At 50.0% G+C, this 560,000-nt stretch overlaps 6 protein-coding genes, 2 long non-coding RNA genes and 1 other non-coding gene across 13 annotated transcripts in view; 7 read left to right on the top strand and 2 right to left on the bottom strand.

Moving 5' to 3' along the window:
- The window catches only part of Galnt12 (polypeptide N-acetylgalactosaminyltransferase 12), a 29,112-nt gene extending 23,966 nt beyond the window's left edge, over positions 1-5,146 (bottom strand). Inside the window, exon 1 of the mRNA XM_052176460.1 lies at positions 4,749-5,146. Within this exon, the coding sequence (XP_052032420.1) occupies positions 4,749-5,104 (356 nt within the window). The 5' untranslated portion in view covers positions 5,105-5,146. The remainder of the gene's footprint in view (positions 1-4,748) is intronic.
- A 9,806-nt stretch (positions 5,147-14,952) lies between these two features.
- Positions 14,953-28,987, top strand: LOC127679893 (uncharacterized). Its single transcript, XR_007976922.1, has 3 exons — positions 14,953-15,007; positions 26,845-27,035; positions 28,796-28,987. It is a non-coding gene; the product is annotated as an uncharacterized LOC127679893 (long non-coding RNA).
- Positions 28,988-35,117: 6,130 nt separating this feature from the next.
- Anks6 (ankyrin repeat and sterile alpha motif domain containing 6) lies at positions 35,118-76,494 on the top strand. Of its 2 annotated transcripts, none has more exons than XM_052176459.1 (16): positions 35,118-35,485; positions 43,176-43,678; positions 46,511-46,555; positions 48,007-48,211; positions 49,437-49,543; positions 52,048-52,196; positions 53,262-53,460; positions 53,930-53,979; positions 56,842-57,045; positions 59,505-59,658; positions 62,299-62,474; positions 65,911-66,094; positions 67,506-67,573; positions 69,358-69,474; positions 74,578-74,674; positions 75,445-76,494. In XM_052176459.1, the coding sequence occupies exons 1-16, from the start codon at positions 35,151-35,153 to the stop codon at positions 75,492-75,494; spliced, it is 2,643 nt and encodes an 880-aa protein (XP_052032419.1). In that variant the 5' UTR covers positions 35,118-35,150; the 3' UTR covers positions 75,495-76,494. The 2 variants fall into 2 exon arrangements, with proteins under 2 accessions (XP_052032419.1, XP_052032418.1); XM_052176458.1 differs by having other exon boundaries at positions 48,007-48,229.
- A 3,327-nt stretch (positions 76,495-79,821) lies between these two features.
- On the bottom strand, positions 79,822-81,398 carry LOC127680778 (uncharacterized). Its single transcript, XR_007977014.1, has 2 exons — positions 81,227-81,398; positions 79,822-81,026 (listed from the first exon to the last, which is right to left on the bottom strand). It is a non-coding gene; the product is annotated as an uncharacterized LOC127680778 (long non-coding RNA).
- Positions 81,399-99,080: 17,682 nt separating this feature from the next.
- Gabbr2 (gamma-aminobutyric acid type B receptor subunit 2) lies at positions 99,081-439,064 on the top strand. The gene is made up of 19 exons (XM_052176457.1): positions 99,081-99,641; positions 214,877-215,014; positions 244,330-244,500; positions 273,143-273,244; positions 286,054-286,119; positions 290,154-290,354; positions 302,403-302,639; positions 353,792-353,852; positions 363,717-363,797; positions 367,432-367,582; positions 369,766-369,898; positions 378,628-378,735; positions 385,909-386,031; positions 422,790-422,900; positions 425,524-425,748; positions 429,292-429,474; positions 432,347-432,476; positions 435,376-435,493; positions 438,010-439,064. The coding sequence occupies exons 1-19, from the start codon at positions 99,324-99,326 to the stop codon at positions 438,173-438,175; spliced, it is 2,823 nt and encodes a 940-aa protein (XP_052032417.1). The 5' UTR covers positions 99,081-99,323; the 3' UTR covers positions 438,176-439,064.
- Positions 347,984-348,090, top strand: LOC127682019 (U6 spliceosomal RNA). The gene has a single exon (XR_007977322.1). It is a non-coding gene; the product is annotated as a U6 spliceosomal RNA (small nuclear RNA).
- Positions 439,065-458,670: 19,606 nt separating the features above from the next.
- On the top strand, positions 458,671-502,323 carry Tbc1d2 (TBC1 domain family member 2). 4 transcript variants are annotated; one of them, XM_052176455.1, is made up of 13 exons: positions 458,671-459,237; positions 462,879-463,020; positions 470,748-470,895; positions 476,837-476,952; positions 478,272-478,468; positions 485,208-485,594; positions 490,012-490,122; positions 491,126-491,307; positions 491,921-492,400; positions 497,758-497,878; positions 499,546-499,731; positions 500,200-500,321; positions 500,756-502,323. In XM_052176455.1, the coding sequence occupies exons 1-13, from the start codon at positions 458,872-458,874 to the stop codon at positions 500,961-500,963; spliced, it is 2,766 nt and encodes a 921-aa protein (XP_052032415.1). In that variant the 5' UTR covers positions 458,671-458,871; the 3' UTR covers positions 500,964-502,323. The 4 variants fall into 4 exon arrangements, with proteins under 4 accessions (XP_052032415.1, XP_052032412.1, XP_052032416.1 ...); XM_052176452.1 differs by having other exon boundaries at positions 478,269-478,468; XM_052176456.1 differs by having other exon boundaries at positions 458,672-459,237; positions 491,924-492,400.
- Positions 502,324-504,583: 2,260 nt separating this feature from the next.
- Positions 504,584-558,253, top strand: Coro2a (coronin 2A). Its single transcript, XM_052176451.1, has 12 exons — positions 504,584-504,975; positions 531,453-531,653; positions 543,594-543,710; positions 546,069-546,218; positions 548,517-548,696; positions 549,640-549,756; positions 551,121-551,225; positions 551,866-551,962; positions 552,981-553,093; positions 553,334-553,424; positions 554,408-554,679; positions 555,993-558,253. Exons 2-12 carry the CDS (start codon positions 531,453-531,455, stop codon positions 556,122-556,124), a joined length of 1,575 nt encoding a protein of 524 aa, XP_052032411.1. The 5' UTR covers positions 504,584-504,975; the 3' UTR covers positions 556,125-558,253.
- A 647-nt stretch (positions 558,254-558,900) lies between these two features.
- Trim14 (tripartite motif containing 14) overlaps positions 558,901-560,000 on the top strand; it is a 25,251-nt gene continuing 24,151 nt past the window's right edge. The window contains exon 1 of the mRNA XM_052176450.1: positions 558,901-559,280. Coding sequence (XP_052032410.1) covers positions 559,077-559,280 — 204 coding nt within the window. The 5' untranslated portion in view covers positions 558,901-559,076. The remainder of the gene's footprint in view (positions 559,281-560,000) is intronic.

Below are 560,000 nucleotides of genomic sequence, written 5' to 3'. Positions count from 1 at the left end.
CCTAAGGTGCATGGATGACTCCAGCCACACCACCAGAAAGTCTCACCCCACCCAGCATAAAGATCGACTTCCCCAGAGCTGTACAGGCGGAGTCTCCCTTCAGCCAACCTTCCCTGTACTACACACTCTGGCACCTCTGGAGACCAAGAGGCCACATGCTACTAGGGCAGATGTGTATACGTGTGGAGGCAGACTCTCCGATGAGGGTCCAATGATCCTGCTTACCTCCTCCTCTCCTTTGAGGGAATGTCATCAATTAATGGCCCTAAGCTTAAGAGTCTCTTACAAGTTTTGGTGAAGAAGATGGCTGTTAGACTCAGTAAATACAGCCCTCTACACCACAGGCGTGCACCATATGGTGGTTTGAATGCTTAGTCCTGAGTAGATGGAACTGTTTGGGGAAGGATTAGAGGGTGTGGCCTTGATGGAGAAGGTGTGTCATTGGAGATGGTCTTTGAGATTTCGAAAGTCCACCAGGTAATCTGTCTCTGTCTGCCTGTCTCTGTCTCCCTTTGCCTCCAGTTTTCATATATAAGGTCTTGGCTACTGCTCCAGCACCATGTCTGCCTGCTGTCGCCACACTCCCCACCATGATGATCATGGACTCACCCTCTGAAACTGTAGGCAAGTCCCAACTAAATGCTTTCTTTTATAAGTTGCCTTGGCCATACTGTATCTTCACAGCAACAGGACAGTAACTATGACACGTGAGAATGCCTAACATTTATGTGGATATTCAAACTCAGATCCTTATCTTGTGTGCCACGCACTTTGTTAACTGAGCCATCTTCCCGGCCCCATTGTTTTAATGACATAAAATGCTATTTAGTGATAGACCTAAAACTTACAGGTCTAGAATGAGCGGGGAAAATGGATCCAGAGCCGAGGAAGCCCTGTGGAGCTGAAGTGCTGACAAAAGGCCTCACAAGCTGGGCCTGACAAAGCTAAGAAAATATTCTCTGCTTTACAATCGCTTTTGGAAAGCAAAAGAAACACCAGCTCAATGTCCTCTTGATTAGGATGCTTTGCAAGAGCAGAGAAGCGCTCTCTCTACAAAGAGAAATCCCACCAGCCTCCTCCTGCCAGCTCAGCAGGGCACTTTCTGTCCTGCAGATAACTACTATGTGGACTGCTCTGAGACTCTAAGACTCTGACATCTCTGACACCCCAAGTCCTGATTCCTAGACACACACCTAGCTACAGCAGTCAAGGTCAAAAAACACAAACAAGGTCAAAAAAGTCCACTCCTCTAGCCCGAGGCAGACAGCACAGGGCATCCCCAGATATAGGTCAGGAGAACCACTATACAGTCACTCCACTGTCTCTCCTGCTACCTAGGTCAGAACGTGAGCGACAATCACGTTTCAGCAATCATCTCGTTACTGTGCTCAATGGACACTTTTTTTTTTAAGTGCAATGTTAGCAACTCTCGGCCTGTGGCATCCATCCTCGCTAGTTTCAATACACTTATTATTAATTACTTCCCCTAATTTCCGTCATACCCTGACTCCTCTGAGCCAGCCATCCACAGCAACTAGGTCAGCAGCTTCCAGCCAGGTCCCGCATCAGAGGCACAGAAATTCCGATTTCATTGTTCTGGAGTAGGCCCCTGTCACTGAGAGTTTTTAAGAACTCCAGAGCCCAGCTATACGTCTCCCCACTTGGGCCTGCTATCTAGGAATAGAATCTTCCCTCCTCACTAGCATCAAATGAGAGGCACTGGTGAAGGGACTGTGAACCTGAGTTCACTGTGCTGCTATCCAGAACCTCTGTGTACTGTACCGCTGTCCAAGGGCTCCTGGTCTCCCTCGTGTCAGCCCTGAACTAACAGGGCAAAGCTGTACCCACAACTGTCAGATCTCCCGCCACATCTCAAGAAAGCAAAGCCAACTTCCCCAAAGTCTCTTTACTGATCTGACCTTGTCCAAAGGCAGAGACCTGGTGCCAGACCTTGCACTTGCCAGCAAGAGCGGAAACAGATGTCCCTGGGTTGACCCGGGCTTTGTCTCCTGTGGCATGTGTACAAAAGGCTATGCGAAGACAGCAAAAACTTGGGAGTTTGCGTGTATGCTCATGTTCCCTCTCACCCACATATCTATGTGTATATTTTCCAAAGTCTGCTTCTATACTTGGAAAAAGTCTAGACAGATACACAGCAAAATGTTAATAACAGTTTTCCTGGGATTGCAAGCTGATTTCTTTTTCTTTTTGAGTCTTGCTTTGTAGCTCTGCCTGGTCTGGTACCAGACATGCCCCACCATGCCTGGCTTAAAGCTCTCTTGCTGGCAGTTTTTTTTTGTTGTTGTTGTTTTTGTTTGTTTGTTTGTTTGTTTGTTTGGAGTTTTTGCTTTTCCTACGGTAAAATTTCTGAAGCCCAAGTATCTTGCTTTTATAATAAAAACAAAGAGGTAAAAAACTGTCCCCACCTAAAAAGGAAAATAGAACATCTCTATGCAGACCTGGGTCTGGGCGCCCTGGTGCTTGGTTTTTCTTTGGTTTGCCTGGAAGTTTCCTTTACAGGCTCTCCCTCCTTGACAGTTAAGGACCTTGAGTACCTCTCTGTTGATTAACTGGACTCCTGAGGACCCTGCACTGTGAGCACAGAATTCTATCTGAATTCCCAAGACCCTGGTTAACTCATGACTGCTGTAGAAACTCCATCTTCTCTGTGGGTCCGACGCATTCTGTAGCTTTGGTTATCCGACCAATCTTATTCCAAAAATCTTAAATGGAAAACTGCAGAAACAAACTGCAAAGGTAAGACTGTATACCTCCTCAAATACTGTAGTAAAGGCTTGCTCTTTCTACGAAGTGAATCATCCATCCGCTTGTGCGGTGTATCCACACTGCACACAACCAACCCTGTAGTCAGTCAGCAGCCATCTTGTTACCAGACTGTCATGGCATCGCAGTGCTTAGTATACATAAGGTTTGGTACCATGTGAGAATTCAGACATCTATTAGGTTCTGGAAGCTGCTCCCGGAGAATGGGGGCGGGGAGGGGCAGACTATCATGTGGTAGAAGTGAGACTCCCTTGCAAGGCCCTGGCACTACTGACCATATGGAGGCTGCGTCTCAAGACTGTCCTGGCCCAGACAGACACCAACTCCAGCTCACCTTTCTCTCAGGCCAGTCAAAAATAATGGGGTAGACTCTGCAGCCAGAGTCAGAGGCAAGGCCCATCCTGCTGGGTTGGATTAATTCCCAGGGTCAATGGCACAGCAGGATCTATTCTCAAATCCCCATAGGACACAAGGCAGCTGCATCACCATGGAGACAGGAACCCATGAGCCCCACAGGTCATCTAAAGTGCTTCAAAGAGATATTCACAACTTTTAACAATAAAGGAAATTGGATCCCGAGAAGAAAAACTTTAGGACCAAATGCAGAGGACCTGGAGAGCAGCCTCAGAGAATCCTCAGGGCCCCGGGGTAAGGGGAAATGAGCACAGCGTGCTCCCAGGTGTGCGCTGATTATTAAGTCTGAGAATGCATTCCTTCTGCCCGCTTACAGAGTGTGCAAACTAACCCTCATCAGTTCCCTCGCTTGCAAACGAGGAAACGGAGGCTACATCAACCAAAGACTGAACCCACCCACTTTCCGAGATCGCAGAACTAGTAAGCGAAAGACCTGGGCTTTTAGAACAACTTTGGGCTTTCAAAGAGCTAAATCTGCCTTGCGGCATTTGGTGGAAGTGGAGAATCGCAGCCAATTCCAGCAATTTTTACTCAGAAAGATAAGTGAGAAGGGCCTGGGGCAAAGTCATAGCGGTCGGCGTGAGCAAATCCAGGTACCGCGCGAATGAAGTCAAGTCTGTTAAACGCTCCCTGAGATGGGGGAGGGGCACAGCAGACCGCCAATTTCACCTTCTCGCAACATAGTGTTGCCTATGCCCTCTGAATCCACTTCCAAACTGAAAACCAAACCACTGTCATGACCTGGGGAGTAAAAGGCGGCAGCTGCCGGATGGTCACAGCAGGCTGGCCCTGTGGCTCGAACCAGGACCCCTTTGTGAGTTCTGTTTTCCAGGAAATCGGTATGCAGAGCTCAGGTGAGGACTAAAAATTCTCTAACAAATTTAAAGGGTGGAGGTGTCTGGGAGGTCCAGGGTCAAAGGTGGCAGCAGCAGCTGCAGAAGCTGTCTGTTTCCTTGTCCCTCACCTGTTGAAAAGCCAGCAGGAACAGGAACTAGGCGCTGACAACACGGGATCTGCCTGCCCAGCATCACCTACAAGAGTGAGCTGGGCTGGACTGAAAAGTCACAGGCGCCCTTCCCACCAACTCTCCTTCCCACCGCCCTCCATCCGAAGCTAGGAATTCAACAGCCAGAGAGAAAGGAAGGCGGCTCCGAGCCTCGGACACGGCCATTGGGCATCTCGACGGCTCTGTTCTATCCCTGGGCAACAGCACACCCACACCGATGAATGGAGCCAGCCCTGTGCTTGTCGCCGCCGTCAGCTCCCCGGGAGTCAGAGCCACACCCACACAGTCCTAACTGCCCCACAGGCACGGACTAGGGGTCTCTTCATCTGCTTAACTCGAATCTTACCCTGTCCAGACAGAATGACAACTTTGTGGTGTCGGATTCAAGGGACCACTCAGTTACCAGCTTGACCTTCTTAGGTTCGTTCTGATTTTTTTTTTAACTTTCCCGCCTCTTCGCCCTCTAGATAACCCCCTCCCTCTGCACCGCCTCCTCCCGAGAAGGATGCAGCGTCCCACGCGCCGGGGCTCCGCGACCACTCACAGAGGGTTCCAGCGCTCGGGCAGGCGGCGGTGCAGCGAGATACGGTCGCTCAGATAGATGTTGATCTGGTGCCGCTGCACGCTCTCCTCTTGCAGCCGCAGCTCCTCGCCCTGCAGCTGCAGCCGCACAGCCTCCCCCTGCGCTCCCAGCGCATCAGCGGGCAGCGGCGGCCTGGGCAGCACCGGCTCGTGACGCCCGGGGACAGGAGTCTGCGGGGGTCCCGGGTCCACCGTCCCCGACTTGCTTCGAGCCCGCAGCACCGCGCCCAGCCCAGCCAGGGCCAGCAGTGCCAGCAACGCCTCCCGGCCGCGCCGCAGCCCCCGCGGGCAGCGTCTCCTCACCGCACGCCCCCACATGCACCCGCTAGCTGCGCCTGGCGGCCTCCGGCCGAGGCTGGACCCGGATCCCGGAACCGCGTTCGCCCCGCCCCCGGCCCGCCCCACCTGTGCCCCGCCCCCTTCCTGGCTGTCGCCTCCCGCGCCCACCTGCCCGTGTCCACGTGAACGAGCCGTGAGCGTGGCGACCCACGCGGCGCGAGTGTGGGCTGAGCACACCGCTCAGGGCGCTATGGGGCCACTTTCTTGAACTTACGTGACTCTAGCACGGTCGCAGATGGAAGGTCCCTAAACCTTAGCCACTACGTGTTCAGGATGTGCTGGCCGAGACGCATGATCGCTGCAGGCGGCCCTGTGCGGTACACAGTGGCGCCTAGAATAACTTTCATCTGGAGTCCATGGTTTTCCAAGCTGTGTGTTTCAGTTTTTACTTTAGGGACACCTACACCCCACTGCCCCATTACACAGACAGGTGCGCGCGCGTGTACACACACACACACACACACACACACACTCACACACCATTCTTTCCTGTGATGTATCTCAGGTTTTGGCTCAGGGCTTTATTATCAGAGAGAAAGAGAGCCACAGGGCCCTTGCTTCGAAGTTTGAATGACAGAGTTATGTCCAGCCCCACACCGTGACAGGAGGGAGGACTCCCTCAAGTTGTCCTCCATCCTCCCTTTGTGATATGGACACTTGTGTATACGTACATGCATATAGGTAAAAGTTTTAAGATTAACGTTTGAATCTATAATTTGTTGATGTTAGAGTCAAGAGTTTCAAGTAACCCATGCTGGTCTCCAACTCCTGATCCTCCTGCCTCCATTCCTGAGTCCTAGAACTATAGGACTACATATTCCAAGCCTAGCTAAATAGTGTCTCCTTCTCCACCTCAGACTCCAGCCCCTGATGTTTACTGAAATATTGTCTCACCCTATAGTCCCGGATTGAGTCTAAACTTTCTACATAGCCCAGGCTGGCTTCTAACTTTTAGGAATAAAAGTCTTCAGTAATTTACACAAACAGCAGCTTTTACCTTTAACTGTAAGGAAGGAAGGAAGGAAGGAAGGAGCCAGGCTAGGCTACTGCCTGGGGCCTGTTCCTGTGCTCCACTCGCCCTGCTCCACAGTACCAACTCTTTATGAAGCCTTCAGCAACTGCAGCGTTTTCAGGGGGGATTATTATTATTATTATTATTATTACTAATTTTGCCACTAATGACATCTTTTCACTGCAGAAGTTTTTGTATAACTCTGGGTGTATAGGTATATAAAACCAGTATACAAATCAAACATTTACTCATGGTAAGTCACAAAGAAATTCATTTTAAAACAATCTTTTAAAATACATATAATTTTACTATTAATTAGAGAAGAAAGCAGTTTACATGTTGAGATGGATGGACTTATTTATTTTTATATAAAAAACTTAAATTAGGGCTAAATATTTGATATTACAGGACACAAAACATCGTCATAATTTTCAGAGTTGATGTGAAATGCTGTCCCAGTCCCAAGAAAATTTATTTTTAAGGATTTATGTTGGTGCTACAGAGATAGTTCAGCCATTAAGAGAACTGGCTGCTCTTCCAGAGGACCCAGGTTCAATTCCCAGCATCTATTTGGCAGCTCATAACCATCTGTAATTGCAGTCACTGGGGATCTGACACCGTCTTCTGGGTGTTCCAGGCACTATATACACATGGTGCATTTATATATGTAATGTATATATATGAATATGTATCCATATGGCATATAATATATGTGTGTATGTCTTATATATCAGACACTCATACATATAAAATAGAAAAATAAAATCTCCAATTTTAAATTTATGTGTGTATGAGTGTGTGTGTGTGTGTTTGTGTGTGTGTGTATGAGTGTGTGTTTGTGTGTGTGTGTATGTGTGAATGTGTACCACATATGCAGGAGTATCAGTGGAGACCAGAAAAAAGCACTGGATCCCCTGGAGCTGGAGTTGCAGGTAGTTGTGAACTGTTCCACGCAGGAGTCGGGAACCCAGTGTTCATCCTCTGCAAAAGCAGCAGCTACTGTGGACTACTGAGCCATCTCTCCAGGCTCCCAAGCCAAAATCTACTTAATGATCTTTTTTTCTGAGTCAAAGCTATTTTTAAAATCAAATGCCTTAACACAATGCAATCCACTTACTACTATATGTTCAGGAAAATAAAACAAACAAACAAAAATAACAGAAAAATGCCGCAGTTCACAACATACAATAGTCTCAAGTCTGAGTTGAGGTGGTTCAGGCAACTCCACCAGCATTGCAGATTATGATGGCTCACGGCACAAAGCACGCACAATGCGTGTTCAGAAAGAGGCTGCAGTAGTCACCTGATATAACACGGGCTGCCACAAACACTTGAGATTCCTGACATTTTATTCTGAATAGATGTTTGGTCATTGTATTTTACTATTCCTATTTTTTTTCTTGGTTCCCCTCATTTAGTTATAGCACCCCATGTGGGGTGCAGAACCATACTTTCAAAGGCTGAGTTTTAGGCAGTTGTATTTTATAACAGCATGAAACAGAAGCAGGAAGAGAGAGACTAAGTCATTCACTATAAGGAAGGACAGACTGTGGTAGATGCTGATTGGTCAATCTGAAATCCACAAGGTGGGCTGTCAGGATGGACTAAACTCCTGGCAAGCTCCGACTGGCTCAAGTTCACACAGATGACCTCCATATATCTTTCCACAGAAGTAGGAACTTACATATGTCTAGTATGTAAACTAGAGCTTACATATGTCATCTTGCTATGGTACCTGACACACAAAACTATGTCTTATTCACATCTGCCCTTACAACAGAAAAAACCGACGTGGGACCACATCCGTTCTAGAACTCCAGATTGACTCTGGAGCATACTTGAGTGCTCATCCCAGCACTCTTGGGGGCTGAAGCAGGAAGATCCCAAGTCCCAGGAGAGCATGGGAGTGTGAGTACATCATGAGACCCTGGGTCAAAGCAAGGTAGACAACAAAAGCTAGAACTTGGGGTGGAGACAAACGGTGCTTGGTTCCTGGCTGGCTCTGAAGGGTACACTCAGCTTATGTAATGACATTAATTCAGTGAGAGGCCTCTGAAGCAGGGTGAAGTCTTGACAAGTGCAGGGAGACTCTGCTTCCAAAATGGCAAGCAGCCAGGTGCGGTAAAGCATGCCTAGAAGCCCAGCAGTTGGGAAACTGAGTCAAGAGGATCCATTCAAGATCATTCTTGGCTGCGTGGTGAGTTTTAGAGGCCAGCCTGGGCTATGTATAAGGCCTTGTCTCATGGGAAGATAGATAGATAGGTAGATAGATAGATAGATAGATAGATAGATAGATAGATAGATAGCCAGGCAGGCAGACAGACAGAGATGGATGGATAGATAGATAGATAGATAGATACCCAAGAAGACCAAGCAGGGAGTTAACAAACTGGCAGGCTCCTGAAACTGAGTCATTGATCTTTACTATGTGATACTTAGAGCTTCCTGGTTAAACATCAATGCCCTCCTTGGGAACTAGTCACCAGGCACAATGTGTGGTACAACTGGAGGGAGAGTAGAATAAGGTGGGCCCATGGGACAAGAACCTCTGATGGCTGTAGAGGGCTTTTAATCCAGCAATATAGCTGGCGCTGACGCTGGTGATCAGGTCCCCCTACTGCACATGATGGTGGCTCCAAATACAGAGTCAGTAATGCTGCAGTTCAGAGAGAGCAAAGATACAACTTATAGTGCTTCTTATATTCCAGTTCTCAACTAAATCCTCAAAAGAAAAAAAAAAGATAAGGTTGCTATGAAATACAAAGGAATAAAATATTTTGAAAGACAGAGACCATGCTTATTTAATAAACACGTGCTCATAAAATTGTTCTACTTTTTATTATTTACTTTTATTATTGTTAGTCTTAAGTTCAACCTTATCATAAATAATAGATGTGAAAAATATAGCACATATACTATTCACTACTGTGATGATTACTCTTTGTGGCCTATGGATTTAGAATCCCATAGGAGACACGCATCTGGATGTGTCTGTGAGAATATTTCCTGAGAAGGCTGAGTGAGGAGGAAGACCCACTGTGAATGTGGGAGACAGCATCCCACAGGGTGTGGTCCCAGACTGAGTGACAAGGCATGAGGGAGAAAGCTGGCTGAGGGTTTGGCAGTGTCCCCTCTCTGCCGCCCGCACCCACCAAGTCACATTGTACTGCCATGCTTCCTGCATGGTGCACTGTGAACGCTGAGCTAAAAGAACCCCTTGCTCCCTTGCTTTGCTTTCTCACAGCTATGAGAACAGTACCTAAAATTATTATTAGCGAACATTTCAGGAAGCTACTGGAGATCACTGACCACATACCGCTAATAATGGGGTAACAGCAGTGCCATTTCTTAAAAACGTTAAATGCTACAGTTTATTTCATTTTCATGATTATAGACAATATAGGGCAACATCAATAAGCAAAGTCAGTAAGTGCCTTTCCTTCATTTAACCAGATGCAGCCCTCTCTATGTAGATAGATTTAATTAGTTGATGTGAGTTGGAAGTTGACCACAGGGAATCTTTTAGTCTTCCCAATGTGATTCTTCCATGAAAATCTTCACTATGTGCCAGGAACCCCAAAATGGTGTCAGTCAATCCCTTGAAGTTTGTTACTCCAACAACTCTCTTTTAAGGCTGTCTTCCTTTTTTGCAGACCCAGCCACCAGCCGTCGAAAGTGTTAGATAAAGATAGAACCAGCTCCCAAACATTGATTGGAACCCTTCTGCCCGAATCCCTTTTCAAAGCATTGACTCTTTGAGAGGAACAAAGGCAGCAGAGAAAGGAAGGGACGCTTAGAAGGACATAAAAAGGAAAGGGAACCCTGTGGTAGTTAAATGAGAATTGTCCCCACAGATTCATCTATTTGAATGCTTGGTCTCTAGGTGGAACTGTTTTGGGAAGGATTAGGTGGTGTGGCCTCTTTGGAGAAAGCGTGTCACTTGGGATGGGCTTTGAGGTTTTAGAAGTCCACACCAAGCCTAGTCTCACACACACTCTCTGCCTCTAACTTTCAAGTAAGACACAAGCTCTCAACCACTGCTCCAGTGTTATGCCTGCCCACCTGCCCACTTCCATGCCCCCTGCCATGGTCTACCCCTTTGGAATTGTCAGCAAGCCCTTAATTAAATACTTTCCTAAGTTGCCTTGGTTTTTTTGGTGTCTCTTCATAGCAATAGAACAATAACTAAGACAGAAGTTGGTACCAGGAGCTGGGATATAGCTATGACAGGCCTGACCATGCTGTTTGTTGGAGAAATATGGAACATATTGGGACTTTGAACTAGAAAATTGGTTGAATATTGCAAGCATGTTTACCCAGCCATCCAAGTAGGAGCTTGGGAAACAGTAGTGCTAAGAGTCATGTGGACTGCAGAGGCCCGGTTCAAAGGGTTTCAGAGGGAACAATATCAGCAGCTAGGCTAGAAACCATTCTTGTAATGTTTTGGCAAATAATGAGATTGTTCTCTGCTCTTGTCCTAAAGCTCTTCCCTAGGCTAAATTGAAGAATTTGAGACTAATTATCATTCATTGGCAGAGGAGATTTCAAGGCAGCCTAGACTTGACTGTGTCTTGCGGTTATCTGTGATCACTCGTATGCAGATCTACAATGATAAAGAGCGAGCAGAGAAAAATGAAATACAAAATTTTCAGTTTGAGGAGAACAGAAGCACCAAGGAAAGTAATGTCAAACTCAAGGCTTGGGCTCAAAGAGATATGAAGTTTAAAGAAAGACCTGATAAGAAATGATAAAAGGGGGCGGTAGCCTCATGGCAGGACCACACTTACCCAGCAAGGCTTCCAACTTAGGAAAAGAAATTGTCCAAGGATGTTCCTCCTAAAGTAAATGGAGGCTTATTCAACAAAGGAGAGCATCAAGCTCGATTATGAAAATGGAACTCAAGGAGGGGTCTGGGTTCCAGACCAAGCTGGCAGAACTCAGCTTCTTTAGCTGTGGTTCTGGCTTTTTTTTGGGGGGGGGGGTTGTTTTTGTTTTTGTTTTTGTTTTTGTTTTTTTCTTTTTGGGTTTTTTGTTTTTTTGTTTTTTTGTTTTTTTGGTTCTGGCTTAAGAGTCTAAAAAGATACAGGACTAAGACATGGTCAAATCTTCCTCTGTGGCTAAGAAAAGCTGCTGGTGTGGAGCATGTGGCAGAGGAGTCCATGCACAGAGGCTCGGAGAGACCTTTCCATGAAGTTGTGAAGGTGGAGCCTGCATTGTATTGGATAACCCAAAATGTCAAAGCCCTGGGCTGTTTGCTAGGGCGAGGTGCTTACAGGAAGGAGAACCATCCGGAGAGAAAGAAGTGTGTTTCAGTCAACAGAGCTAGAAGGAGTGAAAGATCTAAAGAGCCATTTAAACCCTTTGATGTCAGCCATAAAATTCCAGGATTTGGAGTTTGTCCTACCAGGTTTGGTCTTTCTTTGGTCCAGTATTTTCTCACTGGGCTACTAACCGCCTTTTTGAAGTGACCATGTATATATTTTGTGCCGAGTATGTGGTTTTCTTGTTCATTTTGATTTTTCAGAAGGTGACGGTTAACAGATTGCCTAGAGTTCTACTCTACGCTTGCTAGCCTTATTTCTTTTTCTTTTCTTTCTTTTTTTGTTTTTTGATTTTTGATTTCTTGTTTGTTTGGTTGGTTGCTGTTTTCTGTGTTTAGACTTTAAGCGGTCTTGAGGCTGTAAAAGAATATAGGGACTTATGAAATTGGACTAAATTAACTCTGTGCTATGATATAGTTACAAACCTATGGGGGTCAGGGAGTAGAATGTGGTGGTTGGAATGAGAACGCCTCCCACAGGCTCATATGTTTGAGTTACCGCTCCCTAGTTGGTGGAAATGTTTTGGGAAGGATTAAGAGGTGTGGCTTGTTGACGGAGGAATATTACTGGGGATAGATGAGCTGTGAGGTTTCCAAAGCCCATCCTAGACCCAATCTTCAGTTTCTGTCTCCAACTTCAGATAAAACGTAAGCACACAGGTACTGCTCCAGTGCCACACCAGCCTGCCAGCCAGCAAACCCTGCTTTACCATGCTGGCCATGGGCTCACCCCCTGAAACTGTAAGCAAGCCTACAACTAAATACCTGCTTGCTTGAGTAATTTCTTTCTTTCTTTCTTTCTTTCTTTCTTTCTTTCTTTCTTTCTTTCTTTCCTTCTATTCTTTTTCTTTTCTTTCTTTTTTTTTTTGGTTTTTGGATTTTTGATTTTTTGTTTGTTCGTTTGTTGTCTGTTTAGCTCTCCCTGGCTGTCTTAGAACTAACTCACTCTGTAGGCCAAGTTGGTCTTGAACTTAGAGATTGGCTTGCTTTTGCTTCCCAAGTGCTGGTATTAAAGGCATGCGCCACAGCCACCTGGCTAAATGCTTTATTTTACAGGTTTCCTTGGTCATTGTATCTTGTAACAGCTATAGAAAAGTAACTAAAACAAAACTCTTGAATCCAGTTGACCGCTGCTTCCAGCAAAGAAGCCTGAATCCTGGCACAGTTACAGCTGCTCATGGCCTTTCTCCCTCCCCAGCTGCGAACCTGCAGTTTTCTAGGACTTTCACCAAAAACCTCATGACAGAGAGAGAGAGAGGACATGTCTTAAACCCTTCAGGCAACCCTATGAGTTTTACTTTATGAGCGTTAGATTTGAACTGAGGGCTAACAGATCACATTTGCCTGCAATCTTAGAGACACTAGCAGGATCCTACATGGAGGAAGTCTGTGAGAGGCTCCCAGCCACCACACCCGCTTATGGAAGGAAACGCTAAAATCTAGAGGTGAGGCAGCTGTCTGTCAGCCAGCCCACTCTGGGTTCCCTGATGCTGCAAGGGAAAGGAGACAGCCTGTCTGAATTTGTAGGGCAAACTCCCTATACCGTACCAGGACTGGAGGAGAAGGCAGGCACATTGGGATTCACAGTCCTCACCTATCAAAGGGCAGAGACAAGTCCCGCCCACCCCAGGAAGGCACCGAGATGTCAATCCTTCACTTTTCTCACTCTCTCCATACTCCTTCCCCACTTCCCCACAGATCAAGGATCCCTCCCCCACACTCCCTCACCCTCTCCTAACCTCTTAAAGTGTGCTTTCCAGTGAGAAAGTTCCCTCTTCGTTCATACCCTGCCGTGTTCTGTTACTAAAACTAACCTGTGGGTGGAGGTGGAGAGGAGCCAGCCTTGTCTGTGTCCTCCCACAGAGTTTGATTCTGCCCAAGGTGATTCTGGAGCCATCCTCTTATCTCTCCATTAGAAAATTAAGGACGGGGATGGTTTGGGGCGGGGGCGGCGTATCAGAATGGCCTGTGTGGCTAAGGCTAAGACTTTTGTGACTCTCCTTTGGTGAGCCTATACCCATGACTGAAAATATGTCTGATTCTTTCCCTGGGAGCTATCTTGCTCATAAATCCTGTGCTTCAGACACATGCCAAAAATATCCTTTGATAAATTATTAACCCATCCTCATGCTGCCAAGAATACTTTTACTTTTTTCCTTGAAAGTCTTTCTTTCCATTTTTAATAAAATCACAGCTTTGGCCTGCATAGTAGTGTATGCCTTCATTACCAGAATTTGGGAGACAGAGAGAAGTGGCTTTCTGTGAGTTTCGGGACAGCTTGGTCTACACAGCAAATTCCAGGCTAGCCAGGGCTACATAGTGAGACACTGTCTCAAAGAAACAAAACAAAACAAAACAAAAAAACTCTGCTTCATCTGGATTCATCGTCTGGAAACTTTTTCGGCATTGAAGACAATGATTTGGGTTTGACATGAGTCCAGGTCCCTAAGAGATTAAGGGACCTCCCGTCTGCAGAGGGTGACAAGTGTGTTTCTGTCTTCTTGTCTCTCACAGTCCTACCTGACAGTTCCTGTGACCTGTGGTCCCTATACACAGAGGCCTGTCAGAAAATGTCTGTCACAAAAACTGGGAGGCCAGGTTACCCCTACCATTCTGACTAATATATTTATATAACATGTGATTACAAATAGTGGAACAAATACCATTATTTATGGGCAAGGTATAGTCAATGCTGATTCTAGACCAAGGGTCACAAACACAACCCCAGTAAACTGTCCCGGTTTTGCACACTGAGTTTCTGTAGGATACAGAGCAAGAGAGAAAGCCTTTCCAAGCAGCCCTGGTGGCTCCTCTCCATTACATAAAACCAACAGCAGAAACAGGGTCCTCCCCACCCAAGCTCATCTAGCCCCGGGGCTCTCTGTCCTCACAGGCTCAGCTGATGTGCTTTTCTGAGGTAAGGTGACTTAAGCTTTTCTGTGTGAAGGCCCATGCCGAAGATCTGCCTTTCATCGGGGGTCTCCTTATTGCTTTCTGGACACACCACTGGTAGCATTTGAAGAGGTTGGTGAGGGGATCCACACAGCCACACACTTTGAGGGACGTGGTAAGACAGGCTAGTCATACTTGTATTTCCTCAAGACTGCTCATAGAGACAGCCTGCGATGTTCTTAAAGGAAGCCTTTGGCGTCTTTCTTCCTGCCGGAAAAGGCTGGGGAACTAGAGCTCAAGCAACTGCCGAAAATCCTGAGGTAAATCATCCATGAGGACGGTGACCCGGTTCCAGCTGTCTTCCCCAGGCCTCCATTAAGTGGTAGAGAAGTGAGTGTCCAGTTCCTTTAAGTGGCTGTGAATCTCTATTGTCTGTCCCGGGCAGATACATCAGGTTGTTGCTGAAACAACTGTAATGGAATCCTCCCCCTTCCCCCAAATCTGGCTCTGACAGTGCCGTGGCTTAGAAAGAAAGCTTCAGATTCTTGACCACTTCCTCTTTTGAGCCAGCAGACTCCTCGCTGCCTCAGTCAACAGCACGTGGTGGACACTAAGCTCTGCTTATTCCAACACTGGTCATAAAAGGCAAGGAAGCCAGGTAAGCCATCCAACTGCACAGCTACTGGTGTTCTGGAGAGGCTGAGCCAGGCCTCCATGCCCCAGAAGGAGACCCCAGGCGTTCAGGCTCCAGGCAGGCATGGGAAGAAGCTGATATGGGCATGGTTCCTCCCTTCTCTTAGCTCAGAAGTCACACCAGACTCCAAATCATCTCAGCTCTAGCCAGGAGTCACCAGAGTCCTGGGCCAGAGGTCCATCTCAAGGAGTTCCAACCGACCAATCAAGTCCTGGCTCGCAGGCCAGCAGGTCCCAAGCAGGGGAGGACTGGTGGAGAAACAAGAAACTGAACTGATTTCAGTGAAGCCAATGCTAAAGCCCTCTTTGTGGGCGTGTGTGTGTGTGTGTGTGTGTGTGTGTGTGTGTGTGTCTAACACTGTGCTTCTTTCTCAGTCATTCTCCACCTTAGTTTTTGAGACAGGATCTCTCATTGAATCTAAAGATTACCTAATTAGCTAGCCTGAGTTTGGCCTATAAGCCCCACAACCCCCAGGGCTGGGGTTTAGACTTGTACCACTATTGTCTGGTATTAATTTTTTTTATCACTTTTGTTATGGGGAGCCCATCAGAGATAGCCACCCAAACATATTCCACACTGGTTTTATGGACAGCAATCAAAACATTGGCTTATCCTATTCTGGGGGCATAATTGGTCCTAAGGACAAGTAGTTTAGTTGGCCATGTAGCTGAGGATACAGATACCCACTGTTAGCCCAATCAGATTAAGAACCAATGGTGATCAGCCATGGAGGCCAGGCTAACTGAGACTGATACAGAGAGTGAGACCTGATCAGTATCCTTTCTTTCCTTTCTTTTAGCTTTTCTATGACCATGGCAATGTTTTCCCTACTTAGCACTGATTGGTTGGCATAGAAACAGCAAGTTTCTCTGAATGCCATGAAAAGTCTTCCCTGCTTCTCAAAGAGGGGTCTAGCCTCCTTCAGTTCTGTGGGACTACCTCTGCAAGGATGTCAGTTTGGATCTCCAGCCTAGAAATGGAATGTCCCAAATAGCTCAGGCCTATGTCTATCTGAGAACTGAGTTATTTAAAGTTTTGGTTCCCAACCATCAAGGCTGAAGTGCCTATGACAGTTGCGCTAGCTACTAGGATTGGGAACAGAATAAGGCCCCCGTTTGACCTTCACTGAGTCAAGGACAACTCTCTTCTCCATTATGGGTATGTATGTATGTATCTATCTATCTCTATCTCTATCTCTATCTCTATCTCTATCTCTATCTCTATCTCTATCTCTATCTCTATCTCTATCTCTATCTCTATCCCCTATCTCTATCTCTATCTCTATCTCTATCTATATCTCTATCTATATCTCTATCTATATATGCACACACACACACACACACACACACACACACACACTCATACACCTGGGAGATAATATAGACCAGTATACATAGAGTGGGGTATGAGCTTCTAGTGAGTTGGAGGGTGCACATTAATTCAAGCAAGCCAGGTAATTTGAAGTTACAAGATCAGGTACCTTTACCTTGGCAGAACGACCCACCATTGGCAGGGAATTCATAAAATTGTGATCCCTCTAAGCCTTTTTCTAGACAGTCTTCTCCACAACCTGATTTACTGACCCTCATCTCTCCCACATTATTCTATCCTTGGGGGGGACACAGAGCAGAGAGCAGAGGTCTATCAAAAGATAGAGTTTCCTGCCCCCTGGTTTTACTAAATTCCCATGACCAGGGTTGAGGCTGCTGAGGTTTATGTGTCTTGGGTTAGTAAACTCTGGACATTCTTATCTCAAAGGGGTCTGAAGTCCAAGTGACAGTCTATCTGTTCTCAGCTGCCTTTTTCCTCCCAAGGGATATCACCAGCTACTTTGACAGCAGTTGTGGTGGTGAGGAGAACTGGGTACAGTCCCTTCCAGACAGGTTCCAGAGTCCAGCAGGGATCCTTTTTATCTAAATCAAGTCTCCTGACTGGAACTGGTGGGCGGGTCCAGAGATGGAAGAAGGCAGGATTTACTTCTCAGGTTGGCCAATGGTCTGGAGAGCTTCCGTCAAAGCCTGCAAGGACCTGAGAAGACAGTGATTAGACCAGTGATTCTGAACCTGGGGGTCCTGACCGCTTTGGATGTTGAACAACATTTCATAGGAGATCCCTAAGACTATCAGAAAACACAGATATTTACATTGCAGTTCATAACACTAGCAAAATTACAGTTATGAAGTAGCAACAAAATAATTTTATGGTTGGGATCACCACAACATGAGGAACTGTATTAAAGGGGCATAGCATTGGGAAGGTTGACAACTGCTAGATTAAACAATTCTGCCTGGAGAATATCTTAGAGTTTGGGAAGGGAGGTAGCCTCCCAAACACAACTTTAAAATGAGTAAGCCCTTGCAGAAAGGAATACACTGGCCCCTGAGCAGGGCTGTGGGGAGGGGTAAGGTACCTAATTTTTTTTTCCCACTAGTTCCCAGAACCTATTTGGTCACAGTCTCCTTAAGAGTTCTTCTATTCATCTAACCAGGTGCTCTGTGGTCTACATACACAATGCCATTTTCAATGAACATTTAACACCTTTGTCAGATTTTGGGATACTTTATTCAGGAAGGCCAGGCCATTGTTGGACTCCAAAGCTAGGTGTGGTCCATACCTAGGAATTATTTCCTGAAGAAGTTTCTTAGTAACCTTTGGAGCGGTCTCTGTTTGGGTGGGTTAGGCCTCCACCTACCCTGAAAAGTCTACAATATCTTTGCTGGTCTACAAACACCAGCGAACACTTAAAACAAAAAACAGTAGCCGTGATTTCATAAAACCCAGTCACATGTTCCCCAGGCCTACTTCCTTGCGCTCAGACTCACGGAAGTGGGATCTTGCTTTTCCTTTGGCGTTTACCTGAGCCCAGAAGGCACATCATCTGAATGTGGTCTCTTTAATCAAACTTTCCAGAGTCAGAACATAACACCTGGGTCTAAGGAGCTCAGCAGTGTTGTGGCCCCTAGGGAAGTGGCTTGCTGGAGATCTGAAACCAGTCGCCTCTCGGACTCACAAGAAGGATGGATCTGCCATCTGGCAATATCTACCATCCTTGTTCATTCATGTGTTGCACAGTCAGTCTCACCCCAGGGTTTGTTCCAGGTGGTCTTGTAAGCTGGACTTTGACTGGTTGACCAAGATTTGAAAAGGTCCCGTTGGTTCCAGAGCCACTTTCTGGGCAGTCAAGTCAGCCATTCTGTTGCTCCCTGCTTCTGGGTAATCTCCTTTGCAATGGACAATGGCCGCTCTCTTGGGTAACCAGATAGCCTCCAATAGGGCTAAGATTTCTTCTCTCTTTTTGATTTATTTTCCTGATGAAGTTAGCAGTCCTCGTTCACTGTACAGAGCTCCACGGACATGGTACAAGCATATCAGCTATCAGAGTTTATGGTGGTTATCTTCTCTTCCCCCAGCAGAAGGCTGAGTCAAAGCTGAAAGCTCAGCTCATTGAGTTGAGGTTCCCCCACGCAAAGACTGTTCCCAGATCTTATCTGGAGTCACTACCACTGCCCCAATACCCACTCCCATCTTGGATAAAACTGTTCCCATCTGTGAACAACACCTCGGGCTGATGCTGCCAATGGAATGTCAGTCAGATCAGGCCTGACAGACTGGATCGGGTCAGTCACATCAAGACAGTCATGCGGGGGACACACAGGGTTGTCTGGCAGGGTTGACATCTTGTGAACTGACATCTAGTTGTAACAGAAACAGTGTATTGGGTCATCTGGACATTAGACACCCCTCTCTTGGGTATCCCTCTCAAGAGAGCCTCAACAGAGTGTCTGGCTGTCAGAAACAGTTCCTCATCTAAAGCTAACTTGACATCATCTTCTACTACCAGGGCAGTGGCAGCTATGACCCTTACACATGCCAGCCATCTGGATGCTACCAGGTCAAGTCTCTTAGACAGATAAGCCATCTGTCTTTCCCGGGGTCCTGGAGCTTGCAGTGAGGAACCCCCCCCCCCCCCCAGGCAATGCCTCTGGTTTTATCCACTTACAAGGGGAATGGTTTAATAATGTATGGGAAGCTCAGAACTGGGGCAGATACCAGGGCCTTTTCCAAGGCTTTGAAGGCCCTCTGCTGAGTCTCAGTCCATTCCAAAGGCTGTATACCCCCAGTGCTGGCAGAGAGGGGCTTGGCTCTCTCAGCAAATCACATTAGCCATAGCCAGCAATATCCAACCACCCTCAGGAATTCCCACACTTGTTTTTTTCCGATGTGAAAACAGGGATTTGCAGGATGGCTGAAATGTGGTCTTGAGAAAGACCTTTCTCTAAGTTGTCACCTAGGCATGTGACCCGAGGGACACAAAGCGGGGCCTTTGCGGATGATACTCTGTACTCCAGGGCTTGGAGGGCCTCTGGAAGGCCTTCTGTTACCTGTTCATTGGTCAGAGCTATGAGCAGGGCACTTAGTGGTTAATTTTGTCTAAACTCCAACAACTCTGTTCTCAGGACCCCATCAGATGGTGCTGGCGAGTCCCTGAACCCCTTCTCCTGGTCTATTTCCCCCATTCCCTCTCTTGTCTGTTTCACCAAGGGCAGCAATGTCTGAACAAGAGAATTTCTTTCCCCGTCTGTCTGCAGTTCAATCTTTTTCTGTTGTAAACTTTCTGAGCAATTTCCAGAAGCTGAGACCCTACTCATGCCTTCAGATCTGTCTGATTTCTGGAGCTTTCTTGTCATGGCTGACTGTTTGACAAAGGTAATATTAGTGGCTCACTGTTTGGGGTCGTGGGACATCTGGGTTTACGGGAGTAAACATCTGATAAGTCTTACCAAGCCTTTTCAGAATGCTGGTGGGGAATCCATTAGGTCCTTAAGTAATCTGACCTACCTCGGATGAACTGGTAGGTTTTCTGTCACTTTTAATCCTCCCAATAGTTGATGGAAAGGTGCCCAGTAACCTCTTACCTTAAAGTAGTTTACAACAGGCTGATAAGGGGCTATGGCTTCTCTAAAGAAAAGAAAGGATTTTTGAGTCTTCCTATTTTACAAGTTAGTGGTAGAGAAGGGGACATGAACTAAAAACCATGAACAAGGAAGGAATTAATTTCACACACACACACACACACACACACACACCAGCTCTATGATATCAAAGGAACTACTTCCTCCTTCCCTGGGACCAACCTCAAGTAGGCAAGGAGAAGAAAGAATACAGGTATTTCCTCCTCCCTGCTGCAGCATTGGAAGAACAGGTAGAAGTTTCAAGTTTATGTGAGCGTCCTAGTCAGGTCAAAAGGATTTGGGTCCTCAAAAAAGAGACCACAGGTCTTAAGCCTGGGTGGGAATTGGGTGGATCCATCGTGTCAATAGTCTGACAGCCAAAGGGAGGGACTAGAATTATCTAATTGCCTTCCTACAACCACTTTCCTGAGTGAGTCATCGCCCCAGCTCCAGAAAGCCCTCTTAGAGGTAGAGAGTGCAGCCCCACGCTCTGATAGCAAGAGGAACTGGGCTGGGCAGGCAGTTTGGTCAGAGTGGGGAGGTGGTAGGGGGTGAGGAGTGGGAGTGGGAGAGTGTCCTGTTGACCATTAGGTTCTAAAGCTCTTGCTGATGCCTGAGAAATATTTCCATTTGGGGGCAGTTCTGCTTCTCATCCAAGACAGTCGCCTGCAGGAATCTCTGCCCCAGGAACCTGAGAGAAGCCAGAGAGAAGAAATAGAAACAGTGGGGAAAGATGCCTCTTTCATATTCCCAGACCCAGAACCTAAAAGCCTGAGGAGACAGTGGGTGTGAGTTTGCTATACAATAGCGAATCGGAACAAATGAGATTTTTCTTTTTTGGTTTTTTTTCAAGACAGGGTTTCTCTGTGTAGCCCTGGCTGTCCTGGAACTCACTCTGGCCTCAAACTCAGAAATCCACCTGCCTCTGCCTCCCAAGTGCTGGGATTATAGCACCACCACCCCTTGAACTTCTAATCCTCCAGCCTCAGCTTCCTGAGTGCTTGGACTGCAGCTGTAAGCCACCACACCCATCTTAATGATAATGCTTTGAATAAGTGGCTTTTTTTAAACATATATTTTTATTTTCTATATTCTTTGTTTACATTTCAAAAGCTTTCCCCTTTCCCAGTTCCTCCCTCCCCATATGTCCCATAAGTCCTCTTCTCTCCATCCATTCTCCTATCTTTCCCCCTCCCTTTTCTCTGTCCTGGTACTCCCCTACAATGCTGGATCAAGCCTTTCCAGGATTAGGGCCCTCTTCTTCCTTCTTCATGGGACTCATTTGATATACTAATTGTATCTTCAGGATTCAGAACTTCAGGGCTAATTAATATCCACTTATCAATGATTGCATTCCATGTGTATTCTTTTGTGATTGTGTTACCTCGCTTAGGATGATATTTTCCAGTTCCAACCATTTGCCTAAAAAATTTATGAATTCATTGTTTTTAATTGCTGAATACTCCATTGTGTAAATATACCACATTTTCTGTATCCATTCCTCCATTGAGGGCTATCTGGGTTCTTTCCAGCTTCTGGCTATTATAAATAAGGCTGCTATGAACATAGTGGAGCATGTGTCCTTATTGCATGCTGGGAAATCCTCTGGGTGTATGCCTAGGAGAGGTATAGCAGGGTCCTCTGGAAGTGTCATGTCCAGTTTTCTTAAGAACCGCCAGACTGATTTCCATAGTGGTTGTACCATCTTACAATCCTACTAGCAGTGAAGGAGTGTTCCTCTTTCTCCACATCCTCGCCAACACCTGCTGTCTCCTGAGTTTTTAACCTTAGCCATTCTGACTGGTGTGAGGTGAAATCTCAGGGTTGTTTTGATTTGCATTTCCCTAATGACTAATGATGTTGAGCATTTCTTAAGGTGCTTCTCGGCCATCCAAATTTCTTCAGGTGAAAATTCTTTGTTTAGATCTGTACTGCATTTTTTAATAGGGTTATTTGGTTCCCTGGGGTCTAACTTCTTGAGTTCTTTGTATATATTAGATATTAGTCCTCTATCGGATGTAGGGTTGGTGAAGATCTTTTCCCAATTTGTTGGTTGTTTTGTCCTTTTGACAGTGTCCTTTGCCTTACAGAAACTTTGTAATTTTATGAGGTCCCATTTGTCAATTCTTGATCTTAGAGCATAAGCTATTGGTGTTCTGTTCAGGAACTTTTCCCCTGTGCCCATGTCCTCAAGGGTTTTCCCCAGTTTCTTTTCTATTAGTTTCAGTGTGTCTGGTTTTATGTGGAGGTCCTTTATCCACTTGGAGTTGAGCTTAGTACAAGGAGATAAGAATGGATCAATTCACATTCTTCTGCATGCTGACCTCCAGTTGAACCAGCACCATTTGTTGAAAAGGCTATCTTTTTTACACTGGATGTTTTCTGCTCCTTTGCCAAAGATCAAGTGACCATAGGTGTGGGGGTTCATTTCTGGGTCTTCAATTCTATTCCATTGGTGCACTTACCTGTCCCTGTGCCAATACCATGCAGTTTTTAACACTATTGCTCTGTAGTATTGTTTGAGGTCTGGGATACTAATTCCCCCAGAAGTTCTTTTACTGTTGAGAATAGTTTTAGCTATCCTGGGTTTTTTGTTATTCCAGATGAATTTGAGAATTGCTTTTTTTAACTCTGTGAAGAACTGAGTTGGGATTTTGATGGGGATTGCATGGCTCTTAAGTGGGAGGCAAATACACATCTCTCAAAGGGACAGAGGAAGGATTCGGGAAGCCTTTTGCGGTAGAGAGTCTTGCTGAGAACTGGGTCCATGCGGCTTCTGTACTGAACTCTAGGCAGATACTTACTGAGGTGCTCCTGGGTTTATCCCAGGGGTTGCCGGTTGGACACTCTGCTAATGTTGCCTTGAGTTGTTTAACTTTGGAGGAAACAGGGAGACAAAGCGCTGAGTGTTCCCAGAACACAGTGATGCTCAGCCAGGAAGAAGACGCTGGGGGGTGGGAGGGGCGAGGCCTGGGGAAGACGGAGGGAACTGGGTGGGGGAGGGTCGTGACTATAACTACTTGTAGCCCCAGTACTTCGAAGACTGGGTGAAGTGGGACGGACGGACATGAGTTTGGGGCGAGCTTGGGCGGTGCCAATCCAACTCCTCCCCTCTATCCTGGGGAGGGGACTTTAAAAAAACACTCGGGAAAGCCTGTGAAGAACCAGTCTGAAATAGAATTGGGGGAGGGGGGATTTCTATAACCCCCTTTGCTCTCAAATACCTGCTGGGCATTTCTATGCTCATCCTGCCTGTTTTAGCTTCTGAATGAGTAACAGAGACTGTATTTTCAATAAACTGTGTGCACTAAGGTGGGCAGGTTTTGAGCCAGTCTAACCCTCTAATGCTGCCTGTCTCCCGGCCACGGCCACGTGGTCCTCCTGCACCTGCATCTGAATCTTGCCCTGGCCTGTCCCCATTGCTGCTCTTCCTGGTCCTGCCTCACCTGGGACCCTTTCACTGTGATTGGCTGTCCCGCCTTCCCTCTTTCCTCTGCCCATTTATGACTGATTCTGCTCTTTATTAACCAACCAGAGGTGATGGAAAACAATTTTTATGTAACATTGGTTTTTTTGTTTGGTTTTGGGTTTTGTTTGTTTTTCTGAGACAGGGTTTCTCTGTGTAGCCCTGGCTGTCCTGGAACTCACTCTGTAGACCAGGCTGGCCTCGAACTCAGAAATCTGCCTGCCTCTGCCTCCCATGTGCTGGGATTACAGGCATGCGCCACCACCGCCTGGCTCTATGTAACATTGAGACTAGAGATGTTTGACCATGCCAACGTAAATCCAGAATGCAACCAGATGTCTGGGCATAGAAATCAGCACCTAATACACCGTGCACAAAACCATCCCTCAGTACCAGGCTGCCTCCATCTTAGACTTGAAAGCCAGATTAAAGGAAAGACAAACTAGGCTCATTCCTGTTTCGATTAAACCCCTGCTTCTCAAGGATTGGGTATGCCCCACCTGTAGCCTTAACTACGGATGGTTCCATACTGCATGTTCAAGAAAATAGTAACCACAGTGGTGGCACATGTCTTTAATCCCAGCACTTGGTTGGCAGAGGTAGGTGGATTTCTGAGTTCGAGGCCAGCCTGGTCTATAGAGTGAGTTCCAGGACAGCCAGGGTTATGCAGAGAAATTCTGTCTTGAAAAGCAAAAAGCAAGCAAACAAACAACAACAACAAAGGCAACCATATCATTGTTTCAAAAAGACATTATAACCACCTTGCAACCCTACTTTTGACTACCATGACTACCCTGTCAGGCCCACCTTGCCACCGTGTCTTTGTTTCAGGAGGGACTAATTTGTTATGCTTATGTTCTGTTCCTAAAGCCCAGACTACATTGCCCAACACATCCCCCATGTGGAGACGCCCTACCCCTGATCTATAAGAGCCTTGTCTTTCCTGGTGTCCAATGCAGACCCTCAAAACCCAGCTTACTGGGAGGCAGCCCGTGCACACAAATAAAAGCTTGTTTTGATTACTTGCTTGGTTTAATTCATTTGGCCATGATGGTTTGGGTCTTGGGTCTCCCCCCCCCATCTTTGGAGTTAACACCCGTCTAAAGCTATGTCAGAGGGAGAAGCTGACAGAGCCTAGGGTCATGATAGGGTTCCCACTCTCGCCAATTAAAGAAGTAAAAGGCAGGACAACTCTGGGTCACAAACGGTGGCATCAGAGAACTTTCCAACACTGAAAACAGCAGCACACAAAATCAGGTGGGGAAAGGCTTTCATGGCGCTGGAGTGGGGGTGGGGGTGAGGGTGGGTGGGAGCACACACGTAAGCTGCAGGCACCAGGACAAGTGCCTAGCATAAAATGGAGCTGCTTAAGTCATAGTATGTTCTACACTGCTGATGGAAGAGGTTCAGTGATTATAGAGAGTTGGGATGTTGCAGGTCCAGAGTCAAATTATTGTGAGCTATCTTAGCCTCCTAAATTTATTGCCCATTTCTGCATGTGACCGAAAACCTTTGTGAATATTAGACAAATTCTTTTGTACTATATAAAAAGATCCCCTGTTTTCACCAACCCAAGAGCTAAGAATGTCACACAGTATCGGAGGCTTACAGCTGAGGTCTTCCCGCTTCACTGTAAACTGCCTGCCTGATGTATGCACCAATGTATTGGAAAGTGTCTGGATTTAGAACTTTCTTTGTTCTATTACTATAAAAACTTTATGAAGAGCTATTGAGGAGACAGCCAACAGGTAAAGATGCTAGCCACCAAGCCCGATGACCTGAGTTTGATTCCTGGAATCTATATGCTGGAAGGAGAGATCTGACTCTAAGTTGTTCTCTGTCCTCCATATAGATGCCAACACACACACCTGTGCTATAAGTGTACATGTATGAGCACACACAAATATATGTACTCATAATAAATAAATATGATTAGAAAATTTAAAAAGGAAAACAACTTGACATTTTCACTTCATTGCAACATAGACTTGGGGAATCACTTAAATGTGTGGCCGCTCAGATTTGACTAGAATCCAGAATACTGTGTAGTGGTTTGAATGAGAATGCCCCTCATTGGCCCATAACTGCTTGGTTACCAGGGAGAGGCACCATTTGAAAGGATTAGAAGAGTTAGAAGGTAGACCTTGGTGGAGGAAGTGTGTACTTAGGGTTTGGCTCTGAGGTTTTCAAAAGACCAATCAGCCTGGTGTCCCTCTGCTGCCTGTGGACCCAGAAGTAGAGCTCACAGATGCTTCTCCAGCCCTGTGTCTGGCCTGCAAGCCGCCATGTTTCCTGCCATGAGGACAATGGACTGCCATGCTTCCGCCATGATGATGATGGACTGAGTCTCTGATCCTGTAACCCAGCCCCAATTAAATGCCTTCCCTTGTAAGAGTTGCCTTGGCCATGGTGTCTCTTCTCAGCAACAGAACATTAAGACAAACTGCTTCCTACTCCATTTGAGGTGACAGCTGTGCTTCTAGCATTGATAGGGCATTATATCTTGGCTCTCGTTTTTCATTTCTTTGTTTAAAACTTTTGTTTTTATTTTATGTGTTTGTGTGTGTCCCTAAGACTATGCCTACTCACCACAAGTGTTCAAGAGTCTGTGGGAGTCAGAAGCAGTGTTGGTTCTCCTAAGAATGGAGTTACAGACAGTTATGGGCCACCATGTGGGTGCTGGGAATTAAACCTGGGTCCTTTGGAAGAGCAGCCAGTGCTCGTAACTGATGAGCCATCTCTCTACTGCCTGCTTTACATTTCTTGAGACAGGGTCTCGAGTAGGCCAAGCTAGCCTAAAACTTGCTGTGCAGCAGAGGATGACCTTGAACTTTTGATCCTCCTGCCTCTGCATCTACTTCCAGAGAGCTAGCATCCTACTTAATGTTGCTTGTAATACATATTTAGGGCTGACAACCGGAATTAGAAAATCTATCCGGAAGCTTATTTCTAGAGAAAACGGACTCTTCCTCTCACAGAAGTTATTGATTGCCTATCAGTTCTTCACAGGGGTGGGTGGGTTTCTTATTTGCTTGTTTGGTTTTGTTTCTTTGAAAGTTTTTCAGGAGATTAAACCCAAAGCCTTGCGTGTGGTGGGCAAGCAGTCTGCCCACTGAGCCATATCCCCAGTCCAAGGCATGATTAACTTTATGGAAAGGTAATCCAGTGGATATTGGAAAGCTCTTTGGGTTTTCTGGGTTGGGTGGCCTCTATGAGAAAGCATAGGTCACAGGCAGACATGTGGGGGACAGCCATCAGTCATGGGAACCTGGAAGCCCAGGCTAACACTGGTGGGGCACAGGGAAGGCCCCACTCAGTGTGCCCCCTCACAAAGACAGGATGGGGGTCTTCCTCATCAAGGAATTAATGCACTATTTTCACAGGGAGCACAAGATGAAGAGTCCAGAAAGTACCAGTTGGGTCCAGTTTCACAAAGACATTCATTTCTGAGGCGTGGGCTGAGAAGATGGTCTCCAACAACTTGCAGGCTCTGGGCAGAAGCCTGAGGAGAATGTTCCCCAGGACTGAGGAGGGCACAAGGCTCAGAGTGAGCCCTGCAAAGGGCAGCTGACAGGTAAGCCCACCCCATGCCCAGGCCAGGGACCCAGGCTCTAGGTTGCAGGAAGTCAGCCGGGTGCTATAGGCAAGCCGAGGGCCCCACCTTTGGGCCAGCCTCCAGGTAGTTAAGATCTGTGGTTAGATTGGAAAACAGACAAGGATTATGATTCAGAAGAGCTGCCAAATTGGAATGCTTCCCCACAGAGGCTTAGGGTGGAAAAAAAAAAGAGGCTGGAGCCCAGGTAACAGACAGGAAGGCGGGCGGTTATTGGCTTTCAGTGTGGGCTGTAAACCGCTGGACTTGAGTTTTCTCACATTGATGCACTTTATCCTAATGGTGACTTTGCAAAGGCAAGGAAGCAGTTTCCTAGGGGTAAAGTGAGGGGAAAATGAAAGGAAGCGGGAGGGGAAGTATTGGGAAAAGAGAAAGACTAAGAGGGAAAGAGAAATTAAGTCGAAGAGGAGGCCGGTAAAAAGACTCAGCAGGTAATGCATTTTCTATCAATCCTGTGAATCCAAGGTCTGTCCCCAAGACCCGCACAGGTGGGAAAGAGAATCTAGTCCCATGAGCTGTCCTCTGACTTCTATAACATGCCTGGCACATAAGTACCCACCTACCCTTCCACAGAAAATAAGCAGATCAATACACTTCTTAAAGAAAAGAGCAGAAGGTCAGGTGTGGTGGTATACACCTTTAAATCCAGCACTTAGGAGACAGGGGCAGGCTGGTTTCTATGAAGTGGAGACCAGCCTGATCTACAGCCAGTTCTATGCCAGCCAGTGCTACACAGTGAGACTCTGTCTCCAATTAATTAATTAATTAATTAAATGGAATGTGTCAGGGGGAAGGGAAAAAGGAGAGAAATTTAACAATAAAATTACTGGGTGAAAGAATCCAGAAACGATTACAGAAATTATCTATAAATTTATTAGAATCTGTATATTTATAAGGCTTCCAAGACAATACAAAGTTGGCTGACAAATCAAGAAAAGGTGCTTGAGGTAACATTTACCCAGTATGTGAATCAACAGGGAACTACAACGAACAAACAGAAATAAAAATGGTCAGAGGATTCGAATAGCCAATTGCTCCCCCAAAGGATAGAAATAGTTAAAGAAAGACAGAAGATTAAACTCAATCTCAGTGTCCAACATGCACATAAATTAAACTTCCCAGGAACTAATTTTTTACCTATCAAATTGGCAGCGCTTTTAAAAGGTTGTTATAGTAACTCCATTGTTGGCGAGATTGTAAGTAGGCACGCCCTTGTGTGCCCAGGGAGGAGGGCAGACTGGTATAAGCCTTGGAAAGCGATTAGGCAACATTTATTTCAGTGTTAGCATTACTATCCCTTTGATTCTGTGAGTCTACAACTAGGAATTTAGCCATCAAAAGAAAGCTAAAAATCTCTCAAAAGAGGCATACCAGAAACTCAAGGCAGCGTTGTCCATAACAGCAAACGGGGACTGGAGAGACGGCTCAGGGTTTAAGAGCTTGCTGATCGTCCAGAGGACTTGAGTTTGGTTCCCAGCACCCACAACTACCAGTAACTCCAGCCTGTTGGGGAGCAGAGATTGAAAGCCTCCCAGAGAATTCCCCAGCATGCAATAAGGACACATGCTCCACTATGTTCATAGCAGCCTTATTTATAATAGCCAGAAGCTGGAAAGAACCCAGATGTCCCTCAATGGAGGAATGGATACAGAAAATGTGGTATATGTACACAATGGAGTACTATTTAGCAATTAAAAACAATGAATTCATGAATCTTTTAGGCAAATGGATGGAACTGGAAAATATCATCCTAAGCGAGGTAACACAATCACAAAAGAATACACATGGAATGCAATCATTGATAAGTGGATATTAATTAGCCCTGAAGCTCTGAATCCTGAAGATACAATTCGCATATCAAATGATTCCCATGAAGAAGGAAGAAGAGGGCCCTAATCCTGGAAAGACTTGATCCAGCATTGTAGGGAAGTACCAGGACAGAGAAAAGGGAGGGGGAAAGACAAGAGAATGGATGGAGAGAAGAGGGCTTATGGGACATATGGGGGGGGGGGGGGAACTGGGAAAGGGGAAAGCTTTTGGATTGTAAACAAAGAATATAGAAAATAAAAATATATATTAAAAAAAAAAAAGAAAGCCTCTGGTGGCTGCACCTGCCTTGCCTTGATGGTGTCCTCTAGTTTCCCAACTCCACCAGTGGAGTGGGAATGCTGACTAGGACTCCTGGTAGATCTGGCCGAGTCTCCCCAGTTCTAGGCTCTGTGCTGAAGCATCTCGCCTCTCCTCCTCTCAGCACCACACCGGCTGCTCTGGCCTTTCTCCTTCAGTCATTCCTTATTCTTTGAAGACATTTTCCCCAGAAGTTAAACAAATGAACAAAATTTCAAACATTGGAGTTTTTTAGAGGACTCAAATCAAAATGGTGAGAACAGTGGGGGAAAAAAGTGCTGAAAGACAGATCATAAAAAAATAAATAAATAGTAAGACAATAGCTACCCTGACTTAAGAGATGCTGGCCTTTGCCCTATGCATTTGAATATGTGTTTAATTACCTGTGTTGACATGCAGAACCTGGCCTCATAGAGCTGGTCTGGGCCCAAGAAGTTGTACTGCCTGCAGGCTCCCGGCTGGTCTGGTCTCTGCTCTGCTTGGTGGACCACGTGCTGAGCAGCAAGGCTTCCTGCTGTTGGGATGCTGAGTAGGGTGTGACCGAGCAACACCTGTGGGTTCCTAGACCCTGGACTCCTGCTAGGTTTTGACCAGCAGGGGACAAGCAGACAGAGGTGAGACCAGAGGTGTTTGTTCCGGGTGGGAGGAGTCTCCTGCTAAACTGTCTCGGGCTGCGGACCTTCTCCCTTCTCAGCGCCACAGCTGTATCTAGTGGCTCACTGCCGCTGTTGCTCTTTTTACAGAGTTCTGTGGCCTCCTTACTCCTTCTCCAGCAGGCATGGGGTGGCAGATACTCTGAGGGTTACTAGCTCTGGCATCCTGTACCACTTTTAAATGTGATCAAATGTTTTAAAAACATTTACTTAGTGTGTGTGTGTGTGTGTGTGTGTGTGCCCATTGAGGTGCTAAAAACCCTGGAACTGGAGTTGTAGGTGTTCATGAATGCATATCACGTGTGCATTTGGTCCTGAGAACCAAACCAGCATCCTTTGCAAGAGCAGTAAGTGCCCTGAACTGCTGAGCCACCTCCCTAGCCCCTTGTCCAGTCTTTAGTAAATGTTCCTCAGTATGTCAGTCAACTGTGCCATCTGTCCTCTATAAGGACACTGAGAGCAGCCATGAACATTGCTTACTGCAAGATTTTTGTGATGGTGATTTTGAAAAAGGGTCTCACTTCATATCCCAAGCTGGCCCTAGAAATCATGATTCCCCCGTCTCTACATCCTCCTCCTGAATGTTAGGATTACAGGTGTCCTCCACAACACCTGGACAATACAACACACACATATGTGTGTGTGTGTATGTGTATATATGCATATATAATGTATTATAATATAAAATTATATATCCAAAATACAATTGAATTATATATAATTATATTTTAATGTATTATATTATATGATATATAATTAATTATATCATGCATTTATATACAATATATACCTCTATAAAACTACATGCATAATTATATAGTATATATAATATAGAAATACATATTTAATATATATTAGCAGAATACTAGAAACAAGCCAGCTGTGCCTCATTAAAAAAGTGTCCAGGCACAGTGACCATTAAATGGCAGAGGCAGGCAGAGCTCTGAGTTCGAGGCCAACATGGTCTACAAAGCAAGTTCCAGGACAGTTGGAGCTACACAGAAAAACACTGTCTAGAAAAACAAGACAAGACAAACCAACAACAAATATTAAACGATGTTACATTTCCTACCTGGTAGTGTCATATGCACCATTGGAAATGTTGTCCCCAAACTAAATTCACCTGCATGGAAAGGTGCCTAAGACATTTGCCAAATGGAAAGATAAAACAAAAAAGCAGGCAAAATGCAGAACAGCCTTCATCACACAAAGCCACTCATTAACAAAAATAAATGTGGGTTGGTGCAGCTCCGTGAGAGACGGCTTGCTTAGCAAGCACAGAGCCCTAGAGCCAACGACCACAAAAGAAAAAGTAAATCCAAACCTCTGCATTTAAGACAGTAAATGCTACCCTTGCTGGGACTGGATTGACTATGATGACCGCCTTGCTCAGAAGAAACATCAGCAGAAAGGCAGCGCAGGGCTTTCTGCAGATGGCTCTGCTGCCCTGTGTGGAAGCCTTGCTTGCAAGCAGTCTGGCTTCAGGTACTGGCAGGATGACTCCAGTGTGACAACTAAAAACCTTGTGAGGGAGTGCCTCTTATGCTTCAGTAAGCACTCCAGCCTAAGCCACTTAGTGTGGCTGGACCATGTACCAACCACTGACCCTCCAGGAACTGAATCAGCCAGGAAGACTCCCGGAGAAAAAGCTAAGAAGGCAGAGGTGGCAGGGATTTGTTAGCCAAGTGGGTCAAGGCCTCTGAGACATTTCACCACGCTGGGAAGGCCCTTTCCTTGTAGACCAGAGACTGCCTCCTACCATAGATGCTGAAAACCTACCACTTGCCTTCCTAGCCCCCTTTGTCAAATAGAGCAGGGGCATAGGATGGGCCAATCAGGCACTACTGTGTCAGGCTGTCAACTTGAAATCAGTGACACCAAAAGGAACCTGAGTGGACACCATCCCTGTAGGGACCCAGCCATTGCTTGATTGGGACATCCTGGTTGGAAATCTCCAAAACTTGGGCCCTCCAAGTTTTGTGAACTAGAAAAGAATCATGAACTATATCCTTCTTCTGCTGCTGTGACCCCAAGGTTGCTTTCTGCTGCACGCAAACAAGTTTCTTGCTCAATATCTACGTGTGTCAATATTCCTGGTTTTAATTGGAGATGTCCGCCACAGCCTTATAGAAATCTTAGCTGGAAGAAGTAGGTCTAGTGGCTTCTTTTGTTTGTTTGTTTGTTTTATACTGGCCACAGACTTTCTATATAGCTAATGATGGCTTTGAACTTCTGATTCTTCTTCTGTCACTCCCGGGCTGAAATTACAGGCTTGCACAACCACGTCCAGCTAGGGGCTGTTGTTTTTCTTTTGCTTGTGTGTGTGTGCTGTGTATGTACTATGTGCTATAATTATAGGTATGTACTATATGTAAGTATGTGATAGCCAGAGGTCAATGTTGAATATCTTCCTACACAGCTTTCCACTTTGTTTATTTTAAATTATATTTATTATTGTTGTTGCTGCTATTTTGTTTTGTTTTTGAGAAAAGGACTCACTACGTAGCCTTGGCTGGCTGAGAGCTCACTATGCAGACCAGGCTGGTCTCAAATTCATAGAGATCTGTCTGCCTCTGCTTTCCCAGTGCTGGGATTAAAGGCATGCACCACCATACCTGACATATTTATTTATTTATTTATTTATTTATTTATTTATTTATTGTGTGTGCGCATGTGCGTGCCCTAGTACAAATGTGGAAGCCAGAAGACACTTTTAGTAGTTGGGCCTGTCCTTCCACAATGTGGGTCTCAGGGATTGAACTCAGGTCTTTAGGCTTGGCAACAGGTATAGTTGGTTGGTTACTGAGTCATCTCAGGAGCCTCTCCACTTTATCTTTCTGAGACAGGGTCTCTCAATGAAGCAGGAGCTCATCATTGGCCAACAAGTCTCCACTAACTAGCAATGGGATAACAATTGTACGCTGCCACACCCAGCTTTTTGTGGGTACTGGAGATCCAAATTCAGGTCCTCCTGTTTGAGCACAAAGCACTTTCAGCAGCTGAGCCATCTTCCCAGCCCACAGGGGCAGGCTTCTGAAGGTGACCATACAGCCCTGAATCTGCAAATCTCTGTTTCTTAGCCAAGCATGAGGTGCACAGCCACCACCGCACACTCCTGCTAAGACAGATGGAGCCCTGTGGTGAACAGCCCTGGAAACTCAAAAAGGAGGGCAGGGGCATCTTATTTTTTGCCTTTCACTTTTACGTACTGTTGTAGTTGATTATTGTTCAATTATTACTCTTATTTGTTTATTTTTAAAATGTTGTGGCTGTGGAGACCAGAGGGTACATTTAGTTGCCTTCCTGGATCTTACTTATTGAGATTCTGTCGCTCAGTCAACCTGGAGCTCGCTGGTTAGACTACAGTGGCTGGCTGATGAGCTTTAGAGATCTGCCTGTCTCTGCCATTCTTGTTCCCAAATGCTGTGTTTACGCACATGTACCACGCTCCCAGCTTTAACACGGTGCTGAGGATCTGAACTCAAATCCGTCAGAGCGCTTTCCCAGCTTTATTTGCTTTTGGAGACAAGATCTCAGTAACTCAGGCTGACCTTGAACTCACGATCTTCCTTCCTCTGTCTCCCGAGTTCTGGGATTATAGGAACGTATCAATGAGCTTGTCCTTGGCTTTTACTTTTATATCATTGTCACGATGAAACACTAGTTAGTGAAAATGTAAGAGACAAGGAAGAAAATAAGAAAGAGGTACAGTTATTCAGATCTTCCAGGAAATAAATGGCTTCCTTAGAAATTCTAAAGGTGGCTGTCTCCCACGCCAGCCCTACTGCAGGAGCTTAGGCTGGATGTGGAAGGCGTCAGGAGTGGTTAGCTCTAGCCCTTGACTGGCTTGCCCAAACACTTTCCCAGGCTCCCCACGCACAGAATAAACTCCACAGTCTGTAGCAGGGCATTGAAGTTTTTCGCAACCCAAGCCCTGAAAACCTTCAAGCTATTTTCACATCTTCATATATGTTTTTTTTTTCATCTTCTAGCCCTGATTTCTCACCCCCATCCTCTCTGTCCTGCACCGGTGACTCATGCCTGGCCAGACCTGACAGTTAAGCTGTTATCATGATACACTGTTGGGACTTGGTGTGCAACAGTCTTGTCTAACTGTATGCCTGGCTTCTGGCTGGGTTTGGGCGCCACTACCAACCATCTAGGGAAACCAGTTGTCTCTTCATATGGAAGTGTCCATGCTGTAAGGACACTGATGTGAACTGTATGTGCCCAGGCCTGCTCCTTGGGACCTTTTTCTGGCTTTCTGCTTAACTAGCTTCTTTCCCTAAATGTCCCCATGACGTTTTCTCTTCCTTAAATTTTTTGCAAATGTTCCATTTTCAGCAATTCCCTTGTTGCTTCAATTATAAAACAATACCCCACCACCTTCTCCCCGATTTTGCTTGGATTCATGTTCAGCTTACTGTGTCAACAGCACTCACTACCATTCGGCAGCCAAGTTTATTTCCACAGCATTATCTTTACAGCCTGTATGGGTGGGTCAATTCCTAGAAGCCAGAGATGCTATCTTGCAAACATACTCGGCATGTGGACCTGTACCTGGCACTAACAGGCATACTTGTTGAGCCTGGAAAGAGAGATGAACTTGATGTCAGAAGGTCTGAGTCCTAGTCACAGCAACGCCTGCAGATCTGTGCAGACCATAGCAAAATACAATCTTCCCGGTCACTCTTCTTCTGTTGATTGGAATAATTATCTGAAACTTCAGGGTAGCTACCAGGACTGCTCTGGGGACCAGTCAGTGGGTCCTACCTTTTGTGTATATACCGGAGGGCTTGGGACCAGAACAGTTGCTGTCCCCACCTGAATTTCCTACAGTGGGTCTGGGGTGTGGCTAGAAAAATCTCCATCTGTAAGTTACTGCGGTAGTAGTGACCCACGTCAAAGAAAAGAGACAGAGGGGTTGGTAGCCTGGCACAGATGAAGAATCCAGCACTGCAGGGCTGCTCCGGCAAACGACAGGGCTGACCCATTCAGCCTGCGACTGTTTAGGAAGCGCTGGCGAAGTACCGGGGCGGTCTGGGGTTGGTGGAGACGCAGGGTGAGTTCTAAACTGGGCCCAGAGGTCGGATTGGCTCAGAGCTGGAAAGCTGAAGAGTGACAGCCACAGGCCCACCCTCCAAGCCGGGAGGCCGGCCCTGCGCGCGCGTACCCAGCAGGCGCGGCCCCGGAGGCGGGCGCGCACCCAGGGGGCGGGCCTGCGGACGGCGGGCGCGCGCGCGGGCCCCGGGTAGGAGCGGGCGGTGGCGCGGAGCGAGCGAGCGGGCGGCCGGCGATGGGCGAGGGCGCGCTGGCCCCGGGCCTGCAGCTGCTGCTCCGCGCCTGCGAGCAGGGTGACACCGACACGGCGCGGCGCCTGCTGGAGCCAGGCGCGGAACCGGTCGCGGGGCCCGAGGTGGGAGCGGAGCCGGCAGGGCCCGAGGCGGTCCGGGCAGCGGAGGAGGCCGGGGCGCCGGTGCCGGTGGACTGCTCGGATGAGGCGGGCAACTCGGCGCTGCAGCTGGCCGCGGCCGGTGGCCACGAGCCACTCGTGAGGTTCCTGCTGCGCCGCGGAGCGTCGGTCAACAGCCGCAACCACTACGGCTGGAGCGCGCTCATGCAGGCGGCCAGGTGAGCGGGCACCGGGAAGGAGAGAGTCCGGGACTCGTGAGAGTGCGAATGGCAGACTTGGAGCCTTGCTTTGTAGTCATCTGTGTGATGGAAATAAAAGGGCGGTTTCAGAAACCCAAGATTAGGGATGTTAGAAACTTTGGCTTTTGAACAGAGTGGAGGCTGCAGAGTGCATCTTCCAGACGTTCATTCATTCCGTTTTGCATCAAGGGTCTCCCAAGAACCCTGGCTTTGGGGCTTGGGGCAGGGGATAGATAAGCGGGATCCAGTTAAGTTCCCACTCTGGGGATAGGAGTGGGGTGCATAGATAAAGTAGCACTCTTGATCTGGAAGGTCTGACGGTAGTAGTTCACCCAGTTGGAGGAATAGAGGCGATTTTTAGGAGAAATGAGGTGTGAAGACCCGAGGATTTGTAAAAGTTATCCAGGAGAGGAAAATGTGAAAGCGGACTTGGGCGGGGGTAGGGGTTGGGGGTTGGGGGCGGGGAGAGCAAGCACACCGCAGACACATAGTGATGATAAGTGGTCCGGCAACTGGGAGGATGCTGGGACCCAGAAGGGGCTGAAAGTAATAGGAGACAAAATCACCATTGGGGAGAAGAAAGTAGGTACCAGATTGGGGCTGAAAAGGAGGCCACAATCTAAGGATGACCAGAAGTGTGGAAGGCACAGGGCACAGTGACCGGAACAGACAGAATGGGCAGAGAGATGGACCAGAGTCAGGAAGGCTGGCTAGGGAGACAGCAGCCCAAGGAAGAGACAGTTAGTGGCCTGGATCAATCTGAAGTTGATCCTGGTGGCTGTGTGACCCTGCGAAGGGGTTCAGAGAGGCAGCAAATCCATCTCCAGATTTCTGACTGGGGCTTATAAAAATGTCCTGAGCTGTAAAATATGAGAAAAGAGACTTCTTTTTATTATTTTTTTTATTTTTTTAGATTTGCTTTTATTTTATGTGGTGAGTGTTTGGTATCTGTGTGTGTTTGCACCACATGTGTGCCCGGTGCCTGAGGGAAGCCAGAAGAGGGCGTGGATATCCTGGACCTGGAGGTACAGACAGTTGTCATCTGCCACACAGGTGGTAGAAACCAAACCTGGCCCCTCTTTGAGACAGCAGGTACACTTAACTGCTGAGCCATCTCTGTGGCCCCAGAGCAACCGTCCTGAGAGTGAGCTCAGCTTTTGTCACATAACAAGTGGCAATGGTGGAGAATGCCAGGGCAGCAGAGGTGACCTTAAAACCTTTGTTCTAGGTCCCTTTCCCCTTAGGGGCAGTACCCACTCTTCCTCCAGGTGAGCCTTCCCCTCTTCCCCTGTCTAGTATCCCCCACCCCCGTTGGCTTGTGATAGACCCAGAATGAATGCCTGAATGCCTGCCCCCCCTCCATCCCCCCACCTTGTCCATAGACACCTCTGTAGCCATCTCCTACCATACTCCTCTCCTCCAGTTATGCCCTTGCCCCTGCCTCCTTGAAGAGCTTCCAAATCTTTCTAGAACGAGTGCTTGGCTGTGCCCATCAGCAGCGCTGCCCTAGTCTCAGGATGACACTTCTGTCTGTCCACACCCTGCAGTGCATCTCTTAAGCCCAGGCCTGGGTTTCATCTGGTCCTTCTCCACATCACTTTGTACTTTGTTTGTTTGTTTGTTTCTTTCTTTCTTTCTCTTCCTTCCTTCTAGATTTATTTATTATTATAAACAAGTACACTGTAGCTGTCTTCAGACACACCAAGAGAGGGTATCAGATCTCACTATGGATGGTTGTGAGCCACCATATGGTTGCTGGGATTTGAACTCAGGACCTTCAGAACAGCAATCAGTGCTCTTAGCTGCTGAGCCATCTCTCCAATCCCAGTAGTTTTCAAAAAAGCTGAATCTGAACCAAGATTATCTTGTCCTCCTTACAGGTGTGGCCCTGAGATTTAGATGCCAGTCAGAATGTGTGCTGACAGGGAGTCTCTCCGCAGACCCCTTAGCCTGAGCTTTCTTCTTCTTCACTCAGCAAAGCCCCTCCACTCTCACTCAGACTCAGCTTCTTCCAGGAGGCCCTCCATGGCGTGGCCCTGGCCTCCAGCCTCGCCATACCAGGAAAGCCCTCTCTGCTTGCAGCAGGCTGGCTCCCTGTTTACCCAACCCTGGCTTTACCTAAGACTCCCTGGGATGTCTTCCCAGACGGGGTTCCTGGAGTTCTCCTTCTGAAGGTTGTGACTGGGAGTCTGAGGAGAGGTGGAGCACAGGAGGGGGCATGAGAAAGAGGCTCAGAATGACTTTGTGCATTTGAGAGGCCCAGGTGCACACCTCCTCTCTGAGCTACACCCACCACAGAGGCCGTGGAAGCCCTGGGGACTTGCTGAAAGCTTTGCTTGTCATGGACTGCAATACTGGTTTGCCCCAGTGCCCAACCCCTGTCACTTATTTTTTGCTGTTAACAAAGTTCTGAAGAATTGTACATATCCTCTGATTCATTTCTTCATCTTCTTTGACTTCCTCCTCCTCTTCTTTCTCCTACCCCTTCTCCTTTATCATCATCATCATCATCATCATTTCTGATTATTATGTCTTAATGAGGATCAGGCTGGCCCTGAACTTGAGAACCTCCTCTGCTTCCCCAGTTCTGGGATTTGGGTGTGCATCATCTTACCTACCCATCTGCTCCTGTTTATCTCAATGGGCAGGATACTTAACCTAATCATGATAGTAATTAACAGTATAAAGGGCCAGGCAGTGGTGGCGCATGCCTTTAATCCCAATACTTGGGAAGCAGAGACGAGCAGATTTCTGAGTTCAAAGCCAGCCTGGTCTACAGAGTAAGTTCCAGGACATCCAGAGCTACACAGAGAAACCCTGACTCAAAAGTCGAAAAGAACAAAAAACAAACAACAACAAACCCCCAAAAGACAGTTTAACAGATTCAAAGGACTTTCTTGTATAAAAGTTGGTGAAAGGAACTTGAAGTCAACCTAGAGGATGGAGGGAGGAGGGAGGAAGGAGCTGCTTCTGAATCTGGCAAAGACGGCAGCAGGTGTCTCTGCAGGAATGGTTTTTCCTTAATTATTTATTTTATGTATGTGGGAACACTGTCTTCAGACACAGCAGATGAGGGTATTGGATCCCATTACAGATGGTTGTGAGCCACCACGTGGTTGCTGGGAATTGAACTCAGGACCTCTGGAAGAGCAGCCAGTGTTCTTAACCACTGGGCCATCTCCAGTCCCACAGGAGTGGTTTTTAAGCAGAAAGAAGGGAAATCTGTGCTAGGACCAGTTAGTTGGTAAGTCCTGATTGGGCAGGTTAGCCAGTATAGCCAAATAATGAGTTTTGATTGCTAGACCTTGGCATTTTAACAGTTGAAACTTGGTATCTTGGTCAGGCATAGGGAAGTAGCCAACTGAGAGAACAGACCTTGGCAGCTAGCTTTCGGAATGTGAGTGATCTAACAGCTTAGCCAGGGAGAGGAAAGGAAGGAGGGCAAACCCCGCTGGCAGCCTGCGTGCCTGCGTGCGGTGCCTGGGCCTGTGAGAGCCCTTCAGTCGGTATTGTAAAAAGAGTTGGGGTTTGTGGTCCAAGTACTCCAGCTTTGACACTTGTAACTGAGATGCTTTGGGCTGTCTTTTTGTGCCTCAGTTTACCATGAGTGCTGTGTTCTAATTACTGTTTTATCAGCCTGGATGTTTTACCTGCTCCAGTGTCTGTGTGCCATGCATGCCTGGTACCCTCAGAGGGCATCAGAGTCCTTGGAGGGGTGGGGGGAAACAGACAGTTACAACAGCAGCCAGATGGGTACTGGGAATTGAACCTGGATCCTCTGAAAGGGCAGCCAGTGCTCTTAACTACGGAACCATCTCTCTGGTCCTAACAGGGGCTGTTTTGAGAGCATTAGTATGATACACATCTTACTGTTCTACCAGACCAAGGTGGAAGGTACCTCTGTGAGGAGAGGATTAGAAGTCACACCTGCCTGTTCGCCAGGGCCTGGGCACATTTTAAGTCTTCGCACAGGAGACTTCACTGCACTGGAGCTGAGATACCCTGGGCTCTCTGCTGTCTGGTCCAGGTGGAGGCTCAGGGTCAGGGACCACAGTAGGGAGTTTGTTTGTCAGCTCCTCGGTCCCTCTGTCCCTCAGGTCAAGGTGGCCTGTGCATGGCCGCTCTCCATCCATTCCTCTTGGAATCCTTGGACAATGCTCCAGACACTTGTCGCGCCTGCCTCAGTGGGCTTGTGTTTACCATCTTGTGTGTGTCCCAGCATCCGTCGATGAGACAAGCCACAGAGGCCCTGGGCCAGGACTTAGAGGCTATGGCTTCCTATGGTTTTAGTAGAACCATAGTTCCTATTTGCAAAAATAATAGATTATTCTTTTCTTCCCCTTCCCAGGAGTGGGGAATGAACTCAGGGCCTGTACGTGGCAGGCGAGTGTGCTACCACAGAGTCACCACCTCGGCCCTCTCTTACAGCAAAGTCTCACTGAACGGCCCAGGCTGTCCTTGAACTCACAGGTAGCTCAGGCAGGGTCCAATTGCCCTGTATCCGCTCGGCCCCCATCACTGGGTCTGGCTAACAGTGACTTTCTTGAGCACCTATTTCGTGTCTAGCACTTTGCTCCTTCATTCCACCCCAAACCTTAGGAAGTATGCATCATTGTTGCTCCCCCCCCCTTTAGAGATACGGAATTGAGGTACAGAGAAGTTGCATAGCCTGTCCACAGCCACATGGCTAGTTGAGTGACGGAGTAAGAGTCACACTCAGGCCAATGGGTGAATCCCGCAACTGACAGCTCCCTTGGGCACGGGTAGTGATTCTGAGCAGGGGACAGCCTGGCATGGCTGTCTAGACACACCTTGGCCCGTTTACCTTCCCCCCACTTCTGTCTTTACCCCACTCATGCCAGGTGCTCTGGGTGGCAAGATTGTGTGCCAGCTCTCAAAGCACAGGTGTTAATTGCTGAAATTAATTGGCAGTCTCAGCACCTGCCCAGAAGCCCCCAGCAGCCCATTTCCAGTAATTACCTATTAGAAAATGAACACCCGCAAAATTATCTCGGGCTCCGTTGGATCATTTTATATTTTTCAGCCTAATTGAATGCTCTCTAGGGCTGCCTGAGAGTTCAGAAAACATTGCAAGATTCAGTATTTCTGCTCGAATCCAGCCCTACGCTCCCCCTGCAGGAACCGGGCAGGCTGGAGGGGCTGCGATCTGAAATTCTTGGGGCTGGTTGGGTCCTGTCACTTTCAAATTGAGATTAATTGCCCTCTGCTCCACTCTGCCGCCTCCTTATCTGTGAAGTGGGAGGCGCTGTGTACGTCGCCGGGATTTCAAATGAGATAAGAATCTGAAAGTGCCTTGTAATCTGCAGCTAGAGATTACACTAGAGTTTATTTTGTGTTCCCCAAACCGGAGCAGAGGGCAGAGCAGCCCCTGGCTGCCTTCTGTCTCTCAGAGCTTCCCTCCCCCGTCATCCATGCAATGCATCCATTTATTAGTGAGACAGAAGCTATTGAACCCTAACATGGGCCTTCTCCTGTGTTAGTGGCCTGGGAAGTCCCCTGACCCTGTCACAGTCAGGTAGGCAAGAAACAGTTTTTGAAAGAGGGCTCTTTCAAAAGAGATGATGGCGCACGTCTGTAATCCCAGCACTTGGGAGGCAGAGGCAGGTGGATTTCTGAGTTCAAGGCCAGCCTGGTCTACAGAGTGAGTTCCAGGACTATACAGAGCCAAGGCTACACAGAGAAACCCTCTCTCAAAAAAAAGAAGAAAAAAAAACTAAATCCAAAAAACAAACAAACAAAGAAAGAAAGAAAGAAGGGAAGGAAGAAAGGAAGGAAGGGCAGGCTCAGGTTTAGACAAGAGAGAAGCTGAAAACTTGAAAACTTGGGGGTCCTTGGAAGGGGAGCTCAGGGAACTGCTCAGAGTTGGTGAGGTGTGAGTGGGCCCTGGGTGGCACAGAGGGCCGGCTCTGCTTGGCAGGACCAGGACCAAATGGCAGAAGAGGCACATCCCGATTGATCAATCGATCGAGTGCATGGAAGGAAGGAGGGTAGGAAGGCGCGGGAGGGCACTGGGAACCGTGAGTAGTGTAGGCAATCCTCCTGACTTCGGCAAGTTGGAAGAGACCTTGAGGCGTAGGTGTGTGGGCTGCCTGGACAGTGAACAGCAGGGGAAGGCGGCCTTGGGCCTTGAGTTTGCAGTTTCTGCACAGGAGTGTTTCCTGACTCACCTCTCTGCCCTGGAGAAGAGGCTCCCCATCCTGCCCAGGGCTGGGGGGCCAGGTCCCCAGGTTCTCATTTGCACACTGCAGGAGGCAGTCTGCTGTGTCAAGGTTCACAGCCCAGAAGGTATTTTGTATCCAGCTGGAGCCTCAGACCAGAGTTCAGCCCTAGCCCTGCCTCCTTCAGGGGAGGAAGCCCCTAGCTTTAGCTGGAGCACAAACTCCACTTGCAGAAAGGAGGGCTGAGCAGCAGCTCCAGTGGCTCCAAGCCTGGCCACTGCACCGGGTCTGCTATCACCCCACACCCCTTCCCTGGCTTTGTCTTTGTTTCCTCTTAGCCAGGAGGAGCTTTCTCTAGCTTGGACACTCAACACTCTGAGACATCACAACACCTCAAAACATAAGTCTGCCCACTGAGAAGCAGTATCGCTCTTCCCCAGGGTCAGGGAGTTGGCAGGAGTCTGTCTTCTTTGGGCCCTGAATACAGCCATAGCTGGAGCTTCTTTGAGAAGGCTAGGACTACGCCAGGTTCAGAGTCACTTGCAGTGAACATTCCTGCCAGCAGGTGGCAGTAGGCCTCCGCGGAGGTGCCAGAGTCCTTTTGCCCAGGGCAGCTGCCCCACTGGATGTGCTGGCGATGGCAGGGACCGAGGAAGGTAGAAATGAATCACCACAAGGGCCTTGCCAGTGAGGGAATCAGAGCACTGGCAGAGACAGCTTAACAGTCCCTAATTCAGAGGACAGAGAACTCAGATGTGGGGGCCAGAGTGGTATAGGCAGATGGATTCAGACCTCAGTGTGTGTGTGTGTGTGTGTGTGTGTGTGTGTGTGTGTGTGTATCATACATCTACCTCAGGTATATTTCCTCAGAAAAAGTCGACCTCATTTTTAAATTTCAGATTTCTTTCTTTTGCTTTATGTGTATGCTGTTTTGCCTGCATGTCTGTACACATATATGCCTGGTCCCCCTGAGTTCGGAAGACAACTCTAAATACCCTAAAGCTAGAATTGTGGAAGGTTGTGAGCCACCACGAACGTACTGGGAACCACACCCAGGTCCTCCGCAAGAGCAACCAGTGTTCCTGACTGCTGAGCCGTCTCTCCACACCCCCACCTTGTTTTCTTGATAGTCTGTCATGGCCCTGGAGCATGGAGAGTAGGCGAGCAGGTTATATTGATCCGCTTGTTTTAACACCTCTGCTGCTGGGATTATATATGTGCACTACTATGTCCATTTATTTTCAGTGTGTGTGCACACATATGCATGTATGAACATGTATGAACATACGTGTAGTGACTTGAGTTCTGTGTGAGGAGTTCTCCTTGATTGCTCTCCACACCCGGCTGAGGTCGTTCCTTCTGAACAGCCCCTGAGCCTGCAGTGAGGTAGATGTATGATACACACACACACACACATTAGTGAGGGTCATAGAACTGTTCTCTTGTCAGCGTTTTCTGTTTGGTGTCACTAGTCCCCATCTTTCTGGCAGGTGTGGGCACGCGAGCGTGGCCCACCTCCTTTTGGATCACGGAGCTGACGTCAACGCTCAGAATCGGCTGGGTGCCAGCGTGCTCACTGTGGCTTCTCGAGGCGGCCACCTGGGTGTGGTGAAGCTGCTACTAGAGGCAGGGGCCATTGTGGACCACCACGACCCTTGTGACGAGTCACCGGCAACGGGAGGCAGCAGGGACGAACTGCTGGGCATCACAGCCCTGATGGCCGCCGTTCAGCATGGGCACGAGGCCGTGGTACGCCTGCTGATGGAGTGGGGTGCGGACCCCAACCACACAGCCCGGACTGTGGGCTGGAGCCCTCTGATGCTGGCCGCCCTCCTCGGGAAGCTCAGTGTGGTGCAGCAGCTGGTGGAGAAGGGGGCCAACCCTGACCACCTCGGCGTGCTGGAGAAGACGGCCTTCGAGGTTGCCCTTGAGCGGAAGTACAGGGACCTCGCTGACTACCTGGACCCACTGACCACTGTCAGGCCAAAAACAGGTCAGGCCAACCCACTCCCCCACCACTGCCCCCCCACACCCTCCCATCACCTACTACTCCCACCCCCACCACTTCCCCCAAACGCACCCCCACTGCCACCCTGGTCCCTTCTGTGGCCTCACAGGGGTTGTTTCGGTTGCACAAGCCAAGGTTTGCCAAACCAAAAACGTGTGCAGAAGGAGTCTTGACATGCAGGCCATGAGCTTTGAGCCATACAGTACCCATGGATGCGGGTTACACACCGGCTTTACACATTTCCCAGGATGCCCCGGTACTCTGGGGTAGAGCCTGTGAACGTGTACAGCAAGGCCTTTCCTCCCTCAGCTGACCCTGATGTAAGTGCTCCTAGGATCCCTCTAGAACCGAGGCCAGCAAAGCTCTCTCTGTAAAAGGCCAGGTAATGAATATTTAAACTTCTTAGGTAATGTAGGTACTGATGCAGTGATTATCGGCCCTTGTTAGAGTGGAAGCAGCCATATTTAGAATGTAAATTTGTGGGTGTGGCTGACTCTGAACTTGGGACAGGTTGGTCCCGAGCCTAGGTTTGTACCCCTGCTCTGAATGGCCATCAGTCCCCGAGGACCGGTTCATTTATAGTGTGCCGTGGCTCCTTCCACGTCTGGGTTTTTCTGGCTGCCTCGTGTCTGTTCGCTGCTCCTCTTAGGGTTGTTCTTAGTGAAGCAGTTACACAGCACGTTGCACTCTGGAACCTCTGCTCGACAGCCTGGGCACCCAGCGAAGGAGGGGACAGCTGCTGACTCCACCAGCCCCGACTTGAGCTTCACTTAGCCCTCTCAGGCCGTGTGACCGCTGGCATGGCGTCAGATGCCTGGGAACCCCAGTGTCCTGTTTGGCCGAGTATAGATGCATTTCTCTTGCCAGGCTCTGTGGCAGTGTCCTGTGAAGTGTCTGTCCCAGTGTCAGGAGTGTAGCTCCCAGCAATGGGAGCTCAGTTCTGCTGCTAGTGTTTGTGGGGTGGCCGCTCCCTGGGGGACAGTGGCCTTGGCAGGGGAAGGCAGGTTCTAAGTAGGAAATAAACGACCATGTGGAGAGGTCAGTGCTGTGAGTGAGGAGAGCCAGAGTGGCTGCGTCAGGCATTGTGAGACAGAGGGATGCTTGCCCAGCGAAGATAACCACAAGTGGACCTCAGAAGTCCAGCAAGTGCTCTAACCACCGGGAGGGCCAGCACAGCTGTGAAGGCTGCATGATTGATCATCATAACAAAGGTTCTTAAGTCATCAGCAGTACACACACACACAGACAGACAGACAGACACACACACACCGTTCTTCTCTGGGAATGCAGGAAATCCACCCACACAAGACCTTGCTCTCTCTGTGTTCTTTCTCATCCCAACCAAAGCTACCCGGTGACTGTGACATGAGACATTCTTCTGTCTCATGCTGTGCGGAAGTTGGGGTAAGTTTCCTCTCCTTGGGATGTGGTGGAGTCTCTGGATAACACCACTGAAGCCCAGAGTGAAGAAAGGCCCCCGCCCAGAAGTGCCAGGTCATCAGTGCCAGCCTGAATTGTCAGTGGCTCATTGTACCAGGGGGCTGCTTAGCATCCAGCAATAAGATTGTGACATTCCTGTCCTTCAAAAAGACTGGGGCCACAGCAAACTGAGCTCGTAAGCAACTAAAAGGCACTCACATTTTTATAAGTTGTATTTTATGCATATGCATGTGTTGCCTGCATGAATGTCTGTATACTGCCTGTGTGCCCGGTACCCCAGGAGGCCAGAAGAGGGCACCAGAGCCCCTGCAACGAGTCACCATGTGGGTACTGGTCATCAAACCTGGGTCCTCTGGGAGGGTAGCCAGTGCTCCTAACTGCTGAACCATCTTTCCATTCCCCCAGATGAGCTTTTTGGGGTGACAGCATTGTGGTGTCTTGTGTCGATATTTCACAGGCACAATTAGCCCTGTTGTTCTGTGGCCCTGGCTGTTCTTGATACTGAGAGTCACGGAGTCACTCCATTTTGCAGCTTGGCTGGGGTAACTGCCATAGGCCAGTTAGCACAGTGGTACCCTGATAGCCCCGTGTTTCTGAAGCACCTCGTTCCTACTGCTCCTTGGGACAACTCTGTGGCACAGATGCTGATGTTAATGGGACAGCCTGGCTGGCTAGGAATGCTCAGTCTGGCTTATATAGGGCTCCTCCCAGGCAGCCCAGAGCCATGGCTGCCCCTCACAGGGTTCAGGAAGGTGCAGGAGTCCTGCCTGCGCTGCTCCGCATGCTCAGTGGCTTCGGGAATGCCTGTTTCCTGTTTGTGGATGACTGCTGGGCCAGGTGTGGCAGGAACACATGGGGGGAGGGGCTTGTGGCTGGAGAGTCGCAGGTCAAGGGTCACAGCCCAGTGTGAACATGTCTGATGGACAGTTGGCTAGACAGTTGTCTACAGACTGGTGGGGTACCCCATTCAAGTCCTTAGTGCCCAAGAAGAGAGACAAGGTGCTGTTGGCTTTTCTCGTGGGCATAGTCAGGACTTCAGAGCTCAGTGGTCCAGGGTCACAGAGTTCTGACTTGGTACTTAGCTAATTGTAGTTAGATTTTAGAAGTTAAACAAGTCAGTTTCTTTTTCAAATTTCTATAGAATGAATTTTTTCCAAGACCATGCTTTTTGACTAAGCTAGGTGAATATACCCCACAATCTGCAGTGTTTTCAAAAGCCTGGGGTGACAGCTGCCTGTAATTCCCTGCTCTGAGCCTGTGCCCCATAACTTTTAAGGACTTGCCCTTTAGAAAGCTAGCCTGTGCTCTTACCCCCTGTGGCTTTGGAGTTCTGTTAAACTTCTCCTTTGTTAATTCTGGAAACCTCTGTTTACCCAGATGAGGAGAAGAGGCGGCCTGATATTTTCCACGCCCTGAAGATGGGTAAGTGCTTCAGAGTGCTTTTCTGGATGTTGAAGAGCCCAAGCCCCGCCCTCCAGCCCGATTCCCATACTTAATTCACAGGGACAAGGAATCTGATAAAGAATGTGGTTTTGTTGTTTGCTTTTATTTAAAAATAATTTTTAACGTTTGTGACGTTATAATTCCCACTCCAGGGAAGGGTGGGCCCTGGAGCCTGTAATTTATTAGAGTGTTCTACCCACAGGCTCTAGAACACTCTAGAACACCTTCCCAGGTCCCTACTGCCCCGCCAGCTAGATGTACCTGGCTCTTTCTGTGAGCCCCACTTTTGCTATGACAGAAGGGTTCTTTAGCCCAGAGTTTCCGTGTGTGTGTGTGTGTGTGTGTGTGTGTGTGTGTGTGTGCTTGTGTGTGTGTGTGAGTGAGTGAGTGAGTGAGAGAGAGAGAGAGAGAGAGAGAGAGAGAACGAGGCACTCCGTGTCGTGCCGTCATGCAGAGGTCAGAGGTCGACCTCACGGTTGCCCACCTTCCTTTCTTACTTCCACCCTGAGAGGGTTTTCCATATTGTTCTGCTTCATACGCCAGGCCAGCTGGCCTACCAGCTGCTGGTACTCTCTGTCTCCCAGAGCACTGAGATTACAGGCACTTATGCTACATGCCCTGTCTGTCTTTTCTGTGGGGTCCGGGGATTCAAACCCAAGTCCTCAATCTTGCATGAGCTGTTTTACCTACTGATCCATCTCTCAAGCTCCAGAGTTTCCTTTTGATGCAGACACCACTTTCGGGCAGCCCTCCTGGATTCCTGCTCACCATCTAGACCTGTATTTCCCCTCTTCGGACCAGTGGCCCTTCCTCACTCTCCCTACGCTCTGAGACACAGGTAGCACTTGTGTCTTAGTCAGGGTTTCTATTCCTGCACAAACATCATGACCAAGAAGCAAGTTGGGGAGGAAAGGGTTTATTCAGCTTACACTTCCATGCTGCTGTTCATCATCAAAGGAAGTCAGGACTGGAACTCAAGCAGGTCAGGAAGCAGGAGCTGATGCAGAGGCCATGGAGGGATGTTTCTTACTGGCTTGCTTCCCCTGGCTTGCTCAGCCTGCTCTCTTATAGAACCCAAGACTACCAGCCCAGGGATGGCACCACCCACAAGGGGCCCTGCCCACTTGATCACTAATTGAGAAAATGCTTCACAGGTGGATCTCATGGAGGCACTTCCCCAACTGAAACTCCTTTCTCTGTGATAACGCCAGCCTGTGTCATCTGACACACAAAAGCAGCCAGTACACCTTGCGTTTGTTCATATGCTGGTCTCCATCTGTCACAGACGGAGGAATCTGAGTAGGGACCCGCCTTAGTGGCCCCCATGACCATAGCAGAGGCAGAATGAGCAAATGTTCACAAGAGACCACTGAATAAATGACTTTGTGGTGCCAGGGGCTCTGGGTCACCTGGACTCCTGTCATTTGTAGGAAACTTCCAGCTGGTCAAGGAGATTGCTGATGAAGACCCCAACCACGTGAACCTGGTCAACGGGGACGGGGCGACCCCACTGATGCTGGCTGCTGTCACAGGGCAGTTGCCCCTGGTCCAACTGCTGGTGGAGAAGCACGCAGACATGGACAAGCAAGACAGCGTGCACGGCTGGACGGCCCTCATGCAGGCCACCTACCACGGGTCCGTGTCTCCCACCATGTGAGGCCAAGCGAGTGCTCTGGCTGGGGGATGGGGTGTTCTGACCCGAGATGCAACCTGTAGCCAGCCCAGGGCTGTGAGGACATCTGGGCCTGCAAAAAGATGGAAAGAATGCGGGCTCCATTCGCCAGCTCTGTCTTCATCCAGCGCACTCGCCACCCTGCCGCGGTGTTTCCCGTGGCTGTGTAAACCCTCAGAGCAGGCGCATCTCAGGTGCATCTCAGGCAGGAAGACCATTTCTCGCTTGTTTCCAGCTTAACCGTGATTGGCTCATCTGGCATTTTTACATGTTGGGTCAGAGACCTCCGTTAAGCCTCCCCTCCACATTTGAGCAGTGGCCACAAATACCTGGGATTTCTCACCTTAGACTCTGACAGGTGTCTTGACATTCCCCTTTAAAGTAACGTGATCATCCCAGCCAGGTGGGCTGTCACCCTCCTGCAGGCCCCTCTGGGGACATCTTACAGCCGCTAAATGTTCCGGCTGCCCTCAGGGGTTCTCCTCTTGCCTGGTTCAGCTGACCACACCACACTCCTACACTGGTTATCTTACCCAATGAGCCTCAAATCCTTGACCCTAACAGAATGTTCTGGAAGGAAGGTCCCGTCCGCAGAGAGGTGGGTATGGCGGCGGAGCCCTTTCAGGGCAGAGGCCCTGGTTTTTATTGTCATCCAGGAGGAACATCAGGACATTTGCCCCTGACCTGCTGAGTGACAGGGCATGATTGGCCATGTCCCGCTTAAACACTGGAAGACCATGTGACCTGGCTAATACTGGCAGCCTTGTTGTCCGGGAACATAGCCACACTTTCCCAGTCACTTGCTGGATTAGCCATTTTGTGTCACTCTTAACAAAACGCCCAAGGCAGTTAATTTATAAAGAAAAGGTTTATTTTGGCTCATGGCTCTACAGGTTCAAGATGGAGCTGGAGCAGCCCCAAGGTTTCCAATCTCTGGTGAAAGTGTCCAGGGCTTGGGCAGAGAGCAAGTGTCCCAGAAAGTGCTTAATCCAGGAGGCAAGGCCAGAAGTCCACCGCCCCCCCCCCCACACACACACATAGACAGTGACCAGTAGGCCTCTGTAAGGCCCCACCTCTAATGGTCCAGAGCACCTTCCTGTGACCCAGCCTTTGCATATGAGCTGTAGGGTGATCATCAATACCCGAATGAGAACAGGGAGTCTAACTGCCTGCCTCTTTGCTCCCCAGAAATAAAGAAATTGTCAAGTATCTGCTAAATCAAGGGGCTGATGTTGCTCTACGAGCTAAAAACGGGTACACGGCCTTTGACCTGGTGATGCTACTGAATGACCCTGGTGAGTGACCGTGGACTGCTCTGCCTCTACACCCTCCCTCACCCGGGCACCAGGCCGCTGGTCCCTTCATTGTATGAAGTCTGTACTGATTCCTAGAAAATCAGTCTCAGGGATGCTCTACACTGGCCTTCCTCCAGTGCCTGCAATCCCAGCGTTGTTAGAGAGAGAGGGCATGTGACTTTGCAGGCTCTTAGGACCTAGGGCCATTCTGTGGTCACAGCCAGAAACTAAGTGCCTTTGCAGGAAATATTAGCAGGCCTTTGACAGGGAAAGCCTGGTGGAGGAGTGCCACTCTGTCATGTGAGGGACTGCAGCCAGAGCTCCTCTAGTAGCAAGTCTGCCTGACTTCTCTGGTTGGCCCCACTGGTCCCCTCCATCCTCTCCTGCTCTGACCGGCACTAAAAGGGGCGGGGTCTCTCTGACCTGTCATTCTCTTGATTATCCTAGAGGTTCAGTCTAGAGATGGAGGAGATCAGAGGCCTCCTGAGCCGTAGGCTTGGAGCCTGGGCTGGGATCCCAGCAACATGGTGTGGGAACAGAGGCTTTGTTAAAAACTACACTTGCTTTGTACATGTCACGGTGCGCATGATGTCAGAGGATGACTTCTAGAAGTTACTTTTCTACTTCCACCAAGTGGGTTTGGGGGATTGTCCTCAGCTTGTCAGGCTTGGTAGGAGGCGCCGTTGCCCTCTGGACATGTCCACACCCTCCTCCTCCCCATCCTCCTCCTCATCCTCCCTATCCTCTTCCTCCTCCTCCTCCCCATCCTCCTCCTCATACTCCCCATCCTCTTCCTCCTCCTCCCCATCCTCTTCCTCCTTCTCCCCATCCTCCTCCTCCCCCATCCTCTTCCCCCTCCTCCCCATCCTCCTCCTGCCCATCCTTTTCTCCTCTCCTCCCCTTCCTCCTTTCCTTCTTCCTCCTTCCCATCCTTTCCTCCCTCTCCCCTCCTCCTCCCTCTTTTTCTTTTCCCAAGACGGGGTCTCACTGTGTTCTTCAGACTGACTTTACACTCAGCCTCCTGACTACTGGGATTATGGGTATCGACACATTCATTCTTAGTGCTTTAGAGATTTTTTTTTTATGATTAGGAAAAATGTTTATAGAGTGGTTTGCCTGTTTGTACAGCCGTATATCACACATGTGCAGGACCCGTGGAGGCCAGCTAGGACATTGGAGCCCCTGAACCTAGAGCTACAGCCTGATAGGAACTGCTGTGTGGGTGATGGGAACTGAGCCCCACAGTTATCACTCTTAAATTTACCTGCTATGGGATGCTTAGAGTTGGGGCTTTCTCTGCCTTTCTTGTTTGCTGCTTTATCCTAAGTGCATTGGAAATGCCGACAGACGAGGGGTTCCAGGTGTCCAGATGCTCCCCAGCACAGGGCCCCCTCTGGGGGTCTGACCCACGCGTCCCTCACTGCACACAGGTGCCTTCCCAAGCCCAGGAGCTCTGAGTGCTTTCCTAATCTTGTCCAACACGCATCCTGAAACAACCTAGTAGTTGAGTTCCCATTAACCAATAGCACATTTAAAACACTTTTTTTTTTTTTTTTTTTTTTTTTTTTTTTGCATTTAGTTCCTGGTGAATTTTCTCCAGTGCCAAAAGTGCAGTTTCCCCGGGGATGTGTTCTCTTCAGGGCAGCCTCCTCTCTAGAGACAGTGTGTTCTGTTTCCGTGAGGCCATCTCAGAGAGGCAGGCGCTCACCTGTGGCTCAACCTGACCCCGAGAGCTTCAAGTGCCCTTTGTGGGAACTTGGTTACCTGGAGATGTTCAGTGAATGGAGAATCTACATCTAAATCTTAAGCACTGTTTTGGGCCCCCCCCACTCCATACGGTGCCCAGCCTCATCAATTGGCCTTGGCATTCCTACCAGCTCCCCCATTATACCACTGAAATGGCACACACTGACTCTTACAAGACATCCTCGGGGTACCTGGTAGCTTTTCAGATATACACACTTCCGATGGCCCTGGCAGTTTCGCAGATGTCGTTAAAGTGAGCATGAAGACCTGAACCTCTTGATTTGCATGATTTCGGTGGGTTGTCTGGGTCAAGAGAATAGCAAACCATTTTCACAGGTTGCCCTAGGCGCTTGCAGGAAGAGCTAATGTGATTTAAAATACTCTTAAGCACACATCCTGAATGCCAGCACCGAGTTCCCTAGGAATGTCCTTGAAAGCCTCAAGGCACATTTATGTGCTGGGCTTAATGCCACCTCCTCGTGAACCATGCAGAGGGACTGTAATTCGTTACCCAGGGTGGGATGGACATGGAATAGGAACTGCTGTGGTCTGGGTGAAGTCCTGTGCCTTTTGACACCCTGCCTTCTGGGAGAGAGGGGGCCTCTAAGGACATCAAATGGAGAGAAGTGAGGAGGTTGAACTGGGGACTCCGGTTGCTGTTGCAGGACCGAGTCCTAGGCTGATGAGGGTTGACTTGGACCTCCCCCAGGACCAGGAAGATGTATTCACAGGTCAGGCGCTGCTTCTTGTGCCCACAGATACTGAACTTGTCCGACTGCTGGCGTCCGTGTGCATGAAGGTGAATAAGGACCGCGGTCGGCCCAGCCACCGGCCACCCCTGCCCCACTCGAAGGCCAGGCAACCGTGGAGCATCCCCGTGCTGCCCGACGACAAGGGAGGCCTGAAGGTTTGAAAGATGCTGGGGAGGCGGTTGCTTTCTGTTGCCAGAGCTGGGTTAGTTTTGGGGAGGCTATGTCAGCGTGACTAGCGATAAAGCTGAAGACACATAGGAAATGAGGGGACCGGAGGAGACTGGGGAGACCCCATTAGCTGCTGTGCAAGAATTTGGGGCCTGGAATTGCTCCCCTCGACTTTAGGACAAGTCAGGAATCAAGACAGTGGTGTAGAACCCCAATTTATAAGTGGAGAGGTTTTCTTTTTTTAATTCTGCAGGATGTATGCAGTCCTGAGTGGGCAGACTGCACACTGCACTGTCCTGGGTCTGCGGCTCTGTTTATCCTGTGGGATGCTGCTCCCTGGCCTAGCACGGCACCTCTTCTGGAACCTTCCATCTGACTATGCCAAGCAGGGTCCCCGCAGCCCTCTGCTGCTTCCTGCAAGTGCCAGAGTCTCTCTCGGTGTCTCACTTTCCTCACCCCACCCTGCTTGTTTGAAGCCAAACTTTATTCCTGAGAGATTGACACCTGCACTGCCTTGTGGACCCTCTGGGGTCATTCTGCTCTGCCCCGCCCTTCTCTGAGGCTTGCCCAAGCTGGTTTTACAATGCTGTCTTCTGTGGCAATGGAGACCACTTTGCGTGTTGACGGGAGCTGCCGACCCAGGATGCTGGCTGTAGGCCTGGTTCCACACTCAGCCCAGGAGGAGACCGCCTGTAGGCACAGATGGCTTAGGTTCTAGCTCTGTCCATCTCTAGGACATCTCTAGTGCAGGCGGAGGAGTCTGTGCAGGGAGCGGTGTCAGGCTTTTGGAGTCACCCCTGGTGGCTGGCTCATGGTAAAGCCCCGAGCAGCCAGCCCCTTGCCCGGTCCCTTGTTTCTCTGCATTACAGCATGGAGGAGATGAGGGGTGGCCCGGATAGGCTGGGGAAGGATTTGGTGGAGGGTGCAGTGGCTGCTCGGCAGCGATGGCCTGCACCTGGGAAGGGGGACGCGGGGTGGAGCTCGTCCCTGGCCTTGCGCCTGGGCCTGTCCTGCTGTTGCTACAGTGGATTGCTCTCTGCCCTCCCACACAGTCCTGGTGGAGCCGGATGTCCAACAGGTTCCGAAAGCTCAAACTTATGCAGACACTGCCACGTGGGCTGGCCGCCAACCAACCTTTGCCTTTTTCTGATGAGCCTGAGCTGGCGCTGGACTCCACCATGCGGGCGCCCCCCCAGGACAGGACTAGTCACCTTGGGCCACCTGAAGCAGCCCATGCCACCAAAGACAGTGGTGAGAAGAACTGCACCTGGGGTGGGTTCCAGCAGGGGCACCAAGCGTGAAGGGCTTGTGGTACTGAAAGGGTCTTGAAATACAGTGAGTTCTCACAGTGAGGTGGTGAGCCTCACACCACTGGGAGCATTGAGCTGACTGAAGGACCTGGCCAGGTTGCTGAAGGATTTCCAGACTAGAAGGAAAACAGATTTGATAAGATTCCTGCTTATGGACCCCTTTGGTACCACTGTTAGAGACAGACTATTGAGTGGACACGCCACTATCTGACCCAGCGTAGCAGAGGCTGGAAACGTACTCTGAGAGGACTTTAAATGCCTTCTATCTGTCAGCATATTGAACACTGATTGTTATTAAATATTTAAGTTCCCAGGAGAGCTGTATTTCCAGGATGTGGGGCCCCCAGAGCCACTCTGCAGGCTGTGGTCACAGGGAGGGCCATTTCAGGAAGCTTCTGTTTCTTTTGCAGGTCCTGGGAACCCAAGAAGAGAGAAGGAAGATGTGTTACTGACAACGATGGTGAGTGGATGCCTAAACACATGAAAGGCAAGAGAGGTTGCGCCTGGCCTGTGGACCCTTAGCAGAACAGGGGCTTCTGTGCTGGTTACTGCTGCACACCCGATTACGGTTAGCGTGACTGCCAGCCCCTGGCTGCTTGATTCTGAGGAGGAAGGGTGTGAGTTTTCCTCCATGGTAGCCTCAGGTGGATGGATGGTCAGAGTGGGACCCATCGAGTGAAGCCCTGGCTTCTAGGGGTCGGAGCAAATGCCAGCCCTGAAGTGTGAGTGAAGCCTTGTGAAGACTGGGGGTCTCATATAACCCAAGGTGGCCCCACACCTGCTAAGTAGCCAAGAGTGACTTAACGTCTAATCCCCCTGCTTCTGTCTCCTGAGTGTTGGGATGAGGGGATCCTTCCTGCCAAGTCACACCGTATCTGGGCCTGGTGTGTACAGTATTCTAGGGAAACACCATTCCAGTGGAACCACAGCCCCGGATCTAAATCCTGGCCAGGGTCCAGATGGGACAGATTTCTGGGCAGCCAGCATTAACAGGAAGACTCACCATTCTGGCTAAGTGGGGGAGCTGAGGAAGGGGTGTTCCTAGTCTAGAGGGGCCTCAGTTTCCTGAGCTGTAAGCTTAGAATTAGGGTAAGCTAAGAATATCGAAAGCCCCTGAGGTCATAGTGGCACAAATAAGACAGCAGCTCACTCCACAGAGTGGGGAACCTGGGTTCTTCTATTCCCCATCCCTGTTGATCATGCATTCCCCAGGTTTCCTCACAGTCCAAGAAGGCTTCCATAGCTCTGGCCATTACGTCCCGTGTTACACTTTCCACTGCTAAGACAGAACCTTTGGAGTACAACTTAAAAGGAAGGTTTTTTTATTTTGTTTTTTGTTTTTGTCTTGTTTTGGTTGTTTTTTAGCGGATGGTCCTAGAGGTTCCCGTCTGTGGTCTCTAGCTTCTGTGGTGACACTGAATGTCACGTGAAGGAAAAACCACTCCGTTTGTGTGGTGTGGAAGAGGGAGTGGGTCCCACATGTCACTTCTGCTCGTGGCAGAAGGCTTACAGGCTGGTCACATGGGCACAGCACACAGTGCAGAAGGCTGGCCCCTGGACTCTGTCCGGGTGATCAGGCCCCTGTTAAACACTAGGGATGAATGTTAAAAACCATTGCTGAAGCGATGTGGGAGGTAGAGCCTGCAGCACAGCTGCCTCTGACTGAGGATGAGTACTGTCCCAGCGGTAGTTTTGAAGGGAGATTGTCTCCCTGGAGGTCTTCAGCCTCCTGCTGTCTGACCTTGCTTGTGTGACCTCACCTCTCTGGGCTTGACCGTCTCAGGCACCAAGAGTCTCCTGGATAGAGCTTCTTGGCGCCGAGATCCTAATTCCGTCCAGCAGAGGGCAGCATTGTCAAGCCTAGGCCGGGTAGGTAGGCACAGGGCTGAGCGGAGTGGGCTCTGCCTTGGTCCACACATTGCCTGGTCATCAGGTGTAATTAGGGGGCCCCAAGATGATCAAGAGCACACATCCAGAGTGATTGATGGTGGCAGTTTTGGATTTCATCCTTGGTGGGGTTTTCCTGAGCATTTTTAGTGTCTAGGATTGGGGAATCGTGTTATACTAAGAACAGCAAATGCCTCAGCACAGCTCTGTACACATCCCACCCCACCTCCCCAGAGCTGTGCAAGGCCAGTGGTGTTACAATTTCCCCATGGTGTCTTGGACCTGATTTATTAACAATTTCCCATGATCTTTTCCATGTCATTAAAACCTTGTTTAGCCACATCATGTTTAATAGCCGTGTGACAAGACATTCCATCACGGGATGACTTCCCCAAGACAGACCCGTGGGCACTGGGGAGGGGCGTCTATAGCTCTTTGTAATTTTAACAGCTCTGCTGAACATCCTTACACTGCTGTCTCCTCGGCTTCCTGATTATTCCTCAGGCGAAGAATGTGAAACTCGTTGGCTTTCAGAAGGGTCCTGAAATGCCCACCTGTGGGGGGCTGGCTGCCCTGAGTGTCTAGCCCAGCTCCTGTCAGATAGAGGAAGCTTGCCCATTCCAGAGAGGATGACGCCCATTTATGGACTGGCAGAGACAGCGTAGCCTGTGACAGAAGCCTGAAAGCCCTGGCACTCTCCTGTCCCACTGTTTGTGTGCAGCAGAGGGCACCAGCGGGCTCACTTGGTGGCCCGTAGTGGATACCTGCGGGCCATTGCGTCAGTGGCCCCAGGGTGGATGTTTGCAGCTACTGGTGCAAAGCTGCCCGCCCCCACGCCCACCCCCAGGCAGTGGAATGTCTGTCCCCACGGAGGACCATCTGGCATCCTGTTTAGCCTTTCCTTAATTAAAATAAGCATGGACATTGGAATGCCGCTGCAGACATCCGACAGTCAGTGCGGTGTAGATTTCATGCGGACCCCAGTATAGATTCACAGCAGAAAACCAAGTCACAGTTGAAGAAATGCCTGTGTCGGAGGCATGGCTAGGGTGTGGCGGGTGAGGGGAGTGTGGTTGGGCTTGGAGCACTCAGCCTCTGACTCTTGCTCTTCTCCCAGCTCTGAGTCTCTGCACCTGCCCCTGTACCCCTGCCCCAGGCATGCCTACAACCTGCCCATCCTACATCTGGAATGTTCTTCGCCCCATCCCTTTTGTATGCTACTTGAGCATCTCTCAGGCTCTGGTCACCGTCCCCTGTCCATACCCTCCTCTTCCCACAGTTCCCTGGGTTACTGGAAGGAGAGCCCTAATGCCATGTGGGTCCCGTTGCCAGTGGAGAAATGTGTGGAGGCGCGTCACCTCCGGTGCTGGGTGCCTGGAGCCCTCCCCAGGGTGGGAGCTTCCCGGCCCATCTAATCCTGGCTTGTGTTTTTCAGCTGCGAAACGGAGCGCCCTTCCCCCGGCTGCCCAGTGACAAGCTGAAGGCCGTCATCCCACCGTTCCTGCCCCCGTCCAGCTTTGAGCTGTGGAGCTCTGATAGGTCCCGCACATGCCACAATGGAAAGGCCGACCCCGCGAAGACCGTGCTGCCCCCAAGAGCCGGCAGGGCCCACCCTGTGGGCTGCGTGGGCACAGACAGTGTAAGTCATCCAGTTGCTGGACTGTGACACCACTCCCAGAGATCTGGGCGTGTGGCTCGCGGAGGGACCTCAGACACTAGGACCCAGGGCCACAGTAGCTGCTTTGTTCTTTACAGTGAGAAATGTCCCTCAGCTAAGTAAATCCTATCAAAGAGCTGAGCACGCGGAAGGTTTAAATGTTGCAGGGGCCAACAGGGTGTGAGGGCAGGGACCTCCGTCCTCCCTAGAGCCCTGGCTGCTCTGGGGAACACCGTGTGAGGATCCTCTCCAGCTCTGCCATCTCTCCTTCAGTTGGTGAGGGAAGTAGGGGCCCAGCCAGGGAAGTGACCTGGGAAATGACTTTTTATCTCTGGCCTGGTGGGGTGGGTCAGAAATGGGGTTCTTGAACTCTGATCAACTATATAATGTTGCTCGGGGTTGTGACCGAGAACACACGCTAGGGGGCCACTGTGTGCACTCCTGGTGCTTTCGTGGGAGGAGGCACCGGTCCCTTGACAGGCCTCAGGCTGACTGGTTTCTGAGCTGCCCAGCTTGGTTCCTGTCAGCGGGTCAGGTGTCTTTGGGTGCGTAGACTGTCTACAGTGTGGTTGCAGTAAGTGGATGAGTTGTAGGAGAGGATTTAGGACAGGTCTTGCTGCTTTGGTGGCTGAGTGACCTGGACTTGCACTATGTCTGTGTGACAGGACTGTCCCTAGGGCTGGGAACTCTTGGGTCCAGAGACAGAGATCCTGGTGCTGGGTATGTGAAGTGAGGTAGGGCTGTCAGATAGGCAGAGTGTCCCTCAATCTCTTCCTGTGGCTACCTTTTCTGGAAAATGTCACTAACTCCAAGGGCCTGGATGTTAACACTCATGATGTATTCCCTCAGCGAGTGTTCTCTGACCCCTTCCTGTGGAGCATAGAGCAGTGCACATAGAGCCTACAAGAGGCCTCTGAGCACCACAAGACAAATGTGTGCTCTGGGAGCTGGGAGGGCCACCAAGAAGGCCTCCAGGGTCTCCCACTGGAGGGAGAGCATAGGGTGAGGCGTCATGCTCTCTTCCCCTCAGGCTGCATGTTTCCTTACAGTGCTCTGCAGGCCGAAGCGTGTGTGGATAGGGCTGTGTCCCCGCTGAGGCTCATGGGAGAGGCAGGGGAATCTCTCCCCAGGATATAACACTTGTGTGGACTCCTCTTGGCATACCCTGGCTTGTGGCTGCATCTCTCTAGTCTCTGCCTCTGTGGTCACTCAGTCTCTCTTATCAGAATCGCCTGTATCCCAGGAGGCCTGAGATTATACTCAGGGAGCACCTAGGTGACCCGGACAAGTTCTCGTTCTGTTCTTCTCCTCCTTCCTTCTTCCTTCTCTTCCTTCCTTTTTTAAAAAAGAAGATTTTATTTTTAGTATATACTTTTGAGAGTTTTGCCTGCACATGTGTGCAGTGTTTGCAGTGTGCAGCTCCTCTGGAGCCAGAACTGCAGACCGTTGTGAGTCGACCATGTGGGTGTTAGGAATCGAACCCGGGTTCCCTGAAGGAGCAGCAAATGCTTCTAACCTCCGAGCCGTCTTTCCAGCCCCATGTTTCCGTCCCCTTAAGTTCTTGGCACAGGAACACCATGGATAAAAGCATCTCTGAGATGGCGGCACTTGGCAGCATTCGTAGGTTCTAGAGATGAGGACACTAAGCTGTCCTCTGAGTCCACCATCCAGCTCACTGCAGCCTTCGTTCCTTCCGAGTGCTTCCGGGATGCTCAGGCCAGGACTGAGGACAGTGCACAGAGAGGAGAGCTGGTTTCTGAGTAGCCAGCAGGCCACTGAAGATCAGCAGTTGGTGGTTAGAGTGAACTTGCGTGCAGTCTGTGGTCAGGCTCCGTGGATGCCCAGGTTTCTAGGACAGGGGCAGTGGCCTGACAGGGAGCCAAGCCTAGGCTACCTTGACAAAGCTGCATGCCTTTGAGACCAGAGGACAAGGTGTCTCGATGAAGAGTGTGGAAGATGGCTGGGGAAGGGCCCGGTAGCACAGAGTAACTGCCCAGGAGCCAAGGGAGTCTTGGCACAGTGTGGAGCAGGCCCTCCTGGGGGTGGGGGGGAATGGCCGTAACACTGGCACCTGGCGGAACTGAGCTGGACAGGCATCACAGGACATGCTTCAGGCTGAGCAGCAAAGATAGCATGCATGACAGGGAGGCTAGACCCCACGTAGACCTTGTCTTGGACACACTGTGGCTTCCCCAGGTTTCAGTGAGGGGCTTCCTTAGCACTTCCTGGAGGGCACTCCGACTTACGAGACTGAAGTCAAGCAGCCAGTGTTGGGACAGTCCTCTACGGCCCGGCCCGAGTTAGTGCCTTGTTAGCAGATAGCATTAAGGCCTTTGTGGTGGGACCCTGCGGGTCGGTGAGATGGGCATGCCTGTGCCCCTGTGCTGGGTGGTCAGGAAGGAAGGCCTATCCCAACTGTCTGCCTCACCTTGTCCTCACAGGCGGCTGGCAGGCCAGTCAAATTCCCCAGCATCTCCAGAAGCCCCGCGTCCCCTGCCAGCTCTGGGAGCTTTAACCACTCGCCTCATTCCTCAGGGGGTGCCAGCGGCGTTGGCAGCATGAGCAGGCTGGGTGGAGATCTGCATAACCGCTCAGGTAAGCAGTCACGGCCGCAGGAGTGGGTGGGGCAGTCCCTCGCCTGCCACCTCCCGTCCCCTGCTCCGTCCACGTGCAGCTCCAGAAACGGCCGTACGCCATCCGCATTCGGTGCCGCTGGGGATTTTTATTTCAATATTGTCTTCATTTACATTGCCAGTGGTAAAACCTTTCCCGAAATCCCCCCTCCCTTAAGACCCCCAAACCCTCCCTTCCTCCTTCCCCCTGCCTCCACATATATGCCTCTCCACCCAACACACTCCCTTCCCCTTGGTTTCCCTTTGTTGGGGCCTCTGTTGAGTCTTTACCTGACCAAGGACCATTCCTCCCACTGATGCCCAACCAGGCCTTCCTCTGCCACATTTTTGGCTGGAACCATGTGTGCCCCTTGGTTGATGGTTCAGTCCCTGGGAGTCCTGGGCCTCTGGGTGGCCGAAGTCATTGTTCTTCCCATGGGGCTGTAAACCCCTTCCCGCTGGGAACTTTTTAATGAGCTGCCAATTCAGGGTTGTCTTCACTCATTTCCCGAGATGAAGCTGGGCGGAGAAGGAAGAGGTCAAGGTCGCGATGCTTTTCTTATTGCTAATAAAATGTTATAAGAAATGGAGAAGATGCAAAGGGTTCTCGTGATGCATGCACAAACTTGCTGAAGGCTGAGCCTCGGGAAGTTTCTATTCTGTCATCCATTGAACAGACCAGGATTGAGAAGTTCTAACTGGGCAAGAAGCATGCCCAGACTGACCCAGCACGCTGGAGGCGAGGAGAGGTCAAGGCGGGGCGGAGGGGCGGGGCGCCCACGGTTCTAGGCTGTGGCCTACTTACAAGTTCTCTCAAAGATCTGGAGGACTAGCTAAAGATAGCTCTTTGAGAGGGACACACACACACACACACACACACACACACACACACAAGGCATGCCACTATACAAGACTTACATGCATCAGGGAGAAAACCTTGAAGACCTGATGAGCCAAAAGACAACGGGAGATGGAGGACATAGCTCACCCATGAGGGCTCACTTGTCACCACTGTTTTGCTCTAACTTTGCAGTGTTTTATTTTGTGCATATTGTGAACATTTATGCACTCAGAATGACTTGTTGGACAGTGCCAGGCCCTGTGCTGGGTCATTTAAATGGTCCCTGAACCATTCCTTTAATGCTAGTCCGCGTGCCCCGGGCAAGGGAGCTGGCCTCATATGAACCAAACCCAGCCCTGCTGCAGAGCCCAGATGAGCAGGGTGTGGTGGGGTGGGGTGGGGATGGAGAGAGGCGGGAGGGCCTGCTCTGTCGCTGTCATTTCAGGTCCCTATGCTGGTCTGCTGATGCTCCAAGTCCTCTCACAGCTCGCTTGCAGTGGCCGCTTCTGAGTGAATGCTCTCTGAGTGAACTCTGTCTCAGGCTCTCCTATTTTCTGGCGCATGCAAATAATGGCTCCTGAAATTAAAAACAAGCAAACATCTTTTAAAACTTATTTCACATATAGGTTTGTGTACGTGTGAGGATGCACGTGCAGCTCGCCATGAGTGTGGAGGTCAGAGGACAATTGTAGGAGTCATTTCTCCGAGAACCTTACTGCTGTGAGTCCCAGGGATTCCCCTCAGGCTGTTGGTTGCCAGTGAGTCCTGCTGCCTCCCAGGTTATACTTCCAGGCTTGCTCAGTGATCTCTGTGGCCGGAGCCCCATGGCTGAGTCAGCTACTTGCCTTTTAAAAACCATGAATGTAGCCACTGGTGGTGGTGCACGCCTTTAATCCCAACACTCCGAGGGCAGAGGCAGAGGCAGAGGCAGGCTGATGATCTCTGAGTTCGAGGCCAGCCTGACCTACAGAGCAAGTTCTAGGACAGCCGGGGCTACACAGAGAAACACTGTCTTGAAAAACAAAACAAAACAAAAACAAACAAAAATAAAAAGAGCCCCACCTCCAACAACAGGTGCTGTAGTTGTTTGCAACTCGTGAGCTCGTGAGCTCACCTGCTGAGTCATATCCCTCATTCACTTTTCACTGTTTATTGTGAGACTGGCAATTGCTAAGTTGCTCAGGCAGGCCTTGAACTTGCAATTCTCCTGCCTCAGTCCTCTCCAGTACTTAGTGTGCACCGCCAGACCCAGCTAGTCAGTACCTTCCATCTTCCAGTTCCAAGGGAAGTGCTGGCAGGCACAGCTGCAGACGCTAATCAGCTGCAGTGCTCTATGAATACCGACTGCCACTGGCTTCCTGGGAACAGCCCCAGGAAGTAAGTGATTCGTGCTCGTGTGTTTGTGTGTGTGTGTGTCCATGTGAGTCTGCTCACCCATGTATATATGTGTCCATGTGCCCATCCTAACCCCTCTCCAGGTTACAGTATACTCAGAGAAGCTGAGAGGAAAGTGGCACTTGAGGTGCAGTTAGAAGCCCAGCGCTCAGTGCTCCGTGCTCATAGAGTTCTGTGACATTAGGGATGCACAACGCTGGCCCTGAAGGAGTGAAGACAAGCCAGCTCTTGCCCACCCTGCTTCTCACTGTGGCACTCAGCCCTCCCTCAGCCCCTTGGGGCCCTTGTGTAGAACTCTTACAAGCCTGAACCTTGAGACAGCTCACAGCCCACCACGAGGCAGGACCCACTTGCCACAATGCTCACTCCTGTCTCTTGTCTCCCCAGGTGGCAGTGTAGACAGTGTCCTGTCCCAGATGGCTGCTCAGAGGAAAAAGGCAGCTGGCTTGTGTGAGCAGAAGCCCCGCCAGCAGTCCAGTCCCGTGGGGCCAGCGACCGGCTCCAGCCCGCCTGAGCTCCCTGCCTCCCTCCTGGGCAGTGGCCGTGACTCCTCCAGCAGCAAGGTGCTTGTTCTCTGGATGCCTGTGACACCTGTAGGATGTTTTCCAGTGACCCATGTGCAGAGTTGGGGTGTCAGGGGTTGGGGGGAGCCTCGCTGGCATTGCAGTCATGGCTACTCCTAAACTTCCTGCAGAGGTCTGACTTTCCCATGCAGGCCTATGTTCGCCTACCTCTTTTCCGTGTCAGGGGTGGGAGGTGGGGTGGGGTGCTGGAGGGGCTCAGGTGCACACTTGTCTGTGTTGTACTACTCTCTGTTGTGAGCAGGGCTGGGGGTGGGGGCAGGGGCATCCTGCTGGATTAAGTCACAGCTCACTGAGCTACCCCTCCCCCCCAGCTCTAGGTTTGTGTCATAGCAGATGTGTGAGAAATAGTCCATTTCTGCCCAGCTACTGCTGGCTCCACAACTTTCTTATCCCAACTCTCTTGCACAGCAGAACCTCATAATTTAAGTTCCTTTTATAATTTAGTTCCAGAAGTTTCTCCCCAACGCATGAGTTTATTTCTGTTATGTTCTGAATTATTTATGTGAAGGACCTGTATAATTAAGTTTATTTTGGAGTTCAGCTATAGACTCCTCCGATATCTTGATGCATTTTCTTTATAAGATATAAAAAAGTTATATAATTAGTGTATTTCTCTTTTCACGTTTTCTACTTGGCCACTCACAGCTACTCTTTAAAATAAGTCTACTAGCTGAGGGCTTTTGAAATAGTTTTCTCCTTTGTTGTCTACAATGTTCTATTCTATTCTGATGGTTTAATTTACTGTGCTAAATATCATTTAACGTTCTGCCACTGGTGTTGGAACCAGGCATGAAAGCTGTGAACCGTTACCACACTGGGCTGCATGTGTCAGCTGGAACAAAATACAAGTGTATCCTGATGAAAAGACGTTAGCTGCCAAAAGACATGTCCCAGAGACAGTCGGTGCAGAGCGATCCCATCCAAGGTCCCCCCTATGCTTGCTGGCTTGGTGTCGGTGTCGTGGTAACTCTCCACGCCTTCATGCTGCCCCTGACTCTCAAGGGTCTGGGGAATCAGTTCCTGTCCCCAGAGAGTTGGGTTCAGCCGTGGCTCTAAAAAACCACTGCCCCAATCAGAGGACACTGAAATGGGCTGTCTGTGCGGGCTCCAGTAGTAAGAGGACAACGAAGTGTTTTTCAACAGCTCCCTTAGGAAGAATAGAAATTAGTCTTCACAACTGGAGCGTCTGGGGCCTGGCTTTTGTCCTTTGTTTTAAAGCAGGAAGCTCACCGCTCTGGTGAGGGATGCATGGGGCTGGCTTCGGGCTTGGTCACCAATCACGGAACCATTGGGAAGGCAACAAGGGTGAATGGGAGTGAGGAGGCTACCTCCGTATCATCGCTGTAGGAGGAGTCAACTTTTCTGTCCACTCCAAAGCGAGGGCTCACGTGTGCTCAGTCGAACACCTTCCATCAGCAGCTGAATCTGAACTTCTTTCCTGACCCATGGTTACTTATTTTTATTTGAATTTTTTCAGTCATTTGAGGTTTTTCCAGGAACCTTCCTATTACCAAGGTGCAGCTCAGCTCTGCTGTGGTAGATCTGTTTCTCTCCTGCAAGTGTGTCAAGGTCTGTTTTATACCCTTGAGTGTGAGCATCCCATAGCCACTCAGGAAAAGCATGTGTTCTCTTGCTGCCTCTGGGAGGGGGCTCTGTGAATGTCACTCTGGTATGGTTGGCTGGTGGTGTGGTCCATGTGTTCTATATCCTGATTTTCTGGCTTTACCAGTCACTTAGAGGCGTGGTAGCATCTGTAACTGTAACAGAGGGCCAGATAATTTCTCTTTCCAGGTCTGTCACTTTCTCCCCCACTTAAAGTTCTACACACATTTGGGACTGTTACAGTTTTTTGTTTTGTTTTGAGACAATAGTTCACTATGTAGATCAGGCTGGCCTCAAACTCACAGAGATCCTTCCGCCTCTGCCTCCCCAGTGCTGAATTAAAGATGCTTGGTGACTTTTGTATCTTAACGACCCTGTATTATGCTATAGGGTTTCTCTACCCCCAAAAATTGGGAGCAAGGTGGATTTTTATGATATTGCAAGAAAGAATGTCGCACCAATAGTCCTCATAAATGCTAGAATCTTCTACACAGTCAAATGCAGTAATGGATGAAAAGGAAATCTCTTCCAACCGATGGGTTCATTATGCAAGTTAGACTCAGCATTAGAAAATCAGTGACTATGGCATACCGTATAACAGATAAAAGAAAAAAAAATGCAGAATCCAGGAACTGGAGAGATGGCTCAGAGCTTGAAACACTGGCTGTCCTCCCAGAGGACCCAGGTTTGATTCTCAGCACCCACAGGGTGACGCACAACCATGGTGACTCTATAACTCCAGCCCCAGGGGATCTGACGCCCTCCTCTGGCGTTCTAGGACACTGGCATGTTTGTGGTGTGCAGAGCTAAAGCACAAAGCCGCTATGGAAGCATTTCGAGAATTAGGCGTACAATAAGTATAGCGGGACAGCAGGTGCTGACGAAGACCAAGCGCTCCCTGAGGGGAGCAGGATGCCACTAGACAGAGGGTGCGTGCAGCTTACCGCCTGTGCCAGAGACCACAGCCAGTGGCTCACAGGGAGACCTCGCTCCGCCCTTGGACAGCCTGCCTGTCCATACAGAAAGCCATAAGGACTCTCAGGGGTGTTCATGGCCAGTAAACTAGTTTAGCAAGGTCAGGATTGGAGGCCACGGGCTGGGCTGTCTCGCTCGGAGAATAAGAGGTCAGTATAAGAGGTCAGTTGCATTTCTTTATGCCAGTAGTAAAGAAGTAGAACTTTTTAAAGTTAGCTTTATTTTGTGCATATGAGCATTTTGTGTGCATCTGTGTGTGTGTGTGTGTGTGTGTGTGTACCACGTGTGTTTACAAGTGCCCAGAAATCAGAAGAGGATATTGGGACACTGGGGTTAGCGGTGGTTCTGAGCTGCCGTGTGGGTGCTGGGAACTGAACCTGGGTCCTCTGCAAGAGCAACAAGTGCTCTGAACCACTGAGCCGCCTCTCCAGCCCCAACAATTAGAATTTTTAATTTGACATTTTATAAATACCATTTACGTAAGATTATATGAAAATGAAATGTGTTTTAAATTTAGTAAAACGTGTAGAATCTGTAGGTTGAAAACTGGAACACGGGTAAATCTAAGAAGCTCATGTCTGTGGAGAGATGGGAGGCTCGGTATTGTTTAAGTGTGAGCCCTGCCCCTCGAGGCAGCAACGGAGTAGCACCCAGACTGTCCATCCGTCTGTCCGTCCATCCATCCTGGCTGCTCTGCATCGGAGGCTCTGATTCAGCATCGCAGTCCCGGCTAGATGCGCTGTTGATGAGGAACCCCCATGTCCCAGGAGGCAGCACCCATCCTAATCCCCTCCCCCACCGGCTGATGGCTTCAATTTCTGTTTTACACCCTGTGCAGAAACTGGACCCCAGCAAGCGACCTCCCTCTGGAACTTCTGCTACCTCTAAAAGCACCTCCCCCACCCTCACGCCCTCCCCCTCTCCCAAAGGCCACACCGCGGAGTCCTCGGTGTCTTCCTCCTCATCCCACCGGCAGTCTAAGAGCAGTGGGGGCTCCAGCAGCGGCACCATCACCGATGAGGGTGAGTCTCCACGGCTCCCAGATCCACGCCTGTTCCACCACGGTGACGTGGCAGCATAGAGCCTCGTGGCTGAGAGCACACATATCTTCCCTTCCCTGGAAGTTAGCACCCTCAAGTGGGATTTGAGTGTGGGCTGTTCTGCTGATAGGCAGACACCTGTGGAAGGCCTTTCCAAACCTAGTTGCTCCCTCTCCCTGTGCAGTGCGCAGGTCAGCATCCTTCCAGCCCTGGTGAAGGGGGAGGGGGTATTCAAACCAGCTTAAGAAAAGACCTTAATTGGCTCATAAGATGGATGTTAGGAGCAAGCTTCAGGTGAGTGTGGATCCAGGGCCTTCAGAAATGTTTTCTGCAGATCTTGATAGGGCTGCAGTACCAGCCAGCAGCTTTGGGCTTCTTTCACCTTTGTGCTGACTTTGCCACCCCGTAGGAGGACGCTAACCATGCTCCTTCTCAGTGGGTCTAAGTAAAAGCTCCAGGGGTCCAGGTCACAGGGACCTGACTACTCATGAATTCTCAGCATGCAGTAGCCTCACTGGTACTCACTGCTGAGGGAGTGGAAGGAGAAACCCAGCCTCCACGATCGCCTTAGAACTTACTCGCCACCTCAGGACCTTTGCACCTGCTCCTCACACTCCCCGCATGCTGCCTCAGGCCCGGCCCTCAGATATCTGTATAGGTTGTTCCTTCATTTATTGTCAGATGTCTCAGGGGATGTCCTGGTCACCTCTACTGGTCAGCATCTCATTCCACATTGCTCTCTCCTTCCTTTCTGCTTTGCCTGTCAGCCTGTGTGTCCTCTGTTTGGTGTCTAGTCTGGTACATCCCTGTTGGACATGACCTTACATTTCTTCTAGTCCCAGTCACTGCTTCATGTCCTCCTTGTCCTACCTGTTCGGATGCCCACCTCTGTACCCTGATCTGGGTCCTTCTGGCTCTGCTCCCCCTGCACTGGGCAGGCCATGGACTCTATGCATTTGAGCCTTGTCTGCAGCGCCTGCCTGCTCTGGCGCCATCCTCAGACCAACTGAGGTCTTCTGGCCTTAGCCATGGCACTGAGTGCACACTCCCGCACAGGCAGGGTTTATTCCCAGCAGCTGGAACGGCTAGAATCCACTGCCTGCTGCCCCAGGACCATCAGCCTGCTCTGGGCTCTCTGGAGAGCTGAGGGCCTGCCCTAGGGGAAGGGTTCGGCTGAGCACACCTAGCCTCAGCCGCCGGTGGGGTGGGGTGGTCAGCAGTGTATCTTTCTGGCCTGGGGTTCCTTGGGGGAACCTTACTAGATAAGCACATCTTAGAGAAGTGTAGGACCCACCCACCCACTCTTTCTGTGTTTTAACCAAAGCCAAAATGCATTTGTTTGTTTGTTTGTTTGTTTGTTTGTTTTTTAAATCCCCATCTCTTTCTCTTGAAGATGAGCTGACTGGAATCCTTAAGAAGTTATCGCTTGAGAAATACCAGCCCATCTTCGAGGAGCAAGAGGTAAGAACGTCGTTCCAGGTGCCAGCTAAGACTTACCATTAAAGCAAGGGCTTTCACAAGTGACAGCCCCGTGTCCACCTGTCCGCCTGTCCACCTGCACCCGAGTCCCTTCCAGTGGCACAGGACCTGAGAGTCCCCCCTTGTTATGGAGTCTGTAGCTGTGAGCACTTCTCTGTATTATAAACAGTTTTGCCTCATGGGCTGCAGACAAGCCACTTGAGAATCCGAGTTTTAAAGTGTCCAGAAACAGTGTCCTCGGTCACATGAGCTTTATACTACTCAAAAATCACGTCAGCTGGGCATGGTGGCTCGTGCCTGTCATCTCTGCATGCAGACCATTGGGGACTGGCTTTCCTTGTAGGGGATAAAAATGTCCTAAAACTGGACTGGGGTGAGGGCTTGGGAGTAGGAGGGAGTTCTGGTGACAGACAATCACCAAGCATGTCCCAAATCCTAGGTTCAATTCCCAACACTGGTCAAAACAGATATGGCTGTGCACACAACCCAGCACTCAGGAGCCTGAGGCCGGGAGGGAGTACAAGGTCAGCCTGAGACCCTTGAGACCTTGTCCCCAGAAGGAAAGTCCTGACACCAAGGTCAGCCTGGCACCCTTGAGACCTTGCCCCCAGAAGGAAAGTCCTGACACCAAGTGTACCAAGTTAATACATGCTTTAAACACAGCTGTATTTGGTGAATTGTAGAGCAGGTGGGTTATAAATCAATAACATTTAAACATTCACTGTAGTAACCAAATAAAATGCCCTGCAGGCCATCAGCCCTGGGCCGTGATCTCTGCTGTCGGATTCTCTAGTGACAGCTTTCACATAAAAGCTGCTGTCACTCATAATCCCCTCCAAGCTGGGGATGCAGGGAAGGCTGTAGAGACAGGTGTGCACAGCCTTCCTCCTCGATTTTCTTCCTGTCCTGTCCTGTCTGACTGTCTGTCTGTCTCCTTGGCCTTTGAAACTTCCACAGAGCTTTCCTCGTTTCCAAGAGCTGTTTCCTGTTTCCTGGCTGCTGCCCGCTTTGTTGAGGTACCCACAGAGCATGTCTCAGAGCGTGCCTCGCTTCTATTTCGTGAGCTGTGTGGCCCTTATCCCCAAAGTCTGGCGTGGCTCTGAAGCTTCAGCCAGCAGCGAGTGGATAGGGCTGGATTTGTTGGGTGTGGGATCCTGTTCCTGTCCTGCTGGGGTTCAGGCTGCTGCAGGGTGGTGGGGTGTCTTCACTTGGGCCGCTTGGACAATCTCCCAGCCCCAGCTTCCCACTACAGGAAGCCTGTTAGGCTCTGTCCTAGAGCAGGGCCATTTCTTCTTGACATGTAGGCAGGCCAGCAAGGCTGGCAGCACATCACCTGCAGGGACAAGGGGCACAGTTGCACACGTCTCTGCTGGTGTCTCTGCTGTGGCTCTCCATGGCCCTTCTCTCCTCTCCTTCCCCTGCTCATCTCCCAGGCTGTCTTCCCACAGTGCACCTCTCGTCCTGTATGGGGACATGCGGCGAGCCCTCCCATGCACTCTGTACTGCCACATGCAGTCACGTGGGGATTCCCTTCCTAGTGACAGAGCACTGAGTCCTTCAAATCCCTGTCCCGAGGCTCCCCCCATTCATTTTAAATCTTCCCACAGTGCCTCTGTTGGGAAGCAAAGGTCTAGGCTGTGAACCGTGAATCCTGAAGTGCCAGGCCAGACTTGGGAGTAGTGAGTCATAGTGGGTTCACGTAGAAGCCTCAGCTGTCCCTCTGCATGGCCCATGTGCAGTAGGGGACAGTGCCCCTCTCTCCCCAGGTGGACATGGAAGCCTTCCTCACACTCACTGACGGTGACCTGCAGGAGCTGGGGATTAAGACGGATGGTTCCCGGCAGCAGATCCTGGCAGCCATCTCGGAGCTGAATGCGGGCAAGGTACTGTGTTCCGGCCTCCTCTTGCCTTGTTCACATGCAGAACACTACCAGGAGCCTCACGACGGTCCCTCCACGTCTCCTCCGGCAGGCAGGTGGCAGAGTTGGCCTGCTTGCACGCTCGTCGTGACTGAGAGCCACTGCCTTTCCCACGCAGCCTGTTCCCTTTGCAGGTGCCTCTCTCCAAAGGCTGCACCTTCTCCAGTCTCGATACATACTTCTTCCTCGGGTGGTTCAGCCCTTAGGGGTGGGTATTGGCTCTGGCAACACAGTGGGACGAGAGCCCTGGGATCACACTGAGTGTGGGGGGAGTCTCAGGTCAGGGCATTCCGTCTCTGGGCCTCCCTGCCCTGTCCTTCCCTGTCCAGGCCACAGTACAGGGGCTAGCTAGGGCTGTTGACTGGGCCGTGACACACAGGCTGTCAAAGGCCATTATCCTTATTATGCCCTCCATCCATGCCTGGTGGTCTATTTCATCCCCCTTAAAAGTGAGTCTCCAAGGTGCACGCACACCACGCAAACACTCTGGCTGCTGGCGGGCTGCTTAGACCCTGCCCCTCCTGCCCCCTTCCTGTGGAGTACCTCAGCAGTACCTCAGCAGCCCATGGAGCATCTCAGCAGCCCGTGGGGCACCTCAGCAGCCGGGATGTTTCTTACCTATTGCTTTTCTCCATTCTTGCCTCCCACTTGTGGGACAGTAGCATGGTATCAGGGTAATAGAGACACTCTGCCTTTTTCTTGTTCCTTCTTCATGGTTTGGCTGTTCCCTGGTTGCGCTGCACTGTGGGAGGTGAGGCAGGAGCACGGCCAGGCTTCTGGATTCTTCTCTGCTCTGGGGATTGTGCCCTGCAATGGTAAAAAGATGAACAGTTCCCAAGCCATATGTGTGTGTGTGTGTGTGTGTGTGTGTGTGTGTGTGTGTGTGTGTGTGTGTGTATACATTCTGCCTTTTATCATCTGCAAGTCACTCAGCAAACAATAAGGCCAGACAGAGCATGTCATTCCTCCCCTCTCTCACGTGTGTACGTGGTTTAGTGATGCTCAGACCTATGGTCACACCAAGTGTCTGCACAGCTGCCCGGCAAGGGAGTGGAGACTTCTAGACTGGACCCTGTCTGGCTTCCATGTCAGGTAGCCAAGGCAGGAGCTGAACCCAGGGCTTCTGGCCTCTCACTCTCCTCCTCTCTGTTGTATAGCTAGGTTTGGGCCAATGGCTGCTGTCGCTTCTGTTAGGTGACCCTTCGTGAGTGAGGGAGCACCAGGCGGACACTGCATGGCTGGTGTTGTCCTGGTCTACCCTGTCAGTGTCTCTGAAAGTGTCGTACCTGGGCAGTGGGGAGGCAGAGGAGCCCAGCGCAGAGGCAGGCGGTAGTCCCTGACTTCCAGCCCAGCAAGGCTCCTGCTGGACTCTCAACTGTGGAGACTGGGGAGGCACAGACAGGCTGGAGAGCGGTCTCCACAGTTAGGAAAGGCGACAGCTACAGATCAGAACAGAGCAGAGCCCTGTGTTCTGTTCTGAGCATGGCTCCTTCACATGCAGAAGGGTGGGTCATCTAGGTGATCCTTCTTGGAGCGTCTGTGGGGAGAAGCCCCCAAGTACCTGAGATGCTGGGCCAAGGGCACCTTATGTCTGTCTCCCTGGAAGACCACACCTGCCAGGCCAGGTGGTCTACTGAGTCACTCCCGGGAGAAGGCCCTGTTACCCAGGCACAGTCCACTGGTAAGGGGCAGGGCCACATGTCTTAGAGGAAGTTGTGATGAACTTGGAGGAAGTTTAGTGTTATGAAAATTTTCATCTGCACTCCCTGCTCCTCCTCTTAGCGTGACAGAGTGGCTGGAGTGCAGCTCCCGGCCAGATGCAGCGCTCAGACCCCGGCCTGCAACCCTGGGCCTGGCCACTCAGGGCGGCTCTGCCTGGCCCTGTTTGGAGACTCCAGCTCCTCACTGAGGCAGAGCATGAACTTCTTCTGATTTTCAGGTGGTTCTTTTGACACTTAGCTCAGTAAAGGGGGCGCATGTCGAAGGCTGCATCTCTGAGATGCAGAGGAGAGGCCTATGCTTCTTGCTGCCTGGGTCCACAGAATGATGGAGGAGGTAGAGAGTCAACTGGGTAGTTCTAGAAGGGCACCTTATTATTTTTTAAATTAATTTTTATGCATATGGGTGTTTGGCCTGCATGTATGCTTGTATACCACATGCATGCAATACCCAAGGTGGCCAGAGGAGGGAATCAGAGTCCAGAAACTGGAGTTAAGATTTTAAGGACCCTGCTGGTGCTGGGAACCCAACCAGTATCCTCTGGAAAAGCAGCCGATACTCTAAACGCCCTCTCTCCAACCCCTGAAGAAAGAAGCACTTTTTAAAACTACCCTGGAATGGGACCATGAGTGGGCTTTCCCCGGAGGAATGTGGACTTTCTGTTGTGTGTCCTGATGGAAAATACACATCTTACTCAAAGAAATGCTCCCACATTGTCACCTAGATCCTTTTGTTTTCAAGCGAGAGCTTAAGGGTGTGGTTCAGTTGATAGAATGCTCACCTAGCATTCATGAAGTCCTGCATTTGATTCCCAGCACTGCATAAGACGGTGCCTGCGCCCAGCACCCAGGACGGGGAAGCAGGAGGGTCAAGAGGTCAAGGCTATCCTCACAGAGCTAGCACGTCCACGGCCAGCCTGAGGTACAGGAGAGTCTTGTCCAGGGAAAGCTAAAGTGGGAGTTGAAGGTCATCTACCTGTTTAAACAGTTTCAAGCCAGCCTTGAGCAAGGAATGCATGTTAAATGTGTGTCATCAGCCTAATATCACCATTTGGTAAAGCGCTGTGGATCCCCTGCCTGCCAGCCAGGTCTCCACAGTGAGCGTGAGCCTGGGTCTGCTGAGGGTCCGCGGATGCCCAGTGGGCTCTGTGTTCCAGCAGAAGCCGACCGTAGCCCACCGCATGGGTTCCAGGCCTTTGATTCTTTGTGGTCTTCCTTTTTGTGTGTGTTTTTTTTTTTTTAAAAAAAACTAAGTTTATATGTTATAAAAATGATTAAGAATTTTTGTGAGAAGTCATGCCCCCCTCACTTGGAGGCCAACACTGCTCACTTTGGGACAAATGACTCAGCAGTGTCTTGTGCCCAGTGGCTCTTGGAGAAAATAAAACATGGCTGAGATAAATTTGGATGTATAAATTTATATCTGATTTTGGTTGTTTAGCATGGAATCTGTGCGGTTCCCCGTGGCGCTGAGAATGCTCCAGGGGTTTTAGGGGGATTTTAGATGGAGCCTTGCTGCATTCAGGGTCCTCCTGCCTCAGCCCGCTGAGTGCTAGGATGACAGGCATGCGTTACTGTGCCCTGCAGAGTCGTTACTGAAGTAAATTTACACAGGAGTGCTAAAATTGTCTTTAAAATCCCTGCTTGTTGGTACCTGGCTAGCCACTTGTGGACGCGGCAGACAGCTCCATATCCCAGTATCCTCAGGATAGGTGTCTGCAAGTCAAAGAGCCAGGCCACAGCACATGCATGGTGTCATTCTGAATTTCTTTCCAGAAAGTACCATGGATGCCCTGCTAGCTGTGGGTGTGAGTTCCCATTCCCTGGAAGACTTGTCAGCAGTGTGCACTAGAGATTCCCTTTTTAAAAAAAATTGTATGTGTATATGCATGTATACATACATACATAGGTACTTGTGCATTTGTGTGTGTGTGTGTGTGTGAGAGAGAGAGAGAGGCCATTCATATTACAGAGTGCACATGGAGGTCAGAGGTCAGCTTGCAGGGCTCAATCCCAGCTTGCAACAAGTGGGTACTAGAGACTGAACTTGGACCCTGGGACATAGGGAAGGTGTGTTAACCCACTGAACCATCTTGATGGCCCCTTTGGTTTGATTTCTAGTCTTGAGCTACCAGGTGGACTGGGGCTATTTCCTGCATGTAACAGTCATTGGCTTGTTTTTCTGGGGATGTTCAGGCAGAGCAGAGGGCAGTTGCCATCGCCATCCTGGCGGTGCTGGGCTGGATCTGTGGACATGCCACCACTTGTCACTGCTGGAATAAGGCTGCTGCTTCCTGTGCCCACACCTGCGCTTGGTCCTTACTCCACAGCTTCCGGCCATGCGCCTGCCATGCGTCCACGCACTCCTGCAGGCATTAACGGTTGTTTAAGGGCATCTCCAAGGTTGGCAGAGAGGGGAGGGCTCTGTGCGGGTGTCAGGAGAGAGATTCCTCTCGCTGGTGCAAGTTTCTGAAATGACAGAAAAGGACCTTTGAACACTGGCCTTTCTCCATGTCACTTTCTTTCACAAAGAACAATCTTCCAAAGAAATTACTCGCCCCCTTTTTAGAAGGGCTTATTCATTAGCCCTGGCTATCCTAGAACTTGCCGTGTAGGTCAGACTGCCCTGAACTCAGAGATCTGCCTGCCTCTGCCTCCTGAGTGCCGGGATGAAAGGTGTGTGGCAACAGCCCCAGCTGATAATACACTTCTAACTTGCGTTAAGGTTTGACCACATCTAGTCATAATTTAGAACATACAGTCTGGCTGTCCCATGATGGGTCCTACCTGCTGAGCTACTACATACCTTGTCACACCTACAGATGAGGAAACCGAGGCCCAGAAAGGGAGTGAGGCAAAGGGACAGGTGGGGCTTGAACCCAGCTGTTGGGTTTTAATCCATGCTTAACCTGGGTGTGTCTATTGCTGCCTCTCCCCAGGCATTCCCTGGGGCTGTTCCAGGGGCTGAAGAAACAGCCACGTCTACCTTTTCACACATCCACATGGAGGGGGGGCAGAGGCTTGGGCTTTGTCGTGGGGATCCCATTGCATTCCTGAAATTGGGCAAGTGAGGAGCTTTCCCACCAGCCGGGGGGGGGGGGTGGGAGGGCCCAGCGGTACCTCATCCAGGGACAAGACCCTTGCACCCTGAGGTCTCCCTTCACCAGCAGCCGGCATTGTGGGTGCCAGGAGCTTCTGAGTTCTGAACTTGACTCTGGCGATGAGGTCGTTGTTTCCCTCAGAATGCTCACAGTTTTTTAAGAGCGCAGTGAGCCTCAACCACAGTCAGTTGAATGAATGGCGGCAGATCTAACAGGACTTTCTCTGTGTGTTTCTGGTCTGTCCACAGGGGCGTGAGAGGCAGATTCTACAGGAAACCATTCACAACTTCCACTCTTCCTTTGAGAGCAGTGCCAGCAACACCAGAGCACCCGGCAACAGTCCCTGTACGTGAGCCTCTATGCTGTGACCTCGGTGTGAGCGAGCGCTCTGAGCCTCAGTGCCCCTTCACAGGATGCCAGGCCCAACCTGCCACATTATATATTGGACCATTCACGGTCCCCTCCGCCAGAGCGGCCCTGGTGATGCTTGTGCTATGGAGGACTCTCGTCTAGGTTGAGTCCCACCGCTTGGCTCTGAGAGCACAGAGGCTCCCCAGGCCCTTGACAGTGGGTGCTGAGTCAGGACACATGCTAATGTGTGTGGTAGGTGGGCCGAGGACCGGTTATCAGTGACCCTCAACTCCCTCCTGGGTGGTCCCAGAGGACAGAAGCTAGTCCTTTGGGGCAGGTGTGGGCATGGCACAGTGGGAAGGTGGAGGAGGGGATGGGGGAAGTGGCAGCTTATGATATCCAGCCTGGTCCAGCCTGGGTTAAATCCATGGGGAAGAAGCCTCACTCACTGCCTGACCTCCCTCTGCCGGACATTGGAGGCAGCAGAAATACTGTATGTGGAGTGGGACTGGCTTTGGCTCCGCCCCTGTTCACTTTCACTGTTCACTGTTTACTGCTTCAGCTCCTGAGCCTTGGGTTTCCTCTGGGGAAAGCTATCCCCAGAGCAGCTATCCCAAGGTGCCAAAGTCAGTTGGAGACCAGAAATCTCCTTGTGCCCTGCAGCTGTGTAGATGGTCAGGATCTCGGAGGTGGTTGCATCTTTTAAGTCTGTCTCTTCCCCTTCTCTCTCTCTTCCTTCTGTCTGTCTACAACTACAACACAAGCCATGGCAGGATGGGTAAAGCCGGAAGAAACAGCGTCTAGCAGGAGGTAGCTGCAGCTTCCTTCCTTTGGTGGCTCTGCTGGCCTTGGAGCCCTGAGGCACTGAGGGCTGAGCAGTGAGTGCATCCCTGCCCTTCCATTGTGTCTGCTCCTGGGTAATTTCTTCACCGGAATTCACAACCGGCTGGCCAGAGCCTCAGAGCTGAGCAGCGGGCAGAGCCTGGGAAGCCCTCCTTGATGCTTCTGCCTGGCAGAGGCCTGAGAATATATTGGCCATGCTGGAGGCTACATGACTGCAGATAAAACCCTAACCTGGATGTGCAAGTACCTGCTGCCCTCAAGGCCTGGAACCCTTCTGGAAAAGATGCTCTGCAGAGATGAACCCCTGCAGAAGGTGTGGAAGCACCCCACTGTGGCTGCCCGTTGTTGTAAGCAATCACCAACTGCTCAACCTGTGAGGAAGCTGTCCGGGTTCTGCAGACTGCCAAGGAGAGACCCTCCCTTGGGAGTTCCCTGCTCACTCATGTGCAGTCCCCAGAGACCTGGCCAGGCTCCCCACTGCTCCTGAGGTGCTACAAACCTGGACTCTGCCACGGTTGTGGTACACACGGTTGTGGCTTCACACAAACGGACAGTGGAGTGAGGTGCAGAGGGGAGCTGTTGATGAAGAGCCACGTGGGAAGAGAGCAGCAAGCCACCTGCCGCACTGTCTTCAGCTCCTCCTGTCCCACTGGGCTTCCTCCTGGGGCCAAAACCATACTAGCTGCTGGCCAGAGTCCTGCCAACTCACCTCAGAGCAGGGCCCCAGTTCCTGTGTGAGCCTTCCCTCTAAGTCCAGCAGACAGGGCCCCAGTCATCTTCATCAGGATACCCAGAGGCTGGACACTGGAGTGGCTCCCTGATGGTCAGAGACCAGGGCACCATCTTGTTTCAGACCTGCCGTTGGTTTTCATTTTTCCTTACATCAGTCACAGCATTATTTCTACACAGGGGTGTGATTCTTGGAACGATTTTTGCTTGCCAGACTACATCTATTAAAAATGGGGAATGTGTCCCCTGCCTTTGTGCTTTTCAGGGCATAGCATGCTGCCCAGGGTTCCTCTTGCATAGCTAACAGGCTGCAGGGGGCTTCTGTGTGCTCCCTTCCCCCATCTCCACAGTAAGCCTTTGAGGAAGCTGGAACCTTTTATTCTGGTCAGTTTGGTGACTGTGACACAGGATAGTAGTCAGCTTTATGAAGGTCAGACACAGCTAGGAAGGGACACTGGTTTGAATGCAGGTCTCACCTCAGAGTCAGCAATGAGCAACCTAGCGACCAAACACAAATGACACTTTGTCATTTCCTCTTTGGAGTTTGTTTACAGTGGGGAGGGGTGCAAAATGCTATAAAGAGCTCAGAGGTTCTGGAAAGAATTCTACCTCAGCTCTGGTCCTGGCGCCTCAGCCACCTGGAGCTCAAGCAAGTGGAAGGTCATGGCGTTCAGGTGTGGGGGGAACCCGGAGCCTGTGGAGAGAACTGTGAGGAGGAATACCCAGGGACCAGGGAGGAAGCATCGCCCACATAGATAAGAGGCCGGGCAAGCCTGTGTGCAGGGTAGCTGGCAAGGAATCCAGACTCACCGGGGATGGGTTGCCAGGCAATCCCCAGTGTAGAAGGTAGAGGTGACCCTGGCCTAAAGGCTACAGTTCACCCATTGACCTTGGCCCTAACAGCTCTTTCTGCTTTGGGTAGAGGATGTGGTGATAGCTTCAGTGTCTTCTGAAATCCAAGTCTCAAAAAAAAAAAAAAAGAAAAGAAAAGAAAAGAAAAGAAAAACCCAAACCAGTCACAGCCCCAGGGCTCCTTTGAGGTCTCCTTTGCTCCATAACCGGGAAAAAGAAGGAAGCAGAAGCAATTCTCCACTAAGTCAAGCACAGGGTGTCCAGCCAGGCTGTGAGGATGGAGCTCAGCCACAGGGCGCGTGCCTCAAGGTCTGCAAGGACCTGCTATGGAGCCCATGCCGCAACTACAAACACGATATATGTCCACCCCAGCGTAGCAGTCCTCAGTGTATGTCTAGAAGGATTGGAAATTGAGTGCCAACAGACATACACAATAGGCGGAAGGTAGAGGTCCTGGTGTCTCGGTTTCTTCTGTTGCCATTAACAAAAGCATATTGAGGAAGAAACAGTTCATTTGGGTCACGGCTCGTGTTACAGTTCGTCGGAGCAGCAGAGGCTCAGAGGCAGGAGCTTGAGGGACTTGGTGACACCCATCGTCGAGCAGAGAGTCATAAGCGTGTGCTCGGATCTCCTTTGCCTTGTCCAAACCCATGAACTGGCGCCATTCACATTCAGAGTGGGTCTAACCACATCAGCTGACCCGGTTAAGAGAATGCTTTGTGTGCATACTCACAGGCCAACCCAATCGATGCAGCCCCTCACTGAGACCCTGCCAGGGTGACTGTAGACAATGTCGAGTTGACAGTAACCATCACACCAGGTGTCTGTCATGTATGGAACTGGCCTGTCTGTAGAAAGGAGGTTACTTGGCTATGGGGAGGAATGAAGTCCTGACCATGGCGAACCTGAGACCATAACTAAGGGAAAAACCAGATGGACAGCCACTCTGTCTCCACAGTGGCAGGTCCACAGGGATACAAAGCATTCTGGTGGTGTTGAGGCTGGAGAAGGAGAGAGACATGACGGCTGCTGGGGAGGGGCTCCCTAGAGGCTGTAACAGTGCCGCAGTGTGACTTTGCTCTGCACTTTAAACCCTGGTTGATGGTTACAGTGCTAGGTTTCGCTTTAGGGTTTGGTTACCAGATACAGGGGATAGGCCTGTATCATGGCCTGCCATCCAGTGGCCTTCCACCCTTCTCCAGCCAGTCTTGTTGGCCTTGGCTCTGTCCTCTGTAAGAGATCTGTACCTGCCCTGGGATACCTTTTATCATATACATGGATTGCGTTTCAGAGGGGCTTGAATATACTGAGGGTCTCAAGCCAGAGTCCCCAAAGCCCCATAGCAAATGCTTCAGAATGGGCTAGTGAGTCCCCTTCCTGAAGTGAGAATGTCCCCTGAGGTAGTGTTACCATACTCCACACCCTCTGGCTTCTGCAGTTCTCAGCTAACTTGTGGCACATTCAGTAGAGCAATTGTCTCTGCACATCAACCGATGAACATAGGACTTAGAACTCATCACAGGGGGCTGGAGAGATGGCTCAGGGGTTAAGAGCACTGACTGCTCTTCGAAAGGTCCTGAGTTTAAATCCCAGCAACCACATGGTGGCTTAGTAAAGAAATCTGACCCGCTCTTCTGGTGCATCTGAAGACAGCTACAGTGTACTTAGATATAATAATAAATAAATCTAAAATATAATAATAAATAAATCTAAAAAAAAGGAGCATTTAAAAAAAAAAGAACTCATCTCAGACATGATTACCCATCCCAAGGTCTGTTCAGCCACTGAGGCCCAGCCTGGGGACTCCATGCCTTTCTGTCCCCTCTGTACCTCTCTTGTCACCCGGTCCTGCTTCCCTTTCTACAAATGTCCTTTGGCAGATCATGTTCCAAACCAAAGGCTGGAGGCTAGATCATCATTGAAGGAATTCAGGACTGGAACTCAGACAGGGAAGGAGCTGACGCAGAGGCCGTGGAGGGGTTCTGCTTACTGGTTTGCTCATGGGTTACCTAGCCTGCTTTCTCATAAAAACCAGGGCCGCCAGCCCAGGAGTATCACCACCTACAGTGGGCGGGGCCCTTCAGCCGCAATCACTAGTTAATCACTAGAAAATGCTTTGTAGGCTTGTCCATTTACAGTCTGATCTGGAGATGTTTTCTCAATTGAGCTTCCTCTCAGATGGCAATAGCTATGTTAAGTTGACATAAAACTCGACAGCACAGCCTGTCTACACTAGAGCCTGCCTCCTGGAACACATAGAATAAGGGGGTTAGGGTCATTCAGTGTGGGGGACCAGTGATAAGAGCCCAGAGGTGTAAGGCTTTGTGAATAATGCTACCGGGCAAGCTGACTTTACTGTGTCCTTAGGGATCACGGGAACTGGGATGCAGGCTCATCTGCTGAGGCCTGAGCATCGTCAGAGGCACTGGGGAAGCCCCGGGAGCCAAGCCAAGTCCTTGCCTTGCTTGTCATCTAGAATAATGACAGTCCTGGCTCAAGGGGCAGGTGTGGCGCTTAACTGGCAGTCTGTAGGCTCCTCACAAGGAAACCACTCCGACACCCGAGCTCCTGGTCATTTTTTTTCTGCCTGTCAGGTGGGGGTCAGGCTCCATGAACTATTCATCAAACACTTGGCACCACCATATTGACCAACTCAGAGCTGGGGACAGGCAAAAGATCTGGGCTATGGGATGTACCAGGCAGATTGATTGCAAGAATGAATGGAAAATATTTGTTAATTGGATGGCAATTAACTTAATGCACATAATTCAGTTTGCAAACCACAGTCATACAGAATATGAAGAAAAAAACTGCCAGACAGAGCAACACCAGGTGCCTGCTGTCAGCCCTGCTCCCCCTTCTGCCAGGAGCATAAATGTGTCCTTTGGCATTCCTGAGAAAGGATGACTTTTTTAAAAGTAATTTCTGGCTGGGAAGATTTGGCCACATCATTACCAATGAGTATATTTTGTCATGCAGGCTACGGCCTGTTGACATCTTTCCATCCTCTTCTGAATGTCCCCAGGATGGGCACAGTTGCCACCAAAGCCCCATGAGGTTTCAGGATGTGGGGAATCTGGGCAGCAGCCTTGGAAGCCCTTCTGGCAATCTTATACCTGGAGGAATACTCCACGCTGGCTCCTGCCCACACTCCTAGACATCCCTGCAGCTTCCAGCACTTTCTACAGATTTGGCCATGCCTCTCCGCACAATGAGCCATTCAGAACACTCGCACAATGCTTCACATGCTACAGTATTACTACGTGAAGTAGGGTCTCTTCCCCAGGATGTTCATAAGAAGTGAAATCCCTATAAGGTCCCCAAGGATGTGCGTGTCCATTGCATCATGAGAAATCATGTACTGCTCTCACTGCAGCAAATAAGCACTATGTGCTGGCTGTTACCTCTGACAGACATTCCCAACCTGTGGCCTGCAGGTGCATCTATCACATATCCGTGAATGTGTCCCAGCACATCTGTAGACGACATCATGCTCAATGTCAAAAGGTAATTAGGGCAATGTTAGGTCTTCAAATCCAATAGTCACATATGGTGGCTATATACGCATCTATATGTAATTTTCCCACCCTTCCAGGGGCACAGTTACTGCCATTCTTCAGCAAAAGGATACTCAGAAAAGTTATCTTGGTGAAGATAGCACTTGACCCAGCCTATGTTTGAAATTTGCCCCTTAGGAACTGTAAGCGGGCAGAGGGAGTGCTAGGGTGTGCTGGTCCCACCCACGGTCCAGAGCCAGGACGCCTGGTTGGAGTCCTGTTGACACGGATGGAGGCAAGCAGAGCAGATCACCATCTCTGGAGCCCGGGTTTCCCTGCGTGAAGTGGAGAGACAGCAGATGCTCTGTGGCAAGGTTGAAGGGAGGAGTGAGGTCAGAAACGCTGGAGCTGGAGTGCAGAGTCAGCTGTGAAGTGCAACACACAAACTAGTTAATGGCTTTATTCTCCTGGGCCCCCAGCACTATGGCGGAAGGGGAAGAAGCTCAGAGAATGAGGAAGTTGCAGTAGGTGGAACTTCAGAGTTGCCATGGGAACCAAAGCTCCGAGGCTGATCAAGGCAGGAAATACCATCTGGCTTTAAAACACCAAAAAAGCCTCCACTCACCCCGGACTTCTTTCTGTAAACAGCAAAATTAACAGCATCCATGACTGCCATGTCAGCCCAGAGCGAGCAGGGGACGGCTTGTCACTCACTCGCTGTCCACGGTCAGATCTCATCTAGACAGAGCCCCTCAGGAGAGTCTGGTTCACCAGCTGTCACACACACAGACTAAGTCACTCAGTAACCCTGGAATGAAAGGGGAAGCAATCCTCTGTCTCAGCCTCAGCCCCTCCCCAGCCTCTGCAAACCCCAGAGAAGGATGAAAGTGGTACCCAGGGACAGCAGCAGGGGAAACCGGTCTCAGCCAGCCCCAACTCTGGAACATCAGCTCAATGACAAAACAAAGTCATATTTTCAGTAAATTCACTGTGACTTTCGCGACCACAACTGCCTTTGCTATCGCAGCTTGCTCCCTGGGAAACAGTAAGCCTGGGACTTCTCTGGCTCCCCTCAGGCTCCAAGCACAATGTTTCTTGAGTCCTACATCTCCCAGGGATCTGGCGCGGGGAAAGCCAGCACATCTGTGGTGTTTCTGTGAAATGCACACACGAAAATGAACAGGGATGCAGTTTTCAAACAACAGGACTGTGCCCTTCATGTTTTTTCAGAACCCTCTTTTATGACAGCCCCTCAGGCTGAGCACTCAAGGGGACAGGGACTTTAACCAGGGGGGCTGCCTGGAACCACATAGGTAGAGAGCACTATTGGGAGTCTGGACTCAGGGTGGCTGGCTGTGCTATGCTGTGCTGTGCTGGCTGTGCTGTGCTGTGCTGTGCAGCCTTGCTTGCCCTCTCTGAGCTTGCTTTCTACATCATAAGAGAGTTCTCTTGGAGCATCTCAGGCACTTTGCAGTCTGAGGTGCTGTGACCTGAGAACCTGTTGCTGCTGAAGTCACCGGATGCCTTGTTCATCCAGAGTTGAACTTCGGATCTGAGCTCTTCAGACCTTGCTGGAGTCCTCTTCAGTCTGGGCTCCAGAATTTTTCTGGGAGTGAGAGTTGAGGAGGAAAACGGTCTCTCTGCCCTTCAAGCTAAGGGGCCAGTTCAGACCATCATGTCCATACAACTCTAGATCCTTTACACTAACCTGTCCCAAAAGGGTGTCAATGGCCAACCACTTGGCTGTGTTTGCTCTGCGTCACCCCACTACATCCTCCGACACGCAGGCTGCGGCTGAGCACCTTACCCACAAGGTCACAGGCAGCTTCATTCCTAGGCTTACGAAGGCTCGTTCTGCAGTGACACCCTCCCTCCCTTGACATGGAAAGTCTCCCGGGGCCTTCCCTTTGCAGACCCGGAATGGCAGGTCTTTCCCGCTCTCTGCACCTGCTTGGAGCTGTAGGAACGACTTCCCAGGAGACAGCAAGCTTCCGCGGCCAGATGGGGGATCCCTGGGGCTGCCGGAGCTGAACACTACCTCAGCCATGGGGGAGAGGAGACCAGGAAAGTGCCCCGTGTGACTGCTGCTCACCTGGTTCCCAGGGCAGAATGGTGGAGAGGATGGGGAGCACACCGAGAGGACATGAGGAAGGCCATTGAAGAGCATCAGCCCTCAGATCCAATGACTCCATTGTTCACTCAACCAGGAGAAAGGATGGTTATCCTACCTGGTCACCTAGCGGCGTTACATCGTTGTGGAACCTTTAAGTCTCAACAGTTCCCTCCATAAAGTGGAAGAATAAGTCCCTCCTATTGTGATGATGGGTAGATTAAGTAAGAAAAAGTGTCGCTTGTACACACCACACTTGTAAGTAGGTGCTTAGCAATCTATACAGCTCTGATGTGGGGGAGCCCTGAATGCCTGTAACCCTCACCCTCAGGAGACAGAGGCAGGAAGGCTCACACTTTGGAGGCCAGTCTGGATTATATAGCTATATTCTGTCTCAGAACAAAAGCCTCCTTGGCTTGATGGAGCAGACCTACAATTCTAGCAATCTGAAAGCTGAGGCAGGGGGATACAAGTTCATAGCCAGCCTGGGCTACAAGAGGAAACCCTTTGACAAAATGAAACAATCTCTAAAGGCTGGGGAGCTCTTCAGTGTCTCTCCTATCCAAGTGCACTCAGGGAAGACGCACACACTCCAGGGCAGGGGGCAGGGGGGCTGTGTGCAGACCCCCTTGGCTTTGTGCCCCCAAGCTTGACTGCTCCTCTAGCCGTGAAATGGGTCACAGTCTGAACCTTTGAATAAACCTGAGGGCCTGGAAATGAGCCTGAGGTGTGCTCACGCACTCTGTACAGGACACTGGAGGGCTGGGAGCTGATGTGCCCATTTTCAGTTTCTCTTCACGTTTCTTACAGTTCCCTGGAAGGGAACCTGTGTTGGAAGCCAGCTGTGCTCCACACATAATGCATGTCTTTCCCTCTTATTCAGCACTGCTATTTCCAGCTATGGTGTCACTGGCAATGACGATCTCTCGTGTGTTCTCTGGGAAATTGATGCTGCAGGGAACAGAGTCTTTGGTGAAGAGTCCTCAACCTGCCGGGATGCGGGGTCCACACAGGGCGGAGCGGGAAGCCTGGAGGGACAAGTTCCACTCTGTTCCCTCCGCTCCTGCAGCTTAGAGAATGCAGGTCAGGACGCTGAGGGGATGTGACCTGCCAGGTGGGAAATGACTCTTAGTTTTGTTTTTGTTTGAGATAGAATTTCATACTATGTAGGCCAGGCTGATCAAACTTACCATCCTCCTGCCTCAGCCCCACAGCTCCTCAAATCTAGGACAACAGCTATATGCCACTACATCTCTCTCAGACTCCTTGACAAGATACAAAATAAACAAACAAACAATCACCAAGCAGGTCCTGGGAGAAATAATAATAGTGGTAGGCCGGGCTGTGTGAAAGTTGAAGGTGACTGGAGGGCGCTGTCCACCCTGACAGGAACTCAGAAGGGCGAGCAGTTGGATACAGAGCAGTCACACACCCAGGAAATATGGTTTTCCTAGTAGAGCCACAACGAGCCAGAGCCACAGCGGAAGCCCGGCCCCATCGTGACAGACACCAACAGTCTCTCCCTGTCAGTCTCATTCATCAGAAAGGTAGATGGACTCAGTGTGGTACAGATGTGGTTTGTAACAGCTGGGACGGCCAGTTCTGCAAAGCAGGCTGCCCTTTGTTTGTTGTTTTTTGTTTTGTTTTGTTTTGTTTGTCTTGTTTCAAAGCAGGGTCTCATGTGTTCCAGGTCTCAAACACAGCTGAACCTGACCGTGAACACACATACACACACACACACACACACACACACACATTCTCTCTCTCTCTCTCTCTCTCTCTCTCTCTGTGTGTGTGTGTGTGTGTGTCTATGTGCATATGTCTGTGTGTGTCTCTGTGTGTGACTCTGTGTGTGTCTCAGTGTGTGTGTCTGTGTATAGATGTTTGATGGCCACAGGTCAATCCTGGGTATGAACCCTAGGGACCCCGCTGTCCCTGCCGCCACAGCACGGGATTATAAGCGCACACACACACACACACACATCCCATAGCTGGAATTCTTACCCGGGTTCCTGGGATCATACTCAGGTCCCCTGACAGCACTTTACCAGCCGAGCTGTCTCTCCAGCCATGCTTTAAGCTGTCAGTTTTGCCTTCAACTCCTGAGTGCTGGGATTGCAGCTGCTGCCTCTGTGACTGACTTGTGCAGTGCTGGGAACTGATCACAGGGTTCTGTGTAGCTCAGCAAGTGCTCTACCAACTGAGCTACATGCTAGCCCCAGACTGGCATATTTTAGCTCAGGTTGGACCTGCCTGTGTGCTGGCCCCAGGCCTTGTGTTCTGAGGAGTTTCTTTATTCTTCCCCTCTATTCTCTGTCACGAAGGGCTGGTTCCCAATGGTCCCATTTCCCAGGCTCCCTGTCAGCTGATCTTTTGGCCAGAGTCCTCAGCAGGCCCTGCTGTGCTTTCCTCCAGAGGGAAGTCCCCAGCACCTCAGTGAGCTCTCTTGGGTGTCAGGGCTGTCTTAAGGGTGCCTGTGGGACTGCCCCCTGCAGAGGTAAAGCAGGAAGCTGAGGCACTGCAGAGGACAGGAGCAGCAGGCTCTCCTCCATGTGGGCCTCAGGATGTGCCTTCGGAAGCAGCCGTGTCACCTCCAAAGGTCACTCTGGGCAGCAAGTCGGCCATCAGTCCAGCTTTCTCAGGTGTCCTCTTGTCAGCCTGCTCCCCCAGCAGGGGACAGTAATCAGCTTCTGCTCTTGCTGGTGCTAGGGACACCTCAACCCTTTGTGCCTCCGGTCGGTCCCCAGTGTCCTGTGAACTGTCCTCTGTGGTAAACACTGTTTTCTGGTTAGGCTGATTAATACCTGGGGCCAGGCAGCCCCAGCCCTGGCACAGTACCTCAGGGGAGCTCCTGCGGGTTCCTAAGGATACATCATAAAGATGCTTGTGTCCATCGGGAGCTGGAGGCAGGCAGCACAGAGACTTCTGGAATTTTTATGTTTTAAGTGGTTTCTTTTATTTGTATTCTATGTGCATTGGTGTTTTGCCTGCATGAATGCCTGTGTGCAGGTGTCAGATCCCCTGGAACTGGGGTTACAGACAGTCCTGCACTGCCATGTGGGTGCTGGGAATTGAACCCGGGTCCTCTGGAAGGGCAGCCAGTGCTGTCAACTGCTGAGCCATCTCTCCAGACTCCTTTCACCCCTTTTTTAAACATTTAAAGCAGAGTTCTATGTACCCCAAGGTTGGCCTTGGATTTCCTGGGAATAACTCTGAGCTCCTGAGTTCCACCTCTCAAATCCTGGGATTACAGATGTGTTCCACCACAGCATTTTATGGGAAGGTTCTGGGTTCATGCCAGGCAGGCCCTCTATCAACTGAGTTACACCCCTAGCTCAGGGTTGGGGATGGAGTGGGGGTTAGGGAGTATAAGGAGCTGGAAAAGAAGCTCCTATGACATCGTTAGGGGTTGTGGGTTCTGTTTTGTGGAATTGCAGGAAGGTTGGTTGTCCTCCGATCTGCTCTGTTCAGCCTCACATGGTACACACAGGGAAACTGAGGCCCGGTTACCTGGTGGCAGAGCTGGTCCAGAGTCTGGGTTTCCTTGAGGTTGATTGGAGAGTGTTCTCTTCTTTCCGCACTCCCTGTGCTGTCCCTGGGGACACAGCCGACTCCCTAAGGAGCCCTGCACGTGGGAGGAGACACACCAACAGACCTGGAGCGTGGCGTGATATAAACTGTTCACCACTTGGGAGCTGGAGAGGTGGGTCAGTGGCTCAGAGAATGCACTGCGCTCCCAGAGAACCTGAGCTGGATTCCCGAGCACCCACATTGTGTGCCTCCCAGCCACACGCAACTACAGCTCGAAAGGAATCTGACCCCTTCTGACCTCTGAGGGTATCTGGACTCACGTGCACACACTCCCACAATGATACACGTAGAAACACATAAGAATAGCATTTAAGACACCTGCTCCGCAGTTTCTGGTGCTGTTTTGTGAGGATGTCGGTCCTTTAGGAGGTGGGGTCTAACTAGGAGGAACGGATCACTGGGAATGGATCTTAGAGGCTATAGACAGTGGCCAGTTCTCTCCTCTCCTTCTCTCTCTTCTTCCTTCACCTTCCTACCGCCCCCTTCCTCTGTCCCGCCCTTCCTTCTGTCTTTCTTGACTATGGATGTAATGTAACTAGCTACCACATTCCCACTGTTTAGAAGCCACCAGGTTTTCCCTGCTGTGATGGACTGCATGCACTCTAACCAGGAAGAGTTAAAACTATTTGTTGGGGAGGTGTGGACAGACAGGACCTTTGTGGTCTCTGCACACCAGCTCTGTGGTATCTTCCCCAACACGATAACCAGGGTTAACGGGGCAGCCAAGGCTACCAGAGAGCAAACATAGAAGCAAAACTAATAAACCTCCCCTAGGGTAAATTGATATTGTCAGCCAGGCGTGGTATCACTAACCTTTAATCTCAGCACCCAGGTGGCAGAGGCAGGCAGATCTCTGTGATTTCAAGGCTAGCCTGGTCTACAGAGTGGGTTTCTGGACAGCCAGGACTACACAGAGAAGCCCTGTCTCAAAAAACCAAAAATGAAGAATAAAAATAAGGAAAGAGGAGGAGGGAGAAGGGGGAGGAGCAGGAGAGGAAGTAGAGGAGGAGGAGAGGAAGAAAAAGAGACTCATTTTTGTCAAACATTTGGTCACAGGACAGGGAAAACTAACGTGTATAGTCTCTCCACATTCATCCCTTTTGAAACTCTCTGTGACTCTGGCTGGGTCTTTGTGGTGATTAATCTTCTTTGATGATTTACTGCATTTGGAATCACCTAGGAGACACACCTCTGGGCATATCTGAGGGTGTTTCCAGAGAGGCTCAAGTGAAAGGGAAGACCCCCTGGGAGTAGAGAGTGTCTTCCCATGGCCTAGGTTCAAGGTGTAACAAAGGGAAAAGCAGGAATCCAGCTAGGGACTGAGTTCACCTCTCTGCTTCCCAGCTGCAGGCTGTAATCAGCTGCCTCAGGTCCTGACTGTCACGCCTTCCCTGCCATGACATACTGGATCCTCTCAAACCATAAACCCAGATCAACCATTCATTCCTGATTTTGGCAGATGATTTTGTCATAGCAACAAGAAAAGTAACTAATACAATCTGTGATTCTTTTTCCAACAAAGTACATTTCAGCTGGCCCAGGCTTCTAGGCCTGCTCTCTGGTACCCTTGGCTGCCTTGTTAACCCTGGCTATCTTGCTGAGGAATAGACCTCAGAGCCAGTGTGCAGAGACCACAAAGGGCAGGTCAGTTAACCATTGAGCAGAAAAGTTTTGCTGCCTCAGCTCAAACTTCCAAGCCTCACACACAGAAGAGTCTTCAGAGGGAAAGGCAGGGTGGAAAGCAGGGACCTCCATCTTCCAGGCAGACCCTCAGATCTGCCCTTTGCTGGCTGCAGATACTGGTCAGTGCTCAGAACAGTTTTTGTCACAACTCCCACATTGTCCTTTACCTGTCTTAAACAGAAGGTGTTGAGGGACTGCTCAAGTGTCAGCATGTGGGAACCAGAATATATTTCCCATGTCTTCCTTCCTTCCTTGGCTCCCCTTCCCCATAGGGCATAGGTACTGGAGAGAGAGAGAGAGAGAGAGAGAGAGAGAGAGAGACTGAATGCCGCACCTCCTGACAACCTCTAGGCTTTCAGGCTTGTTCTTGTAATAGCCAACCAAGCTCCATTGAAGTGAGTGTGTACTCAGCAGGGACCATTGCACGGGGGATAGGCATGTAGTGTGTGTGTGTGTGTGACACATACCACACCACACACACACACACACACACATACACATACACACACACATACACACACACACACACACACACACACACACACACACACACACGACTGTGGAGAAGACAGTCAAAATAATTGGTAGTTTACTTAATCTTGAAGCTGAAATGGGCCAGAAAAGATTGGTTGAGTCTTCAAGTCCAGACTTAAAGTTCCAAGTTTGTCTTTTGTCTTACGTGTTCTTGACAAAAAGTGGTGGATCTGAGATCCCATTTCCTGTTCTGAGGAATGGGTGCCCAAATATCACTGATGGTAATTACCGTCCTTAAAGTTTTAAAAATGTTGATATCACATTTTTTCTTTTGTTTCTAGTATTGATTTTAAAAATGATCAATAAAATTGCAAGATGGTGGGTTGGTGTCCCTCCTCCCCACCTGCCAAGATACGGTTTCCCTCCTTAGCCCCCAGCTGTCCTGTAAACAGGACTTAGCCCCACTGTAAACTAGGCTGTCCTGGGACTCACTGTAGACTAGGCTGTCCTGGGACTCACTGTAGACTAGGCTGTCCTGGGACTCACTGTAGACTAGGCTGTTCTGGGACCTACATAGATTGGCCTGCCTTTGCTGTGATTAAAGACTCTACCACATTGTGTCTTTTAATCTTTTATTTCTTTTGATTTTGCTATTGTTTTTGAATGAACTAAGTCATCCTCTCATTGTCTGAATACAATGCCAAATGCTACAATTGCTTCTTTTTGGGTAAAACAGAAAAACAGCAATGTTCAAGCAATATGGAAAGCTATAAGGTAACAAAGCAAGCGTTGTTTGTTTGTTGTTTTGTATTTTTTATGAGAAAATGGAATTTGGAGAATTCCTAGAGGGATCTAATTTGCTAAAAGACAACAAACACCTCTGAAAGAATTCAGCACCGTCCTCAGTCCTGACAAAAAAGATGTCAGTAGAAGAAATTCCCCAAGGGGAGTCCAGGTAGGCATGCAAACCTTTACAAAGCTCTGTAGTCAGGCAATCCCTTGCTGTCTAAACACCCAGGAAAGCCTTGTGACAGAGAGAAGCACCAGGTCCCCTCAGCTCATTCCCCAGGGGACTCACCTGGTCCTGGAGGCAACCTCCCGCGTTAGCCTTCCGTGATTAATGCTCGACATTAGGGAATTATTTTGGCTCAGTGTTTCTGAGGTTTCAATACATAGTCTTTGCTTTTGTTTCTTCTGGGTCATGGTGGCGACAGCATGTGTGTGGCAGAGACTGCTCACATGGTAAACAGGAAACAGAGAGAAGGAAATGTAACCAGGGACCAGGTGTAAACTTCAAAGTCCTCATACAGTAGCCCAATTCCTCCAGATAGATGCTTTCTCTGAAAGACACCCCAGAGTAGTGCTGCCAGGTGGGGACCAAGCATTCAGTACATGGGGCTGTGAGAGGGAGTCTCTCCTTCATAACAAGACTTAAAACTCTGTAAAACTAATTCAGGACACCCAAAGAACTCAAGAACAAAGTTTCTCACAAAACTGCTGCCGATCACCTCAGACTTTGGGGTCTTGTGCAGGACAGGGCAGTAGTATCATTGAACTGGGTCTTTTTTGTTGTACGGGGACATGCGTGTGCATGGGTGTGCAGTGTGTGCACACATGGTGTTCAGTAAGAATGCAGAGGTGAGGCGCACCTGCTTGCCGAGGTCAGCAGTCCATGCCAGGTGTCTCTCCAGTAGCTCTTCGCCTTATCTCTTGAGACAGATCCCTCACTGAACCTGGAGCTCACCAAGTCAGGCTAGCTAGCCAGTCAGCATTTGCCCGTCTCACACCTCACCTCCAACACGGGGGGGGGGGGGGGGGGGATTACAGATGTGTGCAGCTGTGCCTGGCTTTTACCTGAGAGCCGAGGTCCTCATGCTTGTGCAACAGACGTTCTCTAGCCCTTTGGTTTTTATTTATCACATGAAATTTGCTGTCCCAAGTCCTTTGGCCATCTTTGCTGGAATTCTAAATCTTAGAAAGCATGTGAAAAGAAAATATGGCATTGGGGTGGTTCGAATGACTCAGTCTTTAGATTCACACTGAAACCGATCCGATTATGATAGCCTTAAGATGTGGAATCTTCAAACAGCAATAAAGTTTATAAGGAAGCCCGTTCAGAAGAGGCACCAGCTATGCAGACTGGCACTTCCGAGTCATCAGACATGCTGGTGCCTTGATCTTGGACTCACCCAACTCCAAAACTATGAGTTTTGTTTCCAAACTGCTCAGCCTGATGTATTTTGCTATGGTAGCCTAAACAGACCAAGATCAATTTAGGCTGGATTTCATTAAAATTCCCATGAAATTGGAATGACTGGTATCTTAAGAAATGGTCAAAAATAACTAAAACATTCTAATGTCAGATGCCATCCTGACTGTTCTTTTGGCCTGTGGTACAGCCCAGAGGTAGGGCAGGAACAGTCACTAGAAAAGCTGATGCCTTCCATCCCAACCCTTGGGTGGCAGAGGCAGGGGGATTGCTGTGTTCAAGGACAGCCTAGTGTACAGAGTTCCTGGACAGCCAAGGTTACACAGAAAAAAAAACCTCTGTCTTAGAAAATAAAAACCAAAAAATAAATAAATAAAAGACTCGCTGTTATTCAAAGATGGTGGCTTGGAACACGAACTGAGTCATAGAATGCAGCAGTGCGCATTACCAGCAAGATGGGACTGAGAATCAGACCCCAAAAAGCAAATCACATTTACCCCCTGAGAATGGCGCTTTGATTATAGTTGGCTTTGTTGGTTCAGCAAAAGATGAACCTAACAATAACAGCCCTCCCCACCCTACTAGTGCAGTCACCTGCCAGCAACAATCCCCCTCAGGTAAGAAAGCTCCAAGATGATGGCCCTGTGCAGAGACCTCCCCACCCCACCCCGCCCCGCCTCTGCCTCAGCAGCAGATGCAGAGAAGGCCTGCCTCAGACAGCCCACTTCTCCATTCAACAAATGTGTATTGATTACCTCGGGTTTGCCTGTGGCCTCTCAATCAGAGCGGGACCCAGAGCTGCAGACAGCTGACTCTTCAAGGCCATGTGATGCCAAGGAGCCATTCTAGAACATGCTGAGAGAAGAATAAACATTCCATTTTTTTTGAGTCTTAAGATGCTAGGGTGTTGTGTGCCATCAAGATGCCCACAACCTTCATGCGTCCAACTCTAATTTACCACGGGGGGGGGGGAGCACATCCTGGTCCCAGGGATGAGCTAGAACGTGTCTCGGGATGGCGCAACGTGGTAATTAACTTCTAAAGAAATGATAAGTGTTATCTCTGGGCACGGAGGGAGCCTGGGAACTGAGAAGGGGGAGCACTTATTCCTAGAAGGGACTGGAGGAGGCATTGCAGGGGAGGTGATGCCTGAGCTGGGTCTTGACAATCTTGCCAGTGGGAGAAAGAGCAGGGATAGCAGCCTAGGCTGAAGGAATACACGATCAGTGGTGGAGCCAGAAAGGAGCCGGCACGCCACGGACCACCTGGCGTAGTGCACGAAGTTAGAATCTGGAGGGCGTGGGGAGCGGAGCTGGTTGTATGGACTAACGCTGGAAGCCGTGAAGCCGCATTACAACAGCCTACAATACTGGGCTCAGAGTATGTGTCCCGTGGTAACTGGGAGCCCCAGGACTTTTTTTGAGCTGGGAGTAACACTAAGCTTTGGACAGATGTATGAAGACTAGGCTACAACAGAGCTAGAAGAGAGGCCAGTGTTATACGTCAGACCTTGGCAAGCAGGCAGGCCCTGGAATAGGTGGAGAGAAAAACCTCATGTGTAGATCAGCATGTTGAAGTAAAAAGCCAAGGCCACCAGTGAGAATAGATCTATCAAGTGCATGTGACCATGAGGATGAATCTTACAGGGTGTGGCTGACTCAAAGAGGACATATGACAGTGGTACCATTTAGCTCAAGTCCAAAATAGACCCTAAACAACCTCTGCTGTTGATGCTCAGGGCACTGGCTTCCTCTAGAGTATACGAGGCCATGTGAGGCTGCAGGTTGCTGGCGCTCTCTGGTTCTTTCTGCTGGTCCCATGAATAGGTCTGTTTTGCGCGAATCCACTGAACCACATGTTTTACATTTGTGTGGTTTTCGGGACACACACGGTTACATCTCAATATTTACCTGAAGGATGAGAACCATGAGACACCCTGGAAGGAAGAGTCTAGAATAGAGCTACAGCTGTCCTGCTGGTTGCCAGTCCTAGACGAAGCAGAGGCTTTGAGAGAAGGTCTCGGACACAAGGAGCTTGGGTGGGTCACAAGGAACAAGCAAGGTGGGTGGATGGAAGGACGTAGTTCTCTCCCTTTGCTGTGTCAGTCACTGTGACACTGAAGAGACTCCTGTAGAGATTGGCCAGTGAGTGGGATGTGAGCTTGTATAATCACAAGGGAAATGGAAGAGACTTTCCAAAGGCAGCTTCCATTGAGCGCACATGGAAGTTTCAGGCAGATGGTGCAAAGAGCTCGGGCATCCCTAGAAAGGGGAAGGTGGAAGGGACCAGGCAGTGGAGGTGTGGCTGGCTTCTGCTTTCTCTAAGAGCCTTCCCCAGGTGTTCTCAGCAATAGGGTATTCAGATGCCAACTCTGCAGAATTCCAGAACAGTTGGCTTAGGAATCAATGTGTTTATCAAGACCCACAGAGTCTGGATTCATGGGATTAGCAGTGTGGTGGGCCAGAGGAACACCTCCCCACCCCGAGACAGCATGCACCAGAGTTTCTGTCGAGCGCATCAAGAATGGTCAAGTTCTGCGGTGCGAGTGAGGTGGGAAATGCAGGCTGTAGGATGTGGGAGTACGCCCAGTGTGGGCAGACTCACAAATGTGGCTCTTGCTCTCTCCTAGTTAACATTCTGGTCAATGTTATAGGACAAGAAAGAAAATCGAGCTGCCCAATAACGGTGGCGCTAACTGGAAGACATATCAAGTATAAAACATAAGAGAAATGCCATGCGGGACACTGTCAGCAGGCTAGGACAGCAGGAAGGGGTCACTGGAGAAACAGTTCACTCCTGTTCTGGGACTTTAAAATAAAACTACTGACAAGTGAGATGGGAAAGACCCAGCTATTTGGAAGCAGCAACAGCAGCAGCTCATAGAAAACAGGCTAGGCTTTTACAAGGCAATGGGCTTCCCAGGAACCCAAGGACGATGTGGCCACTAGCAAAATATGAGTAACTAGACAGCAGTCCTGTGACGGCACTGGGGCCAGCCCTACTCGCTGCGTGCTTCTTGGCCTCTTCAGAGAGTTTGTGGTCAGTTCTGACTTTACCGTGGAAGGGAAACCTGGGTGGATGACTGATGGCCCAGGGAGGCGAAAGGATCCAGGGTCACTTCTCCTGAGGAAGGAAGCATGAGGAGACGCCTGCCGCTACTGTCCCTGAAGTGCCACCATGAACAAAGTTAAGAGTAACATAGGAGTCAGTGACAGACTCTGCGCCAGCAGAAAGAGAGCTATAGGACAGCTGACTCTGGTGGCGCCCAAGGGGGACACATGTATGAAGATCTTGTCAATCGCGTAGCAGAGTGGGAGCCTCAGCAGGCACAGGTCTTGGCACCCTCGGTGACACTGATATTCTTGATTTCTTGCCTACTAAGTGTTTAGGGCTGTGTTCAGTTCAGTAGATGCAACGTTGTACTTCCTAAGGGAATCCGGTAGAAACAGCAGCCAACAAGCTGGGCTCAGCAGTGACAACTGCTGTTAACTGTTTAATTCTCATAATGACCCCGTAGAGGAGGAGCCATGCTCATCTTTTCTTCAAAGAGTAGGAACCCAAGCTCACGAGGTTAAGTAGCTGACCTGGCCTCACAGCACCACAGCCGGAAAGAACGGGAACCCAGGAGGGTTTGACTTCAAAGTTCCTGTGGGCCCTAATGGTCAGGAGGGACTCCAGTATTGGCCAGGCGGTTGGACTAAAGGCTTTGTATGCACCTTCCCCTCCTGAGGCTCAGTAGCAAAAGCGTACCTTCTGTCTGTCCTGGCTTCCTTTCGAGAGAGGCTTGGAGCTCCGACCAGTCTGCCCTCTGGAAACCATCCGACTAAGAATTGCTTCTCACCTCCAGAATATGTTGGGAATGCAGTCCCCAATGTTGGACCCTATGAGAGCGCCAGCCACCAAGGGAACTACTCTCCTGAAGCATTGTGGCATTGTGGCGGGGTCACTGTCATTATAGGAGCTTTCTTGGGGAGGCCAGGAGACCCAGATCCAGCCTCATTCAGTAGAGTCCCTGGCCAGCTTCTCTTCCTGCTTGTGAGTGTTGACTTTCAGAAGTGTGCTGTGCACATGAATATGCGGTTGTGTATACATATATGACCACATGTATAGTTGATGTCCGTAAGTCATCAGGGGTTGGAGGCTGGGGGATGATGTCAGGTGTCTTCTGCAATTGCTCTCTACTGTTTCCTGAGACAAACTCTCTCACCCGTTGTGGAGCTCACCGATTTGGTTAAATCATCGGGCCAACAAGCTCCTAGGATTATCCCTCTAGAACTAAGATGTGTACCACCTTGGCTAGCTTTTATTTTATTTTCATATGTATAGGTGTTTTGGATACCATATGTGTACAGGAGTCCCTGGGAGCCAGAACAGGACATTGGATCCCCTGGAACCAGAGGTACAGATAAACCACCATAAAGGTGCTGGGGATCAAACCCTGGTCCTCAGGAATACCAGCCAGCGCTCTTAACTGCTGTCATCTCCCTAGACCCCATGCTTCTCTCTTAACGTAGGTTCTGGGATTCAAACTTTGGTCCTCACGCTTGTACAGAAGCATTTTATTAACTGAGTCTCTTCCCAGCCCCTTGGTGGTGTTCTAAACCTTTTTATAATGCTCCTGGTCAGACATAGATGTGTATCCTCACAGGCAGGTGAGTGGAAGAGGCAGGTGCAGGACCAGGGATGGAGGTGGCTTGTGCCTATTACTGTCTCTGCCCCCAAGACGTCACTGAGTAAAGAAAGCCCAAGTCCCTCCATTTGCAGATGAAGATGCCAACAGCCATTTCCCAGGCAGCCATGAAGTCTGAGATGCTGCATACCCAGGTGTCTGGCACAGAGCAGGTGGGTGGTTAATGTAAGTGGCAGCTATTATTATTGCTTGAAGATGTCACTAGACCACATTTGATGCCGGAAACCCAATTTTTCAGTTTAAAAAACATGCCTTGGGGAAAAAGGAACACGCTCCTTAGAGTCATTCAGGGAATCTCTTTCAGAGCCATCATTCACAACCTCTCCATAAAACAGAAGAAGAAGAAGAAATAATGTAAAACAATGTGCTTTATAAAAACAGCCAAACTGCTTGATCGAAGGAAATATCCCCGTGTAAACACGAATCCGTGGAAGCGGTTTGTTTACAAGGGTGGCATGTCAGTACTTCTTAAAGAGAAAGGAGTGGCTCAGTGGCTGGCGCCGTGACTTGCCACCAAGCCTGATGACCCCAGTTCAGTTTCTCAGCATCTGTAAAGTAGAAGAAGAAAACTGACTCCTGCAAGTTGTCCTCTGACCTCCACACGTGTGTTGTAGTACATGTTGTGCATGTGTGCATGCTCACACACGTACACTAAAGAACAAACAATTTAGAAAGTGTTTAGAAAGAGTGAAAGGGGGCCTCGCAGATGTTTGGGAGGTGGAGTAGAGGCAGGGGCATGGACAATGGGATGGAAGGGCAGCGTTGTACATCGGACAGGGAAGAGCTGGCCATCCCGAACTCCCCCAACCAAGGTGACAGAGGATGCCCAGCCTAATAGAGGCAAAGAGTAGACTGTGGGGCTGCGGGTGGGTGCCTTCCTGTGTCAGAATCTTGTTCAGAAGGAAGGATGCTGTGCTCCCTGATAGATTATACACCACAGAGTTCAAAAGTCCCCACAAAGCCAGCAAGGGGCTGTCTCGGTATGCCTAAGCTGGGATTTGGAGACACATTTCTATTTGTAGGAGAGCGTGTGTGTGTGTGTGTGTGTGTGTGTGTGTGTGAAAGGACGATTGAGAAAACTGGGGTATGGGAAGGCCATGAGACTTTAAGCACTGCAGCCCCAGCTAGCACTGACTCCCCTCTGGATGTGAAGGGCTACCCTGAGGCTTTGTTGGGTTTCTTATAAGGAGAGGACTACATCAAGCATCTCCACAGTCCTGCGACTTGGTCAGTGCTTTTTATTCCCATTAATAAGAAGAACAATGGCCGCCCCAGTCGTGGTCACCTCCCCTGCTTCTACCCTGATTCTTGCCATGCTGCTGAGCATGTGGCTGGTGTGCCTGCCTCTGCCCTTTCCTCAGCCCAATGGATCGCCACTCAGCTGCCAGAGTAGCCCGGCCCAACAGCTCAGATCAGGGCACGGTGCTGCGGCTCCATTCTGCCAGTGAAGCCAGCGACCTCACATCACCAAGGTTCGGGGTCACTCCTGGCTTTGGCCTTGGCTCATACCACTCTTCCCCTCATTCACTCTGTGCCAGTTGCCCTGGCCTCTGACTGCCCTCAAGCATGGCATTCTCCCTCCTACCCCTTGTCCTGGGCCCTTTTCTCTCCTGGGACACTGACTTTCTGTCTTAGCTCCCGTAGGTCTCTGCTAAGGAGTCGTTGTAGTGAGCCCTTCTCTGAACTCCCTGTTTTGGATCTTATCCTGACCTCACCTGTCCCAATTCTCTTTCCCGATGTATTATCCGCCAATGGGTTTTCCTCACACCCAGACCCTGAAATGTCCCCTTCTTCCTAGGTACTGTCTCTTTTTCTCAACCAGAACAGCAAGTCAACAGGAACAATGGCTGGAGTTGCTTTCTTCAGTTCCTTACCTTCCTGGCAAATGTGGAGGAGGGCCTCCTAAGCGGAATATAGTAAAAAGAAGGAATGGTTATTGGCTGAAAGCAGCCCAGCGCCTCCTCTCCAAGAACAGGGATTCCAGGCTAGTGATTAAGGCAGGGACTCAGAACTAGGGAGAACGCCAAGGACCCAGTCACCCACAGTGGAACTCAAGACCAGGACAGGAACTGAGAGTCCCAAGGATGCCCAGACAAGCAAAGTGGGCATGAGGTCACAGTCTGGCCTGGAGCCAGGCTGATGGGCAGGGTCTCCTCCTGTCAGTGAGACATCTGCTAGAATGTCTGGGGTTGCTGCTGCCTCCAGACTATCTTTTTGTCTGGAAGATGGGGGTGCTTGGATGAGCTTTGCTCTTGCACAAACCTCCAGCAGAGAGGGACAAATTACATCTGCTTAGAAAGTGGCTATGCGCCCCGGCTGAGCTGGCCCCAGGGTCTCTGGAGCTGTCCAAGGTACTGCCGTCCTCTGCTCAGCCTGGGTTCGCTCTATCTTCCTGACAGTCCCTGCTTCCTCGGGGTTGCCTGCCTAGTTTCAGATATGCAGACTCCATTTAGATGAACCATTACAAACTGTGTGGAGGAACGGAATCTAGAGCTACTGGGATCACCGTGCTTCCCGTGTCCTCCTTTCGGAGGGGCTTTCCAATATCAAGGGTGCGGAAGAGTCCTTGGTGGCTGTACCTTCTGCTTCCCCTGTATTAGGCATGTATATTTTCTACCTACTGATCAGTGTATTCTCCTGTAAAGCAGGGATGATAGACCCAATGTACTACGTTTATACGGCTGTTTTGAGGATACATCAGATATGGCAGGTAACAAGCAGTCAGTGAAGGTTAAATTCCCACCCTTGTTACAAGGTCGCGCTTATGGTCCACAGTGCTTGGATGGGCTGTTTCGTAATGTGATGTATCCTTGTATTAATCAGGCGTTGGGACTTTGTAGGTTAGTGCTCACAAGTACTATGTTTCACGGGAGACACAGAGGGGTCACTCAGGTCCATCCTGCCCAGGACTACTTTGCCTGCGGTTATCCAGTGTGCTTATGCCACCTGGGAGATAGAATGAACCAAGTCCAGGGTCGTGTTGTGCTTCTTGGGACTGAAGACAGAGTTCCCACCCAGGGGAGAATTTTAAGGCGAGGCCCTTTGGGACTGGGGACACTGGGAGGTCAAATGCCTGGCGGGGCGGTAGGTCTCGAATCCCAGCCCTGGCCTGGGGTTGGCAAAGGACTCCAGGCTGGATCAAGGGTCCCAGGTGCCGCGGTAGCTGGCACAGGAGAACGCAGGCTGCAGGTGCTCCTAGAACACCTTTGTGGAACGTTCGTTCCCTTGACTGGCCCGCCCAGACCTGGGAGAAGCAGTACCTAACCACCTTGCAGGTGCTTCAGGAAGCACAGGGCGAGGCGCCCACATCCCCCGCGCGTAGCAGCTCCGATTTCCCCGACCGTGGTGCTCTGGAGCTCAAGTCCCCGGCGGGGTCAGCCGGCCGCAGCAGCCGGCGCGGCGCAGCGCCCGGGGCGCGAGTGTGCGTGTGCCGGGAGCACGGCCCTCCCCGTGGCCGCCGCAGCGCCGGCGCCTCCCCCTCCCCCGGCGCGCACGGCCCGTCCCTGTCCCCGGAGGCGGCTCGAGCCGCCGCTCAGCAGCCTTGCCTTCGCCTCCCGAGCCTCCTGCCGCCCTCCCTCCCCTGGCCGGGCTCCAGGGTCCGCCGTCCCGCGGCTCCGAGCAGGAAAGAGCTGCGATCGCACACGGAGGCGGGAGGAGGCGGCCGGGTGCGGGGCGGCCGCGCTGGAGAGAGGCGCGCGGAGACTCGGCCCCCTCGGCGCTCGCTCGCTCGCTCGCTGGCTCCCCGCCTCCCGCACTCCGCTGGCTCCCACCCCTTCCCGGCGTGATTGATCCGTCACGGGAGCCGCCGCCACCGCGGCCGTTCTGAGCGAGCAGAAGCCGGAGCCGAGCCGGGGCCCGGGCCGGCGCCATTGCGCGGGAGCCGCGGGCAGAGCTCGGCGCCGGGCGGCGGGCCGGGCCAGGCCATGCGGGCCGAGTGAGCTGGCGCCCGCAGCCCGCGGCGCGGCATGGCTTCCCCGCCGAGCTCCGGGCAGCCCCGGCCGCCGCCGCCACCGCCGCCGCCCGCGCGCCTGCTGCTGCCCCTGCTGCTGTCGCTGCTGCTGTCGTTGGTGCCCGGGGCCTGGGGCTGGGCGCGGGGCGCCCCCCGGCCGCCGCCCAGCAGCCCGCCGCTCTCCATCATGGGCCTCATGCCGCTCACCAAGGAGGTGGCCAAGGGCAGCATCGGGCGCGGCGTGCTCCCCGCCGTGGAGCTAGCCATCGAGCAGATCCGCAACGAGTCACTCCTGCGCCCCTACTTCCTGGACCTGCGACTCTATGACACCGAGGTAAGTGTCCAGTCGCCCATGCCGCCGTCTGGGCTGGGGCGTCGAGGAGGGACAGAGCTGTGATTGTCCCCTCCTAGCTGGCTGACCGCATACTGTGTCCATCAGGGTCCCACTGGGCTTGGCTGGTGCAGATGGGACCCTGATCTGTGAACACCTTTCACCTCTGCGAGTATGTGTGGGTGGGTCTGGAATGGGGTCTCCTTTGACCAGAGGAGGAGTAGAGATGGGAGAGGTTGGATTCCCAGAGGCCTGCTATGGTTGTCCCTGTCCGGGCGCCGCTCCTAGGGTTGTGGGGTGCCAAGTGAGAGGAACAAGTACATTGACTACAAACTGGGCCAGCTACAGCTGGACAGGCTATGGGGCCTATTCCCAGACCCTAAAAAAAAATCCAAGACGCCCTTTTTAGGGCCAGAGGGCTCCAGGACCCTAGGGGGTCAAGCTCCGGGCAGGACCGGTCCTGTAGTGCGCTTCTGCAGCTCCGGGCAAGCGCGCCGTGGTCAGCCTCGGAGCCCTGAGGGCTCTGCAGCGCGGCTGCCTGGATCTGTCCAGCGCTAGCAGTAGCTGGAGCAGTTTTGGGAGCCTCCCCGCCTTCCCCCTCTCCCCACCTGCCTTCCCCCTTTCCCCGCCTTGGGCTAGTTGCTCATAGAGTGGCTTGACAGGTCTAGCCCGGGACATGTGCTGGTGTTGGGTCGCATTGCCACTTTTGTTGGGGAGCTGCTGGCACAGCTGAGCAGGTGCACACTTGAGGCGTCCGAGTCGTGGGAGCCTAGACTTGGAGTGTGGCAGAGGGTTCCCCTCCGGCCTTCTTTTTTGAGCAGAGCTGGAGAACCAAGACCTTTCCATCCCAGATTCCGGTCTCACGCCCTCTTGTCTAGGTTCCCAAGAAGCCTCAGCTCAGACCTTGACTGCCCACCTCTGAGGCTAGGACGAAGAGAGGGCCTGGAAGAGCGATCAAGAACAAGGTCGGGTTTGCGAGTTTTTCAGGACCCAGGGAGCCCCTACTCTTCGGTCCGCAGCCTAGGAGATGAGATTCGGCCTGAAGGGGGCAGTGATTTCCTTTACTGTGAGCTCTGTTGGCGCCTCTTGGATCTCCCAGCACAGCCAAGGCGCAGCTCTCCACCCTGGCTTCCAGGGCTCCCCTGGCGCGCCTTTGCTGGAGCCCGGGAAGACTCCTCAGGGAAGACGCATCCCGCTGGTGGTGTAACCTGGGCTTGGCTTCCTCCCTTGCCTGACCCCCTTTTTTATACCCCTCACCCCCCAGAAAAGAGCAGAATGTAGATTGTATCTCATTCCTGCCTCCCCCGCTTCACCGATGAAGCAGCCTGCTGTTCTGCTCTGTAAATAAAAGGTGAAGGCATCGGTGGCAGTTGGTGGCGGTGAGCGCAGGTTGCTGCAGGCGGAGAGACTCCTCTGCCTCGGGAAGAGACACACTGGGTGGCTGTGCAGGGCTAACCGTGTGTGAAATCACTTTCGATTGACGTTTCCTGACACCCTCTGTTTTTTCCCCCTGAGCGGTTCAAGTACTTTAGGGGTACTGGTCTGGCACATGCTCACATGCTAGGTGACAGTGCTGTGTATTTATGCAGAGGCATATCTCCTCGGCACTCTTTCATGTGACTTCTGCCCATGTTCTGGAAGGGGCAGGGAAAGGCTGGTTCTTTGAAGATAAAACCATTTGTAGACAGGGCAGCCCTGTTTGCATCATGACTATGTCTTGCAAAATGTTTCCAAATGCTTCCTGGGAACTTTCCTGTTAATCTGCTTGTGGCAGCAGAGGGATGGGTGCTAGGGTGCAGCGTGTGGGCCAAAGCTTTTACATTTTTTTTTCTCAAGTACCTCTTGGTGGCTTTCTGAATGAGAGGGCCCAAAGTCAAGAGGATGAGGCAGTCAGAGGTGCTTTGATTGGTGGAAATATTTCAGAAACAGCACTGGGAGGAGGGTAGGTGATGATTTCAGTATACTGTCAACTGTACCTGTTCTGGGGCTTTAGGTTTGAACACGGCAGAAATAGGATATCTAGGATATCCCTCTGACCCCTGACCCTGCTCACTCATGACCTTGAATTGGGCAGTTAATCTTTAATGCCTCTAAATGCAGGTGTCCATATCTCCAGAGCAGAGTGGTTAGCCATCCTCTGTCGGATGGCGTCCAGGGGCTTACAGAGAGATGCCAGCAGACTCCTCTGCCAGTGCGCTGTCTGGCACACTGTGAGCACTTGATAAATAACTGCCTCCCTTTCTGCACTTCCATTTGGTATGGATTCACCAGTAAGACGCCGTGGCTTTAGGTGGGATAAGTCAGTCACTGCTAAAATATTAAGAATGCTTCTTTCCCCTGCTTGGTCTTACAGTCTCTAAGAGAGTCATGGAGGTTACCACCAGAAAAGGGAATTCTGGCTGAGAGTCAATATATCATCTCTTGCATGAGGTATCATATTTGGGAGAGTGCCCAGCACCTATAATTACTCCCCTTCCCACAACTAACCTCATCTTTAAGGTTTTCTCTGAGTTGGACTGAAGGAAAAATCAGTCTGAGAACTTGGAGCAGATGCAGGGCAATCTGAAAGGCACTTGCCACTTCTGAGTGAGTGAGCGGCCCCTGGTAATGCAAGGCTGTACTTGTGCACTGAGAGAGCTGCCTCTTCACCGTCTGCTGCTCCTGTCAGAAGATTCCAATGTAGGATTCGCCAGTGAGATGGGCTAAATCTTGCCTGGCTTTGTTGACATTTGATATCAGTCATGGCCTCAATGGCCAATGACTGAAGGAAGCCCAGATGGACCTTGGTCCACACCACCTGTGAAAAGGATGAAAGATACAGCAAGGTATAGTTTATCTGCTCTCCCAGACCAGTCTACCTCCTCTACATATTTGTGTTGGTTGAGCCTCTTCTGTGATGAGACAGACAATAGAACTTCCTGTTTTCCTTTTTATAATACTGGGGACCAAACCCAGAAGCCAAAGGCTTTGTAAACTATAACCCCAGATCTTCTCCTACAGTTTGATTTTGAGATAGTCTCCATAAGCTGCCCAAGATGGTATTGAATTTGCTCTGTAGCTCAGGCAGGCCTTGAACTTGTACCAGCATCTCTAGTAACAGATATTCCAAGCTCAACCGAGAACATTCAAGGCCTCTATCGAGCATCTGTCTGCTGATGGGGCATCACAACAGATCACTGGGCGGTCGGACTTCTGCTTCTTTAGTGGAGCATTGCATCACTTGTTTATGGATTCCAGGAGGACTTGCATAATAAAAACACAAGAAAGGCACTGAAACTGTAGACACGAGGAAGTGCCAGAAGCTATGCAGAGGCTTTGAAGCTCCCACCTTAAGAAAAAGCTGGGAGTAGCATTTGGAGTGTCAGATTCTCTGCTCTATGTCTGAAAGCAATCCAGATACAAAAGTGGAATTGGTGGATTCTACTACCTATGAATCCTTTGATAGCCACATTAGTAAAAATAATTATAATAATCAAGGAATATACTAAAAATAATGGTGGTGGGTCTGATCTGATTAGTGCTCATTTTAGAAAAATTGATAGATATAGAAAAGCATAAAGAAAATAATTGCTCATGACCTACCTTTGCAAAAGTAATTGCATCAAATAATTAGGATTATTTCTTTCGGTTTAATATTTTCTTTTTTCCAGTTACTATCACATCATGTGCATTTCCCCATGTCTTTAAGTCTATCTTGTTAATAGGATTTTTAGTGGCTGTATACTACTCTTTCCCATGCACATATAAATATTTAATCGTTTCCCTGCTGTTGGATTGCAGCTTTCTGACTTGTTAGTATTTTTTTTTAAAAAAACACACACTCAAAATATTGTAATAGAAGAAAAGAAGGTTCAGGAAATCAAAGGCACACCACCTAAGCATGCAGCTCGCTTTCAGGAAGATCACTCTGACGAGGCAGGGATCCGGCTTAGAAATCCCAGCAGAAGCAAGTGATTGAAGACGCTGCCTTCTCCCGAGCAGCTTTGCCAGCTCCCTGCTCATTTACGTGCTGCACTTTGTTTTATGTGTGTAACTGTGCACATGTAGAAATCGAAGGCCGCTTAAGAGAATCGGTCATTTCACTCCTACCTTGTGTGCATGCTGGAGTTTGTGTTCCTGTCACTAGGCCTTGTGACAAGTGTCCTTTCCTTCAGCTATCTCACTACTCCCTGCACTGTGTTTTACAAAGGATTCCGAGAGCTGTGAGCTGTGTCTGTGCTCCTTAGGAGCTGAGCTCAGCTCTGCAGGTGTGTGCCAAGCACCTGCTAGAGCTGCTGTGCTGTGGAAAGGCTAGAACCGCAGGTCTGGCCTGAGAGAAATGACCAGCAAACAGAGGGCAGAGCAAGAGATCCGTCACTATCTTCAGCTCAGGATAGGATGTAAGAGTGGAGATGGCTATGCATTCTAGAATAGAACTTCCTAAACAGTGAGCATTATAGTATGTGAATTCTATCAATGCAGCTGTTAACAAAAATAGATCTGATGACACAGGCTATAACCCCAGCTATTCAGGACATTGAATTCATAAGTTCAAGGCATGCCTGGGCTACAGAGTGAATTTCACACCAGCCTGGACAAGTTAGTGAGATCTCAACTTAAAAATAAATGTTTACCCAGCATGTGTCAGGCTCTGGTTCTATTCCTCCTGCTGTGGGCAAAAAGAAGCAGGACTGATCTGATTTTAGTTAGGCTCATGTTGAGTGGCTGTACCCCACTGACCAAACTTTAGGAACGCTGCCAGACTTAGGACTCATGTAGAAACCCAAACTAATGGTTCATATTACTAAGCAAAACCTGGAGTGATCTATGTTCAGGTGTGTCTGTATCCAGGAGCAAGGTGACATCTTTAAAAATACCTTCCTCTCTGGGTCTTGGCTTTGATCCCTTGCTAGTTCACAGCAAGGCATGCTGTCCTGAGTGGTGGCAGATGGCCCCACACAACTGTGGCTCTGCACACTTGCAGGAAATCCAGCATGCATAATTCTGCCTTCCAAATGCTCCAGCAGAGGTGCTTGGCTTATAGTGATATGAACTGGGTCATGAGTTCACCCCCAGCCAATCATATGATACTGACATGCCAGGCCTGTGCCATGTACCAGCCTGTCATGATTTCAGAGACCAAGAGATTAGATAGATAGATAGATAGATAGATAGATAGATAGATAAATAGATAGATTAGATTAGATGGATGGGAGGGATGGAAGGAGAGAAAGAGAGAGAGAAGGGAGGTTTTCTGTACCCAATCTCAGGAATACAGAGTGGAGAAGAATTTGTACCTATTAGGAAATCAGAGACAGATAAAGGGACATGGATGTCATGAAGGTCTGATATTGGTATCCACAAAGGCAGGCTCATGGGAAATGCCAGACTGATGGTAGTAGTGATAGTTTCGAAGGCAGAAAGAAAATGATCACATCTGTGCTTCCTTTTAGAGGAGGGTTTGGGTGGGGTGACTATAATACAGACATAGAGAGCTGAAGCCTGGCAAAAGTGGAGGTCAGGCCCAGGGAAGAGTCTCAAGATTAAAGGATGGAGCATCCAGGTGTGAGATGTGGTACCCAAGGACAGCCTCGTGGGAAGAAAGGCAGCCTGGGACTGGGCGTGGCTGCTTTGAAGAAGATTGGGCATGAAGAGCTAGGCTTTAGTGATCTGGTAGGAAAGTAGAGGCTGTCTGTGGACAAGGTGAGATTGAAGACCTGGAACCTGCCATATCATAAACTCAAGAGAGAGAGAGGCTGGGGTCTCAAAAGGGATGGAGAGGCAGAGGGAGGAAAAGGGTGGCCCTGTGACCTGGTTGGCAGGAGCGGCACTAGAAAGGGGCCTAGAGAAGCGTATGTTCCTGACAGCTCTGTCCCTGATAGAAAACAGGCAGGGATGGGGCAGGTCGGTGACCTCCCTTCGCTCTCACCTGATACCTGTTGAATGAGGTTAGGCTCAGGGTCAGGAGACTGCAGTCTGGATGCTACTTAACCTGCTTGGAGACCTGGCAACAGTTGCATAAGGAAACAATGAGAAGACCGCAGCCAAACCCACCTCCAGGATGTAGCAAATGCTAGTACTTTGTTGTTACTGTGTTGCCACTATTATTTCCGTATAGTGTGAGGACCATTATGCTGACCATATAGAGCTGCTATGAGGGAGACCAAAGATACATATGGAAGCTTCAAACACTATGTAAACACAAAGTTCTGTTTGCTGAGGCCATTGCTGAGAAGGGTGCTGGGCACAGAGGATTCAGACTCTGAGGACTTCACTGGGCTCTGTTCTCCGTTGTGTGACAGTCATACAACTATCCCTCACTAGGCTGCAGCTGCCTGCAGGCAGAGCAAGCCTGATTCTTGGGGGTGGGTGAGGGTGGGGCCTGGCAGAGCTGGGCATATGGTGGGCCTGAGTGAATGGTTGATGAGTTGAATTGTAACTGGATGACTTGCTATCTTCTGGGAAGGCTCGCCTGGACTGCTTGTCTGGGGCTTGTATTTTCTCAGGTCAAGGTGTAAATGACTTTAGGAATCAAGATGACCTTTGCTGCCAAGCTGGTGCTGTCTTCTTCAGTTCCCACCAGCACCAATTCCTGAGCTCCCACACTGCAGCTGGGGCAACGCCGTCACCATATTCATCCCCCACCAGTTCCTCAGTCTGGACAGGCACCCGCAGACACACCTTGGTCCCCAGATTTCCCTTAGAAAGGAAATGAGAGGGATTGGCCATCCTGTTTAGCGCACATTCTAATGCTGAGCTAGAGTTTTAAGGGCTGATGTTGTCTTTTTAAAAAAGGGGCTTCTTCCTACATTTGGCCCTGCCTCTTAACAAGCACAGAGGAGACGTTGTCCTATACACAGAGACCTGAGATCCCAGGAGGGAACTTAGAAGATGGAAGCGCAAGATGACCAGTGTGAACAGTGGTGCTGAACCAATGTGTACTCTCTAAGGGTGTCTTCTGTTAGGATAGACATGGCAGTAACTAACTACGTCCTGGAATCTCTGTAGCATACTTAACTCAAAGTCTCGTGTGTGTCAGAGGCCCTTCTTGTTGACTTTCACCCAAGAAGCAACATAAGGGATACAGGCTGTTTGCAGGCTGTGTCAGGAAAAGCCCTCAGGAAGGCCCCACATACGCTGGAATCTCCTGTGTGCCTTTGCTTGTAAGTCACATGCATGAGTTCTAGTCCTTTATCTTTGACCAGAAAGAGTTACCGCCTCAGATTAAATGTAAAGGAATCTGGGAAGCACAGAGAAGCGCATGGCTGTCTTGGGCATTTGCCCCTTGGGGTCCTTCAGGAAGATGATACCGGGGGGAATCTGTAGGTGTTGGAGATCTCGGGTTATACCTGAGAGTGATGGAAGAACGGGCTGAAGACAAAATCGAGAAGGCACAGATGGTTGAACCTGGCCAACGTACTTGATGTGCTTGAATTGAGACGTCTTTAGAAACCTATCACTCCGTACGATAAATACATCTTAATTATTTTTAAAGGCTAGGTAGGAAAGTGCACAAACCATGGCAGTGTCCTCACACTTAGGAAAGGGGAGTCACGGAGAGACGGTTGAGGGGGAGGAGCTACAGAGTCAAGGGATGTTCTTGGAACGTCCCTTGTGAGCTTTAGAAGCAGTGGGGAACTTTGGAGTCAGGGCTGTCCTCTTCAGATGGGGGTTCTATACTGGGCCTGAAGAGTAGCTCTAGAATCTTCTTGGGAGGTGACGTGCTGAGCTTGGGTTTCTGGAAAGGGGTTAAGGGACTCAGATAACTGGCTTCCACAACAAGGCCAAGTCCTGCCCTGGAGCCTTGAGAGCACACCCACTTGCTGGGGAGCACCTCCCCCCAGGATCTGGGTGAGGATCTGCAACACAGTCCTCAGTGAGAAGCTCGCAGTGTAACAGGCCTAAGCCACAGTCACACAGGGTGTGACTCACCCACAGCAGCCAGGCAAGGAGGCTCCAGTGGAACACCTTTCCCGGCTTGGCCATTCCCAGCTCAACTGAGAGCGAAGCCTGACTTCTCACCTCATTGTGTTTTGGTTCTAGGAAGGTGAGAGCTCGAACAGGCAAAGCTGTCCAAGAAGCAGATGTCTTGCATCTGCTGCTCTGTTTTCTTCTGCTCTGGGGTTGTTATATAACAACAGGCCAGGCTGGGAGGCTGCTGAAATGCCTTCCTCTCGGTACCTGGCTGTCTAGGGATGCACAGATGTGCCAACTGGATGATACAGGAGGAGTCCTAGAGAGGGCCGGTGGGCTGAGGCCCACTGTACCATCCACAGCTCGCTTTGTTGGCAGGGCCTCTGCTAGCTGTTGCCTGGGACAGAGCCTCTTTGCCATCTTAGCACCATGTCAGGCCCAGGTCTATGGAACAGGAGCTCTAAAAATAATCGTGGAACAAACAAATGAGTCTACGAGCCTGATTCCAGCTCTGGACCTGTGAGTGCCATCGTAACAAGTTGGTGAGGAGCTTTGTGTGACAAGCATTGGGGGAAGCTTCCTGACTTCTCTTTACACACTCTCCAGAGGTCCTGGAAAGAGGACAGGGCATGCACTGGATGTTCCAACAGAGGATGAGATGCCATGCTGATGCTCCCTCCCCTTTTCTCTATAGAATATGTGTGTAGCATCTTGCAATGCACAGCCCAACCTAGGAGGGAAATCTGTCTGGGTTTGAGAGAACTTCTCTGGTCTCAGGTTTGTCTATTGGAGCAATATTTCAATGAAGCGTCAGGAGCTGGGTCCTGATGCCCTGTGCCCATTTTCAGACATCACACTGAGCCAATGGAGGTGGGACCGGGCTCTGGTCCCAGGAGACACTGTAGGAATGAAACCAAGTCATCAGTCTGGGTGAGTCAGGTGGTCTTGTGCCAGGCCTGGGAACCTCCTGAATAACAAGACTTCTTCCGGGCGCCGAGCTGCTGTGTGATCAGAAGTGACTCAGGAACCGAGGGAATGGGGTTAGAAAGTCATCGTCTCCCTGATGCTTGGGATGGGTCTGGACCCCATTAGATAAGCAAATCTGATAGGACCGCGTGCAGAGGTGATTGGCTGTGAGATGATTTTTTCAGTCAGAAGTTTCTTGCCCAAGTAAAAGGTGTGGCCATTGTGATGCCTTTGGACAGATTGGGGGTTTCTTTTTTGCCAATTTCCCCTTTCCTGGTCTTGTGGAATGTGCTGTGCTGTTGAAGGATGAAGTGTCACTGTCTTCCGGAAAATTAGTAGATCCAAGGTGGGAAATAAATGGAGTGATCCATCTTCATAGGTGCCGGGGGTGTCAGCTGCCGGCTAAAGCAGGCCCCTTCTCCTGCCAAGCATCTCACTGCTCAGGATTCTGATGAAATCTCGCCAGCGGAGGCCCCGGGGAGTCGTGCGGTACTGCTGTTCCTGTGCAGTGGGGTCAGGAGGGGCCTGGAGAAAATGATATTTTTACACTCTGCTCAAGATCCACTTGACTTGGTTTCGAGGGAGCTGATTCCGAAAGCAACAGCCACACTTGTAATAATCGCCAGTGTATCAGCTGAAGCAATTTGCCTTGTTTCGGGAGCTACCCGTTCACTGGAGCTTCTACACGAAGGCCCGGAATGGCTTCGGGACCTCACGCCTCACTACGGCAGGTGACCAGAGGCCCACGACGAGAACAGGTTTCCATCTCCCTAGTGAAAACTGGGGCCCAGAGGACCAATCTAGATCCTGAAGGACTCTGGGAATATTAGGGAAGTTACGGAGCCCTTATAGAGCTTCTAATGTCATTGTCATGACATCAGACAAAGACAAAGGACATAGACATGTAGAGATGCAGCTACAAGTGTGAGGATTAGGGAACAGGACAAGAAGGAGCCCACTTCCTCACCCTCCCTACCTGCTGTTTGTGCTGTGCGGGCGGTGTTGTTCCTGACAGTCATTGAACTCCCAGCCTCCTGAGAGAGGGATATTTGGCTCACTTTACAGATGAGACTGAGCAAGGTGAAGAGACTTCATGCCATTGGCCAAGAAGGAGCCGAAAGTCGAGCCTTCCACAGATGTCCACATTATCATGTGTCATTGTGCGGGTGTCTGCACCACACCCCCCAACCCAACCAGATCAGGTTTTCTTTTCAGATGACAGGAGGTTTTCTTTGGTGGAATTCACCCTCCCTGCTTGCTTTTCCTCTAATTCAGATCCATCCTCTTCCTTCTCCCCACCAGCCTGCTCAGCCACGCACCTCCATCTCTGCGCTCTCGGCTCGCTTCGAGTATGTCTGTCTACACAGCTGGCTCACACACATCCTCTCTCTTCCCTTGCACTCGGAGAACCTGGCTCTTGGGGGAACGTGTTACCTCCTGTGGTGTTAACTTCAGTGCCAGTGTTTGTGCCTCCTGCTAGACTCAGATCATCTCCAGGGTAACATTTGAACCTCCTGTGTATAACTAGGACAAGCTTCCTAAGCGCCAAGGCCTGGGTGGTGATGGAAATGCGTAGATGGACCAGAAACAGCTGGTCGCTAGAAGGCGTGCGTGGAAGACGTGGGCCAGGAATGGTTCCGTGTGCACGACAAGTACAAGAGCACAAACCTGTCCCTTCCTGCCCCCTACAGGCCAGCATCCAGGTCTCTGCTTACCCGGATTCCCTGTTTTACACCCTGTAGGGATGCACTGTTGTTCTGGGACTGGCAAAACAGGACTATTCCCATGGCCTTGGAGCAACTCTAACCTCAACCTATCCCAGAGCCAATGCAGAGAGCACCTTCCCATCTTCCCCGCCCAGCCCCATGGTCCTTTGTGAACATGCTCACTCTTGCACAGGGCATTTGCACAAGCCGCCACTGTTGGCCATACCTCAGCTATCTTTCTTCCTGCGTTGAGAACTAGCTTGAACATATTTCCTCTGCTCTGACTTAGACCCACACATCACAACTCCTGCTCCAGCTATGGCGTCCCTGTCCATGGCTTGTTGCAGGGACCATTTGGATTTGGTGGGTTAGTTAGTCCATCAATGTGACTCGATCTTCGTTCTTCCAGGGGGGCAAGAACTGGTCTGGTTTTAGCTCCCTCAAGAATACAGTATACTTTCTAGCACACAACATGTACTCAGTAAATACTTGTAGAATGAATGAGGGCCAGCTGAAGGATTACAGGCTAATTAAGATGTTTATAACGCCTTGCTAGTGTGTGGACTGCAGGGAGACAGCTGGCCCAGGGTGGGAAGTTATTCAGCCAGGCAACCTGTGAAGTAGACACTGCGCGGTCCCTGAGCCTCTGTGTTCTGTCTGTGGAATGGGGATGCAATGCTCGAGGTCATTGTGACGGTCAGTAGGGAGTATTCATTGAAACACTGAGCATAGGGACCTATATCCCCGAGTCAGACACTGACTTCCAGAACGACCAGATGGTTATGATGCATAGGAAAACATAAACTGCTGGGCTGGAGAGACGGCTCAGCGGTTAAGAGCACTGGCTGCTCTTCCAGAGGTCCTGAGTTCAATTCCCAGCAACCACATGGTGGCTCACAACCATCTGTAGTGGGATCCGACGCCCTCTTCTGGTGCATCTGAAGACAGCTACAGTGTACTCACATACATGAAATAAATCTCAAAAAAGAAAAAAGAAAAAAAGAAAAAAAAGAAAAAAATTGAAACGGCTGCTGTTGCAAATAAATTAGTTCTTGTTCAGTGGGGCTGTGCTTGAGGCTAGTGGGGAGGCTGTGACCTGGGTCCGGACATTATAGTGGAGGCGTCTCTTGTTGATGGAGGGACACTACAAGCTCAGTGCTTACTCCGTGGCTTGGAGTCTGTTATCTCCAGTAAGCTCCCTATAGCTCTGTTTTGTTGTGGTTTGTTGCTGGTCCCCTTGCTGACTGAGTCCTGGCCCCAGCCACAAGGGCATCCCTGGCTCCTGTTTGTCACCCGAGGGATCCCACCACCCAAGTCTATGCCTGTGGTCACTCAGGGACATCTGTGTGTGACAGAAGCCCCTGTCTGGGCACCTAGCATGGCCCTTGGCACAGTGTTGGAGCTGAGCAAGTGTGACTGGTGTGAAGTACATTGTTGAAGTAACACTTCGGGATAAAATCACAACTCAGCCTGCTAATGGAGAAGGTGTTAGGAGGTGCCAGTTGAGGAGCAGATTGCTGGGACTGAGTGCTGGGTCTGAGGCCGGAGAGACATGATCTGCTGTCCTGGGCAAGAAGGACACATTTCTTTAGCATCAGGGGCAAATCATTGAGGAGTCAGGGTAGTTCAGTAGATGGAGCTCTGGGTGTACCATGGGTCACCTGTCCCTCTGTTCCCTAGTGATGGTGTTGAACAAGCCACAGGCTTCTCAGTGCTTGGTTTCGGCATCTGTAAAAGGAAGCAGTTGTCTCTGGTTTTTCATGGAGCTGCTGTAGAGGAGGCGGGGCAGGGACAGAGGCAATTAAACCTTTCTAGCACTCACTGGGTTGAGGCAGGAGGATGTCAAGAGTTAGAAGTCAGCTTGGGCTACAGAGTGAGACTCTATTTCCAGTAAAGCAAAACAACACAATTGAAAACAAATGAACATAAAATCCTAGTAAGGAAGGCTCCAGAGGCCGGAGAGACGGCTCAGTGATTCAGAGCACTGCTGCTTTTGCGGAGGGCCTGGCTTGCTTTCTAGCTCTCACACGGCAGCCCACGACCATCTAAAAATCTAACTCCGGTTTCAAAGGATGTGATGCCCTCTTCTGGGCATCACACACACACGGTATACATATACACATGCAGACAAAACACTCGTCTGCATTAAATAACGTAATTTTATTTATTCATTTGGGGTTTTTTGAGCCAGGATTTCTCGGTGTAGCCACAGCTGCTCTGGAAGTCACTCTGTATGTAGACCAGGCTGACCTAAAACTCAGAGATCCACCTGCCTCTGCCTCCCAAATGTTGGGATTAAAGTCATGCACCAGTCAGCTCTACTGAATTTTTTATTTATTTTTTTAAAGAAAAGCTTCAAAGAGTTGTAGAAAGTCACAGCTCTAAGATGCCCCTGAAATACCTACAAAGACTGATTAGGCATTCTCTGAGTCTCTAGGTGTTTTTAAACATCTTTTTGATTTGTTCTGTTTGAGACAGGGCTTAGCCATATAACCCTGGATGACCTGTAACTTTCTATGTAGAGCAGGATAGTCTTAAACGTGCAGATTTCTTGTCTCTGCCTTCCAAGTACTTGAATCGCAGGCATGTCCCACCACACTCAGCTTCCAATAACTTATTTATGAAAGGCGCAGGGATGCCGTGACCATCCAAGCGTATGCCATTGGCTTCAACGCTTCCTTGGTACATGGTGCTTAGTACACAGGAGCATCTGCCACATACAGAGATGGGGATGAGGATTTTCTTTGAAGGGGCACATGGAAGGACTCAGCGCATAGAGGAGAGGTGACTCACAGCAGGTGACCTGTGAGCTGTGACCCTTGACCTTGAAAGATGACAGGCAGAGCCCAGTTTGAGGACTGGTGAGCCAAGGTTGGGAGCAAAGACTTCAGTAGACTAACATGAGGGCCATTCAGACGAGCTGCGGGAAAGACCTAGAAGGTCATTATTCTTGGGCCACAGCCCTCGAAAGCACACTTTTAATCAGTCACGGCTCACCTCAGGCTTCCTCAGAGTCCTGGTTTCTAGGCAGTGCTGGCAGCAAAGAGGCTTCATGGGGACAGACACCTTCAAGTCACCTGGAAGCCAAACAAGCAACCTTCAGGACCATGGCAAAGCCCAGGGTGCGGGGGAAGGATGGTTAGACAGACAGATGTGTGGTTTGGCCCAGGCACTCCACACAGTGAACAGGCCCTGGGACTTGTCCTTCCTGAGACTTCCTCAGCCTGCTTCTCTCACAGCAGGGAGGGAGTGATTGTTGAGAGGCTAGGAGAGCTGGAGCCAGACACAACCATCCATGCCTGGAAATACTGAATGGGTGCAGGACCCAGCCTTGTTTGATATCCAGAGAGTCTGTCAGGGGACTCCTGTAATTTGAACAATGGAAAAATGAGTCAGGGCCCCGAAAAGGGCCCAGGCGTGATGTTAACGCATGCTCCAAGATGGGTCTGTAGATGGGCCGAAAGGAGGCCATGAACTTCACACTGCTCCTGACGGCTTTTTTGATGAAGGAAGCAGGGAGCACGGGCCGGGCTGGAGTAGATGTGGACGAGAGCCACAGGGAGACAGGTTGCCAGGCCTGGCTGTGAGGCTGATGGCAGAAGCTGGCGCTCACTTCCGGGACAGCTCCTCCTGTCGGTCTGGTGGGCAGCCATGCTGGCATCAAAGGAGGCCTCAGTGACAGGGGGGAAGCCACACCCTGTGCCAGTCCCCAGCCCCTGTCTCCATTAGCACGGGTGTGGTGAGAGATGTGTGCAGGGTTTTCCTCCAGTCCTGTGACTCCTCCGTGGGAACAGAGCCTGCATTTAGAGGCAGCAGGGCCACTGCCTCCCCCCCCCCCCCTGTCATTTTGGATTCTTGTGATTAATCAGCCCGCCTGGGAAGGATGAAGCCCTGGCTTCCCAGCTGGGACGACGGATGGTTTTGCTTTTGAGCCCTGCCAGGTTCCAGCCTTGTTACAGCCTGCCTCAGATTACTTCTTCTCCGGGCAGAGAGTGATGGGCCATTTGGAAAATGCAGTTGGAAGGGAGAGATTCAGAGCTGAGCAATACAGGGTTCCCGCACAGCGCTGATAAAGAAGTTGATGGATAAAGACTAAATTGCATTTTTACCAAAAAAGACTCGGTGCTGGGCGTTTGGTGAGAGGGTTAGACTGGTCTAGAGGAGCTGCAGGGGAGGGAAACTGCAGGTTCCAGGGCTGGGAACCCTGGATCCCGGGCTCTGATTGTGATGTTCTTTACCTCAGCTTCCAGAATTGTAAAAAGGGAAAGGCACTTTCTAGATGATTATTTTTTCCCAGCCTAGGGGATGGACCCTAGAACCTCATTTGTGGCAGGCAAATATCTTAACACTAGGATATAGTCTCCTTTTAATACAAACAAACAAACAAACAAACTAAAAGCCCCAAATTTTTGAGAACAGGTCTCACTAAATTGCACAAATTGGCTGTGAATCTGTGCTCCTTCTGTCTTAGTGTCCCAAGTGGCTGGGATTACGGCCCAGCACCACCACGCCTGGCTCCCAGGGCATCTTCTGCTTCTTTCAGACCAAAGCCAGAACACAGCTAGCTGTGAGGGCCCCGCTGGGACAACATCCACTGCTGTGGGATGCGGGGACCCTGCAAGTCACAGGAGAAACAGTAAAGTGGAGATAATAGGACCTAAGTAGGTCTCATTTCAGTTTTAAGAAGAAATAGGGCAGGAGATGTCAAGAGTGAACCATCTATTCTTGTTTTTTAAGTCGGAATTTACTTTTTAGGGAAGAAAGCGGGCAGCTGGAGTCTTTCATCCTGTAAAAGGAGAAGTCAAGGTGTCAGCATAGTCGAGGCCCAACCGAACAAACAAACGCTACATCCCGGAAAGGATTTTGTGGATGGCTCAGAAGTATGAGAAGGCGATTTAGCAGGGGTGATGGAGCACACCTGTGATCCCGGCACTTAGGATGAAACAGGAGGCTGCTGAGCTCAGGACCGCTGAACTCAAGGCCAGCCTGGTCTATTTTGAGAAACCCTGTCTCAAAACAACAAGCAAATAAGAAAACAAGAAAATGAGGGAGTTTAGAGGCCTGAGGTCTTTGGTAACTGACTAACTGCACAGTGGTAGCCAAGTGGTACCCGAAAGCCTAGCATCTTAAGTCTTGGAGATGAGGTACCTGGGATCACAAGAGTGGAGAAGTGATCCTGGCCCTCTGTTGGTGCAGCAGTGGCTGGCTCTGGTGCACATGTCCTTGTCTGAAGCCAAGTACCTCTCCCAGAAACTTAGGATGTGGTTATCCTGGCAACTGTGACCAAGCATAGGAGGCAGACCCTTGCCTGTGTCAAGTGGCAGCATTCTTGCTGTTCTGTCACCAGTCCTTCCAGTCACCCATGTTTCTGAGTCTTAGCTCTGGGCTCCACACTCCTTACAGGTAGGAAATCAACCATCCCCACCACCGTCTCTGAGATTGGGGACACCAGCATCAGCCTGCACAGGGCTCCTTCCTACAATACTTTGCACACGCCCTCAACGCGAGTGCTTTTCTTGGTGTTTGGTCACTCTGGGTACCACATACCCAGACAACATGTATCTCTGGTTTGTCATTCCCTACTGTCTGTAGAGGGCTGGCCATGTGTCTGTAGGTTGTCAGGTGTAAGTCCAACAGGACTTCAGAGTGTTCAGAGTGGGGACTGGACCTTCAAGTGTGAGAGCAAGGATCCCTGGGGTTCTCTGAGTTCATGAAGAACAACGTGTGTAGAACTGACCTTGCTTATTGCGTTGAACAAGTGGCTAAATTGGGCAGATAAGGAGTGTGGGGACCTGGGGACTGTAGAGTCTGTGATGATTATTTGATAAAATCTCGGTGATGTTTCAACAAGATGGAGAAGATGGACCATTCAGGAATACCTGCCCATTCTTGAATCTCCCAGTTAAGATGTTAAACTGCAAGATTTCAGTAGTGGTTGTCCACAGTATTCTGAGTCTTGCCTGTGTGTTTGTGGTATATGTGTGTGCATGTGTGCTTGTGTGTGTGTGGTGTGCACATTTGTGGTATATGCATGTGTTTATGTGTGTGTACATGTGTGTTGTGTATGTGTGTGCACATGTGTGTTGTGTATGTGTGTATACATGCGTGTAGCATATGTATGTGCTTGTGTTGTGTGCATGTGTGTGTATGTTAATATGTGTGTGCTTGTGTAAGTGTGGTGTATGTGTGCATATGTTTTATATATATATACATATACATACATATTTGTGTGCACTTGTGTGTGTAATGTAGGTGTGTGATCTATAAAAGAGGATGCATACTTTTAAATCAGTGGTCTTGCTAAAGCTGCAGGTGTCAGATTTTGCTGTTAATGCTAAACAAGAAGAATTAGCAAACATTTCAGATGTCAGAGCCAGAAAAGACATTTCCTTGTGCTCCATTCACTCCATTTCTCAAGATTATTTTCTCATGGTGTGATGTATTGTGCCACACTTGGTCTCAGAAGCCCACCATGTGAGGACAGGAAGGCGCCAATGAACCTTGGAGGACTGAGAAGAGTCTGAGCCCCTGTGCCTCATGAGACAGTCTAAGAGAGCCGCCTCCTCTGATCTTGGACTCCCATAATGCCCTCCCCATTTCCTTCTGCAAATGCTGACTGGGAGACACCTATGCAGCAGAAGTATGGATGCTCTTAGCACCAAGTAAAAGTCCTTATCCTACGACAGTAAGGGCCAGTTCTTCCTGGAACATGCACGGACAGTGGGTGTACAGGATCTACAGAATGAAGTCCCAGGATGACTAGTTACTCTGAGATGGGCAACTGTGATGTCAGGAGCTGAAGGGCTGGGTATGAATCTTGAGTCCTGTGCTAAGCAGTGGCATAGTCCAGACAGTCTCGGCCTGTCCAACTGTCAGCTCCTCTGAGTGTTCTATACCTAGGCCTTGACCTTTGACCTTTACCCAAGAGTCTTGCTGACCTACTGTATGGAAGATTTCCACCCTTCATAGCTGGTCCAGTCCTTCCCCCCACCTCCTCAGTGTGTCCCTCACATCTGTAACCTCAGCACCTCAGAAGTAGAGGGAAGAGGATTAGAAGTTCAAGGTCACCCTTGGCTGAGTTTAGACCCTGTATCGGAGGGTGGGGGAACAAGGAGAGGGGAGGAAGGAGGAGAAAAGAAGGGGAAAGAAAGCAGGAGCTGGAGTTCGGCTGTAGCCTAACATAGTAGAAATAAGTCAGACTGTTGCCATCTGGGAAGAGAGGCCTCTGCAGAGCTGGCCTCGATTGGAATGGAACAAGGAGATGTAGGTGGCTCATAGGCACAGAGCAGGGTGGGAGTGGAGAGGCGGGAAATCACTGAGAGGAACTATCAGGAGTGCGGGATTCACTACAGCAACCTGGCAGAATTCTTGACCCTCTTGCCTAGACTTCCGGAGTGCTGGGATTCTAGGTGTGTGGCACCATGCCCAGTTTATATAAGGCTGGGAATCTAAGGCAGGACTTTATGCATGCCAGGCTAGCACTCTACCGACAGCTACGCCCTCAGCCCCAGTACTGACAGTTGGTAGTGGAACATCACGTAGGGCAGGAAAAGGGAAGGAAACCCTGTCAGCCATGGAGAAGGGAAAGAGTCTGATGTGTGTGGAAGGAACATTTCTCTTTGTTGGAAGCTGAGAACCACCCAAGGATGAAACCTGAGCTCACAGCTCACTGTACCTGAATGGGAGGCAGAGGATATGGGAGAAGGAGCATGGGAGAGCTTGGTAGACGCCCTCTCCCACTCACCCCCAATCTGATAGGCTGTAGAGGTGGCAGCAAGGAAAGAGCTGCAGCTTTGGGGAGGATGCTTCACCCACGAAGCTGGGAGCCTCAGAGGAGGGGCAGTGGCTGTTAAAGAAAATCAGAGGCATGAGCCTCTCCCGTGCACATATGTAACAGATGTGGAGCTTGGCTGTCATGTGGGTCCCCCAACAACTGGAGCAGAGGCTGTCCCTGAATCTGTTGCCTGCTTGTGGATCCTGCTCCCCTAACCCGGCCACTTTGTTTAATCCTGCAGTGACTTGACCTGCCAGGGTGGGGTGACAGCTGGGCTGGGGGGGGCTCCCCTTCTCAAAAGAGAAGGGGAGGAGGGAATGGGGGTGGAGCTGTGTGAGGGGGTACAGGGAAGGGAGGGCTGATATTAGGGTATAAAGTGAATAACAAATAAAATAATGGAAGAAAACTAAAGAGAATCAGAGCTCGTTAGCTAAAGTAAGGTTAAAAAAGAAGAAAAAAAAGTACTTCTGACTTATGGTCTATGGCTACAGGGGTGAAGAGACCTCAGTAAAAATCCTGGCTCTGCTTAGGACACAGTATGATCTAGTGGGGATTCATAGGCAAGGAACTGGCTGGAGAAAGACCCTGACTTTGGTCGTTGAGGCAGGAAGCTCAAGCAGAGACCACTGTGAAGACAAAACTGAGTTTACCAAGAGATGCTGTGCCCAGGGCAGGAGGGCTTTCCCAGAAGCCTGTGCTATTGGAGAACATTGCTCACACACCTGGACTTGGTCTTTGGAGGTAGACATGTGTGTTGTCTGGGAATCATGAGTCTCCTTTTCAGAATGAGGCGTACAGGCACATGAAAATGTGAGGTGTCACTGAGCGTCATGGCAGTGGCTTCTGGAGACATTTGCCAATACCACGCGGGGGGGGGGGGACGGGGAGGGGAGCAGTGGGGTGGGGGGTCCTTGTGTATGTACGTTGGACTTTTCTGGCCAGGGAAAGGCGACACACTTGTATGACATTTGCATAATTTGAAAAGCCATCCTGTGCGGTAACACGTCTGTGATCCCAGCGCTCACACAGGAGGCTGAGAGGTGGAGACCCAAGGACCAGCTAGCCTGGCGGATACAGTGGTAAACATAAAGCCATGTCTCAAAGAAAGCGGAAGGTGGGACCCGGTATCCACGGTTGCCATCTGACCTTCCTATGTGAGCTATGACACAATGTGCCCTCACTTCTACACGTGAACACACAGGAGCATGCCCACCCTCAGGCCAATCCAGACAAAGGGAAAATGGAGAAGAAACAAAATATCCTAATGCTGGTTAGCTTTTGCCAACTTGACACCAACTCATTAGCTGGGAAAAGCAAACATCAGTGAAGGGTTTGCCTCCATGGGATCGGTCTGTGGGACGCTTGGTTAATGGTTGATGTGAGAGGGCCCAGCCCACCGTGAGTGGTGCCACCCCGACAGGTGTTGTATAAGAAAGCAGGCAGAACAAGTCCTTAGCAGTGCTCCTTCCTGGTCTCTGCTTTGGTTCCCACTTCCTGGTTCCTTCCTGGAGCCGTTGCCCTGGCTTCCCTCCATAATCTTCAGTGATAAGAAAGCTTAAGTCAAATAAACCCTTTCCTCCCTACATCACTTTTCTCTCTTGGTGTTCTGGCATAGCAACAGAAAAGCAATCTAGGATGCTCAGAGTTTCATATTTGAGGGTTTGCATTTAAAAAGCTAATTTGTGATTTTACCTTATAGAATTAACCAGTGCTGGCTTTTTTTAAAAACAGAGATTTAGAAAAATGAACATAAAAAGAAGAAACCCCAAATCACCCATAACCTTCCTCCCTCACACGATTACTGTTGCTGTCATCCCGTTATCGCCCCACATGTAGAGACAAAGTCCTGGTCGTCTGCTGCTTGCTCCATCCGTATCTCCCCCAGGTTTTGTTTTTTAATATTACAAAACATGCTCTCACCCTAAGTCTTAATTCCTTATCAAGAGCCTTTGGGGCCTTTTAGGAATCCTCACTATGTGTGTACTAGGATTCCCACTATTCTATGAAGCTGTTGTTTATTTAAATAATCAATCACTGAATATATGAGTTGTTTTGTAGTTGTGGGAGTGTATTGTGTGCATGAGTGTTTGCATGTGCATGTACATGCGGGTATGTGTGTGTATGACTGTGTGCTTGTGTGTGTACATGTGGGTATGGGTGTGCATGAGTGTGGGTATGTGCATACACATGTGGGTATGTGTGTATATGACTGTGTGCTTGTGCATGCACGTGTGTGCACATGTGTGTACATGTGTGTGCACATGTGGGTGTGGGTGTGAATGAGTGTGAGTGTGTGCACGCACATGAGGTATGTGTGTGCATGTGTGTGCATGTGTGTGCATATGTGTGTATGTATGTACATGAGTGTTCACATGTGCATGCACGTGAGCTCTTAAATGACACTGCAGTCTACAGCCTTCAAAATATGTATGCTTCTCTGAGACTGGTTTCTCTCTTTTTCATTCTTAAAAAAGATCCTTTCTTTCTCTTTCTTTAATTTAATCTGTATGCCTGTCTGTACACCATGTGTGTGCAGGTGTCCACTGGCACCAGACCCATGAAGCCTGAGTTGTGAGCTACCTGCTGTGGGTGCTGAGAGCTGAAACTTGGTCCCTGCTCTGCTAGAGCAGCAAGTACTCTTAGCTGATGAGCCATTTTTTCAGTCTCTGTATTTGTTTCTTAGCCTTGGCCAAAGAGGATGGGAGATCGATGTCTTTCAATGCGTTCTTCTCTCTGGCATCATGGCTTGGGGTGCATCGCCCCCTTTAGTAATTACTGTTCCTCTCTTAGACTAAAACAGTTTGGGCTTGAACAGTGCCAATACTTAGCCTAAACCTCAGAACCTGGGACAGATGGGAGAAGCCCACAGAGCCACCTGTATGTCCCTGCTATATTTCCTGCCCTGGATTTCCTGTCTAGCTGGGTAGGCAATGAAAGGTGGAGGGACCCTCTGCTAGAGTCCCTGTCTGGGAATTAGCACTAAATCAAAATTAAATCAAATGCTTTGCCCCTTGGATAGTTAATAAATTTTCATTTGCATTTCTTTGTTGGTAAGGTTGGGCTAGGAATCTGGCTTAGCAGTAGAACATTTGCTGAGCAAGCACGAGGCCCTTGGGTTCCATTCCCAGCACTGAAAAATAAAAGTTAAATGTATTTAGATGTTTAATGAGCCCTTCTGTTTTTGTGAATGGACTTGTCATAGCTCTTGCCTATTTTTATGAATATACAGCTCTCTCTCCTGCTAATTTGTGAACCGAGTTAGATGCACGTGGCCCCTGTCCCATGCCAGTGGTAAATGTACCTCCTGTTCTTATTCCTGCTTTTTAGTTTTCTGTTCCTTTTCAACACAGGAGATTCTTCATTTTCATGATCAGATTTTCATCTTCATGTTTTCTGCCCCTAGCCATTTGCCTAGGAATCCCCTCAATACTCTATACCCTTATAATTAACCTTCTTACATCCTGTTTTTTTGGGAGGGTTCTTAATGGTTTCAATTTCATATTTAGCTTTAACACATAGAATTTTGTGTGCATGTGTTATGTGTGTTATATATGGGGGGGAGGACATATGCACACACACACACATGGAGGACAGAGCTGGATGTTAGAATCTTTCTTCTTCAGTCATTCTCTGCCTCATATTTTTTGGGTCAGAATCCCTCACTGAAGCTGGAGTTCACTGATGCAACCAGATTGGCCAGTGAGCTCTGTGAACCCTGTGTTTGCCATTAGGCTCATGCTTTATGTAGAGTCCAGGGGTCCCAACTCAGGTTCTCACACGTGAGCAGCAACCACTTTACCCACCAGCTCCCAGAACCATTAATGGAATGACGTTTTCTCAATTATCATTTTTAAGAACAGGTAATCCAAGGCCCCAATACCATGTATTAAATAACTTCCTTCTGCACCTACCTTATAGTTGGTCAGGCTGACACTTTTTGAACTCTTGTCTCGTTACTAATGTTGGCCTGACCTCATATTGCACTTTAGTGTCTGGTACAGGAATTCTGTGTCCATACAAAAAGCATCCAGAAAGTTCTTGTCTAAAAGCACCGACTCTTTACCAGAGCTAAAAGCAATCGGCATATATTTTCATCTTGCATCTGTGACTTTTCTATAAAGTTTGGGTCCAAGATGGGTGTGATGGTTTGATGCTTGGCCTTGTTGCAGTAGGTGTGGCTCTGTTGGAGAAGGTGTGCCACTGTGGTGGTGGCTTTTAAGTCCCTTGTCCTAGATGCCTGGAAGCCAGTCTTCTCCTAGCTGTCTTCGGAACAAGAGGTGGAACTTTCAGCTCCTCCAACCCCCCATCTACCTGGACACTGCCATGCTCCCACCTTGATGATAATGGACTGAACCTCTGAACCTGTAAGCCAGCCCCAATTAAATGTTATCCTATAAGAGCTACCTTGGTCATGGTGTCTGCTCACAGCAGTAGAACACTAAGACAATAGAGATGTATCTCAGTGGTGCAGCACTTGTGTGGCACAGGCAAAGCTCAGAGTTTGATCTGAATCTTCATCCGATATATACGTGTGTCTATGGGCAATTTGGGTCAGATTCAGTCTCAAATCTGCAGGTAGACATTTTAGACATTCAAAGTTTGCAGAGACATAAACTGTCACCTTTTACAGTGTCGATGTCCTAGGAAGTTTCCAACATATGCCCCAATCCCATGGTTACCTTGGATTTCAGATGGCAGCATAATCACACCAGGGGCATAGTGATCACAGTGGCAGCATCGTGATTATGACAGCCGCGTGGCAGTCACAAGAGTGTTCAATAGTGACAGTGGCATTGGCATCATGACAGTGGTGTCACAATCGTGACAGTGATTGTGATAGTAGCATCATAATCAGCACAGTGGCATTGCGAGGCTCCTGAGTGTATGCAACACCATAACTGTGACAAGGCAGATCATGTATTCAGAGCCAAGCTTAGTTAACCCTGTCTTGGGATAAAGAATAAGGAAAGGCCAGGATGTAGCTTGGAGGGCCAGTGAAACACACAGTAGCCAGGCGCCAATCCTCAGTACTGCAAAAAATAAGCAAAACGTTGTGGAGAGCAGTTCAAAGATCTGCACTGGGTGATTTTGAGACTCTGTGCCTGCACTTGAAAGAGCGCTGAATTTTTCTGGAATTGATTTTTTTATTTGATATTTGAAACTGTATTGTTCTCTGTAGTCCAGGCAGGCTTAGAACTCAGAATAATTCTTCCTTGGGGCCCCAAGTGCCAGGGCTACTGGTATGTACCACCATGTCCAGCTTAAAATCTATTTTTGAGGCTGAAGATTCTCTAAGGCTGAAGCCCATTAGCTAATATTCTGGTGCAGCTCTGGCCCTGAGAGTTCTTTCCATACACATCCTATTGAGAGTGAGTTTGCTGCATTAATTAGCCAGTAGTGTTTTCTCTTTGCTGCAGTGTGAATGAGCAGCTGCTGTAGGTGCCCTCATCCCTAGAGGTATCTTCTCACTAAGTGGTGCTATGTGTAGAAAACCTTGATCTGTGTATGTAATACTCTCAGAGTCAGAGGCTCAGTTGAACACTCTTACTAATTCTAGTAGTTTCCTGTGAGGGTCTTCAGGTTTCCATGCAGACAGTCATGCAGCTAATGATGCCTCTTCCTCTTATTGCCCTGTGTTGTCAACCCCCTTTGCCCACGGACTAAATGCTCTGATTCCCTTTGAAAATGGGACCAAGCAGAGGACTAAGAATGAAGCAGCATTTGTGACTGTCTCCTGAGTTTGAGCAAGACTGCTGTTTGATGACTATGTGGATGATAGCTAGTCTTTGTGACAGCTGTGGTTGTGCCCCAGAGGTGTCCCCTGGGTCACTTGCTAAGAGGGTTTTGTCCTGGATCAGAAATTAGTAGTGAAATTTGCTTAACCCCTTATCTGTATTCTGAAGAGTTGCAAACAGGCGGCCTTCATTTCCTTGGGTAGACCAGTAGACCAGACATACTTTAGAACCACCAACGTATGGGGTTGTGGATGTCTTGAAGATCATTCTCAACTGTCTAGGAGCGGTGAAGAGACATCCAAGATACCTACCGGAAGCTTTCCACTTATCTTCTCCAATTGGCCTCTAGTCTGTGGGAATCCAGCTGGCGTGTACTTACCACAGTCCTTGGCACCAGTGTCATGGACGGGGAAGAAAAAAGAAATCATGGTGGGAATTTGGAAGTGGAGTGACAGAGAAGCATCAGGTCCCACTTGCACTAGTTAGGAGGCCAGGAATGTGAGGAGGCGTTTCATCTCGTTTTCCAGATGAGGTTAGTAGCGTGCTCACCTCAAGGAGGAACTGAATTACAACACCACAGACATTTCAATTGCGGGCCATAAAGAGCTTGTCAGGCGCTAATTGCCGCCTTGCAGAGCTGCGCATTACAAACCTCATGATTATGCCAGCTGCTGCCTGCCTGGCGGAGCCATGCACTGTGCAGGAAAGGTGTGCCTGGATGGGGTGCACAGGTTCCATTTGTTTATTCGGAGATCAGACCTGGGCTCTAAGTAGGTGTGTGGAGTGAAAGGGAGTGTGAGAGAGCTGTGGTTGGAGGTGCCCCTGGGAGAGTAGCAGGTGTTCTGGCTGGAAACAGGTTGTCTATAGCAGTTTAGTTGAGAGCAGTGTGATCAAGGTAAGACCGAGATGCCGAAGGGAGAGCTGTCAAAAAAACGACAACAAAAAGGAGTGGTCTCTATCAGTAGGTCCTCATGCATTGCTAATGTCACTGCACTGTTGATTTAAGAGACCTTCGTCCATCTACCCCACTGTGTGCCAGCAACTGGGGGAAGCAGTTAAGAATCCGAGGTGGGCCTGTGGGAATAAGACAGAGAACTTTTCCACGGAGAGCATTCGTGGCAGTCAGGAGATAATCGGTGCACAAATTAACATCATCTTAACCTAGGTAGAGCTAGTCAGAAAGCACAGCACACTTGCCAGGGCACTGGGCATCAGAAAGGGGTGGATTCCAGATTTTCCTGGGTTTGGGTCTGTTTACTTACATGTAATGAGATACCTTGTGGGGGACCCAAGTCTAAACATGAAATCCATGTGTGCTTTCTATACCCCTGATACACATATGCTAAAGATAATTTTACACGGCATTTTAGGTAATTTCATTCATGGAATCAAGTTTTGAGTAGCAAAGCATTGGATAACAAGATTGCCTGTCTTGGTCACTGTGGGAGCCTCTATGGCTGTGTGGTGTTGCCCTAATTCCAGGTTCTGAATTCTCAGGTTTAGGAGCATTTGGGATTTGGAATGTTTGGATTAGGGAAGCTCAAACTGAACCAGAACCAACAGTAGAGGAGTGTCAGGAGTGTGTGATCACAGTGTGGGGTGGAGTACTCCAGAAGGCTGCAGCGGCCTCTGAGATGGAGCTGGAGGGAGGCTGGCTAGAGGAAATGAGAGCTTTGCTGGGGCTGAGGACCAAAGGAAGCCTGTGGGACTGAGAAGAAGAACCAAGTCAGAGAGTGAGTAGGGTCCTCAGGACTCTGTGGTAGCGGGCATTGGAGGGCTTGGAGCAGGGAGATGATGTGATGGACCTGTGTCGCAGGGCCACTTTCCAGTATGTTTTTAGATAGGTTTTTTGGTTTATTTTTCATATGTGTGTGTGTATGTATATGTGTATATATATATATATATATATATATATATATATATGAAAATTGATATATATATGATACCAAAAGAGAAAGTATAGCTAACCACTGCTAGACAAAAAACACCAACACAGAAAAAAATGTTGAAACATTAGCAACCTGTTCAAGTCCCTATAAGACCCAGGGAGCCAGTCTAAGGGGCCCTTGAGCTGTTAAAAGCACAAAGCCAATAAGCAAGATGATTTGTCTTCCACAGCTGTTGTCTGGGTCAAGTCTGCAGCTGCCGGGCCTGGCCAGCACACTCTTCTCTGGTAAAGAGCCTGGGTCTGGAAGCAGGCATGAAGCCAGCTGATCTGCAGCTACCACAGATGGGGGCTTGGGTGGTCTGCACACTGAGAACAGACAGAGCTCTAGTCCTCTGGGTCACTTGGGAAGGCCATTCCCTTGGTGATGGATGTCTGCTGGCTTATAGGCTCACGAGGCAGGGCATGGCAGTATGAGGACATATGCAGTGTGACTGGCTGTCTCTGAGACCACTCTGTCCATCTGGAATTCTTTCCCTATGTCAGAAGGGAAAGTGTTTTCCCAGAGTGCCCAGCTACCTTTGTACCCTGTATTTATCCTGCCAGAGTGTGAACGTTTGTGTCTGAACACAGTTCTCCAGGTAGCCAGAGACAAAGTTTGGCCTTGTGTCTCTGGTTGTGTATATGTTTGTGTGTGTGCGTGCATTTGTGTGCACATAAAAATGGAGGTCAGAGCTCATTGTTCTGCATCTTACTGCTTTGAGACATGGTTTCTTACTGAATCTGGAGAGCACAGATTTGGCTAGGTTGGCTGGTCATCAGAGGCTCTTCCTGTCCCCCCACTCGGCAACATGATCACAGGTGCAGAGCTCCAGGTTCATCTGGAGGCTAAAGTTAGGTCCTCATGGTTGTACAGTGAATGTATTATTGACTTAGAACTCTCCCCAACCCCTCTGTGGAACTTCCATCAATAGTGTGTTTACACTATAGTTAAGCTGTCATGGTGGCTGCTATGACTGTGGCTGAACTAAATGTATTAAAAATGTATTTCTTGGTCAAGACTGGTAGAGATCCCTGGGGTTCAGTAGACATCCAGTCTAGTCTGATCAGCTAGCCCTAAGTCCCAGTGAGTCCCTGTCTTAGAAAGGCAAGGTGGAGGACTCCTGTGGTAAAACACCCATGTTTGACCTCTGGCCTACAAATGTGAATGCACATGTGTGAATTCACATGATCCTGCCCCCCTACACACACACCACAAATATATTTATCTCTCAGATAATTACCTAGCTGGTCCTGGCTAATGAGCCATCTCTCCTCCACAGAGTCCTTGAAGGATCCAAGTTCCTCAGTTCTTGTGTCATAAAGCTTGGCTTCATAGACATGATCGCAATAGTGTCTTTGCCACATCTGTATTATTATCTACCAGAAATTGAAGAGGGTAAAATAAAGTGCAGAAGTTGAGAGCAAGCTGCTTGTATTAAAGCTGAAGCAGAATCAGAAATGGTTTATACTACTGCTATTCAATTGCATTGCTAGAGCCTAGTCACATAGCCAAATGTAGCTGCAAGGGAGGCTGGTTAAATTTGATCTCTTGATAAATGAGTCTCTTGATAAATGATCTCTTGAAAAATGAGTGGTATGAAATATTTGTTTACTACTGCTACTATAAAAAATACCCATGATCTTAGAGGCTTAAAACTCACGCAAATGTGTTATCTTACTTTCTAGAGGTCAGGAGTCCAAAATGGTCTAATTGAGCTCCATTCAATATGTCGAAGGTCTGATGGCTTCCAGAAGCTCTGCAGGGAAATCCCTCAGCCCTTTTAACTTACATAGGTCACTTGTATTCATACATATCTCCCTCTCTCCTCACTTGAAGGTTTTGATCCCACCCTTGCCTCTCCTATGATTAAGTTTGACTCCTGGCTCCATCCTACAAAGACCCTTCTGGTAACATTGGATGTACCCAGATCACCAGGATATCCTCCCCAATTCAGAGTTAGAGCTAGTTAGTTTCTGAAATCCTTTGTCATGCAAGTCAGTCTATTTACAAGTTTCTGGGATTAGAACAGAGTATCTTAAATGAGTGTGATTATGCATACACAGGTAGGATGTTTCATTAGTGGAAAAAAAAAAACAGGTCCCCATCTGCTTGATGACTGTCCCTAGAAGATGATCTAGTCACAATCAGAAAAGGAACACTTGGTGGGGTCTTGCATACCACTCCTCCCTTCTAATCTGGAGATCCAACTAGTGTCTTTGTGGAAGAGTGCAGAGGGACATCTTGTACTGGTCATTAGCTGTGGATAGTCCAAGTTTGGAGTAAGAGAAAAAGAGAGGGAGCCCATTACATAACTGCACTCACTACTGTTGAATCTTACCCCTTTTCTGGTGGCCAGCTTCCAACTACCTGCATGGATAGGCATTTGGACCCAACTTCCCCATCTTCGGGTATATGGCTCTATGCTGCTAAGTCTGAGCACATTACCCAATCCCATAACACATGGTTTGTACCCTAGTTTTCCAGAGCCTTTTCCTGGTTACACATGCTGAGAGCCTTGGCTTCACTTCTAGCCACTCTTCTGCCTTACCCATCCTCCACGGGTAGTACCCTCCCTGTCTTCAGTGCCCTGATGTTCATGCCTAGATTTTCTCCAACACTTCTCTGATCATGGAACTGCCTGGGCCAATATTAGGGTATGGCAATGTGACTAATTGAAATGTTATGCCATCTTTTAGCCTTTCATTTGTGTGTGTGTGTGTGTGTGTGTGTGTGTGTAGTGTATGAGAGTACATACATACGTATGTGTACATATGTGCTTGCATGCCTGAATGTGTGTGTTGTCGTGGAGGAAGATAACATTGGGTGTCTTTAATGGCTCTCCCATGTTGAGACAGGGTCTCACTGAATCTGGAACTGTCTGAATCAACTAAATTAGCTGCCAGTCAAGCCTCAGGGATTCTCTTGTCTGTGCTGCATGAGGACTGAGATTATGAATATGCATGACCACCACATCTAGCTTTATACATGGGTTATAGGGATCTGAACTCAGGCCCTTATGTCTGCATACCAAGTACTCATTGACAGAGCTATTGCCTTACTCTCTTCAGATCTCATTTGCATAGGTGACCCTTCTTTTCTACTTGTCCACTGTCGTACTTGTCCAGCTTTTCTACCTGTCCACTGACTGGTCACACAGAGTGTTCCTGGGTCATTTGTTATATTGGACATGGCTCAGAAACTTCCTGCTAACCCACTACTGATCCTTTCTCATTTCCACACATCCACCTACCAGGCACCAACCATCAGGGTCTCCCAACTAGGGTCTCCTAACAATAGAATGGAACTGGAAATGAATAAGGAGAAGGCCCCACATGCCCTTATGTGGTACACCTCATGGGCATGCTTGGGCATGCTTGGCTACTGAAGTCTTAGGCCCTAAGAGAAATGGCTTCTAGCCATGTGGATGGGTTTAAGCAATGTGGATTAGGCAACTTTGTAAGCTCAGCGGAGCAGATTGCTTTCTATACATCTACCAGTGGTGTGCCCTCTCTGTGTTCGAAGCTCACAGGCATCCTGAGAGTTAAGAATTGCAAAGGGAAATTAGCAAATTCCCCTTGTCTCTCCCTGAAGCATGGCAAGGGGCATGTGACACAACAGCACACGTGGCTGCAAGGCTGGAGGAGCAAGCGGCTCCCTTGTTACACAAAGTTTATAAACCTCTGCTCCCTCCCTGGAAGATTGATGTGGGCTACATGGATGGGGTGTGCGGTGACGGATGGGCCCTAGCCAAGGCTCCATCCTTAAAAAGACCATTACCATTTATCTCATCCTCAACAGGGTTTCTTGTGACCTTCAGAGACAATGCCCACAGCATCAGCACCCATGGACAGACAGGGAATGTCTGACCAGCACTTTATGGCAAAGTCAAAGCAGGGCTGGCTGTTCCTCCAGGGTTTTCACGCTCGCTTTGCCTCGATTAACCCAGGCTCTCCAGGGCAGGCCTTGTATTACAGCGTTTATTTTTGTAGAACTAAGGTTCTTGAATGCCAATGCTTAAAGTGTTTACTTTGAGAAGACTTGTATTTATTTATATAAGCTTTTCTTCTTGAGTTTTGTTTGTGTGTTTCTTGGTTTTGTTTTGGGTAGGTGTATGAGGGCCTGTGTCTGTGTGTGCTCTTCTATGTGAAGGCCAGAGACAAGCTCAGGTGTCATTCCTCGGGCCCAACCATTTTCCTGACTCCCTCCCTCTCTGCCTCTCTTCCTCTCTCTCTCTCTCTCTCTCTCTCTCTCTCTCTCTCTCTCCCTCTCTTATTCCCTCCTTTCTTTGTCTTTGGAGTCAGGGTCTCTCCAAAGACAAAGGGTCCTGAAGCTTGCCAAGACTGGTTGGTTATAGAGCCCTAGAGAGCTGCCTATCTCTGCCTCCCCTGAGAAGGGATTGTAAGTGTACACTATCACACCTGAAAGCAAGCACTTTACTGACAGAACAAGCTCTCCAGCTGCATTTCTATTTTTTAACATGTAAAATCTTCCCACATCTGCATTAGTTGTAGGGGAGATAAACAGGAAAGTGCTTACAAATAATAAGAACCCTCTCCCTTTGTCTGCTGTCTTGGGAAGTAGGAGAATTGACTTCCCACCTTCTAAGATATGGGACTTTTAGCTAATCACTCATTGATGCCTTGAATCTTCATCTCCAGGCTGGGGAGACGGCCCATTAGGTAAAGTAAACAAGGACACGAGTTCAGATCCCCAGCATTTACTAAAGCCAACCTCCAAAAAGCATGTGTCTGTAACTCTGCTGTTACCATGGAGATAGCGGGGGTCAGAGACATGAGAATTCCTCCCCCCCTCAAACTCATGAACCTGCCAGCCTGGCACATACAGTGGTGAACAAAAGACTCAGTGTCAAACGAGATGGAAGATGAGGGAAGGCTCCTGAGCTTGTCCTCTGGGCTCTGCGCACATTGTAGCACCATCACACCTGCGCTAGTGTATGCACGCACGCACACACACACACACACTTACACGTGCATGCATGCATGCATATACACACTCACAAAGAGAGAGGCGAGGGAGGGAGATGGTGAAAGGAAAAACAATCTTCAGCTCCAAGTTCATTAACTATCCTTTACAACCATGTGGGACTTTTGGCTCCTGCCCTGTGACCAGAGTATGGGGAGTGTTCATGTGGCTGCCATCTCTTTAGCTTGGCTTCTTGATTGTCCTGGTGCCTGCTGGCACCAGCCCTGGCTGTGCATACATTCCCTTTGTCCTCAGCAGACACAGCGCCTTCCCAAGGCTAAGACACTAGTCCCCTTCTTAACCTCTCAATACTTTAATACTTCTGAAACCAGGCTGCCTCTTGCTAGGGGTCAGGGAGAACTTTATAGTGAGGCTGGCCCTCTCTTGTGGAGGGGTGGAGTTTCATCTTTTGTCCACACTGGCTGCTGTTGGGCTTTATTTTATGGGAGATCTCACACTCACTTGAATTTTAACAAACACTCGGACACCTAAATTATTACTTATGATGTGTTCTGAAAGATTGCCCTGTAATGAAGTAATAAAATCATTGTGAGTGTTCGAGATTGCCTGTCATGAGCCTGGCAGGATGATTAAGAGTGGTAGAAATTGCCAGATCTCTCGGACTAGATCCTAGAATGCTCAGAAGTAAGGGCGGCGCACATGACCAACTTTCGTAGCGTGAAGGAATATCAAGCCTTATTAAAAGCCTCGGCGTGATTTTTAAGATGAACTGTTTAGTTTCGGACCATGTGCAATTCAAGAACAAATGAGCCTGCACATAGCCAAATAGGAAATTCAAATTCCAGTCCGTTTTCTCCCAAAACCATCTCCAGAGGGACACAGCACAGTGGTGTGATGCACGAGCAGGAATATGCATTTATCCCCACCATCCATTATCAGAGCTTAAACCAAAGAACAATTCCACCCTAGCTCCTGAAAGCACTATCTTCTTTATGGTTGTATAAAGAATAGGGAGCCCACATAAATGAAATCCTACAGTTCTTGTTTTTTTGGAGACAAGGTTAGTTAACCGAGCTGAATATCCTGAAGGTTTGCTTATGTTGGAGCAAGGTTTGCTTATGTTATGCCTTTGTTTTCAAGGCTGAGTGGTATTTCTTGTTGGCATGCACTGTGTTTGCTCTCCTTCGTTGGTGGATGATATGTCTCTCCCACCCTCTAGCTGCTGTGAGTCATCCTGCTGAAGCATGGACAGGCGAGTACTCCCTGAGACCTTGCTTCCGCGTCTTTAGGGGCTCATACGCAGAGATGGAATCGCTGGCTTAGATGGTAATTCGCTGCCTGTGGATCTACAGAGCCACAGCGCTGCTTCTGTAGCAGCTGCTCCCTTCTTATTCCCACCAGCAACGCACGAAGGGCTGCCCTCTGCTCATCCTCACCAGAGTCATCCTGACAGACGTGAGATGGTGTCTGGGTTGCCTTCTGAAGTGACCCTTTCTAAAATTGAAGATGGTAACACATAGACAAGTGAAATCCTGAATTGTGTGGTGTGCGGTGAGCCCTTGGTGGCTTCTATTGCTCTTAGGAGACAATTCTAAGATTCAGTCTGCCCTGGGGGCTTACCTGCTGGCTCATCCCAACTCTGCTCATGCCCTGCTGCCTCTTTGCCTTTTCCTTAAATGCAGCCTCACAACTGGGTCCCTCCCTTGATTCACCTTGTCCTCCTGCTCCAGAGATTGCCTCATGCAGGAGAGGGAGAGAGGGGGAGAAGGAGAGAGAGGGGAGGAAGACAAAGAGGAGGAGGAGGGGGGAAGGAGGAAGAGGAATGGGGCAGGACCCAGTGTCATCAGAGGCCTCTGTAGAGGCCATGGATATGCTGCGACCAGGAGACTCCCTTTAGATGTTGAGCGGTGTGTCACTGTTCATGAATGGTTCATTTAGGTTTTACCTCTGGTTCACTGGCTTCTGTCCACCATGCATGGACTCATCCCTGAGCTGGTCCCTCATCTGCGCCTCCAAACGTCTACTACAGGACCAGCAGGTCTCACTTGGCACAGTCACATGGCCTCTGGGTTGAGGTAGTGGCATATAGGATCCAAAATCGGTGGTCAAGCCTTCTGTAAGGATGGTTCTGGCTAAGGCCTTATGGCAAGATAGACAGAGTTGAACCTGCGACATGTTCCTATTATGGTCAAGATGGGCCACTTGCCTTCTGAGGTTGGGAGGTGGTCCATGGGACCAGCTCATCCCTGGGAGGCTTATCGGGCTCCACAAGGCTCAGCACTGTATGGGCCTGGGCTGTGGCCTTTCTGCTGGCAGGCTTGATGCGCAGTGATGGGAGACAGTCGCTGAGTCCCACCGAGTGGGAGGCTACACGCCGTCTCCGCCAGGGCTCAATAGCACATTAAGTGCTTCATTCGGATGGCGCTCCGTTCCCTGCTGCAGATGGTGTGGCCTTGCTCCAGAACTCCAGGGTCTGTGTTCTGATTTCCCTAGCCTGGCTTGACACACACTCCATACGGAGCTTCTCCCGCTCCAGCTCCTGCTGACACTTGGGAGGTCTGCTGCATCATATAGCTGGACCTTCTGCAGACTTCCCCTGCCCTGGGGCCCAGCAAGTGGCTCACAGTGGGACTCTCAAGTGTGGACCACAATGTTTTGGGAACCAGAAGCGTTCTCTCAGAGTTGGGAAGTGTGCATTACAGAATGAGTGGTGTGCACTGCAGGGACCATCCTGCCCTGTCTCCACCCCGCCCCCACTTCCATCTCTTTTGGAATTGGCTGGCCTTCTGAAGGACTGGTATCTTACTAGGATGTAGTTGCCTCTTCTTGCCTAACTAATCCTTGAGGTCAAAGACCCAAGGTGCTACCTGCTCTGTCAGTCCTTGCAGACTGTCACAGAGGGAGAACTCAACCACACAGACCACAGATGTATATTTGCCGTGTTCCAATTGTGTGCAGACAGCCTCTAGCCCCTCTCTTTTCCAGGATGAGTCACAAGTCCCAGAAGTCTTTAATGCAGTCTCAGGGACACTGCTCTGGTGTTAGGTACAACAGCTAACTGTCACTCATCAGGGTCTGTCTGGATACTGATGGAGAAAGACTGGGAAGTGACATGGGACTTGTGGGAGGTCACTCACCTTTTATTCTTGGGGTCTTTCTACCATTCTCTTTTAATCCCTCCTCATGCTGTCATAGTGTTCTCAACTTATTCTCTTCGTAAGCTTTCCCCGTGATCATGACCCTCACTCTCCAGACCAGGGAACCAATGTGTGGCTGGTTCATTGAGAGTTGTCAGTCAAGGGAATTCAAAGTTAGAGGTGGACAGGCATCCTTAAGGTGTTTCCTTACAGCCCATATGATACATGAACGAGAGGCCATAGAACCAAAGTCAGCAGCTGAGAAAGGAATCTCAGGGCCCAGGAGGGGTGCCCCATGAGTAGAGAGGAGGTGTGTGGATGCAGGCGGGCCCTAGAAAGTAGGAAGGTGTCACCTACTGATCTGATTGGTAAAAATAAACAATGGTCTTTGTCATTGGTGGGAGTTAAGAAGTATTTTCATGCTGCAGTGGGCCATTGGCTAAGTCTGTGCAACTGACTCTCTAAAGGGTGACCTGGGGATGTCACTGACTGACTTTAAGCTATGTATCTTCTGGTCTAGAAAATCCTTTTTTAGGTCTTTTCCTACAGCGGTGATTAGAGTATTATTTATAACCTTGAAAAATGGGGAATGCTATAAATGTCGATAAAGAAAGGATGGGTGTGACTCTGCAGTGTTTATTGGATACTTCTTTTAAGATTTATTTGTTTGTGTGCATGCATGCAAGGTCTCTCCCAGAGGCCAGAAGAAGGTATCATAACCCTGAAACTAGAGTCACAGGTAGTTGTGAGCTATCTAGCATCCTCTGGAAGAGAAGCAAGCGCTCCTTAAGGTTCAGACGCCTTTCCAGTCTCTATAATGTTTTATGTATTCCATTTTGGCATATAGTATTATTGGTAAATTATTAAATTAAAAAAATCCACAAAGTTGCTTGTATGATAGAATCTAGATTTTATCGAAATTAAGCATATCAAATGTCTTGAAGAATATATTCCATAATTTTCATAGCAGTTATTTCTGGTAAGTCTCAGTTTAATGTAAGTACACTCTTGATCACACAGCAGCAAATAATAGCACCTGTTAGTTTTTTTTATTTTAAGCCTGAAAGCTAAGAATGGTTTTTAAACAATTTTAAAAGATGGTTACAAAAGAGAGAGAGGCCATATGTTCTACAGAGGATAAGATATTACTATCTGGGCCTTTGCAGAAAAAGTTTGCTGACCCAAAATATTTTGTCAAATGACATAACATGTAACATGACACAAACAACCCAAAAATTATAAACATCACCACAGTGAATTACTTAAAATGAATAGATCAGCCAGAGAGGTTACTCTCCAAGAGGAGAGTCATGGAATGGAGAGGACTGAACTCTATACAGAGAAATGTATGAAGAAGGATAGAAGAATTGCTCAAAGGTGAATCAGAGACCTGACCCCCAGCATCCCAGTGGTTAAGGCAAGAATATGTCACTAAGGTCACCACACATTTCATGATCTTTAAAATCGAGGACACCCAAGTTCCAGGAGAGCAGAGTACTTTTTCTTAGTTGAAACCATGTTACTGCTGAGGTTGGCCAATCGAATGTTCACGTAATCATGGAAGTATTATAACCATGGGACTGGCTGTGAGTGTGTAGAACAGTTGTCACGAGCTGGGACTCAGGAGCTACCTGCTCCCCAGAGTCCTATGTCCTTGTTGCCTCTTCGTTCTGATCTGGTTTTCTGGGTCAGTGAGTTAGTTGGGTCCTAAGATTTGTAATGATGTGGCTTGTGATCAAAATAAATATCCACAGTGGTTCCATGTCCTTCATGAGGTCCCGTGGTCCTCCTCCACCCTTGGGTCCATGCTGTCCCTCTTCTCAACAACTAGAGCACAGCACTCTGCCTGCACAGCCCCTGAGAGAAGGCCTGCCTCTGAAGGAAACTGACTGGGCCCTTAAGGAGAGCGTCTTTGAGGATGCCATACTGATCAAGGACTGTTTTCTTTTTTTTTTCATGTGACAGATGATGGTTCACCATTGGAGGGTTGCCTGAGTGAGGGGCTGGACAGACATTTGTCTATGGGGGCAGGGACAGGTGACTCTCCACATGGGCTGTGAGTCTGCAATACCCCAGAAAACTTAAAAACAAAACAAAATAACCCAGAGATTTCAGGAGGTATGACCCAGAAGCATGTCTCTAATTTTCTTGATTGTTATATATACACACACACATACACATACATATACATCTTGTGGAAACCACCATGGGAGTGGTCTTGGTGTCTCGGCCTTTGAACCCCCAACTATCTCTTGGGTGAATGACTGAACTTCTCTGAGCTTCATATCTCACACATGTGAGCTGCATTTGTGTAAAGCACTTGGCTTGCTATGTAGCCGCAGTCTGCATGGTCAAGACTATTGGTGACTTTCACCATCAGAGCTATTAATGTTTCCAAAAATTAATGTGGGCATTTGTTGTGACCATGTCATATCCCTCACCCCTAAACTGTCGGACCTGGGGCTGAAGATCTGGAGAGCTTGCAGCCTCCAGGGCATCTGGGCATATGCAGAGAGAGCTGGCACAGACATTTTATGTGGGACACCAGTTGAAGAAGGCTTTAGTGCTGTATGGAATCCGCTCTTCCTATTTCTCTTAGAAACACAGCTCTTGATTTATGTGTTACCTTTCTGCTATGCAGACATGGGCAGAGGGAAATATTTCTTTGCCATAAGGAAAACAAACTCATTAGTTGCAGTGGCTCAGATTAGATGGTGCGGAGCTGATGGAACTGTAAAGGAAAGGGAGTATTGAGATGAGTGTGGGGTTCTTCCCACTTAAACTTAGGGCCATGGCTGTTCAGCCTAACCCAGGGAAAGGTGACCCACTTGACTAGAGCTACTAAAGCCAGGATTTTATATGTTTTTAATATTGGCTTAGTTGAAAAAAAATTCTCTGTGTGGCTCAAATGAAATATATTGTAAGGTTGAATATGCTAAGGGCCAACAATTATGGCCTCTGGTTCCCATTCAAGGACACACTTGGTCTTGCCTGGCCCCTCACACACCTGCTTGCTCACGGACTTTATGACGTCCATATTCTCTGAATTCATCTGAATTGCTCTGTAGACCATCTTGCTGCCACCACCATAGGGACATGTGACACTCCAACTTGGTCCTCTGTCCTGTTCCTCAACAGCTAGCAGGGTGGTCCTGCGCTGGGTCTAAAATTAGTGGGATGAGGGAAACATAACTGGTAACTGGCTCACTGCTTCCTGGCAATAAGAGAAGATTCTTTGCCAATAACTTCTCTCAACACTTTTTCAGGCAAAGCAACATACGGGATAATTATTTTTAGATCAGAAATAATTCGGGTGTTATAATGTCAGTGTACATAAACCTGGTAAAATTATAGGGAGGTTTTAAAATGAGTTTTGAAACTACTGACATATAAATTAAATGTTGAAGTACTTGCCCACTTATTACTCAAAATATCAACTCAACTGCCCCCCTTTATAAAAAGACAGCTTGCCGGCCTGTTGGGTGTGGTTGCTTGAGCTCAGTTCTTGGTCTTGCACTTGCTTTGGGACACCTCATCTCAGTCCATGTCTGTCGTCCATGTATTTTGGTAAGCCAGGACCCTAGAGGCCAGACTCCACTCCTATCCCTACTCCTCTCCGCCATCCCTTCCCTGTACCTCCTGGATCCGAGTCCTTCTTGCCTCCACCCCCAGCTTGGCTGGTCCACCATCATGGACCAATTTCCCAGCATCCCTATACACAGCTCCTCTGTACGCTCTTGGGCTGGAGAAGGGACTGACGTGTGCTCTTCCTACTGGTCAGGAGCCAGTGCCTTCAGAACTCAGATCCAAGTGCTCCCATAGCTTTCCAGCATGCATGGCTGCCACCGTTATGTCTTCCTGGTGTCCGTGTTCTCCAGGCTTCTTGTCTCTGCATCTTCCTCTTTTACAATGAATGTTCTGACGGCAGTTATATATTCACAGAAACACTAAGAGAGGGCATGTGCCCCCTCCTCATGTTTCATTACTTTTAACATCCAGGAACAGAGTGGTATATTAGTAACCATGAGAGACTACCATGGACGCTTCCTGTACACCCAACACCCATAGTTAGAGATCTGGGTTAGTCTCCCACTCTGCACTGTGGGTTTGGACAAAAGCTTCAGGACACCTGTGTGCTGTCACAGTATAACAGAGAAGTGCTTCTGTGACCTCTCTGTCCCTCCAGCTCTGGCAACCATGGATCCACCAGTGAGTCCAGAGTTTGGCCTCTTCTAGAAAGCACCATGGCTGGAATGCTGCATAGGCAGGTTTTGGGATGGCTTCCTTAATTTTGTAGGAGGTGTGTGAGGTCTTGTGTTTGCGACCTCATGGCTTACATGTCAATATTTTTATTAATGATGTTATTTGCAGTAGTGGGGATTCAACCCAGGACTTTGCACATTGGTAAATGCTTTACTATTGGTAGATTGGTATTGCTACACTGACAGAAATTTTACATTTTGAGACAGGGTCTAGCTAAGTTGTCCAGGTTAGTTTGTGCTTGCACTATAGCCAAGGCAGGCTTTGAACTCACGATCTTCCTTCTTTAGCTTCTTGTATAACTGACATTACAGGGATTCTCCCTCTTTTTCCCATAGTCTCCTTTCTACATCATAGTTTGCTTTTTAAAAGATCTAGATTCCACAAAGAGAGAAAATATGCACTCATTTTTCTTTACTGTTGAACCTATACACGTAGTTCTATTTTTAAAATGCTACAGGTATATGTTATATGCTGGTCATATTCCCCCCCTCCCTGCTACCTTCCCTTGTTTGTCCCTCCCCCTTCCAAGACTCCCTTTTGTTCACTACAAAGTTTCACTTGGACTTTCATGTCATTTATGACTTTATGTGACTGTACAAAATCACAAACAAGAGAAACATGCAGCATTTGTCTTTCTGAGACTGGCCGAACTCACTCAGTTTGACTAACTTCAGATATACTCCCTCCCTATAAATGACAGGCATCCACCCTTCCTCATGACTGAAGAAAAACCCCAGTGTTTACACACCGCATTCCTGTTCTCCATTCCTCTGTGGATGAACGCCTAGGCTCATCACATGACTTCAGAGCTGCAGAGAACGCGGGCGTTCAGGTGTGTGATGCTGACTTGGAGCCTCTGGGCGAGCACCTGGGAGTGCTGTGTTTGGGCCGTACGATAGATCTAGTTCTAGTTTCTAGAGAAATGTCCTTAGTGATTTCTCTAGAGGCTGGACTAACTCACCTTCCCACGAACGGAGCACCAGGCCTCCCTTGACCCACATCCTTACCAGAATTCATTCTATATTTTTTTCTTAATGACTGCCTTTCTCACTGAGAGGTAATAGACTCTCAAAGCAGTTTTAATTTGCATTTCTTGAATAACTAGTGATGTTGAGTTGAGCCTTTTTGGTTGATTGGTCATTATATTTTCTCTTTTTACTGCTTGTTCATTGCATTAACACTTCTATTGATTGGATTGTTCGATTCTTGTTTGTTTTTTAAGTTCTGTGTATACTCTACACATTAGTTGTCTGTCAGATATACAGCTGGCAAAGAGATTCTCTTATTTTGTGCGCTGTTTCTGCACTTTGTTAGCTGAATTCTGCTCTTTGCTGTACAGACACTTTGTAATTTCACAAGGTTCAATTTCTCGGTTGCTGGCTTCATTTCCTGAGCTACTGGGTTTCTGTCAGAAGGTCTTTGACCATGCCACCATCTTGAAGAATTCCTGTATTTTCCTCTAATAGTTTCAGAGTCCCAGGTCTTGTGTTGAGGTCTTTAATCCCTGTGGAATTGGGTTTCCTGCAGGATGGGAGATAAGGATAGAGGTTCCATCTTCTATGTGTGGATGCCCAACCTTCCAGGCACCTCTTGTAGAGGGGACTGTCCTTTCTACAATGTGTATTGTTGGCGTCCGTGTTAAACATCAGGTATCTGGAGGTGTGTGGGTCTTCTGTTTGGTTCTGTTGATGTACATGTCTGTTGGTTCCATTCATCTACATGTGTGTTTGGGTCCATTGTTCCACATGTCTGTTGGTCACATTGATCGGCATGTCTGCTTCTGTACCAGGATCATTCTTTGTTTCCAGGCTTTGAGCATAACTTGAAATCAGCTACAGGGACACCCCTGGCATTACCACCACCACCACCACCACCACCACCACCAACAACAACAACAACAATAACACCTATGTCAGGGATCACTTAGTCTATTATTCAAGTTTTTTTTTGAGCTTCTATATATGAATTTTAAGATTTTTTTCATTTTCTGTGAAAAAATGACCTAGAAATTTTGATGGGAATTGCCTTGAATCTGTAGATTGTTTTTGGTAAGATAGTCAGTTTCACAACAGTGATTCTTCTATCTATGGACATGGGAAGTCTTTCATCTTCTGCTATCTTCTTCAATGTTTTCCCCTCCTATGTATGATGTAGCCCTGTTGGCCTAGAGTTCAATATAATGTAGAAGGCTTGCCTCAAATTCACAGAGTTCCTTGTGCCTCCCAAGTGCTGGGATTAAAGATGTGTGCCACCATGCCCAGCCTTTCTTAGATATTTTAAAATTTTAATGGCTGAGGTCTTTTGCTTCCTTGGTTAGGTTTATTCCAAAGTATTCTATTTTATTATTGTTTTTGAAGCATTTATGGCTAGGATCATATCTCTTTCTCAGTATGTTTGTCAGTGTTGTGTCTGATGGATACTCATTTACATGTTGATTTCATTTTCTGTCACTTCACTGAAACTGCTCATTGCCAGTTCTCAGAGTTTCCTGGTGGAGTCTTATGGATAGAATCATCGTGTGCAGGTAAGGATGCTTTGGCTGCATCTTTTCTACCTGTATCCCTTTTATCTGCAGCTCTTGACTCAGTGCTTAGCTAACACTTCCTGCCAGCACTGTAGAGCGCAGAGAGTGGACACCTGTGTCTTGTTCATAACTTTAATGGAAACGCTTTCAGTTTCCCTCATGGACCCAATGTTCATTATTGTTGTACGTAGCTTTCATCACACTGAGATATGTCCCTCTGTTCCTAGATCTGTCAGGGCCTTTATCATGAAGGACATTGAACTTATTGAAAGCCTTTTCTGTAACTATGGAGAAGATCATATGATTTCTGTCCTTGAGTTCATTTATGGGATGTAGCACATTTATTGATTGGCATATGTTGAACCATTTCTGCATCTCTGGAACAAAACCAGTTGGCTCCTTGTGAATGATCTTTAATGTAGTCTTGAATTCAGTTCATAAATATATTATTGAGAATGTCTGTGTCCATTATCAGGGAGATTGGCCTATAACAGTGTTTGTTGCTGTGTCATTACCTGGATGTGGCATTAGGCTGACCCTGGCCTTGGAAAAAGAGTTTACAGCATCCTTTCCTTTCCTGTTTACAGAACAGGGGGTGGAGTGTTGATGAATCCTCTTTAGGAACTGGAAGAACCCCACAGGGAATTCATGTGGACCTGGGCTTTTCCATTTTTTTACATCTTTCAATTTGGTGGGATATAGGTCTTAAGGCATGTTCTAATGATTTTCTGAATTTCATTGGTGTCTATTGCAATGGTCACTTTTCCATCTCTAATTTTATAATTTAAGTCCTCTCCCCCCACCCCACCCTCTGTGTGTATCTGTTGGCTAGTTTAGCTGAGTGTTTCTCCTTCAGCATATCTTACCAGCATGTGCCACCACTACCAGCAAGCTGAGTATTTTTCTATCTTACCTTTTAAAAGAACCAATATTTGTTCTGTTGATTGTTTGTAATATTTTTAGTCTCCATGTTGTCAGTCTGCCTTTATCTTGATTATTTATTTTTGCCTGCTGATCTGAAGTTTGGCTCTTTCTTCTTTTTTCCCTTCCCCTCCCTCCCTCCCTCCCTCCCTCCCTCTCTCCTTCTTTCCTTGATATATAAATCAAGGTGTTATATCCTGTTTAAAAGGAATGAACTAGGGACTAGAGAGATAGCTCAGTGGTTAAGAACACTGCTACACTTCCAGAGGATTTGAGTAAAATTCCAACACTTACAAGGCGGATATATATATGCATATTTATATGTATGTGTGTGTGTAGTGTTTTATATATAATGTAATATAAATGGCTATAAACATAGTGTTTTATATATAATGTGATGCACACATACCATGTTTTAACCTTATTCATCTATTTGGGGACAATTAGGCTGATTCCATTGGAATCTTGGAGACTGTGGGTAATATGTAGGTATCTATCTCTGTGGTAATCTGTCTTAGATTCCTTCTGGTATATATACAGGAGTTGTAAGGGTGGCATCATGGTATGATCATTTTATGAGCAACTTCCATATTGATTTCTGTACAGTTCATTTCTTTTTTAAAAGATATATTTATTTTCATTTTATGTGTGTATTTTTTGCCTGCATGATAATCTGTGAAGCACATGTGTGAAATGCCCATGAAGGCGAGAGGAGGGCATCAGATCCCCTAAAACTGGTGTTGCAGACGCTTGTGAGCCACCTTGTGGGCGTTGGAATTGAACCCAGGTCCTCTGGAAGTAGAGCCAATGCTCTCAACCACTGAGCCATCTCTGCAGCCCTGAATTTATCCCTTTTTAAATAGAAAATAATATTCCATTTTCTGGGTGCACCATGGTTATTAATTTACTCACTTATCTACAAAGGGTGTCTTGAACGTGATTCTTACTCTCATCCCAGCTGATGGTCCTATCTCAGCAGTGGGTTAGAAGAACATCCATTATTTGACCTTTGAAAATACAGAGGGGGGTTCTGGGTCTAGGTTTACCTTGTTCTTCCCAGGAGCAGAGTTTTCTAAGCCTAAGTGCATCTGAAGCCCCCAGAGCAAGGCCCAAACATGCTGGCCAGGGTGGACTGGGGCAGCCCACTCCATGGCCTGCTGCTGAATTCTCAGCTTCATCTGCTCTTCACCTCTGGTGTTCATCTCTGAGGACTGCAGCCTCGGAGAGGCCAAACAGAGCTTCTCTTTTTAATACCTGACTGAGAGCAATGGATGCTGGCATCAATACAGCACAGCAACAGACCCCACAGTGCACACTGGTCGAAAAGACAAATTCAATAAAAGCAAGATATAAAGAAATGTAAGCTCTCAAGTTTCCAGACAAGACTGTCTATACAACAAGGTCCAGGCCAGCTAGGGCCACATTGTGAGATTCTGTCTTGAGGTGGGGGTAGCATGAGATAGAAATAGAACGGTCTCTAACTTCTCATTCATAACAGTAACACAGCCTCCCCCGAAGAGATTCCCTGAAGGCTTTCAGTATGGAGGCTGATGGATAGGCTCACATGTGTACCTGCACATAAGCACACACACACACACACACACACACATGCTTCAAGATTATATATCTGTTCCGTGGCTTAGGGGAAGGCATAGGACATGACAATCACCAGCATCATGAGAGGCTGATGCTATCTTTCTAGAAAAGGAGAAGGGAATCAGCACCCAGCACAGTCATTCAGTGTGCAGAGAAACTGAGTCCTAGTGCTATGTGCATGTGGCGCACTGGAGATGGTATGCACAATTCCTGTGCTTCATTTCCCCATCCTCCAATGGGGTAGGTCTATGATTATCCTAATTCCATCTGTAAGTGACCTTCTGCTCCTTGGGAGTAACTGGCTTGCTTGGGTCACAAAACACCCTGGGGACTCATTGGGGATTTATATTCTGGTTTACGGTGTCCTTCTGTCTAACCTTCACCTTTCTTGCACAGTCACACAGAATGGGTATGAATGGCTTTGAGGAATGCAGACCAACAGTGTGTGTGTGTGTGTGTGTGTGTGTGTGTGTGTGTGTGTGTGTGTAGCATTCATAAGCAACTGGTGCCTATTCTTACCAGGTACTGTGATGTAACCAAACAGCCAGGTACCACTTAAACCGGTCCTTGTCCTGGACCATTCTGCACCTGGTGCATGCTTCTGTCACATCCACTCCAGGTCTGCCCTGAGGGGAGGGAGAGAAGATATCTCAACACAGGTCCCCAGAGACATCTTGAGTCTGTCGCTGTTGCCTCATGTCACTGACCTTAGAGATTTGGGGTCTTCAGCTGACTAACAGGTGATTCTGCTGAGACATTCTCTGCCAGGCTGAGGTGGTTTGCTCCAAGGTCTGGGAAATCAGATGCAAGAGTGCAGAGGGAGATGAGAGGGAAGCCCGTGGCTTCCCTTGAGACAGCAGGGAGGGAGAATAGAGCAGACTAAATCGGAGAGTAGCCGTCACATTCAGTGTTCCTCACCACCTGTCCTGGGCCTCTGAGCACAGATATTATACACATCCTTTAGTAGCTTTGCCTGCAATGATGAAGACCTGGTTTTATTTTGCTAGAGAAACCCACAAGCAGTAGAATACTGGAAGGACCCTGCAGGTACCCATGAGCCGGTTGCAACGCCATCAGCTCCCAGCTGACTTGTGCCACCTGCTTCTGCCACCCTTTTGTTCTGAGATCAGTGTCACACTTGATACTTTTTTGCCCGTGGACATTTCCATTTGTATCCCCAAAAGATATGGTCTCTTATAAAACATTGTTGGAATTTGTAGAAAAAGGTCTTCCATTACCTTGACAGCAAGTCAAGGTTCGAGTTGCCAGCCGGCTCAGAGAGGTCATGCATTTTTAAGTTTGCTTTTGGGAATCAGATCCACACTTTGTGCATTAGTTGATGTATCTTTTAACCATTGTTTTAAAAATTAGGATAAAATGTGCAAACATAAAATGTACCATTTCAATCACTTTAATGAGTTCCCTGAATAACGGCCGTGAAGTGAAGTCCATTCCCGATGTGCCGCCATCATGGCCGGTCATCTCTCCAACTTCCATCATCTCTGTCTGAAACTCTGTCCTCTCTAAATACCAACTTCCCATTCTCCATGCCTCCCACACACAGCGCCAGGCAATCCCCATTCCGCTTCTGTCTCCACAAACTTGACTACCCCAAGTACTTTCTATAGGTTTCCTTAACATGTCCAGGTCTATCAGATTTATCTGTGGTGTGGTGTATATTAGAATTTCCTCCAATTGATCTAGGAAAATGGGTCAGTGGGTAAGGCACCTGCTACATACACGTTGTGTTCCCACATAAAAAGGTAGCTGTGGTGACCAAACAGGCCAATAACTTCAGTGCTGGCAGGGTGGGTCCCAGAGGCTTGCCGGCCAGTTGGTACAGCCGAAATTCAAGATTCAGGAGGCAGGGCGCTGGAGGGCTAAGTTGAGTAGACAGGGGGCTCAGAGACCCACCCACTCTCCTCTTGGCAGACGGCCCACCCCCTCCCATGGGAACCCTGCCTGAGGCCGCCCCCCTCCCCCCCCCCACACACACACACACAAAAAAAAAACCAGACACCATGTGTGCAAAACTAAGGCAGAGAGTAGCTGGGGAAGACCTAGTCATTGACCACAGCTTCCACCTGAGCAAGCACACGTGGGTGAACACACGCGTGGGTGAACACACGCTCAGCACACACAGCATGCACCATGCGCGCGTGCACACGCGCGCCCGAGCACACACTTTTTTCTTTTAAACACTAGATGGTGTTCTGTTGTGTTTCTGTGTCACACCCTGCTCAGCCTCTCCCCTCCTGACAGGCACTTGTGTTGTTTCTCCCTCCTGGCATTTGTGAATAATGTCTCTGTGACTACAGAGCACACAGTTCCCTTAAGCATCCTTTAGTCAAAAGGTTCCCTCTTCACCTCTCTCTTCCTTCTCTCCATTTTTTTCCCTCCTTGTAATTTATTTGTTGATGAAACTGGGTCATCTGTCCTGTAGTGTTCTTCTCTCTCTGGGATTTTTGCCGGTGACCTCATTAACTTCCGGGCTAACAGTGGTATTTTAAAATTTATCAATTATATTGTGCTCATAATTCTAAGTTCATATATATATATATATATATATATATATATATATATATATATATCCAGTTAACCCTATGAGGAGAGGACTGTCCTTTGAGTGTCCACTTTAAAAATGAGGCAGGTTAACAGAAGAGAAAAATGAAGTCTCAATAGCCCAGGCGAAGAATGGCAGAGCAGAACTCTCTCTACGCAGCCTGGGGCCATTGTCCTACATTGTCCCTCCAGCTGGGTGCTCTTCAGGAAAAATGCAGTGGTTGTGATTCACAGGGAGACAGAACTCATGTGTGGGAAAAACTGAAAGTGAGCAAATAAGTGGGGGGAAAGCCTGAAGCTGGGAATTGCCTCAGCCATCACTGGGTTTAGTGGTGCATCTCTGCCATCCAGTTGTTTAGAAGGCCGAGGCAAGAGAATTGCACGTTTGAGGCCAGTCTGAGCTATTTAGCAAGACCTTGTTTCAAAACAAAACAAAAATTGAATAAGAGGTAGGGATGGAACCGAATGGTAGCACACTTGCCTGGCATTCATAAGGTCCCAGGTTCAATGCCCAGAACCAGAAAGCAATGTGAAAGAATGAACCTTTACCTACAGAGGCGGCGCTCTAAGCCACACCTGTGGGCTTCCAGAGGAACAAGGTACCCCAAGAAGGATGAGGTGACAGCAGGTGAGGACCCGGAATGCTTGCTGAAGTCAGTAAAATTCCAGATGTGCATGACTTCTTGCTGTATTTCTGTCAACACAGCCAAGGCACTAGTTGCTGGAGAATGTCTAAAGTGGATATTTAGCAAAAACAGAGCAAGGTGAGCGCCTTCATCTGCCGTTTTGGTCAACCCTGCCTGCCCTTTGCTATCATACATTCTTTAGGGTGTAAAGTTTGTACATGCTTTCAAACATCAACCATAGCTTTTAGTAAAGAAGAGCCTAGAGGTTAGGAATACAGACTCCTGGCGCTTATGTGTGGTTCGGTTTTTTGTTCCACTTTGAGGCTGAGAAACTTACATCTAAGTAAAGGAGACCTCAGTCCCAGGCTGGGGAGCCTGAATCACCTGTCTCCTTCTTTATTTGCTGTCCATACCCCTCAGGTGGTCTTGGGCACGAGGACAATGAGGTGTTGTCCATAGTTCTTCGAGAGCTGTGGGATCCTGGGAAGAACTGGATGAAGCAGCTGGGTGGATTAAAAAAGACCCTCTCAGGATCTGGAGTAGGTCTCCCCTGCCTGCCAGCCTTCACAGGGTGACCTCAGAAGGTTACTTGCTGCCTCTGCAGGGCCTGATTGGGGTGCATTAGCTGGCCACTAAAGGCTTTTAGCTTTGAATCTTCAGGATGCTTGAATTCTAATAAAAATCACCTTTTTTTTTCTTCCTTTAACAAAAAGGAAAGCTACATTTGACTCTGAGCTATAAAGGAGGCTTTAAGGTTATATTTCTGGAAAAAGAACACATCTTTTGTTGGAGAAAAATTGGTCAAATTGAGTCCTCCTGCCTGATGAGTTAAATCACTGAGATTTAAATCAAACCCTCCCGGCCCTGCCCTTTCCTCACTGGGAGATGAGTCGGGAGAAATCTGCCTTTGAAACTGACCTGGATTCTGAGATGTCCATCACATTTTCCTGGACCTTTGGAGGTGGAGGCAGACTTTACTTTGCTCTCCCAACCTCTCTTGAGCTGATGTGTGTGAAAAGATAGCCATTGGGATCAATTTAAAAAGACCCACAGTGAAGAAAACAGAAAAGAACTAAGGTGCCTGGAGGTCAGAGAATGACGTAGATGTCTGTGAACTGAGGTTCATCAGTCAGAAGGTAGGACAGCAACTCTTGAGGGGTTTAGAGCTGGTCTAGACTAGCTGATCTGCGTCTGGATATCAGTCTGACGTGGATAAAGCTGTCTTACTAAATTCAAAATTCAAGGTCCTGTTCCCAGTGGTACCATGCTGTAGGTTGGTGTCTTAGTTGGGGTGTCTATTGCTATGACAAAACACCGTGACCCAAAAGCAAGTTGGGGAGGGAAGGGTTTATGTGGCTTACACCTCTACAACATAGTCAGTCCATCATTGGAGAAAGTCTGAACAGGAACTCGAGCAGGGCAGCAGCCCGGAGGCAGGAGCTGATGCAGAGGCCATGGAGGGGCGCTGCTTACTGGCTTGCTCCTCCTCATGGCTTGCTTTCTAAAAGAACTTTCTTACAAGGAGCACCACCTCAGGGGTGGCACCACCCATGATGGGCTGAGCCTTCCTCCACCATCAACAGCTAAGCAAGAAAATGTACTACAGCTAGATCTTATGGGGGCAAGCCCAGGAATCCCAGAATTAAAAAACATCCCACTCACAGCAATACTGGCTAATCCATCATTAACTCCTGATGACCTCCGTACTGATTACAGAAGAGGTGACTGAGACCTGACAAGGTCCAGAGGAGGGTCACCTGATGGCAGAACTGGATGAGGAGAAGTCACCATCACCACTCGGTGGAGAGCAACAGATACATCTTTAAAATTTAGCTAAGTGCTGGAATGGTGACCCGCAGGACAAAAATGGGTCATCTTAGAGAGAAGAGTCTTGGATTTGGGCGCCCAACTGTTGAGAGTGGTATTCTCTGCTGCTATGAATTTGATTTGGGGGAAAAAAAGATCCCCAACCTTCAATAAGTAGAGTGCCATTGATATGTAAATACGATTTTTATTCTCGCCTAAGAGGAGCGGTGCATAAGTAGCTGGGTCTTTTCAGTGACTAAGCACCTTGCATTCAAGGTAAGGAGGTCAAATATCTTCTCGTCACTTGGGCAATAGCTTTTACATTTATTTAACTTGTGAACAAAAGATACGACCTGAGACCTTATTACCCTCTTGTATTTCTTCCCAGTGTAATTAACCTTGTTCTCCCTCCTGTTGGTGGAAAGTAGGTGGCCTATTCATAAATGGTACAGTCAGCCCCCAGCATCCAGGGCACAGGGCACAACCTGCTGTTCCGGGCTGGAAACAGGTGCACATTCAGACGGTCCCCAGACCCCTGAAATGACACACGAGTGAGCCAAGAACAGAACTTGGTGGCTCATAGAACCCACCAGAAACCCAGAGCTAGTGTAGGGTAGAGCTGAGATCAAGCCATCTGTTCCCCCAACCCATTACATCCTCCTGGGATGTGCTCTCTCTGGAGGATGACCGAGCAGAGAGGAAGCCGGAAGAAGGAATAGAGCCTGCTGGAGAGGATGCTTGCCTGGCCTGGTCAGGTCCATATCAGATCCCGAAAGGCAGGGGTGCCCAGCAGGAAACCGCCCGCTATATGAGCATCCCCAGGGATGGGCAGTTCAGTCCCTTAAACGTGTTCCCGGGTGTACTGAGCACAGATTGGGGATTGTATCTGAATCTTCTGATATCACTAGCTTGTCCCAGGGTTGTCTCCTGTCACAGGTAGTTTTTACTTCCCCCTAGACTGAAGCATCAGGGATTCCTGGAAATAATATCAAAAGGCCTAGGCCAATCAATCTGAGTCTGTTTCCCTACGAGTAAAACAGCATTGCTGGTCCTGCTGGTGAAGCAAGGGCTGCTTCTGCTGCCTGTGACCGGAGAGCAGTGGAAGGGACTCCTGCAGACAGTCCTCCAGGAAGCTGGTGGGCCTTGGCTCCTGTCCCAGCCCAGTGCTAGGCAACCCTTTAAGGTATGTTGCAGTATCAGAGAAGTAATTTTATATAACGTGTAGGTAAAGATCTGAGAAAAATGTCATTTTGAGAGCAATTGGATGGGGTGGGCACACACCCTAGCTACCTTGGCACCAAAGCAGAATTACTGGTTCAAGACCTGCGGCGCTACAGAGCGAGATCAAGGCCGGCCATGGTAATTTTGTGAGCCCCTGCCTCAAAGTGAAGAGTGAAAAATGGACTGGAGATGCGGCCTGGTGGCCAGGAGCTTGCCTAGAACTAGTGAGGCCTAGTTTCCATTCCAAGCAAAACACACACACACACACACACACACACAGAGAGAGAGAGAGAGAGAGAGACAGAGACAGAGACAGAGACAGAGACAGAGACAGAGATAGAGACAGAGACAGACAGAGACAGACAGAGACACACATATACACATACAGAGAGAGACACACACACAGAAAGGGACACACAGAGAGACATACACACACAGTGAGAGACAGACAGAAAGACAGAAAGAGACATAGAAAGAGACACACATACCTAGACACACAGAGAGAAACACAGAGACAGAGAGAGACACAGACACAGAGAGAGAGAAACAGAAAGAGACACACAGAGAGACACACAGATACATATACACATATATACACAGAGAGAGAGATAAAGACACACAGAGAGAGACACACAGTCATACACACACACACACACACAGAAAGAGAGAGAGAGAGAGAGAGAGAGAGAGAGAGAGAGAGAGAGAGAGAGAGAGAGAACTAAAATGCAAGAGCAGCTGAACTGAGAACTGAGGCTTCTAGGACACTTTCAGATGGCTAGCTTTAGATGTTTGGGGACACGTCAGGGTCTCCAAGGCCATGACCAGGTTTCCTGTTCCTCCAAAAGAACTCAGAGCTCAGCATACGCCTGTGTTTACATCTGTAATACACAACAGGGGCAGGATGCTGAGCCTGGGGACAGTCTCTGGCAGATCCAGAGGAGTCCAGGTGCAAGGCCCCTCCCAGAGGAGTCACACAGGCACCTGCAGCTCTCCTAGTAACACACTGTGACAGTACATGTCCCATGCGTCCTCCCGGGAAAGCTCATTAGAGGCCTGGTGTCCTGGGCGCCTGTCGGGGCTGCTCACCAAGGCTCCCCTGGCCTAGCCTACTGGAAGATTCTACCTGGGCAGAAGGAAGAGGGTACAGGTTACGCCAAATTGTCTGTCTTTCAGGGAGCAAATGGGAGTTCTCCAATCCAGGTTCTAATCTTTCCCACAGGCCTTCAGGTGGGTTTAGACTCAGAGGTGCTAGGTTAACCCTTTCCTGCCCAGGGGAACTATCACAGACATCAGTGAGGACTTTCAGACCAGACTGAATCTTTACCCTGGCCTTCATTTGATGGGGGTATGGTTGTTGTTTGTTGTTTGTTGTTGTTGTTGTTGTTCTTTGTGATAGGCTCTTATGTATTTTAAGCTAGTCTTAAGCTTGCTAAGTAGTGACCTCCTAATCTTACTGTCTCCACCTCCAAGATGCAAGGGTTATAAGCAAACACACTACACACAACCTGAGTTCTTGACTCTTGTGTCCTCCATTTCTTCATCTATAAATTGAGAGTGATAATGATGCCCAAATCCCAAACCCGGTTTGTGGAAGGCTTGTGGCTTACTAACTAGCCTGTTTGCTGTCGTTGTTAGTGCCTTTAATGTTATTTAAGGATCTATGGTGCTAAAGTTACAGGCTTGGTTGTAGCCAAAAAAAAAATGGGAAGGAAGGAAGGAAAATAAAAAATGTTTTCCAAGAAACCTAATCATCATGTTCACCCAGGCTTGGTCTAAGACAAGACAGCAACATGCCTGATGTACCCAGGAGCACTGAGAACCTTTGGAACAGGTGAGGGTCTCTTGAGCACTAGAGAATTCACAGTGGAGAATATCCTAATTAGGATGGCCCTGTCCTGCTGCATCTGTGGTCACCACATCAAATACATAGAGAGAGTCCCGTGTGTGCCGGGAGGGTGCAGAGAACCCTCCAACTGCAGCTGCCCCACAGTAGCATGGTGAACACAATCATGAGCTTCATTTCTGCAGTGACACCGTCGCGGGGCCAACTTCTAGAGCCAGCGGCACTGGGGGGGGTGAGCTGAGTGACAGGTCAGCCCTAGCACTCCTTGGGGTTGGCAACAATGTTCCCAGTCCCCGGCTAGAATGTTGCAGCACTCTGTAGTTTGTTGCCGTTCAGTCCTTCGCTTCTGTCTTTTGCTACTCGCCCTAGTTAAGTAAGGGGAAGCTTGGGTTATAAGAAGAGAGTTTGCTACTTACAGATTAAGTAGCAGGGACAATGGAAGTCTGGGCCTTAGCTGAGTTTCCCGAGGCCTGTGCCAGGCTGAACGTATCCTCTGAGCATGTTCTTCCTGTTCTGAAGCTGAGGGGCCTTACTTCTCCTCAGTGGAACAACTTAGCATTCTAGTTTTAGGGCTCAGTAACAGAGTGTGGCTGTCCTGACCACTCCTGCCATCTCTGGATTCTGTGTTCTGGTACATTCTACAATTTTTTTTTTCTTGAGAACAGTGATCAAGGTATAGGGGAGAACTGGGTCAGCCAAGGCCACCTGGAGAACCACCCTGCATGAGGGGCCTCTCTGGAGCTGAAACTGGGTTAATATACTGGCAGGTTCTGAGGTTTCTGTGTTCAAGGCTGGGCTTCCTTCTAGGCTGACCTAGACAACCCAGGCCTGCTCCGTTTCTTGGCCTCCTTCCTCAGCCTCAGTCTGTTCTCTGACCGAGCGGTGTGGGTGTGACTGCCTACTGTCTCTGTTTTGGAGTCTGGAGGTCCCGGTCAAGGTGGCATTCATGACCTTGTGTCTATACCAGCCAGTGACCAGAACAGAAGTGTTCAGGGAAATGTGCTGGGCGGAATTCCACCACATATCTGGGCCCTGTTTACCCTGCTGTGTCAGGCAACACAGAAGGGTCACACTCCATGGATAGTGCAGAATGGGGTATTAAACAGGCAGCCGCCAGGGGACTCTGGGGTGTGAGCGACAGATATGTGAGTCAAGCTAACCTCAGAGAAACAGGAAACTGCCTGTCGCAGAACAAACTCTTTCTGCGGGTTCAGACAATCCGCAGCATCGGCGGGGCTCCATTCCCTCTCTACTCCCTTCTGGGTTGGCTGTTCTCCTCCATTTCCTTCTTCTCTTGGTGGCCAGCAGAGAGCCAGCAGCTCCCAGCAATGCCAGCAAGAAAACAAAACAAAACAAAACAAAAAACGCTGAAGTTGAGTTCCAGGGGACCCACTTTGCTGTAATCCTGGTCACAGGGACGCTGCTACCTCCCGCAGACAGAGGAAGTGGGGAAGGGCTGTTTCCCACGGGAAGAACGGGATCCATTTGCAGGAAGAAGAAGATACGGAGAGTGAGCTGATTTGGTCTTTCCCTTGAGGAGTTCCCTGCCTGTTGGTGGAGGTGGATGTAGAACTGGATATAGAGACTCAGGGAAAGGAGTTCTGACTCAAGTCAGTTGATGACTGTCAATAAAGCAGGGTGGAGTCTGTGCTCTTGAAATCAGCGAACTTTAGGGACGAAGATGGAGAGCGAGATGCTACCAAAGATTTCACATTATAAAAATTCTGATGTATATGTATCTGTGTCTCTGTGTGTGTGTGTGTCTGTCTTTGTGTTTCTCTCTGTCTCTGTGTGGGTCTGTGTGTGTGTGTCTGTGTGTGTGTGTGTCTCTGTGTGTGTGTCTGTGTGTGTCTCTGTGTGTGTGTCTGTGTGAATGTACTATGTCATGTTTTTAAAAGCATATGGAAGCATTCATAGGGATCCCAATCAGAAAGATTTGGTGAAGGTTTGGCCCCACCAAGTCCTCTGTCTCTCTGTTCCTCACTCACTGGTCCATACACTTTCCATCAGTATGATTTCAGCTCCTGTAAGCTGCCGCTGTCCATCCAAATTCACACATCTCCAAACTTAGCTGCTTCTCCCAGAAGCAGCCCCTGGGAGGAGGTTTACTTAGGAAGTGAGCCCATAAAGTCTGAGTGAGGGTACGGCACTGAGAAAGAGACCAGGGGCCAACCTATGTGTGGAGACAGGCAGGCTCTCAGGGGTTCAGGCCCTCTGGGATCCTTATCTACAGATTCCTACCAGTTGCTGGGTGAGTTCCTATAGAGGAACAGTCCAGGTCAGCATGGGAAGGCAGAGAGGGCCCTGGGAAAGGAGGCGAGCAGCCACAGGTATACAGTTCCCAAGTCATTTCCTTCATGAAACTACCCTTCCACTCCATCACCCTTGCCCATACACACACACACACACACACACACACACACACACACACACACACCAGAATTTACAAGTAGAATTTTTCTAAGTGTGCAGCACTGCCGTTTCATTAAGAACTCCTCTTCTAATTGCTATAGTTATTTTATGTGTCTTCAGCAGGGTGGGATCTGCATTTTGGAAACAACTGGGCCAACAGGAGGAGCATAGGTAGATGACTGATGAGAGAATCAGGAGAGCGTTGACCAGACAGACCTCAGGCGAGCTTGGTGGTGAGGCCGCTGTATTTGCACCTGGCCCTGGAGCCCTGGGAGCCATCTCAGATCTGAGAAAACTTACTACATGTTCCTAATTCAGCTTGAGGGAGACTCTTAGGTCGGAGCAGAAAAGGGGGAGGCAGGAGGTGTGGAGACCCCGAGAAATCTGTTGTCCTGGACTGGCTGAGAAGCTACGGGGTCTGCCTAGGTGCCAGAGCAGGGGCTGGAGCGGTAGAGCAGGGGGGTGTGGAAGTTAGGGCAGGGGATGCTGGGGTTTGGTGGCTAGATGGAAGATTGGAGGGAAAGAAGTAGGAAGCTTAGAGATCTGGGCTGGAGCTGGGAGGAACTCGGGACTATCACCCTCTTGGTTCATGATGAATGACTTCTCCAAGCATGAAACTTTCATTAATATTATTCTGGTGTGAGAGTTGGGAAGACACATAAAGGACTTGTTGAGTGGTTGAGATGCTTGTACTTAACGCGCCCAGGAAGCTCAACAGTTCCCAGGGCTGCCATGAGGGCAAAGCAGCTCTGCTGAGGAGCCCTCCTTCTTGATGGATTTCATCCTTACGACTCCTCCAAGTGCCCCGGTCCTCCCCTGGGTGAGGCCGTTCTGGGTCCCCCCAGCCCATCGACCTACTTACTGCTGTAGTCTGGGCCGAGTATTCCGTGGCCCTGCCGTCTCATAGACAGCTCCCTAAAGAGGCTCCAACTTAGAAGGCAAAACACATTCTCAGAACTGCATCAGCGGCAGCTGTGGCAAGTGTGTGTGCTAGCTTCTTTATGCCCATCGAATAGCAGTAACTGAAACCGCCATTTCATTCATTGGTCCATAGGACCTGCCCCCAACCTGCCCGCTATGATGAGCATGACCTCTGTGTGTGACCATGAAGTGATGTTGTTTATTAAGGCGGCCCCCAGTTCAACTGGAGTGTTTGTATGGGGAGGAGAAAAGGATCCTGGGATCTTTTTTCCCACAAGCTAGGCTGTGAAGATCGGGAGGAGGCAGAGCTTGTTGTTCCCACTTTGCAGATGAGTCAACTGAGGAAACTTAGGAACCCCACGAAGCTCAGTTGGTTAAGTCTTACTCCGAATCCCACACATCAGACCCTGTGATCTGCTACTGTTATCCTGGACACCCTGCTGACTCCCTCTGTAACCCTGAGCTTCTGTGGGGCTCTTCTGCCTTATGCAGTCAGACTGAGCCTCAGCTAGGAAGCCTTGTGTAATGCCTCTTCTGTGCCTCTGCTCCCCCCAGGCTCTTTCCTCCTTAGCCTAAAGCAACTCTTTGTCTATCTCTGGAAGTTTTCTGATTCTCTCTGTGTAAGCCCAATATGTGGCCTGTGCTAGGTGACTTGATATCACTCAAAGAGTGAGTGGCAGGTTCTGCTGGACAGGAAGTGGACAGGGATCACTTCCCTTAGCGTGGGGAGGAAGTGATGGTAGCCTCCCTCTTGATGGTTTCAGAAGCTCCGCCTCTGTGTTCCCATTGCTTGCAGCCCAGCGTGGACAGCTGGGCAATCCCACGGCACTCACAGTCTGAGATGAAGGCCAACTCAGCAGAGCAGTGGGCTCAACGGTGGATATGGCGCTCCCGTAACAAGGGCACTTGTAGCTGCTCTGAGAACATTACTTACTATCGGATCGCTTAACTCAAAAGAGAGGGAGAGAGATGAAAGGGAGGGAGAGGGAAAGAGAGAGGAAGAAGAGGGAGTGGGGGGGCTTGCTTTTCAGAGGCTCCAACTTAAAAATGACAGCCGTCTTTTCTTGGCACTGAGGACTGGACCCATGGCCTCAGAGATGCTCGGCAAGTTGCTCTCCACTCAGTGCCATTCCCAGCGGTCGCCATTTTGCTTTTCATTCAGGCAGGGTCTGGCTAAGATGCCTTACACTTAATATCCTCCTGCCTTAGTTCCTCGAGTAGCTGAGATTACCCAGCTGACCACCAGGTCCAGTTTGGTGGTCTTAAAGGAGTAGACCTTAGTCAGGGATCTCCCTTAAGTGCCAATGAGGGCCATCACTAGGAAAGAAATAGAGCCATTTCCAGGGATGGAGGATACCTGGCCACCTGCTACCTCAGTGTCTCTTTCTAACCAGGAGGAAGAACGTCTGTGGCCAGGAGTCTCCTGTGTGTCCCCAGAGTGAGCAGGGCAGGGCCTGCGGACTCCAAAGCCAAGCTGGTTGGAAGGGACCACAGGGACCCTGGGATCTGGCAGTGGTCCCACTAGGGGTGTATCTCTAGGAAGGTTGTAGGGGGAGGGGCAGGGGCAAGGGCAAGGCCCTCCCTCCTCAAACCCAGTGTGGAAAGCCAAGGTTTTCCTTTCTTCTATTTTAAATAAACAGAATTTAAAATATTATTTTTCGTATTGTATTTATTTGCTTTAGGTGTGTGGGTTACCACAGTGAGATAGATACTCTCACCTTCTGCCCCGGAGCTTAGGACATTGGGCTTGGCCTCAAGTTCCCTTACCAGCTGAGCTGTCTCGCTAGCCCAGAAGCCAGGACTTCTTGATTCCGCCTGTGAGGATCTCCCACGGGGACTTTCTTTTCCTCTTTCTTTTCATGTACATGTGTGAAAGCAATGGTAGGATACAAGGCTGAAATTTATGCCAGGCTAATTAAGTTGTGTTTGTGGGAAAGTGTGTCACTGGAAGTGTGCCCCTCCCCTGGGGAAGGGCTCCATTGGATCCCTGAAGTCCACTTCTGGGGCAGTACTAGCCTCCTAGAATTGTTAAAGCTTTTTAGGGTCAGAGCCTCAGCCCTGGCAGCCCTAACAGACTAAGTGTGGCTGTCTGACCTCAATTAAAGAGGCAGATAGTACAAAATATTAAGAGAAAGGAGAAATTCACCATGGCCATGCTAGGAAGAGGGCCAGGTAACAGGGTCCAGGAAGCACCCCTTCAAGTCATCTTTCTAAGTCATCTTCACTAACATGAAGTTTAAGTTTAAATAGCGGACAGCGGGTGTGCAGAAGAGGAACTCGGTCAGGATGTGGCCCTGCCCATCCCTGGCCCAGCATTGCCTCAGCTCCCAGCTCCCAAAGGAGCAGGGTAAGTAGAAAAGAGTGTTTGAGATCGCTTCCCCCTGGACAGATCCCCCATCTGGCTGGCACTGGTCACCAACCTCTTCCTTCTCCCAGCAGGAGATTCCTGGGGGAGTCCCAGAGCCTTGGGGTCTGCTGTGAGGGTGTGTTTAATCTTTAGATCACCGTTGCACTTGCTGGTACGGCCACATCCATAGCCGCACCCTCACGAGGCTTGCTTCTGTCCTGATCGTGGCATGGAGTGGGGTAGGAGGTAGGAACAGGGTGGGAGGACTCTGTTTTGAGATCTCCCTTGGTTCAGGGTTTCCAGCTCTTCCTCACTGCCACTGCCCAGTCTGCAGTAGTGACTCATACATCTTTGCAGCTTAGGAGTTACCATCGATTCTTCTGGAATGAGGATGTGAATACAGGAACCAGGGCCTGCCCTAGTGGGGGTGGGCACAGGAGTGGCTGTGGAGGACCAGGGGCCTTCCTCAGTGATGGGGGGATTGGAGAGGGGAATACTGAGATGACCTTGAACTCTTGAGTGTTGGGATTCCAGGTGTGCCCAATTTATGCAGTCCTGGGGATCGAACCCAGGACTTCATACATGCTGGGAGCAGAACACTAGCAGCTCAACAAACAGCCCTAACCCTGGAATTTTCTTGCCTTCTAAACTGCATGCTTGCTTCTCAGATCCCCTCTCAACTCTTGTCACTCCTTTGGGAAGGAACAGCTTGCTGTAAGGGCAGCAAGGGCAGGACTATCTATCTGGGAAAGTCTCAGGGCTGAAACCCGTGGAGGCCCTCACATCACTGAGGACCCCTTTCTTTGTAAAGTGTATGCAGGCTCTGAGGGTCAGTGAGAAGAAGCCAGGCACTCCCCAAAGACACTGCTCCACCCATGCAGGTAATTGCTGAGAAGTCCTTGGGCTTTCGTTCTTGCTGAGTACCTCAATGGAGACTGGAAATTGGTTTTCTTGCCCAGGCGCGCCCTCCAGATGAACTTACATTGCCAGTATTTCCAGCATAACCTAATGTGGTGTCCCACCTCCCACGCCACTCTCTATAATGGAGGAAGGACAAGAATTGCTTCCAGGTGAACTTCAGAACCCACCCCAGCCTCCAAACCAGAAGCATGTTGCTGCAGCAGAAACCTGCATTCTGCACATCTAGATACAAATCAGAATGGGGGAGAATGTGCTGGAAATCTGGGGCACAGGGGTCTGGGAGGACAGGGCTGGGTACTGAATGCTAAGAAGATTCTAGGTCACTTCTTGTGTCCACTGGAAGCCTGAGAACTGCTGTAAACACAGTTTAATAGGGTAAGCACTCAGCATAGAGAGGGCTGCCATCTTGCATTCTTCTGACGGGCACATGCCCCTTATCCACAGCCTTGTCCTCGGGCCTTGGCTTAACTATCATAGCACCTTCTCACACTCCCTGAACCTCCTTCTGGAAGCCTGCCCTGACTGCTCAGCGGGAGGCTTTCTCTCTGCTTGTGTCTGTCTTTGTTTAAGCCACAGTGAGACAGTTTTAATTGAGTCATGCTGAGCCCTAGGTGACATTTCTGGCTCTAGCACTCTCACTGTTGATCTGGGAGTCCCTTGATGGCAATTACTGTCATCCTTTCTCAGTGGCTGCTTGACACCACCCCAGCCCACCCCTATGGCCGGCCTGACTTCTTGAGTTTAGATGTCACTCCCTAGCCCTTTGTGTGACGAAGAGACCACTGTTTCTGTGACTTGGGTGTGCCGTGCCCGCTCAGGCTTAGTGGCTGTCCCCAAATGCCCTATGGTTGCTAGAAGCTCTGGGTGTGCCAGTTTTGTGAATCCCAGATGAAAATAGAGCCAGAGCAGTATGCTAATCAGGGGAAGATTGTCTTTATGGAGTACAGCTGATAAGATGATTTGCATATTCCGTTTCATTGTTGGATTTCGAGTAAGTTACATTATCCCTTAAAGGAACTGGGGCCAAGTAGCTTGTGGGAAGATTTAGTAGAAGATGGGCTGTCAATGAGCAGGCCAGGACCCAGGAAATAAAGCTGGAAGCTAGGATTTCAGGTCAGTATGGGAAGGACTTGGGCTTTCTCAGATGCCTGGAGACAGCAAGCCAGCTCCCCAGCAGGGGTGACATGCAAGTGGAAACCGAATAGACTCACAGCAAGGTCTCATCTGGAGGTGTGTTGCAGGAGTCCTCTGGGGTCCGATTCCAGAGTCACCCTACTCTTGCTGATTGGGGTGGCGCCTTCCTCCTGCCAGCCTGGTCTGTATTCTCAATGGGTATAGAATAATCTATCCCTTTCCATGAGCATAGAATAGTCCATTAGCTTTCACGACTGCTCTGACAAACCAGCGCACTCTGGGTGGTCTGAAGGGATGACAATTGATTGACTCCTGATCTGTAACCTTGAAGTCTGCAATGAAGGAGCCAGCCTGGTTCTTCCTGCTCTGACACCTCCAGCGAGGATCCTTCCTGACTTTATTTTAGCCACCAATGTCATCAGTTGGTGTGCCTTGGCACACGGCTCCAGCACTCTGGCCTCTGCCGGTCTTCACATGGCCTTCCATGTCAGCGCATTAATCTATTCTTATAGGGACATAGCCATAGAATCTTGTCTACGGATCCATAACTCATGCTGTCACCATTTTATTTACAAATAGGGTCATGTTTTGAGTTTTCCATGGATGTGCAATCATTTCATCAAGGCAGGAGGTTGTAGTCTAACAGTGTGCCCAGGGAAGATCCAGATTTGTCTTGGTCACGGCTCCTCGTTGTACTGAGATTGAAGCATGCTAGATGATGTTCTACTCAGAGCTATCATGGAGGATACAGATAAGACATTGTGTTCGTCACTTTTCTTGTTGCTGTGACAAAATACCCAGAAGAAGCCACTTGAGAGAGAAAAGACTTATTTTTGCTCATGGTTTCAGCCTATCACCGGAGAGGGCACGGCAGAGTTCACAGTAGCAGGAGCTTGTAGCTTAGTTCCTAAGGGGGTGGTCAGACCAAGAAGCAGAGAACAAAACCAGAGACAGAACTGGGCTCCAATCCTTGAAGTTCAGGCTCTAGTGGCCTCCCCCTGTAGGCATGCACCCTCTTCTAAAGGCTTCACAAACCCTTGCAGCAGAGAGACCATCTGGATGCCAAGTGCTCAGAACGTGAGCCTGGAGGATCATTCTGCACTGGAACCGTAACAGAGAGGAGATGGTGTCTTTTGCCATACTGCATAGGCCCTAAGTTCCTCTAGAGATTGGATGTAGCTTCTGCACTGCAGGTGTCCTGGCTCAGGGCCTTCTGCTAGGCCTCTGCCCCTAGGCCAGCCCTGCATGGTTTATGTGAGAGACCAAAGAAGTCTGTCACCACGGAGCTTCCGGTGGCCAGCTCCCATGTAGTACTGAGCCGAACTGGACACAAAGGCTGTTTTGTGTTCCTGGGCGGGTCGGGGGGTGGGGGGTGGGGCGGATCCTCTAAAGGAGGACTCCCCCACCTACCTAACTGAGCACTCTGGAGCTATACTACCCCACCCTCACGGCCCCATCTTACTGTAGCCACCCTCTCCAGCCTGGTCTCTGCTCACCTCTCACAGACTCATAGCATCTTTTGTTCTTCCAATCTCCTCTGGACTAAGCTGAAGATAAGCGCACCTCAGCCTCTCGCCCTTCCTGAGGACCACAGTGAGAAGAAGCATTCTAGGTGGCTCCTCCCTCTCCCGCTGCAGTGAGCTGTTCCACCACCCACCTCTGTTCCCTGCTGCTCTGCGCCTGTGCCCTGGGGTCATCTCCATGCCCTCAAGCTTGCTCTGCTTAGAGGGGAACCCAAACAGACACAGCGGAGAGCCTGTTCAGAGGGACCTTGGATGCTCTCTTAAGCGACATGACACTATTTGTAATGTGAGTCATAAAAGCACAGACCTGGACACAGGGCATAACCTCATGTTCCAGATGGGATGCGGGCTCCAGGGAGACTCTGCTGTCTTCGAGGGAGAGGGGCTGTGTCATTTTAACTCTTCAGTCTTTTGTCTTATACAGTAGATTGCCTGCTTGCCTCTTCTGCCCTTCACTGCGAGTGCCCCGTTTGCTCGCCCTGTTTGCTCGCCCTGTTTGTTCGCCCCGTTTGCTCGCCCCGTTAGCTTGCCCTGTTCGCTCGCCCTGTTCGCTCGCCCTGTTCGCTCGCCCCGTTTGCTCAGCCCACTTGGTTCCTGGTCTCAGCTTCAGCTATCCAAGCATGGCTCCCATCTCTCTCCTACCAAGTCCAAGCCTGAGGCAATCTATCTCCCTTTGCATTTTCTTATTTGGGGTACCCCTGCACCTCAGTCCAAGGCGATCTGGAACAAGGCTTTACCTCCACCAGGTCATCAGCTCCTCCTGTTTCCATGAAGCTTCCCATAAACGGTGCCTGTCCTCACTCTGCTCTCCTGGGTCTGTTGCTGGAAGCTGTCAGCAGCTCTGGACCCTTGTTACATCCAGGCTGGGTGCCATTTGTTCTTCTCTCCCCCGTTCCCCTTTCCAAAGAAGATCATTGGGAGTTTGGGACTTAAATCGTCACCACCGCCTCCCCACCTGGAGCTGTGCACGACACCTCTATCTTTGCAAGTTTCACCTAGAATGTGGTTTTCAGTGATGCTCTGAAGTCAGCTCATACTGGCTCCTGAGAGCCGTGCTAAATTTTTCTAAATTTTCAGGAGTGTTTCAAGTCGGCTCGCTTTGCATGGGTAGCTCGAAGCTGCCAGTGACTAGGGTATTGATGGCCTGGGTAGGAGAACACAGCAAGCCGGGCCCTTCCTGTGCCCACAGACACACTGCTGTTTATAGCCACATGCTGGCATGGATATAATAAATAGGAAGGTACCCCCCCTTGTACCCATTGCATTGATTTGCTCAAAGAAGGCCCAAGGAATGTAGAAGGGATGCATGCACCTGCTGAGTGCTTCAGACACTGACCGTATGGACCAAGCCATCCCAAACTTAATGACAGAAACCAACAACCATTTTGTTCTACCTAGAGCTCCTTGGATTGGAATTCCAGGCAGATCATAGGCAGGCTAGGCTGGGGGACTCAGGGCCAATGGACCTTACCATGGCCTCTCTTGTCAAGGAGAAAAGCCACTATGGGTTTGTGTCACATAAAATATGCCAAAAAGCTGCGTTTATTGAGCATTTCCTGTGCACCGGACATTTGACTTATTTTAACTCAACTCCCCAGGTACTGGGAGGGTACTGTGGCCACGTTTGCTTTGCAGTTAAGGAAACTGAGAGAAGCTAAGAAAGGTCCCACAGTGCCAAAGCCTCATTTATTGTGATTCTTCTCCCAGGGTTACACAGAGGGCACTGTGGCTTTTGTTGGGCTAGGGGGAGAAATGGCTAAGGCAAAAATGCTCCACCAGGTTCCCGTGTAGCCCTGGTGCACCCTAGCAATCGGCATCTGGGCTCAGCTAGGAGCCTTCTCTTCTCTATTCCTAAAAGTCAGTCCAGGCAGCCGCGGCTGCTCGCGCTGAGTCACTGTTCTGGTCCAGGCCAATTCTGCTTCATAACCTCGTATCTGAAGCCAGTGGTGCAAAGGACTTTAAATTAGCGATACAATTTCAACCCAATTGCTAAACTGCCTAAATTATCAAGTTTGCTCATTGCAACTTGAATGCATGCATAATTAATTTTTCTAAAGTCTGGACTAAAAGCTGCTGAAATCAGATCTTTTTTTCTTGAATTAGATTCAAATGTCAAAGGAAGTCTTTGGTGTGATGATGTAACCCCACACTGCACAGCGGCTTCAGAAACTGTAATTGAGATCCGTCTTTGGAAGGGAGTTGGAGGAGTTAGGGAACTCAACTATTTTTAAATCGAAATATGTTTTGGTAACTGAAAGATGGCTGGACTCTGTTGATGGTGATGATGAATTGTAGCATTGTCCTGACTACGGGTAGTGCTATCAGTATTCATAGATTTGTTAGCTAACGTCTTTCAGAAGCTGAGTTTCCTAAAATACAGGGGTAGCTGTCTGTTCCCCAACTGTTTGTATTCTCACTATGGGGAATAAGTGTCCGGCAGCTCATAGTGGGTGGCAGCCAATGTTAGGTGAGTGTCTGCATTCGAGAACAGGATCCTAAGAGCAACCTTACAGGATAGCATGGTCAACCTTGCCTGGGAGATTAGGATAGTTAGACTGAGGAAGCCAACTGTCCTCCCTTCCAAGGGGTACACAATCAGGACGCGTGACAGTCAGGGCTGAAGCCAGATTAACAAAAGTCATTAGTTTTAAATCATGGGTGTTGGGATGATTACATAAATCATCATGTAGTATGTGTATATGAGTGTTTGTGGCAGTCTGTGTGGAGTCTGGAGACTGAACTTGGGTCTCCTGGAAGAGTAGAGCTGTTTTAACAGTTATTTATCTCTCTACTGCACAAATTTAATATTTGTGTGTGTGTGTATGTGTGTGTGTGTGCATACACATGTGTGTGCACACACATGCATACTTGTATAAATGAGTGTGAGCACATGTGGAGCTAAGACTTCCTTAGGTCTTGGTTCTCACCTCCCACCTTGCCAGAGACAGTCTCTTTGTTCTTTGCCACTGCATATGCCCAGCTGAGTGACCCTTATGCCGGCAGGGCTCCTCCTGCCTCAGCCCCATGTCTCTGCAGGAGCACTGTGATTACAGACACAAGCTACTGTGTCTGGGCATCCAAACTCATGTTCTCATGTGAAGCAAGAACTTCCATTGAGCCATGTTCCTGGCTCAAATCCAGATTCCCAGACCCCATTCTGCCATTTTCCTTAGGTATCTTAATAGACCCAATACTACAAAGAAAGAATATTAAAAGTGACAGGAGCTTGTTGTCCTCTGAGAGGCTCCACCCAGCATCTGACTCAGGCAGATACAGATACCCACAGCCAAACAGGAGTTTGGGGATTCTTCTTGAAGAATAGGAGGAAGGGCTGTGGGTCCCAAAGGGAGTGGAACTCCACAGGAAGACCAACAGAGGCAACTAACCTGGACCCTCGGGGCTCTCAGGGTCTGAGCCACCAACCAAAGAACATACATGGGCTGGACCTAGGCATCCCACAGATATGTAAGTGATGTGCAGCTTGGTCTCATGTGGGTCCTGATCAACTGGAGTGGGGACTATCCCAAAAGCTGTTGCCTACACATGGGAAGTATTCTTCTAGCTGGGCTGCCTTGTCTGGCCTCATTTGGAGAGGAGGCGTCTAGCCTTGCAGAGACTTGAAGTGCCAGGGCAGAGGGCCCACCTGCTCAGAGGAGAAGGGGAGGGGGAGGGGGAAGAGTTGTGGGAGGGGGTGAATGGGAGGGGGCAGTGAGAGGGATGTAAAGTGAATAAGTAAAAATAAATAAAATTAATAAATTTAAAAACAAACACCCAACACTAAGGTGATAATGAGCTGAGAATCCACTCAGTCTAAACTGATAGCCGTAGGGATAATTTTTAGATTAAGATATCTAAATAAGATAAAGAAGGCTGGCTCCACTTGCTCTGAAGTATCACCGCACAGTAGGACAGCCTGTGCGGATGAAACTGTGTCTCACTAAGCGCTAAGACGGCACAGTCCTGTGTAGCTGATGGGGACTTGAGAGGGGCCCTAGTGTAACCCAGAGAGGGAATTTTTGTGATGAACGGAATTCAACTCATCTCAGTTTAAACAGCAGCTATGCATAGCTAGTAAACTCTTGCTGGGCACTGCAGTTCTATGGCTTAAAGGGATTAAGCGAGACGTTTAAAAGTCATTTTATTCAGTTCTCCTTAAAGACAATTCTTTTTCATCTTACAAAGACCCAAGAAGGGGGAGAAAAGACACTTCCCAGGGGGCCAGAGTCCAATCCTAGGCCAGGGCTAGGAGCAGAACCCACTTCCCAGACCACTTCCCTCTCTTGGTCTAGTCTTTACAGCCTTACTGTCCAGCTTCCAACAGCTACACGTGGAAACACACACAAGCACACGCGCATGTGCACACACACACACACACACAAGCACATGCGCGTGTACACACACACACACACACTTCTCTTTTCATTTGTGGCTGACTGTGTTTGCATCATTTCTTGGACTTTGTTGATGAACCAAAGGAAGACAGTTCGTGAAGGAGGCCTGTGCCAACCCTGCCTCGGTGTCCTGTGTGTCGCTGCTTTATCTCCTGTACCGCCACACTTGGCTGCTGCAAGGATCCACACCACACCTCTGTGTTGCCAAGAGACTGACTGACCTCAGCAGACACCTTTAGGTTCCCTCACCGCCAGGCGTGGCTCGCATCAAGCCATCCTGTCTGTGAAGTGATGTTACCCCACTCACCATTCAGCCCCAGAGGACCTGTGTGGGCAGGAATGAAAGCTAAAGTCTGGCTGAATGCAGGTTTGGGCTTATCAGCTTCTGTGACCGCTGCTCCTGGGTGGCTACTGCTCCAGAGGAGACAGGAGGTCCTGTCTGTCCATCACGAATGCCTCTCAGAGGAGCAGAAACCATAAGACTCATGGTCCATGACAACAAGTCAGGAGGAAAGATAGGACCCAGGTCAATGAGCAGCTAACCTGTCCATGGGCCACAAAAATGTTTTCATATATTTTAAAATAAGAAAAGAGCTTGTAGGTTGGAAAATGCTTTGCTATAGTAGTGATATGTTAAGTTTTATACCAGTGCAGCAGTAAAATATTAACAAATATATCATGCAGTTTGTGTGTGTGTGTGTGTTTATATTCTGGATAAGTGAAGGACCCCAGGAAAGCAAATTGGCCCAAATTTTTTTACTGTGTTTAGGGAATTGTATGTTTCCATTGACTTATTTTTAAACCAATCACAGTGAGGGAAAATGGGCTGACACATGATTGGCTGGGAAAATGCACCCATCTCCCATGCAGCAGGGCTCCCATGCAGCGAGAGGGTGATCATAGTCTAGTCGAATCCAGAGTCTGTCTGAAGTTTGGAAGGGGCTCTGGAGGCCATCTGTGGGGCTCTACCCAGCTAAAGCTGTGGCCGCAGAGATCACTGGAGCTGCTCGGCGTGAGCAGGAGACTCCTTTTGAGTCTTCTGTCTACACTTGGATCTTGAAGGAAAGACAAGTGCCTGTCACACAACAGCAGAGAACTCACTTAGGCTGAACGTTTGTCATTTACTTAGGTGTAAACAAGAAGGAGAAGACAGTTTAAACATCATCTGATCACTTCTGGTCTTTTCTTGAAAAATCATTATCATATTAAAATAACAGCACAAACCTGAATACCCTTTATTTTATATAAAAACAAAAGGACAGGAATTTGAATCATCTTTTAAAATATATACACATAAAAGCAGCAAAATCTCTCCCTCGTGAAGCCTGGTCTCATAATGAACCTCAGTATTGATGGCTCTGTGGACCGGTTCACCCTTCCTCTAGCAGGCCTGTTTTCTTAACATCTGAGATCTTGAGCATTTGACTCTTGGCTCTGAGATACACTGCTTCACATCTGATAACAAATTTAATTTTGATTGAGGTAGGGCACACTTAGAGAGTGAATACAGCATGGTGGCCGGGAGCCTGCAGCAGCTTCCAGGGTACCTGTACACAGATGTGCATGCAGGCATGCAGGCGTGTTCTTCAAATACATGCGAGCCTGCATCCCTTCCACGTGCACAGGAGGACTCTGGGAGACCTGCAGGCTTGAGACACTGGCTGACAGGGGACCCTGGCCCTGTGTCACAGGGGATGCTTCCTGGGGAGGCAGCTGTGAGAGGTGATGGAGGAGGGGCAAATATCAGCTTCACTTCTTACTTGTGTCTTTGACCACTCCCACAGCAGACAGTAAGATGCAGACCCCCTCCCCCAAGAAAAGCCAAGTACAGTGGTTTGGGGCACAGATGTGCTTCAAAAAGGTAAACACTGTGCTTTTCTCGTATAAAGACAGAAAGGTGCTGCCACTCAAAAAGCAACATTGGGACAGTGTATCTCCAGTACATAGGGGACAAAACAAACAAGCCACCACCACCACCAACAAAACCCCTGTAGTCTGGGGTAGCAGGTTTAGAGTCAGCCCAACTGTTTTAAGTTTGCTAGCATTTACACTTTGTCTGTATAACAGGCTTAAACTGAAAACATTTTCTTGTTGGGTCTATGGTGGGGATATGCCCAAGCCATGGGCTCTTGGGTCTGTTGGGACTGTTGCACCTTACGGCTTACAGTTTGTCAAGGAAGTCTATACTGGTTTAAGGGAAAGCTACTGTATTTCTAAATGTGTAGCCCAGGCTGGCCACAAACTTGTGATCCTCCTACCTCTGCCTCCTTTAGCAAATCCTACCAGTGTGTGCCACCACCACTGGCAGCTACTACTGTCTTCTAAACTTTGGCTCATACCCACCTCTTTCTGATGAAAAGCCATTTACTTTGGGTCCTGGGGAGATGGTGCCCAGTGACAAAGTGCTCGCTGTCTAAGTGTGATGAGCTCAGTTTGGGTTCTCAGCATCCAGACCAACACTGAGTCAAGAGTGTGTCTATAAGCTCAGTGCTGGAAGGCAGAGACAGGAGGACCTGGAGTTCATTGACCGACCAAGCTAGCTGAGTTGATTAGTGTTGGTTTTCGTGAGAGACACTGTCCCAAATTTTAAGGATGTGAGGGCTGGCATGATGGCTCAGTGGGTGAAGGTGCTTGCCTCCAAGCCCAGTGACTTGAGTTTGAGCCACATACAGGAGAGACCCAATTCCATGACACTGTCCTCAGATCTCCACACATGTGTCTCATACACATAAGCCATGCACACTAATAATATGGTATAATAAGGGGAGTGGGATAGAGGAAGATACCCAGGATTAACCTCCAGCCTACACACACACACACACACACACACAAACACACACAGCCAATAATGAAAGGCATTTGAGGGCTTCACTTGGGAGCACAGAGTCCTGACAGGCTGTTTCAGCTGGAAGTCTGGCCGTCAGTGTCCGACTTCAGGCCCCATTGAACACAGCAACCGAAGGCTCCGGGCTCTTCCTTGAATAGATGTCTGACTTTGGGCAAGTGAACTTATCATCTGTGAAATCTATTTTTTTCCTTGGTAAAATGGGTGATATGATGGAGCCTTAGGTCAAGGGGACAATAAAATCAGGGAAAATGGCCATGGACGCCAAAGGTCACCATGTCAGAGTCTCCATCGGGCACCTTGACAGTATCTCCTGCCCCTGCCCCTATATGGATGCTTCTGAATGACGGTGCAGACACCTCCTGCCTAGACAGCTTCTCCGGGCAGCCCCTCAAGAGTGATCAGGTGTCTTTATGAGTCTGGGAGATTCACGAGTGGGTCCTGGCCCCTGGAATGCTATACTCCACCTGAGTGTCATTCCAGATGGTTCCTGACTGACTAGAAGAATGAGTCAGAGGTCAGGGAATGGTGTTTGTCCTATCCCTTTCAACCATTTATAGGTGCCAATCTCTGTATTCAGTATGAAGGACTGATTTCTCTGCCTCTTACCTCTGAGCTTGGTGCGCAACTTCTGCTGAGCCAGAGCGCCCTAATTGGGGTGGAAAAGGCAGGTCCCAGTCACTGCCTGGTCTCCGTCTCCATAGCTTACAGGCAAAGCCTGGGAGTCAGGGTAGGCCCAGAACAGCACATGGCCATCTAGAATAATTCTAGATGGGGCTCCTCTCCCAACCAGCCCCGCAGTGGTAATGACTACATTTCCAGAGCCGAGTTGTACGTGCTTTAAGCCGCGGTGCCTCGTCTATTCAGTGACGAGATCACGCTAGGATGTATGGAGAGAAGCCCGACACCCTCAGGGTCCACTCAAGAAAGGAGTCTTCACGCCTAGGTGGCTCCAGCTTTCTCGTCGCCCTTCTTGTCCCCAAGGCGAGTGGAATGGGGACTTTGGATGCTCTTCCCGCAGCCTCTCAGTTGGTTTGGCTCTCCAGAAAGCAGAGTGGGAAAGCCCGTCCTCCACACGGGGAAACGTTTAAGTCACCACGTGGTGAGCTATGGGCATGGCTACATCCGGGTGTCAGGGAGATGAGTCTGTCAGTCTTGCCACCGGTTTTCTCCTTGCTCTAAAACAGCATCGCCTGTGAAGCTTGCCTGAGCAAGACTTTGAGGTACAGCTGTGAATATCATGTGACTCAAGCTAACTGTATAGATAGGGAAACTGAGGCATAGAGTTAGGTAACCTATCGCACAGATAGAAGCAACTAGGAGATTTGACCCCAGGGCTGTAGCCACCAACCCTCCACCCTTAGTGAGTCTGGAAGGCAGATCTTTATTTTGTCATAACGATCCTGGTGGGATTGGAACTCCCTATGGAGTTTAGGCTGACCTTAAACATTTAGTTATTCTCCTGCCTCTGGATCCCAAGAGTTGGCATACACCATCACACAAAGCATAATCTACCTGCTTCAAGAGTATAAGCTAATGGATCTAGTAATTCACAGATCAGTGTGACCGTAACCCTCCTCCTCCTCCTCCTCCTCCTCCTCCTCCTCCTCCTCATCATCATCATCATCATCATCATCATCTGTTTACATTTCGCCATCCTCAAACTCCACAGGCATTCACAGCCATTCTTTTGTCTTCTGATCACCACAGCCCTTAACAGTGACTGAATTCCTCTGACTAGACCTTTCTGGGTTTGTCCACTCTTGATGATTCCTATAAACAGAGCAAGACAGTGCAGTCCTCTGTGGCCGGTTTCTTTCCCTCATGATTCCAAGGTCCATTCCTGATCTGTGCCCTCAGTCTGCACCATCCCTTCAGCCGGGTCTGCAGTGAGCATCCCCGGGATTGTTCTCCTGCAGACCCCAGCTTCGCTGTGTCAGGTTTGTCCTTGTTCAGGGGTTAGGATTCCTCGTGTGATCCAAGTCATATAATGTGGTTTGTCCTTCAACGAGCCTTGCGGCTCCTCCAGCCCTGAGAGTTTTATTCTGTGAAATGGGTCCATCCCAGCTTCTTCATGCAACTCTGAGGACTAGAGGGAGGGGCTGGACAATGTCCCTCCAGTTTGTGGCTGGACTTAGCTCATCCTAGCCTGGCCTCGAATCCCTAAGAAGCTTCTTTGGCCCACATTGTAAGTCACTGACTTCCGGCTTCCCTGCAGCTCACAACAGACTGAACGATGGCGGGGCAGGGAGGGCGCGCATTACACACACCAGAAAACCCTGAAAGACAGCAAGCAGGTCAACCCCTCCTCTCTGGATCCTCCTGTTGCACGGGGAACTGAGTTCCAGAGAGGGAAAAGCTGTACACTATGGCTGCCTTCCCCGTCTTCTGAAAGGCTTCTCTCCAGAGCCGGAACCCAGCATGTTCTCCGCCCTGCCTCCGTGCCCTGTGGCTTCTGCCTTCCTCCCCTGCGCTGCCTCCTCTTCCTCCCTGTTCCCAGAGGCTCTCTTCCTGCCTGCCGCGCCTCCCACCCCAGCTCTCTCTGTCTGCCTTACAACCGCCCGCCCACCTTTTGTTTAACATCTCCATTCTTTTCTGCTGGAAGACAGTATTTGAACAATTAGGGTAATTGCAGTTTTTTTTCTCTCCCACAATTCTGGCCAAAATATACCAACTTTTCCCGGAACTGGAGCAGAACACAGAACACCAGCGTCCCTGAAGAAGCGGAGTTCTTAGGCGGGTATCAGGGGCCTTGGGGGTCAGGTGTCTTTGCTCAGCCTGCATGACTCACAGGGCTTGAGACCTGCAGGGATGAGCGGGGCCTGCTGCGAACTGTTCTGTACATGCCGTTTGAAATACCGAGGCAAGACCAGGCCTCAGGATCTCAGTATCCTAGGACCAAGTCCAGCTCCCCACACTGGGTCCCCATCTCCACCCCTCCCCCAAATCCTCCTATTTCCCCATGTTCTTCAGTTGCACAGCCAGATGGGGCAGCACATCTCCACATTTACTGTGTATCTCACTCTTAAGGTGAAGACAGACTTGGTCTCCAAGACACAGTGTGTGTTTGGATCCTGGTCACCCACTTTCCTACAGGACCTTGAAACTCCAGGTTCCCCATCTAAAAATGGAGAAGGGGACTGTGGCAGACAGGATAATGGTCCCCAGAGAGGGCTCAGAACTGTGGCTCTATCACACAATAAGAAGGGGGTGTACAGGTGTGATAGACACAGGGACCTGGGCCAGGGGCGTGTGCCTGACAGGCCCGGTGAGCTCCGCGCAGCCCCAAGCTTCTGAGTGGGCAGGCAGGAGAGCTGAGTCCAGGGGATGCTAAGAGCAGGAGGCCAGGTCAGCGCGAAGAGGACAGAGCTACACTGTTCGTTGAAAGGGGACGAAGGGGCTGCCTCCAAGGCGAGGCTTGCCTGTGGCTTCTAAAAGCTGGGAAAGTTGGAAAATGTTCTCTCTGGAGCTGAGGCAGTCGTAGGACCTGTCTATTAAAAGGCTTTAGTCATAAAGGCGCCATTAAAGCAGCTTGGATTCACAAGAGAACTGGGAGGGAGGCTCAAAGGAGACACCCCCACCCACCATCAGTAGCATGGTCTTCCCGAGTGATGTCTTCATAGCAAGCACTAATTCCACGTCCATGCACTGTCCCTCCAAGACTGAAGTTCCTGTGAGGATTTCCTCTAGGCGTTAGTCATCCTATGTATTAGAACAAAGGCATCGGGTGTGGCCCAGCATACCGGTGTCATGCAGGCACAGTCCTCCCCTGAGGTGGCACTTGCTTTGCTTTAGGTCATTGAGTTGGAATGGTTTATGACAGTGCTACTACTAGGAAACTAAGAGAAGTCCCATATCCCCAGTGAGTGCAAGGATTCAGTGAGTTACAACAGGGGCTTGAGGAGCGACGGCTGCCTGTGTGCTCAGAAAACGCTATCATCACCACCACTACCACCATCACCACCACCACCCCTGTCTCCACCCTCACCACAGCCACCACCATCATCCCTCATCGCCACTGTCACCACCACCATCACCATCACCATCACCATCACCACCACTACCACCACCACCACCACCATCAGCACCACCACCACCATCATCATCACCACCCCTGTCTCCACCCTCATCACAATCACCACCATTATCCCTCATCACTATTATCACCATCACCATAACCATCACCATCACCATTACCACCACCACCACCACCACCACTATCACCATCACCACCACCATCACCACCACCATCACCACCACCATCACCACCACCATCACCACCACCATCACCACCACCATCACCACCACCATCACCACCACCATCACCACCAGCAGCAGCACCACCACCACCATCATCATCACCATCACCATCACCACCACCATCAGCACCACCATCACCATCACCATTACCACCACCACCACTACCATCAGCAGCACCACCACCATCATCATCACTACCCCTGTCTCCACCCTCATCACAATCACCATCATTATCCCTCATCACTACTATCACCATCACCATCACCATTACCACCACCACCACCACCACCATCACCATCACCACCACCACCACCACCACCATCATCATCACCATCACCACCACCATCAGCACCACCATCAGCACCACCACCACCATCACCACCACCATCACCACCACCACCAGCAGCAGCAGCACCACCACCACCATCATCATCACCATCACCATCACCATCACCACCACCACCACCAGCAGCACCACCACCACCATCATCATCACCATCACAATCACCATCAGCACCACCATTAACAGCATATTGGATTGAGAGTCTCCCACCTGATGTAGAGGCTCGCATCCCATTCTGGGGAACAACCCTAGTCTGCCCGACACCCTCCTCCCTGCAGCCACCCGACTCCTCCCTCCCCACACTCAGATGATTTTCCCAGAAAATCACGAGCCTGTACGTGTTTGCTTTGTCTGTCTGGCTCCCACATTAGACCCTACGTTCACCCCTCAAGAAGGTCTCCAGCGTTTGGACTCAGTCTTAGCACGGGGGTAAATTTTATAAGACAGGCGAAAATCTCTGAACTCGGGAGTCCTTTCTGTTTCTAGTGAGGGAGACAGACAGGCAAATAAACAGGTAAGTTACAGCCAGCCACAGACTATAACAAAGGAAGTGAGACGTGGGCTGGAGGCAGGGCGCATCCAGTGGGAAGGCTTACTTTGGCGGCAGGGAATGGAGAATCAATCCCCAATGAGATGATGTTGGGATGACCTAGAAGTAAGGGAGTGAGCGTTTGCAGACGTCTAGAGGAGGAGCCTTAGAGGCGAGGGAAGGCCCATGCAGAGGCCTCCACACTCCGTGTTTCCTGTAGATTGAGTGGTGGTCTCTAAACATGACACGTGGTATCCTACGTGCCAGTACCCAAGCATGAATGCGCACCCTTGTTTGAAAACAGGGTCCTTGGAGCTCTGTTACGTTAAGGAGGAGGCGTGGAGTGGCGGTGTCCTTGCTCCTGTGTGGCTGCTGTTCCCCAAAAGGGGAGAGGAGGCACAGAGACAGAGACCCACTGGGCACAGCACCTTAGCCATGGGACCTGAGACTGAAGCCAAGGGACAGAGAACTGCCGCAAGTCACCAGAAGCCAAAGAAAGATCTGACCACTCAACCCCAAGCCTGCAGAGAGGGGAAAACCCTGTCAGCATCTCCGTCTGGCGTCCAGAAGCACGAGAGAAGACATATTTCTGTCGCTAAGCGCCTCAGTTGGGATCATCTCTAGGGCCAGGACTAATGGTGTGCTGAGACACAAGAGAACCAGAAAGACAGCAGGAGGGGCCTCCCTAGGGCAGGCACTGTGGGGCCTTTGTGAGCCATGCTATGGTCTACCGTGGCCTGGCTGGCACAGGGCTGATCCTGACCTTCCTGGTTTCCATAACAACTTGTCCAGATCATGGTCTAGAGCTGGCCCAGAGCTCACACATCCTATCTCCCGCTTCCTTTTGTGGCTTAGGACTATATGTAGCTTGAAATACAAGAGCTCCAGGAAGGACGAGGGAAGAATGACTGGCCTCGGGACACACAGCACGCCCAACAGTGACCACATCAGAGTTGTTAAGCCATGCATTAGGCTGGCAAGATGGCTGACTGGGTAAAGGTGCCACCAAGCCGGACAACCAGAGTTTGATTCCTTGGAACCACGTGAGGGAAGGAGAGAACCAGGTCTAACAGAGTTGTCTCCTGAGATGCACCCACGAGCCGTGGTGAGCCCTGCCCCCACAACACTAAACATATAAATTAAAAAGTACATTCTTGGGGGCTGGAGAGATCGCCCAATTGGCAAAGAACCTGCCGACCAAGCCTCAGGACCTGAGTTCGGATCCCTAGCGCCCATTAAAGCCGGGCGTGTCAGGCCCGGCGTGGAACCGTGGAGCTGGGCTGCAGTCCGGGTGAGGACAGAGGCTCTCTGGAGCACGCTGGCCGGCCAGCCTTGCTAAGCCAATGGCTCTAGGCTCAGTGAGAGAGTTTGTTTCAAAAGATAAGGTAGAGTGTGATTGAGGAAGACACCCCACCTCAGTCTTGTACCTTCATATACACATACATCCACATTCTGACAGAAACACATGCATACACACAAAGAGAAGAAGGAGAGACACAAGGGATAGAGAGAGAGAGGGAGAGGGAGAGAGAGATTACTTACTTGGGATTTTTCCTTTGTGTTTGTGGGAAGATACTTTATGTCTCAAAACTTGCTAGTCAGTTATTTTGTGTTTTGGCTTTAACATGATGCATTTCCCTCACAAGCCAACGGGGGGGGGGTGACTTTCCTATTCTCAACATACTCCTCCCTCCTCCCATCCCTCCTCCACCAAGCCCTCGGCACCGGATGTCTGTGGGCACATTATTATAGAGAAACATCGATTTTTCTGAGCGCCCTATGTCTTCTATTTGAGGAAATGAAAATCACGACAAATGGAGAACCATTTTTCACACTGACTTTGTATTTTGACTCTAAACACAAGCCCTGGAAAACAGGACCCTGATTTTCAGCGACTCGCTTGGCTCCCTGTGACAGAGCAGTTTGTGCTGAAGGAGGCCTTAGCAGGCTCAGGAGAGGAGGCCAGCGATGGACGCCTGCAATTCTCAAGTGTTCCGCAGCGTTACCGGCCCAGTAGCGGGAGGGCTCGGGTGTCATCGCCGTGGGGGGGACCAAGCAGCCTGTTTCCTGCAATCATACCAGAGGACACAGATTCAGCTGGACATTCAATGGACCGAAACAAACCGAGATGAGTGTCATCGAGGAGGGGACAGATGAAGGACCACGCCGCGAGACACCATGGTAACAGGATCCGAGCTGGAAACTTCTCTCAGGCACCTGGCGACCTCGGTCAACCTGTTCAGTCTTTCTGGGCCTTAGGGTCTTCTCTCTCAAGTGGGGATAATTGTCCCACGCGGCCCACCTCCCTAGACTGCTGCTGTCTTCCCCAGGAGATAATGGAGAAAGTACTTCATTGACTGTGAAGGACTCTTCATGCGCTCAGGATAATTGCCGTGCAGATGAGAGCTGCCATTGTGGAGTCTGTGATTTCCCAGAGTAACGACAAGAGCTTTTGTCAGTCAGCCCTGTGTGCTTGCTGCTGGGCCTCGGCTTTTCCAAGGGCGTGGTATTTAACTCTAATCGCAGCCCTAGAGAACAGGCACTCAGTTCACACACCCATTTTGCAGACAAGGAAACTAAGGCTTAGAACACTAAGGTAGTCGCTGAGGGTCAGATCCAGAGCAAGGTGGTATTCTGCCCGAGGGTCACGCGACTTCAGAAGTCTGAAGGTCTGACTCTGCTCCCCCTTTGTGATGGGATCTGGGGGCTCCTTGTGTAAACTTTCTGCTGAAGACATGGAAGCCCAGAGCCCCATCCCGGGACTCCTTTCCCTCTGAAGCTGCTGGTTTCTCATTTGCTCTTGGCTGGTTGCCCCAGATGAATGTCCTCTCCCCAAACCATTCAAACTAGGGTCACTTTGGTTGCCAACAGAATGTGGGGTTTTGTTTTTAATCTGAGATTAAACAACTAGCATAAAATATATGTGTTGAAAATTGGGAAAATTTAGTTATTGTTTTTTATTTTAAATACTGTTTTAATAATCTTACTGTTTTAAAGTATGTGAGGGTGTGTGTGTGCAGGGGGAGGGTATTAATCTCTTCAGAGATAACTCTCAGAGCAGTAGAGGTGAGGTGGTCCCATGTTGCTGCACTCCATGGGGGGGCAGGAGGAGGCAAAAGTGAGGGAATATTAATATACGTTCAATACACAGCAGGCATATGGTATATGTGAACACTTGTCTTTGGGTTTAGACATATGCATACAAAGCCAGAGGAGAAAGCACATGGGGTTTCTATCATATTCACGTCTTCACATCAGAGTCTCTCGTGGACCTTGGTGATAGACTGGTGGCCAGCAAGTGCTAGTGGTCTTCTGTTCCTGTCTGCAGTGAGGGGGTTGGGGGTATTATAGACATGCTAGGCCAAGCCTAACTTTTACATGGGTGCTGGGGATTCAAACTCTGGTCTCCACACTTGTACAGCCAGCAGTCTTACCACTCACCTGCCTCCACTGACCTGATGTAAGTTTTAAGTGTGCTGCTGTTCTTTCTACTTTTCTGTCACTTTAAACTTTTCTTCAATAAAATCCAAGCAGCAAAGTGTAGCTAAATCAGGTGTTTAGGGAGAGAGGGACACTGGCAAACCGTCATTTGTGAGACAGGTACTGGGCCAGGCTCACCTGCCCTTACTTGTTCTCATAGCTTGTCCCCATTTGTGAAATGGGCACGAGAAAGCATGGAGAAGCAACGGCTTGTGAAGGTCACACGGCAGGTGAACCGTGAGCCGGGGTTTCTGTGCAGGTCTGCCCCTGGCTTGAGAAATGTTCAGCTGCTTTCCAGAGAACCCTCCTCCTTCTCTTCTGTGGTGACCCTTCATCGCCTGGCATTCTCCTAAAGGGGACACATATAGAAACCCCATCTGTGACCCAGGAGGAGCCCTGAAGACCCACAGAGGAGTACTTTGCATTGATAATCAGGCCTCCAAACAGAAGCAAGCTTGGGAATTCCAGGACCCAAAGCCGCATTGCAGGGTGGTCCAGAGACCTCATAGGAAGGAAAGTTCTGGAAAGATAAATGTTGACATTTTACACCATAGGAGCAACAGTTTGAAAAGACACTTCCAACCAAAATTGACTTCGCAAAAATCAATATTGAAAAATCAGACTTTCCAATGAAATATCAGTTTGGTATTTATTGACTTGGGCAAATGTTGGCATTTTCCAGCCCAGCATTCAAATAATACAATTTCTGAGCTAGCCAACCCCCCCACCCCACCCCAAGATCACCATGTTTCCTGCTGACGTCTCTACTGGGCTCTGCTTTGCTGGTCGTATCTTCTGTTATGTTCAACGGCTTGCCTGTCCTCCATGCGGTGAGGTGGGGCTGCGTTCAGCAGACAGCAGGGTTGTGTGGGAGGTGGGCGTGGGGTCCCTGAGAAGGAAGAGTCTTTTGCCATGGTTTCAGGATACCATGTTTTCCCAAAATGTGCTTCTGTCTGCTTAATTAAATACAGCACACAACCCCCAATGGCTGTGATGTTTCTCTCCCCAAGTCAAGACTGCAGCGGAAAGGCTGGAGACCCAGTGATTACTCTCAAGTAGCTCCGATTCTGAGGCCCCAGCTATTAAACCAGTTGGAGGGATCCTGGGTAATACAGACAGGGGGGCCTCTGTAATGTCAGAGTCCAGAGACTAGGTCTGCAGTAATTGGCCAGGGTGACTGCCCTGGGGACACAGGCCTATGATAGACCTGGTGAAAGTCACTGTTTTAGGAATGGTAAAGACATAAGTAGCATAGCAACTGTTCTTTTGAGCATTCCTTTATTCTGGCCAAGCTACTCCTTTAGATGTATCATTTAAATTAAATCTAATGCACAGCCAGGTGTGGTGGCATATGCCTTTAATCCCAGGACTTGGAAGGCAGAGGTAGGTTGATTTCTGAGATGGAGGCCAGCCTGGAGCCAGGGCTACACAGAGAAACCCTGTCTGGAAAAAACCAAAATAATAATAATAATAATAATAATAATAATAAAACCAAAGAACCCAAAACCTCAAAAATCAAAAAACCCAAAAATCCAAAACCTCAAAAACCAAAAAAAAAAATCCAAAAACCAAAAAAACAAAACCAAACCAAACATACAAAAAAAAACCTCGTGGGAGACACACTGTCCACGGGGTTGATGATACCCAGCCCTGCATTCTGCTGGAGAGAAGACTGAAAACGCCCACATCCTTAAGCAACACCAACCACTATGATGGGATAGGGAAAACATGGCGTGTCCACACTGTGACCCGCTCACTTATCCAGAGCCTACAGAGGGGCGTGCAGATCTCTGAGCTGATGAAGTGGAGGGGTCATTGGGCTCCATCTGAGGGACACAGCTCTGCCTAGTGTCCTCTCAGCACCCAGGTCCTGGTTTACAGTTATGAGTCTCTGTTACAAACCATCCCCACTTGTTATATCTGTTCCCCTTCTAGTTGGGGGGTCTGGCTCTCCCCTGGGCCTCAGTGGGGCTCCTGGCTGAAGGTCAGCCTTGGCAAGGATGAGGGGTTTTAAGGACCAGGCATGGGTGTCAAACCAAACCTGCTAGGGGTGGAGGCAGGGTCTGGGTGCATCTGTGGAGGGACATTGGAGAGCTGGACTTGAAGTTAGGCCGTGGCATGGGCCACTGCGAAGAAGCAACATGGCAGAGAGGGAGAAGGCATGGAGTGAAGGTCTGAAGACTTTTAAGGCAGAGTAGACCCCAGACCCCAGGCCTTTGTCATCCTTAGCTTCCTGTCAGTGTGACAAAGTCCTGAGGGCATCCGGTGAAGAGGAAGACGGTCAGCCTGGGGCCGTAGCTTAGGCTGTGCAGTGCTCACCTTGCAGCATGAGGACACAAGTTTGAGTCCTCAGAATGCATGTTGAAAAAGTGGGGGTTCCCACACAGAAGATTCAGTGGAGAAAGTTCCGGAAGCACTGGCATGAGGCTTTGAGTTTGCATTCATAGAGTCTGTATTAGAGCCTGACATGGCAGGGTGTGCCTGTGATATCAGGGCGGGGACAGGGACAGCTGGGTCCAGGAGGCTCCTTGCTCGGCCAGTCTAACTGAAGGAGCAAGCTTCGGGTTCAGTGAGATACCCCAATGTGAAAAATAAAGAGGAGAGATGACCAAAGAAAGGCATCATGAGGTCAGTCTTGAGCCTTCATACATACCTGCATAATAGTAAGCACACACACACACACACACATGCATGTGAACATACACACATCTCTACATGCACACACACAGGTCTCTGCATACATGTGCACACACACACAAACACAAAGATCTCCATATGCATGTGTATATACATACACAATTTCCACATGCACATGTACATACACACACAAACACACACACACTTATACACAGAGATCTCCACGTGCATGTTCACATACACATTTCTCCACATGCACACATAGTTCTCTGCATGCATGTGCACACATACAAGCTTCCATATGATGCACAGACACCTGTTTCCACATGCATGAGTACATACATACACAATCTCCACATGCATATCCACACACAAACATACACTAACATGCACAGAGGTCTCCACATGCATGTGCATATATACATGTCCCCACATGCACACACACAAATGTCTCTGCATGCATGTGTGTGCACACATACACACAAAGGTCTCCATATGCATGTGTACATACACATACAATCTCCACATATGCATGTACACACAAACACACACACATATACACAAAGGTCTCTACATGCATGTTCACATACACATTTCTCCAAGTCCACACACACAGGTCTCTATATGCATGTGTGCATACACATACACAGGCCTCCATATGTGCACACACACATACACACACATACAGTGGTAGGGGAAGGAGGAAGAAGGTTTATTTTATTGCATGGTGTCAGTTCTTGCTTGCTTGGTTCTACTGCTTTGGGCCTGGGGTAGCACACTGTGGGAGCATATGGTGGCCTGGAAGCAAAAAAATAAGTGAATAAATAAAAAAGCATCACATCCACATTGCCTTCTAGGACACAATGCCATGAACTCATTTCTTCCCATGATACCCCACCTCCTAAATGTCTACCACCTTCCTAGAGCACTGAGGTTGGGAACCAGGCCTTGAGCATGTGGACCATTCCAGATGTCCACAGCAGCCTCATAGGGCCTTCATGAGTCCCTAGGGGTGGAAAGGGCTGTCCATGGCTTCAGATTCACAAGTATCTGTGGGAGTAACTTGTCTCTTAGGAGCCACAGATTCTGTGTGTGTGAAATAGACCCTGTAATGTCTTAGATTTCTGTGTGTCTGACACTGTGAGAGCTAATTTAGTTGTCAACTTGATGAGATCTACAATGACTTTGGAGATAGATCTCTGGGACTGCCCATGAGGGATTACCCTGATTAGGTTAATCAAGATAGGAAGATATGCCCACTGTGGGCAGCATCAATCCATGCCTAGGAATGTGAGTCAGCAAGTGGAGCACGGCTTCCTGACCGTGGCCACCATATGGCCTTTAGGCTCCTGCTCCCATGTCTTCCCTACCATAATGGTGTGGGCCCTCAAATTGTGAGACAAAATAAATCATTTGTTCCTTAAGTTAACTTTGTTAGGGTCTTTTATCATAGCAACATAAAAGTAACTAAGGCAGATAGGTGAATAGTGGACAAAAAATGGGCCCAGTAAATGAGATGGTGCCTAGCCTGGGCTGTGGGGCAATTCTTTCCCATAACAGTCTCACAGGAACGTTGCTGGTTATCTCAAGAAATAGGCCACTCTGGGAGGGGTCATCCAGGGTCAGAGAGGCTCCAAGGTGTCAGGGTCAGAGTAGATCCCTTTCTCTTTGTGCTGGCTTTCTACCTTATGTCAACTTGACACAAGCTAACGTCCTTTTAGAAGATGGAACCTCAGTTGAAGCAATGCACCCCAGACTGGTCTGTAGGCAATCCTGCGGTGAATTTTGATCTGTGATTGATGCTGGAGCAACCAGGTTGCTATGGATAGTGACAGCCCTTGGGCAGATGGTCCTGAGTTGTATAACAAAGTAGGTTGAGCAAGCCATAGAGAGCAAGCAAATGAGCAGTGTTTGCCCGAGGCCTCTGCTTCAGCTCCTGCCTCCTCCAGGTTCCTGCCCTCCTTGAGTTCCTGCCCTGACTTTCCTCAACGATATAGACTGCTACCTGGAGGGATAAGAAAAAATAAACCTTTTCCTCAACAAAGCCATGGTCTCTATTTCAAGAGACAACCTAAGTGTGCTTTTGTGTCTTGTGGGTCTTTTCCATTTTTCCTTCCAACCTTAACATATGTGACAATGCATTTCAAACATACTGTCTCCCTCAAGACTCATTACAGATAGAATACTGCTTAAACCTGCAAGTCTGATTTGAAGAATGGGGATATTTCCCCTCCAGATCTTATTTTTCAAAGAACTAATTGTGCAGAAGAAAGAGCTGCCTTCCATCTTCTCTCCCTGCCTTGGGGGTCCATTTCCTCTGCAGTCATGGGAGCTACTGGATGTCGGCTGCCTTTTCCTCATCTCCAATTTTATATCTTACTACAGATGCCTGCCTGTACCTATAAACAATACACCATATATTCTGAAGTAGTAAACGAATGCCATACTACATCTGACTTTCTACAGTCTGTCTCATTTTTTCTCATATGAGCCTGCCTTTTCATAGGTGCTTTAATTGGATTATATTTATTGTAGCTGCTGACATATTTCTATTACTTTATTTTGGGTATTCCTTCTGCCATTCCTCTCATTTCCCCCCTGTTGATGTGGCGACATCCTGAAACTTTTAATGAACATTCTAATTATGGATTTTTTTCTATTAAGATCTTTATATATTTGGCATCTTTTTCCTCTACTGATGTGATGAGCATTGAAACAACACCTAATGATGCCCATTATTTGCTCTGTATTTCTTACTGTGTCCTAGAACTTGGCTTCTAAGGTCTAAACAAAACGTTGTTACTGTTTGTTTTACTGACAGTCATCAATCAGCAATTTCAACAGATTTTGCTGTTCATCTTTGCTCACCACCATTTTTGTATCCCATTTCTTTTTCAGGTTCACCCTTCTTGCTGAGTTCATTCTTAGGTTTTACTCTGTAGCTGTAGTAGGATTCAAGAGTGGTTAGCTCTTTTTGTTGTCTTAAATTGCCTCTGTTTTCTTCTTTCCCTGGAGTGATAGCTTAGCAGGGTATAGTATTCTGTGCTCACAGTTTTTTTCCTTATGACATCATTATTTGGACTGGTGATTGTTCATAAGAGTCTGCTGTCTAACCAGTTGTTGACATCTTATGAATCCCCCTGTTGTCTTAGAATATCCTAAGTCCCTGACCTGGAATGTGTTTCTTTTCACCTCTCTCATATCTTTTTAGCTAGATGAAGTCAGCACTCAGTCCAGATTCAGGATGTTGGGAGGAGCTACAAAGTTGCATGACCAAGGCCTCAGGTGTAGAAAGTAGGGCTAGGTCAGGACCACTTTGCATTCTCCTGTCATTGAAGGAGCACTTCCTTCCAGCTTCTGAGATGGTTCCCTACCTACTCTGCCCCAGTGAGCTTGCTTCTGGTGTCATTTGCTATGGAATGTGGCTCTGCCTTTACTGGGGTACCAGGAGAATCGGGGCCCATGTTGAGCTCACAACCTCATTTCCATTTATATTTCAGAGGTTTCTTCCTTTAAAATTGAATTCTATTTTTAAAATATTTTATTTCTACAATTTTTTACTTGTCTGTATGCATGTGCATCTGTATGGGGCGGTGTGTGTGTCTGTGTGTGTGTGTGTGTGTGTGTGTGTGTGTGTGTGAATGTGAATGCATGTGCATTGGAGGCCAGAGACTGTATCCCCCAGGGTTGTAAGCCACCTAACATGAGTGAAGGGAACCAAACTCAAGTCCTCTGCAAGAGTGGTGCACACATACCCACTGAGCCATCTCTCAAGCTCCTTGACTCTTATTTTTGAATATTGTTGTGTCCTTCACCTCCATAATTTTACATTTCTTTTTTTATTCTTGTTTGTTTGAATGTGACAAAGAGGAAGGGGTTGAAGAATGTGAGTTGAATTTGAGCTACGCTCTGCCTGGGAATCTTTGGTTTACAACAAACAGTGCTTGCCACAATGTACAAGAAATAGATGAGGTCGTAGCAGTGCGTTAGGATGCACATCATTGTGATCCTGAGAATGCTTCCTCACTCTCCCTCAGGAGCAGTCGCACAGGTAGACATCCATGTCCTGGACAGCTCCTGTGAACACCTGTTCCTAGCTCGGCTCTCCTCATCCTGCCCTGCATTTCTCTGACGGAGAGGAAGATATGGCTCTGCAGCTGATCCCTACCTCCCTGAAGTTTCTCTAGCTCACATGCCATGGCAGGGGTTGATTTTCCATCCCAGACTCCATCCTGTACAGGTTATGGGCAGGGTAAGAAAGGTCAGGGTACATTCCTGGAACAACTGTAAGCATGGAAGGAACTAGTAGCATCCAGATACTGGAAAGGGACAATAAGACTTGAAATACCACAGGGGAGGAGTGAAAGAGAGAGAGGGTGATGTGGAGAAGATCCTGTGTGCTACCACAACTCCCAGACTCGAGAGCTGCAAACAGCACCCATCTCATCTCCTCATGTCCCTCTAGAAGACAGATGTCAGTGGCTGTCCCTGCTTCCTCTGAAAGCTCTAGAAAATCTACCCTTGCCTCTTCCAACTTTGGGGTCATTGGACCTTCCTTGACTTGTGCCTACATAGCTACTTGTGGTCACACAGCATCACCTATTACTGGATTGCCTGCGCTCTCTCTCTCTCCCTCACTCAAGAGTTGAAGCACCCAGTTCCCATAGTGCAGCAGGATCCTCTCAAAGCCTTTCCAGCTGTCAACTCTCTTACAAGGGACTTAGCACCTGTGTGTAACTTTTAGCACTGTGGTTGATGACTAGGACTCAGCATTGGGCAGTGCTGACTGTGTACACAACTCTGTGGCTCCTAACTCACAACGCCCTCAGAGCACATCAGGCATAAGAACCTGGTGTGGCTCGCTATTAACTGATGAGAAATCTGAAGCTTAGAGGGTCATACCCCCTGTCACAACTCCAGGGGGCGCACAGAGCTGAGTTTTAAACACAAATGGTTGGGGCTCCCAACTCCTGGTCCTTATTGCTGGTCCTTCCTAATGCAAAGGCATTGGGGTGAAGAGGGGAGTTGCATTCTGTGAGCTACAGATGCTGTTTTCCTCTTCAAGGTCGAGGCAGCTGCATGTCAAGGGTCTCCTACATAGTCCACAGCTCCCTGCCCTCTTGGTGTGAAGAAAACCACTCTGAGGTCCAGCATTGGACTGTCAGTGCCTACAGACATCTGAGAGCCCAGCCCAGGGACTTTGAGAAACTCAGGGTCTGTGGGAGGCACCCAGTGAGCCTGGAGTCCAGCAATGCTCCAGGCCACACTCAACCCCGATTAAAAAAACAAACAGTGAACCCAGTTCCGTGTCCCCTACATTTCTGCTTACTGCTTACCCATCTGTAATCTCAGCCTTGGACTCCAACCTACTTCCTCCTGGCTGGGGACTTAGGACTTAGCTCACCTGAAAGGGTTAGGTTACTCCTGGGAGAGATGAGGTGCTCTGTTACTAGGAAAACTACCCCATTGTATCTCAGGAAACTCATTCCTGTCCCCCTTCTGTGGTCACCTCAAACACAGTAAGCTTTGGGTTCTGTGGGCTAGGGAGAAGGCGCGTTTTGACAAGCAAGATAAAGTCGTGTCCAGGGGTGGGAGAAGGGGCCAAAATGCTAAGGTAGAAATAGCTGGAATATTCCTGGTAAGTATCAGCCTTGACAGGGCTGGCAGGTGGTTGCTGAGTTGGGTGGAGGAGGGGCTGGAAGGGGAAAAGGAGCAGGATCCCAGGCTGTGAGCAGCAAGTATTGGTTTTCTGAGGTGCTATTATCTTTTAGTTGTCACAGATCTCTGCCAATATAGATATTTGCACCTTTTTTTTTCAAAAAAAAAAAAGGAATGTGGTAATTAAAAAAATAATGATAGTAGACACCCTAGTGTTTCATGATGTACCAGGCACAGGTCCAAGTTTATCCATATTTGCTCATTTCAGCTGATCCTCCCACTAACTCAGGGAGTAGGGCCCATTATTCCCTCTTGTGGGAGAAGAAAGACGTGGCTTGGTGTTGAGCAGCGGATCCCACATCTCATGGCCAGGCTGTGCGTGTCGCGTGGCTTAACGCTTGAAAGCGACAGAGCACACAGAGGTCCTTGCGGCAGCCTCGAATGATACCAGCAGAGAAGACTAACCTTTAAAAATTAACGTTAGAGTCCCAGCAGCAGCCGCCCCTGAAGCTGGCCTTGGCAGCTGTGCCCGCGTAGGATGGTGGGCATCACGGCAGCTCCGTGAGGCCTGGGAGGGCAGGTGGTGTGGAGGGTCAGGGTGGTACCCCAATGTGCAGCACAGCCCTAGAAGTGGCAGTTTCTTCCACCCCCTGTGGAAATGCCATCTTCATCTTTCTCACTAAGAGCTGTGTTTGGCACTTTGTCCCTGGTCTCTGGCACTTTCGAGGAAGGTGACATAGGACACCCACCCTTCAGCTGTTCTCGACTTTGCCTTTCCATCCCCAGCTCCAGGGTGATGACTGGTTATGTAGACGGTGCTTAAAGGATGGTTGGGGTCTTGGGAGTCAGGAGGTCTGGTCTGAAGTGCGGAGCCTCCAGCAAGCCAACTATATGTCCATAAAAAAGTCATTTAACCTCTCTAAGCCGTATTGCCCATTCCTAAAGTGGATAGAGTAGGGCTCATTCTGAGTTATAGATAAAGGTGATAGCGAGGGTCCAACGAAGAACGTGACATGTTTTTATAAGCTGAAAAGCTCAGCTCGCACCGTTGTTATCGTTCACTTTACGATAACTACTGTTGTTAGGGCTGGCTAGAGGAATTTATAGCCTTTGGGGAATCTTACTTATCTCTCTAAAACAGGGCAGGCCTTGGCTCATGAAATGAGGCGCCTGCAGAAGACAGGGCCCAGTAGATTGGAGGTATTTACTGACGGGCGCATCTGCCAGGACTAGCATCCGGGTAGCATTCAAGCCGTGTACTTCCAGAGCAGAGTTCCAGCTCATGAAAACATGGTTCCACACACAGTACACCGGGGTCTCTCCACTGCACGTGGTGAATGGAAGGGCAGAGCAAGCAACTCTGACCTGGAGAAACAACAAGGCCAAAACGGGGAGGGCAGTGGCTGGCGGCCAGTTCAGCTGGGTTGATGGGGGAGCGAGAGAACAGACCAAGACCCTGAGGACTTAGGAGTCTCACTATTAATGATGACACAGAATTGCCTGGATGAGCCAGTATAAGAAGTGGGGAGCGGATAAGGAACCAGAGTAGGCAAAGCTTCTTGACATAGCAGTGAGCTGTCCCTTTGAGCAAAAGTCTGCCTGGTCTTCTTGAGAGGGGCAGCCCTAGAGATTTCAGCGTGGTACGTCTAGAAGACAGCTTAAGAAGCTTCATTTTAAAGGGGAATCTCTGATGGTGAGGCCCATACCTTTGAAAAGGGCCACCCTGTGCCCTGTGTGGATCTTTGGGCCCTGGCTTCTAGAACTTAGGATCTATCCAATGCTCCTTTAAAAACTGCCTAATAGTAGTCTCTCTCTATTCGCCTATCACAGACACAGGTTAAAAGGATCTTATCTTTTAAAGGGGTGAATTGTATGTTATGAGAACTATATCCCAATACAACTGGTTTTAAAACACGCCCCAAACACAACGCCGATCTGAATTCTTGGGGCTATTTCCATGGAATGGGACCATTGAGGGAAGGTTCTGGCGGGTTGTGAACTGGAGCCGAGGCTGTTGCTCCTTGCTGTTCTAATTATGGCCCCCGAAGCTCTCAGTGGGAAGCAAAACCCAGAATATTCTTTCAGAGGATCTTGTGTGCTGCCCTGGAAGGTCTGTTTTGCAAAATTAATCAGCTTTGGGCTGGTTTCTCCTCCTGAACCGGCTGGGATTTCTAAGCTGTACTGGAGCCAGCATGCTTAGGGAAAAGCATTTCTTCTTGTTGCATTAGTTTGCAGCACATTTGCTAAAGTCAGCTGATGTGCCGGGCCCAGGGTGGGCTGCAAACAACAGAGATGCAATTCCTGCCCTGAGGGAGGACCTCCCTCCCAAAAAGGAAAAAGAAATAAAAATAGCCAACATATATTTTCAATATTGAAGGAATGGCGATATTGCGAGGTTCAGTGAGGGTCTCCAGAGAATAATGCAAACCAGGGAGAAAACTGGATGAAAATCAATCGCAATTCTTTTCTAGGAGCAATCTACTCCCTAAAAAGTAATTAGAAATATTAAATTCCTCCTCTCTCCAGCATCAAAGAAGGCTGTCCATTGAGGAAACGCAGTGGAAAAATTCCAGACCAAATCCATCGCTCCAAAACAGTCGCTCAGATCTTGGGTGCCACAGACAGGGAGGAGGATGCTACAAAAATTGCTTCCAGCCTTTGGGATCCTGTTTATCTCTCCGAAACAGGGGGTGCCTGGGAAAGGGAAATGAGGCTCGCTGCAGGAAACTAGACCCAGAGACTGCAATGTTTATCCACTGTTTTCTTCCTTAACCCAAACTCACTGAGCATCCGGTCCAACCTGCTGAGCAGCAGGAGGGCCCTAGCTTAGGAGCAAGCCTAGCAAGCAAGCATCGCTAGCAGCAGTGCCTGAGATGGCTAAGTCCTCAGAGTCCCTAGAGTCTACGTCATTCTGTTCCCTGTGTCTCTCCTCGAAGCCTTTTAGACACTCAGAAAATGAGCCAGTGCCCCTGCTATGTGGAGACCCCGAGGCACCCCAGAGAGGCAGAGAAACTTGCCCAGGACCACCCAGATGCCAGGCCGCACCCACCTCTCTCTGCTGAGTTCAAGACTCTGCTGGAGATATGGCTTCCCACATTGTGGCAGGTCACGGAGTTGTTCCCTGGTACATGTTTACTTGATTATCATTGCTGATATTTTTATCTAATGTGTTTCCTCAGTGATTCAAGTAGCTTCTTTCCAAAATGCACTTGGCAGCTCAGTCCAGGCTTTCCTGTGGCTGAGTGGTTTGTGTTGGACTTGACGTGACATCCCTTACCCAGGCAAGTGGTCCCCGGAGACCCACAGCATTGTGAGTTGTGCACACGTGTTCCAGGTGGCTGACAGCACTCACTCTGGATCATGCTCAGCTTCCTGCAGGACACACAGCACATGAGGGGACACTCATGATGACCAGCCCTCGGCCTACAGTGGCCTTGGCCTACCATGGCAGCCGGAGATAAACACAATCAGACTCGCATGGAGCTGCCATGGTTGTCTCAAAGGCTCACTCACCTGGCGGGAGTGTCCTTCCTTCCTCTGTTTGACATTCTTTTTTTTTTTTTTAAGATTTATTTATTTTATGTATGTGCGTACACGGTTGCTGTCTTCAGACACACCAGAAGAGGGCATCAGATCCTATTACAGATGGTTGTGAGCCACCATGTGGTTGCTGGGATTTGAACTCAGGACCTCTGGAAGAGCAGTCAGTGCTCTTAACCGCTGAGCCAACTCTCTAGCCCTCTGCTCAACCTTCTTATCTTGTCCTTTTCAAATTGAAGTGTGGGGATGGATGACGCTAGGGCTTCCCTATGTGTTTCTGAAAGCTGATCCCAAGCTTTAATACATTTGAAATTTTGTTCATTAAAATACTATCCCCAAAAATAAATAAACAAACAAACAAACAAAACAAAACAAAAATGTAGCAGGCACAACACAGGCTTCCAGAATATGAGATCAAATTTAAGAGTTTTGTTCACTTAAAAAAATATGAATAGGCACAGCTGGGCATGGTGGCACACGCCTTTGATCCCAGGATTCAGGAGGCAGAGGCAGGCACATCTCTGTGAGTTCAAGGCCAGCATGGTCTACAGAGCAAGTTCCAAGACAGACAGGGCTGTTACACAGAGAAACCCTGTCTCAAAACAAAACAATAAAAACAAACAACAATAAAGAAGATCTGATGTTGGGCACATTCATTTCATCACTGGGGAGGCAGAGGCAGGGCAACTGTGAGTTCAAGGCCAGCATGATCTATATAGTAAATCCTAGGGTTACATAATGATACCATAGACGTGTGTGTGTGTGTGTGTGTGTGTGTGTGTGTGTGTGAAAGGACTCATTGATTATATTGAAATAACTTTGATCAATAGATACAAAAGAAAGAAAGTCCAGTTTTAAAGATTGCACAGATACTTTGGGATGTCCAAGTGTCCAAACACAAATACTACCCAGAAATGCAAAGGATATGTTTCTTGTGGTTACCACTCCCCAGATATCAGAGTAATTACTGACAGAGTGAGTGCTGCTGAGAATGTGGTGCAGCCAGGATACTGGCTTCTTAATGACCTCACTAGGAAACAAAAAACAAAAAACTCAAAAACTCAAAAAACAATCATCCTTGTATCTTGATCCTTCTGCTGTTGAAGATGGCCATTTTCCAACAGGCTGGAGTCAGGGCACAGCTACGGTGCACTCTGTGGATGTGGGCAGGACCGAAGAGGCCTGTCCTGATGGGGGAGGATTTGGAGCAGAAAGTGCATCTGAGCCGCTGTGTGCAGGAAGGTGACAAGGTACTCGTTAGGGAGTGCGACAGACAGATCAGCTTTTCATGCTTGGGAGACCACTCTGGACAGAAGCAGGACAGCAGAGGGGAGGGACAGTCTGCAAGCAGAGGCACGTGCCTCAGCCCTGGGGAGAGAGGATGAGAACAGGCCCAGGAGGAGCTGGAAGGGCGAGGAGGCAGAGTGGTTCTCCAGGGGACCCATGGTTGCCCTGGGCATGAGTGGTCATGCAGAACCACCTCCAAAATTGCTAGCCTGGACTTGCAGAGGGACTTGTTACTACTGATAACTTGTTCAAGCCAGGAAGGATACGGCAATGTCTGATGAGGTTTCTGAACCCTCACTGAGAGCCATCCCTGCAGGGAAAGGCTTGTGCGGAAACTGCTCCACATCTGGGTCTGGAGTCCCTCTTTATACAGTGCGCTGGTGTCTCACCTTCCCAGACGCTGGCTGGGATTCAGAAGGAGGCCATGATCCAGGTTTGGGCAAGTGGTAATTTGTGACCTGGAGCTGCAAGGAGGCATCTGGCATCTGGAGGTGTTGACCTGTGGGTGTGGCTGCTGCAGAAGCTGGAGTGGCCTAGAGACACTGCCCGTGGAGAACAGTTTTGTCCAGCAGAGACGTGGTAGCTGCCCTGCCTGGCAGAGCTTTTGCAATCTGCCTGCCCCCTTCTTTTCCATCAGATTTTTTTCTTTTAATGCAGTAGAAGAACAGGATGGACCGACTCAGCCAGCCCCTGCCAGCTTTGGCAAACCACACCGTGCCTGCTCCCTTCTCAACTGACCTCCATATATTAAGCCTCCTGAGTGCAGGCATCCTCTGTTCTAGAGACCATGCTTCCCATAGTTCCTCACGGCTGCTCCGGCCCCTAGATCTATACTAAGCCTCCAAGTAATACATCTATTGGCACTATTGTAGGATGTGGGTTAGGAGGTGTAAAGATCACCTTCCCTGTGGGACAGAGAGACCCCTCGGCTTGACAGTCAATGTCATTTGTGATTCAACTTCAGTTAGCTTAAAGAGAAAAACGCCAGGGACAATGAAATGGCTCTGTGAATAAAGGCACACGTTGCCAAACCTGTCACCTTGAAGGATGACCCTGAGACTTCTTGGTAGAAGGAGAGAGCTGACATGCAGGGACAAGTTGTCCTCTGACCTCTGCTCACTCACGGAGGCACACGCACACACATGCCCTCATGCGCACACCAAATAAAAAGATGCAATGCATTTTAAAAAGAAAAAGAAGACTCAAGCCCCTTTCCTGACCTGACACCCATAGAGTAGACTGGTTTGGGGGAGGCTTTCTGGGGGAGAGTACATGTTTACCACTGTTGATTGATGGGCAGTTCTACAGACTCTCCTGTATGATAAAGCCTGCACTGCCCCAGAAGCATATGGGTATCGAAGACTCAAGTCCATGTAGCAGAACACAGATACCATGGAGGATTATAGCAGGCTGCTCTTACATTCAGGTAACCTCTGTCCTCCTGGAGAATCCACGGCTCAGATGGCATAGTCAGGAAGCCATAGTCATATTGTTTCCTTGTCTCGCTGTTGTGACACAAGATCTGAAAGCAACTTAAGGAAGGAAGGATTTGCTTGGCTCACGATTGATGGGACACTCCATCACAGCAGGGAAGGCATGGCAGCAGGGCTTGCCACAGCTGCTCACAGGCCCACAATCAGGAAGGACAGAGATGAGTGCCGGGGCTCAGCTCACGGTCCCTTTTAATTCAGCTTAGCATTACAGCCGGTGTGGTGGTGTCTCTGGTATCTAGGGGCACTTAGGTCAGGTCTTCCCACTTTAGTTAACTTAATCTGGATAATCCTTTATAGGCCTGCCCAGAGGCTTCTGTGATCCTAGATCCCATGATATTGACAATTAACGCTAACTCTCACAAAGCCTGTGCATAAAGTCAGCAGAAAGGACCTGTGTGCCTTAGATGGCAATGGGGACCCAAAGCCCTCCAGGCGCACTCTCACTCCGTTAGTCTGCTTTGGGGGGGGTGTCCCTGAAAAATCTTTAGGCTAGAATGATCACTGTCTAGGCTGCCAGGGACAAGACTCTTTATTTCTCCCCCCTGGCACAGCCATGGATGAGTGTCTTCTTTGCGTCTTGTGCAGATTTGAAAGATGGCACCGAGCCCGTGGTCAGGGTCAGGCCCAGGAGAGCTGGAACATCATGTGTCTCACCCCCAGGTGAGCTCACTCTGGGCTGCGGGGAAGGAAAGGAACCTGCAACATAAACAGACTCTGTAACGGAGCGCAGACTGCAACCCACACAGAGGGCACTGTGTTCATCCATGTGGCTGATGGTGGGCTCAGGGCAGCGGAGGCTTGTGGGGCTATCCCACAGGTGACTGTACTGTCCCTGAGTGGCCTTCTAGATCCTCAATCTGCCAGCCCTGCAGAAATACATCCAGGTACGGCTCTGCTTGAAGTGCCAGCCCCCACCCTAGTTAGCTCCGTTTCACACAAGCTGATCGGGTGCAACTTTGAAGATTTTCTTTTCCTTTCCTATGCAAAGTTTCAGTTTTTCAGTAAACAGTAATTAAAACCAACATACACAGAAACAACAATGGCGCATTTAATTTATTTATTGCGGCTGACTGCATCGCCAGCCTCCTAGCGAAATTCCTTTGTTTTCTTGTATAACACTTCGCATCAGTGATGGAGCTAACTGTGTGGCTTTGTGTTCCCTCTGCGTCTGGAGGAGGTGGGCGATGTTGTGTGGGTGTAGGGTCACAATCCTGTGCTGTACTTAATGCTTTGGCTCAGGACAGTAGGGCGGTCCTGTTCCCTCTCCTATTCAAAAATCCATCTCTTCCCCACTCCCTGTCTCCCTCTTCTCCCTCTCCCTTTATCCCTCCCCTCTTCCCTCTCCCTCCTCCAAGAAGCCTCCCTGACCTCCAGTCCACTCCACAGGTGACCGTTGTCATTGCCTAACTCAGTGCCTATCGTCAAAGCCTCCATGTTACCTGCAGTGTATGCTGGGTCCCTGAGACGCACCCTTCTCTCCCCATATTGTGATTCTTCCTCCCCTGAGAGCATTTCTGGAAGCTTCCTTGCCTGTGACATCAACAAGGTGGCTCTGGAGACTGAAGATGACTGGACTGCTTGTTGCTACTTCATTCTTGACCACCACCACCACCACCACCACCACCACCCCACCCCCTGTTCCCAGACTCCCGGGGGATCTGAGTGAGCACCTGGATACCCACTCCAAGCCAGCCCCTCTTTAGCTGTCTTCATGATGCTGAGCCTATGATGTTAGCTCTAGACCTTGTATCTCTGAGCTTGTAGAGTGGGGACTTGGGAAGTGACATGATACGGTAATCTGAGCAGGGTTTGGCACCGCACACAGCAGGCCTCAGGAATGGAGAGCTTTTATGATCCACAAAGGTATCACCGGCACCCTGGCAGACACCTAATCCTTGGGTACTGTCCCCAGCATGACCTTTGTGACCACCAAGTCCCTGATTTAAGGATTAGATTTGGTGCTTCATGAGCGAGTGTGCAGTCCAGCACCTCTGTGAACGCAGGGTTTTCAGCATATGATGGTGCTGAGGTAGACTGTCCTGAATCCTGGGCCCATGGGATTGTTGTATGGGCTCAGACAAGACAGAATCCTTGGGTTTGCTGGCAGAACATTGTGCCATTTGGCACAGTTTGCTCCACGAGCCCTTCTTGACTGAACTTTCCTTGGATGTGTCTCATAGGCATACATGGGGGCGGCCCACAGTGGTTGTAGTTGAGAAGGCGAGGCAGCACCAGGCAACATGGGATGTCCCACCTTCCCATGGAGGCTTGCAGAGACCTCCTTTACAGGCTTTGAGGAGAAGAGCTACAGGTGCACACACATGTCTTGTGCAGGGTGCCTAGGGAGATATCCCTCCTACTGCTCGCTGTCCTCTAAGAGAAGCAGATCTCAGTAGACCATGAGAAAACTAAAACCTCCCACCACAGAGGCCAGTGGTGGATGGGAACAGTGTCTTGCAATAGGCACACAAGGATAGAGGCTGCTGGTGGCAGGGTCAGCAAGACTGGTTGTCATGCCAACAGATTGTCCTGAAATTGCAAGCAACAGCAAGGGGTGGATCCTGTATGGTCCAGTCATGACCATTCTGCCCTTTCCCTCAGAGTTTTACTGAAACTGGCCCAGGCTTTTAGAGGAATGAAATGAGAGGTTTGGTGCTGGGGCTGGTCCTCTCGTCTCCTGGACTGATTGGCACTATACAGATGTGAGGTCTGAGGGGTCACAGTGAGCCCACACCCCACAGCCTAATAGTGATTCTTCCTTTTCCCCATGGGGGAGGTGCAGCTGACACTTACTTAGCACCTACAAGTGCGAGAGGTCCTGAGGCCATCCTTGGAAGAGCCTGCCATGTTCAGATACTTCCAAGATATAGCTTGCCTGCACGCATTGAGTGAATGATCTAACCCTCATCTTCACCCTTTGAGGTAGACATTTATGATCCTCAAGGTGGCTTGGCACTGTAGCCAGGAGGCTCAAGGGTCTGACAGACTTGTCCATTTGGGGGATTAGCACTTGAGACTCACTTCAGAGCCTGACTCTTCACCTTTATGTGTGAGGGAAATGGGGTGAAGTGTGCTGTGCTGTGTCCTTTTGACACCCCCCCCCACTTCAGTATTGTTCTGGGCCATCTCTGCTAGACACAGGAGGCCCCACTCAGAAAGGCTAGAGGAAGAGCAAATACACTCAACCAGCTGCCATGGTGGAAGCCACACACTCTTGAAGGAGTTTGGGGACTTGGGGCTGAGTAAGGCATGTTTGGGAGAGTCTACCCATGCCAGGAAACCGGAGTGTGCCTGTGGGCTCCGGGCAACCGCTTCCTTCTCAATGCCAGCTTTCCCGTCAGCTCAGGCTTCAAGGCTGCTTCTCAGGTTCAGCCCACAGAAAAGCCGTCCACTCCGCTTGCCTGCGTGAAGTGAGCCGGTTCTATCTTCATTTCTCTTTACTGTTGCGTCAACGTCTGGTTAAAAAAATGCTCTCCTGACCTGGAGGAGTAAAAAAGCTATGTCTGCAGTCCAGCCCCAGAGGATGGGGAGGAACTGACCTCTCCCCAATCTTCAGATAGGGAAACAGGCCCCATCGCTTGTGTTTGATGAGCAGTGGTAAAATACACACAAAACTCACCATTTTCGTTATTTTTAAGTATAAATTCGGTGGCATTTCATCACACCCTTGTGGCTCTGTCATTTGCATCCCTTCGACTTTATCTTCTCAAAGAAACCCCGCTCTGGCAGGAGTCTCAATCAGTGACCTGTGGGTACCACACAGCCCGAACAGCTACAGATATATCCCAATCCAAACCCACAATCTTACTTCAAACATTACAAGTTGTGTGTGTGTGTGAGAGAGAGAGAGAGAGAGAGAGAGAGAGAGAAAGAGAAAGAGAGAGAGAGAGAGGGAGAGGAGAGAAAGAGAAAGAGGGAGGGAAAGGGAGAGAGAGAGAGAGAGAGAGAGAGAGAAAGAGAGAGAGAGGGGGAGAAGGAGAGAAAGAGAGAGAGGGAGGGAAAGGGAGAGAGAGAGAGAGAGAAAGAGAGAGAGAGAAAGAGAGAGAGAGAGGTTTTGGGGTCTGGCAACTTAAGTATGTGGCTCTCAAACATCGACTTTAAAGATAATGGTTTGTGTCCTGCATTGGCAGCTTGAATAGGCCTGCAAGAGAAACTATAGCTCTAGCCACTCCCACTTCCCTGCTGCTGCAAGGACTTTAATGGTGGGGCACCAGTGGACTCAGACAGATCTTCCCTTTTGTATCCGTCTTATTCCACTTCATGCTTGCTCCTCTCCCCCCACCCCCCACCCCGCATTAAAAATTGCAAGAATTTCCAATTTTTCGAGGCCCAGGGGTGGATCCGTTAAGCCTAAGAAGAACAGTTTCAAGCAACAGTTTCAGAGTGAAGTTGCTACTCAAGAGAAGCACCATCATTCTCAGCAAGAAAATGAGAAAGTCCTGGAGTGCCTGCCTGTCCCCTAGGAGGAAGTCCCAGGAGACTGTGACAGGTGTTTATGGGGCAGTAAACACTGAATCTCCTTGATCTTGAACTTTCCAGACTCATAACTGGAAAATAAGTGTCTGCTGTCCATATGCCACCCTGCCCGTGGTATTTTGTCCCAGTGCCTAAAAGGACAGAGACAGTCCATTACCCTCTGACTACTCCTTGGCTCCTTTCTCCCCATGCACTTGGGCTCTGACTTCTTCTTTGCCCAAAGCCTGGCAGAGCTTGGCTGGAAGGAGATGCTCTGTTGATGCCTAATTCATCAAACTGAGCAAACATAGCACCGGTGGCTGGCCGAGGCAGCCGGGCTGGCGGCACATGGCCCTCCAGTGGCTAAGCCTTCTGCCCTTGTCCGCTCCCCGTTACTGTGAAGAAATGCTGGGCGTGGGCTATTTATGACGTAGAGGAGTGTTTCCAGCTCATGGTCTTTGAGACTCAAAGTCCAAGTTCATTCAAGAGTTGGGAACACTGGCGTGCCCTCTGGTGAAAGGAGAAGACAGCAGCACACTGAAATGAGTGTACTGGGATCAAAGGGTCCCCTTCAGACCTGAGCAGAGATGGGGTGAGCCCAAACTGGTCTTGTCTGTTTGTTTGTTTGTTTTACCAATTCCTGAATTAGTTAATTGCCTCCCTGCCATGATCAAATTCCTGCCAAAGGCAACTTATGGGAGGACAGGTTTATTATTATTATTTGGGATTTGAGGGGATATAATCCATCAGGGTTGGGGGAGTCAGAGGCAGGGGTGTGAGGTGGCTGGCCACGGAGAGTCCAAAGTCAGTGTGCTGGCTTGTTTTTGTCAGCTTGACACAAATCTAGATGTATCTTGGGAAAGAGAACCTCAATGGAGGAATTGTTTTCATTTTACATGATAATGATGCCTAAAATTAATGATTGATGTGCCCAGCCTATTGTGGGCAGATGATCTTAAGTTGTATAAGAAAGTATGTGGGCTGGAGAGATGGCTCAGCAGTTAAGAGCGCTGACTGCTCTTCTGAAGATCCTAAGTTCAAATCCCAGCAACCACACAGTGGCTCACAATCATCATAATGAGATCTGATGCCCTCTTCTGGGATGTCTGAAGACAGCTACAGTGTACTCACATATAATAAATACAAATCTTTAAAAAAAGAAAAAAAAGTATGCTGAGTAAGCCATGGAGAACAAGCCAGGAAGTAGCCATGCTCTTGGGTCTCCTATTCAGTTCTTGTCTTGATTCTCTGCCCTGCGTTCCTGCCCTGGCTTCCCGCCATGATGGACTGTAAGCTGTAAGCCAAAGAAACCCTTTCCTTCCCAAGTTGCTTTTGGTCAGTGTTTAAGCAGACAATAGAAAGGCAAACTGGTGTATTCAGGAAGCAGATGCTGATCCTCATCTGGCTTTCTCCTTTTTAGTTAGTCCAGGACCTCAGTTCTTGGAATAATTCTGTGGTTCTTCCCACCCCAACTACCCAGTCTAGGAAAACACTCACAAATGTGCCATCAGGTTTGTTTCCATGGTGACCCAACAATCAATATCAAGTATCACAATCTTCTTATGAGAGGTACCAAGAAGCTCCCCCAAAACTTAGAAGAGCACACCCAGTTACTCCAGGACCTCCCCATAAGACCCCTCTTCCCAGAGGTTCCAGAGAACCTGAGCTCCATCCCTTTGGTGACTAAGTCGTTAATTATGTCCCTTGTGGAACACCCTTCCCCCACCCTTACTCAACATCCCAGCATTCCTTGCCTGTCTTCACCAAATGGAAATCCAGGAATATGCACCCTAGGCCCTGATAGAGACAGCTTGCCCAGGGCCTGCATCTCCCTTGCTTTTCTGAAGCTGCTACCATTGACAAATCACTGGTCACAAGTTGTCACTTGTCAAAAGTTGGCCACAGGACTTCGCAAAGTAGACTATACTCCTAATCTCCAACAGCCCCATGCCCAGAGTTCTCCTGCCCCTCGCAGCAGAGTTGCTCCTGTCTATTCACTGCTGATGTAGCTAGTTAGAAACTTCCTGGTCTTCATTACTCTGCAGGGCCTGGGGGCCCTAGGTTAAGTGCTCAGCCTTCTCAGAGAATGCTTTTGTGGGCTTCAGGATTCCTTAGTAGGATGGGGGTGGGAGATGGGCCAGAATCCTGGCATCTAGATGACAGAGATGCCTTAGGACCTCAACCTTGGGGAGCTGGAGTCTGAAGGCAGAATACTGAGATCTGAGGTCTGCTATGACTTCAGTGGGCCAGGCACAGAACCTATGGAATCAGGATCTGTGGGGTGGCATTGGAAAGCTGGGGGCAGGAACCCACCACCCAGGCAGGTCTCCAGAAACAGCTACCTTACAGTAGCTCTTACTGCAGAGAGGAGGAGGATTTGTGGTGGGCCCAGCAGAACCAGAAGTTCCTTTGACTATAGTCTTCTGATTGCAGGGAAGTGTGTCATCTACCCAGCCCTGGTCCATGAAGCTGGGCAGGGGCTGCCTGTCCTGAGCTAGAAGACAGTGGGACACATAAGAAACTCCATCTGGGATTCTGGGAGGGACAGATGGAGAGACGGAATTGGGGAGGGAGGGAGGAGGAAAAGAAGGAGGGAGGGAAAGAGTCCAAGGAATTAGCATGCATGTACATAGAGGTGACAATCTATATGCCACAGCAACTACCCTTTGTCTTCAAGTCGGTGCCTAGTGAATGACTGAGCACAAACCTTGGGCTTTTGAATAAACTGTGAAACATCTCTCAACAAAATTCCAGCAATGATTGTGTTTGAACATGTAGCTTCCCCAGGGAGCTGGGACGAGTTGGCCAGCCTAACCTATCTTGTAGTATAGCTGAGCTTTGTGGTATCCCTGAGCCCAAAGTCCCTTCCTCCTCACTACCTGATGACCCAGGACTCACGGGTCCTATAGGAGAGGCTGAGCTTTCTCCCTCCCTCCCTCAGCTGTCTGCTCTCCTGCCTCTCCTCCATCACATCCTTTACACGTCTGCTTGGGTCCTCTTCTCCACCGCCATCAACTCTGGTGATGTCATTGTCAGAGTGAAGCAATTTAAGAACCTCCAGAGTTTAATAGATAGATCTTCTGTTTGAGATGATGGAAAGTTCTGGAAATAGATAGTGGTGATGGTTGCACAGCATTGAGTGCATTTAATGCCACAGGACTATCCACTTAAAATGATTAAAATACTAAGAACAAGGCCTGGAGAATAAGGGGATACCCTGACTCATGCTCTTAGCCTACAGAGGGTAGCCCAGAACCTTGGCTCTTTTCCATTTACCCAATGGGTACCCCAACACAGGACAGTAGCACTGACCCCTAGTCTTGCCCCACAGTCCCTGTCTCTCTACCTTTCCTCACAGAATCTTAGGACTAGTCTTGCTGAAATACACTTTGATACCATCCTCCCACAGGGCCCCCTGCATTCCATCACCTGACCCCATCCCAGGCAGTTCTAAAGAGCCATTGTTCCTAAGCATGTATGGTTTAGAGTACAATAGTCCTGTGTGAGTACAGGCTTCAGGAATTACCATCTTTGTGACCTTGAGCTTGCCAGTTAAGCTCCTGAACCTCCATTTCCTTCTCTGTTAAGTGAGGGCTAAAAGGGTCATTGCAAATATTGAACAAGATACATTATGAATGGCAAATGAGATGGCGCTTGCTAAGAATCCAGCATGGCGCCTGGCACGCAGGTCGGTGCTAAGTAAGAGCTGTGTATGAAGTGAGTCAAAACTCAGCCTTGAACAGAATCCAGACTGGGAAGGCTGGATGGGGCCTGAGGAATGAGCAGGACTCTCATCTGTGGGCTTCCTGATACCTGTCTTTCCTTTTCCTCTGCCTGTGCTGTAAACTGCTCTCTGTCCCTTGTCCTTGGGTGTGACTCTGCACTTCACTGCCCTGTCTGCTCAGAGAGTTCCACCCAAGTGCTTACTGAGCCCTCCATGCTCTTCCCCTTCTCTTTCACAACCAGCAGGGTTCAAGATGGTGGATGCCCGACCAGCTGGGCACAGTGTCTATGATGTGTCCTGTCTCTTTGATAAGAGAAAAGGCAACTTCTCCAAGGTTATGCATTGAGGATGTATATGTATGTGTGTGTGTGTGTGTGTGTGTGTGTGTGTGATGTGAGTGTGTGAATGTGTGTATAAGTGTGTGTATGGGTGAGTATATGTGTGTGAATATGTGTGAGTGTGTGTGAGTGTGTATAAGTGTGTGTATGAGTGTAAGTATGTGTGAGTGTATGAGTGAATGTTTGAGTGTGCATAAGTGTATGAGAGCATATGAGTGTGTGTTACTGTGTGTATTGTATGAGTGTGTGTGAATCTGTGAGTGTATGTTGTGTGAATGTGTATAAATGTGTATGAGTGTAAGTATATATGAATGTATGTGTGAGTGTGCATAAGTGTGTGAGTATTAGTGGTGTGAGCATGTGTGAGTGTATGAGTGAGTGCGTGAGTGTGCATAAGTGTGTGAATATTAGTGTGTGAGCATGTGTGAGTGTATGAGTGAGTGTGTGAGTGTGCATAAGTGTGTGAGTATTAGTGGTGTGAGCATGTGTGAGTATATGAGTGACTGTGTGAGTGTGCATAAGTGTGTGAGTATTAGTGTGTGAGCATGTGTGAGTGTACGAGTGAATGTGTGAGTGTGCATAAGTGTGTGAGAGTATATGAGTGTGTGTTAATGCGTGTATTGTATGAGTGTGTGTGAATGTGTGGATGTGTGTTGTGTGAATGTGTATAAATGTGTATGAGTGTAAGTATGTATAAGTGTATGAGTGAATGTGTGAGTGTGCATAAGTGTGTGAGAGTATATGAGTGTGTGTGAATGTGTGAGTGTGTATTGTGTGAATGTGCATAAGTGTGTATGAGTATAAGTATGTATGCGTGTATGAGTGAGTATGAGTGTGTAAGTGTGAGTGTGTGAATGTATATGAGTGTGTATGAATGTATGAGTGAGTGTGTGAGCAGGAGTGTGAGTATGTGGGAATGTGTGTGAGTGTGTATGAATGAGTGTGAGTGCATGGATGAGTGAGTAAGTGTGAGTGTGTGTCAGTGTGTGGGTGGGAGGAGGAGGTTGTTGCCACAGCATAGCCCAGCTGAGGCAGGTCTGAGAGGGAAGCAGGGCAGGCCTGGGACAGCGTGGCTCACTGTTCTTGTCCTCTTTCATCTTTTATCTTCCCGGCCCTGTGTGTTCAAATGCTTCCTGGATGTTATGAGCCACGCCAGCCCATAGACTCTGCTAGTGCCTGGGCTCCCTGTTGACACGCGTCTTTTCCAGGTGCAGGGTCATATTCTCACCATACCATCCCCCAGCACCTAGACTCTGTTCCCAGATGCCCACTTTCCTCCCTGCCTGCCATATCACTCTATGTCAGCTGCCTTCACACCTCTGTGAGGCCATCATGGCCCCAGCAGCCACCTCCACCATCCTGGGTGCTGGCCCAAGCCAGCCCCATCCCAGCACACCCCTGCCCCTCAAATGTCCCTGCAGGCCATGCCCTTCCCACTGCCAAGCCTTCGATCTTGTAGGTAACCCGGCCTGGCCTGGTGTTCCTTCCTACAGTACCATCCTTTGCCCATCTTCAAGCCTCAGCTCCGGTGCCACCTCCACCGAGAAATCCCAGCAGAATATCCAGTGGGTTCTGAATGTTCCTCGCATCTCTGCCATCTTTCCCACTCTAGCCTGTTCTATAGAACAGAGCTGTAAATCATGTGGTCTGCATCCCCCAAACCTGGGTTAGTCTGTCCCTTCATCACCCACTGGTCAGTGAAGGAACACAGCAATGTTCTAGAACTTCGTATTGAAGTCTCCATGATACCACTTAACACATTGCCCTAAAATATGTCTGTGTCTTTCACTCCCTATAGATCACCAGTACCCCAGTGGTGGGGCCGTGTCTCTCTTAGCCCCTCCCCAATACTCAGCTCAGGTGATGTTGAACAGATGTGCTCCTCAGCTGCGGACTGGGGATGACTCAGTGGCACACAGCAGGAGTTTGGTCCCTCTTTTTGCAGGTGACCTGAGCCCCCATCCCCAGGGAAAGAGCTGAAAATGCTTGATATTTGCACAGACCTGCAGGAAAGAACACCCCCCTTGCTGACAGGCGGCCCCGGCAAGCTCTGCGCCTGTGACCCTGACTTTTAAAAATGTCACACCTGCATATGCAGCGAGATTTATCGACAGCTAATTAGGAGACGCAGTTTGTATCTATCCAGCTCTGGAAAACATTTTGTAAACCAGGTAATTGGCTTTCTCGGCGCAGAGAGGAGCTGGGTGGCACGGGCTCTGTCATTCTCACGTAACTTACTCTGCAGCTGGCCAAGAGTGACAGCTTCCAGGAGAATACAGAAACGCCAGTGGTTCAGTCTTCCAGGTAGACAGCTGGTCAGTGGGCTCTGTTCAAGGGCTGTGCGAGCATTTTCTGCTCTTCCTTGGCAACAGTGGCATCCAAGATGGTGGCCACTTCATCTTGGCTCGGAATCAGATGGTCCATCCATCACCCTAAGGACGGGCTGTGAAAAACTCGAGCCGGCTGCAGAACTGTGGAGACAATTGCTTTTATTTCAGGGTGTACACACCAATGGGGATGGAATCTGTTTTACAGCAGCAACCCTGTTCCACCAGCATGTATGAGATGCCCATGTAGGACCAGAGCCTTCCTGGAAGAAGGGAGAATGAGTACTGTGTACTCCAGCACACAGTAAACTCCTCTGATCCCTTAACCTCTGTGTTGATGTCAGCATCCCAAACGATATGGGATGTATGCAAGGTACACTTTCTTACCTCCTGCCATTTCCCCAAATCCTCTTTTGCCTACCTGTAATGTCCTTATACTTTCCCTAATACTTTATCAGATGTGTCACATGTTTTCAAAGTTATACAGCACGCCCTGAAGGAAGCTTATCAGTTCATGTGCTCTGACTGACAGACCACACCTTATGCCCCAGTGAAACTTTAGATTTTAAGGTTATTTTCCTGTTCATGCCAGATGTTGGGAGAGGGGCCAGAGTAAAAGAGTGAAAGGTAGAGTCCTCTGAGGGGAGGTGCAGCCTGAGCTGGGGTGTGTGTCTGGAGGGGTACCTGTGGTGAAGAAACAGACAATGGCCTAAGAGGAGAGTGGGAGCAACCAGGTAAGGTGGGCCAGCCCTTCAGAGCATGAACCCCTGCAGAGAGGAAGAAGGAAGAGAAGCTTGGATTGCAGTGCTGTCGTCGAAAGCCTCATGCAGACCAGCAAGGCTCAAACATCGCTCACAGGAGACCCCTGCACCAGTCAGACATGTGGGGTCCTTGTTCTGTTACACTGCCTACTCCAGGGTGGGGCCTCCCAGGAAGAGAGCAGTCTCATCACCAGAGTTCCGGGGGATTCTGAAGCCACAGTGCCCGGAGGCTGTCAGTGTGTAAGGGTGCACGCCTTCCTTTCCACGGCTCTTTCTATGATCCCAGGAGCTTGGGGGCACCTTCCTCGTAAGCCCTCCGATTCCTCCTCACTCACACCTTGGCTAACCCCATCATGGCACACATCATGTCTTTGTTCACACTCCATGACTTAAACTCACACTCCATACGCCTGGGAGACATGTGTGGAGACTGTGGTCTCCCTGTGTACCCAGGATGAAAAGATTAAGAACAGGGTCACCACAAAGCACGGGTTCAGGAATGCCACCCCTTGCTCCCCGCCGTGCCTTAAACAGATGACCAACCTCTCTGAGCCTCAGTTTCCTCAGCTATAAGAATGATTTTACTAATTGTCTCATTCAGGGTTTATATTCCTGCACAAAACATCATGGCCAAGAAGCAAGTTGGGGAGGAAAGAAAGGGTTTATTTAGTTTACACTTCCACACTGCTGTTCATCACCAAAGGAAGTCAGGACAGGAACTCACACAGGGCAGGAGCTTGGAGGCAGGAGCTGAGACAGAGGCTATGGAGGGGTGCTGCTTACTGGATTGCTTCCCCTGGCTTGCTCAGCTTGCTTTCTTACAGAACCCAGGACCACCAGCCCAGGGATGACACCACCCACAATGGGCTGAGCCCTCCCCCCTTGATCACTAATTGAAAAAATGCCTTACAGCTGGATCTCATGGAGGCATTTCCTCAAGGGAGGCTCCCTTCTCTGTGATAACTCCAACTTGTGTCGAGTTGATACACAAAACCAGTCGGTAAACTAATAGGGTGTGATCTGTAGGCTGGTGTGAGATATAAATATATAATATTTATACCATATATACATATACATGTATATGTATGTATATATGCATTTAGGTTAGCCTGCCACAAATAATGCTATGTAAAGGCTACCCATGCCATGATTTATTATTGTTCTTTATTTCAAATGTAACACATAGGTGACCCTTTACTGAGAGTCTGTTTCACTCATGGGTGTCTGGTCTTTAGTGGATGACCAGAAAATGTATGAATGAATTAGTTGAAATGGCAAGTCTATACAGTGTGTGCTATGCTCAGCTGCCCAGAGTGCTGGTCTAACTTTAACTTCACTTAGCAATGATAGGGGTGTAGTCCCACTGGTGGGCTCAGAATGTCAACTGAGAAAGCCAGGAAGGAGACAGACATGGCTGAGAAAGCGCCCTGACTATAGGAAGCTTCCCAGTCTAAAATGTCTCTCATGGAGCTGGGGACTTAGCTCAGTTCATAGAGTGCTTGCCTAGCATGCACAGGGGCTTGGGTTAGGTCTCCAGAGAGACATAAACCAGGCACGGTGGCGCTTGTAATCCTGGTGCTGAGGGGGCAGAAGCAGAAGGGCCAGGTGTGCAGGGTTATCCTTAGCTATACAATTTAAAGCCATCCCCATGGGTTCAGTAAGACCCTATTTCATAGGTGGCCAAAGACTTTACTTCTGTATAAAAGTAATAGGTGCTTTAAAACATAACACAAGCAAAACAAAACAAAAACAAGCAAAATACCAAAAAGAAAATTAAGAAAAAGTCACCCCAAACCTTGCTATATTTAGCATCACATGACGGCTGTTCTCTATGCATATATTGTACGTAAAGAGAAGGATATAACGAATTTGCAACATGGGATTGCTGCTTCTCCATTTGCATGTCAAAGAAGGATGTAAAGCAGAAGGAATTGTTTGGCATTACTCAATTTTTGCCTACACTACTAAGAACAATTGTTTCTGGCGTTGCTCTGGGAGTGTCACAGAAGAGGATTCTGGAGAGCAAGAAGCTTAGACTCCCAGCTTTCCAACTCCAGTTTTCAGTTTTTGAAGGTATCGATTAAAGGCCTCCTACGGCAGAGGAGGAAATTAACCAGTTTCCCATTCTGTTCCTGTCTCCGCCTTCTCAAGTTCGAGTTTCCCTACAGTGTCTTTCCTTTCCTGTTAAGTGGGTCCATAGTCCCCCTCCCTCAGGTATGCATTTTCACCTCTCTTTTGATTGGCTGGGCTTTAGTTTCTCTCTCCCCTACCACGAAGAAGAGTGTCATCTTTACTGACTGGAGTCCAGTGTGACTCCGGGCCGGGCTGCAGCCTGAGCAGCCTGAGCAGTCGTCAGCTGCCGGATGGATGTGTGATGTTTCATTCGGTTTGGCAATGTGGCTGGGAGGGCTTAGAGCAAATCAATAAAAGAAAGACAAACAACCCAATAAAAATCCAGGCAAAGTCACCAGCAAGAAAGAGGAAGCTCAGACAGCCCATAAACACGTGAAAGGATGGCTTAACTTCTCTAGTACTCAGGACCACATGAATTGAAACGAGACGGCGGATACCCACAAGACGGGCAGAATTGGAAGCTGGCGTGGGTGTAGCTGTGAGGTGTCTCAACTTCTGCTGCGAGGAGTGTCAGCGCCTCACTGGGAGAGTGGGGCATGCCCTATGAGTCAACAATTTCCAGGTTGGTGCCATGGAGAACTCTGCCGGTTTGCCAGGAGCAGTGCGTGGAAAGTCGAGCTATCTTGCTTGGAACAGCCAAGGCGCCTGGAACAATCAGGGTGCCAGAGTCAGCTTCAGCTGTGGGCTTCACACAACCCCGAGTCACCTGGGAAGAGGAAACCTCAGCCGAGGAATGTCTAAATCAGATGGCCCGGAGCCAAGTGCGATGAGGCATTCTCTTAATTGCTAATTGATGGAAGAGTGCCAAGCCCTCTGTCGGTGGTTCGAGCCCTAGGCAGGTTGTGTAAGCCACCCAGTAAGCTGTATTCTCCAAAGCCTTCACTTCAAGCTCCAGTCTTGGCTTCTCAGGATACTCGTTGTAACCTATTACCCTGTTAGCTAAAATAAATCCTTTCCTCCCAAAGGATTGCATTTGGTCAGTTTTTCATCACCACAACAGAGAGGCAAACTAGACCAGCGCGTATCCATTGACAGAGGAGTTAGCAGAGAGGGTGGTGTATTCAGAAGGCCTTGGCCTGCCATAGTGCTACAAAAACACAAAGACCAGAACTGTGTTCAGCACCAGACAATGCAGAACATAATGTTGAGTCAAAAGAGCCTGCTTCTGGAATGCACAGAGTGAGTGATCCTACTTAGACAGCTAAACCAAATGATGCAGAGTTGAGAGGAAAGGTGTGTACACAGAGCTATAGACCAGGGATTGGTTCAGGGGTGGGGGTGGGGAGGAATCAGGTCTGCCCTGGGTATGTCCCAGGGTTTGAACTCAGGTTGTCAGGTTTTGCACACCAAGACCCTTCCCCTGCTCAGCCATATCACTGGCCCAGGAATAATTATTGAAAATGAGTGTATTCTGAAATCACATTGCCTAGAACTGAATTCTTACCATTTATGTGACCTTGAGTTAATTATTTAACCTTTAGGGGCCTCGGTTTTCCTACATTTAAAATGGAAATGAAAACCAAGCTGATGTCAGTAATACCATAAGACAGCACTTACAGTTCTCAGTCCTGAGCCTAGCACACCGTGAGGGTGATGGTAGCTGGCGTTCTTTGGCTGTTTGCTTTGGCTTTGGGTTGGAGTTTTAGGTAGGGTCTTGTTCTGTAGCTCAAACGTGGAGTGCTGGAATTGCAGGCATGAGCCGTGACACCACACCGCGGCTAGTATTATGTTCTGTCAGGCAGATGGGAGTATCTGGGAGACCACTGTAGACTCCACAACTCCCAAACACTTGTGCTCAGAAGCGTGCCCAGGAACTAAGCACAGACAGAAGCATCCGTATAGGGTGATTAGAGGAGCCAAGGGCGATTTAACCCAAAGGCATCTCCGAGTAACGCAGGCTGAGTTGAGGTGTCTGGGGGGCTCTCCTGAGGTGGAGGACCATGCTTGTTCAATGAGGCTGCAGAGCTGGGGATGAACAAAATGTGGCTCCTGGGCCATAGCCAGCTGTTGCAGCTTTTAAAAATAAAGTTTTATTGGCTTGCAGCCCCACCCGCTCCTTCATGTAGTATCTGCGGCTGCTCACACGACGGTGGCTGAACCGAGTCTGCTCAGCCCATTGAAGACTGAGATGCTCGCCATCTGGTCCTTCAGGGGACTCTGGGACAAACGATGCAAAAGGAGCGGTGGTCTCAGGCCAACTTATGAACTTTGTCAGAAGCAGGGCTGAGACCCTGGCACTGGAGGGACATTAGCAGACACCACACCGGCTGCTCTTGGGGGGTCAAGATGATGAAGAGGGCTCTGAAACCTGAAAGCAGGCTGGACACATTTGCTGCGTTCAATGTCTCCTTCCAGTCTAGTATTCTGTGGGGAATAATTCTCAGTTTTCAATGGGTCGTTATTAACTCTGACATTTTCTTGGCATTTTTATTTTAAAAAACATTTTCACTCTCAGCTTCATTTTCTTTGAAATTCTCAAGTCAAAGAAGTATTTTAATTCTTTAAAAGTGAGATTTAAATGAAAATGGAACTCATTCCAGAGTCTTACTTCTTTCATTAAAAAAAAAATAAAAGGAGGGGGATTTTAATGGACATTGGATCTATTCCCATTTATAAGTGCTGGATTTTAAGAGCCTGTGTGTGCCAGTGAGTTCTCTGTGACAGGTTCTCACAGGGTAGGAGAAACTATTGGCGACAAAACAGTGTGTTGGAATGTGCAGGTGGTGGCCATTGGCGGGACTGTAGCCAAGCTTCTAGCTGTGCGTGGCAACGTGAGTTAGGAGTAGGTAGTGGGATTACTTCCTGTGTGCCTGCGGATGGTGACCATGCCAACACTGAGCATGTCCTCTTGAGGTAAATAGAGGACGGCCTAGTGGTGTACTTACAGAGAGAGGCTCCTTCTAGGGCTCTGAGGGCAACTTATCAAAAGTCAGATGGCTAACGGTCCAGTGCACAGCTCACTAACAGCTGTCAGACAGGTGCCATAAGTAGGATATCAGAAAGCTTCCAGCATTTTCCTGGCTTCTGCAGGGGCAGCCCCTGTGAGGGGATGATAATCAAGCGCTTCGGGAATCATCTCCAAGAGCAGCCTTTAGGAAGGGGGGCGGGGAAATGTGAAATGCGTGTGAAATTAACTTCCTCCTGAGCTGGAAGGACGAATCTGTGAAGTGTGTCTGGGGAAGTGGCCACAAGCCCTCCCTCAGGAATCACTCGGAGAATCTCCCAGGTGTCAGTGAACTGGACATCAAGCAAATTGATACTCAGCAGGTGACCTGTTGAGGAGCTGCTCTGGTGTGCACTCAGCGACCTTGTCCAGGATACCGTCCTGAGGCCTCACGGGAGAGCTACACTCTGTCAAGGACCTCTGGGAAGCCTCTGTCCAAGGCTTTTAGTGCATGCCTTTGTGGAAGCCGGGCATGTGTTAGCGCAGGCTCAGATGACGGCTCAGGGAGCAGAGGGAGTCCAGAGTTTATTCCACTCCAGGACAGCTGTGAGGTGTGGAACAGATATGAGGAGATGCTGCCTACAGGGAAAGGAGGGGGTCCACCACTGCTGCTTCCAGATCCCCAGCTCTGCTGGGCCCAGCCCACTGCTGGGCTGAGTTTGAAGCCCCGAGATGGTTCAGCTGTGGTCAGCTGGAAAGTCTACCTTTTGGGGATAAGAAACGTCATCCAAGAAGATTCAGAATGGGAAATTAGCGAACAGCTGAGGTTGGCGATACAAGCTTGTAAACTTCTTATCGGGTAAGAATCGAGGTTGATGCTAGCCTGGGACACAGATGGAATTCCATGCCAGACTATGTGATCTAGTGAGGCTCTTACTCAAAAAACAGGAAAGAGGGCCAACAAGATGGTTCAGTGGGTAAAGGTGCTTGCCACCAAGCCGAAAGAGCTGAGTTCAATTCCCAGAACCCACATGAAGATGGGAGAAACTAGAACTGATCCTACAAGCTGACCTCTCTCTGACCTCTCTGTATGTGCCATGGCGATCTATATCCCTCCGCCCCAATACTAATAACATTTTTTTGAAGATTAAAAACAAGGACTGGGAGATTGCTCAGTGGGAAAAGTCCTTGTTATGCAAACATAGGACCTGAGTTCAGATCCCCTACACCCACTGACAGCAAAGCTTGGCATGCTGGGAAGGAGGTTGGGCAGAGACAGGTCTGGAGCTCACTGGGCCTCCAGTCTAGATAACTGATGAGCTCCAGGCTTAATCAGAGGCTCTATCAAAAAAATAGAGAGAATATCTTAATTACTTTTGGAGGTCCTGGCTGACAGCGCTGTTTGAAGGAGATGGTCGATCTTTCCAGTACAGTTAGCTTCAACTTTCACACGCCAAGTTCACTAATTATAAGAAACCTCTGAGCTTGGAATCCAAAAATCCCCACTAATCCAGGCAAGTCGCAGGAGAGACCCTCCCTTCCGGTCCTCAGCGAGGGGAGGCGGGACGTAGATTCCATCACCACTGCCTGTGCCTGGACTTACAGGGGTGGAAGTGGACCAAGAATGGATAAGTAGGAAACGTTCATTTTGTCGCATCAGCACATTAGAAACAAACCCTCCCCACTACACATCAGTGTGTGGAGAAAACTGCTCAGCACCATGTAGACCAGAAAGGACGCAAGTGTATGTTTGAGACTGGTTCTTTCAATGGAGGACAATGTCCTCCGGCACTCTTGCTTTTCTCATTCTAGGCATTAGCTTCTTGTTTTGGCTGCAACAGATCACCATGCTCACAGAGCTGTGCCTGGCATAGCATTGTGCAGCCTTTCTATGGCACCACAAGGCTGATCCATAGATGTATATATAGTGGTTGTAGTAGGGGTTGACCTGGGGTCTTGCTCATGCTAGGGAAGCACTATGGCTCGACTAGATCCTCAGACCTACAGTTTTTTGTTTGACTCATTTGAGACGAAACAGACTATAAATTGGTGCCTTGCTGCCTCTGCTTCTGTAGTGGTTGGGACTCCAGGCTGGTGCCTAAACCAGGGCTGGATCCCTATCTGAAGGTCTGACTGGAGAAGGTCTGCTTCTATGCTAATTTGTATTCCTGACAGAATTTAGAGTCTTTACAAAAGGTTTTAAAATTTTTTATGTGTATACATACATATGTATGCATGAATGTATGTATGTATGCATGTATGTATGTATACCGTGTGTATTCCTTGTATCTATGGAAGTCAGAACAGGGCATTGTGAGACACCCAGTATAGTGTTAGGAACTGAACCTGGGTCTTCTGTATGAGCTGCAAGCACTCTTAATTGCTGAGCCATCTCTCCAGCCCCAGGATCGAGGCTCTCGCCATTGCAAGCCTGAAACCCTCCTCTCCGTGACACACTGCCCTCTAAATCTTTAAGCCACGATGGCCTAACAAGTTCCTCCCACTCTTTCTATCTCTAATTTCCCTGCTGATCCCAGCAAAAGGTCTCTGCTGTTAAGGGCTTGTGGGACTATGGTGAGCCCACACAGATCTTAATTTAAGGTCAGCTAATTAGCACCTCAATTGTATGGGCAAAATCCCTTTTGCCAGGAAATGGCATTTCTAGGAGTAACACTCTGGAGTGGAGGTGTTTGGAGCTGAAACCCTTCCTGCCATTCCTAGTGTAGTAAAAACTGACTCAGGAAAACATTTGGTAGCCTGGGGAGATTCTTCCAGCTCCAACAAGAGTTGTCAGACATGGTGAGATTTGTGAGTTGACCAAACCTGGAGCCGTGTGTTTGGGAGCAGGTAGCCCCGTTGCTAACACAGCATCTTGGGCAGATGGGTGATGCTGCTAAGCAAACAAGAATGAAAAAGCTCATTGTTCTTAGTATTGCTTCCAAGGAGCTCTAACGATAGATCTCATGGCTCTGTGTTACCATTGTTATTAGATGGGAAAACAAGGAACCTCCTTTCCATAAGGATTCAAGCTAGAAATGGCTTTGGAAATCAGGGCAGGAAAACGAAGCCCAAGCTGCTACATCTATACATTGCTTCTCTGCAAAGAGTGAGGCACCCTCAGCTGCCTAGTGGAATAGTCAGCTCAGGACTCCAGGAAACACAAAGAGGGGAGCATTCTTCTCCAGCACTGCCTAACTTCTTTCCTTTCTCGCTCTCCCTTCTTTTTTTTCTTGACTACCCCCAAATTAATGCAATCCACTTCATTTATCTATCTCTCTATCTATCTATCTATTCATCCATCCATCCATCCACCCATCCACCCACCTACACACCCACCGACCCATCCATCTATCTATCCATCCATCCATCTACCTGCCCACCCACTGACCCATCCATCATTATCTATCTATCTATCTATCTATCTATCTATCTATCTATCTATCTATCTATCTACCTATCTGTCCATCCTTCCATCCATCCACCTACCCACCCACACACTGACCCATGTATCCATCTATCTATCTATCTATCTATCTATCTATCCATCCATCCATCTACCCACCCACCTGCCCACCCACCGACCCATCGATCCATCCATCCATCCATCCATCATCATCTATCTATCTATCTACCCATCTACCCATCCACCCATCCACCTATCCACCCATCCACCCATCCATTCATCCACTCACCCACCTATCTATCTATCTATCTATCTATCTATCTATCTATCTATCTATCAGTGATTCATGAACCCCAGACTAGCCTTAAACTCATGATGCATCAAGTCCCCAACCATGCTCTGTATTACAAGTGAGCACCACCACACCCAGTTAATGCAGCACTGGGCTTCAACCCAAGGTCTTGTGCATGCCGGGACTCTGCCAACTGAGCTATATCTCCAGCTCCTAAACCAAATCAAAATGCGAAAGATGAATTCTCTCAGTTATCTACAGGTTACAATCCAAACTCCCCAACAAGACACTAAGGGTCCTGCCTTCTCCTTCCCTGGGCCACAAGTCCTCTTTAGTCAGCTGGGGCATGGGGTGCAGCTGGAGTAAAGGGCTGGCTTATTTCTCTCTTTTTTTGATTCCTTGGTTGACTTTGTTTTGATTTGAAGCATCCATAGTCTTCTTTCTGGGTACCCCCTTGGCGCTCGTTGATCTCGTGGGTTGATTGGGCCCTAAGTGCTATCTCATAGAGCCCCAACTCACGACCTGTGAGGTCTAAGGCCAGAGCTTCTGTATGAGGCAGTCCAGGGCAGAAGCAAACACCTGCTCTGTCCCTATAATGAGCACTTACAGGGGGTGATGTGGATAAGAGGGAAGAAACTAGATGCAGACAACATTCACGCAGAGGGAGACAGGCTGGGTGTGATGGTACTGCCCATTGTCCCGGCTCCTCCTCCTAGGAGGCTGAAGCTGGAGGACTGTTTCAAAGCCAGCTCAGGCAACACAGGGAGACTCTAGTTCAAAGCAAAACCTAAAAGAGGGCCCCAGTGGTGTAGCTCAGTGGTACAGCACTTACCTAGAATGTGCAAAGCTCTGGGTACAAGCCCCAATACTTCAAAAGGAAAGGGCAGAAAGACATACAGACGTGTGGGGAGTCAAAGGTTCCCCAGCGCTTACCCTGTCCTCATGGAATCCAGACAGGAGCCATGAGAAGACCACAGTGAAGTGAATGGCAAGTCCGTGCCTTCCCACCAGCAGACAGAGAGACAGACAGACAGACAGACAGACAGACAAAAATAGGATGATGTTTTTGATAGAGACCAACCTTTGATGTGACAACATGACATCATCTTAAAGTTCACACTCAAGAACACCCCCCACACCCCCTCACACATACAAATCACAAAGTGATCTTTTTTTTTAATTTTTTTTCTTTTTTTCTCTTTTTTTTTCAAAGTGATCTTATAATGCTTTAAGTCTATGATTTGGTGTCAGGCTTCATTCATAGCTCTCGAGGACTGTGTGAGGCCTCAGAATCACTAGAGGACACATCTGTTTAGACAGTGAGTGGGACTGGGTACCACTGGTGGGAGCCCTGTTTTCAGGTGGGCTGGAAACCTGCTTCTAGCAAAGGAAGCAGCAAGCCTGTTTGCTAACCCAGAGGCACGAAGGTGATGGTTTTTATTTTAGGGATTTAAAGGTGGCTGGGGAGGTGATTTGAGCAGCGAGCAGCAGGGAGAGGGGAGAGAACTCAGGCATCCTGAAAAGTGGGCCTCTCACCGTGAAGAGCGCAAGAACATCATCCCAACCTTGTGAACAGCGTAGAGAGGTGGTTCTGTGGCTCTTTCTGCTAGTTCCAAAGTGTTTTCTAACTGCCCTACCTGAGGGCCATCCACCCGACTGGAGGGATGGTGCTCTCTGGTCAGCTGGGCCTCAGCAACTGGTAACCCACGCTTGTTTTCAATGATTTTCTTGTCTACAAATGCTCTAGCTTTTAAAAAATATATAAAATTATTTTGTGTATGTGTATATATATTTTATGTATACTATTTCACATGCAAAAAAAATGTGTACCATGTGCATGCCTGGTGGTGCGGAGGCCAGAGGTCAGTGTTGGATCCCCTGAAACGGGAGTTGCAGACAGCTGTGAGCTACTATGTGCTGCTGGGAATTGAGCCCTGGTCCTCTGGAAGAACAGCCAGTGCTCTTAAGCCATCTGTCATGACAGTGGACCGCTGTTGTGAGGAGAGGTTTGGGGTTTTAGTCCCCTCCTTTTGGGGTTTTCACTCTGATAAACCTCTCCCCTTTCAGAGCAGGCAGAGGGAGGAGAAGGGATGGAGGGTTTTCAGAGGCAGCTGCAGTGGTGAGGTTTGCTGAGCTCCAGGCTGGGGAGGCGGGTCCTCTGTTCAGGGGAGCTGAGCACTGGCTGGGGACAGAGGGAGAAGGGAAGAGGGAGCCATGAGGATTCCTGCCCCTTGGTGCTGCTTCCTCACTGGGGTGCCTGGTATGTTTCCTTGGTCAGGGTTTCTTTCCAGTCCTGGATGGAGCTGTGCCCTCAGGACGAGCTCTGGGCTGAGTGACAGGTGTGAAGCGTTTGCTATTGACTTCTGAGATGGGTGGCGTCTTTTCTCTTCCTCTACCCCGCCCCCACTACCGTGACCAAGGTACACATCCAGTTACCACCTCGAACATCCTTCTAGTGTCTTGTGGCATTAACACATTCACACTGTGACAACATCCCTCCCTCCGTTTCCAGAGCTCCGGCACACTCCCACATCAAAGCCCTCAGCCTCCTGAGCAGCGATCCACACTTCCCTCTCACCACGCCCCTCACAACCACAATCGCAGTTCCTGCTTCTGTGAATTTGTCCTCGGAGGTGCTTCACATGAGTGGAATCCTACAGTAACGGGCCTGTCGGAAATGAAGACATTTTAAAGAGATGCGTTTGTTCAGCGTCCTCCATCTGACTGTTGGACTATTGAAACAATGGACCCCAAAGTAGTTTGGCATCCTCACCCCGCCCCCAGGAATCTCATGCTGGGAGGAGGAGACAAGGCTGAGCTTGGTCATGGCTATAGGAGGAGCTTGTCTCCAGAAAAGAGATTTCACAGATCTAGCAACTTCTCAGACCACTTTGCAATGTGAAATAGAAGTCCAGACAAGGATGGGTCAGTGGTGGGTGGGACCACACCTTGACCAGACATCTCAGATGCGTATGGCCCCAGTCCGATATTAAACCTTTAATTTCACTTCAGGGCTCCAACCATGACCTAGAGGAGTCACTAGCCCTTTCTTCCTCTTCCCAGTGTGGCACTATCATTTGGTTCTATCGTGCATCAGAATTTCTTCCCTCTTTAAGGCTGCCTACTATTCCAATGCATGCATATCCAACCGTTTGCCTGTCCCTTCATTTGCTGACAGACTTCGGGATGTTTCTACCTTTGGGCTGTTGTGACCAGTACTGCTCTGAACATGGAGTACAGATGTCTTTGAATCAATGCTCTCGGTTCTTCAGGGTTTCCATTTATACAGAGTTCTTGTACCATATGGTGATTCTTTGTTGACTTTTTAGGGTAGACACACTGTTTTCATCAATGCAATTGTTTTAGTCAATGTAATTGTTTTATATCACCACGGAAAGTGTACAAAGCTTGCAGTTTCTTTACACCCTGCCAACACTTGTCCTTGTATGTTTTCACAATAGCCAGAATGTGGCCTCGTCTTTTAAAATGTAAATGACTATAGACCGGAGGCTTGGGGACCTGCGGTTTTCCTCTGTGTGTGTGCTACAGAGATAGCCAAGGAACTGCATTTTGAGGGCACTTAAGTTTAGGGCCTGGGCTTGGGGCTGTGTGGAGAGACCCCAGCCGGGGCAAACTGCAGTTTGTCCAAGGGTTTCCATGATGGCGAGTTGACTGTGTGTTCCTATCATGGGGCTCTTGCCCCAGGACAGCCCACATCTAATTTAGGCCTTGCTCTCTTTCTGTTTTCTCCCCAGTGTGACAATGCAAAGGGACTGAAAGCCTTCTATGATGCAATAAAGTATGGACCGAACCATCTGATGGTGTTTGGAGGCGTCTGTCCATCTGTCACATCTATTATCGCAGAGTCCCTCCAAGGCTGGAATCTGGTGCAGGTAAGGGCGGAGTCCATACCCCGACAAAGAATTGTCATTGTGGGCTTTGAGCACTTAGCAGGGATGGGCCTTGAGTAATGTGGGTCCTAGGCTACGCTGCCCTCGCTGCTGACCCCTGACCCTGCCTGTTCTTCCAGTGAACGTACCAAGAGTCTTTAACTGCGCTTTCTGTCTCCTGTGTTGAAGCCTGGCTGCTCACTGCTGATTCCCTAGCCAGACTTGCAGGCTCATTAAGTCCTATCAGCTGTCTGGATGGTCCTCTCCTCCCCTCTTTTCGACACCGACCCACGGCACAGTCCCCAGAGAGCACCACCCTCAGATATCACAGCCCCACAGGAACCCAGGGCTGCCTCAGAACCTGCCCACTGCACCGTGTGTCAGGTGTCCCCTATCTTTTCCTTTGCACATCTTCTTGCCCACTGAAGGTCTCCTTTGACCAAGACTGCCCTTTTCCTCATTAAGCCATTCCTAGGCTCCTGGCCAGGTGTTGACTTTTGAGCAAGCGGACTCTTACACGATCAGATGCAGTGGGTGTATAGCTGGTTGTAGATGAGGCTCAACGGTAAGACTATAAATGGGAAGGAAAAGTATCAAAACACATGGCCACAAGGGCGAGTGATAGTAGCCCATGTACATCCCATCGTCCATCCGTCCATCCATCCATGATTTATTTATCCCTCCATCCATCATTATTTACCATTCTATCCAGCATCTATCCACCCATCATCCATCCAGCTACCCATCTATCTGTCTGTCCATTCATCTACTGTCCATCTACCTCTTCATCTGTTAATGTCTGTCTTCCTTCCAATCAACCAAAAAAAAATTAGGGGGGGGGGGGAACAACTCCCTTTCTGCCTGGAACGCTAGTAGACACGGGGAGGTAGAACCGAAGGGCGGAAATGGTCCCCATCATGTCAGAGCTTGATACTGGAACGAGGCCAGTCAGTAAATAAGGAAGTAGCAGTAATCCTCAGGATGGTCCCTGAAGCCTTCCAGGCACCAGACACTGTCATAAACCCTAATGTGCACCAATTCAGTCTTTGTTACTGATCTGTTACCACCTCCATTTTATATATAAGGAAGCTGGGGAACATTGGAGGTAGGGATTCACAGCTAATAAGCAGTAAGGCCAGATTTAAATTCAACTAGTCTGGCCCTTGCAATGAGGCTGTTGTAAGAATTCAGGGATGTGCTCAACATAAGCAGGGGCATGGGATGAAAGAGAGGCTATGTGGGCACTCCGCATAGGCCTCTGGGAGATGGTAACCCTCAGTCTGAGATCTAAAGGGTGGGAAAGGGCTGCCGGGTGACCTGCGGCCCTGTGAGTGAACAGAATGGCCAGTTTAGACAGGCATCTGATAATGAGGAAGAGCCTGCGTGTCTGGTGGCAGAATTCAGGGCTGGGGTTGAGAAGTCAGGACAGTGATAGAGCACCAACAGGGACCTTCCTTGAGTCTAAGTTATGGCAGAGGTGCGGTGCAAAATCGATAGCCCACTGAATCGGGCCCACATGGGCTCTCCTGGCATGGGGCACAGAGTTACCGCTGAAGCAGGAGAGGAGGCAGGCAGGCAGGTTACAGAGGATAGCAGTACAAGAGGAATACAGTATTAATGGGTGGGAATGTGGGTGGGCTTGGGCAGTGGGGACCCTTCATGTACCTGGAGCAGGCTACACTGGGTGTGGTCCTGTGCAAAAGAAGGGGCTAGAAAGCAGTGAGCCTCACAGCCTCCAGGGAATGCCTCCAGCACAGGCCAGAGTGTGTGGGAGCCTGGCATTAAGCCCTCAAGGTGTCCCTAGCTGTTGCAAGCCCAAGGCCCAGTCCCTCACCTTCTCTGGATTTGAGTTCCTTCTTGATAGCAGGAGGCTCCATAAACACAGAGCCAAGGGCAGACCGGCTGAAGAACAAAGCCTCCGTGGACAGCCACAGTCAGTGTGGCCTTGGCTAGAGGGCTGAGTGAGGTCTGCTAGCCACTTCTGTCTCCCCCTCCTTCAGTAGACTTGCAGTGTATCTGCAAGCAGTATCTTTGGGTACCACTCAAAGCCAGCCCACTACTTCCCTGCCTGTGTTTCCTGCCAGATCCCAGGGCCAGATCAAGGGCTCCAGTGGGATGTGAAGTGAATGGGCCCAGAGACCTGGGGACTGGGCAGTGCTAGACGGATCTGAGTGATCTGATGATATGGGAGACAATGTGGTCGACTGAGCCCGAGAGAGCCATTCTCCTCTAGCCTCGCAGAGTCTGAATGTGGGAAGAAAGGCAGATCTGGATCCTGGTGGGAAGGGCCTGCCAGCCTGGAAACCTGCCCCCCCCTCACTTACAGGAACTGTACATCCATTTGTTATGATCCAAGCTATGGTTCCCCCAAGCTGCTTCTGCCCAGTCTGGAGCTGCTGGAGGATTTGAATGCCTCGACTTCTTCCCGAAATGGGTTGTAGGGTGTGGGCTGCATGCGGAGTCCTAACTGTCCCTTGAAGGTGTGGGGACCCTTGCTGGACCAAGACCACCTGGGATGCTGGAAAGAGAATAGGCTGTTTCTGTTTCCCAGGCCACAAAAATAGGGATTCTCCTGCTGCTGGGTAAAAACACACGCTGGTACTGACAGGTTAATTTTAACTTTTGCCTTTTGCTGTGTTTCTTGAGTCAGACCTGCTGCGAGGGAGGCTCACACTGTGTTTGTCCTGATTTGAGTCACAATTCCCACACCTCAATGTGAGGACCAGGGAAGGGTAACTTGGTTCCTCTCCTATCCCAGGGAGGTCCTGGGCAGCACACAGGACTCAAATGTGAGCATCGCAAAGGGAGAGACCAACTGGGACACAACCAGGAAGGCGCTAGCTGACCATCAAAGAAGGGGGCATGGTGGGATGGTAGAGGAGGGTGAGGTTTGGGTCTCTAGGGCTGCATGCCTGTCTGGGAAGTCCGTGATTATCTGTGATACAAGTGCGAGAGACAGGAGGCATGGTGGAAGTTAGAGGGTATAGGTTTCAACTCCCGCAGGCAATCTGTGGCTGTGTAAAGTTCCTTCTCTTGGAGATATGTGATCAGCTACCTCCTCCTAAAGACCAGAGGACAAGCCAAGGTGCAATGCCACTGCAGGTCACCCCAGGCAACCAACAAGTTTGTCGGACTTGCTCAAGAGAGGTTACCTCTCATGGCGGCCTCATTCAAAGTTCTTTGCTCAGCATAGATGGCAGCTTCCTTGTAGCCGCACAGATGGAGCCTCCTTCCCCTCAGCTTGCCCAGCTCAGACATGATAGTGCCATCCCTGTCCCTAGACCATGAGGATAGTGCAGTAACACACCCACCCCAGTTGCCCAAGTTGCCCTGAGCATTGTGGTGTCTGCTAGGGTGTGCTCTGGGAGGAGACCATGAATTAGAATTAGACTGATGACTTGGAGTCCCTGTGGGGGTGGGGTGGGGCAGGCTTATTTTAAGGGAACACAATCTGGGCCTCCAGGAAGTGCAGGACCAGGTTAGAGGATTCGTGGACTCTCTCAGTGACCCACTTTCCACACTGGGCCAGCCCGGTGTCAGCAGCTCAGGTGACTGCTCTATACTCTGATCCCGTGGCCAGGTGCTCATTAGGATCTCTCATCTCTAGAGACCCTTAGTGAGAGCTGCTGATGCTGCTCAGGTGTGAGGAGGAGGACCTGAGGGGCGTTGTAAGAGACAGCTTCCAGGTGCATTGGCCTGTGTCACCAAGGCAAAGCCCCATTGTATGGTGTGACAAGGACATTTCTCCAGCCTACCTTCTGGCCTCAAAACATGCTGCTTCCTCAGCCTCTGGGGCCCCTTTGCCCAGCAGGGCATCCTTCATGGGTTCATCTTCTAGAGGCTTCTTCCTCTGGGAAGCTGCACCCCTAACTGACATGTTCTCTTCCTTGTGGGTCCCTTCTGAGGCATTCACCGCTCTTTGTTCCCTGCTGCTCTGTGTCTCAAAGAGGCCAGAGCCTTTCTCTCCTGAACTGCAGACCCCTGCAGAGCCTAACACCTATGCCCTGCCATACCCATTCCCCCATCTCACCAGCACTCAGATAACTGAAGCACCTCCAACCGCGGTGTTTGCCAACCAGATGCAAGGGTGAGCTCTGGCTCTGCCACAGCCATCCCCATCCCCCCACCCGCTTAGCTTTAATCACCTGGTTCACCTGAGCAGATCTTCCGAGCTCTTCCTCAGCATCCCACTTTCCCACTCTGCTGACAAAGATCTACCCACTACACACACACACACACACACACACACACACACACACACACACACACGAGCACACCAGCCTTGTCTGGCCTTCTGGGCTGAGGAGAGGAAGGAGAGCTGGAAGCAGGGCAGGGAAGATGAAGAGTGCATAGCTTGACCCGAACTATGGAGGCCGAGCCAGGCAAAGGTGGTCTCAGAGCAGGACAGACCTCCGGAGCCCCGGGGGGAAGAGCAGGCTGCTTCAGCTTGCAGTCGCTGCTGCCACAGATGTGATTGCAAACTGCTAGAGTGAAGAGGATGGAAATAAGGTCAGATTGCTGTCAGGCTAAAGGGCGGCCGTGAGAACAGCAAACATCAGCTCCTTAAGAACCGCATCCCACGGAGCTTGTCCTTTAAAAGGCTCCGCAGTAAATTATTAACTCTTGCTTGCCTTTCTCCAGGCGCCCCCAAGGTATTCCCACAGTCCACCCTGCCTCCTGGCCAACCTTGGCATGCCCCTGAGCTCCTCAGGGAGCTCCTTGGCCAGAAAAGATCTCACTGACATAGGAGTTGTCTCCTTGGATAAGAAGCTCCTACGAGGTTGGATTGGGTGGAGGCACTGGGGCCATTCCAATGGTGAAAGATTTTTGCAAACCCCTTGCCAGTCAAGGTCCAGTACATTCAGGACTCTATTTCCCCAAACTGGACATCTTGCTTGGTTTTGACATTAAAGCGCCATCCTTTGGCCTACTGGGGTTTGCTAGGTGACTGTCTTATCTCTCAGACTCCCTCTTCTGTAAAACGGGCATTGCAAGCCTGACTTTTGTTTCTTGCAGATGTAGTCAGAGTGAATGGCGAGCCGCTCTCCCTTTAGCCAAGTAAAAACATTTTTTTTATGAATGATGAAACAGGAGCTGCTGTTCTGATTGCCCTGGCTCCTCCAATCAGAGCAGACATCTGCGGGCATCTGATGAGAATTTGGAAATCACTCTCTGCTCTGCATGGCCTGCAGGGTTTGTTTGCTCTGGTCCCTTGAACCTCTGGAGCACAAAGGTCAAGGGTGGGCGGGGACTTGGCAGCTAGATACTCAAAGTTCACAAGACTGCCTCTCCACCCCTAGGAGTCAAAGTTGACCAAGCCCACACCCTGCCACAGCCCAACTCAGATGGCTGCCATGCCCTTGCAACAGAGGGCGCAGTGGAGCGGAAAGCATTTAGGGTGGCAGTGTGATTAGGCACCGAAACGCTGCGCCTGCTGAGGCTGCTGCTGTCTAAGAAACAGAACAGAGGCCAATGACGCGGAACAGTTGGAGCCTTTCTTGGCACTGGTCTCTGGAGGGGCCATTTAGAACATTAATAATCTATGAGATGCTTCTGCCTTCTGGAGTCATTAAAAACAAAAGAAGGGAGGGAAAGAATGAGTGTTATTAATATTAGAGGTAGGCTTTGCAAGCCCAGCAAAGGGAAGGCATGGGAGAGACCCCATATTAATAGTAGAAGGAGACTCTGGGGGCCAAGCAGAGGAAAGGTTGGGAGACACTCCAGGAATGTGAAGACGTTAGAAAGTCCTCACTGGTCACATCGTAGGGCGCCAGGTACAATAGGGACCGGCTGTCTGAGTCAACTAGGCAGGATGCCACAAGCAGGGCAAGGAGAAGGCCAGCAACTTCTGGCTGGAGTGCCCTTGGAAGGAGAGAGAAGGAGTCATCAGCTGGTTTTCATGGTAAAGAAATAGGGGAGTGGTTTCCAGGCAGGACCAGTGCCAGTGGTTGTGGTAACAAAGAGGTTGCTGTGGGCACAAGGCTGAAGAACTTAGAGAGGTGAAGGGCATAGTGGGGAGATCTTGGGGTAAAGAAGGAGTGCTGCATGGGGCCTGGCCCTGCTACTCATTTGGCCTTTGACCAGGGCTACCCAGAATGCCTTGAGCCTAGACGCTCAACTGCCTACTGGGCAATGCTTCCTGCCTGGCAAAACTTTCCTACCCTTTTCCTTCTAAGACCAGCCTTTCACTGGATTCCTTCCATGAAACCTTTTCTGATTTCTCTGGAATTTGCTGGTAACTTACCCAGGTTCCTCCCCTCTTCATGGCTTTTAGTGTTCCCTCTCCCCTCTGCACGGAGGAGGGTCATGACAGTTCCCAATTCTTCATCCTCCATGATACTGTGGTACCCTATAGACATAGCTAAGACTTATCAATCTCTTCCTGTCTAGAAATCTTTTTCTACCATGGCCTGAAGCTGGACAGAGTCCTACCCAGTCATGGGTGTGAGGTTAGAACAGAGTTCACACCACAGCTTCACATGGGTGTGCCTTTGGGGTTCCCTGCCCTTTAGGATCCAAACTGCTACGCATTTGGTGGAAGGAGTGAAGAGCCGGAGGAGACCCTCCTCTCGCTGGTTCATTCATTCATTCATTCACTCATTCACTCGCCCACTGGCTTATGCCGAGTCTTCCGTGCACCCCATCACTCACTAGATACGGTACCTGCAGTCTGCCCTCCCCGGCTCTTCCAGACCAGCTCAGCACATGAAACCTGTCACCCGAGAGAGGGAAACATGGCAGCTCAGCACAGTTGCTAGAACAGAGGACTGAGATTGAGAAGCTTGAGAGACCTGCACCTCTGAGTACTCTCATTAGCAGGGTAGCGAATCAGAGTCCTCCAGAGCCTCCCTAAGCTTCTGTGCAATGGAGCAAAAACACAGACCCAGGGAACAGGGAAGGACTCAAGGACAGGAAAAGAGTGACACACAGACACCCTCTACAGAATGGACTGTGACCTCCCCCACCATACCACACACACACACACACACACACAATATCCTATGGATGCATCTGTAATATGAAATGCCAGCCAGGCCCTGGCTTGGGAAATTCTTGAGGATTTATAAGTCTCCACTTGTCTCCAGACTCAAAGTTGCGTGCAGAAAATGAACTATCAGAAACCATGAAGGTGACTCAGAACAATACAGTCAGCAGAGCACCTGCCAGGAAGGCGGGGCAAGCCCACAGCCTGACGGAGGGCACGTGTTCTCTTTCATTTTTTCTCCAGCAGCTGAAGCTGGCTAAGGAAGAGGAAGCTTTCGAGAGCATGGCTGTTCCCAATCTCTTCCTGCCACAGGCTCGGCCCATATCTTCCCTGTCAATCTGACGGAAGATTCAATTCAAGGTTCTGACCCCCATTTTTAATTCAGGACCACGGCATGGAACGTAGCAGCAGCTCCCAGTGTGCGACTCCAGTGGCCTCACTGCTGAGGCGTGTCTTTCCCCACCAGCCACCTCCACTGCTTTCTGGAAGTCTAAAGGGTGTAAATAATTCATTTAAAATAAATAAATCACTCAAACTACTTACGGTAGAAGCAGGGCAGCTTGTGGTTGGGGCAACTGTGGTAGATGTCGGATAGGGAAGGAAGAAGAGACCCCTCCCCCGGCCCGTAACGTACAGGCAGGTGGGACCTGAGAATATCCGGTGCAGTGCTTCCTGGGGTGGGTAAATGAGGGGTAGATCCAGATGCTGGTGACTGTTATGGTGACCCAGGCAGGTGGCTTTGCCTATCCCAGCCTAAGTGGCTTGTCACAAAGCCCACTTCAATCATCATGGCCTTTGCCCAAGCTTGGCTTCTAACACTGTGTGAGCTCTCTCCTCTTCCTCCTCATGTGCCAAACCTACAAAGTACACACTGTGACTCCCCTCGCCTCACGGATGAGGAAACTGAGGCACACAAAGACTGGATGGTTTCCCAAAGGAGTCTTACACAGCTCCAGAATCACTGCTGACAGCGACTGGACTGCTGCCTGTCCCTCAATCACACACACTGCGAGGCAGGTCAGCAGGGGAAGCTGGTCCTGATTAAGATGTGTCCAGATGCTGACAGCAGGATGCGGAGAGCCCACAGTCTTGCGCTGCTGTAACTGACCACTGACCGTGTGCCCAGAGGCCGTAGATTCTCCGAACTGATTCTTTATAGTGTGCATGAGTCCATAGAGGGCCTGGGCTAGCTTAAGTCTCTTTATATGGAAGAGGTTCTCATTGGAGGTCACTCATGATCCATGTATACATGTATACACAGAGAGAGGAGGCAGGAGGTGGAGCACACACACAGATTTGTTCTGGTGGTGACCATCCTATTGTTAAGTAAGAGACACCCGTTCTTAGGGAATTCCTGCTACTGTATTGCTGTATTGGGGTGACACATTACACAGAGGCACACATACGGAGACACATAGGCAAACACATACACACACATGTACAGGGGTGCATGCAGACAGAAGGTACACAGAGATATACACACAGGGACACACAAGCACACACACAGAGGTGCACATATATATAGAAGCACATAGGGACACACAAACATAGCCCAAAGGCATATGCACACACATACACACTGGCACACAAACATAAAGGCACAAGCACATACACACACAGATGGACATACCCAGGGACACACAAACACACAGGCACACATGTATGCATGTACACAGAGACACACACAAAGGCAAACACACACAGGCACACATCCCCTTTAAACTTACTTCCCACCCAATAAGATGTTTTGCATAAACTGATGATCCTTTTGGATTCCAAGGCTAGAGACTAGCTGTTGGTGAACGGATGCCTACCAAGCCCTTCGAGCATACCCTCAGCTCCACCTCAGAGGTCTTATAATAAATGAACTGGTTGTTTTAGGAGCACATAACTTGCACTACTTGTGAATTATACAGAAGGCTTTTGCTTTGAATCAGTTTACAAAGAATCTTAAATTATTTAGCATTTCCACCGTGAGTGGCTGAGCCTCAAGGAGCAGAAAGGGCTCCACCCGAGGAAAACAACCCTAGGTTAGATACGTAGAAATCATGACGAAACGGGCATAGGAACACAAATTTCCCCACTTCCCCCAAGTTCTCAGGCAGGGTGTTCCATCCCCTGGTCTGGGAACACAGAATGCTGGCTTGGTACGTATTGGGGAGGGGCACCCTGCCTGTCTTCAGTGTCTTCTAAACCACCCAGCTGTCCCTGCAGTAATGGGCGGGAGGGACTTCAGCCCAGGAAACGACCCAGTCCTTCATTCAGAGCACAGAAAAGAATACGCCTCCACCTACAGAGCAAGCTCCACATCCCTAGGAACTTCCCACAGCGTCTAACAAACTCATCTGTGCCCCTCCCCACCCACCCCTGCCACCCTGGCGGTCAGGTCATTCTCGTTTAAGCCACCTCAGTGTTCATCCTGCTTGGTGACATCAGCTCCTTCTGCAAGGCTGGGAGCCCAGGGTCTGGCTGTGATCCAAAAGCCCCCACCCACTCCCACCCCTACTCCCCACCCCCACCCCCATCCCCCACCGCCAGGAGCTGTTTCTCTTAGGATTTCTTGGTAGCCTCTCTTGTGTAAGTTGCATCATGTGTAAGAACTCATGGCTCATTAAAAGTGCGATGATCGCACTGCATCTGTGGCAGCCATCTTTACTGTGGAGGGTGTATGCTGATTGGTTACATTTTCCCCAAATTCTCTCCCCCAAAAGTACAGGAATATCAAATTCTCTTTGCCCTATGCCAAAAGCTGTTTACAGTTGCTAATCTTGTTCCACCTGCCTTTTCCACACACACACACACACACACACACACACACGCACACACACATACACATGCACACACTCACACTCACATGCACATGCACTGCATAATCCCTCTCATACCCATTCATATATGGCCACTTATTTTTTTGAGGATGTACCGGACAGCAGTTTGAACACATGTTTCATTCCAATACAGTAGCAGGAATCCCCTAAGAACGGTTGTATTCTCTTACATAATAATACTAGGCTCATCACGACGGAAACAATTCGGTGCCACAGTCACATTACATAATAGATGGTCTATATTCTGATTTCCCTCTTGTCCCCAAAATGTCTGCATAGCCATTTATTTATAGGTGAAGAGGGGGATCAAGGATCCAAGAGCCAGAGTCTTGTTTTGACACTTCGGGCTTCTTTAATCTGCAACAGTGCTCCCCACCCTTTTCCTTCCTCTGTGTGTGTGTGTGTGTGTGTGTGTGTGAGAGAGAGAGAGAGAGAGAGAGAGAGAGAGAGAGACAGAGAGACAGAGAGAGACAGAGACAGAGACAGACAGACAGACACAGAGGGATACAGAGACACACACAGTGAGAGAGGGACAGAGACACAGAGACAGAGACACAGAAACATACACTCACACAGAGAGACAGACAGACAGAGAAAGTGCCAGAGACAGAGAGAGGCACAGAGACACAGACACACACACAAAGAGACAGAGAGACAGTGACAGAGACACAAAGAGAAACAGAGACACAAGAGACAGAGTCAGAGAGACAGACACACACAGGGTGAGAGAGAGAGACAGAGAGAGACAGAGAGAGAGAGAGAGAGAGAGAGAGAGAGAGAGAGAGAGAGAGAGAGAACCCAGGGCCTTATAAACCAGATACGCTTGCCACAGTCCCCAGTAGATACCTTTATTACTTCACTTCTTCAAGCAGCCCTGACTCTTCCTGGTGGGAGATATTTTGGAGCCAATTCCTGAGGCCTGGACATGCTCACCCTAGCTACTGGGGTTCGCTACCCCTAAGGGCTTGCCCAGCAAGCTGAGCTTGAAGATACAACTTTACAATGTAATAAAAGTATCTAAGCTGAGCATGAGAGACGTTCTACAGCTTACCCAGCCTGTATTCATCAAAGCAATCGATGTCATGGAAAACAACAGGATCCAGGAAAAGGCAGGAGAGTGTTCTAGAAAGAAAGAGGCTAAAATAGTGTGCAAAATACCAGGGAGCAGCAGGAGTGTAGCTCCAACCCTGGATTTGGAAAACAAGAAGGGAATTTTAGGGGAATCACAGAATGGATATGTGGATCCCATGTTAAATGATTACAAACGTGACAGTCCTCTTTACACGTGTGGAGAAGGCACTGCAGAGCTGTGAGAAACTAGTGCTCTGCCCTCCAGGAGAGAGCCTTCCTGCTGTCTGCATGCTAATTTCAAAGTACTCGAGAACCAGAAATGGCATATGCGCTTATGTGCACATACGTGTGGGGGTATGTGAGACAGTGGACACACACACACACACAGTCCGACAGACTCTATGGTTCTGTCAGCACTCATCCGCTCCAGGCTGCTTTCTTGTGTTTCCAGGGATTGACCAATCTCTTCTAGCTGAACAATATCACCATTTCAAATATAGACAACTTTTGTCTGGTTCTAGAGTGAAAACTCCACAGATCCAACGGCACAGTGGCGAGCTCCTGGCTCTTACCCAGGGTCCACCATGCCCTCTGTGTCATCCTTATAGCTGACCTTTTATAAGGTTAATATTTATTTTTCCAGCTTCTTTCCTGCTGATGCGTGTTTGTCTCTTCCTCTTCTTTCTTCTGTGAAAGGGCACACTCCCGCACAGCGTGCTGCCCCCGCTGGTGTTCCTTTCACCAGGCTCTCCTGAGCTCACAGTTTCGTCACTGCAGAGTGCTGTTCCTTGTTCTTCCCACAGATGCATAGCAGGTCTCGGCATGACTGAGCCAGAGTCCACACAGCCCTGATGACGGACAGACGCCTGGACGGGCTCCAGGCTTCCGGACTAACCCTGGCCATGTGTACACTTATGCCAACGTACTTCCTAGAAGTGAGATTTCTGGGTCAAACGAAAACACATCTATGCTTCCTCGAAACTATAAAGCTTTGCTGAGTGGATGAGAAACGCGCTTGATTAAAAAGAGCAGAAAGTAAAAGGCTAATATCTAAATGGGGATATAAAACAATTAGAGTAAACACACGTCTTTATGACTGAGCTGGTGGAAGGCCCTTCCGGCACTGCCGTCTCCTCTTCAGCCATTTTCATTCTCTCGCCTAAAGAAAGGCTTTCTCTTTGCTTTGTATATTAAACACAGAGTTAATTATAAAATCACAAAGTCTTGGATCTGAAATTAAAACTACCCCGCGCAGGCTCCTCTTTTGAACAATAAGGAAGCGGGGACCCAGAATGAGGGAGGAAGAAAGGGAAAGATTAAGAAAACAATCACATTCCGTTCAATTCTGTTCCTTTGAATGAACTCTGAGTGAAAAGCTCGCTTTGTGATATGGCGCGGCTCTTGGTTTTCATTTCCATCAACAGTTATGAGGCCCCAGCCACAGTGCCTCCGGTCTCGGAGTGACTGTCACTGTGACATCTACATACTCGACTGCGAGTGGGTTTTGTTCCCACCCCTGGCATGCCAGGACTTTCACATGCAGGCATTGTGACCAGTTGGGTCAGGTGGTGCTCAGCCTGGCTGTGTGTGCTCTGGCTGATGCTGTGGGTAGCCATGCTGGGCAAGGATGTTCTGAAATCACATAACCATGGCATGGTGACATTCTGCTTTGGCTTTCTACAGGCCACACATGGAGATGAATATAGATTTTTTGTCTAGCCCAGGAATGAAGTTGAGCCTGGGCAAGTTCTTCTTTCTGGCCCTGAAAATATAATATGAAGAGTAGGAGAAGCCCAAGGTGTTACTTAGATGAATGGAGCCCGTGGCATCGTTTCCTCTGCCTGTGCCAATGCAGACATAACTAGCCGATTGTAGCACGCTCACACTTTACTCCCTTAACCTTCATCCCTCAGCACACAGGCAGCCCACTGCTCAAGTCCATTTACTCTACTTGGAGCGAAGAGTTATTTACGGTTAGCATAGAGAATACAGGACTCCCAGTTAGATTTGAGTTGAAGTAAGGGGTTTATTTAGCACAAAAATGTTCACGTATTGCTGGAACTGGTTAGGCTGCTTCTGCTATTTCTCTCTGCCGCTGCCTTTCCCTAGATAGACCCACTCTCGTCTAGGTTCTTCTACAGTGCCCATCTCAGGTGCACAGGTAAAAGTCAGGTTCATTCTATAATCGTTTAGTTTCACATTAAGACTTGGTGGGTGGAGGGTTTTTTGCTTTGCTTTGTTTCTTGAGGTCTCTGTGTCCTGGTCGCACTCCTCCATGAGACTCAAATCCTGGGCTTCCTAGGCTTTGTCACAAGTCACTTTCTCAATTTTGCCAAAATATTCCACTTATATTACATGAGCTTGTGTATTATTTTCAATTAAGCAAATTCATTGTTTTATTTCAATGGCTGGAATGGGGGAGGCACATCATTTACCCACGTGAGAATGTAAAAGCAGTCAAAGGGGAAACACTCGTAAGTGTGTAAAGGTGACCAGTTTACTTGGATTTGTGGGGTGCCTAGTCCCCGGCATACCTACAGTACAACGGACTGGTTCTGTAGTCCTGTGGCTTTGGGGAATCTCCCTCCTACCCTGGAAGATGATCCCTGGTCATCTTCTTGATGACCTCCCATGACAAGGAACTCAATACTTTGTGAGATCTTGATTCCTTCTGGAATCCTTTATTGTTGAAAGTTACTTTTTCACATTGATCTGAACAAGCTCCTCTGAAAAGCTTCTATTGATTTTACATTCAGCTCTGGGACACACACACACACAAACATGCACACATACACATGCACACACACAAAGAGACATATATACATACACATACTCATACATATAAAGACCATAGAAACACACATAAATACACACAGAGAGAGACACACACATACACATAAACATACACACACTCACATATACAGACTCACACAAACATACAGAGAGACACATAAACATACACAGACACACAGACATAAATACACACACTCACACATACACTCAAACATACACAGAGACACACACATAAATACACACACTCACATAGACACACACAGACACAGACACAGACACATATACACATGCAGAGACATAGACACAAACAAATACCCAAAAGGGAACATAGCCCAGCAAGGTGATTCCTTTCTGCAAAAAGGTTATGCCAGGACCCAAGTCAGGATAGAGAGGCACTGAGTTAGGAGGTTCACTTAGATTTTATTTTAACCCAAGTAGTGACTGTGTCTCCTCATCCTGTTGATGGGAGCGCTACCTTGGAATCTAATGTTATTGACTAATTCATAGTCTGCACATAGAAGAAGGGTGTGATACAGAGTCAAGTCTCAGGAGTGCCTAGGGGTTGGGCAAACAGTCACGCACATAGGAGTTCCCCAAGATGAGCCGTTGAAAGGGAAAAGTGTCTCTCACACCATGATTGGTGTGCTTGTCTCCCGCGGTCTTTTGAGGTAGAGAGGATGCAGTGCACTGTCACGCGGTAAAACCACTTGGTAGGCCAGGGTTGAAGGCGCTCTTGGACTGGCCTAGAAGTTTGGGAGGATCACTGGAGGCTTCTTCATAGGCACTGAGAGCCTCATCATCTCCTTTAGGAAGTAGATGTGTGTGGTGGGGTGAGAAAGGAGTCCTGACAGGGTCGACAAGATGGCATCCAGCAGACAGGGGACTTGAAGCCCGTGGGCCTCAGAGATCGCACTTTCTTGTGTAGTGCAAAGAATTTTTCTTCTGTAAAACACCTGCCCATCCAACCTACCCCTTGATCTCAGCCCTGCAGAGTTAGGGTGAGACCTGTCCTCTGACTTCACCCTGGGGCTGGAGGCTGAGAGCCCACAGCAGGGCTCAGTTACTCTTGCAGCCACGCTCCCCACCCTCCCAGGGATCCAGGCCCAGGCCCACAAAATGACCTCCCCGTTCATGGAGAGTGCTTGAGCCTCTTCTGTTGATTCAACTACTGTCTCTGGGAAGTGACAAGAAGAATGCCTTTGCAGCCTGGAGTTTTTCCATAGAGATGCTATCTCTTGCCTGTGGGAGGTTCTGAGCACGATCACAGGGCTAAAGTAGACCTTTAGATGGCACTGTCTATGGGAGCCTAGGTGTTGCTGGGACCTGGACTGTGACCTGCCCAATGACCCCTGACCTGGAGTCCTTCTGGGGCTCTGGATGAGTGTGCTGTCTCATCCTCCTCAGAACTATTCCTCCATAAAAATCTCAAAGAGCCAGGCCTAGCCCTGTCTTCCTCAAAGGAATAGCTTTTCTTGCCTCCATGGCTACATTCTGTGTGGGTTTCTGTCCAGTGGAACGTACACAAATATTTTTCCTCTCCTTCACTGGGAGCCCTCGGAGACCCAAAGGGCATGAAAAATGTTGGCCTAACTACCCACCACTGCTCAGTGCCTACTGAGTAAGGGAGGGAACAACACCAGGAAAGCATAGAGGACTCCCTGGAGGAGGTGTCTGGGTGTGGGCCTCACTGGATGTGTAGGAGCTTGTCTAAAGAGCTGGAAGGATGCGGTACATTCATGGAGAATTCATGCAGTGGCGCTACATCCTTTCCTACTGCAAGAATCGAACCCCCGCCCCCGGAACCCCTCTCATCCCGAGGCTGTGATTTCAACCTATTGACTAATTAGAGGTGCTGAAGTGACAGGAGGAGGTACAATTTCTGCGGCTTGGTAATTAAAAGGTATTGGCTTCCCGGCTGTGATCACACAAGAATTCGGCTACCCCTAAAGACATCGGCTAAGAGCAGAGTGTAGGGGAGTCTAGGGAGCAGAGAGGTTTCCAATGCAATTTGTTAATTTCCTGAGTTTGTCACCTGCACAGCTGTGAGGGAAATGGAACACTTTACCAGAAGTTTCAGGGAAAATTAAAGACATACATTCTAATTGTGTACAATTAGAAGAGTCATATAATCATTATTATTTTTGTAATTAACCGCCTTTTATCCATCACGAGACTAGGGGTCTAGAGAGGCTGATTAAGCACTGTGTCTGCCTGGTCGGCAAGAGTGAGGAAGGCCGGTGGCCTCACACACCGGTAGGAGACAGAGCCTAACTCGCCTAGCGTGACCCTCGACCATCTAGAAGCTGTGACTCTGGTCCGTGTTCCTGAAACAGGACCGCGCTCACCTGCCTCCAGAGGCCCCAAGCTGCAAGTGACAGAAAGCAGTGGTGGCCCAGCCTGACTGCACTGAAACCCGGAGCTCAGCCCTTCCACCACACTAGCCCCGACTCGCCTCCATTGTTCCCCATGGCCTCAAATTTCCTTTGTATTAAAACAAACTTAAAAGAGTTGGAGAAAGTTCTGTTTGTTTTGTGATCTTATTTACATAAAACAAAGGTAAAATGTTGGAGGAAGCGAGGGAAATATTAGGAATCTCAGAACGTCACCAAGCAGGGCGGTTCTGTTGGTACTGTCAGTCTGGACTCCAGCCCCACCATTACCTGGCAACAGCCCGGTAGGAGGGGCTGCTCGGCCCCTCCCTGATCTGTTGCTCTTGTCACTTGCCCTCTTGGACTTCTCTCTTCTCCCTTCCCTTCCCTTCCCCATCTCTCCACGTGGTCATGGCGGCCTCTCCTCTCCTCTCTGCCTTTCTCTGCCTCTACTACTCTCTTAACTCCCCTCCCCATGCCCTGAATAAACTCTATTCTATGCTATACCTTCATGTGGCTGGTCCCTCAGAGGAAAGGGCTACCTCGGCATGGGCCCACTGAGGCACACCCTTCCCCCACACCTCACCACACACCAGAGAACATATTCTTACACCTTCATTCTCTTTTTATGATCACAACAAGTTCCTAAAGAGCAAAACTAAATGGCTTTGCTATTTGCTGTCTATAAATAAATTAAAGCTATTTCTTAAGGCAGGCGACAGGCACTCGGTCTTCTTATGCATTAAAATATTGCACACTCAGGAACACAGTTTCTATTTGAAAGTAAAGTGTGTGTGTGTGTGTGTGTGTGTGTGTGTGTGTGCCCATGCCTGTGTGTATCTATATGCTGGTGTCTACAGAGGCCAGAGGTTGATATCCGGCATCTTCCTCAGTCTCTCTCTCTGCCTTATTTTTTGAGATAGAATCGCTCACTGAGCCTGCAGCTCACCAATTGGCTAGACTGTCTGGGCAGTTAGCTCCAGGGACCCTCTAGTCTCTACGTACCCAGTGTCCTGGTTACAGCTGTGTCACACCCATTCTGGGGACCTGTCGTCATGCTGGCACAGTAGACACTTTATCCACTGGGACATCTCCTAGTCCAACAGAGAAAGTTTCTTAAAGGTAATTATAATACTTGTAATGTTTAGGAATACTGCCTTTAATTCCAGCACTCAGGAGGCATAAGGATCTCTGTGAGTCAGAGGCCAGTCTGGTCTACAAAGTGGAGTCCCTGTCTCAAAAAAAAAAAAAAAAAAAAAAAAAAAAAAACCAAAACAAAACCCAACCCAAAAATAAAAAACATATACATATGTGTGTATGTATACTTATAAAGTACAATATATTCTGACTACAATTTCTCCACCCTCAACTCCTCTGCAATTCCCTTCTCACCCAAATCCATACTTTTTCTTTCTCTTTCTTTCATTTGAATACAAGCACACCACACACACACACACACACACACACACGTCAATCCCACTGTGTGTGTGTGTGTGTGTGTGTGTGTGTGTGTGTGTGTGTGTGTGTATAATTGGGAATATGATGTAAGGTAAAATAAATAAATAAATAAATAAATAAATAAATATGCCAAGCAAAGAATTCTGAGACAATGACATCATTTTGTGTTTGCGGTCTTCTGCTGGGCATGGTGTCTGTCTGTAAGAATAGTTTACTTTCCTAGTGAGACTCCATTAGAGAAAACGAAGTTTTCCTCTGTGAGCAGTTATCAATGTTGGAGATAGCATGTAGGTTAGGGATGGGGGCTTGTGTCCAATCCCTCCCCCTTGGCACTGGGACCACATCCGGCCTAGACCATGCTGCCTCCGTGTCTGTGAGTTCTTACTATGTTTGGAATGCCTTGTTTCCCGTGTGTCTTCCATCACCTCTGGCTCTATAATACTCCTTTCCCCTCTTCCACGAGGTCCCCTGAGCCCTGGGGAGAGAGACTTGATGGAGACAGCCCCTCTAGAACTGAGCACTCCAAGGTCTCTCGCTCTTGCTTTGTTGTATGGCCTCGGGTATCACCTAGTAATGAGGATGCTCTGAGTCTCTGATAACGCTGAGTAAGACATTGATCTAGAAGACTAATGGAACAGGATGCTGTGAGAAAGCATTTTATTGCTGCATTCCTTTAACAGAACAGTGATGTTTAGATTTCCCCTGAGGACCCTGGCCTATCTAGCCTCAGGTTCTTGGTCACTCAAGCAATATCAAGAATCACATCTCATGGAGTGGGCCTTAAATCCAGTCAGATGCTGGTTGGTGGCTCCTACAACCTTTGTGCCACTACTACACTAGTGATCTTGCAAGTCACCATTGTGGATGGAAGGGTTCATGGCTGGGTTAATGCTTTCCTTGCTCCTCTGTAGATTGCAGAGTCCCTTTCAGTATCATGAACACCAGTCAGTAGGATGGAGGCTTAGGTAGGCACCAGCTCAATGTTTTCATGGTCATGAATTTTATAGGTGTTATCTTTCATAACAGACTGTACCATTAGTTCATAGAGAGGAAACAGTAACCTTGGAAATAGCCTGGGTGGTTTGGAGGTTTCCATGGGGCCCCTTAAGAATCTTCTCTTTAAAAAACAATGGATAACTAGGGAGATAACTCAGTGGTGCGTAGTTGCCTAACATGTATGAAGTCCTGGGTTCAATTCCTGAATATATATGTATACATATATATGTATAATATATGTATATTATATAATATATGATATATTATATATATAATTTTGTTTCCTACCATTGAATTGAAACATGTACAGAGTATTTGTGCTGTGCCATATTTTCCAGGAAATCTCATTCTCTTCTTTAAACTGCCCAGTGGGCCCCACTTCCCATGCAGAGGCCTCCCTGCAAAGCATCCTGGTCCACCAGAGGAAGAACCATAGTCTAAGAACAAAAAATACAGAGCCCTGGTCCAGCCCCTGGTGACATGTGACTTTATTCGAGTCATTAATTCTTGCTCTTGGAGCTTCTGTTTCGCCATCCAGAAAACTAGAGGATCCGAGGCAATCCCTCCTAGACTATAAAATTTGTGAAAATCTAAATTAGAGTAAAGAGAGTGTGGGGAGATGGTCCAGTCAGTTAAGAGCTTGGCATACATGGAATGGGGATCTGAGTTCAATCCCCTATGCCCATAGGAAAGCCACGCCCAGCCATGTCTATAACCCAGAGTGGGGGATGGAGGGAGACAGCTGGACCCTTGGGGCTTGCAGCCCAGCCAGCCCCACCGAGTCAGTAGCTCCAGGTTCAGTGAGAAAACTTGTCTCATACAATGAGGAAATTAGTCGGGAAACACGCTTGGCAATAGCCTCTGGCCTCCACAGGACCGGGCACCTGTGTTCACACCCCCATGCATGTGTGCACACGCACATGAACACACAACAATTATGAAGATGCAAATGTATTTGGGAAAGTGTTTAGGTCACGGGAAGTAGCATGGCAGTCAGTGAGGTGGGACTGTGGGAACTGTCGAGTCTCTCTCTCTGCTCTGTGTGCCGAGTGACCACGTGAAGTGGCATGACCTCTGTGAACTCTACATCCAAAGACTTCAGTGTGCACCCGCAGCTGCCTCCCCGGGTTGCTCTGCACTTTCAGGGAGAATGCAAACCCGGTCCTTCCTGTATGCCTTCTCCTTCCTCCTACAATAACTCCAAGGAATCAAAGCATCTAAATGCTTTGCCCGGTCTTACCACTCTCTCACTCAGTCCGGTACTCAAGCAAGCCTGCTTCTCCAAGAGGAAAAAAAGACAACAGTGCCTTTTGTGCCTCCCTTTCTAATTGTTCTGCGTTCCCACAGGGTGGGGGTGGAGGTGGGGCATGGGGAGGAACAGCTATGAAGGTGAGAGGAGGCATATATTGAATGGTTGGGTGTTTCTTATTGATGAAAACACAACCCCATTAGCAGGCAGGAGGAATGTGGCTCTCCGGTGGCTCTAGCCCAGGCCGTTTCTGACTCAGATTTAATACATGTGCATGGTACCCCAAAGGCCTCTGTGGGAACCTGGCCTCAAGCAGAATGCACCAGCATGCCAGGCACTCATTCCCTCTCATCAACTCAGGGACACTTTGCAGCCACGCGGTACCACATGAATCTCACGACATTGAAATTGAAACACTTAGTTTCCAAACAGCCTTGGCCCTGGGCTTGAGGGCAGCCGCGGCCTGGCACAGGCCCTAAGTGGCCCCGAGTTCCCAGTGCACACACGCCCGGTGTCTTTGTATGTATCCTGGCACCAGCCACAAACACTGTTTTGTCAGAAGCTTCCTGAGAAAGTTGTGTTGCATTCAGTTTGGCTGAAAGGGGCCCAAGGATGACAAACACCTCCCTCATTTAATTACAGGCACAGTCAGCAAACCCACAGCAAAAGATTAAACCCAGCAGAGAAAAGAGCAAGACTTCATTATGCCTCCCCTCCCACCTGGCGCAAGTTGCCTCCAAAGCTCTTAGCAACAGTGGCCACCCCTGCTGCCCCCAACCCCTAGGGTAGACTATGTCTGCAGAAGAACTCAGTACAGGTGCCCTAGACCAGGTGAAAAAGGAATTGCATTCAGACAAGAATTTGTCAGTGGCTCGGAATCTAATAGATAGTGAGGTTGGGAGATGTGTTTATCCACTGAGGAGTGAGGTGCAACTGTCTAACTAAATCAGGTTAAAAAGAAAACCACCCTCCCCCTCCAAACCACAAGCTCCTTCATCATTTTCTTTGGCTGACAGGAACCTTTGAAATCTCTGCTCCAGCCCCTATTTCAGAGATGAGAAAGGCAGCAGCTTCTCAAGTCTGATGGTTCACCCTTCTAGCTTCTGGGGTGGGGAGCTCGTCTTCTGGTTTCTTAAGTGTCCTTGAGGTTTCCTCACTCTCCACTTCTGCCTCCATTTGGGGGCCTCACTGCTGAAGCAGTGCACAGCTCCACACAGAGACCCTAAACTCTCGAGAGACATTCTGCTGTCGGAAAGCTCCCACTGGAGAGAACACTCCCAGCTGCCATCCCATGCCACTCCGATAGTTAGGTGTATACGCCCCAGAATTTACCAGAACGATCCACATCTTCCGTGGAAATTTCTGTAGCTGAGAGACAAACTCCCCTCCAAGTAACCCTAGAACGTGTTATCTCTGCCAAGTTCCATCACATCTCCAGGAAGGGGCAAGCCCTAGGTGGTCGCCTACCTCTGCTCAAGGCTCTATGCTGGGCTGCAGAAAAAGAACCAAAAATAACATCAGACCAGCTCCACATCTTGCTTCCTGACCTTGTGCAGTTTATGTCACATGGGCACAGCATTGACATTTGGAAAGTACCTGCTACTTCTAAAGCAGGGTTATGCTTTCCACATTCGACTTACTAGGAGAGGCAGCACGTGAGGCTCCTGGCAATATATCTGATGCCTATTTACGTTTTACCTTGGAATCTTCCTTAGGACCTGAAGGGCGAGGATTAGAGAAGCTTTTGGTGCCTGATTGATGCTCATTGTGTGCTGATCTACAGTAGTAAGGTGACATTGTCTACACTCCGGATCTAACTTTCTATTACTCTGGATCAACATAGGATGTTAAGTTCCCATCATGCACTGCTGCAAGGATTGTTTCCTCCAGATCATAAAAATCCAGTTTCCCAAAATGCAGTACCCTCTCTCCATCACTTTTCTAGACATTTATTATCTGTTTGAATTCAGAAGGACATGTGACAATGAATGAGAAAAGCCTCTTAGTTGCCCAGGGTTGGGCCGCTTGAGGTAGAGAAACCATGTTCCAATTTCCTGACCATGTTACTGAGGGGGTCTCTAACTCAGATCATAGGGAAGAGAGGAAACATTTGTTGATCTTTGAGGCAATTGTTACTTTATGAGGCAAGTTTAGGATTTTCTTAATCTAGATGCTTTCTAATGTCCAAAATGGCCCTGAAGCCACCAACTCTGGTGTGTATGTGCCTCTCTCTCTCTCAATCTCTCTCTCTCTCTCTCTCTCTGTGCATGTATATGTGTCTGACTGTATGTTTTTGTATATGTATATGTATTTATGCCTCTGTGTGGGTGTGGTTGTGTATATATTTGTGTATGTATATATGTGTGTCTGTATGTACTTTTGCATGTGTCACTATGTATGCATTTGTGTATGTGTATGTATATCTCTCTATGTGTTCTCTACCATGTCTTGATAGTTTTAAATGAAAGTTGGGAAGCGTTCTACTGGGATCTGTTTGCCAAATGCAACCTCCATCCCTGCACCTCTTCCTAGCTCAGTACCTAAGTGTCTCCCTGGCTGGAGCAATGGCAGACCCTTCTAGAATCCCAGCATCAAGACTTCAGTTTACGCAGCTGTGTGCCACAGAGTAGCCACTGTGAAGCCAGAGCAAAGGGAAGGCTTCAGATTGCACAACCATGCTGTTCCTGTCCAGATCCCACAATACAATGCAAGTGAGGACACTACACTGTCCCTGGCTCTCTGTGCTAGGGGATCCCAGTTGATCCCCAGCTGATCCCCAGGGTGGCTGTACAAGGTGGGGGCTAGTATTACTCTCCATGCTCATCAGTTGGGAAGTGGAGAGTTAGAGGCTCACACTCTGCCAGGAAACAGGTCAGAGGTCACCAGAGGCTGAGGCAAGGATGATGCAGACGTGCTACCTGGAAAGAGTAAAAGTTAAAATGCACAGAGCTTGTAATAAGGCTATGGGTTAAGTCACTCAGCACATGGGAGGCTGGGGGGGAGAAGATCAGGAGTTTGATGCCAGTGTTATCCTGTATCACAAACAAAATACAGGTAGAATGAGAAGTTCTTCCCCCATGCTGAGGACAAGGACCAAGAACTGAAAACACAAGAGAAAACAGAACAGACAAGGATTTGGAGAATAAAAAGATGGTTCAAATGACTAGGTGTTCCAAAGGAAAGGCAGGGATGTAAATGGGTATTATATAAGAGGTAGACATGATGTGACATATATGCTATTTACATATATACAGATGTGTATAACAGACATAATATATAATAGAATATGGTGCAAAAAACTGCATACAGTATAAAATATTTAAAATATAGTATACTTATTTTATATTTGCATTTTTAATTTTTGTTTTGTTTATTTGCATTTTTTATTTTAGTTTGTTTGTTTGTTTGTTTTGGTTTTTTCAAGACAGGGTTTCTCTGTGTAACCCTGGCTGTCCTGGAACTCACTCTGTAGATCAGGCTGGCCTCAAACTCAGAAATCTACCTGCCTCTGCCTCCCAAGTGCTGGGATTAAAGGCGTGCGCCACCACCGCCCAGCCTATATTTGCATGTTTTGAAGACTTAAATGTATCAACTGAAGAATTTCTTATATCCCACACCAAATTGAGAATACCACACCTAGATCTTTGCTGGCAAAGTGCTTAAATCCCAAGAACAAATTAAAAACAATCTTTCAGACCCACAGGCAAAGAAAGCCAGGCAGGCACAAGTGAAGAGCGATCTGGTTTGCCCCGGCTTACTTCTCTGCCTCATTCTGCACTTTCAAAGAGAAGTTGCTCGCCAAGAATTCTCTACCCAGCTGCTTAGCCTGGGTCAAGGCTACAGAGGGCTAAGCCAGGTCAGCACGGTCACGACCTCTTCCTTTCTTCAGGATATCAAGAGATGCTCCTTCAGGCTGATACCTGGAGCAAGGTAAATCCATACAACCAGAAAAGCAATGAAAACCAAGCTGTACTCCAAGTGGAACCCCAGAAAATGAAATGGAACATAAAAATGGGCACTGAGACAAGAAATGCATGATCAAGTGCTCATTACAGTAATAAGTGTATATGCTTATACGTCTAGCCATGTGGCGCTTCCCAGAAGCATCTACTTGCTTATCTGCCTGCCTGCCTGCATGTCTGTCTGTCTATCATCTATGTGATATACATAGATAGATATAATGATCTTGATAGAATATAAATAAAAAGAGCTCGAAGCTATGATGGGCAGACATGAGCCATGAGTTAATAGGCGCGATGTTATTACTATCAAGCAAGATACAGCACAAGAAGCAGTAAATGACAAAGGTTTATTTTGCCTTCATAAATATTTCAGTTCTCGGTGCAGTCCGTGAATATCTATTAAGTACCTGCTGTTCACACCAGGCTAGGATACGCATGGGTGAAAAATAAAGACACAATTGTGATGAACGTTTATGCTCAAAACAACATAAATTCAAAGGCAACAGAGCCAAACCTGCTGAAATGCACGAGCTGCTCGGAGACAAAAAGAGGGAAGTGTAACAGCCTCTCGGCTTTGATAGATCAAGTAAACAAAGGCTCGAAGCACACAATAGTGATGTAATTAGGCGGTTGTATCTATTATGCATTAGTAGGCTAATAAAGAATTCCAAAGCTTACATCTAGAGATTGAATCACTTTCCCAGCCTCTGTGGAACTTTTACAAAAGTTGATTCTATAAAAGGCCACCAAACCAGATTTCCACAGGTTCCCAAAACAGGTACTGTACGGCCCAAATTCTCAAAACAGTTGCAGCAAAACTAGATGAAACAAAACTATAAATTAAAATTTAAAATCCTCCCTTCCATAAATCTGTGGTTTGGGATTAGTTGGAAGCTTCTATCACAGACTGTTCAGAAGCTAATTTGGTTGTATGAAATAAGGCAGGGGGCCCAGAAGTGTAGACCTTCAAGTCAGGGTGCTAATGTCGGAAACCCCAGTATTGCCAGATGCTGAAGAAGGCCTGGGGATCCCCCAGGAGCAGAGGGACAGCATCAAACCAAGAGAGACCTTTGGACCTGAGTTCAAGTTCTGCTTCCATCTTTCCTTGGCTTTGATGGATGTCTCAGGATTGTTCTGTTCCTGGTAAACAATCTGTTTATTCATGACCGTGGGATGGGTCCTATCAGGGGTTCTCAGCCCTCTACGGGCATCTTCTTTCCAGTTTTATTTTTAAGGTTTATTTACTTATTTATTTTTGAATTTCATGTATACGGGTGTGTCTTTGCCAGCATGTATGCATGTGCACCACACGTGTGCAGTACCTGCGGACGTCAGAAGAGGGCATCAGAACTCTGGAACTGGTGTTACAGATGGGTGTGAGCCTGCTGTGTGGGTGCTGGGAATCCAATTCCTCTACAAGAGCAACAAGTGCTTTTAACCCTGAGTCATCTCTACAGCAGTCCCCCTACCCTCCAGCCCCCACATGTTTTAAATACTGCTACCGCTAAGCCTCTGCCCAGAAAGTCTGATTGAACCAAGGTGCTCAGTATACAGCCAGGATAAAGAACCACAAAGGTGATTTCTCAGACTTGCTCAGTTCTGAAATTCTGTGGGACTATGAGACACCTGCAGCCTTCTCATGGAAGAAAATGTTAAGAGACTAAAGCCCAAGAAACAGTAAAGCAATCTAATCAAAGTATGTATTATCTCAAATGGTGCAGAAAATGTCATCGCCAGTTAATATTTTGCACCCAACATGATTTAGACCTGGGGCACACATTGTACTCTGAGCCCATTGTAAACACAATGGACCATTTATTCACTGAACAGTAACCACTGTAATTACCTACAGGGCAAACATAGGAGATTGTTCGAGCAACAATTAATTGTGGACCTGGAACTAATGGGACACTAACGGGAAAGCATCAGCGAGAGCACAAATCAGAGATCACGTCAGAAAACTGGTGTTTCCCAAAGAGCAGTAGATAAGTGTCTGGAGGATGCGGTGGGCATACGTAATGCCCCGGGTCTGAGATAGCCACTCCCAGATTTTTCTAATAGCTTCTTAGCTGGTGAGAGGAGGAGGCTTACCATGTCATTCTAATCCTTACTATATTGGATAAGACTGAACACAGCTGCTGTTTCTTGTGGTCCCTATGGGATCCACATGTGACAGTGTCACTAGCAAGCAGGTGTACAGATCTTTTTTGGATTGTAGGGTGCTCTTTGTGAATCTGATAAAGTCATGGACTCTTTTTTTGTTTTGATTTTTCCGGGAAAAAATGTGTGTATCTGTGTGTGCCAAAACACCCATGCAGATCTTTCCTGCATTGTTCGGAAGGGCCCTGTGGACAGTGGGGTCCCCTGGGTCCCTGCTTAGTCCAGCCTCTGTTTGTATATATCCCAATACAGAGTCTCACTGCTTCTGACGCTAGGCCCTTAGTGTGGTCAGCCCGGAGCATGAGGATGCTTCAATGTGACTAGCTGGAATTCCACTCCATGTAGACTCTTCCCTCTGGTTCTGAGCATCCCTACAATTTGTAAAATAGTTATATACCCTTTATCCTTATCAATCTAAGAACATCTTCGGGACTGACTTAGTTAGGGTTTCTATTGTTGTGAAGAGACACCATGAGTGTAACAACATCTATAAAGGAAAGCATTTATAGGTGTGCCTTACAGTCTGGAGGTTTAGTTCATTGTCATCCTGGTGGGCAACACGGTGGCATGCGGGCAGACATCCTGCCGGAGAGGTAGTTGAGAGTTCTACATCCAGATCGGCAGGCAGCAGGAAGAGACAGAGAGACACCGAGCCTGGCTTGAGCCTCTGAGACCTCAAAGCCCATCTCCAGTGACACACTTCCTTCAACAAAGACAACCCTACTCCAACAAAGCCATGCCTCCTAATGGTGCCACTCCCTGGCACCATGCTCACCAAGCATTCTAATCTATGAGCCTGTTGGGGCCATTCCAACTTAGAAGTTGATTTCTCTAGGGGGCTATCGAACTTCACATAGAGACCATTGGGTTATTACCTAATCACCTCCCATAGATAGGGTCTACGGGTGCGCTGCAGAGTTGATGTAGGGCATCCAGAGGCCTTAGGGAGTAGCCGTGTACTCTCCCATCCAGACCATCAGAAGGACAGATCTCCACCGCCTGCCCTGGAACCCTATGGAGAGTCAGTAAAGGCAGCAGTAAAGCCTTTATATCATAGCTCAGGGGCCCTGGCTATTGTCCCTGGGGGGCGCTGGGCTGGGCTCACATAGATCAGAGTAGGTGCTACCTCTGCAGCAGGAAGGCACAGAGGGAGGTGTCAGCGGCAAGCAGGCTGGCCTTCCCTCTCTATCAAAGAATAAATAAAACAAAAAGAGGAAGAAAACAATGAAGGGAAGAAGGAAGGAAGGAAGGAAGGAAGGAAGGAAGGAAGGAAGAAAGGAAGGGGGAAAGAAAGGAGGGAGGAAGGAAAGGAGGGAGGGAGGGAGCATCCAAACAGAAATTCTCTCAGAGTGCAAGAGTCCTCTCTAAATAGCACACAAAATCTGAAAAAAGTAAATGGGGGGAAAAAGAATTTCAAATATGGCTCAAAATTTTTTCCTTTAAAAAACTTTTATGAAATTTGTGCATGTGTGCCCATGTGTTTGTGTGCATGTGTGTGTTGTTTGTGTGTATGTCCATATGTATGCATATTCCTGTGTGTGTGTGTGTGTGTGTGTGTGTAGGCACATGCATGTACAGGATTAGGAGTTCTCTTCTTCTAGCATGTGGGGCCTAGGGATAGAGCGCTGTCCAGCGTGGTGGCCAGCACCTGTACTCCCTTAGCCACCTCCTGCCTGCCCCAGACCCATTTCTATATAATGAAAGACTGCGTGACACCAAAAGACAAAGCACAAACTATTAATAAGTGGAAAATTAGGGGCCTCAACCACTTCCTTAAGGTAGAAGATCTCTTCTTTTACAAACAGACAAAGAATGTTAAGAGACGAAGGTTAATGGCTGTCTCCATCCAGAGAGGGACCATAGATTGCTCTTGGACCTTGGAGGAGGCACAGCCTCTGTCCCCTGGAGAGACATGCAAATGAGAAGAGCAGCCAGATGCTGCTCCGCCCCCATCTCCCTGCAAGGATCAAAAAGGTTGCTGCTTCCTTCTGAGACTGAGGCTGAGGGGAGGAGAGCAGAGATCAGAAGGAACCTCAGGAACGGGTGACATTTAAGCTGGACAGATAATTAAAATCCAATCTAACAACTTACTGGCACTTAAAAGACAACAAAGAAGTAATACAGGGAAGGAAGGACAGATTGACTGCCGGGTGTAAATTAAAATACCATGCGTAAGGACAAACAACATGAGGCTCGCAGCAGCCAGGGTAGCCCAAGTGTGAAGGCTATACATTTTATACATTTTAAATGCCTCCTTTAAAATCAACTTAAAAGGACCGGCATCTTACTCATAGATGAAAGCATGCAAACGCACTTCCTAAAATAGGACCCACTCCTTAGGAACCACCCATGGACCGAACAAAGCTCAACGGTATATGTAACCATGAATGTAACGGACCCCATTTCTGTGATAGCTCATTATAAAATTACATAGAAAATTGGTGCATCTGCCCTGCTGACAAGATTGTGGTGAGATTGGACCTTTAATTATCTCTGACTAGGATATATGCAAAGTGGATGAAGTCTTTTTAAATTATTTAAATATGAATTAAAGGTCTGCAGCCTTTATTTTATTTTATTTTTGAGACAGAATCTCAGGTAGCCCAGGCTGGTCTCAGAGTCCTTATATAGCTGAGGATAACCTTGAACTTCAGATCCTCTACCTCCTGAATGCGAGTATGATAGGCACACTGCCCTTTCTGCATTGCTGGGGACGCAAGCCACAGCTGCATGGATGCCAGGCAAGCATTCTAACAGTTGTTGCACATGTCCAGGTCATTACCTGAAAACATTTACACCATAAACTGCCTTGTGGAAATATTCTCAAATATAAAGGGGAAACACTATGTGCCAAGATGCCCACATGACAATGACAACTAATGCAGCAAACATGGCAAATTAAACAATTTTAATGTCTCCAAACTAAAGTTGACCCCCCAAAAGCTGGTATGTTCATATGCTAGACAAGGATGCTTATAATATAATGCAACAAAGAATTCCAGACTGGAAGGTTCCTTGCTTACATGGGAAACCGTTCATTTGTGTTCAGAGAACAATGTGATAAATACACTGACCACAGAGAAGGTTCTGGAATGAAACAGATCACAGTATTGACGGTTCCATTCCTCAGGGAGGTATAGCTCACAGTTCATCTGACCCCCCTCTCCTTATCTTATATTCTTTCCAAGTTCTCTTTAAGACTGCCCTTGCAAAGGACCAGAGTTGGTTCCCAGCACACATCTACCTGTAACTCCGGCTCCAGAGCATCCAACGCCCTCTTCTGGCCTCCTCAGGCAACTGCACCCACAGGCCCACCTACGCAAACACACACACAATTCACATAATTAAAAACAAACGACATGACTTGCTCCAAGAGAGAAAAGCCTGCCTATAAGGACCGTGTGTGTGCGTGGCGCCAATAAAACGTGTCCTTTCTCGTTTTCTCAGCTTTCCTTCGCCGCCACCACGCCTGTCCTTGCGGATAAGAAGAAGTACCCATATTTCTTCCGGACGGTGCCCTCAGACAACGCGGTGAACCCGGCCATCCTGAAGCTTCTGAAGCACTTCCGCTGGCGGCGCGTGGGCACACTCACGCAGGACGTGCAGCGCTTCTCCGAGGTACTCCCAGCCCACGTGTCAAGTGGGATTGTTCACTATGACATTTAAATGCTCGTGTCATCGTATCTAGCTCCAATAACCTCCCTGGCCCTCCTTCCCTCACCGTCTGTCTTCCTCTCCCAAACTGCCCCGAGTCTGTCTCACCCCGCTCATCCTCTTGTTCTATCTCCCCCTTACACCCCTTCCTCTGCCCCCTTTACTCCTAGCGCCCATTCTAACTTTCTCTCCCACAGGAGTGTTTAGTTTAGCATTCATCCATCTAGAACACTTCTCAACAGATCCCTTTAAGCCCCAGTGACTTCATACCATATATGAAATGAAAGTTTTGCTCTTCATTTGCTCTGCAGTGGGCCCCACGGACCTTGATAGCGCTGCGCACTCGCGCACATGGTGCGTTGTAGTTCACGGAACTAGAGCACGTGGGTAGGGTGTTCACAACCTTGCGCCTCACAGCTTCCACTCAGGCCTAGGTGTGCGTGTCGTCAATATCTTTCTAAAAGTGAAGTGATAGGCAATTAAAAATAAAAAGAACTAACTTCCAAAATGACTGGTCCGCTTTCAGGTTTCTAGATGATTCCCATCTGGGCACCTTGCCGTTTTCTCTTTCTAAAGTCTCCTCTGCCTCCTTTTCTCTTCCCCCTTGAAGTCTTCTTCAGATCAAATCACAGGGGGGCTTAGAAGCATCCTGTGGGCCATGGGTCAGGGAGGGTTACACCCAGAGTCGTGTGAGTGGCCAATTCTCAGGCGCAGCTGTGTCCTGGGTCTAGCAGGATTCTAAAGGGATGAGACTGGGAGTCACCAGCTTGGCTCCCCACTGCCCGCTTCCACAGATCTCTTTCTCTACCCTGCAGTCACTCAGTGGTTGCCCGTGAGAACCTAGAAAGGCCCCCTCACTGTTCTGAGCTCTGCGGTTCCAATTCCCGGAAATAAAATAAGGACAAGCCCCACCCCACCCCAGCCCCACCCCCAGTACCTCCCTGTGCGTGTGTGAACTGGCACTGTGAACAGTGAAGCCCTGCACAGAAAGGAGCTGGAGTGTTTGGAGGTGATCTGAGCCAGGCGTGCGTTCCCAGGCAAGGCCCTCGGGGAGGACCAAAGGGACCTTGACCCCCAATGGGAACCACTCTCTGCCAAGCCCAGAATGGGCTCTTGCTGGCAGACTCATTTATAGAGCAATGAGTGAGAAGCCCTGCAGTGATTCTGGGGAGCCTGCTCAAATAGCATCTTTGACTGTGGGAACCTAAAAAGTCCTTAGAGGCGCCGCCTCTAATCTCTTCATTGTGCAGAAGGGGAAACTGAGGCCCACAGCAGAGAAGGGGCAACGTTCCAGGTTGCAAAGCATCTCCAAGGTGACAGGAGATGGTTCAGACCAGGACTGGACTGGAGGTGTGGCTCAGTGGTACGGTGCCTGCCTAGCACACATGAAGCCCTGGATTCCACCCCAGAGCCACATAAACCAGGTGACACACTTGTGATTCTAGTGCCAGGGAGATGGAGCCAAGGCCACCAGAAGGGTAAAGCCATCCTCTGCTACACAGCGAAATCAAGGCTTGCCTGGGATACACGAGACCCTGCTTTAAAAAAATAAAAAATAAAAAGAAGAAAGAAAGAAATTTAAATTAAAGAGAGAAGGGAAAAGGACTGAATTACAAAGTCATAGCCGCTGCTTCAGATATCATTTCTTTTACAGACATAACTTCCTGGAGTCACGTGGGAACTGCTGGTAGAGGGTCTCCGAGATCCAAAACTCACAGAGCATGCTCTACAGCAGTGATTCTGGACCTTCCTAATGTGTGACCCTCATGTTGTGGCCACCTCCACCAAAGAATTATTTTTGTTGTTTTCTCATAACTGTAATTTTGCTACTGTTATGAATCGTAATGTAAATATCTGCATTTTTCTGATGGTCTTAGGTGACCCCTGTGAAAAGGTCATTTGGTTCCCTAAGGGGTCAAGAGCCACATGTTGAGAGCCACTGGTCTGAAGAGTGCAAAAGAATCAGCCTGGCTGTCCCATCAAGTGCTTTGAAGATCCCCTAGCTCTCTCCCCCTCAGCTGCCTTCCTCTGCCCTCGTTTACCGTTTATCATATTATCGGCCATGTCCCTCCCTCCTAAGGATCCTGCCACATAGGGCAAGGTGCTGACTCCCATATTGCAGGGAGGAAACTTAGGCTAGCAGAGGGCAGATTGCTGTTCCTTGCGCCTCAGCTCCTGGTCATTATTTTTTCCGACACTGTCCTCCCTGGAATCAGGTGCTGGCAGTTGGGTGCCATACCAAAGGTCTCCACACCACTCTGTCAGGACTGTCTGCCGTGGTCTCGGCGTCTCAGTGGGAAGTCTCCAGAACACAGGATGTGGCTCGGTGGCATTGCTGTCAAGGACCCTCCTTGATTAAAGCACTCAGCCCAGCTGACTCCTCTCTGCCTGAGACCCCCGGCATCCTCGCCAGGTGTCTGGGCTGTACCACTGGAGTGCAGCCACTGGACCTTTGCCAGGGGCTAACAGCTTCTCGGGAGTACAGAGGAAACTGGGTACCTTTCAGGGAGCCAGTCGGTTGGCAGCATTAGGCACTTCCGTTCTGGATAGGAGCACTGGGAGGGACCTAAAGGGAAAGCCAGACTGAGATTGGAGGGAGAGGTATAATCCCAGAGTTCATCACTGTGGCCTGGTGCTATGAGCCAGGAAAAGGCTGAAGGCCATTCTAGCCAGGGCATCAACTGCTCCTGCAAGCCTATAGATCCTACTGTGTGACAATACACCTGGGAGATCTGAACCTACTTACCTCAGATAGGAAACCCATGACAGACTGAGGATAGCACTAATGCCCAGCTGGTGATCCAATGGGTGTCCTCAGTTATAAAGTTGCCAGGGACTAACAGCTTCTCGGGAGTACAGAGGAAACTGGGTATAAGGTTATAGGTGAGGGAGCAGAAATACTGAGAGGCAGCTGCAATCACCAAAGCCTGATACAGCATGGGTGAGAGCTCACGAAGCCTGGAAACCTGGAGTGCACTGCACAGCCTGCAGACGGCTTAGGAGGTCAGCATCTTTTCCAGGCCTGAGCCTCGTCTAGGCAGGTGTGCTGGCCATTGCTCAGCAGTCCTCAGTCTTGTACAAGCCTGGGCAGGGAGGGGACCCAGCGAGTCTGTTCGGTTTTAGGGACTTCCTGAAGCATTTACGATGTTTGTTTTCTGCTCATAAAGAGTTTCTGCGCAGGATGAAATGTTCCACTTCCCCAAAGAATATCCTGCATCTTAAGAAGATTTCCTCTAAGATGAAATGTTTAATCTTAGAGGAAATAGCTACACAACAGTCCCCATGAGTCAACGCTGATGCCCAATGGCCCCAGGAAGCTCTGGATCTGGCTCAGACAAACGAAGGATTTGTGGCTAGAAAGACCAAGTGCGCTGCGGCCATGCCCTCTCCGGATTAGAGACCGGAAACCCGGAAAAGGAATGACTCAGTACTGGGCAGACTCATCCATAAGCCTGGCTTTTCACGCAATGCTGCAGCACCACATGCTTGCTTCAATTTACAGCAGCGGATTCCCCTCCTCCCCCGCTCCCGTGTAAGAGCAGATGTCGCTCTGGGAGACAGAGCTATAGACAGCAAAGATGACATTAAAAGACCTCCTCCCCCAGTATAGGTGGTGTTCATCCAGTGGTCATTCATTGCCCTAGGAAATGAGGAGGCAAGCTATGGGAGCATATATCTACCCACACAAAGGATGACAATGTTGCCACACTGTGTGTCAGACTCGGTGCTCATGGATATGGTCCTGGAGTTATTACCTATCAGGCTTCCTACACTGCTTCTTACTTCTTCCTGCTCGTTGCAATCATCAGGGGATTTTCTGCCCCAGCCCCCGAGGGTGTGTCTGTCTGTCTGTCTGTCTGTGTTCGTGTGTATGTATGTGCCCATGTATGTATATGAAAGTCAGAGGTCAATGCCAGCTCTCTCCCTCATTCCTCTTCACTCTCCACCTTGTGTTTTTGAGACAGGGTCTCTCGTTGAAGCAGAGCTTACAGAGCCAGCTGGTTGGCTAGCAGCAAGCCCAGAGGTGCATTTGCTTCCGTCTTCCTGCAGAGGGACATTCTACATGGGTGCTGGGGACCTGAACTCAGGTCCTCAAGCTTGCACAGAAAGTTCTTTACTGACTAAGCTGTCTGCCCTTCCCCATTTAGTTTTGGTTGGTTGGTTTGGTTGGTTTGGGGACATAGGATCTCACCATGTAGCTGTGGCCTTCAATTCACTGCCCTCTTTCCTCCAAGTGTTGGCATGATACGTGTACATTTTTTAAAAGTCTTAGACTCCCTAAACTGGATTCTCCACTTTCAGCATCTTTGCTGGGATGTAGCTTTCCAGCTAGACAGCCACACACTGCTAGTGTCTCTGTCAGTTCCGCAGTCCTGCACCCATCACCCCAGGCTCTCACTTGTGTCCCCTGCAGTAAGCCCCACTCCCAGCCATTTGTGACTGCTACATCATCTCCACAGGACACAAATGACCAGCGAAGCCACCTCAGACAAATCACTTGAATCACTCGTGCTATCTGAGTCCATCTCCCTCTGTGAGACAAAGGAGCTGGGGCTGTTGACTTGGAAAGTGCCTCAGAGTATTTAACCGGGGGAAGGGGTGTCCACCAGCCTGATGCAGCCACTCCTGGGGACAGAGCTGTGAGATATAGCCTCCCCACACTCTTGGCCAGCCTCTACCGTGGCCCCCTTCACAGAGTAATGTCACTATACCTGAGGATCTGACCCTGACTCATGTTCACCCAAAGCCCAGAGACTGTTAGGGTTCAAGCCAGTGCGCACTCTGTGTTTAGGCAAGCCTGCATAAGCATGCAGCTTTGGTTTGAACATCCTGTTTCTCCTGGCAGTGTTAGGCATTGAACCCAGCACCTTGTTCATTCTAAACGAACACACAAATTACTTTCACTGCCCTAACACATCTTGTCGCTGTGCTAGCAGGCACTCTGCTCTCGCATGTCTCTCTCTCAGTTTGGTAGCTACTGTCTGGATATACCACAATTCACCCTCTCATCACGGAAGGACATCTTGGTTGCTTCCACATTTGGGCATTTAGGAGCAATTCAGTCATAAACGCCCATACGTGGATTTTTGTGTGGACATAATATTTTCAACGCCATTGAGTAAGTTGATTGCTGATTGCTCGATCACAAGGTAGGATTGTGTTGAGTTTTATGGGAACCTACCTTCCACTCCCTACTGTACATTCCACCAGTGACAAGGAGCATTGCTGGTATTTGCCTGTGCCCATGCTCCGGGCTGGCCATTCTGAGAGAAGCACAGTGCCACCTCACCATCATGGGTGACCTTTCCATACCAAAGATCTTCTTCATCATGGGCCTTGATCTGCCCATGACAAGAATGTAGCCATCTGTGCGGTTTCCTCTTCAAAGACCCTGCCCTTTCGGGCCCTCCCAAGCCTTTAGGAACCTTTCCCAGAGCCAAGCGGCCATCTGCTCCACCACAGGGGTGGCGAGCCCCTCTGAAGTGCGGTTTGCTCTTCCGGAGTGCATCCTGGAACAAAGTCTGTAGCAGAGGCCAGAAGGACCCACCCCATGCTCCGAAGCCACAGGGCACCCTTGTGAGGATCCTTTCCTTCCCTTTTAGCAGGAACTGGACCCTGGGTACCATAGCTCAAAAGACCCTCAAAGGGCAGAAGAACCCTCCCCACATGTCCTCACTCCCTCTCCTGTGGGATGTGTAGACTCAGGCCTCTGAGATCACCTTTCCCTGCATGGGCTCTTAGCATGATGCAGAATCAGAGTAAGAGGGTACCCGCCGACCTCACTGCCCCCTCACCAGCGGCCACCCATCTCTCTGTGTGCTCCCTGGCTTGTGTAAGTTCAATGGGGGCGCCTCTCAAGGATTTATTCTCAGGAAGTCAGATTAGGGGTGGCTAACACTTCCTTCTTCCGGTGGCTATGCCAGGAATGGTGAGATGAGTTTCCGGTGGGAGGGGCCTTGGGCATTCAGGCTCTGCTATGACCCCGCCTGGGCGGATGCTGGGCTTCATGTCGAGTGGTTTCTTGTTAACCAGCCCTCAATGCTGGTCACTCTGGCGGTAGTGTACAACCCTGGAACTTTTCGAAAGAAGTCAAAGCTTTGTGCTGGATGCCTTCGTTTTCCTTAGAGTACGGCCCAGGTACAACTGTCCTCCCTCTCCTCCATAACTGGGGAGGTAAGGGAGGTGGCTGGCTGACGACCATGGTGAAGGAAGCCCCTGGGTCTGGCAGATGGTCCTCCCTAACACTCCTCCAGGGCCTCAGGGTCCTCTGTTGCAAATTGGAAAGAAAGGGCTAACTAGTTTCTGCTCGCAAAGGTGGGGTAGCTGTGCAGTCAGCAAAGGGCCACAAGGATTCCAGACCACGGGTGAGAAAGGGAGTGTGCCATCTTTGAGTCAGTCTCTGGGCCACTCTTACTGCCCTCTAAGCTCTCTTGGGGACTCCTCCTGTGCCTCCTGCATCCCAGCAGATTTCCCAGGATGCCACTCTGGTCCTGGGAAGCAGCTACTGTGTCAGCCCTGTGGCGAAGGAAGACACACTGCCTTTGTCACCTGAGGCCACTTTCTGAGAACTTACAGTGTGCAAGTGATTCCATTCTATCCCCTAGACAGGTGACACGTTTTAGAAAGGACTTACTAAGGGAAGGGTGAGTGTCCGTGCCAGGGTGTGACAGGCAAGACTTACCAGGTATTTATGGGATCTTCAGGCTATGTCTGCCCCTTTGCAGAGAAGAGCCTGGGGGGGGGGGGGGCCTTTGGCAAACATCCTTGGCTCCCACTTCACCCCAGAAGCAAGTGGGTGGCTGTGTGTTGCTGAGCAGCCCATCTCTCGGGACTTCCTCACAGACCCCCAGAACTCTCGCCATGCCGTTCAGCATGCGATTTTAGTATCTGCCCCTCCTCCCCCGCCCTCCCCACCCCCCCACCCCCCCCGTTCTCAGATCTTGGAGACCAGCACTCCCCACCAGACCTGCTCACACCCTGCTCCCAACATGCCTTCCTTCAGACAGGCCTCTGAGCTGACAGGCAGCATGTGTGTAGGTTCTCCACAGCTATTCTGGTACCCGCTGGCTGCGAGTTCTCCCCCAAGGCCCATCTGCCAGGCCTCAGGAGCCCCGGGGCCTGTGGGAAAGGAATGGGGGGGGGATGTTGGATAGAACCTTCCAGAAATAGTGAATATTTGGTTAGGAGAACCAGCTATGAGGAAGCCAAGCTTCCTGTCAGCTATAGGGAGCCATGGAAGGTTTTATAGAAGAGAGTGGGGCGGTCACAGTCCTGAGGGCCGACGAGGACAGACAGACCTGAAGCCAGGAAACCCTGCAGTCATGAGGAGAAGTTGTAAGGCTACAGTGCTCTTCACATGTATTTCTTTTAAAATATTAATTATTAATTACTATTTTTCTAGCTGCCATGTTGATAAGGTTCTTGATGCAGAAAGTTGACAAAATAGCAAAGGGGGAAAAAAAGAAAAATTAAAAATCAGCCATCACCCAATACTTTAGTCCATTTTCCTATTGCTATTGTAAAACACCGGTGGCTGAATATATTATAAAGAAAAAAATGTTTACCCAGCCCGTCATTCTGGAGGGTCAGTGGCATGGCACCAGATTAGCTGGAGTCTACTGAGCGAGCGCTTCACTGCCAACTCGAGCTGTGAGAAGGCCAGTCACTGCTAGTCAGCCCTCTCTTGAGGGCTGCACCTCTTCCTTCTGAAAGGAACACCTTCCAAGATGTAACTCCCAGCAGGCCTCACGTTTCCAAGTCTGATCACCTCCCACCACAGAGGACCAAGTCCCTTACACAAGGACCTTGGAGGGGCAATGCCCAAAAACCGGCATTAGTGTCAAGCTCAGGTGGTGATGGTTTTCCTAGCCAGTGTGAAGAGTTCCGTAGACAGGAGCAATGTTTTCCTCCTGTGTACTCAGCCTGCAGGGAGCATCTTCCCCAAGTCAGCCAGTGTCCCTACTGCACCCTAGTGACCTATAACTGTTTGTCCCCTGGGGCGTGTTCCAGGTTCATTTTCCCAGTCTCATCCACTCAACCATCTGTCCCTTCCTTCCCATATTCTGCAACTATCCTGCCTGCTGATGTGCTTCCAGAGCTGTTAGCACTTCATTTTTCTTCAAAACTTTTACTTGTCATTCCAAGATATGTTGGAATGAGGCAGATCTGGATTTCCTGCCACCGCCTTCATCCGGTCCCTATTCAAAAGCCCCTGACGCTGGGCGTGCTATCGCTTACTCGATCGAGGCGAGGCCCCGATGCACAGCGCGGAGGTAACTGCCAGTTTGCGGCTGATTATACACAGAGATACAATGGACTCATATTGGAACTTCTGTCTGCGCATCTCTGATTATCTTCCAGGGATGGTTCCTAGAAATAGCACTCGTGCATTCTGAACCTTTTGTGTGTATTGCCAAATTGTCCTCCGAGAAGATCACACCAATGAATTCCAGCGCCTAGTCGAGCATTCTCTCACCCTTGGCAGTGGCTGTTTTAATTTGCATTTCTTTGATTACTATTGAGATTGAATCTCTTTCCTAAGGCTCCTCTTGTTTCTAATTTTCCTTTTGTGAGTTGGGCAGCTCATGTGATTGGCACTTTTCCTGACTGGACCGCCCTTCCCTCCCAGGTTGGTGACGCCAGGCTATGGGCTCTTCTCACGTTTGCGAGAGGTATTTACCTGTGCTTCATGTGCCCTTGAACCTTGGCTTTGTGACTTGACATGTGGATTTGATATTCATGTGGCTGGATTTATCGGAGCCACGCTCCTCACCTTTAACGCTGTGCTCAAAGCTCTCTCATCACAGGGATTCTTATAAATATGTCTGTTTTCTTCTATTGCATCCACTGTTGTGTTCCGCCTTATCTTGAATTTCAGTTAAAAAAAAAAAAGTCTGAAGCATCAAATCTTTTTTTCTCCTGCTCTGAGACACTCAATTATTCTTCGGCATTTAATGACTATATCTTTTCCACACTCATTTAAAATGCCTACGCTAACGCTGACCTTTAGAAAATAACATACATTTCTATATATTTTTGACCAGTTTTGCAGGATATAAATGTAGCGCACGCCACAAATGTGATTTTTAAACTTTCTTGTGGCTACATTTTAAAATGTTAGAAAATAAATAGGCAAAAATCAACTTTAACAATGCATTTTCTTTGCTGCAGTATGTCCTAAATATTATCATTTCAGCACATGCCACTAACTAACCTCTGTGAGAGCTAGGGACCCAGTGGTGTCGAGGAGGGCTGTGCCAGCTCAATCCGTTTCTGCATTTAAACTTGTCCTGTTGCTCTAACCAATGTGGACCTGACACTCTATGCTTTAAGGGCTTCTCACTTATAGCGTGACTAATTCACAGTCTGCCTTCCTTTGCTCACGAACTTTATTTTCACCAAATTGATTGTGGTGAGGCTCCCAGAATGCTCTTGGCCTCTTGCCTGAGTTCTGGCCACTCTCGGGTTGCTCTGCTGCAGACATGACATCTTTGTGTCCCGTGGCACACATTCCTGAGCATGGATTTCTTGTCTCACTTGGTTACTGGTAAAGTAGCCTCATTTTCCGTATATAGGTCCTTTCCCTTGGCTGTTGGGGTTGCTTCTGTGTGTCCTACATTGAGGCCTGCCCTGGGAGATGGGATCTACTTTCTAGGATATTTTTAAAGTAGTTATCACTGGCTTACAGGAAAGCTATTGATCTCCATGCACGCATCTCTTAGGACTGGCTGTAATGAACATATTGCTTCTGGAAGTTTCTCCTCTCTCAGTTCGCTTGGGTCTTCTGAGCGGTTGTCAGCAACATCGACATCAAGGATGAGCCTGCTTTTGGTTCCCTGGACCACATCATGCCTTGGTTCCCTGGACCACATCATCTTTAGCTTCTTAGTTTCTCATTGTGACGTCCTGCATAGTCGTTCAGAACAGAGTGACAGGTTTCTAACTGGTTTTAAACAGGTTTCTAACTCTAGCTGAGCTCCCCAGGGACTGGGTGACTTTCTGGGTGTCATTTAATTCCCTGTGTCTCTGGAAGCGGGGGCATGTTCAGATTACCTCAGGGGTAGGGACTATTAAAATAGCTAATATGCATAAGTACTCAAGGCTTAGAACAGCAGCACCCAGGGGCCACATGCTGTCACTCTCTCCTTTCTGATCTTCTTGAGCATTTCTCTAGACATTAGAGTGACATCTTCAAATAGCAGTAACACTGAATACTGCCTCCTCGTGCTTACCTTCAGTGGAAACGTAGTCGTCAAGGTGTGATGCCTGCCAAGTACTCCTCACTGTGTTGAGCGATGTTCTGCTATATAAGATGTAGATCTTCCATCTAGGAAACGGTGGCGTCTTAGACTCTAGATCGGTGGCCACTTTTTCTTTTCTTCAATGTACAAGTTGGGAAATGGCAGCCAACACTCTTCCTGAATTCATCTCATGATGCACTCATGCTGCACATATTTACAAAGTGCGTCCAATTCCAGTCATGTGAACACAGCCGAGAATGGACTGGCCCCTGCCCACAGGAAGTCTGAATCCTTACGCAGGAAAATAGACAAGGGAGGAAGCAGGCTAGTGGCTCTTACGTGACGTGATTGAAAATGCCGCGGAGATTAGTCAGGTAGGGCCAGGGGCTCTGGCTGAACAGTACTGAGTGTGGTGAGCTAAGGTCCTCCAGGATGCCTCAGAGTCAGGATGTCACAGGGAGGGGAGCCCCAGGCAGAGCAGCTGAGCAGAGGCGCTGGCGTGGAGGGCTCTGGTATGAGAAGAGTGTCAGAGGCCATTGTGGCTGGGGAAGACCGAGGAGAGACAAGTGTGGCTGGTTAGGACCCTGGGAGGGAATTTTTAGAACTTTTAAGGAGTTGGCTGATACTTTGAGTCATCACAGACTCCACCAGAGAACACCTTGGTGGTCGTTCCCAGGCTGGGGACTGTCCTGATATGGCCTGAGGTGCCTACTTGCAGGCTGGGACGTCTTTCATTTTCTTCATGAAACCCTTTGTGAAAATTCTTCTCATTTTGATGAAGTCAACGTTGTCTTTTGTTTGCTTTGGAGCCTCGGCTTTAGGGAGCACTGTCTGATCCAAGGTCATTAGATTTTATTTTGAGAGTCTTGAGGTTTTCCTTTTAGTTCCTACTGTTAGACCTTTGGTTGCAGCCTTCCCTGAAATGACTCCAGGGCCTGACCCTGCACGAAGCTGGAAAAGCCCACCTTCCGCCGCCCTTACTTCCTGCTGCCACTTGGTGGCACAAGAAGCACCGGTCTTCGTGGTTACCACCCTGACCCAGGGTCCCTGGGCACACTTCCCTAGAACCTTAGCTCCAAGAAAGATCTAAAATCTTTCCCCCTCCGCTTCCACTCCCCACTCCCCCTTCTTCTTTCTCCTCCCTTTCTCCCCCCTCATCTATAGCCTTAAGAACCAGAAAGCTGAACCTTAGAAAGAAGGTTCCTTCCATTTTCCCATCCCAGACTCTGTGCATCTGCTTTATAAAACAGCCATCCTGATTGGTGAAAGGAAAACAGGGGGAGGGGCCAAAACTTAAATTTTTGGCGAAGCATTACCTTATCTTGTCTTGTAAAGAGAAAAGCAAATCCCAGGCCCTTCCTGGATCTTCTTGTGCCCCTTCTAGGTTATTATTTTCGTCTGCTTTTCTCCTTAGTGATGTTTTCTCTCTGAACCATTCTTTTTCTACTTGGGTTTGCGCACTTGGTCTCTGCTCTTGGGTGTTATGAAATGCATTTGCAGAGATGCGTTTGTGTTTGATCGTGGTTTTAGCCCACTGTACTGTCAGATACATGCTGTTTCCTCACCACTATAATGAAGTGTTCTGCAGTCTTGTTTAAATTTAAAATACTTGGTTTCTGCTTGTCTAATTTCCAGTATGGAAATACAGGAACAGCTACAGCAAGCTCTGGGTGTTATGACACCATTGACCCAGCCTGCTCTTATATCCTCTGATTTGGGGCTCTTACCCAATTTTACTTTTTATGTTGTAGATATTCCTTGTCAACTGTTATCTGACATATCGGTTTTCACTGTGAAAGTACACAGCAGTGACCATGATTCAACATTCAAATCCTCACTTAACCGGCTAGCGTCCACTGCCATGTCTTTGAATCACTCTGTCTCTATAGTACACGTATGTATTTTCTTAGAATATAATTTTAAATATAATATTTACTGTTTTCTGAGAGTTTCATACATGCACTCAATGTATTCTGACCAAACGAAACTCCTAGTCTTCCCCCAACACCTCCCAGATCCACCCCACCCCCTCTCAACTTCATCTTCTCCTTTTGTTGGTGGTTTTCAAAACAACCCACTGAGTCCCATTTGTGCTGCCAAACGATCATAGGTACGGGCCACTCACTGGAGAGAAAGCATACACGTGCCAGATACGCAGGCAAGATGAGAAGACAAACCAGAAAGCGGCGAAATAAAAGCAGACCCAATAATAACCCAAGATTTCCTACCAGAGGTCACACCCCTAAGACAGATTCTCCCTGGCCCAGAAGCCATTAACTGCCACTGGCTTCTCAGTTTGGGCTGGGAGCCCCTGAACCCTCCTCCTCCCCATGCTGGGATGTTGACTGGTTGGTCTTCTGTGGGTCTCATGCAGGCAGCTGTGAGCCCCTGGGCGCAGTGGGACGTCAGGTCCAAGACTGTTTTGTTCTGGTCCTCCTGGACCTCTGGCTCTTACAGTCTCTCTGCTGCGCTCTTTCTCAATGGTCCCCAAGCCTTGGGAAGAGGGAGTGTGACATAGATGTCTCATTCCTGTCTCAGTATGCATGAGCACATCTCTAAGTTGTGGGTGTCAGGACGGTCATGTGACTTTTCTGTCTACTATGTCCTTACATAAGTCATAGCTTCCCTCTGTTGTCGCCTTCAAATGACAAATTATCCACCCATCTTCTTCAAATCGCCCCTGACATTGTATCAAGGTTTAATGAGGATGGTTTGTTTGGTTGGTAACAACCCTGTCCTGTGCTAGCTACTTACAGAATTTTTCATCTTTGTAACAAAGAAAGAAAACACCACATATCTGATGCTTGAACATTTATTTATTCTAAAACATGACTACCACTTTTGCTTGAATAATTTAGTCTTTAAAAATTTTATTAAAGCTTTCTTATAAAATACCTGCAAATAAAACAAAATAAATAACAGTGAAATGAACCAGACCCTGGGGCTGCCATTTCAGTGGACTCCTGAATAGTTAGAGCAGGTCTGGAGCTGGATTTTACAATTCTCACACACGCGCGCGCGCACATACACACACACACACATGCACACTTGCACATACATGTGTACACACACACACACACACACACACACACACGCATGCATGCATGAACATGAACATGCATGTATGCACACACACTTCGGGACAAAGATCAAACCAGAGAAGCAGCTTTCTATCCTTCCTGACCTGTGTCCGTTACGTGCACCAGTTCTTCCTCATCACCCAAATCCGCCCCCCGCCCCCCACCCCACCCCCGTTCTCCACTCTCCTGTCTTACTGTTCTCCCATGCACATTCATCTCCCACATAGAAGGGAGGCCTTGTGTTTTTGTCTTTGTGAGAGTGTGTGACCTTGCTTTAAGCTTTTCCGTTTTCTTGAAAATGTTGTGATTTCATTTTGTAGAGTTGGATAGTATTCCGTTGTATATTTTCACTCTCCATTTATGTATTCTTTCATATATATTATTTATTTTCCCATGTTATTTATTAACCATATATTTTATTATCCATCAGATTTTCACTATCCATCTGTTGATGGACAGCTAAGCTGATTCCATTTCCTTGCTCTAGTGAATCCAGTGACAATACGCATGACTAATAAACTTGTCTGATATTCATATGCTTTTGTTTGAAGACTTTCAATTTTGTTTGAAGACACAATTGCAGCTTTTGTTTGAAGACTTTGGTCTTCCTATTCTAAAAGTTTTCTTCCATTAGATCTTTCATTGTTTCTCTTTTGCTCTAAGTTGATCTTCAGTATCAACTTGGGTGGAATTAGAGTCACCTAAGACATGCTTCTGGGCATCCTGAGACGTTTAACTGAGTAGAGTCATGGAGACATGGCTGTGTCCAGTCCAGAGGCTGTGCCCTGACCTGAATATAAAGGGGGAAACCAGCTGAGCACCAGACGATCAGCACTGGTCACGGCTTCCTGACTGCAGATGAATGTGACCAGCTGCCTTTCCTGCCACATGAACTGAATCCTATATTCCTTAAACTATGAACCAAAATCTCTTCCTTCCTTAAGTTGCTTTTGTCAAGTATTGTCATAGTTACAGGAAAAATCATCAACCCTCTCCCGGCAGCTGCTCTCTGATACTTTGTGGCCTCCTCTTTTTCCCACCCTTCATCTCCTCCCCATCCCCCCTTTCACCCTCTATCACTAGATAGTGGAGAAAGAAAGATAAAAGAGAGAGAGGGAGGAGGGGAGAGGGAGAGGGAGAGAGTACTAAGTAATTCCCTTCTTCTTGTTTCTTCTTTGAGCACAACTAACAAATCACAACCAACACCCCTGAATGACCAACAACCACCCACACCGCCTATGAGGCTCTAACATTTATACACCCTCTGAAAAGTTCCCAGAATTCCAAATGTCACACAGCCGCAGAAACTCTGGAGCTGGCTGAACCACGATTCTGCTAGAGCACGAGGCAAATCAGAGTCAGCTGCTGAGGACAGTCTGAAGCAGCCCCACATCCCCACACCTGAGGTTAAAACGAAACCACATTCTTATATATGTCAGGGTTTTTAAGAAACCAAAATTCCAGAATTTTCACTCTCCCCCATTTTGGGAACCCCTAATTCCAGAGTGAGTCTCTGTAGTTCCTCTCTTCTCTCTCTGGCATCTCTATCTCCACCCTCGCTGACCACATCCAGGAGACGTTACCTCCTAGTGATCTCAGGCTATCCTGCATGCCTCCGTCAGTGTTCTGTAACTAAGTTTTGCTTCTGGCTGCTTCTAATGTGTCTTAACTCTCAGATTCAGTAATCTAATTCATTTCCTGCCATCATTTTCTCAGCTCTGCTGGGGTCCTTTGAATTCTGGTTTCTTACACTGTATCATTTCCAACATTTCAGAGTTCTGGTTTGCTTTCATCTCTGAAGCACAAAACTGATGTGACAGTTTCCTTTTGCTTCCGGTAGCAAATCTGTTCGTTGATGAAGCCCTTCCTCTGCTCATGTTTGCTGTCTGTTCTCCACAGTCTCCGCGTCCTCCCTGACCGTGTCCTCTCACAGCCTGGCATCTGTGAACTCTCCCTGGGTCTCCATTGTTTTAGCTGCCTCTGCTGAACTTTCACTTGAGTCAAGAACAAAACTTCAAAGCCAGGGAGGGACAGACAGCTGAGGGCCAAGGAGTCCCATGGTGTTCAACTGTCTCAGCTATTCATGCTTTCTCCATGTAGGTGGGGAACAGCTGCTGCAGATGTTCAGGGTCTCTCTTGACCTCTACCTCTGCTATCTTGACTGTGATGTTTGACAGGCACCATGAGGAAACTAGATTTAGACAGCTCTGCTTGCTTGTTATTGGACAGCATAGCCAAGCCATTCCTAAGGCAGGTGGGCTGTGTGATGAGAAGCGGACTCCGCCAAGTGGGTCCGCACCCCCTGCCATTGCCCCGCCTATTCTTCTCCTGGGCAGCACCCTCTATGTGGCTCGGCCTATTCTCCGATGCACAACCACCCATCGTAGGCTATGTGGTCAGTCCCCCGCCCGCCCGCCCACCCCAGCACACTCTCACTCCCCACAGCACAGTGCCCCCTGCTCAGGAAGCAGGGCTGTGAGTCAGCCTTCAATCTGGTTCCCTTGGCATCGTACCTCGCTGAAATTCCTCAAAATTGCTGGCATGCTGATGCTTCTCGCTCCTCTTTTTTCCAACACCGAAGCAGAGTCTCCTATTTTTGTACTACCTTGCAGGGTCCTTTCTGTCACTTGCAGAAGGGGGTAGCTTAGGTGGGAGGTGGACATCTGTGCTCAGTTTTCCTGTCTTCCAAAGTTAAAATGGCCTCTCGTTTGCACAGTGATGTTCAGACGGATGAGAAGTCTTGGGCGACTCCCGTTCTGCGGCCTCCTTTTAATTTCTTGCTCTGTGCTGGCTCTCAGCACATCACCTGGATTTATAATTCTTTTTGTTTTTGTTGTTTTCCTGGACATGCTCTCTCTCTCTCTCAAATTCCAAGTTAGCATCCCTCTGATGTGTGATTCTTCCGCCAAACATGGCCGCCAGGCTCTGGCAACCCGATCCATATCCCGGCCTCCAGCAATATTGACGGAGCTTCCCACATCCTCCCTGCCCTGCCAAGGTCACGACCTTCAAGTGGAAACAGCAGAAGGTGCTCCCTGCCTCTTAGTCCCCATGGGTCCCTTTCAGAAGCCGTGTGTTTCTCTAGAGAGCCATTTCGGATCCTTCTGGCGTATCCCTGCCTCGCCTGTGAGTCAGCAGAGGTAGGGTGCAGAGGCGCCCGCCCCAGGCTGGCTTGGCAGCCCGCCCCAGAACCCATCACATCACACAGTTTGTGTGCTGGGCCTGTGAACAGCTGCCTCTGGCCCTCTGTGGGGAGTCACCAAGCTGCCACAGCTGCTCCTTCCCGGGAGTAGTGAAAAGATCGCTCCTAACAGAGGCTTCTGTGCATCCCTTTGGGGTTTTACAGGTTCAGGCCAGCTTGTTCCTGCAGAGAGACCACACCTCTTGGGTTTAGGTCAGTGGCACTACCGCATGGCTTGCCCTGCAGTAACTGAACCAGAAGCATGGTATCTTATCCTATGTTGAATAATATCCCTGATAGTGACCCCTGCCCCTCACACCCAGCACGAATAATCTTACTTTTACAACCCCCCTGGGGTAAGCTGCGGAGGTACTGGGGTTTTTTGTTTGTTTGTTTTGCTTTGTTTTGTTTTTAAGAGTTCTCTTGTTCACCCAGAGTGGCCAGGGCTACAACAAGCAGAGCCCTGGGCCTCCAGGTCCGTGTGGTTCCCTCTCCTCGACAACCTACAGTGAGCACAGAGTCGTGAGCTCTAGGGCAGGCGCTGGCAGCCCTGGCCCGTGTTTCCGAGTCCAGCTCCTGGTCTAGCAAAGGTTATTAGAACACAGCCGCACCCCCTGCTTCATATGTTACTTACAGCTTCTTTTGTAATACAACAGCAGAACTTAGTTGGGACAGAGCCCAAAAGGCCTGTAAAACCTAAAATATTTACACTCTGGCCCCTTGCAGGGAAACATGGCTTTCCCTCACTGTTGTGGGCCATAGAAAGAAATCAGACTGAAGTTATGTCCTGGGTTCAGTGTGTTCTAGCTGTGTGACCTTGGGTAGCTGCCTTGACCTCTCTGTGTCTTATTATACTTATCCACACATTGCTCATAACTATGCCTTTTAGGTCTACACCAATGGCTACAAGTAATGTCCTGGCATGAGTGAGGGACTAGGAGAATGGGGGCACTAAAGACACTGGGGGAACAGGAACCCTATCGCCATTTCCTTTTTTCCCATCTTCTCTTGGTGTTCTGCCTTCTCCACTCTCTCTTCTACGTCCCTCTGGAGTGCTCTGGAATTTCTATCTAAGCCCTCTTCTCATCACCGGGATGAAGATGACATGGCCACCTCTCTAGCCCCCCGTTGGGCGCCAAGCACTCAGTGACACATCACAGGCAGTAGGTGTCCTCATTCAGTCACGCAGATGGCTCGCTGGTGCCACCACCACGGTTCTGAGACCTTCCAGGGAGGTACGTGGCCTCCAGACCCTCTCACTGCACACAGCACAGGGCGGACAGGTGGGCGGGTGAATGAACCACAGTATACTGTCCTGCCTTTCAGATTTGCATCCCAGTTGGAAAATTCTACTTAGGCCTTGCAGAGTAGATATATATAATCCCCAGTACCCAGTGATGTTGCAATGTCCAGACTGCTGCGCTCAGCGCACTCCCGGCCCAGCAGCCTGCTCAGCAGTCAGGGCTGGGTCCACCCAAGACGCACACTCAGCACCTGCACGGGATGAAGCTGGCTCCAGGCTCCAGGCCAGGGGATACACAGGTTGTCATTCCTAACCTTGAGGGAGCTGAGACAGCTCAGTTTCTCTATTCAGAGCAGTGTATGAGGGGACTTCCTGATTACAGAACCAAGTAGTCTAGAGGCTGGAGGTAGGGTAGCTGCAGGCAGGGGCATCAGAGTGCCAGAGCTGAGCCTGGGACCCCCCCCCCAGAGGACATCATAGGAAGGAGCTGTTTACATTGGGCTGCCAGAGTGCCCAGAGCCCAGGAACTCGGGTGGCCCATGCCGGTGTGATGTAAAAGAACTGTATGGTTTATGACAAGATGCATGCGAGCCCAGGCATCAGGCTATCCTTCGGAGACCTGCACCTGCAAAGGGAGAGTTCTACAGTTTAGGGCCCCGCAGGAAGCATGGCGTGTTGGGAGGGGTCAGAAGAAAGCAAACTTCACAGAATTATTTTGGACAAGGCCTGGGGGAATCAATTGAGCTAAAGAGACCCCAAGGACCAGCAATGGCGGGAGTCAGGACCACCACCAGGTGCCCTCGCGGGCAGCAGAAGGAGCCAAGCTGGACAGGGCCAGAATCCAGACAAGGAAAGAGGAGCCAAGCAGAAAGAGTCTTAACTTTTAACTCTTACTCTTCCTTGCCCTCAGACTCCTGCTGGGGCCTCTCTTGGGCCTTCTGGTGCCTGCTGGGTTCCGTTGCTCCCCAACACCCGCTGAGACCCCTCATTAGCCCTCCAGTGCCTGCTGAGACCCGCCATTGGCCTTTTTACATCTGCTGGCCCTCTGATTCCTTCTGGGGTCCTTTTGGCCCTCTGCTTCCTGCTGGGCTCCCATTGGCTTTCTGAATCCTGCTGGCCTCCTATTGGTCCTTAGACCCCTGCTGGGTTCCCATTGGCTCTCTGACTCCTGCTGGCCTCCTATTGGTCCTTAGACCCCTGCTGGCTCCCATTGGCTCTCTGACTCCCGCTGCGCCACCCATTAGCCCTTACAGTTCTGGATTCCATTGTTTCTCTGATGCCATTTGAGACTCCCCATCGGCCTAACCTAACTGGGAATCTCAGAACAAATCAGATCAAGAGGTGCCACTCATTAAAGTCAAATTCCAGAGAGGGCAGGGCAGGGCAAGCTCGAGGGTGTGAGTGGGGACAAGGGTTGGATTTCAGCAAAAGATACAACCTGAATTGTGTCTTGTGTCGTGGACATAGGGGCTTCTGTGTTCTTTTCTGCAAGTCAAGTCAAGCAGGCAAGACCAGTCACTGGGTGTGCTGCCTTGGAGAAGGGATATGATATCCTATGAGGCCGACATTTTAGTCACAGGTGAATCATAACAGAGAGGGGAACGAGTTTTTCTATAGACGGTTCTAGACATGATACCCACGGTAGTGCCGAGGAAAGGTGGAGTTTAAACTGGAAAGCCAGACTGGGGTACCCTAAAAGGGTGTCAGTCCTTGTAAGAATGGGAGGAGAGCATGAAGATCTCTCCACTGGAGGAAGTCGGACATCAGACAGAGGAGTAGACGCCACAGGTAGAGCTGAGGGTCACCCCAGAAGTTACTTCACTGCTTCCACGTCGACTCTGACTCTATGGAGTTCCTTCTCTCTGCCTTCAGTCCCCAGCATTCAAGTATGTACGGGTTTGAAGTTCCCTGGGTGCCCCTCCCACAATTCCATCACTCCTCATAGACTTCCTGTAGGCCTCAACGCATAGGATCTGGTTGTGCCCAAGATGTCAGGGCTTGTGTGGAAAGGAACGTGGACCTGCCCTGCCAGGGTCAGCTCCAAGCCCAAGTACCCCACTTCCCAGACCCCATCAAGGAGTCCTGAAATCCAACCTGCTTTTGCCCACTCTCCCGTCTGTGTTTCTGTTCTCTATAATAGAGAACAGACAGACAGGGACAGACAGACCTGGGACAGACAGGGGTGTCATGATGGAGAGAAAAAGCAGGTTCCTTTCAGGCAGCCCAGATCGGGGTGTGAGCGGCGCAAGCCACAGCTGCGTCTGCTCTCCCACAAGGCTGCTCACAGAGGATCTAACCTGCGTCTACGTGGAGTGCTGTCCTCTGAATATCACATGGCCATTGTCCTCTGGAATTCTCAGCATATGTGATTAACCACACGACACCTGCACAAAAGTGGGCCGGTCTCTGCCTCATGGTCTGGGAGGTGGGGGCGGGCCACATGAGGTCCCTCCCACTCATGAATATGCATAAATGGTCAGTGGCTGCTAGACTGAGCGATTTCCTTCAGAGGAGCTTGTGTGCTGCTCAGGTTATGGTAAACTCTGATTAAAAGTCATTGCGGGGCTAGAGTGGCTTAGTGGGTAAGTGCTTGACACACTCTTGGAGTCCCAGCACTGAGGTGTGGAGACAGGAGGATCTGTCTAGTCAGTTGGTGCACCCTAGTCAATGGGAGACTCAGAAAACAAGGCAGGGAGTGACTGGGGAAGGTTTCTGATGTCATATGAATGCATGCAAAGACATACATGAGTGTGTGTGTGCAGGCACATACACACACACAAACACACACACCTCTATTATTTAGAGCTTCTTGGCCATCAGACTAGATTCCAGTGGGACTGTTACTTTGGTCTTTGTTGCTGTCCTCTCTGGGGTGAGCAGAGATTTGCTCATTATCCAGAAAAAGTTCACACTGTGCATTAGGGCTCTCTAGAGGAGCAGACCCACTAGAATGAGTTTATATTACACAGGGGTTGTTAGATTGGCCTACACAGTGCATGCTAGGTAGTTGAGCAGTGGCTGTCTGCATACTGGAGATGCTGAGAACTAATTAGATGCCCAGTCCACGGGCAGAATGCCTCAGCAATCACAATGCAGGCCTGGAGGGTCGCTGCAGAGCTGCTGTCTTCAGACTTCATGGGAAGGCTTAAGAAGCTGGGTCTGGATGTCTTTGAAAGATAGTGGCAGCAGCAGAGCAGATGCACAGATCAGCAAAGAGCAAAGGCATACAGACTGAACAGCGCTGATTTTCCTTTGGTCCTCTTTATACCTGGGCCCTGTGGGAAAGGCTCTGCCCACCTCAGAGAGGATCTTCCCAACTCAATGAATTCTTCAAGGAAACCCACAGACCCACACAGATCTGTTCAAGCTCACAGCCAAGGTGAACCACCACGCACTGCATCTTCACCTGCACTTGTCCTTAACGTTTTTTTCATGAAGGTTCAACTCCAGCTACACAGTATAAAGCACTAACTTACCTGAAGTAGGTTGTTCTGTGTTCCCACAGGAACACCTCTACAGAGGAAGTACTTCTACAAGAATTTAAGCGCATTTGCCAAATCTTAAGTGGGGGTGGGAGGGAGGGAGGGAAGGGGTGTCGGGGGCAAGCAAAAAAAAAAATTAACCCTCATGGTTACCTAGAATTGCTTCAGCAACTTCAACATTCAAAAAGAACAGGGAGTGGGGTAAGCACAGAGTTGACAATCCATAGACGTTGGCGGAGGGAAAGGAGCCTCATGCTTAGTGTCCAGCTTCTGCTTGCATGCCTGCGGTGATGGGGCGCTCACTACCGCCTTCCTTGTCACTAGAAGCGTTTCTTCTTCATCATCTTCATCTTCTATGTCATTATCCTCATCTCCTGTCCCTGCTTCTTCCTCCTTCTGGCTTAGGGCCAGAATCTGCGTTCCTGGCCCTTCTAACTGTTGGCTCTCTGGCTGCTGCTGCAGGATGTCCAGAGTGGGCATCCCCTCTCTCCTGTGACTGCTCTTCCATGTTGAAGCCGTCCATCTCCTCCTGCCTTGATCTTCGCTGTGCTAATTTTCTAATTAGTTTAAATGAATGTAGTTCCTGGGGAGCTGAAGCCCCACTAAAGAGTGACCTGAATTATTCAAACATTGGGACGTTTCAAAACCTATTTAGCCTAATTAGCATCTTAACTCTGTCGGCACCCTCAGCATTGAAGGAGCCGTATTTGAACACGCTCCACGTGTTAATGGATTTTTCTTGAATGAACTGTTTAATCAAGTGAAGACACGTTTCATGAATGAATAGAAGTAAATCTATAATTATACGTTTTAGTCAGGTAAGTGGAGTGACATTTCAGCACAATCTGTGGCTATATATAGTGGTACATTTGAATGACAAAGTAGGTCACCTCGGCTTCCGTAGGAGAGCTGGGGACTTGCTTTGCTCTGTGTTCATTTCTAGCCTAATTAGAATGTTCAGGTTTGTAAGTACAGGTGGCTCTGTCGCCATCTTCACCTGGAGCACTATCTTTCTGGATGGTTCCACAGCTGGGACAGTGGCCTCCGCGGCAGTGGTGTCCTGGGAATGGCTGGCCGTCACAGCTAAGTGTCTTGGGGTCCCGGGCCCTCCCACAGCCTCTTGTCCTTGGCTGCCAACTTCACTGGTTCTAAGCCTGATCCACTTGAGACCCACATTTCAAGACAAGATGTAGCTATGAGGTGAAGAAAGCAGGGGAGGGCAGGAGAGGAACCCCATCTGCGAGGAAAAATGGGACTCCGGATTAGGAGAGGATGTAGCCTCTGCCTCGGTCTTCAGCTGAGAACTTTTCCCCCTAAACTCAGAGAGTAGAGACTTGAGCAGCTCACTGGACTCACCTGGGAAACCTTCATCGTGAGGCTTGGCAGTATGGCCAGGGACAGACAAGTGCAATCTTGTAGGTCCCCTTACAGAAGGGCATGGGCCAGGGCTACCATTCAGCCACAGCCTGGTTCTCCATCTCTGAGAATGAGGGAGATGATACGTGCTTATTGTTTGAAACTGCTGGGATAATGCTTTATACAGCAATGAAAGGCATATACTTATTATCAGTTACCCAACGTCACTGTAACTTGTGGCTTCTGGCAGCTTCCCGTTCTCCCCGGCCCTTGCTTTGGACTCTCTCATCTGGATAATAGTAGTGTGTGTTTGTGTGTGTGTGTGTGTGTGTGAGAGAGAGAGAGAGAGAGACAGAGAGAGACAGAGAGAGAGAGAGACAGAGACAGAGAGAGACAGAGACAGAGAGAGACAGAGACAGAGAGACAGAGAGACAGAGAACACACACACACACACACACACACACACACACGCTCACTCACTCACTCACCCTTCATTGGCCCCACAGCAACCTGAGTTATCACTGCGACCATAGCTCCACTCAAACCAACTCCTCTCTTAACTCCCCAACATGGCTTTTCATAGCACTTTGATCACAACATATTTAATATAAATTGTAAGGCCCACATGCTCTAGCCCCACCCACTTCTCCTTTCTTTCCTGCATCATACCAACACTGTGCCAACCCTTCTTTTAGGCTCCACTTTAATTCCAGCTTCAATCGTCTTCTAGTTTTTGTACCATCTTCCTCTACCACAGGACCTTTACACATGCTGCTGCTGTAGTTGGATACTTCCTGCTCCGTTTCTTGGCCTGGGTTTGACTCTGCTTCACTAAACTCAAGAGTCTCAGCAAGTACATACACACTCCCCAGGGAAGTTAGCCGAGGAACACCTCCCATAGCCACTCGACAGAGAGAGACCCAGGATGACAAGTAGCTCAGTTCAGTGTTAGTACTCCATGCTAGAAGCCCATCAACCGACTTCCCCAGTGCCTGAGCAGAAGAGATGCCAATCTCTTGAATGAGCATGAAACAAATCCATGAGGTTGGTGGAGCATACTGATTTCATCCCTGAAAATCCAGAGGCCCTGGGAGCTGTTGGAGAAGGCACAAAGCCCCAAAGCCAGTTAGTGGTTGGACAAGAGCTGAGATTTCAGTCCCAGTGAGAGACCTGACTGAGGGGCTGCAAATGTCCCTCCCCAGCTGCCTGAGCTTTATCTTGGGGCTTCTGAACTCAATATTACCTTGATGGAGGTCAGGCATCTGGTGCTGCTAAGGAGGGGGACAGAAGGGACCTCACTGGCTCTGTATGTGGGCAACAGAATATGGTGGGGACAGGAACTTGGTGGGACAAGCGTTCACAGAATCTAGAAGCAGTGGAATTACTGGGAAATCTCTGAATTGGTCCATGTGGCCCACCATAAGGTTGTAAGCTTGCTTAAAACATGATGAGTTTCTTCGAGGTGATTTTCATGGGTTGCGTGGCTCTCCTAAGTGGGCCCCCTGGATGCACTGTTCTGTCAAAGCACGCCTGGTAGGAATTTTTGACTTTACCATGATACAAGCATGGTTCCCATTCGAATCATAGACTGGGATTTGTGTGTGTGTGTGTGTGTGTGTTGTTGTTGTTGTTGTTGTTCCCATTCGAATCATAGACTGGGATTTGTGTGTGTGTGTGTGTGTGTGTTGTTGTTGTTGTTGTTGTTGTGTGTGTGTTGTTGTTGTTGTTGTTGTTGTTGTTGTTGCTGCTGCTGCTGTTGTTGTTGTATTAATCTTTTCTGGTGATCTTTGGTAGAATACTCTCTCACTGTGCCAGGAGCAGCAACCACGTGATCCCAGGGACAGCCGAGCCCCAGTATCCTGGGCCTTTGAAGCTCATGCGCCATTTTTTCATGGTTTTCCATTTTCTGGGTTTTGAACTCACCCACCCCATCACACATCAATCCATACATCAATCAGCCTCTTCGTTTTATCTTCCTGGGAATGAAGAGCTCTTACTTTCCCCCAGAAGAACCCGTTCTTGCTTTTATTAAATAGAAGCGAAAAGGATCATAGATTCTGAGAGTCCCAGTCTAGAGCAAACAGCTCAGACTCTGGCCCGTTACCCAGGACAACCTGCAGGTTCAGAGCAAACTGGGCATTTGGGAGACTGAGCAGCCGGACTTCTGGTCCCCATGTGAGGGTGGGGGGGGGGGGCTCTTCCTCACACGGTTCTTTCCTGTACTTTGTCTCTTTGAACACGCCCTTTACCATTGCTTCCCTTGCCATCTCTAAAAGTCCAACAGAATAAATACCCAGCTGAAGGCAAAGGTCTGGAAGTTGACGCAGTGGGGGCCCATGGCTGACGGTGCACCCGGGCCTGTTCTGATGTGCCAGGCCGGAGTGTGGGCAAGTCCCTGGACCGGACTTCTCCCCTTGCTTACTCATAGGTGAAATGGGGGAGGGGCAGGATAAGATCACCTTTAGGGTGGATTTGTTTGTTTCCAAAACAAAACATAATTTTCACACCTTCCCTGACACACTCACAGATGCCCCAGCCAGTGGACTTATTTTTTCTCACTTTCAAGCGAGGCCCAGAACTCCATAGCATACAAAGGCATTCCACAGCCCATGCTGGGCGTGGAGCCCGATCTGTGAGCTGTTTACACACAGCCACCGGGTTTCAGGTGAGAAGAAAGGGATTCAAGGGAAGCAGGGTCACCTCTCCAATTGTGGGTGACACACAGAGCCGGGCCTTGGCTGTGCCCTGCCCCTGGGTGACTGATTTGCATTGCCAGCCAGCTGGTGTCCCTAACACCTGTGGCTGGAAGCCTTGAGGTCACAGCTGAGCTGTGAGGGCAAAGGCGGCATTTGCCCACCTTAGTCTCTAGTCTCCTAGCAAAGCAGAGGCAAAGCTGTAAGGGACTGGAATGGAGCTGGAATGGAGCTTGGTGGTGGAGCATCTGCCGAGCATGCACCCGGCCTGCTCTGCCCATCACTTTCCTCTGTGTGACAAAGCAGCACCACCACCAGAAGCAATTAGGGAAGAGTTGTTTGCATTGATGGCTGCAGAGGCATCACAGGAAGCAGAGAGAAAGAACTGGACATGGCAGAAGCTATAACTACTCAAAGGAAGGCTCCAGGTTCTAAAAGGTGCCATAACCTTCCCCAAACAGCGCCACCGACAAGGGCCTACATGTTCAAATGCCTGAGCCTGTAGGAGACGTTTCTCATGCAAACCACACACCTGGGTTCAGTCCCTAGTACCTCCAACAAAACAAGATGTGAACAATAATACCAGACAGTGGGGCACTCCTTCCTGTTACAAAACATCTCTCGTGAAGCATCTCAAGCATCCAGAAAACTACAGAACAAAATAAACACCGGGCAGAGTTCACAACTGTCCGCACCTCTCCCTCGAGAGACTAAAGTATGACACATGTTCACATGGGCCCTTTGGCTGCCCTTCCTTGGCGGCGGCTTTCTGGCCAGTGACATGCAGAGCCAGAATGTTCAAAAGCCACATTGATATATACTTCAGATGTGTCTTCTGATTGCTGAGATAAGAAAGTTTATTTTTATTGAGGTAACGTGTACAGAACACCACATCTTCCCACTTGGCCATTTGTAAATACACAGCATGGACAAGGGCCCTCACAAGTTACATCGCTGCAGTGTTTATGTCTCCTGAACCTTTGCACCACCCTAAACTGATGCTCAGAGCCCATTAAGCACCAAATCCTATTCTATGTGACTGCCCCACCTCCCCATGACTGACCACCCCGCCACACCCCACACCCCTCAGGACCATCCCATCTATTTGCCTATCCCAGGTCCCGCGTGTAATTGTGCCTCTGTATCCACCTTTCTTTAGATTAACCCATATTGTAACATATGCAGAATCCTAATTGTTTTTGAGGCTGAGTAGGATGGCACTCTGGGTGTGCACACCATGTCTTTATGTATCCTTCCAGCAGCAGACATCTGGGCTGCTTCCACATGGGAAGGAATGTCCCATGAATATGGATGTTAATGGTTGAAAGCTGGAATCTCCACCATGGGCTCGTGGGTTTGGCTACTTGGTTCCTCATCCATAGTTCCATTTAATGGGGGTCTTGGAGCCTTTGGGAGATGGCGCCTCGCTGAAGGAAGTGAGCCACTGTGGGGCAGGCCTAGAGGGTTGAGACCTGGCCTGACTCCCTCTGCCCCTAGGCTGCTCCCTTCACACACTGCTATCATGAACTCGCCCATCATTTTCTGTCATGGCGGACTGTGCCCTCTTAGACTGTGAGCCAAGACAAAGCCTTCCTCAGCTGTGGAGATGATTCAGTGGTTGAGAGCCTGCCCCACCTCCAGAGGAGCCAGGTTCTCAGGACCCACGCTGGGCAGCTCACAGCATCTGTAACTCTAGCTCCAGGGTATCTCTGTGGGTAACTGCACACTCCCTCGAGCACACACACACACACACACACACACACACACACACACGACACATGATGGATGGATGGATGGATGGATGGATGGATGGATGGACGGTAGATGGATAGATAGATAGACACGTACGTATGTAGTTAGGTAGATAGATAGATAGATAGATAGATAGATAGATAGATAGAGACAGACAGATACACGTACATACATACGTAGGTAGATAGGTAGGTAGGTAGGTAGATAGATAGATAGATAGATAGATAGATAGATAGATAGATAGATAGATAGATGGATGGATAGATGGATAGATGGATAGGCAGATAGATAGAGACAGACAGACACACGTACATACATACATACGTATGTAGGTAGATAGGTAGGTAGGTAGGTAGGTAAGTAGGTAGGTAGATAGATAGGCAGACAGACAGACAGACAGAAAGAAATGGTAACCATAAAAGCTAAACCCCTCCCTCCCGTCAGTTGCTCTGTCAAACACTTTGCTGAGAAAAGCAGGCGACAGAAGGCGTGTGTGAGACAAGTCCCTGCTGACCTTCTTGTGGCTATTATTCCCAGGAGTGGGGTTGCTGGAGCAAACAGTAATAGAAGTTTGGTTTTGTGAGGCACCACCCTCCCGTTTCCCAGAATCTTGAAGCATATACATTCCTGAGGTGGTGTCCAAGGGCTCGGGGAGGTTCCCATCCTTACAAATGCTTCTTCCTGTCTGCTTCTGATAACAGCCATCTCAGCAGAGTGAGCCACATGTGCTTTTCAAGATCTCTTCCTCTTAGGCTCTAAGAGAGGAAGGTCACACTGAGGGGGCAAGGTCACAAGCAAACCAGAAACAGCAGCACCCAGAAGCTGGGTCCAGCCTCTCACCTGTTCCATCTTAACAGTCCCAAGGCATAGGCTCAGTTGTTGCATGTTTGGGCATCTCGCTATGGCTTCCAGCCGGACACACTCTCCAGGTTTGTTCTGTTTAATCCCAAGTTTAAACAAAAATCAACACCAGAAAACATGAGGGATTTTTATATTGTAAAAGCCTGAATTTTTCATTTCTTACCCCCAAAGTGTCCTAGGCCTACTTCCTGCATAGCAACAGGACAGCAGTGGTTGTCCTTAGAAGGCCATGTGGTCCCTAGGGTGCCACAGTACCTCAGAAATTGCTGATATCTGGCCACGAGAACACAACAGTTGGCAGCCCTCTGCATGCATACAACCTGGAGGTTCGAACCTTACCGTTTCCACCTCACTCTGCTCCATACTGATTCTCCGGGAGTCTTGGCTATGTCTTCACGACAACAGAAAGTCACACTGGAGTTTATACGCAAAACATAAACAAGGTTTCATTAGACAGCCTGACCTGGACCTGGCAAGATGGGGCTGGCCAGGCCGTCTCTTCATCTTGCCTCCTGTAGGTCAGGCTGAGCAGTCCCAGCCTTGTGTGGCATCACGTCAAAGTGTCAGTTGTAGGACACTGCTTTCTTCTGTCTTTCTGGTGCAGTGCTCTCATCTCTCAGTGGTGAGGAGAAAATGGCTTCCCACTCAGCCAGTGCTGACAAATTTGTCTTTCCTGGCCACAGCCCACCCAAGTTCTCTGTTTGTCTCTGTCCACAGGTAAGAAATGACCTGACTGGGGTTCTGTATGGGGAAGACATCGAGATCTCGGACACAGAGAGCTTCTCCAATGATCCCTGCACCAGCGTCAAAAAACTCAAGGTAGGCGCAGCCTGTCACCAGACTCCCTCTTACCAAGGGCTGGGAGCCAGGAGCTCTCTGGCCCATCAAAAACATGGCTGTTAGGGCTAAAAGCCCACCTTCCAATCCACCCAGCACCGGTCACTCTAGGAACAGAGGGAACAACTTGCCGTTCCCCTGTTGTAACTACGGCTTCCTTTCACTGTCTACTGCAAACCCTCCCCTGGACTTTCTGTAGAGCTCCACCCCTGTCCTCAGGTTGGTCACAGCCTGGCCAGAAAGAAGGGAAGCAAGGAATCTAGGGCTAAAAGAGGGAAAAGTGACTCATGCCCTGGTGTGTGTGTGTGTGTGTGTGTGTGTGTGAGAGAGAGAGAGAGAGAGAGAGAGAGAGAGAGAGAGAGAGAGAGAGAGAGAAAGAAAGAAAGTTCTGACTCTAAGGAAGAGAGCATTGGACAGAGTCCAAGCAGGATCCCAGGATGCAGGGAGGGAGGGAGGGCTACAGATGCAGGGGAGGGCAGGATGCTCTGCTGTGGGAGCATCAGAGTTCCACAGAGCATGTGGCACTGGGGAGAATGGGTACCGGTGATGCAAGGCTGGAAACGGGGTTCTGGGCTGGTTCCCAACAGCCAAGCCTTCGGCTAAGCAGCTCCCTCTTCTCCCAAGGGTGGAGGAACAGCTGGCGCCTAGAGCTGCGGCCTCCTCTCTTTCCCTCCCATTCCCTCAGAGCCAAGGGTGAAGTTGTTGGCATGGCAGTCCCACATGTCAACTGTCGGCGTCTTTTCTGACTCAAGTAGGTTCAAGGTTCCCCTTGACACGACAGGTGGCAGTTATGAAGCATTGGTTATAAGATTTTTCAACTTGCTGATGGAGATCCGGAACCCCCAGAGAGTCAGGGAGCCAGAGGAACCAGAATATTCACAGGTCTCATGGTCTCCTCCAAAGCAGACAGAGCCTGTGGGTGACATCTTTGCCCTAGGAGTCTCTGTGGATAAGGAATAGCACCTAGAGACAACCCAGGCGGTCACAGCCGGAACTTTCCCTCCAAGTTATCAAGGACTGTGCTGCTTCGGGGTCTAGATGGGCCCTGTGGAGCCTGGAGGACTCAGGCTCGTGGGAAAGGGAGCTATTCCTGAGTCCATCTTGCCCAGCCTCATGCAGAGTGTCTCCTCAGAGCAGAAGCTTGAAATAGCTTCCGGCCGCTAAGGCCCAGCTGAGTTCTGAGCGCTCTGGCGTTGGAAGGAAGCATGTGTGGAGCTGAGGTATCGAGATCAGGGACAGAACAGGACGTTCTGCTCCTCAACCAAGTTGATTGAAAAAGTGTGGAAAACAGCAGCCAAATACCCAGGCTTTTCAGCCCCAGCTCCTAGCTGGTCACCAACACAGGGCTGGCCAGTGACCATCGTTTTCTCATTTGAACTTCCCAGAGTCCTCTGGAGGAGAGGTTTTTTAGATCTATTTCACTAATGGGGACTGAGGGTCAACATGGCAGGAATTTCACCTGGGGACTGAAGGTGTCTCTGCCCAGCTGCCCCCAGCTCCCTGTGCTGCCAAGGTTTGGGGGGAAGAGATCCCAGCACTGCATAGCTAGAGGCTAGGGCAGGGGCAGGAGGTATTGCACTGCCTCCTGACCGGCGTCATCTCATCAATTCAAGTTTGTTTGTTTCCTGGGGCTGTTTTCACTGTGCTATATCATGGTGTGCAGCTTAGCAGGAGGAGTATGTGCTCCTTAGCCTGGTTCTAGATGTTGGGGTACAGTCAGAGGTTGGGGTGTAGGAAGAGGTTGGGGTGCAGGCAGAGGTTGGGGTGTGGGCAGAGGTTGGGGTGTGGGCAGAGGTTGGGGTGTGGGCAGAGGTTGGGGTGTGGGCAGAGGTTGGGGTGTGGGTGACAACCATGCATTCTCCAAGCCTGCCTTTCTCTCAGACTCTGGCATCCACAGTTGCTGGAGCTCATGGCCTGTGGCTGTGCCGTTCTAACCCCATCTCTGATGGCACCCCCTCCCTGCACCACACGGTCCTCATGCTAAGCTGGGTGAACCCCTTCCACTGTAGCTCAGTCCTCCGCTACTGTTCTCACATGGGGTCCCATTCCAGAACACTGGGGCTAGACTTCCAACACGTCTTTTGGAGGGACACAGCCTGCCCTGTCAGACAGACTCTCCATCTCCTCATTCCAGTGCCCGCCTCCTAATAAAATGCAAGCTTCTCATCACTGAGAACCAAACTCAGTTACTGAATGAGCTGCCTATGAGTGTCTAGACAGCAAAGACAACAAAGGAACCATGGAAGACACAGAAGGAAGCACAGGCAGGGAGTTCTGGAGGGGCTGGAAGAAGGACGAGCCTCTGCTTTAGCGTGGGCTGAGAAGCCAGGGAAGAGGACAAGGAAGAAGCTGAGTATCTGATAACCGGACAGGCATCTGCAGCAGAGGGCAGAGCCAGGGCCAAGAGGAAAACAATCGATAGCATGGAGGATGCACCTGAGCCGCCCTCCCAGAATTCAGAGGAAATGGCCAGCGCGATCAATCCCTCCTGTGAGGGAGAAGGTGAGGGGGATAGGAGGACGTCAGGATGCTCGAGGGCAAACCAAAATAGACACCCCAGGAGCAATGGCTCACGGAGCAGCCAGAATCTGGGTTCTAGAACATTCTGCACTAAGAGAATAGGGACAACTGAGGAACAGGGACCTGGAAAGGTGGCTTGGTTGCTGAAATATAAGCACAAGGACCACAGGTCCCTCCCCAGAAGCCCATATGAAAATCCAGGCATGGTGGCAGGGACCCTGTAATCCTAGTGCTGGGGAGGAAAGACTGGTGGATCTCTGGGGCCCACTGGCCTAATGCGCTAGCTCCAGGTTCTGTGAGAAGTCTTAGAAGAATCCACCCCTGGCCTCAACACATGTACACACTCATGCAAATACTCACCCATACACGAGCATGCACACATACAACAGGCACCATAGGAAACAAACCTGGATCACACAAAATTGCCAATATTTGACCATTATTGAACTATCAAATGCATTCAGTGCAAACATGTGAGATTGTGTGTACTCACTAGCTAGCTGGTCTCTGTGTCCTAGCCACTTTGGTATAGGAAAGGACACTTAGATACATTTCAACAGATGTTTTAATGTACACACTTGAAGGATAAATCTTGAAATATCTAGACAGAGCTATGGGGATTGCAATGGGGGGGAGTCAAACTTCCCCCAAAGTTCTCAAAGCAAGGCTGCCCTGCAGCCTCTTTGAACCATGAAACCCCAGGATTGTTGGAGCAACTAGGACATACATGGTACTGTGTGAGGCTCATGTGATGTACCAGCAGGAAGCCCTTCTGGAAGTGATCCTGAGAGCCAGCTGGGAACAATGGTGCACTTTATAGCTGATGTCAGGATAGAAACAGGAGAGTGGGGACCACGGAATCAGAAGAGAGAGAAGTCTAAAGGATCGCTGTAAATGGGGAAAAGTATATGACTTCCCACAGAATGCAGAAACTGGCACTGCAACCATAACAGAAACATGACCTCCAAAGTGCACCCTCAGAGCCTAAGAAATGGGGAATTTAAAAATCAGACACCAAACTCTTGGTCTCAGTAGAAGAGATCCAAAAAGGGCGTGTCCACAGCCAAGCCTGACAGTGGAGGAAAGCTGAGGTGAGCTGAGAGGTGAGCCCTGCTGGCATGAGAGCCAGGAAGCCCTCTCTCCTGCCACCTAAATCTAAAAGTGTAGCTAGAGAAACCGAAGATAAACCCGGGCTGAAGAAACAACATGGCGGGATTTGAACCCAAAGCTTCTAGAACATGGAAGACAGCAGCAGGGAAAATCTAGTCTGTGTGTCCAAAGAGAAAACAAGCTTTAAAACAGAATGCTCCAAATAGGCCATTGCAGAACAAATAGTAATTCTGACCAGAAGTCCAAATGGGGTCAACTTCAACATGAAATGCCAGACTGTAGTTTTTGTATTTGTTTCTGTTGCTGTGTGGATATTTGTTTGTTTGTTTGGTATTTAGTTGTTTGCTTGTATGTTGTTGTTGTTTGTTTTGTTTTGTTTTGTTTTGTTTGAGATAGGATCTGTACGGCCCGCCTGCCTCAGCCTCTTGAGTTCCTGAAGTAGGGAACACACCCCAGCATCTTGATGCAGGTATTAAGTGCTAAAGGCTGGGCAGAGGTCTTCCACAATGTACCCAGAATCCTGCCAGAGGGGATCAAGAAGCAGGCATTAGGCAGGCCTGCTATAGGCGAGGGGACCAAGCACATGGGTTGCCCCTACTCCAGCTGACATCTTGGTGAACTGCAGAGATGGCCTGCAGGACTCCAAGGGGAACAGGTAGGAACACGGACCAGGAAGCTCCCTGTTACCTCTCTTTTCCGGTTACAGACATTTGCACTTTAATGCTTGCTAAGCATACCCTCCTTTCTGTGTAGCCTTCCCATGGTGCACATCTCTTCATCACAAACAGAAACTCAGTACAGGCTTTGCCACAAACAGACCTGCCTTCCTTCCTTCCCACCTACCTTCCTCCCTTCCTTCCTTCTGCCCCTTGCCTCAGCTGTCTTCAGCCACCATATAAGCTCCTATGACCGTCCTCATGAGCAGAACACTCCCAAGATTGAAGAATTGATGGCTGATGTCATATTGGAAACCCAAGAAAATGATGAGAAGCAAGAAATGAATCCATGACACGTCCCATCCTGAAATAATCATGGGAGTTCCTGTAAACGCCATGAAGACCCAGGAGACTGAGCTCTGTGTGGTCCCTAGGCCCACAGAGCAACACTGCTGGGTCATCACCGGAGGGGCAGGAATCTAACCTCTGATATCACCACAGCCTGTCCTCCCGCCTCAGCCCACGCTTCTGCTTCAACACCCATGACAGAACTGCCCAGTACTTGATTTGTGCTTAGATTTATTCATCCTTTTAATCCTCCCTGTTACTATACAGTAGCAGCCAGCAAATGATGCCCAATGGGCCAAATCTGGCCCTCCATTCTGTTTTATAAATAAAGTTTTATTGTAACACATTCATTTAGAACACTGCTTTGGGCTGCTTTTGTGCTCCAGCGGCAGAACAGAGTAATTGCCACAGAGAATAATTGCCCATAAAACCTAGACGATTTACTACTTGGCCTTCTACAGGAAGTATTATTATCTCCATTTTACAAGTTGAGAAAATGGAACTCAAGGAACTTCACACATGCTGGAGGCCAGGCAGCAGCCTGATGGACGCTGCAGCATGAGGGTGAGGCTGCAGGAGGGCGTGTAGCCACACAGCCAGGTCCTGGCTTCATGCCCATCCGCCCCTCGGTAGCTAGGGGATTCTTCCATAGCCTTCGAACATTCTGGATAATGCTCATACACAAAGAGCAAAAGGCAACCTTTTCTTTATGAGCCTTCTCATCAATAAATCAGGAGGGAGATGGCTCTGCAGCTTACACCCATGGAAGAGGCAGAAGAGGGGGAATGAGACAAAGCCCAGGCTTGGCAGAAGTCCCCAGTACTCACCTTTAAATACTTATGAAAGGCTGGGCTCCAGCAATGCATCATGGGAAACTCTACCTGCATCCCGCGGGCCACATGCAACCTAAGATAGTTGTGAATGGGGTCTGACACAAAATCGTAAACTTTTTAGAACATTGTGAGATGTTCTTGCAGTATCTACTGGTAACTAGGTTGTGCAGTTCTTAAGTATAAACATTGTAGATGACATCATCGAGTCTTGCTGTCAAAAGACTTGGTACACCTGCTGGAACCAGGTCTCTGACTCTAAAAACGAGTAACCTATTTTTGAATGAGTCATAAAAATAGCCCAATACTGGTAAGCATTCGTGCTGCTGAGAGTGCACAGAGAGGAACCAGCATTGGCACCACCAAGGGAAAGGACAGTAGAGTCCATCTCAGGTGGTGACTCACAGGTCAGAGGAAGGCACATTCATTTCCTATGGCTGATGAGACAAGGCTGTGTAAGTGCAAACCAGGCAGAAGTGTCTTTCTGGTCTCGAGGCCAGAAGCCAAGCACAGGTCTTAGCAATTGAAGAGGAAGATGTCAGATCTGATTCCTCCTAGAGCTTAGAGGACAGGGCATTGATTCTGTGCCCTGACTAATGGCCTCCACCTCTGACTTCAGAGCCTCTTAAGAGCATCACTCAGCCTACCTCTCTGCTTATAAGCCCCACCCAGATCTTCCAGTGTCAGGTGAGCTGCCCTAGCTACTCCGGAAGCTTGAGCGTCATTCCATGGGGCATTGCCTCCCCTCAGACTCTGGGATGTGGATGCTCGTGGGAGGCTCTACTCCACATAAGACAGCCTGGGAGAGCAAACTGGTTTCTCCTTTCCCTAGCTGGCCAGGAAGTTCTTGGTAGAGACTGTCCTCCTTTTCCCTGAATCAACTGCCCCCACATCTGTTCAGGCAGGAAGCCCAAGCCAACCTCTGGAAATAGCTTTGCCCAAGCCCTGAGGGTGCACAACCAAAGAGAAACCATGGCGCATTGGCCCCGAGGCCAGTTTTGCTCAGAGACATGGAAAAGAAAGAGCAATATTTTTATGTGAAGCCAGATATATTATTGGAAAGCTAAATATACATGAATTAAGGAAATGTCACACGTTGCCGGTGGGCTGCTGTGGGCTGTCCCGTTTCCATGCTCTTCTGGAATGTGAGGACATGTTTCTTGCTTCTGTGCCTTTAGGGGTATGTCTGGTGGGAGGAGGAAGAAAAGTCTAAGGCAGATTTTGGTTAAATAGAGAGTATTCATTCTGGAGTCTGTCTTAGCCAGGACTTTATAGACAGTCTCTGCTGGCCCTTCCAGCCCACCCCAGGTCATTCATGCCCCATTCAGCACCTCATAGAGTGGTACTTGGAAATGTGAGTTTTGGTAGCCCCATGGTGAAGTGAGGGGGCAACAGGAGTCTCTAGATGACCTAGAGGTCAGTGTCAGGTGACCTTGATTTTCTTTGTAGAACCCCACACTCCAGTGATAAGAAGGGTACCAAGCTGTGCTGGGACCTCAGGGCACCATGTCCAGCCTCTGTCTCTTTCATGACTCAGGATGGTATGTGCCACTCATGACCTTGCATGTCACCTGCCTGGCTTCTCCCTGAGTGTCTCTACAGACTTGATGCTGAATTCTGCAGCCTGGAGCCAATTGGCAGCATTGATCATGGGAGGAGGGTTGTCTTACTCCTGAGAACTCTACACAGGATGTGTGACTAGCCCTGGGGTTCTGGGACCACACTTGGGTGGCATCTAGGCACCTGCCCCCACTTCACACCAGAGTGCTTTGGAATCCAGAGTTGAGGTCCTTAGAGCAGAGCCTGGGGATGGAGTGACCGTGGCTGACGGAGAGTATAGACTCAGGAGAAGGCTAGAAGCAGGATGAGGCAGGAAGAGGGCTAGCCCAGAACACCAGAGGACACCCCGCTCTGGGCTCTGGGATGTGTATAAGAGCATGTTCCCCCTCCCTTGTCTGTTGACAGCTGCTGTCTGCTGGTGTGTACAGTGCGGTCCCCCGCTTCAGCTGCAGGCACATTCTAGAGAAGGACCATGCACATTGCCACATGCAGCCCAGGGTGATCCCATCATCCATTGCGGAATCCTTTGAGCCTCGGTTTTTCAAGGTAGCTGTCTTAGTTAGGGTTTTACTGCTGTGAACAGACACCATGACCAATGTAAGTTTTATAAAAGACAACATTTAATTGGGACTAGCTTACAGACTCAGAGGTTCAGTCCACTGTCATCAAGGCAGAAGCATGGCAGCATCCAGGCAGGCATGGTGCAGGAGGAGCTGAGGGTTCTACATCTTTATCCAAAGGAAACCAGGAACAGACTGGGCATGCTCAGGCATCTAGAAGGAAGATCTCCAAGCCCATCCCCACAGTGACACACTTCCTCCAACAAGGCCACACCTTCTTCTAATAGTGCCACTCCCTGGGACGAGCATATGCAAACCATCACAGTGACCATGACAATGATGTCTCTCTCAGAAAAGGGCTGAGATGCCACTTGCCAGCCGGATGATTCTTGAGGATTCTTTCTGTTTTAGGACCCTCGAAAACTGAAGTTAAACTCATGCAATGGATTGGGTGTTCACGCATAAGTGTGTGATTTTAGGTCCCTTAGATCCTGGAGACACAAGAGTTCTGGACAAAGATCAAAAGAAGATCAAAAAGAAAAAAAAGGAGAAAAGACATCTACCCAGGGCTAAAGGCATACCCTCTGTATTTATGGAGTTTCTGGGAGTTGGGAGACTGAGAGAGGGTCTGGATGAACTGGGCAATCCTCCTGGCTTCCACTCCACCCCCACGACTGCCTCATTCAGAATGCCCTTCCTGGGGCAATGGCCTCATAGGGCATGAGTGCAGGGTGTTATGGAAATTGTCACCTGTCCTAACTCACCTTCACTCCAGGAGGCCCCAGAAGAGTCAAGTCATGAAAGGTTGGGATTGTCCAGTCGGTGCCCTCAGCCATGGCTTTGTTCTCTGGAGATCATAGCCTTGTTCTGTCACTGTCGCCTGCAAGGACACACCTGCATCTTCTGCCTCTGCCTTGCATGTTATTTAGTTTTCAGTACAGAGGTTTGAACCTAGGGCCTCGAGCACACTAGGCGAGCTTCGTATGACTGAGCTGCAGGCTCTCTCTACATAGCTGGGGCTGGCTTTGAATGTGTGATCCCCTGCATTAGCTGAGATGACAAGCCTGCTTCTCGGAGCCTGATTCTCAGCACTTCTTAAACTGCTCCAGACCCTGAGATCAGGAAGGTGAGCTCCAGTCGTGGCAGGGGGAGGCGCTGGCCAGAGGTAAAAACATTGGCTACCTAGATTTTATCTTTTACCCTCCAGACTTCTAGGAAGAGGTTCATCTTCTGAACAGTGACAAATGTGGTTCCAGAACTTGTATGGGTGTGCAGTGTGTGTGTGTGTGTGTGTGTTCATGTGTGCATGTGCACATGAACATGTTTGTGTCTCACAAACAAAATCTACTCCAGGGTGAGGGAACACATCTTTCCATACACCCCTCGGATGCTGCCTTAATCCAAGATACGTGTTTCCCATTTGTCCCAACACTTCACCTGCTCTCAAGGGCAGTGTCCTTGGCCAGGCTCTTCCCTGTCCTCCTGGCTGGGATCATGCCCCCTACTCTCCAGAACACAGTAGACAGGAATGGCCCTCTGCCTCAGGGGCTTCCTAGCTCCCAACCGTGTCTTTCTTCAGGGCCCTCTGAGGGTCCTGAGCACCAGAGCGAGAGTCCAGCTCTGGGTGTTGCACAGTTCAGGGAAGCCACTGGCCTCTTTAGGAAGGGGAATTCCTGGATCCATGATTCCTCAGGTCTATCAAATCCTGATATCTTGAGAGCCCGTAGCTAAGTGGTCCTTGCGGCAGAGTTGTCATAGCAACAGAGACACTAACTGGACTAAATGGAGTGGCAGAGCTGGTTGTTTATCTGTCAGCAGATGGTGAGTTGATCACCATAAAGATGTGGGTCTTTTGGTCCATTTGAGAAACAGACATGTGAACCCAGACAGTACCAGGCCCCAGAACTAGCAGGGTGTCAATACAGTGACAATCATGCCTGTCAGCTGCTGAGCAGCCAAGGGCCCACCGTGAGGCTCCAGGACTATGTCATCATCCTCTCCTTGCTTCAGGCCCCTTGTATGATCATCACTGTATCCAGCATGCCCTGTGCTGGCCCAGGGGTCCAAGGGAAGTCATGCTGCCCTTGAGTCAGGGGAAAACAAAATAAAAGTGGAATCGGGCCATGGTGAAGGCAATTGTAGGAGAGGAAAGAGAAAAAGAAGGACCTTTGGGATGTAAGCTTGTACAAAAGAGGAAGGGTCAGAGTGAGAGGGGAATTATGGGTAAACGGATGGATGGGTAGGCAGATGGACATGTAGATGGATGGAAAAATGGGTAGATGGATGAATGGATGGATGGATAGATGGATGGATGGATGGATGGATGGATGGATGGACAGATGGACAGACAAATGGTTGGATGGATGGATGGGTGGATGGATGGATAGATGGATGGACAGATGGACAGATGGACAGACAAATGGATGGATGGATGGATGGATGGATGGATGGATGGATGAATGGATGGATGCATGGATGGATGCATGGATGCATGGATGGACAAATGGACAGACAAACGGATGGATGCATGCATGGATGCATGGATGCATGGATGGATGGATGGATGGATGGATGGATGGATGGATGGACAGATGAACAGACAAATGGATGGATGGATGGATGGATGGATGGATGGATGGATGGATGGATGCATGGATGCATGGATGCGTGGATGGATGGAGTAGCAGGTGTGTAAATCTATGAGTGGATTGATGGACAGATAGATGGATGGATAGATGAGTTGATGGGTGGATGAATGGATGAGTGAATAGATGGACAGATAGACAGATGGGTGAATAGATGACTAGATGGGTGGATGAATGGATGAGTAGACAGGCGGATAGCTGGATAAACTGGTAGGTGGGTGGGTGTGTGGATCAACAGCAAACAGCCATGTCTGCAGAACTGCAGGTAGTTCTTTCTTACTCTATAGGAAAGTAGTGAAAATGGAGACGATAGGTGAAAAACCTCAAGCTCCTAAGCGTGTTTGATCTAGCTGGGGGAGCCATCTCAGATTTCTTCAGTCAGATCTGGAGTTTGCTCTGATCTCCCTCCTCTGTAGAGGCCACTGGACACAGTAAGGTGAAGGCAGGGGTCCAGCTATTCTCTAAGGGGAGAGGAGTGTTGACCAAGCCCAGAGCATAGGGCTGCAGGGACAGGCTGGCTCTGGAGCTGGTGAGCAGGTGGGACCAGCCAGCTGAGGCCCAGAGAGGGAGGTAGGGAGATCAGTGAGAGGAAAAAGACTCCAGTCTCCAGCTCAGTGGGAGACAGTGGGAGGCAGTGGTGCCACTCCTAGTTCCCAAAGACACAAACAGGGGGAGGAAGGGGCTTGTAGAGAAAGATGAGGGTTCAGCTTGGGACATGTTGAGCTGCAGGAGCCAAGAGACACCAAAAGACATATTCTGTGGAAAACAGGAGCTAAGACCATGCGGGGCGACACAGGCTGGACGGCTGCAGTCAGGATGTGCAGCAAAAGCCGAAGGCAGAATAGGCTGCCAGAGGCAGAGTCTGAGGAGGGCCTGCAGGAGGGATTAGGGGTGGCAGGAAGCCAGGAAGAGCACCCTGAAGACCAGAAGGCAGGCAGTGCTGTGATGAGCCCTGACCACCTGCATCACAAGGCAGGGCGGGGAGAACAGGGCAGACAGTGACTGTTTCAGACCGTGACTGAATGCATCTCCTAAGATGCAGGCTTAGGAGAGTAAGGCCCAGCCAAGGAGCTGGATTCGGTACCCAGTTTCTCTGGCTCTGAAACCCGATTGGCTGTTTTGCCGTACCATATTTAGCAAGTGGGGTTAGCAATCCAGATGCACAATAAGCCTGGAAGACGGATAAATAAATAATGCTTGGATGGACAGACGAATAGACAAACAGATGGACGGATGGACATTGTTAGCAGCGAGTGATGTAAAAAGATTTCAGCCAATAATGGGAATGCTGGCATATTCCTGGGAGCCCATCCACAGAACGGAAGCAGCCTGAAACTTTTTATAGCACTGCAGACTGTGGAGACAAAGGCTCGCCTTCCTCCAGCGTCTGCTAACGACCCTTTAAGTCCTTTTTCTGAGCAAGTGTGGGGTTTTGTTCCCCCTCTTCCCATTCTTACTTGTGAGTGAAGGCTAGTTTTAGCACAGGGCCTTCTTTATTTTGCTAACACACATGATGAGTAAGATGGCCTCCCAGTCAGCACTTTCCAATTTTAAAAGCTGCTAAAAACTGATCTTTGAAGCCATGCTTCCTGCCCCTCCCCACCACCACCACCATCAGAGAGCCTGAGGGCCCTGGAGAGGACAAAGGACAACAGGTACCTCCTGCCAAGCTGGGTCAGGAAGCCACAGGACAGGATCAGCCGTACCCAGCTGACCTCCTGATGGCAGGGTCCCAGGACCCAGAAAGTGACCCAGAGCCACAGGCAGGTGCTTGGTAAATGTTTGGGGAGTAAATGCACGAGTTTCATGTGCTTTTCTTGGCAACACATATATGTTAGTCACCCTGTGATGCTCTGCGTACAGCAAGATAGAGTTTGCAGGCAGAAATAAAGATGGGCTTGGGGAGTTGCAAACGCGTGACTAGCTAGCATTCCCTGGGTGTGTGCTGTGTGCCAGGTACTGTGGTAAGCCCCTCTTGAAGGGTGCTTCTCCCAGTCTTCCCAGAACCCTTTACAAGGGAGGCACCACCACTGTCCTCATCTTTTAAAGGAGCAAAGTGAAGCTGAGATGAGAGAGACCCCTGAAGCCGCTCGCAGATTCTTGGTGGCACTTAGATTTTAATGTGACTCCAAAGTACTCCAAAAGCTGTGAATTGGGGAGTTCAAAGAACATCTCAGGAGACTATCAAAGGAATAGAAAAGACCAAGACATATGGACAGTATGGCTAGCTTGGGGTCCTGGCTCCATCACCCTCCTGTGGCCTCAGTTTCCCTGTGGGTAAAATGAGAACGAAGATTCAAGATAGCCCAGTGTTCTTGGTAGAGGATCAGGGAGACTCTGCGGTGTGCTGTCTTGCTGCCCTGGAGTCACCCACGAAATCGGGGAAAGTGACTGCAGCTCAGCCCAGGGCAGCATAATTAATCTCTGGGGTGCCTAGCACAGGGGGCTTCACCTCCCGCCCTGTTGGCAGAGCCCTTGGCTGTGAATCTGGGCATGGAACAGTCCCCTGGTCCTGGCACTGAGAATGTCCTCATCCACCTCCATACCCTCTTCTGCCCACAGGGGAACGACGTGCGGATCATCCTTGGCCAGTTTGACCAGAACATGGCAGCCAAAGTCTTCTGTTGTGTAAGTGAGGCTGTGGGAGTCCTGGGTTCACGGAGCACCCCAAGCCTGGAGTCAGGCTTCCTGGATCAGAGTCTGTACTCGGAGCTGGGCGGTCACAGGGGAAACTGGGGGTACTGTATCAGCCCTAGGGTCTCTTTTTTGTTTTGTTTGTTTGTTTTTTTGACACAGGGTTTCTCTGTATAGACCTGGCTGTCCTGGAACTCACTCTGTAGACCAGGCTGGCCTCGAACTCAGAAATTAGGTCTGCCTCTGCCTCCCAAGTGCTGGGATTAAAGGCTTGAGCCACCACTGCCTGGCAGCCCTAGGATCTCTTCTGAGTCTCTGTAGGACACTGCAGACACCCCCAGAGGGACTAAGAAGGCCTCAGAGCTGGCGACTTGGGGACACACCGCCTACTCTCAAGCAGGTTATATAGAGCAGGTGACCAAGAACTTTTATACATTATCCAACTTACCCTGTTCAGTAGCCATGAGAGGTGACAGGGCTTCTCCAAAGGTCCATAGCCACCTCGTGAGCAAAGCTCTGACTCTTGGTGTGATCTACCCCTGACATTCTTACATGTGTGTTCAGGGTCCCTCTGAGGAACACGTCTGCTTCGTTGCTGTTGCCCTCAGGTCAGGAGGGAAGTCCACCAAATGACAGCCGAGTTACATGCCACAGCATCTACCTCTAGCCTTCCTAAAGTTATTCTTGGTGTTCTCCAGTGACGGGGCCACAGCTCCCTAGTCTCGTGCCCATTTTGTCCATACCTTAGCCGGAGTGTGAACGGCAGGCACGCAGGGACTGTAAATTCATCAGACAGAGCCAAGGTGGGGAAAATGAAGGAGACTGAGGATGGACCTAGAAGGTGAAGCTGATGAAGAGATGCGGGCACCCAGCAGGCCCGGGAGTGACAGCAGACAGTGGCTAGAAGCCAAGGACACACAGGTCACCCCAGCCTGCCAGCTCAGGGCAAAGCAAGAAAGTTGAAGCGTACCCGGAGGAGGCTGCCAGGCCTGGGAGAGGTGACACAGGAGTCCAGCCAGCCACCTGAGGCCCTGTGGCTGCTACGTTGTCATTGGGCCCCTATAGCTTCAGAGAACACCTCAGAAAAAATGTGAGTGGTTACTCCACCTCGCCGGCTCACACGGAGACATTAAGTGAGACAACTCTTTTTATGAAGCCTGAGCCCTGGCCCTGGAGACCCCCTGTTCCTCCTGTCTATAGATGGGCATGAGAGGTTCACAAAGGGGCTGGGCACAAGGGTCCTGAGGAGCAGCAAGATGGCTGTGCGGTCCAAACCCAAGGAGGAAGCCCGGAGCAGGCCAGCACTGACTCAACAATGCCTCCAGAATCAGAGCGCCTTGTTTCCCCCAGGAGGGCCCAGAGGAACAACAAAGCAAGCTCCCGCATGGAGAAGGTCCCAGAAAGAAGCTGGACTTGACCCACCCACTCACCAATTTCCCTAGACTTTTGGAAGCCTTAGTGTCCATCAAGAAAGAAAGAAAGCAAAGGACTCTGGGAGAAAGTGATGAACGAGAGAGTGTTGCCCCCAAAGGGGCCTGTTGGTTCCCATGTGCTGTGAACACCCTCGACCTTGTGTGCTGGCTCCAACCCAAGGCCTTGTGTGACTGAGACCTGTCTTTGCCCTGTGCCAGCGAGAAGTGGTTCCAGGAGCCCCGGCATTTGCTTTGGGCCACCCAGTTCCCTGTCTGTAGGTGCCTGCCTCTGCCTATGGGTTCACTCTGCACATGTGCCACTTGGGTTCCCACATAGAAAAAAAATCAAGGAATTTGGGGACAGGGAATAAGGAACTGAAGTGAGCAGGACTTTTGTAGAATAATAAGCAGCAAGGACCTCGTGACCTCTGGCTGCCCTGAGGAGGAAGGACGGCAGAGAGGAAGGCAGGCCACCGTGGTAGGAAAGGCTTCAGAGCATGCACACCCGTGCTGTCTTCTGGAAAGTTCCTCAAGGAGCAGGCTGGATGGACCATGAGGGTCTGAGGTCTACACACACTGTGTCCTGATCCTGCTTCCTCCTATACACTATGTAGCCCGCAGCCCTGCTAAATTACGGAAACAGCTGTTAGCACCAGAACAAGGCCTTGGGCTGCCCTCTTGTTACCTATGCCTCCTAAGGAACATGCCTCCCCTGTAAACAGGGGCCTTTAAGATCCAGGAAGCTTCCAGAAAGAGGCTTTATTTTGCTAAATTAAAAAGGGGGGACTTTAAAATGTCTCAAGAGTCTTGCACCTTTTTCTCAGCAGCTGTGTTTAAGGAAATCCCCTCAAGACAGACAGTCTCGTAAGCACAGGGGAGATGACAGCAGACTCCTGTACACTGGGGTGAGAATCTAAGTGCACATACAGCCACGCCCTGGTCAGACAGTGCGTGTGGGGCTCCCCCACGGGTGGCGGATGAGAGGCTGGGGACACACAGGACCTGCCACAGATGGAAAAACCAAAGCTTTGGGGAGTTCCTGTTCAGATGTCTAGTTCCTCCCCGCATGATGGTACCACGTGTCATCTCCATACAAGTTCAAGACCAGCCTGGGCTACGCAGAGTCCCTGTTTCAAAAGCAAAACAACACACCCCAGTCTTGTTCTTGGTCAGGACCTGTCATTATCTTCTTGTAAACAATGTTTCTGCAACTAAACCCTGATCAGAGGGCTCCCAGCTGCTGCCTGCTTCTGTCCAGCTGTGAATCTGTTATGCACATGAAAGACAAGTGTTCTCCATGCCAACCATCCAAACTCTGACTGGACACAATGATAATGTAGTCGCTAGGAAAACAAGATGAGGTTTCATCCGTAAAGGTACCGCGTCTAGAATGGGGGAGCTGGGAGCTCGGTGATGTCAGAACTCCATAGCGGAGGTGGTTGAAGGGCTCTTTCATTAGTATCCAGGTACTCCACTTCACTGAACCAAAGGGCAAAGGCCACAGACATGGAACCTGGGATGGCACGGAGGAGCCCTCCGACCCACGCCCATGCCATGGGCTTCTGCTCACTGTGGGGTAGGGCTTTGTCAGGAGGTTAGAGCATTACCTCCCAGTGTGGCGAGTGAAGCCCATCTTAGTGCCAGGGCAGTCTCCATGCCCACACAGGCAGATACCTCTGTCTAGGGCATCTGGTCACAGATAGAAACCTGACTATCACCTGAGGACTTTATCCTGAGCTTAGTCTGACAGACCAGACCAAGATAGTACTGAGGGGTTGACTGAGTATGTCTAAGCCACAGAAAGCCTGTCCTTCCTGATATGAAGTAACTACAGTAAGAACGATGGAAAATAAAGATACATCAGAACATTCTTGGATTTGATGAGCAGAAAACTTTATAGCCTCGCTGTCAGCAGGCCAAGCCTGACTTTCTTCCCTGGCTATGTGGCCTTAGAAGAGTCGCTTTCCCTCTCTGATTTTTCAGTTTCTCCATCTCTAGAATGAGGATAACAAGCCTTGTTCTGACCACCTCCTGGGGAGATGACTATCAATCAAGAAGATGCAGGTTTCTGTGTGCAGCCAGAGGCTCTGCCTTGCTGTGCGCAAGGGTTCAAAGGCGCGCTCGGCCGGTAGCGCCTTCTGTAAGCGGCAAACTGTCTGCTGGGCCACACTCAACCGCTTTGAGACCTCTGATGCAGGGGGGATGTTGGTACATGCCCACTGCTCTGATGACATCCTTGGTGCAGGGCATCTTTTAGGGCTGAAGACCAGAAATGCTACGCTTCTTCCTCATGGGCGGTGCAAGCTTTGTGAACAACCTGTTGTCCTTTTCTCTTAGGTCACCAGGGAGTTCATAGTGAAACACACACCTCTTGGGTGAAATACCAGAACCTACATCGGCTTTTCTATGAGCAAACAGAGTCCTTGGTTTTCTCCAGGCCTCAGACCTCCCTGTTTTATCCTACCTAATGTGCAATGCTATCTGAGGTCCTCAGAATATAGAGAGGAGGTGGCTGGCAGAAGTCTGCACCCCCTCTGGGAGGAGGAAGCGCAGCTCTTGTACCCTCTTCTGGCCCCCAAGCCCCACTGATCCTGGGTCTCCACCCACCTCCCGCAGGCCTTCGAGGAGAGCATGTTTGGCAGCAAGTACCAGTGGATCATCCCGGGTTGGTACGAGCCCGCGTGGTGGGATCAGGTGCACGTGGAGGCCAACTCCTCACGCTGCCTGCGCAGGAGCCTCCTGGCTGCCATGGAAGGTTACATCGGAGTGGACTTCGAGCCCCTGAGCTCCAAACAAATCAAGACCATCTCAGGGAAGGTCAGTATTGGGGTCCCTCCCTCCTGGCCAGCCTGGCTTATTGAGTTGGTAGACATTGACAATGTGTGGTCAGGGTTGCCCTGTGCTCCTAGCAGATCAGTTGATGTCTCTAAGCAACACTTGGAAGTGAGGGTCGGTGGCTGCCTGTCTGTCCAGAAAGCAAGAGGATCCAATGAGGTGAATGTTCTGCGGGGGCACATGACACAGGATACAAAGCACGGGTCCTTGCACCTAAGTGGTAGAGCCCCAACTTGTGCGACATTGACCATAGTTAGAGTCTCCTCCAGCTTGGAACAGTCTGGAAAGTCTCTCTCTCCTGATACCCAGTTCAATGATGCTTCTGTAGATTTAGTGGTGCCAACACACTTGGGGTGATATGTTGCAGGCCAGCCATAGCCGGGCCTGGCCACCTTTCATCACTGGGCAAGCCTCTGCTTCCCTGGGTCAATGCAAGGGTCATTGACCCTCCCTGCAAGGGTCAATGGTGAGCAGCACGCCCTGCTGCTGGAAGCAAGACCTTGTTCAAGAGACCCAAGTCCTTGGAACCTCCCTCCACCAATGGCCATAAGGGCCATGCCCCTGCCCTGATGCCTCACAGGGATGACAGTATGCAAACTCCCACCGCTTCTGTCTGAATGACTGGGAAGACCATAGCTGGCAAGGCCAGCACACACCTGTGATCCGAGCACTCAGGAATGCCAGGCCAACTTTGGCTACACAGGAATTTCAGGCCAGCCTAAGCTACATAATAAGACCTGGTTTTAAAAAATGAGAATTATGAAAAGCAAGAGGCCACAGCCCATGTCATGCGACTGTGAGATCCACCATTCCTCCTCTGACTGGCTAAATCCCATGCAGTGTGGAATATGCCTCTCCCACTTGTCTGTCCCCAGAAAGAGTACATGAGCATGTGTGTGCATGTGTGCATGTCTGTGTGTGTTTCACTGTGTATCCCTGGCTATCCTGGAATTCACCATGTAGACCAGGATGGCCCTTCAGCACACAGAGACCCACCTAGCTCTGTTTGCCAGTCCTGGTACTAAAGGCCTGGACCGCCATGGTCACTGCGTGCCAAGAGTTTATACTTTTCACAGCAGGCTCTTAAGGACGTACGTAGTCCATTTCCTGGGGAAGCTTTATAACCAAGTGTAGATAAATGTTTTTCTTCATTATTTAATCCCAGTCAGAACCACCTTTCTACCAGTGATTTATTGGTTTGTCAAAAATCTAGCAAATCATTAGGACGGGTTTTGTAAACAGCTCCTTAGATCATGTTGGCACCTGGCTAGAAAATGCTGGAAGAAATATTTTCCTATCAAAATCGATGTGTGCAGTGGGAAAAAAATAAGTGAGACGCTGAGGAATGAGCAGAAATAACTCTCATTTGGGTAAATGTTATTTTTATGGGTGTCAAAGTTTGCGAGTTATTAAGAGCCTCGGATCCAGAGTATACTATATTTTAATTTAAAAATAGCGAAGTTTGAGGGGGAAAAAAAAAACCTCAAAAACTAAGGGGAAAAAAATTCCCAGAGGCAGACAGGATATTAACCAAACCCAGGGTAACAATGGCCAGAACGGTCCACAGGAGCCCTGTGACACTAAGTGACATGGCTGGTCATATGTCTGAAGGGTCTTGATGTCCATCTGAAAGCACAACATCATGTCACCCAGGGCGGGAGCCCCGGAGGCAAGACTGAAGCAGAAGCCATAGAGGTGCTGCTGACTGGCTCGCTCTCCTGGCTCCCCCAGCCTGCTTTCTTACACAACCCTGGGCCACCTGCACAGGAGCAGCACCACCACAGTAGGTGCCCCCTCCCCCACCCCATCCCTATCAACCAAGAAAATTCACCATGGACTTGCCTACAGGCTAACCTGAGGCATTTTTCCAGATGGCCTGAGCTTGTATCAAGTTGAGGAAAGCCAGCCACCTAGGGAGGGGCTCCTGTGCCCAGGACTAAGAGAGTCAGTAAGTCCTCCGTGAGCTGGGGCCCTTGAATCCTGACACTTCCGGTTGACACACAGTGATGGGAGATGGTGGGAGGTTTTGAGAGGGAGGTCACTATACCCGCCCCAATCTCTGAAACGGAGGCAGGGAAGGGCATGGAAAGGCAGGAGAATCCAGGATCCAGCCTCACCGTGCTAATGCCCCACCCGCTACAGCCTCTACGTGGCTGCTTCCCTGGGAGACAGTGCAGGGAGGAGGAGGAGGCTGGTGGCCTGTGGGGGCACACTGGCTAGCTCTGAATCCTGATTGGGGAAGTGGCTGTGTCTATAGCAACATTCTTGTCTCCCCTCCTCCGGGGCCCCAGTAACAGGATTCTGACTGTAAGCAGGTAGGTGGTCATGTTTTGAAAACTGGGCATTCCCTAATTTCCCAAGCCAGCTGTGGCTAGGGTTCTAGCGTGGCCAGTGAGATAAATGGAGTTTCTCAGACTTCCAGAAAACCTGCCACGGAGGGAATTCATCTTCTGTGTTGGTTGGAATTAGAATGAGCTCCCTGGCCCTCTGGCAGCCACCTTGATGTGTAGCCTTGAGACGGAAACTCCATTCTAGACACTGAGATTCAGAGACAGGATCCAGGTCTCTGGTCCCTTAGTGAGGCTGGCCTGGAAGCCCATGGGTGGTGACATTTGCTGGAAACAGACCGGAGCAACCTCATGGAAGTCACAGACAGCTTGTTGGCTGTTACAAGGTGAGCCTCTGATTGACAGAGGGCAAGTCCTTTAACCTCCCCCTCGTTTCTTACCTGGGGTACTGGTGATGATGTCTCCTCCCCCAGCTTAGTGAGGACACATGCGGTAGTGCAGTGAGAATTTCTTAGTCTGCACCCAAGGTGCTCATTAACATTCAGGCTGAGCACTGGGGCTGGAGGCTCCTGGGGCCGAGCTCACAGCCAGAACAGTGGGATGAGAGAGTGAGCCTGCACAAAACACACGACGGGGGCCTGGAACTGATCTGAATGTTCTCCCCAGCCAATAGCACTAGCAGCGGCTGCCACTCTGACTCCTTTGCCCTACAGTCAGCTGCTCTGGACTTTGAATATGTGATGCCCTGTGGGCCTTTCCTCTTTCCTGAACACACACGAGTGAGTGATCTCTAAGGTGTTTCATGTTCAGTGTTGCATAGTATTCCACAATGTTAACCTACAAATCCCTCCATCTCACCTTGAGCAGATCTCTGTATGGCTTGGGATGGAAGAATCACCAATGTGCATTTCTGGCTAGATGCGTGGCTTTGATATCTCTCCCCTGCAGCAAGCGCTCTTAAGATTTCCGCGTGCGTAATCACATCAATGGTGCATACCCTGCACACAGACCTACTCTGGTTGTTATTAGAACTGAACTGACTGCAAATCAAAGTCTTGGGGGAAAACGGGCATGTTAGTCACGTTAGTCGGTTCAGGCTGGGAATCCTGTGATATTTTTTCTCTCGTTTCTGAGAACTGCTTTGTGTTCTCTGGGTGGAGCTCCCATGTGCATTTTTTCCTGATTTGCTCCTGTCTGCTGTGTTGTGATGGAGGCTTGCTTGCCCCGTGCTTGGGTGCGGAGTCTGGTGGAGCTTCTGAGTCACAGAATGGGCATCTGTGGGCTCTCACAGACACTGCCAAACAGCTTTCTAAAGTGACTCTACTGGCTTACACACCCACCAGTGGTGAGGGGGACTTCCACCCTGTGCACACGCTTGTCAGAACTTGGCGTTGTCAGCTTTTTAATTTTAGCCAAGCTTGTGGGTGGGGCGTGGCATCCCACTCTAGTTTTACTTTGCACGTCCCCGGCTGCAATGGAATTGGACACTTTCTCATCCATTTTATACATGTGTGCACCCATATGCACAGGAGTGTGCTCGTGGAGGCAGGGGGACAACTTCAGGTGCCGTTCCTGAGGAATGTCATCCACCTCCTTTGAGGCAGGGTCCCACCCAGAGTTCCCTGAATAGGACAGACAGGCCAGTGGGACTGCCTGTCTCTGCCTCCCCAATGCTGGGATTATAAGTAGGTGTCACTACACCCAGATTTTCATGTAGGTCCTGGGGATCACGGGTTCTTGTGCTTGCACAACAAGCAGTCGTACCAAGGTAGCACCACCCAGTCTCTCCTATCTTTTCTGGTTGTTTTTCGGCCTCTTTTGTAATTGCTGTTTGGGTCTTTCACCCGTTTTTCTACTGGAGTCTCTGCCTGGTTGTCTTTTCCTTTTCTTTTTTTTTTTTTTTTTTTTTTTTTCAGATTTTTTTTTATTTGATATAATTTATTTACATTTCAAATGATTTCCCCTTTTCTAGCCCCCCCCCACTCCCCGAAAGTCCCGTAAGCCCCCTTCTCTTCCCCTGTCCTCCCTCCCACCCCTTCCCAGTTCCCCGTTCTGGTTTTGCCAAATACTGTTTCACTGAGTCTTTCCAGAACCAGGGACCACTCCTGCTTTCTTCTTGTATCTCATTTGATGTGTGGATTATGTTTTGGGTATTCCAGTTTTCTAGGTTAATAACCACTTATTAGTGAGTGCATACCATGATTCACCTTTTGAGTCTGGGTTACCTCACTTAGTATGATGTTCTCTAGCTCCATCCATTTGCCTAAGAATTTCATGAATTCATTGTTTCTAATGGCTGAATAGTACTCCATTGTGTAGATATACCACATTTATGGGGTACAGAGTTAAACAAAGAATTCTCACCTGAAGAACTTCGGATGGCGGAGAAGCATCTTAAAAAATGCTCCACTTCATTAGTCATTAGGGAAATGCAAATCAAAACAACCCTAAGATTTCATCTTACACCAGTCAGAATGGCTAAGATTAAAAATTCAGGAGACAGCAGGTGTTGGAGAGGGTGCGGAGAAAGAGGAACACTCCTCCACTGCTGGTGGGGTTGCAAATTGGTACAACCACTCTGGAAAGCAGTCTGGCGGTTCCTCCGAAAACTGGGCACCTCACTTCCAGAAGATCCTGCTATACCACTCCTGGGCATATACCCAGAGGATTCCCCACCATGTAATAAGGATACATGCTTTACTATGTTCATAGCAGCCCTATTTATAATTGCCAGATGCTGGAAAGAACCCAGGTATCCCTCAACAGAAGAGTGGATACAAAAAATGTGGTATATCCTTTTCTTTTTCACCTTGCCCACTGGTGGCCAGGAGACAGACATCCCCTCTGGGTTCTCCCTGAGACTCCCTTGAGAGGTCTGTGTGAGATTTTCTTCCTCCCCCACTCTGTGACCTATCTCTCGCTCTCTTGGTGTCTTTTGATGAATAGAAAGCCTTCATTTTAAAGCAGTTCCGCTCATTAGGTGCTCAGTGCTGTGTCCTGGTGAGCACTGAGCCCTTCCTCGCCAGCTAGACAGTTAAGCCTTCTGCCTTGGCCTTTAGTTTCATTCCAGACTTTCGTGTTTCCATGTAAGGTGTGAACGCAAATGATTATATGCACGTCTAAAACAAAACCAACGCGTATTTTATTTTATATGACCGGAGACTTATTAGGACCATTTATTGAAGGGGCCATTTCTGCCCTCCTCTCAGTCTGTGCTGTCTGACCTCGACTGTCACACCATCTTGCTGTCTAAAGCTGTAAGACAGAGCCTGGTGCCTGTGGGTGAAGTCTGAAATCTTCTAGAATGTTCTTGACCAGATTTTGGCTTTCACTTGTGTGTGGTCTCTCCACACACGTCCCACTTCTTCTCGTCCCTCCCAGCGTCTCTGTCCTGTTTAGGGCCATTCTCTCTCTGCCTGAAGAATCTTTCCTGACCCTTCCTCAGCTGCCATCTCCCGCACACATTCTCCCTGCTCCTACCTGTGTGAAGTGTCCTCTGCCTCACCCTTAATTCAGAACACTTTCTTAGCAAGGGGTAGCCTCTAGCTCATTACCACTTCCTTCCAGATTTATGATGTCACCGTCTCCTGGCTTTTATTATTTCTGTTCAGCCAGCTGTCACACATTGGTCCTTTACCAGTGATGTGTCTCTTCTCTCTAGCTACGGTTAAGACATTGCTTTAACTTTGATCTTCAACTGGCTTTTTCTGTAATACTTTGATCAGGTTGATGTATGTGCATGTGTGCATGTATGCACGTGTGAGTGTATGGGTGCATGTGTGTGTGTGTGTTTGTCCTTGTGTGTTTGTGTGTGTGTTCATGTGTGTGCATTTGAGTGCATGTGTGTATACACGTATGCGTGTGCATGTGTGCTTGTGTGTGAGTGTATGTGTGTGCAGATGCATGTGTGCACATGTGAGTGTGTGTGTGTGTGTGTGTGTGTGTGTGTGCTAGAGCATAAAAGAAGGTGTGTCCTTGTCCCTCTCCCATCTGTCCACAAGGCTGCATTCTCCTAGGAAGCAAGACTCATCATTAAAACATATATGACAAAAGTAACTCAAGAAAGGAAGACAGGGAGGAGGAGGAAGAGCTTCTTTGGCTCACAGTTTGGGGTTTTGTCCATCAGAGCAAGGATGTCATGGTAACGAGTTGGAGGCAGCTGCTCACACTGCCTCAACAGCCAGGCAGTGGAGAGATGAAGCTGTACATGGCATATCCTCTCCTGTGTCTCCCGTCCAAGCCCCAGCCCGTGCCACGGCGCTGCCCACTCTCCCCTCAGTTAACCCAATTTAGAAACCCTTATAAACACGGGCGAGCCTACATCCTGTCGAGCAGATGATCCGTGCGAACCTTGCCAGCATGGCTCTGCTGGAACCAAAAACGCATAGCACCAGGCCACCTGTTAGCTTCGCACGCCCTTGCAGGCTAGCCTGAGAGATTAGCCACTCTTATAACACATTTTTAGAAGCAAGCATGTTCCAAGCCCTAAAAACTGCCTCTCAAACACCACAGAATCCAGCCATGGAGTGAGGGGAACCATCTATGGAAAGTTCCTTCTCAGAAACTTCCGGCCCCTGTGGTAAATGTCCCTCTGGAAGAACAAGGCTCTGACTTCTTGTCAGCTTGCCAGTGGAGGCCTGGTCTCTGGCACTCACAAAAACTTGCCCTGTGATGGCTCTGGCATCCCTGGGGAGCAGTGGCACATGGATGTGACCCCGTAGGAAAGGCAACAAGACCTATATCCCCTCTGTCCTATCCCAAGCCTCTGCTCACAGAAACACCGGTCAAGTCCCCAGCCTGTGCCACGGTGCTGCCCACTCTCGCCTCAGTTAACCCAATTTATAAACACAAGCGAGCCTACGATAACAATAACAAAAGTAGAAAGATAAGGTAGGAAAAAATAGAGATTTGTAAGTGACTCACATAAAAATTAGACATAGGGCCTGTGTTGGTCCCAAGGCCAAATCAAATAGGCTGAATGATTTCAGTCCTTTTATGGTACTTACACACAGGTGCACACACACACACATACACACACACTCACTCACACACTTACATACACACACACACACTCATTACATCAAGAAAGTTCAACTCTGCAGGCAGTGACCTATCACTGAGCCATCGTGGGCCTGCTCACCTCCCCTCTCCAGCCCACCCTGGGGCAGTTACTGTCTCATTGCTGGGAACAAATTCCACACTTAAGGAAATGGATATCGATTTTGTCAGACGATTTAAGGACAATCCACCATGGCGAGGAAGGCTTTGCAGCAGGAGTGGCTAACGGCTGTGGTGTTGGGGCCCATGGTACCGCTTGTCCACATCTTGGCTGCCAACCAGAAAACACAGACAGACTTGGATTTGAAGTGGGCAAAGCTATGAGCCACAAAGCCCACCTTCCAATCATTCACTTCCTCCAGAAAGACTCTGCCTCCCGCTGTGTCCACAGCCTCCCTGAACAGAATCACCAACCGGGGACCGAGGATTAGAGCATGTGAGCGAACGGGGACATTTTCAATCCAAACTGTAAGAGCCCCTAACGTTTAGAGGATCCCGGACGGCTTGAAATATGACCTAGGACATGGCCAGAACTATCATCTGACTGGCCATGAGGCTGAATAAAGCCATGAGTTAAAGGCTTGCTCCCCAGGAGGGCGCTGTTGGGAAGTCATAGAACCTTTGGGAGCTGGAGCCTAGTGGGACATCGGTGTCACTGGAGACATGTTCTGGGAGGGGACTGTGGGACACCGGTTCTTTCCGAGTTCTCATTCTACCCTGGATCATGCGGTTAGTGGTGGTGTTGACCACACACCCACTACCTGTGAGCTGCTTCAGCCCAGGACACAACAACGAGGCCTGCCAATCACCAAGTGGAACTTCTTTTTCGGAAAGTTTTTCCTCAGCATATGTACTATGTTATCGTTGCAGAAAGCTACAGCACAGCCACCCTACCTTCTGATGCCTTTATGTGCATCCGAGAGCAGATGTAGGGAAGGAACTCCAAGAAGACAGAGCTCAAGGGTCTCCTCATTCCTCTCCTGCTTGCTAGTTCCAGGACAGTCAGGACAACACAGAGAAATGCTGCCTCAAGAAGCCAATGTGAGGGAAAAGCAGTTAATACAGAGATACACATCTAGGCAGTTTTTACATACTTTAAAAATATCCAAGAGCTAAATTAGCCACCAGAAATAGGCAATCTTAGTTTCTCTTCCAGTTACTGTGACAAAACAACCCCAACAAAAGCAACTCAGATGAATTAAAAAAAAAAAAAAAAGCAACTCGGAGGAGAAAGTTTATTCTGTGTCAGCTCCAGGTCACAGTCCATCGTGGTCAGGAGTCAGGGCAGCAACTGCCTCATCGCATCACAGCCAGAAGAGCACAATGAGTACGTGCTCAGCTCGACTGCCCCTGTTTACACAGTCCGGGATCCCAGTCCAGGAAGTGCTCCCACCCACACCCACAGCTAAGATGGGTGGGTGGTCCTCTCACACCCTCTCAGGCCCACCCAGAGGCTCATTCACCAGGTGGTTCACAGTCTTGTCAATTGACAATTAACACGAACCATCATGCAAACCCAAATCACAATTCATGTTTAAAAGTTTTTAAATCTGTTTATGGCACTTCAGGCCTGCAGCCCCAGTTCCAGGGAGGCTGAGGTAGGACACTTGCAAATTCAGTGCCTGAGAGGATGGAGGGATGAGGAGGTGAAGGGCATCCCTGTGGTAGGATTGCTGTGGGATCAGTGCTCAGAGTCCACGCCTGCAGTGCAAGCGTGCGCGCGCACACACTCATGCACACACACACACACACGCACTCATGCATACATACACACAAGTGTGCACGCATACATACACAGATAATCAAGCAATAAAAAAAAACTGGGGAAGAAAAGCAAGATTATTTTAAGAATTCGAAAGATCAGGCATCACTGCGGCAATGTTGTGTAAAGAAGAAATTTGCCTCAGAAGTAAAAACTACTTTTGGTTCAATATTTGAAAGATGTTCGTTCTAACCAGATAGGAAAAAAATACAAATATAAGAGAAGGTGATACTTTTTCTTGGAAAGCTGACAATTAAACACAGGTTACCAAAACACCTATTATTAAAGATGCTTGTAAACATGTCTTCATACACAGGAGCATTACACCTTTCAGTATCAGGGAACATCATTTAACTCCCATGGTATGGGTATAGGCAAGTCCTGCCTTTAGTCCCATGGTGTTTCGGTAAGCATGTCCGTGTGTCCCTGCACTTATCCCTGTGATGTGTGTATAGGCTTTTAGCAGACAACAAGGCTGAGTTCTATGTGTGTATCATGTGATTCTGGGGACCACTCAGTGGCTGAGGCACACGGTGTCCTGAGCCCATGGAGCCAGGGCTGATGGTGTACAGAAACAGCAGGCCACATAGGAATGGTAAGTGGTAGAGAGATTAGATTCCTGCGTGTGGAAAGCCTGGCTCAGGAGAGCTGTCCCAGCATCATGATGCTATGGCTATGTAGCACACCAAGCTGGGGGGAGGGGAGTGTGATAGGCATAGCCAGTGCAAAAGCCCTGGGGCACCAGGAAGCGCCATGTTGTCTAGGCAGCTGGAAGGGTAGAAGAAGAGAGAGCACCCCATTCTAGACAACTCCCTGGGAAGAGTGGACTTGGCCAAGGCAGAAGGTACTAGGACTCTGTAGCCATGCCTGGACAGACCAGGGCACACAGGAATGCCGTATGACATTGTGGGGGGTGTAGACGCGGGAGCTAAGCAGAACCAAAGGCCTGGTCTGAAATAAGTTCTGCTCTGATTTGGAGAGTCAAATATAAAAGTGATAGCTAAAGGTGAGTGACAGGTAAGGGATCGCCTGGGCTCCCAGAGACTAGAGGGAGAACAGTGGGCTCATTGCTGGACATATCCCACTTGTACAGACGGAAATCCTGTAAGGGCAAAATCTGGAGGCACCTGGTCTGGGCTCCTCCTGGGCACCTGTCTGGGTGGCTCTACCAAAAACCCTACATTTTGGATGACAGACTCCATGCATGCAGAAGCCCCGGCCTTGGGTGGTGCAGATCCACCTTCCCTGACTGCTGACCAAGGACAGTTGTGCGAGCTTCCTGTGAGCAGTGATGACCTCACTGCCAGCGAGAAGCAACGGGATGTGCGTCCTTCTGACTTCAGGCACCCCTCACACACTTGCAGCGAGCACTGTGACCCTCGACCCCTCAGGCGGTACAGAGGGGGCCTGTGACCCTCTCTGAGGGCCCTTCTGAATGTAAAATGACAAGGGATCCAGTTTCTATGTGGTGTGACCTCAGAGTGTTTCCCGGGTGGCTGTGATAACATTCCCCACTCTGGAGGTCACAGAGAGGAGGCTGAGGTCACAGGTTCCCCAGGTGGCAGCACGTGGAAGGACAACCTCAGGCACCGGAACAAAAAGGCAACTTCAGGAAATTGTGGCCACTCAGGATGCTAATGTAGCCAGTGGATTCTTCCATAAAATTCAACAAGGAGTAGGGGACAGTCTGTTGTTCAGTGTCAAGCTGTTCACAGTCCCTGCTGTAGCTTTGAAAGGACAAGTACAGATTGTCTTGGCTTGGCTCTGCCTCAGGGTCTGTGTTCCGAGACAGTCTTGCACGGTCCATCAGGGCTCAGAGTCCACAGGGCTGTGAATACAGAGCTAGAACCTTCTAAAATCTCAGTCTGGCATACCCAACACGCATGCAGCCAAGGGTAGCTATGAATACAGCCCTACCCAGAATCAGTCATAAGCTCCAAACATTGAGGGGGTTTGCAATGCTTTTCTGTAACTTGATTGCATTGTTCTTGATTGTGAACTTAGTAGATGACTGCATCATATCAGAAGGTAAAATATTAGACATATCTTCTAGCCCACACTGAGTCCCCTGCCCAAATAACTAGGGCCATTTCCAGAGCCTGGGACTTTTTTGTTTGTTTGTTTATTTGTTTGTTTGTTTTGGTTTTTTTTGGATTTTTTAGATTTTGGTTTTTTCAAGACAGGGTTTCTCTGTATAGCCCTGGCTGTCCTGGAACTCACTCTGCAAACCTGGCTGGCCTCGAACTCAGAAATCTGCCTGCCTCTGCCTCCCAAGTGCTAGGATTACAGGCGTGTGCCACCACCACCCGGCTTGGCTCCAGTTCTTAAGGGTGACCACCTCTGAGATGGTCCAGAGGTCCCTGAGGGTGATGGCAAAGGACAGAGAGCCCCCATGAGCTGCTAGCTGGAGGCAGTGGGGAGGGAAGGGACTGATTGGGCTGGACTGCCCAGCGAGGCTGGCTTCTCCCAAGCAGTGTCGGGCAGAAGCTCTGAGGAGCCCCCAGTGCTAAATTCAAACCCAGCTCTTCAAATCATTTGGAATGTATGATTATCCTGGCTGGAAACTGAAAATTAACCATTGAATATTTCGCCAACTTGTATACATCTTCAATTTCTAGGTAAACAGGCCAAGAATTCTGCAGACCCAGACCCTGCAAACATCAGGGAGAGATATGATTAGTGTATGTTACACCTTCAGCTTAGTCTTCCAGGCAGGCAGGGCTAGATCAGCCCTGTCACTCACTGACTCTGGGACCTAAGCAAGTCAGAGTCCACATCTGTAAAAGGGGGGCAGTAATGGCTGCCACCTTAGGGAATCATTGCAGAATGAAGAGACAGGATGGACTGTGAGCTCTGAAGAGTATCTGTGTGCCTGGTGTGCCTGCTGTAACTCCATGTCCCCCCACCCCATTGCGTTTCCAGACTCCACAGCAATACGAAAGAGAATACAACAGCAAGCGTGCGGGCGTGGGGCCCAGCAAGTTCCATGGGTACGCCTATGATGGCATCTGGGTCATTGCCAAGACCCTGCAGAGGGCCATGGAGACACTGCACGCCAGTAGCCGGCACCAGCGGATCCAGGACTTCAACTACACAGACCACACACTGGGCAGAATCATCCTCAATGCCATGAATGAAACCAACTTCTTCGGGGTCACGGTCAGTCCCCAGCCTCCTGGGCTGTTTTCTAGGGAGTCATACAAGGTCTGCTGGTGTGTGCTGATGTGTGCTTTCTTCCCTTGGGATATCCTGCGAGCCACAGGATTGTGGGAGGACTGGAAAGAGGGCTGGGATGGGCTCTTTCGCTGGGGAAACACCTCCGTGACTCACTGATAAGAAAGGAATAGGACCAGCAAGGGTGAGTGTGGCCCACCACCCTGTGGGTAGGGCGGGCCAAATTCAGGTTCAAATCCTGTTCCTTCACTTATGAGCGACCTTCTTTGAACTGCAGACTTTCCATTCGCAAAATGGGAAAGGTGCTTCTGTTTGCAAAGTAGTTGGGAAGATTAGTCATTGTGTTGGACCTGGAGGTGCAGGCCTGTAATCCCAGCTACTTGGGAGACTGAGGCAGGAAGGTCTCAAGTTCAAGACCTGCCTGCCATACAGTGTAAATTCAAGGTCAGCCTGGCCAACTCAGTGTGACTGTCTCAAAATTGAAAGCAAAAAGAGGGCTGGGGACATGACTCTGGGATTGAATGCTTGCCCAAAATTCCCAGAGCCCTCGTTCCAATCTCTAGTACAAGGCAATAAAAGGTGTTCATGTGGCACCTGCTAACATTGATTGGGGGAGATTCCCTGGTCTGAGCTTCAAGCTTCTCAATGCAGACCGTAACACATGACTTACATGGACATTGGAAAATTAGCACCGATAATAATCAATAGATCCCCAACATTCACTGAGAGTTTGACCCTGCACATTGTATAGCTCCTACCCAGTTGTGTATATCTAGGGCTGGAACCCAGGAAATGCCAGCTCTTGATACCGCTCCTAATGGTCCTGTTGCATCTTTACACCCCATGAGAGGAACAGTTGCTGTTCCTATGCCTGTTAAAGATGAGCACCCTAGAACTCGGAACTCTGACGTAGACAGCTAACTTGAGGAAGAGCTGGGACTTAAATGTTGGACTCTGTCATCATGGCCACATGACACTGCCTTCTGAACATGAGTGTAGGGTATCTCGTGGTACTCTGTCTGCCTCTGGTCTTCCTAGCAAACACAGGAGCTTTGGCTGAAGCAGGGATGTGTGGATGTGTATCCTTGTTCCGCCTCACTCGGAATCAATGAGAGGTCAGTCCACGGTGGACAGGAGGACTGGTGTGTTTCATACATGCTGAGTTTGGGAGACATTTTCAGGCGCTGGTGGTGTGGCCGGCAGGTCTTGCAGGAGCTGCAAGTGTGTGCAGTGGTGCAGAGCTAGGAGTGAGACCTGAGCAGAGCTGACATGGAAGGGTTAAAAGCATTTGGCTCTGGGGAGAAAACCACCAGCCTTACCAGGATGTCCTTGACCTCTGTGGAGAATTAAGGGAAGGCTTCTCAGAAGAGGCGTCATTTGGGCCTGGCCTTGAGTAGTGTGCAGGCACCAGGCCTTCGAGGCTGACTGCATGGGTGGAAGTTGAGTAAGAGGGAAGGTGGGATTGGTTAGGGGAGGACACCATCATCTGGGAGAGAACACTGAGGAGGCGGGTGGTAGGCCTGGGAAGGTAAGTTGGGACTCAAGTCTAGAGTTTACAAGGACTCTCAGGGGCAGCCATTTGCAGAGCACCACCAGACAGCTTGCTAGACTCACGGAGTGGGGCTCTAGACTCGGGGTCCTGAACAATCCTCCAGGTGACTTTAATGGCAGCTGTAGCTCAACAGTCACCTCCCCTCCTGGGGGGGGGGGGCTCCCAGTTTGCAGAAAGGAAGTTGGTTTCCAACATCCCTAGGTCGAAGGATCTAAATGTGGACAGCCCCTCCCATATTCAGGCGTGAAGGTGCCGTACTGGCCAAGTACGTTTTTACTGAATCTAGCCTCAAACTCAGCCATTAAAAGATGTCTTTATCCTCAGAAGCCCTTATAAAATCACACTCAGAGACCACAGTACAACGCTTCCTAAAACTCAGGTATGGTGGCCCATGTCCGTAATCCCAGCACTTAGGAGGTGGTAGGAGGAAGATTGTGAGCCTGAGGCCAGCCTGAGCTACAAGAGGCTCCTCCAGCCTGAGCTACATAGAGCCTTAAACGCACTGAAAGAAAGATGCTTCTCAGGTTAGGGGCATGGCCCCATTGGTACAGCGCTGATGTGGAGTGAACAAATCCCTAGGTTTGATCCTCACTGTCACAAAATAAAAGTCTTGGTGGTGCAGTTCTATAACCGCAGCACTCAGGAGGCAGAGGCAGAAGGAGCAGAAGTTCAAGGTCATTTGTGGCCACATAGCAAGTTCGGGGCTAGCCTGGGGTATGAGCTTCTCGATTAGCAGAGGAACCTCTCAGCACGGCCTCTCCTCCCACCCCGCTCCCCACCCCTGTGTGCAGTCCCTGCTCACCCGGAGCGGAAGGGTGGGCAGGGCTGCGTTACCCGTCCTTCGCTTTGCTTCTTGTTGGTAGAATGAGTTCATGACACCCAGTGCAGCCTGGCTCATGGATCACTGCGGAAGCCCAGAAGCCTTTTGCTGCTTCTCTAAGCCCAGAGGCCAGCCTGGTGCCTGGCGCCTGGCGCCTGGCGCGGCTTCGCCGGAGCTCATTTATAACCCCTGTGAAGCGCGCCCTGTCATCTAAGCCAAATAATCGCTACTTGATGAGCAATTAGCTAAGACGGGCTAAGATGCTTTCCAGGGCTTGAAGATGAATTTCTTACTAATGGGAAATTCCTTGACACCTGCACCAGTCTGAGTCATAATTCAGCCAATGGCAGACCCGAGCTTCCTCTTAAAGTGCTCAGAGCCAGCTCCCTAATGCTACCAGTGACACTGATCTGGAAGGGGATAGGACTCCCTCGTGGCCCCCAGCACCATGCCTTGGCAGAGCCCCAGTGGCAGGCAGACCCGCCATGCCTCCGCCAACTCCACCCCCTGTCCCTGCTGCCCTCCTGAGCCCCCTTCCCTGCAGAAGCCATTTGGCTCTCCGTTCCATGTCTACTATCCCCTTTGGTGCATATTACGATGCACCTGGCTCTGGGTTACAGACAGGTCTCATTAAAATTACCTTTGGATTGCTGAAGAGACAATATCTTTGACACCGTACAAAGTGCCTTTGTGGCCCAGAGAGGTTGCAGAAGGCCAAGTTCAGCAATCAGTGAGGAGTTAGGAAGACGGAAACAAGTGGAAAGAGCTCAAAGCGCTCTGCTGAGGCGGCTCCAGCCTCGCTCTTACCGTCTCTACCTCTCAGGCAGACACGGTGTTCTGGGTAACCCTCATTCGGCATGTTTGCTATACAGAAAATCATTTAAATGCCTTAAATTAATTATATCGGTGACTCGATTCCAATTGATTCAGTGTGTGCAGTCGGATGGGCTCTGGGCCTGGGTGCCTAGCAGACATGTTGGTGAAGAAGCATCTTCTCTGAAGTGCAGAGTGAAGATCCAACTTAGCCTGGGGACCCAACTCCATTTCATCTGCTTGGGGACCATAGTCCCCAGAAATAAGCCTCGGTCGCTCTGCCTTGTGCCAGTGACCTGGCCCGCTCTGCATCTCCAGCTTCTGGGGACACAGTATGATGTTCAGGCCTGTAAGAGCCGCACACTCCGGAATCCCAGAATTCTTCCTCACCTAGCACCCTCCTCTGCCGAGCACATGGGAAATGAACCCAGGCTGGACACCTGCTTGGGTCTTAGACACTCAGACGCTGCTGCACAATCATTTTTCTAAAAATAGAAGAATCTTCTAGCATGGTTTCTGCTCAAACTTGAGGATCTTCCAGGAGCTTCATTAAAATTCATGATCTGAGCAAGGACAACACAGTAAACATGCTACTGTGGAAGGGGAGGGGTGGGTCAGGGGCCCCAACCCCACAGAAAGAGCTACAGGCCACTAGGCAATGCTGGGCGTGGAAGAAATAGTTTTCCCCAGGGGAGAGCATACCAATAGGTGGTTTGAATGAGAATGACCTCCAAGGGCTCACAGATTTGAAGGCTTCATCCCCAGTCAGTGGAACTGTTTGGGAAGGATTAGAGGGTGTGGTCTTGCTGGAGGAGGTGTTTCACTGGGGTAGGATTCTCTCTCTCTCTCTCTCTCTCTCTCTCTCTCTCTGTGTGTGTGTGTGTGTGTGTGTGTGTGTGTGTGTGTGTTTGTGTGTGTCAAATGCTTATGGGTCAGATGTAAGCTCTCAGTTACTGCCCCAGTGCCATGCCTGCCTGCCTGCTGCCATGTTCCCACCATGATAACCATGGACTTAAACCCTCAGGAAACATGACCTTGTCCAAATTAAATGCTTTTCTTTTATAAGTTCCCTTGATCATGGTATTTTGTCATGGCAATAGAAAAGTAACTAAGAGTTACCCATTACCAAGTGGACGTGGCATTGGAGGGGCCTGGGGGTCCTGGAAGGGCAGGAGCCCTATAGAGCCTAGAGGTTGGTTGCTGTGTAGGCAGGAACAGCCAGACCAGACCAGGGTGCTAGATGTGGAACCTGGGCTAGATCTGGAGTGGTGGGGTTGGGAGGGTGCATGGAGGGGAGGATCAGGCTGACTAACAGCCTAGATCCTGGAGAAGGATGTGCTCCTGTTAGCCAAACCCTTCTGGGTGGTAGATAGATTGGATGTGGTATGAGAGGGGTCTGGGGATGGGGGGGAGAAGAAGGCCAGCATAGCCCTGAATATATATAGTGGTTATATATAACCTGATAAGTCTGTATAATGTTATTTTTATGTATGTAATTACACACACACACACACACACACACACACACACACACATATATATATATATGTCACATCGATTACAGAAAAAAAAGAAGCCATGAAAAAAATTTCAAGTGCCAAGCAATGCTATGCCCAGAACATCTCCTTCACTGGTCTCTCAGTAAGGGCCCATGTCTTAATCACTGTTCTATTTCTGTGAAGAGACACCATGACCATGGCAACAATTATAAAAGAAAGCATTTAATTGAGGGCTTGGTTACAGCTTCAGAGAGTTCGTCCATTATCATCATAGCTGGGAGCATGGCAGCAGGCAGGCAGACATGGCTCCGGAGCTGAGAGTGTCATATCATCAGCCACAGACAGAGAGAATCAGAGAGACTGGGCCTGGCATGGGCTTCTGAAACCTCAAAGCCCACCCCCAGAGACACACCTCCTCCAACAAGGCCACACCTCCTAATCCTTCTAATCCTTTCAAACAGTTCCACTCCCTGGTGACTGAACATTCAAATATAAAAGTCTATGGGGGCCACTCTCATTCAACCACCACATTTCACCCACAGGCCTCATCTTAGTTATCGTTACTACTGCTGTGATAAGAAGGATCCTTCTGATAGATCTCTGTGTGGGGTGTTGGGGGAAGTCTGTGCTTGTGTAAATGCCTGTGTATGAATATGCATGCATGTGCGTGCAGACCAAAGGTAATGACACCTTCTGAGGTGCCATCACTCAGGATCGTTCTACCTTGTTTATTGAGATAGGATCTCCTATCAGTCTGAAAGGACTTTACAAGAGCTGTTATAGAGCTCATGACCTGGCTGCTTTTTGTTCCTGGCCGGGCAGGATCACGGGCCAGCAGATCCATTAAAGCTTTTGTGTTATGGTTTTATAAAAAGTATTTCTGTTAAGACTTGAATACGAGCCATGTTGCCCACCCACTCCCAACAACATTTTAGTAAAAAGGAAAAAAAAATTTCATAAGGCAAGTCTGCTTGGAATCCCAAGTGGCCCAAGTAGAGTAGGCAGCATGGGAACAACAGGCTCCCCCCGGGGAGAACGAATACAGAGAAGGCTGGAACTACCTGTTATCCCATGCCGCTGCAGCCCAGCACAGCTGCCATCCTGAAGTTGAGGATGGCCAGCAGAGGGTCAGGTCCTTAGGAGCTGGAGTCACAGGCAGTTGTGAACTACCCAACGTGGTTGCTAGGAACCAAACTCAGATTCTCTGGGAAAGCATTAGATGCTCTTTCTATCCAGAAAACCTTTACACACACACACACACACACACACACACACACACACACACGCACACGCACACGCACACGCGCGCACACCCACACACACGCACACACACATGCACACATACACATATACATGCACACTCAGTGCATACATGGTCAGACATATGCAAGTCTGCACTAAGACACCCACCCATGTGCATGTACACAGGCACACATGCATAGATATGTGCACACACGTACAAACGTGCCTGTGAGACATATATGCACACACGTGCAGATGTGCCTGGGCCCACACAACTAAACACCGTCTCTGAGAGCTGGCCCATGTCTCCTACCTGTGTGACTCTCTGGGTGGCTGGTTTCATTTTCCTACACAGATCCTACATGTCTGTGTCCTGTATTTGGTGCCCTCATTTAGCCCAGAGACAGGGGTTTGCTTCTGTTTTAACACATTTGAGACGTCATGGTTTGGGGACCGTCCTCCAGTCAGCACTGACACTGCCCCAGTGCTGTGGTGCAGCCAAGTTCTCGGCATCTGCTCCAGACCTTGTCTGAAGCTCCTCTGCGGATGAACCCACGATGTAGCCGAGAAAATCAACCTTGTCCCAGGGACCTGGCTCATTCCCGTACCACTCGCTGTGTCCCATCCTAGAGTTCCTCTCAAAAGGCTCCTTGGCTGGCACTGGGGAGCAACAAAACTGCCTAACAGAACCTCCTCCCCTCCCCACTGGTCCCCAGCATCCTGGAACAGAGTCTGTCACACACACACTTAATGGAGAAAGAAGGTGGCCTGAGAACCAGTCCCTCTCCATCCGCTCTGTCAAACCAGCCACCCTCAAACACAAGGAGCAAGCCGCTGGCTAGAACAGCCCTGACAGCTGACACAAAACTACAGTCATGAAGTCAGAGACCACAGTGGGCCTGGTGGGGCTAGGTGACCTAGGAAGATATTCATTGTCTGGGCCTCAGTTTCCTCATCTGAAGAATTGGAACTACTTGGTAATGTTCGCATGTTCAGCGCCCACTGGCAGCCCTCATACTGCAGTTTTGGTTATGGACGCTGCGTTCTGAGGGGGTGGAGTCGGTAGCGCGTCACAGTATACCTATGAGGGCCGTGCACTTCACACTTGTAACTCACTGTCATCCTCTCAGTGGAGAGCCAATCTATTAACCCTTGTTAAGGTTAGAGTGGTCAGAGCCAAATAAAGTCTCCCCGTGAGCAAACGTGATTTGGGGCTCTCTGCTGCGCACTGACCCACAGGACTGAGTCGCTGGGGGCGGGGATGGGGGTGGGGAGGCGTATGTCACCAACCTGCTTCCTGCCTGGCTCCGGCCGCCCTTAGCATCCTCACTTAGCATTGGGCACAAGATTAATGCACAGGTGCTGTCGGTACCCCACCCAGGCCTCCTGGGATCCCTTTGAAGGGTTGGGCTGGGTTACCCCATCCCCCGGATGCCATGTGTGCTTGGCTAATAGCTCCCACCTGGGTGCCTTGGGGCTCTGTGCCTGGAGATGCAAGGAATGACTGACTGACTGATTGACTGACTGACTGACTGACTGACTGACTGACTTGGTCCAGGATTCGGCTACCCCCACACCACTCTGATCTGGCCTCCTTCTTCTGCGAACATGTCACGTACACATGTATCTAGGAGCCAATCTAAGGCTGCCAGGTGTTTCTATGGGAAAATCAATTATTCCCAAGAATGATGGTTTACTGTAACCTAATTGTTATCTTGGGTGCTGGCTTCCCCCACCTGAAGAAGGAACTGAGTAAGGCTCTCCCCACCCCCACTGGGTCTGCACATGTCTTTGGTGTCTCTCCCTAGTGTCCATTCCCAGCTGAGGGTCCCTTTGTCTCCTCTGATGAGTCGGCATCTCTGTCACCTCTGGGGTCCTCAAGCAGCAGGGTGATTCCAGCCACGCAGCCCAAGCAGCCACGCAGCCCACGCAGCCCACCTGATGGCACACCTAGGGCGAGCTTAACCACCAGCGCTCCTTCCGTTCACCTTGCTAATTGAGAAATCTAAGGGCTCTCTTCATCCCATGCCTCCTGGGCCTCTGCACATAAAAAGCCGTTTTCAACCCAGGCGCTAATCAGGACTGACAGTAGATAGGTCATCAGACTTTGGACTTGACTGGCAGGCACAGACTAATCAAGAGCAATTCCCAAATTCTCGCTGTGACACGGCATCAGGAATTTACCCGGGTTATGAGGTCGCTATCTTCCCCAGCCTCTCATGGCTCCCAGGGGTGTCCTTCTGGGGCTCGGATCCCAGACCTGATCTGGAGGAGGTGTGGTCCTGTGGCCTTGCAAATTCATACCATCGAGAACATTTCTCAGGCAGTAATTGCTAGCAATAAACAACTGTACTAAAAATTGAGCTTTCTGGGCTGCCGGCACCCTCCCTCTAACGCAGTCGCAGAGAGGAAGACAAAGCAACTCTAGTAACTGATTCCCACTGCAGCAGGGCAGCTCAAGAACCTGCTTACACCACAAAGGGAGAGGGAGGCTGGGATCATGGCCAGCATGGGGTGGGCTCATCCACACTGTGCTGCTGACCACCCGCCCTCTCCTTTAGGTCCTGTGTCACACCCAGCTGTCAGCTTCCTAGACAGGAATTTCCCCTGCACTATATGGAGTTACTGTCCCATCCTCATCTACTCACTGTCCCCATCTACTCACTGTCCCCATCTACTCACTGTCCCCATCTACTCACTGTCCTCCATCTACTCACTGTCCTCATCTACTCACTGTCCCCATCTACTCACTGTCCCCATCTACTCACTGTCCCCATCTACTCACTGTCCCCATCTACTCACTGTCCCCATCTACTCACTGTCCCCATCTACTCACTGTCTCCATCTACTCACTGTCCCCATCTACTCACTGTCCCCATCTACTCACTGTCCCCATCTACTCACTGTCCCCATCTACTCACTGTCCTCCATCTACTCACTGTCCTCATCTACTCACTGTCCCCATCTACTCACTGTCCCCATCTACTCACTGTCCCCATCTACTCACTGTCTCCATCTACTCACTGTCGCCATCTACTCACTGTCCCCATCTACTCACTGTCCCCATCTAGTCACTGTCTCCATCTACTCACTGTCCCCATCTACTCACTGTCCCCCATCTACTCACTGTCCCCATCTACTCACTGTCTCCATCTACTCACTGTCCCCATCTACTCACTGTCCCCCATCTACTCACTGTCCCCATCTACTCACTGTCTCCATCTACTCACTGTCCCCATCTACTCACTGTCCCCATCTACTCACTGTCCCCATCTACTCACTGTCTCCATCTACTCACTGTCTCCATCTACTCACTGTCTCCATCTACTCACTGTCTCCATCTACTCACTGTCCCCATCTACTCACTGTCTCCATCTACTCACTGTCCCCATCTACTCACTGTCCTCCATCTAATCACTGTCTCCATCTACTCACTGTCTCCATCTACTCACTGTCCCCATCTACTCACTGTCGCCATCTACACACTGTCTCCATCTACTCACTGTCCCCATCTACTCACTGTCCCCATCTACTCACTGTCTCCATCTACTCACTGTCTCCATCTACTCACTGTCCCCATCTACACACTGTCCTCCATCTACTCACTGTCCCCATCTACTCACTGTCCCCATCTACTCACTGTCCTCCATCTACTCACTGTCCCCATCTACTCACTGTCCCCATCTACTCACTGTCCTCATCTACTCACTGTCCTCATCTACTCACTGTCCCCATCTACTCACTGTCCCCATCTACTCACTGTCCCCATCTACTCACTGTCCCCATCTGCTCACTGTCCCCATCTGCTCACTGTCCCCATCTACTCACTGTCCCCATCTACTCACTGTCTCCATCTACTCACTGTCCCCATCTACTCACTGTCCCCATCTACTCACTGTCCCCATCTACGCACTGTCTCCATCTACTCACTGTCCTCCATCTACTCACTGTCCTCCATCTACTCACTGTCCCCATCTACTCACTGTCCCCACCTACTCACTGTCCCCATCTACTCACTGTCGCCATCTACTCACTGTCCCCATCTACTCACTGTCCCCATCTACTCACTGTCTCCATCTACTCACTGTCCCCATCTACTCACTGTCCCCATCTACTCACTGTCGCCATCTACTCATTGTCTCCATCTACTCACTGTCCCATCTACTCACTGTCCCCATCTACTCACTGTCGCCATCTACTCACTGTCCCCATCTACTCACTGTCTCCATCTACTCACTGTCCCCATCTACTCACTGTCCCCATCTACTCACTGTCCCCATCTACTCACTGTCGCCATCTACTCACTGTCCCCATCTACTCACTGTCTCCATCTACTCACTGTCCCCATCTACTCACTGTCCCCATCTACTCACTGTCCCCATCTACTCACTGTCTCCATCTACTCACTGTCTCCATCTACTCACTGTCTCCATCTACTCACTGTCCTCATCTACTCACTGTCCCCATCTACTCACTGTCTCCATCTACTCACTGTCCCCATCTACTCACTGTCCCCATCTACTCACTGTCCCCATCTACTCACTGTCTCCATCTACTCACTGTCTCCATCTACTCACTGTCCTCCATCTACTCACTGTCTCCATCTACTCACTGTCCCCATCTACTCACTGTCCCCATCTACTCACTTTCCCCATCTACTCACTGTCCCCATCTACTCACTGTCCTCATCTACTCACTGTCTCCATCTACTCACTGTCCCCATCAACTCACTGTCCTCATCTACTCACTGTCCTCATCTACTCACTGTCCCCATCTACTCACTGTCCCCATCTACTCACTGTCTCCATCTACTCACTGTCCCCATCTACTCACTGTCCTCCATCTACTCACTGTCCCCATCTACTCACTGTCCCCATCTACTCACTGTCCCCATCTACTCACTGTCCCCCATCTACTCACTGTCCCCATCTACTCACTGTCCCCATCTACTCACTGTCTCCATCTACTCACTGTCCTCCATCTACTCACTGTCCCCATCTACTCACTGTCCCCATCTACTCACTGTCCCCATCTACTCACTGTCCTCCATCTACTCACTGTCCCCATCTACTCACTGTCCCCATCTACTCACTGTCCTCATCTACTCACTGTCCTCATCTACTCACTGTCCCCATCTACTCACTGTCCCCATCTACTCACTGTCCCCATCTACTCACTGTCCCCATCTGCTCACTGTCCCCATCTGCTCACTGTCCCCATCTACTCACTGTCCCCATCTACTCACTGTCCCCATCTACTCACTGTCCCCATCTACGCACTGTCTCCATCTACTCACTGTCCTCCATCTACTCACTGTCCTCCATCTACTCACTGTCCCCATCTACTCACTGTCCCCACCTACTCACTGTCCCCATCTACTCACTGTCGCCATCTACTCACTGTCCCCATCTACTCACTGTCCCCATCTACTCACTGTCTCCATCTACTCACTGTCCCCATCTACTCACTGTCCCCATCTACTCACTGTCGCCATCTACTCATTGTCTCCATCTACTCACTGTCCCATCTACTCACTGTCCCCATCTACTCACTGTCGCCATCTACTCACTGTCCCCATCTACTCACTGTCTCCATCTACTCACTGTCCCCATCTACTCACTGTCCCCATCTACTCACTGTCTCCATCTACTCACTGTCTCCATCTACTCACTGTCTCCATCTACTCACTGTCCTCATCTACTCACTGTCCCCATCTACTCACTGTCTCCATCTACTCACTGTTCCCATCTACTCACTGTCCCCATCTACTCACTGTCCCCATCTACTCACTGTCCCCATCTACTCACTGTCTCCATCTACTCACTGTCTCCATCTACTCACTGTCCTCCATCTACTCACTGTCTCCATCTACTCACTGTCCCCATCTACTCACTGTCCCCATCTACTCACTTTCCCCATCTACTCACTGTCCCCATCTACTCACTGTCCTCATCTACTCACTGTCTCCATCTACTCACTGTCCCCATCTACTCACTGTCCTCATCTACTCACTGTCCTCATCTACTCACTGTCCCCATCTACTCACTGTCCCCATCTACTCACTGTCTCCATCTACTCACTGTCCCCATCTACTCACTGTCCTCCATCTACTCACTGTCCCCATCTACTCACTGTCCCCATCTACTCACTGTCCCCATCTACTCACTGTCCCCCATCTACTCACTGTCCCCATCTACTCACTGTCCCCATCTACTCACTGTCTCCATCTACTCACTGTCCTCCATCTACTCACTGTCCCCATCTACTCACTGTCCCCATCTACTCACTGTCCCCATCTAGTCACTGTCCTCCATCTACTCACTGTCCCCATCTACTCACTGTCCCCATCTACTCACTGTCCTCATCTACTCACTGTCCTCATCTACTCACTGTCCCCATCTACTCACTGTCCCCATCTACTCACTGTCCCCATCTACTCACTGTCCCCATCTGCTCACTGTCCCCATCTGCTCACTGTCCCCATCTACTCACTGTCCCCATCTACTCACTGTCCCCATCTACTCACTGTCCCCATCTACTCACTGTCCCCATCTACGCACTGTCTCCATCTACTCACTGTCCTCCATCTACTCACTGTCCTCCATCTACTCACTGTCCCCATCTACTCACTGTCCCCACCTACTCACTGTCCCCATCTACTCACTGTCGCCATCTACTCACTGTCCCCATCTACTCACTGTCCCCATCTACTCACTGTCTCCATCTACTCACTGTCCCCATCTACTCACTGTCCCCATCTACTCACTGTCGCCATCTACTCATTGTCTCCATCTACTCACTGTCCCATCTACTCACTGTCCCCATCTACTCACTGTCGCCATCTACTCACTGTCCCCATCTACTCACTGTCTCCATCTACTCACTGTCTCCATCTACTCACTGTCCCCATCTACTCACTGTCTCCATCTACTCACTGTCCCCATCTACTCACTGTCCCCATCTACTCACTGTCCCCATCTACTCACTGTCTCCATCTACTCACTGTCTCCATCTACTCACTGTCTCCATCTACTCACTGTCCTCATCTACTCACTGTCCCCATCTACTCACTGTCTCCATCTACTCACTGTCCCCATCTACTCACTGTCCCCATCTACTCACTGTCCCCATCTACTCACTGTCCCCATCTACTCACTGTCTCCATCTACTCACTGTCTCCATCTACTCACTGTCCTCCATCTACTCACTGTCTCCATCTACTCACTGTCCCCATCTACTCACTGTCCCCATCTACTCACTTTCCCCATCTACTCACTGTCCCCATCTACTCACTGTCCTCATCTACTCACTGTCTCCATCTACTCACTGTCCCCATCTACTCACTGTCCTCATCTACTGACTGTCCTCATCTACTCACTGTCCCCATCTACTCACTGTCCCCATCTACTCACTGTCCCCATCTACTCACTGTCCCCATTCTACTCACTGTCCCCATCTACTCACTGTCCCCATCTACTCACTTTCCCCATCTACTCACTGTCCCCATCTACTCACTGTCCTCATCTACTCACTGTCTCCATCTACTCACTGTCCCCATCTACTCACTGTCCTCATCTACTCACTGTCCTCATCTACTCACTGTCCCCATCTACTCACTGTCCCCATCTACTCACTGTCTCCATCTACTCACTGTCCCCATCTACTCACTGTCCTCCATCTACTCACTGTCCCCATCTACTCACTGTCCCCATCTACTCACTGTCCCCATCTACTCACTGTCCCCCATCTACTCACTGTCCCCATCTACTCACTGTCCCCATCTACTCACTGTCTCCATCTACTCACTGTCCTCCATCTACTCACTGTCCCCATCTACTCACTGTCCCCATCTACTCACTGTCCCCATCTAGTCACTGTCCTCCATCTACTCACTGTCCCCATCTACTCACTGTCCCCATCTACTCACTGTCCTCATCTACTCACTGTCCTCATCTACTCACTGTCCCCATCTACTCACTGTCCCCATCTACTCACTGTCCCCATCTACTCACTGTCCCCATCTGCTCACTGTCCCCATCTGCTCACTGTCCCCATCTACTCACTGTCCCCATCTACTCACTGTCCCCATCTACTCACTGTCCCCATCTACTCACTGTCCCCATCTACGCACTGTCTCCATCTACTCACTGTCCTCCATCTACTCACTGTCCTCCATCTACTCACTGTCCCCATCTACTCACTGTCCCCACCTACTCACTGTCCCCATCTACTCACTGTCGCCATCTACTCACTGTCCCCATCTACTCACTGTCCCCATCTACTCACTGTCTCCATCTACTCACTGTCCCCATCTACTCACTGTCCCCATCTACTCACTGTCGCCATCTACTCATTGTCTCCATCTACTCACTGTCCCATCTACTCACTGTCCCCATCTACTCACTGTCGCCATCTACTCACTGTCCCCATCTACTCACTGTCTCCATCTACTCACTGTCTCCATCTACTCACTGTCCCCATCTACTCACTGTCTCCATCTACTCACTGTCCCCATCTACTCACTGTCCCCATCTACTCACTGTCCCCATCTACTCACTGTCTCCATCTACTCACTGTCTCCATCTACTCACTGTCTCCATCTACTCACTGTCCTCATCTACTCACTGTCCCCATCTACTCACTGTCTCCATCTACTCACTGTCCCCATCTACTCACTGTCCCCATCTACTCACTGTCCCCATCTACTCACTGTCCCCATCTACTCACTGTCTCCATCTACTCACTGTCTCCATCTACTCACTGTCCTCCATCTACTCACTGTCTCCATCTACTCACTGTCCCCATCTACTCACTGTCCCCATCTACTCACTTTCCCCATCTACTCACTGTCCCCATCTACTCACTGTCCTCATCTACTCACTGTCTCCATCTACTCACTGTCCCCATCTACTCACTGTCCTCATCTACTGACTGTCCTCATCTACTCACTGTCCCCATCTACTCACTGTCCCCATCTACTCACTGTCCCCATCTACTCACTGTCCCCCATCTACTCACTGTCCCCATCTACTCACTGTCCCCATCTACTCACTGTCTCCATCTACTCACTGTCCTCCATCTACTCACTGTCCCCATCTACTCACTGTCCCCATCTACTCACTGTCCCCATCTACTCACTGTCCTCCATCTACTCACTGTCCCCATCTACTCACTGTCCCCATCTACTCACTGTCCTCATCTACTCACTGTCCTCATCTACTCACTGTCCCCATCTACTCACTGTCCCCATCTACTCACTGTCCCCATCTACTCACTGTCCCCATCTGCTCACTGTCCCCATCTGCTCACTGTCCCCATCTACTCACTGTCCCCATCTACTCACTGTCCCCATCTACTCACTGTCTCCATCTACTCACTGTCTCCATCTACTCACTGTCTCCATCTACTCACTGTCCCCATCTACTCACTGTCTCCATCTACTCACTGTCCTCCATCTACTCACTGTCCCCATCTACTCACTGTCCCCATCTACTCACTGTCCCCATCTACTCACTGTCCTCATCTACTCACTGTCCCCATCTACTCACTGTCCCCATCTACTCACTGTCCCCATCTACTCACTGTCTCCATCTACTCACTGTCCTCCATCTACTCACTGTCCCCATCTACTCACTGTCCCCATCTACTCACTGTCCCCATCTACTCACTGTCCCCATCTACTCACTGTCCCCATCTACTCATTGTCTCCATCTACTCACTGTCCCCATCTACTCACTGTCCCCATCTACTCACTGTCCCCATCTACTCACTGTCCCCATCTACTCACTGTCCTCATCTACTCACTGTCTCCATCTACTCACTGTCCCCATCTACTCACTGTCTCCATCTACTCACTGTCCCCATCTACTCACTGTCCCCATCTACTCATTGTCTCCATCTACTCACTGTCCCCATCTACTCACTGTCCCCATCTACTCACTGTCCCCATCTACTCACTGTCCCCATCTACTCACTGTCGCCATCTACTCACTGTCCCCATCTACTCACTGTCCCCATCTACTCACTGTCCCCATCTACTCACTGTCCCCATCTACTCACTGTCCCCATCTACTCACTGTCTCCATCTACTCACTGTCCCCATCTACTCACTGTCCCCATCTACTCACTGTCCCCATCTACTCACTGTCGCCATCTACTCACTGTCCCCATCTACTCACTGTCCCCATCTACTCACTGTCCCCATCTACTCACTGTCCCCATCTACTCACTGTCGCAATCTACTCACTGTCCCCATCTACTCACTGTCCCCATCTACTCACTGTCCCCATCTACTCACTGTCCCCCATCTACTCACTGTCTCCATCTACTCACTGTCCCCATCTGCTCACTGTCTCCATCTACTCACTGTCCCCATCTACTCACTGTCCCCATCTACTCACTGTCGCCATCTACTCACTGTCCCCATCTACTCACTGTCCCCATCTACTCACTGTCCCCATCTACTCACTGTCTCCATCTACTCACTGTCTCCATCTACTCACTGTCCCCATCTAATCACTGTCGCCATCTACTCACTGTCCCCATTTACTCACTGTCTCCATCTACTCACTGTCCCCATCTACTCACTGTCTCCATCTACTCACTGTCCCCATCTACTCATTGTCTCCATCTACTCACTGTCTCCATCTACTCACTGTCCCCATCTACTCACTGTCTCCATCTACTCACTGTCCCCATCTACTCACTGTCCCCATCTACTCACTGTCCTCCATCTACTCACTGTCCCCATCTACGCACTGTCTCCATCTACTCACTGTCTCCATCTACTCACTGTCCTCCATCTACTCACTGTCCCCATCTACTCACTGTCCTCCATCTACTCACTGTCCCCATCTACTCACTGTCCCCATCTACTCACTGTCTCCATCTACTCACTGTCCCCATCTACTCACTGTCTCCATCTACTCACTGTCCCCATCTACTCACTGTCTCCATCTACTCACTGTCCCCATCTACTCACTGTCCCCATCTACTCACTGTCCTCCATCTACTCACTGTCCCCATCTACTCACTGTCTCCATCTACTCACTGTCTCCATCTACTCACTGTCCTCCATCTACTCACTGTCCCCATCTACTCACTGTCGCCATCTACTCACTGTCCCCATCTACTCACTGTCCCCATCTACTCACTGTCCCCATCTACTCACTGTCTCCATCTACTCACTGTCCTCATCTACTCACTGTCTCCATCTACTCACTGTCCCCATCTACTCACTGTCCCCATCTACTCACTGTCCTCCATCTACTCACTGTCCCCATCTACTCACTGTCCCCATCTACTCACTGTCTCCATCTACTCACTGTCCCCATCTACTCACTGTCCCCATCTACTCACTGTCTCCATCTACTCACTGTCCCCATCTATTCACTGTCCACATCTACTCACTGTCCCCATCTACTCACTGTCCCCATCTACTCACTGTCCCCATCTACTCACTGTCCCCATCTACTCACTGTCCCCATCTACTCACTGTCTCCATCTACTCACTGTCTCCATCTACTCACTGTCTCCATCTACTCACTGTCTCCATCTACTCACTGTCCCCATCTACTCACTGTCTCCATCTACTCACTGTCCCCATCTACTCACTGTCCTCCATCTACTCACTGTCTCCATCTACTCACTGTCTCCATCTACTCACTGTCCCCATCTACTCACTGTCGCCATCTACACACTGTCTCCATCTACTCACTGTCCCCATCTACTCACTGTCCCCATCTACTCACTGTCTCCATCTACTCACTGTCTCCATCTACTCACTGTCCCCATCTACACACTGTCCTCCATCTACTCACTGTCCCCATCTACTCACTGTCCCCATCTACTCACTGTCCTCCATCTACTCACTGTCCCCATCTACTCACTGTCTCCATCTACTCACTGTCCCCATCTACTCACTGTCCTCATCTACTCACTGTCCTCATCTACTCACTGTCCCCATCTACTCACTGTCCCCATCTACTCACTGTCCCCATCTGCTCACTGTCCCCATCTACTCACTGTCCCCATCTACTCACTGTCTCCATCTACTCACTGTCCCCATCTACTCACTGTCCCCATCTACTCACTGTCCCCATCTACGCACTGTCTCCATCTACTCACTGTCCTCCATCTACTCACTGTCCTCCATCTACTCACTGTCCCCATCTACTCACTGTCCCCATCTACTCACTGTCCCCATCTACTCACTGTCTCCATCTACTCACTGTCCCCATCTACTCACTGTCCCCATCTACTCACTGTCGCCATCTACTCATTGTCTCCATCTACTCACTGTCCCATCTACTCACTGTCCCCATCTACTCACTGTCGCCATCTACTCACTGTCCCCATTTACTCACTGTCTCCATCTACTCACTGTCTCCATCTACTCACTGTCCCCATCTACTCACTGTCTCCATCTACTCACTGTCCCCATCTACTCACTGTCCCCATCTACTCACTGTCCCCATCTACTCACTGTCTCCATCTACTCACTGTCTCCATCTACTCACTGTCTCCATCTACTCACTGTCCTCATCTACTCACTGTCCCCATCTACTCACTGTCTCCATCTACTCACTGTCCCCATCTACTCACTGTCCCCATCTACTCACTGTCCCCATCTACTCACTGTCCCCATCTACTCACTGTCTCCATCTACTCACTGTCTCCATCTACTCACTGTCCTCCATCTACTCACTGTCTCCATCTACTCACTGTCGCCATCTACTCACTGTCCTCATCTACTCACTGTCCCCATCTACTCACTTTCCCCATCTACTCACTGTCCCCATCTACTCACTGTCCTCATCTACTCACTGTCTCCATCTACTCACTGTCCCCATCTACTCACTGTCCTCATCTACTCACTGTCCTCATCTACTCACTGTCCCCATCTACTCACTGTCCCCATCTACTCACTGTCTCCATCTACTCACTGTCCCCATCTACTCACTGTCCTCCATCTACTCACTGTCCCCATCTACTCACTGTCCCCATCTACTCACTGTCCCCATCTACTCACTGTCCCCCATCTACTCACTGTCCCCATCTACTCACTGTCCCCATCTACTCACTGTCTCCATCTACTCACTGTCCTCCATCTACTCACTGTCCCCATCTACTCACTGTCTCCATCTACTCACTGTCCCCATCTACTCACTGTCCTCATCTACTCACTGTCCCCATCTACTCACTGTCCCCATCTACTCACTGTCCCCATCTACTCACTGTCTCCATCTACTCACTGTCCTCCATCTACTCACTGTCCTCCATCTACTCACTGTCCCCATCTACTCACTGTCCCCATCTACTCACTGTCCCCATCTACTCACTGTCCCCATCTACTCACTGTCCCCATCTACTCATTGTCTCCATCTACTCACTGTCCCCATCTACTCACTGTCCCCATCTACTCACTGTCCCCATCTACTCACTGTCCCCATCTACTCACTGTCCTCATCTACTCACTGTCTCCATCTACTCACTGTCCCCATCTACTCACTGTCTCCATCTACTCACTGTCCCCATCTACTCACTGTCCCCATCTACTCATTGTCTCCATCTACTCACTGTCCCCATCTACTCACTGTCCCCATCTACTCACTGTCCCCATCTACTCACTGTCCCCATCTACTCACTGTCCCCATCTACTCACTGTCCCCATCTACTCACTGTCTCCATCTACTCACTGTCCCCATCTACTCACTGTCCCCATCTACTCACTGTCCCCATCTACTCATTGTCTCCATCTACTCACTGTCCCCATCTACTCACTGTCCCCATCTACTCACTGTCGCCATCTACTCACTGTCCCCATCTACTCACTGTCCCCATCTACTCACTGTCCCCATCTACTCACTGTCCCCATCTACTCACTGTCCCCATCTACTCACTGTCCCCATCTACTCACTGTCCCCATCTACTCACTGTCCCCATCTACTCACTGTCCCCCATCTACTCACTGTCTCCATCTACTCACTGTCCCCATCTACTCACTGTCCCCATCTACTCACTGTCCCCATCTACTCACTGTCCCCATCTACTCACTGTCCCCATCTGCTCACTGTCTCCATCTACTCACTGTCCCCATCTACTCACTGTCCCCATCTACTCACTGTCCCCATCTACTCACTGTCCCCATCTACTCACTGTCCCCATCTACTCACTGTCTCCATCTACTCACTGTCTCCATCTACTCACTGTCCCCATCTAATCACTGTCGCCATCTACTCACTGTCCCCATTTACTCACTGTCTCCATCTACTCACTGTCCCCATCTACTCACTGTCTCCATCTACTCACTGTCCCCATCTACTCATTGTCTCCATCTACTCACTGTCTCCATCTACTCACTGTCCCCATCTACTCACTGTCTCCATCTACTCACTGTCCCCATCTACTCACTGTCCCCATCTACTCACTGTCCTCCATCTACTCACTGTCCCCATCTACTCACTGTCTCCATCTACTCACTGTCTCCATCTACTCACTGTCCTCCATCTACTCACTGTCCCCATCTACTCACTGTCCTCCATCTACTCACTGTCCCCATCTACTCACTGTCCCCATCTACTCACTGTCTCCATCTACTCACTGTCCCCATCTACTCACTGTCTCCATCTACTCACTGTCCCCATCTACTCACTGTCTCCATCTACTCACTGTCCCCATCTACTCACTGTCCCCATCTACTCACTGTCTCCATCTACTCACTGTCCCCATCTACTCACTGTCTCCATCTACTCACTGTCTCCATCTACTCACTGTCCTCCATCTACTCACTGTCCCCATCTACTCACTGTCGCCATCTACTCACTGTCCCCATCTACTCACTGTCCCCATCTACTCACTGTCCCCATCTACTCACTGTCTCCATCTACTCACTGTCCTCATCTACTCACTGTCTCCATCTACTCACTGTCCCCATCTACTCACTGTCCCCATCTACTCACTGTCCTCCATCTACTCACTGTCCCCATCTAGTCACTGTCCCCATCTACTCACTGTCTCCATCTACTCACTGTCCCCATCTACTCACTGTCCCCATCTACTCACTGTCCCCATCTACTCACTGTCCCCATCTACTCACTGTCCCCATCTACTCACTGTCCCCATCTACTCACTGTCTCCATCTACTCACTGTCCCCATCTACTCACTGTCCCCATCTACTCACTGTCCCCATCTACTCACTGTCCCCATCTACTCATTGTCTCCATCTACTCACTGTCGCCATCTACTCACTGTCTCCATCTACTCACTGTCGCCATCTACTCACTGTCCCCATCTACTCACTGTCCCCATCTACTCACTGTCCCCATCTACTCACTGTCGCCATCTACTCACTGTCGCCATCTACTCACTGTCCCCATCTACTCACTGTCCCCATCTACTCACTGTCCTCCATCTACTCACTGTCCCCATCTACTCACTGTCCCCATCTACTCACTGTCCCCATCTACTCACTGTCCTCCATCTACTCACTGTCCCCATCTACTCACTGTCCCCCATCAACACATGCACGGTGGCATGGGACACACACACACACACACACACACACACACACACATGATTTTTAAACACAGGAAAGCCCCCAGAAGTCTCAAAGCCTTGTGTCTGAGACATTGTCGCAAAGGCAATTACACATGAGTGCAGACAGCACACAGCTCCGAAATCTGCCGCCTCCCACTCCTGCTGTCAGATACATCTGAGAGATCCAAACACTGCGGCTTAGCAATTTGTGGGAATTGATGCCTAGCCCGACAAAGCTTGTGAGTTTCACTTCCTCGAAGCAGGGGAGAAAATTACCTATTTTTTAAACAAAAACCAGCATGGGGGAGTGTGTCGGTTAGAACTTTAGCGGCCTCCCTGAGCTCCGGCTGTCTGGCCCCAGAGAGAAGCAGACCGCGAGCCCTGAAGGAGCTGGGAACATGTTGTTCACAGTAGCCCTGGCTAGACTGACAGATAGAACGGCTAGGAGCACTGAGTGCTTGCTGCATGCTTGCTCTGTGCTGAGTACTGAGCTTAGTTCCTGCCTGTAGTATTTCATTTAACTCTCACAGTAAGCTCTGCTGTGGGTTCATGCTTCTGCTTTTTGCTCTAACATTGTCTTTCAGTTGTCTTTTCAAGGGGTCCACAGAGGGGCGGGCCATTCCACAGCCCCAAGTCTGGGCTTCTTATTTCTTTGTGTCCTTGAGAGTCCTAATGTTTCTTTCGCCGAAGGATTGTGTCCATGGCGGAGAGTGGGGAAAGTTCAGACCAGTAAGGCCTCCATGCCAGCTGACACTCCCTGGACGGTTCACACTGAGACACAGGTATCCTTTTGCTATTATTTTCACCTATCAGAGCAGGAAGGTCTCTCTGTGACCATGCTTCTCAATCTTTTTCATTCTTATTTCAATGTGACAGAAAAGGGCACATTTAAACTCGGTCTTACCCAGTGGTTCTCACCTTGTGACTTGAGACCCCCTTTGAGGGTCAAATGATCCTTTCACACAGGTCCCCTAAGACCATCAGAAAACATGGTTCTTTGTATTACAATTCATAACAGTAGCAAAAGTACAGTTATGAAGTAGCAACAAAAATAATGTTGGGGTTGGGGGTCACCGCAGCATGACGAACTGTGTTAAAGGGTCGCCACATGAGGAAGGCTTAGAACCACTGGTTTAAACTCTCCAATTCAGTGGCAGGTAATGCATTCACACTGCCTGGCTGTCACCACTGCCAGGCTCCAGAAAGCTCCCAACATCACAACTAGAAGCGGGCACACACAAGCGCGCTGGTAGGAAGAGTTATTTTGCCTGTTTTGATTTGTGACACCGGGGACCAAGCTAGTCACGTGACACATGCTAGTCACGTGTCCTCCAACTAAGCTGTGCCCCAGCCCTTATGGAGACCATTTTACAGTTACTCGGGTGTTTGTGGGATTTTGTTTGGTTTTGTAGGTAAGCTGATTGTACTTAGCCGCATGTTTCTTTTAATCCTGTAAGTGATTTGCTAACTAATTTTAGAGAGAAATTTTGGTCCTTCCGACCTAACCTTAAGAAGTCCAGAGTGCCCTCCAATAGTCTGGATGGTCTTTGCACAGAGTTACCTGGAATGTATATGTGCTTTTGTTGCTTTGTTTAGTTTCTGAGACAGGGTTTCATATATCCTAGGCTGCCTTCAAACCTGCTATGTCACCCAAGGATGATGCCTGTGTACCACCACTGCCCAATTTATGGGGTGCTAGGTAGCAAATCCAGGATTTTATGCCTGTAAAGCACTCTGCTAATGGAGCTACATCCCCAGCCCCTAGAACGTATGTTTTTAAAAGAGTGAAACATGGCCAGAGCAATGGCTCAGCAGCTAAGAGCATCTAATGCTTTCCCAGAGAATCTGAGTTTGGATCCTAGCAACTATGTAACCATGTTGGGTAGTTCATAACTGCCTGCAACTCCAACTCCTAAGGATCTGACGCCCTGTACTGGCCACCATGAGTATCCACACACATGCAGCTCATACACACGTGTGCAGATGCGCACATGTGCGCGCGCACACACACACACACACACACACGCATAAATAAAAATGAGAATTTTATTTTAAAGGAGCAATGCCTGGCATGGTAGTGCATGCTTTTAATCTCAGCACTTATGAGGTAGAGACCAGTGAGTGGATCTCTGTGACCCTGAGGCAGCCTGGTCTATGCAACATGGTCCTGTGGCCATGCCTATATAGTAAGACCTCTCTGTCTGTCTTTCTGTGTGTGTGTGTGTGTGTGTGTGTGTGTGTGTGTGTGTGTGTGAGAGAGAGAGAGAGAGAGAGAGAGAGAGAGAGAGAGAGAGAGAGAGAGAAAGAGAGAGAGAATATCAACCTTGACCAAATTTTTAAGCAAATAATGAAACATCATCGAGATCCCACTGCTGTGAAAAACTCAGGAAAGTACCTGGTGAAAACCTCTCAGAGAAACTCCACATTCACTCACCACATTTCCTTAACTGAGGCTAGGACAACCCCTTGGTGCACATGTCAACGTATATTAGCCCGGGACGCACAGCAGGAGAGAGGTCCCCTAGGCTCTAAAGAGGGCAGCTGACATAAACTGCAGATGACATGATGAAAGGCTTTGAAGCCTGACGCGTGTCGGTGGCCTGTGTGTGCTCCTGCAGAGGTGACTTGCACACTCTCCATGTGACACTCCAAGCCTGGCTCTTGCCAGCCCCTGTGGGAGTAGTGAGAGAAGCTCAGAAGACCCATTTGCTCATGATTGTGAACCCATTCTCCCCTCCCGGACACCCACCTCCTTCTTCTTTCTCAACAGAATTCAAGCCTCCCACAGTTCCCTGCTTCAGCCTGTCAAGACGTAGAATCTGGTGGGGGCATAAAACATTGTGGAAGGGCGAGAGGGTCCATAGTGAGGAGGCAGGAGGATGCCTGTCTGTGTCTCCCTAAGAGATGTGGAGTTATTAAAGCACACACTCCAAAGACAAGCTGTCTCCTGATAGCTGAATTGACTAAACCAGGCAAGAACTCGGTTTCCTAACTTGTAATGGGTTCGCACTTAAGGTTGGGCCCCTGGCATATAGATGCTGAGAGAGAGAGAGCACTCACTGTGTACAGGTCTGTAAGACTGAATTCCGGACATATGCCTGTAAGGAAGGGAGTGTAGGAACCACAGAGCCACTGCTACCAACCTGTAGTGTCTGAAGGGAGCCCTGGAGCTGGACTGGGGAAGGCCTGGGCATGGCTGTCAGCCCTGGGCATGGTCTCCTGGGCAAGGCCGTTCCTCCTCAGGGTAGGTAACTCCCAGCAAGGGATTTAGCTGAGATTCCCAGTTGCCTGTATTGTCAAGAGCCAGAGATGGCAATTTGGCCCCTAAAGCGTGAAGCTGGACACGGCCTAGCTTACAGGCTGTTGGTTTTAAGATGGGGGTTTGTTATGTGGCCCAGGCTGGCCTCAGAATAATCATCGCACTGCCTCCACATCACAAGGGAGGGATGCACAGTCACACTCAGGTTCAGTTGTAGTCTCTATGTCCTTGCCATCTGTAATAACTCACACCCTTGCACTCGGTTGTACATAAACACACACCTATGACTATAGAGATCTATAGTCGCCACAAATGAAGGGACTCAGCACTCTATTCCAGTGGCTTCCAGATTTCTTTCAAAGACGATTTCCACAGAAGCCTAAAGTCACTGGTCCATTTAACATTTAAATTAGCACTGCTTTTTCCATCCTCAAATGTGCTCCTTGGAATGTTCTTTACATCATTCCTTTAGATTTAAAAATGAGCGCGCGCATGCGTGCAGTACCAAAGGAGAAGCCACGCCTTAATGACGGGTCAGGATCAAAGCCCTCGGTCAGCTTAGCAGCTCAGACCCCAAGGGGCCATCAGCTGCGCCACATTCCCTGCCTGTGTCCTAGATGTAGAAGACGGGACCATTTAACTGAAATCCAGACCGCATTCAGTATTGAAATGATCATGTGTTTATTTAATGTGTGATATAAAATCATAGCTTGCCTGTAAGGCAGCAAGACAAGCTCTCTTTTTCCACATTCTTAGACGCACTCAGGAAAGCCAGGCACAGATGGTCCGTGGATGTGTGAAATCACGAAGGAGCGCGTGTGTGGTGGAGGAGTGGGAAACGGTGACCTCTTTAGAGCTTTCTCTTTGCTTTATCTTGAGAGTCACCATGGTCATCCCATAAAAGGTTAAGAAATGAATCAGAGATGACTGAGAAAGGGGTGAGCGAGATCCGTCAGCAGCGATGGACCGCTGGGCCAGCTTGCGGCTATGAGGGACTTTCACCTGTGTCATTGTCGTGGGACTGTTAATGGTCCTTTCTCCCCATCCCCGTGTGTTCAGTACTAAAACCTGGTGCTGAGGTCAGAAGGTGGGGGTCCTTGGATTCATCTCTCTTTTGTAATCATGTTGACACCATGCCATTGGGGTTTTACAACAGAAACCTCTACTCCCGAACCCTCCAGGGAAGGCCTTTCTGAGGTTTGCTTCTCTCTGGTCAGTTACCTCATGATCTATCTAGCTTGCATCTGCATCTCCTCTGCTGATCATCACAAAGGAACAATCACATCAAAGACAGCTAATCACCATCCCTGCCTGCCTCTCGGTATCTCCTCCCATGGAGGAGAAATACAGGAAAAATGGACAGTGGGTGGGTGGGTATGTGACCAGACGGGTACATCGAGGGACGAACGGATGGACAGATGGAAGGATATATGACTCTGTGGGTAGACGGGTGGTTGGATAGACAGATAGGTGAGTGTGTGAGTGGATAGACAGACACAAGTGTCGGTGAGTACATGACAGATTGGTGGGCGGATGGAGATCAATAAGCAGATAGGGGATAGAGCTATGATGAACGGGCGGTGATTTGGTGGGTGGGTAAACAGGTGGCTGGAAATGCGAGGTCGTGACCTGCGGCCACAGCCGTCACCTCAGGTGTCCACTTCATTTTAATCTCAGAAGCGATTGACCCCAATGCATTGGCTCCTTTTCTGTACAAGTCCTGACCCCTTGACAGTTTTCACTGCATCTCCTGATGTGAGTTCCATCATCTCATCTGACTCCAAAAAGCACGTTTCATCTCGCGCCTTTATTCCTCGCCGGCACTTCACCCTGGCGGGGACTGGGTCTCATTAACATCCCTCCTCTGCCCAGTTCCTCTTTGAGGAAGCGCCTTGTTAGGGCATCTCTGCTGTGAAATGGATCGCGCCGGCCCACGTGGGTGCCCAGCCTGAATGCTAAAGACCGTTATTAGCAGATGTAGCCTCGAGATGTTTCAGAGTTGTCGGTTCTGATGCTCACAGGATTATATTTTCAAACATCATCACGCATCCTGTGTGACAGACTTGATTACGGTGATGAACTAGTTTCCTTCCTCTGAGAGATGGTCTAGTTGCAAAAATGATCCTGAAAGCGTTTCAGAAAAGTACTGGGCAAAACCGAAGTGACATTATTTCGTTTGGGTGGCTCCATTAGCTTACCGGGAGAGGCAGCTTGCTAGGGCAAAAACATGACTCCTCCTGGGTGGCAGAAGGCTAGCATTTGCATTCTCTTCTGCAAAGGGAGGCCGGTGACCAAGCACCCTTGTGTGGGATCCTCAGAGGATGAGCTGAGAAAGGCACATAGAAATTTGTGGGGGTTCTGGGTGACTGCAGGAATCCTGTCACGCCAGACTTCACCCATACCACTTTATTATTTACTGATTGATGATGATGATGGTGGTGGTGGTGGTGATGGTGGTGATGGTGATAATAGTGATGGTGATGGTTGGTTGGTTGATTGATTGGTTGGTTGATTGATTGGTTGGTTGATTGATTGGTTGGTTGATTGGTTGGTTAATTTAGGTTTACACAACAGGAGGATTCAGAACTTCACAGTAAAAATGCCTTCCAGCGAGGGCCTCCCACAGTCCAGGCCTGCATTCACCAAGGGTTCCAAAGAGAACAGACACGCTCACACACTTGCCGCTGTTTGGTCAGGCACTGGCTCTATTCAGAAGCATTGAAAGATGGCAGGGTCCAAAGCGTAAACTCTGGGCTGGCTCAGACTCAGTACACACATATGAAAAAGCCAGTGTGTGCACATGGAATCCCCACAACTCAGGAGGCCAAAGCAAGAAAAATCATGAGTCTGAGCCCAGCCAGCACTGCATTGTGAGACCCTGCCACACAAGGTAAGCGTGGGGCCTGTGGTAGGGCTCAGCAGGTAGGAGGCTTGCTGCCAAGTCTGATTCCCTAAGTTAACGCTCTAGGATCCACATGGCGGAGGGAGAGAGCCAACTCCCATGGGCTGTCCACTGACCTGCACACATGTACTGTGGCACATGTATGTCACACACAGAAACAAAATAAGTAACTGTAGAAATTTTAAATAAAAGTGTACAACACCAGTTTTTATATGGTTTACAATCGAAATTCTATCATGTTTGGATGTAGTGAGTTTGAGAAAATGTGCCAACAACATAGGCTGGAGAAATGGGTCAACAGTTAAGAACACTTGTTGCTCTTTTATCAGAAGTTCCAGGTTCAGTTCCCACCTTACCCCAGCCCCGCCATCAGCTGACCCACAAGTGCTTACGACCCCAACTCCAGAAGACCCAATGCCTTCTTTCCTCCATGAGCACCTTCAGACATGTGGCTCGCATACACAGACATGTAAACAGACTCTCTGGATTCACTATCAACAATAATTTTTCTTGCTCTTGTCTTTCTGTGGAGAAGACAATACAGTGCTAGCCATGAGGGCGGGGTACATGTCGGGCAAACATTGTCTCGGGGCCACGTCTTCCCTTTGATCACCTTTCAAATATTGCTGTTGATCAAGTAGTGCATTTGCAGTATCTCCCCACCCCCATCCCTCTTGCCACCACACCCTCCTTTTGGTCCTCTGGCTAATATAAGGTGGTCTTGAACTCAGAGCAATTCTGCTTTGGCGACCCAAGTACCGGTGTCCCGAGTGTGTGGCTTTCTGGCTGACTCCACTTTCTGTCTGATACAGTGCTTAAACCCTAAAGGTGCTCAGTCTCCAGCACTGGCCTCACAGTCAGGCAGTGGGCTAGACCTTGGGGCCAGGCAGTGCTTGGGAAGGCAGAAATGCTGGAGCCAGTGGGCAAGGCATTACTCCCAAGCAGATGAGGACTCTCCGGGTATCTTGCATCTTCTGTAACCTGGAACCCAGTAGTAGATGGGCAGCTGGACTTCGGAAGCAGCTGTGAGACAGGGCAGACGGGAACCGTTTATGACAACCTGTCTTCTCAGAATAAGGAGAGGAAAACCTGGGCACAACCTGAATGCCCAGTGGAGGGCACTGGGTTAGGTAGATTTTGATATGCCCAGACAGTGGAATTGTCGGCAGCCATTAGTAACAATTGTTCTGGAAAGATATTCAACAGCATAAAAAGATTAATAATGCATAGGTTTGCAAAAAAAAAAAATCAGTGTAGTCACGTTACAAAGAAGGTTGTATGACAAGCCCTCACGCTCAATGTTGAAAGCTACTTTATTTCGTGTTGTGGAGGAGAGAGGTAGTGCACACTCCATGGTACACGTATGTGGAGGCTCAGAGGACAACCTATGGAAGTCAGTCGTCCCTCTACACTGTGGGCTCCGGGGGTTGGACTCAGATCCGCAGGCCTGGCAGCCAGTGTCCTCAGCCACTCAACTGACTCACGGCCAGCCCTGAGAAGAGATTTAAACACATAAGGACTAGAAGAATACATTCCTAAATAGTAACAGTGTTTCCTCTGGATGGATTTTTTTCTTTTCTGTCTGTCTGTCTGTCTTTCTTTCTTTTTCTTTTTCTTTTGGCTTTTTTTTCTTTCTGCCTATCTATTTCCATATATTCTATAGTGAACATAGTTACCTTAGGTCTCAGTTTCAGAAAATAGACAGGGGAAATGCAGAGAACCAAGAGTTAAACACTAATTGCCAAAGTCTTGGACGTTCATCCAATTAGGCTGTTTCTAGTCAGGGGACATTTAGTCAGCCCTCAGGCTCCTTTTCCCACCTGTAAAATGGGTATAGCATTGCTTGCTTCATCAGGGACCATGACTACCTTCCCTGTCTGATACAGTTCCCGGCACCACCATGCCCTCAGCCAATATGAATGATCTTGCCCTGTCTTAGCTTCCTTTCTATTACTACGATAAAACACCATGACTGAAAAGCAACATAGGGAGCAAAGGGTTTATTTCAGCTCACAGCTCACAACTGTAAAGGGAAGTCAGGGTAGGAACTCAAGGCAGGAAGGAACCTGGAGGCTGATGCAGAAGCTGTGGAGGAACGCTGCTTACCAGTTTGCTCCCCATGGCTTGCCAGCCTGCTTTCTTATATAATGCGTGACCACCCATTAATCATTGATGAGGGCACCACCGTCATCAATCATTATGAAAATGGCCTACAGACCAAACTGATAGAAGCACTTCCTCAGTTGAGGTTCCTCTTCATAGATAACTCTACCTTTTATCAAGTGGACAGAAAACAAGCCAGGATGCCCCTGCTGGGGTATCTCTTTTATCTTCTTTGCGGTCCTGAGGATTCTACTTAGAGACCCAAGCATGCTGGGCATAGTGTGTCCCAGTGAGCTGCAGCTCCGACCTTTTCTTAGTTGGAGATTTCAAGACAAGGTCTTATAAGGCCTGGGCTGGCCTTGAACTCACTATAGAAACTGCGTCAGCCTTGAATTTAGGTCTTCTTGGCTCAGCCTCACAAAGAGCTGGCATATTGACCTGGGCAACCTGTTCTGGCTTCTCAGTCTGTTTCGATAGATCTACTTCTCATTTACAAATGACTCAGGCAGAAAAGGGGGCAGAGTTTGAAGCAGAATCAGAGAGGCCTGAGTGTGCCCTGGCTTGGAAGGGGTCTCAGCCCCTGAGCCAGGAGGACTGACTGCTCCAGTTCTCTCCTGGAGGCCTCAGATCTAAGCTGGACCCCTGCTGGTCACAGTCCAGTTGAAGATATTATGTAACTTTGTCCTGGATGTGTGGGAGGCTGCCTAACACGGGGTAGAGGCCAACATGAAAAGCCTTTCATATTCAAAGTCCAGTATGCCCAGAGAAAGTGTTATCAATTGTGACATCCACACACTAAGTCTGAGTACACAGCACACATAGGGATTTTGTATGTGCTTATGTAGGCAAAAATGTGTGCACACATTCACGTACATGTGTGGAATAATGGTAAACCCCAGAATAGCGCAGTACCCCCGCCTCCCCAAGGGTATTAGTCAGCCATATGTAGTGACAGGCTAATCCACTGTCTTCAGTAATCTGGCAAGGCCCCTGCAGAGACTCTGCAATGTTTTCCACAGTGTACAAAAACATTCCTGTTTGACCTCAAATCTAGTAATTCCATCAACTAGATTAGGAAGAGATGCTTCAATAACCCGTGGTTAACGATCTTAACTGCTGGGCAGATGTCCGGAGAATTAAGTCTCTGGCACGGAACAGCCTGAGCCCTCCCCACCCCAGCGATGCGATCTGAGGCAGCCATGTGGCTGAAGTTCTCTCTCAGGGCTTCCTGCCACGCAGTGGCAACTGTGAAGGAGGTAGTGTATGCCTGGGTGTCAAGGATCACCTCTGTTGTGCACTCTGTGAATGGCAGTGAGTCCGTCATGAGGAAGAGAACCATGTGCCTGCCACGTGGTTAGAGGGGGCTTTCAGATCTCTCAATCCTATGTAACTCTGGAGGGGTGAAAATGAAAATGGTCTCTAGGCAGGAAGCAGCACTAAACCCCCAAAGGTCCGAGTCTCCAGAAGGGAAGACACAATGGGCGCCATCTCATAGAAGCAGGAGCGGGAACCCCGGGAGGGCTCGTGTCCAATCCACACAGGTAGGAAATGGCAGGGTCCAGTTTTCTTTCTAGATCCTCTGCTTCTAATTCCCATCCAGTTTCCATCCTTCAGTCTCTCACGGGCCTCTGTGGAATCCTGTGGAGCCTATTCTGGCCCTTCATACCCGCCATCTTTCTTCCGAGTGTCCTGAAGACCAGAAGAGTCAGTTCTACTTCCGGTCAAGGTACAGGGGAGGTGGGGTGAGTGATGGGACCGGAAAAGCGCTCGCTGTGAGAACTGATGACTGACAAAGGAGAGGGTCTCCACACACTGCACTACAGACTCCTGACTGGAGGCACTAGGTGACTCCGATCTGCTCAGACAACAGCCCAAAGGCGTTCAAGGCCAAAACAAGTGCGGTGGAATAGAAGAGACGGAGGTGAGAATCCCAGAGATTGTAGCAACGTGTGGGAGGAGAGAGGATTGCAGGGAGAGTTCCCCAGGTCACATGCATTCCCGCATCATGCTCGCTCGTCTCCAGCTCAGTCTTTGTCAGCGCACGGTGTCCTAAGGATGCCGCCTGAATCCAGGCAAAGAAACAGCAGAAACAGGGAAAAGGTCCTCCCAGGGCTCAGGCAGGACCAGACTGGGTGAGAGACATCATCACAGTCCATGAGAAGAATGCCCCGAGGGACTGGTCCACAGTGGAGAAATTAACTCCAGACTGAGGACGGCCCAGGCCCTGCCTCACGGCAAGGCTTAAGGGCAGGACTCAAAGGGGCAGGCTTTCAAATAACTATGTCCAGAAGCTTAAGAATGTGTAAAGGGATTTTTTTTTTACTTGTTTAGTTGTTGCTATTGTTGTTGTATTTTATTTTTCAGTGTGTGTGTGTGTGTGTGTGTGTGTGTGTGTGTGTGTGTGTGAAGGGAATTTTTTAGGTTTTTTTTTTTAACTTTTCAATGTTTGTGTGTGTGCCTGCCTGTCTGTGTGTGTCAGTATGTATGTATAAAGGAATTTTTTTAGGGGTTTTTTTTTAGTTATCTTTTCTTTTTCTTTGTGTGTGTATGTGTATAAAGGGATTTTTTAGTTTTTTTTTTCAGTGTATATGTGTGTGTGCATGTGTATGTATGTGTGAGTGTGTGTAAGTGAATTTTTTAGATATTTTTAAGTGTATATGTGTGTGTACATGTCTCTGTGTCTCTGTCTCTCTCTTATGTGTGTGTATGATATATACTTAAATATATACAGAAGAGAAAGTCATGTGTCCTGCTGTGTCACTCTCCACTTTATTTCCTTGAGACAGAATCTCTCAGTGTGGCAGAAGCTAGGCTGTCAGCTTGCAAACCCCAGAAATCTTCCTGTCTCCACCCCCCAGCACTGGGGTTACAAGCCTCTTTGACCATGCCCAGCTTTTTAAGTGGTGCTGGGGTCCCCGACTTCATGTTCTGAAGCTTAGCGAGATTTTATTTTATTTTATTCATCATTCTTTGAGAGTCTGACATCCAATCAAGAATGAGGAAATAGATAAAGTTTCCAAGGTGTCTGAGAACTCTAAGGGGATCAGTGTGGCTGACACACGTTAGCCAAGGGGAGAGAAATCAGGAACGACGTCATAGAAGTCTAGACAGCATCCAACCCAGTGAACCACGTGAAAGGACTCCACCATCACAGGAGAGGGCATCTTTCCCGCCACACTGAAAAGCTCCCCGCTTTGTTCTCAAGCCCTTGGGAAGTCACAATACAGTAGCCAGTCCTTGGCAGTCAGCTCTTGGGCTATCCCTGCCCACTCTCAACTCTCACCTGACTTTCAATGAAGAGATCAGACAGGAGGCAGGGCTAACTAGAAAATGGTGATCTAGGCTGTCTGGAGTTAGAAAGGGCCCAGGACCCCTTCATTCTCAGGACCATCTCAATAAGAGATGTGACCTGGGAACTCTTTCTCAGCACCAGGTCTTGCTTGTGCATCCAACCCAGATAACTGAGTGTCATGTCTTCTAAAGAGGGCTCGGGGCAGCTCCCAAGGAAAAGAGTATATGCACAGGGTCCCTGTGAGAAAACTCTAAAATCATATAAAGATGCCGGGAAACCTAGGTATGTCAGTTAGCTATGAACTCAACTGAACAGATTGCCCGATGACCAAGAACTGGAGCTCCTTTTCTTCCTCAGTGGCATGGACTTTATAGTCCTTAGCAGTGTAGCTCAGGAAACTGCCACTCAACATCTCTGGTGCAAGTAACAGGACCCACACTTAACCACAGACCACAGTCCAAGATGAGGCCTGTCCATCCCTCCGTCTTTATGCCTTTGTTGCCAGCCCCCTTCTCAGGCTCCAGACTGTTGCTTGGGCATCACATCCAGCCAAAGCCAGTAACACTCACAGCTTGTCTGCTTGCAAGCCTCCTTAGCTTTAATTGGCTGGCCTGGGTCACGTGTTTATTCCTCAGCTAATCAAGATCTGCTAAGTCACTGGACCCATCTCTACATTGAGCCAGATTCATAGATTTCTGTTGACTTTTTACCTCTCAATCAGTGTTAACCCATTCTCTGCTGCGTGCCCTGGAGAGTGGACCCCATGGATGGTGTCATCCAGAACCACTGTCTTCTAGCTTCACCTTGGGTTTCGTAGTAGAGAGAGACAGGCAGCAAACAGGCAGCTAAAGGGGAAAATGTTGGGATATAGTTCAGCCTCTCTCCCTGTTCTGAGTCTTCTGTAATAGCTCTATCCCTGGGGCTGTGTCTTGTCACAGTGACTGTGGGTTCTCTGTATCCCCCACATGTAGAAGGCCCTGGTGACACTATTGCTTTTCCCCTTGGACTCAAAAGTACACAAACATCTCCAGCTATCTGTGGCTGGCACCTCACCTTCCCCTGTGCCCTGTGATTCAGCTCCCCACCCCTCAAGAGCCTTATTAATCTCTTCCTTTGAGCTATTCAGGGTGAATCCCATTTCCTCTCATAGCTTAAAGCTACAAAACCTGTTTTTGTTCTCACAGCATCTGTGGGTCTGGGATTTGGGAGTGACTCAGCTGGAAAGTTCTGGGATGAGGTCTCTTCTACAAGGCAGATGAGACATCATCTGGGACAATGATCCTCCTAAGAGCTGGAGGAACTTTAGATAGACTTCCAAGATGGTTTCTCTCATGACTGGCAAGTTGGTTCTGGTTCCTGGCAGAAGGACTCAGTTCCTTGCCATAGGCTGTTTGAATGTTCTCATGGTACAATGGTTGCTTCTGCTTCTATGAATGAACCAGACTGAAGGGTCTCTTCACCAACTGTGTCTGGGTATCTGTCCATGTTTGTAGTACCCTACTGTTCATGGAGGCTGACCCCCTTTCGCTCAGGAGGGGATTATATCAGGGTTTGTCCCCAGGCACACATTAAGGGCCATCATGCATTACGAAGGCCATCACAGATCCTAGCTGGCACAATCTCACTGAACACCAGGTACTCTTAGTACCCAAAGGGTTGCCAAGCAACAAAAATTAATGTCTATTACAATAGGTACAGATTCTATCAGTGTGAGCACCAAGACTCTGGAATGACCAGCAAGTTTTGTTAAAAGAATCAGTATTGGCACCAGACACACTAAGACCAAGTTCTCAGCACAAAGATTTATTTGCCTGAGAGGGACAAAGAGCAGGCAATAAGAGACAGAAGACTAAGAATAAGGGAAAGGGGAAAGGAAGATGGGGGTGGATATTTGTCCTAGAATGGCAAAGACTGCCTCTGGATAGAGGAGACAGATGTGTAAGGCCCATAGGCAAATGGCAGTTTATAAAGGTAAAAGGAGAAACCCTGTGTTAGGATGAGGTGTTGAATTTTAATTGGGCATGCTAATTAAGTGAGCCAAAAGGGGATTTTGATTGTTGGACTTAATACTTTAATAGCTAGACCTTGGTAGTCAGTTACAGGAAGAGGAAGTGGCCAAATAAGGGAATAGCCCTTGGTGGCTAGCTTTAAGAATGTGATTCAATGGGAGGCAGTAGCAGGGACTCTCAGGCAAGAGTAAGAGAGAGGGGGGCCCCACATCATCTTCTAGCGCCAGCCCTATTCCGGCCCTGCAAGCCACACCCAAGACGTCTGACTGTGCATGCAGTGTAGTCCAACCCTGCCTCCTACTCCTACATTCTGGTTTCTGGCCATCCTTAGGAAGCCCTTATGTCTAGCAACAACCCAGCATCCCTGCCTCCCTTTCTTCTGCCTACATCTGTCACTTAATACAAGTTTTTAGGATTAACCTCTACTAAATGGCAGATGCTCAGACAGGAGCCTAGGCAAATAATGAGTTCTCAGTTAGGTGACACGCTAGCCTGCTAGTGTGGCCTGGTGGCCAGAGATGTGAGGGTAGACTCACCAGATGGCACAGGCCATCAGATCTGGAAGGAGCCTGGAACACGGTCTCCTGAGATGCTCCCTGCCCGTTTTCCTCCATCCTGTGGTAAAGCAGACACTGCCTACTACAAACTCACACAAACCATTTTCTTGGCAGGGGAGCTGAGGCACAGGCCTCATCTATGTGCATCAGATTTCCCTTAGCTCAGATACAGGAAGGTGGTGACACCTGCGGGACCTGGGAATCAACTGGTTTTCCCCCACTCAGAGCCACTGAGCAAACACCAGAGCAGGCCCATCAGATGCTTGGCCTTGCAGTGGGACCAGAGCAAGAGAGGCCCGCTGGGAACCCTGGAGCCCACACAGTGTCTGCCACAGAGACTGGCCCAGCTGGTCTGGCATGAGGCATTAGTATGTGCACAAATGACCACCAGAGCGGCACACGAGCAGGGAATCAGAGCACAGACCCCTGAGCCTCTCACCAGCACTTTTCTGGCCTCACAGCAGCATCGAGGTTCTCTTTCTGCTGTCTCACCTCCTCTGGGTGCAGAGTGCAGGGCTATCTGTTCTTCACCATCCATTCATGGCGGTGAGCACCACTAGCTCGGGCATCTTTTACCTGTGCCTTCCTGCGGAAGTCCCCTTCCCCACTACCACAGCCAGAAGACACCTAATCTTTCACTGTGTTTTACCTTCATGCAAATGTGTTAGTTGCTTAAAGACATTCTCTCTCTCAGTCTCTCTCTCTCTCTCTCTCTCTCTCTCTCTCTCTCTCTCTCTCTCTCCCTCCCTCCCTCCCTCCCTCCCTCCCTCCTTTCCTTCCTTCCCCTCCTTTCCTCCCTCCCCCCTTCCCTTCCCTCCCTCCCCTCTCTTATATATGAAAGCAACAATGGTCTTCACTTCATAATAAGAGTGCCAGATACCCAGTAGTAAAAGGGAAGCAGTTTATTTTATAATTTTGAAAAGTTGGGTGTCAGCCTAGAATTGCAAGCACATTGAATGTATGGAACATTTCTGAACCAAGTGCTTCACCCTTCCCCCCTTTAATAACCAGACTACAGTCGTCTTTTTTAAAGATTTATTTATTATATTATTTGTGTGTGTGAGAGTGTTTCTCCTGCACATACATTTGCATAGAATGTGTTTGCCTGATGCCCACTGAGGTCAGGAGGGTGTCAGAGACCCTGGAACTAGAATTAGCGATGGTTGTGAGCCGTCATTTGGTGTTGGGAATTGAACTCAGGTCCCATGCAAGAACAAATGATCTTAAGCATTGAGCCATCTCTCCTTCCCCAGCAGACTACACTCTTATTCATTGTATAGGTCTTTCCTTTCCCTCTGTGGCCTGGGCTTTCATTTTTTTAACATAAGCTATGTGGGTTCACCTCTACATTTTACATCCTGTTTATTTTAAAGCTTATCATGCATAAGTTTACAGGCAAGCTTGCCTATTAGTAGTTTTCTACTTTAAACTTCTGGTTTGGGCATCTGAAGGCTTGGCAAAACATGGAGGGAACACAGCTAGACTCTCGGGCATCAGCAGGGGTCTAATGTTTTCTATTCGTTTATAGCTGGACCTAAGCTGGTTCCAGGCACATCTGAAAATGTGAATCATCCGATGTTATTTCTAGCAGTGAAGTAGTATGTTTGTGAGATCAGGTCTCTGAGGGAGAGGGGGAGGGAAGGAGAGAGAGGGACTGAAGGAGAGAGCAAGGGAAGGAGAGAAGTTAGGGAGGGAAAAATACAGAGACAGAAACAGAGAGAGAGAGAGAGAGAGAGAGAGAGAGAGAGAGCATGCCACACCACAGTGGCAGTTTTTCAAATGTCCCCTTGTGAGAATCTCTTAGGAATGGATGCAGAAGTGCATTCTGGGTGAGGGGGATACTGTCTAGATGACTGCTCCTAGGACATCACACCAGAAATGATGAGGTCCCCAGGCCCTTGTGTCCCTGCCAGCACCTGCACTTGACTGTCTGTCTGTCCTTAATGGCTGCCCTTGCCAGCTACCTAGAGCCATCACTTCCACATAATGAGCTCTCTTTTCTAACACCGTGGCCTCCTCTCCATCCCTCCTGACTTTTTGTTGCCTCTGCCTGTTCTCAGCCTTCTCTGTCTGTCTGCTGGGGTGGTGGCCTTCAGATGGTTATTTCAGGAATCCCACAAATAACCTGGATATTAACACCATGGGGATTTCAGACCCTCACAGAATCAAATTCCATTCTGCTGCCTGTCCCAGATGTTCAATATTGACTAATCTCTTGCCTCATGATTTGTGCTTTGGAAAGGAAAATTTCACTTCCTTTCTCCTGCAGTTTCCCTACCTAAGAACTATGGCTAATGCTTACAGAATGCTCCGCTTTCTCACCCCAGGGCCCTCACATATGGTGTTTCTCTTCCTGGTTTTGGCTCACCACCCCCAGCCCCCCTTTAGTCAGCTAGCTGTTCCTAGCCTTTCCAGGCTCACTTAGGAATCTCTCTCTCTCTCTCTCTCTCTCTCTCTCTCTCTCTCTCTCTCTCTCTCTCTCTCTCTCTCTCTCTCTCTCTCTCTCTGTCTCTCTCCTGGAGCTTTCTCTGACCTGGTCTGGGATAGATGCTGACATCCAGGTTCTCTGCCAGTCAGGGCATCCTGCCAGTGCACGCTGTGGTTAGCGGACCGCGAGCCTCCCTCCACACCCCAGCTGTGAGCTTCCTTGATGGTGGAACTTACCTGAGAGCACTGCTCGGCCTGGGCTGGGTCTGAATCCATAGGTCTACACTAAATGCAGTGTTGCATTGGAATCGGGCCAGCCCTCCTCTAAAGCCTGTGTAGGGCTTTACTCTTCCTGCCACCCATGGACAAGGTCAGCAGAACTGTCCCAGCACAACTGCATCAGGCTGGACCATGGGGCTGCATTCTGGTGAGATCAGGCTCCAACAGGCTTGAGGGAATCACAAGGCCGAGAGTACAGAGGGGCTCCCATGCCTCAGAGCTCACAAAGGCATCCCATATCCACAGTAAAGAAACTGGTGTGTTGGGCTAAGACCCTGCTGTAGATCTGCCTGGCCCTTCCTCTGGGGTCAAAAGCTTGAGAACCCTCCTTGTCTATCTTCTTCTCCTTCACCCTGCCCCCCCCCCAGCCACTGGGCCTGCCAACCTCTGTCCCCTCTGCATCATTTGTGCAATGTGAGGTTACCATTAGGACCATGGAATAGGTATTGGGAAACTCCATCTCTCACTTTGGAGGTACCCACAACTAACAACTAACATCACAACCACAACTAACATCAGGTTGGACTCATACCCACATGGCCACACATGTGCCAAGTGTATTCAGATCTAGAAGGTGTCCTGGTCCCTCCTGCTCCTCTCAGCTCTGGGCTGTGTGGATTCAAGCAGCCCCTTCCCCACCTCGAGAAACCCAGAAGCACCAAGCTTGGCTTTTCTTTCGAGGACTCAGAGTTGGGAGGGGTCTCTGCGAAATGAGAATAAACCTAGGTGAGTCACCTGAGCTCCTCAGCCACCTCAAAGCTCCCTCTCTCTCCACTCTTCCATGTCCTTGGTCCCCTGTCTCCTCACCTATTGTCCCCCACAGTAACCACCTCCTACCCCTGCCTTGGCTTCTGACTGCCAGTCACCTACTGAGGAACTACCAGTCCCCAGGAGATAAAGGCTTCTTCCCACACTGAGCATTTTGAATTATGAGGACCCCTGGACCTGACTTTCAGAACATGTAAACCATTTCCTTATTCTCTGGGGAGACAGCAACTGAAGTCACTGAGGGCCTTGCGGGGTCACCTTCCTCATTAGTCGCCACTTCCTGCACACCGTCCCCTTCAGTCTGCACACCCCAACCCTTGCCAGAACCTTTCTGCAGCCAGGCCCTCCTCACCCTCCCTACAGCTGCTGTCTGTACCAGATGCCTCCTTGGAGTGCTGCCTGCCCTGAGACCAGACCAGTCTGTAGCCCACCCTGGTGGACAAATATGCAAACAGATTGCAAATTGCACGTCTTGGACTTTGGGGGTCAGCTGGTCAACAATTCAGTTTTCCTGGTGGAGAGACTGATCTATTTAACAAAAATAGAACCTACAGTAATGCAAAAAATTAAATGCTGCTCATCTCAGAGCTGCTTACAGCTGCAGATAACCAGGAAGGCAGACAGGCAGACTGGGCATGGGGGGGGGGGGGGGAAAGGGGGCCTCCAGCCACAGGATTTTGTATCCTACACACTCGAAGCCGAGCAGGCAGTGATGGTGGCACCCACTACTCCAACCAGGTTCTCCATGCCAAGTATGCTACCAAAGAGCAGGGATATCATCTCTCCACCTTCCCAAGCTAGAAAGCAATCACTCTACAGTCTGGGAAGCAAAGGGCTCAGTTTCAGATCAGCATCTGGGTCCTGCATGGGGGTGGGGCTAGGGGCTAGATTGATATCAGGAGTGTGAATTTGAAGTGGCAATCTAGACAGAGGGTCCTTCCCCTCCTGGATGGTCATGTGATCTGAGACAGATCCCTGCCCTCTCAGTCCCTCTGTCTTCTCATCTGCAAAGTGGAAAGATGGCACACACTCCAGCCCACTGGGCTGCTGAGGCATCCGAGAGAGCTCAGGTGTCTTACATAGCTGCTGCCTCAGCAGAGTTAAAATAGCATGAAGACTGTTTCTCTGCAAGGTGGTGGTGCAGGCAGAGTTCTGCTGTGCGTGCTCAGAGAAGGAAACCTGAGGACAGTTGAGCAGAGCCTTGATCCCTTGGGGCACAGTGCTTCCCCGCTGCGGCCAGGTCCAGCTTGGGCGTATGCCTTCTGACTCCTTGCTCCTGCCTCTTTTTGTCACCAGACAATGAGAGAAGTTCCATTTATGTTCATACAGACCCCGGGCTCTTGAACAGGAATACTCTAAGGTGTTGATGAAAATTAATGTATTTCAAGAGGGAGAATTCATTTGCTGGTTGGTGATGATGTTGCCATATTTTTGCCTGGAAAAAAATATATCTCCTCATAATAGCATATGAGTGAAAGAAAAGTTTTAAATAAACTTTTCTTGTTAGTAAAATAATACTTGCTCATTAGAGCACATCAGAAAGTACTGAAGAGTTAAAAAAAGAAAGAAAGAAAACAAACCAGTGTTTAGCGTGGTTAACCAGTGTTTAGCAGTTTCATATGGACTGACCAGCTTCTGTAACAAAAGCTTCTTCAGAACCTCCGAGGATACTTTGAATGTAAAATGTCCCCACAGCCTCCTATGTTGGAGTGCTTGCTCCCCAGTGCTGCTGAGACTGTCTTGGGAGGCTTTGGAGGTGAGGTCCAGCTAGAGGAAATAGCTCACTCACTAGGGGGTGGGCCCTGAGATGTACAGACCATGCTTCCTGCCCAATCTCTGACTCCTGGTCTACCCACAGGTAGGCAAGCAGACTCACACCCCTGCCGCCACAACGCAGAGCCACGCCAGCCATCACATCTTCCTGTGATGGATTCAAACCTCGTTCATGAGCCAAAGCAGGGCCAGGGATGTGTCTCGGTAGAATTCTTGCCTGGTGTATGTGAGACGCTACGTTTAAAATATACGGTGTCTCCAGATATAGAAAACAGATTACGGATAGGTAGGTAGGTAGGTAGGTAGTAGATACATGCATACATACATACATACATACATACATACATACATACGGATGGATGATGGATGGATAGATGGATGATGGATGGATGATGGATGGCAGACTCAGGCAGATCTCTGTGGGTCAAGGTCATCATGGTCTATACAGAGAGTTCTAGCTAACCAGGGCAATCCCTGTCTCAAACACACAAACAAAAAAGGAAGAGATGGAAGATAGATGGAGTAAAGAAAAGCGAAAGAAGAAAGAACAGGAAAATAAAGTAAGCCTGAATAAGCCCTTCCTCTTGAAGCAGTTTCCCGTCAGATGTTTAGTTATAAGATGAGAAATGTAACTAATATAATGAAATAGTAGAGTGCGGAGTGGCTGGGGCCTGGCCTTCCATATGTTCAAGCCGGAGCCCAGCCTCTTCTGCCTCTCAAGCACTGAAGAAGGGTCTTGTGCAGGATGTGGCTTAAATCTTGAGTCACTTGTCCCCACTTACCTCACCTTGCCCCCACCCACCTGTCCCCACCCACCTGTCCCCACCCACCTCTCCTGGCCCCACACACCTGTCACCACCCACTTCTCCTGTCCCCACCCACCTGTCCCCACCCACCTCTCCTGGCCCCACACACCTGTCACCACTCACCTCACCTCTCCCACTCCCTTTACCTGTGTCACCTGTCATGTTCTTTGTCCATCTTCTCAGTCACCCTTTACAATCGATGTTTCATGCTTTGACTTCTCAGCTGCTTTCCTGCCCCAGGGCCTTTGAACACTCTTGTGATTCCATTGTCCCAAGATACTCCCCCTGTTGCTTTAAGCTCACCTATAATTGTTTCATTTATCAGCACAGAAACTGCCTCCCCCCAAAAAGACCTTCCAGGATCTCCTCTAGTCTAAGTTAGGGTCTTATTTTCTTTTGCGGCAATCTGTTCTTTTTCCTCATTTATTTATTAGTAACTCTATACGTCCCCATGTGCCTATTATAAGTATTTATCTCTCCCAGCAGACTGCAAGCTCCGTGCAGTTAGGGCTGGATTTTGTCACTCTTTATGCTGGTACTTGCCTGGCACGTGCCAGACTCGTCACAGCCACCAGCACAGCTTGTTGGTTGGCATGTTTTGTGGTGTTTCGTGCTCCCATATCAGAGTTCACTTAAACGATTCCTTTATTCTGTGCACATTTCATGCATGTCTGATATGTGCTGTTCCCAAAAACCTGTCTCTGCTTTCATACTAACTGAAAGAGATAGAGCGAGCCGGTCTCCTCTTGTGGACCATCCTCCAGCCTTCTCGGGCCTCCACTTCCTTCTGCTGAGCCCAGCACTGCCAGGGCTACCAAGGGCTTTGTGGGAAGTTCCTACTTGGGCTTTTACTCCAGCTCACCAACCTCAGAGAGAGGCAGTGGGCAGGCCCCGCCTCCTGCCGCACTCCTCCTCTGACTTTCAGCCTCCCTACCTCCCACACCACACAACTGAAGGCTTCAATTTTAAATTGAAGGCAAAATATGGCCTCTCCTATAGTCCAAGTGAACACCCAGGGAAAAAAGACCTTTTTCCACCTTTACAGGACACAGGATAGACAGACCTAATTATTTGATCTTGTCCTCCCTTTTAAGTTCCGCTGTCCCCATTGGGACAGAGGCTACCTTCTCCTTCAAGCCTGCATGGTGTCAAGCTCCACCCTCCATGGATAGGAGCCTGCCCTGCAGTACCGTAGCTCCAACAACAGGATTGTGTTGCTCCTGGCACACCAGTGCAACCCCAGGTGAAGAGCCAGTCGATGTGTACAGGACTGTCCACTCAGCAGCCTGCAGTGGCTGCCTACTCCTCCAGAAAACTAGGCAGGGCTCCTGGCTCCTCAACCGTCAGCTTTTTAGACATCCACTCCACTGTATATATGCTTTAGTGCATGTGTCTGTGCATGCATGTGCATTTGTATGCACATGTTCATGTGCATGTATGTATATGTGTGCATGCAGTTTTATGTCTATGTGCATATCTGTGTGCATATGCATATGTGTAAAATCTGCACAGAGATGGGAGGCTAGAGACATGGCTAAGAAGTCAAGAGCAATTGCTGCTCTTGCAGAGGACCTGGGTTTGATTACCAACACCAGCCCTGACAGTAGGTAGCTCACAACCACCTGTAACTTCAGTTCCAGGGAATCCGATACCCTCTTCTGGCTTCCACTGGCACCTGCATACATGTAATGTACATATAGGCAAGCAGGCACATGCACATTAAATGTTTTAAAAACTAAATTTAAAAAAGGAATTCTCCATCTCTGTGCAGATTTTACATACATGCATATGTACACAGATATGCACATAGGCATAAAAACACATGCAACCTATATACATACATGCACATGAACATGCATATACAGATGTACATACATGCACAGACATATGCACTAAAGCATATATACAATGGAGTGTGCATGCTCTCACATACACACACACACACACACACACACACTCAGATGCTAGTATATGCCCCCTCTCCCACAGCAAGCATGACTTCCCAGAGGCAAATATGCACTCCAAAATCACATTAAGGAAGAAACATTTCCCAGCATGCTCTGGGAAGCACAGCGCTTGGTCCTGTACGGTACCCAGTGGACCAAGCCCTCAGGCTGTGACCAGCTTCAGCCAAGTGCTGCGTGTCAACCTCACAGAAGCCATCATTTCTGGCCTCGCAGACCTGATGCCAGTCCTGGGCAGGCCAGCCCACCCTCTGCTGTGAGGCTGAAGCTGAGACCACAAAAGAAAAGAAGGAAAGAAGAGGCCTCAGGTCTAGGGCTTGGCCTGTGTGAATTGTGAGTCCCTATTGTGTAAGTTCTACATCGGGTAGTGAACTGTGGGAGGTAAATTCTGAAAGCAGAGACTTTTCTAAGAGAGTCCTGGAGCCTACAGGATGGGCTCCCCATCTTCATCCGTATTCTCCTCCCCAACCCCCTCCCCATCCCTATCCCCCATCTCCACCCCACCCCCACCCCACCCTGCCCGAAGGATTAGACCTGGAACTAGAGTGACTTAGATAATGTAGATTACTTATTAAATGTCCTTCCAGACCCAATGCTGGACCAGTCTCCTTTTCTAAGTCTCTTTAATCCTCCCACACTGTCCTGAGAGGTAGGAATTGTTCTTTCAGATAGAAGGCCTGGGGCTCAGAGAGAGCACGACAGTCCCCACTCACGTGTTGGCGCTAGCTGCTCTTGTCTGGCCAATCCTGACGCTTGAGTTCCCCACATCTCCCTCTCCTGTACCCCCACCCCCATGTGCAGCTCACACGCCGCCCTGTCAGCTGAGATTGATCGTCATGAAGCAGGCTGCTTTTTAAAATTCTCCTTTTAGCCATAACATCTTAAAATTAATTTTTGAGGTTAGCATACAAAGTAATGGATTTCACCGTGGCATCTTCATGTGTAGGTGTCATTGCACTGTGTCCTCATTGGCTGGCCTCCTTACTGTCCTCCTCCCCTGGGGCTCACAGCCTTCTACTCTCTCTTCACAGCGTCTCTTTGAGGGAAAGCACGCCCTTACCTCCTCTCTACCTGGGGACTTTCCTCCATGATTTTATCTCCACATCTGCTCCACAGAGGTTCTTATCGAAACAAGTTAGGCCCCGTGTCAGCCCAGGACTTCCATGGGAGGGCTGGAACCAAAAGGGTTGTCCCTGAAGTAACACACTGCAAGTGTGCCCAAGTCCCTGGAGGTGGGGGGACAGGGAGGAAGGCGGGACTGCCACTGCCTCTACAAGGCCAGAGGGTCCTAGCTTCTTCATAGGGTGCTGACAGCAATGGTATCTAACCTCCAAAGGATTTCTCAAAGTGATCAGGAGGGGCTGGAGGGACGGCTCAGTGGTTAAGCCTGCTCTTCCAAAGGTCCTGAGTTCAAATCCCAGCAACCACATGGTGGCTCACAACCATCCTTAATGAGATCTGATGCCCTCTTCTGGAGTGTCTGAAGACAGCTACAGTGTTCTCACATATAATAATAAATAAATCTTAAAAAAAAAAAAAAAAAAAAAAGCAGGGCAGTGGTGGCACACGCCTTTAATCCTGGGAGGCAGAGGCAGGCAGATTTCTGAGTTCAAGGCCAGCCTGGTCTACAGAGTGAGGTCCAGGTCAGCCAGGGCTATACAGAGAAACCCTGTCTCAAAAAAAAAAAATTAAAGTGATCAAGGGGTAGATACAGAATACAAGTCAAGTGCTCGCTTCGGCAGCACATATACTAAAATTGGAACGATACAGAGAAGATTAGCATGGCCCCTGCGCAAGGATGACACGCAAATTCGTGAAGCGTTCCATATTTTTTTCATCTTACACCAGTCAGAATGGCTAAGATTAAAAATTCAGGAGACAGCAGGTGTTGGAGAGGGTGTGGAGAAAGAGGAACACTCCTCCACTGCTGGTGGGGTTGCAAATTGGTACAACCACTCTGGAAATCAGTCTGGCGGTTCCTCCGAAAACTGGGCACCTTATTTCCAGAAGATCCTGCTATACCACTCCTGGGCATATACCCAGAAGACTCCCCACCATGTAATAAGGATACATGTTCTACTATGTTCATAGCAGCCCTATTTGTAATTGCCAGATGCTGGAAAGAACCCAGGTATCCCTCAACAGAAGAGTGGATGCAAAAAATGTGGTATATCTACACAATGGAGTACTATTCAGCCATTAGAAATAATGAATTCATGAAATTCTTAGGCAAATGGATGGAGCTAGAGAATATCATACTAAGTGAGGTAACCCAGACTCAAAAGGTGAATCATGGTATGCACTCACTAATAAGTGGATATTAACCTAGAAAACTGGAATACCCAAAACATAATCCACACATCAAATGAGGTACAAGAAGAAAGGAGGAGTGGCCCCTGGTTCTGGAAAGACTCAGTGAAACAGTATTCAGCAAAACCAGAACGGGGAAGTGGGAAGGGGTGGGTGGGAGGACAGGGGAAGAGAAGGGGGCTTGCGGGACTTTCAGGGAGGGGGGGGCTAGAAAAGGGGAAATCATTTGAAATGTAAATAAATTATATCGAATAATAAAAAAAAAAAAAAAGAATACAAGTCAAGTAAAGAAGTGATGTCCAGACACACTGACCCTATGTCCCTAGCCCCGCCAGATCTGCCACCCTGGAGGCCGTACCTCTCTGGGCACTCAGCAGGCAGCCGGGTACCACGTGGTCCGCTCCATCTTTCATCACTTGTAGCTTTTACCACTGGGCCCAAAACCAGGGTGGGGGTTGGGAAAAAATTCCCCATATGAACTTTTCCCCATGAATGCTTCCTATTAGTAAGACGTAAATGGAACTGGTTAGCAGGGGATTGTGGGAAATGTGACTTGGAGGCCTGAATGCCCCTACAACACAGAGAAGAATACATGGATGAGAGAGTGAACTATGAGTATTGCCCGGGTCACAGCTACCAAACCCCGCTGCCTTGGGATCTAATTTCTCACATGGATTGGTCCCCAGTGATGCGACAGCCCCGGCCTGGCTCCGCTCAAGGAGAGCCGTGACATTTATATACATAAAGGCTTTCTGAAAGGGGAGCACAATTCTGGGGCTTTAGAAAGTGGGAAGGAGATGGAGACCTGGTCATACCGTCACCCTCGGCAGCCCGAGGAGTCCCCTCATCTTCTAGGAACCTTAGTGTGGGTCAACCTGAGATTGGTGGCTTCGGAGCAGAAAAGAATTTTAGGGCGAGCCACTTTAAACATAGACTTAAACGTGAGAGGTAGAAGAAAGAGAATTCGGAAGGAAATACAAGGCCTGCCCGAGGGCACGGACATGGGCTTCTCGGTGGGAATTGTGGAGAGTAACGCACACACCCACGTGCGGGCGACAGGCTCCTCAAAGGACAGAAGTCCTCGTCTTATTAATAATTCTATGTGCTATTTTGGAGACTTTTGAGTTATATCTCAAAGGGTTGCTAAGAAACATATATTTCCTTCTCTCTGTCTTTTGATAAGTGAGGTGGGTCCGGAGCCTGCCGAGATGGAATTATAACCTGGCAGGGCTGCACGAGAGGGTTAGTACTTGCCTGACTCTGTAAACGGGCAGCGAGGGAGAGTCCCAGGAAAGCACACGCTTGCACCAGAGCCGGGGAAAGGCTAAGCAGGGGCTCACTGCAGGAACTCTAGCATCCCCACTGGAGTCTCCAGTTTTCCCTGTCTTCCTACCTGCCTCTCGCAGTGATCCACTACAAAAGTCAGAGAATGCGGGTGAACCCTGGGACTTCTCTCAGAAGCCCTTGCCTCCTCCTCTTCCTGCCCAAGGCCCCGCCCACCAGGAAGTCTTGGGTTAGGTTACCGGAAGCAGATCAAGAGGCATGTGTTGCCTGCGGAAAGGGAGCTAGGAATAAATCCCAGGAGCAGGGACTCCAGAAAGGGCTCAGAGAAGCAAGACCAATTCCCAGCAAGTTTAGCCTCCCTTCCTCACCACCACAACCCCATCACTGACGACATGTCTTATTCACTTACTGATACAGCGCTCCCCTGGAGTGAGACTCGGTGCCCAGTGGGGTACTTGGGCCTAGCATAATGTAGCGCCCCTGGAGACTTAGCTGGCCATGCAGGAGGCTGAGGAAGAGGATCCCTTGAGACCTGGAATCTGAAGGCTCCCTGGGCATCCTAGTGAGACCCAATTTAAAACAAAGAATACTTGGCACAGGGTAGGTCAAATACTGTCTTGTGAGCTGGTCATCTTGTAATATGGAAGGTAGCTTCTAAAGAGGCTTCCTTGATTACTCGTGAGCAAGAGGCCTTCCTCAGCGAGGTCTGTGGCCCTCTGAGTAGTTGACAGTGATGGAGGGAACTGAGTGACAGGTCACTCAATAAACGGAGTCACATGACAGTTTCCACAGAGGGCTTCACTAAGCTCTGGCTTCCTCTCTGGTACAGACAGACCCATCAATAAGCCAACTGTTAATCTCTGCACCATCAACATTAGTTAAAAATTTTTTAAAAAATCACAATTAAAAAAAAATCCCTACTGGGGAACAAGGTGCTTTCTGGTTGGGAGGCACAGTACATGCTGGTTCATGAGGTCAATGGAGATGACCTTCTGGGAAATGAGGCTGCCTGATTTTACCCCTTTGCCAACTGATGTCCTTTGGGGGTTGAAAATTTCTTCTCAAGGGTTCACAACTTCCTGGTGCCTCAGATCTTTACACTTCAGCTCTCTTGCTATTAGGAGTATTTAAATAAAAATGGCTGCTACCACTCACTGAGGACTTGTATTGAAACAGGAGCTGGGGGGCGGGGGGAGAATGGGACTGTGTTTTAGAGATAATATCTAGAGTGTTGTCTGGGAGAAAGAAGATGGGGCGTGGCTTGTGAGATTGGGCATGCCTCTGGATCCTGAGATGGTAAGGGGCAGGGGTGAGTTCCTGATAGTAAATTTAGCTATTGCAGGTAAAACAAAACATAGCAAGTCTTACTTCAAAATGGACTCATTAGTTTTTTTGGGGGGGAGGGCAGGCAGGGGACTGGAAAAATGGGGCCACAGCCAAGAGCACTTGCAGAGGAACTGAATTCAGTTCGAAGGCTTTAGGAGGCTCACAATGACTTATAACTTTAGTTCCAAAGGATCAGATGCCTTCTTCTGACCCTTGTGAGTACCTGCACTAATGTGATTAGTGTGTGTGTGTGTGTGTGTGTGTGTGTGTTCATGTGAGCTACACATGCCCACATGAACGAACACACACACACACACAATTTAAAAATAACAATAAATTTTTTAAAAGCAGGCGAGCGTTTTCTCTCCCACCCATTCCATCTGGCCAAGGACACGCCCCCACACGCTTTGTAATGTAACCAGCAAAGAATCTGCAGGTCAAGCCCACATTCTAGACCTAGTTGCCTTTGGAATTCTTCAGATCAGTAAAGAATTTAAGGCTCTGCCCTTGGGGGGATTTTTTTCCCCATTTTCTCCTTGTGGAGAGTGGTTTGCATCTTTCCCACCCAGGTAAAGTGGTCCATTTGCATAAACACGATCCTTTTGGAAGGTGTTCTGTGATTTCCAATCATCCCTAGAAATAAAATCACAGCTCCCGTCTCACCTTCCCTTGAAGTGTTTTCACACTTTAGGGAATTGCTTACTGCCACCTGAATGTAGAATTGGGTGGGTGTTCAGTTTCAAACTGATACTACTCACAGCTGTCTCCAGGGCTTCACAAAGGTGTCACAGTGGCTTTGGAAGGTGTTTCTGGGGACGAGGTGCGGGATCCTCTTAGCTCTTAAAGACGTGGGGTCTGCCTCACCCTATGGACCGCCCTCCCCCACCTCCACCCCGGGGAAGTTGCTCCCAGGCGTTCTCCTGACAATGCAGCGGGTATGATACTGAACACCATTGCCCTGGCTGCGAATGCTCTGCAGTGAGAGGAAAGCAGGATTCCGGAGGAGCACCTACCTGCCTAGATTTTCATCTGCTCCGGTGAGAGAGCCTGGGTCTTAAATAAAACAATTAGGGATGTGGCTCAATGGTAGAGTACTCAGCTAGTGTGCACAGGGTCCTGTGTTTGATCTCTGGCACTTCTAAACAAAATGAAACTGTGATTACACTGTAGTGGGCATATGTGTGTGCGTGCATGTGTGCGTGCCCGTGGAAGCTGGGAACAATCTCAGGGAATTGGTCCTCACCTTTCACCATGTTTGAGGCGGGATCTCTTTTTATTCATCCAAGGCTTCCTACACCAGGCCTGATGCCTGGGATTTCGTCCAGGAATTCAACTATTCCACTTCTCAAGTCAACATAAGCAGCGCTGGGAATGCAGATGTGCCTGCCACTCCCAGCCTTTTACAGAGATTCTGAGGAACCAAACTCAGGTCCTCACAGAAGCCATCTCCCCAGCCCAGCCTCAGTTTCTTGATCTGTAAAGTGGGTATCACCCCCATGCCACCTAAGCAAGTTGTTAAGATGCAGTGACAGACTGCATGCCAATTTCTTCTCATCAGTTGCCTCGAATAATTGCCGAATTTAGCAGGGACCACGGTGGGCAAAAGGAACTGGTGTGCCTTCTTTAAATTCCTAGTGTACTCGACCAAGCATATGAGAACCATCAAGGCAGATGCTAGAGATGATAGCGCTCTTTAGCCCCCAAAGTCCCTAATGAGAGGTGCTCAGCTGCCTGTGACAGTCGTCAGGTCTTGCTGGCTGGAGATGCTTAATTTTGAGCTGCATCATAGCCCAGTTATAATTGGGGTTGACGTCACCTCAGAATGACTGTTCCAAAACATTCTCCATCTTTTTTATTCCTGAGACGGGGTTCATCTTTGTAGCCCTAGCTATCCTGGAACTTGCTTTGTAGACCAGGCTGCCCTCAAACTCACAGAGATCTTCCTGCTTCTGCCTCTGCCTCTGCCTTCTGATTGCTGGGCAATCAGATGTGAGCACCACCATGCTCAGCCTTGTCCATCCTTAATAATAAACCATAGACAGACAGACAGACAGACAGACAGATGTAATAAAGAAGGAAGGAGGAAAGAGGGAGGGAAGGGAGAGAGACAGAAGAGAGAGAGAGAGAGAGAGAGAGAGAGACAGAGAGAGAGAGAGAGAGAGAGAGAAGAGAGAGAAGAGAGAGAGAGAGAGAAGAGAGAGACCAACCTCCAGCACCCTGATGGTTCCCCAGCCAGATAGCCTCAGGAAAACCCTATCAATAGTGGGCACAGGACCAACAATCAAAAGCCCCCCCCTCTGCCTCCATCCCAGTGGAAGGCCTCACCCCATGATAACATAAGCCGCATGGGCATTTCATAATCACTATGCTAATGACAATGCTATCTCGGCTTTAATACACATGTGATAGCTTCATTATTGATTTCTGTGCCTCTTGCATATTAAGCAGATAAAGTCACAACTAATGTGTAAGTAATGAGTCTGACTCTGGTGTCCGCCTTCAACGGGAGCTGATTTTTCTCCAGTATTAATAAGCCACAGCCGTGCCGTTTATGATTTCAGTGGGCTAATGTGACATTTCTCTTTTGTTCTCGTTTGTTTTGTTTTGTTTTTAGGGTCAAGTTGTGTTCCGGAACGGGGAGAGAATGGGAACCATTAAATTTACTCAATTTCAAGGTAGGCTTTTGGATGCTTATTCTTTCCAGCTGACGGCATTTATATTCAGGGATGTTGTGTTTCTGCAATAAAAGGCATCACAAGAGATGGAAATCTGATATGAGATTCCAGATAAAAACGAGAGTCGATAGGAACCACTTCCCCATGAGAACATGAGTTACAGCTTTGTATAAAATTGTTTCTCAAAGGCCCAGCTCCCTAAGCCTACCCGACCCCCATGTGACTGACCCCCAGCTTTGTAAGAAAGGGAACATGGGTAAGTCAATAGCAATAGCCGAGAAGCCTGCATCATTCCGGGTCTGATCACAGACCAACGTAATGACCCCTACCTTTCCAGCACCACCTGCATTTTGCCAATCTTACATATCTTGGCTCGCTCCCACGAGCCCCCATCCAACCCACTTTCTGCTAGCTATTGTAAAACCATCTGAGGCATTAGCTCATTTCCTTATATAAATACTTTAGTGTGTATTTCTTCTGGAGGACTCTTCCAGACGGAGCCACTGTAGCTACAGGAGCATTTCAGTGTTCTCAGTGTCTGTCCACTCTGTCATCAGTATCCCGACCATTTCAAAGCTGAGGGTTTGATGGAGAACCCGTGCAATGCAAAGTCCTACCATCATACCGTTCTGTTGTATCACCTTAGTCTCTGTTTTATTACAACCCCCAAGGCCTCCCCTGCCCCACACACAACACACACACACACACACACACACACACACACGTTTTATATACCACACAGTGTTTGTTCTGCAGGAACTAGTCCATTCAGTGGGTTTTGCTGCTGCTGTTGCTAGAGTCAAGGTGGGGCTCAGAAACCACCCCAGCCATGTTCCATGTATAATGCAAACACTTCAGAGAAGGATGATGACTTGTCGGAGTCCACAGAGCATAAAGGGGGCAGAGCTGGTCACTCCCTGGGAGAGTTGCCTCAGTTTGGCTCAATGTGGTCATTATGATTGTGCTTAGCCCGCCCCAGTGAAGGGACCGATTGTAAGAGTACTGCTTCTTGACACAAAAGGAAGGCCTTTGCTTTGAGTAAATCCCAGAGTCATTCCAGAAAAAGTCAGAATTGAGGCAAGCTCTCCAGATTCATTTGGGCGAATCCCACCAGGCACCCGATCGATCTGGAGAGGCTACCTCGGGCTGCCCCTCCTAATGGGATCGTGCGGTTTACTCATTCATTCTCCCATGGCAGGTAATTGAAACGCATGTCAGCTCTCCGGAAGGCACAAAAGGTGTTATCTTAGGCAAATGTAATTATTTTCCCATTTGTTGAGTCTTCTCCATTGGCTGAACGATGCAAGCATCTTAACAAATTCGCTTGTTCTTTGAATGATAGCAACTAAATCCTTTTGTCATATTCCAGGTTCTCAAATTATATCACCTGGAGCAGAGTACTTTGTAAAATATGGATTACTTGATCGCAGGGTGCCTGCGAGATTTTATTACCCTTCTCTTTTTCATACGTTAAGTTTAGACATCAACTCCAGCAACTGCAAGCCTAGCATAGCTGAACTCGCAGGGCAGCCAGAGCAGCCAACATAAGTCAGGTTTGTGGTCCTGCCCACATCAAGTCAGGCGGCATCCCGCTAGGAACAGCAGCACCTCCAGGTGTGGGACCAGTAGATCCTGTTGTCTGGGAAGTTAATGCTTCCATTTCTGGGATCAACCCAGAGCTATGATAATGCATAGGTACAAATACCCAGCATCCTTCACTCTGGAAGAAATACCACCAACGAATGCTAATCTGTATCCCCCAGAGTCTGAATCCTGAGCTGCCCACATAGAAACCCACTGCCCATTCATGTCCCTGTTCTGGCTCTGGTCCCTCCCTGCCCCAAAGTATGCCCCTTCACTGGATCCTAGGACCTCCTCCTAGGATCTGCGCTTCTCTGGTGGGCAGTAGGGGCACCCTGGATGGCAGGTGGAGGCAGAGGCATCGTTGTCACCCTGTAGAGCCACACCCATTCTGGTCATGCCCAGTTCCAAGTCTACCTGTTTCCTACTCCTCCCCCATCCACTCTGCCGGCTCCTGAGCCCCGTGTGAATGGAGATGAATACTGGAGAAGTAGCTTCTTCTTTCCCTTTAAGAGAAAAAAGATTCCCTGAAACTGCCTCTTCTGAACAGCACTGGGAATCTGTAGCTGGAGGAAGCGGAGCAGAGCGTGATTAGGCCTTGTTTGGTGCTCTCGTAGAAAGTCCCGCATCTGCTCCCGGCAGCCTGCCTTCATTAGGCCCATTTGTGAGGCTGACTGATAGTGGCTTCCTTGAGAACCAAAGAACAGCCTCTGGGGCTGGTGTCTGTACACCTGATCTGAAGGAACAGGGTCTTGCTGGCTCTTAATGCCATAATTGTCATTCAGAAGGTTCCTCCTGTGTTGGAGGCCCGCCTCTCCATGCATACCCTAATCACCCCACAGAACAGATGCTGAAGCAGTTTCTCCCTTCCTCAGCCTGCTGCTTTGCTGAGCCCTCCAGGGAAGCACCAAGTTGAGTAAGATACAGTGTCTGGCCCTGGGGACTTCATAATCTCTCTGGCCAAATGTCAGCGCCTGTAAAGACAGGAAGACACTTCCCACAACCTACTAGGGAACTTTCAGGACCGTTTGGCCCTGATTAGAGAGACTCCTGAGGCTGATTTTTAAATGTCCTTTCCTGTCTCCTGACACACTGCAGCACCCTCCATGAGCCAGGGTTTGAAAGGCTGCCTCAGTGGACTCTAGCTTTTTACGACAGGAGATGGACCCAAGGCTCCAGATGCATATGCAGCAGAGGATGGCCTTGTTGGACATCAAAGGCAGGAGACGCCCTTGGTCCTGAGAAGGCTCAATGCAGTAGTGTAGGGGAATGCCAGGACAGAGAAGGGGGACGTGGGCAGACTATTTAAACAGAGGGAGAGGGGATGGGTTAGGGGATTTTCGGGTGGGGAGGACACCAAGAAAGGGGACAACATTTGAAATTTAAATAAAGAATATATCTAAAAAAAAAAAACAAACAAAAAAGAAACCTAGTAAGAAAAACATGAAAAAAAAAAGACTAGAGATGGAAGTCCCCTCAAGTTCAGCCCACTGTAGCAGGCCTGTGGGTCAGCAGGCATAGACAGACACTAGCGAAGAAGGCCTTGCTAGGACCAGGGTGTTGTTCCCAGCTGGAAGACCTGCTAGCCCTCACCATCCAGGAGGAACGCCCTCCAGCAAGGGGGCCCAGGAGACAGGATTATTTAGTAGACACTGCACTCCATGGAGTGACAGACTCTGTGCTATAGGAGCCCTGAGTCTCCAGGCCTGGACTTGAATGCCTCCAGGGACGGGGAACTCACCCCGCTCGTGTGAAAAGTATCATCACTTGTCAGGCAGAGTAGCTTAATCACTCTGAAATTTCATTTTAGAGCTCATTTAAAAAAAAAAACAGTGATATGAAAGGTATCCCTTTGCCCCTTGCTTTGAAAGGGTGACAGAGTATTCAGTGGCACGATGCTGTCGAGTGTCACAATGTTGTTGAGTGTCATGCTCAGTGACTGGAAAGGAAAAGGGCCATGTCAACTGGTGGCACCCTTCTTCCCGGCCATTCTCTACAATGACCGGAAGTGTGGCCTTGCCTCACACTCCTCATTTGACAGGACGTTGATACCACTGTCTCTGGAAAGACATTTTGGCTTGCTGGTCCCCTATTCCTCCCATTTATCCCCCACACCCAGTGAATGACCATTGCTCAGTGGGAATGTTGTGTTTATGAATGACCCACATGCCCATTGCTTAGTGGGAATTTTATATTTATGAATGACTTTCGTGCCCGCTGCTCAGTGGGAATGCTGTGTTTGTGAATGACCTGCATGTCCATTGCTCAGTGGGAATGTTGTGTTTATATGTCCTCCCCGAGTGTGGGTTTCTACTTTGGGTGTGTATATCTTGAGTCTGCCTTAGTGCCGCTGGATCACATGGCTTTTTGGTTTTCCCTGTCTTGTGGTCGCTGCTCTCTTACACTTAGCCTGCTGTGCTTGGCCATGCCTCTGCTAGGAGATCATCCAGGCCAGGGCTTCTCCCTACTGTCTCCATGGATACATCCATCCCGCATTTACTCCCCAGTGACAGGCACCAGCTTGTCTCAAACTCTGTCTCCTCATGGATAATAAGGCCCTTATACCCACCCCCTTATGGGTTCCCCTGAGGCCTCTGTAGGCTGTTGGGTGGGAAAGTGTGTGCAAATTAAACCTGTGTCTATCTGCCATTTCTCTTCCCAGGGACCATACTGCTTCCCTAGTCAGGGATGCCGATGCCCCTCTCTCCCACCTGTGGTATTCTCCATATCTCTCTTCATCCCTCCTTCCCCTCCCTATCTAGCACCTACCCTTCTTCTCTTCCTCTTTCTCCCTCATTTTGAGGTTACCCTTTCCCAGTTATGTGCAAGTCGCTAATGCTATATGTACTTATTGAAGCCTTAAGCTTCAAAATTGTCTTCCAGTCTGCCTCTGCTCTGTAAATTTTAAAGCCTACGTAGAGCAGAACTTCTCCGTTTGGGTGTGTGTTAACCTCCCCCTGCCCCGCTTTAGGGACCTCTTGTTTGTGTTTTTCAGGCTTTTGGGCAGCTTGGTCTTGTTTTCTTTTGCATTGTTTTGTTTCTGACACAATCTCCGCAGCTTAGGCTATTGGAAACTCACTTTTCAGCCTGACCTGTAGCCACATCAAACTCTTGACCCTCCTGACTCCAACTTCTAAATTCTGAGATTACAGGGAGTCAGCCCTCTAGCAGGCCAATAAGTTAACTTTAACACATACAGTTGTTCCCATCAAACCAGAGTCAAGGAAGAATGGGTATTTGGAGGATGGGACAGAGCCCATGTCACATGCAGACCAGATAGCCAGCAAGAGCAGAAGACTGGCGACATCATTCCCCGATAAAGCCTTGGCCCAACTGTCTCCTGGACACTCTTGGGCCCACAGCCAGGAAATATTTTCAGACTGGACATTTTTCAGCATTTACGTTGTCACCATAGGTTCTATTTTCTCTAGATGCCCAAATGCAAAATTTGAAAGAAAAATGTGCCTTTTAAAGAGAGAATAACTAGGATTTAAAGAGGGAAAACTAGGATTATTCTGTGAAAATAGGACTCTGGGTTCCATAATATTTTTAGCCTCTGAGAACCAGAAATTGTCCACATTGAAAATCCATTTGTGGCCAGTAGCTCTCCACTCCATCTCCATGTTAGGGTCAGCTTGGGAAGCTTTTAGAAATCCCCAACCCCGAACCCACTCCTTAACCTCTGGGGTTCTATGGTGAATCAGCTGGTACCCAGGCATCTGAATGTTCCAGAAGTCTCGGGTCTCTAAATCTCCACAAGACCGAGACCCAATAGAGCCACTCAAAGCATCTGGAGAAAGAAAGGCCCAGAGAAGGAGAAAGTCACCCCAAGAGCTGACCCACAGCAGAGCCCGGGGACACGGCAGCAGCTAGTGACAGCCATGGGATGGCCTCTACTCCCACTGAGATAGTCCTCTTTCCAGGCTGGTCCATAGCTCATAAGGCCCAGTGTGCATTCATAGAGTTACCACATTATCTTAGGGGGGAGACCCAGGCTTAAGACTTAGAAGTACTAGGCCAGCAAGATAGCTCGATGGGTAAAATCCCTCAGTGGCCATTACTGCACTGACAACCTGAGTTTGGTCCTCAAATTCCATTGTGGAAGGAAAGAGCCTAGTCCTAACAACAACTGTCCCTGACCCCTACACACACACACACACACACACACACACACACACACACACACGAGAGAGAGAGAGAGAGAGAGAGAGAGAGAGAGACAGACAGACAGACAGACAGAGACATAGATAGAGAGATGCATCTACACACTAATGATAACAAATAAAAGATTTTAAAATTTAGAAGTGTTGGCTACATGTCAGACTGTTAACCTTGGTCAGGAAGTCCAAGAAGAACAGAACAGGGCATGTGCCTTGTGCATACCTGTAATCCCGGCTGCTGGACAGCCTGAACCAGGGGGACCACAAATTCAAGGCTGGCCCGGGAAAGTTATAAGTTGAAAGCCAGCCTTGCAATCTAGTGAGACTGGTTTTTTTAAAAAAAAAAAATGAAATAAAATAAAACCTTGGTTGGGGATGTGGAGGGAGGGTAGAACTACCCTGAAAAGTGGAGACGTCCACTGAAGTAAGAGAGTAGACAGGCTGTCTGAGGGCAGAGCAGGAAGCTCACCCTCTTCGTGGATTGAGTAGCTATCATTTCCCGTTAGTTAAGTCGCTGGAGAGGCCCTCACGATATGTGCTGCTCGTGAACCTCACGGCAACTCTAAAAGAAGCTCACAGTTGTGATTTTAAAATTTATTTATTTATTTATTTATTTATTTATTGCCATTCTGGGGATCAAATCCAGAGCCTTTCATATGCTTGGCAAGGGCTCTACCACTAAGTTGTATCTCCAAACCTTGGAGATCGTGCTGCTGCTGCTGCTGCTGCTGCTGCTGCTGCTGCTGCTGCTGCTGCAGCTGAGGCTGAGGCTGAGGCTGAGGCTGAGGATGCTGGGACAGGCTCTTATTATATAGTACAGGCCCCAGACTTGCAATTCTCTTGCCTCAGCCTTCCAGCACCACATCAGAGTCTACTGTATGTCTTACAGCTCCCAGCACAAAGCCTGGCCCATTGTAGGTGCCTGACAATGTTAGTTGAATGACTGAAGGCTGTGATGTAACCCAAGGACTTGGTGTAACATCTCTGCCTTAGTGAATGACTTTGTACTGTCTATGGAAAAGTATTGATGGTTTGGTCCCCTGAGCTGGCCTCAGCATGCAAATTAGTACTCAGTAAATGGAGGCAGGACGATAGGCCGCTTGCTCTGCTCGGCATGGGCAGGAGAAGTGCCCTGAAGCAAGAGCAGGGCAGCCCTGTCAGGTGCTCCTTGGCCACTGTCCCCACATGACTTTAAGCCCTTCCGTTTTCTGCCTGAGGCCTGTCTCTCCTCCCTGGACAGGGGAGTTAGGTCATGGTTTCCGAGCACTAAATGCAGAAACTAACTAGCTCCTAGAACCTCTGAGAGTTATCTCCTGGGAGAAATTATGGTGATTATGTTCTTTGTGGGAAGTTGAATATTATTTCAGTGCCATGAAACAGTGCATAGAGCAGGGTGTGTGAGTCTGAGGGGCCGGCTGTGTGGCTGTGGGCACCGTGGGGTCCCCACGGTGCCACCTCCTGGATCCTGATGACTTGTTCCTGTCGGCCTGCATATTCATGTGCTGCCTCCCTGAGCTAAATAAATAAGTCAGGGCTTCCTCCTCCTCCTCCTTCTCCTAGGTATGGGAGCTGACTAGGAAGCCTCTGAGTCTGGGGACTTCAAAATGTGAGAGCAGAGATACTGGAGGTCCCCCCCACCACGACTGAGTGTGTTCATGTGACATCTAAGACCTAGGTGACCCAAGCAAGCAGCAGCCACCTGCACAGTGTGCCCTGCCCACACCCCATGACTTCTACAGTCCCCTTTGCCTGAAGTCTAGGAAGCAGGCAGAAATATGGCCTAAGAGACTCCCTAGTCTGCTTCCCGAATGCTTCCAATGGATGAGGAGGACTTACTCCTACACCTCTGCAAATTCAGTCCAGTCCAGAGCCCAGACTGTCCCCCCAGACGTACCTTGGGTTTTTTGTTTTTTTGTTTGTTTTTTTTTTTTCCGAGACAGGGTTTCTCTGTATAGCCCTGACTGTCCTGGAATTCACTCTGTAGACCAGGCTGGCCTTGAACTCAGAAATCTGCCTGCCTCTGCCTCCCAGAGTGCTGGGATTACAGACGTGTGCCACCACCGCCCGGCTCTACCTTGGGTTTTTAAGCTCTGGGCACTTGGCTGACTGGAGGCTCTGGGGACCCACCTGCACCTTGATAGGCCTTAGAGCAGTAAGACATGCTTCTCTAGTGGTGAGCCGTGGAAGCCAGCCACTCTGCACGGAGCTGTCACTCAGGGATCCCATCAAGGGATCCCTGTGGGCCATGAGTAAAGTCCAGGGTTAGAACTGAGCTCTGCTCCTAGTGCCGCTGGAACCTTCGACAAAGCCATGGTCAACTCCAGAGTCAGTTTTATTGTCAGTGGAGTGGCACTAAGAGCCCCGTCACACACCCACACACTGACAGTACTGAACAAAGATACCTGTATCTAGGCGTGGTTGGTCATTTTCTGTTACTGTAGTAAAATACCTGGAGCCAGTTATTTTTCAAAGAAAAGAGGACTGCTTAGCACACCGTGCAGCAGGTGACCCCTTCCATCAGCTCACTCACAGGAAGAAACCACACCCTTTAGAATGGCATGTCATTAGAAAGGGACTCCAGTGACCTAAGTGCCTCCGACCACCTCAACACTGTCACACAGGAACCAAGCTTCCAGATCACAAACCTGTAGGGATAGACTCAAACCATATCAAACCACAACATGCACCGCAGGACTCTGAAATACCTCCAGTACCCGCCTGCCTTCCCCAACCCTTGTAAGGCCTGCTCTGCCTGGGGGCTCCACCCTGGGCTCCCACACACCCAGCTACCTGCCCCTTCTGTGTGACCCCACCTCTGCTCACCCGCATCTGCCAGACACCAGATCCACAGCCCTAACTCAAGCCACTGCTTGTACAAGTCTCTCAGGGGCATGGAGACCTCTGCCCAGCTCCATCGTCACATTGCCCCTTTCCCTGGATGCTACGATGATTCTATGGTGGCATCTGGCTTCTCTTCCCAGGCTCTTTTGCTCCAGGCTCTTTTCCTGTTGCCGGAGGAAGATGCTCCCCAGTGCTGCCTGCACGTGGTCCCTGCGTCTTGTTGGGCTTTCCCAGGGTCTCATATCTGTCTCCCAGGAGGAGACTCTCCCCAGCTTCCATGCAGATGGCCCTGTCTCACCTTTGACTTGGGCTACAGACCCAAGGATGTCTTCATCAAGGTGATCCACTGGCAGCCCAGCCTCAAGACATTTCTCCAACACACGAGCCCCTCCCTGCACTCCACACTCATAAAACAGCACCTAAGGGCCCTTTATCATCCATACTAAAATCCTGGGTGACTCTCTCACCCCACACGCCTCCCATTTACTCCCATTTATCACCCAGTGCCCTGTGTTATTTGGGAAAAGGATACCTTCTTTTTCTTGCCACCTTCCTAAGACAGTCATTGCCGTCTTTATCCTTGACAATGGCAAAGATGGTGAACTAAAGCCAGGAAGTAGTGAGGAGGATGAAGGCATACAGAATTCACCAATGAGGTAGGAGAACGCGGGCATGCAGAGAAACAAGAGCAATGGGTACTGCTCGATGTGACACAGCGGAGTACTGTGGCTTCTGGGCCACCCCGGTGCCACCTCAGGATGCATTGTCAGGATGGTCTTGTCCAGTATGAAGGAAGAGATGGTATCCACTACCTTCATCTGATGGAGTCATGCCTACAGTATCCTCACTCATCAGGGATTCCAAGAGACTGTGGGTGCAGCCCAAGAGAAGTAGATTAAAGTTCAGGGGAGCTGGAGGGCTGGCACCAAGGGAGTGGGCTCCTGCATTGTCCTGGGCAGAGGGAGAAATAGTCCATGCTGCCCTGAGGTCAAGCCAAGCAAGCAAGTGAAAGTCAGGTGGGAGAGCTCCACCCATTGAGCAGGAAGGAGGAGTGATCAGGCGGAGTTTAATTAGAGAAAATGGGGCTCCTATTCTTGGGGTATTCAGCAGAGGATGGACACCCTACTGAGGTGCCAGCCCAGGCCAGCTACAGGCTTTGTGATCCTAGCTGGAGTAGGTGGTAGGGGAAGGCAAAACCGGAGAGCAGAGCCAGAGCCCCTGAGAGCCCCAGACCCAAGCCCGGAGCCCCAGCTGACTAGCTACTGCCTCTTGTTCTCCACAGACAGCAGAGAGGTGAAGGTCGGCGAGTACAACGCAGTGGCTGACACTCTGGAGATCATCAACGACACCATAAGGTTCCAGGGTAAGGCTTGCGGGCATCCTGAAGGGCATCTCACTGGGAGCTGCTCAGAGTCTTTGGCTTTGTGGGATCAGGAGAACATCCTTAACGCATTCACTCCCTCACTGAACACAGACCCCACTCACTCTGTGGGGTCCAACTCCTGAGACGAACCTGTGGTATCTGAGAGCTAATTACTCCCTTCTATTAACTTCTGGTCTTGTCTTTCATTTCTGCCTCTCACATGACCACCAGTACTTTACATTGAAAGAGACCGCTTCAAGAGAACCCTTGCTGGGTTCAGTTTCACTCTAAATCCCTGATGTCAGCCAGGGTTGGAGACTTGATGACATTTGATGAGAGAACCAAAGCATTAAGTGAATGTCTGGGTAAATGGATACACAGATGTGTGGGCGAGTGGATGGATACGTATGAATGTGTGGGTTGGTGGATCAGTGGACGGCTGGATAAATGAATAGGTTGGTTAGTGGCCGCTGGGTATATGAGTAGACAGATGAGAGCCTGGAAATGAGGTGGGTGGGTGTGTAGGTGGGAAGATAGACGGCTCTATATGGATAAATGGATGAACGTGTGAATGAACACATAAGTAACTGGATGCATGCATGCATGTAATATGCATGTGTGGGTAGACAGACAGATGCTTGCGTGAAGACATGGATGAGAAGTTGGTGGGAGAATAATCGGAAGAATGCATACAGGCATGGATGAATGCATGGATAGGTAGAGCGGATGGACAGCCCAGCCTCTGGATAGCAATGGAGGAACTGGATTCTGTGGCACCCAGACAGTTTGACTTAGATCATCCTGGGTCATCAGGAGTTTTTCTGTGCCAGACAGAGTTCTTTTATGGACTTGGTCCTTTCTCTCTATAGACCTCAGCTTCTAGAGAGTGCGGATTCAGTTGATATCCATGTCTGTCTCCTGTGTGTGGCCTCTACTGCCACCCAGCCTCCCCACCCCACCTGAGGGAGTCCCCACCAAGCATACAGTGTTATAGTTCACACACTCACTGAAAGTGAGTTAAGAAAACATCTCAGAAAGAGTCACCCCAAAGCCACACAGTCGGTAAAGGACTCAGCTCACCCCAAACTTCAGAGTCCTGATGTCCATGCAATGCCTGACTGATCCTGTACTTGGGCATGGGGCGGGGGTGGAATAATAATTCTGGGTCCTGAGCTCCCAGAAGCATGCTGGCCCAGCACTGGAGAAAATAACAAAGAGAAACAGTCAAGCATAAAATAAAAAAAGACATGTCCTAATAGCAAACCAAGTTTTCTCTGTGGTGCCTGTGTCCAGAGAAGAGCCTTGCTCTGTGCTGTGGCCCCAAGATCTCCATGAAAGGGTCCTCTCTGCAGTTCTCCGCTCTCTCACACATCTGCCTGGCCAGATTGCTACAGCCCCTCCAATGTGGGGACACTTTGGTGCCTGCCCTGTGCTGTGTCCCAGACAGCCTCATCATCATCATCATCCTGGGGACAGGCAACCATTCTCATCCCCCTCCAATCCCACCCCAGGGAGCGTCTCCTGACTCCAGCCCCAGAACTGTTCTCTGCTGCCTGCCAGGTACTCAGGCTAGCATATACCCCTGGGCTGCATCCCCAAGGACTGTTTGCCCAGCAGTTAGGGTCAGGCAGATCTGGGACCCAGTCCTGCCAGCAGGCCATTGACCAGCTGGAGAAGCCACAAAACACCTGGAAGACTGCTCAGCCCACCACCTATAAAGGTGATGGATGGGTCAAGTGAGAAGGGTCTAGTATTTATAACTTATTTATAGTGCGTAGATGAGCTAAGTGCCCATACATTAAAGCCTGTGTCTTTCATCTCTCTCTCGTCTCCACAACACCCTGCAGACAGCACTCAGAAATCGGGGTAGCCTCCCATTGCTGTTCTTTCCCTGAGGCTATATGCCAGCTCCCCACCCCTGCGGGCAGAGACTGCATCTTCCTCATTATGCATCCTTAATGTGGGGCATCGGGCCTGACTGACGGAAGCTGATTGTCAATGGTGGCTGGAGGAGTGAGTGAGGCATGAATGGAAATAAAACTCGGCGCTGCTTCCAGCGCATCTGCTTGGCGTGTCCACGGTGCGCCCGAGACTCTTCTGGCTGAGGTGTGCTTACTGGGGGTGCCATTCACTAGAGAAACAAGATAGAACAAGGAGGCTGTGTGAGAGGAGCCGGTGCTGAAGGAGACGGTGGTGTAGCTAAATGATGGCCCGACTCAGTAGTAACCATGTCATCACTGACCCAAACCTCGGAGTCCTGAGGAAGCCAGTTTCCAGCCAGGAAGCCTCAGGAATGCCCTTGAGTTGGGGAGCAGAAAGACTCATGGAGGGGAGGGGTGTTATGAGGAGAAGGTTTGTGGATATGAAGCTCCAGTATCTGCAAGTGGAAAATGCTGCCCACCTATCTCTGCCTTGGGCCTCTCTTCTCATGAATCAATGCCCGCCCCCCACCCACCCACCCCACCCCACCCCACTTCCCCCTCCCCACCGCCTCAAGGTTTTTCCTTAACACTCTGGAAGGTCCCTAGATCCTAGGAAACAGTTTTACTCAGTCTCTTAGAGGAAGATCCCTGCTGTCCCCATTTTCTGAACACATTTGAATGTGCAAGCACGGGGTTCCAGGCCAGATGAACGGGTTTGTTCTCCACCCCGCTGCTGCCCACCTGTTCCCTGGCTTGTCTCCTGCAAATGGAGGCATAACTGAGGTCATCAGCATCCCCAACAGGGCTCTGGTCTTGGCCACTCCCCTGCATCTAGCCAATTCTATTTCGGCCCATTGAAGAGAAGGGACTTGACAGTTCCTAATTCCACAGCAGACACTTGACCTAAGATGGCCCATAAAAGAAGAAAATTTTCAGGAAGGCAGGCTCATGGGGAGCTCCTGCCTCCCTCATCCCAGAGCAACCTGTGCAGACTGGCAACCATGCAGGATGATACATTTGTTCTGAGTCTCTCGGTTCCCGCCCCTTGAGTTCCTGGTGCCCTTGAAGAATGAGCCAGGCAGCCTGGCAGGCAGAGAGAAAGGGAACCCCATGGCTTCAGCCTGGCCCTGGCTCTGTGTGAAGGGGAGGTGGCCTCCACCTCCCACGGCTACCCAGTCTTAGGAAACCGAAAACCCAAGAGCTTTTGTGATAATGACCTTGAGGCTGAGAATCTGCAGCTGGAGCACATATCTGTCACCCTAGAATTGACAGGCGGGGTGTCTGCCCTGGTGAGCAGGATCATTTATCATGTTCAGGAAGGAGCAGAGTCCTTGAGGCCCAGCCAAGTTCTTCGCTGCAGCCCCACCCAGGAGCACCCAGCGGCGCCTCTGCCTTCCCAGCCATGGTTACCTTTGGGGATAAATGGTGATGGTTTTTCAACAGCGTAATTAGACCAAATCAAATTCTAGTCTTCTAATGGCTGTTAAATGCATCACAGATCCCTTATTGATTCTATTTAGAGAAAGAAATAAGTCCTGGCTCAGGCTCCTGCTGAGCAAACTGGCCAGCCACTAGATCCTCCCGCCCAGTGGGTAGATGAGCCTGACGTGGGGTACATGTGTTGTATTTGGCCGGATATTAAGGACACAGAGCAAAAATGTCCTCAGAGAGTAACAGCACTAGGGTCTAATGGCTTCCCCTTGACCTTGCAGGGTCAGAACCACCCAAGGACAAGACCATCATCCTGGAGCAGCTTCGGAAGATCTCGCTTCCACTGTATAGCATCCTGTCAGCCCTCACTATCCTCGGCATGATTATGGCCAGCGCCTTCCTCTTCTTCAACATCAAGAACCGGAACCAAAAGTAAGCAGCCCTGCCTTGTGCTGGGAGAGGGCTTTTCCGGTGGACCAGCCCCTTGCTTCACCAATGGGGGTCACAGCATGGCAGGTTCTTCAAGAGCACTGTGAACGCTTTCGGGTGGGTTCCTGAAGTGTGCTGCCCTGTTGCTAAGATATTGTATCACACACACACAGAGAGAGAGAGAGAGAGAGACAGAGACAGACAGAGTAGGGGGCAGCTGGGCTGCTAGAGGGCTGAGTTAAATAAAGTGGAAGTGGTAAACCCAAGCCCATGGACCTTCTGAGAGCTCTGGGCCTGCTCAACACCTTGAGTTACTTCAAGAGCAAAGACACAGAAGGCCCCAAGTCCCCAGCTTCTCGGGCTACTTCTAGTACCTTTAAGCACTGCTGGTAGCAAGGAAGTGGTCCTCTCCTAGTGAGGTCCAGTGACAGAGGCCCCCACTGGGAGAACAATGTCAGCTCAGGAAGCCCCTCCCTCACATCTCATTTAACCCTTTCCATGACTCCCAGTGTCACCATGGGCCTGTTGTCCATGAGTGACATAGCCAACCCCCTTGGTTCTATCTCAGCCTTTCGAGTGTCCTCAGCTCTCCTCAGGGAGTCCCCTCTCTGAGGTGCAGTGCTCAGCTGTCACTAGCCAGGCCAGCACTCCCTGATCTTGGCCAGGCAACCACCTTGGCCCATTTCCATAGGAAATCACAGAACCCAGCTCTTGCCTTGTCATGGCCGAGACTGAACCAAAGCTAGAAACATGCGTGTCAAGGGAACCTCACATGCACCCATGGGACATGGGGCCTTGCCATTGTCCTGAAGCCACACTGCATCACCCACACACTAGTAGGGACAAGGACAGTTTCAGGAGACGGGTTTTACTCTGATTTTGCTGCTCTTTCTGCTTGCCAAGGAGGAGCTGGGAGCCTCGCAGCTCTGCGGGTTTGTTTGTTTATTTAAGTAATTGTTTAGGTCAAACCCAATTCCTGAAGAATAAATGCAATTCACCTGGTGTCTCTTCCCGGCCACCTGCAATTTGCACAGCTCCTGGAGCCCATCCGAAGTGAGGGTTGCACCTGGTAGCATTTGGCTCAAGGCTCAGGTGTCTAGTTGCTTCCCAGTGCCGTCCAGCCCTCCCGCATGTCTAAGGAGATGCCGTCAGAGCTGCAAACTGCCTCACTAGATTAATTCTTTAACTTCCCCCTCGTGGCCTCCTGGAGAAATTACCAGAATGATTTATTCTGACGGCTCAGCCATTGAAAAATCAGCAAATACGCGGGAACTGATCTCCCAACCATTTCTCTTTCTACCCACGGTTTTGCAAACCACCTTCTCCAGGAAGCTCTCCAGTCCATAGCTTGAATCATTCATAGAACTGCAGAATACAAGTAAATGTTTGGGGAGCAATTGGTTATTGCTAGTCTATAAAAGGAATCGTTCGAAGTCAATTGTGCCTAGGGAGCCGGGTACCCTGAGTCGGCTAAAAATTCTAGCCCTCTCGGGGTTTAGCTCAGCAAACTCAGACTTGGTTTGCTTGTACACTTAGAGGCCACCACAGGATTCCTGGAGGAAGTGAGAGAGTTGCATGCATGGGAGTGAAAGGCAACCCTCCACTGGCCGGTCTGGTGAGAGAGAACAGAAAATGGTGTGGGGCCCAGTTGCCCAACTCCTGGGGTAAGGGCTGTGACTGGGAGAGGTGTCCCTACCTCTGTGTCCCTTTGCACATGGAACAGTGGGGAGGGGGCTTTCTGAGTGCTCCAAGGGGGGGGCTCACTTACCACCTGTCAAGCAGTCTCTGAACAAGCCTGGAGACGCACTGCAGGGCTCTGTGACACGCCCAGGTCAGGCAGAGGAGCATGGTATGGGAACCACCTCACCACACTTATTCAATTAGACTTGTGTTCCTGATCCTAACTCAAAATTCCAGAAGCCAAAAAATCCAATAGATGAAGCTGTTGACACTGTTGTGTCAAGTGTCCTCTCCCTGGAGGACCGATGGGTGGGCTTGAGGGAGGATGTGGGACAATGTGTAGCTGTCAGGGTTCTCTTCAGAAGCAGTGGGCATCAGCCTGGAGGTGCACTGCCTCACCACCCTGCTGACCACGACCCTGCTGACCTCACCCCTGACCATTTGGCTGCAGTGCTCACCTGGAATGTTTGGAAGACGCTGTGTAACCTCACTCCTCTTTCCACCAGGCTGATCAAGATGTCAAGCCCCTACATGAACAACCTCATTATCCTGGGAGGGATGCTGTCCTACGCATCCATCTTCCTCTTTGGCCTAGACGGATCCTTCGTCTCAGAAAAGACCTTTGAAACACTCTGCACGGTAAGCCCTCATGTATGTGCCAGTCATGCATGACATAAAGATCTCTCTGTGACCTTGTCACCGGACACAGCTGTGTGGAAGCATACCAGGATGAGCAAGAAACTCAGGCCAGCAGCTGGGCAGCCCAGACAGCGGTGCCTGTGTCTGACCGCAGTGAGCTGGACCACTGAGGAGACTCTATGAGAGACGGGCCACTGCCAATGAAGGACCAAAACTAGAAAGCTCGGGGTGGGGTGGGAGGAGGGGGGGAATGCAGGATACTGGACAGTCAGGCAGGGACAGACACTGACCTGCAGCACCCAGAGTCACAGGGACATGTGAGATGACACATCCTGACCTGCTGGCTCTGGTGTGGAGACCTGGAGTTGGGAAAAAGCTGCTGTCTTCCTTCCTCTCTGACAGGGATGGTTCAAACCAATTTTTTCATTACTGCTCAACCCAGAAATCTATTATGAAGTACTTTCCCTGAAATCATTCCTCCTGTTAGTGTGTGTGTGTGTGTGTGTGTGTGTGTGTGTGTGTGTGTAACAACAGCAAAAGAACTGGGTAAAGTACTGAGTTCTTTACAGCACATGCCCCACCCCCCATAGCTAGAGGGGAGGGTCACAACATCAGTTCTGGTGAATGATGGATGGGCAGTCCTTCCTTGTGGCTGCTTCCTTGGGGTGAGAAAAAGGTGGGCCCTCGACAGAGTCACCTTTCCAGGCCCTTCCTACTGTCCACTGCCCAGCCGTGAGGAGTGAAGGGTACACTAGAGAGGATCCTAAATATGTGCATAAACACACACACACACACACACACACACACCACATCAAGCTTTTTAGGATCACAGGTATTCCCAGGGCTGTGAGGCAGCCCCAGAGGGCAGTGTCCTGGCCCCGCTATTCCTAAATAAGCAGTGTCTTGCCCTTCCTGGACATTGTCTTAGCGTACAATGAAGTCATCAGGCGGGGGAGCTGGGTCCTGTGCTGCCCTGAGGCACCTCACTAAGTACCTGGTAAAGAGTGAAAACACCCTCAACTTCAGCTCCAAAGAGCCTGGAGCCCCTCGGCAAGTTTAAGAAACTTGATGATAACAGTAATGAGCCTGGTACTGGGGTTCTCCTGGTGACCCCTAGGCTGCACGTTGGTCCGAGTCCTCGCTGGCATCCCCCAAGGATGAGAGACCTGTCCCCCAAGTGCAGTGCAGAACTGTACCCCTGGTTCTGCTGCTGCCCCACATCCTCCTGTGGCTCTGCCACCAGGATGCCTCCAGTGGGGCAGTTGAGTCTTGGGTGCAGAGGAACTCTGAGAGCTGCTGCCCTCCAGGAGAGCCTCTCCTCAGAGGAGAGCCCTCCATGTACGTCACCCTTGCACCCCACCCTCCAAGGCACTTCCGGCTGGGGTTTTCCAGAATTTGACCTGAATTCTCCAAGTGCTAATGGCAGACCAGGGAGCTGGGGAACAGGGAAAAGGCTGTCCCCACACCGGGGCCTTTCCTTAATGAAGCCTGACATTCTATTCCGGGAGTGGTGCTCATTTGTGTGAGAGGAAGGTCGTCCTGGGAAGCCCAGGGAGGCGGCATGAATAAATCATAACGAGCTTTACAAATCGACCTGAGCCTGAGCCCAGGGCTCCGGAAATGGCAGCTCTCTTGCCCAGAATTCCTTTATCAGTAGTGGAGGGAGCCCACGTGTGACTGCAGGAGAAACAGCCTCCTCTGGATTGAACCGGTTCAGCCTGAATGTATGACCGGGGTCACTTCCAGAATAATTCCCTCTGTCGCTCAAGAAGAGGGCCCGGATATTCTTGACAACAGAACTCAAATACCAGGGGAGGGTGGGAAGGCTCCTCCCTCCTGCTGTTGGAAGAAGCCTCCTTCCTGAGTCCTATTGATGCCTGGAGATGGACTCTGTTCTATCTCTAGACTTGCCGGCTGTCCCCCTCCACGGTAACACCTCCCCCCCAGCCTGAGCAAGCAGGGAGCAGGAAGTAGGATCACAGGAGAATCAGAGCCAAGACTATCCTCAGCCCAAAACTTGGAACTCAGCCTCACTTTTGTCCTCTATGAAATGGGCAGAACAGCTCTTTCTTGCAGGCTAGGGAGAGATGTGGTTTAAATGAGATAGTAGAGTGAAGACATGGAAGAAGAGAAGAAGATGTCACAATGTGTCACTTTTGTTATCAAACCTGGGGTCACAGTCTACACCCCCAAAAGTCAAGTTCAGCCACCTGTCCTCAAGAACCTGGTTAAAACAGCCAAATCGTAAAAAGCAGGAGGGGATTTAGTCAATGTGGCCACATGAGAAAGAGGGACAGACATCAAGATCCGTGACAGATGCCACCCGTCTTCAGGGTCCTGAGGGAGGACTGATGGAGGGGCTGGGGCGATGGTGCGGAGAGTTTGATTCCCAATTCCCACACCTGTGCCTTACCCGCCTGTTCTCCGGTTTCAGAAGATCCAGTGCCCTTTTCAGGAGCATCTCTGTGAGTTTGAGGCCAGCCTGGGCTACAAAGCAAGTTCCAGGACAGCCTGGGCTACACAGAGAAACTTTGTCTCAAAAAAACCAAGAGTGCCAAGAGAGTCGCACATCCGAGAGGTCCTAATCAAGGCACAGCCCATCCCCCCACTGGCCCACCACCACCTCATCCTGTGAGGAGATCTGGGTTCTTAGGACTGTGCAAATCTCTGTCCAGGAGATAAGTTCTCTGGCTGAGAACTTTTTCCTTCTCCCAGCATGAGATTCCTGGGAAATTTTCATTTCCTGGGGTCCATTGTTTCAATAGTTTGATAGATTAACAGAGATGGCTAACTCTTTAGAATATCTTCATTTCTACCATGCTGGTTACAGCCTGCCCTCCAGGTCAGCAACACCCTCAAAGCCAGATGAAGGAGGCACCCAAGTCAGCCTCCATCGTGAACAGCTTGCTGGTTTACAGTGTCACTCTCTTCTGCCTCCCCACACATGACCTTCAACTACCCTGCAGATTTCAATATGGCCAACTATGGCAGCACCTCGGCACGAAGCCTCATCAACGTTGGGCCACCCAGCATTGGTTCCCAAGCGTCGGGCCACCCTGAGGAACCAGGCCTCTCTGCTCAGGAAGGCCATTAGAATCCACACGCGCGAGCATACGTCCACACACAGGGGCTGCTGCTGAATGCATCCACCCTCAATCCCAGCCCCCACCCTCGATCCTTCTGGAACCTTCCCAGTCTCCAGTGCCAGCTTCAGCAAATCCCACGAGTTGCTCCAACTCCATGGTGCCGTCTCCCTGGACACGGTCAGAAGTAGAGTCACCATAGCAACACGGCCCCTGTGGGCACGGAGTCGCTGGGAAGGATGCTGGGTGTGGGCAGAGCCCTGGTGGGGGGGGGGAGGGAGCACTGGCTCACAGATGACAAGCCCACCTGCCTCAGGAATGTCAGCCCCGGCAGCTGGAAGGGGAGCCAGGCAGGTGACAAGAGAAATTATGCTGGCAGTCCCGTGAAGTCTAGGCAGGAACCACGGGAAACCAGAGAGCAGTATACAGGGAGAGACAGAGAGGACCCGGAGGCTTGGTGGACAGCAAGCCCTGTGAGACCTGCAGTGCTCCTGGGTTAGCATTGCTAGGGGAGGAAGCAAGCCGGCAGCTCTGCAGACCCCTCCTCAAATCCCTCCACCCAGGAAGTCAACACCATCAAGGCTTCCTGACCCAGGCTTAGCCCCTCCTCCCAACCCTGAGGCAGGCCACCAAGACTACTACCATTTCCCTCCCCTGAGAGTAGGACCAGAGCGTGCCCAGCAGTGCTTAGCTAGGGTAAGGCTCCAATCACCAAAAGATTATAAGGATGCCTGCGCTGAGTCTTCTTCTCTTAAAAACAAACAAACAAAACAGTTGAGTGTGGTTCTTTTTTTTAAATCTAGTACATGTATTCATTACCGGAAGGGTGTGTGCATACGCGCAAAGGCAGGCGTGTGGGGGTCAGAGGACACTGTGGGGATCCACTCTTTCCCACCAGGCAGGCTCAAGGGTCCAAACTCAGTCAGGCTTCCAGAGCCACTGAGCAGTCAACTGGCTTTTACCTGGAAAAACAGGTCAACAGGCCAAATGAATTCTGTCTGCCAGATAAGTATCCCAACCAAACATTTGCCCATTTTGATTGTTAAAAAAAAATAATAAAGATACCACAAAATCTACCCTTTAAGTCATATACTTAGGTGATTTTTATTAATTTCTAACATGTCCACAGAATTTTTTAAAGAGGCCATTGGCAGGTGTCTGCACCCAAAACCCCACAGCATAGCTTCCTAGCTGTGTGACTCTGCCTCTGCTACTAACATCTCTGAACCTTATAGTTCATTCCCCCTTCTCTACTAGTGGGGCTACACTAGGGTTATTAGGGTTAAATGAGACCCTGTATTAAATCTCTGAGTCCCTGCCTCCCAGTAAGTTTCAATGGATGCTTTTGAATGAATGAATGAATGGCTGGGTGTATCACTTATGAATGAATGATGGACTGTTAGAATAATGGTGGTCACTTCTAGAAGGATACCAAGAAGGCAGAGTGAACAACTGAAGAGCTGGTAATCCCGGGGTGGGTGCTGGTAGTTGTAGTGCAGGTGTTTCCATGGCAACAGTGCCCTGCGATGCCCTCGCTCTGCTAAAACTGGGCTGGAGACAAACCAAGCTGCTGTGAGCCTCTGCCACCTGCAGTGTGGAGTGCCTGGGGCAGCGAGAGTGGCGTGTGGCGCGCAGGGACCTGTGTGGATGCTCCAGGCAGGAGCCCTCGGTTGCTGGACTCCTATTAAAGCCAGTGCAGCCAGAGGCTGCTCAGAAGGCACTCACAGGAGCCAGGCTTAGCCTGCAGCTCCCTGCCTGAGACAGGAGAAGCCTTATTCATTGCCTTTCTTAAAGCAGCACATGCACACAGACACGTACATACCATGACCAGACCCTGGTAAATGTCTGCAGAACTCCCTCGTGCCAGGCCACAGGTGTCAGTGAGGCTGCCCTCCCCAACCCATACAGTCTCTGGGGCCGTGCTGTAGGGGAGCCTCCTGGAGACCAGGCATCTGGGGATTGTGGATGCCCAGAAACCCCATGCCCCAAACATCAGCTATGAAGAGTCGAGCTCCAGAGTGAGATATGCTCACGCGTCCCCTCCCTCAGAGCTCCGTGAGCAGAGCAGTCCTGTCCCAGTATGCAGGGTTGAGTCCTGCAGGTGGTTTGAGCGTCTGTCCCTGCTTATGAGAGACTGTGTGCTCACCATGGGAAGCAGCCAAAGATGGGGCAGGACAGCCTTCTTGTGGCCCTATCAGAAATGCTGGGTTTTTCTAACTCTTAACTAAAAAGGCAGAGGTTACCCAAGGAACCCCCACTTGGCCTCCTAGTAAGTTCAAGTCGAATAGAAATCAGTGAGATAGCTTTGTTTGAAAGGGCAGAAGTGGGGTTTCTTGCTTGTTTTGTCTCGCGGGATTTCCCTTTGAGGTAGCTGAGGACTGTCACCGTGTGGGCCATGCCTGCAGATGAGACGAGAGAGTGAAGGCAGGAAGGGGTTGGTGTAGTTCTCAGGTCTCTAACTTGAGTGGCAGGCAGGAAGACTCCCGCATCTGAGGAAACACAAGCTTAGGGAAGAGCCACAGCTCAGCCTAGCTGTGGAACAGAGGGGTTTGTGGGGCATCTACTTGTCACCAAGGCTTCCTGTGAACGTGGCGTGTGCAGCTTCAGAGCCCAGAGGAAGACAGTCTGGAGTCAAGCTGTCACCCAGCGACAGCCTTAGGTGGGCAGAGGAAGTGCCAGCCTGGCAGCTTATGCCTCACAGAATCTGGCAGAGCAAAGAAGCGGGCCTCCCCTCCGGCAGAGTCACTCAGGGGTGGATGGCCCAGGGTGAGCCAGCCTGTGGAGCCTTAACTGGGGCACCACTGTCCTTTCCCGCTGGTCAGGCTGCTGGTCAGGCAATGACATCCAGCGATGACAACCCCAGCCTCAGTGGCTCACTGGGATTCCCAGGCCCAGACATCCAGTTGTATTTGTGGTTCTGATTAATTACAACACTAGCCAAGGTATAGGTTCATGAAGGGACATTCAGGGAAGACCCAGTGTGAACATATAAAGCCTTCCCCAAGGACATAGTGCCTGAGACACACCAGGAGAGCCCACGGGACACCCCAGGCTGAACCACATAAACATTAAGTGTGCACCACACCCACGTTCTAGACAGAACGCAGAAGCCTGGAATCATGTAATAGCACAAATCACACTTTTTGTACAAATTACTTGGGCCTAATGAGACCCTACAGCAGGAGGCGAAAGGTCGGAACCTTCCCCAAGTCCCAGTTCACAGGCCCAGCCAGGGCCAGCCTCTCCAGAGAGGGAGCATCTGCGAAGCGTTCTGCCCAGGCGCCCCTAGCCTTCTTTGCTCTCAGTTAGTTCGCCACAACACATTTCAGCTTCCAGATGCCAGATTAAATTTCTCTCATCGAGTTTTAACTCACTTAATTTATGTTATTGAATCTTAATGAAATTGGCTCTCTCTAAAGAGACAAGCGGCCTGGTAACGATGGCTGCAAAGAGAACGTGGGTCAAGGGACTGAATAAGTCAGGCACAGGGACGTGACATGTGGCCTCCAAACAGGACCACAGAACGAGGCAAAAAGAACCGCACTGTTTCATCTTTCCCACGCTTTATGAAAGTACCCGCATATGTTTACAGCTGAAAGTCACTTTCTAACAGCGTGTCAACGAAAGTCCTAGGAGCCGGTCTCCTGGCGGACATACTCCCTTTAAAGCATAGAGAGGCTGTGAGGGCTTTCCTCACCAGGGCAATTACCTGACAAAAGAGACGTAAGGAAGAAGCTGTTTATTTCGGTTTATTTTGGCTCACAGTTTGAGGGTACAAACCTCACCAGAAAGCTTCTCAGGAGGGCCTGGGTTTGTTCCCATGGCGACCGTAAATCCCATCAAGTTTACAACTGAGAGGAACCATCACAGTACAGTACACTTTCATCTCTGGGATGGAGTAGCTGGACAGATGGCTTAAGGGAGGGAAAACGTCTTTGCGCCAACAGTCCCAGGAGCCTCAGTCCATCATGGTAATTAGTGTGTGACCCAACAGAGCGGCTCACCCATGTGGTGTGCGGGAAACAGAGACAGAATCAGCGGCCAGGTCTGACCTTCAAAGGCGAGCCCCTCAGGACCCACTTTCTCCATCAAGGCCCTACCTCCTAAGGGGTCCATAGCTTCCCCCAAACAGCACCAGCATCTGGGGACACAGTATCCAACACTCGAGCCTGTGGGGACAGTGCAAATCCAGAGTCACAGAGACGCCCCCCAACATAGTGTGCACTGGCTGGTGGGCCAGCTCCTGAGTGTAGATGAAGCTGCTTTGACTCTCTGGAGAAGAGACAGGTACCACAGGGAGGAGAAGGCCACCCAGGCTCAGGACACTGAGCTGGTGTTCTGGGTTGTCTGTGGGTGGTGGAGGAAATCCGCACGTGCCTCAGTTTCCTCGTGAAGCGATTTCCTCATTCTACAGGTCCCGAGCTGTCCTGGTTAGTGATGGCAGTTTGCCTTGTGCAGACTGACTCTGGGCTGGCCTCATGGTCTGTGCTGAGTGGACAGACAGATGAGTCCACTAGTGTCTGCCTGAGTGATTGCTGTGTGAGGTCCCGGTGGCTGTGACAGAGGACAGTGGATACTCCGAGTCATGAGAGAAACTCAGATCTCAGCCCCCAGAGGAACAGTCTCCCTCCCTGTTCCCCACTTTTCTTAGCATCCTTGGATTATAACGTGGGTACTACATATACACAATATAATACAGGTGACAATGTAGCCATCCCCCTCCCAAAAAAAACCGTCATCCACTGCCTGTCTGATTTTTGAGTATATGGAAGAAAACAGAGAACTGTGTTCCCACCTGTGCTGTGTCGCCCCTCACGTGTCACGTGCGTCTCTCAACAGTGGCTAGTCTGCTGCTGCCTTCCCTGGTTTAGGGGTTGGCCATGCCACTTTCTCAGCCAGTTTTTGTCTTCACAAACAGAGTGGACCAGGACACCCGTGAGCCCCAGTGCTGGAAAGGCGGGAGCCAGGCACAGCACATCACTTAGGGTCGGGGTCATAGGAGCTGCACTTGGAGGCCAAGGCTCACCGGAGGCATCCAGGCCAGCCAGTAGAGGGAGTATCTCACTGTCATTATAGTCTTGGCAGAAAGTGGGTGTCCTAGAGGCCCCAGGGTAGCTATCAGATGGTGGCCATCCTGTCTCAATCGCTAGGAACCCAGGGCTCCTTTAGACTGGCTGTTCTTACCAGTCAGGAGCCGGGACTGGTAACCAAGGTAACCTCAGTCATGGGGAGCAGGGAGGAGCAAGGTAGAACCTTAGTCCTGAGCAGGGCCTCAAAGTCAGTCAAAGCATGAGACTAGCACCCACATATGGGAAGGGAAGAGAACAGAATAGGAGGGACCAAAAGAGAGGGTGTCCATCTCCCACCTTCCTAGAAGCCACTCAACAGTACAGGAATGTCTGTGTCTTGCTGAGTGGGCAGACTGCTTTGAGCCGGGGGCCTGTTAGAGGCACAATTTCAAGCTTATTGTCCCCTACGCCTAGTGCCCAGGACCCAGTGGGTGACAAGTGGTACTAGCTGTCTATAGGATCAGAATCTGACTTCCAAAGAACACACAGCAGCATCTGTCCCCAGCACTAGGTTCTGCTTGCCGGGTGGTCAGTCATCTGGGAGATGGTAACTCCCCTGTGTTGCTGTGGCTTCTAGGTCCGGACCTGGATTCTCACCGTGGGCTACACAACTGCCTTTGGGGCCATGTTTGCAAAGACTTGGAGGGTCCACGCCATCTTCAAAAATGTGAAGATGAAGAAGAAGGTAATTAATTAGAGGCCCTGTGCTTCAGGTCACTGTGTTTCACTCTGCTTTTTTTTTTTTTTTTTTTTTTTTTTTTTTTTTTTTTTTTGCATATGATGGGCATTGTACACCTACTATGTGCTGGGATACTGAGCAACTTAGTGGAAATTCAAGGGAAACCCAGTTCTTACCTCCTGTGACTCAGCTTCCCAAGGAATCAGGTCACCAAACCTTTACATCCCACAGAGGCAGGAGCTGTTTAGGGACATGGAGGGTGTTCTGGGTTGCAAAATGCTCAGGGGAGGCTTCCTGTAAGAAGTGCCATCTATGCTGGGACCCGGGGATACGGGGGAGTTATCAGACCTATCTCAGGTGACGGTGGGTGGTCTCAAAGATGAAAGGTTTCACACAGCCAGGATCTGGAGTCCATATAATTAGGGTACAAGAAGAGGTGGAGGGGAAATCAGAATGACGTCAGGAAATCAAAACTGCACCTTAGGCATAATGGAGACCCCTCTGAAATCCAGGAAGGCAGCAGGGCTGAGAGCTGACTTAATGAAGGGGCTCTCGAAGCCTACACTAGAGGACAGAGGCTCTGCCTCCAGGCAGGTAGCGAGTGTTTGTCCCACGTTGTGGGTAACCTCGATGCCCACCAGGCACGAGTCTGAGCATCTGGCCATAGCGGTGTTTCCATCCTGTTCCTTAAAGTCCTCTTGCAGTCCTGCATTGGGCTTGCTGCAGGCGGAATTAAATAGACTTTGTCTCCTGTTGCCACTCCCTCTCCTGCCTGGGACCTGTGGCACCCTTCATCCTCAGAGCCCACCCCCACTGCCAGAGCTGCTTTCTAAGCTGCAGTCTACACCCTAACCAGACAGAACTGGGTCCAGCTACTCCTGACCCCCATCTGTCAGACACCAGGTTACCTCAGACAGGTGCAGACTGCTCTTAGAGAGAGGGGCATGGTGCTGGCACCCTTTCCTGTGCCTCTCCATCCCTCTGTCCCCACAGGACGTTTGACAGTTCTCCTCTATGGGATGAAAGTGGCCTGGTCCTGGCTGTGAGTTCCAGTCCAGTGGGAGATTCTGAACACTAAGAGGTCATCCATCCCAGTTTGCTTGAGACCAAAGCTCTGAGGTCATGGTTGAGCATCAGTAGTTTGTAGACCTTCCCAAGTGATACAGCTGTCCCTCAGCATACTCTGGGCACCAGGCTCAGAATCACACACACACACACACACCACCACCACCACCACCACCACCACCACTACCACCATCACCACCACCACCAAATCAACCAAGTCCACAAGTGCTTGGGACCTTTTGTATAATACATGGAATATTCATCAATTGCCCAATCCATCCTCTCATGCACCTTCAATCATCTCTAGACTGTTGACAATAGCTAACGCAATGCAAATGGTGTTAAACAGTTGTTATTCTGTATCTATTGTTATAAGTCTTTATGAAAGAAGATGGTTTGTATCTTCTCGGTACAGATGGAAGCACACAGGCTGACTGGTGACCTGCTTTGGTTGGTGGAATCTGTAGATGTAGCAGCACAAAACGAAGGACCACTGTGCTGATCTCCAGCCAGAGCAAAAGCCCTCTAGCCTGTCTTGGGGCTGTCCAGCGTGGGCTGTGCTTGCCTGAGAGCCTCAGGATTGCAGGCTCCTGGGCCTAGCCAGCCCTAAGGAAGCAGAGTGCTGGTGTAGTCCCAGCCGCCATGCTCGCACCAGCCCTGCCTAGAGCTGAGGGGTGCTTGCCCCAGCCCTCCTGCTCTACAGCTCCGCTGTGAGCTAATCTACCATTAACACAGCATGGTTCTGGTCTGGAAGAACCACCGCTTTTGCTGTATGTGCTCCTCTGTGGGTTGTCCACATCGACACCCACAGCCAAGAGCTGGCCGCCATGTTTCCTTAGGTAACTGCAGAACAAGAACACACCAACCGACAGCAGCCCACTGAACATGTCAGGGGGAAAGCTCCATGCACATCCCCAAGGCATAGAGATGGGATGTCATCTCCAGAAACCACAAGCTCAGGTCACGTCTGAGGTACTGCTGAGAGTCAGAGCCCAAAGCAGGATGCGCTCCATTGAGTGAAAATCGAGCGGGCTTTGGTGGAGACAGCACAGGCAGGAGGAGGGGCTTCTTTGACACACAGGGCCCTCATCACCTTTTTTTTTATTCGATATATTTTTTATTTACATTTCAAATGATTTCCCCTTTTCTGGCCCCGCACTCCCCGAAAGTCACATAAGCCCCCTTCCCTCCCCCTGTTCTCCCACCCACCCCTTCCCACTTCCCTGTTCTGGTTTTGCCCTATACTGCTACACTGTCTTTCCAGAAGCAGGGGCCACTCCTCCGTTCTTCTTGTACCTCATTTGATGTGTGGATTATGTTTTGGGTATTCCAGTTTTCTAGACTAATATCCACTTATTAGTGAGTGCATACCATGATTGATCTTTTGAGTCTGGGTTACCTCACTTAGTATGATGTTCTCCAGGTCCATTCATTTGTCTAAGAATTTCATTAATTCATTGTTTCTAATGGCTGAATAGTACTCCATGTGTAGATATACCACATTTTTTGCATCCATTCTTCTGTTGAGAGATACCTGGGTTCTTTCCAGCTTCTGGCTATTATAAACAGGCCTGCTATGAACATAGTGGAGCATGTATCCTTATTACATGCTGGGGAATCCTCTGGGTATATTCCCAGGAGTGGTATAGCAGGATCCTCCGGAAGTGACATCATCACCTTTTTTTATTCTTTTTTTAATTTTGGAGGTACTTTTTCTGTTACTTTTTTCTGCTAAGAAAATGATAATGATGTCGGGAGCAGTGGAGGAAACACGGGGCCCTCGGGAGGGTGGAGTTAGATGAAGGAGGAACACGCAGTAATTGCTTCCTCAGAGACCTGGAGGACAACTTTGGGAAAAGCAGTAGGGAAAGTAACGTCAAGGGTGTCAAGAGTCACAGACAGGAAAGGGATGAGCTTCCTGGACAAGAGTGAAGACAGTTTTCCTGTGGGGAGGAGACCGATGACGTAAGGGGCACCCAGCCATCAGGTTAGCGATTTCAAAAGCCAGTAAAACCCAGGGTGTGGTGGCTCCTGCCTGTAACCCTAACACTTGGATGCCGAGTCAGGACCATTGCTGTGTGACTATAAAGCCAGGAATGGGCTAAATACTGAGTTCAAGTACTACCTAGGCTAAGGAGTGAGACCTTGTCACAAAATGACAAACCAAAAAAGCTAATTCAACAAAACAGGCCTTGCTCATGTAAAAGCCCAACCTATGGGGGAAAGAAAAACCAAAGTCATTGAAGCCAATGCTGCCTGCCCTTCAACGTGACCTGGCTCCCCCCTGCATGCTTGATCTGTCACTGAGGGGAGTGTCTACCTTACCCTCTTCTGCCCACTCCAGGAGTCAGCAGCAGCCCAGAGCAACCTCTCTGAGGACATCACACCATAGTGCTCTTCATCATCCTTAACCCTTTCCACAACAGAACCAAGCCTGGTTCTTGTCCCCAGACACATGCATGGCACCTTTGTTTGTTTTGTTGTTTGGCCTTCATCAACCATCCACCTCCAAACGCAAGCCACGACCCCGCACTCATTCACCCTCAGCCCCGTTCCTTTCTGTAGCCCGGGACCACCTTCTACTGTGCTTCTCTCTGAGTCTGACACTGGGCAATCTCACATAAATTGAATCACACAGTGCATTGTATATAACTGGCTCATTTTATTAGGCTTCTGTTGAGTCTGGATTCTGTTTTGAAGCCCACTTAATTTTCATCTAACAACACATACACCAGAATTTCATAAACATAAAAATCCAATCCTGTGCCTTTTTCATTACAATCTTCCTGTACCCAGCTTTCTCTCTGAGCACTCCTGTCCCCTCCCCATCCAGGGTGGTGGGCCCTCCCCAAACATACATACAGCTTTCACCTAACACGACCCCGTCATTATAAGAAGGAAGCTTATTAAAGACACATGGTGACTTCACGTTCCAAATCCGGGGTTTTTATAGCATGTTACTATTTTTCTAAAGACCAATTGTAAAGTCTTAAATTGAAAAACATATTACATGCAGCCTTCCTTCTGCCTCGCACTGAGCAAAATGAAGTGTGGAGAGAGAGCAATCAGTCAGGGGAGGGCCCCTCTGCTCTGGGGCAGATGTTTTCTGAGGAGGAAGAGGTCTTAGCTCTGTCTCCAACAAAATAACACAACAAAGCGTCTAAGGTCATTCTGCAGACGGTCACCCGGTTCACCTGAGCAGCTGCCTGGACAGCTCAGCTGTGAGAGACCAGGGTAGAAGTGCAGTGTGAGGGCCCCGGGGCCCCTCCGTACTGTTCTTCCTGGAAGGGCTCACTTTGGAGCAGAGAGTCGACCCTACTAGATCAGTCAGGACCACTCCAAACTCAGAAGTCAAGACTGCTGTGGTGGCACATTTGTTCCAGCTTCAGGGTAACTGAGGTTGTAGAATCTCACGTTCAACACCACTCTTAGCTATAGAACAAGACTTTGTCTCAAAAAATTTAAATTTGAAGACTTTTTTTGTGGTTTTGTTAAACAAGTGATCAACCAAGTTTATTTTGTAAAGAACCAGTGGTAAAGGCTTGAATGTTTGTGGGCCCTGCTGTCTCGTTTGTAGGGACTCTTCTCCACTTGATAAATGAAATCAGCGGGGAACAGATGTATACATGAATGGGTGGGATTGAATTCCATAAAACATTTACCGGCAGACACAAGTGGCAAGCAAACTGCAGGGTTCTCCAGCTCCTGCACAGGACAGCAGTAAGAAGGGCCATTTCAAAAGCGAGCCAGCTTCTGCCTCTACTGGGCAGTTGCTGCGAGCCAGACTGTGCACATCTATTGTGAAATGTATGCTTATCACCCCATGTCATAGATGAGGGAAGCAGGTCAGAGGGACAGGGGACACAGCCAAGATCACAAATATTCTATGGCAGACTTAGACACCATTCTATAACCAAATCCTTGGACATGGCTGGTGTCCTGATGCTATCCAGAAAGACTGTGGTGTTGTGAGCCACTGGGTCAGACAAGGCAGCGGTGATGATGTCAGGAGTGCCGGCAGAAGCCAGAGCATTGGGCAGCTTCTGAGAGAAATCTAAGAGGACGGAGGAGAGAAGCCAGGTGTGTGATCACTGAGAGGTGTTCTGGGGGCTTGGCATATTTCCAGCTCCACCCTGTTTTCCTTTCTTGGGATGTTTTTCAAGATTGATTGATTGATTGCTTGATTGATCAATCTATTTATTTATTGCATATGAGTCCACCGTAACTGTCTTCAGACACACCAGAAGAGGGCATCGGATCTCATTACAGCTAGTTGTGAGCCACCATGTGGCTGCTGGGAATTGAACTCAGGACCTCCAGAAGAGCAGTCAGTGCTCTTAACCACTGAGCCTTCTCTCCAGCCTCTTTGGATCGTTTTGAGTCACTTTTCTTTGACACTTAGGTTGTGACATCTGCTCAATCTCTCACTATTATGTCCTCCCCACTCTAATGAGTGCTCCCCCAGGGTGGAATTCTGTGTTCACTGCTACATTCCCTGTGTCTAAGACAGGGGTTGACTACATGTTAGCACTCAATACATATTTCCAAAAAGAATAATAAATGTCCTCGTCTTATATTCTCAGGGCCTTCCCACCATGGATTGGTAGAGCTAATAGATCTGAGCTGTAATATCACACTTTTCCCCTAGGTGTCACTGTCCTACACACAAACGCCACCACTAACACTCAAACCTGGAGTAATGGTTGCCAGATTCCATTCCTTGACCCCACACTCGGTGTTTTCCCAAGTCCATCTCATTTGATCCTAATACCAATGGTGTCACTTGAGGGTCCATTGACCCCCTTTATCAAGGAGGAAACAGAAGATCAGCAAAGTTAAGTGTTTGGCAACACCTCAGGTTAGAAGGAAGTCTTTGTTCGTCCCTTTATACCACCGTCAGAGAATGAAACACAAGCCCCCTTCCTTCTTCTCTGTCCCTCTGTCCCTCTGGGTGTCACTACACAGGCAGCAAGAAAGGGAGCTAGGATCCACACCGGACCCACTGTCCAGGGTCATCCCCAACTTCTTCCTTGAGCCTTTTGGGGAAAGGGTTTGCCCTTCTGCCCAGATCAGAGGGGTCTCTGGTCGTCTAGGGTTGGCTGAGCTCACACAAGCATGCCAGAGGCATGGAGCCCTGGGAAGCTGCCTGGGCTCACACTAGTCAGAAAGTCAGGGACACCCTGGAAAGCAAAAGCCCTGCGTGTGTGCACCCCGACTTCCAGCGTGGAGAGCAAAGACCCCTTCTTGCCTGTCCTGAGCACCAGACTCAAGCCTGGCAGGGAGTTGCCTGGCTCCCAGAGGGCAGGGGTTAATGTTCCCACAATGCCTCAGGAGTGACCAGACGCTTCTCAAAAGCTCAACATTGGGGGTGGGGCACCTAGTTCTCCACCCAGGAGAAGCTATTCTTGTGGATTTGATCGGCAGTGTACCGTTTGTTTCTTTGTATTGAGCTACAGTGGCGCCTCCTGAGTTTCTGTCTCCTCCTTTAAGAATGGCCTCAATCTTTAGAAATCATGGCTGGCCGTGTTTCCTGAGTGTATGTCTCACCTTTGTTTATTTTGCAATCAGTCTCTGCCAGGTGGACTTCACCACATTAGCTTTTATTTATGCGGTGGCTGGGGTGGGGGAACTCAATTGCAGTCTGGGAAAGTCAGGTGAGGCTTGTCACTGCCAGGGTTTGTCCCCAGGCCCCTCCTCTTTAGCAGCTGTAATGGAGTGGAGGCAGGAAGACCAGAAGGTTGATCTCACTCCCAGCAACACAGAGAGGTGGAAGCCAGCTTAGGATACAGGAGAGCATGCTGGGAAGAGAAGGGAGGAAGGAGGGGGTGGAGAGAGAGAGAGAGGAGAAAGAGGAAAAGGGAGAAGGGGAGGGGGCATCAGACAGTAAAGATGGATGCTTCACACTGAAGACCTGGAAGGTGGAAACCACCGTTGAGCAGAGATTATACACAGCCACATTCCAACAAGTGCAAGCGTGTGCTGTGGGGCTGGTTGGACGGCGCTCAGGGAAGCCAAGCAAAGATGCGAGCAAGCGAGCAAGGAAGCAGTGAGCGAGGCTCACCCTGTCTGAGCCGCTCTCTCATGTCCACCCCCCTTTGCTCTTTGCCTCTGCAGATCATCAAAGACCAGAAGCTGCTTGTGATTGTGGGGGGCATGCTGCTGATCGACCTGTGCATCCTCATCTGTTGGCAGGCTGTGGACCCCCTGCGGAGGACGGTGGAGAGGTACAGCATGGAGGTGAGAGGCCAGGAGGGGGAGGCGGGCGACATGGCGGGGGACATCCGGACATCAGGGTGGCAGGGCCCCCCGCCAGCTCTGTCCCATGAGGCTTCCTCCTAAACTCCACCTCCTTCCATTTGAGACAAAGGTTACTTCAGGAAGGGCAAATAGAAGGCACCATGGAACAACTTGATATCATATTAATGAATGCCAGATTAAGGGAGGAGGTTGGACTCCTTGAAGGAGGATACCGTCGTAACCGGGTAGGCGCCAATGTGCGATGTATGTGCTCACCCGAGTGAGAAGTGACACCGCCTGTGTCCCACCTGTGAAGCAGGAAACACGCACCAAGAGGCCGTACTTACCGTATGATATTCAGGGCACCAAGAGGCCGTACTTACCGTATGATATTCAGGGCACCAAGAGGCCATACTTACTGTATGATGTTCAGGGCAATGAGCGATGGATTTCTTTCCATACATACCATACTGGGCATTGTTGTTAGGATAAAGAACCTTACAGAAAAGTCCTTCAACGTATACATTGTGAACCAGGCATGGCAGCCCAGGTTTGAAATCTCAACACATCAGAGGTGAAGACAGGGCATCCAAGGTCAAGACTATATGTGGAGACCCTGTATCAGGTTTGAACTATCGTGTACAAATCCTTGCACTGGCCTTTGTGGGGTACCCCAGTTTAGGGAGCCTGAAACCCGCCCCCCCCCCGTGTCTTCTCTCTCTCTCTCTCTCTCTCTCTCTCTCTCTCTCTCTCTCTCTCTCTCCTCACACCAGTGTGCTTGGCTTTGTGAGGTGCTGACTGGCAGGTGGTATTTACTGTCATGTCAGTGTAGCAAATTCCAGAAGACCCTGAGAGTCGCCACTCCCCTTGCTCCATTATCAGGGGAATCTTTATTCACAGGATGTCATGTGTGTTCTTAAACTAAACCAGAAGTAGAGGCTTTGTGAGCTGGGGGACAGAGGCTTATGTCATTCAAGCAAATAAGATGCCCAGCCACACTTAGGTGGAGACAGCCCGAGGCTTTATTCAACCCAGTGAGGAATCGTGCAATGAGAACATCACTTAGGCAAGAGACGGAGATCTCCTCGTTCTGCATGCACCTTGGGAAGATGCAGGAAGGACAGAAATGGCAGCAGAGGTGGCCAAGGCCAATTGTGCCTGTGGGTCAAAGGGACAGCCGCCACCGAGTCATGCAGTCAGACAGGCTCTTCCTGTCGTGTATAGAGACACATCTGGGAGGTGCTCATCAGGCATAATTGACAAAAGAACACGATCCGTGCCCTGTGGGCTTCCTCACCCACCCCTCAGGACCGAGAGTGAGAAAGAGTTGTCCCTGGGTAATGATGCTGGTGATCATAGCTGGTGCCATGCGTTATCTAATTTTCACTATGATTCTGGAAAAGTCTGAGCTGTGCTTAACTTCATTCTCCTGGTAAGAAAGCAAAAACCCAGTAGTCTGTATGTATCCTAGCAGGCGAGTGGCCGTACCCTGGAACACCTGGACAGTTCTTTGCCTTAGAGATTTGGTCAATGGCCATGTGTCTGTGAACATGGGATGGGGGCCAGAACATGCCCACCCCATCCCACATACTCAGGCAATAGGCCAGGGAAGGCAGCAGGCCCAGGAAAGCAGGGTAAGAGAGGGGGGAGAGCCCAGGGAAGGCCATTGAAGACCAGGCCCAGGGTGTCCCAGAGACACCCTAAAGGCTGTGTTGTTCCTGTGTAGAGTGGTGTGAGGAAGATGGTCCAGGGGTCCCAGGGCTAAGGCTGGGGCAGGACAAACCTACAGGGCTGGAGTCAGCCGGAGCCGGAAGTGTGTCCCCAGGAGCATCCAGACAAAATCTTTTTCATGCCACCTGCCCTGTTGCCCACCGGGGTCTCTCTGCCCTCCTTCCTGTCCTGAGCACGGTCGCTGTCAGAGGCTCTGATGCATCCCAGACCTGCGGGGATACTGCTGCCAACATAGATGAGGAAAACTGAGTCTGGGAGGGAGAAAATGCTACCCGGGGCCATCCAGCTTTGCCCAGGCAAAGTCCAGGCTGGCTCTGTTCCCCCACCACTCCATCCCTGCCCCTGATCCCGCCCCTGGTACCTGCTGAGACGTCTCTCACACCTCTTTCTGGGACATTCCTCTTTTTCTGCTTTTCTTTGGGAGGGGTCTTGCCCTGTGTTGTCTGTTGCCATGGTAGCAGAGCCCTTTGATGTGTCAACCCACAGCAGGGTCCCTACAGTTTCCTACTGAAAGATACTAAGCTGTCCAGAGATTTCTCCAGGGACTCCCTGCCAGCTACAGTGCTCTGTGGTAATACAATGTATCCATAGGGTGGCTGAAATCTCACTGAAGGGGCAAATTTTTCAGGTCAACCAGGAAGAGACTCTGAGCGGAAGGGAGTTGATTGAAGGCCTTTGTAGTGTGTCCCTTTCCCCTCCCCTCTCCCACAGCCGCACCACCTAGGTTTGCTCTGGGCTCTCTAAAACCACTAGGATACCAGAAGCCTCGTTCTGTTGCTACCTGCCTACTTCTGGAATCTTCTCTACCAAATAAATGGCTTGAGCTTCAACACCAGGCTCATTTATCACACAGCTGTGTCACTCAGTGCCCTGGCCCCATCACACCTGAGCTGTCTTCCCTCCCCGGCCTTCCAGCATCCTCCTCATTCAGAACTCTGCCTGCTCTAGCCTCCTAGGACAGGACGAGCTAGCCCCGAACTGCCCAGCTGAGCACCTGAAGACATCCTCCATGGGGACACAGAATTCAAAACCACCAACCTTGACCCCAGAGTACGCACAGGCTATCTGGGAGTGGCCTAAGCTCACAAGCCAACCTGCACGGGCCTTTAGGTTGGAAGAGGAAAGAGAAAGGACACAGGCTAGAGAGTGACAGGGGTGGCCTGGGAGCACTTCTTCCCTGGAGACTTCACTTAGGACCTGAGGAAATAAAACACCCCACAGTCCTGTAGAAAGTGGCCTGCCTGATCCGCCTTCATTTTTATGTAATAAATATTGATGTCACTCCTGTCACATGCCAGGAAACCTTCCTGAATGTGCTATAAATATGAAGTCACTCAGTTGAAAGCTTATAACAGCCCTCTGAGGAGTGAGCATATATTTTTCTCTACTTGGCAGATGAGAAAGCTACAGCATGCACAGAGAGGTTCAGTGACTTGCCCACAGCCGCACAGCCAGGGAGACATACAGATTGTTTTCCAAGTAGGGTTCTCTGCTTTCAGCCCAGCTGTCCCTGCTCGCAGATGGAAAGGATGCCGTGGAGATCCAAATTCTTCTTTATCTCTCTTCTAAAACTGCACACAACACCCCTCAGAGAAGGCTGAGAGTTAGGCCTCTGTGCCTGCCATCCAGCCCCTGGCCTCCCTGTGTACCCCAGACGGACACAAATCATTATCTATGGTATCTATCCATTAACTGGACTCTAGAAAGGCCTCCTAGGGTCGGGAAAAGCTTCTTAGGTGAACACTGAGGAGACCTGGCAATGGAGGAGGTGGGAAGGGCCCGGGGAACTGCACTGGGGAAGAGAGCCCATCAGCCTGGCCAGATGCCAGAGAGCACGGAGCTGCAGGAGGCGGTATACAGCAGGATGCTGGACATACTGCTCCAGCCTCGAGACGTGAGTTGCTGGCGCTTGCTGGCCAACCTGGCTGGTTGAATTGGATACCTGCAGGTTCAGTGAGAAACTCGGCTTCACAAAATAAGATGGAGAGTGACCCTCATGAACACACATATGCACACACACACACATGCATGCATACACACATAGACATACATATACACTCACACACACATGCGCTCACACACATGGACACACATATACACACGTACACACATGCACATACACAAAAACATACAAACACATGCATATACATACAGGCATGCACACATATGCACACACACATGCATGCATACACACACACACACACATGCACACACACTATCACACACATACATGCGCACATGTATACAACAGCAGCTAGGCATAGATGAAACTCAAAGCAGTTTTTCCCATACTTCAAGTTCAATGATGGAAGCTATGCAGTACACGTTAAGGATCCATAAAAGTGGCGACACAGTTTTAAAATAAATAAAGGGAAGGCTGTTCTCTGAAATCCAAGATCATGGTTACCTCTGGGGTGGAAGTAAAAGGATGTCACTGGGAAGGGCACATCCATGGAAGGTTCCAGCAAGGTCACACCTCATCTTTTTCAGACATATTTTATCTACTTTTCGGAAGTTTGGGTGCATCACTTTAGAATACTCAGCACATCATCTGTAGCTAAGGTCAGTTTTAGGTTTACAGAAAACTGTGAACTTCCACAAGTGTGCCATGTTTCTTGTACCCTCCCGGCCCCACACGTGGTCCTCTGGCTGATATCACTGAGTTTTGTGCTTGTGTGAGGAAGAGTCTCCCTCGCCGGAGCCCTGGTGTATGATCGGGTGACAGATGCCACTGTGGGCTCTGCATGCGATGTCCCATGCACAGTCAGTCACCAATTACACCGCACAGTCTCACATCAACCACCCTCCATCCCCTCACCACAGCGCCACGCTGCTGGAGCCATCCCGTCAGTAGCTTTCTCTCACCAGCTGTTTACATACAGCAGTGGGTATTTGAGGCTCCTGCATGTCTGCTCACAGCTCAGTTTCTATTTGTGGGTGATGAGCACTCTGCTATCAAGCTGGGCCACTGTTCCTGCGTCCTCCCCACCTCTGGCAGCCATCTTAGTTGCCTCTAGATGTGACTAGGCAATGATAGCTAACGTGGCTATAAGCATTTGTGGGCATGTTTCTGTGTGGACCAAACCCACATTCTCAGTGTTGCATTAGAACTTCTGGTTCTTGTGCCTCGACACATAAAATTTAAAGCCAGGTTGGTGCACTGCCAAGTAGCTCTCTGAGTTTGTATTTGTTGAACACGGCACTAAATCCATAGTTGGAGTTGGGAGGCACTGACATGAACTGATGATGCTCAGTCTTCCTGTCTGTAATCATGAAATATGGCTGCTCCATTTCTTTAGAATGAATGTCTCCCATTTTTTTCTCCATCGGTTTTCTAGAGTTCTTCATACAGTTGCTGTAAATGAGCCAATACATTTCTATCTAAATGCTGGTTGCCAATGTAAAAGATGGTCTTTTATCCTTGTATGTTCATATATAGTGTATAAGGAATACACACACACACACATGCACACATATGGCAGCCTCTGCAGTGGCTAGAGCTGCTCACTAGCTCAGGTTTTGTGTTGATTCTCCAGAACATTCTACCTAGAAAACAACGCTGTCTGTGACACACTTCTGTGCCCACCCCCTTCTAATCTATGTTCCATTATTTGCTTTTCTTGACTTATTACATTGGCCAGGATTTCTATTGTAATATATTAAATAGAGGTATTTTTTCTTTACAACTTAAAAAGAAAACCTCTGAACCGTCTCCACCAATTGCAGTTGAATCTGCCTCTGAGGAAATGCGGGAGGGCGAGCAATGGGATGGTATAGGCCGGAGCCCAGGTTGAGAGGGACCCCGAGAGCTAAGCAGATGAGCTTAAAACTCAAAATCAAGGAGATTTTATCTCAGGAGTGAGGTGATCGCCTTTTCCATGGCTGCAGGGTGGGAACGGACGGAGACAAGAAGCTCAAAACACCAGCAGTTCAGGCGTGAGTCGGGGGGGGGGGGGAGGTAGAGCACCTGCAGGTGCAAACAGGGACACGGGAGATGTGGCGTGTGCATAGACTTAGGAAGCATATGAAACCAGACTTGGTAACTGATTGAGCCCAGTGGCTGCAGACAGAACGGCAACAAGGCCATGTCTAGATTTCTGCATGGGTGGGAGGTAGCAGGCACATCTGTGAGTCAGGGACAGAAGGAGAAGAAGGCTCGAGAAGGAACTAAGGGCCCCATCTTTGGTCATCAGTTTGAAATGCCCGAGTGCTGGAGGACCTCCTGGGCAAAGGAACCCAGAGATGTGATTCAAAGTACTAGACACACACGACGGTCGTTTCTCCAGGAGAGGGACAGGTGGAAGGTCGGCACACTAAGGCTGGGATCGTGAGGACAAGGGTGGAGCCCCAGAGACTGGGAACACGGAGAAGAAAGTTCTTCTTGGAGCACCGGAAGGACTCTGGGAGTGGTGGCCAGACGGGCAGGAGGCTACAGGGAGAGAAATGTCTATGGGGGTGGGTGGGGGTCAGAGGGACAGCTGTTCATGGTCAAAATGTGCCACCCAAATGTGAGGAAGGAAGGTATCTCGAGAGTCCCAGCAGAGGTGTCCAGCAGATGACCCAGGCTCGTGGTCCAGGCTCCTCGTGAGGTCTCAGCCCGGCCTCTGACTGTGCATGGGTAGAAAGACCGTGCTGTCTCAGACGCTCCTCCGCCTGTACACGGATGGGAAAATTGCTTGTTTCTGCAACTCATATATAGGAGGTGTTGATAAACCTGCCAAGGATGTTTAAAGCACTTGTAAAATATGATTTGGATTCTTGGCAGAAGGGAAAATAACATTTTTTTAAGTGCACTTTTAGTAATGACAGTGAGTGTTGACTATACAGTTCTGGATCTTAGGGAGAGATGTGGGGTGCAGGAGGGACCTGAGAGAGGTCAACCAGCAGATGACATCAAAGGCTCCGTGGGAAGGACTCAGCTCAGGGCACAGGGATGGAATAGTGGGACCAAGGAAGAATCCAGGGACACGGTGATGCTCAGGACCAGGGATGTGGGCGGGAGGCAGCGATGGATGCCTGGCTGGAGATGGCTGAGGTGACGGGAAGACAGTCACGGAAATTCAGTGGATTCAGATACGGAGAAGGCTGTCCCTTTGGGGAAATCACACGAGTTCTTGGAAACCAAAGGGAGAAAATGCTTCAAGAGGGAAGCTTTGATAAGCCATGCCAAGTGCTGCTTTTAGAGCAAGTAAGATGAGAACCAAGAAGTGACAGTGTGTGCACATGCACACACACACAAAGAGAGAGAGAGAGAGAGAGAGAGAGAGAGAGAGAGAGAGAGAAAGGGAGGAAGGGAGGGAGAGGCGGAGAGAGAAAGAGAGAGAGAGAGAGAGAGAGGGAGAGAGAAAGGGAGAGGCAGGGAGAGAAAGAAAGAGAGAGAGAGTTTACTTTTTCATTTGAGAAAAACAGTTTGTAATGGCTCTCCACAAAGCTCAGCCCAGCCTGTACTAGTGACGTGGAAGTAGCCGTGGCCCTGTCAAAGGGTTTTTGTCCCTTCCTTCTATGCCGGGCCACAGTCCATGCATCCATCTGACCACTCCAAGGTAGTTTTGATATGGAGAGACACAGGGGAAGCAGTCATAGTTGCTAAGTGTAAATGGTCAGTCAAGCTGCAGGGGGCCACGGCCACAGCACCCGGGGGCCACGGCCACAGCACCCGGGGCCACTGCCACAGCACCCGGGGCCACTGCCACAGCACCCGGGGGCCACTGCCACAGCACCCCGGGGCCACGGCCACAGCACCCGGGGCCACCACCAAACTTTTCCCATTTGCTTCCCAGACAAGTTACGATGAGAGCACATCTCGCATGCTGCTGCCACCTCTGGGGCTGGGGGGTGGCAGGGAGCACACATTTGCGGAAGTGGCAGCAGGCCATCCCCACAGGCCGCCCAGTCACTGGCTATCTGGAGCTCCCTATACTCGGCTTTCTGTGGCTTTCTGGCCATTCTGGCATAATGGGGTAACAGGCAGCTTGGCACTTAGGGGCACTTCAAAGTTCCCTCCACATTGTGCGGCCTCGCCATTCTGTATTCACAGAGGCAGATGGGGATTTGGATGGAATGAGGGAACTGCTCTTGGCTTATACCGGGCAATGTTTCTATGGAAACAGGTATCAGAAGACGCAAACACATGGAATCTTAAAGAATTTTAACTCTTATCTTCCACCTCCCTCTACAGCTGTCTGGGTGAAGGTGGGGGAGGAGGAATAGTGGAGCTTCCTGGGAATGGCTGGAATCTTCACGAGGCTGACCAACCTCTGAGAGCTCAAAGCACTCAGCACAATGGCAAAGGGTGGAGAGTGCTGGCCAGCCACTCCTTAGGCTGCACACAGTTGGCCTAGTGGCCCAAGGCTTCTGAGGCCTCCCGGGCAGGGGGCGGGGCGGGGGGGGGGGAGAGGGGGGCCGAGAGTCACTGCTGAAGCCACTAGCCCTGGAAAACAGGGCAGACCTCTGTCACACACAGTCATCCTAAATAGCCAGGCCTGGGTCTCAGGTCACCCAGCTGAGACATCTCAGGGCAGGCTGCCCCTTGGGAAGCTCTGACTGTGCAGTCTGCATTCCTCAAGTAGGCCAGAGGCCTCCAGAGATCTGGGGGTCGGCCTTCAATCTCACAGTCTCATTTGTCACCCCCCCCCAAAGCTAGCTAAAGTAATCCAGCCTACGGCTGCTTCTCTCCCACGTGTGCCTGTCCGCTCTACACCGCACACCCCCTTCCTGCCCCAGAGTGCCATTGTCCCCAGTGCTAAAAGATCCACCGTGAGCTGTGAGAAGTGACTTTCCCAGGAGCACGGAGCACATATGAAGTCTCGGATGCCTCGGTCCATTTCAGTCACCTCACCCTGTGCACGCCCTCATTCTGGTCCCAGCGCTGGTAATTGTCTGTGCACCTGTCCCCTTCGTCTGTGACCTCCTCAGAGGCCAAGGCCATCTGTGTGTCCCCAGCTCCCACCACTAGGGCCTGGCTCCAAGCAGGCTCTTGGTAAATATTTATCGAATAAATCACTCCCTCTGCCTGGAACCCTCTCCCCATGCCCCATATGTCCAAATTCAAACCATCTGTCTAGACCATTAAGCCAGTGTCTCAAAAAAACCTCTCTGCCGAGTTGCAATTTAACTTAATGTCAGCCTCATCTTTTTGTCAAGAGCCCACTTCTGGGGCCAACATGGCCAAAAAGAAGACGATTTGGCATCCCTAGGAAGGATGCTGGTTCTGCTGCTGACCCAAGCCCCTGAAATAAAAGTTCACCAGAGATCAAAGGAGTGTGGTGCCAGGAGTGGGTGGAGCTCACCCGTGAGCTTCAGCTTGTCTCTGCTTCCTTCCTGAGACCAGGGAGTTTTAGTGGAACAGTCACTTTGGTTTTTAAATCATTGTCATCGTCATCATTGTCATCATCACCATCATCATCACCATCATCATCATCATCATCATCTTTATTTGTGTGTATATGAATGTGTCCTCGTGTGTGCACATTTTTAGCCTTGGCTGGCATTAAGTCAGAGCCAAATCCAGAGTTCAAGGGCAGTCACCATCTTACCTGGGGTTCCTGAGGATTATCTTGCCCTTTTACGTCTGATCTTCATTTTTAAATATTCCGTTGTGTTTGGAAGATTATTGTGTATTGCTTCTAGCCTTTTGAGAGGAGAAGCAAGGTATGGATTCCAGGTTAAGTCACAAAAACTAGGACTCAGAGCTTCATCGGAGTGCCGGGATGTGTGGCATCCTGTGGCTGGATTTATAAGAGAACACATATAGGGTATTTTAGAACAACAGCTCCCCCATGACAGCATGTGCCTGCAGAATCTTGGTTTTACATTTGGGTTACTGTACTAAACCGTAGGCTTAATACTCCGAAGTACTACCCAGGAGTGGGTGTGGGTTAATATCCCTCAGGGGGCACATAAAGAGAATGGTAATGGGGATTAATCAGGGTACACTAGGTGTCTTAGTGTTTACTTAGGGTTTTACAGCTGTAACCAGGCACCATGACCAAGGCAACTCTTATAAGGACAACATTTAATCGTGGCTGGCTTACAGGTTCAGAGTTCAGTCCATTATCATCAAGGTGGGAGCATGGTGGCGTCCGGGCAGACATGGGGTAGGAGGAGTTGAGAGTTGAGCATCTTCATCTGAAGGCTGCTAGGAGAAAACTGACCCCCACATGGTTAGGAGAAGGGTCTCAAAGCCCACCCCCACAGTGACACACTTTCTCCAACAAGGCCACACCTACTCCAGCAAGGCCACACCTCCCAATAGTGCCACTCCCTGGGCCAAGCATATCCGAACCACCACACTAGGTTTTGCTGCATCACAAAAATCCCTCAGTAAATTAAAACAAACAAAAGCTTGTCACTCAGCCCAGCCCTTGCCCACTGAGAATCAAGTGTGACTTTCCCCCATGATGTTCTCCTTCTGGGACATAACTGGCAATATACCGCTGGGGCTTTTAGTTGTAGCAAAGGAAAAATGTCTCAGGCCAGGTACATGCACTGGATTTTCTCTTTAAGATTTATTTACTATTATATCTAAGTACACTGTAGTTGTCTTCAGACACACCAGAAGAGGGCATTAGATCTCCTTATGGATGGTTGTGAGCCACCATGTGGTTGCTGGGATTTGAACTCAGAGCCTTCCGAAGAGCAGTCAGTGCTCTTAACCGCTGAGCCGCCTCTCCAGCCCCCCTGTGCACTGGATTTTAAAGCTTCTGTCTGTACAGCTCATGTTACTACCACTCATTTCTTCATTTTCCATACATGCCTTGTGTCCACTCCTGAATTCAGTATGGCATTGGAGACCCTATGAGGATAAGAATACAACAGGCAGTGCTGGCTGACTGTAACGACTGTGACAGTTCCCCCATCCAGCTTTTTGTTGCTGTCACAAATAATGCCCCTGCCACTAAGAAGCAAACCCTGGAGAGCAGAGCAAGAAGAAGGACTGGTTTGCATTCTCTGTCCTATCTTCACTGACTGAGAAAGTACCTGCCTCCCGGTACACACTCAGTAAACATCAAGTTAAGGAACTGAGTGAGCCCAGCCTCGGGCCAGTCTTCTTAGAAGCTCTACAGGACAGCCTCTGAGACAGCCTCTTCTAGGCTTGCCAAATCCCCTTCCATCCAGTCAGTTCTGTCTCTACTTGCTGTCCAGATCACTCATCGCCTGACACCCTGGAGTGGGGAGCACCACAGAACAGAGCCAAAACACACGACGAGCTCACGTAGGTCAAGCTGAGACTCTGCCACGCAAGCCCTGACTAGAAGGTGATTGCGTCAGGCACAGCACCTTGAAGGACACCCGACCGGGGCTGTGGAGAGAGCTCAGGCAGTAAAGTATGTGCCATGTATGAATGAGGACCTGAGGTAAATCCCCCAAACCCAAAGGCAAGCCGCGTATGGCAGCACTATAACCCCCATGCTAGAAAGGCTGAGACCAACAGAGCCCCGTGGCTCCCTGACAGGCAGCCTAGGGAAATTAATGAGCTCCCGGCCGGTGAGGGAAAAACCCCTAAGTAGTGACAGCTGAGGTTAGCCTTCGGCCTCTACCACCATGAGTCGTACACGTGCCTATGTACCTGCATATGCACCACACACACACACACACACACACACACACACAACCTGAGATAAGCAATTTAAAACCAAGGAAGAACGGGTCCTCTGCAGAGTCTGTGTTCTGTTGTCCTCACTCGGCCTTGTTTGGGGCTCACCTGAACCGGTACATTGTGACGGAAGCGTGTGGAGGAGGGCTGCTTACCTCTTGGCAGCCAGGAATTAGACAGCGTGAGAAGCAGGGGCTGGGGCCTCCTGGTCCCCTTTAGAGCCCTGATTCCCTGCCACTGGGCCACACCTCCTGAAGATGGCACCAGCTCTCGGTAGCAGCACGGGTGGGGAGGAGTAGGTGGCCTTGAGGATGCTGCAGATGTATCCACAGTGGTGAAGATGGCTACAGTTCCCCAGGTTCCAGCCCCACTGCTCCTTCTAGGCCACTCTCAACCTGACAGACACAGGTTAGTGTTTCCATTTCTGACTTTTGAAATGCAGCCGATACGTCAAAATTCACATTCTTAAAAGCATGCTGGGGGGCGGGGTTCCAGTACCTTCTTGAGGCAGCCACCATCACTGACCCCAGAAACCCTCGTCACCTGAGGAGAAGCCCTGCTCCTTGTCCCAGCTCCTCTCTCTTTCGGCTCTCCCCAGCCCAGACAAGCGCCAGTCTGCTTTCTGCTCTATGGAGTTGCCTACCGGGGACAACTGGTACCGATGAAACCATGTAAATGTGGCCCTGTCTGCCCTGCTCTGGTTATGGAGAATAATGTACTTAAAATCCTGCTTTTATGACTGAATAATATTTCAGTGTATGAATCAACCATGTTGTGTGTGTCCATCATGAGTTGTAGACTTGTGTCTGCACTCATGGGCGTTTCCGGTGAGCCCGTGTTTTCATTTCTCCTTCATATGTACCTAGGGGTGGAGCTTCTGGATACTCCTGTAACTTTAAGTTTGTATTTTTAAACAGCTGACCAGTTTCCGCTGTATTTCACGTGTCCACCGGCACTAGATGGGCGCTCATTCCTCCATTTTGTTGCCTGTGTTCGCCATGTATATGCGTCTTGGATTGTAGCTATCTGGTGGGCAAAAGGTGTTATCCCATGATTTATATGAGGATGACTACCAGATGAGAGTGGGCAATGGTGGGCAGCCAGCCCACCATGTTTAGGGGTCACTGTGAGTGGGGGGCAAGCCCACACGTGTTTGGTGGCCACTGTGCACGGGAAGCAAGCCCACACGTGTGTGGAGCGACCACCGTGCACGGGAAGCAAGCCCACACATGTGTGTAGCGACCACTGTGCATGGGAAGCAAGCCCACACATGTGTGTAGCAACCATTGTGCACGGGAAGCAAGCCCACACGTGTTTGGTGGCCACTGTGCACGGGAAGCAAGCCCGCACGTATGTAGCAACCACTGTGCATGGGAAGCAAGCCCACACGTGTGTGGAGCGACCACTGTGCACGGGAAGCAAGCCCACACGTGTTTTGGGGCACTGTGCTTCTTCCTTAGAGAAATGGCTACTCAGAGCCTTGGCTTATTTTTAATTGAATTGGACTTCCTTTTTGTTGTTAATCTGTAAGAGCTCTTTATATACTCTGACCCTTATCAGATAGAAGATATGCAAATGTCTTCCCCTGATATTTGAGTTATCTTTTTACTTTCTCCTCAGTGTCCCAGGACACATGACAATCTTTAATCTTAATGAAGTGTGATTTATCTATTTTCCCCCTTTGACAAAACCACTGTCTGATCCAAGATCATGAAGATCTACTCTCATGTTTTCTCCCGAGAGTATGATCCTATTAGGTCTTACATTTAGGTACTTTTAGGTCTTACTTTTAGGACCTTTTTGATTTAATTTTGACCATGGTGGGACTCAAATTGGTTACTTTACATGTGGATATCTAGTCCTTTGAACACTTTGTCAAAAAGAATCTTCTTTCTCTGTGGAAAAGCCCTGTAAACCCTGTTGGAAGCAGCTGGCCATGGCGTGTGGCTGCAGTTCTGAGCTCCCCATGCTCTTCACTGTCTGTGTGTCTGTCCTCGAGTTAGCCACCACACTGCCCTGGCTAGTGGAACCCCAAAATAAACTGAAGTGGGAAACTGAGTCCTCCAGGGCTCTTCCACTTTCCCAGATTCTTTTTGACTTCCGGTGTGAATCGTGTGAATCGTAAAATCCTTTTCCTGTGTGGTCAGGAAGGGCCGTTGGGAGTGTCCTGGAGAATGCACTACTGAGTGGTCACTCAGTTTGGTTGCTGCCTTCCCACCATTAAATCCAACCCAGGGCTGTGGCTGCCTCCCCACAGAGTCAGGCTTTTGTCAGGCATCTTTTGATGACTCAGTCAGCTTTTCTTTAATTCTTTCTTCAGTGTATTGTGATTTTCTGTGTGTAAATCCTACACGCCGCTGGAGACATTTATTTCTAAGTATCTGTTCTTTCTGGTGCCGTCATTGGTTGAATGGCCATCTTCGCTTCTGCCATTCATGACTAGGGGGTGTAGACATGCTGCATATTTCTGTTCGTCACCCTGACATCCGACGGCCTCACTACCTTCTCTGAGAAGTTCTCATACATGTTGGGTGGATTCTCGCCATTGGGTGGATTACTTCTTCCTTCCCACTTTAAATATATCTTATTTCCATCCCTTGAATAATTTAAAAGATTTTCAACCTATTTGTACCTTTGGATCTAAGTTAATCTCTTCCATCCAACAAATACAGTTGGATCATGTTGTTTTTTTTTTTAACCCAGTATGCTGATTGCTATCCTTTAATTAGAGCACTGAATCTATTTAAGGCAGTTGGTGATAAGGTGAGGAAAGGGAACTTTGAAAGGGCCACAGTCTGTGTGTCTCCAAACCCCACAGGGAAAAGGAAAGGAAGACACCCTGAAGGTGCCAGTTCCTGCAGCCTTGTTTGCCATAGAGGACAGCTGGGGAGTGACTTCCACACCATAATTCTATATTTTAAACTATAGAAAAAAGTAAGCATCCTGACGTAACAGAATGCCATTTGCCAGCCCAGCCCAGATTTGGGGAGGCTAAGAAAGAAGATTGTGAGTTGGAGGGTAGCCTGGGCTACATGGCGAATCTGAAGTGGGACTGGGTTATATAGAAAACATTACCACATTAAAAAATAATAAACAAACAAAGAAATTAAAAGAGCACCACCAATCATGGAGCCCATTTAGACGAGAGACAGCAAGGGAGCAGCAGACACAGGACTCAAAGCAGTCAAGGTGGCAACGGAGCTCTGCCACAGAACTGTCAAGAGTTTTTTTCCTTGCAAACTGTGGAATCCTTCAAACACTGGCCTTCACACAGCACAGGGAATTTTAAATGCCCAGAGGTACCCAGTTCAGGTGAAGGCAGAGAAGACAGCAATCAGAGAAACAACTTCGTCTCTGTTCCTGCCCAGGCCACCCACACAGAGCTCGGTGTCACCCCACCTGGGCACTGTGGAGCCAGCACACACATTCACGGTAACAACCACACCCACAGCAACCATGACAGTGGCCTGGCATGGCACACACCCCACCTCATATCCCTTGTTAAGAAAACAAAACCACGTGGCCTGACTGGCCAGGGAGGGGCTGCCCACTCTGCTCTGCCACTGGACCCCAGCCTCGTGCCATGGCGTCGATGGCTCTGCCTCGTTTCCCCAGATCTGGTCCAGACACACTGCTGCTTCTGCATTGCTGCTTGTCCTGCTTGCAGCTGAGCCTGGATTCTCCTTCACATTCTTCACTGAAGCTTCAGGTCCATCATGGCTGTCCAGTTGTGCCCGACAGCCTCTCGTGAATATTTGTATTTCCCTCACATCTGGATGCTGCTGTCTGTGAGAGGCTTGTAGGTAAAGGCGCCTGCCAGCAAGCCTGGCTACCTGAGTTTGGATCTCCAGAACCCACATGGTGGGAGATTCCCAAGAGCTGCCCCTCTGACCTCCACACACAGGAGTTGCAAGAGTCCGTGTGCAAATATTCACACGATCTCGGCCTCGGGACAGTCCTCCCAGCCAGTCTTATCCTCAGTAGCAGGTCTGCTCACTGTGTGATCACAGTGCCATCTTGCCAAGAAGAGCTGTGGCTTTTCTGGTGTGTACACTGTGTGCAGAGAGCATCCCCAGGGCTGTGCTTTACCATTCATTTAAGGCTCACAAAACCCCACGTGACCATGACCAGCTTTACCTTCAGTCTACAGCCAAGGGACCCAAGGCCCAAAGGGGTTCAGTAACACACCCATCGACACCCAGCAGGTAGACAAAGCTAAGCAAGCACATTCTGGGTATGGGGTTGACTTTGAACCGGCAACTCAGCCACTTCCTGTGTGAAGTTTGGTTCGTGCAGAGGGTTAGATGGCCCCAAAGACACGTGAGCATCTTTGATGCTTAAAACCTGTGGTTATAGCCTTAGCTGGGGAAAGGATCTTTATAGATAGACCAAAAAGGAAGAAGACATTCTGGATTAGAGGATGGACTCTAGCCCAGCAACAAGGGTTCTAGCGAGAAGCAAAGGCGGGAAAGATATGCAGGCAGGTGTGGCCAGAGTAGGAGTTGGAGGGTTACAGCCACAGGCTGAAGAACGCCTGGAGCTTCTAGTGCAGAGCCAGTCAAAGGAGGACCCTCCAGAGCAGGGATCTGGCCCTCTATTCCCTGACCCCACATCTCTACATGAACAAAATCCCTGTCGTTTGAAATGAGCACCTTTCTCAAAGTGTGGTCACTTGTCCCAGCAGCCCTGGGAAATGAGACAGTGCCTTCTGTTCTAAAAGTCACAGTTTCTCCATCTTTAAAATGGATCCAGATGTGAATAAACTCAGCCGAGCACAGTAACTCCCACCTGAGATCCCAGCAGCTGAGTGACTGAGACAGGAGGGTCATGAGTTCAAAGCCAGCCTGGGCTATATGCAGAGACCTTGTCCCACTCACAGAACTAACAGAACTATTTGTAAACATATATTGGATCTAAGGAAGGGTCTACCTCAAGGCGAGCTCCTGGAGAGGCCTGGCTGTGAACATTAGCAGCTCCACAGAGCCCTGCTCACCCTCAGTGGTCCCCCAGTCTTCTCTAAGTCCACCCTGGCAGCCCCTCCTGTCTCCACATCCCCCTGAACCCAGCCTGCCATGCCCCTGACTCAGGAACCTCCGAAGGCCGGAGATGACTCCACAGTGAGAAGCAGGTCCTCCCGTCTCTTACCTTCTGAGCCCCAGAGTGAGACAGTGAGCATCTCACTCAGGAGCTCATCCTACCTGAGTCAGACGCTGAAGGCTTAGAGAATTAAAGCCAGCCATGTTTTGGAGCCAGAGCAATCTCCGCCACTGGGAAAAAAGGATTTTCCTGCGTCCCTCTGCCGGGTTCTGTCTTATCTGCCTTGAACAGCGGACAGCAGGCCAGCCGACAGTGGATTGCTTCTTCATACCAATTATTAAAAATATGTGGCAGGGCTCTGAGGACACATTCACTTGCTGAGGAAATGGAATGTGCCGCAGCCTGGGCTCCAACACAACGGGCATTGGCAGAGTAACGGCACCACCGAGAACTCCTGATAGGTTGATGATGTCATGGTCTACCAACTCCCAGCTGTGTGATCTAGGGTAAAGACTTGCCCTCTCTGAGCTCCCATGCCCATAGGAGAGGTACCCCTACCCTTCTAGATTTGCTGTGGACATGAACTGAGGTTACATAAGGAAGGTGCTTAGCCAGTTTCCAGCCCCACCCAGAGTGCCCTGAGGTCCCGCCCTGGCATCCTGAGGCATAGTGATGCTGGGGGCCAGCATGGCCGTGGGTGATCTCCTTCCAGTGTCTTCCATGGACATCTTCTCAGGCTATCTGGAAGATGAACCAGTGTCATCCTGCAGAATCTCCCACTGGACAGCCATACACACGCTGGCTCGGGATGTAATTGGGCCTGTAGTCTGCACTCCCTGAAGCCAGGTTTGTTGGCACTCCAAGCTGCCTGACAAGGACAAAGGGTGGCAGGGGGCTTCTGCACAGAGTGCCCCCTTGGCAGCCATCCCTCCCACACCTGTCTGACCCAGGCCTCCAACCTGTTGTCCATTCTGCCTTTACCCCAGATATGATACCCTTGGGTCAGCTTCCTGCCTCCGTCCAAGGTGGTCTATGAACCTGAGCTGGAGTGGCAGCAACACACCCCACACATCCCACCGCCACGCCCATGACTCCTAGAGTATCCACACCCTCTGCTGGCCACACTCATATGCCCATGTGGCTTAGAGCGCTCACCTGCCTGTCCCCAACCTTGCAAGTGCCCTCATTGGGCTCAGCTGCTACCTGGGGCACAACAGAGATCATGCATTCATCTCCCCACCCTGCATGGACCAGCACCCTGCCAGCTGCAGAGCCAGGGTGAGAGACTCCACAGTGATGGGCGAAGCACTAACCCCGCCCCCAGTGCTGGGGACAAAGAAGCCATTGCAGATGCCAACACAGGTGGCAGGAAATGCAGTAGTCCTGCCAGAGCCCATAGGGGCCCAGAGTTGTCTTGCAGTTGTGCAAGAGAAAGTATGTGTGCAAAAAGGGGGGAGTGTCCCCCCTCATCCTGAAAGCACATGCAGAATCTTGATAAACAAAATCAAAGCAAACCATTAAGGCACCCTCAAAAAATAATCAGAGTCACCATGTGACTGAGACACACCCTGCTCCAATAGAAACACAAGAGATATGAAAATATACATCACACAGAAAAGTGTGCCTATGTCTGCTTGCCTTCATGGGGCAGTGCTGCTGTTCAGATGCCAGAATAGCCCATGTCTGTCAGCCATAAGCAGACAAGCAGAATGTGGCATATCAATGCAAGGGACTGTCACACACCCGTGCACTTTTGAAGCTCTGTTCAATGAAAGAAGCCATTCACAAAAACCCCACCGTATTAGTCAGGGTTCTTCAGAGTCACAGAACACATGGAATGTCCTTCTATATTGAGGGAATTTATCATGATGACTTACAGTCTGTAGTCCAACTCCCCAACAATGGTCAGCTGTGAAGGGGAAATCTAAGACTCTAGTAGCTGCTCAGTCCCATGAGGCTAGTTGTTTGAGCTGGTCTTCTGTAGAAGGAGGTTCCAATAGATGTGCTGGCGAGTAAGTGCAAGCAGGCGAAAAAGAACAAATCTTCCTCTTCCAATGTCCTTATGTAGGCTTCCAGCAGAAGGTGTGGCCCAGATTAGGGGTGTGTGCCACCACGCCTGGATCTGAAACTTGCTTTGTCCCAGGCTGACCTTGAACTCAGAGATCTCCTTGCCTCAGTCTCCTGGGGTTAAAGGAGTGCACTACCTTGCCTGGGCCTCAGCTTTTCATGGCCACTATGCCTCAAGATCTCCATGCCAGGTCAGATGCCTGTTTCTTCCTGAAGCAAGATCTGGAGCCCAGAGGAGCCCTCCAATTCTGGATTGTAGTTCATTCCAGATAGAGTCAAGTTCCAGGAACAGCCATCGCAGTAATGATTCCATTGACGTGTTGTATTAGTTTGGGTTCTCTAGAGTCACAGAACGTATGGATAGTCTTTATATAATTAGGGAATTTGTCGATGACTTACAGTCTATAGTCCAACTCCCCAACAATGGTCAGCGGCAGCTGTGGTTGGAAGTCCAAGGATCTAGCAGTTGCTCAGTCCCACGAGGCAAGCAGGCAAGGAAGAGTGAGTAAATCTTCCTTCTTCCAATGTCCTTATGTATCTCCAGCAGAGGGTGTAGCCCAGATTTGTGCCTCCTTGCCTTTAATCCCAGATGATCTTGAACTCGGAGATCTCCTTGTCTTAATCTTCTGAAATTCATAGCCACTATGCTTCAAGATCTCCATGCCAAGATCCAGGTCAGAAACTTATATCTCTGAGCTTCCAGATTAGGATCACAGGTGAGCCTTCCAATTCTAGATTGTAGTTCATTCCAGATATAGTCAAGTTGACAACCAGGAATAGCCACTACACGTGTCTAGAACAGGGGAACAGGGGAACCTATGGGAATCAAAAGATGGTTAGTAGGTGTGGAGGACGGGAGGAGAGAAGTGGCCGTCAGTAAGTCACAATGTTTATAAGGACACAGTTGATCCTAGAGCTCAGGCAAGCTGACCCTGAGGTCACCTTGCCATCTACCACACCACCTGGTAGGGGACAGCAGTGTCACGTGGCCTAGCATCAGCAGCTGTCAGTGGTTGACTCACTGATTGATGTGCTCATTTGGCCATGGGGGGGCGGGGAACTGCTGACCCCAGACTTACTGGTACTTTGCAGTAAGTTGGGATTGTTCATCACTCCCAGGGTGTTTGTGGGACCCATGACAAAAGGAAACACAACCCCCCTGCCTCTCTGCCACATGCTCGCTCTATTTAATAACTGCTCTTAGCTCTTATCAGCCTCCTGGCAGCCTCCTCGCTTCCTGTGCATGTTAATTACTTTATTAATTACACTCATATCTTTGGTGCTGCCTGGCAGATCTCGGAGCTCTTTGTCTCCGGCGCGCGCCCATTCTACTTGGCCCGCTGGCGCACGCGGGCCCGATCACTTCTGAAAGGGCTTCTCTGAGCCTCAGTAAACACGTGCTTTTCAATTAGTCTCCGGGTATTCAGCTTCCTGTGTTCATCTCCTCTGCATCAAGAATAGCGGTTTTGCTTGGGCCCCAGCCCAGGCCTGTGCTGTTTGGGCTTCTGACATTGTTCCCCAGGCTTTGTATTGTCAGCGGGTCACAGCTCAGAGAACCCTAGAGTCTAGCTCGGAGTGAGGTGACAACCACTAAGAAATCTGAGGAGGGCCGAGTAGGCCTGGAGCCCTGGCAGGGACTGGGTTGGGGGGGGTGCGCCATGAAGCTGGCTGGGGTCTAGAAACACATCCCAGGAGACCTCCAGTGTATCTATCCTAAAGACATTCAGACTTCATTCTAAAAACCAACCACCTCCCAAAGTGTTCAGCATCGATGTCAGACACGGGGATGGTGTCCCAGGCAGTGTGCAGCAGGCAGAGACATGAGGAGGATCCAGTCTTCCACGGCTGATGGTAAAGAGGAGAAAGATACTGGATGGCATAGAACCATCACAAGTCCCTAAGTTGAATAAAATAGGGGTGCTTTCAGGGTCTGAAGTAATACTCGGAACCATCTCTGCCTTTTGCATGTGTGTGTGTGTGTGTGTGTGTATGCAAAAGTTCTACAGTTTAAAGTTTTGAATTAGTCCATTCATTTTAACATTCTGTAGTAGGAAAAAACCCTTAAATAGCATTTGTCAATCCTCTGGTCCTGGCTTTTGTTTACATTTCCATGTGCTGAGGCCTGTTCTTTACACCACACACCTGAAGGACAGTGTGATCCTGTGGGTTCAGGGTGGCATGCCTGAGTCCCTCTGCCTCAGAAAGCTACAAGTAGCCAGAGTGGGGGAATTGGAAGTCAGCCAAGCTGTTCCAGTAAAACATGAGCTAAATCCAAGATCCCAAAACGGTCCACAGTTTTCCTTCCGTTTCACTTCAAGCTGTATTGGCTTAAAATTGGGAAATCAGCGTCGCTGTAATAAATCACAACACAGGTTTTACTCGGCCGTAAAATCTAAATGTGATCTGCACAGTCTCCCGTCGTGGAAGGAAACACTTAGCCAGACAGAAGCCTGGGACATCATGGCTCCCTGCTTCTGCCAGCACCCCAAACTCCTGGACTCTTAAGCTTTCCAACCCCAGGGCTGCCAGACCTTAGTGATGCTGGGATCCTAAGCAAATGGCTTCACCACTCTGTGCCTCAGTTTCTCTATATAGCAAGAAGAAAAGCTATTAAGTAACACAGATACACTCCTGTGCATGTAAGGACTCACTAAGGTGGATTGGCATCTACTCTTTTACATGGGGCCTGGGTATCTGTGGGTTTGAGCGTTCCTAGGGGTCTTCCATAAAGTCCTCTATGCGTGACATGGAATGCTGATGGGACCCTTTCAGAGACTGAGTGAGGTGGCTATGCAAAGTGCTGAGCCCATGGGCGACGTCCCCGTGCTCCCGTGTTGCAAGGCTCTGCCAAGTCGCAATAACAGAGAGCCACAGCACGGCCGTAGCTGACACTGCCAAGGCTGAGTCCAGCTGTGGCTGCAGGTGGCTGTCCTGGACGGTATCTTCCCGGAGGCAGTTCGCCATCTGGGCCACACATAAAGCAGCACGGATCTTGCAACAGCTTTCCGTGCTTCAGCCAGGCGCGTCAGCCGACATTCCCACCCACAGCCCATTGGCCAGGCTTAGTGATATGGTGCCCTCAATGCCTACAGAGGCTAAGATGTGGGTGTGCGGCCAGAACATCAGGGTGCACAGGTCTGTGCTGCCTTCAGGCCCCCTTGGTCAGTCTCCTTTGCCCCTCTAAGCCCAGCTCCCCAAACCACCCCCTCATCTGTAAATTAGCACAGGTGCTTCCTGTGCAAGCACACTGGGTCACAGAGTCCCATAAGATCATATTTGTGGAAATTAAGCTAAGGTTACAGGCTTGCTGTCTTCCTTAGCCAAAGCAAGTTACATTATCCAGTTTTGTTTTGTTTTTATACGTCTAGCCTTCCAAATCTCCTTCCTCTTCATCTTCCCCTGCATCACTGCTCCTCCCTCCGGGTGGGCCTCTTTCATCTTTTTGGCCTCAGATCATTAAGGTTGTTTGTCAGTAATTTTTCGCCTGGTTTTGAAACAGCAGCCGAAAGATACATCCTGCCTAAAAGGGAGGCACGAAAAGGTCAGGAGGGATAACAGGGCCTCTTCCTTTGGTAGCGAGAAGCTTGGGTGCTGAGTCACACCGCAGAGGGATGTGTACAGGCGTACGTGTGCAAGTGCCTGTGAGTGTGCGTACATGTGTGTGCACATGTGTGAGTGCTGTGAGGCTCTTCAATGCCTGTTGCTACATAACCAAGGCAAGCTCAGGGGATAGCCCTAGAAGAGGGGACATCAGGCTAGACCCCCAGGCCCCATGAATGTAGTGAGTAATGTAATAGCTAAGGGTAGCTGTATGATTAGACATGGTCCTGTGCAGATGGCGCTGACATCCACCCAGAAAGAACAAACAGGGAAGACAGACCCCCTCTCCCTGCCCTCAGAGAGGCTGTCCTGAGCTGAGGAAGGGGCCCCAAGAACAAAGTGGAGGAAAGTGGGGAAGTCACTGGATCTGAATTCAGCTCAGGGGACGAGCTTCTCTCCTGAAGTCCTGCCTGATCCTAGGTGACCTGGGCCACCTTAGGAGGTAGTGAGCACCTCATTACTAGAGGTATGCAGAGAAAGGTTGGGGGAACCCTGCTGAGATCGTCTTCTTTTAGACCATTCCCTACAGCATATGCATTACCTTCATATGCTGTCTGCTAGCCAGGGCACGAGAGAGACGCAGAGAGAGCAGCTTCATGTCCTAACCCAGGAGCACCACGGCATCCCTGGGGATGGAGGTGACAGCCTCAGCAGGCCCAGAACAGCGAGCCCCGGGGTGCAGTGGGAAGAGATGCACACACTCTATGGCCTCTGGCCACCCTGGGATCCCCACTTCCACCCACACGTGGCAGCAGCCACCACAGAGATTTTTGGAACGGTCTCTGCAGCAGTGCACTTGTGGGGCTCCCATTACGACACTTCATGAGACGACAACAGGAAAATCAAATGCCTGCATTGTTCTCGCCTGTGCTACCGTGAGGCGCGTGCGTCCCTCAGCCTTGTCATCTTTTGTCTTCTCGTTTTCTTACCTAAAGGCGCAGAACAGCCCCCCTAGCAGGTGATGCCAACATTTCTCCAAAGACAAGCGAACATGCGGTGGTCCTGGCCCAGCAGCTCTGGTTCAGTACCGCAGCCTGCCAGTGCACCGGAGCCCTGCAGAAACTCCAGGATGCTTTTAGCCACGCACAAACCATGAACTTGAAGCAGGGCAGTGCCCAGGAGAGGGGACCTCCCAGACACAACTAGGCAGCACCCCTCCATTCTCCTTGGTGAGCAGAGCCCCAGGGAGGAGCCCAGGTGGCATCTGTGTGACTTTGGCTAAGTCCCTCCGGCTGTGGGTTCAGTGCATTCCTGGTCAGAGTGGGACAGATGCTAATGGCAACAGAATGGCCAGGGTGAGTGGCAAAGCTACAAACTGAGACTCGTAAGATGCAGTGTACACACGATAGGAGTAAAGTGGCCAGGCTGTGTCCCCATCCCCTGGCACAGTGTCCTGATCGAAAGCTTTTCACACCCCAGTTCTGTCGCTTCTCTGTTCACGCTACAATGGGCTGGAGCTTGACAGCCAGAACCGTCTGAAAGTAGCCAGGTCGGGCACTGAGTGAGAAGGTGGTGAGACCGTGTTGCTGGGCCCTGGCTGAGCTGTGTAGCCCATTGCCTCAAGGTCAAAGGCTGGGCAGGACAGAGCCAGACTCTGCCAACTATGAGGCTAGAAAGCCAGGACACAGCCCTCTGAGAGCTTGCCTCACTACTGGGGACCCAGATGTCACCTAAAGTCAGAGGCAAATGTCTCCTCAGAGACCTTGTGACCTAAGAGGGTTAGCAGGAGCAGGAGGTGAATGTGGAAAAAAGGAGTGTGGTGGTTTGAATATGTTCGTTGGCCCAGGGAGTGGCATTACTAGGGGTGTGGCCTTGTTGGAGGAGTGTGTCACTGTGGGGGTGGGCAATGAGATGCTCCTCCTAGCCATGTAGGAAACAGTCTTCTAGCAGCCTTCAGATCAAGATGCAGAACTCTCAGTTCCTCCTGCACCATGCCTGCACCACCACTGCCCTGCTTCAAGTTCATGGTTTGTGTGTGGCTAAAAGCATCCTGGAGTTTCTGCAGGGCTCCGGTGCACTGGCAGGCTGCGGTACTGAACCAGAACTGCTGGGCCAGGACCACCGCATGTTCGCTTGTCTTTGGAGAAATGTTGGCATCACCTGCTAGGGGGGCTGTTCTGCGCCTTTATAGGAACCTTGATGATAATGGACTGAACCTCTGAACCTGTAAGCCAGCCCAGGTTAAATGTTGTTCTTTATTATAAGAGTTGTCTTAGTCATGGTGTGTGTTCACAGCAATGACACCCCTAAGGCAAGGTTTAGCATTAGGGCTACCCTTGGTCAGCTAAGGATGGGTTCCCGTCCTCCCCTGTGTCATAAGTATGGAGAATACGGTATTTCGCAGTGCAATGCCAGAGGCTACAGAGGCTGCTCCGGCTGCAGGTACACAGACAATGCCGTGCAGACAGCACCGTCCTGAGACACTTGGGACTTTCTCCTAACATACCACACTGCTAGGTGCCCTGTATTAGAGCAATGATTTGGGGATCTAATGTCCCTGGTGCTAGTGCCAGCTCTGTCCTTTGCCATGCATCTGTGACCTGAAGCTTCTCACTCGGTCTCTCTGAGCCTTGCAGTGCCCCCAGTATGGGGGATGCACTAGAACCAGGACCAGGATGCTGGGAGAATAAAGAGGGCTAATCACGGAACAGAATCTGTCTGACAATGAGTAGTCAGTCAGTGTGAGGATTGGCAGGAGGAAGAGCAAGAAGTGGCGAGGGCAGAGGGGAGCACGAACAGGTGGTTCTGACACAGCAGCAGCTCTTAAAGCAGAGGCAGTCAGGCATTCGCCTCTGTGGGAAAGAAGGGCTGGGGAAAGCTGTGCATGCCACAGTGCCCGGCAACGGAGGAAGAGCTCGACCCTGGGTGAGCTGAGCCACGCGATGAGGCTGGATAGACAGTGGGGACTGTCACGGAGGCAGACACAGGATTTGGACCTTTCCGGCTGTTTGGAAGCCATTGGTATGGATGGAGGAGGAGGACGGTGAAGGACAGTGAGAAGTGACAGGTGCTGGAGGCCTCAGGACTGGATTAGCAAATCCAGGAGCAGTGGCAGGCTGAGGGACAGGGTGGTGAGTTCATACTGGCAAATGCTGGGCTAGAAGGGCACCCATGGGCCACAGTGGAGCAAGATGTAAGTAGAGTGGAGATCCCTGAAAGGGGATCCCTGAGAGGGGCCCGGAAGGGGGACGGGCAAGGCGAGCAGAGGATGACACATCTGTGGTGATCAAAAGCTCCCTGCACTGGGCCTGTTGGAGTTGCCCAGGGGTCACTGGGAGTGTCTCATAGCCTAGAGGGACATCAGGGCTGGTGCATGTAAAACTGGGTGTGAAGTGGCAGGAGGCAAAGATCACACAGGCTCTGCCTCCAGAGCCCAGAGAATTTTAGACCGATATCGGCTCCGCCTATGAGTGGGCACGTGCAGTGATGAGGTCATGTTCTGTCAGTGCCGGGAACAAACGGCAGAGCCTATCTCTCCACCTGTGCTCAAGCCTTTGGTGATGTCACCTCAGCTAATGCTGAGCTGGGCTGTGTCAGGGTCTGAGGAACCCATATTTCTTCTCTTCTCTGTTGTCTCTCTCTGTGTCACAGAAAGTGAGTACTTCTGAGAGTAGAGTCCCATCCTGAGGACCCCTGAATGCACCACCGGCTGACTGTGAGGCCAAACTGCAGCAGCGGGGTCAGGTGCCTGCTGCCTGCTGGGAGCTGCCATCTTGGAATCGCCAATGTTGTCCTTTATAGGGCTTTGAAGAAAAGGGACTTGCTTTCCCAAGGTCGGCAGGGACAGTTTCCATTCAGTATTGTCACTTCTGGGTGATGACCATATGGATAATTACATTTTCCATGTCAGCAGAGACCCCCTAGAAAGGTTTGCCTGCAACCCCAAGTCCAAGGCCTAGGAATCCGGAGTCCACTAGATGTCTACCCTTCTCTGGGCCTCCTCTGTTGGCTCCTGGTCCGGTTTCTGCTCACAGTCCCAGCATTCCTAGCATCCCTCGGCACTCCTTAGATATATATTGGTAGAATTTCTTGACCGCATGTCCACAGAGGGTGGTGCTCCTGAAGGGACTTCCCTCCAGCTTCCTGTGCAGGGCACTCTCCCCAGCACTCTGCACCTCAGGTTCCTGCCTGTTTCCCATCTACAGACTTCTATCTCTGCTCTCCCCAGGCTCTGGTACTTTGCTTAGAAAACTTAGAGGTAAAAGCTTCTAAGAACTGGGGAGACAGCTCAGTTGGTAAAGGACCTGCCTTGTAAGAGTGAGAATATGGGTACAATCCCTAGAACCCATGTTTTAAAAAAAAAAACCAAACACATCATGCCTATATTCCCAGGGCTGGGAAAGAAGAAACAAGAGAATCCCTGGGGTTTGTCAAGTTCCAAACTAAATGTGAGATCCTTTGTCAAAAACCTAGCTTGACAGCACCTGAGGGACAATAGCTAAGCTCTTCCTTCAGCCTCCACATCTCCACATGCACATACAGACATGTGCATACACACGCACACACACACACACACACGAGCATGCATGCACATACAGAGATTCAAAGACTTCTCTAGGCATGCTCTTGATTGGAGACGTGAGTAGAGCCATCAGCCCCATGAAGGCTGCACTTGGGAGGCAAGCAACCCACTCTCAACATGGCTGCTTCCCTAAACCAAGGCTGCCCTGTGCTGCGAGGGCCTCATGTGTTCCCAAGAAAGCTGGAAATCTGGATTCCAAAGGAAGTCACTAGAGTTTTACGCACTGGTGATGAGGCAAGGCCTAGCAACATTCAACACAGTACCAGTGAGGTAACACATGTCTGCAACATGTTGCCCATGGCCACCCATGGCCACCAACCTATCTCTATCTTCTGAAGCATACAACCTGCCTCTACAAGGCCCTTCCCCGCTCCCTTTCCTTGTTGCTAGACCACCCTTACACTTGTGGTAGGGGTAGGGTGGAGATTCTGGGTGCAAGACACTGGTTGCCTCTGACTTAACAAGTACACTGTATTCAATGTCACCACTCTTGTCCCAGGTCCTGAAGACCCCCCAGAAGACAACAAAGCTATAACCCATCACAAAAGCCCCCTCATGGAGCACTGGTTGGCTTGGAATCCATGAACAAACCAAGAGGGTCTTTTGCTTCCCGGGGTCTGACTGAGATGAGCAGGGTAGAGGGCAGGTGCACCCTCCACCGTGCAGAAGGTCTCTCTCCCTGAGAACAGGGCAGGACTCATTAGAGTTATGCAAAAGGCAATTGAGATGCCCCACATGCTCTGTGGGAAGGCTCTCTGGCCTAGGCTTTGCCTGTCTTTCTTGCTGTGTTCTCTTGTGAATGTCTTGTCCACTCTGATCCTTACTATCCTAAGATCCATCAAAGGAGACTTTATTACAGGAAAGCTTGCAGGAGCTGCAAAGGGCTGAGGATACAGGAGCATGTGGTGGTTGCACCAGCAGCCTCTATCCTCCACAACCTGAAGCATCCACTGGATGCCAAGGTTGTCCTCGGGATACTTCTGAGAATGGAGAGGTCCTTGATGCCTCGGCTCAAGGCCCCTTCAGTCCCATGTCACACCCCCTGTTTCTCTGTGCCTTCCCTTGCTGCTTCCTGGACACAGCCCAGTGGTCCATCCTCTGCCTTTACCTAGGCTGGCCATAGGACATAGGCCAGAGACATCTATCCAGCTCACAGGACCAAGGCCAGAAGATTGTGCCAACTCTTGCCGTGAGTCCTTATCTGGGCCTCAGTTTCTTTTATATGAAAAGAACTAAATTTGCAGAAGCTTCTTAGTGTTTGCAAACTGAGTCAGGGGAAGAGGATGTGTGTGTCGGTCATGACAGGACAGAACATTGTGATATTTCGTGCCCTCGAGCACAGGGTATCTGGCAAAGCACAGCCACCCCTTCACCATAAAGAGCTGCACTCTGCACCCACAAAGGAAAAGTGGCCAGAAGTGCCCTCAAAAGCTCCTGGGGCTGACTGGCATACTTCCCTGTCTGATCTGTGATTCTGGGAGAAAGGAAACTTGTTCTCAAAACTTTCACAAAGGAATTCTTACCTGAAGTGGTAGCTCTGGCCTTGCTGCTTCCGAGATAAGCAGCCCAGTCCCCGAGGCTTCTGGAAGGTTTCTCTTGGCTCCAGAACTTTGAAACTCTCTGCAGTTAAAGATAATAATGATGGTTGACACCTCGGGAGGCTTCTCAGCTTCTGCAGGCAGTAAGCACGTTGGTTACCCCGCCCCCCTTCATCTCCTTGCTAGCCCCGGGAGTCTGCAGATGAGGAAGTCGCAGCTCAGAGAGACTTAGAAATGTGTTCAAATTCATGTAGCTGCCAAGCAGTGGGCTTCATGCTCTCTCTGCTGAGGGGGTCCTCCATCTTCCCCCCCAAAGGCAACATTGATTCACCTGACCCCAGCGGGGGAAGGTATCTCATGGGCAATAAAATGCACTCCCCAGAATTTATGTGCCCACCACACACACACACACACACATACACACACACACACACACACATGCATGAACACACTCATAGCAAGAGAGAAAAACCTACCAATTTTCCAATGCATCTTTAAATTTTGACTTTGGCATTTAGGATACGAGGCAGGAATAGAACACAAAGGAAGTTCTTCAAGGCAGCTGCACACAGCTGGAAGGAAGGGCCCAAGGGGCAAGCCACCCACTGGAGCAACAAGATGGAAGGTTCGAGGGGGCTGTGCCTGGCATGCATTAGATTTCCTCTCCTCCCCAGCTCCCTTCTCCCAAATCCTAACCCAGGCCTACCCATCCAGCCTCTCTACCAGGACACACAGAAGTCTTGGGTGGCAAGACCTCTCCAGTGTCAGAGCTGCATCTCAGCCCCTCTGTGCCTAGCCTTTATTCTCCCTGTCACAGGTGTGCAGGTGACAAAGGGAGGCCTCATTTGTTGTCGTCCTTAAGATTTATTTTATTGTTTCATTACATGTATGTGTATCTATGTGAGTACAAGTACTGTTGGAAGCCAGAAGAGGGCGCCCAATTCTTGGCAACTAGAATCTTGGATAGTTGACAGCTGTCATGTGAGTGCTGGGAATCGGACTTGGGTCCTCCTTCTCCAGAGCAGCCAGTGCTCTTGACCAGTGAGCCATCTCTCCAGCCCCAGGATTCTCACTTTTAACCAAAGAACTTCTAATCTTATATCCCCTCATTAACATCCTTTACTGAGCCACTGTGAGGGCCCATGGCTGAAAGCACTGGGCGTGGCAGCCTGACCACGTGGTAGAAGGAAGGCTGCAGCACCCCAGAGTGGTCCTCCAACCGCCACATGCGTGTGCACACAGACACAGTAACATTTATTTTATTTTCATTTTAACCCTTTAAAGGTTATGCTATCCCAGAACAGCCCCAGAGCCAGCAGCATCTTAGAAACCTAACCTCCCAAGACAAGCAGGTTGTACACCCGTGCCGTGCTGTCCCAAGCTCCCCGGGAGGCTGGCACACATCTTACTCAGCAAGGTCTCCACTGGCCCTTCTTGTCACATGCACCTGCCCTGGCTCCTTTGGGTCTAGCCCATGGCCATGTCAGATGATCCCTCTCCCTCATCCCCGGGGATTGGGATACACCCCCCCACCCCCGCTATGTCAGTGCTTTGGCAGAGCCTCCAGAGGATCTGACCAAAGCAGTCCTCCCATCCCAGCTTCCCATGGGACCTCTGGGGCCTCTCTGGGAGGGCTTGCTACCTCTGCTACTCACAACACAGCAACAACGTGTGGCTCGTCCAACATCTGTGTTGACTAGGACTCATGTTCCAAGGACGCTGGCATCAGAGTGGTCTTGGTCACCCAGTGTCTTAGTGTCTAATGTCTAGATATAGCAGGCACCTGGGAAATACAGAAAGGGACTTGAAGGAATAAATGGTAGACAGGGATAACCACCCTCCAGTGACTGAGCTCACAATCACTACATGTAAACTGACCAGTAAGGGGGAGGTGCTTGGAGACAGCAAGTGTGAGAACATGGATTTCTTCTCCAGTACCCAGGTAAAAAGCCAGGCATGGGGATCATATGCTTGTAACCTCAGAGCTGGGGAGGTGGGGACAGACAGATTCCTGAAGCTCTCTGGCCAGCCAGCTTAGCCTAATATTGACAAGTCCCAGATTCCAGTGAGAGACAAGAGACCCTGTCTCAGGAAAACAAAATGGATGAGTCCTAAGGAACAATACCCAAGACTGACCTCTGGCCTCCATACCTGCTGGTGTACACAGGAACACGCGTGCGCAAACACACACACACACACACACACACACACACACACATACACACACACACCAATAAGGGGCTCACTTTGTAGCTGGGACACTGAAACCTGAAAAGGTGAAAGGTGTTTGACCAAGTTCTCCCATAAGACTGTAACAAGGCTAAGTCTTTGTCTTTGCAGACCTGAGTTGGTAGGTCCAGGTCCCGACCTGCTGCCCATATGTGCTGCCTCACCATGCAGGATGTGTCCAGAGGCCACTGGCCTACATTGTCAGGAGCTGCATCCTGCAGAGGGATCCTGGCCAGCTGCTCTCCTTCCCGTGCACAGATGCAGTAGGCTTTCCCAGGCAGCTTGTGCAAACCTCCCGCTGAGCAGTGCTGGACCAGGAGCCAACATGTCTGCCCTCTGGCCATCCCAAGCAGGTGTCCACCTCTCTGCTGGGCACAGAGCCCTATCAGGCAGGCAAGCATTTCCTCAACTTGAGTTCAACCTGCAGCATTAAAAAAAAAAAAAAAAATCAGGCTTCGCAGAGTTCCAGGGCTTCTAAAGGGCTCTGCTGCATGCTCAACAGAGAAGCCATTCCCTTCTGGAGGGCAAACAGACTCCGTCCTACTGTCTCCTTAGAATTCAGCATGATGCTTAGGAGAAGCAGGCAGTGTGGGCTTTGGGTTAGAAGGGCAAATGGTGAGGACGAGAGAAACACCTGACAGGTCTGGGCTTAATCTCACCCCTCTGATTTAATACTGGAGAGCAGGCTAGTTACTTAGATTAGTTAATCTTTCTGTGCCTCTGCGTCCTCATTTGTAAAGTGAGCGTAAGATCTCACTGCATTCCCACGGTGGCCACAGTGGCATTCACACCCTAGCAACCAGTCGGAGGTGAGTCTTATCCTTACCGTGATGATCCATTGCTTATTCATTACCAGTGCATGGGAAGAGGCTAGGACATAGCCCTGTGAGGCCACCTCCCATGGAAGCCACCTGACCCTGGACAGGAGACCTGTGAGAGCAGGACCCTCTCCTGCCCTGCTTACAGTGATAGCCTTGTGCCCTCAGAAGTACCTGGGAAATGAGGCTGTTTTAATAGCCATGGATGGATGGATGGATGGATGGATGGATGGATGGATGGGTGGGTGGATGGATGGATGGATGGATGGATGGGTGGGTGGGTGGATGGATGGATGGACAGATACACAAATACTTGACAAACTGCCAGGTGAGAAAAGAAAAGAAGAAATTAAAGATAACTGAGCAAACTGTAAGTCTTTACAACCTGTCATTCAGAGCAAGAGCAGCTCTGTTAAGCCAGAGGAAACACAGTCCTGCGAACAGGGAGGCCTGAAGCCAGGCACAGGCTGTGTGGACAGCCCACCGCGAGGGAGCCTAGGGTAGTGTCCCCTCCCCAGCTCCCCTTCCTAGCTGCCCTGGAAGCTGAGGATTAGGTCTATCACAATGCTTGCATGCCTGGCCTCAGCAGCCTTGTCAGGGCCAGTAAGTAGGTCTTTCTCTTTGTCAATGACAGCTTCCCATTTGCAGCCTCACTGGACAGGTGAGACTGTTCCCAGCAGCAGGTATGGAATGGTAATCTACAGCATGCCACTCGGTGCTTTGGTGACATCTAGTGGCATTTTGATGCATGACAGTGATAACGCAAAAGCTCTTCCTTCCACAGGCTTCAATCTACTGTGAACCCAAGTCCCACAAAGGATCTGGATGACCCTACAGTGACTTACTTAGCTTGCATTGAGATTCAGTCCCAGGGTCCCTATACTATATTTAAAGACTTCCCATCATCCCCTAGCTCAACCCAGGGCCACTATGACTGTCCCATAGCATGGAGTTGAAGCTGCAAGAGGGGGACATGAAAAGCCAAGTTGGAGAGTTATTTCCAAGTCTGTGCCTGTAACGTGGGTAGTAAAGGAAAAATCAGGTCCCTGTCCACAAGAACCACTGCCTTGTCTGAACTCTCGGTCGGCCCTGTCTCTGTCACCCTGCCCTGCAGCAGTCCAGGCTGTGGCCAGGCTGCTGAGGTAGGTAGGAAAGAGATAAGAGATGGGATTTCATGAAGGCATGGGAGAAGGTGCAGATGTGAGAGAGGCTAGGATGAAATGTAGGCAGGCCAGGCAGAGCAGTCCCGTGAACATCTCCTGACGGGACATGGACCACGTGACTTCCCAGAGGAAGGCAGGTATTTGGAGAGTCAAAGGCTTGTAGAGGAGAGAACAGCAGTTCACTCCACACACTGGGAATGTCAGGCTCAATCCTAGATCAGGGGACACTCAAGGCTCCACCAGTGTCAGGTGGAAGAAAGGGCAGGTGGTGTCCTTCATGGACTGCCCCCCCCCCCCCCCGAGACTCGGAGAGATAACTCAGAGTTATTCTGAGCAGCCCAAGAGGAAAGGTGAGGGCCTCAACAGGTAAAGCCCAGGAAGAAGGTTTGGTTCAGTAAAATAAACATGCAGCCGTCTGCCCAAGAGTCAAAGGAAGGACTTCCTGTCACAGTATGTAGAGCCAGGCAGGCACTGTCAGCCTGCACCAATCAAGTTCTCCTTACACTGAACAGTGGCATGCAACAGGACACCCATCCGCATGGCAGCTGAATCCACCTCACACAGCTACCCTCATCTAAAACAGCAGACACAATCATTAATACGTCTGCAGCTCACATGACCATGGGGGCCTCTGCTCCTGCATTCTGATGTCTGGGAGATTGTCGGACCAGAAACTGACACCAAGTCACTGCTGACCTTGGGAACAAGTCCATTCTGTCTTCTTAATTGAACAATGGGAGGATGTCAGGAAACCCCAATAACCACAATGAATGCATCCCAGACAGTGAGGGTGTCGTGAAGGGTCATCTCCAGCATTCTGGAGGTCACCTCAGGAGCCTCCTGTCCTTCTGACACTGTCCCTACTCACATATGAACTCAAGGAAGCTAAGCTAATGTCTTTTTGTGGCTTGACATCGCTGAAGGGACATAGAGCCAGAAAACACACGACTCAATAATCTGAAGATACAAAGGCCTGAGCCCACAGACCCCAGCAGACTCGCTTTCTCAGGCTTCCATACAGGAACACCATCTTTTCTCACCCATGGGGACCCAGGCCTGCCTGCCTCTAAGGCCAGGCCTGGAGATCAGCCCGGTGCAGGAGGGTTTCTCCGCTCCTCTGCCCAGAGCTTGCCTTCCACACCTGTGGGCCCCATCAAAGTGCCCCCTCTTCTGACAACTGGCCCTGGGTATGCCAACCCCTTGCTGTCAGGCACACCAGAAGAGCGCAGCATCTGAACACCTTTCTTTGACAATATGCTTGCTCTCGGAGGTTCCATTGGACTTGCAAACATTGGTTTGCTAAGGAACCATCAATTTTACGTAGTAAGTTTGTTGTTGCTGTCTGTCTATCAATGGATTCTGACGCTGTATGGTGAGACCAGGCAAGTAAGTGAATATGGTGACTCCGTTGGAAATCAGAGGTCTCCGTGCAAAAAGAGGCAAAATTAGGGAATGGGAGAGGCAGGTAAGATGTCTGAGGTATGGCTTCATCCGTAAAAGAGATGAACAGATGTGGAGCAGATTCTAGAGGGGAGGGATAAATAGATGCTAGGTGACCAGCAATAGATAGACGGCAATAAATATACATAGATGATAGATAGATGACTAATAAAGGATTCATAGATAGGTGAATGATAGATGAATGATAGGAGGTAAACAGACAAATAATTGATAGATGCTTAGATAATAGAGAAAATAGATAATAGCTAAGTGACAAGTGTGTAATAAATGATATTTAATAGATAAGACTGCTGATGCTAGATATAAACATACATACACAATATATATAATAATACATCATACATATATACATACATACATACATACATACATACATACATACATACATAATACATACATAGGACTAAAACCAATGATACCCTAAGACAGGGACCCCACAAATTTTTCAAATGCTGATTTCTAAGCACCATTGTCCATTGAAAAGAAAAATAACCAAATTCCAATGCTGGGCCAAGGAAAATGCCAGGGAATCAGAGAACATTCTGTGCCAAGAATTAAGTAATGTTCAAAAAATAAAATGACAAGAACACGTGGGAGAAAACATCAGAGGCAACAGGAAGGAGTTTTCCACTGGCCAAATCGCGAAACTTGAGTCAAAATGCATAATGACAGCAATGGGTTGTGAGACACTGGGTTTAAAAGAACTCACGGGACCATAAATGACAGGGAAGCAAGAATGCGCTGTTTTGCAGTGGAATGGGATTTGTCCAAATGGGGTGACAGCAAATCCTAGGTTTGCAGTTCCCAGAGTCTGCACTAGACCTGAGCTAATGTTTGCAGGAAACAGGATCCTTGATGGTAGATCCCAAGGATGACTCCTTAACCACAAAGGGGAAATGATACCTTTCAAGTGGTACGACCACCACAGCCGTGTGAGCACAGTTGACATCACCAGGCATTGGACAGAGTGCCGTCTCATGCCCTGAGCACAGAGGAACTGAGGATATCTCTTAGGCAGGATTCCTGTCCAGCATGCATGACCTGAAACCAACTGTGACAACAGTCAGCCAATCCACACAGGACACTGCAGGTTAACTGCGCTGAATTCCTCAGGAATCCAGATAAAAAGACTAAAGTGGGCTAGGATGTTGTTTGAGACTAAAGCAATTCAGAGAGACATTAAAAAAATAAAAATGCAGTGCTTGGTCCTGAGGTGAGTCCTGCTTTGAGAAAAATACAAAATTCCTTAAAGGACCCTTCACAGTCATGTGAATACGGGTGTCAGAGAAAAGACAGTGTCACTGTTCCAGTTGGGAAGTGTGAGAATATTAGCAAGCCTCACAGATCTCTGACCTGCCTTGGGATTGGCTGCCTGGAGCCGGGTACCCACCTCTTGTCCAATCATCTTTGGCCCAGGCTGTGTCATGTGATATAGAACATGGCTGCCACCCCAGCTTCCTCAGTGCTTTTCCTCCTAGAAGGGCTTGTAGCGGCCCCTGTGTGTGTCTGCGCCAACATACTCTGTAACTCCAACTGCCCAAGCTCACTCCAAAGACTCCTCAAGACCTCCCTGCCCAACTTACAGCCAGTTGTCTCTCTTGCTCCTTCAGCAAGCCTCTCAGGCACCTCCTATAGGGTGACTTATTACTGAACTTTTTTTTTTACTATAATACTTTTATTACTTCTCTGAGAATAGCTTGCAATGTATTTTGATCATATTCCATACATACACACACTTCACCCAAACTCCTCCCAGATCTACCCCTATACTCCTATTCCCTTCTATTTTGTACCCCTCCTCCTTTTAATAACCATAAAATGCAGTTTGTGTTGTCTATACATTCCTAGATGTAGAGTCAGCCACTCGAGCATAGCCCACTGACCAGGGACCACACCCCTAAAGAAAACCGACTCCCCCTCTGCAGCAGCCGTCAGTGGTCCATAGCAACTCTGTGAAAATACTGAAGACTTCGAGCATTTGCCATACTAGCCTCATCTGTATCGTTCCAGTTTTAATCACTGTGCTGCTGAAGTCAACAATTATTAAGAATCAGAGCCTGGGTCCTAACAACCCCAATAACCCAGATTTGGCCATTTATTCTTAATAATGCAATTAAACAAGCACTAATTAAAAAAAAAAAAGAAGGTAGGAGCCAGGCAGCAGTGGCACATAAGCCTTTAATCCCAGCACTTGGGAGGCTGAGGTAGGCAGATCTCATTTTGAGACCATCCAGGTCTACAGAGAAAGTTCTAGGACAGTCGGGCTACACAGAGAAACCCTGTCTCAAAAAAACCAAACCAAGTAGAAAAGGGACATTATTCGACTTGGGCACACTGGGAGAGGGACAAAGAGATTCGATGAGCCCCTCCCAAGCCATCCTTAAGTCCTCGCATGAAGTTTTGGTTTAGAGGGCCAGAGGAAGGTATAACAAAGAACTTCTGGGCAAGGTGTGGTCTGGACCATCCTCAGCCCCTCATGGTCTGGGCTCCGGTCTATTCTGCAAAGTGGTCTGACAAGTTATCAGTGCCATGAGTGATCTCTTTCTAGGAGACAAGCTCTGCAGCTGGCTGGCACCAGACTTCAGTGAGATTCCTGGGGGAAATTCCAATTCTTTGGGACGCTTTGTTACCAAGAGGAAGGAGGGGCACACACATCTTCAGACTCATCTTTATTTCCATCAGAAGGATTTAAGGTCTTATCGGGTCCTTGGGGCACAGTACTAATGCACCCCTTTCCCACAGCACCTCTATTTCAAGTTGGACCACCATGAAGAAGCCACAGGACCGGGGCTCAGGCTTGAGTTACACCCATCAAGCATGATGCTATCTGGTGCTAGTTGGTGCTAGCAGACACCTTTGTCCCACCATGGGATTGCAAAGGTCTCCTGATGTGTCACTGGCTGTGGAGTATGTGAGAAAAGGAGGCCTTTGGCTAGGGATTCTGCTGCTGGACGGTGGCCAATCTCTCCCTGGGGTTTTTGTTTTCTCTTTATGCAGCCGGACCCAGCAGGCCGGGACATCTCCATCCGCCCACTGCTGGAACACTGCGAAAACACCCACATGACCATCTGGCTCGGCATTGTCTACGCCTACAAGGGGCTCCTCATGGTAGGCACCACGCAGGAGGCTGAGTTGGGGGCGCTTCTTGGCCAGGCCTGGCTCTCCTAGGGGCCTTCAACACGAAAATAAGCAAAGCAAATAAACAGAGTATGCCCCGTGTGACTAAGGCCCCACCACAGCCCAAGGAGATGCACATAAGTGATATCCCAGCTCCCCGCCTGATACATGGCTGTGTTTCCTCCGCAGACTCTAAGGGAGAGCCCTCCCCAGACTCCTCCAGTGAAGGTGGCCCCAGGCAGTCCTTGACCTAAAGACTGATAATTTGTCTCTAAGTCCTTTCCCTCTTCTCTCCAAATCCCAGTCACTGGGTTTGGGGACCAATTAGATGATCTGGGAAAATGCTATTCACAAGTCCCTAATTGTATCTCTAAAGACTCTCCACCCCACCCCCAACCCCATGGCCCACCACCAGCACGGCCACATTCACCCCTTCCAGGGATCCGGATGTGAATATACCCACGAGGGCCACTACAGATTGCAGATAGGTTGTGTTGCCAGAAAGTTCGCCCTTGTCTCAACTTAGTGCCCAGGAATCCTCATTCCACTCCTTAAAGGTCAAAGAACATATGACTGTGTTTCCTCCTGACACTCTTCAGAGATTTGCAGTTATCCCCAGGTCCCCAGTCACGCCCATACTGCATGACTCTCCTGCTGATTTGCTCCATCCCAGTCAAAGCCAGTCTCAGGCCCCCACCTAGCTCTCTCCCTCACCAGCATGAGCTACAGGCAGGTTCCTGCCCCCGGTCCATTCTGTACATCTTACCCTGAGAGGTGACACAGCCTCTGGGGACTCAAGGGGCATGCGTGAAGGACCCGCGTAGTGTAGCCTTCCAACAGACAATGGCTTCCATCCTAGGTGTCTGCTTCCAAAGCTTCTATTTCCTAGTAAAGGAATTTTTAAAACAATCTGTCAGCAGGATGTTGGGACATAGACTTGTAATTCCAGGGTTACTGAAGTACTGCCTGTGAGGTACCCCTGTGCCCCAGCAACCTGGGTTCAGCTACCCTTCTTCCATAAACCAATAACAGCAGCCAAATCAATATGAAAAGCAGAAAAGGGAAAGTTTCAATGTGGCCACATTGAAGAGAGGAAAAGAAATCCAGTGGCACCCCACCCCCTCCTAAGTCCACTCTAGGGTCTGGAAGCAACGCTGGTGTTTAAGACATTATACACACCCAAAGAGTCCTTGTCAAGGAGTGGTCCTGCCCACCCTCGGCCCGCCATTGCCTCTCCTGTGAGCTGTCCGATAAGTTATAGATCTCTTTTCAATATCTATATTCCTCTCTGGCTGGCCCAGGCCTTCCTCCTTCCCACATGAGATTCCTAGAGAAATTCAAGGTCAAGAGTCTGAGAGTCAGCGTGATGCTCACAAGCATGTCTTTAGGATACCCCCTTCCTTGCCTGGATGGTTAACCAGCATCTGGGAGACTGGAGCAGTAGGACAGAGAGTTCGAGACCAGCCTGGTCTACGGAACAAAAGCTAATCTCAACATAAATAAATAAACAAACAAATAAATCAGGCTATAGAGAACACCCTTGAGAGGAAAGGATGGATGTGGGAAGAGGAAGCCACCATTGTGTGTGAGGCGCCATCTGTCAGAGAAACTCACTCTGGGACTCTGGCATCTGTCGCCCCCTCACCTCATCCAAACAGAGGCCCCTGGGGGCAAGTGCTACCCCATCTCCGGGCACTGCAAATGAGGCCCGAGAAGTGACGAGTCCTGTTTGGAGTCTCATGGTCAGTGACTCGTAGAGATGTCCCAGGTCCTCTGGCTCGTCTACCCTGCTTCTGCCCCATGGTGCCAAATTAAGTCACCCTCAGAAAGCAGGTCCCCAGGACAATGACAGATGCCAGGTACTGGGAGAAATGAACAGAAGAGGCATTAATGAGAAGGCCCCGAGGCCGTACACATGTGTCAGGCTTACCTCTCCTTTCTGCCTCCCTCATTACCACCCAGGGGCGCGGATGTGGTCTACCCCCAGGGCAGTTAAAGACACGGGCAGTTTCCCTCCCAGCACAGCCACTCAAGAGGCCGTCATCTAGAGCCGAGGGCTCTCGCGGTCTTTTGCCCACCATGTCCATACTAAGCAACACAGTCCGCTCCACCTGTTAGGAAGGAAGCAAAGCAACCCCTTCCCCTCTAGAGTAGAGCCCAGGGCTTGTGCACCACACTCCCTCTTAGAGGACACCGTCCAGAACCCTTTCATAGGCCAGCTTCACTTCCAAGAGGATGGAGAGAACACATCTGTGTTATGGGTGGTTCTGTATGGGGTGGGGGGAGGGGGGAGGAGATGAGAGGTGTCGAGCCACAGGGCACTCCTGCCATGCCGTACCAGAGAGGAAAGATGGCGGCCACAAGGTACCTAGGTGTTCTCTAGAGAATGAGAGAAAACACTCAAGAGCTTATGTGAAGTAGTGCAGGAAGCCAGTTGTGAGGGAGAAGGAGAACTGGGGGGCTGACACACCCCCAGTCTGCATTCCCTCGTCATGTAACTTGGGGTCACACGTGGAGTAGCTGGTGGCATCCAGATGTTCCCACAGCTTAGTCAGCAGTGAAGAGAGGGCTCCTCCCGGAAGTGACCGTCTCCCCTTTGTGCTCACCATTCCAGCTGTTCGGCTGCTTCTTGGCGTGGGAAACCCGCAACGTGAGCATCCCTGCCCTCAACGACAGCAAGTACATCGGGATGAGCGTGTACAACGTGGGGATCATGTGCATCATCGGGGCTGCTGTCTCCTTCCTGACGCGGGACCAGCCCAACGTGCAGTTCTGCATCGTGGCCCTGGTCATCATCTTCTGCAGCACCATCACTCTCTGCCTGGTGTTTGTGCCAAAGGTGCCAGCCGCTGCCCCCGTGCATCACGAGGGGACTGTAGAAGCCTCCTCACCCATGGATGGGGGGGGGCACACGTGTGCGTGTGTGTGTGTGTGTGTGTGTGTGTGTGTGTGTGTGTGTGTACCTACATGCAAGTCCATGTGCACAGGTAGAGGCCAGGGGACAACCTCTGGTATTGTTATTCAGGCTCTGCCCACTTATTTTTGAGAAATGGTTTATCACTGGCCTGGGGCCCACTGGATAGGCTAAGCTGGCTGGACAGAGAGCTCCAGAGACTCAGCTGTCTCTGCCTTCCTAACACTGGGGTTGCAAGTGTGCACCACCACCATGACTGGCTTTTGTCACAAGAGAGCTACCTTAATCTCTTCCAATTTGTGCAAGCATGAGATCTGAGTTTGATTATAAAGAAATTATTTTTTTAAAAAAAAGTATACATGGCATGCTTATAATCTTAGCAGCTCAGGGGAGGCAAAGGAGGATCCCGGAACTCACTGGCCAGCTAGTCTTGCTAAATAGTGAAATCCAGGTTTGGAAAAAATGATAAAGATACCCTTTGTTAATGTCTGGCCTCCACAGGAAACTAGTTGTGAGGGTAAAGGAGAACGGGGTGGGGGGGAAGGCTGCACCCCCCAGTCTGCATTCCCTCGTGATGCAACTTGGGGCCACAGTTGCAAGTGCCCACATGCATCCTTGCACCCACACACTTGTGCACTTATAAATATGTACATTAAAATTTCCTGTAAAATATGTACAGGAAAACAGACCTCACTCGGAGAAAGAAAAAAAATTAGGAAAGGGAAGAGCTCAGTGGCGGCACAGGGCTTAATCCCAGCACCTGGGAGGCCGAACCGATGGATCTCAGAGTTTGAGGCCAGTCTGGTCTACAGAGTGAGTTCCAGAAGAGCCAGAACCTGTCTAGAAAAAAGAAAGAGAGAAGAGAGAGAGAACAAAAGAGAGAGATGAGAGAAGGAAGGAAGAGAAGAGAAAGATCCCCAGAACCTCACAAACTCACCAACCCCAAATTAACAAACAATATTTGCTTGGGTGCTCCTGTCTGATGGTGTGTTTCCTGCTGAGCTTTTAAAGTCACATTTTTAAATGTTTTCTATGAGGGGAGGAGAGAGTGTAGGAGTACCATAGCATACAGTGTCAGAGGACAACCTACCAGAGTCAGTTCCCTCCCTCCACCAGAGCAGCAGAGACTTGGTGGCAGTCACCTTTCCTCACTAAGCTATCTTGCCAGACCTTGGTCTTCATTTTTAGTTTGCTTTTGCTTTTTTATTTGGGGCATTTAATTTAATTTATTATTTTATGTGTATAATTATTTTGCATGCATGTATGCATGTATGTATGTATGTATGTATGTATGTATTATATATGTATGTATGTGTATATGAATGTATTATGTGTGTGCACTGTGTGCATACCCGGTGCCCTCAGAGGTCAGAAGTCCTGGATCTGGAATTACAGAGTGCTCCTAACCACTGAGCCATCCCTCCTGCTCTTACTACAGCACATTCATTCTTTTCCTCAGCGTCTCTCACTTGGCTCTGCGCCCCTCATCCTTCCCCACACCCGCCTGCATCACTGAGGGTGGGTCTGTGACCCTCATGTCCACTCGATCCCCTATTGTGGATGCTCCAGTTATTATAGATTTTTTTAAGGAACATTTTTCTCCACATAATGCATTCTTTTGTTTCCAGTCATCTGCTGTAGACAGACTTAGATGTGGCATTCCTAGGTCAAAAGGAACAATCCCTCTTAGTATCCGCCCACATCTTACAGTGCAAGCACACCCACCCTTTTGACGTTGTGACACGACGTTGCCCTCTGCAAAGTTCGTGCTCAAGAACCAATTTTTAACTCAACTGGATTTTTAAGAAGCACACTAAAAAGGCACGGTAAGCTTATGGCTGTGTGTTGGGCTGCATTCGGAGCTCTCGGCAGCCACGTGTCCCCTGTTGGATACAGCTGTCACACCAATCTAGAGGGCCAGCTTGAAGAGGTATTTGGCAAGCATTATTCTTTGTAGCCGTGAGTAAAGAGGCCTTAACCTCTCAGAGACCCGTGCAGCCTGGCCTCAGATATATATAAATCTTTTAAAAATTGAATATTTTAGAAAAAGAAAAGCTGGCAAGATGAGTCAGAGGCTAAAGCCCTTGTCGCAAAGAGCTGACAGCCTGAGCTGGAGCCCTGAAACCACATAGAGGTGGAAAGAAAGAGCCAGCGCCACAGAGCTGTCCTCTGACTTGCATGCCTATGCAGCAATAAACATAATTATGATGATGATGATGATGGTGATGATGGTGATGGTGATGATCATGATACCCCTCCCCTAAGTTCCTTTGTCTGTGCTGGGTCTTCCTTCTCCACTATCCCTTGCAGACCACTGCCCCTCTACCCCGACTCTCCACCCCACCCCTATCCACCGCTCCACCCACACCCCCACACCCCCACACCCATGCACAGCAGGTCCTGGTGGCCCACTCCATCCATAATCCCTTCTGGGCTGGATGACAATGAAGCTCTTCTTCACACCCACACCCAAGGCTAAGGAGTCCTGACAGAGGCTATGGTAACTCCGCTCCTGGTCTCCAGGGCTAAGCCCGGAGCCCATGGGCTAGAGAAGATTCTAGAATGTGTGGATAAGACAAGAGTCATCCCAGCACTTGGGAGACAGAGGCAGGCGGATTTCTGAGTTTGAGGCCAGTCTGGTCTACAAAGTGAGTTCCAGGACAGCCAGGGCTACACAGAGAAACCCTGTCTCGAACCCACCCACCCCCAAAATAAATGACTAGAGTCACAGGACAACGTTTTTGTCTCAGATTTTCCCCCATGGGGCTGGCACGGTGCTACAGTATTAGTTAACAGCCCCAATTGCTGTTACAGAGGGTCCAGGCTCAGTTCCCAGCACCCAGTCAGGTGTCTCATGACCACACCCAACTCCCTCTGCTGGCCTCCACCTCCACATGCATCGCATTCACACACATAACCACCCCATAGATACGCACGCATGCACGGACCCATCATTAAAAATAAAATAAAAATCACTTTAATTCCTCAATCATGTCCAGACCCCTGCCCCACAGAACCTGTACTAAGACAGAAGTGAGAGGTTTTGAGCTGCTTAGTGCCTTTGCCAGGACAAACAGGCCAACAATTAGTCTCTAAACTCACCACGGAGTGAGCAGTCTTCCCTGTCCTCTATCTGTGTCATAGAAACTCTCCACAGTGGGATCCTGCCTAAGGCCCTGGATTGCCTCTGCTCCCCTCCAGGAAGGTGTGACTGAGCCAGAGTCCAAGGCCTACTCTCTTATCCCAGAAGGACTCTGAGGCTCAGAGACTGGGAAGCTGCCTGCTCACTGTCATGCCTACCCCTGTGCCAGAGCCCAACAGGGGCCTGGGGCTCCTGAGCCCCCGCCTCTGTCCTTCCATGGGGGAGGGGCCCTGTCAGTTCCCATGTAGGACGCGGAGGGGAGACATGGTTGGGGAGAGAGGAGAGTGTGGCAGGAGTCTCACTGCAAGCCACCTCTGTTCCCTCAGCTCATCACTCTGAGGACAAACCCTGACGCAGCCACTCAGAACAGGCGATTCCAGTTCACACAGAACCAGAAGAAAGAAGATTCGAAGACCTCCACTTCAGTCACCAGCGTGAACCAGGCGAGCACATCACGCCTGGAGGGACTGCAGTCAGAAAACCACCGCCTACGAATGAAGATCACAGAGGTGCGTCCACATCTGGAGACCAGCCATCCTCCAGGCCCCATCCTGCTTCCTGGTCTCCAGCCTATCCCTGCTCCACAGTCCTCTGGAGGACCGGGTGATGGCAGCAGGGGGCTTAGCACGTCCGACCCAAACTTAGTGCCAGTTAGCCTAGACTCCTAGAGTCCAGCAGGCCCCAGTCTCTGATGTGTTCAGAAAGAGGAAACTTGTGAGTATCTGCAAGGAGAACCCCCCCATAACTCCCCAATGCTCAGCATGGTAAGACAGTACAAAGACAGGCTTCCCCAGACATAGCTGTGCCATGGTGAACCTGTCCCCCAGTTCTGGATTGCTTCTTGAATAGTCCAAAGATGGCATAGCCAGGATGCTTTATGTCTAAGTCACACCCTCAAATGAGAGGGATCCCCAATTCCCTCTCACTCTCACTTCTTAGGGTTCTGACTGGACCTGAGCTGAGTCAAGTTAGGGTGCTGGGCAAGCAACAGCAACCAAGAGGTTTCAAAAGCAAGTAGCCCTAAAAGAGGGCCTGAAAAAGGACGGCCATGAGTTGGAGGGCCAGCCTGGGCTCCATAGCAAGGCTCTGTCTGAAAAAAGAAAGTGTGTTTACTTCTCTCTTACCTAGTAGCCCTGAGGACTGGGGTCATAGCTGGGCGGGGCCATTTGTGGGATGGGGCTTCGCTTCTGCTTCCTGCTATTTCCGAGGCTCTGTAGGATGAAGACACAGCCTCAATCTCAGGAAGAAGAGACACAGAAAGCCCACATAAGAGATCATCTCTTAAGCAAGTGATGCGCGCGCGCGCACACACACACACACACACACTCACACACACACATATACCCAAATATGCTCATACATATGGACTCTCTCTTTCTCACACACACACTCTCACACACACACACACAAACATACTCACACACTCACATACACATACACACTCACACACACACATTGCATGCATACAGACTCTCTCTCTCTCTCTCTCACACACACACACACATTGCATACAGTTTGATTCTGTCTCCCTATACTGCCAACATTTTCATGAGCTCCTTCACCTTCAGAGCACAGAGAAGACTGGGAAACGTAGCCTCTCGCCAGACTCTCACAGGGCAGAAGCTGGTTGCTAGATTGAGTCTGGGGTGGCCAGTTAATTCTGAATTTCAAATAAACTGCCCACCATGTTTTCAATATGTGTATGAAGGGTCCTTGGAGTCAGCACAAAATACACCAAGCAGAAAGGTGATGGTGACCCCAGAGGGACAATCTGGAGGGACAGCAACAGGTGTCTCTGCAGAAGTGGTTTTCAAGAAAAGGGCAAGTCTGTTTTAAGATGCGTTGGTAAATTCTGATTGGACATTTTAGCCAGTATAGCCAAGTAACGCATTTTGATTGCTGGACTTTGGTGTTTTGGTAGTTGGACCTTAGTGTTTTAGTCAGACAAAGGAAGTGCCCAAATAAGGGAAGAGACCTTGATGGCTGGCTTTAGGAATGTATCGAATGGTTTAACAAGGAGGGGTGGGGAGAGGGCAAGACCTAGCAGCACCTTGCTTGCAAGGCTTGTTAGAGATCCCGTCAGAACACTGCTTACCGGGTGCAGGCTGGACCTAAACTGAAAAGTTGCTCTCTGATGTTTAAATTCCACTGGATTTCTGTGGTTCCGTTTGCTAGATCCAGCAACCTCTGTGGGGATCTTAGAGCCCTTCCACAGAGAACTGACACGCTCGTTCCACACCCCTAAAATGCTTTAAGATGGGGTATCCTGCACAACTTCCGGGGCAAAGACAGCAACAGCTTTTGCCACTCTGAGCCCACTACTAGTTCATCAGACGTCTATAACACAGCACAGGACTAAGCCTTGCACTTCCTCCAGCAGTGCAATCGCCCCCTGCTGAGAGCCCCTTGTGGCTTTGCTTGCTCTAGATTTGAGCCTCAATCTGACCCATTGGACCCGTCCTCGGCTCCCAGCCCTGCCACTATGAAGCACGAATAAGAGTAGTGTTGGTTTTTTTTTTTCTTTCATCCCTGTAGAAACTTATTGGGCAGCAACTTTGCCCCAACCTCAGAAGAGTGACTCACAGTTAATAAAACTCCTTTCGTGTTGTGTAGTTGGATACCCACTAGCCATCCCAACTACCACGTCCACAACCCTCACATATTTCCCTGGCTTTGCTCCATCCTTCTGTAGCCTGGGCATGCCTGAGTCCCATCATGCTCAGCTCCCCCAGGTGCCCCAGCTGTCTGGAGCCTGTATGCTAGTGTAGGGCTCGGAGATGCAGAGAGGCCTGCGAGCCTCCTGGCTGGGTCTGCTGGGTAGCTATGATGATGGTTCTGATAGTCCTCTAGCAGCTGGTCCCCTCCTTATGTCAAGCACCGGGGTAAACACCCCATGCATCTCCACACATCCTATGAGGCGGGCACTGCAATGTCCTTGTGCCACAAATAGAGGCTGAGACGCACAAGCCCAGTACAGAGCCAAGAAGTAGGAAGCACAGCCTGTCTCCCCTTGGCCTCAGTTGGCTTCTCTGCTTATCCCTGCCTCCTGGTCTCGCTTGGACCTACTCAAGGCTCAAGCCCAGATAAGTCATGTGACTGCCGACCTCTGGTCTATCTCAGCTCAGCTCGGCTTGAATGAGTGCAACAGAGCCCCTCTCTAGATGCAGAGGCCATGACGGTAGTGGTGGCTCACCCCTTTAATCCCAGTACTCCGGAGGCAGAAGCAGGCAGATCTCTGAGTGTGAGAGCAGCCTGGTCTACAGAGTGAGTTCCAGGGCTACACAGAGAACCCCTGTTTGGAAACACCAAAAGGAGATGCAGAGGTTGACCCTCAGAGGCTGGGATTGGGGACTTGGTCTCAGAGGGAGTCTTGTCTTTCAGCTGGACAAAGACTTAGAAGAAGTCACCATGCAGCTACAAGACACACCAGAGAAGACCACGTACATCAAACAGAATCACTACCAAGAGCTCAACGACATCCTCAGCTTGGGCAACTTCACAGAGAGCACAGGTGAGAAGAGGCAGGGCCCAGAGATGGGACCTGTCACCTGACGTGGCACTGGTCTGAAGCCATGAGCAGACAGACAGAGCTGAAGCACCTGGGCCCTCACCTCCTGCCTGCGCCTCTGCTCAGAGTCTTCTCCTCCCATTCCCAGCCCTGGGTTTCAACTTTCCACCCTCAGACGCCATGTCTGCTTGTGCATGGCACAGCTGGTGCCCCAGTGTCCTGACAGGGACACGCTTCATTTCCCTCTTTGGGCCACAGAGGATGATTTATATTTACTTCACACTTTAAGAAGCATCTTGGGTGGAGGACAGTCAGGAGGGTGTGCTGCGATGCTGGCCCTCTTACCAACCACATGAGAATAGGTCACTGTGGCACGGGCCACTCTATCTACCTCTTAGAAAAAGCCAGTGTGGGTGGGACATATGGAAGAGGACATTCGCCTGTGACGTTGTAAGTCAGGTTGGTCCTCTCCAAATACGAATTGTTAAACTTCTTGAGGTGGCAGATTTCCAGCAAGAAATGCATCCATATGGCACCTAAGTGGCCACTGTAACGTTATTGGTGAGAAAGATCACCACTATCTTACATGTCCATCAGTTAAAGTGACTTCATCAGTTATAAAATGGTCAAACAGAGCACATTGTACAGCCACTTAAAGGTGAGAGAAGGGATAGTGGGGTGGCTGAGTGACAGAGTGTCTGCCTATCACGTTAAAGGGCTGGAGAGGTGACTCAATGGCTGAGAGCACTAATGCTCTTGAGAGGACCTGAGTTCAGTTCACAGCATACACATTGACTGACTTATAACCTCCTATAGGTCCAGTTCCAGGGGCTCTGATGCCCTCATCTGGCCTCCTTTGGGTATCTGCATACCTATGGAGCTCATAAACTCACACAAACACACACACACATTCACGGGGTGGGGGGGGGCACATGCAGCCATACGTGAGCATTTGTGGAAGTGCAGTTTTTAAAGGACTAGAGAGAACACGCAGGCTATCGACTGTGTACTGACAGAAAGGCTCGGTACTGCAGGGCCCAGGATGCAAGCCTTCTTTGGCTTTTCACTGGACACGCGCACGCCCCTGCTCTTTGGTGTTTGTTGCACACATGCATCATTTGCTATGAAGCTGTCTGAGGCCTGTGGTTGCAGCTCACTGTAGAGGACCTGCCTGTCAAACTCCAGGCTCTGGATCCAACCTCCAGTGTGTACCAAAATCTATTTTTAAATCAATGAAAATGAAAAGATTTTGTTTCTTTTATTCTTAAACTCACTCTGTAGACCAGGCTGCTGTTGAACTCAGAGATCCGCCTGTGTTCAGCCTCATAAGTGATAGAACTAAAGTGCCTGGCTGGCTTAGAACGTCCATTTGAGAAAGTAAACGAGTTTGCGAATGCAGAAGCCATGAATAATGGGGATCACTTTAATGGATGCAAAGTCACATGCCTATACTGTCCCCAGGGCAGCAAAAACTAAACAAAAGAACTAATGTGCAGCCCTGCTGAGACAGCTGCAGTCTCTTGGGTGGGATACAGATACAGACTCCACATGTGTCTCCAGATGTTTTGGAAGCCCGAGGGGGGATTTGTTTGGCTATGGTATGTGGCTGTGCATTCTCTTGAGTGGAGCTTCGGTAACTCAAGTTCGTTCGTTCGTTCTTTCGTTATTACCGGGCAGACTCAGGTGAGCACCAGCACCTCGGTACCCCATGAGGCCGAGCCGGGCCGAGCATCCTGCGCTTGCCCTGACTCACGCCATTCTGGCCAGAGCTGTACATCTGTCCCATCTCTTTAGAAGCCGAGGAACTGTGAGCTCAAGGCCAGCCACAGCAACATTGTTAGAATAATAAAGTAAAACTGAGCAGGCCTGCGTGCGGGAGCCGGAGAGCTGGCTCGGCAGCTAAGAACATTTTATTGCTCTTGCAGAGGACCTGAGTTTAATTCCCAGCACCCACTGGAGATTCACAGCCTCCTGTAACTCCAGCTCCAAGGAACTTGGTGCCCTCGCCTGGTCTCCTTGGGCACCGAAACGCACATCACAAAACACACAGATACAAATATAAAACAACATAATTTTTTTTTTAAGACTAGGGCTGTCACTCGGTGCTGAAGCACTGCCTTTTATACTGGTTAACAAACGCTGACCGGGCTTCTCAGTAAAGATGCAACAATTGCTACCCCCACCAGTCGTCTACTCCCATTCAATTTATTTTTTTGTGAATTTTATCCAAAACATACCATAGAGGACTCTCCCTCTCTCACTTCCAGTGCCCAAAGAGGACTTTAGTGTTAGACTTCCTCAGGCTAAGCTGCACGACGCACAGCGGTCCACTTGATTCCTACCTGCCTTTTCTCTTCTCTCTCTCTCTCTCTCTCTCTCTCTTGAATGAAAAGAAGAGAGTCAAGAATTTTATTGAGTATTTTTGCATCAATTTTCATTAGGGAAATTGGTCTGAAGTTCTCTTTCTTTGTTGGATCTTTGTGTGGTTTTGTTATCAGCGTAATTGTGGCTTCATAGAACGAGCTGGGTAGAGTTCCTTCTGTTTCTATTTTGTGGAATAGTTTCAAATACTCAAGACACAATTAACATATCAAATGATTGCCAAGAAGAAGAAAGGAGAGGGCCCTGGTCCTGGGACGGCTTGATGCAGCATTGTAGGGGAATGCCGGACAGAGAAGTGGGAGGGGGTGATTGGGGAATGGGTGGAGGGAAGAGGGCTTATGGGGAGGGGGGAACCGGGAAAGGGGAAATCAACCTCATGGGCTGAGGACCAGACTCTGACTCAGAGAATGAAGTGGGATGGTGTCCTCTGTCACTCCATGGACAGCATCCTCAAGGTCTCATGATTGATTTAAAAAAAAAAAAGCCAATCTGACAAAAGTTGCAATGTTGTCTTCAACAGATGGAGGAAAGGCCATTCTAAAAAATCACCTCGATCAAAACCCCCAGCTCCAGTGGAGCACAACAGAGCCCTCGAGTACATGCAAAGACCCCATAGAAGACATCAACTCCCCAGAGCAGTGAGTACCTTCCCCACCCACCTGGGGGCGCACTGCCCTGCACAGCTGTCTCCAACGAGCACGGCGGTCTCACAGCTACTATCTCATCCAAGCTCTGCGTGACCCAGGGATGCAGCCATATTTACAATGCTCCTTTGACAGGCGAGGGAACTAAAAGGGGGAGAAGACCCAAACAAGCCTGCCCAGTACTTGGATGCAGGAAGTAGGATTTGAACTCGGTACTGTCCAACATTAAACCCACCATAAAATGTTCTCCACCAGAACACACTGCTTTTGTTAAGTGTAAGCTGTAACCTTGTGAAACTCATATGCTTAGTGATAATTGAAATCTATTAGCATCGGATGGATGCTGGGGATGCCCAGTGTCCAAAAACTTTCCTTCCATCCTGCCCATACCTTGTAGAGTCTCCGTTCTAGTTAGCAGGCTAATTACTTAATTAAAATGGCAAGGCATAGTGTGTTCACATTAGGTGATTAAAGGAAGATGAAGTGAAGAAGGGGGTGTTGATTTAAGTAAGATGGGTCAGAGAAGAAATCAAAGACCTGTACATCTCAGCTTTGTCCCCAACAGTGACTTTAGCTAATTCCGGCTTATTGGAAGCAGTGGGTAGATACACAAACTCTGGCATGGCTTCTGGGAAGTGACAAGCAAACAGGAACCGGCAAAGTCACCCAATCCATACAATGTTATCCACTCAGCAAATGCCAACCCTGGCCAGCTTAGTGTCCCTATATCCCAAAAGAAATCAGGAAATATAAATTAGGTCACAGAAAATGGACTTATTCGTAATGTGGCAAAAGCCAGAGGACACGCAGTTTTAATGGTGAGAGAGTTTAGCCAGCAGGGAGGAAGGCGACTTGGTCCCAGGCTCCCTCCACCGTTTCTGTCCTCAGCAAGTAGAGCCATGGGTGCTTTTCTTCCAATGAATTTAGAATGTCCCTGGTATCTACCAGGCTGATTCTCAGCAAGGAATTACATCTACAAAATGCCCAGCACTCTCTTTTGTGAACACTGATGTATCTGGGAAGGCTTTCTGAGTCACAAGTCCTATCAGAGCAGGGGCACACTGCATAAGCACCCACACATCTCAGAAACTGCCAGGCCCTGAGTAAACTCTGGGCTACACCCTGTTGGGTTTGAGTGCCTCCACCACAGAGCCTCGAGGCTCCACAGAAGCAAGTTCCCAGCCTCCTGGCTCTGCTTAACTGGGGTTTCCCTAAACAAGTTTCAGAGGGGTTGTGCCTTTCTTTGCCTTAGGTGAGGTAGCAATGCCTTGCACTCTGTTTCCCATTTTTGTTTGTTTGTTTGTTTGTTTGTTTTGTTTTTTCCTTTGTGAGAATCTCCGTTTGATGTGGTCTGGTTTGAACTTGAGAACCTGGATACTGGAACGTAGCCTGAGAGACACTGCAATGCAAAATCCAGCAAAAACGACAGCGAGAGCAAGAAGCCACCCCCCTTGACACATTCCCTATAAACAGTCTTGCTAAATATTAAAGTGGCTCACTGACTTGACGGGCATTGAGGCTTTAAGGATGTGGCCAGGAGACAGAGACAGAGGACAGCTAACTTTTCCCTCGTTTTCCCTCATATCCCTCCGCCATCGGTAGCATGCAGCTCAGTCCCGTGCCCGCTTCCTCTGGCTTCTTTCCAAGAGCTCTGGGGACTCTGAGGAGGAAGGGGCTCACTCCCAGAGAAAGTAGCACTAAGCAACTTTCCGGTTTAGGACGGGAAACCTAAACGCAAAGATATGGAAGAACGCCCCAAGCAGGTTATCAGGGAAATGAGCCACCAGAGGGCAGGATTTGGGGAGAAAAGACCGACGATTCACCCAGTGCACCTGGAGAGATCTTAAGGGTCCCGAAGGTCACAGACACATCAGGGTGTGTCCCTTTTCCCCCTCTGTGACCTCCCAATGTTGGGTGACAAGGTTAATCACCACAGAACCTGAAAGGCCAGGGAAGATCCTGCTGGGAAGGATTGGCTGCTGGGTACAGCAGTAGCAGAGGGCAAGGAGGAGGGACCAGGCAGCTGGGGGCGGGGACTGAGCGGGGATGGGGCGGGGACTGAGCGGGGATGGGGCGGGGACTGAGCGGGATGGGGCGGGGACTGAGCAGGGATGGGACCAGTACTGAGCAGGGATGGGGCGGGGACTGAAAGCCACGCCACACGGAGGCCCTGTAACTTGAGTGCTGTCTGTGTGTGAAGCATAGGTTGGGTCCTCCTAATTTTGCCCATGATAGTTGACTCTGTGAGCCTCAGTGGAGGGATTGGGAGGTAGCAAGATGCAATCTCATTCCTGCTACTCTTCCTGGCTGTTTCCAATAGTAGGTTCCCGGGAGCCTCTGTCAAAAGCCTGCTTCGTGTCTGAAGAAGCGCTTAAACAATTGAACCAACAGATCTTGGATTTAAGGGGACACAGACTCGTACCCAATGAAAATTTTTTAAGCCAAAATAGGTGCAAGAAGCCTTCGGGAGAGCAGCCAATCCTCACTAACTCTCCCTGTCTTCCCTGCAGCATCCAGCGCCGGCTGTCCCTCCAGCTCCCCATCCTCCACCACGCCTACCTCCCATCCATTGGAGGCGTGGACGCCAGCTGCGTCAGCCCCTGTGTCAGCCCTACCGCCAGCCCTCGCCACAGACACGTGCCACCCTCCTTCCGAGTCATGGTCTCGGGCCTGTAGGGGTGGGAGGCCTGGGGCCGGGGCCTCCCCGGGACAGCACCATGCTGGGCCAAGGCACCTGCCGCTGGCACACTGACGGGCAGCGAGCAGCTGGGCACCATGCTGCCTCTCCAGACTGCTGGAATGGCGCTCAGGCAGAGAGGGACTCCGACCTCGAGCCTTATCTGTGAAGGTCTTGTCTCACGAGGGAGAGAAAAGGCAATGACTTCTCCTTGGCGTCTGCAAACAAAGAGGAGTTGGGATGTCTGAAACTTGCAAAAGCAAATCAAACTCTAGACAAAGGAGAGAGGCCTCAGACTCCAGCTATCCTCGCCAAGTGTCCAGAGCAAGGGCTGTGCAGAAATGGCCCTCTGCACTCTGCACACACGGCATCGGTGGTGCCCGCCCCCACACACCAGCCCTTCTCCACTCTGGGGAGAAGGTGAGCAGGGCCACCAGGTCTCCAGCAGCTGGCCCAGCCCTCTTCAGCCTCCCTGGAAGGGCAGGCGGGCAGGCAGACACAGCCCTGGGGCTGGGGGACCAGAGCAGGCAGCTGCGCATGCTCCCAGGGGACATCCATCAGAAGAGAGATGTTTGTTACTCTCTGATAAATGCCACACATGAACACAATAACACCCATTCTGGGGACTGTGGGGATTCAGGGCACTGCACTGCAGACGTGCTCTGCAGGATGCAACCGGATAGTCTGTCATATGCACCCACCGTGTCGGCCATGTCCTTGTGTTCAAATTTAGGGTTCCCAGTAATAAGGGGAACCACTTGAGCTAAATCATGGAATGTCTACTCCCAGAAAACACGATAAAGAAAGATTGTGCACTTTAACCTCTCCCATGGGGGCCCAAGGGCTGCTGGGATCCCCTTCCCTCTCCCCTACCCCCTAACTCCTTCCCCCTCCCCCCCCTACTGACTTTGTTTTTGACCAAAGTGAATCAGGGGCATTCTGCTAAAAGTCACCTCTGTGTTCCTGAGCTAGAGCTGCTGGCCCAGGGCTCCCTGGCTTCCAGAAGGTAGCCCTCCAGTGCCCCTCCAGCCCCAACCCATGAGTGCCCACCTAGGGTGTCACTGAGGCGGTCTGTCAGCAAGCTGGTTCTCATCCATCACGACATACTCCCCTTATAATTGAACCCCAAAGAGCACCGGCCTGGGAGTCAAACCTGGGTTTGAGTCCTCAGTCCCCTCAGACTCTCTCTGTGATCTTGGGCAAGTCGCCAGTGTCTCTCTGAGCCTCAGTTTCCCCTCTGTAACAGACTGGGGTTGAAATAACACCCACCCTGCCTACCTCCCAGGGTCACTCTGAGGATGGACACTTGATCTCACTCATCCAGGAAAGCTTTGCACTGTGAGGCAGCTCTGACCTGTGAGGTATTAGCAATGACCGTGACCTTCTGCCCTCACACGCTTGGGGGTGCGGTGCGGCCCAGAGAAACTTCCTGCGAGGCCCTCTACCTAGGACCAGAACAGCTCAGTCAGAGGGCGGCTCAGGACTCTTCAGACAGTCCTCGATAGGTTCATCCTTAGCTAAAGGCCAGAATGGCGCCATCCAGGGGTGTCTGCACAAATTAATGGTCTGCTCACTCCCTACAGAAATCCTAAGGCAGCTTCAACAGGCAGGCAATAATCTCTTCCCAGACCACCGCAGTCAGGAACATACTGCTGTCAACCACCAGGCTGTGACAAAGGGCCCACGGGAACCACCATCGCCAACATTTCGAAACACCCCGGTTCATGTCACATAGCTCTCCCTTCCCCTCCTTCAAAGAGAGGTTACGGAGGTTCTGTAGCTTTTAAAGGGGAAAAAAAATGTCAACACATCACAGGTCAAGTTGATGTCCTTCTTTGTTTAGGCACCAAAACTCCGTGTCGTCACTCACTGTGTGTGTTAACCAGTATTTCCTTGCTTTTTCGACTTCACCAAAATCAAATTTCGTTTAAAAGACCGCGTTATTTTTTTTTCAAAGGGAAAGAGATAATTAACTGTACATAATGTATACAGACAAAAAAAACCTGTAGAAATATTACTCCAGCATAGCAGGAAAAAAAAACAAAAATCAAAAAACAGAAGTATTGGATTGTCGGAGGTGAGCGTGCGTCTGTAATCCCCTGTGACTCCGAACTGTGCTCCGTCTTCTAGGTTAACCCACGAGATACATCTCTGTCTACTGATCCTGTAGGTTCACCCACATTTTTTTAATTTCTCTGCAATTAACAAGCCCCACAAAGTGATTCTGGCTATCTACTGGTTCTGTTCTTTTATATGCAGCAAACACACGGTCCATTTCCTAGAGGCTTCCGCCCAAGGGCATCTTCCAGTGACGCTAGTGTACACACACACACACACACACACACACATGACTGCTTTCAATTAGACCGGAACTGGCAGAATCAAATGTAAATGAGGAGTTTCTCTTGCCCCACTGCATGGTATCGATTTTTAATAAATTGTTGCAAATTTGTTTTTATGAATAAAAGGGAAAAATATCCTGTTGTTTTTTTTTCTCATGCCTACTCTTTCCAAATAGGGAGTCCTGAAGTCTGAAGCTTAGGAGACTCTGGAGTAGCTGCACTGTCCTTTCCTTCTCTGGGCTGATGACTCTGTCCTCCCTATACCCACATCCTCGCAACTGTCTCCGCCGACCCACATCGTGGGCTCCTAGGGGTGGGGGTCCCCTCTGCTCCCTGCAGGTTCTCCTGATAGTTATAGACCTGAGATGAGAACCCCAGAGATGGTGAGCAAATGACTCAAAGACACAGCCAAGAGAGTAAGGAAATAGAAATGTGGGCTGATGGGTGATTTTGAGATATAAACCCACGGCATCCCACACAGATAGGAATCTAAAGGCCACCTGACAATCAACAAACCCGGCAGCTCTGGCCGGATCGCCAGTTCTCTCCCAAACCCTGGTTCTTCTTGGCCTCTCTTGCTGGCTAATTTGTTATCTCCGTATCTAAGCATAAAACTAGCTGCGGATCTGTCCGTATAAATTACAGTGTTTCGCCTGTGATTTAAGTTAGTAAGAAGTTCACCACAAGGGTGGCAGTGGATTAAGCTAAGCATGGGACATTTGTGAAGAACTGTGCAGTTGCAAGTCCTGAAAGCTAGCTTTCTACCTATGATGTCCAACGAGGTTACACAAGCAATAGTGTGTTAGAAACACAATGTCACTGCTCACAAATGAGGAAAATGCAGCCAAAAGCACCAACTCTCCCAACCACAGAAGGCATCGGCAGTGCCTAACATTGGTCATGCCTGGAGGGGGGACATTTTTCTTTATTGCCAACTGATGTAAGAAGACCCAGCCTACTGTGGACGACACCACCCTAGGCAGGGAGGACTAGACAATATCAAAAGAGTTCACAGTGGCCTCCCTGTCCTGCCAGCTCACTCCTGTGAGCACTCCCCCAGACCGCAGGAATCCCTCCCAAGGGTGATGCCATCCCCACCTGATGAGGTCCCACTCAGCCTGCTGCCCTGGGAACCACCCTGGGAAGTGCCCTCTAGCGAGAACCCACGGATAGAAAGCGAGAACCCACGGTCACGGTCACAATGAGCCACGACTCTCGAGGAGCCCAAGCACAGCGATGACATGGCATCCAGCCGTGCCAGGCACGCTGTGGTGACCTGGCCTTGAGCTCCACACTCAGAGCTTCAGGGGTCGGGTCCCGTGGCCAGCAGAAGGCTCAGCTGGGCCACAGGAGCCGCTCACCTGGCTACCTTTGCTGTCCACTGCCATGGCCGCCCAAGGGCTCTCCTGTTCCCCATACCTGCATAACCCGATAGTTGTGGAACATTCGGGAAATTAGAGACTGTGTGCATGAAAGAGACATTTGATTTTCCTCTGCTAGAACTCGGACGGGAAAGCCTGAAGCAGGGTCCTCAGACTTGAAAACCATACAGGCAGCTTTCCTATGTATGGTTGTCTGGCTGGCATGTATGTCTCTGCATCATGTGTGTGCAGCGCCTGTGGGGGCCGGAAGAACTCACTGGATCCCCTGGAACTAAAGCTGTGAGCCTACACGCAGACATCTTTAAAAGCATGCAACTGGCTTTAAGCTTTTGCTTGTTTGTCTGTTTCTTTGAGACTGGGTCTCATATAACCTTGAATTCAGGATGTAGCCAAGGTTGACCTTGAACTTCTGATCTTTCTGCATCCACATCTCAAGCATGTGCTACCAGGCAAAATTTCTGGGGTGCTGGGACTCAGGCTCCACGCATGCTAAACAAGCCCTCTGCCTGCCGAGCCGCACTCCCTAGCCCTGGCTTAGATCATGTTTATAACGTTACCTACACATGTTCAACTCATGCTGAGAGCCTTCGTGGGGAAGCCAGACTGATATGCAGATGAAGCCCAAACAAGATGACAAATCCAGTCTAACACACACACACACACACACACATACACACACACAAACACACAGACACACACAGACACAGACACAAACACACAGAAACACACACAGACACACACACAGAAACACACACAGAAACACATGCATAGACACACAGATACACATACACACAGAAACACATACACACAGAAACACACATACACACATACACATACACACACACAGACACACAGACACAGACACACACACACAGACATACACACACATACACGCAAACACACAGACACACACACACAGACACACACGGACACACAGACACAAACACACAGAAACACACACACAGACACACACACAGAGAAAGACAGAGACACACATACAAACACACAGAGCCTGCTGAGCCGCACTCCCTAGCCCTGACTTAGATCATGTTTATAACGTTACCTACACATGTTCAACTCGTGCTGAGAGCCTTCATGGGGAAGCCAGACTGATATGCAGATGAAGCACAAACAAGATGACAAATCCAGTCTAACACACACACACACACACACACACACACAAACACATAGACACAGACACACACAGAGACACACACAGACAAACACACAGACACACACATACAGACACACAGACACACAGACACAGATACAAACACACACAAACACACACACAGATACACATACACACAGACACAGACACACAGACACACACACACACACAGACACACACACACACACAGAGACACACACACACACACAGAGACACACACACACAGAGACAAACATACAAACACACACACACATACAGAAACACACACACAGACACACACAGAAACACACACAGACAGAGACACACACACACAGCACATATATATACACATAGCACATATACACACACAGAGACACACACAGACACACAGATACACAGATACACATACACACAGACACAGACACACAGACACAAACACACAGAAACACACACACACACACAGGCACACACACAGACACACAGATACACATACACACAGACACAGACACACACACGCACACACAAACAAAACACTGACCATCTTACTATGGAGGACTAGATGAGGTTTCCTGGGGCGCAATGGCAGCTCGTGGACCCCGTGAGCTCAGCTCGGCCCAGGGACGGTTCTGAGCTCTCCAGCCCCGCGTGGAGCCCCCATTGTGCACTGCTTTTCTTTACTCACGCTGAAGTGAGCCTCTCCAACACAGAACCCCACAGGAAGTCCACCTGTGCCGTCCATTCCTGCACACTGAGCGGGCGGTCCTGGCTGGGTCAGGTACAATCACAGCTGAGACTGCGGCTGCCGGTGAGCCCACTAGTTAGGACTGAGAGCCTCACTTAGCAACTCTCCATTACTCAAGATAAACGCTCTCGGCTCAGAGGACAGACAGGGGAGTCCCGGGCCACACAACCAGGACCTGAAGTGGATACACACTTGGACGCACTCACCCAGTGAGTGTATGTTGCAAACTCTCTTTGCAACTTCTTTTTTTTTTTTTTAAGAACATAGGTTTTTGGTTTTTTTAAGATTTATTTATTTATTATGTATACAGCAGGCCACAAGAGGCCACCAGATCTGATTACAAACGGTTGTGAGCCACCATGTGGTTGCTGGGAACAGAACTCAGGACCTCTGAGAGAACAGTCAGTGCTCTTAACGTCTAAGTCACCTCTCCTTCTTTGTGACTTCTTTAACTTGTGTCAAAAAAAAGCATACAGTTGCTAATACTGCTGATTTACTTTAGATTGTCTTGAAATAAAAACTTACCCTTTCTGAGTGTTACAATGGAGTTGCTGACCACTGAGGCTGACCTGCAGCACAGGCCCAGGCCCACTGACCATGGGAAGGGAAGCCAGGCAGCAGCTTGGGACCATGCCTGTCAGGTACAAAAGGGGCACAAATCAGTCCCATGAAGATCCAGGGTCTTGAAGATACTGATTCTGAGGGGCCCCTGGGAGGGCGATGTGCATTGCCAGTGTTGATACCTGAACTCTGAGGCAGCTGTCACAACAGACGCCATGGCCGTGGTGGCCACCTCTTTGAAAGCACCCAATCCTTGATGGGGTGCAGCACGCAGGTGGGGATGGAACTGGTCAAAGCTGGCTGGAGAGGCAGGGCTGTCTCTGTAATGGCTTCTGTCTGAAGCCACGCCAGGGGCTGCGGGAGAGTTCAGGAGTTGGCTTGTTGTGTCCCCTAAAGGTAACATACCAGAAGCTCGGTTTCTCACCCGTGATGTGACAGATGGTAAACGTGTAAAGGAGGGACCCAGTGGGTGATGGCGAGGTCACTGCGGATGCTGACCTTTGAGAACTGCAACAGTTCTTCCCACGCTTTGTTCAAAGGGTTGGTATGGGTCTCAAAGGACTCTAGCTCAGTCAGAAAAGAACTCAGTGTACAAGTGTGAGGACCTGAGTTCCATCCCCAGAACCTATGTTTTGTTTTCCTTTGTTTTGTTACAAAAAAAAAAAGGAATGAAGAAAGAAGGGAGGGAGGGAGGGAAGGGAAAGGAGGGGAGGGGAAGGGAGGGAAGGGGGAAAGGGGGAAAGGGAGGGGAGGGGAGGAGAAGGGGAGGGGAGGGGAGAGGGGAGGGAGGGGAGAGGAGGGAAGGGAAGGGAAGAGAAGGGAAGGGGAGAGGAGGGGAGGGGAGGGGAGGGGAGGGAAGAGAAGGGGAGGGAAGGGAAAGGGCTTACCCCTAAGCCTGATGATCTGATTTCAATCTCTGGGACTGACATGGAGATTCTCAGACATTTGTATAGTGCCATATAAACACACACATGCACACACAGAGACATACACACAGACACACACAGATGCATACATATACACACACATACAGAGAGACACACACAGAGACACACATACAGACACACACACACACAGACATACAGAGCTATAATGTAAGGCCATCCCACAGGCTCCACACCTTTTACACACAGCTATTTCTCCTGCTTTTCTGCTATGCATTGGGACAAGACTGTCCCTAGCCAGAGACCAAACAGATGGGGCCACAAGCTCCCAGACTTCAGCTCCCAAAGCCGTGAGCTACATACGCCTCTTCACAGTGCCCAGCCTCTGGTGTTCTGTTACAGCGGTGGAAAACAATCTGGAATCTCTCCAAAGGGACAAAGGTGGACAAACTACTACAAACTCCATGAAGACCCTGTTTTGGCTTTTGACTTAGTAAACAGTCCCACACTGGATTGCAGAGCCTGTGAGGCGTTCACACACGGAGACTGCAGGGCCTTTGCTCCCGGAGGTGAGAGGTTAGCGTGAGCAAGCCCAAACAGCCTGCTGCAGAGGCTGCAGATCGCCGACCTAGACGTTAAACAGCCAGTTACGAACCTTAGCATGGGAAACAGGAGAGCCAGACCCTTATCCCACAGTCAACAACCTGTAAAACTGAGGCCTTTACCAGTCAGAAGAATGGAACCTAAGTTATGTCTCCGGTCCTGGGAGAAGCGGTGATGTTTCGAGTTAACCAAAAGGTCAGTATTGGGTGCTCTCTGACCCTGGCTCTGGAGTCGTACAGTTTACTGATTCTTTGCCCTGCAGAAGCCCTGAGTGAGGGACAGTGACATGCCATTGCACTTCGTTTACCCTGGACAGGACAAAGTCTCTCAGGAAAGGCTCTTATTGTAGAGGGTTTAGAAACTGCCTACAACCTGCCAAGAATGCGGAGCAAGGAAGGCAGAGGTCTCCTTGGCCTCTGTCCCTTCAAAGCACTTTTTTTTCTTCTTTTTTCCCCCTAAGATTTGTCATGTATAGTGTTCTGCCTGCACTATGCCTTCATGTCACAAGAGGGCACCAGATTTCACCATAGATAGTTACGAGCCAATACTATTCTACTACAAAAGCCTATATTCAACACAGCTGGAAAATCTGGATGAAATAGACAATTTCCTAGACAGATACTAACTACCAAAGTTTAATCAGGATAAGATATACCTGAACTGTCCCATAACCCCTAAAAAAAATAGAAGTGGTCATTGACAGTCTTCCAACCAAAAAAAGCACAGGACCGGACGGTTTTAGTGCAGAATTCTATCAGATCTTCAAAGGAGACCTAATACCAATACTCTTCAAACTATTCCACAAAATAGAAACAGAAGGAACATTACCCAACTCGTTCTATGAAGCCACAATTTCGCTGATACCAAAACCACACAAAGATCCAACAAAAAAACAGAGAGAGAGGGAACCTTAGACCAATTTCCCTTAAGAATATTGATGCAAAAATGCTCAATAAAATTCTTTCCAACCGAATCCAAGAACACATCAAAACGATCATTCACCATGATCAAGTAGGCTTCATCCCAGGGATGCAGGGATGGTTAAATATACAGAAACCCGTCTATGTAATCCACTACATAAACAAACTCAAAGAAAAAAACCGCATGGTCATTTCATTAGATGCTGAAAAAGCATTTGGCAAAACTCAGCATCCTTTCATGTTAAAGGTCTTGGAAAGAACAGGAATTCAAGGTCGGTACCTAAACATAATAAAAAGCAACATACAGCAAACCAGTAGCCAACCTCAAACTAAATGGAGAGAAACTTGAAGCAATCCCACTAAAATCAGGGACTAGACAAGGCTGCCCTCTCTCTCCATATTTATTCAGTATAGTACTTGAAGTTCTAGCTAGAGCAATTAGACAATAAAAAGAGGTCAAAGGGATACAAATTCTAAAGGAAGAAGGCAAATCATCACTATTTGCAGATGATATGATAGTCTACTTAAGTGACCCAAAACCTCCACTCCTACAGCTGATAAACAACTTCAGCAAAGTGCCTGGAAATAAAATTAACTCAAACAAATCAGTAGCCTTCCTATACTCAAAGGATAAACAGGCTGAGAAAGAAATTAGGGAAATGGCATCCTTCACAATAGTCACAAACAATATAGAGTATCCTGGTGTGACTCTAACCAAACAAGTGAAAGATCTGTATGACAGGAACTTCAAGTCTTTGAAGAAAGAAATCCAAGAAGACCTCAGAAGATGGAAAAATCTACCATGCTCATGGATCGGCAGGATTAATATAATAAAAATGGCCATCTTGCCAAAGGCAATCTACAGATTCAATGCAACTCCATTAAAATCCCAACCCAGTTCTTCATAGAGTTAGAAAGACCAATTCTCAAATTCATCTGGAATAACAAAAAGCCAGTATAACTAAAACTATTCTCAACAGTAAAAAGAATTTCTGGGGGAATTAGTATCCCCGACCTCAAGCAATACTACAGAGCAATAGTGATAAAAACTGCATGGTATTGATACAATGTCAAGCAAGTGGATCAGTGGAATAGGATTGAAGACCCAGAAATGAACCCACACACCTATGCTCACTTGATCTTTGACAAAGGAGCTACAACCATCCAGTGGAAAAAAAGATAGCCTTTTCAACAAAAGGTGCTGGGTCAACTGGAGGTCAGAATGCAGAATGTAAATCAATCCATTCTTATCTCCTTGTACTAAGCTCAACTCCAAGTGGATCAAGGACCTGCACATAAAACCAGACACACTGAAACTAATAGAAAAGAAACTGGGGAAGACCCTTGAGGACATGGGCACAGGGGAAAATTTCCTGAACAAACCACCAATAGCTTTGCTCTAAGATCAAGAATTGACAAATGGGACCTCATAAAATTACTGAGTTTCTGTAAGGCAAAGGACACTGTCAAAAGAACAAAATGGCAACCAACAAATTGGAAAAAGGTCTTTACCAACTCTACATCTGACAGAGGGCTTATATTCAAGATATACAAAGAACTCAAGAAGGTAAACTCCAGAGAGCCAAATAACCCCATTAAAAATGCTAAACAAAGAATTTTCACCTGAGGAATATCGAGTGGTGGAAAAGCACCTAAAGAAATGTTCAACATCCTTAGTCATCAGGGAAATGCAAATCAAAACATCCCTGAGATTTCACCTCACACCAGTAAGAATGGCTAAGATCAAAAACTCAGGAGAAAACAGGTGCTGGAGAGGATGTGGAGAAAGAGGAACACTCCTCCACTGCTGGTGGGGTTGCAAGCTGGTACAACCACTCTGGAAATCAGTCTGGCGGTTCCTCAGAAAACTGGGCATGATACTACTGGGCGTATACCCAGAGGATTCTCCAGCATGTAATGAGGATTCATGTTCCACTATGTTCATAGCAGCCCTATTTATAATAGCCAGAAGCTGGAAAGAAACCAGATGACCCTCAATGGAGGAATGGATACAGAAAATGTGGTATATATACACAATGGAGTACTATTCAGCCATTAGAAACAATGAATTCATGAAATTCCTAGACAAATGGATGGAACTAGAGAATATCATCCTAAGTAAGGTAACCCAATCACAAAAGAACACTCACGGTATGCACTCACTGCTAAGTGGATATTAGCCTAGAAGCTTGGAATACCCAAGACACAATTCACATATCAAATGATGTCCAAAAAGAAGGAAGGAGTGGCCCCTGGTCCTGGAAAGGCTCAGTGCAGCAGTGTAGAGGAATACCAGGACAGGGAAGTGGGAGGGGGTGGATTGGGGAACAGGGGGAGGGAAGAGAGCTTATGGGACTTTCAGGGAGGGAGATCCAGGAAAGGGAAAATCATTTAAAATGTAAGTAAAGAATATATTGAAAAAATAATAATAATTAAAAAATTAAAAAATAAAAAGATTTGTTATGTATGGTGTTCTGCCTGCACTATGCCTTCATGCCACAAGAGGGCACCAGATCTCACCATAGAGAGTTATGAACCACCGTGTGTTTGCTAGGAATTGAACTCAGGGCCTCTGGAAGAGCAGCTAGCATGCTCTTAACCTCTGAGCCACCTCTCCAGTCCCTCAAAGCACTGTTTACTCCATAATAAACTCTGCCTACCTTATACACTCTGTGTCTCTCTTCCCATGCATAGAATGGGAAGTGGTGGTTTTTCTAGCACATGCGAGCTGTGTGTTAAAACCCACATCCAAGCCGCCATTTTCTTAGTGCTCTGTCTGCCCTGGCCTCCTCACAGCAGTCTGCTGAACTGAGAGACAGGATTGGCTGTCTTCCTGTAAGCAGTGACTTTTGCTGGTCTATAGCTTTCAGTCTTCACCTGAAAACAACCATGAGGAGCTGTGTGCAAGCCCCCCAGCCCACCTCCTTGTGCTCTATCATCATAGCTGCTTTGTAGCTTTTGCCGCATGTGGGAACAGTGCAGGAGGCTGTCAGCACGTGGCCCTGGAGACAGGGTCCCAGAAGGCCATGAGAGTCACAGTGATGTCACAGGGTGTGTACTGACTAAAGCTACAACTTAACTCTGGCCCCCGGTTGGGGAGGGCGCTATTTCACATCAGAGCACCATGTTCCTTGTCACATCGGTTGACTTCTAAGACAGTTCAGAGCTCTTTAGCCTATCAGCCTGGGATACGAACAAGAGAGCTTGAACACTGCAAATCTGAGGTTTCCTTCTACCTCAGGAGCAAGGGTTTCCCATCCTCTCTCAGGAAATGGCCTTACTGCATTTCTTGTCAAGTAGACCAAGAACATATAGAGCATGCAAGTCTAGAGTTTTCATTGTTTTGTGAAATGAAATAAAGTTGAGAATTAATAAAGTATTCCGCATTCTCTTTAAAATACAAAATAAGGAAAAAAGGGGGGTAGGGAATAAAAAAAATTAGGGGCTGCAGACTTTGGCTCTGTGACACAACACTATCTAGACATCTGTAAGGCCTTGGGTTCAATCCGCAATACTGGAAAGGAAGGAAGGAAGGAAGGAAGGAAGGAAGGAAGGAAGGAAGGAAGGAAGGAAGGAAGGAAGGAAAGAAGGAAAGAAGGAAGGAAGGAAGACCTTAAAAAGATAAACTGGGCCTGGTGGTACACACCTGTAATCTCACCATTTGGAAGGCAGAAGCAAGGAGGATGAGAAGCTCCAGGTCACCCTCTGCTACACAGCAAATCTGAGGCTAGTCTAGGCTGCAAGAAGCCCTGCCCCAAAGCAAAAAACTATAGGACCAGCAAGATGGCTCCGTGGGTAGAGGCACTTCCTGCTAAGCCTGATGACTGACGTGAGTTCAGTCCCTAGGGCCTACACAGTAGAAGGAGAGAACCTAGCTCTTGCAAGGTGTCCTCTGACCGCTGTGTGTGCCATCGCACGTGCCTACACACACACACACACATGCAAGGCCCACAGGTGCACCAAATACATAGATAAATAACTGTTTAAAAAAAAACTCTGTGTGTGTGTGTGTGTGTGTGTGTGTGTGTGTGTGTGTGTGTATACAAAATAATATTGAGGGTTTGGGTTTTTTTTTTTTTTTTGCAGAACTTATTTCACATTCAGATCTAAGCTCAGAATATAAAATGGAAGTGGGTCCACGTGTGCAGTGTCAGGTAGCGTCTCTCGGGTGCTATGGCTGACACATGGAACAGAATTTCCATCATGTTCAGTGAAGCGAGGTTGGGCTGATGGAGCTGTCAGCTGTTCCACGGTCCTGCCAGGTAGTGCAGGGAGCCCATCCTGTCCTCTGGGTGCCGCCCTGTCACAAGCACACAGCCAAGATGATGATGACTCTCTGTCCTCCGTTTCCGAGGGTCACTGATGACCTCCTTCAGTATTTACAGACACCTGCCAACGCCAACATCTACGTGCAGAGGACTCGTGCTTATGAATAAGGTTAATTCTGAAAGAGAGAGAGGGGACTCAGAAAGAGGGGCCAGTGGGGTACTTAGAGGGTAAGAACATTACTAACAAGCCTGCTGACCTCGCTCAGTCTCTGAGCCCCACATGGTAGAAAGGAGAGAAATTACTTCTGCGCTGCCCTCTCTGATCCTATGCATGCTCCCCTTACACACAGATACACACACACAATACATGATAAAAATTCTGAAACAAAAAATGCTAATACTGGGGCTGGAGAGATGTCTCAGCTCTTGCTGTCCTTCCAGAGGATCTGGGTTTAATTCCCAGATCCACACAACAGCTCGCAGCTGTCAACTCCAGCTCCATGGGGTACAACACCCTCATGCATGCACACCTGCAGGCAAAACACCAATGCACACAAAATAAAAAGAAATCATTTTAAAAGGTATTGCTAAAAGGTAGATATATTAGAAAGCAAGTTGTATTCCCAATAGTTTTTAACATTTTCAATATTACTGTATAATCACAGTTATGTAAGTTACTCCTATTCCATAATAGAAAAAGGAAAAAAAGACAAAATAATTTCAAATAATCTGATTTTTTCTTGGTTCTTTCGAGGCAGATCTCTCTTTGTAGTGAAACGTACAGTAATAATTTCAGACATAACATTACATTTTTTACTCATATTTTTTTTAGTTATTTTAGCTTTAATTATTTTTGCTTAATATATCTGAACCATGGTCAAAATATATTTGCTTAATATATCTGAACCACGTGGCCAAGGCATCGTGACTTCTGTGGGAGAGGAGCATAGAGCTGAGAACTGTCTAAAAAACCCAAAATGAAGTCAAAATAAGATGCCATTGCTTTAGTCATTTCAGTGGACCTGGTTGTCCTGGAACTCTCTTAAGTAGACTGGCTGACCTCGAACTCACAAAGCTCTGCCAAACTCTGCTTCTCAAGTTCCGGGATTAAAGACATTGCCTCTAAGCCAGACTTCAATTATTTATTAAAATACACATAATTCTAAACAGGAACGTGTGATTTGGATAGAAAGTTTCTCTGGCCTCCATTTAATAAATGAGGTGGGGTTACACTAAATGTTTTTAAGAAATTAAATTGGTGGCATGTTTGTTTGGCATATTTATGGATAAAAGGTTTCCATGGGGATACTTTTAGGTACTTAAAAAAGAGTTTTAGGAGAGCTTTGCAGGAGGGCAGTACCCACAATAGCCACAAGGTGTCGCTTTCCGACAAGTTCCTAATTACAGTTAACTCAACCATGGAAGGAAACCTGGGGATTCGCGTTGATGACCTTTTGACATAATAACCAGAAAAATGCATGCATTAGAATAAGTGACAACCCATACCTCTAGATCAAGAGGGACTCCCCCTGTTGTTCCTAAACACGCGGCGGAACCTCTCTCCTTCCATTTTCTCTTTTCCCTGGAGCAGACATAGAATAGAACATTCCGTGGGCTGTCTGCAGCAGACGTCAGGATCCCTGTTTTTAGGAATTGGGAACTAAGGCTGAGGAAAAAAATGTCACTGCCAAACTAAATTCTGGAGGCCCAGTTTCCTAGCCCCCAACACAGCAGCTGGGCAGCTGGGGCTCCTGCAGCCAGCCCTCCGGGTGTTGATTTTACAGTACAGATGGCTGAGAGCAGGGCCTGATGATATAGAGCTTGACCCTCCCTCCCCCTTCCCCTTCCCCCTCCCCCTCCCTCCCTCTTCCCCCCTCCCCCTCCCTCCCTCTTGTCTCTCTCTCCCTCTCTCTCTCTCTCTCTCTCTCTCTCTCTCTCTCTCTCTCTCCCCCTCTCACTACCTTTCTGTCCCTCCCTCTCTGTCTCTCCATCTCTCTGTCTGTGTATCTTTCCCTCTCTCGGTCTCTGTCTCTCCCTCTGTCTCTATCTCTCTGTCTCTCTCTCTCTCATTCCTTCTGTCCCCCTGTTCTGCAAACCAAGGATTCTAAGATCAAGGGCCCAGCTGAGGCATACAAATGGCTGTACCAGTGAGATGCCATCTGGGTGTTGGCTCCTCCTGATCCAACCCACACAGACTGTGACAGGAAGACCTGAGGATGTGCGAACGGCCTGGTTCTGTAAGTCAGAAGCCTGGAGTGGGTCTCCGAAGGCTCCACCTTGGGTTTTAGGGAAGTCCCTCTTCTGGCTCAGGCAGCTCAGGGAACGAGGACTCCATTTTCCAGCTGGACAAAATGCTCCCAGAAGCGACCCTCCTGCCCTCACGTAAGGACGGCTCAGCTGCACAACACTGGATGTGTCTCCTGCTGTCACCCCCATTCCTGCCGTTGAATCTATCCAACCCCCCCAATTCGAAAATTAATTCGGAAAACTCCAAGCTAAGTTTTGTGATATGACTCACATTTACGCTAGTTCATCATGGCTTCCAAGAAAGTTCCTGGGTGTGCTAAGCCATTTCGAGCTGCTTTTGAGATACACTTTTTGTTGGCTGGGGTGTGTGTCAAAGGGAGGGGTTTGTGGGTGCTGTGGTTGAAACCGATTCCCTCACTGTTCTGCAGTCTGGGAGATCCAGGCTGAGGTGTCAACTGGGTTGGTTTCTTCTCAGACTTTCCCTTCGCCTGGCTGTCTTCTCCCGTGTCCTCAGATGATCTGCCCTCTGTGTGTGTGTGTGTGTGTGTGTGTGTGTGTGTGTGTGTGTGTGGTGTGATGTGATGTGTGTGGTGTATATGTGTGTGTGGTGTGGTGTGTGTGTGTATGTGGTGTGTGGTGTGTGTGTGTGGTGTGGTATGTGTGTGGTGTGGTGTGTATGTGTGTATTGTGTGTGTGTGTGTGTGTGTGTGTGCATGCACATGCAATCTCATTCATTGTCTTCTACAACCATTCTCCACTTTATAAAGCAAGTCTTTTTCTGGACTCAGAACAAGCTGATTCCAGGTGTCTCTCTGGACAGCTGTCACCAGGGTCCCCTCTCCCAAGGGCTGGAATGATGGGCGGACACCACACCTACCCAGCCTTTACTGTTAAATGGGACCTAGGAATCCAAACTCCAGTCTCCATGTTTTCAGGGCAAGTGCTTCATCCATGAAGCCATCTTCCACACCTCCCCAACACACACACACACACACACACACACTTTTTCTTCTTGAGAGGAGGAAATGAGCACAAACAGCTCATCTATAGCACAGGCTGCCCTTGTACTTGCTGCGTAATGTGACTGTGACTGGCCTCAAACTCCTCTTCCTCCCACCCCTACCTCATCTATAGCACAGGCTGCCCTTGTACTTGCTGCGTAATGTGACTGTGACTGGCCTCAAACTCCTCTTCCTCCCACCCCTACCTCCCAGGGCAACGCCATCAACTGCAGCCTGCACAGCTGTCTCCAGGCGTCCTCGGAGTGTTCCAGGGAGCTGGCTCAGGCATGAAGACAGTTGGGTTCGCTGTCTGACTGATAGTTTTTATGTCTGTAAAGATGGGAGCAAAGAAGCTGTATGGTTTGTATATGCTCGGCCCAGGGAGTGGCACTATTAGAGGGTGTGGCCCTGTTGGAGAAGGCGTGGCCCTGTTGGAATAGGTGTGTCACTGTGAGTGTGGGCTTTAAGACTCTCATGTCAGCTGCCTGAAGTCAGTCTTCCACTAGCAGCCTTCGGATGCTGTAGAACTCTCAGCTCTGCCTGCACCCTGCCTGCCGAGATGCTGTCCTGCTCCTCCTTGATGATGATGGACTGAACCTCTGACCCTGTAAGCCAGACCAATTAAATGTCATCCTTTGTAAGAGTTGTCTGGAGAGATGGCTCAGTAGTTAAGAGTGTTGCCTGCTCTTCGAAGGTCCTGAGTTCAAATTCCAGCAACCACATGGTGGCTCACAATCATCCTTAACGAGGTCTGACTCTCTCTTATGGAGTATATGAAGACAGCTACAGTGTACTTACATATAATAAATAGATAAATCTTTTTTAAAAAAAGAGTTGTCTTGGTCATGGTGCCTGTTCACAGCAGTAAAACTCTAAGACAGAAGCCAATAGATTCTAATTAGAAAGTCAAATTCCCCATCCTGGTGTGTTTATTTATAGAAATATGAACGTCAGAAGAGTACTTACAACTTAGCATATCATAAGCATTAACAATGTAGGCAATCTTGAAACTGGCTCAACACACCTCAAGACACAAATCTCAGCATACAGGAGATTTATTTGTCCCAGAGGGGAAAATGGCAGGGATTAAGAGACAAAGACTGGAGACAGAGGATGAGGGAGAAGAAGAAGAGAAGAAAGGAGAGGGGAAAATAGGTGAGGGAGAGGGGCGAGGGGTGTTTGTCCTGAAGGATGAAGGGCTGCCCCGGATAGAGGAGACAGATGTTGCACATAGGAAAACAGCAGTTTATAAAAGTATAAGGGAAACCCTGTGCTAGGATGAGGTTTTAATTTTAGTTGGGCAATGTTATTTAAGTGAACAAAAGGTTTCTTTTTTATTATTATTATATTTGGTCACTTAAGATCCATCCTTTATAACCCTGGCAACTGCTGTTCTGAACTTGGTCTCCAGGAGTTAACTATTTTAATGTATATGTGCCCTCTGAGCCTGGTTTCTTTCCCTTAGAATAATGTTCAAGTTCACCCCTGTTGTTCCCAACCAAAACAAACCAAAACAAAAACAAAAACCCCAGGATTTTCTGACATTTAAAGACCTAACTTGCAAACCAAAAAATTACAAACCAGAGAAATTAAACGGCTTCCCAAAGCTCACGATTGTCATTGTGCTAAAACCCTGATAGCGGAGTCTGTGAACTCTAGTGACTTATCTGAAAGTGGTGGTTCTTGGTAAGAACCGTGTTTTCCTGGCTCCTCCCCTCTCCCCTCCAAACGGCCACTTCTACCTTTTCAAATAATTGGTGGGAGGGGATGAAGACGTGGGTATGCCCATGAACGGCTCGTGTGTGTGCGTGTGTGTGCGTGTGTGTGTGTGTGTGTGTGTGCGTGCGTGCGTGCGTGCGTGCGTGTGTGTGTGTGTGTGTGTGTGTGTGTGTCAGTCGGAGGACTTGCAGGAGTCAGCTCTTTGCATTGACCCTGTGGGAGTCAGGGACTGAATGAAGTCAGCTCAGTCAGACTTTGCAGAGAGCGCCTGGTCACGGAGCACCCCCAGCGGTATGTCCTCCCTCACTTGCAGTTACACGGGGGATTTGATTTTATTTCAAAAGCTTGAAGGAAATTGTGATAAACTTCTTTAATTTAAAAACTACATTGTGTGTGTGTGTGTGTGTGTGTGTGTGTGTGTGCTCCCAGAGGTCGGATAGCAATGTTTGGGAGTCCGTTCTCTCCTCTGCGCGTGGGACCCAGGGACAGAACTCCGGCAGGCATCGGCTTGAGCAGCGAGCACCGTGACCCCTGCACCATCTAATGAGGCCAAGACTGACTTGTCTGTATTATTTTCACACATTATGTCACTCTGGTCAAAGTATTTGCACAGATTCTTTATGGAAACAAAAATATCTCTAACTTGGAACATTAAGAGATTGCATGTTCTCTATGAGAGTCAGCCTTATTACAGAACTCTGGTTATTTATTTCCTTTCTACTGACTCTTGTAAAGTCTAAAAGCAGTGTTGAAACCCATTGCAGCCAGGCACGGAGGTGCATTCCTATAACCTCAACAGTTAGGAAGTGGGCCCAAGAGGGTGGCAGGGGAAATTTCTCAGATACAGGAAGACAAAGCAGCCCTTCACTCTTCTCTCCCTAGCGGCAAACCTGCAATGTTTTTAGGAATCTCACTAGACCCCACCTCTGAGGTAAGAGATGTCCTAAGTCCCTTGTGTAACTCTAATTGATCCTGGCTTTATCTTATCAGGTCGTAATTCCAGCCAAGGGACCTCCGGAGGCAGTCTGACTCTTACTGTTGGAATTGAGGTCAAGAGTAAAATTTCTTAGCAATCCTTTGAGATGTCACTTGAAGTCACCAAAATAGTACATATGGTTAGAGCTGAGACCCTGAAGTAGGACTTAGAGAGGTCCACACTCACACTCGGGGTCTGCCTTGCTTTCCTGAGCACCTTAAAAAAAAAACGATTCTGCTTCTTACTGGTTCATCCTCAAGCTCCTTTCTGCAATAAAGTCGAGGATTCAGTTTCATGTGGGTTGAGGTCCCTAAAGGTTTAAGAGAACTCACAGCCGTTGTGTCTGGCTCTGCTGCCAACGGCTGGACTGTTCAAAATTGAAAGTCGTATTAGGCTACATAGCAAGCCTGGCCTGTGCTGTATGAGATTCCAGTTCTCCAGTTGCCAGTCGTGTGGGTTCTATGAGTACCCTATTGCCCTCTTTCTTGGTGGCGTACTGTTTTGGAGTCGTTTACTGACCTTTAGTTGCAGCTAACATTTATTCTAGACTCACCCCTTTCTACCTTCTGTATTTGGAGCTTCCTGCATATTATCAAAAGCAGTTCTAAGGATAGACAGGTGTGGATCAAGGAAGTACTGAAGCATTTCTTTAAAATGTAAAATTATGAACAGAAAACTAAGTACGACGACCAATGTTGGTTTGGGATGAGAATATAAGCTGTTATCAATAAAGAGATCCCCCTGGTATTAGCAGGCAATACTGATTGTTAACTTCTCCATCTAAAATCAAACGCCCAGTGGCCTCTGCAAGTCTAGGGGGGGCTCTTTAGTTTCACCGTAAATTCGCTTGTCGTGGAGGGAAGGGTAGGTGCTAGCACTGCCCATCCTTACGTGAGAAAACCTTTGTAGTTTAAAGTCGCTCAACGCTAGAGAATCTTAAAAATATACAGATACTCAGAGTGTCGCTACTGCCACACTTCCGCTCCATTAAAAACCCTTTGCCTGGAAACGGACCGCACAAGGGAGTCGAGGTGACCGGCTAACGTAAGAGGCAAGAAAGATGAAGCTAGAAGCGAGGAGAACCGGAACAAGGTGCATCGCTCTAGCGGCGAAATTCGCCTTGGGACGCATTAGTAAACTGAGGCAGGAAGTTGAGGGAGTTAGTTGAATGCTAAGCCCTTTATTTAAAGCTCATCTACGTCCTCAAGGTGCTCTGAGTTCCCGCAGTTGCAGCAAGGCGCCCGAACTTAGGCGACTGGAGCTGCAGGGTGACCGGGAGCAGAGGCAGAGGTGGTGGAGGAGGGGGAGGCCGACCTAAGAGAAAGCCGGAGGTGACCGGGAAAACTTCCAAAGCTTTTCATGTTCAAGAGCGGCGCCGCGCGGCGCCGGAAGGGGAGCGCTCCGCCCCGCGTGAACTCAGCCAATGGCCGTGCTATGCGCCGTTCAGAGGTGACTCCCGCGGCACCCGTAGGGTGGCGGCTGTAAAGGACGCCACGCTCCAACGCTTCCACGCGAACCCCACGGCCACGTAGTTTGGCATGTCTTCCTGCATCCCTTCCCACGGTTAAAATGTCTCAGAGAAAACCCTTGTCTTTAAATTGAAGCGCCGTAACGCGCCACGGAGCAACATGGCCGACGGCGCAGAGGAAAAGCCGGAAGTTGGTTTGGTGGGCGGGGCCTGGGGCGGTCCTCGCGTGATAAGGGCGGGGCCTGTCCCCGGGAGTTGGGTTTGCAGTCAAGTGTCTAAGGCGCTCTCTCCGCAGCGGGCAGGGGTGCACTCCGCCTTCTTCTGGGGGCTGGACCGGACCGGCTCCGCCCCAGCCAGGTGTCGTCGGTTCCCAGGTGCCCGCCGGACCTCCGGCATTCCGGTGCCGCAGGCCTGTGCAGCGGGCCGGCAACGATGGAGAACACCCCCGAGCCCACTCCTTCATCCTCGGAGTCCACACAGCCTCCGGGCCTGGCCAGGGAGCCCGAGGTGGCATCTCCCGGGGACTCGGAGGGCTGCGCCCGGCCTCTAGACACGGTCCCTAAGAAACTCTGTGGGTATTTAAGTAAGTTTGGCGGCAAAGGACCCATCAAGGGCTGGAAATGCCGCTGGTTCTTCTACGATGAGAGGAAATGCCACCTGTATTATTCGCGCACCGCGCAGGATGCTAACCCCTTGGACAGCATCGATCTCTCCAGTGCAGTCTTTGACTGTAAGGCGGACGCTGAGGAGGAGGGCACTTTTGAAATCAAGACTCCCAGCCGAGTTATTACTCTCAAGGTAAGTGGAACTCCCCACTCCCTAATCCCCTTCACAGCTCCAGCGAGTTTTCAAGGCTAAAGCACGGTCCTCGTAAATTGACCCTTATGGTGATCACCATCAGAGTGCCCAGAGCCTGGAGCTCTCCCACTTAGCTTTCACACCATTTCCTTATTGCCTTCCCAGAGGCAAGGGTGAGGGATTCATTTTATGCATCAAGAAACTGAATCATAGATAAAAGGGAATAGCTCAGCCCCGGCTTTTACAATGATGGGGTTCACTTTTTGGAATCTTTCAGTGCTGTATCAAAACTTTGGTGGTGCCCAACTACCCAGTTTCCTTAACTTCCTTGGTACTGAAGCAGTCAAGATACTGTGGTTGCATTCTTTGAGGCCAGGCTCTGATTCATGTCTTGGTGTTTTGGTCAACGGGAGTGAATGCAGACATGGGCAGGGGTTAGGAAAAGAAATATGTAAGTTCTTTGGTTGACCTAGATTGTTCATCCAGGCATGTCTGAACTAGTGAGTTCTTAGTACATGCTGTTTGAATGAACACATATGCACACAGAGTGAATGAACCACAGGGCAGAACCTTTTTTGGTTTATCATGTTAAGGGGAAATGTCCTGTCACCTAACTGAGAAGACAGGTGTGGGCATAGTTCTCTAGGCTCAGGAGTGCAAGGATGAAGGTCTTTCTTTCCTCGGCCTGGTCTGGGTCTCCCTATGTCCTCAACCTGTAGCTGCCCTGATACTAGGATGCCTGTGGGTTTAGTTCTCCTTCCTGGCAGAGTGTGGCTGGTTGGCTAGGCTGGAATTCAATTCTTAGACCAGAAAGGACATTTTAGAGGTCATGTGGGCTTAGATCGTGTGTTCCTTCCACAAGACAAGTGCTGCTGGTCAGGGTCCCTCAGCACGGGATTTTTATTAGTCCATACATATGCCTGGCTCAGCGGGGCGGTGGTGGTGCACACCTGTAATCCCAGCACTCTGGGAGGCAGAGGCAGGCGGATTTCTGAGTTCAAGGCCAGCCTGGTCTACAGAGTGAGTTCTAGGACAGCCAGGGCTATACAGAGGAACCCTGTCTCGAAAAAACCAAATACAAAATACAAAAACAAAAACATATGCCTGGCTCTGTGACAGGCTCTGGGGTGTGGAACAAGTCAAACTTGCTCAGCCGTGCCCCTTCTCAGACAGCTCAAGAAGTGATGGGGGAAACTGGCAGACATGGTTAAGTACCTTGTGGAGACTCTGTGGAGAGTCTGGACAGTGGCAGTGTGGTGACAGAGGCCTGGACAGTGGCAGTGTGGTGACAGTGTGGTGACAGGGATCCGCTCCTCCAGATGAGGAGGGGAGCTTTGCAGAAAGGCATCGCTTTAGACAAGAAACGATGAGCTTCTTGATGTGCAAGAGAGAGACTCAGTGATGCTGAGAGAGCATCTGCACACAGGTGGGAAACACAGTGTAACCACGAGTCACAGGCGAGCCACAGGAGCCTGGCATCCGTGGGTGCCCAAAGGCTGGAGGCGAAGGGGGAGACATTGGTGAGTGAGGCCCAGGGGCTTGGGCTTCGTCTCTAGGCTGCAGAAGTTGTCTAAGAGCCTTAAGCTAAGAGAGGACAATGAGATTAGGGTGTTCCCAGAGCTCAGCCTGGCTGCGGGGCAGAGAACAAATTAGGGTAAGAGGAAGCTGGTAGCCAGAGAGCGGAGGAGGGGATGATGGCTGAGCAGGAGGGGTGCTCGGCCAGTGGATGCAGGTATAGTAATTGGCTGGTGGCCTGGTTGCTGTAGTGCTGACAGAAGAGACCTCGCGGGGAAGAAGACACCCAGATCCGTGCAATCTGAAGTGAACTCTGGCCAGATCTAAGGGCGACCTCCGGGACCTCAGTGTGAACTCAGATCACGTGTGCTGGCCTGCCTGTCACAGGGTCTCCAGCGTTAGCAGGGAGCTTCTGTCAGAGGAGTTGCCAGTGTGAACACGTCAAGTGAGTTCAGGAATAAAATGAGGCGCTTGTGTTTGTGTGGGGGCTATCGGGTTGTGGTGAATCCTAAGAGAAACTGAGGCTTCGGAGGAGAAGACCGCAGAGAGCGTTCTGTCTCGCTGATATCTGAGTAACGCGCCAGGGGACCCTCCTAGAGATACCTGTGTTCTAGTTGAGTTTGTTTCCTTGAGAAACACCACAGCCAAAAGCAATTTGGGGAAGGCAGGGGTCTCTCTGGATTCCTCACACACCACAGTCCGGACATCCCTGACAGGGAGGAACTCAAGCAGGAGCCCGGAGGCAGAGCCCGTCTTCAAGCACTGCTTGTCCGCTTGCTGTCTCTGGTTCACTCAGCTTCCTTTCTGTATAGCCTGGAGCCCAGTAGCTCTCAGCCTGTGGGTTGCAACCTCTTTGGGAGGTTGCATATCAGATATTCACATTACGATTCATAGCAATAGCAAAATTACGGTTATGAAGTAACTAAAATAATTGTATGGTTGGAGGTCACCGCAACATGAGGAACTGTGCTAAAGAATGGCTCACAGCATTAGGAAGGTTGAGAGCCACTGACCTAGACACACCTGCCTAGGGATGGCACCGCCAACAGCAGGCTGAGCTCTCCTACGTGAATTTGTAACTAAGAAAATGCCTCACGTACTGCCTACAGGGCAGTGTGATCTAGGCGACCCTTTGAGTAAGTCACCTTTCTCCAGGTGAGTCTTAGTTTGTGTCACACTGACAGCTGAAGCTCACTGTGATAACCTCTCTCCCCACCCAGGTCACACCTCACCTGTGGTCCTTGCTTGCCCGGGTTGCTCTGTGGCCGTTTCCATCCTTTCGTAGCCTCGAGGCCATCTACTCCAGCGAGCCACCTGCCATCTAAGGCCACCAGCGCTTGTGCCTTTAAAATTATATTTAAAATAAAGTTCCGGCCTACAACTGAGAGACCTAGTTTCTGGGGCCTAGATCACTTGTGTCCATCTGATATTTATCCATCTGTGGGAGAGGGCTGGTCACTTCTGCCTGCTCCCTACAAGATCCAGCAAGCTAATGGATACAAAAACAATAGTCCATCAATAGGGAAACTAGTGACTGACATCAACTGCTACCTTGTTTGGAGTGGCCTAGGGTACTACCGTGTTATCACAGTGTGTACATGGCTTTCCTGCCCCGGTTCATAGGCATGAGTCGGTGTATTTCTGCAACAGGAGGGATTACCTCCATCCCTCAGCAAGGCAGTGAAGACTTGGAGATGTCATTCAAAGAGAGCGGTGGTCACTGGGCCCTTCCAGGTCACAAGTCAAAGCTCCCCCTCCCTCGTGGCACCTCCCGTTCTCTGTCCAGGGAATGCACTTGTGTACCTGCCTTGTGCCAGGCACTGGGCTGAGCACTTTATTTCTTTTACTTCATAGTCACTGTCTAAAATTGGTAGTGTTCTCACCACAAAGCAATTGAGAAAACAGAGGCACAGAGACACTGAGGAGCCTCTAAGCAGGAAATCAGAGCCTGATTCTTCTTTGTGCTGTTACAGAAGTGAATACACACATACACAGAGGGGGGGGAGGGAAGGAGGGAGGGAGGGAGAGAGGGCATGCCTTTTTTCTGTCAGGATGGGACCTCTGTAGGCCAGGCCTAGTGCTACCCTCAGGCCTGGGCCTTACTAACTAATGCTTGCGCTTTGCAGGCTGCCACCAAGCAAGTGATGCTCTACTGGCTGCAGCAGCTGCAGATGAAGCGCTGGGAGTTCCACAACAGCCCATCCGCTTTTGCCGCCACCCCCGCTGCCGCCCTGGCTGAGAATGGGCCCACCCTGCACCTCAAGCTAGGTACCAGTGGGCTGGTCTCCAGCCACATAACCAAGCTCCGACAGCCAGGCTTTTCCCTGGGTCTGCTGGGAGCCAGGGAGGAGCCCCCTGCCAAGGAGCAGAACCAGGAATGGATGGGCTGTGGGATTGGTTAGGGCAGGAGCACGGGCTGGCTGCTTGAGTTCAAGTCAGCCACGGGCGATTTCAGGCACGCTGCCGAGCCTCCCTGGGATTCAGCTTCCTTCCCTTCCAAATGAGGTGAAAAAAAATTACATCCATCTTGGCCTTACTCCGAGGCCTAGCTGAATCCATATACCTCAGATGCTTGGAGAAATGTCTGCATGGGGTCAGCCCAGAACAGAGTTACACCTGTTCAGTTGTGAGCAGGGTCAATTGGAAAGTGCAGTGCTGGCTTCTTCCACACTTCTGCGAGGTTTTAGTGTCTCTGTTACATCTCTGATCCGTTAACCCTGATGTTTTCAGAGAACAAAGTTCTTTGTCCTGTGTTGCCTGCAAGTGAGGTTCTCTCTCTCTCTCTCTCTCTCTCTCTCTCTCTCTCTCTGTGTGTGTGTGTGTGTCTGTGTGTGTGTGTGTGTGTGTGTGTGTGTCTGTGTGTCTGTGTATCTGTGGGTGTGTATTTACTGGGGGTTGAATTCAGAACCTCATGAATGCTAGCCATTAAGCCACCATCCTTCACCCCTGGATTTAGGGACAGGCAGAGTTTTGCTGTGTAGCCCAGTCTGGCCTCAAAACTCTCAATCCTGCCCCAGCCCCCTAGCACTAGGGTAATAAGCGTGGGCCATCACGATTCACTGTGAGCGAAGGTTTTGTAAATCCCAAGCTGTAGAAGATCCCAACGTGGAGAAGCCTGGGGAATCAATCCACTGTGCTGAGGCTGGACCACCCCACAGCTGCCACTGCCAGAGAGAGCATGGGTAATCAGTCAGGTCCCAGGGCAGAGTCCATGTCTAAAATGCAGCCACTTCAGTTGCCAGGCCAGGGCTGCGGCCGTATGCCTCAGGGACCACAGTGCTAGGGTGCTTTCCACAGCCGACACTGAGCACACCTGTCATCAGAGTCCTCCCACCCCGCCCCCACCCCTGCTTGGTAGGTCCCCAGCAGACCACACCCTACCCTTCCTCAGGGTGGGCACTGCCCTGGGCCTCTTGCCCCCAAGCCGCATGTCAGGTTTAGGTCCCCTCACTGTTCCTCCCTAGGTTGACTCTCTCAGCTGGAAAAGCCCCAGCATCCTCCTCTCCAGTGGCCTCTCCCAAGCCCAGGGTCTGAACCTGTCCCCTGTAGTCTGAGTGGGCTTTCCAAATGAGAACCCACCCAGATGGGTGGGACCTTACTTAGGGATCGCCACCACCCTAGCCCCACCCCGTCCCTCGTCACATTTTTACCACTTTGTGCCCATGCTTTAGGAGGAGGGTCTCATGTCTCTGTTTTGCTTGGCAAATTCCTGCTTATTATGTAAGGCAAGGCCCGTGCCCACTCATCTTGTCAACCTCTCCTTGGATGCATTCCGGAACTTTGTCACCTAGATTCAGTATAGGTCCTTGACACTTTTTTAAACATTGCAGAGATAGCCGTCCCATGGTGTTCTGATTACCCTGTCCTTGTCAGTCTCCAACCACTAGCCCTTAAGAGTAGGGACCATTTCCTTGTCACCTGTGTCCTTTGTCACCTAGACTGTGGTGTCCAGCCTGGAGCGGTAGTTATTTGCAGAGTGAATGTTAAGGGTAAATCTATTGAACTTTATGACTAAGAAAAGGACCATAAAGTGTAATGTTAGGCGCGCAGCCCTAGTTCATGGTAGCTGCTCAGTTGATGTGTGTCTGCTCTGTTAGGCCGTTGTTCATCATAGAACCTATAAGCACGTGTATGCTAGTGCTATCGTAGCATGTATGTTAAACTATCACAGTAGTACATGCTATAGTGCACAGTAGTAGTAATAGGGACAGAGTCTTGCTGTGTAGTCCAGTCTGGCCTCAAAACTCTTACTGTCTTAAGAACTCATGCTATTATCACCACATGCATGCTTGTGCAGGAACTGTTATAGTGGCATGTACATGCTATTGCTGTCGTAATAGTACATACATGCTATTACTGCTGTAGCAGTACACCCGCACGAGCTATCGGCACTCAGTGACAACTGCTCCTTTCCTTGTGAATGGTCATTAACTTCCCTGGGCAGCCTTTTTGTTTTGGTTTAGTTTGGTTTTTTGGCTATTTTGCTATGAAACAGTGTCGTGTAGTCCAGGCTGGTCTTGGGTTCACTCTGTAGCTGAGGCTGTTCTGGAACTCCTGAGCCTCCTGCCTCCTCCTCTTCCCAGGCACACACCGCCACATCTAGCTTCAGGCAGGGTTTAAAAGGTTTCTTTGCACCTGTCCTTCTGTGGTTCATACCAACCCCCTCTGCCAGGCAGCCAGGCAGCCTTGTCTGTGTGGAAAATTACAGCCTGAGTTGACACAGTTGCCGTTATCAGCTTCAGAGAAGAGATGAGGAGAGGTCTTCCTTCCTGCGTGTTGAACAGAAAGAACTAGGCTGGGAAAGCATGGTGTGGGACCGCATTGGCCTCCTGAACTGTGCCAGGCCTGCTCCGGGTACCTAGCTCTATAGCTTTGCTTCAGTACACGTGACTAGGCCTGTTTGGGGTTAGCATTGCTTTGTCCATGGGGTGGGCAACATGCTGGCCCTATAGCCAGGGTGGTGGTGTCTCAGGAGAGCACTGGCTGGGACTGTGGAAGCAGACGTGTGGGCTTTCCCTGCTGTCAGCCTTTCCATCCTATAGCAAGCCTACCCCCGCTGGAGCCAGGCCTGAGTGGACACTTCCTGTATCGCACACACCAAAAGCCCTTTGAGGAGTCCGTTGTTTGCCTCCTCACTTTGTAGCCCAGGCTGGCTTCAGTGTCACTTTGTAGCCCAGGCTGGCGTTAAACTCATGGCCATCACATGTGCTGCTATGCCTGACTCTCCACCTCCCCCTCCCCCGTACTCCTCTCACCCCTGCTCCCCCTGGAGTCCTGAGCCAGCTGGTGAACCTTACACTGGCTGTTTGGAGCTTGCTGCCCCACCTCAGCCCCTCCCCATCCTTCCTGAGGAAGCAGAAGGCTGTGCAAGCCTCCTGATCCACTTCTGACTTTGAGTCACAGAGGCTGGGTCCTGTAAAAAAAAAAAAAAAAAAAAAGTCCTGTCAAGCCCTTGGGCAATCTGAAAGCGAGTTCTTGACAGCTTTTTTAGCATTTCCAATCTCTATTTTCTACTTCACCTACACAGTGGCCTTCAGGGAGCCAAGAACAATCAGGAAAACTGACAGATTTCTGTAATTACACCTTGCCAGGGGAAGTCATAGCTTACAGGAGACATTCATAAATGTCTGTCATCAAAAGTTCCCATCCCATTGACTAGGACTGCTCTAGCACGGGCAGGGGCCATCTCATTTAACCCTCTGTCTCCTGGGTGCTATTCTGTTTTATAACAGGGGAAGCAAAGGTCAAGAAATGCCTGCCCTACAGTTCTAGCTGCAGCCTGCAAGGTCACACCTCAGAACTGACGGGACATTCCGGGCTACACCAGGGAAGCAGCGCCCTCCGGCCTAGTCCCTCTTTTGGTGTGGGCAGGGACTTCCTTGTAGTGATGAGCCCAAGCCCTCAGGGAAGAGAACCCTTGAGAGCTGCTGGCCACACCTAGCGGGACCCCCACTCTGGGGCCTTTCTCCAGACAAGAGCAGCTCAGGTCTTGCACCGTCAAATCCGTCTCCAGTGGGAAGTTCGGTCTCAGCGTGCTAAGGCCGCCATGCCACCATGCATGCCTGTCCCTTTTACTCTTCAGTAGCTGGCGGCTTTCTAGGCACACCGCCCACTTCTCAGGGGCAGAGGGCTGCCTCAGTGAGCAGAATGGAAGGCAAAATGGCTGAATTACATCGGAGCTCATAGCACCTGCTGGCTTTGGCCTTCTCCACAGACCTTGCCCTCCCCATACTGCTCTTAGGGGAGATACCCGAGGAGGTGTAGTGTCGCTTCAGAGCTCGGGTCCCGGCAGAGGGAGAGAGGGTGGAAGAGCCCGACCTGACACTGCCAAAGAAACACACGCTAAGAAACTTGGATCTGAGAAAAACCCATCTTATTGGCTCTGAATACGGGAGAGGGGAGGTGGTTAAAGTATTGATGGATAAGAACATTTTATATTAAATCCATTCAAAATCTGAAAGATTGGGGTCCACATCATGGAGCCTTGTCCTTTTCTGTTTCCATGGCCTCTGACCCTGAAGAACGTGCGCTGGAGAGAAGCCATCTTGATTTTTTTTTTTTTTTAATTTGCTTGACTTGGAAACAAGGCCTGGCCTCAGATCCTCCAACCAAAGGCAGGTCTAGCACTTCAGGTTTTCGCTGAACAACAAACCACAAACACACACACACACACACTCCTCCTCACACATACACAGAGATACATACATGTGTACACATACACACAAATACATACACATTCTCCTCTCACATACACAAACACACATGCTCCCCTGAATCCTCCACATACACACATACACATGTACACCACACACACACACACACACACACACACTGACCATCTTCCTAGCCTCACCCCACACATGGCCTTCCTATGCAGTTACTCTGGTCCTTGTCCAGAGATTCAGCTCTGGTGCCCAAACCCTCACTCCTCACGCAGGTCAGGAGTGGGCTCAGGCCCTGGCCTGCACTCACGGCCCTCACAGCCCTCACAGCCGCACTCTTCCTCCCGCACGGAGGCTTCTCTGGCTTGAGTTGGAAGGACTGTCTCAGCCTCCTAGAACAGCTCTCTGCCCGACTCCTGCCACACTCTCCCATCTCCTGTGCCTTGAGTTGTGACTTCTTCAGCGTTTCCTCTTCTCTCTCTCTCTCTCTCTCTCCCTCTCTCTCTCTCTCTCTCTCTCTCTCTCTCTCTCTCTCTCTCTCTCCAGCCATCCCTAAAAGCCCAGGTCATGTCTGGGGAGACGGTGAGAGGAAAGGAGGCTACAAAAGGACAGCTTTGAGTGCTATTGCCAAGTCAGCTGACCAGCCTGTGCAGTTGACAGGGCCCACTGGGAATCGGCAGCCTGTGACCTGCTATTGTTTAAGCGATTGCAGACAGGTTTTCTTGCACTTGTGGCACAGCCTCCATCCCACACTACCCGAGATCACCTCCACGCTGTGCTGACCTCTGCCTCCCTTCTCGGGAGTGTGTCTTAGATGTTATGCCAGTGCAAAACAGCTGTGCTTTGTGCTTTGCTTTTCGGTATGTAGGATTGTGATCTTAGTATTTCTCTGTGTTTTAATATTTCTTTGTAACTTCCTATTCTTCATGAATATAAATTTGTATTCTGGTTATGAAGGTAGAACTAAAATTTTTACAATAGCAAATTTGGTGAGAAACGCAACAGATTGAGGCTAGCCTGCCCACTCATCGATCCGGTCATGCACCCTAATCACACTTACATATCCAGCATTTATTAAGTTAGGTAGAGACGCCCTCCACACTGCTTGCTACATAATGGCTGTATGCAATTATCAGGGCACGGCCGTTTGTGTGCAAATCTAGCTGAGACAGGTTGGCTAGTCCAAAACTAGAAGATCTTCAAAAGCTAACACAGTTAAAGGTCGTGTAGATTCCAGAACAGTGAGTCACGACTGACCTCACTCTGTTCTAATCTTGAAAATCCAGCTTTAGCCGGAAGGAAACCTCTAGTCTGATACATATTTTACCCAAGAATATTAACCCTCTTACCCACTCACTGCCTTTATTAGGAATGTCCTTTATGGCAGGAGGTTGTTTGGTTTGTTGACTTTTGGTTTTTCAAGACAGGGTTTCTCTGCATAGCCATGGATGTCCTGAAATTCTCTCTATAGACCAGGCTGGCCTTGAACTCAGAGATGCCGAGTTCTTGCCTCTGCCTCCTAAGATTAAGGGCATGCACCACCTTGACTGTCATAAGCAGAGGCTCTTGTTACAGAGACTCATACAGTGAAACGCATCCCGTATCCACATTGTGCCGGGAAGTCCCAGCAGGCGCATGCGGTGATCTTTCCACTTAACAGTGCTCCTTACTAGTACCAGAGAAGAAACACTGAAGACTAGAGAGACTGACACCGGGTAGCAAAACAGTTCAGCGAGGCCAGAAAATAACCTGCTTGGTGTCACTTGGGTGAGTGGCACTAAGACCCTGTGACCCTAGTGAATTTTTTCCTTAGGTGGCAGTTTCGAATTGCCCTGTGACAAATGGCTGATATTTAGATGCAAAATGATGGCTGACTGAAGTCTTTGCTGCTAGCTGATTGTAAATCTTGTTCCTATATGTATAGTTTATAGCCACCATAGTGATGGTGGTTCCGGACACTCTTAAGATCAACAAGATCTGTTTGTTTGTTTGTTTGTTTGTTTGTTTTAATTGAGATTTGGAACCTTGACTCATAGAGCTTGCACACCTTGGTAACCTCCCTAAACCATAAAGAGTCTTGTGATTGAGACCAACTGTAACTCCATTTTTTCTTTCTTTTTGTTTTTCTTGTTTTGTTGTTGTTGTTGTTTTTCAAGGCAGGGTTTCTCTGTGTAGCCCTGGCTGTCCTGGCACTCTCTTTGTAGACCGGGCTGGCCTCAGACTGGCCCAACATGTAACTCCCTTTTTCTAATCTAGCATTTTCCATTTAATATGATTTTCTATGTCTGTTCTTTTATGTTCCCTAGAGGAAAAGATTTCAGTATGTGTAAGCCAGGCTGGCCTGACACTCACAGCAATTCTCCTGCTTCAGCCCCCTGAGATGAGTTACCCTGCCCACATCTCTTGTGTTCTTCATCACCATGTTTTACATAGCTGAGTGACAGTTGTGTGGAGGCATCTTGATTCACACAGCCTCCTCCCTTCACTTCAGCCGAGCTTGGTGGCGTGCGCCTGGAATCCTAGGTTCCTGAGCATTGGAATGTGGATTACAAGATCAAGGCCAGTTATGAGTCATTTAGTGAGACTCTACCCCTCCCCCAGAATGAGGGGGTTATCTAGAGAGCTGTCTCCATAGATTAAGGGTTGCCATGCAAGCCTGAGACCCAACATTCAGATCCCCAGAACTCATGGAGAAGCCATGTGGGCATGGTACCTCGCTCCCTGTATTCCTGGGAGGCGAAGACAGGTCCAGGGCAGGCTGGCTAAGGAGTCTATTCTAAGCAGCAAGCTCTGGGCGCAGAGGGAGACCCCATGTCGGTAAATACAGAGTGGTAGAGAAAGATTCCTGACATCAACCTCTGGCCCCCACACATTAGCACACGCATGTGCATGTGTGTCCATACACATGTGAACATATTACATATGCTCCCTCCAATACATACATGCACATGCTAAAAATAAAACAATAATCACAACAACAAAAACCTAGAACAAGTTATTTCGACTTTAAGGTACTACGTATGACCCTAGGATAGAGGCCTTGGCACTTCAAGCCCTTGGTTCATTTTAGACTCCTTTTTTAAATGGCTTATCAGATACAGAGTAACCTGTGGCCTTCTTGTTTGTGAAGAGTCTCCATGAAGGCTTCAGTCAGTGGCAAAACAGATCATTTTACAGCCACTTTGCTGCTGTTAACCTGCACCAAGGTTGCTGGCTGAGCAGCTGTAGCAACCCCTAAATGCTGTCAGCGCTGAGCCCGCAGCCCGGGACTAAGTCTCCTATGGAAGTACCTCGGTTCATGCCAGTGTTGACTGACTGTCTCTGGCTCCCTAGAGCAAGAGGAGGCCGAGCTGGAGGAGTTCCTGTGCCCTGTGAAAACGCCCCCTGGACTTGTGGGTGCAGCCGCTGCCTTACAGCCTGTCCCTGCCATGCCCTCAGCCCTCCAGAACATCTCCCTGAAGCATCTGGGGACTGAAATACAGTAAGTGCTGGAGGGGACACCCCTTTCTGTGAGCTTCCTTGGCACGGAGATGTGGGACAAGGGTGGGTGTGAGCTTATTTTCAGTTAGTCAGGCTGTTATTTAAAAAGTCCCAGCTCTCGCTCAGGACGGGAGGCAGAGGCGGGAGTGTCGTGAGTTCCAGGCCACCTGAGTTACATAGTAGGATCTTGCTTCAAAATAGAAAAACAGGTCTCATCCAATAAAACCCTTGCCACTCAGACCTGATGGTCTGACTTCTAGAATCTGCATCAAGGTGGGAGGAAATAGCCAACCCCATAAAGCTGTCCCCACATGTCCTGTGGCACAAGCACCAAACACCCCACCCCACCCCACCCCACCCCGACCCACACCATGCCACCTCATTTCAACACCCCCCCACTCCACACACCCCACCCTGACCCACACCATGCCACACTTAATAATAAACACAAATTTAATTGAAAAAAAACATTAAACATTACCCCTAGCCTTACCTCTGGCCTTGCTTAGCAGGTGTATATAGCTCTATATATTCATGTGCACTGAGATCATACCAAATGATGACTTCATATCAAACTATTTCCTTCTCACACATGTACTTTGTCTTGTCGACTACTTTGTGGTGGAGGGTGTGGAGACAAAGTCTTACTCTGTGGCCTCAGGCTAGCTTGGCCATCATTTTGTGGCCCCAGGAGGCCTTGAACTTACAACAATCCTCCAGTCTCAGCTTTTTGAGTGCTGGAGTTATAAGCATGAACCACTGTGCCAAGTCCTGACTGCTTTTTTAAAAATGTTTACTTTGTTATTTTATGTATACCTATGTCTGAGAGGGTAGTTCTGTCCTTCTCAGGAGAGAAGCAGGCTTTAGAGAAAGATGAGGTGTATTCTCTGGGGCCTGCTGGCTGGAGGAGGAGCTAACCACAACCATTTGGACAGAGGCTCACGGAGCCCTGGGGGTGTGGACTGGAAAGAGAAGCCTGGGGACCAGAGCATGGGTGAGCACCCCAGGGTGCAGGGCCTATCCCTCAGGAGATGCCGAGCTGGTGTGTTCGGAACATGCTGAAGGCAGCGGGAGACTGGAAGGCCAGGGCAGGTGGTTTGTGCCTGAGGGAGGCCACAGCCGCAGAAGTGGAACAGGGGACATGTGGAGACTGAGAAAGGCACTTGGGAGAGCTCCTATTCCCCATGGCAGAGGAGGTGTCTCAGTTAGGGTTTCATTGCTGTGAGCAGACACCATGACCAAGGCAAGTCTTAGAAGGACAACATTTAACTGGGGCTGGCTTACAGGTTCAGAGGTTCAGTCCATCATCATCAAGGTGGGAGCATGGCAGCATCCAGGCAGGCATGGTGCAGGAGGAGCTGAGAGTTCTACATCTTCACCTGAAGGCTGCTAGCTGAATACTGGCTTCCAGGCAGCTAGGATGAGGGTCTTAAAGCCCACACCCACACTGACACGCCTACTCCAACAGGGCCACACCTTCTAACCCTGCCACTCCCTGGACCAAGCATATACAAGCCATCCCAGGAGGCAACCCGGGAGGATGACTGGCTGGTTCAGTGCTGTCCCCCTGGGTGACCATCACCCCTGTGCCGGCCAAGCCTCTCAGAACAGCTGAATTACATATTCTTTCACTACCGTGACCAGATCCCTAACTAAAACAGCTCAAGGAGGCAGGGCTTGCTCCGGGCCCCAGTGTGAGAGCAGGTGGTCCATCACACCCGGGGAAGCATGGAGGCGGGAGGTAAATGGACTGCATCCACCGCCCGGAAGCAGAGAAGAATTAATGGTGGCACTCAGCTTCCTTCTCCCTCTCACTCCGTGTGGAAGCCTCCCTGCCCGTGGGTGCTGCTGCCCACATTCGAGGTGGGTCACCTCCCTTCAGCTAAAGCCTTCTTTAGGCTCCGAGGGAAACACCCTCAGAGGAGCCCTTCGAGGTGCATTTCCACAGTGATCCGAATCTAGGACAGCGCACACTGGGGACCAGCCAGCCCGGGAGCCAGCGCACAGAGAGAGTAGCCGGGGTTGCTCCGAAGCAAAGCTGATGCAGACACGCTTCCTCCAGGGACCATGGGTGAGCTGAGGGGCGGCTACCCCGACAGGGGTGAAAGACAGAGAGCTCGCATCCCAGTGGAGCCAGCCAGGGCCGAAGGGCCCCTCCTGCCCTCAGGTTGAGGTCTTCTTGCTCTCCCACATCCAAGGGCCACTAGTCACAAACGTGCTGGGGAAGCTTAACTCCTGACAGAGGGACGTGTGGGCAGTGGTGACTGTCACCCCACCAGCCAGGGCCTCTGGCTGTGGCATGCGTCCCTGAACCCTTCCCCAACTTCTGTGGCTTGTGCCCTGAGACCTGTGGGTAGCAGTACTCAGAGCAGCCTAAGGCCGGGGCCGACAGCCTCTCCAGCATGCCCGCTGTACTTTCATTTTCAGATGGGCAGGTGTAAGAACCAAGAAGCGAAATGACCAGCCCAAGAAGACGGGGTCCTTTGTAACCGAGTTTTAATAGCCAAACACAAGGTCAAGGCTTTCGGAGTCTGATGCTGATCTTAGCCTGGCTGATGACGGTGGTCTCCGTCAGTCCATGAAAATACAATCCCATTCTTTCCCCATCCTGAATTCCAAACAAGCAGACTGGATCTTTCGGAACAATTTCAGGCTGGCGAGATGGCTCAGCCGCTAAAGGTGTTTGCTGCCAAGCCTGATGACCCGAGTTCCATCCCTGGAACGCACTTAGTGGAGCGAGGGAGAGAACAGACTCCCAGAAGTGATCTCTGACCTGGCATGTGTGTGAATAAAATAAAATCGGGTTTTCTTCTAAAAGTCCAACAAAATTGACAACTTTTACCTAGGTCAAGAAAAGGGAGATAATTCAAATTACTAAAGGTGGGGACCAAAAAAAAGTCATTACTTACCAACCTTACAGAAACACAAAGGATTATAAGAGCCAGGCATGGTGGTTGAGACAAGAAGATTCTGAGTTCAAGGTCAGCCTGGGCTACTTAGTGAGTTCCTGTCAAAAAATAAACAGGTTCCAGGGATCGCTGTGAACAACTGTAATGCCAACAAAATTTAAAACTTAGATATAATGGACAAATTCCTAAAAAGACACAAATTGTTGGGACTGACCGAAAAAGAACTCAAAATTTGAGTAGACCCAGTAACTAGTTTCTGAAGAGCCTGGAGGTGTGGGATGGCCTCCCTGGACAGTTAGTTCTCCAGGTATCTGAGGTAGAGTTGCTTTATTCCCTCAGAAGCAGGGGAGGGGACATTGCTGAGGTGTTAACTCATCTGTTCACCCACAGTCCTTTCCTTCCCTGCCCAAGGTTCACAACCATTACCAGGCTCAGTTCCTGACTCTCTTCCCTATCTGGGACCTGTGATAAGAGACTGTAAAACTACATTTTGTTTCTCCACCATCTGAGCATTTGTGGAATGAGGGTTTTCCAGAGTGGCTTGTCTATCATATTGCTCGAAGGAAGGGTTTTCTCACAGGAACAACACAACCCAGCCAGGGCCTGTGGAATTTCCTGTCCCCTTGTCTGACCACCCGCCTCACCCTGCTGCTGCTTAGTAAATGCCCTCCAGCTGCAGTCACCCAAAATGATAACTGGTCATAGTGAAAATTAGTTGTTGTGATAGCTCAAAACAAATTTCTGCAATTCACGGAAAATATGAACTGTCAGTTGATGGGGTAGCTCTTAATGTTCTCTGTCTGTCTGTCTCTCTCTCTCTTTCTCTCTTAGGAAAAAACAGTCAACATATCACATTTATTTTATTTTTTTCCTATCCTTTATGTCAGGCAGAACATGGTTATGGCTACTCTGTGGTAGTGAGCACAGTAAGACTGGATGGGGAGAGGTGTCGGGCTGGGCTCTAGCTCAGCTGGCAGAGTCCTTGCCTCTCAGACCCACTGGAGCTCTGCATGGATCCCTGGTGCCACACAGCAGAGGGGTCAGAAGTCCAGAGTCATCCTCTGTCTCAGAGTACATGGTGAAGCATGAGATGTGATCCGAGGTGCATGGGACTCTGTCTCAAGAATAGGGAAAATTCAAAGAAATGACTAGTGAGGCGCTCAGTGGTCAGTGGCCTCAGGTCCGTCCTGGACCGTCAGGTCCATCCCTATTGTAACTGGAGCGCAGGGGAAACAGGAAGCGCGCCGGGGCTCGACGGCCAGCCAGTCTCGCAGAGCAGCAAGTTCTGGGTTCCTAGAGAGACCCTGTCTCAAAAAACAAGTGTGGATAGTGAATGAAGAAAACCGCCAGCGTTCACCTGCGCCCTTCACACACACACAGGGGTGGGGCCAGAGCTGAGGTTAGCCTTTTTCTGGGTTTGAGTTGTAAGATCGTTGTGGGATCACAAATAGGAACATTCAACACACATTTAAATCAGACACTGGATCCCCCCATATCATGTATCTACATTGAAACAGATCTTAAGAAATTTCAAAGACTAATGGCTAAGTTTTCCTGCCTTCCAAACCCCAAGCTACAAAACTCCACTGGGAAGCACGCCTGCCCGAGGCTGGCTCTCAGAAGCCAGCTCCTCTCTGCCACAAGCCATGGCTGCCCTCCCTGTTCAGGTGTGCCTGCTGATGGCGTATTCTTGTTGTGGTGCATGGGCTGACTGTCCTTACACAGCCTGCAGTTTCAGACAGCTCACACAGGGATCTCTTTTGCCCTCCCTTGCTGCTGATTTCTGAATTGCTGCGTTGCATCTCTTTGCACAGGAGCATACACACCTGAGCTGTCTCTTCATCTGGTAGAGCCTGTGCTTAGGACAGCCTTCAGTGCTACCTGGTTTCTTTCTGTAAACCGCACAAAGGTTAAGTCTGGACTCTGGACTGGGGCCTTAGCTTCGACAAGCCATTGTCTAAGGCTGCCTGGGCATCAGTGTAGAAAGCCAGAGTCAGTGGAGCCTGCACGGCAGGGTGGGTCTGGGTCTAAGGAGAACAAAGGCAGAAAGCTGCCAGGAAATGTTTACAACACACCTCCGCAGAGCTGGGAGCCACTGATGGCCTTTGGGCATGGTAGTTTGGAGGCCAGAGGGTTTGGGGAAGTTAGGTCGGCTAGTCCATTCAACGAACACGAAGCAATTTCTTATTACAGGTGCTGTTCTAGGCCTACCAGTGAGCAGGACAGACATGGGGCACTTCAGCAGCAGGGTTGGGCTTACAGGAGCCAAGCTAGTCTAAGTAGCCACGGCAGGAGCAGTGCTTACCTGCTCAAGACCTGTACAAGATCTAGCCAGTCAGTAATTCCTGCACAGTTGGGGAGGGGCTTGTGAGGCCCCACCACTGCTGGCGCACTACTGGCAGCCAGTGGCTGCTGGGGAAGGGAGAGCCATTGTTCCTCAGGGTTGTGACCAAAGGTAGGTTGTCCTTGCTCAAGCAGGCAGCAGTAATTGGAGTCAGTGGGAAGGGCATTTGTTGAGGGGGCTGGGGAAGTGGGAGGGGGGAAGTTGGGGAGGATATGGTCATGATGCATTGTAGGGGACCCGGGAAATAAGTGGTTCAGTGGTTAGGAGCACTTATTCTTGTAGAGGACCCCCACCCATTCAATTCCCAGCATCCACACGATGGCCCACAACCTTCTGTAATTCCAGTTCTAAAGGATCCGATGCCCTCTTCTGACCACTGTGGACAGCAGGAGTGCGCATGGTTCACAGACATCCATGCAGGCAAAACACTCATAAAATAAATCTTAAAAAGAAATCACTGTATGTATGTGTTAAACTTACCAGGAATAAAAGGGTAGGGGAGTGTAGTGTAGACAGGGCTGTGTAAGAAGGGCGAGGGGCTTGGGACGGGGCTGGGGAGGTGGGCCTGCGTCACACAGGATGTGAGGAGAGCAATTGGAAGGATTGGAAGCAAGTTGTTAAGGCCAGAGCTCCGCGGGCAGCAGAGGCAGAGACGCTGCTGGCCTCATGCTCCTCACTTGTCCTTTCAGAAACACCATGCACAACATCCGTAGCAACAAGCAGGTCCAAGCAGCGGAAGAGGCATCCCAGAGTGTAGAGCCTCCGAGTGGGGAGCAGCCCTTGATCTCTGACCCCAGCATTCCAGGTGAGCTTTGTCTGAGTCTGACCCCAAGCCTTGTCTCATGCCTGCCTGCAAGGGCGTGTGTGTGTGTGTGTGTGTGTGTGTGTGTGTGTGTGTGTGTGAAGCAGAACTGTAGTGTTTATACTTTACTTTTACTGTAGTGTTTATAGTTAGGTGGGAGCTAAGGAGTCCAAGGTCCGCAGGCTGCAGAGCAGGAGTCTAGGAAAGGTGTCTTCCAGGCTGGAAGAGTCCTCTGATCCTCCCCGTCGTCTGAGGGCACTAATCCGATCATGGGGCAGCACCTTCTTCTAAATTACCTAAGGCCCTGCCTCCTAAAGCCAGCACTCTGGGGGACTAGAGCTTCAGCCTGGGGTTATAGGAACACAAACATTCAGTCCTTAGCAATGCGTGTTGTGTGACAGACTCTTCCTGCATGCGCATGCATGCACACGCGCACACACACACACACACACACACACACACACACACACATCTATTTGCTCCAGAAAGGGCACCCATGACCAAAATAATGATTGCACCAAAGTCCAACTTGGCTGAACCACTGAATTTTTTATTGGGGTTACTAATGGTTGGGGGTTACTTAAAAGGGTCATGGATGACTCAAAACAGCAACTGTATCACCAAAAGAAATGCCCAGCCCAGGTGCAGAGTCCTAAACGCTACCCAGAAGCCCTGTGTGGGGCTCTCTGCTGTCCAGGCAGCCCAGCAGTCTTTCTCTTCTCGAAGCAGGTGGGTTGTCAGCCTCCCCCAGCTGAATTGACTCTGGTTTATACTGCTGGGGGAGGGGCCCTCCAGAATCTTCCAGGTTTCTGCTCTCCAGATGAGTTAGTTACCTTTGTTTACCTGCTGAGTCTCACTGGGCTCCCCTCCCTCCTTGGGCTTCAGGGGTGAAGAGTAAGGATTCGGTTGCTTTCCCCTATGAGACAGAGTCACGTGTATCCAGGCCTCTAACACTCTAACCACGAATGACCTTGAACTTACAGTCTTCTACCCCTGCCTCCTGTGCTGGGATACAGGCGTGCACTACCAGTCAGGATGTTTTATAGTAGCAAAATACATATACATAACAAAACCTCCCGTTTTACTGCTTTCCATCACACCATTCAGTGACATAAAGTGCATTCACACTATTATGTGGCTGTCACTGCCATCGGTCCCCAGAATGCCATCTTTCCCACAGAATTCCTAGTAATGATTCATAAATAAGCAAAAAGTGTATTTTCCCCTTTATGGAAAATGCAGAAAGTTGCTGTTGCCTGAAGATACGGATGAGGCACTGTAGGTCTGCCCATCCTGACGTCTGTGTTTCTCCCCTCAAGCAGAAAAAGAGCTAGAGGACCCTCCCAAGTCTGCACCCAGGTCCTCTGTGCCCTCAGGTCCCACGCAGAAACCCAAGCGGCAAAGCAACACCTTCCCGTTCTTTTCTGATGGCCTAGCTCGGAGCCGCACAGCCCAGGAGAAAGTGGTGGCCTTGGAACAGCAGGTGCTTATGCTCACCAGAGAGCTCAAGTCACAGAAGGTGAGCCCAGCCCATTCCCGGGAGCCCACTGTGCCCCATGGGGAACCCCACTGTGCCCTACAGCCTCCGGGAGCCCACTGTGCCCCACGGGGAACCCCACTGTGCCCCACAGCCTCCAGGAGCCCACTGTGCCCCACGGGGAACCCCACTGTGCCCCACGGCCTCAGGAGCCCACTGTGCCCCGCTGTGCCCCATGGCCTCCGGGAGCCCCACTGTGCCCCGCGGCCTTTGAGCCTTGCCGATAGCTCTGGGCAGAACATTGACCCAAACAGGCACAGCTAGTCTGTGGTCTTCAAAGGACAACTGTAGAGCTCAGAAGTGCCTTGCTGACAGTAACTCAGAAGCTTACTGTCACAAACCAGGGGATAGGAGGCCACCAAAGGTTTGCGTGACCTACTTTAATAATTGAGTCTTGGATGCCTCTTGGACTTGGGTGGTCTGAGCCAACAAGGAGGAAAGGCAATGTCTCGGGGTGCTGTCTGGATGCAGGGTCTTGGGAGGGGTTCCCTGTGTGCTAGGAGAATAGTTGTACCTTCTGACTGTGTGCAGAGACCTGAGGGACTGGCACAGGACGGACAATGCTGGCAAGGTGTGGCAGAGAACAGTGACAGGAAAGGGGATTTAGTTTTCACATGGAAGTTCCCTGTAGAAGTTACAGAGGGAGCTGTGTAGCCAGTGTGGAAAATACAGGGCATTGACGTGTTCAGAAGGCTTCACCTCAGAGCCAGGCTTGTTTATGGGGAGGGACTGTTCCGGGATGTGGTGAGTGTCAGTGGCCAAGGTGCGGGACAGCTGCAGCCCTGGGCAGGCTCCTCTCTCTAGCATAAGGACAGTGAAGGGCTCGCAGCTGTTACCGTGACATCCAGGTGAGGTGTTGGTGGGCTCCTTTCCCCTGAGAGGAAGATGGAAGCTGGCGCTTGAGCTCCAGCTGCCCCCGCCCTTCCTGCTTCCCTCTCTGACCCTTGCTGCACAGGACCCCGGGTGGGGCATGTGCTCTGTGCAGCTGAGTCTCCGTTCCCTACTACAAGATTCTTCTTGTGTTTTCTGCCCTGTGTGGGGAGAAGGCCGTTGAGGAAAGCACTCTCTGCCTTCTGACCTTGCCGCCTCACAGCAGGCCAGGGGTTACGGTTAGTGAGGTCGATAGAGACTGGGAAGGTTTCTTTCATTCATGCATCTTTACCTCAGGCCTGTAGCGTGCACATGGTGGGCGGGTGATGGAAAAGAACAGAGTAAAGGTCACAGGCCCAGCCTGGGGCAGGCACTGCACCGCAGGCACTGCACGGCAGGCAATGCAGGGGCAGGCACTGCAGGGGCAGGCACTGCAGGGGCAGGCACTGCAGGGGCAGGCACTGCAGGAGCAGGCACTGCACAACAGAGGCAGCTGCGGGGTTAATGAACGCTCAGACGCGGACGCACGGCATGTGATGTCCTATGTGGGGACACAGCAGTGGTGTGGGAGCTCAGATCTTCCTTGAGCTCAGTCATCTGTCTTTTTCTCCTGTCCTTGTCACTAGAAGGTATTCAATTGAACTGCGATGGCTTCAGAGCCCTAGATTCATGTAGCTGAAGCCCCTAACCCAAACTTGGAAGAAAATGGAAAAGAAACCCTGATTGTACACACCGCCTGTCCTGTCGCCACTTGTCCCTTCTTCTTAGAACACATGGCTAGCTCGCCCCATACCCAGCCTTTCTTTCTAAGGCATGACAAATGGCCAGAGGCCCTCAGGAGGCCCTTGGAGACCCGTGACTCTCTGGAGGCTCCCTGCCTTCCTTCCATACGTGAAAGTGAGACTCTTAGGAGTCTGTGAAGATTGCCAGGAAATACCCCGTTCGAACAGAGAGGGTCATGGGGAAGTTGTCTGGGCCTTTCAAAATGTGCATTTATTTTTACTGGGTAACTTTCCAGGAAACCCTCACTTTGTTGAGAAAGATGGCTAGGAGAAAGGGTTTGTGGTCTAGCCTTTGACTTACAGTATGAGTGCTGCTCACACATGCATGGCAGGCTAGCCCGACTCCCAGAGCAGGCAGGCCTACATCCTGACTATGATGTGTGTGTTAACCTCCCAGCCCATATCCTCATAGGAGATGCACTTATGCCATTCTGTCTGTAGAGGCCCGGGTCTATTCCTGGCGACCCACAGTGCCCCACAGCCGCATAGATGGTCATCCGGCTTTTACTGTGGGGCTCCCAGCTGGTTCCTCCTGCCTTAGCCAGCAAGCCCCTCCCCCGGGCTCTGAGGAGGTGGTGGAGTGATCCTGTCAGAGCTTCCAGGAAGTGTCAGAGCTTCCAGGAAGTGTCAGAGCTTCCAGGAAGTACATTCCTGGCCTAGCAGTGAGGTGAGAGCTCAGGTCACCGACTCAATCAACTCTTAAGTGTTAACCTGTCATCCAGGCACCAAAGACGGGAGGGAGGAACAGGAGGCCAGCTGCCGACACCAAGGTGGCCAGGGGCAGGCGGAGCAGAGAAGCCAGGCCTTAGATACCCAGTGAGTGGCAGCTGGAGGGTGGTACCTGGCTAGAAATACTGGGTAGAAGAAGTTCATCTCAGACCCTCAGCGTCTGTTCTAGTCTTCTGTTGCTGTGGTAAACACCACGACCGATGGGGGGAAAGGGGTTATTGTGTCTTCCACGTTACAGTCCTTCATTGAGGGAAGCGAGGCAGGAGCTGCAGGCAGAAGCTTGAAGTAAGAGTGACAGAGGAAGGCCGTGCCGCTGCTTTCTGGTTTGTCTCCGTGGTTTGCTCAGCCGCCTTTTTTATATGGTGTAGGCTCACCTGCCTCACAGGCCTGTCTGATCGGGACAGTTCTTCAGCTGAAGTTCCCTGTTTCCCAGTGACTGGGTTTGTGTCAAGATGGCAGCTGAAGCTAACTGTGACAGGGTCCCCTAGGAGGAAAATGGCTCCTGACTCTCCCAGGGGCAACACCCACAAGATGATGCTTTCCTGGGTAGGAACAGGGTCTAGCCTCAGGAGACAATAGCAATATATCTTAGTTCAGCCAACCATGCAGAGCAGTGGTTCTCAACCTGGAGGTCATAACCCCTTTGGGGTGATTAACACCATCAGAAAACACAGAGATTTACATTATGATTCATAACAATAGCAAAATTACAGTTATGAAGTAGCAACCAAAATAATTTTATGGCTGGGGGGGGATCCCCACACCATGAAGAACTGTTTTAAAGGGTCACCACATTAGGAAGGTTGAGAACCCCTGAAGTAGATGAACAGTGGACTCAGTGGCCCTGTGAGAATTTGTGCCTCAAATTCTTGCTGTAGAAAGCACACTGGGGACCAAACTCTTGGCCTCAGAGATTCTGCCACCCTCTGGGGAAGAAGAGATGTTAACGTGTCATGGCCCCAGCACACAGGGAGGCCTGAGCACCAGCTGCGGTTCTTACCACAGATGCCACCCTCCTTCCTGGAGGTCTGAGGGTCTGAGCGCTCTCCAGTCCCAAGTGTCCCAGGGCTCAAAAGCGGCCTTGGAGTCCGATCTGCCTCCCACCAGAGCTTCCTGTGGCAGCCACCACTATCACGCAGTCCTTTCACTGAGCCTTGCTCAGGGCGCCTTAGAGGTGGCGACTTGCCTGACGTCTGATAGCTGATGCAGCCTGGGATGCTCTCCACAGCCAGGGTCACCTCCTCTCCTCCCCAGTCTCATGGCGCAGCAGCATACCCAAGTGCCAGGGCTGACCTTGGGAAACATGAGCGCACTCTCAATGCCTCCCTGTGTCAACAAGCCCACTGGGGACTGATACCCACTAAGTCATTATCCATCCCGGCAACCCCATCACCAGACCTACAGAGGTTGGTTTAAACTCCAGGAGACAGCCCCAGGTGGCAGGTTGGCTAGGTGCCTCAGGCCCCTGAGCTGATAGTCACGCCCAGTTTGGAAGCTGTCTGACCTGGCAGATGGCTGACTGTTGGCTGGTGTTGGCCATCTGTCAGGAGCTGGGAAAGTCGGACCCCAGTAGGGCCATGTAGACTCACTTGAGATGTCTTGGTTGTTTGCTTAGGAAACTTGATAAGGACAATCCTACAACCCCCTTCCCCGAAACTATCGACAACCTGAGAGTGCCTGTCTTCAGAGAGGGCCTGGCCCTGACTTAGAAAGAGGGTTGGGAGGCAGCTCAGCTGACACAACTTGAGGAAAAGCTTTTGACACTTTTTTTGAACTCTTGAGGCTGCTCTGCCTGGACCTGAAGCCTGAGCTAGCTATGAGAAGGGGCAGCCTGAAGGCACCCTGTTAGATCCGCCCTCCCTAGATCTGTTAGCCTGTTATTTGTGACTGTGACAATATGCCTAAGGCAGACTGCTTCATGAAGAAAAGGTTTGCTATGTTTCGAGGTTCCTCTGATTGCTGGGGTACACACAACAGTGCGTGGCTTATGCTAGGCAAGCTCCCTACCAGCCTGAACTTTAAGGCTGAAGTGCCGCACCGGGTATGGCCTTCCTGACAGAGTTCTGAGGCAATTCAGGGCATCACATGTCGTCACAGGAGTGTGTGTCTGTGTGTGGTGGGCCTGGCTTTCCTCTTCACCAACAGGATCCACTGGTGGGGACTAGACCCTCATGACCTTATCTGATGCTGCACCTCTCAAAGACCCCGGTGGCCCAAGGACTGCTTCCCCCCTCTTAATAGCTTCCAGTGGGACCGCAGATCAATATATGAAGCAGAGTGAGGCCCATGTTAACTCCCAGCCACTGAAAATCTGAGATAGCCCAGACAACAGTTGAATTGAGACACCAGATCTTCTGCTTTCTAGAATTAGTGCTCAGGCCTTGCTTATGATCTGATGAAGGAGGAAACTGAGGACCACCCAGCTGTTCCTCCACAGGGGCCCAGGATGCAGGGAATTCTGCTGCCTCTGTCCTTGTGTTCCTGACATGTCACATGTGGGTCCTGCTAACTTCAAAACTATAATGTTAGGCTGGGGTGGAGTCCACTGCAGTAGAGCACAGGTCTACTGTGAGGCACACCACCCTCGTAATCCCAGAACTCAGGAGACAGAATGACCAGATGTTCACGGCCGCCCTTAGTCACACAGCAAATTCCTGAGGGTTTATGAGAAGCCAGGGCCCAGAACTGGGATTTGGGGACCCTCTGCTCTAGCCCACTGGCTCTTCAGTCTCCAGGTGACAGCCCGGTGGCCGGGCAGAAGGCCCACGGGGTCGTTCTGGCCTCCAGGTTCCCTGTATCTCTGAGCTTCCTGTGAGGAGGCCTCCTCTCCTCAGGCTCCTTTCTCCCAAGCATGTCTTCAGGTGTGGGGATGCGGTGGAGTGGTGGTTGGGGTTCCTGGATGGCAGCCTGATTGGAGATGCTGGGAACCAAGCAAAGGGAGGCACTCACTGGCTGTAATGAGTCAGCTTCCAGACACCAGAAGCAGAGGAAGATGCATATGGGCTTCTGGTCCAGAGCTAGATTCAGCTATGGTGTCTGTGCCTGTTTCACCCAGCAGAGACCCAGGGCCATCTCCTAGTCTCTGATAGACCCTGAGCCACAGGAACGTCTCTCACTAGAGCCCCGGGAAGCTGTTCCTGCCCTCTGGAACATTCCAGACATAGTGGTCTGGTGTGCAATCGCGTCCCCACCCCACCTGCCGGCCACACCCACAAGCTACTGAGTCTCCATACCTCCCCCTCTGCTCTCCGGGGCATTGCCCAGGCTGTCTTTGGGCGCCTGGCCTGGAAAGGCTGCCCGAGCCTCGCCCCCCATCTCTGACCCTCTCCACTCCTCAGGGCTGTATGAATTGTGTAACTGTGGTGTTAAAGTGTAAGGCCCTTTGTTGCCTTTCTTCCACCCAGGTGGAAGGCACCACGCCCCACCAAACCCGCTCTCCACTCTCTCACAACTAACCACTCCCCTGCAGTGGTCAGTCTTTACTCCCAGTCTTTGCAGTCTTAGGAAGTGGGAACTGTCACCATCCTTTTCTGGGCCACCGCACCTCGCATGGTGGTGTGGGATTAATTCTTGAACTTGGAAGCCACCTTGAGGATTCTGAAGCTTGAGCTACCATGGCAAGAGGGGATGCCACAGTCGTTAGCAATATCAGAGTGCGAGGCAAGAGGCCACACCCACGCCACACATCTGCACCCTAATCAAGAGGCACCCCCACATGCCACACATCTGCACCCCAATCAAGAGGTACACCCATATGCCACACATCTGCACCTCAGTTCCATTACTAAGCTCAGGCTCGGGGTCTGAATGCCTTGGGAGCAAATTCTCCTCTTCTGCGCTTCAGTTTCTTCTCTGAAATAGACATGCGTGAGCCGGAGCGTGGGTTCAGCCCCCATAACGGAGAAGCCTCAGAATGCTGTAGCCTGTAGAATCTCGATTGTCTCTTGTGCTATGGAATCCAGATAATGGCAAGCAAGTCTGAGCTGGTGAAGGCGGGCAGCCCTGCTCTACTCAGCATGAACTTCAGCTCTGGGGCCTGGGAAACTCTCCTCTTCCTTCCAGTCACTTCCCAGCCAGAAGAAAAGGAAGTCTTCTCCGGGCGACCCACATCTCTGCTCATCCATGTTAAGGCAGAACTTGCTGGGATGTGGGGGGGCTTTGTTGTTTTGTTTCTGTTATTGGTTTTGCCAGATAGTCTGTGCTTAGCTATCCCTCGCGTTGGCCCACGGAGTCAGAGAGGAGTGTTGGGATAGATGCCCGGGGATGATGCTGGGCATCTCAGAGTGCTGAGAGTGCGCGCCTTCTTAGCTCGCCCTCATCACTGCTCCCTTCCCACCCAGGAGCTGGTGATCATCCTACACAAGGCCCTGCAGGCTGCCCAGCAGGAGAAGCGCGCATCCAGTGCCTACCTGGCAGCCACCGAGGACAAAGACCGGCTGGAGCTGGTCCGGCACAAGGTGCGGCAGATCGCAGAGCTGAACCAGAGGGTGGAGGCTCTGGAGCAGGGCCATGAGCGCCTGATGCAGGAGGCTGGCCTGCGGGAGCAGCACGTGCAGGCGCTTCAGCAGCATGTGCAGCTGCTCATGGATAAGAACCAGGCCAAGCAGCAGGTCATCTGCAAGCTCTCCCAGAAGCTCACGGAAGACCTTGCCGAGCCCCCCAGCCAGCCTGCTGATGCTACCAATGGCGACTTCCTGAGCCAGCAGGAGAGGCTGGAGCATCTGAAGGTAGGCCCCCCTCTCCACCCAGCATGCTTTCCTGGCCTGGAAGGGTGCCTCGCACAGTTTTCTAATCAGGGCAGAAGTTGCCCCTCATCCTGGTGCATTCAAACCAGAACTAGGTAGCAAGAGGAAAACTTCTCTTCCATCCCTCTCTTTGTGAAGACCCAATGCAGTGTGACCTTTAGGCTGTGTGAAAAGTGAACAGGCTCCCAGCTTATCGGTGTAGAACCGGAAGAGCCCAAGCTTAGCGCAGTCTGGGGCCTGGTTACACGGCCTCCTTCAGTGCCGTTCTCTTACCCAGGATGCCCAAGCCTCCCGGGCTGCCCTCAGCTCAGTCTCACACGTAGAACAAGTGACCTGTGCTGGCAGTGGCTGGCCCAAGGCCAGGCCAGTAGGCACCCCTGAGGGCTCCCCACATGCCAGGACTGTCTCCAGTGTTCGCTGTGTCAGCTCACTCTGACCCGTGCCAGCCGTGCGGGGCAGTGGCTGACAGATGGGAGCCTCCCACTCTCCAGCTTCACGTGCTAGGAGTAAAGATGCCTGCCCAGCAGCTGGTGCAGAGGTGGGAGCAGGGCTGGGCTGGAGCTCAGGTCTGTGGCCGGTCTACAGCTCCGCTCTGCACAGAGGCTCTCCCAGCCTCGCCATGCCACCTTCCACGCCTCGCTCTGCTCCCCTTCTCCGTCTTCATCTCTCTTCAGGCCACCCCACCCCACAGGGACCAACTGTGACGAGAGGGCTGGGGACGGCATTTGAGGTGTGATACCTGTTGTGAGCCACAGGGTCTCTGCGTCAGGAGCTGCCCACGCAGCAGCCTGCCTGAGGCTAAGGATGTGTGCTCTGGGCCCTCGCCCACCGTGCCTAAGCACAGCATAGAGAACCAGAGCCAGCTGGGTCCCAGACACTGCCCATCATGGCCTCCCATATTCTGTAACTGGGACCAAAGAACTGCTGGGTGGTGGGAGGGAGGGAGAGAGAGGAGAGGCTTCTGGGAGAAGCATGGGTGTGGCGGGGTAGGGGGTGGACAAGCATGGCCACTGCCCACCCTGTGAAGCAAGGGCGGCCTGGGGCTGAGTCCTGCATTCTGCGCCTTGCTAGCCGATTGGCTTTGGTCAAGTCCTCTCTCCTCTGTGGGAAGTGGCCTAACTCTTCCCTAGACCGAAGAGTCCTTAGGATGAAGGAAGGAGACTTGAGACCCGTACCCCAAACAAGCAGGGACAGGATGGCTGTTAGCCTGGAGTCAAAGGCTATTTAGGAATGCAGCAGGAGGGCGAGCTCCTGCTATGTGTGTGTGTGTGTTTGTGTGTGTGTGTGTGTGTGTGTGTGTGTGTGTGTGGCAGAGGGGACAATTCCTGTTGCCTTATATGCCCTGGATCTCCTAGCCTCCTCCTCCTCCTCCTCCTCCTCCTCCTCCTTCTCCTCAGGCGTGCATTGTCTTAGATCCGATAGATCAGCACAGTGCTGAGACATAGATCACCGGATGGCTCTGGATGGAGAACCAAGGGCCACTTCTATCCTGCTCCCCAGGAGCCAGAGTGGGCCTATCCTTCACATCACTGAGGTCCACTGCGAGGAGACTCACCATCCTGGGTCTTATGCTGTAGATCCTGCTCCTGGGCCCAGAACAGGGGCCTGGCAGAGCTGCACGGACTAAGTGTGTCTCAGTTCATAGCTCCAAGAAGGCCCACTGACCGGCCTCCATCAGCATGAGCCTATGGAGAAGGCTCACACCTCCTGCTTGCCTGAGACAGGACGGACACCCAGTCTTAGAAAAAGGGCTTCTTATCCTGCCATTTCAAGTGTGGTGTCACTGACCTCTTAAATGTCACACTGAGGGTAGGGGGGCCCAGTACTACAAAACTAGGCTCATAATCCTTAGACCTAAGAGGGAGGTGGAGGCAGGAGGATTAGGAATTCAAGGCCATCCTCAGCAGCGTTTGAGGCCAGCCTGGACTACATACTGGGAAGGGGATCGAGCTGGGAAGTCTGGCACCACGTACAGCTGAGCCACCAGGGGGACCTGGGATCGGATCACACAGCAGCAGTATCGTGGTAGACTCGGCCTCCCACACAAGCATTTCCTGTGACAGTGTGTGACGCCTGGGCCTTCGCAGGTGCTGGCAGGCTCTCCTCTCCCGGGCCCCCTCCTGCATGCTGTCTTCTTGCTTGGCTCTGCCTCTGTGGCCTTTTTCTTCTCTGAGGTCTCTCTTTTTTCCTCCCTACAGTTCTGAGCCAAGGAGAGCACTCAAGGTAGGGGACGAAGCTGACTGGAGGCTGCCCGGCCGCCATTCTCACCCACAGTGCTCCACGGGCTGCTCACACCCCCTCCCTCCCTGCCTTCCCTTTGACCTGGAAGGACTCTGTGACAAATCCATATTCTCAAAGTCTGTGCTGAGCCTGGAAGGAGCGGAGTTCGGAGCGGGATTGGGTGTGCCCTGGGCGGCAGTGCTGTTGGCTGAGTGCCTGCGGTGGGTGGGACATTCCCAGGTTCCGACCTTTGCTTTCTTCCCACACCAGCTGTGTCACTGAGGGGTTCACCGTTAGATCCTTGTTTCCTCATCTGTAAAATGGAAACGGTGCTATGTTGACACTTTGCCCACAGATACCACACAGTGGGACTGCAGGACAGACAGACAGATTAAGCCCTCACCTGGGTGCTTGTGCCTTATCCCAGGTGCTGGGTAAGAATCCCCAAAGTCAGTGACAGCCAGCAGACTGGGGGGACAGATGGGCTGTGGCGGCCACACACAGTGACTAATAGCCTGGGACTCTTCCCCAGTAGGAAAGGAAAGGCTTGGGTCCTCAGGGGATATGAGTGGACAGTATGCTTGAATGGCTTCTGGAATGTTCTCCTCAGTGGAAAACAAAGATTGTGAGCTACAGCTGTAGCTCTATACGGAAGCCTCCTGTGGCTTACCCAGCCTCTGTTACCACAGCAGCCGTCACCTGTCACCTGTATGCGGGACTGTGAGGGGAGACCTCAAAGGTCATAGCTATTTATCACTGTAGCCTCAAACTTTAAAGGGGGCCGGGGAAGGGGCCTGGAGAGTTGGCCTGAGTTCAGTTCCCAGCAAGGACATGGTGTCTCACAAGCACCTGTGCTGGGATCTGACGCCCTCTTCTGGCATGCAGGTGTATGTTCAGATAGAGCACTTGTGCATAAAATTAATTTTTTAAAAAAAATACACACACACACACACAGAGAGAGAGAGAGAGAGAGAGAGAGAGAGAGAGAGAGAGAGAGAGAGAACTTAGCTACAGAAAATTGCCCAATAGTGTTTAAAACATTAGCTGTTGGAACTCAGCATGGAGTCACACCTGTGTGTCCCAGCTATTCTAGAGGTGAAGCAGGAGGAGGTGTTAGGGACCAGCCTAGGCTACATAGCAAGATCATCTCAAGCAAAGCAAGGGAGATCCCTGGGTGGTGATATAGGCATATTGCCAAGACCCGCACAGCCTCGGGATTGACCCACCAGGGATGACACAGGAATGGTAGACACGCACAGAAGGACTGGGCTGGGCGGCCAGCGTGCTCCGATCACAAGGAGCCTGGAAACTCATGCAGCCGCACCAGGGGGAAGCCTTGCAACTCCCATGACTCTCGGCGTTGGTTCTGCTCAGGACTGCATCCACTCTGCACAGCCTCAGTCTTAGCACTTGGGAAGCGGAGGCAGGAGGGTCTGGAGTTCAAAGCCATCTTCAGCTATGTAGCAGATTCAAGACCAGCTTGGGATGCATGAGACCTTGTTCAAACAAACGTACAAAACCAGAAAGGAAAACAGAAAAGAAAACATAGGGGCTGGCAGTGGTCAGAGCCCATCCTCAGATGCCACACGGGCTGGGTTTGAGTCATCTGGTCAAAAGTATGCAAAACCCTTGAGCATCACAGCCGTGTGTACAAAGCGATACTTAACAAGAAGCAATCACACCGCTACAAATACCTGACGCTATGGCTGATTTAAGAACAGCCAGGGCAGGCCGAGAGACCATGCCTTAGCCTAGAATGTGGGAGAGGGAGGCAGGAAGTGGAGGAATTCAAGGTCATCTGCAGCTACTTAGTGAGCTGGAAGCCAGCCTGGGCTACCTGAGACCCTGTCTCAACAAAACCGAAGAGTCAGCGTTTGAGTGCTTTGCTGGGCTCTCTCATTCATTTGCTGTTAACCTGCTAACCCTGTTCTCCCCAACTTCCGAAGGGGAGATTTATACCTGCCATTTCACAGATGAGAAAATGGAGGCTAAGACTGGTCTGGAGATGGCAGCCATCTTGAACTCCAGGTCTAGGATGCTCCCTACCATGTCTTGCTGGAGAAGTCTCTCAGACCTCCTCTCTGTCATTTGGGAGGGAAGTTTTAGCAGCCCCTTTAGGGGGACTTCTCCAGAGCAGGCTGTTTGTGGTACCACCACTACCCACCTTGTTTTTTTCCAGGATGACATGGAAGCGTATCGGACCCAGAACCGCTTCCTCAACTCTGAGATCCACCAGGTCACCAAGATCTGGAGGAAGGTGGCGGAGAAGGAGAAAGCCCTGCTGACCAAGGTACCAGGGGTGGATGGCCACGTTCCTCCACGCCCCGCCCTTGCCTTCCCGCCTCCGCTTCCCTGATCTCTCAGGCCTGTCACTCCAGTGGCAGCAGCATTGCAGAAGGTGGGCATGGCATACAGGGTGGTCTGGAGTCTCTGCCCAAAATCCCTGCAGCATTGGAGACTGAGACACAGGAAGTTCTCTGTGAGAGGAAAGAGGTGGACAGAGAGAAACCAGGAGGGAAGGAAGGCCGAAGGCTCCCCAGAGGAAGTCTCCATAGACGCATTCAGGTGGTGCCTGGGCAGGACTGTAATGTTTGCAGTTTCAGCCCAGAGGCCAAGATGAGGACTGAGCTGGCCCAGCAGTCGTGCCAAAATTCCACTGTCTCCATCTCGAAGAGACAAAAAGCAAGGCCCAAGAGCACAGCTGACCCACTCAAAGCCTTCTGACTTGTTCACTGAAGTGGAGATGGGGTGGGAGCTCAGGGGCACACGCCAGGCTGAGGAAGAGGGCACCCAAAAGCCTAAGGAAAGAAACCACACCATGAGGGCAGCAGGGGAGTCCTGGGGGTGTCCTGGGGGTCGGACCTGCAGAACTGTCTCTGCCTAGTGTGAGGCAGGGCTTTACACGAGGCTCGCTGAGCCTTGCCAGGATCCTGAGGAGACCCCATTCTACAAATGGAGAGGCTGAGGTGCAGGGTGAGCTAACACATTAGCTGACTTGTTACACAGGCCACGGTGCTTGCCAAGTCCAATCCAGGATGAGACTCCAAGCCGTGCATGCGCTGTGCAGTATCTGCCTCTCGCTTCCCCTCGCCTACCTTTGATCCCAGCTCCCTCCTTGGTCCTGGGTCTCTTTCACTTCCCTGCTGTAAGCCATCCTCCTTTCTCCATCTGCAGGTCCAGGAGAGGGGTGGGCAGGGAGAGCAGAATTGGGAGGCCCAAAGCTGTGCGTGGCCTTGGTAGCCCAGGCAGCCCAGAACCCTGTCTCACTCTCGCTCTCCCTCTCGCTCTCGCAGTGCGCCTACCTCCAAGCCCGGAACTGCCAGGTGGAAAGCAAGTACCTGGCCGGGCTTCGGAGGCTGCAGGAGGCCGCGGAGGCGGAGGCTGGTGACTTCCCTGAGCTGCTGCAGCGCCTGGTCCAGGAGGCACTGCAGTGGGAAGCAGCAGAGGCCGACAGCGTGGGGCTGAGCCCCGTCAGGTGAGCACAGTGGGCAGCCCGGGACGGGCTGCGGGCGTGGTGAGACCCTTGTCCCTACTGCTATTCCAGCACTGCACACGTGGGCTCCCCAGACACAGGCACCTAGTGTGTGGTGCACACAGCTGAGGGGGGTGGGCTTGTACACAGACCACACAGACCACATAGCCACCGCGCCCACGATTACTCAAGCTGCCTCCTGCAGCCAAACCCTGACTGAGCAACAACAAAAGAAGGAAGTTGTGTCCCACGGGCTCTGGGGTCACTGGCGGGAGTCTGCCGGTTTTGTGGTTTTGCATTGTGTCCCTAAGCAAGTCACTTTGCCTTCTGCTCTCGGTACCCAACCCCCATGCAATGCGGGTGAGGAGCCCCACCTCACAGGCTCCCTGGATGACTAAGGTGGCGCACACAGGCCACACAGTCAATTGCAGCCAGCGGATGCATCTCTCCTGAGCTGCTTATAATCTCTTCTTCCTACCAAGGGGCTCTCCCTCGTCCTCAGGAGGCCCTCCCAACTGTACAGACAGGCAAACCGAGGCCAGGCTCTGGAGTGATCTCGGTGCCCCAGGGTGGGAGTCATCCAGGGACGGCCGGGCTAACGTGGCCCTTTTGCCAGCAGCGAGTACGATGACTATGGCTTCCTGACGGTGCCAGACTACGAGGTGGAAGACCTGAAACTGCTAGCCAAGATCCAGGCCTTGGAGGTGCGCTCCCACCACCTGCTGGCCCTCGAGGCTGTGGAGAGGCCCCTGCGGGACCGCTGGGCCACCCTGACGGAGCTCGTGCCCTCAGCTGACCTCAAGCAGCTGCTCCGGGCAGGTGTGCCCCGAGAGCACCGTGCGCGTGTCTGGAGGTGGCTGGTCCATCGCCGTGTCCAGCACCTGCAGGCCCCAGGCTGCTACCAGGAGCTTCTGGCCCGGGGCCGGGCATGCGAGCACCCAGCTGCTCGTCAGATCGAGCTGGACCTCAACAGGACCTTCCCCACCAACAAGCACTTCACCTGCCCTACCTCCTGCTTCCCGGACAGGCTCCGCCGCGTGCTCCTGGCCTTCTCCTGGCAGAACCCCAGCATTGGCTACTGCCAAGGCCTGAACAGGTGAGCCACAGGGGTGAGCCCCACAGGGGTGAGCCCCACGGAGGTGAGCCCCACAGGGGTGAGCCCCACAGGGGTGAGCCCCACAGGGGTGAGCCCCACGGGGGTGAGCCCCACGGGGGTGAGCCCCACGGAGGTGAGCCCCACGGGGGTGAGCCCCACGGAGGTGAGCCCCACGGAGGTGAGCCCCACAGGGGTGAGCCCCACAGGAGTGAGCCCCACGGGGGTGAGCCCCACGGGGGTGAGGCCCCTCCACAGAGGTGAGGCCCACAAAGGTGAGCCTACAGAGGTGAGAATGCAACCCTCCTTTCCCTTCCCTCCCTCCCTTTCCAGCTTTCCCTCCTCCCCTTGGGCCTGCCCTTCCCCCTCAGGCTCTGGCCTCTCCCTCCTCACATCTTCACCCTTCTCAATCTCTCAGTAAGTCAGCCTCTGCTGCTCATTCTTCCGATGAAGATGATGACTGTAGGTGCTCTCAGAGCTGCCTAAGTAGAGACCTCGCCCTTGTCTCCATAACAGAATGGGCTTAGACCTGGGTCACTCTGCCCTTTCTCTTCTTATCGAATGCTGCATCTCTTCCTAGCCGCATCCTCATAGATATGCAGTTGGGCTCCACACGCTCTCCTTTGTAGTTTTAACCTTTTTGTGGAAAATAGGCTTAGTGTGCCTACCACAGCCACTTCTCCTGTCACAATGCGGCTGCTTTCCCTGAGCACACAGAATCTGTGCCTTTCCCATACTGTGTCACCTTGTGGGACAAGTGCGTCCCACATTTCTTGCAGAATGTCCGGCAGGTCTTAGGAATGTTCGCCGTGTTCGCAGAAGTGTTATCAGCTCAGGAAGAGAGTCCTCCTTAACCCCTCGTGTCCAGGCCTGAAATCCCAAAATCGGAGTGGGAATGATACAGCCTGGGCCTGATTGACTCTGGTCAACAACAGAGGGAGAGGGATCACATTGAGGATAGAACCACTCAGTCGGTAGAGGTGACTGTCCCCTCCAACACTGGGGGACTCCCATGAGTACTCTGGTTATTGCCATAGAAATCGCATAGTCTCGGGTATCTCCCAAAGCCAGTTTGACTCAATTTAATTCGAGCACACATACCACACGCTAACTTTACATAGCTGTCCACTCTCCCTTCAGAACAGGTGATGCGGGACAGTTATTTGACACAGAATCAGCACTCATAACGTCCTCACTCATATTCCAATGGGTCCCAAGGGCAGAGATTTTCTGTCTTTCTATTTCCAGTCTAACCATGCATGAAATTGAGCATGTGCATGTAATTTCTGGGGTTTGTGAGTTAAGCTCCCAGCAGTCACGTAACTCAGTCCAGACCTCCCTTTCAGCAAGACGGTCAGGATCTGTTGCCGTACTGCCTGGGACAGCTGATATCCGCAGACGGCTTACCACTCATTACTAACCCAGCTAGACTATGCAGTCCTTTCTAAATGCATTGAATTGCAGAAGGGCCGCGTGCGAATCTTCTTTCAGAATAGCTGTGAAGGGCCAGGCGAGACGGCCCAGAAGGTACAGGGGTTGGCTGGACTAGAGCCCCGGAAGGAACACACTTGGCGGGGGAGAGAATCAGCTCCCACAGCTGTCCTCTGGTCTCCACACACTTGCCACATGCATACATATTCACACATATATGTAATTTTTTAAAAAGTTTAAGAGGGCCTAGAGAGGTGGTGTCTTAGTGTTTCTGATGTTGTGATAAAACACCATGACCAAAAGCAGCTTGGAGGAGAAAGAGTTAACTTCATCTTACAGCTTGTAGTCCATCATGCAGGGAAGTCAGGGCAGAACTCCAGGAACTGATAGAGTTCCTGGAGGAACATGCTTGCTGGCTTGTTCCCACAGCTTGCTCCGCCTTCCTTCTTACAGCTCCCAAGACCACCTGCCCACAGGTGGCCCCACCCACAGCAGACTAGGCCCGCCCACAGCAGATGCTAATTAAGAAAATAATTAAGAAATACAGGCTTGCCTGTAGGCCCGTCTAGGAGGTGTTTTCTCATTTGAAATTCCTTTTTCCCAAATGACTCTAGCTGTGCCCAGTTGACAACGCTCGAGCCATCAGAGTGGCAGCAGTTGGGAGCACTTGCCGCTCTTCCAGAGGACAAGGATCTGGTCCCCAGCAGACCTGAAAGCTCCCGTCACTCCAGCTCTAGGGAACCTAAAGCCCCTTCTGCCCTTCATGGGCACACACAGAGGTGGTGCGCTTAAACCCGTGTAAGAGCACAGAGATAGACATAAAAATAATAAGTAACTCTTTTTTTTTTATTTAAAAAATAGAACAAGTAAAACAGTAAATGCTAATGAATTCTTGACCAAAAATAAATAGAGTAGGGGGCGTCAAGATGGGTCTGGTGACATGACCTGTAATCTTAGCTACTCAAGAAGCTGAAGCGGGGAAATCGCAAGTTCAAAGCCCTTCTGTCTGGACCACAGTTGAGCTCAAGGACAGCTTGCATGGTTTAGTGACTACGTTGTCTCCAAAAAAACAAAAAACAAAAAACCAAAAAACAAAAATCCATGGAAACAGAAACTGTGAGGGAGCAGAAGTTCTGGGGTTGGGGGTTGGGTGAGTTGTGAGCTTTAAGCTCTGACCCTGCAGGCCGAGGTGGCCCATCTTCCAGCTGAGACCTGACAGGTTGCAGAAGTTGTCCAGAATTTCACTACGCCTGGCAGCCCGGCAGCCTCTGGCCCTGGACTGGCTCATGCCCAGTCCTTCCTTCAACCCACCCTCTAAGTGGGAGCTGGGCCACCCCAAAGCTGTCCTGATCCAGTGTGTCCTTTATGGAGGCCAAGGGCCTTAGCCACACGGGTTCTGAACTCCAGAGGTTGGCCAGTGGCTAAGGACAGGGAAAGCTGTCATGGAGGAAGCCCTGAAAGTCAGCCTCGGGAGCAGAATGCCCAGGGGGAAGCGTCACCAACAAGAAGGCCACAGGAGGACTCGTGAAGCAAAAAGGGGCAGGTGCCTTTGCTTAAATTGATATGCACACACACATAATTGGTATCCACGCAAATATTTATGCTATTGCTTTAAATAGAAAGCTATGTACACTAGAGTCTGCCTCCCTCTCAAGAGAGGTCCTGTTTTTGCAGCTGCAAGTCCCTAATGACTGTCTGTGCCGCCATCTAGTGGTCAATCTCAGAACTGCATGCACTGGCAGAATAAACAGTTCACCTAAGGCAGCAAAATGCTGTTGTTCCTGAGGTTACAGATAACACGGAGATGTGTGTTGCCAGCTCAGAGCAGCATTTGAAGTCCATTTCCCTGTGAAAATAATGCGAGTGCGCTAAATGTAGTTCTTGATCCTCTCTGTACATGCCTTTGCAGGCCTGTTCAGGTGGTGTCCAACTGTACCCCACCCCCCATATCTCCCGACAGTGGTGAGCCCTGGTGGGGACTAGCCCCAAATAACTGGCTGTCTGTATGCACGAGTCTGTGACTATAATATAGACTGGAATTCCTGATCTGAAGACATCCTGGGCTTTGTGGAAAAGTGAGGCTAGGAGAGACAGCAGCAGGCCGGACTTTGGCGTTCGGGATTGGGTCCTCTCTGCCGAGATGATCTTTAGTGATAGCCACTTTTGCCTTCTGAGTTCCTGTGTTCCCAACTGTGCATTAAGACATCTGCCTTGACCAGGGGTAACCAGTAAGAAGAAACTACTAGAGACCTGTTGGGAGGAATGTCTGGGACAGTGTCCGGGCTCAACAGCAAACGCTTCCATGATCGATTTCATGTCTCCCCTGGTCACTGACAGAGTGGCCGCTGACACACAGGACATTTTCTGCTCTTGAACCCGGGTGACCTCCACAGGTCCCCTCCCCCTGCTCCAAGAGCCTCCGATGTCCCAGGAGGCCTGTGGCTGTTTTTCTCTTCTTGCTCTGAGCTCAGAGTCAGGAGAGTTTGTGTAAACACGGAAGGCAGAGCCGGAGCAAGGAGTGAGGAGAGTCCCTTCCCAATCGGCTAAGTCATGAACCTCAAAAGAAAATGGAGGTCATGAGTTCAACTCATGAATAACCCTAAGATGCACAAACAGGGCTCTGAAAGGGCTGAGTGCAGGCTGGGGTGGCGCACACCTGCAATCCCAGTACGTGCAGATTGCAAGTTCTAGGCCAGCCTGGCCCTATAGTGAGACTGTCTCAAAATAATAATGATGTTGTTGTTGTTGTTGTTGATGATGATGGTGATGGTGGTGGTGGTGGTGGTGGCGGCGGCGGCGGTGGCGGCAGTGGCTGGAGAGATGGCTCAGTGGTTAAGAGCACAGGCTGATCTTCCAGAGGTCCTGAGTTCAATTCCCAGCAACCACATGGTGGCTCACAACTATCTGTAATAAGATCTGACACCCTCTTCTGGTGTGTCTGAAGACAGCTACAGTGTACTTACATGCATAAAATCTTTTTTTTAAGGTCAGATATTTAAAAAAATAAAATGAAAACCTAAGCTTCTATAAGTCCACAGAGAGCCCCTGACGTCCAGTGCAGCCCCCTTCTCCCTATAGTCGCCCTGAAGAGGACTCATGTGTAACGTACAGAGGGGGTCCATAGTTCCCGCGACCCCCCCCCCCGGATCAGAGTCCCCTGAGCTGGTTGCTACAGGATGTCATGAGTCTTTGCTGAAGCACTGGGGGCCTCCGAGAGTGGATGGGTCGTGTCCTCGGAAGTGGGTCCTTATGTTTACCAGGGTCCATGGAAGACATGTGGGGCGTGTACTCACGGGTTGTCCTGGATGTGTCCCCTCAGGGAAGGTAGAAGGGACAGAGTGTTTCTTTGGGGGAGATGTCCCCACTCGGCTCAAGACTTGTCTGTTCCCCACCACCACCACCACCACCACCACCACCCGTCTCAGTCGGACCTCATAACCGGGTGAAGGCGCACAGGAGGAAAGGCTGTCTGTACTCAGCACCTGGTGTGCCGTGGGCAGGGCACGAGGTCTGCTCTCACTTGGGGCCATACAGCTCCCACAGGCGGGCGGGTCCCTCACAGGCTTGCAGAGCTTGGCAGCGTGACAGTGAAGGTAGCCAGCACTGACCAAGCACTGTCTGCCTGCCACACGCTGGGTGGACGGCAGATGCACTGACTGCCAACATGGCTGACTGCTGGTCCTCCTCCAGCCCTGCTGCTTATGAGGCGGCCGGGGCTGCGACAGGTTAAGTAGTTTACCCAAGGCCGCCAAAGAAACAGTTCTCACTATATTTCCCACCCAGGCGCCATGACTGCAGCCTGGTCCGGGATCAGGGTTAGCCCAGTGCCCCATAGGAGAACTCAGCCCAGGACCCAGGATGCTGCCTCCGCCCTGCAACACTGCGACTGCGGTGGGTCACTCCAGGCTCCCCCCCCCCCCCCCCCGCAGGCTGGCAGCCATTGCCCTGTTGGTCCTAGAGGATGAGGAGAGTGCCTTCTGGTGCCTGGTGGCCATTGTGGAGACCATACTGCCAGCCGAGTACTACAGCAAAACATTGACTGCATCCCAGGTGAGCAGGAGGGTGGGGAGACGTGGTTCCCCCCCCCCCAGAGGAGTTCCTTCAGGCCCGCAGACCCTGGGACTCTGCCTCTCCTACACAATGGCCTTTGACCCTCTCTAACTGCTAGAGGTTCTCTTGCACGAAGGGCCTGTAAGATTGTGAGGGCCTGCACTCCCGCTAGTCGCTTCCTGGGGAGAGGAGGAGAGACAAATCTATGTCCCTCACCCTCTCCCAGTCAAGAATCGAGAGTGACCACAGGATGGTGGGCCTGCAGTGGTCTGGGGTGAGGACCAGCATCTCTGCACATGCTTGTGTTAGGAATCGGACAAAGCACCCCAGGCCGGCCTGCTCTAGCACAGGAATAAGGTCACTTTGTGGACTTAAAAATTACAAGTGCAAAGTCACGGCCCTGTCCCACCCAGTTCTTGCTGAGGCAGCCCTTCTGCCTGCCTTCTCCCCGCCTCCCTCCTCAGCTCTCTCCCCTCCTGCTGTCCCGTCTGACACGCACCGCTCCTCCTGGGCTGCCCTTTGCGGTGGCAGGGTCCAGTGCAGCTGCTAGGAGGGAGCCAGCTCAGACTTAGACGGGGCTGCACCTGGCCTCACAGCAGGACGGGGCTAAGGATGGTCCCTGGTCAGGCTCCTCCCAGCTCCCTGCTCTGCCATCCTCTTGTTTGTCACCAGTAGGTTACAAGAGGACTGTACCACTCTCAACCCCGCCTGGGGCCATGGTGTGTGACAGAAGCAGACAGGTGGCCGCCGGAGTTTCTGTCTGCAGTTTCCCATTTCTGCTTTCTTTTGGTCAGAACCATGTCTTAGGTCTACCCCGCTACCGTGAGGCTGGCTACATCTTAACATCTCTGACAGGGAGATGCATCGAGCGCCAGCACCAAGCTTGCTTTTGCTCCACTTTGACCTTAGAGAAGTGGCCACGTTCAGAGCAGAGAAGACAGCCAGCCGGGGATCCCACCTAGTGTCCCGGTTAGCAGCCAAGGGAAGAGCCTGCCCCTGCCTTGCCCACCATGCTGTGGATCAATCACAGGCAGCCCTTGGTCCCGTTTCATCACGGATCTGGTGGCCCACACCCACACGGGGCTCTGGGCTGGCCATGGCCTCTGAGGGGGGAGGGAAGGGCGCCCTTGAGTGCCCACCACAGTGGCACTGGAGCCTACACAGACTTGCACACAGAGGACTGTCATGGCTCTAGGCAAGGAGGAGCAGGCAGGGACGCTGCCAAGGAGGAGGGAGCTGTGCCAGGGAATGACCAGCCACGGCCTCTGACATAAGTAAGGCAGAGCCACCAGGAGAGGTCACTAGCCGCCCGCCCGGGCCTGCAACTTCCTGCTTTAGATTCCTGCTGCCCGATGTGGCAAGACACGCTGCCATATCGGCATCTGTCCCAGGCCCTCACCCCGAGTATCCGCCAAGCATCTTAAGAGTCAGACCCGTATGGGTCTAGAGACGCTGCTGAGAAAAGACGCTCCTTGCTTTTGTTCCTGGAAACATGAGACAAAACAGGGACATTGGCTGGGTGAAGGGACCAAGGACTTACCCATGAAGAGACCCCTGGCACCACACACACACACACACCATCCCCAGTACAAAACAGGCCTGCCCAGGAACTCTGACGTGGGGTCTGAAGAGCAGGCCGCAGAAGTGATGGCCCCTCTGCCTTCCAGGTAGACCAGCGGGTGCTCCAGGACCTCCTCTCAGAGAAGCTGCCCCGACTGACTGCACACCTGGGGCAGCACCGCGTCGACCTCTCTCTCATCACTTTCAACTGGTTCCTCGTGGTCTTTGCTGACTCTCTCATCAGTGACATCCTCCTGCGAGTCTGGGACGCCTTCCTGTATGAAGGGACCAAAGTAAGTATGCCCGGGCCCGCCCCACAGAATGGAAAGATGGCCACCTGTTAGCCATGTGTGAGACCTGAGAACCCAGCTCCGTAAACCAGTAAAGTGTGCTGTGCAGTATGACAGGAAGCAGCAGCTCTGCTTCTGAAGCCTGGGTCTGTGACCTTACCAGTAGACACACCAGCAAGGATGCTGCTGGGACTAACGCCCTTGACTCCAGCAGGGCAGCGCCTCTTCATGTCTCGGGGAGCGATCAGGCATTCAGAGGCCAGGCACAAAGCAGTGTTTCAAGCTGTGCTCCCTTTAGGGCTTCCTGCCCCCTGTCCCTCCTGCTGCCTCCCACACTTTGTGCCTCCAGGCTTCCACTCTGGCCTGCCAGAACCTCCACATTCCTGGAGTCTCTGAGTCCTGTCCCCCCCAGCCCCACAAACAGCACCTGCCCGGGGCCTGTTCCCCACTTGAACCCCCACTGTGCCCTAGGTGGTGTTCCGATATGCTCTGGCCATCTTCAAGTACAATGAGGAAGCGATCCTGCGACTCCAGGACAGCCTGGAGATCTATCAGTACCTGCGCTTCTTCACCAAGACCATCTGCGACAGCCGGTGAGCTGCCCGCCCCTCTGCTGCCCCACCCGCGCCCCTCCCTCAGTATCCTTGCATGACAAGCAAACTCCACAGCCCTCCTCCACCCTGCCGTCAATACCCAGGGTGTGGGTCAACCGACCCACCACTGGCTTTGCCCCAGTTTCTCCTAGGAGCCTCCTGGCTCCTTCCTCCACGGCCACACCACCTTGAGCCCGGTCCCCATCCTCAAAGCTAAGCTCCCATGTCCCCCCTCCAGGAAGCCCTCCTGAGCAGCCCCTTCTGCTGGGTCAGGTACCTGCAGAGCTCCCTCCTGCCTCAGCGCTAGGGGGGAATGGTCTCCTCCCCTGGAGAGTGAGCTCTGAAAGGCAGAGCCCACATTCTAGGGTGGGTGGATGCCAGGATGAGCCCCAAGCTGGCAAGCACCGCCCTGGCTGACGGCACCTCCCTTCCAGGAAGCTCGTGAGCATCGCCTTCAATGACATGAACCCCTTCCCCATGAAGCAGCTGCGGCAGCTGCGGGCAGCCCACCGAGAGCACCTGGAGGCCGAACTGCGGGAGCTGGAAATACTGAAAGCCGAGTACCTGGAGAGACGGGCGTCCCGGGGCAGAGCGGCGCCCGAGGGCTGCGCCAGCGAGGACGAAGGGGAGGGCGACAGCTGACCTAGCACTCTGTCCCAAAGCCTTCCTCACCTTTGCTGGCGGGAACATGGAATTCAGGCGAGGGCGGCAGTGTGCGTGACCCTGGACAAGGCCCTGGCCCTCTCCAAGCCTTCATCTGCCAGGCTTGCCAGCCTGTGTCACTGCCCACAGAGCTCTTAGACACACAGGGAGGCAGGGATGCACGCTGCGTCTCCTGAACAGGCTCTGAGGCAGCACGGCTTCTGTTCGGTTTGGATTTCGTCTTCTGACCAGGTCTCCAGAACTCAGGCTGACCTCAGACTCTATGCAGCTGAGCACGGCCCTGACCTTTAGATCCTCCTGTCAGAGCCATGATGACCTAAAGCCGTGTCCCCTGTGGCCCATGGCTCCACCTTTAGGACAGAAGCAGTCTCCTTACCAGTGCTCCAGGGCACAAGGTATCAGGAACATCCCCACTGGCACCCTCTGGCTTTGGTCAGCATTCAGTGGCACCCCAAGTTCTAGTTCAGTGTATTTTCAGGGTACCTGTCTTTCCAGACAGTAGCCCCCCCCCATTTGCCACCTGGATCTGTGTCAAGACCACCCTGCCCACAGGGACTATTTCTATAGCCTCGTGCCTAAAACTTGCCTTCTGTCTACAGCCCACTGGGGACGCGCCAGGGGACCCTGCCTGCCACCCTGAGGAACTTGATGTGGACTGTGGGCCCTGAGCAGGCATCTGCTCTGACGTGCCTGTCATGTGGGGCCAGCAGGGTAGGCTTGGGAGGGTGGCGAGGGCAGCAGCCCGCCTGGCTCACCAGAGCAGGTTGGTATGCAGCCTTACATGGAGGGGACATGGCTAGCGGTGACAGGCTCTCCCAAAAGCCACCACCGAAAAGCCAAAACAGGTCGAACTGTGGGCACGGGCTGCTGGGTAGACAGAACATTCTCTACCACAGCCCCCACTCTCCCTGAGGAGAGCTCTGCCCAGTCACTTGCACTCCTCCTTGGGGACCAGAGCAGCTTTCTTACCCCGCAGCACCTCATCTCAGTGCTGGGCCTTGTGTCAGCTGCTCTGGGAGCCAGGAGGTCTGCTAACCCTTGGGGGGAAGCGTTCTGGGACTAATTGCCTCGTCCAGCCCTGACCAAGCAGGCAGACTGAAAACAGCTTGTTCTACGGCCCTCACCCAGGTCAAGCTCCAGTAACAGGACACGGAGAACTTAATGTGGTGTCGCACAGAAGGGGAGGGCAGGTCTGGACAGGACTGCCTGTGGGCACACCCGTAGGGTCAACTCTAGGAAGAGAAAAGGGAGGGTCAGGTGCGGGGTACACACTTCTGATCCCAGCAGTTCCAACACTGGACTACACAGCCAAACAGTGTCTCAAAAACCAAATAAATAAGAGAAAAATGGTGAGCGTCTGAGCTGCCTGGACTGGGACAGAAGCGAACAGGGGGTGCGGGCGAGCCTGAGACCGCCTGGGCTGCCGCTGGGGCAGAGCCCGCCCCTCCCTCAGGGCCTGGGGCCTACCCCTAGTGTCAGGTTCCTTGCTCGCCCCACAGCTGTTGCCCCTTCCCCAGGGGCCACTGCTTTAGCGGCTGGAGGATCTGATCCCACAGCCCCACCTTCCTGCCCAGAACAGAGATGGAACTCCATGATTGACCCCTCCCACCCCTGGACCCGCAGGCCTTACCACAGAGAACAAAGGGACGGGGTCCTAGGGACCCAAAAGACTCAACGTGAGAGGGACACTCTCCCAGAATACTTTGTTCAAGCTTATATCGCCAAATAGACCCTTGCCCGAGGTGCTATCTTCTCTCTCTCTCTCTCTCTCTCTCTCTCTCTCTCTCTCTCTCTCTCACACACACACACACACACACACACACACACACACACACGGCCACATTCTACAGGACAAATAGAAAGTCAATCAGTGGTGTCCCCCCAGCCCAAAATACCCTGTAGTGTCTGACCAGGTCCTGATAGGCTGTGTCCCCTTGTGTGTAACATAGGGGTTGTCAGGAGCTGCCTTCCACACCTGAGGCAGGATCAGGAGAAGATAAGAGGAAACAGGGAAGGCCCCTCCCCAGACACAGAAGAGGCATGCCAGGTTCCAGGTCTCCCCTCTGATTTAGGGATCTGTATGCCCACAGTCCCCAGAGAATCCCTGTCAATCAAGCCTGTCCCAGCTGACAACTGACCTGGCACCCATGGACAAGAGTTTCTTTAAAATGATTCTGAAAGATACCTTCAAAAGGAAATGGTGGACGCACAAGCTCAGGAGAATGATATTGAGAGAGAGGACCACCGAAGACCCTGGCCGCCGCGGCCTTTACTGAGCTGACGCATCCAGATGAGTCAGCTGCTTCCAGATAAAGCCAGGTCAGAAACACCTTAGCGGGCCCAGCAGGATGGCCCAGCCTTTAGGAGGTAGACGGGAGAATGAGTGCAAGGTTCCTTCTTAGTTCATAGACAGTGTAAGACCAACCTGGGCTATGTGGGACCCTGTTTTAAAAAGTTAATAAAACAAATGGACTGGCAACATGCCTAAGAGGGTAATAGTGCTTGTCACACAAGCCAGACAGCCTGAGTCCTGTCCCCAGCAACCATCTAAAAAGCTGAACGCAGCTCTCCGGCTTGGCGATGGGAGGCAGAATTGCCTGAGACCTCAGGGACAGCCATCCAGGCGTATGCAGCATGGCCGAAATAAGATGGAAGGACAGAACCAACTCCTGAACGTTTTCCTCACATACACACATAGACACAGGCTTAAAAAAAATAGTGATGAAAATGTGTTAAGTTACCAGGGACCCTTGAGTGTCCAAAGTCCAACTGCTGCGGATGTGTGCTGTGTGCTTCTGCCAATGCAGCTCCAAGCGGCCTAGTTTGGGGATGCAGGGCAAATTTGGCTGCAGGAAACCCACAGCTCTAGGAAGAAAAATGGCCCAGGGCACTGTGGTTCAGCAGGAACCAGAGGGAGGCTTCAGCGGCTGCTGACACACCAGAGCCGAATGGGGTGGCGTAGTCCTATGATCCCAGCTCCTAGAGGCTGAGGCAGGAAGATGGCTAGTTCAAAGCCAACCTGAGCAATTTAGTGAATTCTTGTTTCAGAAAAAGAGGAGGGGTCTCACAGCGTAGCTCAATGGTAGAATACTTGTCTGGCAACCACAATCAAGGTCCTAACGTTTAATCCCACATCACAACTCAATCTCTCTCTCTCTCTCTCTCTCTCTCTCTCTCTCTCTCTCTCTCTCACACACACACACACACACATACACACACACACACACTAAATTAGTTGTAGAGCCTACCAAGAACTCAGCTAAAGTCTCAACTTCCATCTATGAAATGGAAGTATTATGACTACATTGAAGGCATTGGTAGAAATGTAATGAATTGTGTACTTACTTAACAATATATACAACACCTACATGTGCCAGGAACCGTGCTAGCCCCCCCCACCACCACCAAGCACATCACTACAAGACACGAAGGACTCTTTCCTAGACAGGTGGTGTGGCGTGGTTATTATGAAAGATGTGACGTCTTATCATCCATATTCAGTGAGCACGGGGCTGAAAGCGGTAGAGGCTTGGACATAGCGCCCCCTATTGGCGGCAGTGAGAATGATCTCCCGGATGTGCAGCCGCCCTCCTCTCGCCGGTTCTCCCGCCGCCTGCAGAGCTGCAGTCCGGGCGCTTGCTGCGGGGTCCAGCCTAGAGCCACCTGGGAGGCAGGCGCGGTGACTGTCTCCATCTCAGTAAGGGGAAACTGAGGCTCGGGACCCGAGACCCACCCAAAGCCTGCAGCGAGAGTGTGCAGAAGGCGAGAGTGTGTGCACGCGGGACCAGATCCGAGCTGCGGGCGACGGGCGGCTCACAGGCGGGGCCTCTCCGTCCCGCCCCGCCCCAGCCCCGCCCGGCCCGGTCCCGCCCGCCGGGCTGCGCGGGGAGGCGGCGGCGCTCGGCGCGGGGACTCGGCGGGCGGCGCGAAGCGCGGAGCGGGAGCGGGAGCCGGAGCCGCCGCCGCCGCCACCTGCGCTGCAGCCAACAAGGTAGGGCGGGACGCGGCCGGGCGGGTCGCTTGCTGCGCCCGGGCTGCGGCTCGGTGGCGGGAGGGATGCTGCCCCCGGCGTCGCGGAGACCTATCCTCCAGACCCCCGCACGACCTCACACAAAGCTCTGCCCTGCTCCGATCCTCAGTTTCCCCAACGGGATAGTGGTGCGAACACCCCTTCAGTGGGCGACTAGGAGCAGAGACCCCCAGGTTCGAGCTCCAGAGATTAGGGGCCAGTTCGCACCGCCCGCGCCTCTTGCCCTGGGGAGCGGCCCGCCCTGGGCGCGGCAGCCAGTCCCGACAGGCCCCGCTGTGGCCCAGGTGCCGGGTGGACCTGAGTCGTGATTGTTCCTGTCCTGGCTGGGTTACCCGCGGGGGCCTCAGCGTCCAGTCCCAGGAAACGAGAGTGGAGGAAGCATCCCCGCGTCCCTGCCGAGGCGACCTGGGCGCGCGGGTGGGGCGAGCAGTCTGCTACCCTGTCCAGCCTCATCGCCTAGAGCTGGAGGAGGAGCCCCGCTCTGGCGGTGGCCAGATCTCAGCCTCAGACCTGCCTGGACCCGAGCCGAGCAGACACCCACCTGCGTTCGCATTCGGGCAATGGAGAAGGACGTCCTGGTCCGTGCCCTGACTAGCTCTGTGTACCAGCCTGGTGGGACAGGGTTGGCACTGCCACACTCCGACCTCAGTCCACTTGCCAGGAAGACAGTGTCTTCTGAGGATGGGGGAACTGAGCATGTGTCTAAAGGTGCAGTGGCTCCAGGGTCTTTAAAGACCTCTGGTGTAGAGCTGAGAAGTTCTATAAGATGGTTCTTGATGAAGGTCTTGTGTTGCATTCTTCTCAAGATAGGGACTCTCACTAGTCGAAACTGGGGAATCTGTTCCCACTGTGGCTGCAATCCTTCTAGTGTCCCTTAGATAGCATGTGACCCTTATGCCTCAGACCCTGCTCTTCTGCGAATGGTCCAGGGACTTGTTCATAACCACCTGTGCCTCCGCATAGGAATGTGTCCTTACACCTCCCTCACCTCCTGACATCTCTTGAGGGACATGGAGGGAGAGGAAGGCCTGGACCCATCTCTGGACACTTCCGTCATTTCCTGACATCTGTCCCAATTAAGGAACAGGCTCAGCACCTCCTGATTGCCTCCCTCACCCAAGGGCTTTCTTAGGGCCAAAAGCGGAGAGACCCTCCCCTTCCCTCAGGCCCAGCGCAGGTGGTGGGCCCTGTGTCATCTAAGTGTACAGGCGGAGGGCTGGGTGGGCATTGGAGGGAGCTGTGGGATGCCAGGGCTAAAGCAGAGTGCCAGGGACCTTGCCCTGTGGCCCCAACCTAGCGCTTCACTGCAGATGAGTGTTATTACCCCCTCATAAAGGAAGACTAAGTATAAGTGTGGCTGCCAGAGCCCAGCCCCAGCTCCAAAGCCTAAGTACCCCCTGAGTCCCTGTCATTGTGTACGCTTGTGATCTGGGAGGCCACAGGGGATGGCGAGTGAGCAAAGCAGGTTCTGGTTATTACAAAGTCATCCTGGACTTTAAAATTGTACTGGGGTTGGGGGGGGTGGCTGGAGAGATGGCTCAGCGGTGAAGAGCACTGACTGCTCTTCCAGAGGTCCTGAGTTCAAATCCCAGCGACCACATGGTGGCTCACAACCATTTAGAATAAGATCTGATGCCCTCTTCTGGGGTGTCTGAAGAGAGTGACAGTGTACTCACATACATAAAATAAATAAATCATAAGCCTTCCGCAACAGGAAGGAGTGGGGCTGGAGCGAGAAAAAAAAAGGGTCTCTAGAAACCATCTCATCCCACGCCCTTATTCTATGGGTGGTCTAGAAACCATCTATCTCATCCAACGCCTGTATTCTATGGGCACATAATCACCTGTCCCTGAAGGGGGTGTGCCTGGGAAAGGCCACACAACAAACCAGCAGGAGTCCTAATTCCAAGGACCGGGCGCTTAGAAACTAGGATGCAGCTCCACTGGCAGAGTTCCATCTCCCAAACTGAATAGACTGAACTTGGAGGCTCACACTTGTAATTCCTGCACTTGGAGGTAGAGAAGGGAGGATGGGGAATTCATCCACCAAAGCCAGGCTATCCTCTGCTGCAAATGGATAGCCTGGGATATATGAGACCCTACCTCCAATTTTAAAAGGGGAGGGGAGGACATAAAAGATATCATAAATGAAACAGTCCCATTGCTTTGTAAAAGCAGCAAGATAAAAGCATAAAAGGTTAAGACCTGCGCTTGGCAAGGCTGCAGGCTCTTGCCTGAGGTGTGTCATTTTGTAGGGTAATCTGGCAGCCATAGAAACAAGAGTCTGTGAAATGAACGGCCTGCCCTTTGCTCCCAGGCCTCTCCTTCAGGGACTTTACCCTAAGGAGGTCACTAGAGACCCGGGGTACTGCTGTTGTCATGGACTCTCCCAACCCTGAAGAAGTGTGCCCAGGCTCCTGGACACTGAAAGAAGGCACTGGCTAAGTGGCAGGATGCCACCCTACCTCTGCCCCGGTGGTCTGGAGGAAAGACCCTGGGGCAGGGTGGCAGGCACAGACCCTGGCCCCTGGGTGATCTCTGGCCTGCTGGTTTCCACCTCGCTTTCTCCATCTGGGAAGTGAGCATGGCCTTGGTGACTGAGTCCGCACAGCTGAGCAATGGAGCCTCTGCCGGAGGAGCAGAGCGCTCTGGCCATCCAGAAATCGTGCTTCCCTCCCTTCCCCAGAGATAAGTGTGTTCCCTTGGTGGGGGGGGGGGCACAGCAGCCAGATTCCCCCACCCCCACCCCGTGAAGCTCTGCTTGAAGCCTTTGCTCTTTCCAAATAGCCCTGAATCAGACCTTGGAGAGCATTCCTTCTTCTCTGCCTGTCATGAGGAGACCCCAGATGATACTGCAGTTTTCATTTTGATCGGGGGAGGGGGGAGGGTGTATTCTTAGGGCAGTGGGGAGGCACTTGGCATTCACACTCTATCTGAAGGACCAGGAGACCTCTATCTATCTATCTATCTATCTATCTATCTATCTATCTATCTATCATCTATCTATCTATCTATCTATCATCTATCTATCTATCTATCTATCTATCTATCTACCTATCTATCTATCTCTGGATGCACTCTGGGTATCTACAAGGTGCTTATACATTAGCTTAAACCACTCCAGAAAGGCTTATAGCAAACCTTTTAAAATAATTAATAATAATAATAATAATGACTTCATGTGGTTCAACCTAAGTAGAAAAGGATATAATTAAGGTGTAATTATGGTTCCTTACTGTCAGTGAGCCATGAGGTGTGGTAGGTGTGACTGGATTTGAAGTAAGGTCTTGAGGGTCAGCCTGATCAATAACAGGGATGACAACCACAGGGCTGCTGTCTGGTGAACTGGCCCTTGCTACTCCGGGCCTGGCACTGCCCCAGGCCCCAGTGTTTACCAAACACCTTCACCCAAGAATAGGCTGGAAGGAGTTTACAGACTGTCTGATGGAGAAGGCAGAAGGTGACAGAGGAAAGAAAAGACCAACAGGAGGGAGTAGAGGAGTGTGACCACAGAAAAGGGGACAGCCATTCTAGGCAGGTAGGTGGCTTAGGGACTCTGAGAGGGCGACTTGGCCAAACAGGATTGAACTGGGGGTGGGGGTGCTGGGACGCAGTGAGGAGCCCCTGAGGTAGGCCGGCTCTAAGAAGAGCAGGAAAGCAAGAAAGAGAAGGGCAGAGGCCATGGTCCCGATTACCTAACCCACCCCCACCCCTGTGCAGGGTGCAATCCCACAAGTGAGGGAGGGAGGTACTATTTTTAAGTCTCTCTTTCTGTTAGAAAAGCATGAGATGCAGAGAGGCTTAGAAACTTGCAACACTGTCTCAGGAAGCTATGGCTTCTGGCCCAGAGCCCTGCGAGCCATGCCCACTGTTGGGCAGAGCCAGGGCACAGCCAGGGCACAGCCACCTCTATACGCTCCTGTTTCCCTGAGATTGCTGTGGTTTAGCTGTTCCTGTCACTGCCAAGTTCGTTTGGTGAAACCGCCACCCCAGGGTGGTGGCACAGGAGGGGCTGGTCAGCTCGGGAAAGCAAAACACTTGTGAGGGTTCATGTCCCCGCAAAAGAAGTCCCAGGAGGCATACCCTTTCCACGCTGGGACACACAGACCGTCAGGCACCCTTCCCTGAACCCGGAAGCCGGCCCTCCTGCACACTAGTCTGCAGCCTTATCTTGGACTCTGGGCTCCAGTGACAGTGAGAGGTACATTGTGTGATTCACGGGCCACCAGTTACAGGGCTCAGGTGGCTGTCACAGGAGTCCAGACCTAGGTTGACAGCCTGTGAGCTAGGGGCTCTCAACTCTGTGTTTGCAGAACATTGGAGGGGCCCAGCTGGTAACCAGGCAAGAGAGGGGGACAGGCTGGCCCAGCTTCCTGACTGTTCTGTTGGTAACTGCCTATGCCCTAAGGAGGTGAAGAGTTCAGACTCCTTAACTCAGCCTTCTGAAGCCATAGGTGCCAGTTTGGGCCGGTCAGAGGGTAGACACCAGGACCTATTTATCTTTCCCTGTGTTTCCTTTGTTTCTGTTTTGATTTTTTGGAGACAATGTCTTACTCTCTACTCCAGGCCAGCCCTAACCTTAGTACTGTAGCCCAGGCTAGCCCTGGACTCACAGCAGTCCTGCTTCAGCCTCCCCTGAAATTACAGGTGTGAGCCACCCTGTCTATAATCTCACTTTTAAGTGGGTCAATTATGTTGTAGGTAGATTGTATCTCAATAAAGTTAACTTACAAAGAACACGCGCTTGGTTTTTCTGCTATGAATACTTGATGGTGGTGGATAAAACTTTAGAAAAAGACAAAAAAAATAGAAAATTAATGTTTCATGTCTTCATGTTCCTGGAGATCGGTGTGAACACCTCAGGGTGGGGGACTCCCTTCCTCCTTTTTGGACACTGCCATCCTCATCCTGAGGATGAGAAGCTAAGGCCCCATGTTTTGTCCCTTGCCATCTGCCTTCAGAGTCCAGACATGTCACTCTTCTCTGTCTGCAGGCAAACCCTGGAATAGGTGGGTTCCATTGAGTCGCCTCTACCACCCACCTACCCATCCTACTCCTAGCTGTGGAGCTAGTCGGTTTCAGGAATGACTGGGGTCTCATTCGAAAGAGAAACTGGGTCTAGGAGAACCTGTATGGGATTCTCATGATAGCTGCTTCCAGCTTGGCCTTGGGCCCATAGCTTGTAGACGGCTGGCAAGTGGGATGATCCCTGGAAGTACTGGGGCCTTAAAGGAGGCCCAGGCCAGAGTCCCATCCCTCAGCCTTGTTGGGAAGTGACAGGTGACAGGAAAGAGATGGGCTTTGCCAAACCACCCTACCTCTCCTCCCCGGGAGAACTTTTCTCCTGCAACCTGACTGGGCATTTCTTGGCCAGCCCTCTCTGACAGCCAGCCACCAGCCGGTCTTAGGCCAGGATCTTCCCCTGCTCCGCTGCAGAGTAATATCATAATGATCAGGATGGTCACCTGCTAGCTATTAGCTTGTCCCATGATGGCTCCTGACACTCAATAGCTTATCATTCCAGGGGAAGCCATGGCTAGAACCAGGGATCCTCTAACTAGAACTGCCAAACCATCCTGGGCGCGGTGAGAGCCTCGGGAGACACCCTGGAGAGGCAGGGCCTTCTGAGCTGCTTGTGGAGTGTGGAGCCAGCCACCTGTGGAAGTCACTACCTCGCCCACCTCGCCAGACTTTGTTTCTTCCCTGACAGAATGGGGGTGGCTGGGCCGGAATGTGGTTTAATTGGCAGGGTGCTTATCTAGCCTGTAGAAACTCTGAGTTCAATTTCCAACACCCCATAAACTGGGTGTGGCAGCTACGTCACTAATCCCAGCACTTGGGAGACAGAGGCAAGAGGATCTTAAGGTTCAAGGCTGTAGAGCAAGTTTGAAGCCAGGTTGGGATGCAGGAGACCGTTTCGGAAGACAGGCGATGGCTGCTAAGTTCCTGCTCTGCCGAGGGTAGGGGGAGCCCCGGACCCTGAAGGATGTGGAAGGCCAGCACCAGGCACCTCTCCGTTGTACTTGGTTCTGGGTGCTGGGGCGTCTGGGCAGGAAGTGTTTCTGGTCTGTTGTGAAAGGTCTGTAATCAGACTGGTCAGGGACAGCCAGCTAGACAGATGGCCGCCACTGCCCTCACACCTCCTGACTGAATAGTTCCAGGGAATGTCTGCCTACCCTTCACTTGGAGAAGACCCTGATGGCAGCCACGGCTCAATCAAGATCACAGTCCCTCTGGGAAAGAACCATCTGTGCCAACAGGACCCATTAGGCCCAAAGTGCTGCTTCCCATCCCTTCCCCGCTGCGTCCCCACCCTCTCTCCACCCCTCCCCCACCCCGGTGAAAACCTCCAGAACCCGCCTGAGGAGCTGTGGGAGCTGCCAGGTTCAGAGTCATGTCACATCATCACAGTGAGGACTGGTCTATCAGAGAGAGAGGCCCAGGGTGGCATGCCACTGGGAAAAACAACTATCTGGGGGCAGAAGGGGCATGTCCGAGCCAGATATGGAAAAAACAATGTGCTCATAAATATAGAAAAATGTTCAAGCCAGGCTTGGTGTGCAGACTGTAATCCTGGGCATCTGGGAGGCTGGGACAGAGGCATTGCAAGTTCAAGGTCTGCCCAGACATTAGGTCCTATCTCCTAAAGTTAAAAACCGGGCTGAATGTGTATCCGCAGTAGAGAACTTACCTAACATGTAAGAAGCCCTAAGTTCCATCTTCAGTACCGTGGGTAGAAAGGACGGAGGGTAGGAGGCTATTCAGATATCTGTCTGGGGATCTTCAGTGGCCAGGTTGTGTTTTCTATGTTTTGAGTCTTCTAGACATGTACACATTTCCCCGCTACACTCATGGTACGTCCGTACCACAGTCACAGTGAGCAGGAAGACCCAGTTGGCATCAGCAGGCCACAAGGTGATGGATGTACCCTTCAGGTCAGAAGGGTATGAGGCACATGGAGAGGCCTGGGTGACATTCCCAGGGACAGCTTCATGGGGATACCAGGAGGAAAGGTCTCACAGCTCTGGGGCTGCAGACACAGTTGGCATTGATACTGGTCAGAGCCAGGAGGCTCTGAGAGTCCTGCACAGTGGGGCCCTCCTCTGGGAGGTGCTGAGACAGCTAGCAGAAGTCTGGGGACACCTGGGCAGGCAGGGGCCTGAACCTTGGGGTCTTGGACGCATTAAGAACCCAGGATGACTTCAGGCCCCAGGATGACATCAGCAGGAGGCTCTGTTCCCTGAGCAGCCTGGGGTCTCGGTCTTTGCCCTCAGCACACTCAAGCCTTCAAGCACCTGGCACAGAAAATAAAGAAGCGAAGCTACTGTATTGATTTGGTTTGGCTTTAGAGACAGGGATTCCCTATGTAGCCCTGGCAGATACGATACTCATTATATAGTCAGTGCTAGCCTGGAACACCTGACAATCCTTTTGCCTCGGGTTCTGCAGTGGTGATGTGTGTCACCGTGCCCAGCTCCCATCTAGAGTGTTTTGTTTTGTTTGTTTGTTTCTGATTTTGTGTGATGGCTGTTTTGCCTCCATGGATGTCTGGGTATGACTTTCATACCTGGTACCCACAGAGGCCAGAAGAGAACATTGCAGTTACAGAGTTGGGAGTTGGGAGCCACCATGTGGATGCCAGGAACTGAATCTGGGTCCTCTGGAAAAGCAGCTGGTGCTCTTCACCACGGAACCGTCTCTTGGGCCCCACACAGCTAGACTCTGTGTTCTCTCCCCTCTCATCCCTGTACCCGGCTCATGCTAGGTCGGGGCACGGCTCGATTCACACCTGCTCACACTAGGTCCCACCCCTTCTTCATCCAAAGCAGGCTTCCAGGCTAGGCAAAGGGGGGTAGTGTGCCCGCACCAGGGAGCGGTTCAGACTGCCCAGGGGCCAGGGAGGATGGCCAGAGGAGTTCGGAGAGCTCACTGGCCACTTGTTAGCCTCAGTGACTGTAACCATGAGGTAGTGGCTTGGCCATTGGCCAATCTGGAGAAAGGTGCAGAACTCTGCTTTCCACACAGTGCTGGAGTCTCAGGCCCAGACTCCGTCAGTTGTTTACTCCCTAAATTGTTACTGTTTCTCTTGTCTTTTTTTTTTTTTTTTTTTTTTTTTGAGACAAGATCTCATTTCTGAGTTCTCAGCTAGCTTGGAACTTGCTAGGTGGGCCAAGCTGGCCTTGAACTTAGCAATGCCTTTGCCTCCTAAATGCTGGGATTAAAGGCATGGACCATGGTACTTAGCTATTATTTTTTTTTCTTTTTTGTTTGTTTTGGGGTGGTGGTGGTGGTGGTTTTCAATACAGAGTTTCTCTGTAGCCCTGACAGTTCTGATCTCATAGAGATCTACCTGCCTCTGCCTCCCAAGTGCTGAGATAAAAGGCGTGTGCCGCCCAGCTGCTGTTTTTCTTTTTCAATGCTCTTTTTTTCTTTCTTTTTAAATAATACTTTTCGATATAAGTTTTGAATAGGACCTTTGACCCGTGTTTATAGCTTTCTGGGTATGCAGCACAAGCCTCTGAAACACTGAGTGGATCAAACAGATCCAGGCCTGGCCCTTACAGATTCATGGTCTAAAGATGTCAGAAAGAGTCATTGTACAGTCCCACAAGATCTGAGGTAGGGGTCTGGCGAGGGAAGGAGATAAAGAGCCAACGGAGCAGGGCGTGGGTAGCCCTGCTCTGGAAGACTGAAAGGTTCCCCTTAAGGAGCTGGGGGCACCGGGTGAGGGTGGGCAGTGGACGTACTGGGCAGGAGGAACAGCCAGGAAAGTCCTGAGCCACAGGAAAGAACAGTTGGGGATGAGAAGAGGTGGAGATCTGCAGCCCAGCTCCCTGAGCAAGGTGGGGCTGGAGGGTGGAGGGCTTAGAGTCAGACATTTGAAAAAGCAGGACAGGGGGAGCCTGTGTGGGGCCTTGGGCTCGGTAATCCTATGACGTAGGAGGCCCAGTGTGAACTAGCAGGGGCCCTGTCTCACAGAATAGAACAGAGGCGAGGTAGGCTTAACGCCAGGAGTGGAAAGAGGTGTTGCAAGAGGTGTGTGAGACATGGAACAGGAAGACAGGGTCTGCCCAGGATGGGTTGACTCTGGGAATTCCGTGAGACGCATGTAGAGTGTTCTGTTCATCTGGGCCAGTGGCCAGTGGTCATGCTAATCCTGTGACCCTTTAATACAGTTCCTCATGTGACCCACTAACCATAAAATTATTTTGTTGCTTCTTCATAACTGTAACTTTATTATTGTTATAAATCATAGTATAAGTATTTTTTGGAAATAGAGGTTTGCTGAAGGAATCCGGACCGACTGGTTGAGAACTTCTGATCTAGACCAAGCTTAGCCTGAGCCAAGAGATAGAAGGTCAAGGCCAAGATGAGGTCAAGGGTGAAACATACTTTGCAGAGGTGAAGAGGCTTGGGAGGCAGCAGGGGTGACTGAGGTCAAGTAGCTCGCAGGATGCTCTGTGCCGGGAGTCCCTTTCCTGAATTTTCCTGAAAACTGAATGCAGCTGTTGTCTGAGTCTACATCACGGGAGTCAGGAGGTTGAGGGAGAGTCGTGGTCACTGGGGGATACATAAAACGGACACGTGGGAGGCTTCCTGGAGGAGGGAGACTGTGTGTCCTGCGCCGCTGTGTCAGGCTTGCTCAGCCTGGAAGGGGGGCTGGGTTCACACTCTGGTTTATAACAAGGCAGGGAGGAGGGTTGACCTGTGCTCGCAGGGAGAGGTTTTTGTGCTTGTTTGTTATTATTGTTGTTGTTATTTGGTGTTGAGAATGAACTCAGGAACATGCTAAGTACACACCCTGCTATGAGCTGCGCCCTAGCAGCCAAGGAGAGCTTGCTCATTGATGCATGGTCACAGGAAGCCAGACAGGGGTCAGCTCTGTCACCAATTTGAAATTCTCTGTAGAAGACACACCCATATGGCTTTCTCCCTGGTGCCTTCCCTTCCTCTCTCTCTCTCAGGCCCTCCAGATGTCCTCAAAAGCCACAACTTGACTTTCGGTGCCCAGTGGAGAGACAGTGGGGAGGTTTGGAGCAGGATGCTTCCCTGACAGCAGCCCCCAGGAAGGTTCAGAGAAGCGGGTGCTGGGGACAGCCTGGAGGGTGCAGGAGGAACTGAAGGAGGCCGTGGAAACAGGAGCGGGCCTTTGCTTCGTCAGAGTCAGGACCGTAGCTGCCCAGGCCAGAACTCCATGAAGGTTCTAACAGGGTCTACTGATGTAGTTGGCAAACAGAAGCTGACGGTCTGGGTCCTGAAGGCACCCTAGTCCCCAGCCCCACAGATCACAAAACATCCTAGGCCCCCTGACAGCAGCCCAAGCTCGCTCTGGTGGGTCCTGCTTCACAGGCGAGGGCTCGCAGAGTGGATACTGAGGTAGAGATTCAGGGACCCACCAGCAGTGCGGGAAGAACTTGGTGGCCTGGGCCCCAAAGCAGGACAAGGGCTGTCATTCGGGGTCTCTAGACCTGGAGAGGAGTGTTCCTCCCCCGCCCCAAATACATGAGCTCCTGGCTCTTGTGTTCACACGTGAAGCATGAAAAGCAGCAAGACTATGTGTCCCGTCCCGGTAGCATGAACACCCTCTGTGGTGCTGTCTACTCCATGGTTTTCCAGAGTGAGGTGTGCAGTATGGGATGCCTGCGAGCAGGCAGTGTATAACCTGCATCAACAAGAACAGAGCTGGGGCTCAGTGTGGGCTCAGTGGAAGAGCACCGTGGCTTGCACAGGGCCCTGGTTCCACTCCCACACCAAAACGGAAAGATTTAGGCTCACCCCTGATCATCAGGTGTGGACACCCGCACCCCAGTGCGTTTCTAGCAGATCTGTCTTATATGACCGAGGAATCTCTAGGGAGAAGGGAAGATGCAGAAAAGAGGTGACTGGGAGCCCTACTCTTTGGTCTGTTTAGCAGGATAGCCCAGTTAGTTAACCTGGTTGAATAATCCAATCTAACCCAGCAGATTAACAGAGTATATTAACTGCCTATTATATAACTTAGCTAACTCTTCCCTAAGGAACAAGGTTTTTTTATGTGTTTTTTTATTGGTTATTTTATTTATTTACATTTCAAATATTATCCCCATACCCAGTTTCTGCTCCACAAGCCCCCTATCCCCTCCTCCCTCCCCCTGCTTCTATGAGGGTGCCCCCCCACCCCGGCATTCCCACTCCGGCCTCACTGCCCTAGCCTTCCCCTATCCTGGGTCATCAAGCCTCCACAGGCCCAAGGGATCCCATCCCAGTGAGGCCAGATCAGACCATCCTCTGCTACATATCCAGCTGGAGCCATGGGTCCCCCCTCTGTACTCTTTGGTTGGGGATTTAGTCACTGGGAGCTTGGGGGGTCTGGTTAGTTGATGTTGTTGTTCTTCCTACGAGGCTGAAAACCCCTTCAGCTCCTACTGGCCTTACCCTAACTTCCCCATTGGGGTCCCCATGCTCAGTCCAATGGTTGGCTGTAAGCATCCACATTTGTATTGGTCAAGAATTGGCAGAGCCTCTCAGGGGACAGCTGTATCAGGCTCCTGTCAGCAAGTCCTTCTTGGCATCCACTGTAGTGTCTGGGTTTGGTGTCTGCATGTGGGATGGATCCCCGGGTGGGGCAGTCTCTGGTCACCCTTTCCTTCAGTCTCTGTTCCACTCTTGGGGCAAGTTTTTAATTGTTTAATTGTTTTTTATGTATGCATTTGGTATGTGTAGATACGCATGTGGCACAACATGTGTTTGGAGATCACAGGACACCTTGTGGGAGTCAGTTCTTCTTCTAGCACGGAGGTCCCGGGGATTGAACTCAGGAACTCAGATTGTCAGGCCTGGTGGCAATCACCTCTACACTCTTAGCCATCTTGCTGGCCCCCTAAGGGAGAGTGATTTTAAGAGAGTTGGGTATGATGATGCGTATCTGTAATCACAATAGTCAGTAGTAGCCTGAGGCAGGAGGATCACCACAAATTTGAGGCTAGTCTGGGCTATGCAGTCAGACACTCCCCCTCTACCCATCCCTCCCTCCCTTCTGCACAAACAAAACTAAAAGTAGGTTAATGGTCCCCCCCCCCCGCCCCGTGTGGGTTTGTAACTTGGGGACAGCATTTGAAGGGCAGATTGACAGCCACTCTGAAAAGTTGTGAATGCCCCTCATGTTTGTGTCACATCTTTTCATATCTCCTGCTGATGGGCTCTGAAATTTAATATAAAATACTGGTTGCCAGGTGGTGGTGGTGGTGGCGGTGGTGGTGGCGGCACAGGCCTTTAGTCCCAGCACTTGTGAGGCAGAGACAGGCAGGTCTCTGGGTTCCAAGCCAGCCTAGTCTACAGAGAAACCCCGTCTCGAAAAACCCAAAAACTAAATGAGATAAAATTCTTGAGTGCAGTCGCAGGGATTCTGCCCTATGGGATGCTGAAAAAGTGTAGCCGCTGCAGCTGGAGAGGTGGCTTGGTAGTTAAGAAAGAGCACTGGCAGCTGATGCTGAGGACCAGGGTTCGAGTCCAGCATCCATGCAGGAGTTACAAATTCAAAGCTGTCTGCAGCTCCAGTTCCAGGAGATCTGACCCCTAATTCTGGCCTCCAAGAGCACCAGGCACGCACATGGGGCACAGGCATGCACACAGGCAAAACACATATATACATAAAAATAAATATTTTTTTTTAAGTTTGGAAGTGGAACGGTATTCAGGTATAAATAATACCAGCACACACGGAGGCACAGAGCTTCGAAGTCACCCTTCACGGTGAGTGTGAGGCCAGCCAAGGATGTATGAAAACGTGTTTCAAACAAACAAACAAGAAGCTCATAGCCTGGGCTAAACCTGTGTCTCCTCTTAGCTTCGTCCCCATAATTGAGATGGATCTCTGTTACACACTTGCCCACGTGTATGCAAGTGTGTGTGTGCACACGCAGACACACATGCACTGCCTGCTGTGTGAGTATGGAGTCCTACCTGATATTGACCTGTCAGCCTTGGGGAGCTGCTGGGTAAAGCAGTGTTCAGGTTCACCCCGTGGCATTGCCTTGGGTTTGTCTTCCCTCCTGGCCCCCAGAAGCCCCACGTTTCCAACCCAAGCTGCTCTCAGTCACAGCACTTCACCTTTCAAAGGCCTGAGGGCAAAGCTGGGTGAGATGGCACACACCAGTGAACCCCAGAATGTGGACAGCCGCAGGCTGTGCCCAAGACCAGCCTGAGCCACATAATGGAGCCCTTCTTTTAAAGGGAAAAGAAGCTCTGACACCCGCCCCCCCAGAGGATTCTGATAATGTGCCTGACCCCTGACCTTTCCACATAAGGCCTTTTCTCCTCTGCCAGCCATCCTTGGAATTTGTCCCTCCACAAACAAGTTCCCACTATTACTTAGAGTGGTAGAGATAAGAGGGGAAATATTTGGTGTTGTAACCAGGCACAGGATGAAAGGAAACTTTGTTCGTTGTCTTAGAAGACTCGCAGGCCCGATTCCTGTTCCCAGTTCTGCCCTGGTAGTCATGAGTGAGGTGCTGACTCAGTTTCCCCTCCTGGATCTTGCCGTATGATCATTCTAAGTTGTGGAGGACCTGTTCTACTGAGGATCCCCAGCTCCCACCTAGGATGTGTGGGATCCAGACTGGGTGGGGTGACAGCTTGACACACCACGGGAAGACAACCAGAAACTGGAGAGGAAACAGGAAACAGTCCCACAAGGAGCTTGCAGCCTACGCGTCCGAGCCATCCCAGTAGTCCCTGGTCGGGGACCTCCGACGGCTGTGAGGCTGTTACTGTGGAAGCCACAGATGACTGCTGGCACTCCGGGGACTGATGGCAGCAGAAGCCAGAAAAATGCCCTCCCAGAGGACTGAGATCTCCATCACTGGCAGGATGCAAGCCAAACCCCTCAGAGTTGAGCAGGAAAGGTGTGGAGAGAGAGGCAGGGAGCCAAGCTGGCCCTGACTGAGCCTGGTCACCACTGGGACTGTGTGCCTTACCCTTGCCTCCTCGTGCAGTGCCTGGCCCATCTGAGAGGAAGAGCTAGTGAGTGGATCTGGCAGAGAATTAGACTCAGCCAGAGTTCGAGGTTCTAAGTAAGCAATGGTAGGCTGTGGGGTACACCAGACCTTCTCTGATTTCATCTAGTTATAGAGACATGTGACACCCCCCAGCACTTGCACATGCACACGCACACACACAAATGCCACCCCGAGAGGTAAAGCAGCGAGAACACTTTCGCTCTACCCCAGCCCCGCTCAGAGCCCAGGACACTTTCACTGCAAACGCCTTAGATCCAAGCCTTGACTTTCAGCAAGGACTCGGTAAAAGTTGCCATTCCTTACGTTTTTAATTCCTGGCCTTGAATTCACTGTGTAGTTGAAAATAACCTTGAGCTTCTGACCCTTCTGTCTCTACTTCTCAAGTGGCTGAGACAGCAGACGTGTGTCATCACACCCAGATTCCTGCTGTGCTGGTGGGTGACCAATCTTCGGGGCTTCATGCATTCTTGGTAAACACTCTGCCAGGCTGAGCTCTGCCCGCTGCCCATAGTTCCTTATTTAAAACAGGCGGTTCTTACAGGAACACCTGGAATGGGCAGGGTGCCAAGGGCTTGATGTTAAAGCATCTTCCACGTCAGAGGAAGAAACCAAGGGAGGTCTCCAGGCCCGCGTGTGGTGAGATGAAGTCTGAGTGTGGCAGGGGGGCTCCCACACCCCTACTGGTGATATGCTGAGTCCTGGTAGGATTGACATGTTTCCTACGCAGATCAAGCCCTTCCTCTCTCCCCAGTCTCCCTTCACAAGGCTCCCTGCAGGCTCAGGCTACACACTCTTTGTTCCCTGTTGTTAGATAGAGTACTAGGAGCCAGGGCTGGCCCATCTCCAAAAGTGGACAGTGGTTAGGAAGAGCTGTTGCTGCCTGGACCTGGGGAGAAGGTCCCTCTGTCATGTCCTGCAGCAGAGGAGACGCCTCAGCCAGCAGGATGCCTGTGCCAGGTTCCCCAGCCCCGAGTAGCTGGGAAGACAAAGAGAAGAGAAAGCCTCAGCGGGGAGCAGCCTGTCCCAGCCCCCACCTCTTAAGAGTCCATCAAGAACTGTCTCTGAGGCCCAAGAATAGCTGGAGGTTGGGAGCTTCACAGAGAAGTGGCTGGAAAGACTGACACTGTCCACTCCACCAGGGAAGACTGGGTGTGACCCGGCTCTGCCCTCCTAGGATGATGGTGAAGAGAAAGATGGATGGTGACCTGGAGGGAATGCTCAGATCCTAAGTAGGACACAGGGCAGCAGTTCTTCAAGTACAGTCCCCAGACCAGCTGCTCAATGGCCGCTGGAACTTAGAATTGTGGGTTCCCAGACCCTGAGTCAGAAACTGTAAGGTGGGGTGTCCATATGGCTAGAGTCAGCTCCCCCGGAGTTTCAAATTTCAGACGCAAAAAAAACCATGTAAACCAGATTCTGTCACCCCACCTTCCCCTTCTAACCCCTCCCTCCCCCACATAACCCACTATCTTGAAGCAGAAGCACCTCCTCCTAGGGACAATGGTATCTTTTTCTTGAACTCTTCACCCCCAGCTCCTAGCTGATAACAGTTATAATCTGGCAGGAGATGCTGTTTGGCCTCTGGCCTCCAAGCCTGCTAGGAGGATCTGGGTGGGGCTTGGGAGGACGAAGCAGAAGGTGCTGTCAGCTGCTGCAGGCCTGCCTGGGGAATTAAGTCTGACCAGCAGCCTTTATCACCATGGCAACAAGCAGGTGAGAGAGAAGCAGGGAAGAACTTCCCATGACCCTCCTTGTGGGGGCTGAGAGTGGAGGTGCTCGGATCTGGGGTTTCTAGTCACAGGTCATCCTGAGCATAGCCAAGGATGCCCGCAGACTTCTGTGCTCTGCAGCAGCCGCAGCAACCGGTCCACATGCAGCAACACCTGCTCAGTTCCTCTAGACCAGCCTAGCTTGAGGAAAGAAAATCCCCTCTCGGCCCTCTGGACAAGGCAAGCTGGACATCTGCAGCTCTGGCCACAAGTCTCCACTTACAAACTTTGATGGCCCCCTTCCTCCACACGGCCAGGCCCCAGGCTGACCTTCAGCACCCTGGCCAGCTGCAGCACTCTCCGCCCTAGCCCCAGGTACAGACTACGGACCCAGACCCTCTTGTTTCTCTGCTCACCTACACACCATGAGCCGTACACGCATCTCACATGCCATTCTGGGCCGGGCAGCATAAGCCCTGCCTCCCACCCGAGATCCTTCCCTTTCTGCAGGGCCTTGCTTCTGCCTTGAAGCACCCTCCTGATGCTTCTCCTGGGTTCCCAGGTCACTGTCTCCTGCTTCAGAGTACAGCTTGGGAACTGGGGCTGTAACCCAGTAGTAAGGCATTTGGCCAGCATGCTTGAAGCCCAGGGTTGAGCCTCAGGGGAAAAATAGGCAGACCTCCGCTTAGGCCATTCAGCCTTGTTCACAAAGCCTGTACTTGATGGTTTCCCATGTCTCCCACACCCCAGTCAACAACCAGACACCCACCAGTTCAATCACTTTTACTTTGTCCTTACCTCTGGCCCATGGCTCTTAGTGTGACACCAGGACCACAGGGCAGTGGCAACCTCTACAGGACTGGTTGTGAACCACTGATCCCTGCAACAGAAAGTGATGGCTAACTTGTGGGTTCATGGGGGGGTGATATCTCTGTCTCCATCCTAGAGCTGAAGTTACAGACCGTAACCCTTCTCTGTCCCCTGCAAGACCCTAAGCAGACACTTCCCTGCGTAGACCTGTGGCCTTCTCTGCCCAAAGGTAGATCTGGGGGATATGTGAATCGCTAGACAAGGCACAGAGGGCGGTGCCTGCCGGTTTGGACCTCCAGAAGACATCTAGGGAGCTTCTTGGCATCTGGAAAGCCCCAGATAAAGAACCTAAGCATGGAGTTTGTCTTGGGGCCTCGTTGGAATAATAAATAGGAAAAGGTTCTGTCCTGGCTTTTCAGGAGGTTGAGGCAGCAAGACGCCAGCTCTCTCCATGGGCTGGGACAGCCGACGGATGGTGCACGTGGGATTTGTGAGCATCTGGCTGTGTCACATGTGGGCTCCAGACTCTGTACATCACCCTCATTGGTGGGCAGGCCAGGGGTACAATTATTGATTGAGTGGATGGAAAGACAGAGAAATTGGATCTGCCCAGGGGGATAGAGCACATCGATAGCAGAATTAAGACTCCAACCTGCCTGGCACACATGCTATAAGAGTCAGTCCTGACCGCTCTGCTGAGAGGGCCTGTAAAAGTGACCTTTCCAGCCAGGTTTCGACAGCCTCTGCCTGTGGGCTCTTTGGTCTGTGGGCGAGTGAAGCCAAGAGAGGAACCATTTGAGCTTGACGTTCCTGTGGGTGGGAGGAGAAAGGGCAGGGAGCATTCTCTATGAGCCTGGCAGGTGCAAGATGGTTTGCTTTCATCGCCCTGGTCCTCCAGAGCCTGGGGGACAAATAATGATATAGGTATGTGTGGGGTGGAACCCAGTGCTTCACACATAGACAAGCAGTCTACTGTAGTCCAAGCTGCTTTATTTTATATACATATACATATATATACATATACATTATACATGGCTGGGGGGGTGCATGCCTTTAATTCTAGCACTCAGGAGGCAGAGGCAGGCCGATCTCTGAGTTCAAAGCCAGCCTGGTCTACAGAGTGAGTTCCAGGATAGCCAGAACTACACAGAGAAACCCCATCTCAAAACAACAACAACAAAAATACATATATATTTGTTGTGTTCAGTTTTATTTTTTCTAAAAATTTAAGATTGTAATTTAATTTCCATGTTTTTCCCTTCTCTTTCCCCCGCCAAACTCTCGCATATACCTACCTCAGCTCTTCTTCAAATTCATGACCTCTTCTGTCGCGAGTTGTTATTTTGTGCATATATGTTTTTGTACATACACAAATACATATATGTTGAATCCGTATCATGTTACTTTATGTATGTTTTCAGGCTGACCATTTGGCACTGGACAGTCAGTTGGTGTGTTCTTCCAACAGGGAGGAACACCCCTCTACTCCAAGCATTCCACAGTTGCTATAGTTCTTTGTGTAGGGTTGAGGTGGTCTCATGGGCTTTTCCATCCAGTGTAGAACACTCTTTGGTGCCATCTTTGTTTAGGTCATGCTTGAGTAGTCATGTTGCAGAGAGTTTATGGGTGTAGCTTCTGGTGTTACTAGGAGACATAATCTTAGAGCAAAGTCCCTGATCCTTTGTCTCTTAAAATCTTTCTGCCCCCTCTTCCACAATGTTCCCTGTGCCTTAGGTACAGAAATGTTTTGTAGATGTATCCATAGAGACAGGGCTCCACAACTCCGCACTTTGATTGGCTGTGGTTTTATGTGGTGCTCTCAGCCTGTTACAAAGAGAAGTTTCCTTGATAAGGAGTGGAGAGTATTCTTATCTATGGGTCTAAAGACAAATTAGAGAGATTATGCTGGTAAAGTAAATAAGTGGTTGTAGATTTGCCACCAATAACAATATGTTACTTTATGTAATAACAATGGTTTCTATGTAACTGTGTATCTATGTAATAACAATAGTTTCATTAGCACTGAGTAGTTGGCTTGGTCTCCAGTACCAGGCATGACTTTCCTTTTGTTAACTGGGTAAGTCCAAATTAGAAAGTTATTGGTTACAGCCAAGGTATTTGTGCCACTATTGCACAGGGTATGCTGTGGTAGTTACTGACGTGATTCATAGGTGTCCTAGCTTAGTAGGTTGGTAGGATTGTTGGTTGCTCTAAGCTGTGTGTGTGTGTGTGTGTGTGTGTGAGAGAGAGAGAGAGAGAGAGAGAGAGAGAGAGAGAGAGAGAGAGAGAGCTGTCCACAGAGGCCTGAGCTTTGGAGCTAGAGTTTACAGGCTATTGTGAGTCACCAAAGTGGGTACTAGGAATCGAACTCAGATCCAGTGGAAGAGAGCACACATTCTTATCCCTTGAACCATCTCTTCAACCTAAGGTCTTAAACTTTTGATCCTCCTGGCAAGTAGCTGAGATTACTACCAGGATTTGTTTTAGAATGACCCGTTAAGAAACACCTGCTAAGTTGGACATGATGGCCCTTCCCACTGAGAAGGCAGAGGCAGAGAGATCTCTGTGAATTCAAGACCAGCCTGTCTAAATAGTTTCAGGCCAACCAGGACAATGTATTGAAACCCTGACTCAAAAAAAAAAAAAAAAAGAAAGAAAGAAAAGAAAAGAAAATAGAAGAGAAGAGAAAAGAAAAGGAAAAGGAAAGGAAAAAAAGAAAAAAAAAGTATAGGGGAGACGGAACAGAACAGGGAGATGCTAAGTGTAGGTCAACCAACAGGATACATCTTGAACCTGGCACCTCTCTCCCTGCTTTGGCTACCCCACCCCCAGTATGAAGATGAGTACTTCATACAATGGGGTGATCTGGAGTGGGGTGTTATGCTGGAACCTGGAGCAGAAGGAGGACAAGAGGCAGGGTCATCTTCAGAGCCCAGAGAGTGCCAGCCAAATACCTGGCCCTTATGGCTTTATTCCAGACTGTTCAGGGAGAAGAGGTATGTGCCAAGATTGGGTATCCAAAAGCATAGTGCCCAGGGGTACAGGGAAGATGGCACAAAAAGTGAGGGGTGCATGGGACCCACCACCCAAGTCCAGCAGAAGCCTTTGAGGGCCAAGGGGGGTTCATGGTGGGGTTTATGGGAACTCACATGTGAAGAAAAACAGACCCCTTCCCAAGAACACAGGAGCTGCAGGGCATGAAGTCAGCTTGTGGAGATGCCTTGGACGTCTGTGGAGCTGCCCTGCCTGCTAAGCTCAGCTCTGGACAGTTGGGAAGGGGGAAGGGGAGAGGCTCTCCCTCCTGATGAGCCTAATCTGATCAAGCAGAAAGGCTCTCCCTTGGCTGCCGCCAGCTTCAATCTGTGTATGTGCCTGTGGGATGCGTCTGTGCCAGACCAGAAGGACGGAGGGGGAGGGGAGGCAGCAGACAGACCTGAGAACTGGGCTGGGTTCTGTGTGCATTTGCTGGCTACCGGGTGTCTGTGCCTGCACTAGGATACTTGATATTGTGGAGGGATCCCAGAATCCACCCCAGGCTGTGCTGACAGACGAGCCAGAGGGCTTCCCTAAGCCACCACCTCCCCGAAGCCCTAAGCCTCCTCCTCTTTGAACTATTCCTGACCAGTAAGCTTGTTCCTTAGCTTTGAACATATCTGTGTCTGTGTGTCCATACTTTGTAGGGTGCCAAGGGTCAGACTCTCAAGCTGCTCATGCAAAGAGGCCACTTTCCAGTCTAGAATATCTTCTCGGATCCAAATACTTGGTTCTGGACACATGTCTTTCCTGAACGAAGTCAAATGACTGGCCTGCAGCCCAAATGCTGCCATCTCAACTGTTTGTTAGATGTGAGCTGGGTGTGTCTCTCCCTGTGCTTTCTGATTTATGTCTGATTTATGTGTGAACCTCAGGCCAGGCCTATGGAAGTCTTTTTGTGAGTTGGGCTTAGCCTCTCTTTCCAGCTCAGTCACCATCTAGTTGCATGATACAGGTGAGATCCTTACCCTCCCCGTGTCTTAATTTCCTCATCTGTAAAGTGAGGAGGTCTCATTGCCATGGGGTTGTGTTGCTGTAAGGCTGTGTATACCTGGAGCATCCCCAACACACGGCGAGAGAGGAAGCGGTAGCCAGCCACTTACCGCGGGGGTGTTGTCCTGTCTGATGTTACTGATGGGGATGTGTCTGTAAATTGCTAGGAGGTGGCAGAGCTGTCTTTGGACAGCACAGTGGTGACATCCTATGGTCACTCCATCAGAGACAGGCATGGCTACTGAGCACTGGAAGGCGTGGCGGGGGTGTCTGCTCAGTTGAATTTCAGGTTTTATTTAATGTGATGAGTTTTCACTTTAGTGTAGAAGTTGTACTTTCACGATCCAGTGATCCTCAACCTTCCGGATGCTGCGACCTCGTCTTGCTGACACCCTAACCATTCATTATTCTTGTTGCTACTTCATAACTGTAATTCTGCTGTTATGGATTGTGATGTACCTCTCTGTGTTTTCTGATAGTCTTAGGTGACCCCTGTGGCAGGGTCTTTCGACGCCCCAAATGGGTCACAACCCACTGGGTGAAAACCACTTTTCTGTTGGGCAGAGCCCTCAGGGTTGGGATGAAAACTTTTTTCTCCCCACTGCCTACCGGGTTACTTTATTATAATTTGTGAGGGTGCTGGGGATTGAGCCTGGAGCCTTTATTTCTTTATTATTATTTTCTTTTTGAGACAGAGTCTCACATACCCCAGGCTGGCCTCCAACTATGATTTAGCTGAGGATAACCTTGAACTCCTGATCCTCCTGCCTTTACCTCCTGAGCACTGGGAATATTGTTGTATGGCACACACCAGGTGTTATGTGGTGCTGATGATGGGACCTGGAACTTTGTGTGTGCTAAGCAAGTCACATCTCCAACCCCCTGGCTTATTTCAGAGTCAGCCCCCGGTGCTGTATGATTGAAGCTGTGACCGTTAAGCCTATATCTCTCAGATCAGACTGACAGCCACGGTGTTGCTGTCACCCCTAAAGATATTTAATATTGTCATTCCAGTTGTTTGGCTGCTTCAGACTGGGTTTCTGGGGCTGAATGCTGGAATCAGGGTTCTGACTTGCCACAGAACTCCATGTTGCACACCACCCATGCTCTTCCAGTCTGGACAGGTTCCCTTGGCCTTGTCTTCTGTTGAAGAAACCAGCCAGATTTTCTGCATTTTGTTTTGCTCTATTGAGACAGGGTCTCACTCTGTAGCCCAGGCTAGCCTCAACTCACAGCAATCCCCTGCCTTAGCCTCCTGAGTGCTGGAATTACAGGTGTTTGCCACCAAGCCAGATGGACTCTCTGTCCTCTTTGTTGTTGGGTTTGCGGGATTCTGCTTGTTCTGTTGGTAGAACACTTTCCAAATCCACATCCCAGATAGTTCCCCACCATCCAGGCTGCCCTTACATGACTGATGGTGTCTTTGATACATGAACATTTTCATTAATCCCTCGGGTCCAGTTTGACTTTTCTCTCATGGACTGCTTTCGGTCACCACCAAATCTAGGATCTTGAGTTTGGCCTTTCGTTTTTCAAAGTGTTTTATAGTTTTGGCCCTTCATTTTGGTTCTTTGAGTCTTTTTGAGGTGTCAGAACTACAAAATTCAACACGAACCTCCCGTACTCTGGAGCCTGCCAACGGCCTCCTGGCGAGCACCTTTCGCCCAGTTGGTGGAACTGTACAGAGTAACACTAGCTTGCTGGGCGCTGGGTTCAGGTTTTAGCAAGGTCTTCTTTGTAAGAAGAGGGACATAAAATGGCTGCTTTTTCAGTTCCTAAGCTGCTGAGATTGACCCATGTTTTCAGAGCTCCATTATATCTTCCAGAATCAGACGTGATTACAGAGCATGAACCCGTGGGAAGACTAATTAAGATATAGCAGGTTCTACCCTGCATCCTGGGGTGCCAGATTCTGTCTGGGTGGGGTGGGGCAGAGCCCAAGAACAGAGGGTTTTGGCCAGCTCTCTGGTGATGTCACTCTTTGGAGACTACCATGAGCTGCTGTGTTCCCAGTCCCCGTAAGTCCCTCTTTATACTAAATAAACACAGGAATCTCCTGGGACCTGAGGATGTTTTGTTTTGTTTTGTTTTACTTTTTTGGAGGGAAGGCAATTCTGTAGCTCAGGCAAGTCTTGAACTTGTAGACTTGTCACCTCATTGCTAGGATTAGAGGCTTGACCCTCTATGTCCAGCCAATGATGGAATTCAGTCTATCCCAGTGTTCTAAGTCTCCAGCCATGCCAACCCTATTATGAGCCCTCAGGTTCACCATCACGTCTCCTCTCAGACTTGGTGTTTCTCAGACGTGGGGTAACCTCAGAGAGCAGTAATGTGAAGCAGTGGCCCAGACACGCATTTCTTGCCCTCCAGCCCTGGGCACAAAGTAAGCCCGGAGCCAGCCCTGGGTAGGGACTGGCGATTGAATGAAATCATAGTCACCTCTTTACAAACCTTCTGGAACTTTCTGCCTTAGAATGTTCTAGTCTCTGGTTTAGGATGCTGGGCTCTCTCGTTTCCATAGCTTCCTCTTTCACAGGCAAGTTGTCAAAGTCAGGGCTCTCAGGAACTCACCCATCACCTGTGGTAGAGCGACAAACTTGTCCCTGTCTACCTGGAATAACCTCGGGTTTGGGATTTTAGGTTTGTTTTTATTTTTCTTGCAGTCCTAGATATTACACCTAGGGACTTGCACATGATAGGTAAGTGTCCTGCCACTAAGCTGTCTCCTCAAACCCTTCTTGTTGTTCCTGAGATGGGAATCTCACTATGTAGTGCAGGCTAGCCTCAAAATTGTGCAGTCGTACCTAAGTCTCCCCAGTGTTAGAACCTAAATGGCAAGATGCCACACCCAACCCCTTTCTCATGTTTTTCTCTTGAAGCAGACTTTTACTTCCTTTTCCAGGCTGGAATTGAACCTGAAATGCTTCTACCTTAGCTCCTTAGTTAGAGCACAAGAACTCCTCCTTGTCCTTGTACATGGTTCCTGGCAGACTGGTACAGTTAGTTGGTCACTGTCCTGAGGAACTGCTAGGTCTCCTCTTCCTCTGAAGTAGGGAGCAGAAACTGAGGTCCAGGCTGCCTGAGTCCCTATGACACTTGCTGGCCTAGAGAAAGCAGAATTTTAAAATTTCTCGTGCCAAGAAGTTGTGGTTTCAGTTAGGGCATGGCCTCAGATTGAGAGACACTCCGTATTGAGACAACTTTTACCAGAAGGATCTAGGACCTGTGGGTTCTTCCTTCTTCCTTGTGAGAAGGGAAGACACCATGAGAAAGCAGAGGCATTAGTACAAAGACTTGAGCTGGGTGGGGGAGGGGGCTCCTAAGGCTCTGATTAGCTCCACAGGCTAGCTGTCCCGCCCCATCTGGTATGGACTGGGCCCTCACTAGGGATCTGGGCTGTATTAAAAAGAGACTTGGCAAAATGGTTTAGCAGGTAAAATAGCTTCCCTTGCAAGCCTGGTGGCCTGAGTTCGACTCCCGGAACCCACGTAAAAAGCCAGACTCCACAGCACACATATCCATCCGTGCACATATCCATAATGCCAGGAGGTCTCTAGTGAGATGCGAGGCAAAGGCAGGAGAAGTCACTGGCAGCTGGAGAGCCACTGTGGCAGGCAGAAGACTTCTGTGGCATCGTGGTAGAAACAACACTTAACCTCAACAAGCTGGAAAGAGAGAACTGTCTACTGAAAGTTGTTCTCTGACCCCGTTGAGGGAGATTTCCCTTCAGGGTTGGGGCATGCATGGTCAGGGCCATGAAGTACTCTGTGAGATAAAAGCCAAGGATTTTTGTCTCTGTGTGGGGTGTACCTCAGTCAGGTTTTATTGCGATAATTCTTGGTCTTTGAAGATCATGTTCAAATAAAGTCGTGCTTGTTTAGTTGTTTGGTTTGGTTTGGTTTGGTTTGGTTTGGTTTGGTTTGGTTTGGTTTGGTTTGGTCTGATTTGATTTGTTTTGCTAGACAGGGTCTTGCTGAGTAGCCCAGGTTAGTCTTTGAATTTGCTGTGTACCCCAGGCTGGCCTATGAATCCACTGTGTAGCTGGAGCTGACTTTAACCTCTTGGCCTCCATGCTGGGATTACGAGCAGCTGCCCCACACCTATTGTGCCTTTCTAATCTCCCTCTACCAACCAGGCTATGATAGAAGGTGGTGCTTCGGACCCCCCCAAAAAGCACTTACAGGGAGCGGCCTCTGTGCCCACAAGGTCAGATTTTAAGAGGAAGAAACAAAAGGAAAACTTAAGCTAGCAGATGTGGAATGGTAACAGCAAACTCCGGCCCAGCCCACCTGTGCTCAAACCAAATCAGGTAATGTCCTAGTCACCGCGAAGCCACCCTCAGTGGCACCAGGGAACATGCCCCGTCGGAGGACCTCTGCCCCTCCCAACATGGGTTCCATATCTGTTACCTGCAGGGCTGGGTGAAGAAGGGGGCCATGGAGAGCTGGAAGGAAAATCTGTTCCTCACCCCACACTCCCCACCAACAGTACCCTTTCACACACACACACACACACACACCCCTCACAGAAGGAAGATAGATACGCTTTGACTTCCCACATTTGTTGCTCATATCAGCTTCGATCACGTAGCTTCCCCTGCACCTCCATTTCCCATCCTCAAACACAGATAGTACTCCCCCGCCTCAGGGAGGTTGTAGGGGATGGGATAGTCTCCAGCTGGCCCACAGCCAGACTTTTGGAAATAACTCCCTGGAGTGTTAAACCTAGAGCCAACTAAAGCCTCTTCAGGGTGGAGATTCCTAGCCTCCAGCCTGATCCCATAGCATAAAGCGACAGGCACACACACACACACACACACACACACACACACAGGATGGCAAGTGGAAGCCGTCCCTTTGCCACTCCCAAGAAGGCTCCCATGGAGGATACAGGCCCGGACAGCGCAGACAAGTGCCTGCTAGCAGGAGAAGTGAAACCATTGCTGAGATGCTGAGTCATCAAAGCCTCATGCAAACAGGGTCCCTGTGCAGAAAGTCCCAGACGCACCTGGGACAATGCCAGCGCTTCCAGAGCTCTGTGAGAGTGCTGGGCTCACGGCTCACATGGTCACACGGTACAGACACTCCCATGCCCTGACCTTACTAGATGCCATCCTCCCCCACTTCAGTGACCTCTCCCCCATTTCAAAGGTCTGGACAAACCTTGGCAATAGAAATAAAACAGGGGTGGGGCAGATGGGCATTGACAGTCACATTGCTCGGGACTGGGTGGTTTGGTACATGGGGGCCAACAGCTCCCTTTCCACAGGAGAGACACAAGTCTATGAGACAGACTTGTGTTATCCCATTTTATAGATAAGAAAATGGAGACTCCAAGGGCTACATCATCAGAGTTAAGTCATAGCTAGATAAAGTTGTAACTGGGGGCCAGACTGGCTGGCCTCAGAGAACAACACTGGATCTCATTTAGTTGGAGATCTTGTCTGGTGAGAAAAGATGGGGTAGGGGATGTAGCAAATATTCTGTGGCCCCTCTGTTTTGGGAGTTCATACTTGAAAAAACGGAAAGGCCTTAATGTATCAGCAAACAGATGAATAGCTATGACTAATAGCCTCCTCTATAACCACAGTGATAGCCTGCTCACCTGGCTGTGCCTCAGAGTGGACCACTGCCTTTGTAGAACTGGCTGTAATCACCAGGCTTGAAGGCATGACCTATAACCCTAGCACTCAAGAGGTTAAGGGAAAATAATCATGAGTTCTAGGTCATCCCGGGCTATACAATGAGTTGCAGGCCAGCCTGGTCTAAGGCCTTGCCTCAAAAAGAATCAGCAGTGAAACCAGACGGCTGCCCAGGCGGTGCCTGCTCAGTCGTCTCAACTGTGCTCCACGATGAGGCAGTGAGCCTTATACTGTCGGCCCCTCCACCCCCTGCAGATGTCATGGCACCCCCAGTACCGCAGCTCCAAGTTCCGACATGTCTACGGCAAGCCCGCCAGCAAAGAGAACTGCTACGACTCTGTGCCCATCACACGCAGCGTCCACGACAACCACTTCTGTGCCGTGAACCCCCACTTCATCGCTGTGGTCACTGAATGTGCCGGCGGAGGTGCCTTCCTTGTCATCCCCTTGCATCAGGTAAGGACCCCAGCAATCATGGAGCCCAGCCTCTTGAGGCCTACAGGACGGATGGACAAGGTGGGGAGCCCAGGTCTCCCTCTGACTGAAGGCCTGGCCTGCTTTCCTAGTTGTGTGAGCTTAAGGTCAGCCAATTATCTGACTCTTGATCTCCTTGAGAGTTGAGCTCTCAGCAGCTGGACCAGCCACTTATGGGCCCTTCTCTAACCCATGCAAGAATAGTGCTCACTCCAAATTTTCCTCTCTTAAATGAAATATACTTGTTAGAACAATTGTCTTGGCTCAACTGAGATTGGGGAGATTGCCGAAGCTACCTCCCCTTGTCAAGAGTCGAGAGTAGAAAGCTCAAAAACAGTAGTCAGAAGGAAGAGCACTCATCCCCAGAGCCAGCAGTGCGAACATGCTGGCACCAGGAACTATCGGTGTTGCCCAGGGTTTGGACTCACGAAGTGACACCTTCATATAGATCTACCCTAAAGGGGATCTTTGTGGGATCCGAGTGCTGAGCCTGCCTTCAGCAGAACTCATGAAGAGGCCTGGAGGAGAGGGGACCCCAGGCTGGTTCCGACTCATGGCAGGAGAGGTGAGGAAGCCCGATCTCCACAGGAAGGAGCCCACAGACTTAGACAGGGACCGAAGGACCTGTGCTGTCAAAGCCTGGAGGGCGATGAGTTCCGAGATAGCTCCCTCATCACAATGCCGCTGGTGTAGAAGCCAGTAACAGCAGACCACCGGCTAATGAGGCCCCGTGTGCCCAATGTTTGCTTGCTTGCTTGCTTGCTTGCTTGCTTGCTTGCTTGCTTGCTTGCTTGTTTTTGACAAGATTTCCTGTAGCCCAGCTCTGGAACTCTCTGTGTAGCCAAGGTTAGCCTTGACCTCATCCTCCTAAGTTGACTTCCTGAGTATGAGTTACAGTTCTTTGCCAGGTTTCTAAATAATTTATAAGCCAAAGGGGGATCAAAATCAAAATTTGCTTATTTTGTTATTTCTGCTTGTTTATTTGTTGTGTATGTGTTCCTCTGTGGGGGGTTATGGGGTGTACATGCATGCCACAGTGCAAATGTACTAATCCAAGGGCAACTTCCAGAAGTCAATTCTAGGAGCCTCATGAGGTGAGGCAGGGTCTTCATTATTGTTTCTAGCACTGTGCAGCTTACTCCGGGCTAGCTGGCCATCCAGCTTCTGTTGGTTCTCTGTCTCCTTCTCTGATCTCTTAGGATACAGGTGCTGGGCTTACAGATGAGCATCTAGGATGCAGGTGCTGGGGTTACAGATGAGCACCTAGGATGCAGGTTCTGCGGTTACAGATGAGCACCTAGGATGCAGGTTCTGGGTTACAGATGAGCATCTAGGATGCAGGTGCTGGGGTTACAGATGAGCACCTAGGATGCAGATGCTGGGTTACAGATGAGCATCTAGGATGCAGGTTCTGGGTTACAGATGAGCATCTAGGATGCAGGTGCTGGGGTTACAGATGAGCACCTAGGATGCAGATGCTGGGTTACAGATGAGCATCTAGGATGCAGGTGCTGCGTTACAGATGAGCACCTAGGATGCAGGTGCTGGGGTTACAGATGAGCATCTAGGATGCAGGTGCTGCGTTACAGATGAGCACCTAGGATGCAGGTTCTGGGTTACAGATGAGCATCTAGGATGCAGGTGCTGGGGTTACAGATGAGCACCTAGGATGCAGATGCTGGGTTACAGATGAGCATCTAGGATGCAGGTGCTGCGTTACAGATGAGCACCTAGGATGCAGGTGCTGGGGTTACAGATGAGCACCTAGGATGCAGGTGCTGGGTTACAGATGAGCATCTAGGATGCAGGTGCTGGGGTTACAGATGAGCACCTAGGATGCAGGTGCTGCGTTACAGATGAGCATCTAGGATGCAGGTGCTGGGTTACAGATGAGCATTTCCAGTAGTCTAAAATTTGTATGTGGGCATGGTGATGCCTATCTTTAATCTCAGTATTTGCATGGCGGAGGCAGAGACTCACAGAGGGTCCTCTGTGAGTTTAAGCTCAGCACGATCTACATAGTGACTTCCAGGACAGCCAGAGCTACATAGTGAGATCCTGTCTCAAAAACAAACAAACAAACAAACAAACAAACCACCAACAACAATATTCCTATAAATGAACAAGCCAGACTTAGGAGAAAACTACAGAGCATCGCTGAATGACTCGTAGGTGATGTGAATTAACTGGAAATGTGTCCCATGTTCATGGATAACCACTCTGTGGCTAAAGTGAGCTGATCCCCCTGCCTCCACCTCCCCTGTTCAGGAATTACGCACCAACCCAGTTCATTGTCCTTTCCTAAGACACACCACACAGCGTGTTCCCTGCCTGGGACTCTGTGCCCTGGCTTCTCAATGCTTCTGCTTCTTCCTCCTAAAATGGTGGGGAGAGGCTCAGGCTTTGTTTACGCCTGCACTGGGCTGCTGACTCACAGATTTCCACTGACTGAATGCATCATTTAACCATTGTTTACGCTGCTAAGCAATGTGAGTCTACATGGTAGAAGGGAGGGCCTGACAGAGCTGTGAGGTGCCCAGGGAACAACCCGAACCACGGTCTGACTCGAACACGTGAGCAGTCTTTGAAAGTGAGAGCAGGGAAAGGCCCAGGAGAAGGAGACTAGGCTGTTTGAGAAGGACCTTGACTGCCAGGGCAAGTCAGGGAAAATGTGTTCTCAGGAGCCGAAGGTTTGCGAGCCGGAGAAGAATGAGTCAAAGTGAGACTTTCTGGTCACTGCTGGAAGACTGTGTACAGGTCGAGGTAGAGGGGCCCTGATGCTCCTCACTTCCTGCAAGCCCCTCCCAAGCCCTGAGCACCTCTGAAAGGTTCTGTCCACCAAGCGAGCTGCATTCTTCACTAATTAAGGAATTAATTAGAGCAGAGGATGTAAGTAGCTAGTAGAGTCCACAAGGCCATGGGTTTGATTCCCAGAGTTGGAAAAAGAATGAACTGGTTGGTTCCCAGGTTTTTCCTACTCCGATTCTTTCTACTTTGCATGAACTACTGATGAGAATCGCAGCATGTTCAGACAACGAATATCAAGTTTGTGTGATGAGGGGTGACATGGATTAGGGGAGAGGCCCGCTTCACACAGGATGGTCCAGGAGGGCCTTCTTGGGAAGATACCCCTAGTCAACGGCTTCAACTCTAAAGAAAGTGTTCAGGCAGAACCAGAAGCAAATGCAAAGACCCTGACCTGGGAATGAAGGGTATTCATGCCTCTTGAGCAAGAGTGTGGCGGAGCCGTGCTGAGACTGTCACAGAGGTGACTGGAACCACAGAAAGTTTGGGTTTATCTGACTGCAGCGGGAAGCCACTGGAGCTGAAACTCAGCCTGGTCCTAGATAAGATTTATGAATCCTTCGTGTTCTTTTTCTTCTTTACTTAAAACAACCTCCTAGCCCACGCTGGCCTGCACTCTGAGCCCAGTGGGTGTGTAGCATCACACCTAATGGCCTTTGGGCTATTTGCAATCTCACACATAGCTCAAGGACGTGTCTCAGACTTCCAGAATGCAGGCACAACAGCTAGTGCCACCTGTGAGCCTATCACACCTTTGTGGGACCATAAAGATAAGGCTCAAGTGCAGCCAGGGCACCTGCAGCACCTACTCTAATGCTGCCGGCAATCCTGACACCCAGCTAGAGTATTTCAGGTTAACTACAAGCACTTACACACACACACACACACACACACACATTCCTTTTCAAATTCTTCAGTTTTGTTTACATTGATATACTACCTCCACATATGTCTGTGTGAGGGTGACAGACACCCTGGAACTGGGGTTACAGACAGTTGAGAACTGCCTGGGTCCTCTGGAAGAGGAGCTCAGCAGGTGGCTGAGTCATCTCTCCAGCTCCTGAACTTTGATTCTTGTGTGTGTGTGTGTGTGTGTGTGTGTGTGTGTGTGTGTGTGTGTGTGTGTTAAGGAAGTGGATCTCTAATCCCTTGTGATCCTGGAAACAAGCACTCTTGATTTGCACTCTTCATTTTTGATATTTACAGATTCATAAGCATGTGGGGGGGGGGATCCTGGGTGCCTTCTTACTGATTACCCACTGCCGATAGCACTGCAGTTTAGTGTCACAACCTTGCTAAGGATGTCCAGGTCCCTATTGGGCATACGTGCCGCCCCACAGTCCTCTCCCTGCCCCTCCCTACACAGTCACTCCGCACCACCCCACTTCCTCCTTGACCCCTGACAAGCACTGATCTGTTCATTTCATCACTGTTATCACTTTAAGGCTGTGTAAATAGGACCAGTTCTGCAGCCTTTGGCACTGGGAGCCTCAGCCCAGGCCCTTGAATCCATCAGCTGGGGTAGCTCTGAGCTGTACCTGAACTTGCCTATTTTCACACAGAAGTGTGGATCTCTGGAAACCCACCCAGGGAGCTGGGTCCGCAGAGGCACAGAGGCACAGCCCACTCACAAGCAGCCTGAGGACTTCCCTTCCCGCTCTTAGAGACCTCTTCTCAGAGATAGCTGATCTTCCTCTCTGCCAGAGTGAAGCAGAGTTAGGGGGCTGGTAACCTGTGTAGGCTGGACGACTGACTACCAGAAGACAGGACCGCCCCGACGATGACGATGTGTGCGTGCTTTTCAGAGAAAGTTACTTATCCCCACCGTTCCTCACAGCAGCCAGGTATATGATCTTGGGCCATTATAGCCCTTAAAGGATGTAATTTGCAAGATTTAAAGATGAAGTGAAGCTTAAATTTGTAGTTGAAGCTAAGTAAGATATGTGAGCTGGGTAATTTATTTTTCTTAAAGGATTTTCTCTTAGAAATGAAATTCTGAGTTCAAATCCCAGCACCCACATGGTGGCTCACAACTATCAGTAATGAGAAACAAATAATAAAGACCCTGTGGGCTGGAGCAAACGGGGCTGCAGAGAGCTGGGCCTGGATCAAGAGGGAGAAAAGGGAAGAGGGGGGAAAAATGAAGGAACACTGATACACTAAACTCAAGGCCACATACATTCTGGCCCTAAATACACAGCTCACTGGATATTGCTCTCTTGTTTTTTGTTTTGTTTTGTTTTTGTTTTTCCAGTGTTGAAACATGGTCCTTGTGTAGACCTAGCTGTCTTTGAACTCCATATGTAGACCAGGCTGGCCTAGAACTCACAGAGATCCTGTCTCTGCCTCCTGAGTGCTGGAATTAAAGGTGTGCACCACGCCCAGATTGTTGTTGCTTTTTTGGTTTGGTTTCGTTGGTTTGGTTTAGTTTGGTTTGCAATGGTTGGTTTGGTTGGTTTGGTTTAGTTAGTTTGTTTGGTTTGGTTTGGCTTGGCTTGGCTTGAACCCTGATTAACCTGGAACTCCCTGTGTAGACCAGACTGGCCTCCTACTTGTGGTGATCCTCCTGCTTCTGCCTTCCAAATGTTCAAACTGTAGGTGTGTGTATACTACCACACCCCTCCCTCTCTCTTTCTTTCTTTCTTCCTTCCTTTCTTTCTTCCTTCCTTTCTGTTTGTTGCTTTAACATCCTTATTTGAGATGCTTTCCAGAAAACACACATTATCTCTAGGCAATTTGGCTTCGTACATTTTTTTTTCCATTTCTTGACTCCAGGCCATCAGGAAAGACAAGTTAGATCTTGAAGGGCTTTGCCATCTTCTCATGTGCCCTTAATTTCCTATGTTTTCCCATATTGCCTCAGTTGCTGTCTTAATAGCATATTTAACTCGCCCACAAAACGCTACCTAGTAGGAGGTAGGGATAAAGCTAGTGGAGGGTTCTATCCTATCATATATGAGGCACTTGGCCAAAACCCTAGACACACACACACATACACACACACACACCTTGGTAGTCTAAAAATACTACCCACACCTGTAACCCCAGCACTTGGGAAGCTGAACCAGAAGGAGAACCCCAGCCTAGGCTGCACAGGGACACCATGTCCCACAGCAAACCAGGCAAGCCGAGCGTCTGACTGACTCCAGTCCAGGCCTGCTCTGAGTGAAGCTGCCTCTCTGTAACCACTTCCTGGGTGAGTGCCGAAGACAGCAGCTGGATCAGAAGGTAGCTGTGAACTTAATGTTCTCAGAAACTACAGGTATGGTAGCACATGCCTGTAATCACAGCAGTCCAGAGGCTGAGGCAGGGGGATTGCTCGGATTTTGGGGGTGCATAGTATAACTTTATGTTAAAAACGAAACAAGGGGCTCAGCAGTTAAGAGCACTGACTGCTCTTCCGAAGGTCCTGAGCTCAAATCCCAGCAACCACACGGTGGCTCACAACCATCAGTAATGAGATCTGATGCCCTCTTCTGGAGTGTCTGAAGACAGCTACAGTGTACCTACATATAATAAATAAATAAATCTTAAAAAAAAAAAAAAAAAAAAAAAAACGAAACGAATTAAACTTTTCACAACTCTTTCTCTTTTTGGTGGGTGTGTGATATGATCATACCTGCCAGACCAGTGCAGAACTCACCACGTAGTCCCGGGTGGCCTTGAAGTGGAGGTAGTCCTCCTGCCTCAAGTGCTTGATACAGTGTGAGCCACCTTTGTTGAGGATCTGAAGTACAAATATAACTGGACAGCCTGCTTCCTTTCCTTTCTTTTCCTTTTCTGTTGTCTTTAAGGCAGGGCCTCCCCATGTAGCCCAGACTAGCCTCAAGCTTGTGTTTTTCCTTGCCTCAGCCTCCCAAAGACTGAGGTTACAGGCATATGGCACCACACCTGGCCACATCCAGTAGCTCTGAACCAGCACTAAAGGCAGAGAGCAGGATGGGAACCCACCAGTGCCCTGCCTTCTAGAACTCAGCAGCACAGCAGCCCTTTAGTATAGTAGATGTGGGGGTGTTTGTGCGTGCAGGAGCCTCACCTACACTGGTCTGCTATACACACACACACATAGAAAGACACATGCACACAGATAAATACACACATATGCACACAGACCCACACACAAAATGTACTCAGGAACACACACACACACACACACCACTTCCTACACTAGTTTAAGAATAGGAGGAACTATTACCGCTTGTCTATATGGGCTGCTGGGACCCGGTGAGCTATAGATGGGAAGCCTGGAGTGGCTGGATGGGTGTGGCTAGAAAGCCTCCTGATTCCCCCCACCCCACCCTGATCCCTGCTGCTGCTGCGGCTGCTGCTGCTGCTGCAACACACTGTTTATGCTTGGCTTCTCACTGGTTCAGAGATTGCAGCCAGGCCCAGAGCAGTGTGGGCACAGGGTGAGTGAAGGCAACACAGCCCCACGCCTCTGAGGAAAGTGCCTCTGAGGAGATGGCGGCTTGCACAGCCTCCTGTCCTAGGTGTTACCAGAGTGTCAGGCTGTCCCAAGCAGAGATTCAAGGCCCAGAAAAGGGTGCCACCTCAGGCAAGGTGCCTCGCCCCTGTGCACCAAGCCCATGAGCCTCTGGAAGAAAGCCAGAGGGTGAGTTTCACAGCCTACCCTGCAGCCTTGCCAACGGAAGCCTGCTGGGGTGCAAAGGGGAACAGCAAGGTGTGTGCAGAAGCTGCCTGGGGCCTCCAACCAGGAACAGAAGGGATGGGCTTCGGGCCTGGGCCTGTACCTGAGCCGCCCAGGGCAAGAGGGATGTGGACTTTGGGTGAGGTGGAGAAAGCAGACAGCCCAGGGAGGCCCTGGGACACTGAGGCACAGGACCAGATCAAAGGGGACCAGGCCTGAGGGTCCAAAACGACAGGACAGGTCACTGGGTTCTGAAACTAGTGTTGGAAGAGGTGTGTGTGTATGTGTGTGTGTGTGTGTGTGTGTGTGTGTGTGTTCCTGAGTATATGTTTGTGTGTAGGGTCTGTGTGCATATGTGTGTATTTATCTGTGTGCTTGTGTCTTTCTTTCTATACATGTGTGTATACATATATATATATACATATATATATATATGTGTGTCTTCTATATGCATGCAAGCAAGTGTATACACAAGTATATGCATGTATGTATACGCACATTTGCATTTATCTATGTATGTGCTTGTGTGTATGCACATGTATACATGTGTATATTGGTGGGTGAGTGTGTGTATGTCTGTGTGTGTGTCTGTGTGTTTGACTACCCCCACCATTAGAACAGTTTGTTCTCACACTAAGTATATCCCTGGGCCCTGGAACATACCAAGCAACAATTAAAGTTGGGTGTGTTTTGGGTGTAGCCCAGTGGTAGCAAAGCCAGTAAGCATGTATGACACCCAGGCTCCCTCCCCAGCACCCTACGAAGCTGTAGATGGATAGTCAGTGGCTTCAGATGGATCAATGCAGGCTGGTGTGTCGAGCCTATGCCCAGGCAAGTTCTCAGCCCTTCCTGCGCATGTCTACACACATACACACACACACACACACACACACACACACACACACACACACTGTGAGTGAATCTTTTTGCTTCCTCTATTCTATAGAGGAAGAAGCCAAGGCCCTGGGCCTAGCTTGAACAGTAATGAACTCAGGAGAGCAGAGGTTGGACCCCAGGAAGCAGGAGTCAGCTAAACTGAAGCTATAAGTGCGACTTCTCTGCTCTCCCCCGACCCAGGCCTTCCAGGCTCCTCTCTGCAGTTGGGAGGAGCTTGAAGCAGTTGACTTTCTTGTAGTAGGTAGAGCGAGGCTCCCTGGGCCACCACACAGCTCTTTTTATCCAGGACTTAGATCTGTAGCTGACCCACCCCCTTCATTTACCTTGTAGGGATCCTAACCTCCTGCCCTCTGCCCTCTCTGCCTGCCTCAGGGCAGCCCCTGTTGGCTTGTGGTCCCACACAGGTTTGGCAGTCAGCTCCTGTAACCAGCCAGGCCTGGCTGGGCTTTGAGAGAGCCCACTTTGAGAGAGGCACTGTCACCCCTGACTTAAAGCTTTGTGTCCCAATAAACCAGAAGCCCCTACCTGGCTAAGAGCTGGTCTATTGGAGGGAAAGGTAACAAACAAACAAAAACAAAACAAAACAAAAAACCAGCCTCCTAATTATAAATGTCCCTCTCAGACAGCCTTTAGCAGCTCAGTCAATAGCTTCAGACAACTAATGTCACTGATGGCCTGGGTCTTGAGTGGAAGGAGAGTGGGCCAATGTGGCTTCTGCTCTGGGAGGCCCCTAGGGGAGCTCAGCTCTGATGGTCAACCTAGCCCTGAAGCAACAGACTCTACAGGAGGTGAGGGTGTGGCCTCTTGGCAGCTTGCCTAGAGTTAGCCCAAGACCTGCCTGCCTGACAATTGGCACTTCCTGCGAAACCTGCAGGGCAGAAATGAGGGCATGGCTCTGAGCCAGAGAACAAAGATAAAGGTCCAGAGCCATCAGGCTTATAGCAAACGATTCTGTATTGCCATGCCCTTTCACCCAGGAAATGGTACAAGAAAAGGGAAAGAATGTAGGAAGCGGGGCCAGAGCAATTCAGAGAAGACTAGAACTCCTCAGAGCACAGGAAGTCCACCAGAGGTTCACTTCACTTTATTGGGCAGAGGCCCAGCTCTGTTCCTCTGAGTCCCAATGGCCTTGGGAGCATCCCTCCTCTAGTCTGCTTGAGAGTATCATGATCCATTAGTGATGTCTGCCACAGGTACAGCATCAGAACACCTGGCCTGTGTGCTCACCATTCCTACACTCCTGGAAATGCTTTGAACTCTAGAACCAATTCTTGGCTAATCCTAGAAGGACCAGCTTTTCAAATTTTGTAGTTCTGATCATATCGTTTAAGGTGAGTTCTCACTTCATAGTCGTGGCTGACCTGGAATTTGATATGTAGATCGGATTGTGTTCAGCATAGGGACAGTCAGTCCTTCTGCCTCTGCCTTTCTGGGATTACAGAAATAAATCCCTTTTCTGTTTTGTGCCAAATATATGGAAATTTGCTTTCAAAACAATAATAGAGTGGTCACACCTATAACCCCAGTACATAGGAAGCAGAGTCAAGGATTAAAAGTACAAAACTAGGGACTGGAGAGATGGCTCAGCAGTTAAGAGCACTTCCAAAGGTCCCAAGTTCAAGTCCCAGCAACTACATGATGGTTCACAACCATCTGTAATGGGATCTGATGCCCTCTTCTGGCTTGCAGACTTACATACAGATAGGACTCTCAGTATATATATATTGAGATATATATATGAATGTAACAGCAACATATATATAATATATATTATATATATAATTTTTTTTAAAAATTGCAAAACTAGCCTAGCCTTGGCTATATAATGAGTTGAAGGGCAGCCTGGGCTACAAGAGATCCTATCTCAGAAAACAAAAAAAAAGGAAAGAAAATGATTAAAAGAAGGCTGTGTTTCCATCACCTGCACACAGCTAGAAATATTAGTGCTGCTTCCTCCCCCCTTCCCTTCCCCCTCCTCCCCATCCTCCCCATCCTTCCCCTCCCTCCCTTCCCTCTCCTCCTCCTCATCTTCCTTTCCTCAGCCTTGAGGTGCAGATTTTCTGGCCTGGGCATAGTTACTGTTGCTGAGCCTTTACCTCAGCTCCTCCCTGTTGTGCCTCTCACTTCCTGTCTCACTTAACCCTTTGCAGTCCTACAAGGGAGAGCTTGTTACGGTTCCAGCCTGAGGAAGAAAGGGGCTTGCAGAGTGAAAATAGGTACATGACATGGTTGGATTTGAGCTTTCAAAACCTCACCCTGAAGTCCAGTTGTTGTGGTGCACACCTGTAGGTGCCACGGAACCCATCTTATGCAATGTGGATGTAGAGGGATCAGGAGTTCAGGGCCAGCCTGAGCAATACGGCATATACCTGTGGTGGGCTGGGGAGCCCAGTGCACTCTGAGGACAGTGCCCTGAGTGGCCTGGAGGCTGGGCGAAGAGATGCTAGCTAAGCCTGGTCCCTCGCGGGAGGCCTCGGAGACATGACCTGCCTGTCCCGCCCAGGAGGCTGCTGCTTCCAACAATGGAGGCAGAGCCATCTGACAGAGCGTGGCAGCCTCTTCTACCTCCTCACACATCATTAGCAAGTGACCCAACTCACATTTGGGGTGTGTGTGTGTGTGTGTGTACACACAGTCTTCCTCAGTGGTGGTAAGTGCTGACCCAGGGTCTTCAGCATGCCGGCAGGTGCTCTTCCTCTGAGGTACAGTCCCTACCCTGCCTCCCACGTGTGTGTGAGGCCATTCCATTGTATTGTCCAGGTTTCCTTTCTGTCCCTGGGCTCAAGAGACCCTCCTGTCTCAGCCTCCTAAGTTGCTGGGACAGTAGGCATATGCCACCAAATCCTGACTAATACCAGCCTCCCCAGTGCCGGGGTCACAGGTGTGTGCCACCCCCACCTGTTGATAAGTAGCTTTTCATGCCCGTTTCTTTTACTTAGACTGATACCTTCAAGGTTTGTTCACCGTGTTCCTTTTCCTCGTTGAATAATATTCTCCTGCATCACCGTGCTGCGTTGCGTTTTCCGAGTGTCACTTCGTGGACATCGGAGTTGCCTCCTCCTCTTTGGTTGTCACAGGCAGTGCTGCTACAGATGCTAATGAATGTGTGTCCATTTCTCTCGGGGACATAGCTAGGTCCCTGCTGGGTCACATGGTACTTCTCAGCATTATCAGCCAGGCCATTTCCCAGGAAGGGCGGGACCACATTAGTTCTGGCGGCTGCATGGGAAGGGAAAAGCCCAGACTGAGCACCTGCTGGGCGCTGGACACTGGGACATGGGACAGACCATTCCCATGGTCCTCAGTCCAGCCTGTGAAACACCCATTACATCCTCCCCTTGGCCAAGGAGGGTGGGAAGGCTCAGAAAGGTGAAGTGATTCCCCCAGGGTCACACAGCGGGTGTGGGAAGGTATGCTGCCCCAGTTCTTCCCGCATATGTTTTCCTGCCTACTCCTTGATGACTGGCTGACTGACTGACTGACTGACTGAGAAAAGTGCTAAGGTCCATCCTACCACCCTCCTGTGATGCTGCGATGGTCTTCTGAGGCCTGCCTGCGACACTGTTTTGCAGACGGGAAAGTTGGACCCTCACTACCCCAAGGTCTGTGGGCACAGAGGGAACGTCTTGGACATCAAGTGGAACCCTTTCAATGACTTTGAGATTGCCTCCTGTTCTGAAGATGCCACGGTGAGTGCCCACACAGCAGGAGCAGAGGAGTGCCGGGAGGAGGGTGGAGGGCAGCCACCCAACCCTGCCATCAGAGGCCGGTCCCGGCTTGGTCTCTAACGCTAGGCTGAGGTGATGTCACAGGAAGGAAGTGAGAGCAGAAGACGACATGGTGGGTGTGTGGGACATGGGATCCGTGGCACCTCTCTAAGGGCCTCAGTTTCCCCTCCTCTAAAATGGGTGTCATAGCTTCTGCCCATTTCATGAAAACCCAGCGAGACTAGTGTTCTTAGAGGAGCCTCCACCCTTGGGGATTTGGACATGCTGTGAGGAGACCAGAAAGTATCAGGCCATGTGACCATGCCACAGTGAATGAATGAGGGACAAGGAAGGGGCTTATGTGAACATAGACCCAAATCCATCCCAAGAGGCTAACCAAGCCCAACTCTCTGTGTCACTGGGGGTGAACTCCTAGATTCAAGCAATCCTCCTGTTCCAACCTCCTGGGAAGCTGAGAGCACAGCTGTCTCTGATACACCCAACCCCCAGTGAGCTGAGCTCAAGTACCATGCCAGGCGCACAGACTGTGTCCGCACAATGTCCGGCATTATTTTTTATCCCTTTTCACCTAATTCAAAGATACAGTGGTTGTGACTTAAAACAAAGGGCAAATAAAGTATGGATGCTCCTGAGAGACAGCTGGGGTGGGGGTGGGGGCACTTCCTGCCAAGCCTGACAACCCTCGTATGGATCTCTTGAACCTACACAGTAGCAAGAGAGAACTGACAAGTTGTCCTCAGACCTCCGGATACCCAGTGGCAAATGGGTGCATTAACACACTCTGAATATATAACGAAAATGTGACTGGGTGTGGATGAAAGCCACAGTCAGCATGTCTTGTCACCCTGCTGTGTTCGGACTGTCCCTCTGTCTTCCCAGCACCCTACAGAGTGGGCTGTTTTATAGACAAGTTGGGGATCAGAAAGACACAGCAACTTTCCCAACGTTGCACAGCACAGGCTGCAGAACTGGCTTCAGACCCGAGGCCTGCCTGACTTCGGAGCCTGTTCTCTGTCCCCTCAGCTGTGCCGCTTCCCTTGAGAGATGTGACCACACATGGCAGAAATTACTAGAAATGTGTCAGTGATGCAGGATGCAGCCACCGAGTTCCTAATTGAGCTCAGGGCTGCCTGACAGCTGCGGCAAAAAGAGAAAGAGAATTCATTATGGAAGCAAGCAGGGGAGAAGAAAGGCAGAGGACACTGAGAAGGCTGGGGGCGGTGCACACTGGAGGCTGAGGCAGGAAGATCTCATGTTCAAGGCCAGCCTGGGTTGTATGCAAGGCTTTGTGTCAGCACAGAAAGTTTCACGTAGAGATCGCAGTCAGGCCTGAGAACTTGGCTGGTCTCCACCCCTCAGGCTTCTGCAAGACATGGTGGAGCAGCATGGCTGCCCCCCTCAAGCCTCCCCTTTAAGGCCTGCTCCAAGAATTCCCTAAAAGATATTTTGGGGGCTAGAAATAGGATGTTTGGTTATTATTGTTTTAATTGGGGGGTTATTTTGAGACAGGGAGATCTCAGTGTATTCTAGGCTGACCTTGAATTTATAATCCTCCCACTGTAGACCCTCCCTCCTAGTGCTGGGATCACAGGTCCGAATTACCACACCCTACCTGGTCTTCCTGAAAGGCTTCTGCCTGCTCTGGGAGAGGGGAAGGAACAGGATGACAGGGGGTGGTGGGGTGCTGGGTGAAAACAACCCCAAGGTGAGTAAGTGCATCCTGCAAAGTGCTCCCTGCTCCTCCTCCCCCAGGATGAGGTAAGTGCCGCTTCCTTCAGGACACACAGAAAAGTCCAGTACCTACCTCCCTCCAGCCCCACAGACAGAGCAAGTAGAGCTCATGGCCCGATGTCAAGGCCCAAACCAGGAAGTAACTGTCCCTGGGCTGTAAGCAAAGCCGCATGGGAAACCTGCGTGTCTTTGGGATAGGATCTGAGCACCAACGGAGAACCCTGCAGAACGGAATGTAAAGAGCGCATGCACAGCACTTCCTGGGCGCCACGCCCCCTGCAGCTTTCCCCGGTGTATTTTCCCATGACGGAGACCTTACCCTTTGCCATGTAGCCCCTGCCATCTTCAGTCCACCCTACCTGCTCAGCTCAGGTCGTGGTGATGGTCAAACCCCCGGGACAGGTTTGAGAGAGAGGCCTGCTTTCCAGTCGAGACCAGGCCTGCTTAGGGAGTCTCCAGTTTCACCTCCACTGGGCTGGGACGGCAACAACAAGGTCCTTCTGCCAGGCACTAGGGAATCTATGGCTTAGGATGGCGACAGCCCCGAGATGCCCCCAGCTCACACTCCTGCCTGTGTCTCCCCTCCAGATTAAGATCTGGAATATCCCGAAGCAGTTGTTGACAAGGAACCTCACAGCCTACAGGAAGGAGCTGATCGGTCATGCACGCCGGGTGGGGCTGGTGGAGTGGCACCCCACGACTGCCAACATTCTCTTCAGTGCTGGCTATGACTACAAGGTGAGTCTGAGGCTCCTGTACGCAGGAGACCACACACTGGCACTTCTAGAAGCTTCTCTGAGAGTTCTGTCTACTTGAAAGACTCAGGCAAGGTGTTGGCAGCCTACTGCTTCCACAGGCCTGGGGAAGTGCCCTTCCACACCTCTCCATCACCCTAGCCTCTGCCTCCACCACACAGCCCTGTGTGTGTGTGTGTGTGTGTGTGTGTGTGTCCTTGCTTCCTCTTACAGTTAGATTGAGAAGCCTCCCTCATTTCTTGTGGCCTCATGTCTGTCAACTGCATCTGTTAAGACCTTGTTGACATACCCGGGCCATGGTGGCGCACGCCTGTAATCCCAGCACTCTGGGAGGCAGAGGCAGGTGGATTTCTGAGTTCGAGGCCAACCTGGTCTACAGAGTGAGTTCCAGGACAGCCAGGGCTATACAGAGAAACCCTGTCTCGAAAAACCAAAAAATAAAGACCTTGTTGACAGAGAAGTCATTTGAGGATCAGGATTCAGTCTGCTGCAGTCATCCTCAGGGGGCTGAGTTGAGCCCTCCTAATGCTCCCCACCTCCACCTAGTGCCCAGACGGACCGTTCTCAGCACTGGAGACTCAGAGCCTGTTACAGTCATCTCTGACCTATGTGGGAATGTCCCACGGATCTCCTTGGGCTTAGTGTCTTGAGCCCCAGTCTACAGACAGAGTGCATTGGTGGTCCCACTCCCTTCATCTGTTATCTCCTAGAACACAGGGTTCAGCTCCATTTCACTTCCTGGTGCCCCTTTAATACTTGAACCATATATTTTATATTTTTCCTTTCTAAGCTTGCTCCGCTTGCTCAGAACGCTCTTTGTGAGACTTAGCCAGAGAATACAGTCTGCTGGACTTTTTTGAGACTTCCTTTATCAATGCAATTAATATAAGTCTCTTTCCCTTAGACCTTGGTAGACTCTTAAGACAAGGGCAAAAAGCAGCCATGTTCTTCACCAAAATACCACAAAAAACAGTCTCTAGGTCATGTTCTGAAATTCTCCCCTGAAACCTCTTGGGCCAGGTCTGCACAGTTCAAATCATACCCAGCTACAAATTCCTACTAGGATCTTCCATATTCCTACTAGGACGGCCCATTAAGCCCAACTTGAAGAATTCCACTGCTTTTCCAAGGTCCCAAAACCCACATTCCTCCAAACAAAAACATGGTCAGGCCTATCACAGCAATACCCCTGTCCCTGGTACCAATTTGTCTTAGTTAGGGATTTCTTTTCCTGTACAAAGCATCATGACCAAGAAGCAAGTTGGAGGGCTGGTGAGATGGCTCAGCGGGTAAGAGCACTGGCTGCTCTCCCAAAGGTTCTGAGTTCAAATCCCAGCAACCACATGGTGGCTCACAACCATCTGTAATGGGGTCTGACTCCCTCTTCTGGTGTGTCTAAAGACAGCTACAGTGAACTTAGATATAATAATAATAAATAAAATTTAAAAAAAAAGAAGCAAGTTGGGGAGGAAAAGGTTTATTCAGCTTACACTTCCACACTGCTGGAACTAACACAGAGTAGGAATCTGGAGGCAGGAGTGGATGCAGAGGCCATGGAGGGTGCTGCTTACTGGCTTGCTTCCCCTGGCTTGCTCAGCTTGCTTTCTTATAGAACCCAGGACTAGCAGCCCAGGGATGGCACCACCCACAATGGGCCCTCCCGCCTTGGTCACTAATTGAGAAAATGCCTTACAGCTGGATCTCATGGAGGCATTTCCTCAAGGGAGGCTCCTCTCTCTATGATAATTCCAGCTTGTGTCAAGTTGACACACAAAACCAGCCAGTGCAAATGGTATTTCAATTCTTCTCTGCTGACTCTGTTGGGAATCACAGAGGCACTTCAGGAACCTCTCAGATCCAGAAGAGGCAGAAGCCCTTGGAAGGTTCTGGTCAGAAATGCTTGTTTATCTGTTGAGGAGGAGGTGGGTGTGGCTACATCTCTGGAAGTGTCCCTCACACCATAGGCAGGCTCCCTTGACATTCCTGGTTGTGAACAGAAAGTGAGGTGTGCTACTCCTGACAAAGCCTCACACCTCAGGCCCTCCCCACAGAAATGTTTTGTTGCTCAAAGGCTGGTGGTGGGTTTTCTTCTGCTAGACTGCCTGACTCCCGCAGCATCCTGCAGTGCACACAGCCTCAGCCCCACCCCTCATGAGCATCCTGGCTGCTGGCTGCACCTTCCCTCCTGGGAGTACTGTGTTTCACCGCTGCCTACTGTTGTGTGTCTGTGGGGGCTGGGAGGAGTGGCCACTGTGCTCAGAGCCAGCACTCTGCCGGGCAGGTGATGGTGTGGAACCTGGACACAAAGGAATCTGTGATTTCTGGGCCGGTGAGGACAATCAACTGTCACCAAGATGTAATCCTCTCCATGTCCTTCAACACCAACGGCAGCATGCTGGCCACCACCTGCAAGGATCGCAAGATTCGGATTGTTGACCCCCGACTAGGGATTGTCCTCCAGGTTTGTGCTGGGGCGAGGTTCGGGGCTACTTTGAGAATGGGGTGACAGACAGCATTGACCAGCAGCCGGGCCCAGCCTCTGGAGGCAGCCTCCCTAGCTGGCCTCAGCATCATTGGAGCAGGGGGATATTCAGATATGCTGTATCCAATCTACAGATGAGGAAACTAAGGCCAGAGGAAGGAAATGACTAGCCTGTGTAGAGAGGTGGACTGTGAGCCTGTCCTCACCTCAGAGCTGGCCATGTGCCTCATCTCTGTCACTAGGCAGGGGTCAGGAGCCACCTTAGGCCAGTACTTTCTGCTTTCTGAGCCTCTGCTCAGAAGCTGCAGTGGACTGCTCCTCCTTCCTCATTGAAGTCATTAAACAGGACAATTCAAGTGCCAGTACACAGCCGTGTCCTTCTGCCCCACTCAGGGTAAGTGCTCACGATGGAGCTGCTATGGTGGCACTTATTTTAATCTTGAGACAGGAGGAGTAAGGGTTCAAGGCCAACCCTTACGGGGCTGCATCATGAGGCCCCGTATCAAGAAAAGAGCGGAGGGCTGGAGAGATGGCTCAACAGTTACGAGCACCGACTGCTCTTCTAGAGGTCCTGAGTTCAAATCACAGCAACCACATGGTGGCTCACAACTGTCTGTAATGGGATCTGATGCCCTCTTCTGGTGTGTCTGAAGACAGCTACAGTGTACTCACATATAACAATAAATAAGCCTTTAAGAAAGAAAAAAGAAAAGAAAAAGAAAAAAGCAGAGAGGGCAGAGGTTTGCCTGACTCGATTCAGAAGCAGCTCTCAATAGAATGGGAGGTTTCACTTGACAGCTTCCTGGAAGGAGGCCTTTCAACCAAGGTTGCACAGGAGCCAAGTGGGGAGGCAGGAGCCCCACCTGCAGCTGGGAGTCCCCTCCCCACAGCTCTCCAACGCTGACCACACCCATCCCTCCAGGAAGCCAGCTACAAGGGGCACCGGGCCAACAAAGTCCTGTTTCTGGGGAACCTCAAGAAGCTGCTATCCACGGGCACCTCCCGGTGGAACAACCGGCAGATGGCCCTGTGGGACCAGGTGAGTCTGCACCTCTCCATCACCCTGCAGCTCAGCCCCGCCTCCCTTCCCTCACGTGGGTATCTCTTCATTAAGCCTCACAGTCAGCAGGCAGCAGGGCTGAGGGCCAGGGACAGACAGGGCACAGCCAGCCTTGCGAATCTCATTACTCAGGAAGGAGGTGGGGTCCCTAGAGAGGCTGGGGGCAGGACATCTGGAGAGCAGGTCCAGTGCTCATATAGGCCCACGGTGGAGGAAGGTGAGCTGTTCTGTTAGGTGTTTTCAAGTGCAGGGGACAGAATGCAGGGCCTCCCACCTCCCAGGGATACAGCCATCTGTCTCCTTCATCTGTTAAAATAAATGGAAAGCCAGACACAGCACTTGGAGATGAAGGTAGGAAGATTGGGAGCTACATATTAAGTTCGAGTCTGCCATATGAAAACTTATGTACTAGAAAGCCTTAGTTACAGGGACAATGAGTTCAGGGCCAGCCTCAACACCTTCTCTCAGCTCTGTTTTAAAAGAGACTTGTATATGTAGCTCAGTGGTAGGGTGTTTTTCCTAATAGCATGACTCCCTGGGTTTGGTTTTCAATGCTGGAAAAAGAAAAAAAGAAAAAAAAAAAAAACTAATCCCAGACAGGAGAATTGCTCTGAGTTCAAGGCTAACATAGACTACAGAGTGAAGTGTACTTTTCAAAAAGACTTGTTAAGAACAAAATTGCTGGGCTGGAGAGATGGCTCAGTAGTTAAGAGCACTGACTACTTTTCTAGAGGTTCTGAGTTCAGTTCTCAGCAATCACACAGTAGCTCACAGCCATCTAATGGGATCCGGTGCTCTTTTCTATTGTGTCTGAAGACAGCTATAGTGTACTCATATATACAAAATAAATAAATAAATCTTTAAAAAGAAAAAAACAGAACAGAATGCTGACAGATGACTCGGGGGCAAAGAGCCCTTGTTGCTCTTGCAGAGCTCCAGGGTTTGGTTCCTAGCACCCACGTGGCAGCTCTCAACTATAACTCCAGTTTCAGAGAGTCTGTCGCCCTCCCTTGGTGGTTTTGGGCACTGCATGAATGTGTACAGACATTCAACGTACAGGCAGAGCACCCACACACATAAAATTAAAAAATAATTTTTTTATAAAATGCTGACAAAATGGGGTGGGACAGTACTGGCTAAATATCATGTCCTCCAGAGAGTAATCCACAGACTCCATCTTGAGAACCAGAACCTCTTTCTAAAACAGGCCCTATAGAACAGCAAGCTTTCTATCTCAAACAATGACCACACTCATACACACCCAGGGCAGCAGTAGAGTCTCAGGAACCAACAGGGGTTCCAGGAGTGGTCCTCCAGCAGTGACGGTCTCCCTTCCCTTGCAGGACAACCTTTCTGTGCCCCTCACCGAGGAGGACCTGGACGGCTCCTCTGGTGTGCTGTTTCCCTTCTTCGACTCGGACACCAGCATGCTGTATATTGTGGGGAAGGTCAGTCTGGCATCGGAGGGCGGCAGCTCTCTGGACCCCCGATACTGGAGATAGAACATGCTAAGCTTAGCTCCATGGGTGGTCAGAACATCCTAGGGTCCTGGGAGGTTCAGGGTGGAGAAGACAGCTGTCACTCCCTTCCTTCCTAGCTCCCTAAGGCCACCTGAAGCCGGGGCTTTGGTGTGACCCCACCCACTCAAGCTTGTTCCTCCCAAACTCCCAGTCCAGGTGGTGGTTCTCAACAGGGATTCTTCAAATTTGAAGCAGAATAGCTTTCCTTGGGATGGGATGTCCCATGTCTAGAATCCCTGTTCCCTATTCAGTATGCACCTCCAAGTGACTCTGACAGTGGAAAATGTCCCTGTGGCTGAGAGCCAGGATGGTCTCTGAGGCCAATCATCCTGATTTCCTCGTGGTTGCCATGGGAATTTTCTTAGGGCTTCTGCACAAGAGAAATGTGGGTGGGCTGGGGTTGTCGGTCAGGGACTTAGCCTTGGCAACTGGCAAGGCCAGAGCTTTCTGGCATCCCTGTATGTCATCAGTCCATCAATCCGTCCACTCTGAAAGTCAGGGTATTACTAGTCAGCAGGGCCCGTGCAGCACTCGGCCCGACTCTGACTCTCCGGGTTGCCCTCCCCAGGGAGACGGGAACATCCGCTACTATGAGGTGAGCACTGAGAAGCCTCACCTGACCTACCTGACTGAGTACCGCTCCTACAACCCACAGAAGGGGATCGGTGAGTGGCACTCCAAAGCCAAGTGGGTGGGGGTCAGGGCGCCAGGGGTAGGGCTTGGTGCAGGAAAACATCAGACAGGGAGGACAAAGGGTCTGTGGGTTCTATCCATCTGTTTCCTGATGCCAGTATCAGCACTGAAGCTTAGACGAGTTATGACCAGTAAGGCATGCTGGGGTCCTGGGCTCTGGAAGTCCGAAGCGTTGCCTCTGGTGCTGGCTCTTGCATCACCAGATTCCTAAGGCATTTGGCCGATGGAGGCAGGAGGATCAGGAGTTCAAGGTCATCCCCATCTGTGTAATAAGTTTGCAGTCATGGCAAGTTTATGTGTGACATTGTATCAAACAAACAAAAGGAAGAAGAAGAAGAAAAAAACCTGAAGTGGCCTAAATTAGGAACATTTAGAAAGCCGGGTATAATGATACACATCTGTAATCCTAGGCTCGGGAGGCTGAGGCCCAAGTATCAGAAGGTTATGATCAGCCTGGATTATAACAGCAAGACCCTGCCTCAAAAAAAAAAGGGGGGGGGGGTTTGTGCTGTATTTACCAGTAATCTGAGCTTTCAAGAGATAGAAGCTGGGGGGAGGGGGGTCAAGAGTTCAAGGCCACTCTCTGCTACATAACAAGTTTGAGGCCAGCCGTGGCTCAGTGAGGTCCTGTCTCAAAAATAAAATACAAAATAAGCATTTAGGTTCTAGGCCTATGAGAGCATTTAGGTTCTAGGCCTATGAGGACGGATGTAGGGACCTTCGAGCAGAGTAGACTGACTTCACTATCCAGTTAAAAGAGTTAAACCTTGAAGGAAGGTGGAGGCACTGCTTAATTGTGGAATCCTGCTCTTGTTCCCTGGCTCAGGGCAGCCCGGCACAGCTACTGGTCAGGAGCTGTTCGCAGAGGAGATATGGGGGAAGGGCGGCTTCTAATCATAGGTGTTCAGTCTGCCTTTGCCTCACCCACTGGGTCTCTGCAGCCGTAGTCAGGCCAGGCTTTCGCATCTCTTCTTCCCCATCTGGCCACAGGTATCATGCCAAAGAGAGGTCTCGATGTGTCTTCCTGCGAGATCTTCCGCTTCTATAAACTGATCACAACCAAAAGCCTCATCGAGCCGGTGTCCATGATTGTACCCCGGAGGGTAAGTGTGGTGGGTCTGTCTCAGGGAGATACCCACCTAGAGGAACTCAGACTCCCGGGTGTCAGAATCCCAGAAACCAGCCCGTACTGTGGGAGCCCTTATCACGGTCAGTGTGACCTGCCCTGGGACCCGGAACGCTGAGCCCTGTCCCACCTCTGCCCCTCAGCTGCCCAAGAGCCTTTGTGTTCTGCCCCAGGGCTCCTCACACCCCAATGCTCACTGTCCCCATTTCTTCTACAGTCAGAATCCTACCAAGAGGACATCTACCCGCCCACCGCGGCTGCCCAGCCCTCCCTGACAGCTCACGAGTGGCTTAGCGGAATGAACAGAGGTGAGGGAGGCTGGGCGAGGCCACCGGGCTGGGAACCTGGAGTCCTGGAGGGCCTAAGTAGCTGAGCCAGTTAGCCTGGATCTTTCTTTCATCGTGTGCTTTAGGGACAGGGCCTGGTCAGCCAGCCCTGCCGCCCCCCACCCCTACCCCTAGCCCCATCCCCACCCTGTGACTGGTTATATATAATGCCAGGAGAGCAGGCAGGCTTTGTCTGCCTGGTCCTTAAACTCCTCCTGGTCAAGAGGACGTCACTCCATGGAAAAACTGCCACTGTGACTCAGAGTGTCTGGGTACCTCAGCCATACTCCTCCCCCCTTCACCATGTCCTCTGATTATTCTGTGGTCCAAGATTCTCTAGGCAATAGGCCACGCCCTGACTGGATTCTGCTCCATTTTTGTAAGCAGAAAGAAGCCAATGCAGGCTCTGTCTGCACCTCCACAGCACCCCCCCCACTTTACTTCATGTATCCCTAGAGCATAGGAGGCCACTACTACATACCTCGTCTCAGTTGTGTGTACCCATCTCCTGTGTCTGCAGCGCTTGCCCGAAGATGTCAACAAACAACTTTTTTTCCTTGATAAATAGCAGAAGATAGTGGGTCTTTCTTTACAAAGCAAAGTCAAGGCCAGGCAGGGTGGCTCATGGCCTTGGGAGAGCAGAGGCAGGACGACCGTGAATACATGGCCACCAGAACTAGAGTAAGACCCTGTCTAGGGGTAGAAGGGAGAGAGAGGGCTCCTTCATCTGAGGAGCCCAGGCATCCGGAGGCAGCTCCAGTGTATGTAGGAAGAGCGCTATGCCATTCCTACGTGCCAACTTCCTTTCCCCACACACGTGCTTCACGTGCTGGTACCCGATTGCCGTGGGATGGGTCCATGCCTATCTACAGAGCCTCTGCCGTGTTTCTAGTGCCTGCCTGTGTCCATAGCCACTTACCCATGACCACTCAGCCCTCCTCACAGCCTCTTGCTTCCACCCCCAGGGCCTATCATGATGTCCCTTAGACCTGGCTCCGAGCTGCTGGACTCCCAGGCTCTGCCTCCAGAGAGTCCCCTCTCCAATTCTATGGTCCAAGTTTCACCTCAGCCCTTAGAACCCATTTCGCAGCCGGCCGAAGATGGTGACCAGGCGCCCTTCTCGATACTGGAGGAGAAGGTACCAAAGTGGGCTGTGGAGCATCAGCTGGAGGAGAAGGCCTGCCTCACTAATGGCTTTGATGTTTTTGAATGCCCCCCACCAAAGACAGAAAATGAGGTAGGAGGGGAGAGGCCTGCAGGCTGGGAGAGGGTGATGGGCCAAGACAGAAGGCAGCCAGCTGCACGGCCTGCCTGGGCCTTAACTCAAGGAATTCAGTCACCACACGGGCTCTCTCTCAACAGCAGCCATATGCAAGATGATGGATGTGTATAATACAGTGATGAGGACTATCTGTGAAATGCAGAAGATATGACTTGGTACCATTATGGCCCTAGTACCGCACTAAGTTTTAGAGACTTGTTTTGCGAGCCCGTGTGCATTAAACAACTACTGTATGCAGGTCAGGGGTGATACCGCTGTGGACAGATTGCTAATGGAAACAGCCTCAGCTTCAGTTCCCACACCAAAAACAGAGGGACTAAAACTGCCACCCTAAGGAGGTGTCACAGGTACTTGGGGGGAATAGCAGAGACCCTCAGGGTGCCAAGCATCTAATTTTGTACAGTGCTAATTATGGTAAGGGATTAGTTTTCACTTCCCAGAGGAGAAAACAGACTCAGGACAGAGAGGTAACTTGCCTGTGTAAGCAACTTTTTATTGTTGTTGCTGCTGCCACTGTGACAAAACACTTGGCAGGAGTAACTTAAAGTGTATTTGGACTCACGGTTCCGGGGCGCAGCCCAGCATGGTGCAGCCCAGCATGGTGAAGTGGGCACGGCAGCAGGAGCGTAGAGCAGCGGGTTACAGGGCATCCAAGCGGGAGGCGGAGAGAGATGGATGCTGGCTGTCAGCTTTCAGCCCAGGATCCCCGCCTGTTAGTGCTACCCACAGTTAGGGTGGCTCCTCCCCTTCTGTTAACTCAATCTACAAACTCCACAGGTGATCCTAGATCCTGCTAAGTTAATATTAACTACACAGTCCTGTGATGGGGGAGGGAAAAAAGTTTTCAGGCTTCAGGTCCAAATACCCTTTGCTCTACCCCTCAGGATCTGGGAAGGAGAAATAGGATACAAACAATCTGAACTTCACTGTTGGGCAAAGCAAGCAAGGTTTTCGTCACACCTGAGAAGTGACGGTCCCTTGCTAATAGTTTAACCACTGTCACCAAGTCAGAAGTGTGTGGCTTGGCCTCAGCCGGGCGGTGGTATCACACGCCTTAAATCCCAGCACTCTGGGAGGCAGAGTTGGAGGCCAGCCTGGTCTACAGAGTGAGTTCCAGGACAGCCAGGGCTATACAGAGAGACCCTGTCTCGAAAAGACCAAATCCAAAAAAAACAAAAACAAAAAAAAGTGTGTGGCTTGGTCTCTCTGTGCTGTTGCCTGTCCCAGCCACCCAGATGACCTCACACCCTCTGTACTGTGCTTCACAGCTGCTGCAGATGTTCTACCGGCAACAGGAGGAGATCCGGAGGCTCCGGGAGCTGTTAATCCAGAGAGAGGTCCAGACCAAGCAGCTGGAACTGGAGATAAAAAACCTGCGGATGATCTTAGGACAGTTCTGAGCAGAGATCTCCTCCATCCTTGCCCTCAGGGACACCGCTAGGCTCTGCAGAGAGGTCCAGAACCAAACTGCAAGTCCCCGAGAACAACCACTATTTCTATATTTTATACTAGGAAAACAAAACTCTCAGTTGCTGAAAGAGAACCCAGTGGGGACATGGTGCCGCTTTCCTGTCGCCTTCTCGAAGCTGCAGGTCCTGCCCTGGCTGGTTTAGATGACGCCCTGCCTTCTGCTGACTTCTGGTTTTAAGGGTTGGTGAGGAGCTATGACCTCCCAGAGTGAAGATGTGACCCAATTCTAAACCGCAGGCAGGCGGCCAAACCCATCCTTCCAGCCAGAACCAGCCATGTGTCGTTAGATCATTCCATAGATGGGGACACAGACCCTCGGAGCTGAGTCCAAGTCTGTTGACTCCAGGAGGGCAGAAACGGGCTTCCACCCAGGGTATCTAAAGTCCTCTGGGAGGGAGGGGGCACAGCACTGGATGTGGCAAAGCCCCGGGGCCAGCCACCAGTAAGGGCACGGGGTGAGAACATGGGTCCGGCTGGCACCTGGTCTGCCAGTCTGCGGCCCTCCCTGGTGTGTCTTGTGTCCGGTTCTGAGGCTCTTTTCTTTCTTGGTGCACGGTAAGCCCAGCTGGTGCCTGAGAAGAACTTGAGACAAGGCTTACCACAGGAGGTGCCCCCTCCCCTATGCCCCCTGGACAAGCAGAGTTCCCCCCTCCCCTCCCGCTTTCCCCCCTGGACAGATAGTATTCTCCCCATCACTCAAGGTTGTGCTGGAGCTCTGAGAATTGCAGGGACCATCCAGGCTAACAGGCTTCGACCCTTGTCTGTTAGCACCCCTCTGGATGCACATACTGATGACAAGACCTGCCCACTGAAGCTGACCCTGCAGTGGAGGGTGTGGCCCTCTGGACAAGCGGCCTAGGTGACATGGGGATGGAGACACGTTTGGCTAGCATCCTACTCCTGTATTGGCAATGGAAGCAGTACGAAGCCGACTCCCACATGACCCCACTCACGGTCGCTGGTCTCTGCACACACCAGAGTCCTGTGCTCCTTGGTTTGCTCTCCACCCCTACACCACCCTAGGACTGTATACCTAGAGCTATGCTCGCCTTCTTCGAGCTCCTGAGGAAGAGGCTCCAGGCCATGACAGGGACCTGGAGCTCCTGGGGTAGGGCTCTCGCTCCCTCTCCTTTCGTTTGTGACCAGTATGTCCGTTTGTAAAGCCCCACCCCCATGTTCAGAAGGCAGGATAGCATCATAGTGAAGAAACCAGCCCCCAAACACTGGCTGCCACTTATATATGGCTAGGGGTAGGGTCCAGGGAGCTTCCCATCACAGCCCTGTATAGCACCATCCCTCAAAGCAACACCTATCCCCCCTGTAAGGGACCCAGACCCAGACCTCACATTCAGGAGCAGGTCACAGGCGGCTATGAACAAATTCATTTGTTGTTTCTTGTTTTGTTGGGTTTTTTTTTTTACATCTAGAATAAATTATTTAAATTATTTCATAGCAAGGGAGAGGGATATTTAAGTCATCTTTTTTTAAAGATTATATTATGTTCTTGAGCTATCAGAGCCACACTGCCTGCTAAGACAGTGTCCGCCCGAGCCGCAAAGCAGCCCACATCTCCTTCCTCCATGCCTTGGGAACTCCCTTTCTGTTGACTCAGGAACTTTGTGTGGATGAGGAAGAGCGCTTGGAGATGAGCTTGTACCCACCTCAACTCTAGAATAATTATACTTCCTGGAATAAAACTTGAGGTCGTGTCCCAGAGGGAAAACAGGAATCGAGAAATGGACCTATACTTTTCATATGAAACCGTGCCTGAAGCCATTTGAATGATTGTTTGAATGTTTCTCAAATTCCTTCCTTGTACCTTTGTAAAAAAAAAAAAAAAAGAAAGAAAAAAGAAAAATAATTAAGAAATAAAGTTAAAATAGACACAGAATCATGCAATGGAAGAATATGACAATCAACCGTGGGTGGTAATTCCCACCTGTAATCCCAGTGTGTGGAAGGCTGAGGCAGAAGGATTGAGAACTTCAGACCAGCCTGGACAAAGAGTCTGAGACTCTGCCTCAACCAAAATAATAAAACACCAGACTTGATACTGCAATGCTTGGCGATTTCCTTTTGTTAATTCGTTCTACCCATACCGATTTAGCACTAGGTGTCTGGACCAGATGATACCCTGGTTGGCAAACTGGCCAGTAAAGTCCTAATACCCTAATACCATGCATTTCCGCTCTCGGTTGAGAGAATTTGTGAGGGACAGGATGGGGCAGCGTGGTCAGGCTGCTCTGGAGAAGGGAAGCTTCCTGGAGGAGGAGATAGGCCAAGCCTCCAAGTGAAGTAAATGGTGACAGTAAGCAGCAGCTACACCTCAGGCAGGGACTGCAAAATCCCCAGGCTGGAAACAGGGTGGATCATCCGCCCATGGGGCAAGAGAGATCAGAGCATCTTCAGGGCCTGGGGCTTTGAAGTTTTAGCCTGGAGATAATTGGGGTTTCCTGGAAGTCAGTTCCAAATTCGCTTCCGCCCTGTCTGCCCCAGCTAGACTGACCATAGGGAGGATGCACTACAGAAAAAAAAAAAAAGTGGGGTGTAGGAATGTGGGCCCTCTGGGCAGGTCACACCATCTTCCACGCATCTCCGCAGTTTGCCAGAAGCCCAGCCCATCACCAAGCAGGAAGCCCACCTTCTAGTGAGCCCATCCGTGCAAACACCCGTGTTCCCATCTAGAGTAGCCTCCTCCTCCTCAGGGTGACAAAGGGTGGAAGGGCGCTGTGCGGCAGATCCAGCACTAGGCGGAATCAAGCATCAACTCTCCAGCAGGTCATGGCCCCTCCAGCCTGCCACTGGGAGCTGGGTCGCCCGCCCCGCCCCGAGCAAGGTTTCGATTTCTGCATCAACCCAACCCGACCACACTGCACAGGAGAATGGCGGCGAGCTGGACTGCCGAGGTGCCGGCGCCCGTTCAGCCCGACGGGGCGTGTGGCTGGCGCTGTCCGGAGCACAGCGAACGCCCGGCTGAGCTCTTCTGTCGCCGCTGCGGCCGTTGCGTGTGCGCGCTCTGCCCGGTTCTGGGTGCGCACCGCGGCCACCCGGTGGGCCTCGCCGAGGAGGAGGCTGCGCGCGTGCAGGTGGGAAGCCGCGAGGGCGTGCACCGCAGGTCTGGGCGGGCTGAGTAACTGTCGAGGGAGCGCCAGCCCATGTCTTACCGCTAAATCACTTTAGGACCGGGAAACTTAAGGGGGCCCTGAGGTCCCCTAGATAGTAGACGTAAGATCGGGTGGCAGAACCCCATGGAAGTGCAAAGGTTGCTCAAACCACCAGCGAAGCTTCCCAAGATTGACTTGGGGCATTGTCTTGGGTATTGGGAGGCTCGGAGCTAGTTGGTACTCACACGTCCTCTACCGCTTCTGCTAGGGCAGCTCCCCCAACCAGAGTCAAAGACGACGCGGAGGGTCGGGGACGGGGTGGGGTGGGGTGGAGGGGACACGTTCGTCTAGCAGAGCACTAGGGAGGATGAAGTTGGGAAATTGAGAGTTTAAAGCCAACCTGTGTTGTGTAGAGAGACTATCTCAAAAGACCAGATTTGTAGAAAAAGAAAACTGTATGTATGTGTGTGCTCCCTGAAGCCTGGAATCGTCTCAGGACCCTGGAGTTCATAAAAGGCCATTCTGAACTGGGGCCTGATGGTATATATCATTTTGCAGAGTCAATAAGATCCTCTTCCTGCCTTGAATCCGGCTCCTCCCCCTATGCAAACACACCACTGTCCCCGCCCCTTCCCACCCTCAGCAGATGCTTGTTAATCGCCGCCGCTAGAGAAAGCAGGACCCCCCAGCAGGCTGCCTTAC

The sequence above is a fragment of the Apodemus sylvaticus genome, chromosome 3 (genome assembly GCF_947179515.1).
Source record: "Apodemus sylvaticus chromosome 3, mApoSyl1.1, whole genome shotgun sequence".
NCBI lineage: Eukaryota > Metazoa > Chordata > Mammalia > Rodentia > Muridae > Apodemus > Apodemus sylvaticus.
Note: the sequence above shows the minus strand (reverse complement) of the source record. Positions and strands in the feature narration are given on the sequence as shown.

Coding starts and splice junctions, on each gene's coding strand:
- Anks6 (XM_052176458.1), top strand. CDS start 35,151: ATGGGCGAGGGCGCGCTGGCCCCGGGCCTGCAGCTGCTGCTCCGCGCC. Junction 53,461..53,929: donor CCATGCCACCAAAGACAGTG/GTGAGAAGAACT, acceptor TTTCTTTTGCAG/GTCCTGGGAACCCAAGAAGA. Junction 67,574..69,357: donor CCATCTTCGAGGAGCAAGAG/GTAAGAACGTCG, acceptor CTCTCTCCCCAG/GTGGACATGGAAGCCTTCCT.
- Coro2a (XM_052176451.1), top strand. CDS start 531,453: ATGTCATGGCACCCCCAGTACCGCAGCTCCAAGTTCCGACATGTCTAC. Junction 546,219..548,516: donor GTGCTGGCTATGACTACAAG/GTGAGTCTGAGG, acceptor TCTGCCGGGCAG/GTGATGGTGTGGAACCTGGA. Junction 553,094..553,333: donor CCATGATTGTACCCCGGAGG/GTAAGTGTGGTG, acceptor TTTCTTCTACAG/TCAGAATCCTACCAAGAGGA.
- Tbc1d2 (XM_052176452.1), top strand. CDS start 458,872: ATGGAGAACACCCCCGAGCCCACTCCTTCATCCTCGGAGTCCACACAG. Junction 490,123..491,125: donor AGAAAGCCCTGCTGACCAAG/GTACCAGGGGTG, acceptor TCGCTCTCGCAG/TGCGCCTACCTCCAAGCCCG. Junction 491,308..491,920: donor GTGGGGCTGAGCCCCGTCAG/GTGAGCACAGTG, acceptor CCCTTTTGCCAG/CAGCGAGTACGATGACTATG.
- Gabbr2 (XM_052176457.1), top strand. CDS start 99,324: ATGGCTTCCCCGCCGAGCTCCGGGCAGCCCCGGCCGCCGCCGCCACCG. Junction 386,032..422,789: donor TGGAGAGGTACAGCATGGAG/GTGAGAGGCCAG, acceptor CTCTTTATGCAG/CCGGACCCAGCAGGCCGGGA. Junction 435,494..438,009: donor GACATCAACTCCCCAGAGCA/GTGAGTACCTTC, acceptor TCTTCCCTGCAG/CATCCAGCGCCGGCTGTCCC.